Consider the following 576,716-nt stretch of genomic DNA (forward strand, 5'->3'; position numbering starts at 1 on the left):
AGGAGAGCCTTTTCGTGTTCAAGTCTTAAAAAAAGATAGACAGATCAAAAGGTTTAAAAAAAAAAATTCTGCTAATGAAAGCTTCGCTTGCAGTGACATTGATGACAGTAGTAGGATTATTAGGAAGTAGTGAGCTCATAAATAGGTTTGTGCTGGATTTTTGTGTGAATTTTGTATGTTTCACTCACTCCTGTTGCTATGTGTTGCTTAAAATGTGGATAGTCATGATAACCGGTTTGTGGTTGTGACATTTTTAGACAACTAAATGATTAATAGAAACGCTCCAGACAGTCAAGTATGATGATGGAAGAAGGGAGATAACTGTACATATGTATTCCCAGTGGAATGGCTGAATTTATCTTGGGGTAGGAAATGTCATACTCCTTTATAGGGCTTTATATTTTGTGTCTCAAGATAAGAATGCAAGTCCTCTAACTGTGACTAAGTCGACTTTCTTCTATTTAAAAGCAGCTCTTAACTGTAGCATCAGTTTGAAACCATAGATTCATTTTTTTATCACCTATTCTAGAGTAGATTGATACAACATATAAAGCGTTCTGCTATGTTTAAATCATTGGTAGTAAGGGGAAGACATAACTGTTTTATGTGATAGTACTGAAGGAGTGTTACTTACCTTATGTACAGCTTGCTTTCAGGGCAGATGTGAAGACTTGTAGAGCTGCTGATGGTTATGGTCTGTTTTCTGTTTGTTTTGGGATGGTTCAGTGCATTGCTTGGAGAAAATGTCTTGACGAAAGTCCTAGCAGTTGATTGTCCTCCATGCTTTTCTGGTGAAAATATGGTAAAAAGTCTTTTTCATAGGTATGAACGTTACAGAAGTTCATGCACCTGCTTTTTGTTAAGTGCTGAAGCAATTCGGAAACTGTTCTTTGAATTCAGTTTAAATTCAGGCAACCAAGCTAAACCCTTATGCATGTCTTTACAGAATTTGGCTGTTCTTAAACAGAAGTTGGATGTTCACAGTGACAATACTGAACTGCTTTTATTTACTTGACGTATTTTTGTAAATTAGTAATTTCTTATCTTTTCCAGGGCCTGAGAAATGATCTGAAGGCTGCTTTGGATAAGATAGACCAGCAGTATCTGAACGAAATTGTAGGTGGCCAAGAAGCAGGAGATGATGACTCACAGAATGACTTGAAAGTCCATGAGGAGAATACTACTATTGAAGAACTAGAAGTATGTGATGATAGATTTTAATTAAGGGATTTTAGATGTAGTATATTGTTGTGAGAAAGCTTCAGGATTGTTTAGCAAAATTCTCTTGTTTTCAACATCTAACTTAGGCATTCTGAAGTATCCTTAGATATGCTCTTTTGGGAAATTAGGTTTCTAAGCCTTGAGTTGCACTATAGGTGCCTACAATAGACATTTGAAAACTCAAGTGGTCTTTGTTTACAATGCCTCATCAAAAAGAGGGCAGGTGTTGCCTGCAAAGAAAGTGGTACAGTTAGGATTCCCTCTGCGGGGGGTTTGGAAGTAGAGAATTTAATAGAAATACATTGCCTGGTTGTAAATTCTAAAGCCTTTTCTATGAGTATTTGAGAGGGTAATGAGCTTAGTACTGATGAATTTTCCCTACACAAGAAAAATGGACTTTGAAAAATAGGCACACAGAAAGAATGTTTGATATGAAAACATCCAGGACAAAGAAGTGGTGGAAGTCAGAAGTAGGCAGATCACAGAAAATACAGGTGCAGAAACAACGTGTCCCAAAACTTCAGTGCAAATGACTATGATCACCACAGCATTTGTGTAAGTGAGCGGAGAATGAGTGCTGTCAAGTGCATTCAGCACCTGGTATTTTAGGGTCATGTTTTGGAAAGCACATGAACTCAAGCTGAAGATTTTTACACTTGATCTTCAAAACTCTTTGAAGAAGTTAATCTTCATATCATCCTTCCAAAAGTGTGTTTAAGAAATAATCTGATTTATAACTGAAAGCTTAAATGAATACATTATTGTAAGGAGATAGTCTTTGGCTTTTTTTTTTAGGGTACCAAGGGTTCTGGTGTAAAATAGCTGTAGCACCAGAATGGATACCAGTTGTAATGGGGCCGCACTTACCAATCCGTTAATTTTCAAAATAGCCCCTTTTTGGGGCAGTAGGGCAGGCTTGGTTTGAGCCATGGAAATAATCTTTTTCTGAAAAGTTTGGAAACACCTCAGTCTTAATTTTATGCTACTTTAACTGCATTCTATTGAGTGTAAGGGCTTGCACTGAATTTGGTTCTAAATCTAGGAGACTTTTTTAACCAAAACTCACTTTGCAAATGTGAGGACAACGGAAATAAATTATCAATCCAACTATACCTACCAGAAAATGTTTCTAAAAAATGGTGTTAGTATTAACAGTTTTGAGGTTTAGGCAGGAAGCTAGAGTTACTGGAGAATACTATTGGGTTTTTTGGTGTGTGGTGTGTGTTTTTTTTTAGATTTGTTCCCTCAAATTCAGAGTTACAATTAAAAAAATGGTAAAAAGCCCCAGTACCTCAGTGAATTGAAATAGCTTAACAAAGTAATTAGGTTAGTTGATGGCTTTGGGGATCTCAAAAATGCGGTGCACCCACAGTTCCCCTCAATACAGTGCTGAGAGACAGCTGCTAATTATCCCAATAATTTAGTAGTTAATGAAAAATTCCTGTTGCATTGACTTTTCAGAAATAATCATACTGGCTTTTTGTTTTAAATGTTTTTAATAGATTAATGAATCTCAGTAGCATATATAGCTGTTTCATTCTGTTTCCTAACTAGTGTTTTGGATTTCTGGTGGAGTTTATTACAGTTCACGATGCAGTGAATCATACTCTGCTGTGGTGGTGGTGGCACACTTCTAGACAGTGTGGAAATAATTGCCTTTTTTTGCCTGTTCTAGGCTTTGGGAGAATCCTTAGGACGGGGTGATGATCACTATGATATGGACATCATAACGAAGTTCTTGAAGGTAACAAACAAAGAAGATTACTTATTCTGTAGCTATGTCATATTTTTTTTTATCGTGTAGATAGATTTTGTGAACAGAAGGGATGATTTCAGCTGCATGGAGAGAAAAACTCACACATTATGCTTAAGATGTGTTTGTTTGGTTTTTTTTTTAATCCTTGGAACTCCACAGCCTGAATTAGTCACAGTCGTGACTTCTGCTAGACCTTGAAACAAGCTGTTGGGAGAGCAGCTTTCTTCAAAATCTGGTCCTACTTTTCCAGACAAAATGAATATGGTTTTGATTTCTGTGTGATAATTGAGGCAGTTGTATATAGTTGCTTCTATGTACTACTATGGCATTCAAAACTTCCGAGGAGTCGCTGCCTCCCTCCCCCAGGAGCAGTGGAAGCTGAAATTAAATGTCACCTGGTACTGTTATGTGAAATAAGAGAATTTTAAAGGAAGTCTGCTGGCTTTGCTGAGGAAAGGTTCAAGTGGATGGTAAAAAATTGTTTCCTGGCAAGAAGGCTGTATTGCCTCTCATTTGAGTCAGATGAATCCTGTGTAACTATTGCGATGATCAGAAGTCACAGCAAGAGTCGAAGTTTTCATTTGTGTGTATCAGATACGCTGGCAGTTTTAATATAGTTTGGGTTGGGCAGTCAGACAAAGAAAGCTCAAAAATTGTTTTCCAGGTGGAGAGAAAGTACATTTGACATGTTTGCTTTCTGTTGTGTTGAATTTTCACTGTTATCTTTACTGTTCCTTAGGCTCCTTCTCAAAAGCTTATGATAGGAGGGTTGTTCATATCCCTGCTTGCCTATCCCTGTGAAGGAGGCTTCCTGCCTTTTTAATTCAGATTTCTCAAAAAAACTAATGGTGGCTTAAACCACTGTTCCCATCTGTTTTGCCGAGGAAGTCACTAGATGGCACTACGACATAAATTTGCTTGTTCCTTATCCAGTTTCTTCTTGGAGTTTGGGCTAAGGAGCTGAATGCCAGAGAAGACTACGTGAAACGGGGAGTACAGGGGAAGCTGAACAGTGCCACTCAAAAGCAGACAGAATCGTACCTGAGACCACTTTTCAGAAAACTTCGGAAAAGGGTGAATCTCTTTAAATGTCACTATTCTGTAAGACTTATTTTAACTTCTGCTTTCAAAGTACCTAGTGGTTAGTGCCCTTTCCTAAGATAATGTTACCTTCGCTGAAGAAGAGAGGATAAGTGAGTTGGCCAGAGTTTCTGTGTCTAGAGCCCATGACTCCCAGTTCTGACCATTTTATCTTGACCAGTGTATTCTTCTGCCTACCCACTTGCTTTTCCAGGTGTTGCTTTACGTATCACCTGTTCGCTGGGTTGCAAATATGATAGAGAACTGGGATTGTATTTTGCACTTCGCCACGAGCTACTAGGTGTAACCACTTAACCTCTGTTTCTTCAGATCCTTCATCTAAATAACCAAGATGTTTTCCTTTGTTAAAGTCCTCAAGCTAGGGTAGGTGCTAAGCTTTGTATAAATGCTGAGTAGAATGGTTTTCCTGAGCTCTGAAGTAAAGATGTCTTCTTTTTTTTTTTCCCTTTCTTCTCCTGTAGACACTTCCTGCAGACATCAAAGAATCAATAACAGATATTATTAAATTCATGTTGCAAAGAGAATATGTGAAGGTATGTTTGTTTGCACTCTGCTAGATGTGCAGGCTGTCTGGTTCTAATAGGTTGAGTTTATTGCTTCAACATTTCCCTTTTTTTTGCATTTTGAAGATACGTAGCTGGAAATACACACAACATATATTCAAAACAAAATAAAAAATGGCCGTTAAAGGTTAGGCTCCAGATAGTGTTTGATCCACAGCCTGTCAGAAGATCTTTTTGAGGCTGGTGAAACAGCAGAGCTTTGCAAGCATGAATAGAATTTTTCTCAGAGATGGTTATATTAAGTTGCAGAAGAATCCTGTATGGGTAACCTGATATTGTAAGGTTAAATTAAGGTATTGAATTAATAGTCATAGGGTGTTAATTAATTCATTAGGAATTAACTGAGTTGAACTGAGTTACTGAATATGAGACACTGTCCCTTTCTTCGGCTATGCTAACATTAGCTGGCCTGGTAAGGTTGAGGTAGGTTAATGCAAGTTTTTTGGATAAAGTCTGCTTACTGGAGGAGGCAGAACTACTTTGACACACAAGATCAAAGGCAGTGTTAGGTTTTGTTTGTAGCTGCCTTCAGAAGTGGAACTCAAATACCAATAGCATTTGCGTAAGCAGCTTGTGTATGCAGAGGAAATTGAGCTGTGTTTTGCCTTCAAATTTCTAGTACTCCTTATTATTCTTATGAGAACTTCAGATAATTTGTCAAGTAAGCAAGCAAACCTGCTTTTGGTATTGAAAAAACTGTATGTGGCCTAAAGCTAGCTTAATCCAAATCATTTGAAAGCAGAACTGAAAGTGTGGGATGTATCATAGTGGGGTTTCGTTTTAGGGCACTTTTTTCTTTTGGTTGTCATCATTATGTTGAAATTCCTTTTCCGATGGCTTCTCAAACAAAGTAATGAGCGTGCGGGAATGTGGTGTATCTCCTGGGTTAGTCAGCTGTGCTCCTCTCTGCCGGAGGTGCTTGGCTTTATGTAAACTCACAGACTGATTTTTGGAGGAGTTGAGTACGCATTTGGAAGTTTGGGTTTTGGTTTTTTAATTAGGTTAAAGAGCCTTGTGCTTTTAAATCTACTCATATAATTTTCCATTTTGCTTCCTAAGAGACTTGTGTCTTTCTGCCTGCTGTTGTCTTCTGTGCTTTTTTGCTTTGTGCAGCCTAGTGAATACTGGCAGCCACAAATTCTTACTGCTTTGTTAGATGGAATGCTCGAAAGATTTAAATTTTGAAATCAACATGTGACAGTAGGCAAATGCCAGAATCCCAAGTTGTCTGCTCAAGCTTAATTAACCCTGTTGTGACATCCTGGAAGGGTATTTAATTGCATGCTCACATACTATGTTTCATCACAAAACCATATTTAAGTCAGTAAGTAGGTATTTGACTAAGACTGTTCAGATTCTGCCTGCTGTAGGCAAAGTCAAAGTCAGGTCCCTTTTTCAGGTTTGCTCTCAGCTCTGTCTGCAACCCCCTGCCTTGTTCATTATTCACCTCCCAGTTTGCTCAGTGCCAAATGGGAAGAAACTGCACCCACTGGTCATGATTGCTACTTCATATCGTTTAGTCTCTAAATAGGAGATGATAAATGAACTCTTTATCAGTGAGTCTTGTAGCTGCTCGCTAATAGTGGAGGAATGTTCTGCTCCACATCCTTCTTGAAGCTGTTTCTGTAATTGCATGTATGTGTGTGTCCCTCTCACTTCCTGGTTCTCAGTTGTCATGGCTTTTTTTAAGCTCTGTTCTTCTCTTTCTTTCTATTAATTTTCCCTTCAAGTTCTATCCCTGTTCTTCCCCAGTGACGTTGTCTGCTACAGCTTTGTGCTAAGAAAGGGGGCCTGCTATCTTGATTGGGAAATCTCAGATTCATTTACTGCTGCTACTGCTCTGTTCATAGATACTGTTACAAATGTGCTTATTTAACCCAGTTTTGTCAAGAGCTGGTTCTCAGCCTCTTTGGAAGCTAGCTGCTCTCTCTGAGAGCTGTCAGGCTCCAGTGCGCTCCTGTGTACCGGGTGACCTCAGTTCTGCACACACAGTGTCAGCCTGCAGTGGCCTGCACTTACAGACTGGCTCCCTGGTCTAGTCTGCAACCGAAATGACAAGGGCTGTAAAGGTGATTACAGGCAAAAGTTTATGGGAACCTGAGAAGGTTGAGTTGAAAACAGTCCCAGTAAACTTCAGTTTTAATCAATATTAGACTGCCTTATCCAGTGCTTTCTTTCATCACCCTATAGGTAAAGTCCATAGTCCTTGCTTCCCTCAGAGTTCAGCATAAACATCGATCGTGTTAGGAAGGTGTGTTGTAAAATTGGTTAATGTTGTGCAATGAAACCTGATTCAGAGAGACTGGAATCTATGGTGGTGTTGTATCTGGCAATGCAAAACTGCTCTGCTTTCTGATGCCTTTTCTGTTTTGCTATGTGTGCACATGCTGTATTCCTTCAGGCAAATGATGCCTATCTTCAGATGGCTATTGGAAACGCTCCCTGGCCTATTGGTGTCACTATGGTTGGCATCCACGCTCGAACCGGTCGTGAAAAGATTTTCTCCAAGCACGTAGCCCACGTTCTCAACGATGAAACTCAAAGGAAGTATATTCAGGTAATGTTAGCTTTGGATATCCAACGGATTTGTTCTTGAAGTTAGGGGATCTTTGAGAAATACTGGATTCATAGTTACAGGTGATGTGGTAAGAAGGTCCTAGATGTGGACAGTTGCCTTAGCTGGCTCAAGCATAACACCCATTTAATAGGTAGCTCATCCTGGACCTGAAAGCTCTTCAGTGCTGGGCTAGGAACAGAGTCTAATAGATTTCCCTGCGTCTTAACTATTGTGATCCTGTATGAACACCAAAGTAGCTGTGCAGACATGCTTTACTCTCCTGAGTTCCTTCACTGCTTAACTCACAGTTTTAACATCGTGTGTGGAATTTAATACTGTGGAATACAGTCCTTCTGACTATTTCTGCAACTAGGTAAATGCATTCATTTTTCAAACATGTTTCTTTAACAGTGTGGGCTCAAAATTCCAGGTTCAGTTCCTCGTGTGCATATTCATACTCATGTCATGAACTTCTGTTGTTTGTGGAATTAATAGTCGTGGTGTTTTTCTTCTCTGATGTTTCAGTGTATTGGGTGGATGAGTCTGAGGAAACAAGTGATCTCTCCTTGTATTGTTAAATGTATTTGCCTCCTGCCAGTTGCTGTTTCATAAGCCGCCTGGCTTAACTCTGAAGCGTCCAGAACAGCATCGTGGAGCTTGGAGCTTCTGGCAGGATCTTGCTGCTGCAGCAGCAGGATTCTTGTTGCTTTTCAACTTCTACAGATGTCTGCAAGCAGATTGCTTGTAAAATGCAACTTCTCCTTCTACCTTGAGCCTCTTTGTACTGGGGCTACAAGTATAACCTTTGGTTCCTGTTCAACTATAGTTTTTACTATCATAACCTGTGAAAATATCATGGTGAAGTCAGAGGAAGCTCTAGATACTGAAAGAGCCAACAAATTAAATTTGACCAATTCTTTTCTAAGGTTAAAATTGACATGTGGATTACGCATCTTCAGAGACAGACTCCAGTTAGTGTAATACTTGCTTGGAAGTATGTAATGGATGAAATAGCTTGTGTTAAACCAGTTCTGTTGTTAGTCGGTGTTAAAAAAGGAATTTGGGCTCTGAAGGAAGATTGTTGTGGGCCTCAACAGGGACATAATGCTTATTCTCCAACTTTGATGAACAGTTGGCCATCTGTGTCCATTTGCTACTCTTCTAGCAGGAAGATCTCTACTCTGTAGTGATGCTTGATGTCTCTTCACGTGCCCTTTGGAAGATACAATGTATATGAATTCCTTAGTTTGTCATAGAATCATAGAATCTTTGGATTGGAAGGCACTTTTAGAGGCCATCTAGTCCAACCCCCGGCCATGAGCAGGGACATCTGCAACCAGACCAGGTTGCTCAGAGCCCCGTCCAGCCTGACCTGCAATGTCCCCAGGGATGGGGCATCTACCACCTCTCTGGGCAACCTGGGCCAGGGTTTCACCAGCCTCGTTGTGAAAAATTTCTTCCTTCTATCTAGTCAAAATCTGCCCTCTTTTAGTTCAAAACCATTACCCCTTGTCCTGTCACCCCCCAGCCTGTACTGATACCAGGGGTTGCCCCAACCCAGATGCAGCACCCTGTACTTGGCCTTGTTGAACCTCCTGAGGTTCACTTACCTGCTTTTGGGGTTACATCTGTTGGTCAAGGAAATCTTCGTGTTCATCTTCCCACTATGAATTTCATATCTGTGCTTCTGAACTACACAACCTACTGAAGCACCCAGACAAAGCTGGCTTTAAACATGTATGTTCTCTGTGTTAGTTTTAAATATCAGGTCTTGTTTAGCTAGTCTGGTTCAACCTGGAGCATGGAATATTATCTGTGGTCCCAGCACTTACACCAAGCTAACATGTTTCTGATTTACAACGAACCTGGGATTGTAACATCCCAAACAAGGAGTCATTATGGTGCTAGGACATATTTTCCAGACTTGCCTGCATTGAAAAGGCCAAAGCATCCTCTGCTGAATCACTTTTCCCTTCAGTGAGGAGCTGTCTTCCATTGTGAGTGTCTAATGACTCTGCTGTCTTGGAGTCCAATGTCACTGCTAAATTATGTTACTGCCACAGCAGTTTTCTTTCTTCTTTGTTAGACTTTTATGTGTGACCTGAAACAAAATAATCATAGGGTTTTTATCGCATTGTTTTTTTGGCAAGCACTGAGGAGAAAAGTTGACATTCTGCCTTTCTTCTTGCTTACTTCTTCAGTTTGCCTCCATGGTGTAGGTCAGGTGTGGTGCCACTATGGGTAGGAGTGACATCTTTCCTCCAGGGAAATTGTCCGGTTCTTCTCGTAGCTGTGCAGCTTGTTTTAGTGTCAGAAATTGCTTTTTGCTCTATAAAATTACTGTTAATAATCAGGTTTCTTTTAAATATCTTTTATTGTGATAGTATTGTTTTCTCCCATCGTGGTGAAGAGGGATTAAAGCATTACTGTGATCCTTCAGTATGAATCTGTCATGAGAGACTGAATCTGTGGTGTCTTCACTTTGCCACAGACTCCTGTAATATTGGACATAACTTGGCACTTTGCAGGCGGAGAGGTCCATGAAACTTAAAAAATGGAAAAACAACCAAATAAAAAAAACCCCTCCAAAGTAGCATCCATTTGTCTTGAATTCTTCTTGTTAAGCTTAAAAATACTGTAGACTGTTAAGTTTGTTTGACAGCTGCAGTTTTATTACAGAATTGTCCCTGTTTTGTTAATTCCTAGGGGCTGAAGAGGCTCATGACCATTTGCCAGAAGCACTTCCCAACAGACCCATCGAAATGTGTGGAGTACAATGCTTTATGAGGCTCTGCAGTGTCCAAGGCGTGACTCATATTTTGATCTCCAAGACCCAGAGAGGACTGAAGAGACAGAGTTTGTGCTTTTAACACCAACAGCAACCTAGGGAGGGCTTTGCGAAAAAGCATAAAGCAGCAGGTTTTCTACAGCTTCCTTCTTACAAGACCCATTTATTTAGATTTCTTTTTAAATCTATGCTTTATGCTGAACACATCCAATATACAGCGGAGGGGGGGTGGTATGAGGGAGGTATGACCAGGACAATGACCAGGGGACAATGAACATGACCCTCGCTTTTATTTCAATTTACTATTCAGGGAACCATCCAGACTGAGCTGCTTCCCGTATGTTGGAGCTTTAGGTGAGACTTGGCCCTGCAAGGAGTGTATGTAGAGTTTTTTGGCTGCTTTCCCTTTGGAGACTGATGTGGGGAGATGATTAGAGGGAAGCAGTTGAATCTGAATTTTGGTTATTTCTGTAAATATGAAGACTTCTAATGGCTAATCTCTCATGTGGTATTTATGTGGAGGGGGGAAAAAAAAAAGGTTTATATATTTCTCAGCTGAAAAATACAGCCAATCTCAGTGCAAAGAGTTTTTGATCTTGAATGCATCTGATCTGATCTGTCCTTTTTTTTTTTCGCTAACGACATAATATAAACCTTCTGGGCTTGGGGGAAGTAATCTGATGGCTCTTGAGTCTTTCAAATCCCATTTTTATACATCTGGAGAAAATGTCAGTCTGCTGGGCATTGCAGAGAAAATAATTAGGACCTCCCATGACAACGTACAGTATTTCTAGCAGCCACAAATCTTTACCATTGTGCATGTTGACTGGGAATGGCAAAGAACCTCACAGAAATGCTGATGTCTAATTCTGCATAAACAGTGAAATGTTCAAACTTTGTTAATGGCGTAGGTTGAAAGTCCTAGGCTGAAACCGTGTGCTCTTTTTAATCACCAGAACAGCAGTACCTCTACAGCAGTGTTAACACATCCTTCTCTTCAGGACACCTTTCTCAGACCTACAGTGACGCTCAGAGCACATCGTTGATCACTGCAGTGGCTGCTAATAACTGTCTCACCTGCGGGAGCCCAGACCTCGCATCTGTCTGGGCCCCACAGATCCAGTGGAGCCCACACAGAGCCTGTTGCTGTCTGTGGAGAAGCCTTGTCGGCGCAGTCAGCGGAGAGGGTCCTGGCTGCCTGGGACTGGATTCAGGCGGGTATTTGAATTTGGAATCTCACTGCTGCTCTGGTCAGGTGGCAGGTCTTCTGGTGCATCTGGCACTCAGGCTGTGGTTTTGCTGCCACAGCGGTAGGCCTGGTACAGCGTGAGCAGAACTGCTTCCTGAAGAAACTTGTTAACACTCAGGGTATTGGTTTGTCCGAGTCCTCATCTGGACTGGAAGTGTGGAGCAGGAACCGGTGCCCTTTTCTGAAGGAGTTACCCGTCTCCCAGGGGTATTCACTGCGTCTCGTGCCAGTGAGAGGTGATGCTGGGGCATTCCTGCTGGCTGTGAGTCTGGAGGAATATCTTGAGGAACTTCAGATTCTCCTGGAGCCTCTCTGTATGCTCAAGTGCCTCTTTGGACACAGGAGTTTTTCAGCCTGGAGTGTCTGACCCCAGAGAAAATGTCAAGAGCTTAAACCATTTAGCAGTAATAAAAAAGAGGCTGACGAGACCGAACAGGCGCTTGGGGAACAGGGGGATTTGTGGGGAGAAGCTGGGCAGATGTCAAGAGCCTGGAAGAGTTTCATTAACTGTCGTGTCTGGTGATTTTTTTACAGTGTTCTATAGAGAGATTCTTCAGAGGCGTTATTACAACAGGAAACATTTATAACACTGCAACGTTATCCCTCTCCCCACCCAGATGATTTCCTGAGCTGTTTCTGAATCTTCATCCTGACCTTAGTTTTGAACTCTTTAAATAATTGAGGGACAATATTGTCCCTCATTTAGAAGATCTATAATTTCCCTGGAAAGTGCAGTGAGTGAGTAGCCAGGGGATGGTTTAAGGAGTGTTGTAACATCTGCTTTAGAGGGAACTGGATTCCTTAGGGCATCTGTAATAGTATTAGATAGATTTTTCCCTCCCGCTTTAGAGCTAATAATTGAGGAGAGTTCTAATGGTACCCTGCGCAGCGGTTTGAAGGGGGATGTGCCTCCTGTAGGGATGTGAATTTGGGGTTGGAATGTTTTAGTCTGATCAGATTTTAAAGAATGTAATTTAAGCGATGTGCCTCCTTGCTGACAGCCCCTGAAATACAGCCGCCTTGCTTGAATGAATCCCATGACGGAAGAACTTTATCCCCTTGCAATGCGTGGAATGGCGCTGCACGGGGAACTGAGGAACTGGAAAGTACTTTCTCATGGTGTATCTGTAAGAGTTTCCAGCTGTCCGGCACGTGAGAGCCAGCTTTGGTCCTCGGGGGACTGCAGGCGGCGGGGACACTGTTACGGCAGCTGCTTTTCATCATCGGTTGGAGCTCTTTGCAGCTGGATGGCCCTAAATTACAGCTACCAGACCCGGATCAAATAGTTAATAATGCCTTTTAGCCAAAAAATTCTAAAACCCACCCGAGTCTAGTTTAGGGATGAGTGGGTGTGGTGCAGCTGTCACACTGCTTGACAGTTTTTTGTGAGGAGGGTATGTTTCAGTTTAGTGATTTAGACTTTTCCCTCTGGGCTTCTCCAGATGTTTATTTCTGATAATTCTTGCATTAGGAGGAAATAACCCCGCTGAATACAAAGACTTGTAGCCTTAGGATGAAGTCACGCATTCGCCGTAGCGATGTCTGGAGTGGTTTTGGGACTTTAGTACCCCTGGTCATTTGTCGCAGCCCCTCATGTCTTCCCTAGCGCGGCGGTGGAAGGGGCTGTGCAAGGTGGTACTCTCGGAGTGTGTGATACCTGTCGTGTATCAGTATCGCTGTGTCCAGTGGTAGTTACATGCCTTTAATTCCTTACTTGCTACGTGTCTGTACTGCTGAAAGGCTCTCGGGGTCAGTTTATTTTGATGGAGGAAGTGGGTTCCTCCCCTGCTCAGCCGCCCTGTGATCTCCGTTCGAGATCCAGTCTTGCCCAAAGAATGAACCTGGCTGAGATTCAAATGGCTTCACTTTTCGGGGGGAGGAGAGGATCTGGCTCCCGGGCGCGGGGGACGAGTACATGATGCAGTGCCCTCGACTAGAGCTGGCGCAGGCTGTCGGGAAAGCTGCGCCTGATGCGCTGCAGGGCTGCAGCGGTATCGCAGCCGCTGGCCAGACATCTGAGCCGAGGTCCCGGAGTTAGGGGCATGTCTGGTAAATTTCATCGTTCCCAGTTTTGTCCTATCACCAGCCCTTCTGGGGATTTAGTACACAAGATGGGTGCCGACGCAGCGATGCTGGGTGGCGGTCGGGGCAGCCTCCCGGCTGCAGGTTGGAGCGGCCGGCAGCTCCCTGTGGTGTGGGGGGGATTGGGCGGAAAGGAGCTCCCTGGAGAGCAGGAATACATGGAAAGAAGGGGAAGCAGCTCTGCTGGGTGCGAGCGCTGAACCCCGGGGGATCTCTAAGGGATGGGCTTTTCCTTTCCTGCCGGCAGGCCCACCGGCAGCAAAGGAGTGGGTCCCTCCTGGAACCCCTGGCCAGCTGTGTGCACATCTGGACCCAGCATCTGGTGGAGGCGGTGGTGCGGTCACCATGGCAAGGGATCCCCAGGCGCCATGCCCTCCTGACAAGACCACTGCAAGGTTTCATTTTGAAAATGCTTTAATAAGGAAGTGTTGACAACACCGTTTTGCAAAATGTAAAGGTAACTATACAAATTCTTAATACAAAAAGAATAAATTAAAAGCAGATCTTTTTTAATTCTGCAACTTTTTCTACAACATACATATTTTTTCCTTGATTACAGTTGAACAGAATCCAGTAAAATCATTTTCCATGCTCTAAAGTCCATTTCAGGAGAGACCTAATTTTTTTCTTCCTTTTTTTTTCTTTTTTTTAAACTAGAGAGTCCGTTTTACACAACTTGTAATAAAACTATTGACATTAATATATATGTAAAACTTTACATCTAGTTAACTAAGCAGTAACTGGTCATCTGATAGCACCTGAATGGGGATCGGCTATGCCTGAAACTAAAACTAATACAGAGTGAAAACAAATGGGACTGTTTCAACATTTTCAACACTGGACTGCATATAATATCATTTAAAAATAAACCCTGCCTTCCAGCGCGGCCCGGGGCCTGGAGCCTGCCACCAGCTCCTGGCTCAGCAGAGGGAGCGTCGGGCACGGAGACTACGAACGCGATTGTGGCTTTATGTCAGATGGAGCCTTGAAAAATAAAAAAGTAAAGGAGGGGTTAAGTTGGTAGTCAAGTGCTTGTATAGAATAGCTATGTATATACCCCTCTGTGTTATACTTAAATATGTTAATCTCATATGATTAACATTTTATGTACATTTGTGTTTAATTGAATTGAGCTAAACAGTAAAACCTGTTTTACTTAATCTGTCTTTACTACCAGACTGGCTACTCACATGTGCCTTGATTGCAAAACAGAAAAGCAGAACACAAAGTAAAACTCAATCCGTTTCTAGAAAGCTTTTTCTCTACTCGAGCCCGTTTGCAATTCAGGCTAACCATTTATTTTTTTTCTCCCCAATTTCAGGGCTGCCACCTTTTAACCTTTGCTGCAAAACTGCAGATCTGGTCTTGGAGGAATTAACGTTTCTTTGTGTAGTGCCCAGAGGCCTCATAGTGCCGCTGTTGTTGAATTCTTTTTAATTAAAAGAAGGTACACAGAAAAAAAACAAACCAAAAAACCAGAACCACTTACCAGGGAAATTAAAAAGAAAACAGACAGTTGCTCAGAGCCCCTAAAAATCTGTGGGCTAAATTACTTGCTGCTGCTTAATTTGGTCCTTATTTAATCCCATCACTTTAGCTACTGAATCTTATCAGCAAATGTCACTAATCGGTACTATCTCTTACCCAGCTAAAAATCCAATTAGGAGCTTGAAATAATTCCCATGCTAAAGACTCCAAAGCACAAAGAGATGGTGAAAACAGCATTTTGCAGGTCCGGATAAAGGGTGCAATCTCGCCACCCTCTGTTCTTCCAGCGATGGGTTACCGGGTTACGAGGCTTCAATTACTGTCACTGGGGCTGGTACTCCTGCCGTGATTCTTCGTGGAGGTCCAGAAGTATGCGGCTTGCATGGCTGGCTTTAAAAACCCCTTGCCAGTACATAAAAGCATGTTTTTTTCTTTCTTTTTTTTTTTTTTTTTAAATAGAGGGATAATTCATTTATGCTTCATGTGTGAACATGAAAGTGTTTCCTTCCTGGCTCTGCCGCGGATTTCCCTGGACGAACAGCAGCCTTTGCTGCCCATCGCCGTCCTCCTCCCCGGAAGGCCACCTCCCCGCCTGGCCCGCGACGCGAGGCTGCAGCTCGGCAGGCAAGCACAGAGAGCCGAAGCAAACGTTTCTAATCCTGTGCTGCGGAGAGGTATTCGCATGAGCCGCTTGCATGAATTTTTAGAAACCCCATCATCTTTCCAAGCCTAATTATGAAGAACCCATTCTCTTTTAAAGCCTGGAATGCAGTTTTTCAGCAATCTTAATACCAAAAGGTGTGGCAGCCCCCCAAGTCGTGGTGTTTAATTCTCAATGTTTCGCCCTACTTTGTCTGGTAGACGTTATTGTTATTCTTGGAACACACATACGCACACACACTCGCACTTTTTTTTTTTTTACTTTTTTCCTTAAACTAAAGCTAACTTCAGTTTCTGCTTTTCACAAAGTAACCCCCTCCAGCCGTTTCTTTTAATGCCTTTCCCATAGGAAATCATCGTTTGCACGCACAAACGGGGGAAGGCTGGGTACCTCCCCCATCTAGTGGCAATAAAAACAGCATAGCACCGCAATGAAGACTAGACGTGCCAGCTTCAACATCCACCTAGATTGTGCACTTGTTCGTTACAAAAGTGTCTTTGAGGCCTTTTAAAGTTCCATGGCTTGACGTGTATAAAGCATTGCTCAAAAGTACGTGTAAACTTGCAGCTCCTTCCGTGATGCTCTGGGACGATTCCTTTTGGTATCAGCAGGCAGCTCGCGCTTGTGCCCAATGCCTCATTTAGTTGCTTCTCTTTCTTGTGGTCGCTTCTTGCAACGGGAAGATCTGCCTCGTCTGCTGGTTGTTCGGCCCCACTGTGGAGCCTTTCTGTTTCCCGACAGACCGGTTCTCCCACACAGCAGCACAGCGGGTGACGAGCCCTTTGCTACACCGGTGCTAACGAAGGGAAGATGAGTGGAACAGATAGTTAACGCAGCTTCACCATGTCAATCAGATTGCGATGTGCTTCCCCTTGGACTTCACGTTAATGCTTTGTGCGGAAATAGATTAGAATTTATTGGCTGTATCTGTTTGTCGAAACGTTTTTTAGCAATTTTTATCTTCATCAGAGTATTTAAAAAAACAAACTAGCACAACCCCAACCTTTCTACTATGGTGTGCAACCTTTGCCAGCCACAGATGCTGTGAGTAGCAGTACTCACCTCTGCTTTAGATAAAGCCTTCGTGAAACTTGTGTGTCCAGTTTAATAGTAGCTTGTAGACAGCGATGCTGCGATACCAGCCCAGACCTCCCGTGTGTCTTCAGTACATTGGGTTATTTTACTTGCATGTAGGTGGGCTCAAAGCGAAGAAGGAAATGCCATGTTACAGGAGGTGGTCGTGTCTGCCATTGCGTTTCAGGAGAGAGATGTTCTTGTCACAAGACCTGGCTGAGCAAACTCATCCCGCCGACGCTGGTGCGGCGATCTTTGGCAGCGCAGATCTGATTGCGAGACTGACACATCTTTGAAGTGACGGGATTTTACTGTTTCGTAACAGATGCACTTTCAGGACTATGATACCCATTTCTCAGTCTCTCTCACTTTACATCCCCCCTACCCCCTTAAACTAATGCTCAGTTGGCTTCAGATTGCAGGTCATGGAAATCTTACTGCTGTTACGTGCGGCAGAACAATAAGATTTGATGCAAGCCGTTGTTTCAAAGGAAAATACGTTTTTAAATTGCCGACCGACTATTAAGATGGCTGCTCATCTGCACCCGCTGCCCTGCGGGCCGTGGGAGGGCTGTGCACCAGTCTGGCAACGGGATGCGCTGCGGTCTGTCGCTGTTGTGGTGGATGCCTCAGGGCCAGTGTTCTGTACATGTTGTCTGGAATTGCATCGTGAGAAAAGTGCTTAGAGTTGAAGCTGGTGCTGGGTGACAGTGCATCTGGGTAAGGCAAATGAGAGGCAGTGAGGTGATCTCCGAATGGCATTGATGTGGTTAACTTGAGGTCAGGGGTTCACACTAGAGTTCCAGGCTTGGCTTTTTCCTGCCCATACCACTGGACATCTGCTAATTCTGGATAGAGGGGAGAATCCAGGAAACAGCTATCGTTGTAGCTCCTGCAGGAGAAACAAAACTTCATTAGGACAACGAGGGCTCCTGGGAAGTTCAGCCACGGGCATAAAACATCGTATTACGGGTGGGAAGGAACGCAGGATATTCACAGACCCTGCTGCACTCTGCAGGTCCCCCGAGAGCTGGCGTTCGGGGTGGGCTCAGCATGCAAGACCCTGCTATGACCCAGTTGGCTCTTGCCCAGCAGTCCTGTTCACCCCAGCAACCCGCCTGGTGTGAGGAGGCAGGAGAAAGCCAAGCTCTGGCCGCCTCTCCACAGGCAGGGTGGCCCGAGTTTTGGATGATGCTGGAATGGCAACAGGCAGAACCACCGTGCTTCCAGCCCGCTGCTGGCAGGATGCAGTACAGGAGAGTGGAGCGGCTGCTGGAGGGCGAGAGCTTGCGGCCGACCCCACTGTCTGTGTCCATCCCACCACAGGTGGTGCCACACCTGCCTCCACCTTTTCTGCATGTGGCCTCTTCCCTCCCGGGGTGTAGCAGTGCTCTGCCTGGCCCGCAGGGCTCCCTCTTGCTTTCCTGCCCGATAGCAAGCTGGGGTAAAGAGATTTTTCAGTAGGATGTTCTCCTGGGAGCAGGTCTTAGGAGCAGCCCTCTCGGCTGTAGGAGCCAGGGGGGAACGTGGAAGGAGGAGGGCAGTGGTGCTTTCCTGTAGCACTTCTGCCCTGGGCAGAGGCACGTGCATCACCTCGCAGCCCAGAGCTACGTGGCTTTCCCGGGAAGAGCTAAGAAGCGACTAGTGAGGGGGTGCCAGGTTCAATGTGGAATGGACCGTGTTTTGTCATAGGTAGCCTAGTCCTCATCTTGGGGCACCTCTCTTGACAAGCTACTGCTTCTTTTGCTGCATGGCTTTTTGTTTGCTTGCACAGAGCAGACGAGACAGTTTATGGGAATTTTTTTTGCTATGTATCTTAAAGCTCAGATCAGGGTTGGCTCCTGGCTGAGCCTGCGGAGCTCCTTGCCAGAGGAAAACACTGAGGTCAAAATCTTGTTGATATTTTGAAAAGTGACTGCTCCATCTGCATAGCAATATTCAGAATTGATGTCTCTCCCTCAACACTTTCATTTTAACCAACTTCCAAACTAGAGACTGTTTTGAGACCAAAGGTGGGAGATGCATTTTCTTTCAATTTACTGCGGGGCTCTCGCTCCTTCCTTGGCTCCCTCCCCACCTCGCAGGAGTGATCTCACATCTGATGCAGCCCAGCAGTTCCTGTTTCCTCTGTCCTATTTTCCACCTGGTTTCCCTGGGACTGGTGTCTGGGAGGAACCTGAGCAAGCGCATCACTGTCTGCACGTTAAAGAGCCTTTTGTTTCCCAGCTCTGCGCTGGAGTACAGAGGTTTATGGGTTATCTCTAGAAAGCTGAGCTTGAAATACTTGACAGATGCTAGCTGTGAATGGTTATGGATTCAAATGAGAGTGTCAGACGCGACTGCAGTTTAATTAAAATATAAATACTCCAAGGGTTTTTTTATTCCCTCCACCCTTCCCCCTCTGTCTTCCCACAGGAATGGGGCCAGGGTTGCTCCTTGTTCCATGAAACCTCGCTGCTGCTGCTGCTCACAGCCTTTGCTTCACAGCTCTGCGCTGCGGTAGGGCAGGAGGAGAAAGGGGTGCCGGGGGCCGTGGCTGCAGCGCTGCCGGGAGCTCAGTCCCGGTCCCCCGAGGCCCCCATTTTCCCGGGCTCGCCTCCCTGCCGTGCTGCTCCCAGACTCTCCCTGCAGCACTTTGCCCACGCTGCTTTGAAATGTCCCCAGCCACGAATCTGTCGCTACCGCCTGCTCTCTGTGCCTGTTCAACCTCTGCACGAACGCAGAGCGGGCTGGCCCGAGCTCCTCTTTCACAGGGGAAAGTGGCACAGTTGCAAACTTGCTGAAAAGGCACTGAGAGGGCTTTGAGATGCTTTCAAGTTGTTCTTCCAAGAGCTGCAGGAAGCCTTGTTGCCAAACAAACAGGCACACAGTTAAAAGGGCTGCTCCTTGGGGTGGCACGATGCCCGTTATTCGCACTGTGGTCACGGACTATGAGGCAGAAGGGTGAAAGAACAAAACGTTCCCTTACTATACCTCTATTCATCAGTACTTTGGTGGGTTGGAGACTGAGACTCATCCATAGTGGGTGAGTTGTCTGTTGCTTCTCTGAACAAAGGAGAGCAAAAAAGGAGGAAAGAGGAGAGAGGAAATGTTAAAGAAAAGAAGTGACACAGACATTGTTATGAGCTTATTAATCCAGTGGGGAAACAAGTTCATGAATCATCTTTAGAAAAAGTTAGTGACACAAAAACATGTTGGGGAGAACTGTCAATCTTTTCAGTCGTGCTGGGAGGGCACATCCTGCTCCTGCAGTGGGGGAGTTGGTGTTGTGCCTCTGATGGCAAGCTTTATCTGCTCCTGCTGTATTTATACATACGCCTTGGGTGTTATGCTCAGGCATGAACTAAGTGCTGATTTGTCTCCAATTCTTTTTGCACTGGTTGTTGGTGCAGGGCCTAAGCTATAAATCTAGATAACTGCACTTTCACCAGCTGAGAATTTGTCTTGACACATTTTTGCTGAGAGAGACAGGGTGGCAGGAGTTTTCTTGAATGGAAAAATTAGAAAAGTTGGGATTTTCCAAACAGATTTCTCAGCTGGCTGCTCACCAGCTTTACTTATCATGATCATAGAGATATTTGGAGGAATTAAGATTGGGGTGGAGACTGAGACTAAGATTTTAGTCTAGACTCAAACCCTTAAGAGTGGAAATTTCAATGTACAGTCAAGATAGCTGCCATTTTACCTATCTTGCAATCCCTTGACTTCTTGTGAAATGGGACCAGGAAAATTCCCCTATTCTAACTCTGGAAGCACATGCAAAGACCATGTGAGGCTGGATGTCAGATGTGTGAATTTAAAATCCAAGGTGGGCCTAAGGGGGGTTGCGGTTCTCCTCATCTCCATTTTAAAGCGCAGTCACGAGCAGTGCTGGCGTAAAACCAGAGGTCAAACATGGTCATAGGTGACCAGAAGAAATTAAAGAGCATGAGATTTTCCAGTGGCTGCACAGTGAAATGTTTGCAAAGGTACTGCTCCCAATTCACAACTCAGGGGATCATACCTGTTTTCCTACTCTAGGGCCTATGGTAATTTGGAGGACTGTAGTCTGAAACCAATCTCACCAAACTCCATTTAGATGCAAAAGTCTGGGACATGCTGAGCCAGACGGGATCTGGAAATGATCTTTATTTCATGTGGCAGGACAGAATTACAGGAGATTGCTAAAGAATACCCATGGGAGCTTGTTTACTCCTGGAACTCCTTGCCTCACAAAGAAGTACCAAAGAACCCAATTACTATATTTACATGAGCAATGGCTACCTGCATGCAATGACTCACTCACTCTTTGGCAAAGCACGTTAAGTTAGTGGTAGCTGAAAAAAAGATGCATTTAATAGTCATTAAGACACATTGCTAGGGAAAACCTAGCAGGAGAATGTGGTTGCTGCACACACAAATATGGTAGGTACCTAACCTTGCCTTTACAGTGAAGACCTCCTTGGTCTGGACAGCCAGCATGATGGTTTATAAAAAGAGATGAACTATTTTGACTTATGGAAAATAGGAGGAAGGAGACTGTGCAAGCAGGAAGAACCCGCAAAGCTTCTTTCCCTGTGGATCCAGCACTGCTTGGAGCAGTGCTGCTGGGTGTGGACGGCACTGCCACAGCTTGGTCAGCCTAAACCAGAGCTCGACCGCTACGAGAGCACTGGTGGGAGGCTGGAAGAGCTCTGTGTGGGTGTAGGCTACGGAGCACCTGGAAAATGTTACCTGTACCTTGCCACTTTGCTTGTGTGTGTGGAGGTTTTTTTCACCGGCACTGAGCAAGGTGAATTCTCTAACCCGACCCCACAGACACTCACCCAGTCTGCCATGCCAGAATGTGGTGGGGGCTGCCCGGCGGCGTGGCTGCTAGTTCACTTGACGGTGTTGAACTCCTCTGGCTGTGAGGTAAGGCAGCTGAAAAACAACCAAAGGGTGGAGAAAAATAACCGGTGAGGTGAGGGCACAAGGGTCAGGGTGGTTCAAAAGCATCAGCTGGTCAGACCAGCAGAAACATGTCTGGCTGTGAGTAAACATAGCCTGGCAGTCAGACCTCGGAGCAGCCAGCCTGCTGCTGACACTGCTGCATGTCATGGGCCAGATCCATCCTCAGCTCTGCAGGAATCCTTTGTTTCAGCCCGGCCTCCAGCTGAATGCAACCTGGACTCTCCCGAGCCCTGCCTGGGACACTGCACCTCTGTCTCCCATCCTGAAAGCCGACCGGTTTTGCTGCTGCCTGGATGGGCAGGGCCTGGCTGCACATCTCCACAGGGCCTGAACTGGAGGAGCCCAGCCTGTCAGGCTCAGCCTCCTGCTCCAGGGGTGGTGGGAGATGCTCGGTGTCCCTAGGAGCCAGGGCTGGCAGTGGCAAGAGTCTGGACAAGTACACTGCTTCAAGGTGCAAAGGTGGAAAACAGCTCTGAAGATTTCAAAAGCTACAACTACCTTTCACTGTGCATCTGTGGTAAACTGAAGTTGGGCTTTGCTGACCCTACTACTGTGGGACCAGAAGGCGGCTTGTCGTACTTCAGTGAAGAGAGAAGCAAGCTGAACTAAAAATGTACCACTGGCACTGGTTCTTGGGGGAGTTTCCTTCATGAGGGTCTAGCTAAGAAATCCACCTGACTGATCTTTCCTACTCCTCAAGTCCATGCAGAGTTGACCCTCCAAATTTAATATATGCCTGCAAGTACGATCCTCTTTGGAGGACAACATGAAGTCCAATAGACCTATTGGCTAGGGCTAATCAGCTAAAATGATGGATGTTTCTACCTGGCATCCCCTTCTGTGCTGTTAAATTCTTTAGCTGCTGCCAAATGACACTTGAAGAGAAAACCAAATTTTAATCTGCTCCTTGGAGCTGACAGCCCCCGAGGTCAGTATGCTCCCACAGCTGTAATTGGGAGCTGACTCTGAACGCAAAATCAATCTATGCTGCCAACTGGTCATGACAAGCTGTGATTGCTGAGCATGCTTGCCACTGTGCTGCTCAGATATCCCATTTGAAGACCCAGCTGGGTGTGGGAACGGACTGATTGACAGCAGGTTTTAGGTGCTCTCTCACCAATCCCACCATTTTCCTTTCTAGATTACCTAACTGAACTGGTATGGTTTCTAAAGCTAAGCAAGGCAAAGCTTTCCAGTGTTCAAGTATTTTCTGTTGCTGGGTGGAACAGAAATGCCCATTAATCAAAGCAAGGAAGACAGATTTTTATACGGAGACACAGGATGGTTCCAGCAGCTACTCGATTGTGTCTTGGTCCACATCTGGGCCTCCTACAAGCATTGGCATCACACAGGAACCAGCCTCTTCTCGGGCAGCTGCTGGTGGCCCATGAGGAGCCTGCTGTCGAACCGCCCCTCTGACTCCACACTGGAGTCAGCAGCAACTACAGAGCCCCACTGGTGTCACTGTGGTGGTCACCGTGGCCTGGGCACCCTGCTGGGATGTCAGAAGGCCAACAGCCAGCACAGGTGGGCAATGCACTGGTCTGCTCGGGGAGGCCGTGAGGGCCTGTGGTGAGCAAGGCTGGGGCGATGGTGTCTCTGCCGCCAAGGCTGAGGCATGTGGAAGGGTGGGGAAGGCGCAAGCTCTGATTAACCAGCAATCCCGTCCACGTGGGCCTGGATTCAGGTTTTTTGCAAGTCCTTGATCTATCCAAACTGGCTTGTCCAGCGGTGACTGATGGCCAGTAAATATGTAACCTTGGACTGTTTCATAACACATAGTGGCCTCCTCAGTTTAATGAATTTGACTGTTTTCTTCCCATTTAATATTAACAGCACAGAGGAGTGCAAAGCTCTGTACATGACAGAGGGTCATAATGCTGCACAAACTTAAGCGCTCTGAATTACAGGATATTATCAGCAAAGCTACTGGAGCTGCATGGGAAAACTGAGTCTCAGCAGCGCACAAAGATGTCATCGCTCAAACATTTTTGTGGGGGGTGGTGGGGCTGGGATGCTCCTCACTTAACCTTTCTCATGCTTTTGGTGTTTCACTGAGGACGTGCATTCTCCTAGTCTGCGCTGAGCTCCCGCTTGCTTCATTGCTCCCCTTGCTGTGATTACTAAGAGTGACCCCCCACCGTGGTTTGTCCACATTCGGCCCCTAGCGCCATCACCCAAAGCTCAGCTGCACTCTGAGGAAAGACCTGGCAACAACGGGGCTTTGGTCCCTCTCTGTCTTTTTGAGCCCATCATCGCAAAGTCATGATTTCCATGGAAAAAAATTCTCACCCAATGAGTGTCTCAGGCAAGGCTCACCCTGCAGCGTTACGCCTACCAGCCTGGTGAGCAGCATGTGAAGGCCGGGTAACGTGCTATGGTCTGGCACTGCTGTCCATCCGGGGTGTAACGCCTGGTGTGAATCCGGGCTCTGTGAAGCCCCTGTCCCTCCCGCCCTTTTGCCCAGGCCTGGCTCTCACCTGACGTTGCTTTACACATCTGAGGCATTCTCGTGACCCGGCTGTGCGCCACAAAGGTGCTTTGCGAAGATGTGCTGTACTGGGAGCTGCTGTCCGAGGAGGTGGAGCTCGTGTGCGAGAGGCGGCTGTGCTCCTTGTGGGAGGCCGTGGACCGCTGGTACCAGAGCCGCAGCTCGTCCGACACGGCAGTCCTACCCGAGCCTTTCTCGTGGCCCTCCCTGCCCAGAGACGGAGTCCTTATGATTTGGGAGCGGGAGGGGGTGAGCCTGATGGTGTCCACCTCATCCCCGTGCCAGTTCTCTTTAAACATCCCCCCTGCTGTGTAGGAGTTGGAGGTTTTGAATTGTGCTTTCACGCTGTAGTGTCCCTCCTGGTCGTTCTCCAGGCTCCGCACCACCACGGGTGTGGAGCTGCCCTCGATGTACAGGGGATACTCTTTGATCCTGTACTGGGAGGAGGGTTGGCTCTGGCTGTGCAGGTAGACGCGGTGGTGCCCTGTCCCATTCCTCGCAGCCAGGTTGGGCATACTCCCTGAATTGGAAGAGACCAGGTTGCCCGCCGATTTGTGCCTTTGCCTCTGCCGCTCTCTGGCTTTCGACGGGGAGTCCTCTGCAAGGGTGGAGTAGTTGGGGTTCATCTGAGCAGGGTAGTAGTGCTCAGAGCTGGAATGGCTGGTGCAGGAAGAGCAGTCGTCCATGGGGTCAGAGCCGTTACTGCTACGAGTCCTTGGGGTGTAGAAATCAGGGCTCCCTGTCTCATTTTCTGAGCCGAGGAGCTTGCCTTGTGACTCCAAACTGGAGCTCCGGTGTCTAAAGTGCTGAGCTAAGCTGTGCAGTCTGGTTGGGCTGATGTCTACTGACCTGCAGATACCATGAAAAAAATCCAGGCTGGTAAGTCAACAGGACAAAGCACTCCCCATCCCCTTCTGCACACAAGGCCAGCTTCACAGGCAAGGGAATCTGAGGGCATTGAAAACTTGGACCGCTCCAGCACTGTGTGGGGCTGCTGCCTGCAGAGTAACCTGCTTCCCTGCTGCAGGGTTTGCCGCGATCAGGTCCTACTCCTGTTCCTCTCCAGTCTCCTTGGTGGTGGCATTCAGTCTGCAGCACCACATGGGACATAAACCCTTGACCAGCCCAATTCCTCTGTGGTTTGTCACCCTGGGAAAAACCCAGGCTGAAGGGCAAAACTTGGGGACCTCAAGCCCTGGCTTTGCTGGTGCAGCCCTGGGGCAGAGCTGTTTGAATCAGCACCATCCCTGTATTACCAGGTTCACCTTGCTCCAGTTCTGCAAAACCTGAGACCTTAGCCTCAAAGGTGGTGGGATTCCCTTGCAAGTGGCCCGTGAATGCCTGCACAGGTGCAATCCACCTGATTTGAGACAGACAGACAGACTGCCCATACTTAGCCCAGAATGCAGTGATTTCTCCACTGGCCACTGAAAAAGTCACCTCTGTGAAGCAGCTAGGTTTTACCAGGGCCCAGCCGTGGGTAGCACGTGTAAGACTGTCAGCGGGTGACAGCCCTTCAGGTCACCACCCTGAATCTCAAGTTTACAAGGCTCGATTCACAGCCTAGACTGGGTGGTCTCTATTCACCCCGGCTGCTTGGAGAGCTTCAGCCACCCGTTCAAGGAGCCAGGAACACCCCGTGACGAGTCACACACCCGCATGATGGATGGCCAAGGCCAGGGCACACAGCTCATGAATGAGCCCCAGACTGAGCAATGGTTGTTTTCAAACACCCAAATGGCCTCTACCCGGTCAAGGGCACTTCTCAAGCCCTGTGCCAGGCTCGTTTCTCACACAGCTTGGCTCCAGTGTTAACAAACATTGCGCTCTTGAAAGGTACTTTCAGCCAAAAACTTTTAACAAAGGGCCTTAATGCCTTGTATCATCTCTGCCCAAGTCTGAAGTGTTGGCATGACTCTTGATTTATGCCACGTTAAATGATGTTAGCACTACCCCTCAGGGCAGGATACACAGCTTTGGCTCAGCTCTGGTTCTCCCAGTGTCCATGGAGTTTGCCATGAGAGCAAAATAGCAATGAAGCTGAATGGTTTGCAGAAAACCTGCTGCAAACTGGAGCCAAATTGGACCACACACATCAAATCACCTTACACACTTCATCTCTTTCCTGTCAACCTTGGGCTTATTCCACTGCCACCTGGATTCTTGGGTAGATTGCTTTGTACAGGCTCTCTCCCCTCATACGATCACATACACGCAAATATTTTATCTATGAGAGAGAATTAACACTACCCAGCATTTTGTATCAGACAGGAAACACCATTCTATCTCCAGGTGGATCCGTGGAGAAATTTACTGCAGAATTTAGCAGTAGCACCACACCCCTTTTAAAAGTGGTGTGAGGTTTGTAGTGTCTATAAGCAGTCCCTGAGTTGAAAGGTCCCATCGGAAGAAAAGCTTGATTACTTTGAGGGGCAGATGAAAGGCAGGATCACATTTATCTGAAATGATCTCAGGATCTCAGTGCAGGAGAGATTCCCTACTGGCAACAATACTTGAGCTTCTGATGTGAATAGGACTGGTTTATGTCCGTTCCTGAACTGGGAATTAATTCATATCCTGGGGGAAGGATAAAGCAAAGAATATTTATTTCAGGGTAAGCAAGGTGAGACTGTTGTGGAGCTGGGAGGACTTACCGTGTGGAGTGGACGTAGTGCGGACTGCGTACCCGTAGGTCCGGTGTCGATGGCATGCTGGACTGGGAGTTCCAGTGGGGAAGGCTCCGGATGGGGCTGTTCTGCAGTGAGCTGCTCCCTCCTGCCTCGGCACAGCTCCCGGTGCTGGGGAACCGCTTGTGACTGCTGCAGATCAAACACTCTGCTTCAGTGCCCGGGCAGGAATTTGGGGAAGGGGCTTCCACACCTCTTTCCCGATCTCAAGCATGTGCCTGTGATCTCAGGGGGATGAGTGGGAGCTGGGTCAGCTGCTGCTCTGGGTTGCATCCCAGAGCTTGTGCTTCTGCAGCAGCCAGAGGTCAAAGCAAAGCCCCATCAAAGCCCTCAGATGATCCACCATCATCCTACCTTTTTCAATGTTTTTTAAAATATCATTGAGATACCAAGCACCAGTCATGTGAGTGCGGCCTACTTTTTATGACATGCCTATTGGCCAAAACACCTAAAGTCTCCTTTTGTTAAGGGATGGCTTTGTAAATTTTGAAAGGGCTCACACCTATCCCTCCTGAAAACAGAGGATGTCTGTGTGATTGGGCTTCAAGGTAGCTGGCTCACCTGGAATGACTGTGTGAGGAGCGTTTCTTCACCTTCTCATAGGGTTCATCCAAGGATGACTCGCTCCACATCTTGGGTTTGATGGGTGACTTGTCATAGTCATTGCGGTGGTAATGCATTTGGCGGAGGCCTTCCAATGACTGTGGAGGAGGTGGCCTGTTGTGCAAGGGTGGCCGGGGAGGGAGTCCTTTGTGTGGGGACTGGAGAGGGGATATTGTGCTGGTGACCTGACAATCCTCTGTGAAGAGAAGAAGGGAGAGTGGTGATGGCTGTGTGACACCTCCAATGGCAGCACAATTCTGGGGGACACCATCACACCTTCAGAGCCTCCTTCCTTACCCTGCTTCCCCTGGTTGTGTTCAGGAGCAACATGAAGACCCGACTTTCAGAAGTACGCTGGCTGACATTCCCATTTTATGAGGGAATGGCCAGCAAGAGTGGTCATGCATTAAAACAACTGAAACCTTAAGAGAAAATAAGGGGCCATTCTGGGACTGTCTTTTGAAAGAATTCAGAGCTGTAACCACGGCAGTACTCACTGCTCCAGGCCTGATGTCTGACTACAAGTTAGAGTCAGGGGAAACCACTCTCAGTCTGGAGTGTTTTTGGTACTGGGAATTTTGGGTGGATTACTACACAGAACAGTTCTTCCATTTTGAGTGTCAATCAGGAGTTCACACATCCTTCCCCGTTTCCTTCCTGCCCTCTAGAACATATAGCAGCCAACATACCATCCTCGAGAACAAGGGCATCCGAGAGGGAGCTGTCTTCACTGGCAATGTTTCCTTCTGAGGGGAAGAAAATACAAAGATGGTCAGATGGTCCTGAGAATTACAGTGACTGCTGAACTGCATCGTGATCTTCGTCCACTCAGTCTTAGCCTTAAGCAGTCATCCACATCTTCCTCCTCACATCGCTGAGGGGCAAGATTCCTATAAACAACTGACTCAGCTCAGTCTCAGAGGGCAGAGCTGCAGGCCAGGTCTCTCACTAGCAGGCTGCCTTTCAAAGAGCTGCTAACTCTTCTCAATTAACGGGGATTAAGACTGAGTCACAACTGAGAGCTGAGATCCCCAGAGAATGCAAAATGGCATGGTGCCATTTAGCGAGATTTGTATCTCGGGCCTTAAGGACTCTGGGTTTGATCTCTGCCTTCTTAAAATGATCATCCTGTTGCTAACTAAAGGCCCACACTAGGTACCAGTTTTGTGTAATTCAGGGAGATACTTTCTGAGCGTCCTCTGTAGCAGCAGAAGCTCTCACATCCTTGGCATGCACAAGTCTGTGCTGCCTCCTCTATCCCATGTCAACATGGCTGTCTGTTATCCCTGACTGCGGTGCAACTTGGTACCCAGGTCACAACTACAGCAGCTCTAATCTCAGTTCCTGCTACAAAGGCACAGAGAAAAGCTCTGCAAGTCAAAGGGAAAGGGCAAAATCAGCAAGGGAGAAAGAACCACAGCAGAAAGTTAATGGATTTCATGAAAAACCAATCAACAAGCCAGTAAACCATAAAGTGCTCTGAGAATTACATTGTAAAAAAATAAAAAGAAAAAAAGCATTTGAACACAGCAATGACACTGCTACCACTTTGATTTTACAGATGCCTTTCAGCTAGAGAGCTCACCCCAATCTACTAACATTAATTACACTTGTACAGCACCACTCTGGAGGAGACGTTAACAGAGTGATTTTATAGGTGAACAAAGGAGTCACGGTCTGCTTTCCTGACATGCTTATAATCTACAGCGCGACACTGCTTCTTGTGCTGTGAACCAGCACATCGCTAATGCATGGCACACAGCCCAAACACCCCCTGACAGCATGCCGGTACGGGAAGGGACAATCCAACTGCCAGCACCCGTGGAGTCAGGAGAGGGAAGAGGTGAGAGGGAAAATTTGTGCCTCAAGCCATGAGTTCAAGGCAAGAATTTTGCTCCCTGCCCTCCACAGACCCTTTGGCGATGCCATGGGCACTGAGCTCCACTTACCGTCTATGATCAGGGAGGCTCTCTGGGTTGGCTTCTTTCCAGATTTGATGCGATACTCATTGATGGCGTTTTCAATCTCCTGCAGTTTCTTCAGTGCGTTCAGGTAGGACGTCTTCCTCTGTTTCTTCAGCTTTTTGCTGACGTTTGGGTCGCTTGCCAGGCGCCGGGCAGCCTCCGTGATCTGGGATTGAATGGCAAACTCCCTCTCCAGGCGCTCCAGCTCTGCCTCCTGGGGAAAGGCAAGTGGATTCTGGCTACCACCAAACTCTCCTTGCCCAGCTATGGGGAAGCTCCCCCTGAACCTGGCCAGTGTCCTCCAATCAAGGCTCTCCATCAACAAAGCATCCATGGTCATGATGCTTCCCCCATCTCAGGGCCTCTCTGAGCATACCCATCTCACCTTTATCTGCTCGCACGAGTGCCTGGGAGCACAGCTGATGGATGGGATGACCCATACAAGCAGGACACGTGTGCTCCAGCCCTAACCCTGCTGTGCTGTTTGGTGTTTCATGCAGTTCAATATAGCCTAGTTCAAAAGTGCTCTACTGCTGACACATTCATCCTTTTACACCCATCTCATGGGTTACACCTGCCTCCAACCCACTCCTTCTCCCTGTTTCCTATCTTCATATTTGGGCCCCATTTGATATCAGTGCTATGTATGGATGCAAAACCACAGCTTTAACCTTCTTGATGGATTTGCTTGGCACCCACCAAACTCTTTGGGGTAAAAAAGCCAATGATGGGCTAATTCCTCCGTGGCGTATGGCCGTCAAAATCCAGGGGAGAGTATGTGCTGAAGTAATTGTGGTCTGCTGCAACTGATTACGCCAGAAAATTGTCTCCTTGAGTTACAAGCCAGGAGGGTGATTTCAGAGCGAGCAGTGCAAAACAGCAAGCTTTCTGTATTCCAGAAAACACTAGTGTCTCCAACATTAGCTCTTGCAGGATCTCAGCTGAGTTTTTAAATGCAGCCAAGTGTATCCTGAGAGCTACCTACCGATTTTTAGTTATCCTCAAAAGTCAAGGGATTTAGGCCAATTTATGCCAATGCAGAAGCTGATATAGAGCTTCCCAGTCTGCACCGGGACCCCAAGCTGTGAGGTACTTGCTAACCTGCAATGAATCTCGCTACCTTCCCCAGCTCGGTGGAGTTTTTGGTGTTAGTCTGCTAGAAAGGGGAACACAGTAAATTGAAAATTAGGGAAAAAAATGATGAGGTTTTTTACTTCTAGTGAATGGTGGGAATTCAGATCACAAGCACTGACAGACATATTCTGTGATTCTGTGATTCTGTGATTCACGGAGATCCCCGTTATGCAAATTCAAATCCTTTCTCTTCGTTTAGCAGCATTGTATGCTGCAAGAGCTGATGCTGTGGGAATTAATCAGACTGAAGTCACTCTCTGAAGTTTGATTTCTGGGCTTCTGGCTTAAAAAGGATCCCTTTGCTGTCAGTGGTGAGTCAGCATTGCCTTAAATCTATAATTATCATTCCCCTCACTTTACTGAAGACTGAACCCACCCCCTATCTTTTTAAGAGATCCCTTTTTGCTTTGAAGAGTTCATAAGCTCTATCAGCACCAAACTAATTAAAAGTGAATTTGACACCACGGAGTTTTAAGGCCTGGAAGCTGGTTCACTGCCTCTGGCAAAATCCTTCCCAGAGTCAGGAATTATGGACGAGGTAGAGGCGATTACCAAAAAATACAACAGGACCCTTCCTTGCAAGTCTTGCTCTGACAAAGCTCTTACTAAAGGTGCAGAGAGTTTGATGTGAGCTGTCATTTCAGACCATCACAGATTCAGTTCTAAATAATTTAGTGTATCTTAGAAAAAACACATTCATTTTCTTTCTGGCCATAATTGTCTATCTTCTTCTAGTGAGGCCCCTATAAATAAAGCCTCAGAAAATGAGGGCTATTATCTGCCTTCAGATGGAAGTGCCTTGTTTCAGGTCCTTGTCACAGTTGGTAGTATCAGTCCTGGATTTACAGGACTATTACACCTTTTGTTTTGAGTTTGTAGTGTTGCTGAAAAGCGCATGAAAATCATTGCTGACCCCTCTAAATGCTCTCCAAATAAACGCAGCTCAACATCATTCTTCGAGAACAGAAATTTATGGTTTTCAACACAGTGTTACAGTTTGACAGATGAAAAGGGAACTAAAGAAAAGCTGAGTCAGCATGTTTGGATTGCTGATGCCAAAAGGCAGAGTGCCTGCAATGGGTAGGAGCTGCTTTACCTTCACACTCTTCCCACCTAACTCTGCCACTGGAGTAAGAAGATTCCTCACCCTCTAGCACCAAAAGCTGCCTTGTAGCAGTAAGATCTGGGAAGCTGGAGATCAGGTTATAACTGAGCAGCCAACAGACCGCAGGGATTCTAGGAGTAACTCAGCTAAGCCGTGCTTCCCTTTGAAAAGCTTAATTAGATGTGCGAGTTCATGAATATTTGACTTCAGTGGAATTCCTCTCTCAGGCTCCATTGAGAACAAAACTAAAGAGCTACAGCTGTTTATTTTTCCGCAGAAGGAAAATGCCAACAAAACGACAAACAGTTAATTCCCTGGCTGAACGGAGCCTTAAACCACACAGTCACACCAGCTTCAGTCTCTCCTCTTTCTTACAAAAATAAAAAGGAAACTCAAGATTGGAATATACACAAGTGTCTTGAGACAAATGCGTCTCTGCAGACAATAGCTTTTCTGTGAATCCGGTCCCGCCTTACAGCTGCTGCAGGCCTGTTTTCACAGCCACGGTTCAGGGCACTGACCCAGCACATTGTGGGAGCAAGGGAAGAGAACAAACACTCCCTGGCAAACTTAGAAAAACACAATTCCAGCTCCCCATAGGTAGGGATGAAGGCTCTTTTGTTTAAGGACTGGGGAGCAAAATGCTTTCATCTTGCTATTGCAGGGCTACGATGGATAATTGTGATGCTTTTCTCCTTGTTAGGGGAGATCTGAATTCGGATTGCTACTGAAGCGGAAAGCAAGTGGCTGTTGGCAATAACAACACAGGGCAGCAGCAGAGCTCAGATAGCTCAGGGGTGTCCTGATGTCCTCCCAACTCACACAAGTCTCTGCACTTGGTCACCAGAGCACTTGGACTGTCATGGTCCAGTTGGTCACCCTGGCTATTTCTGTTACCTCTAGCAAAGTCAGGGCTGAACTTCGAGGGTTTAACCTTTACTCTGAGTCTGAACTAAGGGCACTAGCTCTCTCGCTGCTTCCCTGTTCTGATGGATGTTAAAAATAGGCACCATGACCAACTACAGTCATTTAAAGCAAAAATGACTGTAAGACTGATGGTTCCTATGTGACGCACGCTGGATGTCTTAGAGACCTGAGGTGGGGATGTGGGGCTGGAAGGGAAGGGCCCAGCCTCACCTCTCCCTTAGGCAGGATCTTCTGCTCATCCAGTTTAAAGGCAGTTCCTATTCTTCTCCTTACAATAGGTGGCTCCTCCCCAGGATCTAGGGGGTATTCTCGTGGCAGCTTTCCTGTGAGCTCCTGGAAGGAGAAAACACTGTTAGTGATCTGGGAAATCCTGCAGCAGAGCAAAGCACAACACCGCTCTTGAACAGTGACTGTAAAATGACAGGCATTCGTTAACAACATATCCAGTTCAGCCAGCAGATAAACGCGCAGGAGAGCACCCAGCTCTGCAAACTCGACCCAGGATCTAGCATTGAGGGTGGGGAACTTTTCTTTAACCTGTGCGTCAATACATATTTTAGTGGCCTGCCCAGAGTAGGTCTGTAGGGGGTGCCCATCCCTAGGGCGTTGGGGCCTGAGGCTGAGCAGACTGCAGCACACATGCTTTCATCTCTGCTGCAGGGTGAGCAGGAAAGAGCTGTTATCTGCTGAGAGAGGTGTGAGCAGATCCAAGAGCCTTCACGCAGGATGCAGGTCTGCTGAGTCAGAAAGCCCCACTAGCAACAGCCGTGCAGGTTATGACTGGCACAGAAAAACATTCCCACCTGATTCATGATGTGTCTGAGAGGAATGCAGTGAAAATGGTCACTAAAAGCAGTGCCTGGTACCTCATTACCTATCTGATAACACTTCATGTATTAGAGCCCCTTCCAAGCCCCAGTGATGTCATGGGCAGCTTTGGGGCAATATTAGATGATACTTTGTCAGACTGATGGGGTTATTTGCAAAGATTTGTTCGAAATCTGAAGGAAACCCCACAGAACTGAGGAATATCTGGAACACAGGAAGCAGCAAGGGCCAATACTGATGTTAATACTGTGGGGTTTTTCCCCTGGACTACATAATACAGCCACACATATCTGAATTGAAGGCATTCAAATGCCTACAGAAAAAGGCAGGAGCCTCACTACGAGCACAGCCCGACTCCTTGTACTCAAAAATCTCCCCATGAAGGACAAAAGGCTTTTGTGCTCCTTAGCATCAGCCTTGAGAGGATCCAGCTGGCAGAGTAACCTAAATCATCTGAATCCCAAAGAACAGCAGCTGACCTTAATACCAGTGCGCGGCTCGGGCCGCTGCCTGCCCCAGCCTTTCCCCCGCTCCCTAATGGGGGTTTTTTCTTTCTACCCTTTTCAGGTCACTAGGAAACAAGGACCTGGCCTTTTCAAATCTTTCCTTTAAGCAATTCCCAGCAAATCTGTGCGGACGTGCACAACCCCCTTTTGTGGGAGGCACCGTTGCAACGCCTCATAAGTGAGTCCCATTTCCCGCTGCCCCTCCAGCCCTGTGGGGTTTATTTCAGCTTTTCTTCTGTAACGCGTTCCTTCTAGTGTAACGTGGCTCTAAGCACTGCATAAAGACACAGATTCCTGTATGCTTTCCCGAGGGAAACTAGGATATTTTCTTTAATATGTAGACTCCTTCTTCCCTAACCTAATATGAAGCAGGGCAGTGGGGAAAGAGTTAATATCTTCTGTAAAATGCCCATGATTGGAGCAGAACAAAATTAACATGGGCTACCATGCTGCCTCCATAAACTGAAAAGTATTCATAGGCATGGTCCTGAAATGTAATCTAAATTAATAAGTAACTGGAGTAGTGATGGCCCGAAGTAACCTGATGCCACTGTTACGAATGGCTCTGGCCATGCTTATTTGATTATGCCCCTGCTTTTAACCCTTTTTTATCTCCTGACTTGCTGCCTTCCCCCTCTGTTTTGGCCATTCCCATGCCAAAGCAGAAAGGACGAAGGGCAGCCTGAGAGGAAATACTTCCAACTGCAGGCTGCTGATGGATGAGCTGTAGGGTTGCAAGATGGGGTCACATTCCAAGTGTCCATCAACTGCCTCTCTCAGATCATCTACAGAAAGCACAAACACTTTCTACCAGCTCTTAAGGTGTTGACAGATGGGTTCTGGCCAACCTCGCTGCAGCACGTTAAGGAAATAGTGCTCCTTACCACTTGGCTCCATGCTCCACTGGGAGCTTTGCCTGCATCCCAGTTGCTCGCAAAGTGCTTGGGGCTGCACTGCAGACGAGGCTGGGGTTAAAGCGAAGACATTGGGCTGTAAGCTTCTGTACTCCTTCCCCTGCATGCGTGCTGCCGCAGGCAGGCAGTGTTAGCTTCGGGTGGTAAATTCCTCCAGGGCAAGTAGAGCCCTCCAGACCTTGTCCATCAGCCCCTGAAGAGCATGTGACTACTTCCTGCAGATGATCTTAGCTCGGTACTCGATGGATTTACAAGACTGCATCTGGTCCTGCGACCTTTATCAGCACAAGTTGTTTGCTGAACCCAGCCAGGACTTCCCAGGTGGGAAAGGATTGCTTGTGTGGAGTTAAGGATGGGAACAGGGGCAGCTGAGGTTTCTGCTGGCTTTCTTTGTTGAGAGGTATTTTCCACAACTTATTCTTGTTGGCATTAAAACTACAGACTAATTGAAACAAAGTGCAATGAGAGCTGAATCAGTGACCTATTTCCCCCATTTTTGTCAAAGGCGAGATAGATACACATCAAATATTAAGCAACAACTGGAAGATCTCGGTGCCACTGTCTGCAGCCAGCTTCCTATTGTTACACACCACGACTTCTTGTTAAATTCCGCTTTTCAGGCCTGGTAAACAAAGGAGAATCACTGAATGACCCCAGTGTACGCTGCTGCTGATCTCCACACACATCTGCAGCAGGGTTGTGATTTCCCCAAACATTAAATTGATCTCTAAACTGGCCTCCTGTGTACTCCAAGAATGACCTGTAAAGTGAGTGGGAAGGTTATGAGAGGAGTTCCTGAACTGTCCTGCATGTCCTGGGATGACCACAGTGGTTTCTCTTCGCAAGGTCTGCCACCATACTGCCAGTCCTCTCCAACAGTGCCAGAGCTTATTGGATGAAGGGAGTCTACATGGAGCTGATGAGACCTTGTGTGCTGTACGTAAGGATGTGCTGGGAGAAGAAAAGCACTTAAGGTCAAACCTGCTCCAGGAAGAAAGTGTATCAGCTTGGTGTTTTTTTTTTTTTTTTTTTTTGGCTAATGAAGTCAAAAGCATTTGAGAAGCGATTACCAGCACACAGGACAGCTTTCCTATGCCATTTAGATATCTGCATATTCCCACCAAAGTCAGTAAGAAGCCTGTCTGAATAAATCTTCAACACAATTTCAAACAGCAGACATGGATGCTGAGCCCCAAGACAACTGGGTACCCAACAGACGTGGGGTTGCTTTCTCTGGGGGGAAAATGTCCTGTGACATTGCAATCTGGAGTTGAAACAGCTGGACCTTCCTGAGGCCTTTGTAGAATGGGCTTTGCAAGAGGTGACTGTGGAAGCAATCTATTCTCCTGACTGCACACCACCTCCAAACAACAAGCATGCTATAATAATGCAAGCAACAAAGTGTTACAGGTTATAAAATGTTCATTGCCTACCGCTTCTCGGAGACACAGTTTCTTTAGCTCTTCCAAGCGTTGGCGCAGTGTCTCTTCCAAAGCTTCTTGCCTGGACTTCAGTGCAGCCAGCATGTCTTTCTTGGCAGACTGAGAACTATCCGACTCTTGGGAACCTATCAATAAACAATGATTTCACTAGGCCAGCTGACAGCAGAATACACATCTGGAGTGCTTGTAATTTTACCAAAGCCTGGATGCAATCCTTCCAAAAAGAAATCAGACTATGACATGAAGCAGGTGTTACCCAGTCATGTTTGTTTACGGCAAATTCTTAATGCTTAAACTAACAGACAGAAATTGGACAGTAGGGCACACAAAGACATTTGTAATAGTTATCCAGAAAAACAGAAGCAACAAAATTATTCATGTAAGATCCTAGAAAAATAAAAGACATACTGTTCCCATGAAAGTTCCCAACGGCAAATAACAGTACAGTTTATCAAGCCCTGGAGATGCATTTTTGGGAAATTAAGCCTAGGAGAAACCATGTGACAATACAGCCTACTTCTTAAAAACTGCAATTATCCTAGTGGCAAAATTCAATCCACTAACAGTGGCTGTTTTATGAAAAAGTGTAACGGAACAAAATTACCTAGCAAGATTCCTGTAAAACACACCAAAACAACAATAACCCATAGGTCCTTCTGGGATGGCAGCTGTTTCTTGTGAAGACGTAGATCAAGATATTTAAACTGGATGTCCAAATGGCTTGGTTTTTCAAGTGGCAATTACCAGCAACTTCCACTAAAGTAAGTCCATGCATTAAGTCAGACTGATGCTCAGACGTCATGACAGCATTTGTAACTTCAGCTCTTTAGGGGAATTTATTGATGGGGTTCCTGATTCTATTTTGGTTTGGGATGCTGCATCAGTTGCTATCCAAGATGTAGCATCTCAAAGGGGCAACACTGGTTGCATCCATTTGTGGGTCCCCAACTTGAGCATCTGATTTTTCAGAATTTGCTTAGCATTTGCCATCTTTAGTGCACCTCTGGGCTCAGGGGTGAGTTTATAGTGAAGTCACTACTTTGCTCTGATCCCCTTATTTGCATAAGCCAAGTGCATCCTTTCATCACAGAGCAAGGACATGAAGATTATGGCCATACTGTGAGATGAAAATCAAGCTCAAGAAGGGGTAAATGACATCTCTACATGATTTTCAGTTATAACACTGGCTGTTGTGCAGCTACAGCTGTGGTTCAAACAATCTACTTTAGGTTTATGAAAAGCTGAGCTCTGGTATCTGTCATGGATTCAGCAGGAGCATCCCATGCCTGTCCACAGATGACACCGAGAGCTACAGCTCCACACACTCCAAAGCTCTGCCCCACACACAGCTCTGGAGTTCAGCCTCAGTCTGCATTTCTAATAAACTCCATAGCAGGTCTTGAGCTGGGCTAAACAGACGGGGCTGCTGTGGCTGAGGGGTTGCTGTTGCAGCTTGGCCTCCAAGCGTAGAGTGAGGACACTGAGCCCAAGGAGGTTGAAAACGTTGCTGCTATTTCAGAGCTCTGGAAGGAACGTGGGTACAACTCTTTGTTTTGGCAGCAAAACAGAGTGAAATTTATGCTTTCAGCTTCATCTTTCATTGCTACTATTCCAGCAGACCGTTAAAGCTGAACTGAAAGAGGATTGAGGCAACCCATGCCATGGAACAGATCTGCATTGGCCCAGGGGGAGCAGAGAATCTTACAGATCTTTTCCACTGCTATTTTCTGCAGTTTTTATACAGGAAGACTGCTGGTACTTATTCTGTGAAGTGCCATGCACCTTTGTTACACCTTTTATTGGGCTGTCCTGGAGTGGGAGAGGTGGAAAAAGGGATCTCTAAAGGTCAGCCAGGTTGAGCATCATCAGACAGAGGACAACCTCATCTTACCATGAGGTAAGATACTTGTTTAGTTGCTGTAGTCATCCTTATTTCATTTGGGTTTGTCCTCATAGAGCAACAAAACTCAATTCTGCAAACACATCTGTGCTGCAAGAACTTGATGGGATCTTTTAGAGGAGCCTTGTATTTGCGCTGGCAGGGAAAGCCCTCTCTAGCATTTAGTAATTCTTAATAGTAACCCTGATGAGCAGTTACTAGCAAAAGTTGAACTGCTGAATTTCTTCACTGAATTGCCAACAAACTGCTGAGTCCTGCTAAAAAGTTGCTCATGATTCCAGCAGATGTTTCTACCCTTTTTTCTTTCCTTTTAGGACAACTTTAATGACCTACATTTTCCTTTCAACTGCTCTTCCCCTTTCCTTCCTCTCTCTGCTCCCTACCTCCACACCAGCCTCAGATTTATTCTTAAAGCTATTCGTTTTTGCACTGCGGGTTGCCACAGCAGCTACAGGGATGCTGAAACATTTAAAAGCATATGAATAGTCTAAACCCTGGCCAGACGCCTGAGCTGATGCGGGGTGTGCCGACAAGAAGGAAACAAATGGCTTCTGGCTGAGCTGGTACGGACCCAAATCAAGCACAGACAGTTTACGGCATTTGCTCCAGCTGCGCTCGCCCCGTGTGAGAACCACGCTGGTCTCAACCCTGATGCGGTCGTGGCAGTGTCCACTGAGTATACATTTTGCCATTTTTTTCACCCCTCCCAGAAAGCAAAGGAACCGGGTGAGATCTACAAGCGCATTGTCACATTCTGAGCTAAGCAACGGGATTACTGCTGAAGCCAAAGTCAACCGCTCCTTGGCGCTAATGAACCGGTTCAAATTAACCTTTTCTGAGTGTGTCTTTGTATCACAAACTCTTCTACCGTAGCGAGGGTTCAAAGGCCAGGGGGACAGGCCACTCAGTTCATGGCTTGTGACACTGAATTTTTTTAGCTTGACCATACCTGACTTGGATGATCCCTTGGGCATACTGCAGGACTGACTTATTTCTTCAGGCCTTCCTGAAGTTTCTCCTTCAGAAACTGTTTTGTTCTACCTGTTTGTTTTGTTTTGTTTTTTTAATTTAAGAGCTGAACTATTTTGAGGTGTATTATTACATTTTTATGGGTTGGCTTCTCTACTTGTTCTCACAGGTGAAAAGCAAATGGAAACTTGATCAGTCAAGAGAATCACACTAGTGTGAGATACTTGTAAAGGAGCAGAGAACAGTCCTTTGTATTGCTGGGGTGCCTACCACTTCCATTAAAGGCTCTTTGTTTATAAATATGTATTAACCCAGCCTCGAGCAAGGCTGTGACCACAGACCTACTGCTAAACCCAGTGGCAATTGACCCAAAAATGTCAGAACAAATCAAAAGACCATAAAAACAACCAAAGAGATAATCAAAGACCAGCTCAAACCAAACCAACCAAGCAGATACTACCTTAAATCAGCCTTATTAAATAAGATGCACACTGAGTCACGGCTGCCCAGTGCCTTCCAAAGGGGATCATCAACACAGAAAAATCAGTCCTAACATGAAAGATTCCTACTGTGGCAGAAACGGTTGACTGGGAGGCTTTCTCAGGTATTTTATCTCCCACAATTAGGGCTAATTCCTAATGCAGTAAACCAGAGAAATGTTTCTGAAATATGTAATTTCCCTGTATAGCTTTTGAACCTTTCTGTGAAAATTATTATTCAGATTCCTTCCCATTTGCTGTGCAAAGATTTACCAAACTCTCCATTTTGACACACACTTCTGCAGAAACAGTTGATGTCCCTAAAAGAAAAAGGGTTGTGAAAACACGCCGGGTAGAAAGCACAGGGCCATCTCTTTGGTAGGCACCAGGAACCTGCTGAATTGGGTCCTGCTTTTATAGCTGATGCTGCTGGTTTAGTTTCAAAGCCAAGGAAACTGTACATGCCTTTTCCTCCTTAGCATACAGGATGGGACACAGGTCTTGGTGACCTGAACATCCACTTAATACCCTATTAGTTTGTGGATACACTACTCATCTTCTGATACCAACTTGGCCTCTCTGGGCAATTTCTCCATCCACTGACATTCAGGAGGAACTCACTCCTCCAGCAGGATTCATGGCTGAGCTTCTTCACCAGTGCTAATGGGCTGGTTTCTGATCACTCTAATACCGATGATGTCAGGACAGTCTTGGTGATGTTGAGAGAGACATGAAGGAAGTGAGTCACACCACCAAAGGATCTGACCAAAGCGATGTGCTGTGCCTGTGCAGATCTGCAGGAGCTCCTGGCTACCAGGTGTCAGCTCCAAGACAAGCTTTGTTTTAAAGCTTGTCAAAGAGACAAGACCAGCTACATTAGCCACTGTTTTGAAGAGGAAAGCGCCTACTAGTGACTTACTGTTTGTCCCCATTTCCTCCACTTATTTTAGTGGAGTGGAGTCAGCTTGGAAAAGGGATAAATGAGAAAGATTAAAATAAGCAGCGAGGATAGAAGGGATGCTGAAGAGCAGAGGGAGCCAAGGCTTGGTGCTAGCATCAGTGAGGGGAAGGGAGATGCAACAAGGCGTCTGAGTAGCAGTGAGGCAAGAGCATCCAGGCATCTCTTCTCTTTCTTATTTTGTGAATCTCCTGCTCCAGGAAAAACACATCTAAATATGGCAAACTCTTACGCTACATCCGGCTGCTGGCTCCAGCTCACTGGCATTTGGTTGAGGTCCCCATGGAAGGCTGTCTCCCAAGTGGGGAGCGGAGGTCCCCCACGCTTGCTCTGTGCCAGAACCCGGGCTGACTCACCGCACCAGGATGTCAGCGCACAACAGCCAGCAACCTCAGACGGCCACTATCTCTTGTCTCTGCCAGACAAATAGGATATCCTCCGTGGCGCGCAGGAGCCCAGCTGGAGCTGCTCCGCACAGGATGCGCTCAGATATCCTGTGGGCGACTCGTCTTTGCGAGCCCTCGCGCTCGTGGGCCGTGCCGGAGGCTGCGCGGGTGCTGTTTATCCGCTCCGACACCCGCTGGGGCAGTCCAGCTCGGAGATGGCCCTGCCGGATGGAGCGGCGGGGGCTGGGGAACCGGCTGGCTGGGCTCTGTCATGGCATTTCCAAATGTAAACAGGTCCCTGCACAGGAAACCTCCGTGGCTGCTGAAGGAATGGGGCTCAAGGGGCTGGAGGCTCCTCAAACACGTCTGCAGAGCTAAAGCAGAGGTGCTCCTCTGCCCACTGAGATGAAGGTAGCGGTCTAAGGTTCAGTCCAACAATAATCCAGCGATAACAGGGCTCCTCACTAGCTAGGAGCCCTGCAGAGCTCTTAGGGCACAGACTGCTCTGAAGGAAATATCCACCTTAGACCTAACTTGATTTTGTTCCTATAATTATCTCTGCTGGCTTTGATTAGGGTTCATCCTAGTGTGAAAGCAGAGCTTTTATTCACAGGCAAATCTTGCCCCAGATGTCCAGGCATGGCCCAGAGATCTTGAGCAGAAGATCCCTGAGCCAAACCCCAACAGCCTACTGTTTTGGGGCCCCCTTCAGAGGGGGACGAAAGTTAAAGAGTGAGCTTGTCAGAAAGGGACTTGGGAGCATCAGGTATCAAACTTATGACTCTGAAGTGGACACAGACCGAGATCGAGGGCCTGGAAAACATGGAGGAGCTTAGGCTTTGGCCCTGAATTACTGTGACCGTGGGGAAGTCACTGCCCCAGTATAAGACTCCATCTCCCCTCTGCTGTGTCTTGAGACTGTAAGTGATGTGGGGCAGCAACTGTCTCACACTGCACAGCAGGATCTTGGCCAGACAGTGTGACAGCTGGGAGCAACAATAGATATTTCCTTGCAGTCTTGCTGCAAACCCAGGGGAGACATGGCAGCTTCAGTGTGCTCCTCATGGCACTGACAGCCCCTTCAGTGAGGAATGGAGAGGAAATGCCTACAAGTAATTTCCAAGAAAAAAGGACAGAGAACAGTAGGGAAGTGGGGGCAAACTGAGATTCAGTTCTGCCCTTGTGATTTCGAGTCACTTGGGGTATTTATAGCCTGGAAATCTACTGTGGCCACTTAATCATTTGCACTTATTCTCTCCAGCGTGCAGGTTGTGCTGCGATAACCCATCATTGTTGTGACTGTGCACCGATAATCTTTGGCACAATGGGAGGAAACGCAAAGGCTGGGACAGAGCCGGCGACTGTGCCGAGTGGGACAGGCAGCGAATGCCCCCTCTTGTCCAGTGGGACAGGGCTGGGTCACCTCTGCCAGCCGGGCTCGAGGGAAGGGGCTCTTGGAGCAGAGGGGTCTGGGTGACTGTGTGGAAGCAATCCAGGGTCTCCAGTTTCATGGTATCTGTCCTACTCTGATAGACATCTTCTCTCTATACTTCCTTGTAGCTGCTTGTAGCTGCTGGAAGGCACACAGCAGCAGCAAACCCCACAGCTCTCCTTAACATTTTGGGGAGAGCCCTGTCCTCATAGCTGGTAGGACCTAAAGGCAACTCTGAACACAGGAACCTGGGGGAAGCCATGTTCGCCTGGCCCACCAGTGGCACCTTGACTGAAACAGAGGTTCACACAGTCCTACACAGGCACCCAGGTAGACCAAGACACCTACCCAGACCTGAAGAAATGACTCACCTGTAAATGAACTCTGCATGGGTCTAGTCACTCGTGCAATTCTGCTGAGTCTGCAAACCCCACGTTCATAGAATCATAGAATAGTTTGGGTTGGAAGGGACCTTTCAAGGCCATCTAGTCCAACCCCCCTGCCATAAGCAGGGACATCTGCAACCAGACCAGGTTGCTCAGAGCCCCGTCCAACCTGACCTGGGATGTTTCCAGGGATGGGGCATCTACCACTTCTCTGGGCAACCTGGGTCAGTGCTTCACCACGCTCACTGTGAAATATTTTCTCCTTATATCTAGGAAGATAGATATGGGTTTCTTGCTCTCTCTCAGCCAGATGGGATTTGAGCAGGGAACAAAAAAAAACCCAGAAATAAAAGCATGGGCAGCTCCCAGTTTGGGATCTCCATTCATGTAACCCTGGTAGGTAGTGGCCCTACATAAGCTTTTCTGGGCCTGATTTCCTGCTGGCTTTCATCTGCTCTCTCCCGGTGTGACAGCAGAAGCAGACCCCCATGCTTTTTTCCAGGAAGGCAAAAAGTCAGTTTATTAACGTGAAAACAAGATTACTACCAAGTAGCTCTCACAGACTTGGGAATGGTGCCCAGGAGGCTGAGATCTTGGAAAGACCTTAAGAACTTCCTTGGAGTACTTAACATTATTTACTTTCCAGCAGGAGAGCTGGAAAAAATGCCAAACAAACAAAGAGCTCCAACAACCCGACACCAGTCTGGGAGCTGCTCGGCTACTGCAACTCCCTGAGCGATGGGAGGCACAGACGGTGGATTGTATACGGCATCAGGAGGACCTAAGAAGTAGAAAGACATCTCTGTTTGCAGGCAAGGCAAGGAATTGCACAGCAGGCTCTGTAAGCCTTGCACATTTTAACCCCTTGCTGGACCTTTTCCATGCAGGAAAGTGTGGCTTTTAAGAGAGATGAAGGATGCAGCGATGCAAACCCCAGTGTGGGTTCAGTTTCAAAGCATTTGTGTTGTTAGACGGACTCTTCCCTTGTCAAGCATGGGAAGGTTATCCTCTGGTGTCACACATCTCCACACAATTGGTTTTGATAACTTGATGTGATACTTAACAGAGGGCATTTAATTGACTGGAACTGTTAATTATAGTGATACCAGCAACTTTGCTCTCCTGAAGAGCTTCCCATCTGAGCAGCTTCAAGCTCTTCACAAACTATCAATCCTTGCTTTGCTCCTAGAGTGATGTGTAGCACTGTTTTACACACAGCTTGCCTCATTCAGACTGACAGAAGAGTTTCAAAGAAATATAGACATGTTCCTGACTCCTCTTCCCTGGTGCCTCTCTTCTGATGCTCTAGCTCTCTTCTGTATCACTTCTGGCTCTCTTCTGTATTACTTCTGGGTTGCTTTCACAGTTATGTCTTCCTCATAACAGGAAGATGCTTTAAGGCACACAAAAACCCCTCTAGGTCCCCACACTGGTATGGTGGAAAGTGCTAAGGAATAGCTCTTTTGAGCCTGGGACACCAGGCAAATTCCAGCAAAAGAGAGGCAAAGCAGATGTGCACTCTGTGAAGAATCCACCCTGCCTCAACAGTGCTGAAGGACATCACCAATTCCCAGCCTCTGTTTCCCAAGTGAGCTGCACTGGCTGACGGCTTCCTCACTGGCGGTTGAGGGTTCCTTCACAAACACATCTACCTAGGGATGAGCTGGGTGCCAAGGGGTGATTATGGCAGAAACTGTGAAGAGAAACTAGGTCTCAGCTGGAAAGTGAGAGGTTGGAGATGACATCCTGGGGCCAAAGAGGAAACGAGCAGCAGTAATGAGAGAGGGGGAGGCTGCTGCCTGTGCTGTTTGTGGAGCGATGTGCTGAAAGATGGACTGACACCTGGACAGACGGAAAGGCTAAAGGGAAGTGACTTTCATTTCTACAGTGCAGCTTCTAGCTGCTCCCCATTATACCATGGCCATGGCCCTTCCCACTATATTCTCTCCAGTTACAGGATAAAGGACCTACCTGATGACAGAAGACTTCCGCTGCTGCCGCTGATAATTTTGCCTTTACTCCCCATGTTGGCCAGCTTTGAGGTCTTCAGCGTTCCTGTTTCGGTCAGGTCAATTGCAATCTCACTCAGGCTTCTTGCAGCATGAATCTTGGACTGGACAGGGACACAAGAGTTAGTAATGATCTATTGCTTCTTTAAAGCTCATAGAAGGCAAAAGTCCTGCTGTGGCAGGAAACAGGCCTCCACAGCAAACTTGGATTATTTTACAAGAATAGAAGTAATCTGGCACGCTATTCACTGCTGCGCTTTTTACATTCTTAAGTGGGTACAATTCTGGCATCGCTTCCTGTTGTTTGTTATTTTCTCTGCTTTGCCATGCACATTTTTCCCTCTTAAACAAACTATGTATGGAGTCACTGTGTTACCACATACAATAAGAAACCTTCAGAAATGCCAGAATAATAAACTGCAAAGCCTAAAGGCTAAAGACCATCTCTAGCATCTAAAGGAAGGCAGGAGGGGCCTTTCCAAATCTGCAATGAGCTTTGGACCAAGACACAGTGAGGACATGGCTTAAATGAGCTGTCATGAGAGGATGTAAGAAAATACTGTCAGGAAAACATGTTCAGGTTATGGTCCAGACTAACAAGCTGCATGCAATGCCTCTACCGTGAGTGACCTCCTCAAAGCATTAAGAAACAACAGCTGGCCCCAGCTCAATAACTGGCCACACTAGGGCAAGGAGTCAGCCATTGTCCACCACCAAATGTCAACAGTGTAGGCACCTCCACGGGAAAGTAAACATGCATACTGCGTTAACCAATAGAATAGAGTAGAACAGAATATTACATTTCAGCTAGACTTTCATCTAGTCCTCCTCCTATCTTAGGAGGGAATGAATTGACTTCCTAAGATGTCATCCTTTCTCCACTGGTTTTGGAAGGATTTGAGACAACAAGATGCCCAGAAACTTCAGGTGAGAGAACTCCAGAACTTTCTCTTCGTTGAGTAGGGAGCTCAGTTGTGGTTATGCCCACAGAGCCAACAAAGGCAGAAAAATGTTTAGGGCAAGGGGGTTAGCGGCACTGAACAATTAAGTGAGCACGGCAGCTGATTGCAGGGTTCGGCTCACTGAGTCCTATTGGCTGCCTTGCCTCTGCAATACAAACCTCACTGTTAGTAGCTCACAATCTATCTTCAGTCCTTTCTCCTGGCAGCCTCTAGCAGGTGCTTAACATGAACAAGAGCATCAAGAACATTGATCAAAGTTGCTGGGAATGGCCCTTCAGTTATATCCCTAGCACTACCAGGAAGAAGAACCTATACACGAGAGGGTCTTGGCTGGCCACAAGAATTTTTCGGTCCTTTTTGTGACCAGTACAGCCTTAGGATCACCTTAAAATAGCAACTGCCACATCAGAACAGCTCCAAAGCCTCTCTAGTCCTCTATCTCATTTCTGACTCGGGTCATCTCCAAGCACTTCAGAAAAAAAATGTAAGGAAACTTTTCATTAAGCCACTGTGGAATAATCTGTCCACATGGAAAATTTCCTCCTGCCTCTTCTTAACCAATGCTTATGCTCAGAGCTCTATTTTGTGTATTGGTTGTTGAATTCTCTTCAGCGAACAAGCCATGCTAACAAGGAGGAAATCGACAACCAGGAGGAAGCTTGCTGTCTGTAACATGGTGCACAAAGATGACTGCTATTTCATCTCCAACCTGGAAATTGGCTTCTTGCTCACTGACCCTCAAGTGAGGCTCCCATGAGGCTCCCCCTCAGTCATGGATGGAGGGAGCTTGGAGCTCAGGCCATCGCCCAAATCTCACAAGTCCTGTGCTGCTGGAGTGGGTACAACTCAGGGCCACTGACCTGCAATTTCTAGTTCCCATAACCCTGAAAGTTGTTGGGACATTGTGCCAAGGCTCTCCAGCCACACAAGGACTTGTTCAACAGGATGGTGAAGTCCCAGTTCACCTGAGCATTCACCTCTGCACCTCCTCAAGGCCAGAACAGACTGACTTTCAGCCCTAGCCATACAGTTCAGGTGATGGGCACACCATTACAGTGCTAACAGATCAGAAGCTGATTGTCGTCCACGTACCAGGATGTGATCTGTTCCCACTGGAACTAACATGAGATAGGACTACAAGGAATGCTTGCCATGATGGGATTTTCAGTGTTATTTCACATCCTCAGGAAGCAGAAATCATTTTAACAAGAACTAAGGCTGAATCAATGGCTGAATGCTCACCACACTGAGCTTCACTCTTAGCTCTGTTACTGATTTGCTGTGGGGCTTTGGGTAAGACACTTTACGCTAAGTTCTTAGTGATCCCCTGCCTCTGTTTGCACATCAGTGAAATAATAAGGGAAGTAAAATGTCTCCCTGTTGCACACTGTATTTTTAAGATTAATTTAAGACTGCAAATGAAGACAGCACTGGGAGAGCCTTAAACTGAAAACACCCTCAGAAGTATTATCATAATTTAATATCCTTGGTTATTTATAGGCTCCGTCATTACCGTTCAGAGGTACTCAAATTTCTCATAAGCTTATTTCCACAACAACCCCAAGAACAGGGTGTGTTCACTCACTCATTTGAGTGCAGAGGCTGAACTACCTGCCAAGATGTAAGAGCAGATCAAGCAACCAGTACTGACCCTCTTAAAATAATGATACAACCAGTTAGACACTTCTCATTCCAGCAGCTCCTCCCCAAAATCAGCCCCAGGAGAAGGATAGCACTCTTTTACCTTCTTGGATCTGATGTTTCTGGTCAGAAACAAGGTCTGAGAAACATGTTCTCCAAATAGCTCTGGAAAGTTAGCTCTAGGTGAAGAGGAAAGTCACTGCTTTTATCTAATGGGATTTCCTGCTACTGAAGTCTTGATAAGGAGCCTGAGCATGAAATGCTGTCTTGCTGCAATGCCAGATCTTTGGAGTAAAAAGTTTTCAGACTGCTGCTGTCCTGGTGATTTATCCCCTGCAGGTGTATATATGCTGTATGACACTACGTATCTCTAGGGTTATGAATACCTTGTATAACCCCCGGAACAGCCACACTGATCAAACCCAGTATCTGCCTAACCCAATATACTGAGTCCTTGCAGCGGATGTCTAGGAACGGTACAAAGTCTGCACAGACAGATCCTGCCCTTCCACTCTGTGAGGCAGTGGTTTTCCTGTATTTGTAGGACAGTTTACAGCAAGAAGCTCTGTAGTTTATTTCCATTCATATTCAGACTGCAAATGAGGGCACACTCTGGCCCTACCTGTTTGACTAGGCACCAACTAAAATACTGAGTGAAGGCATTGCAGCTGGGTGCTGTTGTGGTCCTGGCCGGCACACCAAGCCAGCAGTGGCTGGAAATGTGCCCTACATAGGGCAAATTAAAAAATGACATAAGACCAAAGCCTGGCATCTCTGTAGCCAAGAAAAACAAACCAGAAGAGAGCAGATAGGGGATCAGCAGGGCAGAGTGCACCCCACAGAAGGTGCAATCCAAACCTGCTGAAGCCATAGGAGAAGGTTTTAGATCCGATCGCAGTTGTGCTAACGGTGCCCTGCACTAAAGAGTGGGGATGGAGCATCTCCTGAAAGGAATGGGGTTAATTTTCCATGCTGCTCAATCCCTGCTGCCTCCGCTGCCTACAGCAATGCTAATCAGCGTCGGGTGGCCTTGTGCTTTGGACAGCCACTCATCAACGGCAGGAATCGGAGCAACAGCTCATTTCATACAGGCCACTGAACAGCAGCCAGTGTGAGGCCTGGGCTAGACTTTGTACTGACAGCGCAATAGCGCAGAGCTAGATTACATCCCATTAGCGCTCCCCCAGGCCCTGCAGTCCCTCCAGGCTCCAAAATTTTAAAGCACTTAGCGCAGACCTGCCAAGTCTCATTTACATGGAGGGAGACTGGCTCATTCATGAGTCATTTCAAAGCATGGGGCCAAACTGATCCCAGTGCTGTTCTGACAGGGTCAGAGGGTGAAGAAAAATCCATCGGTGAAAAGCAGGAGTAGATGGACACTAGGGATGAATTTATCCCTCTTGTGCTTGCAGTGATGGAGCTTTGCTGCAGGTGATTTTTTAGAAACGCTGGCCTATTTTCTACTGGTTCACTCAGCCAAAAAAGCCTTGTGCTTGGAGGAATGTGCTGTTGGAAATTCCCACAGAAGGGGACTTCTCAGGTCTTCTAGGCCAAGTGCTTGATTGACTCGGTGCAGTCAACAGAGCAAAGACATGCCTTGAAGTCCTGCTGTATCTGTCTCCTGAAAAAAAGCAGTTCTGCATGCTGACATGTTCACTCAGAAAGCCAGGGATCTTTTCAGTCTCCACGTTACGCTTCGATTGCAGGGAGAGAGAGACAAATCAGCAGGGAGCAAGGCACTGGGAACTCAGTGAGCTGGCAGGAGTCCAGTGTGGAGTGAGGCTGCAAAGGCGGCTGGCATCTCACTTCCTTGCAAAAGGGTCAAAACCCAGGCAAAGCTGAACTTACATCTTTCCAAAATCAAGTGAAGGGGCTTTTCCAGTGGAGCTGTGCAGAAGGTCCAGATCCAACTGGTGCCCAGCTATGTGCGCAGCACAGAGTCCAAGCTTGCTTTACCACTATGTCATATCTCCTGCCATCTTATCTATATCACTGGAGTGAAGGCTCAGTTGCAGTGAGCTCCAGTGGCTTTTTCTTCTAAGTTTGTTTTTATTTTTCTTTCTTTTGTCAAAACGATATGAAATGCCAAGTTTGAACATGAAAGGAGGGAGTATCTAAATTTTTCTTTGAAGCTGGGGATTCAACTGAAGTGGGGACTGAGATTTAAGGGGCTGCGAACCCATGCGACCTGAAACTCAAATAAATGTTTGTCTAAGCCCTTGAGAGCTGAAACAAAGACATTTCACATGGCCCCACTTTGGAGTATGTTTTACTGGTTTTCAAAAGCAAAGCACATGTGAGTACACTGTCCTGAAATGACCACCAGCATGAATTGAACAAATCAATTAAAATTGATGGATCTATCAGTCCTGACAGTGTCATGTCAAAGATGAAGACAACAGACTAAAATACCAGCTCCCTTAACAGAAAGGGAAAAAATATTAGTATATCTTAACTTCAAAGCCTTGGCGTGACCACCAGGATTATTGTGACAAAGCACACTGACATGGTCACAGTTGTGACAGGTTGACAAACGAGGGCTGGTGGGTGGTGCTGGCTGTAGGAGTGTGAGAGAGGGGAGATCAGATTGAAACACAATCTGCCAGCAAAAAAAGAAGCACGAAAGGAAGTCCTGGGCATTTAAGAGACCCAGTTGCTTACCAAAGAAATGGGAGGAGGAGGGAATCTCCTTTTGTTTGTTGGTTGCTTGTGACCTAAATACCTTGCAGCTAGATCAGCAAATCTATCTGGCTAAAAAATAAACTTCTGTTCGTTGTCTGAGTTGTTTTTGTTGAGAGCAAAACAGAGGGGGTTATGCATTTCCTTGGTGTTGCTGAGGAGAGGAGGGGGACAGGAAAGCATTACCTGGTATTGGGTGAGTGTACAGTTTTGTCCATATTCACAGCTGGCACTTAGGCAGGGGTGGGAAGTTAGCTATGCCCCCAAATTCAATACAGCTCACAGCAACTAAGATGAATCCTGTTTTCTTTTTGTTTTTGCATTAGATGGGACATGGCCAAAGTGGCTGTAACCATGTGTTCTGCCCAAGGCATCCAAAATTCCCACCTACTTTTCAATAAAGTCACAGAGATCATGATGGGGAAAGCAATGTCAGAAGGATTTAGAGTGAGATGGACTAATAGGACACTGATGGCCCTTCACATAACTTCAGCAAGGCAATTCAATTCATTTAACTGGAAGAAAAATAATGCAACAAATAAAAAGAGGAAAAAAGAAATATTTTTCTGCCAGTTTAGTGGGCTGAACTGGCTCATGAAGGGACCTGATAGGGCCAGGGCCTGTGCAAGGGAGGGAGCAGCCCCTGCCTGAAAATGCAGGCAGTGCTTTTAGCAATAGCGAGATGTTAAGATCGTTTCAGCCATTTGGAGGAGTATCACCCTGCACATTCCTGCCATCTCACCAGAAATGGGAGGCAACGCAGGCAGCTGTACAAGAAGGTAGCCACTCAATACAGACTCTGTCTTCTCTGTCAAGTTTTACACCAGCATGCTCACATGGAGAGGGGCATCTGCATGAGAAGTCTCTCTTCTGTCTCAAAGTGATCTCAAAGTGATCAAAGTGATCTCCTGCTGCTTTGGGTATGCCTAAAATTACTGTTGATGAAAGGAATTAGAGGCAGAACACACACTCCTCTGGTTTCAAGGTGATTTCTTCCGTGTATTGAGAGGCCCTTTGTGCAGCACCAGATCAAGACAGTTCCTTGGAAAGCCAGGCTGTCAGCATCCTGCCCCCCTCCTTCTGTTGTAAGATTCTGTGTGGAGAGAGAAATAATATCCCTCTCCCTCATTTCTAAGAAAATACATTAGTAAAAAGCAAGGGACAGCAAGAAGGATTCAGAAACAGGTGTAGAGTGTGAAGCTACTTTGAACTCAGTTACTGGATGCTTCCCTAACTTTATGACAGAGTTCAAAACCAGAAGATATGTGAAAACCATCCAGATTGGGACACGACCCTGTCAGCTTGCGAACTTTGGCTCCTCCAACTTGGCCACAGTTCAGTACAACCTTTCCCTCAATCCTCACTCCCACAGACATGAATTCAATACAAATTCCCTCAATCTGGCCAAAGCCAGTAGATATTTTGAGTCAATTTGAGGGTGGAGAATGGACTGAGAGCAGGAGGAGAAGGACTTGGGGGTGTTGGTTGATGACAAGCTCAACATGACCTGGCAACGTGTGCTCGCAGCCCAGAAGGCCAACCATCTCCTGGGCTGCACTCAAAGCAGTGTGGCCAGCAGGGTGAGGGAGGGGATTCTGCCCCTGTACTCCGCTCTGCTGAGACCCCACATGGAGTCCTGCGTCCAGCTCTGGAGCCCTCAGCACAGGAAAGACACGGACCTGTTGGAGCGGGGCCAAAGGAGGCCACAAAAATGCTCAGAGGGCTGGAACAGCTCTGCTGTGAGGACAGGCTGGGAGAGTTGGGGTTGTTCAGCTTGGAGCAGAGAAGGCTCCAGGGAGACCTTGTCGCAGCCTTCCACTACCTGAAGGGGGCCTACAAGAAAGCTGGAGAGGGACTTTTTACAAGGACATGTAGTGATAGGACAAGGGGTAATGGATTTAAACTGAAAGAGAGTAGATTTAGATTAGATATTAGGAAGAAATTCCTCACTATGAGGGTGCTGAGGCGCTGGCACGGGTTGCTCAGAGAAGTTGTGGATGTCCCATCCCTGGAAGTGTTCAAGGCCAGGCTGGATGGGGCTTTGAGCAACCTGGTCTAGTGGAAGGTGTCCCTACCCATGGTGGGGGGGCTGGAACTAGATAATCTTTAAGGTCCCTTCCAACCCAAACCATTCCATGATTCTGATATGAATTTACCTTTTTTTGATCTCAAGTGGAAAGGAAGGGCAGGAAAGGAGTCACCATCTGGACTTGACCTTGCTGAGACTGTGGGAAGTGAGAACGACTTACCCACCACAACACGCACTTCCCAGCTCCAACATGCTTACCTTGCTTTGCTTTCTGTCCAGGTAGAACTGATGTTGACTAATGGCCATAGCCCAGATAGACTTTATTAGTGCTGGACAGGCGTACCACGTATGCACAGCAATGCCGCTATGCCCAAAAGTCCTCCTGGTCACAGATGCCCTGGAGAGGAGAAAAGAATGAACTGAGTTGACACCAAAGTTTCCTTGGATTGTTTTCTGTTCCAGAACCTATCACAGACCCCACAGTCAAAGCTGCTGTCTTTACTGCACACACCCTTGTGCTAATGGGAAAAAATGCTTAAGAGCACAGCAATAAATAGCTAATCAAGCTAGGAGAGTATTTACTTTAAATAACTCCTCAAGTTAGCAAGCTCCTGAGGACTAAGAGTAAAGATCATCCAGTTTGTCCAGTTCAGACTGTATTCCTGGGTTTGGCTGAGCTGATGCTGACCTGCTACGTGTCCCAGGGGAGTCACCAATGCCAAAGCATGTGTGAATCCTCTGCGTCTCATCACATGCTGAGACACCTGAGGCCAAGTCCTCACATCCTCCACTACCTCTGGCTTTGGACAGTGGCTGTCAAATAGTAGGACGTAGGTGACAACTAAAGATCCACAGGATCAAGGGCTGCTTTAGAGAATGTGGGAGAAACTCTTCAGGTACCTTGATTTCCCCATTTGTAAACAGATGTAGCAGGACTTGGCACGTGGTATGGGAAAGGGGAGTTATGAGGCTCAGAGAGGGCTGCCTAGTGCCCTGGAGAGAAGAATGTTACTCAGCGATTAGCTGAGTGACTATAAAAACAGGAAAAATAAGAGCTAAATGTTTCCTCCCTGGGACTCCCAATTGTCCTCAAATACGAGCAAAGAACACAGGTTAGGTTTCCTCATGCTTTCACAGCTGTACAAAACTGTTTGATTATTCCTCCCCACCACACCAGCAGAGCCTCTGACACCGGCACACCAGCGCACGCAGGCTAGCAGCGTCCTGGTCTGCAGAACCCCTCCCACTGCAGGGATGTAGCACTGGCTGGAGTAAACCAAGCCCCCCCAAAATGAGGTCCTCCTCTCTAGTCTGTTAAGAAAGGTCTCATGGTGGAGTATGATTATGAAATGAATGCGAGCACTGGTACACAGACTAGCTCAGAAACGTGGCACTTTTGTTATAGCCTTGCACGTAGGGATGTGGGTGGTGTAGATGGGCCAGTACAAGAGACAGCCTGGGGAGCAGGGTGTGCTCCGGGGGGGCTGCCACAGTCCGCAGTGAGCAGGCACTCTGTGCAGTGCAGTTGTGGAGGTGACACTGCAGGACAGCCCAGGAGCTCTACTGTGCAGTGCAAGGGATGGTCCACTCTTTTACGAGCACTTGGAAGTCCTCAAGCCTGCTAATGCAGTGGTTCCCCTCCTGCACCTGCACTGGCCACCTCTCCTCTGGTGCCTGTGGGCTACTGCCCTGTCCAAAACTGAAGACGAATGTGCAGAGGGGAGGCACTGGTCAAAGAAAGTTAGGATAGAGCCAAGAATGAAAGAAAAGCAAAACTCTGCAGCGAAATGGGAACTGCTGGCCAGGTTCAGCCTGGGAGAGGGCTGACAGCTCTTGTGTCAGGGCCTTTTCAGTGCTGCAAAACATGTTAAAGTCAAAATGTGAACCTAGAAATCGGAGTGAAGTTTCTCTCAGAAAACAGCCGCGGCCAATGCAAACAAGGTCTGAGATAACTGGGATCTCATGTTTCAACGTTCACCCTGTGCTGAGTCCTATCCATGCGACTGGAGCAGAAGACCTTGATCTGTTATGAGTATAGTTCTTGTGAGAAAACTCTCCACAGATGCAACAGGATGGTGGCTGATGGTCCTAATGAGGATGGGTCCTGGGCTGCCTCATCCCTCTCACTGGACAGGGAATGACGGCTGTACTGCGAGGTGCTCTGGAAGCTGAGGCTGGAGAGGGGATCCAACTCTGGATGCTTTATGTTGGTTTAAGGGACACAAACCACTCCGGCACATCGGCATATAAGGCTCTAAAACATTAAGGCACTCAAACATGGGCTAAAGCCTTAATTCTGGTGTCATCCAGTTCAGTCAAATGCAGTTACTCATTTTGAACTCTCAGAAACATACTCTGCAAGCCATTCATCTGCTCATCTTAAAAGCAGTGACTTCCAATTTTTTTTTCTTTTTAGGATCTGTACATGTTTCCCATCAAAACTGCAGACCCCGTTAGAAAGCCTGCAGACTTAGCTGGTCAGAGCTGTGGACTTGCTTTCCACAGCTGTCTTTTGGGGATCAGTGAGAGACAGCCTATGGGTGTTTTTTCCTTGACTTCCCTCACGCATGTCACATGTGCTATGGAATGAACCCTGTCGATACCCCCTAAAAGGTATCATTTGCCTCCTTTATGGGATAAGTAACCACGATGAAGAGAGGTTAAATGGCTTGTTTGGGACAGGAAGCCATGGGCAGAGGCAGGGCTAAAAAACATACATTGTGCTGCCCAGCCCTGGCCACAACCACAGAGCTGTGCTTGCTCTCCTGCGAGCGTGGCTTCGCTGACTCAGGCTCTGGTTTGGCTATGCAGAGAGGAATGCGGAGAGAGCGCTGTGTTGGCTACTCCTCCACCTCCACAAGCCGAACAACTCCTCGCAGGAGTCCATCCCACTTGGCCGGGGGACTACAACCAGAGTCGTGTTCCCACCAAACCACCGCAACGTGCCTTGCTGCTTTACAGCCAGCATATCATTTTGACCTGGACAGTGGTACTCTCTGGGCATGAAAATCAACCAACTGAATTCCCTTGTAGTGAGAAAGTACCAGGCTGACAACCTGGACAGGGTTTTGTCCTCCTGGTGTTGATTCAGAGAAACAGTGCAATGGAATAAAAACCGGAACCTCTTCTGTCAGTAATTCCTATCACCGAAATAGAAATTAAACAGATGACGTTCCTCTTTTTGGTCACATTTTGTGCATGACACGGAGTTGCAAATATCATCATGATTTTAACATCCCAGAACTATTTGCATTCTTTTCCTTGCAATTGCTGCTTACAGGAAACGGCCAGCCTGGGTCTTCAGGGGCTTCTCGCCGCTGGCTGCTTGCGGCACGCATTTCCAACGCCTCTCCTGCTGCTGGGGGCTCGGTGGGGGATGGAGTACACCAGCCCCAGCTCCTGCTGCTGGAAGATCTCCCAGCATATTCTCAACTCTGGGAATTTCCTCTGCTAGATTTCATGCGACTATTTACATGCTTAATATTAAGCAGATGCTTCAAGGTTCTGCTGACCTGGAGCTGCAGAATGGGTACGAGCTGCTTTACTCAGTTTTTGCTTTAACAAAATGCACCTATGGAGAAAGGCACCATTGTATTGGTGTGACCATGTTCATATCAGGGCAAATAAGCACAGAAACTACATGCAAAATGCCCCTAATAAAAATACACATATTAGTACAAAGATAGGCATGGGAAACAGGTGAAACAGGATCACAGCTGAGCGATCAGCAAAACACACTACTACCCAGACTGATTTGATGTGCTGCTGGGAGAGAGCTGGTTTCCATCAGCCGTATTCATACTTTGCAAGTGAGACATTGCTTTTAGCAAGAACAACTTACTGAGCAATATACACACTGGTCACTGTCTGCAGCAACCAGCCACTAACACACACGAGCAAGGGGTGCAGAATGCACCGATTAGGTGCAGCACCGTCACTTGAACTCACTCTCTCCCACATTAGGTCTCTAAAGTAAGGGGGAAAAAAAAAAAAAGACTCCTGTGCCAAAAAGACGGATGGGCTTTCAGCCTGAGTGCCGGTAAACCTCTGGTACTGTGCCATTCCTTTCAGTTGCGCTACTGAATATTTATTTATAAGGAAGCATGTTGAGTACAAAATCTGGCGCCCACCTCCAGGCTTCAAGTGCACCACGGGGACAAGGCAACCCTCCTTCCACGCACGGGGACTGCCGGCACCGCAGCTGGGGCACCGGAGCTGCACAGCCCCGGGGGTCAGAAGGTGCCAAAACGGAGGGATGGAAAAAAATAATGTACCGCTAGGAGCCAAGGGGAAACACATCCTCAGAAACACCCACCCGAACCCAAAACGTCCCGCTGGAAGGAAGCGGCAGCCGCCGGTGCGGGACCCGCTGCCCCTTGCCTACGGGCTTCCCAGCCACCAAGTCCCCCACAGCGGCATGGGGACGACCCGGCCCAGCCCGGCTCGGCTCTCACCTGCGCGGGTCGTGCACCTCCACCGAGAACTTCTTCTCGCGGAAATAGAGATTCTCCAGCTGCCTCCATTGGAAAATCTGCGGGGAGAAGAAGGGGGTGAGGCGCCTCCGCGCACACCCTCGCCCCGCCCCGCCCCCGCCCTCGCCCCGCCCCGGCCCCGCCCCGCGTCCCGCCCGCGCCCCCCGCTCGGCCCCGCTGCCTGCGACTGGCGCGGTGCCGGGGGGAGGCGGGGAAGGGCGAGCCGGTTTCGCTTTGCAGGGCGAACTACGGTTAAAACACTTGCAAGCCGCGGGAACACCGGGAATCGGGTGCTTTTTCCCTCCAGGGCGGGTAGCTGGCGTGCACTGGCCCCGGGCACAGCAGCCCTTCCCTCGGGCAAGGTGTGCTGGGTAGACCTCAGAGGGGCGAAGGCGGCCTCGCTGGGCAGGCAAGCGGGGCCCCGACCTGCGCCGCTCCGCTGAGCTGCCGTACCCAGCTCTGCTTGTACCCCCGCCATCAACGGGCCCGGAAGCCGAGCGGAGTCAGTTTATCAGCCCCAGGTGCTGCCACCACTGTGCTGGCGATGCCCAGCGCTCCGGTGTGCTCCCGGCAGCACGAAACCCAGCAGTGAGTCCTACTCCTGCCTCCATCTTACAGGCTACCCTGCTGGGCATCTCAAAGCAGCACGCAGGAAAGCCAACACTGTTACCAAGGGGGGAAACGGAGACCTGAAGCAGTCATGGGAGGAAAATGCAGGTCTCCCAGGTGCTGGCTGTGAGCCTCTGAGCCAGTGTGGGCCGGGGGGCTGTGTCTGCCTGCTGAGTGTATGTGCTTGCTCAGTGGGTCGTGCTCACGCAGTCCCCATACCCCCTCCGCTGCCGTGAAGCGGGCCTTGTCGCCAGGGCGGGAGGGAGGACTGACCGCAGAAGCAGCCCGAAGGAGATGGTAGCTGCAAACCACCGGTGTCAGCTCTGCAAACCACCTCACCGTCACCGCTGTGGACAGGGCCACCACCGCCTCCTCTTTAGAAATGAGTAAGCCAAAATCCAAACCCTGGCTTCCAGGCTGCTAATCAACAGGGAGGAGGCAGCCTCCACCCCCGGGGCATCTCGCACTTCGGCTTCCCCATGCTGCTCCCAGCAAGTAACCTCGCTGCTGAGGAGCAGAGCCAGCAGAGCTTTCCCTGATTTATACTCCCTCTCCCACTACAAGCAGCTTTTGTGGAGTTCCTGTCCTACCCCCAAGGAAGGAGCTGGCTCCTGCCACACCGAGATAAGCCGCTTGCCAGTGTCAGCACTCTGGAGATAAGTAAACAGGAGGCATAATTTGATTTGCATTGATTAAGCTGCTGCTGGAGGTGAAATCTAGCATATAAAACAAGCCACAGCGAGGACCCAAACGTTTTCTCCTCACTAATACTTCAGGGGCAGCAAAATTGAAAATATTTGTGTTTGACAAAGTTTCCAACAAGAGTTGTTTTTTTGTTTTGTTTGTTTGTTTTCTTTTTTTCTTTCTATAACAGGGTGTTTGGAAGGCAGGATGGGGTAAGGAGGGCACGGAGCTGCCCCGTACTCTGGGGCTGTCCGTGTCACAGGAGGGCAGGGGAAGAAGGGGGCCAGGCTTGAAGGGCTGGGTTACACCGTCCTCAGACAATTATTTTATTCCTCCACCAGAAAAATTAATCACTGCATAAAAGTTGTAATCACCAAACGAAGCACAGAAATACCCACTATTTTACCCACCGAGGACGGACAGCCATGGGGTGAAAGGGTTAAGCTGGGAGCTGAGGTCTAAGTCTCCCCTGCAAGAGCCCAGCCCCAGCGCTGCAGCCCAGCTTCAAAGGCATGAAAAGGAAGTTTGGGGCCTAAACTCCCACTGACAACAACCGAGGTCAGGCCTGAGACTGCCACATGGGCTGCCAAAACCACCCCTCTGTGCTTCCAGATGCCCGTCCGCAGAGTGGGGAGGATAAGGCAGCCCTGCCGCACGGCATGTGCAGAGGACGTGTTTGGGAGGTGCTCAGACATGTGGAACACATAAGAGTCTAAAAACCCAGCACATCACACACTTCAGAAAATATCCCTCTGTCCCCAGGTCCCCTGTTGTCATTTATGACTAAACTTCGGCGTGGCACAGAAGGAACTTCAAACCTTTTCCAAGCTGCTGGCAGCCGCTCTCCTTGGACGCACTTGGACTCTGCCAGACGGTCCCCTGCACTCCAATCCCTCCCTATTTTATCCTCTCTGCTACCAAACCTCCCAGTGCTCAGTTCTGTAACTGCAGGTCCGTTTCCCTTCGATGATTAACTCCAACTGTCCAAACACACAATGCTCTGGGAGAGCTGTTCAGACACCCAAACGTAGGCGTCGAGTGCCATTTTCCGTGCCCTGGGGTACCCTGCCTGGCCCCCTGTGCCTGCCCCCGGAGGGACAGAGCCTGCCGTAGGTCCGGTGCTGTATCTGCCAGCCCCACGCAGATGTCTTGGATCCCCAGCAGTGCCTAAAATGGCATTAGACACCTACATTTTGGGCACCAGAGCAGCTCCCCAGATTGCTGCATTTTTATAGCTTGTTTTTCTTGGCAGGGTGTGGAAGGAGGCAAATCCAGACTCTTGGGAGGGAGGTGGAGAAAGTGACCCCACAAGCTGAATTTGTGTCTTTTTTTTCCATAGCCCTACTCTCCAGAACATACATGTGAGTTTTACTGTTGCTGTAACTGCTCTCCCTTTGGTCCCCAGATATTATTCTGCGGCCTCCTATTCACAGAATCACAGAATCACTAGGTTGGAAAGGACCTTCAAAATCATCAAGTCCAACCATTAATCCAGCGCCACCATGTCCCCTAAACCATGTCCTGAACTGCCACATCCACACCTTTTTTGAACACTTCCAGAGATGGCGACTCCACCACCTCCCTGGGCAGCCTGTTCCAATGCCTGACCACCCTCTCAGTGAAGAAATTTTTCCTAATATCCAATCTAAACCTCCCCTGGCGCAACTTGAGGCCATTTCCTCTTGTCCTGTCACTAGTTACTTGGGAGAAGAGACCAACACCCTCGTCGCCACAACCCCCTTTCAGGTAGTTGTAGAGAGCGATAAGGTCTCCTCTCAGCCTCCTCTTCTCCAGACTAAACAACCCCAGTTCCCTCAGCCGCTCCTCATAAGACTTGTGCTCCAGACCCCTCACCAGCTTCGTTGCCCTTCTCTGGACACGCTCCAGCACCTCAACATCCTTCTTGTAGTGAGGGGCCCAAAACTGAACACAGGATTCAAGCTGCGGCCTCACCAGTGCCGAGTACAGGGGCACGATCACTTCCCTACTCCTGCTGGCCACACTATTGCTGATACAGGCCAGGACGCTGGTGGCCTTCTTGGCCACCTGGGCACACTGCCGGCTCATGTTCAGCCGGCTGTCAACCAGCACCCCCAGGTCCCTTTCCGCTGGTCTGCTCTCTAGCCACTCCTCCCCAAGCCTGTAGCGTTGCATGGGGTTGTTGTGGCCAAAGTGCAGGACCCTGCACTTGGCCTTATTAAACCTCATACAGTTGGCCTCTGCCCATCGATCCAGCCTGTCCAGATCCCTCTGCAGAGCCCTCCTACCCTGCAGCAGATCAACACTCCCACCCAACTTGGTGTCATCTGCAAACTTACTGAGGGAGCACTCAATTCCCTCATCCAGATCATCAATAAAGATATTGAATAAGACCGGCCCCAGAACCGAGCCCTGGGGAACACCGCTTGTGACCGGCTGCCAGCCGGATTTAACGCCGTTCACCACAACTCTCTGGGCTCGGCCATCCAGCCAGTTCCTCATCCAGCGAAGAGTAAACCCGTCTAAGCCACGAGCCGCCAGTTTCTCCAGGAGAATGCTGTGGGAGACGCTGTCAAAGGCTTTACTAAAGTCCAGGTAGACAACGTCCACAGCCTTTCCCTCATCCACTAGGCGGGTCACCTGGTCATAGAAGGAGATCAGGTTGGTCAAGCAGGACCTGCCTTTCATGAACCCATGCTGGCTGGGCCTGAGCCCTTGGTTGTCCTGCAGATGCCCTGTGAGCACTCTCAAGACCAACCGCTCCATAATCTTCCCTGGTACAGAGGTCAGGCTGACAGGCCTGTAGTTCCCAGGATCCTCCTTCCGGCCTTTCTTGTAGACGGGCGTCACATTGGCAAGCCTTTTGCCCACATTGACCTGAGAGGTCTCACCCTTCCTATACATAAGGAATCCAATCTGAAAAGATGTGAATACCCACAAGAAATGTTCCGCTTTCCTGTTAGCTGATCACAACCCCTCAGGAGAAACAAAGCCTAAGGTCTCTCTTACCTCCTAATGTAAGCAAGCTGTTCTCTTCACCAGTTGCCCAGCTTATGTACAGTTTCAAATTGATGTTGTTAATTCAGTGACAGATGCACGAGGTGCCATTAGTGGGTCTTCTTAAATGGAAGCATAATTTTTACCCATCAAGATCCTTTTACCATGCTGATGCTTGCAACCTTCACTAGGGAATAAGAGCCACCGCAGGGAGCTGGTCGTAATTTCAACAGTCTTGCAGAAATGCAGTGACAACAGATGCATGCTGGTTTTGGGGCTAGTTTGAGTCAAAGCATCTATGTTCATGGCAGGTTTGCCTCTTCCTACACCGCGTCTGGGTCTGGTTTTAGGTTATTTGGCTTATGATTGTCTTTGGATGATTTGCAGAGCCGAATCCAATGCCTGCCCTTGTGGGTGGCACAATTCATACTGGCTTTTTTTGGAGTTGTATTAGGGGCGTAGTGACTTTTGCCAGACAAAAGGTACCTCACAGCAGGGCCTGGGACAGCATCTCCCCAAACATGCTGGAAATGAGGCTTAGGAGAAAGTCACTGGGCAACAGATGCTGAGAGCACAGTTCCCCTGCCCTTTAGTAACTGCCTTCACTCGGCGCCCACAGAGAAGGCGACGATTAGTGGTGCTTGCGGTGGGCTGAGTTTCTGTGATGTGGTGGTTTGCCTGCTGGGATCTCTTCTGAGGTCAGCAGCCCATTTCAGATCATGCAGCACTGGGCAGCTTTCAGATGGGAACAATTTTTGGTAGTGGACATCATTATAGGCTGCACACAGGATCATTTAATCTTCAATAGATACTTAAGGAAGTCTCCCTGAGAATGGCTTCTGAGCAGAGTTGCACACTAATGCATGCACGTAAAAGGGGAAGGGGCTGCTAAAAGAGGAGAAAAAAATTACCTTTATTCCTTCCTCCTCCTCTGTGGGGACCGTCCCCACCATGGGCTCTGTTTCATCAAGCCAATAAAACTGGAACCAACACTATTATTTGAACTTGCAAGACTGCTTATCAACCCACAAACATTCAAGGGAATATTTGTTCCCTATTGGACTATGTGTACTGTTTAAAATGTGTTGGGGTGGATGGGGAGGCTATGGTGGAGAAGCCAGTGCCATGTCTTTTCTGCAAAGCTGGCGGCTTAGAAGAGGAGGCAGGGGAGAGATCTGAATGCTGCACGGTGCGCTGCAGAGAATTCAGGTGCACTGTGGAAAATTGAGGTGCAAGCTACAGGAATTTTCTCATTGGAAACCCCTTCCAAGAGGCAGGCAAGCTTGCCAGGCACCAGATGTTTGTGACTAGTTACAAAGAGCTGCAGTCAAAGCCCTTCAGATGCGAGCTTCTTTTGTGAGCACGCTTGTGGTTTGCTGGCTGCTCCCTAATTAAGCTGAGCCTGGAGGAGAGGAGGCCCAGGGATCTGCATCCATTTCAGCCATGTGAGTCTGAAGAAGGTTTTTACCATTTTTATTGACCGTGGGGCCAGTGCTGTGGTGTTTGCACACAGCAGGAGGTAAGGTCAGCATGAGAGCATTTTAAAAATGCCAAAGGCTCCTGATAATGAAGGGAGGGTGTTTTGTGAATGAAACATAGGGGGACGTTTCTGGTTTGGTCACTCATGTCCTGGATGGCCTGGACTTCAGTGAGGTGTGGGGAGCTGAGTTTATGCCAGGCACTGGGCCATGCTCTGTCCCTTTGTGCTCGGGAAGCCTTGCCTGAGTATCCAGTGGAGGGACCATGCCATACATTTGGGAACCCTTGGCAGTAATGAGGCTCTTGCTGGCTCCTGTGTTGCTCTGCAGCTCAGGGACAGGACAGAGAGGGCTGCTGAAGGGCAGCACTGGTGGTTGGTGCGCAGTGCTCTCTGGATTATGGTACCTAGAGAAACATGCACAAATAATACCTTTTGGAATAATTCTCAGGCTTTTCTATCCTGGGATTGGAGTACTGTGTCCCTGATACTGTCTTCTGCCCTCTGTGCCCAGAAGAGCTGGACTTGGCACTAACCTGGGCAGTGGGCAGTGGGTCTGGACGACACTGTGAGGACACAGCGTGAAACATTTTGCATTGAGTCTATTAAAAACCAGATATAAATGCCCAGGTACTTGTCTCATTTTCTTTCCCTTTTCTGTGTGCATGTCTTTGGTGAAGCACCTGAGATGGGGCACAGGCAGAACGGGGTTACTCAGCAATGCACATGCTCTCAGGGGTTGCTTGGTGGCTGTTCAGAATCAAACTGTTTGCAGAAGTCTACAGAGGATCTACCTGCTGTTTGTCAGCTCTCTTTGGTGATTTAAAGGGTATTTATGAAGGAGGTGGAGACAAGACTTTTCTCAGTGGTGCCCGGCAGAAGTATAAGAGGCAACGGACACAGGTTGCAGGGTTGCAGCAAGGGAAATTCTGGCTAGATATAGGGAAAAAACAAACCAAAACAAACAGTGGAAGTGGTCAAACACCAGGGCTGTGAGTAACCTGGTCGAGCTCTAAAGTTGGCCTGACTTTGAGCAGGAGGTTGGGCTAGAGACCTCCAGAGGCCTTTTTGACCTATATTTTTCTTTGATTCTAAGCATCTAATAAATGGCCAACTGTAATTGCTGTTGCACTTATGATCTATAGGGCGTCTCCCAGTCTTGCAGCTTCTTAGATGATTAATGCCTTGTTAAATCATACTATGCAGAAGGAACAATCATCTCTCCAAATGCACGCACTACCACCCAGAATGGATGCTCTGAAAGGATTCTAGGAAAGGCAGGGAAATAATGTGGCACATTTCTAAGAGCCTGAACGCAACCCCTTCCCTTGCCTATGCTGTGGGCAAGAGCCAACCCTGGATGACATCCTGATACTAAAACTGGTACTAAACAATGGAACTAAACAATGGAACTAAACAATGACAGTATTTTCACACAACTTGCATGAGTGCAGCTACAAACTCCCAAGTCTTTTGTTTTGCAGTTTAAAGACGAAACAAACATAACAAAACAATTCCTCCTTGGAAATGTAATTCTCTCCACTGAACAAACCAGCAAGCAAAATTCTAGGGGCTAAGTTATGCAGGAGGTCAGGGTGGAGGTTATGAGCGGTCCCTTTTTGGCCTTAAACTCTATGAAGATCACAGCTCCAGCAAAGTCAATGGCAGTTTTGTCCCAGTGATTTCAGTGAGGCCACGGTTTCCGGGCATGGATTTGTGTTCTGCCTCAAGCCAACCCTGCTCCCATCAATCATACCTCTGTCAAAGTAGTTAAGAGTGAATGAGGAAGGATTTGGTCCAGGCAGAACAGCACCATCTCAGCTCGAACAAATGGACACTTGTTTCAGGGGCAGAGTTACCGAGAGATTTCCATGGGCTGTCACCTGTGAATTAGTGTGACCCATTGCTGAGGGAGCGCCTAGGTGATGAGATGGGGATGCTGCTGCACGGTAACTTAGCCCTCCATCCTGCCACACTTCCATTCATTCCTATATTTCTATTAGGGTTTTTTGTTGTTGTTGTTGGTTTTTTTCTTTCACTTCCCAAAACAAAAAAAATAAAAGGTTTCCTGTGTGATTTGATGTGGGAAACAACCCCACCAATGATCTTCCCACAGGCTTGCCGTCCTCCCTTCCCCCATGGAATGAGAGTGGCTTGGCTAAGTGGGACTTTCGGTGGTCTGTCAGCAATCCCAGCTCACTATCTAATTACTTCTTCCCCTCAGGCTTCAGGACTTTTTTTGCCAAACAGACAAACAGTTTCTGGTCCAATTTGAGATACTTTCTGCTGTGTGCTGTTCTCACGGGAGCACACCACCCCAACAAACATTTCTGGCTTGACCAAACAGAAATTGCATCTAGATCTATATAATCACCACTCTGCATTCATTTCCATTATGGGGAGACAATTCCCTATTAAATTTCAAAGCGGTTTATTGGCTCAGAGTGGCAAAGCATCAGATCACAAAGAGAAGAGCCACTACTTGGACAAAGCATTATTTGTCTACATAATGCAACTTGATATTTGTGTCTATAACTGTATACAGACTGGGAGATCAGACTTTGACATTATAGACAACCAAATCCACCTTTGCTAGATGCTGTTAGATATTGTATTGCTGTCACCATGCTGGGTGTGTCTATATTGATATGTCTACAGAGAACTTTTTTCCCCTGATTTTTACAAGTTAAATTTTCTCCCTTTTATCCTCTGCAGGCAAATCAAAGTGACTAGATTTTCCTGCACTGAAGATCTCTCCTTTCTGACATAATAGACTATGTATTAGATAAAGGATACCTAGCCTATAGCCTGTGAATCAGCTGTGGCACCTAGAATGATTTATGCTGCCCACAAACCATTCCTGTTCTCTCTTTCCTAAGGATCCTTTTGCCTTCTCTAGTGGCATGACTAAAGTACATCTATCTTGGAACCAAAACACAGGAACCGCCATCCTCATCCCACACTGCTATGACGATGCACATACATATTAGGTTGTGTGACTAAAAATACTCCTGTGATGCAGGGTGTCCGCATATGGGGTGCCACAGCAGCAGCAGTCCCATGTACATGGTAGTGGGCTGCCATGCCTGACCTTCTGATCCTCCTCCCCAGGCCACTGACTTAAAGATGCCTCATATTCATAGCTACTGAATAACTGGGTCCCTGCCTGCCTTCATCTGGTGATAAAAATGCGCAGGCCTTTGGAATAGTGAGTCCTGGTGAGCTAAGAGACAGCATCTGAGAAGGGTGGGGCATGCGGAGAGCCTGCTACCACTTCAGAGCCAAGCACAAGTGCTTGAGGAGGTTTCAATCTCGCTCCAGATCTCCACCCTAACTCCAGGGCACTGAGGTCCAATTTGTTTCACTTTGTGCTGTCGGAGTGATTTGTCTTTGCATCTCGTTGAAGTTCCTGCTGTGTGCTGCAGAATCATTTAAGGCTTGGCTGCTGCTTTTATAGAGAATTACCCTTTAAGACCTGAATACGACAAAGCACTTAGAGCAAGGGAGTTTTACTTTGATGGGACTCCTCCTATATTTAATGGTAGCCATGGGCTTGACTTGGCTGGATCAGGGGATGGGATGTCATGCTGTAGCCTTTGTGAATGTAAATTCTTACAGAAAACCTTGGGGACTGTATGCCTGATGGTATCACCACAGTATACACACACTAAACTACCAAGATAGTGCTGGTTTCCTTATAAAACAGCAATGCCTTAGACTATGGATTAGTGTTTACAAGCATTATAGTTGATCAAACTACTTATTTACCTAGATAATAGAAACTGAGCATGACTGTTCTATGATGTTAAGAAGTTGTTTTACCTAGACAATCTACTTAGTGGTCTGAGGTCAGGCCCGTTTGGGAGAGACACTGAAGCAAGCTTTTACCAGCTTATCCGACAAAAAGTGGTGATGAGCACTCATACCTAACTGTTAATTCATCCTGGCTCAACCATGGCAAATTCCATGCAGCCAAACTCGCTCCATCTTGTTCCAAGCTATGGAGCCCTTGTCTCGCTCCACAAAGTTACTGTGTAGGTTAATGGCAGTTTCTTTCTCTGGCTGCTGTGATTTATGCAGCCTGCACTCATACCCAGTGTGTATGTACAGCTGTGCTGTAGGGTACTGATTGTGGGCCAGATGGTGAATGGGGTTGGGAACCGATCGAGGTTAAAAGTGACCACTGTTTTTGGCTGGGTTATGCTGAGCTCTGATCCTCTTCTCTGTAGCAGTTTCCTTGCCGGCCACACAATTATACCAGCATGACTGAGGAAGGGGCCCGCGGGAGGAAATGAACAGTGGTGGCAGGCTGCGATGGGGAGGAGGGTGGTGAAGGCCACTTCAGTTGGTACTGCTGCCAAAAGAAATGTTCAGTGAATGACAGCCCAGTGGCATGTCCGGCCAATTCCCATGGAAATTCTCAGTGTCAGGGACAAAATCCTGCTTTCCAGCCCAGTGTGCTGTGATCTGATTTATTCATCTCCCAGTGCTCTTGGCAGCTTTTTGGCACAGTGAAGTGCAGCAGTAAGGCATGGGCTACTGGGTGCTGAACGGGGAAGAGCCTGGTGCTGGATGGTAGATGCCCCAAATCGAGGGCAAGCAGCAGCAAAAAAGGTGCTAGTGAGAACATGGTCTCCTGTGTAACAGGGATGGAATAAGACATTTCGGCACGGAAAGGTCTTAAACTATGGCTGCTCTTCAACAGTCACAGCTCTGGGTCTTACATTTTGATACGGAAGGAAATCAGGTGAGCAACCTCCCTCCATGAGAAGAAATAGCATGGTAAGGAACCTCTCTTTGTATATGTCTCCCTCCTCCAGTGCTCTGCACTTCCAAATACTAAACTGAGACTGAATTACTGTACTATAAAATGAGTTGAACCTGCTGCGACCTGAAGACTGGTTCACTTTACAGCCAAGTCCATAATCCAAAAAGCATGAAGGATCAGCAACGGGGAGAGAAATAAAAGCGCTGAGCAGAAGGAGTCAGCAGGTAGTCCTTAACAGTCAGCTAATCACAGTGAATAATTTATTACAGCAATGCCACTGAGACTCCACTAGCTTTTAAACCAGTATTTCCTGGAAATGTTTTCTGCTTCTCTTGCATCATTTGTGAATTTGAAATGTTTTATCCCTGTCTGCAATGCAAAGGTGTTTGCAAAGGTCTTAGGAAATGATGCCATTCCAAGAAGAGCCCAATTAGACACGAGTCCAATACATTGTTTCTGACCCCACTCAATTCTGGATGTTCTAGAGAAAGGCTGGCCCTTTCTGAATACACCCTGTGGCTCAGTGGCATGCCAGTGAGAGGAGCGTTACACATGCTCCATGCTTCTGACAACAGAAACCAACTTGCTGCCAAATCAAACACCCTCCTTGGACATGAGGGTTTATGACCCCTTCCCAAATCCTTTCCAAAACAACCAATTCGGTGTTAAAACTCTAGATGGAGGGTCACACTTTTAGTCCTATCTTCAACCTGTTTAAGCTCTTGACCTCTATTGTATCATTTGGCAAGGACTTATGCAAGTGAATTGGGCTCCCTGTAACTGATTTGAATTTCATGTTCCTTTTGCCTTTTTGACTGTCCCGATGTTCTATGATCAGTCAGGATAGAGACCAATTTGTCAGCTTCCTCCTCCCCATCGTTCACTAGTTTCTATACATTTCACATCAATCCCTACTTTGTGTTTTTTTATGTTACTGGTCTGGCATTCCTTCACCACAGGAAGCACAAGTTTAACCACTCCATCAATGCAATTACTGACTTGACAATGCTTCATTATGCCCTAAAGCAGAGAGGATCTCTATTTGTTCTGCAATAAAGCAGCTCTTAATTAGGCTATTGCTCCTCCTGTGTAAATATGTCATTTTGCCTCTGGAATTGGGAAAGTTCACTCTATCTCTTGCTCTTTGGAAAAGGCCAAGTGACATCACACAGCAATCTCTCATTTTCTGGACACAATTAATGCGCTGATTACTTTGCTCATGCTTTCGACAAGCAGGTGATTTCTCTCTGATCAGACACTTAAAGCTTGTACTTGTACTTTGTATTGCTTCATAGGATGAGTCCAACTCAGCTCTTGTTTTTGCGTGTTTAAATGGGAAGTCAACGCATTATCATTGCTTTGGATTCACAACAATACCACACATAAATTCTTCTGTAATGAGAATCCACAGAGCATTGTGGAGACCTTATGGCAAGGGATAGAATATTTTCATAGCATGCTTCATTTCATTTCGGAGAAAGGATAATGCTGGGAAGAAATGGCAGAAACTGATGTTTGGCTGTCACAGGGAAAATCTTTGTCAAGTTACATTCCCAGCTGAATTTTGGGATGCTTCACATTTTACCTTTTTTCCAAAAGTCTTTATTCCCCTTGGGTTCTCTTCAGTCAACCAGAGAATGCGAACACTAGTAACGTTGATGAGTCTGAGAAAAAAGGCTCATCATAAGTTTTGTTGCCACTAGCCTTGTGTGGAAGAAAAAGGGATAACATTATATAGTGGTCCTTCTTGCAAAGGAACAAAACACTACTAGTCTCTCCTTTAAGGTCGTTTTACTTTTGGTGCTAAGTTAAAGACTATCTCTGTTTATTGGCCATATGGAAGTCCTTTGTCTGACTTTGTTAATCATTCACTCTTCAGCTTGGAGTTAATTGTCTACTAACTGTTAAGCTGTGGGCACTGAAAGATGCCTTTGGGCTCTTAAATCAGTGGGAATATCTCACTAGAACAAGGGAGACATGCCTAGTGCCACTACAACTGCTTGAGCATGCCGGTCTCACAGCTCCAGGCTATGCTGTTTCTACTTCAGGTACAGGTCTCTTGGGATGGAGTGGAGTTACATCCCTACCTGCTGTTGATGTGATTTTCCAAGGCGCACAGAGCCCTGAAGGGCCTTTTCTCTTCACAGGGAAGAGTTTGTAGGAGCCAAGTCTTAACTAAGATAGAGAGAAATGAATTCTGCCCACTCTGGATGCTGTGTGCTGCTGCTACAGAGATGACATTGGCTCTGCAAGGCATTACTAAACTTCCAGAATGCCTCATCATATGGTTAGCAGGACTGCAGCCATCTTTCCACACTTGATACTCCCTTCTTCTTGTTCAGCTGGAGTGCTGGATTTTGTGAAGTATACCAAAATTTTTACATTAATATTTAACACCTGAGAATGAATGGTTATCAGATCATAACTGTAACAGACCAAGTCTGTGTCTGAACAGGCAACATTCAAGAGGAAGCCTGTTCAAAGGGCCTGCTGAGTCTGTGAGCTAGCTCCTGAACATACAGGAGAAAAACAGAAAGGAGAACTATAAGCCTCAAAGTGATAGCTTTGGGTAGCTTCAGGGCTTCCACAGAATTCAAGCATCAGCAGGAGGGAACATAAAAATAGAAGCACAGAGTCACCTTAGGCTCTGCAGTCCAGTTTAATAGCCCTGATTCCCATCTGAACCACCTCAGACTAGGTGCCAGATACCCATCTCAGCTGCATCCCCAGTAATGCTGGAGGACTTATGCCCGAGTGAGAATAGTGCAAGCAAGATGATGTTCTGGCCCTGCGTCAGCCTCAATTCTCCTCCCTGGACTCATCCAACTTGCTGACAAACCTAGTTAGGTTTTCTAGAGACACATGGCTGATTTACTCCAGCAATTTCATAAAAACATGGTTTTGACTGACTGCTAATGGGATCGCCTGAGATAGGCTCAGCTGCTTAGTGTGGGTTACAGTTTTACTTGCAAACACAGTAAGCACGGAAATCTATCTAGGATGACATAATAGGAAAACATTACAATCTCCCTTATAAGACAAGCAAGGTTTTTATATGCATTTTATATAAATGTCTTGGTTTCATCTGGTTTCTTGCTACAATTTTATGCTTGTGTTTCTTCCAGGGAGATTTATTTTTCCATTGTAATTTTTCAATTTGTTTCTGGCATTGGCAATGTACAGGAACAAAATAATAAAGATCAGAAAAGACATAATCTCTTTCCCTCTCTCCCCCTAATTTTACCTTGCAGAAAGTTCAGTAAGGTTTAACCCTCCCCTTGGCACAGCACAGACTTGAGCCAGCCCATGCTGGTTTAGTGAAATGAATCAGATGGTATGGTAAGCTCCCAGATACCAGGGTTATGAAGTGCAATTTTACAATCTAATTAGCAGAGGATCAAACATTGCACCTTGCTGAGGGAGTTGGGCTGCTCTTGCCAGAGGGGTTTTACCACCTGTAAGAAGGTAAGAAGTCTTTATTTACTCTCTATAGAGGGTAAAAGCACATGATGGCAACATAATGAAGCCTCAGCCACTCTATCGAAGTCCTGTCCCCGATTTAGGTTATGCATTTTGGAATAGCCCTGCCAACAGATGGGGTTTGCAAGCATCATGTAACAGAGAAATGCCCATCAGGCTATCTTTTCACTGCTGTGGTGTCTGGATTATGGCAATGGACAAATTCTATCCCGGAAATTCCTGCTCTCCCCACCCAATGTTCCGTCCCAGATTTATGACCACTTCTGCTAAGCCACAGAAGTCCTCAGTGGTTTATACATAAGGCAGCGCCATTGTTTTGGGTCTTCTGGATTTTGTACGTAACTTGCTAAGGGAAAAAAAGAGTAATTCCCAATAAAGAGAAAACTCGCACCCTAGTGTTAGGGTTACACTTGCAGAAAAAACCCTCGTGTTACCCTAGGGTTACACTTGCAGAAAAAGGGTAGGATACGCCTTCAGTCCCTGATTCTAGGGGCAACGTGACAGCTAGAAGTAGGTTAGTGGGGACACAGTACGTTAGTGGGGACACAGGGAGGCTGGCCAAGATGTTATCAAGCTCTAACATGAATTCTACAGACCGGATCACCCTGAGCGGCTGAGGAGAGAAAGTAGAGAACCTAAGAAAGGAGGCTTGACTCTTTTAGTGGAAATAGGTGTCTCCTCTCACATAGTCAGAGTACCTGACCTCTTTTTTTTTTTTTTTCCCCTTCTGATGCTCTCCACCAACACTCTCATCCCACCAGGGTTGATAAAAATTGCTATAGCTTGTGAATAGATGAGTCCTTGTCATGAGTCTTTGTCATGGCAGGGCACTGTTTTCCTCCAAAGAATAGTTTCTATCACTAAGATTGACTTCTGAAGGCATGTTTTAAGGACATGTCTTCCCTAGGGGGTTGGCACTAATGGAGGTATGTGGGTGCAAACACCCAGCCTAGGCATGTTTTAAACTATCACATGTGAGTATGGCTTGCCCTGCAGGTAATGATTGATCCCAAACAGATATGTCTTTTAGAGCACAGATGCTCTGTGAAGACCTCCTTGCTCACCTCATCCTTTTCTTCAATGAATAAAAAGCCCCATTAATACCTTTCAGTGAATAAAAGGCTAATCAATGCACCAATTATCTCCTGCTGCCTCTTGAGCAGTTCTGTTTTCTACCAAAATGTTGATTCTAGTTTATTTTAATAGAAGATGCTATCTATGAGCACCAGGTAGTATCCAACTTGAGTGTGATCAGAGGAGGCGAAAGAAAGGGAGGAGGGACCCTGGCACAGAGAGAAAACGAGGAAGAGAAAATGGGAAGAGAAATGCAGTATGTTAATGCAGTGTGGAAGCATTTGCATCTGTAGAAGAGCTGCCTAGTTGCTCCAAATCATCCCGTTCTGCAGCCTGCAAACAAGCCTGAAACCTTGCCTCCTGATGTCTCCATGGGTTTGCAGTACAACAAATGCTGTTGCTAACAGACTGTACATGCCCACCTGCAGGGCATGTGCTCAGAGATGAGCTTTTTTGTATTAGATGGCATCCTAGGTAGGAAAATCAGAAAATCTGCCTAGTAGGATGAGCTCAGGTGATCAGAACCTTTCTCCTCCCAAATGAACAGGATGTTCTGTAGCTTTCTCAAAGGCAATTTGGAAGGACTGGGATGAATCCCAGTATTCAGATGCATGGAAAGCCTCACTAAAAATAGTAATAAAGAGACCGGAATGGCTAGTGATTACTGACCAAGCTTGAGTTTTGTGATCAGATCTATGCATGCCATGCGTTAAACTGTGAACTGTTTCAAAGTAAAGTTCCAAAACAAATGAGATACTGGGCACAAATTTGTTAACACTTTTTTTTTAGGCATATGATGAAAGTGTTCTTTTCTTGTTAGTTTGACATTAACTCTTCAGTTAGTAAAATTGTTGCTTGTCAAATGTAATGCTGCTTCTGGGAAAACCAAACAATTTTTCCTTTTTGTAACAAATAGAATAAGCTTTCCTGTCCCTTCTTCCCTCTCTCGGATCATATTGACATGATCGTATTGACATGCTTGACAATACACTATCAAGCGTTGGCTGAGCACCCTCAGTCCTGCCATAGCCAGCAGGGATGTAAGGTCTCCAGCACCTGAGAGGATCAGTTCCCATTTATGTCTTAGGAACCATGCAAAAAAGAAGTGTAAGTTGCAAGATTAAGTGATGCTTATTTCCCCGCCGTACCACAACATTTAATAAAATAAGAGCTACTTTTGTCCATTAGTTCTTTGCAGACATTTAGACAAGTTTGGGAGAAACAACGTCCTTCAAAATCACATGAATCAATGCCAGAATTTGGCATCTATCACACCCTCAAATCAAGCTATAACGTGTGTGGCAAGCCCAGACTTTGATAGAAAAGTAAACACTTACCTTTCTTGGTTTCACTTTGTCATGGTAGTCATACTGAAAAATCCCCTTGTAGCTAAGTCCTAGCCACCATGGAATTCCCTGCTTGTCCTGGAAGAAAAAAAGAGAGGGAGTTATATTGAGTGGGATGAGGAAATGCTGGAGATTTCCTAGGTTGTTATTCAAGGTGAAGATTTGTTTCTAAGCAATGCCTTTGAATGTCATGGGTGCTGTTAAATTTACCCCTGCTGAATTTCCTCAAGTCACAAAGTCCCATGGTGTTTAGGAGAGATCTGTTTCACTTTTAGCTATGACATATAAAACCATTTAAAATGCATCACCAATGATCAAGTTACTCAAAATGCTGCCAAGGGAGGTAGGGAGGTTTGACATGGGTCCCTTGTGCAGTGGTGCATCCTCTTTCTCTTCCCTGCAAATTATTCATTCTGAACACTCAGGGATTGGAGAGGAAGGAAAGCGAATCACCCAGCTGACTTGAATTATGTGGAGGGATTTTAGCATTAATCTTGAAAATGCAGCAGTAATGGGATCTGAGAGCTACCAAGTGATAAGGTCTGACAGGCTCGGACCCAACTGCTTTGTGTCTGAGTGTGCAATAAAATGGTCTTATGGAGTAATGGCTGATATCTGATACCAGCCTCTTTGCAATTTACTGAACTGGAGTCCTCAATGAAATTACATCTGTTCTGTTAATATGATGGAGAATGGCAGGGTAAAATGCAGCAAAACCAAAACGCCCACATCAGGCAGAAGCAAAACCTATTACGTGTAATATTTGCTGCCTCATTGCTGTTTGCCGGTACTTGTTGATCATGGGGATGGGGAGTTCACTGGAACAGCTGTAAAGTGTTTGCAGCCAGCCCAATCCACCAGATCTCTTTTCGATCTAGAGTAGTCCAAGAGATCTGGATGCAAAGGGTGCTGGAGGGATCCTGCCCACTGGCAAAAGGTGAGGCTAATGCTTTTTGCAAAATGCCATGCACATTAGCAGGAATAGACTAGAAACACATCTCCCTGAGACAGGTACTGTCAGATGTTTGTGTTTTTATGGCACCCCATGTGTGCAAGACATTACAGATGTATGAAAAACCGTATGATCTGTGCAGAGAGATAATGATGAAACACATCAAAACTTCAGGGGTGATGAATGAAAGCATATGCTCTAGGGAGTGTGGATCTAGTTTTCTTTAAATGTTTATTGATTTCTCTACTTAAAAAAAAATAACAACCCTACACAGCTGGTCAGGCAGGGAAGTAATAATAATAGTATGAGACCTGAAGATCTCGTGATAAATCATTAGACAAAAGAAATGATGGATTTCATGAATACCTGAATGCAAGCCACATAGTTAGAAGCAGAGAGCTGTTTGTGGAGGGAGGTGTATTATCTCTAGAGTATGGGACAATGATTTGGCATTAAAAAGATGTACTATATCTGTATCCATCTACCTATATCTCAAGCAAAGGGAGCCGCAGTCTGCAGGTTACGGCTGGCCCTAGTTAGTTGCTTATGGATCTGCCGGCTAGGAAAAGTCTGACCTCCTGTAACTACAGAAAGGTGTGAAGCATCGAGTCTGCCAGTGATGTGGCTGGCTTGTCCCTTTGGTGCTGGTTCACTGGCATCACCATAGCTTGCTGCTGCTTGCGGGCTGAACATCTCCAGCACAATATGACTCCAACAGTTTTATCTCCAAGAACAGGATTTTCCTCTTTGGAGCTGTATTTACCAAATGTTCACTACCCAGTTGAAATAAGTTTATCCTACCACAGGAAATGAAACGAGACTTTAGTAGCAGTGTATTGTGTTCTGAAAGCAGGATGGTTATTTGTACCTCTCCCTCCCTCTCCCACAACAGTTCAATTCAATAAATGGCCCTTTTTTGTAGCACGTACCTTTACTGCATAATAATGCACTCCATATGTTGGGAGGGATTCTACAATGCTCATGTAACTGCAAAACAACACATAAGAGAATAACATGTCTGAGAAGATGAGAGGATGATCTGGGAAAAATGCCTAAATAAATAAATAATTAAGTACAGAAATACTTAAAAATAAAGCATTAGATGAGATGAGAGACATAGTTACATATTGTATTTACAGTCCAGTATAAATATATCCTGATAAAAAAAAGGTCACAAGAAGTCACTCTTATTTCACTTACTTCACAATTGCTTGACCTCTTGTCTGACCATTTAGTTTCTTGTAATGTTCAATGACTCGATCCTCACTGGAAAGGAAGAAATGAGATGTTTTGTATAATGGCAGTATCATGACTAAGAGTCTTGCCAAAAGATGAAGAGATACTTGTGTTAACACAGCTACCAGATGAGGGAATCAAAAGATGCCAAGCAAAAGTGTTAGATGAGGGGATTTGATGCAGCCCAGGGTAAAAAAGGGGGACTCACAGACTGAGAATAAAAATGGTGTTCTAGGAGTTGGCTTTCTCAAATAACCTTTTTTACTCAAAAACACAGTATCTACGTGTACAGACTTTTCCCTCTCTGCATTACTTTCCTTATCTACAAATGATGCTCATGATCACAGAATCACTAGGTTGGAAAGGACCTTCAAGATCATCAAGTCCAACCATTAATCCAGTGCCACCATGTCCCCTAAACCATGTCCTGAACTGCCACATCCACACGTTTTTTGAACACTTCCAGAGATGGCGACTCCACCACCTCCCTGGGCAGCCTGTTCCAATGCCTGACCACCCTCTCAGTGAAGAAATTTTTCCTAATATCCAATCTAAACCTCCCCTGGTGCAACTTGAGGCCATTTCCTCTTGTCCTATCACTAGTTACTTGGGAGAAGAGGATAACACCCTCGTCACCACAACCCCCTTTCAGGTAGTTGTAGAGAGCGATAAGGTCTCCCCTCAGCCTCCTCTTCTCCAGACTGAACAACCCCAGTTCTTTCAGCCGCTCCTCATAAGACTTGTGCTCCAGACCCCTCACCAGCTTCGTTGCCCTTCTCTGGACATGCTCCAGCACCTCAACATCCTTCTTGTAGTGAGGGGCCCAAAACTGAACACAGGATTCAAGCTGCGGCCTCACCAGTGCCGAGTACAGGGGCACGATCACTTCCCTACTCCTGCTGGCCACACTATTTCTGATACAGGCCAGGACGCTGGTGGCCTTCTTGGCCACCTGGGCACACTGCCGGCTCATGTTCAGCCGCCTGTCAACCAGCACCCCCAGGTCCCTTTCTGCCAGGCTGCTCTCCAGCCACTCCTCCCCAAGCCTGTAGCGTTGCATGGGGTTGTTGTGGCCAAAGTGCAGGACCCGGCACTTGGCCTTATTAAACCTCATACAGTTGACCTCTGCCCATCGATCCATCCTGTCCAGATCCCTCTGCAGAGCCCTCCTACCCTCCAGCAGATCAACGCTCCCACCCAACTTGGTGTCATCTGCAAACTTACTGAGGGAGCACTCGATTCCCTCATCTAGATCATCTATAAAGATATTGAACAAGACCGGCCCCAGAACCGAGCCCTGGGGAACACCACTTGTGACCGGCCGCCAGCTGGATTTAACGCCGTTCACCACAACTCTCTTGGCTCGGCCATCCAGCCAGTTCCTCATCCAGCAAAGAGTAAACCTGTCTAAGCCACGAGCCGCCAGTTTCTCCAGGAGAATGCTGTGGGAGACGCTGTCAAAGGCTTTACTAAAGTCCAGGTAGACAACATCCACAGCCTTTCCCTCATCCACTAGGTGGGTCACCTGTTACACTGTGTGGCAAACAGATGTGCATTGGAGCTGCTCAAGCTGTTTCCGTTTCAAGCTGCAATTGCTTTCCAAGTCCACCAAGTTCTTTGAAAGCTAGCAAAGCTTTCAGAAGTTGGTGGCCAGTAATAGCCCTAAGCGTCACAGATTACTCCTCACTGCAACTGCGACCATGTACAGGAGTACTAGTGGAAGCAGTCTGGAGAAATCTCTCTCAGCAAGGACTTAAATCCCTAGTGTACACAGATGCAATGTCTATAACAGCGAGTGAAACAGTGTCAGGGAATGCTTCCAAGGCACTCAAACTTGGGTCACTTTACTGTTAAAATATTGACGTGCCTTTGCATACTTTTGGGTTATACTAGCTTACATTCCCCCTTTGCATACTTTTGGGTTATACTAGTTTACATTCCCCCAGGCAACTCCCAGCTATGCAGTCAGCATGGGCCAGGGTCCATTCCCAACACTGCTCTGGAGACTAAGAGAGTTTGATGATATAGATGGGTGCTGTTCCACACCAGTGGGCCTCTGTGTCAGAGATGTGTGTGATAAATGCATGTTGAGACATTCATCTATACACTGTAGAGATGTAGCATCCAGGAGCAGAGCAGCATGACCCAAATGACAGACTGAGAGGCATCTGTAAATCTCATTCCTTCTTCTCCAGTGAATGGGTAGCAGGAGAGTACAAAACCAGAGCTATTTGATGCATACAATCAGCTGTGCTAGCAAGGTCACAGCATGGCAAAGTGTAACCAAATGATCTCCATTTGAAGGTTCACAGCACTCTGATTTTAACAGCATTTCTTTCAATCTATGGCCATGCAAGTCACAGAATCACAGAATCATTAAGGTTGGAAAAGACTTTTAAGGTCATCAAGTCCAACCACCAATCCAACACCACCATGTCCACTAAACCATGTCCTGAAGTGCCACGTCCACATGTTTTTTGAACACTTCCAGTGATGGTGACTCCACCACCTCCCTGGGTAGCCTGTTCCAATGCTTGACCACTCTCAAGTCCTCACAGCCTCCAAGCCTGGTACCTTCAGACTGGTCTGACTTCGGTTCTTCTCTAACTTCCAGCAATGTAATGCCCACAGGACCAGCTCTGTTACATTGGCATGACAGAATACTCAAGTCCTCAGCTATAGACCCAATCCCTCACTCCTTATGTTGCAAAACCAAGGATAATGAATCTGTTGAGTCCCCTTGAGATACTGTACAGACGTTGCCAGTCCAAGAGGAAGGAAACTTAAACTACCTTTATGCCACCTTTGTGCTCTCCCCACCTGGCACTGCATAAGCTTCCAGAAGTACCAAGTGTCTATCTGATGCCATCATGCTGCATGTGGTTTAGGCCAATGTCAACCGGCATTCCTCCCTCCCTGCATTTTCTAGGTCTAGTTGGGGCCCCTAATGGCAGCTACACGATTGTCCACCATGTGGTAATTCTTCCCCAGACAGAACTGAAGCTATTTTTATTGCTAGACAGTGTGAAGGAGCACAGCAGTGTGGAATGGTCTGGTAGATGACCTCAGATGCAACTGCTCAGAGATGTCCACGGGGACTTTTGTGGAAAATTGCAAAGAGTTTCCCTAGCCCTGCTAACATGACTGCATCTTCTCATTGCTGCCTTCCCCATACGCATCCTTGTGTCAGAGAGATGTGCGTGGTGCCAGTGTCTTTGAGAAAGAGGTTCCCCTGCCCCTGCTGAGCACAGCCTTCATAATGCCTTCAGTGATGTCACAGATAGAGGCCACACAGAGCCTGCTGTGACATCACACACAGGATGTTCTGTTCTTTGACTTCACAAGGAGGACAAACTGCACTGTGACATGACAAACAAGATGTGCTATGCACAGATGGGGCATGCGGGCCTGGCTCAGGGGAGCTGAGGACTGTGCATCCATTCCTGGTAATGCAGGGAGGAAGGGAGAGGACCAGAGACACCAGTGTAGACAGCACAGAGCAATTCAAAGTAGACAGTTGGTTGGATTGTCAGCAGGGCCAGCTGTTCCCCCACAATTTGTCTGAGAGTAACTGCTTTCCTTACTCACTTGCCAAGGGACTTCCCCCCGAAAGTCACTTGGAAAAATAAAAGAGCTCTTATGGGGGCAAGGTGAAGCGATGTCCCACCAGCATGCCACAGCGGGTACATGGTGTTGACTGAGTCTGTGACAAATTACATGGGTAAAGGAATGGTCCAGCTCTCCCATCAAATTCCTCAGAGTAATTTTAATGCTTAGAAAATGATCTGTAAGCTATAAATTCAACAGCTATGCAACCATCTTCAGCCCACTGATCCAAGCAAGTACCACAGATGTTATGGGTGTGCACATGAAGGCAGAGCCTGGGTCTCCTGCCATGATTACCATAAACAGGATTACTTTTGGAGCAATAACTGAATTACATGAGTGTGCAGTACTGGAAGATCTCCAAAAAACATCATTCTTAATAAAAGAGATAGAGAGGGCTTACAGCCCTTTGAAATTACCTCTTAAAACCACGATTACATGTGAATGCAATTCCTCTCTGTCTCAGACAGGAATAAACCAGGAGTGACTTTTCAGAAAACAATGGAGTTTCTCCAGTGGAAAATGCTCTTAGCTTTGGTTTCCACTCTGTGCAGTTTATTGTACAGATCAAGCTGTCATATTGAGGCCATTCAAGGAAAGAATGGATGTACCTACAGGATGATTACCTAATGTGATTCTGGATGTGCTCTGCTTTCTTATAAATTATTATTATAAAATAATGGCCATGTTCCCAGACCATACCCCTTGGGTAGGGAAGCCAATCAATGGCTCACTTCCTTCAAAAGGACAGATTAGATGTCAGGGAGCCTTCCTGAACAGTGAGATGAATAAAGTTATGTATGTTCTTAAACCATACTAAAAGATGTAGGATAGTCCAGGCTCTACCCAGTTCTCCTAAACAAATGAAGGCAACACTGTATATCTCCATTGCCTTGTTAGGATACTGATGATACTTCTTTCCATTGTATAATATTTTGAGGCCTACAGATGTTAAGAGCCAGGTACGTATCATCCTTGTTTCTACTTTTGGACAAAAAAAATAGAGCCTAAATTATCAACTGAGCCATGCATATTTAGGAGTGGGATTTGCTGCCTTTCACCTTTCTACAACACTGGGCTAGTCACACTTTGGGGAAAGAAACGGACTCCAGAGCACAATTCATCCAATCTATTTCAAATGGCTTCCTTGGGAGGTTACTGTTGCTTCTCTTCTACTGACAGCAAAGGGAGTGGAGGGCACCTAGCTCAGATGGAGAGGGCTACACTGAAGAAATGTTCATGGTCAGATGAATCCCACCCCAGCTGTGTGACAGTCACTCCTCTAACAGTTGTTTGAACTTCCTTTTCATTGCCGCTGCCCTGCGCAAGAAGGATCATCCAGTACAGAGGTCACTTTCTCCCTCCAGCTCTGGGACAGAGGGGTAAGCCCGGCATGCGCCAGGGAAAACAAGCACAATCATTCACGGGTCAGAAGGAGCATTAACAGAGCTTATAGACATTCTCCCTGATCGTTTCAGCTGTTCAGCTCCGCGCGGCTGCCACGCTGCTACTGACAGCTGGGAGGGTGCTGGGACACCGCCTGGACCACCAGCTGAGGCCTCCTCTCCCCCTGCTCTGGCTTGTGCTGTGTCAGTGACACAGAAACTCATTCATAATGCAGGACTGACAGAGGATGCTTAACTAATGTGGAGTCATGGAGGCTGCCGAAGCACTACCGTCTGTTTGCCAGCTCATAAAACGTTCACCTGAAAGCTGCAAAAATTAATACATGGGTGATATCCTGCAGCAGACAACTCTGATAAAGATCTTTAGAGCTACCAAGAAATCCCTCCTGTCCCAGCAGCTTACAGAACTGGACGGCAGACAACTTGCAAGCAAGTGCACGGCCAGAGTTTCTCATCATCATATCCAGATTTTCAAAGGTAATTATTTCCCCTGTCTCTCCACAGGACACTGAGCTGTTTTAAATAGCTGTCCACTCATCTCTGTTCCTTCCAGTTGTTCTGTTTCTAACCTGATTTGTCCATTTTGGTTATATTCTCGAACTTACTAGCATTTTTATTTGCAGTCATACACTGTCCCACTGAAGCCAGCAGAGCATGTCTTGGGCCAGAGGGACCAAAAGCAGGATCAGAGTCTCAGGTCTGTGTTGTATTAGAGAAACTAAACAGTGATTTTCAGCTGATATTTTCGGAGGTGGATTTTCTGGCAACGCTGATGCTTTAGGTTGCTAAAAACAAGCTTGCATTCGAAGTCTGTTTGAACCTGGGGGAAGTCTATCTTCCTCCTGGTCTGTTGAAAATCCCGTTCTAGCACCCACTTTTGTGCTCTTGCATCTCCTTGCCTTCTTACTGACAACCTAGTACTGGGCTGGCTTGCTGGGGAGGATCTGAATTGGGATAAAATGCAATGACAGTGTCTGCAAAGGAGCACTGTGAATTAACACATTTTCTAAAGGTTCTCTCCATTCTCTGTGATTAGTTTTGCATCTAAAATAATAAATACTGTTAACTGTTTCTACACATGGGCAAGAGAAATCAAAACTCAGGGCCCCAGCTCCTGGACTGCGTGGGAGGACCAGAAGCTCAGCTGTCATTTAAAAGAAAAAAACAAACAACAAAGCCCCTTCTTGCTTCACCAGTAATCAGTAATGCTAAGAGATGCTTGAGAACAAGATGTGCAACTGATTCTTCTTAATCTGTAGAGAGCTGGAAATAGCAACTTGATGATATAAAAATTACAACCTTCAACTTTGTTGTGATGTCTACAAACTTCCAAGAAGAGGTTACAGTGAAGGGAAAGGCCTGCAGCAGGGGTATGCAACCAGGAGGCTCCACGAAGGTGCAGCCAGAGGCACCAAACAGTGCTGGTTCAGCCCTTGCGGCATCTAACAAACCAGGACTCATCCCACTGGTCTTACTACAGTTGACAGGAGCAACAGGTGATGCTTTTTCAACAGATGATGGTGTGTGATGGAAATGCTATATTATTTTATGCAGATCTATCATAATATCTTGCTGAAGGTATCGTAGTATTTACCTGATTATCCATTTTATCACCTCTTAGTCCATTTCAGCTGATACAAATATAGCACAGGGTTCTTTTACTTGTTTGTTTTAAAGTAACTAGAGAAATTACCCATCCCACACATAATGTTTTAAATGTTTCTTTCTGGAGGTGGAAATTCACTTGTTACTGCTTTGTGCTAATGCTGAAGAATTGCAGCATAAAACTGATTGCACACAGAAAGCAACAGGATGAAATCTGTATCCAGTATGTATTGCAGAAGTGTCAGAAAACACAATTTAAAAACTGTCCTCTTAGATCACTGAAGTTTGATCTGTACTCAGAGGCTTTTTGCCTGATTCACCAGCAGCCTCTTCTTGAGAGCATTCAGCATTTCAGAGGGTGTTTATGAAAAAGCCACCATTAAAAACCAATGAACTACTGATGTGTAAGAGGTCTCTGAGACCTGGTTTCTGAAGTGAAATCACAAGGGAGTCACAGGACTGTAGCCACCGGTTTTATTACCCCAGTGGCAACCACCAGCTTCCCAACCTGCGACCTGTTCTCAGTCACATGAGAACCCCCATAAAATTAGGTACAGCTGCAAGAAGTCCTGTACCTAGTGTATAACTGTAAATTCTTGCATTCTGAGCAGGAAGTTTTACATGGTTCTTCTTGCTTCAGATGACCCAACATAGCCCAACCCAAGGAGAGTGTCTTATGAGCAGAGACAGTCCCAGACCTCACTGAGGTTGCCCAGCAGAAGTCCTTAGCACAGACATGTTGACTAACACTTGCCGACAGTGGCGGCAGACAGGTCCTGATGGGCAGATGGGGCCTGACAGGCAGACGGGCTTGTCGCTGCTTTCCTGTGTACGGATGCCATCACAGGCAGCTGAAGCAAAGGCTATGTGGGCACTTTAGTAAGACCTCCATCCACTTTGCTGATGAAGGGTCAGATTTGCCTTCTCTGTCAACAGCTACTTGTTCCCACCATTCTTCTTGTGGCTTCTAGCTTGAGCTACCACTCTGTCAGTCAGACCAGGCCACCGACCTGGCTGGAAACACACTGCTTTTCAATGTGTGGATTAGTCTGTGGAAAAAGGGAAGACATGCTCCAAAGAGGGAGACTGTTCTTCCACTGAAATGGCAGCCTACATTTATCAATTTTTCATAAATACGTGGTTTGGTTCTTAGACAGAAACACCAGGAGACTGTGATGATATACAACTTTTGTGTCAGTGTTCTTAGCCTCAGCCAGGGACTCTGTGTCTCTCCTGATGTGCTCAGAAAGTGATTAGGAGACGTCATAGACTAGCTTGCCTATGGCTTGACATGAGGTACAGCTAACTCTGGTATTGTAGCCGTGCTAGGAAAAGTGGATGGCCTTCCTGGTAAAGGGAAGAATTGAGATCATAAGCTATTAGCTGATTTGTTTCCCCCTGCCATCCTCAGATTACCAAGGTGCAGAAATTAAAAGAGTAGCAGATAAAGAAGTTCAGTCCCACCCCCAGGCTTATAGCCTAATTCTTTAAAGGCAAACATGAAAGAGGAACAAGCAGAAAATCAAGGGAAAGCATCTCCCGTTTAATGAACAGTCTTTTCCCAAATTCTTTCCTATTTGCACAGATAAAAGGGATCGGCAGGGTGGCACAAAGAATCTATGTGTGAGGCATACAAAATTTAATTGTGACCCTGCGCCTACTCTGGATTTAATTTTCAGTGCAATAAAGACAGAGCTCCCAAGGCTCCACCTCTGAACATCACCTAGTTCAGGCAAAAGGAGAAATATATCCCTCTTAGTTCAGCTATGCCATACAGAGGTGAATTGCAAGATGAAGCTCAGTCACTCAAAAATAACACAGAGCAGTGCAAAACACTGAAATTTCAAGTTGGGAAAATTCTTTTTTACAGATGTAAAGTGCTGGGAAAGGAAATGGAACATTAGGCCTCCTGATTTCATCACGACACTTGCATGTTTACAGTGAATTTTCTGGCCAGACATTACTACAGCCATTTGGGGGGAACTGAGGCCCAGGGTGGTAGCTCTGCTAGTGTTGAATCATGCAATGAGTCAGTGGCAGACCCAGGGCTAGAAGGCAGGAAACCCTGCATCCCAGTTCCACTCAGATCACTTATCACCAGAGACAGGTCTTGCATAAGACACTACAAAGCTGCTCAGCAGAATGGTACATTACCAGTAAGCGAGGGAAGGATGCTCCTTCAGTGCTGGTGTTGGAAGGGCTGGCAGCTTCTTTAATTCATTCCTTACAACTTCATTGCTGAAAGAGAGTTCAAAAGGAGGATCAGGCTACAAGAAAACAACCACAATATTTGATATGACCTGACCTAGCTGGCAGGCTGTTACGGCTATACATCTGTTCCTCCTTAACAAAAGGCACGGGGGTTTCCTTTTTCTTCTCTCTTTATTTGTTTTATGACAGCCCAGTTAACTTTTCCCTCTATTATCAAAATTGGAGAGAAGCTCTCCCAGATGCTTATGTTGAAGCACTTTCTACCAGTGACTGGACACAAAAGCCACAATGTGATATATGATTGAAGAGGATCCCATGGACATGTTTGTACAGAGAAAAAGTGATGCTTTCAGCTGCAATACAGCACCTTTATTTAATGCCTTACAACCTGTTGCAAAAAGTAATGATTCGCTTTCTTAGCATCACAGCTTGTTCTTAGCTTCTTGCCCCAGGGACCTGGCCTTTGCACAACATCTTCACTGATAAGACTCCAGCTTGAATTTGTGTCCTACTACACAAAACCCTCTGTGGGACCAGGCCCAACCCTTAGCTAACATTGTCCTCCCTGTAACCTCTCCTGGCCAGCTGGAGCAGTGTCCGTGCACACCAGCGAGCAGGGAGAGCTCATAAAAAGGGAGGCAAATTCTCACAGATGAAATGAAACCATGGCATTTTGTCTTACAAACCCAAAATGCCTCCCTTCCCACTTTTAAACATAGAAGGAATTGTGTGCATATGAAAAAGAATTCCTCAAAGGCTTAGGAAGGAAGGCACTGTTGCTGTTACTTTTAAAACTGTAGAAATACATAGCCAAAGTGGCCAGACAGGACACTGAGGAGTGCCAAAGAATTAATGTTTATTGGCTTACTTCCTAATAGCAGGTTTATCCTGCCTTCTTGTACCCTGCCCTTTATCCTGCCAAAAAGTGTGGCTGTCCTGGAGCTCTGGAGAGAGATACCTCTTCCAGAGCTCCAGATTTCCCAGCCCATTGGCTTCTTCTGTAGGGCAGCAGGGTCGTTGACCAGGCAGACAGGTAGTCTTGGCATCCCCAGCTGTAGACCAGCCATCCTAACATCTGCTGAAGGCCCAAGGAGCCCTTGGACATGCCAGGTCACACTGGGTTTTATTCTTGTCTCTGAGACAGTTTGTATGGTGGCTTGTAGAGCCATGATGCTGCTTCAGTTTGTTGTAAAAATCTTCCCACAGTATTTCTCCATTTGCACATCCCAACAGCAGGCTCTGCCTGAGACCTAGGTGGGCTTGTCTTAATTGGAGTTTGCAAGTTAATTGCTAGGTTGAGCCATAGGGTAAACCACTAACATAAATCCTGGAGCAGTCATTTTGGGTATGTCTACAGGCATTTATTATCATGATAGTTCCCTGACAATTAATTAAATAGTTTTAAAACAGGACCACAACTTTAGTCAAGACAAAGATGCCCAAGTCTCAATTAGGTTCACATTTTGCAGAGTGAAGATGTGTAGAACAGTACTTGCAACAAATGACTAAGGCAACCACTTCCATGCTAAGCACACAGAAAACCACTCAGTAGCACCTCATATGCCAAGTCAAATGATTCTTGACAAACAGTGTTTGAACACCCACTCCTGCCTAAATCTCATGGTCATTTGACCATCAGAGATCTGCCTTTGTAAGTGCAAATGCTCAAAAACTATTCAGCTTTTTTCTTCCATGGCAGGTAAATATCTGCACAAGTCTGAACAAGAAGCTGCTCTGTTCCATGTTATCTGCTGATCTGGCCGCTCTGCTCTGTGACTGACAGCCTAGAAAACAAGCTGTTGCTGTTTACAGAGTTTACTGTTCTGCCCAGAGATGTCTCCTCCACAGAATATATGCATACTCAGCTCTTACTGAGTTTTCTGACATTTTGAAAGAAACTGGGGCCAAAAAAATAGAACCCAGCACAATCAGAGCATAAGCAGCAGTCACTGCCCTCAAGTGAAGATTTTTTGAGGCTGGCTGCTCATAGAAGGAAGTTGAGAAATTTCCAAAAGTTTTCTGGGAAAACAGGGAGTAATTTCCAAACAGGGACTTTCTGAGCCCAGAAAACTGTCAAATAGGGCAAGATTAGTGGTGACTAACTATTTTTGAGAGTCTGGGAAAAAGCCTGAATCAGTAATGCCTCCCATAAAAGAAAGGGCTAATACCAGTCAGCTCTGACTTTTCTGTCAGTAAGGAGCAAAGCTTGCTTACACTGTGATAAAAAGTCTTTTAAGAATCAGAGGAAAAGACATTCTTAGTGATGTTGTTGGATGGGATTAGCATTTCTGCTCAGTACCTAGAAAATACTGTAAAGGTAGTGCCTCACAACTTCAAAGCACCAAATGCATTTCAGGTAATCACTTCCAGGAACAAAAGGGTATTTCATTCTGTGGTCCATACATTCACTAAGTCTTCTGGCAAGACTCGTCTCAAGACAAGTGAATTTATACTCCCAAAAGGATGTCAAATCAAGAAAAAGGAAAAAAATAATGACTCAGGTTGCATTTGAACTAGTGGCCATGAGGTCACTTTCCTCTTGGCTCCTTTTAAAACACCAAAACCCTTTAATTTTAAAATGTTTCCAGCAGGATCACAAGTGGTTTTGTACTTACTGCCTTTCCCACTCTTTCTAGTGAAATATCTCAGTGCGTTTATTTTATTACTGTATTTAGAAAGTGTTTGTTTAATCTGGTCACTTCTGCTGCATTTATTTTCTGTTTGAAAGTGTCCAACCTCCAGGGTTGTTATATATCGAAGGGTGCTTTTGATACAGATTTATTAATGTACAAGGGAAAGGCTCCAAACACACTTTCTCTGTGTCCCCTAGACTGCTTTATTCCTGCACGATGGTGGAAATTATAGTATTTAAAAGACTGAATAACAATATGAAAACTGAACTGGAAAAGCCATCTGCATGGGTTCCTGAAATATGGTTCGATATCCAGACATAAGGTCGACTGACTGGAGAGTGGACCTAGAAAACAGAACTCCTGAGTTCTGGTCTTAATTCTGGTCTGGCCTGTTTAATGAGTCTTGGCCAAATAAATTAGTCACCACATCTCAGTATTTCTGTCTACACATTGGGGTAAAAGGCCTACCCAGCCATTTCATAAGCATTTTGTGAAAAACAAGTTTTTGCAAACTGGCTGCAATAATTTTGAGCAAGATTACATATGCAGTTGTCTCAGCAAATCCATACATTTTCCAGTATGTGTAAGAAGAATGATCAGTAAGAAGCAAAACTGCAGGTTAATGTTATCAACTCTTCTCAGCAGAGTAATTCATTCTGTTGAATGCAAGAGGAAATGCAGAGTCTGAGATTCTCGGATTAAGCCGTACTGTTTGAAATACAGCATTTGGGATCTTCTCCATAAGGTTGCAAGAATGCAGCCTGGCTTTTTTAACCCCTTAATAAATTCTAATCAGTTAAATGTCACTTGCTTACACAGAAGGAAAAGTAAGCCTGAAACTATGTTAGATTATCATCTGCTCAAATGTTGAAATTATTGTGAAATTCTGTTAACAGGAAGCTGGCCATTTGCTTTCCTCCCTTGTTTTCTTTCATATGTTGCTGGGAGATACTTGGAGTTCACTCGAAATGTCTCATATTGCTTAACTGGAAGAAATCTAGCAATGAGAGCCTGTCTGAGGAACTAGCTGCAACGATTCAGGATTTTGTTTTTTCTTTCCCCTCCCCAAACTAAGGGACAAATGATCAGTATATGTTATTTCCAGCTGCTTTGACATAGATGCTGATTAAGGTTGAAGAGGTGGATTCTGAAGATTTAAAACCAACGTTGGTGTGAGGTTCCCAAAGAGTTTGGTCAATGTCAGACTGGACTCTAAACCTGGTAGGATTAATTTAGGGGAAAAATCTCAACTATTTTGACAATACGCTATGCTATCCCCCAAATTAGCCAGGGCACCCTGGTTCCTTCCTCTGTGTCAGCCTAAAGAGAGTCACACCTGTAGGATTTGTGTTCATCTAAGGAATTGAAATTTGTCCTGCCTGTGCTCTGCCAACCAAGTGTGACTCAGCTCCCAACTAGAAACAAGATTAGCTTGAGCTAATAACCTTTACATCTGTCTGCAGGATACTAGTTTAGGAGATTTAGACATGTGATTCTGTGCCTTTGAAGTAAAAATTTTTGCTGCTAATATTAAAAAGTACGGGTCCAATCTTAAGTGTCCTGTTCAACCTGAGAATCAGCTGAGCAGGGATACCCAGTTGTCCTAAATTCAGTGGTATGTCCCAGCCTAAATGGGATAAACCTTTTTCAGTCTTGTCCGCTGAAGCATTTGAGGAGTCTCATAAATAATGTGAAAATCATTCTCCTTTAAGGCAGAGGACTAGGAACTTCTTAAGGAGAACAACTTTTATTTTATTTTAAAACCTCGCTGAGCTCAAGTTCTGCCTAAATCTGTATCAACTGAGAGACGTCCCCTTTGTACAACTCTGCTTGCAAAACACTGAATTGGACCAGGCCACTTACAGCAAACACTGAAAAATATTTTTCTTAATTAATCTAAATGGGTTCAGGAGCTCCAAGCTTCTGATGGGTTTGGTTTTGAAATGAAACACATATTAGAAATGGAAAAGGCCTTAGTCAAATTGTTCACTATAGATGCCCAACTGATCTATCTGGGCTATCGTGGCATCTTAGTTCAAGACAGATAAGGGCGACTTGGACTATGCGCTCTCCAGGCTTACCAAACACTGGGCAGTCACTGTGATGCCTGAGTGAGGCAGTGCTCCTACGTGACAACAATCAGCACTAAGAGACTCCTGCATGATGACACCCTATCAAAGGACATAGGACATGTGTTTGAAATGGCACATAAGCCACTTTTGGGGAAAGAGGAGTACTATGAGCGGAATTATTATTATGAAACATGGGATTATTCCATCAAAAGCAGTGGTGGGAGCTGTTGTCATTGTAGATGCAGCAGTTCACAGCGGTAGAAAACTAACTGCTAAAGTTTGTAAGATCAGGTCTGTATTTTGAGCTCCCATGAGGCTCAAAAAGCAGACTTGCAACTGCATTCAGGAGTGCTGAACCAGCCCCTTGTGATCCACCACCTGGGTGCTGTGGGGTTTGGAGGTTATCACACTCAGGCCACCATGAGCAGGTGCCAGCTTGCAGCTGAAATAGCGACGATTTGACACTAGCTATCCCAGCACCTGAGATGATCAGCAGCGACTTGTAGGACGGCTCCCATGGGGAGCAGCAGTTCTCCCATCATCTCCCATGAGCCGGTGCTTATGCACTTTTCTGGATCAGGGCCAAACAGAAACTTGTAGTCTCACAGACTATAAATCTGATGGTGGCAGTAGACAGGACAGGTGTGGGAAACCTGGAGTCTGCGTTCCAAGCATGCAGCCCTTTAGAATTTCTTATTTCTTAAAAAAAAAAAAAAAAAGTAGGAGTTCAAGAGTTCAGCCTTCACGCAATGTATGCTACCATGCACAACATATTATCTTTAAATTTCAGCGGCAAGACATTCACAACTGCAGAGCTTCTCTGTTTCAAAGAGTAGCCACTTCTACTTTAAACAGCATTTCAACATCAACTAACTTCAAACACCAAAGCTAACTTCAGCCTTAAGAGAAGTCAGAACATTTGTCTCCTCCTGTAGATCCTCTGGCTGGCCCCAGGCTTGATTTGCCTCCCAGATTTTACACTGCTGATACGAATAACCACAAATCTCAGCAGGCAAAATGTTGACCACAATGACCTCATGTTGACTTCAGTAGCACCTGGATCTCACTCAGCACATAAACCCATGCCAGTGCACATTAGAGGAGAGCTACTGGACAGGCATCCCCAGAGATGCTGTCTTCTCCTAGACTGTGGAGGGTCAGGGTAGCATTCTTCTACCTTCCCCCAACAACAGGCAGATTGCATTGCCACCAAAGCCTGTTTATAAATTAAGATCCCTGGCAGTGTCAGCAAGTTGTTATTATGACACCACTTCTCTGCCTGACTTGGATGTAAGGATTCTCCCTTCCACTTCAAAGCTTTGTGATCCACAGGTGGAAAGGACTAAGAGCTAACTGTTTTAATGGGGATGGTGATGACTGCCACACCATATGGAGGAAACAGTTAACACCATGTGCTGAGGCATCTTCTGTGCCTTCAGAAAAGATTCCTCATTTCTCTGTGGCCTAGAGAAATGCACTGTGATAAACTCAACCATTCCTTTTACAAGGAACATCAAACAACTTTTAGCAGATGGATGCTTTCCACCGGCTGTTTCCACTTCTGGTCTGAAGATAAAATACTTTCAGTCCTATTACCACGAGCCATCTGATTAATTTCTATCCTGTGTTTCATAGCCTGAATGTACACTTTTTAGGTGTGTTTCCATCATGCCCAAGATATTCTGAGAAACATTAAATATTGTTCTTCATAGCAAAGCCAGTGGAAGATGTGGTTTATCACAGGTGTGAATGGCAAAACTCTGCTTGGTCCAGCTCTTCTGGGCTGAGCACTTGGCAGTGCATGGAAAACCAGACAGAAAAGTAAAAGAAACACATGTACCCCAGTGCCCCCTAAACAAACACTGCTGATAGTTGAGTTATTCCAAACTGGGTGGAACTGAAAATTGAAACAAGACTGGGCTTGTGTCTCTGTGGTCAGATGCATGTCAGGATTTTGCAAGTTGATTAAGGATTTGAGAAATGATAAGGCAGAACTTAAACTTCCTTTTAGCAAGGGTTACCTTATGTCATCTCCGATTCCATGATGGGTAGGCAATATTTGCAATGCATTGTTTCTTTTCACTGATTTGTCTCAAATTTAGCTGGCTAGAAGTCCCAGTCCACCAGAAGGCTGAACCTTCCTGTTACTCACAGCCTCCTACGGGTGCACAGAGTACCATTACAGCCTTCTCTCAGTATATCTCAATGCTGACAAAATTAAGACACCTCTTTAGGCTCATATGGCAATTCAACCTCACTGCCCACTCACACTATTTTTTCCTCTCTGAAACTAACTTCAGTGGATATTGTGGTCCTCCAGCTGAACTCATGTTCAGGTCAGCAAAAGTAATATACGGAGTATGTGAATTTTTTAGCATAGACAGTTCTCGTGGGCTTTAGATGAAGAACTTTCATGTTTCTCACATGAGGCATCAAACAGCTATTTGACCTGTGGTTGCTACTAATGTGTAACTGGCAGATACTGTCAACGTAAATGAAAATTCTTGGGCATGTATTAATAGTCTCCTAAAATACCGAGCACAGTCACCTCTTTGAATGTCTTAGAGCAAGTCCAAAGATTTGGCTCAAGGGATAATGGAAATCCAAAAAAACTAACCATCCTTGTAATCATGATGATTATGAAAACTCTGTCCAATTCAAGCTGAAATATCAATTAGCGATGGAATTTTAATGTTGCCTCTGGCTGTATCTGTGATATAACAGTGATTGTAAAGTTATTTCCTTAGTAATTTCCTTCCCAAGACAAGTCTATTTCCTGAACTTCATGGGCATATAAAAAGATTTGTCAACAACAAAGTCACAAACAATGCTGTTTGCAAGGCATGCTCTGGTCAAAGGTTGTGCTTTGTGAAGAAATTATTTCAGGAAACACAATGTCTATCTTAGCAATGCATTCCTGTTGCTACACAGATACAACTGAGTTGCATTGCTCACACATTGATTTTACCAGATTCATTCGCACAGCACACAATGCCAAAAACTTTTTTTAAGTTCACCTACCTTGAAAAATCTCCTTTTGCCTCCTGTAAAATGAGGAAGAAAAATTAAAAATATATCATTAAAATTGAAAAAAAAATTAAGAAAACAGATGTTCAAGATTTTCCATTTGCAAAATTCATTTAGCAGCAATTTCCTGTTGTAATTGATTCCTCATGTATTTTCTGGAGCCAGTATCTAATGTCAAGTGCCATGATACATGTAGTGAGCTGGGCAGATTAACAAACAGAAGATTTGCCTAATACAGGGCCAGATGATTCCTAATTCTGCTAGTGGATACCCAAGAAGCTGCAGGAAATAATGCTAGTAAATAAGTAACTTTTTGGGTCAATGGGGATGTTACATTACTAGAAGATCTCTGAAGTCTCAGTGACTTTGCAGCCTCTGAGACTGCAACTCCCCTGACTCTTTTTACAAGTATTCCAGTTATTTTCTAGTAACTAGATTTCCAAAACATTAGCTCACTGTCAGCTTTCAAAGGGATGTGAGACACAGGTTTCTCTAACTCCTCATTGCGTGTTTAGGGGAGTATTTAGCTCCCTAATAGGAGAGGTATTTAGCTAGGTATTTCTATTTATTACCGTCACAGCCTGATGTTAAAGGGCTGGGTAATGTTCCACTCCAGGAGTTAGATTAATAACTGAGTCTTACTGCACATCTGGAGAACCCTCAAAATCAGGTGAGTCCCTTCCTCAATAGATGTAATATGCATTTTGCATCTTCCATAGCCAATATGCATTTCATATGATGCATGCTAAAGAACCTCATTTGCCATCAGCCACACAGAATGCAGAGTGCAAGAATGTAATTTGTGCAGTGAGGGAGTTTCCACTGCCAAGAAGACCAGGTTTTGCATTCAGGTCTTTTGTCTTTATATCCGTCCATCCAACCGCAAAAACCTGTCGGCCCACGTCCAGTGGTGCTTCAGTCCTCAAGCTGGGGTAAAGTTCAGAGCTTTGGTGATACTTTAATTTGTTCTGGTAGCACAACAATTTGAAATAAGGCTGCAGACTAAGCCACTTGGGTTCTGACAGTCCTTTACTATCTTCCCATTTCCCTCCGAGGGAAGTAAAGGGCAGACAGGCTCTCCTCTGGTTCAATAGGAAGGAGTCCTCAAGCATATCATGATTATAGTTCAATGCAGAGCAAAACCCAAAGGATATGCCCTGGCCTGCAGGAATGAGCATACTGAATTTAAAAAGAAATTTTGTAGGGTATATTCTCCATACTTCAGTTCTTTGACCTAAATGCTGCAATATTGGGCAGTAGAATGTGAAGTAGAACACAACGCAGTATGATCCCTCTTGTTTTGCTTGGATCCTGTCACAGACATGGGTTGTAGTCATTTCTGGTTACAGACAGCAGAGGTGTGGCTTATTTTGACTGTTTTCATTAAGTTACACATCAAACTACTACAGGAATACACGTAACATCCTGTGTTTGTGATGAGAAACAATCACAGCAACAAAGGTTACAGTGGCAGATCTGGATCTGGCTGTACAATTACTAAGAGCTCAAGTTATTCATTAGGATGAGCAGACAATAGATTCATAACCCTATTGCTGCTTCTCACAATGAGACTGTTGTTTGATGTGTATTCCCCCGGCAGCCAATATGCAATTTCTATAATGTGCTTTTAATTGAGTCCCCCATCCTGACTCTCTCACTCCATTTTTGTTACATAAAACAAATTTAATGAAGATTCAAATCCTTATGCATTAATTGCTTCTTTAACATGGAAAGGGCTACAGAAGTGCAAGGCATTGTTATTTATTAGTACAGTCTGATGAGATGGTTTGTCTGCTCACATGGCTCTTCATAGCTTCATGGCTGATGGGGAAAAAAATCAAAACTATGCTGTACTAAAGGGGAACAAGGATCATCTGACAATTATCTCTGATCTGCTCCCATAGTCATGCTCCTCAAAAGAAATCTTTCACAAAAACCACCTCTGCTACCGTGAAAAGATTCCTCTTTGGGAACCGGAGAGTTACCAAATGCTGCCGGTAATTTGCTCCCTGACCCTTTCCTTCTCCCTGAAGAGCAGGACTTTCAAAGTTTTTTTTCTTTTTCTGGAGAATTTTTTTTGAAAGTCTTTAAGCCTTTCTGCCCATGTTGGAGAATACAGACAGTTGCATATATAGAGGCTTACGGAGATCATCAGAGGGCCAAGCTCCATTGGGAAAACAAAAGCAAGTCCAGTCACTGGAGAAGAATCCATTGCATATGGATTTCACCTAGAAAATTGCATTCCTCACTTAGATTTTCTCTGTCTTTGCATGATATTCCAGGGTCTTGGATATCTCTGTCAGCCCAAACATAATATACATTTATGTATGCAAAATGTTGGGCTGTGGAATCTGCTCCAGGAGTGGAGAGGTCTGGTTTCAGAGCCTTCTGTACCTATTTTGCATTGGTATAAATGATGAAAACTGTATACAGACATCTTTTTCCTGCAATTGGGGGAACCCCTACACTTCCATACAGCCATTTGGGATTTGGCAAATCAAAAGATTTAATGCAACACGAGGAAGCACAAAGTGAGAGAAGGCGGGTGCTTACCTGCAAGATGTATGCAGCCAGTTCAAACACCACTTCACTGTCAACCTCAATGAGTTCCTTGAAAGGTGAAGAAAACAAGAAAGAAAAAGAGAGTTGAGTCTGAGCTCCTGTAAGAAGGATGTGCCTCTCCTCCTGGCTACTGCACTGCAAAGTGTGCGGTGCCAGTTTTTCTCCCCTGGCTAGGCTTCAAAGCATTCCCTGTGCTCCTGGAGACCAAAGTGAGGGAGAACCTGCCCACTCAGATGTGGAGAAAGCCAAATATTCAGCGTAATGGGCTTGGTAAATGAAGCATAACTGGATGTGGCATGAAGAGATTCCTGGGGAGGAGGGAGGAGAAGGCAGGTGGAAGGGGGAGGATCAGGGTCACTTTTATTTTCTTGTGTGATTTAGTGAAAGGTAGTCTGGGAAATACATTGTTTTCTCCCCCAAATGTCACCCGTGCTTCAGGGGAACACAGCCTCCTCCTTGGCTCACAGAAGCAAGGAAATGAGAAAATTTGTCTTCACTGAGGTTGTGTCAAAGCCCCCGCAGAACTCCTCTGGCCCTTGCCCAGGGTAAACTCACAGGAAAAAGAGCTGTATTCCCTCTTGCAGGATGGAAGCTCTGGTTTCAGCCCCTTCACCACTATGATCACTGGGGCTGCGGTTGCCTTGAGAATAAGCTGTGAAAGCACAACTTTAGGTAGATCTTCACTGCTCCGTTCGATAGGATCCAGCCCCCGATGAGGGCAATCTTGGAGGGTGTGGCCCAAGTCTCTGGTCCCTGCCAGGGTCAGCCTTTGGGAAGATAGTGGGCTTTTACTGAGGTACTGTTTAGGCCTCTATTCTGCAGCTAGAACTCCTATGTTGTCTCCTACATACATGGCCATGTAAACTGGGTCACTTTTCAGCTCACTCCTGTGGTGAGTTTTCTGTTGTATTTATTTAAGCTGCTGTTTGTAAGATTTTACTTCATCTGGCAAGAAACAAGTGATCTAAATATAGAGCACTGCTGTGATCCATGCTCTAGCCAAGTCATGGCCACACCTCATTTACAAGCCACAATTGCTGCGTTGGCTTGTCTCTGGCAAAATCAAAAACAAAGGGAACAAAACAGAGGATAAGATCCAGGTGTCCTTGGCTTTCACCAATGCCAGCTTTTTAAAATACGCACTTCCTTCACCTCCTTCGTAACAACTCCTTGGGGAATGAAGACCAGCTCTGCTATGGGCCATAAACACACCTCTCCCACTCAGCTGAACCGCAGGCACCTGCACTAGCCGTGTGCGTGTGCCAAGGGAAGCGGCTGGTGCAAGATGTCAATTCAGCTGCAGGCAGGGCCGGGCTGGGGCGGTCAGGCCTATCCTATAGCAAGGGGCGGTGCAGAGCGGAACCAGAGTGCCTCGTCTGTCTCCTGTCTTGAAGCACCAGGCACGCACGGAGAAACCAGCCTCTGCAACCACATGTTGACGTTATGGCAAGTCTATACTAGTAGGTAAAGAGGGCCAGAGCCCATTCTCTGGCCCTCAGGGTACATGGCACAGTATAGCTTGTGACTAAACACTCTTCCTCCCTCCCCTGTCCCAGGTGGGGTTACCTCCACTGTATTGCCTCTTGGGAACAGGTGCTCAACCTTGAACAGTGCCCAAGCAATGCCTGGGACAGGGCTAGCTAGCACAGGCCAAAACCCATGCCAGAATGTGCTAGTAATTAAACAGCCGGACTAATCGAGGGACAGTGTCCGATGCCAAGCCCTGTCTTGTTTGGTAGTACAAACGTGGCTTGGCCTTTCTGGGCAACAGTGGCTTGCTAGTCCTGTGCGAGGGTTTGGGTGTGTGGGTGGGCGAGGAGGAGCGGTGGGCACCGTCAGAGGAGTACAGCTCCCAGCGCAGGGCCAGTTGGCAACCCAGCAGGCCAGCAGCCCCAAACTAAACCAGCCTCAGTTTTATTCTTTCCCAACCTGAGCAGTCCGCTGCACGGGGACTTTTGAGGTGTGTGTCTGGAGAATCAATGGGGGAAAGTCTGAGCTGCTAGCATAGCGTTATGAACTACACTTAGATCACACACAGTATGGTCTTTCTGGGCTGCAGGGGAGCCTGGGGTGAAGGGATCCATGGGAAGTCCAGCGAGGAAACTTTTGGTGCAACAAGGAAGCTTTCAAGGTTTGGGAGCATGAAACACCACCCACTAGCTGCAGGGACGATGAGCACTGGCTGTGCTTACGCACTGAATTCCCCTTTCTACACCTAGAAGAATCCTCCAGACATGCCGGCTGTGTGCTCGCCCCACATCTTAGCAGAGACTTTGCACCCAACTTTCAAATTCAGTGCCTTTTTACAGCATGGCTTACTGTGGCTGGAAGTCAGTTGGGGAAGGACCTGCATGGGAGACTGGGAATCCAGCAGGGCTATTTTTGGATGGAGATGACAGTCAGCTCAAATGTGCAAAGTAATGGTTTCAGGAGGGGTCAGACTAAAATAGACCAACCTAGCTCTGCAGGCACTCTTTTTTTTTTCTCTTCTTCTTATTAAGCTTTTTCCAAAAAAAGAACAACAGTGTAAGCTTTTCCTGGCAATACTCCAAAAAGGAACTTTTCCCCAGGAACCAAAATGTGATGCTCGCTGAGCTTGTTGCTGGAGAGGGCTGACTAAGCACATCTAATTGCAGCCTTGCCAGACAGCAAAGCGCTGCGCAGCTCAGCTCAGCAGCCCTGCCTCTTTCCTGGGCACTAGAAAAAAGACATTTTCTGGCTTCTGCCCTGCATTTTAGGAGATGCAAAGTTAGCCCCTGCATTTTAGGACATGCAGATGTCATGAAGCGGGGCTCCAGATCTGGTGTAAGCTAGTTGGCTTAGCAGGTCACAAAGCTGCTGAGGGTTGTGGGATGGTGGTGCAATCACTCCCTGACTACAGCTGTCTTTTCCTACCACTTCCTCCCTGGCAGATGGGAGGCGAGTCACCGGGAATGGCCTCTGCCAGCACAGAGGGAGGTAGGAGGGATCCTCCCAGGGAATCCCAGCTGCTGAAAACCTCTCCCAGTCCCACACATTGAGCCGCCCCTCTAGCCCACCTGGCTGGGTCTGCACGCAGCCAAGCCTCCACCTCAGCACGTTCTGGGCCTGCTTAATTTTCTGGACCCTGCCCTTTCACTTGTGCAGTCAGGCTTGTGGCATCGGAGGGATCAGCTTCGCAGCTCTGCTGCAGGCACTCCGGCGGGGGAGTGGCGGCCGTGCCAGGACGCCCTTATCTCTGGCACACAGAGTGCCTCGCAAGGGGCAGCTCTCAGCTACAATGCCGGTGACAGCAGGCTGGTGTTTTCAATAGCCTACCAGGCAGGGCTATTTCTGGTACAAAAAACATTTCTCCGTGCATGCCCTGTACAAGGTGATCTCCAGTACATACCCATAGACACCCTCAGCCCCCACCTCATGCACATACACCCACACACTGACTCCCCCTGTCCCACAAACTCTCAGCCGCACTGTCACAAACACGTAGTCACCTGCATCCCTAACATGCACCTTCACACTCTCACAGACGCACAAACTCTCACAGTTACAGCCCCACATGCGTGTAGTCACACACCCCTCTCACACTCACCCCCATGAACAGCCCCGCTCTCGCGCTCTCGCACTGCCCTTGCACACTCTCTCACACACGTACAAGCTCACCGACACAGGCACGGTCCCTCACAGACTCACCGCCTCCCCCGCCGCCTAGCCCACAAGATGGCGCCCGCGCCGCCGCCCGCGCGGCCACTGCCGCCCTCTTCGGGCGGGAAGCCCTAACGACATCCACTCAGCCCAGAGCGGGCCTCAACGTTAGCGTCTGCTTTTAACACAAACGCAGACATTTCCTTCTAAATATAAGCCAGTTTATAATTTTAGCAGCCGTAGATTCCCTCCTGCCAACCATAAAAGCTACTTCCAGGGGTGTTTTACCTCAGAACCTCTCTCTGGCGGGGAAGCTGCTGGCAAGTGCTGGGGCGGTTAGAGACAGAGGAGTGAGAGAGGGTGGGAAGAGGAGGAAGAGGTCATATCTCGAAGTCCGGGTGTGACCAATGTAAATTTTGGGGGAGAAAACGCAGCCCCAGGTGTCTCAGCCCACCCCAGTGCCACCCAGAGCCCCCCGAGTCCTTACCTTGTAGATGCAGGACTTGGCGTTCAAGAAAAACAGCTCAATGGTGGCATTATCCTTTAGGTAGGAGATGCTTTCAATGTAGAACCTGAAAGGGAAAGCAAGAGAGGTGAGGCGCAAGGGGGAACTAGGTCAAAACATGAAAATGTACTCAGGACATGAAAAATGTGGTCAATGAAGTCATGATGAATATACTAAAAATGAAGTTTCTTTGCTTATAGCAGACTGGGATGGTGAAAGAGGCTTGTGCCTGCTCCAGGATGTGACCAGTCACCACCACCCCAGTCGTACCAAAGGAACTGGATCATCAAGTGGATTACTTTGTTTCTAAATAATCCTTTGTTTTGTGTTTAAACTTCAAATAATCCTTTATCCTGTTTGCTTATAAACTCCCCTTCATTCTCCATCACATTTTGGCATTTCTTCTTCACTCCTTTACCTAACTTGGCCATTTCTGTGCTGTTGACCTGCATCTTGTAAAATATTCACTGACAGAAATCCACTTCTGGGTTCCTTCCCTGTCCACTTCAGCTCGCATAAGGCAAATTTTGTAAAGGCTTCTTTATATATTTTAGCAGCTAACATGTAGCAGCTATGGTCACGAAGTAAGCAACCAGCAAGAGTTAAGGACCTTGTACAATTTACCAGTACCATGAGTGACGATGCTGGGGATGACTGGAATGACAGCAATCTAACTTTTTTTGAGCTGAGATGACTTTGCAGAATTCAGTAAAAAGCTGCCCACCCAAACCCTCAATGTCAGAAAAAACAACTCTCTTGCGTTGACTGATTATCCCAAATATTTGCAATAATGGTGAAAGTCTATCACATGTATGAATCAATGCAGTATTCCATGTCCTGCCTGCTTTGAAGGTTTGATCTTTGGCAGTGAACTCCATGAGATTTTTGCCATTGGCTGGAATCAACTCCGGCCCTTAATTCTGCCGTGTGACCTTTCAGGGAAAAAAGCTCAGGATAAAAATAAGTGCAAGATACCATCAAAGTTAATGACTGGTCACCAAAGATAAGTATGTTCATAGAATCATAGATTCTTAGAATCTTTGGGTCGGAAGGGACCTTTTAAGGCCATCTAGTCCACCCCCCCTGCAATGAGCAGGGAGATCTTCAACTAGATCAGGTTGCTCATATGTTGTATGTTCCTGTAGTAACAGAGAAAGCCTGGACAGGATCAGTCAGTGATTAAGGTGAATTTTGCATTTGCTTTGTATTTTAAGTAAGGAGAAAAAAAGTCTGTCTGCCCACCTTAAGTTGCAGTACAGTGGCAGCAATGTCCTTACATAAATTCCAGTACTATCGTGCCTTGTCAGAGGCAATTAGAATAGAGGAGGTGCCAGGGAAATGCTGTCTGCATCAGGAACTTAAAAAAATGAGATACCTTAGAAATCTGGGTTGAGATGCAGGGTCCAGTTAGAGAGAAACCTTATTCCCGGGGGCTACTGTCTGGGAGTGGAGCTGAGACCTGCTGACACTGCTGGGGCTGCACACAAGCACTGGGGGGGTTGTCCATCTTGAGCTATTTGCAGAATTGAGGGACTTAAATGTAACCTTCTTAGGGGTAAAGGTCACAGCTTTGTAGTGCTCCTAAGTGTCTTCTGAAGACCCTTCAAAACGGTTTATTTCCTGACAGATACAACCAACTACTTGCTTACTAGAGTGAGAGAAACATTTTGAGCTCTTCTTGTTCATCTGCTGAAGTGCTCCAGCTAATATCACTCCTTCTCTCTCTCCAGAAGAGTTCAAATGAGAAATAAAACCCAAATTAAAAAAATATTTGAATGTAGGGAACATGAAGCACAAAAATTAAACTTTTTTTTTTTTTTCTGGTTTCCACTGGGTTTCACCTGCTGTCCTTGAAACTGCCTCTTTTTTTTTTTTTTTTTTTGGCAAATAAAAATATACTTGGCTTTAGAAATGCAAAAAAGATGCTGCATTGAAAAAGGAACCTTCTTACTAGATCTGTTCTCTGAGTGCAGCTGGCTTTCCATCTGCTGAATTCATGGAGAAAAATGCTAATTTTACACATTCTGTGATTCTTGAAAAACCTCCTCTGCTTATCACTACTAGTAGTGGTCTCCAGGTTGTGACAATAATCTTTAATTCCAGGGTCAGAAAAAAGCAGGAACATTTGTTCCATTTTTGAATCTCAGTGAAGGTTAGCCAAAATGCTTTTTGTTTCGTCAATATTCAAACAAGACCATCCTCATCATCACTAGAGGGCAATATTGCATTCTTTAAGGCTGCAAGGATCTTTCCCAAGGCTTTCCACATAGACACATACACAGATAATTTTCTGTACAAAATTGAGTCTCTCAGAGCACAGAGCCTGCACGTGATACTTGATCTTCACAAAGAAAACCCAATACTCAAGTGATCTGCGGAGTGGAGACTTGTGCTGGGGAGCTACTGGCTCTCACACATGCACCCAGACAAATACAAAGCGTCTGCACCACGAAATTGGTGCTACTTAAAAGAAAACAGATTTGCAGAGAGAAGTCTTATGGGATTTGCTGTGTGGCAAGCTCAGAAAACCCGAACTGGAGCAGGCTCCCCTGAATTCACAGCCAGTGCTGCAACAACAGAAAGGGGAGGGAAAGACACATTTCTTACACTGAAGGTGAATCTCTGTCAGACCTCCTTCTGTTACCACCTTTTCCAACTACGGTGAAGGAAACGGCACTTTACAATGACCAATGTGAGTGACTAAGGAGACAGGAAGAAGCATCCAGCTGTTAAGGCAATGAACCAACCGAAAAATCTGGGTTAATTTCCTGACGCGGACACGGGTTTCCTCCATGACCTTCAGCAAATCATTTAGCTGCTTGGGGCTAGTGTTTAGAAAATACCCCTTGCCCCTCTGCCTGCCTCTGTCTGTTTTTCCTGTTAAGCTTATAAGTCCTTTCTTACGGCATATTTCAAGATCATCAGTTTTAAGGGGCAACTCTCGGATTTCTGTTGAGAACTCCCCTGAGAGCAGCATTCCTCCATGTGCTGTGAAGCTGACATATCCAGGAAAGAATGGATGGGCTGGACACAGAAACAGGCAGTACAATGTGTCCAACACTCTGCTTTGCTACCTACATCTCTTGCAATACAGCCAACAAACAGCTTTGCCTCAAGCAGATCCTACAAGAGGTTTCCTGATAGCCAGCAGCCATTGCTTTGAGAAATTAGGTGCCTCCAAGAAGGGGGAACACCCCACAAGATCTTGTGAGTATAAAATCAGAGAAAGAATTTTTTAAAAAGTTTAAAAGATCAGCCAATGTTAATCTATTTCTGCGTTCCCCATCCTGCCCTGCCCCAGTAACTTACGATTCATCAAGTAAATGTTCTAAGCATTAATTAAATCGACCAGTGAATATTACACTGGGTAATGAATGCAAAGTGTCTATCTTGACTGCTCCTTAGTGGCAGGAAGATAATAATGAGTACTGCAGAAGGTATCTTGGAAGACTTCAGAAGCTGCTGCATCTGAAACATCTACAGCTTTTTAACTGCGAGGACATACCTTGTACTGATCAGATTGCTCTATATTAAGTGTTGGTTAACTGACAACTTGCTCTGAGACAGCTTAAGCCCCCTCACATTGGGATGAATGCCAATTCCCATCGTAACCAGCCAAGCACAGACATTTACACGGCTGTGGAAACTCCTGATCCTGGGGTGGTGGGAAACTGGCACTGCTACAGTTTCTCCCACATGCCCACCTCCAACTTGCAACAGGGGGAAATGCCTGACTGGGCCTTGGACTCACTGGTGAGATTACTGGTTCTTCAGGAGACAGAGAATCCCTGGCCACTGCTGCTGGCCACATATGCAAACCCAGCTGTGTGTATGCAGATGGGCACATTTAGCAGTGTAGAGAAGGTGGCTGATCACTAGTGCTTCGTCCTTGCAGTGGGGATAGGAGGCCTCAGGATGATCAGGGAAATGGCCTCCAAAAGCACCTGAGCTGGTGCTGTGCTTGTGTGGACAGTGAGAGCTGAAATGAGCAGCAATTATGATTCCCACACACTAAAAGAAACCATCAAATAAAAATATTTAGCGTTGTCACTAACACACAGCCCTGGACATAGCCTTTCAGCCTGACCTTGGCCATCCAGCACCTAGCAGGGACCAGGCTCTGAGCAGTCAAGTTCCTGACTGTGCAAGTGTACTGTCGGAGCATTTGAGATCACAAGCCCATGTGTTTATTTCCAAGCAGAACCTGCCAAACAGTAAACATATTTCACTGTGGTCTTCAACACAATGATATTTCGAAGCATGATCACAGCAAATGGATGTCTTGTCTACTTCAGGTGTAGATCTGTCCTGGGGCAGTGATATCATCCTAGTTCTTGTGATGTTTGACTCTGCTGGGAATAACAAACCCATTTTTTTTCAAGAAAAAGAAACACTCTAAACTCCCATTCTGGTGCCGTGGTGTTTTCTTCCAAGAAAATTCAAAGAAAACATTGAAAGGACTTTGGAAAACCTCAGAAAGGTTTCAACACTTGGTTTCACTTGAGGAACAGGATCTTCTTGAGGGTGCCCCTACCAGAAAGAACTGTAACTGAAACTGAAGCCCAGACTAGGACAAGGGGTTCCTCTGCCATCTGGAGAGCCCAGACCAGGCAAGGGCATAGCAAAGCACTCTCTTGCTACTGTCCTATCAAGCCTCACTCCTCAGATGTCTTTCTGCTTTCAGAGGAAGGCAATGAGGTGGCCACAGGAGCACAGGAAGCAGCTGGGCGAGGGAGATACCAATGTGTGTGGCTCCAGCGTGCTGGTACAGTGCTGTGCGAGAGGGCCAGTCAAAACAGAGGCGAGCAGTGCCAGGCAGTGACTGGGAGACCAAGGATGGCACTGAGGATGTCTGCTCCTGATCAAGGTGACCCTGACTGATAACAGCATGGCAGTGATTTTTGGGTGAGTTCCTGCCTTTTCCAAAGAAAATTAAGAATAGGAAAGGGGAAAAATCACAGAATAACAATCCACGTGGCTCTTCTCTCCCCCGGTGAAAACATTCTTTTTCTCATGAAAAAGGAAAATAAAGGGTAAAACCAGATTTCATGGAAGAAGTCAGAATGAAGCCAAAGGATTTTGGTTTTGATGTGCAGTCACCTTCCCCAGTGTTTCCTCCTGGCCTAGATGGGAAATACACTCAGACCCGAGAGGAAGGATTGAAATGGGCAGAGGTGTCTCCTATGTCCTTCCCAGCTGGCTGGCTCCATTCTGGTTAGGATGCAGGACAGAGCTGTCAGCAGAGCTCAGTGGACTGCCTCTTATTTCGTTATTACAAAGCAGTGGATAAAGGAGGAGACCCCTTTTCTGCCTCATCCAGCCCGGGGTCTGGCTCATTATCCCTCACCATGTCATTTAAAACCTCAGAGGATAATTTGAAAAATATGAGGCCATTTGCTAACCAGGAAAAGAAAAATCACATGCATCAGTATAATGGACTTAAATGCAGATGTCATTATGTCCAGTGTCGCGTGCTAAATGAGTATTCTGAGCAGCTCAGGCTGCAGAGCTCCTTTTATGTTCCAGCCCTGTTTGCTAATAGTTATGGGTGCGCACTTTTATGTGCTGTCACTTAAAGCAGACAACAGTCATGCTAAATAGCTGGCCTGTTAAGTAATCAGCCAGGAATGAAAATCAGAGGCACTAAAAAACTCCGTTTACCTCCTCTTCTGCATTCATTTTGATTCTTATCCCATGTCCCGTTCCCTGTGCTTGTGCCATGCTCCGGCTACCCTCGCCCAGCACCAGGGGTTGGTCTGCAGGGGACAGGATGCAGCAAGAGAGACCTCTGTCAATTTTACCTCATTGCAAGGAAGCCACAAAACTGGAGGTGAATGTGATTCCAGGAATATAGGGAATCGCAGCTAACAAAAAAAAAAAAGCGGTGGATATTGTTTAACCTGAGCCTGCTCCCTCTCTTGTTCCCACCGGCTGTTCTGTACTATGAAGCTGTTTGCACCTTTACCCGCCGCCCATCCTTTTTTCTCTGTGTTTGTAAGAGGTTGGGCCACTGAACTCCTGGACAACTGTGTGTTTTGGGGATATTTGCTCATTCCTATGCCTTACCTTCGCCATATACAAAATACTAAGGGTTCTGCTTTGGAGTATATAGAGAGCAGCTCTCTTCCTCTCTTCCAGGCTCTACATCCTGGGAGTCATAGAATCACAGAATCATTAAGGTTGGAAAGGACCTCTAAGTTCATCAAGTCCAACCGTCAACCCAACACCACCTTGCCCACTAAACCATGTCCCGAAGTGCCATGCCTACACATTCTTTGAACACCTCCAGTGATGGTGACTCCACAACATCCCTTTGCAAAGTGCTCTGGCATCAACATAGAGAAGGGAAGGAATCAAGGTGGTACTGCAGGCACATTTCTCCCTGATGCATCAGGCATCACCTGGAAGTGCATTGACCTCAGTGCAGTGAGGCCTCTGCCCTCTCGCCAGGAGGGGAACCAGGCCTAACCAGGCCATAGAAGCAGCAAGCCAGCTCAATATATTCTGCAAGTCGCTTCATGCCTGAAATGTCCCATGGAGCTTAGCTTGCAAGAGAAGTGCAGCTTTGTACAAAAAAACTGTTGCAGCTCCTCTTGGCTTGGAGTGATATGCTTATCTCTCCCAAGCGTGAGGAGAGAGCAGTGACCGCATCACAGCAGCACACTGCCTTCCTCCCCTCCTCTCCCTCGATCACCAGGGGAATTTCCCCATGCCCTCCTGAGCACCAGCCCACATATTTCCTGATCTTTGATCCTTACCAAAGGTGACATCTTGGATATTAGAGGTAACTCGCTGGGTGCGCTGTCTTGCCTAACACCATCCCTCAGTATTTGTAGAACATCTTTCATCTGAGGATTTTGAACCATTTTAGGAATAGAAATCCCTCCAGCCATTCCACCATGTTGTCAGCAGCACGCAAAGGCATGATTTGGCTGTGAAAGCTGGCATGGGGTTTACTTACTCTCTGGCTCTACCTCTTTGTTCAATATCACGGTGATGGGACCCCGCATATCAGACATTTCTGCTTGCTTCACTGATGACAGCAAATCACACCCACTGGCGTAATGTATAAATGCACAAATTGCGATGAAAATGGAAACAATGTCTGCATGACTTTGACCCGGTCAGAGAATCTGTGTGTAGGCATTGACATAGCTGTTGCTGCTTGATCCAAAGTAGGTACAAATCCTACACTGACAGCGTCCATCATTTCTGCATAGTGCCTATCATGTCTAAATGCGTCCCAAGATTAGACAAGACAATGCTGCCAGCATCAACACATTCAAAATGAGGCTCAGAACAACAAATTTTTAGAATGCTGCTTTTTCTTCCCCCTCAGGTGGCTGAATGGAAAGGAAAAACAACTTATCCCCTTCTCTAAACACAGCTCACTTATACACATATATTCCCAGTTAAACAGAAAACAGAAATGATGTTATGGGACTCAAGAGCCAGACTGCTATTAAGATGTGTGTGTAATGGATGGCTTAGCTCAGAGCTGTGTGCTAAGTAGCAGAGCCCCATTAGTTCCCTTCCTCAAGCAAAGGTCAGTTTTCACACAAGTAAATCTTCTGACTGGACAGAAGTTTCTCATATCTCTAAAGAGACTCTGAGGAGCAAAGCCTCCCCGCGGGCAATTTATTACACCTTCCCCCCTGGTGAACAGAGCAGGGGGCCACCCTGAGAAGGCTGCAATAAATTGTCTGCAGGGAGCCTTGTCTTCCAGCACAAACAAGGTCTGAGCGGCTATATTTATACACTGTGGCTGGGTGGGAGGAGGGGGTTTACAAGGCTGCTGGCCTTCGAGACCTCCCCCCTTAGTACACACAGCTGATGCACACCAACCGGCAAAACACAGGCTGTGCAAAGAGAGTTGGGTTATGGCATAGCTTTGCTGGACTTCATAGAGCAGGGAACCCCTGAAAGCAGCTTGGTTAGGCTGGGTTGGTTATGTGGGATTAATATTCTGATTTTTGCTATTTTTTCTACAGCACCCAGCAGTGCATGGAGCTACAGAGATATAATGTGAGCAGGAGATGTCTCTTTGTCTCCGTTATATGTAGCATAAACTGCCTGGGAGCTTGGTGTGGGGAGTTACCAGCTCAGTGCTGGTAGTGAGAGCGGGTGAGAGAGGCAGCACAGCTGGAAGGAGCTCAGAGGTGGCTGGCCACGAGGGTGAGGACAGAGCACCCTAAGGTGCTGAAACCTCTCAGGGCAGTTCCCTGAACTCTCCTGGGGTGATCAAGCTCCATGGCAAAGTGGGCTCCAGCACCACCCTCCTTGCAGCTCTCCTTTGCAGAGGGCTCTGCAGCTGACCAGGAAAGAGCAGAGGGATTTGTGTGTGTATGATTTTTCCCCAACATATTTTCCTGGGTGCCAGCAGGTAAGATGAAACTTATCCATGCCTGAGAGCAAACTCTGCCCCTTCTCTCCTCTCTTCCCTCTCCCCTGGCTGCAAAACTGATGTATTTGATAATCTCCTGAGGCCTCTCTCCCCTGTAAACCCCTGTCTCGCATGGTGGGGCAGAGAGAGGGCTGCTCCTTCTTCCTCCTCGGTGGGGAGAGCTGGTAGCTGGCGACGTTGCGGAAGGATACTTCTGCTGCCATCTCTCTTCCCTCACCTTGGCATCAGCTTCCCGCTGGCTTTCCCTCATCCCACCCACCTTGCTCAGGGATGTACTAGGAAGCCACTGCAGCTCATCCACCCGCCTCATTCCCTGCCTGGAGCAAAGCGGTGGAACACCACACCCCCCTCTCTGATGGGGAAAACTGTGGATGGAGAAACACAGCCCATTACGTGTGAGACAAATAAATTGCTGTGGTTAATTTAGTGTGGCTCTATCTGCTCTTCCTGCCGCAGCAGGCTGCTGTCATCACCCCCCCCACCCTAATTTCTCGGAGAGATGCAAAGCTGAGTGGAAGTGAGTGGCACACCCAGCTGTGGTGTGCTGGGATCACCACGTGAGTGAGTCGGGCAAGTTGGGAGCAGCATGCCATGAATCTGCACCCCATACGTGTCTTCTGGCCAACGTGGGAGGCAGCAGTGTATTTTAGCAACAAGTTGCAATGTCCATCTAGCGCTATGAGCAATCTGTATTAGCAACCACTGTCTCCCTTCCAGGGTCAGCTGTTTCCAAACGGACTCCTGCTCCTTTTGTTTTTGACATTAGTCCTTTTCTAATGGAATACAGCTTTAAAGGCTGGGTATAAAGGAAGGCTGAAAAACTAGAATGGCCTAAGGCCTCATTTGCAACTGAAATCTGGTCCAATCCCGTTCAGGTAGTCAGGCAGAGCCTTGCAGATGGGAAAAGCCTCCTCAACCCTGGCTACACCAACCCTGTTGGAAATAATAATCTGAATTTGTAAGCTGCCCTTGGTGCACATGGAGGGGATTCGTCAGGTGAAAAGAGGTAGCTACAATGTAGATGCTGACATCTGAGCAGGGTTCTGAGGTCAGAGAACAGACATAGGTATTTTAGACGCAACTTACTGAATTCCAAAGCAGTCATCCAAAATAAGTTGGATGAATTGTTCCTGAAAATTGCCTATTTCTTTCCAGTGCTTATACAGGGAGGCTGTGTTAATTAGACTTGACCTAGAGCCATCTGCCAGGTAAACATCTCAGGTTTGTGTGGTGAATCCCATCTCAGACATCTGTCCCACCTGCCTCAGACCTGGACCACCACCGGTGCATACAGTGCTACGTTCCTTTACGTTAAAGGAAGCAATGATACGCATGAGCTTTGCGCTCTGTGTTTCAGTGCTGGTCTTTTATTAAGGCCACTGTTCTGTAGTAACTGTGGTAACCTGGCAAAATGTCCGGCATCAATATTGAGAATCCTGAGGCCCCACGGCTCCCATGCTGACCTCAGCCTAGCCAGTACGTATGAACACATGCCAGATGTTGCTGGACACAGGCATTTCTTTGTGGGAATACTGCTGGGCCATAAATACAAACTCTGCTCCAGAGTGTGTTTGAGTATTGAGGATTTATTTCACATTTTTTTCCATGCCTTTCTGAAAGAAAAGCCTTTCCATGTGAGAGATGTTCTGATTTAGCGTGACGGCTTCTGCAGTGAATTGTCACTGTTTAGCTGGTGGAGCTACCCTGGGAACACATATTCATTCCTGGGAAAAGATCCACCAGTGAAGTGAATTTTATTTGCTGAGCTTGTTCATATAAATTAACAGCATGACAAACATCCAGAACATAAAGAGATCAGACCCATGCTGGTTGTTCCCTAGCTAAGGATTGCTAATCCCACAAGGCCATTGTTTGAGGATGAGAATTCACTGCGAAGCCTGGCCAACTTTGCTTTCCACGAACAAACAGCGTGTCTATGCTCTGGTCCTCTCTCACCTCAGAGATTTACACAAAGGGAGTAACTTTGCCTTCCTTCTCCTGCCTGTGGGAGTCAGAGCAAAAGTCTTCCTTCCCTGCCAAAAATACAACAACCTTTACCTGAACCCCTGCTAGCTCTGTTTTCCTCTGACCTCCTTGCTGCCTGGGTCTTCGCACTTTACTTAGGTTCCTGCCCTTTGCCATGCAGCTTGTGTTGTGAGGTACAAATTTCACTGTCCTCTTCTGCTCTCAAAACACCTGTGTAAAATCAACTAGTCAAGCAATCCCTCCTTCCTTTATCCCCATCCCTTGCATCTACCAAACTTCATCTGTGACTCTCATCTGTCTTGGTTTATCTGCACTGTAAACCCTCTGGGGCAAGGAATGAGTTCCACCAACAACCAAATGACCAGGGCTTTAGAAAGCCAGACAGAGAGGCTAATTCTGAGAACTAATATGACTCCCACCCTGTTGCCAGACATCTCACCAGCCCTGCAAGACACATGGCCCTCCCTCTTTCTTTCATGTATGGCTTTAAAGCTATATAAACGGATATTAGCAGAATCTCATAAAATAATATTGTACAATAGCCATGGGGCAGTTGACAGCTGCCCAAGCAGCTCTGATTGCTTCCTAGATTCCTATGTTGTTCTCGGTGGAAAGCTTCCAGAGAATCACTAGATGACCGCCTGAAGACAGAGAGGCTTCAGTTAGCTGTGCAAGTGTACAAGGGCAGAAGCAATTTCTTCTGAGCTAGTTCTAAGAACATCCTTATAACATCCTTGTTCTTTGACACAGGGCTGTGAAATTTTTGGTCTTTGATTACAGAAGAGAGTAAAGACACTGGACATCAATGTTCAACAATGTCAAACCCCAAGGAAATGTGTGTCAAAAGATGAAGCTTCAACAGTGCTGCGGAGGTTTAAGTAAGGGAGGAGAATTTCATGCTGCAAAGCTTGTGAAACTTCCTATTTTCAGCACAGTTCTTCCAAGAAGCCTTTGCTTAAAAAGGCATGCTTCCTTTAAATGTACTTTTAGAGCAATCTAAAAACTGCAGCATCTTTAGTGGGCGTGCTGCCCATCAACATTGCTGCAGGCATGTTAAGGGTAAAAACAATTTGGTGGTCACATAAAAGGTGAAAATGGTTCCTCCATAGCTTCTCCTCTTCACAAACTACCATTTACTGTTCTTGCCTGAGGCTTCATGTCTTCAGTAGTTACCCAGTGTGGTTGAATTGTACATTTACTTTGACTAGAGGAAAAAACCCACATGATTACTAAATCGTGATACAGTAAACAGATTTCTCTGTAATGAACGTCTGGCCCATCCAGTCACTTGTATTACTATCTCCCCAGTTAGGACCCCCTAAGCTTTCTCAGCTGCAACGCTTGGGAGAGGTAGTGCAAGAAAGGTATCTGCAAACACAGGCAAACCTTTGCCAACGATATAGTAGGTGTCACAGGCACCCAGTCCCTTAAAAATTAGCACATTTGTAATTAGGTATGATACAGCATTAATTATCTCTACTTTCTACCTCATGGCATCAGGGGAGAGGGAGCATTCTATTTATGGTGTGGATATGGATGGCTCTGCGAGCTGCTGTGCACCCCCAGATCATCAAAATAAAACCCCATCTATGGGTGAATCTCTTCCCCACCTTTCCTTCAGCCCTTGCTTTAGTTCCCAAGCCAGAACTAAAACCTCTGGATAACAGATATGTGGGGCCTTTCTGACTTCTGGAGTCGATTTCCTTTCCAATTGCCTTCTGCTCAGATCAGATCTGAGGATGGACATAGGAACTCTTTCTGTGCTGGGAAACATTTTGAACTTCTTGCCAACATCTGACATCCACAGGGGAAAAAAACGTAGAAAAGCCATGGTAAGTTAATGCCCATTCCTAACTCTGAAGGCATCTGGCCTTCCAGTCCAATTCAATTTGTAACTCAGTGTGAAAATCCACTCATTACTACCACAAATAAGCCCATAAGTCAGTCTGGTTTTCACACAGTCACTTTTCAGACACTGAATGCTGACTTTTCCCCTATGGATTTTTCCTATGGAATTGCGATTCCGGAAGAGGAGAGGCTACTCATTTACTAACTGTTGTATGGATCCATAGTCCTAAAATGTCTCTTGGCTAAAATCTTGCTAGAATGACTTGTCTCCACTGTGCTGCCAACTTTCATAAAACAATACAGATGGCAATATTTATGCTCGTTGAGTGGTCTTTGAATGAATATGAGAGCAGCTCAGTAGCACCGGCTTTCACACGTTTAGCAGTTCTACCCCTAAAATGCGCACTTAGATCTTGCTCAATGAGAGCCTTCCCTGATTTCTGTGAGATCTCTGCCCTAGTGTGGACTCCTCAATTTGTCCCCTAGGCAAGATGCTTGATAACAGAGCTGGCCTGTTCTTAATGATTTTTTTTTTTTTCAAATTTGCCTAAAAGTCTTAATACTTTCACAGAAGAGCACCAACAGTTTTGTGTAGTTCCAAGCACAGGTGGATCTGGATCATATACACTGGAAATGTTCAGTTCTGGATCTACCCTTATGTTCTGAAACACCCAGAATGTAGACTGAGCTCTGCTCTTAGGAGAGACAGCAGGCCAGTCTGGAGTCACGGGGCTTTGTGCAGCCTTGATGTGTCCTAAGATGTATCCACCACTAAATATGGGGACATAACAGAACAAAGAGTCTCTTCTCTTGAGAAGCCTCACTTGTAATTGAAGTTAAATGAATGACAAACACTATGCAGGGGAAAAAAGCTTCACTCAGGGGAGGAAACGCAAAAGTAGGTCTTCATTTTTTGTGAGTACTATGGAATGAATGAGAGTGATGTCAGATGTAATATAACACTGGAGTGGAAAGGCTAACAGAAGAAGACACAGTAACACTGCAATGGTTAGTTCTAGACATGAGCTATCCATTAAAAGTAAGTCAAAACCCTCAACTTAATTTTGTACATATGCCATCCCAACCCCCAGCCTCTCTCTGGGTGTTTTAAAGCTGCAAGAGCAAATTTGTCTTCTCAGAAAATATCTCTCTTGGAGACAAAGGCACTGTGTGCACAAGAGCACCGGCACCTTCTAGTGGCTCCCAAACACTGACAGTTCCTTGCAAAATTGCCATATGAAGAGAAATTGTCTCAAACTGCCACAATCTTCATTAAAATCTTTCTAGTCTGGTCCAGTCCAGACTATGAATATGTTCTATGCCCATGCAGAAGCCAGCCGGTTGCCATAAAATGCCGTCATTTGCTGATATGGATAATTCATTATACCGTTACGTGGCTGAGTCCAGAAGGCACATACGACAGAGCTATACTGGGATTAATTTGGTCCCTGATGTAACACACATCCTGGGCACAATCCAGAGGAAACGGTTGGCTTGCTGGTGAGGAAGCGAGTGTTTTCCCTCCCTGCTCAGGTTGGTTATCCTGGCAGAAAGAGGTTTTTTTTCTGCAGCCGTACCCAGCTTGGACTTTCCAGGAGTTCAAAAGCCACAAATAAAAATATAAAGACATCATGTCTGATCTTCCCCTCACACAAGGTTTCTCTCTGGGCAGCTACAGGTATTAGTGTGGCTACTACTCATTTACACTTGTGTGAGAGGAGTTTTCAAAGCCAAAGAGCTCAAAAGAAGCCTCAGGAAGAGTGTCTGCAGGCGTTTCTACAGCGTGAGAACCCAACAACCTTATTTTCTGGCCTCTGGTCATCCACAGCTGTATCCCATGGGTAGGGCTTGCCATCATGCACTTACCTGACACAAAAGTACAAAACAACCGGTCCTGACTTTTTGGGGAAGTCATGTTCCAGCACCCGACGGTCCAGCTGAAGCCAGTTCAAGTGTCCCCTGGCAAGAGAAGAGACAGTTTTGAGCCTGGCACCGAAGAGGTTTCTCGCTGCTCATTGCAGTGAGGTCTGAGGTGTTACAAAAGATGAACCGAAGCGCATGCTATTTGCCTTCAGCTATTGCATGATATTTGAGAAACACACAATAAATGTTTGAGGAGCGGAGGTGATATCATCCTGGCAACATTTCAGCCTGGGAATCGAACAGCTAAAGTTCAATCTGTCAGGGTGAAAGCTGGCAGCACCGAGCAGGCAGGACAGCCCAAAATGTTATGAGCTTCACCTTTTTATTACAACCCCCTGGAGCAGTCGTATCATTAAAAGTCTGTCAAGATTTTCATTAGAAATCCTTATTGTTAAAGAGTTTCCACAACGCCTGCAATATTTCACTCAAGGCTAAACCTGACTCTACAGCCTCAGACAGTTTATTTACCACCCACATGCCTACAATAGCCTGTCTAGGTTTGCCCAGCCTTCGTTTTTCCTCCTTCAGAGTGTTCCTGAAAAACAGCTGCTCCATGGAGCGTTCCAGCTCCAATTACCACATGCTGCTTTTCCTTTGCCGAGATGGTACCTGTCGCTACTATTTTCTCCTATAATTTATCCATTCGTGCCTTGCTGCTGGAAGCTTCCCTGGGCAGGAGCTCTATTCTTCGTCACGTTCCCCACATTGTAGAGCGCTGTGTGTGCGTGAGAGGTATTTTATAAATACCATTATTTGTATTACACTCCACAGCTGAGAGAAAGGCCCTGTTAAATTAGGCACTGTGGAAATACACAGGGTAAAATTCAGGCCCCACTGAAGTCAGCGGCAATTTTGCCATTGCCTCCAGTGATGCTAGGGCTGCATCCTGTGAGCATTTTGCTATTGATTTCAGTCAGACCAGTTTTCACCCAGAAGGCGAGGCAGCCCTTGCTTTCAGCACTCTGCTGTCTAGACAAGCAAGGGGAGAGAGAGCTGAAGTGATTTTGGGGGGGGAATCTTGCAGCAAATAAGGCAGGAAATGGAACTCGGATGTCCTGAGCTCTATGCCCAGTGCCTATTTGCCAGCTCATGCTAATCCTCAAGAATAATTCTCATTATTCGAGGGGAAAAAAAGGCTTGGTTTAAAAAAAAGCATTGAATTAACCTCTGGGGTTGCCATAAGCCTTAGCAATGTACCCTGTCAGCAAACACACTCAGCTTTCATAAGGGTCTGCCCGTCACTCTTTAGCAGCGTGTGTGCTTTGCGCAACAGAGAAGCCCCTTTGGAAAGTAAGCAACAACACCTATTTAGCAATTTCACTGGATTTGTAGCTCCCCCACTCCATCTTTTCCAGACAAATCAATAAAGGGGAAAGTAGCAGTTTCAGGAGGCTTTGAATCACTTGGGTTCGATTTGAATTTCTGTACAGCTGCCCTGTACATAGGTGCAGAAGAGGATGGGCAGCTCAGGGACCTTCAAGCCCAGGCAGCTCTGGGCTGACCTGGAGACCAGCTGGGACATCGTGCATGCTCATCTCGGCACAGCACGCTCCTTTGCGCCGTCTAAGGGATTCAAAATTACTTGTGAGCTCCACTCATCGCTCCAGTGGGTTCAGGATGAGACATTTGTAAAGAAGCTGTCTCACCTCAAATTTTGCCATGTAGAAGTCAGGCGTTCAGTTTAAGCAGCCTTTGAATCTCTGATGCAAGAGCACCAAGTCTCAGCTAGGTACAAGTGATACAGGTGGAGTTGAGGACTTTTCAAACTAATCCTGGACATCTTTTGGTGTACAAAAAGGATCAAAACCTTTTTTATCCCCTGCTCTAGACACCTGTATATTTCTCTCCAAGATATTTTAACTTTTAGTCAGCTTTTTCTTTAGATAAAGTTTTAAAGTAAGTTTTTTCTCTACTTTTTTCTCTAGGTAAAGGGCAGCCTGAACTGTGTGTTAGGGGCACAGACTTACTAGCAGTGTGGCCACTGGAAAGGGGTGACATAATGCAGATTGTCAAGCCTAACTAGTCATTTCATATGTCTCTACTGCAGTACAGAGGCTGAGGGCAAGTCTGCCCAGCCTGGGACAGTACTGTGCGGTGATACTGCCCGGGACCAAGGGTGAGGGTGGCTGTGTTAATGGGGCCGGGTGTATGGGCTAACTAGTCTTGTTCTTGGCACGCTGTGTAGCTGGGCACGCAGCACGATGGGGTCTTCTTCCATATTCCTGCTGCCGGGATGCGGTTGCCTAGCACTAGTGCAGGATCCCTGCATCGTGCCCTGTTGATCAGCACAGATATGTACTTTAACAAGACTTGGTTTTTAGAAGACAGATGCTCCAGGCTGTCAAAAAATATGCCCCATTGCAAGATTCTCTGCCTGGGCACCCAAAAATTAGAAGTGTCCACATTTCCCACTGCATCCTCCTTCTTGAAATCTGTCCCTTTTTCTATTTTTTTTTTGTTCTAAAGTGCTGTTGTGCTTCTTTTAACAGGGCTCAGGAAGGCTGAAATTAACTGTGAAGGCCACAGGATGCATGGAGATTTAAACTAGACATGCTCATTCATTCCTAGCCAAAGTACAAAATGAGCATTTAACCATGTAGGCCAAGCTACAAAACACTGTCAGAGCAAGGAAAAGCCACACTAAACCTCACATCCTATCCTGAACCTGTCCAGCTGCATTTGTATCACCAAAGTAGCAGCCACCAGCAGCTTATGGCATTACACACCAGTTCCCACCGAGACCGATTTGTTGACAATGGACTTACTGTCTACCTCTATGTTTATTCAACAGAAATGTCTGGGTTTGCCTAACATGTACAACGAAAGGTTGAGAAGCCATGGTGCACAGAACAATAATTCACTACAAGGTATTCTTTATGTTGAAAAGACTCGCTCTTTTCATTCTTACTGCATTTTAACTTGAGAAACTGGTTGATATAATCAGTACAAAAAGAAATACATTCATATATGTATGCATACCACGTTACACGTTTATGTTGCACAGGTACATGGGTGTGCGTAGTGAATAACACATTTAATTGCCACTGAGTTTTTGGGTTGAAGAGTTTTATTACTCTCATCTGCATGGAGTTTAAATCCGAAGCTCCTTCAGAGGAGGAAGGTCACTTAAATCACTGCCAGGAGCTAACTGCTTACTGTACTCAATTACCACTTACAATCTTTCATCGCTGAGGGCTTCTGCACTGCAGATTGTCACCTAACTGCTTGTTTTCAAGCATGCATGTGTGGCATGTAGAGAACAGCAGCAGTGAAGAGTCACTGGCATCTGCCTGTGAATGTGGTCTATCGGGGAGCCAAACTCCAATGCCATTACACCACAAAACGCTTTGCTCTGGAAACTGTCTTGCTGTCTTCAGCAGAACTATTAATGGAGCAAAATCCCATGTAAGACAGGGAAAAGTATGGGCATATAACCCTAGGCATGTAGTAATCCTGACAGTTTTGATGGACCAATTTAGGCAGCTTGCGTTGGGATCCCATTCATACATGCCTACGTCTAGCTGGATTTCCTTCACAGTTCAATTTAGAGACACAAAGTAGCTTTTGTTTCATTATCACCATTGATTTGTTCATTTGGGTATTTATATCAGTGTATTCACAAATAATGGTGCAAACAGTTTTGGATGACCTATAGGGAGGCTGAATATTGGAAGCCAGATCATTTTTCTCTGTTGATTGTACTCATGTTGGCAGTTAAACTGGTGTGTCAATAGGAAACACATAATTGCTTTTAGAAAAAGAAACTGGGTCCATTTAGGTTACAGACTGAGTATGGATTTTGGTGCCCAGGGTTCTGTTGTCGATCGCAAGCAGTAGTTGTGTTTTCTTTTCTAAGGGCTTTCAGTTAAGAGTGGTACATCAATGAATACTTTGCCTCCAGGTGGTTCTGTTTATACAGTTTTGTGGTTAGTGTCCAGTTTTCTGAAAAGTGAATCCATATTGATTTGTGTTATATATTGTGGACTAATAAACCAACTCACGCCTCTTCAGTGTCAAACTCTTGTTGAATTGAATGGACATTGAGAAAACCCAGTTCATAAAATAGAAACCACATAAACTATTTTACATTTCCATCAATCACGACAGAAACAAAAAAATCCTTTTAAGCTCACAGATTTTCTCGTTTAAAGTCTTAATCCTTCAGCAGATACATTTTTGAAGGGGTTGCAAATCTCAGGAAGCTATATGAGTTTAATTATAAAAATTTTGCAAAATAGTAGATTTGATGACAAAGGAACTGATGTAATGCCAGAGCAGGACATCATTCTGAGAGCTGCACCCCCCATTGGACTGGCTGTTCAACCAGGACATGGGATACCTGGTCCCTCATTTTGGCTCTGCCACATGGCTGCAGGGTGGAAACTTCACCCCAGTTCTCAGAGATGAGGGAGTACTCCAGAAGAGTGGTACCCTGCTATCCCCTGGCCATAGGATCCCGGGCTGAGCAAGGGCACTCTCCATCATTTCCTTATCATGTTAGTACAGTCTCTAGCACAAGTGTAACACAGATAATGGGGACCTCAATGCTTTGCAGTTTTTATCCTATATATTAGCTAGCTGAAGAAGCTGCTCTGCAGGTTCTCCTCTGGCGAGGGATCAAAAGGGTTTGGATCAGCTTTTTGTTGGACCCATGGAAAGGGAGAGCTGCGGGATGCAAAAGTTGGTAGTTATCCATGGAGCAGGTGACTCACATCTAAGGACAAGTAAAGGTCATGGAAAACCTGCCCGTGGCCCCACGGGGCATCTGCAGCAAACAGAAGGGTAATTCTGACCACTTACTTTCAGTGAATGCTGGAAGAGCTGATGCCAAGGGAAAGGGCGGTTAGCGGAGATTCATAATCAGCTGAACTGAAAAAAAAGCGCCCTTTCCTCATTCCTTTTCACCCTTAATCAACCAGCATATAGCTCTTCTGACTTCATGTGAAGCTTGGCCCCATGCAATGCACAGGGGCACCCTTTTGACCTGTGCTCTCCTGCAGTTAATGGCTCACACCATAAAGCGTTCCTATGATCATTAAAATAAGAGACGTTATTCTCTCCTCCATAATAGTCTGACAATCTAATTTTAGTCACGCTGAATGCAGTAATGACCTTATATTATCACAAGAAACTATTAAGTCGCCAACGCAAAGGTTGTTCTTATTGATTTTCTTCTTAGGTTGTCATGATAGAGCACAACTAATGAATGGAAATCCCCAGTCCAAATAATTTCCAAATAAATTACTCTCATAGAGCTTTTACCCTTAAATAGAAGAATTGATTTAATACTTTAGCGGCTTTTCTTCTTTCTAAACTTGCAATTTAACCAACCCAGACTACATTTACGAACCACGCTTGTTCTATTTTGGCTGGTTATGAGTTCCCTTCAAGTAAGGCACATGGAAACTCAGTCAAGAGTGAAGAGAAGGAGATCCCTGAGGACCTGTGTCACAGAATTAAAGGGTTTCTTTTCATGGCCCTGGTTTTTATCAGCTATAGGGCTGTGTTAGGTGCCCTGCAAATACACATTAAGAGACTATTTTTCCTACTTTTTGAAGACAGGATTTTTTTTTAAACTTCCATTTCACATTGCAGGTTAAGATCTGTGGTACAGACAGCCCAGTTTATTTTCTGAAGGTGACATGGGGCATCTATTTCCAAGACCCAGTCCAACCCCTCAAGTATATTTTTTTGGCTGTGTTGAGTCAAATAAAACAATTGCTGTTTGTCCTAACTCTATTCAAAGCTTTTTACAATTGAAGAGGAAATATTTTTGTCAAGGTTATTTTCACAACACTTGACTACAGGTCAAGAAGGTGACCAAGTGAGTGGATGTCATCACCTCATCCTTTGAAATCCCTTCCTGACAGTGCGCATCCATCTACATCCGCTGCACATCTCCGAGTAATGCCTCAACAGCCTCTGCCAGCTTCTCGCGCTTCCTCCCATTGCTAACTCAGATCTTTGCTCACGCCGCTCCGTGTTAAACCTGAAAGCCCCAAGGGAGGCTGGGCTGTCTCTAATTGCTGACACCTCCTCATTAGCTTCCCTGGCACTCTCAGGGGAGCCCTGTGCCCACTCAGCTGAGCTGAGAGCTGGGACTTGCTCAGCTGCTATCTGGTTGCAGCCTGACATGTATTTCTTGTTTTTAACCTGTGCTGTTAGGACAGTTAAGGGAACATTTTCATCTCTTAGCCCACTTTGGCTTCCCTGCATGGCTCTCCTGCACCCCTCAGGCAGCACCCACTGAGTAACTTGCTCTCTGCAATAAGAAATAACACCTTGGTGAGGAGCAATTTCCTCCTCTAGCTTTATAAACTGACAGTGCCTCCTGATGTTCCTACTTTGAGGACCAGTCTCATTGGTTTGTGTTGGGTTGGCGGTCTCCTACAGGGTTGAGCTGTTCATGTCAGTGAGATGGGATGGATTCTGGAATCTCCTTTGATTCGGCTCCTGCTTTTGCACGTGCCAGATTCTGAGCGTTCCTCCATTCTGGGAGCTGGGTCCTGGGGTGGCCTCAGGCTGCCCAAGGCAGGCACTTGCCAAAGAAACTGGCTCTAGAGGGGTCATTGCTGCTGAGATGAACGTGGACACGTTTGTGCAATTACGCAGCAACCTCTGATTACACGATCCTGAATCATTCCAGCAGATAATTTACATTTCTCTGCCACTTCAGCAGGAGAGTGGAGCTGGCTGATGACAGCAATACCACTGACTCAGCTGTTCTGGGAACACAGCATTGTCTTGAAAATCTTGGTTTTTTAAAACAATATAGGTGTGGGAAGCCTCTTCCTGATGAATACACCAAAAAACCCCCTATTGCCAACCAAGGTGGAGTACGGTGGTTGCACATACAAGGCATAGTCTATATGCCAAGGACAGTCTAACTACAGAGAGAAAACAGGCAGCTGGAAAAAAGTAGCAGGGACTGTGCAGTAGCACTGGGAGGTCACAGTCTAGGACAAATCATAGCATTTGGCAGACCTTTCATGTTTCTCCAGTGCTAATTTTATACTTGCCTTTTAAACAGGGGGTAGAAATGGCATGTCTTGAGACAAAACTGCAATTTTTGTGGCAATACTAGGGCTCTGGGAGCTGGGGTTCAAGGTGAACAACCAACATTGCCTGAGGTGACTGCAGTGTCAGGGTTCCATCCTTTGGTTTAGCTCAGCCATAAGGCTGTTGTGTGATTCCTGGTTAAGGTAAAATCCTTTCCACAATGGAACTTCTATATTTAAAAATGCTTTTCGTTCACATTGAATTTGGCAATCCTCTCCTTTCCCACTCTTTCTTCTTTCCCTTTTTAAAGAAACTCTAATCTTGGATCTAAAACATCAGAAATAATAAAGTAATTTTGTGAGGTTGTTTTTTTTTCTTTCTTTCCTTGAAATAATTTAGTATTACTTTTAAGCCTGCTTGAGTGAATAAACTGATTAACGCTTTAATTGAACAGCCAACCTGGTAATAATTTTTGAACTAGTGAGTGGCTCTTAAGTCCATGAGAGCTTAAGATAACCTTTTACCAATGCCAAATGACATCAACCGTTTGAACATGGGATTAGGACAGGATTGTCACTGCCTCTGTACACCTCTGGCCATGCTTAACACACCATGAGAAGCCTCCAGCCCTCTGAAGAAGAGGCAGTACAGGACAGACTCTGATGTGAGGTCCATGACTCCCTAGACCTTGGGGTACACCGGTCTTTTACGCTGGTCATTTTGCTTAGGACAAAACCACCAAGGTTTCCTGTGATCTAAGGATTGCCTCTTGGGTCTTTGATTTCTCGCACTTACGTTTCATCTGTGAATGCGATTCCAAAGTACTCCTTCTCCTTCAGGTTGAAATGAGATGCCACCAAGTCAAGCAACTCCTTGGCCAAAAGCTTTGGCTGGAAAACAAGAATGAAAGAAAGTGATTAATGAGGAGAACTTGAACAGAACTGCACTGTGCTTCTGGAGGGAAATGCTAGCCTTGAAGGTACTCCATTGTTGTTGCTTTTATGTTCCCTCTGGTGTTCAAGCTAAATCTGCAAGCAACATTATCTCCTTGAAATGAGCAGTAGTTTCCCTCCTAGGTAAATACTAAAAACCTGGCAACTCTGACCTCTTCCGTGCTTAATGTCTCTGCAGACAGATGACCTGCCGCCTGCCAGTGTTCAGATGTACCATGACCAGCTCACTCATGCCACCCTGATAATTTTAGTTGTTAAAGCTTTTTATCAAGGACCTTTGCAAACATATTTCAGACACCCACACACACAGCACAGATATATGCTCATAACACTAAGAAAATACATAGTGCCAACAGATAGGATGTGACAGGACCAAATGAGAAGTAAATGGCAGAACAAAATAGTTTCCCATTCAGTACTGCTTGTCATTTAGAGATACGGATATAACCTCAAATTTAGGCACTTGGAAGGAAAGAGAGGAAAATAACACACACTTTCAAAACACCCTTTGTAAGAGCATAAAAGCCAAGCTCAGAGAAACTATTCACTCCATATGGAGGATACTGCATACGGACTACCTTTTCTGCAAAACCTTCTTTGACTTTTAAGTCGAACACATCCTCCTGCCTCTGTGAATTTTCACCAGCTCTGCTGAGCTCCTGTGTTTCCTACTGGACTACTGAAGTCTTGGCCGTAACAGAGCTCTTGTCCTGACTGGCACTGGTAGGGAACGGGTACAGAGGATCCAGGTAAATGCAGCCTGTGATCCCACAGACTGTAACAGCCCCAGATCCGAGCTGCAGTGGTGACAGCAGCAGTGGCACGGAGATCCCAGCAATGTTCCCTGGTGACTGGTCATGAGGATTTGGTTTACAAATCTCTGTGCTGCAAGCCTCAGTGAAAATAAAGCTGTTTGCAGCTTTACTGCCCCAATGAGCTGGCCAAGCACCTGAGTCAGAGTTACCCCAGATATGAACCTGTTGTTAAATGGAGATGAAATGATGATGCTGTGCAGAAAACGGGTGGCATGGACCTGAGAACACTGCTGTCCTAATTGACTGCTCTGTCTTGTAAATACAAACCCAGCTTGCGTTGAAAAAACCCTGATTTGTACTTAACTCCCAAACAGATTCATAAGACTCTCAACCTCTCTCTAGAAATGTCTGTAAACCCAGCACTGTCATAATATCTGACACAGCTGAGACAAACTTGAAGCAATACTTCCCTGACATTCATGTGAACGTTGTGCTCCACTCACCCACCTCCCTGCTGTGTCCTGGTGCAGCCACCAGCGCTGACCATACTGCTCCTTCGTGCGCCTAACGCAAGGGTGTTTCTGGGTCGTGCCAGCAAAGAAAGCAGCAGTAGCTGTGCCTAAATGCAGCACTAGCTTAAAGCAGCTTCCGAATATGAGATGTGTTGCTGTGTAGGAGGAACAGCCTGGTAGATAACGGATGGGTGGGATGCAACTAGCTTCATTTTAATTCCCAAGTCAGACTTCTCAGGCACAACCATTGGAGTCTCTACTAGAGAGTCTCTCTCTAAGTCTACGCTGCTTGCTGCATTGCCTTTCACAGACTCCTGAACGAGCTCCCAAATGGTGCCTAGAGCTGAGTAGACCAGGCGTGGGGCTGTGGTCCTGTCCTTTGTCACCTTGAGTCCCTTCAGGGACCCAAGCAAAGAGCACGCCAGCTACACCGGTCTCTTTGGAAACTCCTCAGACGCTTCTCTCCTGGCATTGTGCTGGGTGGGATGGACATTCCCAGTATCCCTGCCTCCTATAAGATGAACCTCCCTTTGCTGGAGCATTTTAAGGACAAGCTACAGTTTGGCTTACAAGGTACCCAGATACTGTGATGAAGAGGATGGTAAGACTGCCAGGTGAATTCAGAGATACACAGGCTCAGTGCAGGTACTTACTGGGGGGCATTGGAGGAGTTTTCAGCTTAACACAGACAAACATTTGAAGGAGAGGAAGGGGGTTTTGTGCCTGTCACTGTGCAATTTGGGAACCTAAATCCTCCTTTTCCCCCACCCCTGCCCAAGCCTCCCTGCTCCTTCCTCTCACGATCGGGCCAAACTCTCTCTGCACCAGAAAGGGATTTCTTCCCAGGCCAGCACTACCAGAGGAGAAGGGGTGGGAATGCGTGGCCAGTGACGGGTGTAGGGGACAGCAGGACTGACCCCTCCATGGCCAAGGCCACTGGTGGAGGCAGTTGGTGGAGATGAATCTGGGCATCCCCATGACGGAGCGCATTGCAGGCGCGGCGCTACGTGGCTGGCACTGCCTGGCTCCCCATGCTCTGGGGCAGCTCAGTTATTTGATAAATGAGCAATTGTGCTGCCAAGCAGGGAAGCGATCCATCAGCCAACCTTGCTGGGTGTCCCACCTGAGAGGGCAACGGTGCGGAAGGGTGGCAAAAAAGCACGCCTCAAACAGAGTAGCGCTTTCTCAAGCCTGGGTTAAGCACCTGGAGGGGATAGATTGAGCTTTCATATTTCACAAGAAAGCAGAACAGAGCAATAAATGGCTGATAAACAAGCTGCCCATGGATGTGGGGAAGTGATGGGTCTCTCGGCTCCAGCCAGCCAGCACTGCCACAAGGGTCACTGGACAAGGCATAAAATCCCCTTCTGATGTCCAGCCACATCATGGAGTGATGCCCAGTGTCCCTTGCCCCACACACTGCTGCATCCAGCCCCGGATGGAGTGAGGAGCAGCACCTGAAAGCACCTGCCTTCAGCCACCCTCCCCAGGCAAGATGGGTAAATGCAACGTGCTGCTTCCTTATTTCTGCTGTGAGACCCGGCTGCTGAAAAAGCATGGCCTGACAGCTTTCCCTTCTCTACCGCCCAGTGACTGCTACTCCTCTCTCAGCACGGTCCCCCTCCTGCCTCTGGGGCTCGGCAGGGGCATGGTCTCCACTGCCCTTGCCGTGGGGCCTCCTCCAAAGCCTGTGGTAGCAGATAAGGCAGGATAACCCTTTGTCTTGCAAGATAAGGGAAAAGAACAATAGATGCAGGCCCAGCACTGGAGCGGTGCCAGGTTAGTTACTGGGCCAGAGTCCCTGAAGAGGCTTACGGCAGTGAAGTTAAGCCCTGCTAGTCCCCTCCAAGATTACTTTCCACTTTCCTCTTAAGCTCTACAAGGTTATTGTCCTTTCCAGTGGGATGACTTCCCTGTCTTCCCAACACAGATGGGCAACCTGAGTTTTTGGAGCGGAGAGGAGAAAGGTGTCTTCTGCAGATAGCAAAGACTGCTCAAGACAAACCTGCACAGCCGGGCTAAGGGCAGGAAAGCCCTGCCAGGCACAAGCCGAGCTGCAGCCCATCCCGCTGTCTCAAGAGACACCCACACGCTCAATGTTAACGGTTAATCTGCTTGCCGTTCTCAATGGGAACGGCTGAGCAATGACCTCCTTTCATGTGAGCTGTGCAGACAAAGAGCTCATTAGCAATGCCTGTGGCAAGTTGTTTTAATTCATTATGAATTTCTGGACTTCATTTTCCAGGAGGATATTCATTTTGCATTAATAAAACTTCTATCACAGACACATTGAAGGCGATGGGGTCTGGTCTCTGAGAGCAGGGGAATAAATACAAAGTGAGCCCAGGACCTTCTACATCCAATGTAGCGGGATGGTCAGCAAGACAGCTTGTGAATCCCGCAGGAATACACCAGGAATAACAGGTGGCATTCAAATCAGAAACCGAAGCATGTCCTCAATGCTGCAGAGCTGCAAAGCTGGACCGTGGTGCACTGTGAGCTGCCTGGGCAGTTGCTGAGACCCCTCTGCATCTGCTGCTCTTCATCTCCTTCCTACCCACACCTTCTGGCACCCTCCGTGTAACCTGTATCTGAAAAAACAGCCTGGGGGAGCATGTCAGAGCTGCAGCTGGCTGGCCTGAACTTGGGATGGGGTACACCAACAGAGATCCTTCAGCTGGAGCAACGAGGGCTGAGCGTGCTGTGCTGGTGGGGGTGGGCTGTCAGAGCCAGGGTTTCCCCAGCTGCTCCCTCCCGCTACAGCACCCTCTTTGCAAAAATGCATGTGAAGAACAATGCCCTGTAAATCAAGTGTTATTTTTAGTAGAAGAATGAGTGGAGCCCCGGCTGCGGTCCCAGCAAGCCGGTGCTGTGGCCCTGGGGGAGAAGAGCTTGCTCCTAGTAAGTGCTCTCGCCCTGCCAGGAGGACAGCCTGAGGGACCCATGCTCCCATGTAGTGGAGTCTCTGGAACACACACCAGATGTTTTGTAGCTGAAGACACTGTCCCTGAGGCTTTTCTGCATGGCAGTGAGCAGAGAGTGCTTTCACAGCTCTGGACCCTTACTGAACTCCCCAGTTCACAGCTCTGAACTCCCCAATTCCTACTCCAGCCTGGGACAAGCAACACTTTGCAGCCTCTGGACTTGCAGCATGACACTTTCCACAAAACTCGATACCTTAATACTGGGTCATGGGTCCATCTGCCAAGCATGATGGCATCAGTACTTCACTCAGGGAATTCCTGGTCATCTGTAGAGTGGGCAACTCTTCTGTGAAGTCAAACCTGATTTGGGAGCACTCTGAGGTTTCTCCCTTCCCTCTTGGAGAGGCAGGGGAGCAGAGATGGACTCATTTGGTGCTGCCTCCCTATTAGCAGGACGACGCAGACACCCTTCACTGTGCCCTGGGCCATGCCTGAGAGGGTTATCTGAAATGCTGTGTAATGCTCTGCACCCGCAAAACACTTCTGCCTCAGCCGTGAGGAGCACCGCGAGCGTGTGGCCGGGGCTATTCTGCAACCCCAGCTCCTGCAGCCTTGAGGCAGTGAACTCATTCCTCCCTCCCCCCTCTCCAAAATAATATAAGTTTGTCCAAGTAGTGACTTAGGAGAAAGGGAGAGCTTTATTAGTGGTGTTGGGAGGTGGCAGGGAAAGAACTGAGCCTCGGTAGCAGCTCTGTGACTTGAACTTGCACCAAGAAAGCTTATGAAAAGGCATCAAAGATGGTGAAAAAAGGTATGTATAGGATCACAGCTGGCTGAGTCTCCCAGGGCTGCATTCCCTGCATTTCCCCATTGCTTGAAGAGCCCCCATAACCTGGGCCGCAGGCACAGCCTGTGCTAGAGAGAACCACACCAAGCTCTGTCTTTATCTCCTTGGCTCTATTTTAAGGAGCATTCAGCACTGACTAACCACAGGGGATGAGTCTTTCTTCCATGCACTGCACTTACCTCTGTACAGAGACACTATATACAGATGCGCTCTATACAGGTGTCTCTTCCCAATTAGATGTGAAGGCAACTTCCCTGAATAATGACAGAGCACAGCATTGTGCTCTAAAGGCAAGTAGGGAGGGGAAGGGCAAGCCTGAGAGTGCCTTGGGAAGGGGAGATGGAGGCTGCATGAGGGATGAGTTATACTGATTCAATGTCAAAAAAACCCAAGTATCACAGCTCTTCCATGTATTTATTGGATGAGTTCTCATTAGCATGAGCCCACTGGGGGAGCAGGCTGGGATCTGCTCATGGGAGACCTCCCCAGTGCTGGAGAGAGGAAAAGGAGGAGGTGAGATGCAGGTGATGCAGAGCAAGTCTTTACTACACAAGGTGACACAGAAAACCTATTTTGGTGCCTCCTACTGTCAGCCACTGTCAGTGTCACACAGGTTTAGTGACAATCTAATGTGTTATGGGCATGTATGGGCATGTATGGGCATCCCCCCCCGCCAGGATGGGACGAGGAGTAAGAGGTCCTCTCGGGAGAAGAATCTCTTGTAGCCTGAGGGAAGCTTGACACCAAGCTGAGTGGTTTGGTTGACACACCTGAGGGACAGGATGCCATCCAGAGCGACCTGGACAAGCTCGAGGAATGGGCTGCTGTGAACCTCATGAGGTTCAAAAAGGCCAAGTGCAGGGTCCTGCACCCAGGTCAGGGCAACCCCCGGTATCAGCACAGGCTGGGGTATGAAGGGATGGAGAGCAGCCCTGCCAAGAAGGACTTGGGGGTACTGGTGGGTGAAAAGCTGGACATGAGCCGGCAATGTGCGCTCACAGCCCAGAAGCCAACAATGTCCTGGGCTGCACCCAAAGCCACGTGGCCAGCGGGGCGAGGGAGGGGATTCTGCCCCTCTGCCCCGCTCTGGGGAGACCCCCCTGCAGTGCTGCATCCAGCTCTGGAGCCCTCGGCACAGGAGAGACATGGACCTGCTGGAGCGGGGCCAGAGGAGGCCCCAGCAACGCTCCGAGGGCTGGAACAGCTCTGCTGGGAGGACAGGCTGGGAGAGCTGGGGGGGTTCAGCCTGGAGCAGAGAAGGCTCCGGGGGGACCTTACTGCAGCTGCCAGGGCTGAAAGGGGCTTATGAGAAAGATGGGGACAGACTTTTTAGCAGGGCTTGTTGCCATAGGACAAGGGGTGATGGCTTTAAACTGAAAGAGGGGAGATTCAGACCAGATCGAAGGAAGAAATTTTTCACCGTGAGGGTGGTGAAACCCCGGCCCAGGTTGCCCAGAGAGGTGGTAGATGCCCCATCCCTGGAAACATCCCAGGTCAGGCTGGACGGGGCTCTGAGCAACCTGCTTTAGTTGCAGATGTCCCTGCTCATGGCAGGGGGGTTGGACTAGATGGCCTTTATAGGTCCCTTCCGACCCAAACCATTCTGTGATTCTATGATAAGCTTCTAGGGGCAACTAATCTCATCCTAAAACCAGCCCATATTCCTACAAATACCTGTTTCTCTCCAGGAGGGTGTGGTGATTGACTCAGCTGAGGTTCAACACTGTAAATATCTAACCTGAGTTGATCCAGATCCTGCCCTGAGAGGGCAGTGCTGCCATCGAGGAGGGGCTCCTTGGGGGCTGCAAACCAAGTGCCACCATGGGTGCAACTGGGAGCTCATCTCACCAAGCCATGGGTGCAGCTGGCTCAGCACCTGAGGAGTAAACATCTCTCTATCCCAACCTGTAAAATCAGAGAAGTGCAAGGATTTCTCCGTAGCTTCAGAAGATCATTCTGTCAGTTGTTGTGGAAAATGCGGCAGAAACACACAATCATTCTGATATTAAATATTCAATATAATTAAAAGACAATGTTGCTGGGATTTGAGCAGCCCGAGGAGCTCCAGAGTCATGTGTTTCCCCAGTGGATAGACAGGCTGCCCACTTTTGGCAGAGAAGCATGTTTCTCAGTGACAGCTTCCCATTACGCTCAGAAATGAGTGAGTTATAGAGAGAGATTATCTATCCACAGTCCAGCAGTGCCATGAATAAAAAACAGATGACATGGTATTAGCAGCTGCTGGTATGTCCCTAGAAACGCAGGCACACACAAAGTATATTTTATTGTTTTATTGACTGTCAAACAAGCCTATCTGTTCCCCCTCCCCCATTTCATAGCTTTTCCCTAATTCTCTGTGGCAGAAGGTTTCTGGGAAATGCATAGATTCAACATACGGACAGACGCGCGCTGCCCGAATCCATCCAGCACAGAGACACGCTGAACTGTGGGAACCAGGTAACTAGATCACGCTTAGTAATGCCTTGTTTCATTAGATTAAAAAGGCTGCTACCATCCTCTGTGTCCTTGCTGGAGGGACTTACAGCGAGATACATCACGAGAATATAGAGATGAGACACTGCTACGCCAAGTGCTGTGATGCTGAAGACTGTTTGCAGTACCGGTGTTCAGCCTGTATTGATTTTGTGCTGTAACCCCGCTGTGGTCAGGCGCAGGCTCCAGGACTCAAATCATCGGTATTTAGCTGCGAGCACATGCTGGTGCAGGCTGCCCCATTGGTACCTCCAAGCCAAAGCCACCAGGGCATAGCCCAGACCAGACACAGTCCCAAGGATGGTCTCCCTGTTTTGGGGGAGAGAGGAATTTTACCCCTAGGAACACAAGCTGGGCTGTGCCATGTGGCTTCCAGCCCAGCCGGTGAGCCCCAACCTATTTTATTTATGAGCGCAGACAGAGCAGATGCTGTCCGGCGAGTTCCCAAGCAGGTTTGGTTTCTGCAGGATGGACCATGAAGTGTGTCTAGTTCAAACCAGCCTCTTGGGTCATGCTGACTCAGTTCAATTTTGCTAAACTTTCAAAGATTGGATGTTTGAAAAACATCTCTTTAATTGGCTTGGGTTGAAATGCAAGCTGGGTGATGTGCGCAGTGTGGCCAGTCCATCAGCAGGAGAGGTGAGGTGGAAAAAGGAGCGGTTTGCATGAATTGAGAATAATTCCTGCCTTGGCTGTGCCCAGCGCGGTACCACCAGGCAGGGTACAACAGTTCTTCATCAGCCGGCAGCGGCTCTCGCCCTTCTTGAGCCTCGGGCGATGTAATCAGGAGGAAATAAAAGTGCAAACGGTGATTCGCACACAATTCTTCCCCTTCACCAACTATTATCATTTGCTAATGAAGCAAAGTCCAGGTGCCCCCTCTGAATTAGATCGTCTGCTAAAACCAGCCACAAAGCTATGCTCCAACACCACGGTGGTAATGGCAGAAAAGGTGCCTGTACAGACCCTTTGTGCTCCTGTTCTGCTGCTCGAGGTGTTGGTTATTCAGTGGCCAGCAGCCTTAGCTGCTGAAGGCCAGCACCACGCTCATACCCGTACGCACTGGGCAGTACATTACCTCATAATAGTTGCGGACCATAACTCCCTCCTGCCCCGGCTTCCTTGTGCACGAAACACCAAAATCTCTCATCTGGGGGCCATTAAACTGTCACTCACTTGTAATTCTCTTCTTGCCAATTTGGCTCTGCCAACAGCTCTGTCATCCCGTTGTTTAACCCATTTTATGCACTTTGAAGAAAAGAAAAATCCAAGGTCGCTCCATAGTAATGTTATGTAAATACCAAATAACGGCCCTTTCAGCTATTGCCTTGTCTGAATAAAGCGTAACAACATTGTACAAAACCAGTTAAGCTGAAGGCTTGTGGCTTTAGGGGTTGCAATTCCCCTTATGGGATAGAACCACCATTCCTCAGCTCTGCATTACTGTGTCAATATATGGAGTACACATAAGCAAAGCAGGCTGGGATGTAGTTGGGTGAAAAATTATTCATTGAAATGCAAGATGCTTGGAGAGGGGAACGCCTTATTTTTTATCACAAAACAGCTGAACTCCATCAGTGTCGGGGACCAGCAGTGGGAGCGTTGCTCGTGCTGGCACACGCAGCACCTCTTTCCCAGAGTCAGCGGTTGGCTCTAACAATCTCTTTTCTTCATTTACATAAGAAAATGAGACAACTTGCCTCCAGCAGCCTTCTCAGGAACGCGGAGGGTGGTGACAGAGTGCCATTGACGTTTTTCTTGGAAAGTCAACACCCACAAGTTGTGGGAATTAAGATTTATTAGGGTCAGAGAGAAAAAGACAAAAAAAAATTCCCAAGTTTTATAAAAAAACTGTTTGGTAAAAGGATTAGAAACACCCTACTGACAAGTTGCCTTAGAAATATTCACCGATAGCTGCATTTCTGGGTTCAGCTAATACCTGACACTCCATATCTTAAGTCAGAAGCCATTGCTGACACTCTCTAATTCCCCTACATATTAGCAATGTGAATCTGCTTAAATGTTTTTGTAGTCAGAGAAAGCAGAGAGCATGAGCTGGCCAAGTCTGCATGGCAAATTCACGTCAAAGCCAAGATGAGAAGCAGTTGATGGGAGGAAAAACACACTTTTGGGTCTGTAGCATCCCTTCTCCCCTTCCTGCCTGACACAGAGGCAGCTGCGTGCTTCCCCCATTCAGATGGGGTCTGCCTTGATGCCCAGTGACCCCATTCCTCTCTGTCGTCTACTATGTCGTCTCATGACTCCAGCAGACTTTTCAGGTGACTGCATCCAAAGAGACCAGCCAGCTGCTACTGGTGCTGGGACGGGAAATCTGCCTGTCTTCACTGCTCCATGCTCAGACCTTTCTCTCATGCATGACAAAAACCTCAGCGCTTCCCTCTTCCCTCCCTTAGCCCTCTGCCTGCTCCACCTCTTCTCTGTCTCTGCTGGGAGCAGCTGATGTCCCCAGACACAGCTGAAAGAGCCAGCTGATGTGCTGAGGGTGGGAGAAGGATGAGCTGAGTTTTGTGGCTAGCCCCTGCTTTGTGTATTTGTGTTTTTTGATCCATAGACCTGCAGCACAAGGAGATTTGGTGGCTGCCTGGGACACCGCATCCCATGTGGGATCCGCATGGCTGTCTCCTGCAGGGCTGGGGAGAGGATGCTGTGCCTGGCATTCAGACTGATGTCCTGGTCTGCCCTGGCTCTTGGGGGTGCAGGCAGAACAGCAGACTGCAAGGTATTTCTGCCCGGGATCTCCCAGGAGTCTGCACCCCCGTGCTGTGCAGCCTGGACCTGCTGCCTAGGGGCTCATCACCTTCATGGAGCACCTGTGCCGGGTCCACTGTCTCCCAGTGTACCTCCCACCCGCCAGCGCGCTGATCTCTGCATGCAAAAGCAGCGCGGGGTCTCTGCATGGGATCTCCGGAGGCCTGAGAATCAAAGGCGAGTGGTCAATATCTTGCCATTTCCCCCAGGTAACCTTTCTGGGACGTAAAGGAGATCGTGCAGGGTAACCTCATATACAGCCATCCTTGAATCCTTTCCAACGGAACAGTGGCCAGGAGCATGAACTGAGTGAGAAGATCCGGCCAACCACAGAAGCAAACCCAGATTGCAAGGGCGAGCAGGCATCTTTTTAGGAGGGATTTGATGGAAAGTGTGGAATTCCTTATGCTAACTGATGTAAAAATTGCTTTTATAGCACTGCCAAGGTCACTGCCGGCTCATCTAATCAGCCATGAAAATATCACTGAAGAAGGTTAAGAAGTTGCCCCGAGTCAATTTGTGCATGCAACTTCTATTATTCTTTATTTAGACTTTCTAGGTTTGTTTTTGAATGGTTGGAGGAAACAAATCCTTCCTCTATTATCTTTCTTTGGGTTTCTTCCAAAACCTAACACAACATCAAATCTGTTTTGTCCTTTACAAGACGCTCCTGAAGACAAGCCTGCCTGGCTGCTTGCTTTGCTATGTGTTTACTCTAGCAAATGCTATATTTTCAGGAGACTACTCGCAACTCCATGGGAGGTTTTATAGTATTGTCAGGAGTTGCATTCTGTGGATTAATACAGCTTTAACAAAAATACATCCCAAATTTGACGGTTTTGGCTGAGATTTTCTTTGAGCTTTCAGGGAATTTAGAGCAAATTTATGAGGCGCAAACTCAGAAAGACTTGTACAAAAAAGCTACCCACTTATGTGGACCTAAACAATCAACTTTCAAGCAAATTCTGTTCCCTCAGAGCAGAAAAAAACCACTCCCAGCTATGATGGCTAGATTCACTAGCCCTTCAAAACACTCTCAGTGTCTTGAACCTATTGATGATCTATTCAGTAGCTTCCCATCTCCTTCTGCATGAAACATCTATGAGGTGTCTGTGTAAAAATGAGAAGAATATGGACAACAGATCAACAGAGCAGAAGGGAGATACGCACACGCGGGATGACTTTGCCCTGGTTGAAGACCGTTCGTTTCATATAAGCAGAAGACAGAAGCATCTGTGCTTCAAAGCAAAACACTATTTTCAAGGTCACAGTGGCTTAAGCATCTCCCAGTTCACCTAATCTCCACATAACTGGGACTGGGCATATTTGGCACGTGGATCCCCATGGTTTAGCAGCACTGGCTATGTCAGTATTAGTAACCTGAAGAGGGCCATAGCATGGACTTGAGTGGTCTCCAGACTGCAGCACCATTTGCACAGTGCTGGCCTGTGGGAGCTAATGTTCTCCCAGACAATTGTCCGAGCACCATTTGGGAGGTAGCTTGGGCCAGGAACCACTTCTAGACGTCAGTATAGATCTGTCCACCTCATTCAAGGGGAAGAGAGTTTAGCCAGCTGGATACCTGCAGAGTCCATGAGCCAGTGAGCAAGTTCTGACCTGTTTCTTCTACTAGCACAGACAAAGTAATTGATTTTTGTCCCCTATGAGCCAAGTCAGAGAAAGGATGGTCCCAAACTGGCCGTCAGTGGTCACAATCAGGTAAACAAACCTAGATTTCACATATTCCTAAACCAGAATTATTTCATGTGGTAACAGGTTCTGTAGCAACATTTTACACAGATTACAAGACACAACTCAGATGTGCATGGCATGTCCCATCCTTTCTGCCCGTCACTTAGACGCAGCCACAGCCACAGACCGCCAAGCCCCACGCAATGCTGTCTTAATCCAACAGGCAGAGCACGAGGCTTTGTCCCCTCCACTGAGTTTGGACACTGCAACCAGGCCAAGAAAGAGAGCTGTGTGCTGGTTTGGGTTCAGTCCCTAGATGTGGACTCCCCAAACACAAGAGAAACTCAAGCTGTTGTCTCTTTCCTCTACCTTGTCTAAGGTGAGGGGAAGGAGTGCTGCAGAGGGCTGGAACAGCTCTGCTCGGAGGACAGGCTGGGAGAGCTGGGGGGGTTCAGCCTGGAGCAGAGAAGGCTCCGAGGAGACCTTACTGCAGCTGCCAGGGCTGAAAGGGGCTTATGAGAAAGATGGGGACAGACTTTTTAGCAGGGCCTGTTGCCATAGGACAAGGGGTGATGGCTTTAAACTGAAAGAGGGGAGATTCAGACCAGATCGAAGGAAGAAATTTTTCACCGTGAGGGTGGTGAAACCCCGGCCCAGGTTGCCCAGAGAGGTGGTAGATGCCCCATCCCTGGAAACATCCCAGGTCAGGCTGGACGGGGCTCTGAGCAACCTGCTCTAGTTGCAGATGTCCCTGCTCATGGCAGGGGGGTTGGACTAGATGGCCTTTAAAGGTCCCTTCCAGCCCAAGGATTCTATGATTCTGGACTTGCTTCCTGCTGTGAAGCAGGGATGTGATGACCTTCTGAGTTACATTGGCGTAACACAGCTGACTTTGTTACTTGGGTTACAAGTTTTCTGCTTTGTATGCATGCTCCTACACCCCGATATCTTTGAGTGGCCTGGAAGAAGCCTGGGTAGCCAGGCAACTTTTCTTCTTTCCCTCGCCCTTGTAAAGAGTCAAAAAAGTCTCATTTTGCAACACAAAAGCATTTAACCTGTGGAAGTTGCCCCTAAAACAGAGATACTAACAGAGACACTGGCTGAATTTTGGATTTCATTGCCATTATCTATAATCAAGTTAAGCAAGCAAAGATATTAGTGAGACTAAGCATATCTCGTGTTTTTAGCACAGAACTCAAGTCTGCAGAGGACTTTTCACCTTCCTTTGCACATAACATAGAGCAGTGATGGGTACACAGACCAGATTAGATGGAGCTCTCCACTTGGAGACTGGTGCTAAATTAATACAAATTGAAGCAGCTCCAGATGCAAATTGCACATGCTGTGGAGTTAAGAGGGTTTGTGTACAGGGCTTTGGTTCAAACCCTTGTCTTAATGGAAAGGAAAAAAGACACAGATACGGCATTCTTTGCAGCACGTGTGTTTGAATGTTATATGGCCTAGTTTAAGAAAGCGCTTCCAACATGACAAATTTATGCAGATAATCTATATCGTAAATGTTTGGCTTAAATTATTTTGGGTCTTTATGTGTACTTGCCTTGCAGTTTCTGGAGATCTGTATAATTTTGAAAAAGCGTAGTCAACTGCTGCAAGAAAGTCAATTGTGTTTTAAATCATCCAACTGTATCACATGTGGCAAATCAAACTTTGAACATGAAGTGAGCTTCAGAGCCAACTTTCTGTGGCAGGAATCTATTTCACACTCAGCCGACAACAGGGTTGATAAGAGCTCGGCCACTGTGAATAAGCAGCTGCCTTCTATATATATTTTGATTTGGTAGCATCTGTTGAAGTTTTATATCACTGAGAGATTGTTGGTATTCTTTTTAAGCATTAAAGCTACCTTGACAAGGTCAACAACAATTTCTACAGAGGTCAGCATTTTTATTTTGAAATATTTGATCATAATTCTATCAAACATTAAAGAAAGAGTTTGGCTAGGGCACATAATGAAATTGGACAGCTCGCACAATCCATTTATCTTTTCGACTGTAAACCTCTGAAGCGCTCTAGTTCATCCAGTTTCAAATCAACTGTAGAAATGTCCATCTCCCTTCGTACAGCTGACAGAAATCCGTGCTTGGAAATGCTCTTGATCTCTTATTGCTGATGTGGAAAAGGAAAAATAATTTCCCAAGACATACCAGCTTAGCTGCATTCTTATGTTCTGTTTGCTTTTTAAAAATCTCTCCTGAATAAGGATGTTTATTTCCATCCTGACTCAAAGTCACTTCTTCATTGCTGAAAATATTTAATAAGCTAAGTGAATGCTTATTTTCTAAATGCATTAAAATAATTTGTAAAAACCAAATGCATGCAAAACCTACATGACCACCTTATGAATCGTGATAAGCTAGTTCAGAGTCTAGTAAATCTAACAGCAATAAAAGTAAATAAAATCAATAATAGTGCTAGGCCTGATGCATAGAATTAGGTGTCCCTGTTTTATCCTACCCCCCATTTGTGAGTGCAGAGAAACTAATTAAACTTAACGAGAGCTACATCCTCGTGTGCTGAGACTGGGGAAGGGGGATGCCTTCAGAAGCATGATGTCTTTCTTTATCCATACTTATACCTAGGGATGCAGTCAAGAGAGCTGACTCCGCTGTTAGATTCTCCATACCAACAGCAATATTAGATAGTCCCTCCCCTAAAGAGCTTGGAGTTGAAGCATATTGGTCCTCCTGGATGCTCTCATCAGTTTAATTATCTGTACATATACAGTTGCTATATTAAGAACATACCACAATGTTTTGAAGCTTCTGGCTTAACACACTCACATGTAAAGCCTGCTATGAAAATATGACACATCAGACGGACAGTTCTTCCCCTGGGAAGGTCGGGAGAGAGAGGTTGAACCTCACTTGCCAGATGTTGGTTACACTGCTTAATGCCTGGGGGCAAAGCTCAGATGTTACGGGGAGCTGAGCGGTCAGAGACCGCAAGAAATGGGATAGCTAAGCAAACTGCTTTAACCTTGAAGCTGAATAAAAGAACGATGCATTGCGTGGGTCCAGCTTTCAAGGCACAGTAAATCAGTGCTCCTCCACATACATCCCCATTGATAATCTGGCCTCTGATCTCCTGTGCATGAGTGTGGCCCCAAATTCACCAGAGTGATGGCTAAGACCTGCCTGTGACTCTCCTGGGCCATGGGGCAGGGTCTAACGCACCTTGTCCTGCAAGAGAGGGGGTCCCCTCCACTCTTGGTGAGCACCCCAACGGAGTCTTTTCTTCCTGAGTCAGCAGAAGGGGCTGAATATAATCAAGGATTAGGCTTGTGATAAAATCACGCTTATTTCACAGGGAATGGAGAAGTCAAGAACTTGTCATCTACAAAAGGATGGAAACTCCCCCTGCCTTCAGCTACTCATATTAAGCACTATCTTATCTTCAGTCTTCTTTAATGAGTCTACACATTCAGAGCCTATATATGAAGCCAACCAACTGACGGTGTGTGTTGCTAAGAAGCAAAGATTTCCATGGCCAGCATGCCTCAGGACACAGCAAGGAAGCTGCCTGGGTCCCCTGGGCTGGTCCCCTCTATTAGTCATGGCAGTCACCACATCCAGCAGCCACCCACATCACCGGAAGAGGGACAGGACACTTCAAGGAGCAGATTGAGTTGCAATGGAGAAACCCTCGGCACAGGCGAGTCCTACCTTCACTTTTGGATGTTCAGCTAGTTCTCCTGTGATACCTGCTGAACTAACACAGGGAATGCTAAAACTAGGTGCAGCTGAAGCAAAGGGACCGTCCTGGTGCACGCCGGGACTGCCTGCAGCTCAAATGGGTCCTACCACTCCCAAACAACTCTGCTCCTAATGCCCTTGAAGGCACCTTGAAGGTGGATGAGAAGGGGACGAGGATGCTGGGTTTCATTTCCTGACTGCAGGCTCACCGTTGTCACACAGCAACCCCCGTAAGTAAAGGAGGAGGCAATGAAGAGTGCTGATAATTGGCCGTAGCTCAAAATAAAAGAAAGTAAAATAATACTTGCTCACTATAGGAATTAATGGAGGGATAAAAAAGGCTTATTTCCCCTGATATTTGTAAAAAGAAGTGCTGGTGATGAACCAGGCCCATTAAAAAGGAGGGAGGGTGAAATGAATGACCGCATGAGATAGTGAGTGTCTTTTATTAAAAAACAAAAAATCTTTTTTCTGCAAAGAATGAATAAAAAAGAAATAAGATGGAGCGATTAGGAGAGAACTCAGGCAGGGTAAAAACTGTTAGTGATAAACAACTACTAAGGAAATAATTGGAAAATGGAAATGCATACAAATGTGGATGATGACCCATGTACTGGGGCGATAGCAAAATTAGCCCATAAATGTAATGAACCGTGGAGGGACAAGCTTGGAGACTTTGTGGAGAATTGGGGAAGATTTTTCTAAGCAGAAGGGATAGAAAGCAAAGGAAAGCAGCCTCGTTTCTGAAAAGGAGTGATCCTTGGCCCGTGGCTGGCGTAATGTCTGCAGGAAGAGGGAAAGGGAGGATGAGGGTACAAGATCAGCTGAAGAAAGGGATCTAGGGAGGGATGCTGATGCCAGCTCCACCACCTCCCATGCTTGAAGGCAGAAGTGCCTTCAGTCTTCCAACAGTCAAAAATGGTCATACCCGCTTCTCTCCCCATGAGCTTTTATTTCAGGTGCTGGGGCCAGTCTTGTTGAATATCTTTATAGATGATCTGGATGAGGGAATCGAGTGCTCCCTCAGTAAGTTTGCAGATGACACCAAGTTGGGTGGGAGTGTTGATCTGCTGGAGGGTAGGAGGGCTCTGCAGAGGGATCTGGACAGGATGGATCGATGGGCAGAGGTCAACTGTATGAAGTTTAATAAGGCCAAGTGCCGGGTCCTGCACTTCAGCCACAACAACCCCATGCAACGCTACAGGCTTGGGGAGGAGTGGCTAGAGAGCAGACCGGCGGAAAGGGACCTGGGGGTGCTGGTTGACAGCCGGCTGAACATGAGCCGGCAGTGTGCCCAGGTGGCCAAGAAGGCCAACAGCATCCTGGCCTGTATCAGGAATAGTGTGGCCAGCAGGAGTAGGGAAGTGATCGTGCTCCTGTACTCGGCACTGGTGAGGCCACATCTCGAATCCTGTGTTCAATTTTGGGCCCCTCACTACAAGAAGGATGTTGAGGTGCTGGAGCGTGTCCAGAGAAGGGCAACGAAGCTGATGAGGGGGCTGGAGCACAAGTCTTATGAGGAGCGGCTGAGGGAACTGGGGTTGTTTAGTCTGGAGAAGAGGAGGCTGAGAGGAGACCTTATCGCTCTCTACAACTACCTGAAAGGGGGTTGTGGCGAGGTGGGGGTTGGTCTCTTCTCCCAAGTAACTAGTGATAGGATGAGAGGAAATGGCCTCAAGTTGCGCCAGGGGAGGTTTAGATTGGATATTAGGAAAAATTTCTTCACCGAGAGAGTGGTCAGGCATTGGAACAGGCTGCCCAGGGAGGTGGTGGAGTCGCCATCTCTGGAAGTGTTCAAAAAACGTGTGGATGTGGCACTTCAGGACATGGTTTAGGGGACATGGTGGTGCTGGATTAATGGTTGGACTTGATGATCTTGAAGGTCCTTTCCAACCTAGTGATTCTGTGATTCTGTGATTCTGTGAATCCTTGGCTGCCTTATTTTCCTTTTGCAGAATGAAGGTTGAGGACAGGGTTTGTAACTGGCCCTAGTGGTCTCCATTTACCTAGCGGTAAATAAATATTAAATATAAATAAATATTTACCTAGTGGTCCAAAACCCTAGTGGTTTGTGACTGGGACTGACTTCCCAAGGTGGTCCCATTTCTGAACTGAAATGTCATGTATCTGCCCACAGGCTTGGTGTCCCAGGGGTGGGATTTGGAGCATTTTCTGTTCAGGAACACTGCAGATGAGCCAAGAGCAGACCAAGCTCATCACTGCAGATGAGCCAAGAGCAGACCAAGCGCACCATGCATGGCACAGGCAGCTGCTAGCTGTGGGCTGAGCCAGCTGGAGTTATGGGGTCTGAGATATGCTACCAAAATGTGCAATCAGCTTTAACCCAAGGACAACACAGCTCTTTGTCCCTCAAAATATCTAAAAGCTTCCTCAGCACAGCCAGGAATGGGAAGATGGCTTTATGTGATGTTGACCCAAACCCTACACTGAAGGTAACGCTCTCTCCTCCATAAGGACTCTCCCACAGTGCCACCAACCCAAGCACATCTCTCTGTGAGCAGACCCAGGGACTGATGTCCTCCACCGTGACTGGTGTTGAGACCTCGCTTCCCTCGTGGACTGTATAGAAGCTGCCTGCCCTTGAGGGATGCTGGAGCCCTTCCTCTTCCATGAGGAGGAGTCAAACCTCCCTGCCAGTGTCCAGAAAGCCTCTTTCTGTGTCTCACCCAGACACCTCCTCAGTGTGAAGTGAGATTGAAGTGACTGAGTAACTATATCTGTCCATGCTTTCATTAAATCCCATGTGAAAGATGGGCAGAAGCAGATCCTAGAGCAGCAGGGCAGGACGGGAAATCAGAGAGACTGCTCCCAGTCCATTTCTTTGAGTGACAGAGACAAAATCTCATAAGCTGGGCCAGCTCAGAGGTCAGACATGCTGCTGGCAGAAGCACAAAGACTTCCACAAAATGATGCTGGAGATCTTGATGGCCCCCTGGGAACTGAAGGCATCTCCACTGACCGGCCAGCGGTCACGCTGCCTGCGTGGCAGATCTCTCTCTCCCTTCTGATGTCCTCCCAGACGGCTGTGGACCCACACCAAAACTTGCTCCTACTGCAAGGAGTAAATGCCTTTACCATTTCTGATGCTGAAGGGCTACAGTTTTGAAAAGAGTTGCACTTTATATGTGAGTGTGAAGAGAATAATCGTATTTGATGTGATTTCTGAAAAACTGAGGAAGGTGAACTGAGCAGGAGAGGTGTCTGATTTGTAGCTGTTTGAGTGCACCAGTGTTGCAGTTCTCTCTTCCTTCAGTCCTTTTACAACTGTGTGGTGATTTTTATCGCTCGCATTGAAAGCATGCCATGGACTCAGTGGATGTCTGCCTCTGATAAACTTGCAGAGCTTCATTGTTTAAATGGCGGGAGCTGCGTTTCTATTGATACTGCTTTCCAAATAACTTAAACAGGCGTTGATTAAGTGAAAGCTTTGGAAACTGGGTAGCTGTCATCCGAATCTATCCCCACAATCTCTTTGGACATCAGTAAGAGGGACAATTTGAAGATTTGGGCATTAACCGGGACCATTCAGCCATTTTAAACTCTGATTTAGGATCAGGAGGAGATAGGAGGACTTGCCCCATCCCTCCTTCCCAAAGTGTCTAGGTAGCCCTGCGGAAGCAAAGAGTGGGCTGAGTGCAGCTTAGGAGATCCTTGCTTACAGCGAACACCCGAATGGGCTGCTGGACCCTGCGCCTTCAGCTGCAAAGTGGGAACCCACCGTGCCATTAAATCACAACATGTATGTCGCGCTTTGTCACCCAGGGCCTAGCCACCTATTGCAGGACTTCAGTAGGAAAATTTTTATTTCTACATATTCCCCTGCCAAAACACTCTCCCCCTGTGTAAATGGAGCTTCCAGACCTGTTCCTTGGTCACATTAATGTCCCAATGGCTGGACTCGAACTAGATTATTGAGGACTGTGGGAAAGACCATATATCTTCGGAAAGACATTTTTCCATTCCACTTGCCATAGGGATCAGGAAAGCATTTGCCTGCTTGTCTGCTCTCCCAAGAAGGCTCTGAAGATGTGACCACAGCTTTTCCTAGGAAGAAGATGCCGGGATTTCTTTGAAGAGAAGGGAAACTAGATAGATAGCAAAGATATTTCGCTCTGCAACATCTGAATCCGCAAAGGAACTCTTGCTGGTAGGGAAAAGTTATGAAAAAGCGAGAAGAAATCACAAAGAAGGCAAAAGTTTCAAACACAGACTTAGTCTCAGACAGAAAGCGGTTATATGAGAGCAAGGAGATATGTTATATCCTTACAGCGTAAACCACTGCTGCTCAGTAGAGATTCATCCATCAATACCAGAAGAGAAGTTGGCCTATGGCTCTATGCTGGTTTGCCAGACTTTTATTAAATGCACAAGAATGCCATGTCTGTAATGTCTAAAAGTGAATTTATTTAACAATGAACTCTTTGAAAAGGGAGTCCCAGATGTGTAATTAATAATGAATCAGTGATTTGAAATCTGATCCAAAGCCTACTGAAGCTGATAGACAGACCCTCTGACTTCAAGGAGTTCTGGATAAGGCTCTCATTAGGCAAAAGAAAAAAAAAATAAATTAAAAGCTGAGCCAGCTAGTTAGTTAAAAAAATATTCTAGCTCAGATTCTGCGCTTAACAGAGACATACAGTAATCTGCACTGCACATAAATCCCTTCTCTGCTGACAGGGGACTCACACGTTTCTGTGTCTGAAGCTGAACTTGAAATCTAGGAGATAAAATAAAATAAAAAAAAGCTGTGAGAGAGTCCCAAAAGGAAACTCTCCAGTGGTTTGAACCACAGCTCATTTCCTTTTGGCATGAATTGGGAGATAACTGTCATCTCTGTGTCGTTTGGAGGCAACGGATGCTTCTCCTCGCTGCGTGCCGAAGCCCCACTCGCTCCCCACCCTGCGCACCCGCCTCGGGTGGCTTCACGCCAGCGGCACGCAACGCGTGGCGTGGGACAACCGACCTGAAATTCCTGCCAGGCTCAGCACAGCATGGTGCCCGAGGGGGGACACGCAACTCGTCTCCCATCAGCGCAACTTAACCCAATTTGTCTGGGGTGCGGGCGGGTTGGGTGAGCCCCGTCTGGTCACCACCATCCCAGCATCGGCCAAACGCTGCACGAGCGCTGTGAGGTGGGGTTGTGGCAGCCCCTGTTTTTCACTTGCCTTTCAATATGACCCTAACGGGGAGGTGGGGGAGATGTTTGCTGATGAACAATTTCATTGTTCCGTGTCTTTTTCGGGAGACGTAAAGCACGCATATTAAACCATCCCCTCGAGTCAAATATTTTTAAGTACAGTAACACAGCTCATTTTTAAATAATCAAATAATAATTAAAAATAATTGGCTCCCATTTCTGCTGAAGAACCAATGCATCTACATTGAATTCGCTTTTTTAATAGCAAATTGTAACTCAATCTAAATGTAAATTCCTGGAGAATCTGCTATCTAATTCTCATTATTTCCACTTGCTTAATGCAATTAGAAACATCTGTCACTGATCAACTGTCCGCACAGTAAAAATAAATAATAATTCATGCTATCTGCCTCCATAGTGGTTTTCAGGGAAAGGACTGCTTTAAAAGCATTTGCTAAAGCCCAAGAGAGAGAGCTGCGCAAAACGCTTGTGACAAGCTCTGAATCATACCGAATGTGCCCGACCGCCAGTGTGGCTTTTGTGGCTCCCAAAGCCTGGACCCAAAGCCATGCCGGAGCACGCAGGTGTTTGTACGGATGGAGCTGTGGCTGCCGAAGGGGTAGCAGGAGGCCCGTGGGTGGGACATGGGTGAAGAGAGAAAGGACACTGGAGTCACTGGGGCTTGACCGCAGCTGCTGCCTGTGGTCCCAGTCTGGCTCTGGCCGGGAGAGGAGCAGAGGGAAACGATGGAGTGAGGAGCTGTGAGAAACGGGTGCCCCGACCCCATGAGATGGACCAGGCCAGGGGCATGGATGGTGCTTCCTCCCCTTTAAAGAACATTAGTACGTATAACCTCTCTGTGTAAACCCTGTGGTTGCTCAAAAGACAGGAAAAATCAAAGAATTAGAGAAGATAAGCCTGAACTGAATCTCACAAAATGGGCTCGTTCTTCCCCTGCCCACTAGTGATAGGGATGGTGAAGGCGTAAAGGCAGAGACTAAGGGGAAAGGTATTCTCATTAGGCATCTACTGCTGCGACATCCCCAAAAGAGAGAACTAAAATAATCCAAAAACCAGTCTTCCTAGTAACCAAGAGGAGCCCAATGCCACAGCCAAAGCCCTCGACGTTTTTGCCTTCGAGCCGCTCAGCAGCTGGAGGCTTGTCCCATGCAGTGGCCTGGCTGCTACGTGGGGCTGATGCATGGACGCATCGTCTCCTTCGTCCTGAACATCAGAGAGTGTCCTCAGAGTTCATCCTGAGCTCTCCTCCAGTGGACGTCAGAGAGACTGGGGAAGCAAGAGCAACGGCCCTGCTCACGTCGCCGTCTGGAGAACGACTTTGCGCGTGAAGTGCTCGTCCCGGCTTCAAAGCGAAGAGGGGAAATGACGGGTAAATGACTTGGCTGCTTTATTTTATTTTTTTCTTAAAAAGGGCAAAGGCAAATATCTTTAGTTAATTCATTTTCCAGGAGACAAGTGTGACTTAGAGACATTGTAAGATCCACTCTGACAAGCTGAAGTCTCTAACACTGTCTGGGCTGCCAAACCAGGAGGGCAGGGATGAGCTGAGCGTCACTGGCCTGTTCACGATCTCGACGGGTTGCATCTAGTCACTGCTGCACCTCCTGCTCCAACCCACCCTTTATTTCTCCATCCTCCACCATAACCACAGGGTTATGGGCCCAGTAGTGAGCCAGAGGTACCTCTGCAGCTTGGCAGCCTCTCGATGCCAGTGGCCCAAAACGTGGCTGTGCCCGTGTGAGGACGAGGGGATGCCTGTGCCGCTCGCCCTGGGCTGTGCCGGCAGTGAAGGGGATGACAGGTCCCCGAGGCAGATGTGGTGGGGACCTGGCTGCACCGCTAGCCTGCTGTCTGCTTGCAGAGGAGGGGCTTCCCTTGTTCTGCGAACAGGAATGCCAGGGACAGGCAGCACAGCAGCGGGGAGAGTCCTCTCCAAAAATGGGGATAAATCACTAAACAAACATCTATACTAGTAATCAGTTTTCCCAAAGATAAACACCTTCCAGAGCTGGCACGTTTTGCTGGCTCTACCTCCAGGCATCCGGTTTGACCTGCTGCTGAGACCCAGCATCATCTTCAAAGCTGGGACGGAGACTGAAGCTTCCTCCCAAGGTGGGTTTAGATTTGTCCTTCTTCTTCCCCAAATATGGACACTTTCCCAGCAAAGTTAATAACGGAAGAGTTTTCGTTCGAACATAATGGTGATGAGCTGTCTCTGAGTGCAGACAGATGAGAAAGTAAAAGACATCCTATCTGTATTAACAGCCTCTCATGCGAAAGGGTTGCTTCTTCAGGAGAGGTTGGGAGGGGAATGTATGGGGAGAATGAGACGTGGCTTGTTGTTCGCGATGAGGTAATGCAGTTTTTTTAAAGCATGACCCAATTATAAGCTAAGAGCCTTCTCCTCTGTCCTGAAAATTAGAAAAGCTGATGGTTTTTCTGATGACATCCGCTATCGCGGCCAACACGAAAGCCACAGGCAGCGTTTCTGTGCTTGCCGTGGACACTGTGCCTGCCTCGCTACTTCTCCAGGCACCAAACTCGCGAGCGCACCGCCGTCAGCAAGCTAGCGCATCCCTGGGGGGCTCGGGGGACTCGGGAAAATAAACCACCGAAGAGAGAGACAAATCCGTTTCGACATCAGATCACCCAAAGCTTCCTCATGAGTAGGCACTTCCCCGAAATGAAGACAGAAAGGACTGACAAGCCACACGCTGGAAATTCGGCGGAGGCTGGGGGATGGAGATTTGCTCTATCACTTGGGGACGGCAGTTTGCATCAAATCCAAAGAGACCAGGGCTAAAAAACACACTCCTGGGCAAAGGCAGGGGGAACGGATGGGGACCGTAGAGGGGGTGTGGGCAGGGCTGGGGAGCACCCAGGTCTCCCTTGGGAAGGGCAACGTGGTCTCCTCACATGCTTGCGCTGCCCGTCCCCCACCTCGGGGATGCCGCAGACGTCTCCGTTCCCTCGCGCAGCGTGGGCAGCGGGACAAACCAGTCCCGGCAACCCTCGTTGGCTTTGCTCAGCGTGCTGCCAGGTGCGACGCTGGAACCCGCGTCCGCGCGTGCGCGTGGGCTGCCCTGAGCCAGCCTGAATGCACTGCGGCGTGCAGCCTCTTCCAGCCTGACCCCGGGCAGCCACAGCTAGCTGCTGCCTTTGGCTACCTGCAGCAAGGTAAAGGGAAAGGAGACCATTTCCCAGTCAGATGGCAACAGCTTAAGACCCTTTTTGCTCATTACGTGCAATACCCCTGAGCCCAGGAGCATCACTCGTGGCCAAGGCTCTCACAGCGCCATGCCGAAGGAAGGGCCTTTTGGATGAAAGTTGAGATCTTTTGCCTAAGCTGCAATAAGTTGTGTCTGAAAAGGAAAGGGAAAGGGAATAGAAAACAATTTTCGATAAGCCGAGTAACGTAACTTAGGCAATCAAGCCTGGCATCTCCCGTTCACTGTCAACCTAGTATTTGTACTGAGCCGTCCGATGGCAGCAATAAGGAGAAATGCTCCATCCTGAAACGCTAGCTCAGATTGACAATGCACATTTTTTACCTTGGCTTGAAAGCAAATCTGCTATGCTGCCTTGCTTATCATTTCTTCTGAGCTACACTCTTCTAGACTGTTCAATATCTCCTGAATCATCTGGTACATACGTTATTATTTTTCAGAATTGCTCACTCAAACCATGCTATAAAAAATAATTTTCTATTTCCATTTCCATTGCCTTCCAGGAGGCAGCTTTTATCCTGTGACACACTGAGCAATTTCTTACCTGAATTTACTATTTGGGTTTCCTCGTCCAGGGAGGGGGATGTGAAAGGAGTCTTCAGAGCCAAAGTGGGACAGATCTGGTCACACATAACCATCCACAGTGTGAACACCCACCCAAGACCTAATTGCAGAGACTCCTTTTGCAGCCAAGGAGAGAAAGGGGCATGATTCTTTTCAGACTCTATTTTAGGATGAGCTCAGCCCTGCCCTACAAGTGCCCTCCTCTCTCCGCCGCCTGTAAAAGCTCAGGCACAGGTGCCTACGGTGTACGTGCCTTAAGTTAAATGAAACGAACCTCACCAGTGACCACCATGGACTGAATCAGGCAGGTGCTCAGGCAAGCCGTGGATAGAATCTTAGAAATCATAGAATAGTTTGGGCTGGAAGGGACCTTTAAAGGCCATCTAGTCCAACCCCCTGCCATGAGCAGGGACATCTGCAACTAGAGCAGGTTGCTCAGAGCCCTGTCCAGCCTGACCTGGGATGTGTCCAGGGATGGGGCATCTACCACCTCTCTGGGCAACCTGGGCCAGCGTTTCACCACCCTCACGGTGAAAAATTTCTTCCTTCTGTCTAGTCGAAATCTGCCCTCTTTTGGTTTAAAACCATCATCCCTTGTCCTATGGCAACAGGCCCTGCTAAAAAGTCTGTCCCCATCTTTCTCATAAGCCCCTTTCAGCCCTGGCAGCTGCAGTAAGGTCTCCCCGGAGCCTTCTCTTCTCCAGGCTGAACCCCCCCAGCTCTCTCAGCCTGTCCTCCCAGCAGAGCTGTTCCAGCCCTCGGAGCGTTGCTGGGGCCTCCTCTGGCCCCGCTCCAACAGGTCCATGTCTCTCCTGTGCCGAGGGCTCCAGAGCTGGACGCAGCACTGCAGGGGGGTCTCCCCAGAGCGGGGCAGAGGGGCAGAATCCCCTCCCTTACCCTGCTGGCCACGCGGCTTTGGGTGCAGCCCAGGACACGGTTGGCTTCTGGGCTGTGAGCACACATTGCCGGCTCCTGTCCAGCTTTTCATCCATGGATGGGGCAAGGGACAGGACACACCACTAGCACAAGGGCTGGTCTGCCACGAAGGAGCAGCAGCGGAGAGCGGAAGGAGCTCCATGCGTTTCACCCCCATCATTCTGCTGCTAAACCCAATTTATTTCCACCTTTGTGCTTGGTGGTGCCCCGAGGCTGAGCCCGGCTGTCACCCCAGGGGGAATGAGGCTGGGAAACGCTGGGTTGTCCATGGCTGGAGCAGTGTCTCATGGGCCACAATGGTGTGTTTCACAGCCGCTGTCTGACACTCGCAGGTTGTCCCAGGCATGAACAAAAGCTCCACTGAAGCCATGGAGCAGCTGAGCCGAGCAGGAACAATAGTGAATTTTTGAATTTCTCCCAAGCAATTGTGAGTGAGACAATTTCTCTGTAACAGAGCCATTGGATGCTGGATGTGCCATTCCTCTACTGGTATATGTAGTGGGAGGTCACCAGGACAATTTAAATTGCTGATGCTCTACAAAACCTTAGGAATTAACTCATTGGAAAGGGAAGGGCTTTCTCCCTTCACCAGATGTTTTACTGGGATAGTCACCAGCCCCCACCAGTAAGTTTGAAAAGCTCTATGTGTACTCAAAATTAAGAGTATTTGACAAATTTTAGCAGAGCAACTGAAAAAAAAATTACTGGATATTTTCACCCACATTTGGCCAACTGTAAAGAACATCCAGCTCTCAGCATATGCATTATGAATAAACATATGTCTTCAGCTTATCTCTCTCCCGACAGCTCATGGGTAGCTCCCCAGCCTGTATTAGTTTAAATGCAATTTTTTTCTGGAGGACTGACAATAGGGATATTGATTACGCAGGCCACTGGAAATCACACCCTCATTTCACTCCACGGAGGAGCATGATTGCCATTCCCTTTATGTTCTGACGAGGCCGTCAGCACTTTGCTGTGGGAGTCTGCTCCCTGAGGCTCCTAACGTGGCACCTGACCGACATGCAGGGCTGGGTTACAGGGTTCTGAGGACGAAACCCACTCTCGGCCCTGCTCAGGAACCAGCATGCAGCTTGGAAAGAGGGGAACGTACAGCATTACTGTGCCAGAGAAGCGTCATCCGCTCCAGTTAACCTCCTGACGACACAGAGGTACCACTGCTGTAGGCAAGGTCCGCTCTGACCTGATTCATCCTCTGGGGTCACTTTGCTCCCAGCAGCTATTGTCCCCTGCCTCCACTTGTGCCATCTTCTGCTAACGCTCCTCCCGTGCCTATGCCGACCCGCAGGTGGCTGAGGAGCAAATCTGGAGGCACTGAGCTGTCCCTGCTGAGTTTCATTAATTTCCAGTCCTGCCTTTCCTCGATGCAACTTTGCTTCCTCTAGAGCTGCTTGAGCAGACTGACCTTCGCTGCACGGCAGGTCCCCATGGAGACTCTCCATGCTCCCTGTCCGTTTGGGCTCACTGCTGATCCCTGCCTTGGAGCTGTGCATCCCACCTGACCTCTTCAAACCCTGCTCGTGGTGAACCTGACCTGCCAGCTTGCTCCGCACTGCCTGCCTTGCTGGTGTCTGACCTTAGAGTGTGTTCTCCTCCGGCAGGTCCATCCCTTGAGTGCTGTCCGTAGCACAGGGGCTGTGACAATTGTCACTGAGCATTGTGGTCACCCACGGTGAGCTCAGGGGAGCTCGGAGCACCCAACACACCTGAGAGCGGCTGAGCTTGGACCAGCCTCTTGGGGCCAACACCACTGTGTTGGCCTTGATGGAGCCAAGCCAGAGTGCACAGCAGAAGCTCTTCCACCTCTAGTTTCTGGGCCCCCCTCAGGATTTCCCTCTGAGATGCTCATTCCACCTCCTGACCCAAACCCCTTCAGTTTTGCCCCCATCATCGAGGGCAACCTTCAGCAGACCTGCTTTGCCACCTTCACCCTGCCTGAGATCCCTCTTGGCTCTTAAGCTGCATTGCTCACTCCCCACCTCTGCACATCAAATTTCTTTCTCTTCTGTCCCTGTGCTCTTCCATTTCCATTTCCCAGCAAACACTCTCCCCTCCAGGCTTGACTTCTCTGGACTTCTGGGTTCACTGGAGCCTAAGCTGAGAAATGAACCCAGAGATACAGCCCTCCAGCCTGATACCAGATGCTCTGTAGGCCATGGATAGCGGTGGTGGTGAATGCTTTTTGAGGAAATTAGAGAGGCTCTGCAGAGCAGCTCAACAGAGTCACGCCTTGCAGGCTGAAAGGCTGGGTTTGGGAGCAGACCTGGCTTTCCTGGTCCGTTTTACATTTATCCATTTATCCGGTCTAAGACAACATCTAGGTATTGTGCAGCGACCTTGTCTGCAGGAGGTGCACTGACTGGGAAAGCCAAGAACACTCCCAGTACCACGTTCCTTTCGGAGCAGTGCTAAAAGTATTTTCCTAACATTATATTTTGGTAAACATCCAACTTTTCAGCTGAAAAGCTCATAACTCATAGCTCACTGGTTGCTCAGCGAGGGCACACACATGATTTTCTGGTCTGGGCTCCCACCTCCCTTTTTGCAGGGCAGTGTCTCCTCCATCCCTCCCCAACCCATGCTGACCAAACCTAGCCATGCATTTGCCCCATTTGCAGCCACGTTCAAAATGATCAAAACTCTCAAACGGAGATCCGAGAGGCAGAGAAAGGCCAGAAGGAGCCTTTCTACAGGAGAGAGATGGCTCCATGCTGTTCATCTGCCAGGAGACACAGGCTGTGGAGAGGCAATTGTGTGGTTTGTCTTGGTGATGTAAATCCCACCTCAGACACTGCTTGGCAGGATCCTTCTACAGCTTCCAGGTCAATCCAAAGCTGTGGATCTCAATAATCTTTAATGCCAAAGATGTTAAAGTATCTACTTTGCAATTTTCCAAATACTTGCTGAGTTGGACTACAGTCTCACTCCTGCTGTAGTAAATCAGGATTTGTTTCTGAAATCAGAAATTTCAGAGTCCTAACCAGAGTCAAAATACCAGAGTCCTAACACTGCAGTTAGGGAAAATAAAGCCTCCTTTCCAGAAGGCAGATCTGAGCACCCCTTCAGCTCCAACCCATTTTAAATTACGATCCAAACCCAATTTTTGTACATTTTCTCAGTGCAAGGGACTGGATCCCACCAGATTCCTAGCAGAAAACGCCACTCGAGTTCAGCCTGATCTCTGGTTATTTGTCTGCCCTACAGAAAACATGCTTTTTTTTCTTTTTTCTGTAGAGCAACACACAAACCCACAGCCCACAAAGCCACTCAGAGGACAGCTGTCAAGCCAATGCTGAGCCCTTGCATTAAGACGAAGGGACACTTTCCGGTGGGAAGAGCGGGTGCAGGGAGCCTTCCTCAGACCCTCACTGAGGCCATCACCGCCAGCCCACCCTGCTCTCCCTGCCCTATAGGACGTGCCCCATAAGCAACCCGAACAACGTATTCACCACGCTGCTCCTGCAAGGGTGCGCGGGAGGGCGGCGGGGCCGGCGGGTCAGCACTCACCCTCCTGCTCGCTCCGCTCCCGGCGCAGCGCGGGCTGCCCCCACCTCCCGCCGCGACGGTTAAAAGCGCTTTGGGAGCAGAGCCGGCCAGCGCTGCAGGGAGCCGCGCTGCCTCTCCCGCACGGCGAGGGCAGCTACCGGCACCCAAACGTCTCCATTTACGGTCAGGGCCGTGTGGCTGCGTTTCTGCATCGGCCCCGGAGCCGGGGCTTTTAAAGGGATCCCCGGTTTCAGCAGCGGAGCAGGGCTGGACCCTGTTTTTCTGCGAGTTTTGTGGCTTCCCAGGGGAGATTGAGCCCATCCTGGGTCTTGTTTAGCCTGCTCTAGGGTTGGGATATATTGCTGTGGTCCTCGTGCAAAACCTGTATCCAAGGTTAGGCAGCTTCTCCCTGACGTCAGGCAGGTGCCACCCTCAGTACCACCTCAAGGGGAACCTTTGCCGTTTTTCCACCATGCCAGCTCAGGTAACCACCCTGCTTATTGGCATACAAAAGTGAGGCGGCAAGAAAACAGGGATAAAATCTGATCGATTGCAATTTCCTGACCATGAGCAGTGCTGAAAATATTACAGAAAATCTAACAGCATCTTGGGAGGAGAGTGGAACATTTTATTTCTCCCTCCAACCATTGTTAGTGGAGTTATTGCTCCCAAAAGATCCTGTATCTTCCCCAGGACAGCGTTCCTCAGCCTGGAGGAGCAAGGGACACTGGTGTGCTCCAAACGGAGCATCTCCATGGGGGTGGCCACACTGGTGAACAGCCATCCGTGTGGCAGCGAGTCACCAGGCCACGAAGCACATTGCCAGCCCGGCGCTGGCTCACAGCTACCAGCATCTCCCAGTCTAGCTTGGAAGCAGTTCCTGGGGATGAGATGCTGAAGCAGGGCAGGCGCGCTGGAGACAAGTACCATGCGCAAGTACCATTTACCCCACGCAACGCTACAGGCTTGGGGAGGAGTGGCTGGAGAGCTGCCTGGCGGAAAGGGACCTGGGGGTGCTGGTTGACAGCCGGCTGAACATGAGCCGGCAGTGTGCCCAGGTGGCCAAGAAGGCCACCAGCGTCCTGGCCTGTATCAGAAATAGTGTGGCCAGCAGGAGTAGGGAAGTGATTGTGCCCCTGTACTCGGCACTGGTGAGGCCACATCTCAAATCCTGTGTTCAGTTTTGGGCTCCTTGCTACAAGAAGGATGTTGAGGTGCTGGAGCATGTCCAGAGAAGGGCAACGAAGCTGATGAGGGGGCTGGAGCACAAGTCTTATGAGGAGCGGCTGAGAGAACTGGGGTTGTTTAGTCTGGAGAAGAGGAGGCTGAGAGGAGACCTTATCGCTCTCTACAACTACCTGAAAGGGGGTTGTGGCGAGGTGGGGGTTGGTCTCTTCTCCCAAGTAACTAGTGATAGGATGAGAGGAAATGGCCTCAAGTTATGCCAAGGGAGGTTTAGATTGGATATTAGGAAACATTTCTTCACCGAGAGAGTGGTCAAGCATTGGAACAGGCTGCCCAGGGAGGTGGTGGAGTCACCATCTCTGGAAGTATTCAAAGAACGTGTGGATATGGCGCTTCAGGACATGGTCTAGGGGGCACGGTGGTGTTTGGTTGATGGTTGGACTTGATGATCTTGAAGGTTCTTTCCAACCTTAGTGATTTTGTGATTCTGTGAAGTCCTGGGTTCCTGAAGGACTCCTGACCTGCTCAAAGCAGAGTTGGTGCACAAGACAAGAAGATTGGAAAGGGATGTTCTGCACATCCCATTAATTTTGTCTGCACATATACACGTATCGCTGTTCACGTGGTTTTGGATGCACTTGCATCGCAGCTGGGAGATAGAAATGCTGCAAGCATACCTAGCTTACCTCACGCTGTTTGGGTGGCAAGAGCTACTTAAGAAGTGATAACAGGGACATTCAGGTGGGTTAACCACCCCAACACCTACAGACAAGCATGGTGCTGACCCCCATGTCTCTCCCTCACTCTTCCAAATCGGGCTCAGTGCTCCTTGGGAAGAAGGTTAGAAACAAAAAGCCCAGTTATTTTCTACATTCAAATTTCAGAGCCCTTCGGACCCCACAGGCAGCTCTGCTGTGAGCCTCGGGTGAGCTCCGGTTCTGCAATAACTCTTCCAGAGAGAGAGAATGAGGAGGCTTAACGCTTTCGGATGACAGTTGCCGGAGCCACCATCAGATAACAGGCACCAGCAGCCGGCACAGGAGCCGGGAGCGAGCCAGGCCGCCTGATTCAGCCAGCCCAGAAAAAAGCCATATTTGTAAAAACCCACATGAAAAGGAACAAATTGCCAATTACGCAAAAGTCTTTAAATAAAGCAACACAAACCTTTCATGTGCAGCAGACAAATGATACACAGTCACAGGGAAATAATATGACAAATAGGGAGGCTGAGAGTGGGGAATGTGCGCAAATCCATTTCCCAGAAGCAAGAAAGGGGACTCGCTCGCTGAAAAGGATTAGCTGGATAAAGCCAAACACTTAAAAAAAAAAAAAAAGTGTTAGAAACTAAACATGTATCAAACAGAAACAGTAAAAAAAAACAGATTGCAAGAAGATCCAAGGAGCCACGCTCTGCTCCTGCTCAGAAAGAAAACGCTGTCAAAAAAATATCCTATGTAAACTTGCCACACACACCAGATCATCAACAGGCATTTATCAAGCGAAACACATACCAAATGCAACTCTTCTTCCTAATCCCAAGTCAAACAGGCTTTGAGTTTCAGACCCTCAGGAAGAGATTTCCATATGATCCTCCTCTGTCTCCATTTATGATTAGCCCTTCTAAATTTCAGCATTTATCTGACAAAAAAACATTGGGGAGGACTTTCTTGTATCCGCAAAGCCTGTGTTACTGCTTTTCCTTAGCTGCTGCTGTACCATTCTGCAGCTGCTCAACTTGGGAGGAAAAGACTTTAGTCAAGACCCTTTGACTGACTAAGCCCAGGATCACTTTCCTGATGGTGTAACCCCAAGCCCTTGCGTTATGTGCCAACACCAAAGCAAGCCAGCATTCACAGAATGGGGTTATAAATGCTGCCTCTGAGCCAAAACCTTACTTTTGGGGCTCAGCAATGCAAAGAAAACATATGTGCGTGGGGGGTCGCACTGGCAATAGCTGTGTGGCCAGACTGAGGGCTCTTTGTAGTTTTGGGAGGGAATTCGCGGTGGCAAAACATTTCAGCCTGGTCTGGCGGAGCTGTCGCACAGAGCCAAGGCTGACTCCTGCGAGCAGCCACAGGAGCACAGTTACCACTTGCTGCCCTCCTGCAGCCTGAGGTATGGTCCTCGTTCACCATCGATGGATATTCAACATATTCACAAAGCCCTGAGTCTGATCACAGCTAATTCACAGACAAAAAGAAGGGAGTACGTTAGCTTGATACACTGCTTTTTGCAAACACCCTGATTGTTCCCAGATGCATCTCTCTCTGCCCAGCAGCTCTCAAGGCAGCAGGAGAGGAAATAATTTCAGCTCCCCAGAGTCACTGGCCTAAGCGATTTCAAGATGCTCCAGGAGCCCTCCTCTATCTGTTTGAGGGACCCGTACCCGTCTCCCTCCTTCGATCAGATCCAGCTTCTTCTGGTTCTTTCCACACCAAAATACAGCTTTCCATTCAAGCAGCAGGATCCCTGAAGCCTTCTCTAAGCAGAGCACACAAGTGCTGCAAGGCTGTGTAAATCCAGATCCAGGTGAGGACGGCGTTTTGAGCTCGCCCACAGCAGAGAAATCAGTTCTACCAATTCCCAATAGTCTCTCCTAAACTTGCCATAGGAGTGTGAAATTAGCTATGGAAAAACTTTCAGGGGAGGTTGAAGTTGATGGGAAGGAGGAAATTTCACATGAGAATTTGGAAGCCCAGCTGCTGAGTGATTCAAGCCAATGTAGGTCTAGATGCTAAGGCTCAACACAGCTGTGGAAGAATCTCTTTCACAGCATCAACCAGAAAATCGGCCTTCCCTTCAGCCACAGAAAAATACAGCTTTGAAGTGACAGCCAGAAGCTTGGAGTTGGATGAACATTTTATTTACAGCTTGTTATTCAGTTCAGCTACACGATAAGGTAATAATAAAAATAACGGTGCTCAGAACTTGCAAAGCAACTTTCATCTGAAATCTCAGCACAAGTTACAAACAGCATGGGTCAGCTGGGGAGATTTCCCCGGCGAAGTGCATGTTGCTCCTGGAGGGAGCCTGGCTGATTTGGGACCTGTGTGGTGGTGCATTTCCCCGCCGCCGCCTCGCCTTGTGCTTGGGCTGCTCTACAACATGAGGAATCCAGTTGCCTGGCAAGCCTTAGCCTTTGAACAAAGGGTTTGGTGGTTGAGAGCCACTCGACTGCACCAAGCACTCTCATGTAGCTGAGGTGGAGAATGGCACGGATTGTGTCAGGAACGTGGCTGCGTGACCAGGGTGAGGAACGAGAACAGGGCTAACAAATTATCTCCTGACAACCCTGGAACGACTGGTGCTAGTGCTACTGGAGACTTGAAAAATCACCTGTCTGGATTGTGGTGAGGATGGAAGTTCACTGATGCCTAAAGTCAGTCATCTCCCAACCCTATAAACAGTGGTCCCAAGTGAAACCCTTTGAGCTCTCCTGGACCGCAGCGGGCTGCCACCAGCACCTCCCCCTGAGTGGGATGCCTCTCAGAGCTTGTGAACCCTCAAGTTCATGAACAGCTCATTGGCCGGCACAAACCTGGGCTGAAATCCCTGTTGAAGCTCAACTCTTTGCCTGTTGAGAAATACAAAAGCATTCGGTGTATTTCACTGGATTCAAGGGGAACTTTTAATAAGTACCTTTGTATCTCTCTTCTTCTCTATATCTATCTCTTTTCTTTTTATCTCTTTATATGTCTCTATCTCTATATCTACATCTGTGTGTGTGTGTATGTGTAACTAGAAGATCTTAGTAAGTTTTAAGTTGTTATATTGCTAAGCTTTATTAGGAAATTGTATGATTTAATACCATGATTTACCTTAATAGTGAATTTAATTGCTGTTTTTTTGTATTAGATTGCTGCCATCCTAAAGTTACACAAAGGACAAAATCATAGATTACATCATCACACCAGAAACCCTGACACTCGTTTCCTTTAGTCATATACCATTGGCCAAGTCTGGGACTAGGAGTGGATTCAGCTTCACCTAGACTCCTCTCTGAGAAGGAGCTTAGAAAGTAAGAGGGTCCACTCTGAACTTGGTGACTCAACAGGAGGGCACCGCTTATTTTTCCCTGTACCCAGCCTTAGTCATAAACCGTTGACCAAGTCTGGGACTAGGGGTGGATTTTGGTCTACTCTGAACCTCGTGACTCAATGGGAGGGTCTCCCTCACTTTTTTTCCCTAACCTACACATAAGTCACCCTAACCTGATTCGATTACCATGACTCTGTCTAAATCACTCCGCCCAATCCACGTGTAAATCGTTACAACCTAATTGTAATTTGGTTTCTCTTTGCATACTTCTCCCATGTTGAATAAGTAATAGAGTGGACCTTGCCATTGAATTCTGTTAAGTCACGCTTTTACAAATTTATATTAAAATCCTTTGCATCCGAATATCTTTGGCGGTGACCATTTAAGCGGCCTGAACCACTCATTTGCAACAACCTGCCAGGGCAAAGCACTGCTCATCTGGGTAGCGTCAGCCTTCTCCTGCCCCGAGCGGAGCAGCCCTAGGACCAGCCCAAAGCTGGTGGCTTTGTCTGCACTTTACAGGCAGGCAAACCAAAGTGTTGTGCCCACGTCCGCAAAGAGTATCAGTACTGGAGACGCACTTGAATCCAAACATCCTCTTCCTCTGTCGTCTGCTCCACCCAAAAGCTATTTATTTACTATCATCCTGAGCAGAGGCTATATAACAATATAACAGCGTTGAAAAGCCTCATTTAACCCGAAGAGCATCTGAGATGCTCTGTGGACAATCCTTTACACGTACGGGCATGGTGCTGCTCAGGGAGCTGGGTCAGCCCGCATGCAACAGAGCTTACCGCTTTTTCTGGGTATAAATTTTTCATAATCACACCTCCTGGCTTTGCCCATTCAGATGCTACTTGAAAACAGCAAAACGATTTATTGTACGAATAAAATTCAGCCACAGGTCACTTGCAAACTCGTTAGTGTGATTTAGAGAGCAATTCACTTCCTATATTGATCACTAGAAATTCACATTGAAGGTGTGATCAAACAGTTAAAAAAAATAATCACATGATATTGTTTCTGCTCACTCAGAAATGGACATGGAGCTTCCCGAACCAGCCTCCTCAACTGTCATCTTCATGTGTTTTTTTGGTGTTATTGATAAAAACCCCAAACAAGGAGGTTGGCCAGCTCGTATAGATTTCCCACAGTATATTTTAAACTGTGATTATTAATATTATGAGCAGTGCTTTAGCAGACCTGTTCTCCAATAGCCCATTCATTTTTAATTGAACTAAGAAGAATTTTAAAAGGCATTTATATGAAATAGGAAGCCAAGTGCTGTGTCCTTGTGACCAAGGTGGCTGAACCTTCATGGTAAAGGGACGCTCGCCATGCGGAGACCATTGGCATGGTGTTTTGTTTTAATTAGTCATCCTGATTCGGCTGTTCTCATTCCAGCCCTGGTCTGGCTTTTTCATGGTTATCCAGGCACTCTCTGTGGGTTTTCACCTCCTCGGTGACCATGTACTTGAAAAAACGTTGCCCATTAACATTTTGTTAATGGTATTTTTAAGCAGTTTTCCAGAAAGCGAGGCTGAATGCGCTTCCGGCAATTCAAGTCGCCCTCAGAAATCCCCATTCAGGTTTGCCTGTGGGGCAGGATCGCGCCCCGCTCCCACTTATCAGCTGCACAGGGGGGGATTTGGTCACAATGGGAAGTTTCATTTCCTGCTTCGTGGCCAGTGCTGGCAGCCTTTGGAAAAGGAAAGACATTCTTCTAATTCTTTTTGTTAACCCGTTGTTGGTGATCTCCGAGACAAAATTGTCAGAAAAGCTCAGGATGCTACAGCTTCCATCAGCCCATCAATGACACAGCCGGCACCAGACTCTGATTTTTCCTAAATTTCCACTTTTTTTTTAATAAATAAAAAATAAGGCCGGTGGAGCACAGACTTATTTCCATGCATGTTTGTTTCTGACACATGGTTTACAACCTCTGTAATGTCTCAAGGATTGCCTGCCAGTGGCACCAGCACCACAGCCGGCCGCGCTCCCGGCTGCGCTCCCAGCACGGGTGGGCGCGTGGGGCACAGCCGCCGGCGGCGCAGAGCCTGGCGTCGTACCCCAGCAGCTTAGGACGGCAAGTAAAGGAGATGAAAACAAATGCTGCAGGTATTTTAAGCAGATACAGTACATTTCTCAAAGCTAAGCAATGCCTCAAAAAATAGCTAAGTGATATATTAAGTGTTAAAAGTGACCAGAGCTGCTTTCCTTCTCACTGGCAGTGACTGGGGCTGGTTTGGCACAGAATAAATCAAAATGCATCCTGAATTAGCCCTCCACATAGCTATGTCTTTGCAGATCCTCCCCACCCAGCACTAATGCAGCTTCCCTGAGCTCTGCAAGCAATCACAGCGTGAAGCTGCTGAGAAAATGAGCTGAAAACCCTTTTATCCCCCACCCCGGTGAAAATCCGCAGCCGCAGCAAACTATGACATGGCGAAACGTGCAGTTACTACCTGAACGAGGAGCTCCAGCTTCCTGTCGTCAAGGAGGTGCACTTGGCATCTGCGGCCCTCCGTCATCTGCAAGAGAGAAGAGGCACGTGTGTCAGCGCGCTCGGCTGCCCGGCTCAGCACGCGGCCGCCGGCTGCCCCGGCGCGAGCTGGGGGCTCTCATTTGCTGCGGTGCTTTTGGTCTGTGCTTGCTTTCTTTTCTGCTTTCTTTTTATTATTCCCCTTTCTTTTGGCACCGGGGGAAAGAAAAGGCTGGAAGGAGAAAAAGAGAAGCCACCCCAGTAGCTGTCACGGAGCAGCTTATGGCACCTGCTTGGACGCAGCTGCCGGGAGGAGGTCGTTCCAGTCTGTGAAATGGGGCCAAGGGGACGGTTTGCAGCACACGGGCCCCAGCGTGGCACACCACAGCCTTTGGCTTCGCAGCCCGAGTAGACATCCAGACACGTTTTCCCCAAACCCCTCACAGCAGTGATTCCACCGTCCTGCAGGTAGCGCGGAGCAAAACACGGCTCCTCCCTGGGCCATGCTGACGGTGCTCCCTGAGGCTGCACCCGCTGCTCGTGTGGGCCTGAGTCCCAAATCGGGCTTCTCCTACTTGAGGTGTCCTATTTAAAATGTATATATGTATAAAAGGTATATAAATATATATAATAATATCATTTGTGATATTATCGTACTGGTCCGAAGCTGCTTCCATACCACTATAGTTTGCTACAACTGTTAACAAATAAGATCAATAAAACTTTTAGGTATAGAAGACCTAAGGTAGAGAAGACTTCCGAGGCCCTGTAGATCAGGGTCCTAAGAAATAAATGAGCCACAGCCTGAGGAAGCTCCTCTATGGTCAGTCAAGCCCTTTCCTAGCTCTCCTCTTGCACAGAGCACCGTAAGCCAGGAGCAACTTTGCTTTGCAGAGTTGCAGACCCCGACTCAGCCCCGCAAAGCCCTTCGGCGCGCACGGCGCAGGCGCAATCCTCTTTCTGCTAAGGGGATATGGGCCGCCTAAGCCTCTTTGGCTCCTGGAAATCCCTTTCATCAGCTCCGGCATGGGCTTACCCCACATAGCTCACGCACACCCGGACCCATGGCAGCATGGACCCAGCTCAGCCCCACAGTGTGGCTCAGACCCCTGGGCACCCACCACCAAGGCACCTTCTTGAGTGCTGTATGGATTCCCAGCCCAATTTAATGATATTTCTTGCCATGGTGAGTCCAAAAGCATCACCAGAAGGGAGCAGAGGGTCCATGGCAGCCTAGCGGGGGGGTACACCCTGTTGGGGACGTGGCTGCCACAGCACCCTGGGCATTTCTGCCCTCACCCATCGCCTCTCCCCACCGGAGCCAGCTGAGCCGAGCCCCTGATGCAAAGCCGCCTTGCAGAGAGTGGGGAGGTGTGGGCTCAGGGGGTTAAGTGAGGACAGCTCAGATTTCTGCTTTAGCTCTGTGGGTTAAAAATCACCTGCTCCCGTGGCTTGGCCAGGCTGGATATGTTGGCATCCAGGAGGTGGTGGTGGATGCCTCACCATCAACTTTGCCCGTTCGAGAGCCCAAGTGGTGCGTGGCCGCTGTCATGGGGTCTGCAACCCTGGCCGTCTCCAGCAGCATAGAGCTCGCCCTGCCGGTCGCCAGCTCTCGGTGCGGGAGCCCACCAGGCTCTGCTGGGTGCTCCTGTCCCCGCTCTTGCCAGCTCTGTCCCACATCCATCTCCCCTCTTCCTGGGGCCAGGACAGACCGAGCCTTACCCTGGCCTCAACCTCTTCCAACAGCAAAATTTCAGACGTGCCAACAACTCTACTAAGCCTCAAGCTGGCCATGCAAGATATGGGGTTTATTATGAGACTTCAGTCAAGACGAGCTTTTCCCTTCAACTCAGCCCAATTTTGCAGTCCTGGAATGCACAATCCCATGCGATCCAAGCAGACTTTACCCCCACTGTTGTTCACACCAGCATGCCTCTGGAGTATCATGCACGCCAAATAACATTGCTTTCCTTCTCGTTGTCTGTGAGCACTACTGGAGCCCTGGCATTGCAGCCAAAGGAAAGCTTTGTAAAACAAGGCTTCTCATAAATGTCAGCCAGTTACCACCATGGCAATAAATCGTCTTCTTACGAGAGTTTCCTCTGGTAAGTAATGTTATGCAAAATTATGGCTTCTCATAAGGTATATTACTTGGTGAGTGAGATTTTTCTCTATGGAGTCGATACTAAACAACTTTCAGCTCAGTTGTAAAGCTGCACTAGAGGCTCGCAGAAGGGCTTTGTGATGGTTTGCCCTGTTCAGAATAAGAGCGGTGTAGGTCATGTTCACGTGGGCGCAGGCAGCCGCAAGCTTTCTCTGCAGGGCTCCCCTCCGGCACTGCGCCGGGGATAGAGGTCTGAGTGGCTGAGCTCTGCTTTGGCATCTCTCTTGTCCTCCTACCGTCACATATCTGCTGCATCCCCGAGATGGTGAGTATGTACTGATAATACAGCTTTAATATGAGTTTACCCAAGGCAAGAGATAAAGCAATGAGTTTATCGTGGTGGTAGCATGCGATGGCAGGGATGGAAACACAGTCCGGCTCTGGCATGTTGTGCTCCACGGGTTATAATAAAGTTGAAATGAGAATAAAAGGTGAAAGGGGGAAGATGGAAAATTTTCTGAGATGTTTGACTTTGTGTTTTAGTGGTTCAGCAAAGCGCTTGCTTTCTGGGTGGAGCTGCTTTAGCTCTCCATGCTTTTTCAACCCAGAGTTCCCAACCCTTAGGGCTTTCACTGCTTAAAGAAATCCCAAATGCAAACAGCTGGTAACATGAAGTATCCGAATAAGGTGAAGCTCTGAAATGCAGCACATGATGGCTGACTAATTGCAAGGCATTTCATGAACACAACTTGCAGAAAAGGGGGAGGCCCACTGCTTTCACACCAGCTTGTCCCCAGCAGTCCCATCCATCAGCAAAGTGGTTGTCAAAGACCATGACCATTTTTACAGTTTGGTCACGTAGTGTGTGAGCACACAGCACGGCACATACTTTATTTCTTTAGTGACACCTTGTTTCTGTGCCCCTCAGTGGTCTGAAGGTTCATGCTCCAGGCTAATGACCCCAGCCGGTGACCTGGAGGCTGTTTCCACCTAGACTTTCCGGCACAAGAGAGGGTCCAGAGCTGCTGCAGGAGCTGGAGAAGATGCATCAGCCACTGTACAGCCTTGGGGGGAGAAAGAGACCCAGTGCTGGCCCCTGCACCCAGCTCCAGGTACCAACACAGACAGTGAAGGAGCTTCTGGTTTTGTTTTGGCTGATACCTTGAAGCTAAGCAGGACCACAGTGTACGTGGCTGGAGATCTGCTACGGTATTTCCTTCTGCAGATGGGGTGCCCAGCCGCAGGGCTTTTCACTTCCCTTAGGAACAAATGATGCTTCCCAAGACACAAGACAAGATGGTAGAAGGCAGACTTCCTACTAGATATAAGCTAAAATATGATGGTCCTACCCTCCCTCCTTCCTATTTTTATTATTCCACCAGGTGTCTGAAGCCCACACTATGTACTTTTTTGCATCGTCTGATCAATACAAACTCTGCTAGTTTGTCAGAGCAAGAAACGGGAACGTTTCAAAGCACAGCGAGAAGGAACTGATTTAGCACAGTCTGTCTGTGTAAAAGATGCTGCTTCTGATGCTTTGCAAATTGGCTGATCTATGCTATCTGCTGCACCGTGATGGATGGGGCTGTGGCCGGCTGTAGGGGGACAAGTCTTCTGCTTCTCTGTGTAACCAGAGGAAGGGAATCAACACCAAAGCCACACAGATGGGACCACGGGAGCAGGAGGTCACTAAGCATGAGCTGAGCAACACCGGAGGTTGGATGGAAGATGACTATAAGGAGTGAATCGAGGTTCTCCACGCCCAAGGCTCTTACCCAGAATCGAGGTTCTCCATGCCCAAGGCTCTTACCCAGAGAAGGACGGGGGGAACTGAATGCTGAGGCACAAAGGCATGGCTTTCCATTCACTATGGAAAAGAAAACCCTGGCAGAGACAAGAAGCAATGGTTGAGCAGGGCTGGTGATAGAAGACAAGGACACCTGATGAGGAAGGGAAGTGCAGGAGTTTGCTCCTGGTCAAGTCCTGGGTTTCACTGTGAGCTCAGTGCGGGAGTTTTCCTGTACCAACACAGCCCCTCAGCTTCCTTCTGGAGGGCAAGAGACCTCTACTCTAACTCCAGAAAGTAAAAAGTCAAGTGTCTTGTTTAAGAGTCGAGATGCCCTTGATGCTCAAAGCAGGGAGAACTTCCAGACATTTCAAGTTAGGCGGGACAATTCCCAGGTGAGCTCCACGGTTGTGCCTGCTGCTTGCTCAGCCGCTTGCACATGGTTGGTCCCATACCTGGGGCCGGGCTCTAGTGCTCGGCCCAGGAGAGCCTTCCAACGGCCAAGGGGGCTGTATCCACATCAACCCCCCCAATTTCCGATGCTTCTCAAGACATGCGAAGAGGTGGGACTCTGTTACACACTGCTGAGTGCTACCAGTTCATCCATATGGCAGGGAGCCGCACACACCGGGTGTGAATACGGGCCACATGCATTCCATGGGCCAGACTTATCACGAACTCGGATGGAAATGATGTACCAAAATACAGAACAGATTTTTTTTTTTCAAAACAACTCAGTACGTCACATTTTGCTGAAAATCTGCCACTTCTTTTAGTGCCTGCACATGCGGCATGACCCCTGAGCGCTTGAAGCGCTGAACACCAGCGCTTTTAAAAAGCTCTGTCATTTACGTACATGAGTATGTAAAGACTAGGGATAATATATCTCCAATACACAAACACAGATGGTGCTTGTAAGGCACGTGGAGATCTGAAGGAACGTGTTTTTGTGGATGAGGTGCTGGATTAGTGTGCAGGAGAGCTGATCATACACAAGGCACACGTGCTTTCTCTGCTCTTTGGCTTTTGCACCTTGAGGATTGGAAAATTGACGCTGACCTTTGCAAAACACTTTGAGATCCACCCATGACAACAAGACCTGACATACGCGCTTGTTCTCGTTAATATGGGCATGCTACAGAAAGGAGATATCTCTCATGGTTACTCACAGGATTGTCTGAATCGTAGCTGTATTTCTCAAAGAAAGGATGTTTTAGCCACCTTTATCACAAGACTTTAAATCTCCTTTGGAGGCTCCTACCCAAATATTTACACAATGGGCTTCCTGGGGAAGGCAGGCTGGTGGTTTTTTGCTCTGTGGCATGAACTGCTCTGGCGACTGCCCTCCTCTCTATTTGTCTTTGCTGTAACTCCAAACATTGTCTCGGAGAATCCTATGAGCCGTCTGCGACGCAGCCTGAAAACCCTCACCACGCTCGGCTAATCCCTGCGCGCCCGTCACTTCGGCACTGAATTATCAGCAACGGCCCACAGAACTGCTCCATCCAACACAAACAGCGAAGGCGACGGGAGGAAGCAGCTCCGAAGGGAACCTTTCCCTTTCAAAACGAAAAAACCTCTCCTGGTGAAAGTGCCGTCACACTAAATAACTCAAAGGCACCGAATGCAAATGCTATTTACAACGGCAGTTCTATAAATACCCATGGCATGTTTCATTAGCCGGTGACTGCGGAAATAAAGAGGAATATGGTGTATTCTTACATGACTCAAATCAGAAATTATAATTGGAGGCAGAATATTTCCTAAATGATCGCTGCCTCTATGGGAGGCAATTACTGTGCTGAATACACAAAAATCTGTGTCGCTGTTTGGACAGACCCGCTGAAAGGAGATAGGGAGAGGTGACAGCCCGCCGATTACAATAAACTATTAGATTAAATGACCCACTTGACCTCTTCTTACTGCCTTCTCATCCTGGCAACTCCTAAGCTTGTAGGGAGAGAGGGGGGGAAAAAACTGTGTGTTTTCGATGTCTGCGCAGTTTATTTTGTGCATGTGGCAGCACTTCACTTTGCTGAATCGGGGCCGGTCTTGCAAATGGCTGTCTGTCGCAGTGGCCAGCACCATCTCTTCGTTTGCCCACATCCATCTGTCATCTCTTGTCCTACGCTTGTGCTTCAGACTATCCTTCTTTTATATACCATGTGTGCGCAGAGCCCAGTCGCTGCAGCAGCACCTGGTAAGTAATACCGACGGGGACCGGGATGAGGAGGGCCGCGAGGCCGCGTGCAAGGAGCTGAGCCACATGGCCGATCCTTGCCGTGGGCACATGGCCACAGCTGGCTCTTGCGCGGTGGGAAGGGGAGCAGCAGCGGCTGGGGAGCAGGCAGGGCTCTGCCCAGAGGCGTCTGCCCGCGGGGTCTGCTCGTTTTTTCAGTCTTTTGGTTGCGACTCGGGGGACCAGCCCCCGAAGCAGAGGAGTGAGACGGCTGCCGGCGCAAATCTGGTCCGCCTGTCCCAGCCGCGGGGCTCGCAGGCCGCCCTGCGCAGGCGTGCGGGCCTCCGTGGTCTGCAGCGCTGCTCGTGCCCCCTCGCTTTCCAGGCCCAATGCCCTCGTGCACCCAACCTCCCCTTCACCCTGCGGGCAGGCCGCCTTCCACCTGAGCCTCGGCGGCTTGAGGCTCTGCGGACGGGCAGACAGGCAGGAGAAACTGTTGTTTCTGAAGATGGGACTCATTTCTGCCGTTTATTTCCATGAGTCTTTCCTAAACCAACAGTGGAAAGTCTGGCTTGTAATTATTTTTTCCAAGAGGGAGAAAAACGATTTTAATTTGGCACACGGCTCCTGGCATAGGAAGCATCGGTCCGTATAGCCTGCGCTGCCTGCGACGGTCAGCGACACAGTACGTGACGTGGGGCTGAGCGTTCTGAAATAATCCAATACAGAAGTACAAATGTTTCTCACTGCAATGTGTAGGAACCCGTTAGACAACACTTCTGCCATTACAGTTTGTTCATGTGATTATTTTTTTAATTGAAAAGGCTCTCTGGTGCTCTGGAGCCGGAGAGGTGAGTTGTAAGCCAGTTGTTTTTTCCCTAGGAAGAGTACCCCAGCCGTATCCTCAGGCATCTGCCATCTTCTAGCAGTAATTCTGTAGGAAAAATAACATGTCGTATATTCAAAGAAACAGGAGCATCCTTTTTAGGAAGGGAACTTGGTGGCAAATGGAGGTTTGGAGCCAAAAGCATGGGCCCAGGAAAGATCCTGGAGATGTGGGTAGTGGCAATGTGAAGAGAAGCAGCCGATGGCTGATTCATAATCAGACACCAGCTTCTGATGCAGCGTGAGCTTCCTTGCTACGGAAGTGCTCTGAGGCTCTGTGGAATACATGCACAGTCCACAGCTGGACTGAATGGCCAGAAAATACACGCCGACGATGATGCAGCATCTCCCGCGGATTTGGTAGGACCAGAGGAACGGATCACGTGCCAGGCCTTCGGCTTTCCCTGCGAACCTCTTTATCCCAGCCCTTGAAAAAGCAGTGTCCTTACCCATGGACCAGGGAATGGAGATGAAATTGCTGAAACCATGGTTACAGATACGGCTTTTAAAATCCTCCCCTCTCCTGCAGGAAGGGAGTGCTGCCATCCCTTGGAGGAGCTTGACGTTACTCAACGGGGATCTGCACAGGGTATGCCTTCGGAGGGGCTGCACCAAGTGTTGCGATCATTTCTGCAAACGCTCGTTTGCCAGAAGGAGAGGAAAAAACAGCTTCAGTAACCAGAAAGTATGAGTCCTTGTGAAAGGGAGTGGGACGGTGACAGCCACGGTGCTACCCCGGCCGAGCGTGCCGTGACAAGTGCCACCCTCAGCCCTTGTGTGGATGCTGACAGGGAGCAAGGGGAGAAAAATTAAGGTGAGCTAAAGGCTGAGTGACCTGGCAACTTCCCTGTTTTCTCTTGCGAGCTGACGAAAGAGTTCCAGGTGTGCCCAGGGGCTCCCTGCTTCCTCCACGCAGGGCTTTCCAGCCTTGCTCGGGCTCCTGTGTCACCCGGGGACATCTGTACAGGTTATTTCTCATGCTTCCTCTAAACAGCACTCAGCAAAAATGCTCTGATTCAGCAAAGCACGTAGCTGTGTCCATAAATCCCTTTTATTTCAGCCTGACATAAGCAAGTGTTTAAGTGGCTTACTGTATCAGGGCTGAAATGAAAAACCGTATCCTATGGTCCTTAAGTCCATTTACAACGTCAAGCAATAACTCTCAAGCGAACTTTAAAGCTGGGAATGCCGCTTCTTAACCTCAAAACACTCGGGTCTTGAGCCACGTAGTTAGAATTAAATCTAATTCCGACACCGCATTTTAAACCAAGCAGGGTATTACCCGGCAGCCGCCTAAATCACCGCTCTGAGAGCGGCTGGCCTCGGAGGCCTGATTTCAGTTACATCCTGAGATAAGAAAGTCCTTTCCTGGACAGGCTGGCTTCCTCACGAGAATGGAGGTTGTGCTGGTTTATGTCACGTATTGTTTTCTTTCTTAAAAATAATACAGATCTAAATCTTTTCAAATACAAAGGGAGGCAGAACATCTCGTGCCCTCCCTGCCTTCTGATGTTGATGCAGGAGGAGAGGGCATTCCCAATGCGTACTTTTCATGTTTGACTCTTTCACCCTCATCACTCTTTCCATTGCCTTTTTCTTGGCCAGAAAATAAACCAGTTGCCAGCTTAAAGATGTATCAGCTCACAAGCATTAGCCCCACTATTTACAAGGCAGGAGTGGAGGCTCTAGGAGCTTTGAGGTGGTTGGCGGGAGCGTCTGCTGAGCTCTGGGTGCCTGGCCACACTGGCCATAGATGTCTTCTTAAACCTTACAGATTTGCAACGCCTCAGGAAAAGTGTGTCTTGATAAAACTTGACGCAGTCAGTCAGTTGTGTGGGTGGTTCAACATGGGCATCTGCTTCAGCCAATGTTTTTAGGTCAAGAACATGCCAGAGTTCTTAAAACCTTGCGTAAAACTGGGATCCTGTAGCTGTCTATCTCCTCCACTTTTACCTGGGAAGCCTGTGTTTCTCCTGCAGCCTTTCTGCACATGCAGCGTGCTGGCTGCACCCAGCGATGGGTAAGGTCTGTGTGTGGAATAAATAATAGATAAATAATCATGCAATCGAGGTGGCCCAGCTGCTTCTCCTCCCGCCAGCTTGGGGCTCTTCCCTGCGGCAAGTGCTTTCGTGCCTGTGAGTTTTAACTGAGTCAGGGGATAGGGCTTCCATTCTCTCCTGCCGGACTTTCCTGCACAGCCTCGTAGACCTGGTAGACCAGCTCCTGCCTGGAGCTGATGGCAAGCGCCGGTGAGAGATGAGCGCCGCAGTCCTGCCCAGCCATTCACACTGAGCATTAAGGAGCATCTTTAGGTGTGGTGAAACTGCTTGATCCACGTGAAATCATTGCAAGCCAAGGGTCGCAAACTGTGGGATGTCAAAAGTGTGGGGCTAGGGCAACCTGCGGCCTCATCCCACCTTATGGACCTTGGGCTATTCGTCCCTACTGTGCTATTCACCCGTATGCCAAAGTAATGCCCAAAGGTTGCAAAAGTGCCAGGTCACCAAAAACCATAGCAAATAATAAGTCCCCTCACACCTATGTTAGTAAGACAACAGGTAGACAGTATTCCTTGCTGCCAGCTTCCCAGTTAAAATCCAAGATAATTTGCCCTGTTCTCCTGAGCTAACTTAGCTCTGCCAAACTGTGTGAAGAACATCTTTATTTTTGAGATTTTTTTTGTTTTGTTTTGTTTTGTTTTCTAGATAATAATCACTTTAAGGCAAGTTCTGTAGTTTCATCCCATGTTTGCACGTTATATACAAGAGCTGTGATCCATCATTTGGGTTGCCAGTCTCTGATGCAGCCCAAAGAAATAAATATCAATGGCAGAACTAAAATGGGATGCTCAGAGGGAAAGAGGATGAAGGATCTTTGGCATCTTTGCACAAAGACGAGCAGCACGGTCCTGGGACAGATGCCTCATCAGCTTTTGAGCATAGTCATGCTTCAAGAAAACCATGATATGTCCTGGGAGGGTCTTTTTTCCCCTGGAAGGGCTCCATATTCACTCTGTTTGCTGTGCACAAAGGACACAGCATGGTCTAAGGGAAAAGAATCTATATAATCTGCCAGAGCAATCCTTTACCAATGATGGACTCCACAGCCTTTTATAAGTCACATCAACCTCTCTGCGGGGACTCCTGGTCACCTTCTGGTTCATTCCTTACTACATACTGCGGCAAGCACCGTAAGTCATTGTGATAACGACCATGTGGCACTAAAGTACATAGTAATAGATTATTATTCTTATTTTTCCCAAAGACGTTAGCATGTCTGTTAATCTCTCCTACGTTTGACTTTTAATTCCTTGTAAACATACATAAAAATGAAATCTTTTGTATGGTGTCACACTTCAAACACGGCATATTTTCAGCAAACTGTTCCACTCCTTTGTGCATGCAGACAGGATGGTAATTACATGAGAGCATCCAACTCTTCTGGGAAAACATTTGCAGGAGGTTTGGTTTAGTTATAGAGGAGAACAGGAGAATTCATTTGCTACTGAAACTAGTGTGATTTGCTGGAGAAAAAAAATTAAAAATCAATGTAGGTTCATAGGAAGGTGACCAAAGTGACCCAAGGCAGTGAAAGCCTGTGTGGGAAGTATGGAAGTATGTGTGAAATGTTTTTAAAGGACAAATTAAGATCTAGAGTTCAAAGTGTTGAGTGTTTCGTACCTGCTGTATCTCTAAACATTCGCAGGTGTGAGCGGTGATGGCCCTGATCAATGGAGCCAAGGCACTGGGCAGTGCATCACTCAGATATTCTGTAACAGAGCGAGTCAATAGATAGTGCTGAGCAGTAGTATATATAACACGTAATAGAAAACACACTTGCAAAAGTCATTCTAGATGTGAAAACAAAAAAAAAGTAAAATGTTAATCTGTACACAGAAGTGTTTTTGATTTTTTTCTTCTTGTTTTGAATAGCACTCTAAGAACTGATGTGCTTCCAGTGGAAAAATATGTCACCGGGTTGTTTCCAGCCACTGCTATATCAGCAGGTTTGACATACGTTTGATGTCGAGAGCCAGAGCTGGGGCTGGTGCCCAGGCTGGGCAGCCGCCAGCAGTTCTGCCTGCGCTGCGGCAGCTGATGGGCTCGGTGCTTGGGTGGACAGCATCCCCCAAGAGGGTTTCGCAGGAAGGACGTGGTGAGATGTAGCGTATGTTCAAATGACGAGCAGCTGACTCATCCACAGAGATGCAGGTGTCTTTTAGGAAGAGGCCCTGTAAAAGTCTGGTTTAACCCTTTCTGCTCCAGCTTTGTTCGGGAGCACGCCCTGGGCTGCAGGACTGGGGCATCGCCCGTGGGCTCTACCTGTACACCCAGGTGGGTGAGGAGCACGAGGGGGTCCTACCTGCCTTCCCTTGTCCTGATAGCCCCTGATGACGCTCAGCATCTGCATCTCTGGTGAGGACTAGAGCAAAGACTAGCCCCGCTCTGGGCTCGAGCGGGGAAAGCTGCCTCCAGGACACATCGCCTGTGCTTTTATACCCCCATGCATCTTCCGACTACTGCCAGGATTTTGCATCGCCTCTGTTGGGAATGCTTTGCCTGTTAGTGCAGAAAGACGGGGTCCTCGTGGCATTAAGGCACCTCACAATATAATAAACACGGACATCCTGTAACCTCTGCACAGGAGGGACCTGGAATAAGTGCCTCTGCTTGAGCCTGTCTTTGTACAAAACGCCGTTTTTAAGAGCCGGGGAAAGAAGTTTCCTTCTGGAAGACAGAGCAGCTCTTTAATAGCGTGCAGGGTCGATGCAGGAGAGCTAAGGATGGGGAGCGAAGAGGGAATGGCCTGATGCAATGTCTGCAAACTCAGCGGCTGGATCCGATATCCCCGAGCCCTACGCTCCCAGGGTTCGATACCCATTTTGGAGCGACCTTCTGCCGTGCACGCAATAGGCTGTGCCTGTGGGAAGGGACTGAGAAAGCAAGGACGCAGCCCAGCACCTTTACGTTTGCAGACTCCCCCCAGAATCACCATCAGCACTCCCAGAGCGTTTCAGAAAGCATCTTCCGTGGGGCAACACAAAGGCAAAAGAGGCTCAGTGCTTCCCGCCAGCTTTCCCTGGTTTTGGCGAGGCACAAGTCTCCTTCCCCCCCACCCCCACCACCTCCTGCAGCACAAGCCCAGGTGACAACTTTGGTGGCTATATCACCACCCCCAAACGGCGCTGCAAAGCATCCCAGAGAGCCCGGACCACTTCAGACAGTGCTTTTTTTGCAGTTTTTTGGTCTTTCCAGTTCAGAATTGCAGAAGGCAGTGGACATTACCTTCCAAATTTATTTTCCAGCCTGCTTCCACACTGGGGGTGTATGGGCGTGCACAAAGCAAGCACTGTATCTGATTACACATCCCCTAAATCATCCGTGTCCCCTCAAGTGCCCCATTTCACTGGGAAATGAGTGTCCGGCAGTACACAGTACGCATGTGGCAGCCACGTGTTGAGATAATGGGCTTCTTCACAAAACCCTGGCTAGGATAGTAAGGAGAGATATCATCTGCACAGAGCAAGGACAAAAGTGATTTGTAAAGGTGGAAAGAGCCCAATCCATCCTCCCCTCTCTAGGACAGGTGCCACGCTTCAGCTTCAGATTTTGTGCTGTCTTTCCAAGCTGCTCACTTGATGCAGCAGCTTTCCACCCCTGGCTTGTCCGGCATGAATCTGGTGGGAAAGCAGCAGGGTCAGCCGTGGCTGCTCCGCTGTCTGCAAAGCACTTCCCAGCGTGAGATACCAGCTCGGATGGACGGGATGCCAACAGCGCTTGCAGCGTGTGTGGTACGGCGGCAGCCACGTTCCATCCCACGTGGTCAGGAAACACAAACGAGGGTGGATTTATTTTGGTTGGGAAATCTGGGAACTTCTAAGAAGAAAAAATAATAATAATCTAAACACAGAGCCTGAGCCTTGCGGGTTGGCAAGCCCAGAGGCCATTGTCAAAATGTTACGTGTCACACGTGGAAGTGTGTGCACAAAGGATTTCTGTAGCCAAAATGGGAATATTAACCTCTTTTTGGTTTGTGGCTTACTACGACACTTTCAGTGGGCCCTTTTACAATGAATTTAAGTAAAAAAGGGTCAACTTGCCTCCCTTTTTTCTGCCCTCAAGGACTTTCTCCAAAGATTACTTCACTAGGTCACACCACATCCCACCAGTGCAGATCAAAGGTGAAAGGACATTTTGCTACACATTAGTGATCTTTTCTTGAGGGTGAGACACAGCAACTGTTTAACATCACATGAAAACATCACACAGCAGCTCAGAACAAGAGCAGGACAGTGCATCTGCGAGGAAAGGAGCCAGAAGGGGCTGTAGGCAAGAACGTCATTAAGTGCATGGGAAACCAGGTGGTCCCTGCTCCTCTGGTCTCCTTTGAGCTTTAAGGCTGGGCAAATCCCACCACACTCCATGGAAATGCACCCAGGGTCTCTGGCACCATGCATGGGGCCACAGAGAAGTATAACACAACCATGCAGTGGGGACTCACTGGGAGGTGGAGGTACACCAGGCTCTTCTTCAGCTTATTTTGATAGGTAGCCTAGTGGAGCCAGACATAGACAAGGAATAAACTTTCAGGCTCCCATTGACCTGCAAGTAGGTGGAGTGCAAAGGTGACTTGGAGCAGGATCAAACCCTACATGTTTGCAATTCATCAACATGAAAGTGCTCCCAGCAGCTCGGAGCTGGTCAAACATCTGGCCGGGACATATTCTCAGTGTCAGATCAGAGAGAAAAGCAGTCAAAGTCATTTTTGGTCCTTGATGGGATTCATCTGCAGAGCAGAAGACAGGGGCTTCAACAACTCATTGTGCAGCCTCAGAAAATCCTTTGTGGCTTTCTAGGAAATGGCACATATTGAGATTTACAGGAGGGCTGGGGATTAAGTCATTAAAAGTCTGGGAGAAGGAGAAATATCATAGAATCATAGAATCTTGGGTTGGAAGGGACCTTTTAAGGTCATCTAGTCCAACCTCCCCCAGCAATTAGATCAGGTTGCTCAGAACCCTGTCCAACCTGACCTTGACAACATCAGAGGATGTTGTCAGCTGCAGTGGTCCCCGAGGCCATGCTGGCCAATCCACTGCTGGCTTAGGATACTCTATGGCCTGGGAGAGGCTGGGACAAACTGGGATTTGGAGCTGGAGGAGGCTTGCAAGCAATTCAGTCGCAGCTTAACCTTGTCAGACCTTGCTGCCTGCTGGGCTGCCGTGCTCTGCTTGCACTGCGGCTGCAGGGCAATCCACACCTCCAACCGCTGGAAGAGCAAGCCAGCAAGGATGGCTGGAGACTGACATTGCCAAGTGACCTTGGGATCCAGCTGTGCACCCAAGCACACCCCATCCTGCGATGAAGCATGGGGACCCCGGGGAAACAGAGTCACCTGCTCTTACAGCTCACCTAGCAGCACTGCCTCTCCCAGCTCCCCAAGAGATGGGGCATTTGTGGGATGGCTCCCAGCTAGAAGGAGATTTTGGGTGCAGTTCAGAGGCATGGGAATACTGACTGCCTCAAACCTAGAGTGTTCTGAATGAAAGACACCCAAGGTCCCTGAAAGCTGAGTGTGAGTGTGGCCCCGTGCCTCACAGCAGCCTTGCTTGTCCCAGCAATCCAGCGCGCTCCTGCTTAGCTCACGAGAAGTGGGTCACACCGTGCCTTACTGCATCTTCAGGGGACTAAGCCCTGACCCCAAATTTGGTTGGTGTTGGATCAACACGCTCCTTTTATACCTTCCCCGTATGTCTCTCCCCTCTGGCAGCGCATCACCCTTCCTTCTCCTTCACAGTCCTATGAGATTGGGACTCGAGACTTCCCAAGTCTCCCTAATACAGCTTTTTCTCCCTCATCCATACAATGCAGTTTTACTTTGCCTTTGCTGTCTATTAAGTTGCATTCAAACCTTCTGCTGTTACACAGCAAGGAACAGTGACAACAAAGGGGCTATGTATGACTGCAATTCCCTGTGATACATGGGACTAGATTCCGTGACTTGGGAAGTCTTGCCCAGTCTTATGTCCCTGCTAACAACACCCAACACACTAACCGAAGCTCGTGACTTGGCTAAACAATTTGACACAATATCTATAGAAGATGCTCTCCGTGGCAAGTGACTCCACGTTGCCGATGGCCCTGAGTGTCCCAGTGCTGTGGCCACAGGCACCACCAAATAGTGACTTGTGTTTTTAATGCAATAACCAGTTCAGACGCGTGGCAACAGGACTACCAGAAACCATCTACCAGGAGAAATGGGTAGCTTGCCCCAAAGGGCTCAGTAGTGTATCTATGCTCAAATAATGGTGGAGATCCCATATTTCTAGGCTGGGTGTTTAAAACAGAAATTCACCTAAGAACAAAATGTTTATTTTACATGTGCATAAATGCACATGCTATGCCCTGCTGGCGCACTTATCCGCACTGTGGGAACTGATTGGGATGTGGCCACTTGCAGCGCGAAGGGTGACCAAGGCCAACTGCTTCAGCCTGTTTGGTCCTCAGAGAGACACAGCTGACCTTAGCAGCAGCGCGAGGAGGTGTTGAGCTGAAGACCCTTCAAAATACCCCCTCTCATTACAAGACGCGATATATCCTTAGCTCCCCACGGCTTCTGCCACAGCCCCCGTCGCTCAGAGGTACAGCAGGGCTGTGGAAACCGCCCCACGAGCAGCTCTCCCTCCTGCAGCACATGGCACATCCCCGCTGACACCGGTACTTCAAACAGCCTTAATAATATTAATATTTGGAAGAGGACAAGCTATCGGTAACTTGTAACAGGAAGGTCAAGGCAAGCCGCTCTGAGCCACCAAGCTGAGCTGGTGCACCATCGCCCGGCCAGGGTTAGCAGCGTGGGTCTGAGCAGCGTGCAGGCAGCTATGCAGGCAGCAGCCCTCCTGTCGGGTCCCCCACCATCACTGCCAGGAGCAAGGGGATCAATCTGATAGTTTTGGCTCCGTCGCGTTCTCTCTGGTGCCTGGCAGGCAATTCTAGGCAGGGAAAATGGCACAGACACCCACACCGGTCACAGCTCCCTCCATGCATGTACGTTAGACCCCGGGGACCAATCTAGAGGGACCCGAGTCTGAGACGCCCCGATATCCAGCTGGCACTGGGCAGAGCCAGGTTTCAGCCTCTCTTGATACCCAAGGCACGGGGAAAGCCCAGCTCAGCCGTGCCCATGAAGCGCGGCGCGAAGGCACAGCCACCACACCCCCTTCCTGGCCGAAAGGGCCAGCGCTGCCGGGGATTTTGTTCAGGACGATGTTTTAAAAATCCCAAACCAAGCCAACAAGCTGGGAGTTCAGCTTTCCCTGTGACCTGGCTTGCCTGGGAGAGGAGATTTGCTAGCTCGCTGCCTCATCTGTGTGTGTTGCTTTGCTAAACCACTGCCAGGGCTATTATTAGAAACAATTGTCTCTCCTGGAAATTTTATAGAGAGGCTTGAAAGAACTTTTCTCATGCCCCCCCCCCCCGCCCAGCAGCAGCGAGCGGGCTAACAATGCGGCCGAGAAACCCTCCTTACGCGGAGCATGTCCGCAAGGCGTGCAGATACACCCAGACAGGCACGGTTTTGGAAACAGAGCTATTTATTTGCCTTTTCTAGCACCGGATCTGTAGCAACTTTTCTGCCCCCGATTTAGGCAAATGTGCATAGGGGAAAGGAAAAACAGGCCAGGGGCTTTACCCTCTCCAAAGCCCCCAGCCCCGCATTAAACTTGCTGCAGCCATTTGGAAAGGGAAGGAACAGTCCATCTTAGCAGTCAGTGGGGACAGGCATCCAGATTGCTTGGGGAGGGGGAAGAAGAAATCACAGCACCAGCTTCTATCCCCCACACCCTCTCCGTCCCTCCAGTGCAAAAAAACCCAGCCGCCGAGCTCCTCTCCCGTACTCGCCCGCCAAATTCAGGATTTTGGGGTTGGGTTTTGGGGTTTTTTTTTTTTGGAAGGGATAGAGAAAGCAGATGCTGCCCACATTTCTCTCTGCCTGAGATAAATGGAGGGAGGGGGGCGTGGAGCAACCCCCGCACACTGCGGCTGGGCTTTCCCCGCGGGGCCGGGGCGGGAAGGGGAGCCCGGCCCACCTCGCCTCCCCCCGGCAGACAAAGAACCCCGTTACCTTCTCCCGCTCCCTCGGCGGCTCCGGCGGCCCCTCAGTCCCGAGCCCGGGACACCGGCATCCCCGCTGCTCCAGCCCCGCAGGCCGCGGCTCTACCGCACCGCCTCCATCGCCGCCGCTCCGCGGGGATGCGCGGGACCGCGCGGCCCTGCCCTCCGCTCCCGGCGGGCCCCCGGACGCTCCTAGGGCTCTCCCATGCTCCGTGCCGGGGTGCCGAAACCCTTCGTTTTCCACCTTGTCCTTCCCTTTCCTCGCCTGCCGCTCCCCGGCGCCCGGCTCCTGCGCGGCCCCCGCCGCGCTGTGAGGCTGGAGCCGGGGAGGGAGGGAGGGAGGGAGGGAGGAGGAGGAGGAGGAAGGAGGAAGGAGGAAGGAGGAGGAAGGAGGGAGGAGGGCAGCCAGCAGCAGTTGGCGCTGGGTCATGTGAAACAGATGAACCCGGCTGGGGCCTCGCCTCTGCGAGGATGAAGAGATGGAAGGACGGAGGGAGGAAGGCTGCGGGGGTGGGGGCATTCATCTTGAAATTGTAATGAGGAGGGGCGAGAGCAGCAGGGATGCTTGCTCCGAGTGCTCACGCAGCCCCGGCAGGGAGGAAGAGGAGGGCAGCGAGGGCCCCGGGCAGCCCTGGAGCCGGGCAGAGCAGCTCCTGCCCCGCTGCAGCCCCGGTGCTGGGGCCGCCCCCCGGCTCCCCCCCTGCACCCAGCTGGGAGCAGGGTGCAGCTTGTGGTAGTGTAACAGCGCACCCACCAGCAGAGGATGCTGCCCGGGAATAAAGCATCCTTACAAGCTGCACTAGAAGTAGCGCGGGTGCAAGGGTATTGCTATTAAATAATTAGATCAGTCAAGAAGGACAATGTGTGTGAGCCTCCAAAAAGTGCTGATTTTTTGCTTTAAACAAGCACAGTGCGAAGCACCCGTGCCACGAGGCCTGCGGTTACAGCTCTGCCTCCCTGCCGCTGCTTTGCCTCCCCATCAGCATCTTCTTCCTGGGACTGGGGTGGTTCTCACCAGGTAAAACCCTGAGGCTGCCGTTGTGCCACGCTCTGGTGCAGGCTGGCCAGGCAGAGCTCTGCTTTGGGAGGGGAGGTGTGGAGGAGAGCCCTTTCCTTCATTTCTTTTTAGCTGGCATTTATGCCACCACGAGTCTGCTCATGGCGAGGATGGAGCTGGGGCTTACACGGGAATTAGGAAATTTCCTCTTTGCCCTGTAGGAAGATGACAACACCACTCTCGTGATGTGGTGGTGGTGAATGGGAGGGATGTCTGATTTTAGCTGGAGGTGTTTCTGGGCTTGGTCTGCTGCCAGAGTGAAAGCCAAGGCCATGCCAGCATGGAGATGCCATCATGGAGATGCCACGAGCCTTGTTGTCCTCTCCTCTGCAATGGACTTGTGGGGCCAGCGGGCTGCGAAGTGCTTTTGGGTACAACAGGCAAATGTTAGAGGACGAGCGCAGTTCCCTCTACTATCTTTAAGGGCACAGGCATTATAAAAATGGAGCTGCTCATACAGCCACGGGCAGGCTCACCCATCCAGCTTGCTCCACCCAAGGGGCTGGTTTTGATGAAGGGGATAAAACTGCCTCTAGGCACTTCTGGCCTCCGGCTGCTGAGGGTTAAGAGCAAGTGGCTGAGATGGCCCAACTCAGCCCTGGAGGCCATCCCAAGGTCAGGACAGAACGACAGGAGACAGCAAAGGTACCCAACCCTGCTCCCGAAAAAGCAGGGGGACCATGGCTACATTGCAAAGGTAAAGCTAGATCCTGTTCAGGTGTTCAGGTCTCATCTAACCCACATCTAGATGCGGCTCCTGAAGTACCCCGAGGGGCAAACTAGCAAAACACAAACTTACGCAAAACCTCCTGGAATTTTAAACCCATAATTTCAGAGAGGGATAAAACTTCAGGTTGCCTCCTAAATTCTGTTTTGGTCTGTTCCTTCAGCAGAGGTCACAGCATATCTCAAGCAGGTTCTGCCACCTTCAGAGGTGGCAGCGGTGAAGAGTATGTAAACCTGAACCTTAGGTGTGGTTCAGCCCTGCTTCTGAACCCTGCTCAGGACTAGCAGTGAAAAATCACCTTCCCAGGCTGTCTTTCTCTAAAACAGGAGGCAAAGCTGCTTCAAAGGTGCACTCACCATGCAGGCGCCTGCTTGTGCTTGCTGCTTTACAGGAATACGCCAAGGCAATGGACTTTGCCCTTGGGGTAGGAAGATCCTTCAACTAGCAAAGCCCCAAGACAATTTCCCCACCCGTCGCTGTATGGCACATGTTGCCTTTCCAGGTAACTCATCCTCCCCTGGCAGGATCTGCCTCCAAGCCCAGAGCAGAGCCAGGGTGTGGTACAGGATTATTCAGCTGGTGATAAAAGAGCTCTCCAGGTAGGTTAAAGAAGCAGCAAGAGATTGGAAGCCTCTACTTGGAAAGTAATTTGTTTCACGCATCACAGCAAAAACAGGAGAAGAAGGCTCACTTTGCCCAGAATTGCAATTTTCAGCTTTCAGTGCAGGTGTGGGGAGTTTCATTAGATTTAGCTTGAAATTACAGGCTCCCCACAGCAGTCCAGCCTTTTCCATTGGCACAAAGTTTGGATAAACAGGCATGGGCTTTGGACTGGTCTGGAGACAGTGAGAAAGCGTCCTTTCTCATGCCCTGTGTTGCAGTGGGGTTGTCTACCAGAAGTGCCAAAAGATCATAATGGTGTCCTCCAACATCTCTGGGACATCAGCTGGTTTATGGCACAGGGAAGGACCTGAGTCACAGACCAATTGACTGACAGGTGTCATGTCTCAGCACGCTGCAGCCTCTGAGCCCCACCACGCAGAAAGAGGCTGTTTCATCATACTTGTGAAACCACAAGGTGCATCCTTCTCAGATCCCTTTCCTACCCATCCAGGACCACATGCACAACACTCCCCCAAGAGGAAGTTCAATATGATTTGGTACAAAGGCTTAACATTTCCTGCAGTGGTGGGAGATATTCCTGTTACATTTCCTTATTCCTCTAAGGTTCAAGATGCAACTTTTGTAATAAAAGTAAATTACTGGTCTGAGTGAAGATAACATCCTCTAGGTACCTGATGGAGCTAACAAAAGAACTTAGAAATGGGAACTGCTTCTTATAACTTGGAAAGACAGCGGAGCATTGTCCCTGCCAAGAGTTGATTATGAAAGCTCAACCAGAAAGTTGTTTTGCCCCAGAACTGGACAAGGAATTTGCTCCAGATCTTCTCACTGGTTCATTGCACACGTACTTACTGGGTCGATTTGCTCGTAGCAGGGTAGTACCCTGAGACACAAGGGCAGCAGGGTGGAAAAGAGGGTCTGTGGAAGGTACAGACCAATGTTTGCAGACTATTTGGGGTCTGTAAGTAGAGAGGAACAGAAGTTCTCAAAGTGGCTGTAGATCTCAACAATAAGAAAACCTATCTGGGGTAGAAGGGTGAGAGAAGGCTCCAAGGGGAAAATCCATATCCTTCCTTTCCATTCTTGCCCATTTCAGGTAAATCAGTGAGCTGGGGCAGCAGAGGATGTTAAAGGGCCTCTTGGATGAAGAGCAACCGCTATCTGCAGTTATGTGGCATTGCTTGCGAAGCTCTGCAGCCACAGTCAACTGATCCCTGCAGCACTCCCATGATGTCGGGGAGAGCTGCCAGCCTCATTTCATGGATCGGCAAACACACGAGTGCAGAATGGCACTCAGGGCTGTTCGGTGTGTGGGATATCGAGCTCATGAACTGGGGGGCACCACCTCATGGGTAGGTGTACGCTGCTGGGCATGCAGCCTGGTGTGTCCACAGCTGGAACAGCTTCAGATGGTTGCTTAGATGCTGGTAGCTATGAGGCCACCAAGGCTGGGACCACTAGCCCAAGGAGGACACTGAAGCCTGATAAAGCATCATAAGGCATGCAGGGCTCACTGGTGGCTCAACGAAACAGCTGCCAAAGCCTCCACCAGCTCGGTTAAAGCCTGCAGAAGGATGGCTGCGTTGCAATGCAGAGGCAACACCTTGTGCCACCCAGAGTTTCCTCTCCCCTTCTTCCTCTCCCAGACATACACGCTGTAATTCAGATTTCCTCAACAGCATCCTTTCAGGAAAAAAAAGCATTCGCCTCATGCACATTCCTCTCTAAATTTCCTACTTATAGTTCAGCAGTGGTAGCAAGACTCCTTTTCTTCAAGGAGCTTCTATAATTTCACAAGGTCTCTGGAGCTGTCAGTACCCAAACAGTACAGCCTGGTAACAAACATTTCATCTGGAGGCAGCAGAGCTGCTGTCATTGCAATGATTAAAAGCAGGTGATAACTGAGTTCCTTCCAAGCTGGTTCGTATCATGGCAAGTCCCAAAAGAGAACAGTAACCCAAATACTTAACTTTGACATACACAAAGGGAAGGCTCCAGCAACCAGATGCCTCTGCGCCAAAATAACAACACACTGGTTCTTTTTTATTGGTTCCTGATAACAAAGCAAGGAAGAACCACCATGGCCTTGTGCTGGAGAGCTATTGTTGACAATTCCCTTCCACTGTCGTTAGCAAAGATTGAAGTATCAAAATGGTTTACAATGAATGTGGTGATAGGACTGTGGGTACCATCAAAATGTGTGAGCTGCTACATGAACATTTCTAGTATTTTCAGAAAAGTTTAATGAATATTGTCTATCCCAGAACTGCATTAATTAGCGCTAACAGGTTGGAGGAGATGTCGCATCATGAAGTAATATTCACACTTACACAATGATTTGCATCCATAAGCGGTGCAGTGCTCTACAGAAGTCAATGTCATTCCCCGGTATGGTACATCTAAAACCCATGGAAGGTGAGGGAAATGCTTTCAAAGAATATTTAGGATTTGCTGAAGGTATCTAACTGCCTATCTCCCTGTGGGAGGTGTTTAAGGGCCTAAATCCCATTGATTGCACAACTCAACTCAAAATATTTGAGTGGCAGTAAAAGGTTAAAAAACCCCAAAACTTAAAAAGCAACATGCACCTAAGTAACTTGGGAACCGAAATCCATTTTCAGAGATGATTTAATCTGTTAGGAACATGAATCTCACTGTAAATCAATGCTGCTGACTTATCCCCACCATCACAAGGGTCAAGCAGCCCTAGAAAACAAAGCGTCAGGTTAGCCTATGGGTTAATTTATGCAGTTCTCCTGAAATTCATGGTTACAGTGCTGTCTTGTCTGCTCATGAGCTCTGACGTAGGCTGGCTGGAGAAAAAGCAAGTGTCCTCACCTCTGTTCATCTGAGATAATCTGCATCCTCCATGCAACAAATATGCCTCAATGTTGGGAAGTAGAAAAGGGACTGACGTGACCCAACTGGTTACCCAAGCCACCAGGCTGCTCTCACCCTCTCCAGGGACCAGGACCAGCAAAAGAAAGACAAAGGGTTGTGTGTACCATTTCCAGACATGTCCCCATCACCTCATTTTCCCCCTATAACAAGTTGGGATGAACTGTGTCCTTGAGCTAATTCACGCTGAGAACTTTGGAAACCAGGTGGAAACCACAGGGCTCTCATTCAGAAAAGTAAAATGCAATTACTCAGGAGCAGGACCTGAGTCAGATAACTGGATCTGGACCTGCAAACAATATAGGGGGTAGAGCACGTGCAATATCAACTGTCACGGCGCAGCGCATTTCAAACCGGGAAGATCTCCAAATTAGCTGAGTGAACCACGAGATGTTTCTACTTAAGCCTTCCACAGAAATGCTCCACTTCTGAGATGAACTGTGGGTGTTATTTCCCATGCCATGTTTTCATTAATTTCCAGGACAATCCCTTAAGTAATTGGGGCACAAAAGGAGGGGGGAATGGGAGAAACAGGACTTTAGCTCTGGACAAAATAAGCCTCCAGGGCATCTGATTAATTTTCACACAGACTCTAGTTAAAGGATCTTACTTCCCTGAGGAGGGAAGTAAGCAGACCTTGACGTTCCCAAAGAGCCAGTGCAATAAATCCTCCCTTCATTAGGCAAGAAAGTGCATGCTGGCAGGATTATTATTCAGGCAAACGAAGCTTGGTCTTTGCACAACAGCTGAAACTGATGGTGGGGACAAGCCAACTCCAGCCAGCTGGTGCTATGACCCTGGCAAATCCTGCCTGCTGCCTCCAGCTCCAGCCTGGGGTGGTGCGGAGAGGGCCAGGACTCACGTGTAAGTCACCTGCGTCCCAGTTATCTCCGGGTAATCCCGGCATCCAAGAGGCCAAACAAAGCGAACAGCTGAAGTGTGCTTAAGGCAATAAAGATGAGCTCGGTGTGCCACCACTCCTCCCTGGGTGACCCATGCCTCGGTGGGGTGACACCAGACAAAAGGGCCATTCTTTTAGTCCCCCCCTTTTCACCCACCAGGGGCTGGGGGTGAGGAGAAGAGGGAAGTAAATCTTCCCCATGGAAAGTGCTGGGAGCCATCCCTGTCCTTGCAGGAGAAATAGAAGTGGTGAGAGTTCCCCTGTCTGCTGGAGGTCAGGTCCTCACCAATACCTTTTGTACTCCCATGGGGTGTAGGGGACATGTGGGACCCCGCTGCCCTTTTCTTCAAAGCTGAGCAAAGCTCTGGCTCAGGAACTTCTTGCTATTCCCAGAATATTGCCATTTTCACCTGAAATGTCCTGAAAACAGAACAATGCCAGCAGGAGAGGACATGGGTGGGGCCTCTTCCATCCCTAAAATGGGCTGGGTGGTGGTAGGAGATGGGGAGGTGTTGCTCCAGGAGAAGGGAGGAGCAGGGGCTGGTGGAGGAGATGGGTGGTGGAGGCATGGAGGAAAACCAGAAAACACTCATGCTGTTGGTGAAGGGCACTGTTTGAGCGGGAGACCTGGAGAGATGCTTGCAGACCACCGACATGACCACAGTGCAGACAGAAATCAAATGCAACCAATAAGAGGAAATCACATTGCTACAAAGGCAAGTGGACCAAGCTCATTGACACAAGGGAGGTGCTGAGTAAGTAGCAAATGAGTAAATAGCAGGAACCTGAGAGCAAGGCTGAAGAAAGGCAAGATTATTCTTCCACCCTGTCCTCAGATGTGGCTGTTGACCTGCGCTGGTGAAAGCCATCCAAAAGCCTTCTTGGATGACAAAAGACAGCACAGGCAATTGTGAAGGACATCAAATGAGTCAGGGGAGAGATCCCAGCCCAGAAACATGCCCCCTGTTAAACAAAATCTACATGTACCTCTTGCATGGAGCTACATAATGAAGTATTTTCTAATTCTCATTTGTTTGTTTTTTTGTGCTGGAGTAGTCTTTGTACTTTGTGTGATGTCAGAAATGAAGAAATTTTTTGTAGTTTTACACTGCCTTCTACTGAGCATTGCAAAACTTACACCGACCAGTTGGAAAAGCTTTCTGTTTCAAAGGGTGCCACATTTTGCAGAATTCAGAGAATGTTCCAAAGTGGCATTGAAATAATTATTAAAAGCTTTTGCTAAATACATTTTACAAAATCAAAAGCCAGGTAGTTACACAATTCTTTCAATACGTCATTGTAACATTAAAAAAGAGCTCATGAGATACTAAAGTGACACAGCAAAATGACAATTTTAGCAACTGAAAAAAAGGGCTGTTAGCTTGCTTTCCAATTTCTGTTACTTTTCAGTTATACTTTTCTATTTCTTAAAACGTTTTTCTCTCCTCTTGTTTGCCCACAGAACAAAATCAGGGGAACGTCTGGAGTAAGGAAGTAGCCAAAGCTCTTGTAGGTGTTAGCAGGAGGTAGCCTAATTTCAGATGCAGGTGTGGTTTTTAAGGTAACCTTTTCTTCTTATTGAAAGTTTTTGCTATCTCTGTGAGGCAAGATCATTACCTAAGTTGAACAGATGGGAAAATGGAGTCATAGAGAGATCAATTTACCTGGGTAAGATCCCATACCAAATTGGAGAGAGAAAGACCTGGGAATAAATCGTAAACCTTGTGACACCAAAGCCTTTGTGCTAACTCAAGACCCCTCTTCTTCCTCCAGCTAATGAATCGGTGATTAACAAAGGCTGCTCCGTTTCTGACAGTTTAATCGGCGATTTCTACTTTACACTTTGTTTCACTTTGGCTTTTTTAATCTTTATGAGGCAATCCTTGCAAAGAGAGGAAGCAAACAGAAAATAAATCTTGGAGCAAGTAAGCGCTCATGTAATAAAAGTGCAATGAACAAATCTTATTTGCCAGAAAATATTTATCTGACCAATAACGTTTGCATTTAGGCCCAGTCAATTGCTTTTGTAAAAAACACCCAAATTACATTTAATATGAAAACATTTAAAATGGGCTCAGCATCTTCTAAATAAACATAGCACTAGTCATAATGGTGCTCTGCTAGAGCCAAAGTCTCAGCGTTACTTGATTTATTGTTTAACTTGAATCTAATTGCTGCCTATCTGATGTTTCTGGGAGCATGGGCTTCTATCGTTCGTCTGAACACAATTTCCTTTTCATTACTGAAGCACACCAGGAATAAAACCCAGCTCTCCTGATACCCTGTCCAGGGCAGTCACCACCAGACTATTAACCCTCAGCTAAGAAGATTGAAGTGCTTGATTAATTCACTCCATAAAGGTTGCTCATTTCCCCTCCGTACGCAGTGGTGGCCTGGTTTCTGAGCCCCCCGTGGTCTGCACGGTTTGCTCCAAGCAATGTCTCTGTGAAGTCTAGCTGTGTTTGCACGGGGCCACACAGACACAGAGCCGCTGGAGACCAGCCCCCAAAAGGGCAAGAGAGCCTGGAAGTGTCCCATCAACGGGACTCAGCAGTCCTTGCCGGTTGTTATTTGGGATGGGAGAGTCTTGGGTATCGATGCCTGCTTTGAGGACTCTACATCTTTCACCTAATGGCTATAACAGGCCTTGCAGACACATGCAAGGCTGTAGGATGTGTGACATTGATACTCCCCTCCCCCCAAAAAAGTTCAAATTCATATATCCTGAGGGAGGTCTCAAACCACAGAGCCCCTGCACGAAAAGGGTGAAGGTTTCACCTACTAGCCGTGGCTTCAGCAATGCTCCCCTTGCTCAACTTTTCATCTCCTGCTGCATCTTTGTAGGGAAGGATGGAGGTGCCTGCCTCCAGGCAGTGTGCCGATTCCTAAAAAGTCAGCATTAAACATCCAGTCCCCACTTTGGGTATAGCTCTAACCTGGCTGACACTACCTCAGAGCGAGGATTTGCAGGCAAGACGTGGGACTTGCACCGTAGCACCTTTTCCCCATGACCACCTTGACTCCTGGAAGTGGGAGGCAGGAGATGTTTTGTCTCTGAAGACTGATCTACCCCATCAACTGCTCAACTACCAGCAAAACCAGCACTTGTTGGCTATTCTAATCATAGTTTCTGCAGCTCCATAGTGCTGTTGCAATCTTTGTGCTACAGACAACCAGGTGCCTGTTTTAGGATGGGGAAGGGTGGGTTTATGCTCGGATCTGTTCTCTCCCGCCCGTTTCTCAGTGACATTTGCCTTGCACTGTCCCTCTATGCTCACCTATAACCTGAGTTTGGCCATAACACACTTCCCTCTCTCCTGGGAGGACTGTGAAGTGTAACTTGTTAAACTCTGAGAGGTGAATATAGACTTTGGATGTAACACATAAGTCAACTCTTGCTAAGGTGATACTTTTTACAATGACTCCTTGGGCTTGTTTTGTTTGAAAAAGGGGGAGAAATTACATTCAGATTAGCTTTAGCAGCATATATCACGGGTCAGATAGGATACAGGGCAATTAAGCTATAAAACAAACCGACTGATGTTTGGGTTTTGGCTTTGCAGGAACACTGTGATGGTGACTGTAATCTTGGTTTATAAGATTTTGAGTACATTGAAAACAATTTCAGATTAAGTGTTTTGGAAGTGTTGTTATTAAAACAGTTGAACAGGCTTTAATACAATCATAGTTGGTCAAATGCATATTTTCAGGCAAAAAAAGAATTTCCATGGCAGTTCTCGTGGGAGGCTGCATGGGAGAAAGAAAGGAAAAAAACCCCAAATTCCCCACGGCCCCTGATGTTTGCAATATCACTGTTAAAGTGCAGGATGCAACTAAATTCCGCTTCCAAAATAGGTACAAACACCTGCAAGGAGTTGACTGCATTCATACATTATCCTTTGCATAGCCGAGCTGTAACGAGGGAAGCTAATGATAAAAGGAACCCCCGTGCCTTGCCTGCAAATTGCTTGGGAGGCTCCACTGTGGATGGGGAGCACATCCCCACCAGTATCCCCCCACATGGCGGGTGGCAGGGCTGCGCTGCTCTCCATGGACCATAGCTTGGATGTGCCCATCCGATGGGTGCATGGGCAGAGCATTTTCCGTCCCCATCTCGCAGGCAGACGCTTCTCCCCTGCCCGTCGTTCCAGAGATGGCTGCTTTTCTGCAGTGACAGTGGCCTTACGATCTGAGAGCACAAGGTTGCCAAATCTCACGATAGATGATGTTTCTCTGAAAGCCTGCTCATCTGGGCTGATTGCAGATGGTGGAGGAGAAGAGAGCCCAACTCTATGCATTTTATTGATTCCCTTATTTTAAGTCAGACTTAGTATTTTTCAGCCTTAGCAATTTCAAAAATGGAGCATGCTTTGCTAGTTAGAGTCAAGGGAGTAGTCTGATGTATTGATTTAAACTTTTTACTGTCTCGTGATGAACACTTGCATATAGAATACCCTGTCCTAGGCCATTGTGTAGTGCCAGTAAGCAGTTTTCATATTGTTTCGCTGGTTCTTGTTTCATAAGGGACCACTGTGCTTGGAGGGTCCAAAAAGCGCAGCTGCCAGCTTCATGTGAAGTGAGGACTGAAATAAATGCAAAATAAATGAGAGGGAAACAGACAAAGCTGATAGTTAAAGGGTCACAGAGGCAACTCCTTTGCAGGAGGAAAAAAATTAATTAATGCTCTTTCTCAATAATTTGCTTGGAAACACAGACTGAAAAGCTGACCTGGGTGGTCTTGTTTCAAAGGACTTAAAGAAAAGATGTTTGCTTTGTGCAGAGGGGCCTGGAGAAAGAGGCACAAGGTTTTCCCAAGCAGGTGAAAGGAGTCCACTGTGGGAACAAGTGCTGGGAGGTGGAGAGGTGGGCAGAAAATGGGAAAACTGCTGCCTATAAAACTCATCCTAGAAAGCAGCAGTGCTGACATCAACCAAGAGGGCAAGCGGTTAACGGTTAACTTGTAGTGAGTTTTGTGTCGCTGATGACACAACACACCGGCTTTGTGTCCCAGCGACTGGGTGGGACAACCCTTCTGCCAGGGTAGAGCCATGTAGCCTCACTTGCCCACCCGAGTGAATTGAACTGGGAAAACACATTCATTAACAAAATGCTGCTGCTATTGTCACTCTGAATAATAACTGATAATGGCAAAGCTCCCAACCCCTCCCAGTGCCCTATTTGTACATAGGCCTTCCCCTATTTTGTAATCATTGTTTTCCTCCTTTTCCCTTTTTATGGTTATTATTATTATTACCGGAATTATTGCTGTGCAAACAGTGTCTTTCTATGCGAAACGATGAAGTTACAGTTTCACTCCTAGAAGGCAGTATAAATTATTACATGGGCTACCCTATAATCTTTGGTCATGTTGTACAGCAAGGTAATTGATTCCCAAGTCACTAAAGCTAACTAACATGACTGTAAATCTAATGCTTGAGCAGCGTTTGCTATTAAAAAGTCAACATCTACAACAGTTACTGCACTGCAATTACTGGGAAAATGCTGATTTGCTCTAGACTTGGAGCAGGGAATAATTGTAGCCTCTCTTGAGACCTTGAGTGTGATAATTGATGGTGAATGGTGGGTTTTTCCAGTGGTGATCACATACGTTGTCTCTCCACACTTATTCCCGGAGCCCTTACAGCATCACTATTCCTGCAGCTGCCAGCGCTGGGCTCGGTGCTTCCACCTGCATGTGGCCAAAACAAATAAACCCTCTAGGGAGAGCACACAGACTCAGATTTTGAGCTGATGCAGACCTTCAATAAAGTCCAAGAATTGTGCAATACACGCCACCAAAACCTGTCCCCTTCCACTTCCACTTCCCAAGTCAAGTGAGAAATCTTGACCTCTGAATTCAGGCCTCTTGGCTAGAGCCTATCTAGAAATATGGAGGTTTTTCAAGTCATTTCGCTACATTTTTGACTTTCAAGGATGATACTTTGAATATGTGTGAAGTGTGCTCTAGCCTTTGATTCTTTAGAGTAACTAGGGCAATGTGCAGCAGCCACCGCTTTGCTCTTCAACTCTGTGGGAGAAACTCTGGAGATCAGGATGTGGCTGGTCTCTGGCGTTGTGGCTTTCCATGGCACCATGGCACCATGGCACCTTCTCCATGAGGAGAAGGCTACAAGGCTCACCTGAGAAAAAAGCTGGCAAATCTCAAGGTTTCAGATAGTTATTTCAGCTAAAATTCAGATACAACCCTAAAATTCAGAACTGCAGCACGGAGACCCCGTAACAGGTCATTCCCCTGTCAGGGAAGGAAAGCACAACCCTTAAGAGGAGCTGAGATATATATATATATATCTATATATGTATATATCAGCTTTCCAAATATTTTATGTAGGGTTGTGCCAAATACCTGGAGGGAAATCTGGAAGTCATTCCCTTTCATGGGTTTCACTAGAAGTTCTTTTTCCTGCTGATTTCCCCTTGCAGAGAAACAAGTAAGCCCAAGCAAATAAACAAGGCAATCCGTAGGAAATACCCCATTTCCCTCTCATACTTTTATTCCCTTAAAACAAACTCCTTTAACTGCTGGATGGCTGAAGATGGCTTGCTGCTTGCAACAAACAGAAATGAGAAGCTGTCACCTGCTTTGATGCAAAATAAGCTTTTTTTTTCTTTGCCAGACTTGTGAAGACAACTGATTTCTGCATTACCAAGTGTCCAGGAACAAAACCACATAAATGATGGTGAAGGATTGTAAATGCCATTTTTATACACTCCCTGGCAGAAAAAGCAAATAGTAATAATAAAAACAACAACAGCAACAATAATGATAACTACTTAGAAAAAATTATTCATTTGACCCTACAGCTGAAGACTAACGAGCGTGCAAGGTCATTGTCAGTGCCATTTCGGCTGGGGATGGACACTGCCGTGGGCGCGGGCTCCGGGCGGCAGCTGCCTGCGGGCTGCCTGCACGGGGGCACCTTCCCTCCTCGCAGCACTTGCCCCCCAGACTGCGAGAACTGAGAGCGGACGCTGCAAAATGATCCTAATGAGCAGAAGTAGGAAAATGTCCTGGAGGAAAGGAAGAGAAAGAAGGGGGTAAAATTCCACCAAAAGAAAGCCAGATGTAAGGAATACTTTCTTTAAAGGAGTCCGTTTAGGACTTTCTTTAAACGAGTCCGTTTAGCAGCGACTGTGTTTACATTGCAGTTGAGCATTATTTTACTTGTGCGGCCGTACATACATCATTGCACTAACGAGGTAATGGGCAACTAGGTGCCTGTATACTACAAGATGCTTTATTTCCACTGAACAACCCAAACCCTCTAAAAATAAGGTTTGAAACCCAAAACCAAACAGCTGGAGTGCTTTGGGAATAGCAGTAAGAGAAGGAAAGCGAGCAGAGGGTTCAGCCCCGTCCCCTCAGGAGCCGACTGGGGTTTTGCAAAGCGCCTTTTCTCAGCTTTCCTGCGCCCACGGACCGACACATGAGCCTGTGTTTGCTCTGCTCCTGCCGGCTGAGCGCGAGAGGAGCAGGAAGAGGCCCCTGCCTCGCCTCCAACCCGGGAAACAAAAGAAAAAAGGAGTTTGCATTTACCCCCGATTATCCTGCAATTGTCTGGGCCAGCAGGGACCACTGCAGCCTGCCCTCTGACCACGCTGCCTGCTGCACCAACCAAAAATCCCCCAAAACCAAGCAATTCATGACAGGATGGATGCCCAGCCGGTGCACGCAGTGCGAACGATGGGCTGGGTGCTTATGGTGGGACCGAAATGTTAAATACCTCCAGCATGCTCATTTATTTATGAGTTCTTCAGCCTACAGTAACTACAAGCGATAATTGGATTGTGCTCAGCATAGATGGATTGATTTGCTACTTAATAATGAAACTGAGTCGTCTGTTGATAACGGCATTCCTAGAAACGAGGAGGTCAGGTGAAAACTGTGTTCAAGGTGCAATGCTAACTCTGAAAGCTCACGTGGCTCTCGGGGCAGAGCAGGACCTTTGCCAGATGCAAATTTTGTACTGGCAACTCTTAAAACACACTCTTTGTGGCCTCCTGCGCCTCTGACGGACTATTCACCAACTTTGGCAGGGGTGTTATTTAGCGTTTTGACAAAGGACAGCAAATGCAGAGTACTTTTCCATAGTTTTCTGAAGGTCGTGGCTAATGCCCAGTGCAACCTGCGGTGGCCTCTGGTTGCCTCCAAGTGAAAAGTGGCATTTAGACTTAATTACAGAGCAACACCAGTGAGCCTGACTACCCAAACACTCTTCTTCATGATGGGGCTCCGAGCAACCTGCTCCAGTTGCAGATGTCCCTGCTCATTGCAGATGGGTTAGACTAGATGGCATTTAAAGGTCCTTTCCAACCCAAACTATCCTATCCTATCCTATCCTATCCTATCCTATCCTATCCTATCCTATCCTATCCTATCCTATCCTATCCTATCCTATCCTATCCTATCCTATCCTATCCTATCCTATCCTATCCTATCCTATTCCAGACTTGTCTGGAGAACAAGTGTTGCTAGGAGCGGCTGAGGGAACTGGGGATGCTCAGTCTGGAGAAGAGGAGGCTGAGGGGAGACCTTATCACTCTCTACAGCTACCTGAAAGGGGGTTGTAGCAAGGTGGGTGTTGGTCTCTTCTCCCAAGTAACTAGTGACAGAAGGAGAGGAAATGGCCTCAAGTTGCACCAGGGGGCTTAGATTGGATATCAGGAAAAATTTATTTGCTGAGAGAGTGGTCAAGCATTGGAACAGGCTGCCCAGGGAGGTGGTGGAGTCACCATCACTGGAGGTGTTCAAAAAACATGTAGACGTGGCACTTCAGGACAGGGTTTAGTGGGCATGGTGGTGTTGGGTTGGACTTGATGATCTTAAAGGTCTTTTCCAACTTTAATGATTCTGTGATTCTGTGAATGGGATGCAGCGGCCGCTCTGCTACAAGTTAGTTCAAGAGACAACAGAGCAGGAGGGTGGGATGGGATTCTTCTAGTCCCATCACCTTCCTTGCTCTCCCCTGAGGTGGATGGGAGATCCCTAGTCTCCTGCCAGGGTTCTGGGGAGCACGTGCCATGCCCTTTTCATTTGTTCCCCCAGTATAATGGGGACATGGCTGTCCTGCCAGAGTCAGGGAGCGGGGTGTCTGATGGTTATCCTCAGTACTGAAGCAGCAAGGGAGAAAACCCTGAGAGGAAAACACCAGATTATTCATTGAGTGACAGCATGTCATCAAATAAATAAACAAAGCAGGAAGAGAAGGTCATGCCTGTCATCCCCAGCGCGAATCCCCTCTGATGCTGACAGCCCTCATGGCTAACAATTTGCACAGCCAGCTCCCTTTCCTTGCGGGATAATTAGCAGCCAGGCTGGGTGACGCCTGAGTGGGCTCTCTGCCCCAGTGTCACCTGCATTGGGTGACAGATGACCTGCCCGAGGAGGACCCTGCCTGGGGAAGGGTCCCTGGATGACGCAGGGGTCTTCTGCTGTGCACCACCTTCCCCCTGCCTTATTGGCCAGGGTGGGAGGAAATGGGGAGGTCAAGCGAAAATGCTATCTCAGTGTTAAAAACACAGCTAAAGGCTTGTATCTTGATGTCCGAGGTGATGGGTGATGTGCATTTAAACCAGCCCTACCACTAAATCCCTGATTGTGGGGGAATTAAAGCAAGGCCCAGCTCATGACATGACTATACATTGTAGTCTTCTGAGCCAGCCTTGAAGTCAGTGGGACCCTCCCGAGCAGCTATCTTCACCTCATATTTCACCTTCAGCGTTGGAAATACTCTTGCTCAGAAAATGAGACTCTCCTGGGCTGCGCAAAGCAGGCTTTTCCACGAGGAATGAGCTGAACTGCATAATGCTAATCTTTTTTTGCCACACATACCTCTAACGAGCCTGTCGGTGCAGGGATAGACCCAGCCCCTTCCTGGCCAGCAGACACATTTCATGGTCAACCCCTGGGCAAAGGTGGTGATTTCAGTAAACGGCAAAATGTTCATGAAATAATATTTTTTTGGCAGAGAAAACTCTCATGACAAAATGCCCTGCAAAGTCATGTTTTGCTAAAAGTCACACTTGGTGGTGAAAAAGTAGGAAAATTCCTGACAATCAATTTTGACTTTCCCTAAAAAAATTTAAAAAAAATTTAATTTGCATTTTTTTTAAGCTTAAGAGAAACATGTAATATAAATATGGTCACAGCCAAGGCAATCTGTTTCAGTTGTTCCAAATGGTGGTGAGTTTTAAAATCTGAAATGACTTATACCAGGCAGGGCCCAGGGTAAAAACAAGGTAAGAAACCCTCCAATATTGAGAATTCCATTTCTTTCCATCTCCTCTTTCTGTGGTCTAATCTCGGGAGGATCAGCTGTGTTTTGGGATGGCAGCACTGCAGTAGCTGTGTCTTTCCATTCTTGATCACAAACCGCCTCGGCCTCAGGGTGATGCACAGCTTCCCCACACACCTCCACCGCTGACCTCCTAGCACGGGGAAGCTGGGTGGTAGAAACTCCCGTTGTCTGAGCCAAAATAATTTTTGTTCTTCGGATTTGAATATTTTGAAATAATTTAGATTTTATATGTGTTCCCCTGATCCGTGCACATTATACATTCTTAGCCTTGTTTTAGGGTATATGAGAGTAATATATTCTTATTCTCCATATAGGACACAAACTGAAAACCACAGCTCCAGGGCTCGATTTTTCAGCTCAGGTAGCGAATGCAAGTATTGCTGAGGACGACCGATCCAACGCGTGCTGTTGGCTATGTTGATGGCCATCTCAACAGGGGGGCCAGCTGCATCGTTAAGATACCCTCTGGCAGCAGATCAGCAGCTGCAAGAGTGTACAGGATTAGTAATAAATCAAACGCATCCTGTGAACATTGTTGCAGGATATGATTAATTTTCACGTATGCCAATAACGCAGTGAGCCAGCTCCTCTGTCAGTATAAAGCTGCCTAATTCTTGAGTTCAGGATTTGGCTTGGTATATGCTCGAGACTCATAGCCAGTTTGCCCGTATCAACATATATTATATTGGCTTCTGTGTTCAAGGTCAGATGCTGGTAAAATTTGCAATTTACAGCAAGGAAAAGTTTGCCTTGCAGCAAGGTTAATATGAGTTGCTTTGCATGCTAAACGTTACATTTCTGGAAAACATATAAGATTAGTAGATCCAGGGAAAAGGGAGCTTGCATGGGGCCAAGCAATAAATCCAAGAGTCGCAACAGACCACTGGGGCAAAGCCACTAGACAAGTGTGCAGACTGAAGTAGATGACATAGTATTTCCAACACCCACTGCAACATGCCAGGGAAAGCATAAGGGATTGGAGTCTGCTCCACCTCTGCTCCTCACCCTGGTGCCTAAGAGCACAAACAACCCATGCCTGTACAAGCAGATGACCTGACCCAGCTCTCCCTCAGTCCGGTGTAAATCAACAGTAAACTCACTGGCATAATTCACATTTACCCGTGCATAACCATGGATGGGATTTAGCCTGTTATTATTTCCCCATTTATCATCCCTCCATCCTTTCCCCAGACCGACTCCAGCCCTGCCAGGGGAATGCAGTCCATTGTAGCTGAAACATCTCAGGTGGGAGGGAAGATCCTAATATCTCTCTGCAGAAATTCATCTTCCTCCTCACTGCCACGAATGGCTGAAAGAAGACCACAGAGAAAGAGCCACTCCTGGAGACCTGTGGGGTGGAAAACCGATTGTTTGAGGAGCAGCTCTGCTAGGCAGCGTTCAGGCTGTTTTCCCGGTGCTTGGGAGGAGCATGTCTTATAATGACACGATTATGTCCCCGCTGATTTGGTGGCCTTTGCAGTGTTTGAATTTCCTGGTGACTCCATTGTGAAGGGCCCTACTCGCTCAGGCATGTTTACCAGCTGTGGGAGCTCCTCTGGGGCTGCCGTGCTCAGGAGCCAGACGTTGCACCATGGATTGTGGGGAAAAAAAAAAAGCAATAAGCTCAAGGAGGATAAGCCTAGGGAGAAATCCTGCTGGAAATGCTGTATTTACCATGGGATGGTTGTGTGCGTGAGACGGCCTCATCCCTTGGCTGGTAGTGAGCAGGAGCTCCTGTTGGAAGCGGTGCGCTTAGTGGCTGTGCATTACCCTTTCAGGACAGAAACATGCCAGTGGCCCCAACAAATATGCTGTGTTTTTTTCCACTCAGGTGATTTAGCAAATTTTAGCAACTGAAGGAAGTGCAGCATTGGGGTTTGGGCTCCCAGCCAGTGTTTAGAGGAAGACTTCCACTGAAGTCAGGGAAGGGATATCACAGAATCACAGAATCACAGAACCATTAAGGTTGGAAAGGACCTTCGAGGTCATCAAGTCCAACCATTAACTCAACACCACCATGCCCCCTAAACCATGTCCTGAAGCACCACATCCACATGTTTTTTGAACACCTCCAGGGATGGTGACTCCACCACCTCCCTGGGCAGCCTGTTCCGATGCTTGACCACCGTCTCGCTGAAGAAATTTTTCCTAATATCCAATCTAAACCTCCCCTGGTGCAACTTGAGGCCATTTCCTCTCGTCCTATCACTAGTTAGTTGGGAGAAGAGACCAACCCCCACCTCGCCACAACCCCCTTTCAGTTAGTTTCAAAGAATTGCTTATTGAAGGCTAAGCTGCTTTTTATAAGCCTTAGAGGCTGAATATGTCTTTGCCCTTTTTTACTATTACAGAATCACAGAATCACAGAATCACAGAATCACTAAATCACTAAACTTTTAGTTAGCACAAAACTTGTGCTCCAGACCCCTCACCAGCTTTGTTGCCCTTCTCTGGACAAGCTCAAGCACCTCAACATCCTTCTTGGCCAACGGAGCTGGTGAGGGGTCTGGAGAACAAGTTTTATGAGGAGCGGCTGAGGGAACTGGGGTTGTTTAGTCTGGAGAAGAGGAGGCTGAGAGGAGACCTTATCATGTGCTACAACTACCTGAAAGGAGGTTGTGGTGAGGTGGGTGTTTGTCTCTTCTCCCAAGTAACCAGTGATAGGACGAAAGGAAATGGCCTCAAGTTGCACCAGGGGAGGTTTAGATTGGATATCAGGAAAAATTTCTTCACTGAGAGGGTGGTCAGGCATTGGAACAGGCTGCCCAGGGAGGTGGTGGAGTCGCCATCTCTGGAAGTGTTCAAAAAACGTGTGGATGTGGCGCTTCAGGACATGGTTTAGAGAACACAGTGATGCTGGATTAATGGTTGGACTTGATGATCTTGAAGGTCCTTTCCAACCTCAGTGATTCTGTGATTCTGTGATTCTGTAATAGTAAAAAAGGGCAAAGACATACTCAGCCTCTAAGGCTTATAAAAAGCAGCTTAGCCTTCAATAAGCAATTCTTTGAAAAGAAATTAATGGAAAAGGTTACGAGCCTTCTCTTGAGCAGAGCTTGTTGCACTGCTCTTTCACATCATTAATACAAATGGAACAAGTCTGTGGCATTTCTTTTCATTTCAGATGCCCGGAAAGGCTGCGTTACTCACTGGACCTTGCATTTTTCCTTTCCTCGCTTGCTCAATGCACTGAGGAATTCCTCATGGGTGATTCAGCGGGCAATTCACGCCAAGCCCAACCTGCACACCCCATGTAGCAAACAAAACGGCATCTGCTGGCTGCCTCTTGCGGGACACAAGGAGCCCTGTCTACTGCAACACGAGTCTGCTTTGCAAAAAGGAAAGGAAGAAAAGGAGGAAAAAAATCAGGGTTGCTTGAACGGTGCTGTCCCTTCACCCGCGGGAGACGGTAGCGCACGTGGTACAGCTGGGAAGTAGGATTAAAGATCAGATGGGGAAACTTGACCCTGAACTTCGCAAACACGGGGTTGCCTTTCTTATGGAGCCGGGCTCTGTCACTAGGTGGTACTGTGCATCACAGCTTCGTGCCTTCCCCCAATTCCTCACGCCTGTGTTTGTCCATCCCCTGGGTTAGATATTTTGCCAGTAAATATTGTGCTTTGAGTGAGTGAACCTGTTGTTCAAGTCCTCGCATGTACTCCTGACTTCGCACAGGTTTATTGCTGAAGGCAGTTAAAGGCTTCTGACTCAGCTAATGTTCGGTGCTGGTGCCTGATTTGGGTTTCTGCTGTCAAACAGCACGTGTGTAATGCTGCCTCGCTGAGCCATCTGGTGATGGGTCACGACACCTTTCATCCCCAGATGCTCAGGCTCATGAAAGGGAACGAAAACCCAAACAAATCAGGGACGGTTCTATAAGAACAGGGAAAGAAAAAAGATCTTTGACTCTTTTTGTAATGAAACCCTTAGGTCTTTGAAAGATCTTTATCAGTCCTACCACTGCCTGGGAAAGGACAACAGAGAGGTTTGTTGGATTTTCACTACACTCCTTCAGTTTTCTGGCAAAAATCCAAGTTCAAGGGATTCAAAAGAACTTGGAAAGGGGGATATTGCTTGTTTATGCAAGAAAGCCTGAGCAGCCCAGAGGCAGCAGTGCCACATCACACACCTACCCTTGCTTACACACCAGGTCCTGCTGTACGTGTTTTGTGCAGAGAAAAAGGTTGTAAGTCCAGCTCTGCCTTCTGATGTATGGTCTCAACCCTGTACTGCGACTTTCACTTCTACCAGGCCATGGTGTGGAAGATGACTCTTGCATTTGTAAGACGAGAGCCCGTGACGCAGACTGCATTGCCCGTATGAACTCAGTGCTGAACAACTGTGCTCTCTCTCATTAAGATATCTGTTGTTATCCCTGGGTCCTCCAGCGACTGATATTGGGCCCAATGCTGTTTAATATTTTCATAAGTGATGTGGATGATACCAAACTGGGTGGGGAAGTGGACATTTCGGAAGGGAGCACCACCCTGCAGGAAGACCTGGATAGGCTGGAAGAGTAGGCTAACAAGAACTTTATGAATTTCAACAAGGAAACATAATCCAGGAGTGCAGCACAGGCTGGGCTCTACCTGTCTGGGGAGGAGCTCTATGGAAAGGGACCTGGGGTCCTGGTGGACAACAAGCTCTATATGAGTGAATAGGGTGCTGCTGCGGCAAAGAAAGCCAATGGGATGCTGGGTTACATCAACAAGGGCATCATCAGCAGAGATAAAGTCATTATCCAACTCTACCCAGCACTTGTCAGGCCACACATGGAATACTGTGTTCGGTTTTGGTCCCCGCTGTGCAGAAAAGATGTGGACAGGCTGGAGTGGGTCCAGAGAAGGGCCACAAAGATCATCAAAGGACTGAGAAGCCTGCCATATGAAGAAAGGCTGAGAAAACTGTGTTTGTTCAGCCTTGAGAAAAGAAGGCTTAGGGAGACACCTTATCACCGTGTTCCAGTATTTAAAGGGTGGCTACAAAGAAGATGGAGACTCCCTTTTTAAAAGGAGCCACATGGAAAAGATTAGGGGTAATGGATACATGGTACTCCTGAGGAGATTCCAATTGAACACAGGAGGAAAATCTTTCACAATGAGAACAATCAGCCATTGGAATAATGTCCCCAGGGAAGTCATGGATTCCCCACCACTGGACACTTTTCAGGTTCAGCAGGACAGGGTGCTGGGCCAATTTGTCTAGACTGTGCTTTTGCCAGGAAAGGTTGGACCAGATGATCCTTGATGTCCCTTCCAACCTGGTATTCTGTGATTCTATGATATGCACATTGCAGCTTTTATCGCTTGTTTGAAGTCTCTTGTGAAGTGCACTGTTATAAACTCAGATTGTCCCAAAGCAGGTCTGAACAATGGGAGGAGGAAATATTGACACACAGGAGGCAAAGGTCATGCAAGATCCCAAGATCCTACAGTGCCCTTGGCAAAGCTGGGTGCAGAGCCCAGTGTCCTTGTCTCAGGCCAGGGCAACGGACCCAAGGCAAATTTAACCTGTTGAATTAGAATTGCCAATTCCTGTGTTTTCCTTCTTACTTCTAAAATTAAGCTGCTTGTCTAGCACTTCCCAGCATTCAACTACCCCCCAAAGCCTCCTCCAGTCCAAAGCAGCATCACAACAACTGCTGATTTGAGATCCAGCTTTGCCTCAGTCTGTCTCCATATTTCACACTGCTCTAATGGTACTGATTTAAAAATCCCTTTATTTTTATAACTACAAAACTGTCAAATGATTAGTGATTCTGCAGATTTCCCAAACTGCCAAATGGCCCAGCAAAATCCTTTCAGAGTATTTTTTCCGAGTGTGTTTCATTTTGCATGAAGATCTTCTGGGTAGTTTGACATAAAAAGGAAGAGCATATTGATGGGTGATCAAAATTAGGTCAGTGATGACTAAGATAGGAGTCGTTTTTAAATAACTGGTCCTGTGCTCCACAGCTGCTGCAGTACAATGCTCAATCACTCAGCTGCACTCACTCCTGGGGTGCACCATGGACATGTGAAGCAGCACTTGGCATCTTAAGCAGCATTTGGGTTTTGCCTCAGAGGAGGCAGTGTCATCTGCAAGCACTTTAATTTGCTTATGAACAGGAGATAGGATGGAAATGGGGGTGCAAATCCTGGCAAGAACAGCCAGTGCAAAAAATAACTGAAAAGCAAGGGGAGAAACAGCAGATGGGAGGGAAGCAGGTCCGCCTGAATTTGTAAGAGGGCAGATAAACTGTATTTCAAGGGCAGTGCAGTTCCTCAAGGCCACAGGCCAGTCATCGCTTTGGGTCTATCACCTTGCCCAGTTCACATACCAGCCACTCGGACAGGAGCCTGGTTACGCCAGGCGCTCTTTTTACATGACCAGAGCAAATAGTAGCTAAGAATGAAAGAGGGACAGCACAACCTGGGAAAAGATACACATGAACGGAAAGCTTTGGAGAAGACCTTTCATTTGAAAAAACCTTTGGAGAAAATCTCAAGACGCCATCCAGATAAACTCATTTGTAAAACACAACAAACTTGGGAGACATGGGAGCAAATGCCCATGAGAAATCTTATGGCTGGCCTATATTGATAGCAATTAATGTCTGGAGACCTGCAAGGTGTCTGGAGCCCTGTTAGAGGAGGGGGAGGCTCTTGAGTGGCTTCCAGGATAATGAGATCCACCGAGAGTCTGGTTAGTGAAATGAAAAGGGGTGAGATAAACCAACAGTTATCAGCTCTGACAAAAATTAGCTCTGCTCACCCTTGAGCGTTCACAAACCGTTTCAATACCGTGCACACTGTATTCCCTGATGCATTTTCATGGCTGGTTTTCATGTACTTCCAACCCTCCCAAGTCTGACGTGAGAGGGAGAGGAAGCTCTAATGGCTGTCATGGCTTCAACATCCACAGCTAATGGTTAAGATATTACCCATGTGTATTAATAAATAATAGATTCCAGCCCAGGCTGAAGGTGGAGTGGGTGGGAGATGGTCCTGGACAATCCCAGACCTTTGCAGGGCAGAAGGGTCCATCTTTCCTGGTCACCCCTAGCTATCATCAGTATCGGCAGGAGAGACTTCTCATCCGCTTTATGAATGAACTGTAAGATGAGACGAATCACAGGAATGAGTTTGTGCTTGTTAAAGCATCCACAGATAAATACATGATTAGTTTCACTGTTATAAAGCCGTGTGGCTGGGAATCACAGTCTCACACTCAGGGGACGGTGGTGAATTACTTCTCCTTGGAGCCAGTGTTTATCACCACCACCCAACAGTGGGTCAAGGCTTAATCAGTTCTAACCGGTTTGGCGCTCACAGCGGGGATTGTCCTCATGGCTTATCACTTCGACATGACTCCCTGGCAAAGTCAATGGCAGAACTTCAACCCGGGGTTTTCCACATCAAGACCACGCAGCTAACCCCTTACGCCAAGTGGGTGTAAGCCAGTGGAGGAACAGCATCTTCAGGTCGGGTTGACTCTGAAACCGTGCGCTGAAGCTGGATAATGAAGCCTATAGATGGGAAGGGCTTTGGCCAGGAGGTCCCTGCTCCTCGCCCGTGCCGGGACATCCAGGCGCTGTGGCATGTGATAACGTAAAGAAAAAGCCCTGGGCTGCAGCCCACCCCCAGTTGCACAGACGATGGCTGTTTACACTGGCTCCTTCGCAGGAATTCAGGATTTCAATCCTGCACTATATTTAGGCTGCGAAACTACTGATATTTTTTAGGTCATTGGCCTTTGACACACAAGTGTATTTTCTGAGAGGAAAAATTTTGGCTCTTGACTAAGTGGTGGGAAAATACAACCCCCAGAAATGTTAAATTTTCTGAAACTGGAGCCAGGAGTTAGGAACTGACAAGAGGAGTTTACATTATAAATACAGTCTGTCGGCTGAGCCAAATGTTTAAGGCAGCCCTGTGTCGGGAACCCTCCGTCTGGGTTAGCAGGACTCGGCTGGCTCCTGACACTTAGGATGTCCTGAATATTTACATTTCAGCTTTTACCATAAGAGGAAGAAGAGCTGTTAAGAGCTGATTATCCTGGGACAAAGAGGAAAGAGGTTGAAAATGGGACACAGCCCTTTATTGAAACATATTGTCTGCAAAGAAACATCTGGTGTTTAGAAAAAAGAGAAAAAAAATTCCCACTTCCAGATTCCTGGTCTAAGTGTGTTACAGGACTGGGATCCAAGGGGAAAAGATTTCTGTGAAAATGGTTTGAATGAAAGAATCCATTTGTAGGAGGTTATGAACGATAAATTACAGGAATACTTGTGATATGATATAACAGTGGCAATTAAGAGACATTTCAGATGATGAATGCCTGAGAATATGCGACGCAGTGAACTTCCCAGAACCTCTCTCTACCAAGATGAACAGTGACTCTATTCTCACTTTAATTAGAAATTATCCAACCCCTGTGCTGCTTATTCCCCTTCCTTCTTCCCTGCCTCCTCATCCCGGTGGCTGCTCTGATAATAACTTGTCTGGCGCAAACCATTCCTCATTTGCAGTCTGGTTTTGCAAAACCCCGATTGATGGCCTGAGGTTTTGCAAAGCCCAGCTCATCTGCTAGCCCTGCCGGCACTCAAGTTGTTGTCTCAGCTGTGGCTACATACATAAAGACCTGCCTGACCCTAGGCTCCTGTGGCTGTGGGGCTCTAAAGAGCATTGAAAAAAACATGAAAAAAAGAAAAAGCAGAGGTCAACCTAAGTACAGCAACTGACAATAACGTAAAAATTCCCAGCCCTCAAATAAGGTCTCTCTTCATCATGAGCTGCCTCTTCACCAGTGTGGAAGTGACCGTACAAACGTGTTAAGCCCCTAAGCACACAGAGGTCGAGATTGGGCCCCGTGGAAGCGGAGAAAAGCGGGTTTGCGATGGCTGTAAAACCCACATTGTGCTCTCCCAGAGCTTTACAAGAGCTCCTTGAGTCCCAGCGGGCCGCGGTTCCAGTGGCGCAGTGACCGGTGAAGCTAGCAAGTAATTGCACGCAACGGGGTTTGCCAGTTATGCAATGCTGCAGAGGTTGGGTGACTCCTGCCAGGTGCCGGACAGACGCTAATCCCCCATTGGGGTGCCAGATGGAAGTTCACAGCGCGGAGGAATTTGACCTTGGATAACTTTTTGTATTTGAGACTTAACACTGGCTGTCATGCGGAGCTCTTCTCCAGGAGCAGGGGATAGGACCGGCCCGAAACTATACTTTGTCAGCTGTTTTGGAGTTCTCAGTGGACTCACATGGTTAGAAAAAGTCCTCCCAAACTGAAAGGAGAGGAAGGAAAAAAAGCAGGATTTGAAATCCCATGACAATTTCCCTCCAGCTTGGCCCCATAAGCTTCCAATTTAGGAAAACAACAACCCTCCTCTGCTCTGAGCCCACGTGAACGCATGCGATGCATAGGAGATTTAAATTAAGAGTGTTATAGATGAATCAAAATGAGACGAGACTAGAAATGGCTCTTTATATTTAAACTTCAGAAGTAATTCATGTACAAATGTCAGTAAAAGACTTGTGTTAGCCACTTGAGAGTGTCAAAGGTGCACGGGGTTAATACTCTCCTCAGTTCAACCTGGGAGGGAAGGAAGGAAGGAAAGAGAGGCAGGACATACCCCGACTTCAATGTACTGAGACCTGGAGGGCATTCAAAGCCTTTGTTTGTTCTGTTCTTTTTTGCTATCACATGAGAGTCATCTTTCAAGTGTGTAATTTGGGCTTGTTTTTCCCCAAAGCTCCCATGCCCAAGAGCAACTGTTTTTTCTCTGAACAACTGGATGCTGTCGGTTGGATGTGAAGAGAATTTCTGCAAGAGTGCAGATGATTCATGGGAGCATCTCAGATGCAGCCGCAAACACAGTTAGGGCAGGATCGCATCATTGGCGCTAGTCAGCTCCACCTTTGCTCCAGGAGAATATCCAAGAGAAATGGCATCCAATTGCACAAATCCTTTGGTGGAGCAACAAAAGCATGTCGCAAACAGAGGAGGAAAAAACATTTTTTCCCCATGATCATCTTGTTTTACGCAAGAGAAGAAACACATGGAAGCCTGATGGGAGTGGACCTGTTCTGAGGCTACTCTGAGCCATATATTCAGGATGGGTTTGTCTTTGAGGGAGAAGGGGTCGAATCGAACAAAAATTCTTCAGGCAGAACTCCCTGCTGCTTTCAATTACTTTAGAGGATTCAATTGTTCAGAAATGTCTCTCTGGGAAAGGCAAAGCTCTTTACTAAAAGCATGTTTCTGGGGGCCTGCCCCATTGCAGAGCATGTTGTATCAACTGCAACAGCTGAAGCTGGATGACTCGAGCTGCTGGGTTGCTGGGTACTCTGTCCTGATGGCTGCCTACCTTCCCGAGGACTTCCGAGGGCTCTACCTCACAGGACTGTGGGTGCTTAATACTTTGGCATCTAGTTGGGTTTAGCAGTCTTGGCTCTTTCTGGTTTCAGCACAGAGGGGTAGGCATCTCCAGAGAGTGACTTGTACTAAGATACCCATCTTGGAAGGAACCAGCATAGATGAAATTCCTAATTTTTGATATCTAAAGGAACATGAGATGTATCCTATTTCATGTTTCAAGACACTGAGCAGAAAATAGCTAAGTCTGGGAAGAAGCAGTTCAGACTTGGCTTCTGCAAACCCAGATCAGACAGTATTTCCCTTGCCTTGCTGGTAGGTGGATTTCTGTTATAAGCAGGGCGAGCAGCTAGGGTTTGTCCCAGTTGAGATGGTTTGTATTGCTTGTGGAGAGCACAAGGAATTTTGTCCCTTGCAGCCAAAGGCAAAGATAGGGGCAGGAATGCGCAAGTCATTGGTGGTGGACTTCAAGAGAGCTCAGCTTTGGGACAGATTCAAATCCATTCCAGGCTACAAACAATTCAACATCACTTGTGTTTACTCCTTGGCTGGTGGCCTATATGAGATGGATTTGCAATCCTAACCCATTTATTAGCGGGCTAGAATTAACACCATGAAAGACTTTTCCCATGTTGATAACCGGGGCAGCCAGACTCCTTTCTCATGAACAGACTACTACTGGAGATTGATGCTTCTCACAAAGAGGCAGGTTAGAAAGATCCACGCAGGAGCAAGACAACACCAAGTACACCTCCCCTTTTAAGAGGCTGCTGTATTTCTTGAACAAAACCAACCTCAGTCATGAGACTTGACCACTCAGTCTCCTCCTACCATCCCTAAAAGATTGTGTAAAGTCAGATAGGAGGGGCAATGTGGGTTTAAAGTCTACCTCATTTTCTAGCAGAACTGGACAATTTACCACAGCACATGGAAGCACTGCAGTGATGTGTTTGAAAATAATTAGTGAGCACAAGCCCCAGCCTGGTGCAGCTCCAGGTTAGCTTTAACAGGAAGGCAGCACAGCAACCCCTGAGGTGATTTAATGCTTCAGGTTCAACCATTGCCCAGCACACCTCTGGTGGCTGTCCCTGCCCTCCAGGAAACCCCTATGCCTCTTGCCCTGACCCACAGCTGCCTTGGGGCAGTGGAAGGAAAGATGAGACCCCCCAAGCTGCCAAGCAGAGTAGGTGTTTGTGACTGTCCAGGAGGCAAAAGGGTTATTGCCCCAAACTTCCCAGGTGTGTAAGCCCTTTGTGCTCCTCTGGTGAGCCCCACCATGACATTTTACCTTGAATCCTTGGCCTTGGGCAAGACATCCCAAGTAGCCCTCTAGCTTTGCCTGAACCTGGCTGCAGTTGCCCTCTTGCCTGACGCAGTGTGGGATGGAGACCGGCCGTGGGCAGGCTGATTTGGCATACCCCAGAGTGGGGATAAGCACTCATGTCTAGCTGGATATTTTGCAGTGTTAACATTGTGACCTCTTTTCCACTGACATCAACACTCCGTGGGGCTACGGTGGGGCTGGTGGCAGCAGCACGGATCCTACCAGATCACCCTGGCCCTTCCCAGCTCTAGAAAGGCAGGCAAAGTCTGTATCAAATGCTGAGGGCAATTTTACAGCGTGTCATAAAAATACCTGTGGATGGGAACTTACTTACTCAACACCTCTTGTGCTTTCTCCATAGATGCCTTGAATAGAAATGGCTTGACGTTCCTTCATAGGTTGTTTTTTTTCTTTCCTGTCTGTTTGGATACATTTTCTGGCAAAGACTAATTTTTAACATTTCTCTCCCCTCTCCTGCCTGTCTAACCACCTTTGCTTCTGCCTGTAATGAAGATGGGGTGAGAAACTCGGTAAGCCAAAAGCTCAAGAGCAGCTTTCGGAAACATGTGAGGCTCATTAGCTCTTCCTGCAACTCTGGAGCTTTTGGGTGGAGGGTTTCTTTCCTCTTTTTGTGTGATTCATTTTGGTTGCTGTTGTTGCTGGTTGTTTTTTTTTTAAGGGAAGCAGTTCAAGTCTCATAAATGCTTAAATATGTAGCAATAAATTTTGAGAAGTCTCCAGGGCAGCTCCGGAGCCTGTGGATTAGCTCAGCGAAGAGTGCTGGGGAAAAAAGTCACAGTTGCCTCCCACTAGAAGTGGGAATTAGGCAGGCTGCGAGCTCGGAGGTGCCTGACCCTGTTACGATACCCAGCGGGATGGCTTTAGGAAGCCCAAAGCCTCCTGAACGTCGGCTGTACGGGGGCGTCACTGGGGCAGCCGCCAGCAAAGAGCCCTGCGAGCGCAGGGCTATGGGTGCCACCGGTACCCACATCCACCATTGTCCTTATGAGCAGAAAACCAACCACCTCACTGAAAAACCCTCGGCCTGAAACCAGAAGGGAAAGGATTTGGGTTTGCGGGCTTTGAAGGCGTCAGAAACAGCTTCAGCTACAATCTGAGACCTGAATAAGGTCCCGTGCTCTCTACTTTAGGTAGTTAGCTAAAGTGAATTTTGCTGACTCTTTTCTGCTGCCCACCCAACACTCCCACACACCTAATCCCCCGTTTCCTCAGCCTTCATCGTGCTGGAGATGACTAGATTGATGGGAACTGCTAATACGTCAGGCCTGAAAGGAAAGAAAAGAGCTGGTTGTGTTTGAATTCCATATTAATCTACTTGGTGATGAAGCTATAAATCAAAAGTTTTACCAATCTGAAATGATGTGTTTAACATTTCAGCCCTTTCCTTCCTCCCTGCTGCCCGACATTGATTTGCACAGCCTTTTACGGCAACAGGGCAGGCTCGCAAAATGCCGCTTTTGTTCCCTAATTGCGCTTAGTCATAATAAGATGTCTTCAAGGCAAGCAGGGTGAGGAATGATGCTGAAACAAGAACGGATTTCCCAAGTTGCTTTTTTATGAGGGGGAAGACCACATTCCCGACAGGTTCTCAGAGCCCCTTGCGAGGTGGATAACAGCCTATCCCTTTATCGACACATTTTTACTGAAGATGTAGGTCCTGGCCTGTCTAATGTTCTTTGACACTGCACAGACATAGCCAGGAAACAAAAACATTTGTTGATGGATTTGGAGATTAAATACATAGTGAAATATCTTCAGGATGTTAAATTACAGAACCGACTGCATACCCCATAATAAAGCAGCCCTCCCCCAGCACTTCTTGAAATATGAGTATTTCTGCAAAAGTAGGCACTGTGTTAGTTCACAGGGCCATTTTTTTAGTAAGTCAGAGCAGTCACACTTCTGGGCATTGGTAAAAATACACTCGGCAGCTCTGTGGCATCTCACACAACTGACTGTCTGAAAGCCTTGACTGGAAGTTTATTATTCTCTAATCTTTTTCAAATATGTTTGGATCATGCATTCAGAAAGCCACATGGTGGATGGCAAAACAATTAAAATATAGCAAGTGTTTGTCTCAGTTAAGATACAGCAACTGGTGAACATTAGCCCCACTGAAAACTGAGCACGGCAAGAGGTTTGTTCAGGCTGTGCAGATAAATGTATTCCTGGGAATCGCAGCGGACTTGCAGAAGGGTTTACTTGCAAGGAAGAGATGCAGTTTGAGGCAGATGGTGGTACCTTGCTTCAGGGTACCAAAAGCCTCTAGTTCTCAGATGTCCTGAGCACCAAAGCATCACTTAAAGTCAATGAGAAAAGGAGTTACTCAGCATCTCTGAGTCAAATCCAGCCTGGAGACAAAGAATGAAGGAGCAACTTTTGGTTGTTTTAACCTATTTTATAACAACTACTGCTCTGAGTGCAGCCTGAGCAAGTCCAGACTTCTGACTGCTGTGTTAGTTTGGATTTGAAGACTGAAATCTCAAGTGGTCAGGATGGGATCTTGACCGCAGCCAACATCACCCCAAAACTGCTATTCCATCTACCTCTTCTAATGCATTGCTGATGATTTCCCGACAACCAAGAAAGCAAAGTCTCACTTGTCAGAAATAAGGGGAATTACACTGATTATGCTGATGCCTGGAGCTCCTTTTCTTTTCAAGAACCTGTTACCTGTTGCATTGTAAATAAATCTGGACCATACCCCCTGTACAGTATTAGCTTTTTTTATATGTTTTGTAGATGAGACAGTAGAAGGGAATTAGCAAACCCATGGATGTTTTTCAGGGTTTGTGTGGTGGAGACAACAGTCTAGGGAGAGGGTACAAAAAAATACGCCAAGTCAGTGGCATGCCCCAGGAGCCCTGGTCTTGGCTGGTGCTGCAAAGGAGGACCTGAGCCCTCCCCAATGCTGTGTGCACAGCGGCGTGGGTCCTGCTCAGCCGGGAACCTGGCTGTGTGGTACGCTGCTGCCGTACCCCAAGTCAGTCTCAGCAAAGGTGAGCCAGCAAATGGCTCCAGAAGCACAGATGCACTGGGAAGTGATTAACTCAAAGGAAAAAAGCATAAAGGAAAGAGATATATATGCTTTTTTGAGTATGAAAAAGTTTTTGTTAATTTTACAAAGTTGACTAATGTTTCTTTTTAGGGCTGTTTCAGCTCTGGTACCATGCAGTGGCCTTAGAACCGATCTGCTTTGCTCTCAAGATGCAGTAGCAACAGGGATTAAAATACTGCAGCAACAAAACTAGCATGGTCAAGAGCTTACTTGCTCATCTAAATAATAAACAGTGGAAGAAATATCTGCCTCTGGGAAGTGATTAAACCATCAGACTTTCTGTCCAAGCAATATTCTACTAAAATACCCTGTCAGCGTTTAAATTGGAGGATGCTGGCTATTGGAGGAAATGTAGTTAGGATTAATATGCATAAGTGTAGAGTTAGCTATCAGTTCATGCTGGCCACTAAAGCTGCTGGCTCTCTACGGTGATGAGCTATGAGATGCCTTTCCCAAGCAAACCTCCACCCAGCAGCAGCTCTCCTGGTACCTGACCCACCATTTCGGGTCCCCTCCAAAGAATTGGAAGCTCATGGGTATTGACAAATAAGGTGATGTGGTTTTACTGAGCTTTTGCAGATGTTCACTGGTTCTGTCTGAGAAACGGGCAACTATTCAAGTCCACCCTGCCCTGTGAGTGTCAGGCTGCATCGGTGCTCGTTTGGATGGGCAGGGAGGCATCTTTTCTGGTCCCATTTCCCTGGTGGCTCTAGCAAAGGGGGATAACATGCCAGGAATGTCATATAACGCCATGAGGGATGGCTGGAGATGTGTACATGTTACAAGGGAAATGGAAAAAGTTCACTTGTGCATGTGCTCAGTGCTCACAACAGCGTAAATCTGTTCAAAGACCACCAGTCCCAGCAGTTACCACAAGCGGTAGCGTCCCCTGATGCATGGGATAGGTTATTCGTAATCGGAATCCGGACACACCTGAAAACTAACTCACTCCTTAGTTTCTGAGGATGGTTTTACAGGAGTGGAGGGTAAAAAGGGGGTTCAGCATTGAGCCCTCTTGCTTCCCCCTCCCCTTTCCCAGGCCCACATGAGCTAACTGGCTTCAGCTTCAGGCTCCTAAAACAAGTTGCAGAGAGTGGATGGGGCAACCCCACACCGTAGGTAACCTCAGCACGGACTGACCTGCAGGTTCACACCAGCCAAGGCCAAGTGTTGCCCCGGGCGGGCAGCTTGGTTCCCTTGGAGCCATCACTGTGGTGCCTCTCATGGGGGTTTCAAAGCCGCGTCCTGGGGCCATGAGGGCAATCAGTGGGATGAGGGGTCCTTCTGGGTAAAGGGTATTTATTTGCTTGGTGTTATTGGCTGCAGGCATATTCTAGAACAAACAAATACTTAAAATAAACACACCGCCCATGCCTGCTGAACTCCAAAGAAGGCCATAAAATCTATTCCTGAAGTCTGCTGAAACCAGAACATGATTTGAAGTTGGTTCAATGTTTGCTGAAATTGCTAAGGGCCTTGCCCTGGTCTCCCTCTAAGCAACACACACAAATTCTACAGGCTTTTAATCTGGCTTCTTCTGTATAACTTGGCTTCACACGTGGAGACTTCCAAAGCACAGGAAAAGCAAAATACCAAGCAAATGGGAGTAGCAGAAAATGCCTTTTCCAAATGCAAACACCAATCAGTCAATCCAGTGTCCAGCATTAGCCAAATCTGTGAAGTTGATAAATATTTTAGCTGGTTTGTCCCCACAGCAGAATAAATGTCTAACCTCAGTTGTCTAAGGCTGATTAAAAAACCAGATGAACTGGATACTAGTTGATTTACAGTGTCATTTCAACCTGGACTCACCTATGGAGCGGAATGAGTCGCTATTCAAAGTGGCATCCAGTTCTAGTGCCTTCACTGTGATGTTCAGTTTATTTAACCCAGTTTAGCCAGCCTCAGAAACACTTGCCATTTATTAGAGCTGTTTTGTTATACCTCAAGCTGCAAGCAGTTAGCGTAACTCTGCAGAGAAGCCAGTCGACCAAGCCCCAAGCCTCTCTACACCACATAAAACACACGCTAAGTAACACAAAAGTTTTAGACAATCAGATGCCTCAGACTTTGCAAGACTAAGCAGTCAGAAGGTGTTGCACAAGTCAAGTAGGGATAACTAGTGCTACTGCAGTTTAAAACCCAGCACGTTTGCCCATTTTCCACAGGTTAGGTGTCTTTAGGCATTCTTTCCTCCAGGTAAGTTATAAATTACTCTCGTGCAGCCACAGGGACAGCCTGAGGAAGCAGCACAGCTAAGGCTGGCTGTACTTATAAGTATAAAGCTCAAAGAAAGGGGATATAGCAGAGTAAGCCTTTATTTGCATTCACTTATTCCCCTCTGCTCTGTGGGAAGGAGAGTTTGGACCTGTGTTCAGCCACGGGAAACCCCCACCACCAGCCCCCAAACCTGAATTTCTCCTCCCAGACCTCCCTTGCCCATGGCGTCTCCTCGGTCTCAGGTCCCTTTCCTGCCTGCGAAAGGACCCGAAGCGGTTGGTAGGAATAGGACAGGACCCTGTGTGACTCCGCGGGGGGCTTCCCCCCTGCAGCACCGGGGTTTGAGGGTCTGGCCTGGTGTTTCGTAACCCTACCTGGTAAACGGCTCTGGAAATGCACCATGGCTTCAGCATGAGCTGCAGGACCCTCAGGTTTCCAAAGCGGCAAGTCCTCAGAGCCCGGGACGTCAGGCTCCACACCAGGCTGTCCCAGCTGTAGAGCAGATCCTCAAAGCCAAAGAGCACAGCAGCCATGCCAGGTCCCCGTGTGAAACACCCCGGACGCCCTGCTCGGAGGCAATCAGCTAATCCCAAGGCGCCTTATGAACTGCAAGGTTAAAAAGTCACTGCAATTTCCATCAAAGAAAGAGAAGCAAAAGAAAAGAAAAAAACCCCAAACCACCAAACCAAACCCAACAACAAAAACCAGCAGCCAAAATAAACTGTTTGGGGATGTGTCTTTCTCCTTTCGCACACGCCCTTCAGGATGTGGTTTCTCCCTCCGTGTATCTTCTCAAAGCGAGTTCTGCTGCACCCAGGGATGAGCAGGGAAGAGGTAAAAATACCTCTCCTGGCTTAGGAGGGCAATTGCACATCCCTCGCAAAGGGCTTCTTGGTTACACTGCATCACTTCCCAGCTCTCCGCTGCAGAACTAAGAAGCAAACTCAGATCCAAAGTCATCACTTTGCAAGCTCAGTCCTGGGACTCCATCCAGAGGGAGGAAAAAAGCCGCTCGCTCTCCCTCTGCCAACATTCCCAAGACATTCCAGTATTGGGCTTAACTCTTTCAAACACTCCCAAAGAACAGCTGAGAAGACAGCTTTGCCACATGCAACATTTCATCCCTTTGTTCCGTGTGTTGACTAGCCATTGCACAGTTACACTCCAGTCTTTTTTCCACCCAACTGTCTGTTCTGGAGCCATTTTATATTTTGGACTCAGAAGGGCACTTAGTCTTTATATGAGATTTATGCAACAGTTTGCAAAGCACCGTATTTACCCGAGGGGTGATATCTTGGAAAGTTGCATGGATTAAACAACTCCTGTTTAAAATCAGCCTGATTCAGCCAGTGTGGACATATTTTTAACCCTTGCTGAGCTTGCATTCATTAGGGGTGGGTCTCACCCGAACAAACCCAGGAGAATGCAATACAGTTCTCTCCATCTGAGCTGGACGCCAAAACACCCTTTTTAGTCTATGGACACAAAATTCACTTCTGGCATCCCTTCCTAAAATAGGTATTGAGAAGAGATAAGTTCCCTGCCCATTTCCCCCCAGGAACAGCTTGTCTGGGTGGAGACTTCAGTGCTGTCAACATCTATGAGGAGGTGGGCTGAGGGAGCTGGTCCCGTGAGGGTAAAAATACGTTATCAACACAAGGGTTTTGCAGTTGCGTTAAATCACCACAAAGTCCATGCAGTTAAACTGCAACTGCTTTTCTGACTAAATCCCATGACTACTTCTTCTACCTACGGGCTAAAGCTTAATAACCAGATGGCAAACTGAGGTGGAAGTATTTTACCAAAGGCACAGTGCAAACCAGCGCCCTTGGAGACAGTAGTGCGTCAGTGCTGTTTTTCACCCATTTCACTCTCTCTTCAGAGGAATGTGCGCAAAAAGGCAGAGGGACCCGGAGGGAGCAGATGGGAGTCACCTGGGGAGGCACTTCTGAAGAGGCACTTTTCATAGGGGTAGACAGAACAACCCCACCTGGAGCTGAAATCAGGCGGGATACGCACGCACTGAGCCCCTACAGCTGCTGGTTTAGCAGAGCCATTGTTTCCCAAAAGCCTTAATGTCTTCTCTATTTCAGCTCCCTGGATGGGGAATGAGCAGGAATATTCATCTCTGGTGGGTTTTCTGCAAGTCTGTCCCACCCGGACCCCATCCCTAATTTGATCTTTGAGGACTGGAGGGTATGAAGCTAGCAGTGTGTCACGGTAACGGCACAAGGATGCTCATCAGCTCATTAACAGGGCAGGTGGAGGGCCAGGAAAATACAGCTGCAAAATTCATGTTCTCAGCCTAATTGCTTCTTCAGGACATCGTTTTCAGAGTAGCATAATAAAATAAGGTAATAAAATCATAATAATATTTTCTTCAAGCTTGTTAGAAGCTATTCATTCTGCAAAGTAGTCCTCCCTCTGTCCCTGCCTGTCTGTTTTCTTGGTGTCCAGCCATTGCTGCTAGTCTCCCTGTGCTCATCATCTCTTGGATATTTATTTCTTTGCCTGCCTGTAAACTAGGTAACACACTGCCTCCGTTAGCAGCGACGTAGACAAGGGACCAGGAACATCTCCATTATAAAGCCTCATTTGGAAGAAAGGTATTTTTTTTAATATAACTTGACTAGACAATATTTGCTCCAGGCTACAGCCTGGTGTATAAGATCTCTGCCTGGGAGCACAAGAGAAGAAAAGAAAGAAATGTGTTTGATAAAGGAACACTGAGGGGGGGAAAGAAACCATAGCAAGCGATTGCTCTGGGATGTGACCTAACCCCTTTGGTATTCTGCAAGGGGGAGAGGAGGGGAAATGGAGGATATGCAGCAGTTTTAAAATTAGCTACTCCACATGTGCATCTAGTCTTTCCGTATGCTCGAGAGGAGACTCTCGGCCCCCCGTCCCAACTTGGTAATTACTCAACGGATGAGGGCAGCTATGAAGGAGCCTTTTCACTCAGCTGATGACATAATCAGACTTTCTGAAAACAGTTCCTCTACGTATTTATTTAACTGATAGACTGGAGCAGTCTCCTTAGGAGTCACTTGAGTCTATAGGAGGCCCAGTGAGCATTTCAGTGTGTAGATTTACCTTCATGATTAGAGCAGATTGTTTGGTTTCCTGTGGAGGTTTTCCTGCTGATTAGACACATACTATTTTTTGAGGGGGTAAAAGCTGCCTGAATACAGATTATCTGTGCTACCTCACAGCTTCTGAGGGAATTGCAACCATGGACATTTCTCAGGCAAAGACAGACTGTCCTCTCCAGAGCCTAGGGATATACCACCAAAGGTGCTCTTTTCCACGGAGACACCACAGAAGGTGCTATCACTTATCCAAAAAGGCCAGAAAAGGTCATTGCTACAGGGAATGACAGAAGAGAGATTACTGAGAATCAGAAACCTGGCTCTTCTGATAGTGTACACTTTGAATAATTTCTGTAAAATCATCTTACATTTCTATAAAACACACTGAGCTTCACCTTCACTAAGGTCAATTAGGAAAAAAACCCAACCTTTTTCACTCTATGTATAACTATAGACATTTGCAGGTCTTTTCAACAGAGCATCTCTAATTATGCACTGATTATTTCCCACTGTTTCTGAGAAAATGTCAGGCAAAACATTTACTATGAAACCTCCCACATTTTACTAACAGTCCAAAGTCTGTTACTAGGGTATAAAAATAGCTCCTTACTTCCCATGAAAAAAAGAAAAAAGAAAAAAGAACCCAAAACGCTTTGGGCTGCTGTGCTGTTTCTTGGAACTGCCACTGAGGCTTAAAGGCTGGGGATGGACTTCCCAACCCAACCCCAGCAGACAGCTCTTCCTCACTGCAGACTCTTGCAAATCACTGCCGTGCACTGACATAGGTAGATGCTGCCTGCACCGGGAGCTCAAGAGACAGGTCCATGTTTTGCCTTCAGGCAGATTGTATATTTTGGCCTCAGAAGGAGGAGTTCAGCACCTCTTTCCAGTGCGCTCTTGAATAAAACTCTACCCACAACTTTCCGATGGGTGTGGATGTATTTGGGCACGTTGAAAGACAGACGTGCTGGCTGGAGGGTGGTTTCCTTTGAACTTGTTATAGACATACCAGAAACATCCTGCTTCTGCTCAATATATGGCCCCAACGGTCCCTGCAGCTCCAGCCCAATGTGGTCTTTTAGGTCTTATTTCAAATCCATTACCCTTTTTGATCTTTATTTCTCTATAATGTTAAGAATATTAATGTTGTCAGATCTTCATGTCTAAAGTTCCCTTTTATGTTGCAGCTTCATGCTTTCTTATGTCAGAGATGTTTTTTTGAGATGTTTAAGTAGTTCCATTTTCCTCCTTTTGCCTTAATGGCACATTGTTTTCTTGGCTGATATGATGGAAACAGTTGGGGATGACCCACTGCCAGTGATCAAACACATGGAGAAAGAGCCACCCCCCTTCCTTCACATGTGCCCACTCGGAGCCAGGGCCCTTGGTGGGGTCTTATAGAAGTGGCCTCCCTCCTGTAACTGCACTGGACCACCAACTCTGCAGAGATTTCCAAATGGACACTGGGCACCAAATCCACTTGAGAACCTGAGCCTCTGAGTGCCCTATTCCTACCCCAGCTAAGATGGCCTTGTCCCTCATGCCGATTCATTTGGGCTTCTCTGTCTTCCTCCTGACAAATGGCCTGACTGCCACCCGAGGAGGGACCATGGAAGGTTTCTATGTGTCCAGTGGGAGCTTCCCAGAATGCAAGAACTGGATACTACTGGTTTTATTTTGTGTGCCTTTGCCAGGTTTTGTAGTTTGTTCTTATAAGGAAAGGTTTGAGGGAAGGGTTTTAAAAGGAGCTGGGAATGTCATTTTAGTTGAAGAAGTGAATCCTCAGACTTTGAGGGCTATATTATACAATATATATTTTCTAGGCAAAGGAAACTCACCTGAATTTAAAAAAAGTGAAGATAAAGTATGGATGTCCATACTGGGTCTGCTGAGAACTTTGAATAACCAAGGATCTACTGACCCTGAAATAATTTTGGATTGCTAAAAGGTCATGACCGCAACCTGGCTGGGCCACAAGACTTGGACAACGATCATACCTGAACCTTTGCAGACTTGTAGAGGAGACACAGACACCCCTATCTCACTTCTCTGGAGCTGTACTTGGTCAAGTACCTCCCCAAAGATCTGCTGCCCCATGCAAATGTGATGGCCATGCCTGCACTGCTTCAGTTACCTCCTAGCTCTCACCCTTCTCACGCTACCAAAACCACAGTCATAAACAGCGTCTACCCCTCATCCCCTGGTCTGCCACCACTGACAGCCCCACAGCCCTCCCGCAGAGAAAATGCAATAAGCTGAAGACTTGTCTGCTGGTTACATTTTAGGACTAACATCACAAGTCAAAAATCCTGGCCAGTTCCCTCAAGACGTTTCTCATGAGTCTACATGGCCTAAAAGGTTCCATAATGAAATGAACTGCTGCTTCACAGTAATAACTGAATGAAAGTTTACTATTCCAGTCATCCACCTTGATCATAACATTTCTAAAGCTCTTTGAAAATGCAAAGTGCTCTGCTAGCACTAAGTATTATTATGCAAGCAGCAGCTCCTTCTGTGTAGGACTGTACGTGTCCTCACTTTAGAGGGTTTTTTATTGACTGACATAGAAGAGTATGTCATATCCTCAAATCATACGCATTTCATTTCCTAAAGTAAGCTGTGTTAGCGATTTAACAAGGTTTAAAAGTAGGTGAATCCTATAAAGCCGGGCTTGTACTTGTCTCTAATATTCCACCAGCTAAAGTGATTTCACTTCCACTACGCAGAAATGTGAAAGAGATTGTGCAGAGATTTGCTATTCAATCCTCTTTCTCTGCAAACACTGCGGTGAATGAGTCTGCAGGAGATGTAGGTCAGGACAACGTATTAAGTAAATAGTGCAGAACAGCCGCAGAAAGTGAATGGCGAGATCTTAAATACGATTATTCACTTTGGAAACCCAAGCTTATGATTAACTCTGATCCCGCTGGGGACCATAACGTCCTGTGACCAGGGTGTCCAATCAAAGAGGCACGCGCTTGCACATCCCCGTCGCCACAAGGTTTATCATCATGCTGCTCTCTGGTATGATGTGCAGAAATGCTTAGGAGAATTATTTTTGGCCAGAAGAAAACAGAAAAAAAATCACAGCCTGCTTAGGAGGCAGGTATGGACAAGGGGCAATGTAAAGCTTATCCAGCAGCTGAGCTCTTTTCCTTCTGTATTATTCACCTGTGTCTAAAATAGTCTCTGGCAAGGTTCGGGGGTGAAGCAATACGAACCTGAGACAAATCTGTGTTTGTGCCCATCAGGTGGGCACTGAATTTCAGGCTGGGGACTGAACACCCTGACTGTTCACAGAAGGAGTCATGCGCTTGTTCAGTTACACTTTTCTTGCTTCAAACTTCTACTTAATCCTTTGGTGACTGGAGCAGGTGTTGGCCTTTATGAGAGGTTCTCCAGTATCGCTGTGTTGACACCATTTTGAGTTGTGCTTTTAGCTCATGCTTCCCACCCCTTATCAGAAGATGATGGCCAAATTGTCAAAATGGCCTTGACTGTGGACTGGGGTTCGGAGGACACGTTGCTTCACATTGCAGGTGTCTCTAAACTAGCACTGTTTGCTTGGGAGAGAGGACAGATCTGGTGGCTCATAAAAAGCCAGTCTGCAGTTTTTTCCTATGGCAAGATGGATAATTTAATGAAGGGCAGCCTTGCTGTCTGTGCAAAACAAGCCTACATACAGCACAAATGGCTCATTTCAGCAGAACACTTTCTTACAACTTACCCTGCAGATATATTTAAGCAGTCTGTCTGATTCAGGCCCAGTAGTAACACTCACTGCATTCAATGACTAATACAAAGTCCTTTCTGTTCACAGATAAGAGCTGAGCATTTCATTAAAAAGGAGGAGGGCAAAGGGAACATATTTTAGAAAACCAATGGTCCATATTTCTCATGTTTGATCTTGCTTATAGGTTGGAAAGCCTGTTCCTGCCTAAGTTAAAACACATATATTTAATTTATTTTGAAGCTCCTTATGATCATTACAAATAAATACTTGTCTTGCTGGTTAGGAAGCAATTGTCACTGGACAGAGAGGAAAGATGCAAAATAAGCAGGTCAAATATGACCTTCAAAGTAGGAATTAGAAAAGATCTGGTTCTATTCCGGAAAAGTCATCAGTTTCCTGAGCAACATTAGACGAGTCACATAACTTTATGGGTCTCCATTTCCTCAATAGATTAATTCATTGACATTTGTCAAGTGCTATGAAATCTCAGGGGAGCTGTTTTACATTAAAAAGTAAATATGTGTTCAGTCTGCTAGAAAGCCAACTGGTCATATTCCACAAGAGTTATGCAGCAAGAAGCAGAAATACTTAAGATATCTTGGATCAATAAAGTTCCTTCTGTGTTGAAAGCTCCTACACTGGTTATCAAAATGGACATAACTATGGGTGTTCCCTGAGGTGAAGAGTGATTATGCATATATATATGTTCCCTGTGGCAGTAGTGCTGTATACATCCAGGTGGTGCTAAATGCATGTACGGAGGGTGCTGTGGAGGAAGGTGATGGCTCTATTGACCCTGGGGTACAGAGGTCCCGGAGGAAGCCATGCTGAGCTCTTAACACCACAAAACACAGCGCATGCACACAGTTGCACACTCATTCACGGCATCTGCACTGAGGCTGACTCACATGGGGTGGTTTGGTTGTTTCTATTGCCACAGCACAATTAATCTGCAGATGGGAAACTCCGGAGTCAACACGGGGGGATTACTGTACTGCAGCAGATCTTCACACTGAGAACATCTCCCCAGCTGGGACCAGTTAGACCTTCTCAGTAGAGCATAAGAGTTGACCTCTACCCTGTTTGCTCCCGAAACACAGACCCCTGTGGCTTGTGCTAATGGAAAATCTCCATTTGCGTTGTAGGACAGCGCTGGATCCATGCCATCTACAGTGATAATGCATGCACAGTTGACAGAAGATGATAACTTGCACTTCTGTTGCTGCTCGGCTTAAAACCCTGTACAAACATCAGCTTCTATTGCCTGACAGTGCTTTGGGGGATTTGTATTTTTGATCTGCTACGAGAGCTGTGGGTAAACGGGGACAAGAGGACTGAAGTGCCTGTGTGGGACAGCCAGTGACAGAGGCTGGCAGTCCTGGCTTTCCCTTTCTCTGGCTGTTTTCTATAGCTACCATTACACCCACATACCCACCAGCATATCCAGACGGGGTGCTGAGTTTCAGGAGGTATAAATAGTAGCCCAGACTCCATCTGCAGAGGTGGAGAGCAGTTAATCAAACTCCCCCACCCTCTGCCTTCCAACCTGATGATTTGCAATGTGGAATCCAAACTCACTGTCTGGCTTGTTTGCTCATACCTCCTGAAAAGAGGAGAAAATGGATCGAAAGCTGCCAGATCGAAGCAGCAAGTCAGTCACTTCATTGTCTCTATGGACAGCAGACTGAAGCTGTTCAGAAGTTAAAATAAAAAGGATTTACGCTCTTGATTTAGAAATTTATGACTCATTCCCATTTTGGCTGTTAGAAGTGGCTGTCATTTCCCCTGCCCCAAAAACATCCATGCCATAAAAAATAAAACCCATAAGCTCTTTGCTGTCCTTATCGTGATGCACAAAGAATTCAAATGTTCACTGTTGCTATCTGGAGCTTGACTTCCTGTTATTAAGAAGGACATCCTAGTATTTAACAACATGAGATTTTTATTTTTTTCCCCTTCTTCAAGCCAGGCAGAATGTCTAATGATTCTGGGATTTGTTTCCTGCTTGTAATTAAGTAGGTCACAGCTGCAAAGCAAGAGAACAAGAAAATATTCAGATCACACAAAGCCAAGAACGATTAAATCATTTGCAGCTGAAGGATATGGCAGATTTTCTTTTTTTTAAAAGAAGTCTCAAGTCTAAGGGAAACAAATATAGGAACTTTTAAGAGAATGATGAACTTGGAAGTTCTGCCCAAATGCCACAGTAGCTTGGAAAAAAAGAGTGATCAAAACCCAGCTAATGTTGTTCACAAGTTGAATAACTTTATGTGGTTGAAATAAACTCACTTCCTCGTTGCTTAGGGCCATATATTCTATCCATGCAATTCTGTCTGAACCACATGCAAGATTGCCCTTATTTCGTCTGGGTACTTCCCACCAGGCCCTCCACGTCAGCCTGAAATGCCATGCTATGCCCTCTCCTGTAGTCCCACACAGCACACACCCTGCGCGACTCCAGATGCAACTTAGTCACAGCACGATCTCTACCCAGACGTGAAGCTCCCACAGGGCTGAAGGTCTTTTGAGCTGCACTCATGGCTCTTGGTGTTATGTTGCCCTGATGTGGCTCCCACTCCATCTCTGTTTAGGACGGTGAGCTGTTCTTGGCCCCTGCATGACTGCCTTCACCGCACAGACAAGTGCTGGCAGTGCATGGTCCATTGCCCTGAATAAGCCATGCACACGTGGGTTGAAGAACAACCTCTGAAGGGCCCTGACAATAGGGGTAGGAACTGGAACTCGTCATGGACCGGCATCAGTTGACAAAGCCATGCCAAAGCCTTGCAAAGCTGGGAAAAACTTCCTCTGTAGAGCTGAGGAGTCGGTGTGCGTAAACCAAGCACTTCAAGACAAAGTTGGTCCTGACTGACCTCATTTGGGTTATTGCAGGATTCAGGAGGAGCGTAAATGACTGCCCATTGCCATCGTCCTGCTTTTGCCTAGGCTTTGGCATGAACACTCCTCCAAGCCATTGCTCAGCCAAAAAGAGGGGACAGAAGAGCAGCAATCCCACCACCCTCACCTTACCCAGGTTCAGTGCCTGGGACCACTCTGTTCCGACATGAAAAGCAGACGAAACAAGGTACTCACTGATGAGAACAGCCCCATTAAGTGACTCCCTTGGTCTAAAGGGCAACGTAGCTGTAACATAGGGCTTTTATTTGGACAGTGAGAGAAATGGTCTTTGAAATTTAGGTCTGAAGCCCACCAAAATCAACACTGTACAGAGCAGTGGTCCAGTCAGACAAGAATCACCGTCTTGGCAAGGAACACACTCTGGGAATCTGTTTGATTTCAAAACAGGGTGTTTCGTTTTGTCAGAAGAGTGATTAAGATATGGGCAGAATAGCAAGAATGAAAGCATATTGTTGCTTCTATAAAAACGTGATTGGGAGAGGCATAAATCTCAGCTATTATAAACTGGTGATGACCTCATGTTTAGTCAAACTCTCATTGGGAAACTGTCATGGGAAAGAAAAGCCCACGTAGATGGTATTCTGGGCTCTGTCCCCATCTGACCAGACGTGGTCAGTTCATTCCAGGATAAGAGGATGCGGACCTTTTCATGCTGGTATTTCTTGGCTTCGCAAGCTAGGAACTGGGAGGGAGAGATGGTCAGCGCCTCCCTGATGGGCAACCGTTACAAAACACAAACAACGGAGAGTTTCTCGGAGGCTGGTGCCTGGGGAATTTGAGGCCAGTCCTGCAGTCTCTCTTCACAACGCACTGATCTCAGCAGGAGAGGGTCTGTGTGCAAGAGTGTGGTGGCACATATCCTGGGCTGCAGAAGATCCCTGATCCGTCTTCAGGTGATTCAGGGTATCTGGTTTTGTGGGTTTCCATTTAGAGTTTCTCTAAAAGGTGCTGACTTCCAGAAATGTTTTGCTCCCTTCCCTCCAAAACAGGGTCCTTTCACTTTGAACCCCTGAAATGGAGGACTATTTCAGGTGCTGACTTCAGAGAGAACACCAGTGCTGGGCTCTATAAGGGTTGTTCAGAGACCTCACTGCATCTCTTGCCCTTTGCAGGAAAACATTCATGCTACCTACTCCCTCTTTCAGCGATTTCCCTTCCAGTCTAGGGTGGATAACAACATCTGTGGATTAGTATAAAACAATGCTCAGGAATGAAAACTTTTCAAAATGCTGCTGCAACCCAGAGCCTGGCCAGCACCGCACAGTCTGTTGTGACTGATTGTGAGGAAAAGGGGCTAGATCATCCACTGGCATCAGACTGCTTATCTTTCCCCTGACACCATCCTCCAGAAGCTGGAGGTTGGCCCCAAGGCCACTTTAACTGCTCTCCGGTGACGGATTGGATGCATTGGAATGCACTAACATAACTATGCTTTTAAAAATCAACGTCCTCTGGTTTTATGACTCTTCTTGGCTGGGTTCCCCCTTGCTGTAACTGAAGCAAACCCTTTTTCATCTGCAGGAAACTGCCACTATTGGTGCATTTGAAAGTTTGCAGGATACATGATGGCTGCATTACAGAAAACTCCAGGATGGAAAAAGGAAGCTTTCCGACATTTCAGAGTGGAAATTATGAAAATTAGAAAGCCTCTTCCCAGTCCCTGGTGTGGCTTGCAAGCATGGGTTGGGTGGGGAGATGCTGGAGAGGGAGGAAGCGGGTGTGGATCTGCATTTTCAGCTAACAGGAGCCCTGAAGTTTGATTCTGCTTCAAACACATCCAGATTTGCATGGTGTCACCAGTCCACCTTGGCTTTTACCCTGAAAGCATCTTGGCTGCCAAGCAGGAACGACAGCCCTGGATGAGTCTTGCAGAGGTCTGCAGAAGATCAATGTCTGCAGAGCCTTTGTAATATGTAATTATAAGGAATCATTTTAAATTGTGACCTAGGATTGCCAAGCTTCCCTCTTGCAATAGCCCATCCATCACATTAGCCTTGAAAGGTTTTCTTGGATGGTATTTTCAAAAATTGGGAACTCCAGGCTCTGCCCTCAGGCAAGAGTAACAGCTTTGAGCTCAGCTCTGAGGAAAGAAGAGCCTGTGAAACATTTTCAACTCACTTTTCTTGGTTTTCTGTGAAAATCTGGACCTTTAATGAAGGCAAAATACCTGTGGGGTTTTAACCTTGCTCCTCCCTGCTGTCTGCTGATGCAGGAAGATTGATTAAGGGAAGACTGAAAGACAGGAAGTCACTTGTTGTCATTGTCATTTGGCTTCCTAAGATACTCCAAAGCATCATGGATAATATTACAACCCATGCAGGAAAAACATTTTGGTTAGAGACATACGGTGGCTATGGAATGTACAGTAAAAGGATTAATAAAAGCAAGATGTTGGAGATGTGGTGGAGGAAAAGGACATTGGCATTCTCCTCTATGAAGAGTGGGAATTTCTCATAGATCACACTGATCAGGGGAGCACACTGAGCCTGTGCTCTTCCCCTGAGCATCTCACAGTGCTGTCACACAGCCAGATCCCAGCATCTCTTTCAGATGCAGTAAACACAGGCATTTATGCAGAAAAACTGATGAGAGATACATATTGCTTTGAATGTCAGAGTATATCTATCCTGCAATGAGACAGAGGCATTTGGAGAGGGTGCAAATACAGGATCTAGTCCCTTTCCCACCTCTCCAGCTGCCTGGTGCTCAGGTGAGGTATCTGGCATTTTACCAAGCCATTGGTCATAAAGCTATGCTGTGCATTTTCAGTGATCTACTTCTGGTGCCCTTACTTCAAGCCTGCAAGCATGTAAACATGGAAGACTAAGGCAGAAGATGGCCATGGTGGTGTCCTTCAGAACAGGTTCAGACATCCCCTCAGGCTCTCTGAAGACAAATCTCCAAAAGTAACAGTGAGAACTATGAATTCCCCAAACCAGACTCAAACACAAGAGGCTCCTAAAATCGAACGATTGCTTCTGCAAACGGTCTCAAGGACAAAGGCAGGGGGCTGGAGCCCAGGACCCTGCTGCTTGGCACCTGCCTCGCATCTGGTGGAGACACCGATGTAGTGGACAAGAGCATGTGTCACTGCCTTTGTGACGCAAATTTTAGCTTTGCTGGGACTTAGGTGATGATCTAGTGATCCACAGCAATAAGGGAAGCAGAGCCTTCTGCCTGGCTCTGCCTCCAGAGACAACATAGTCATCATGTTACGCTGCAGTTTTCCAGGCTGATCTAGAGGAGCAGTCAATGCTCAGGACCACCAGCAAGGCTACAGGGGCAGGGCCACCAGTAGGATGGCACTGACACCTTGCAGTAAAGCCAATGGTAGTCACCTAGTTTGCTGCAAAATCAATAAACTGCACTGCAAGAGGTACACTTTCTGTTAGCATGCAGGCTTGCGCTGCACTTGCAAGCCTTCACTAAAGGAACAACTACACAAAGCCAGCCCTTGCTCATCTGATCTTCCACGCAGGAAAAAGCTGTGAGAAGCATACACTAGTTCACGCATGAATGAGCTGGGTGTCTCTCCAGGCTGTGAAATTGATTTTTTATCTTCTCTAAAAGGGACTGCACCCCATCTGTTTTGCACGTGCCCCCCTAGAACTGCCCCCTCCAAGGACAGGCAATTTCTCCCACAAGTCCCACAACTATTGGAGGTGGTAGTGCAGGGCTCCCCAGGACAAACCCTGGGTTGATAAACCAAAGATTCACAAGGTCATGTGCAGAGCCAGTGAACACACAGTTGTGGGCTCAGACCTCTATCGTTGGGATGTTCACATCTGAGCTGGGCTAGCCTGAATGCCCCATCTGGTTCTGCTCTCCAAGAGTAAGCATGCAGAGCAGTCATGGCAGTCTGTGTTTATCTTCTTAACTGGAAAGGCTTTTGTTCCCTTCACAGTTAATGGAAGATGGATGTCAACACAGAGGGCAATTCATCCCATCCTAAATTGCCTTTAAAGATATCAGGATGAGTTGTCACCAGAAGACACATACTACTCTCTCTTCTTTGACTACTGAAAAGGCCTAAAAAGGTAGTAAAAATTATTACAGTGACAAACTTGTTAATGTAGGCTGGCTGAAGGTACAAGTGGAAGGCAGTTGACATGGGAAATACACACTAACAAGAACATAAACTCCTACCTTTAATCTCTCTTAGATGAGTTTCTCCAAAACGCATCTCATCCTATCACTCATCTGTTGAGAGTTGGCAGGGTGGATGCTCCCTGTGGCAGAAACTTTTAAGTTAAGGCCAATCTGGTTCACTCTTGCAGTGATTTCTATTCTGAACTGAAATGGTGAAACAGTAAAACGGTACTTGTTCTGCACATAGATCTCCAAAGGGCAGCAACATTAATTGCAGGTTATTGGTCCTTGACTATTGTTTTACATGGAGTTTACCTAATCTATGATGATGCAAAACCTGGAGAGAAAATAGATGTCCATGGTCTCACCCCACCAAGACTTGGCAGCTTTTAGAGAGGGAGTGCTGGAAACTAAAATGAATTTCAACCTCAGTTAAGAAACTTGCTCACTTATTTCAAAGCATGCACACCCCTAATTACACCTTCTAAATATATTCCAGAAGTACAGCTGGATTGTAGAGTGAGTGCGGGTGACTAAATGGCATCATTTGCAGCCCATTATCTTTTCAAAAGCTTTTCATGTAGTGTCTTTGGGAAGTGGAGACTAATTGCGCTCCTTGCCTGTGCAATTTGGAGAGTTTGATACTTTGGTCCCAACAAGAAATATTAAGGCATAAGAATCACTCATATCCATCTGCTGGTAGAATGAAAAGTCACCATTTCTTTGAAGCCATTAGAAATGATTGAGACAATGAGGATAATATATACTTCACCAGGAAATAAGCTAAGCTCAGACAGTAAGTTTGACCAGAAGTTTGGAAGCGTGTTTGAAATCTAAATCCAACTTTCTGAACTTCTTGAATCAGCAAAATAGCAACTATGAGGCTACTTACAGAACAGATTTCCTTTTGGTCAGAACAGCCTCTTTCATGATTTCTATCAGGTTGGTTAGGGGGGTCCTGGTGCTTGTGAGCTTCACTAAAGTCACTGATGGTGTTTAACCAGGCTTGTGTTGGTGTCTGGTCCAGACCAATGATGTCCCAAGAGTAAAAATAGAAAAGCTCTATGAAGGCTAAGTTTGTTGCTCATCCACTGTTTTGTTTTGTTTTGTTTTGTTTTGGTTTGTTTTGGTTTCCCACACACTTACAGTATCCTGACCTAAATGGATGAAAAGATCGATCAAGAAATTAAGAACAGGAAAAAGGCATGTATCGTACTTTGCACTTGATGTCCAAAAATGCTGTTAGTTCAGGAAATAGTTGAAACAACATTTAAGCAATCCCTTGTATGGATCATGAATTGAAAAAGTCTAGAGGCTTTCTATACCTGGACTTTAAAACCCAGCTGAAGGCACTTGTAAGACTTTCCAGGGATAAGTCCTGGCTAGAAGCTTAATTAGAACTAGGTCTTCAGGGTGGGGCAGGTTGGAAGGTACTTCAAATACACAAGCTACCACTTTGCATTATCTATCACTTGTCAACCTTGCATGAAACAATCTCAGTATGGAAAAACCCTTCCAGGAAGTTCCTTGTAGGGGCAGTAAGTTCTTGCCTTTTGGGCTGTAGAGCACTAACTTGAGGCAAACTGCTCTGGTCCTAAACCATCATAACTCCTGAGCTTTGGGCTGCTGGTGGGCTTATGATCTAGGCAAGCCCTTTGAGCAGGCTTATTATCTGGAAGACCAAAAGGGTCCATGAACTACAGGAGCCTTTCCACCCCCTCCAAAGCTTTATAACTGGATTCATATGATCCCTCCCCTTCACTCGAATCCAAAACATTTGGCTCATTCCTGGCTCCCAGCCTCTGTCCCCTGGCTTGCCCTTGCTCTGTCCCCTGACCTGCTCTTGCTGTCCCAGGGTCTGGCCAATGTGAAGGCAACAAACGCCAAACTGTAATGAAAAAAGCTTTTCATTTTCTGATCAAAATAAGAATCTGAAGCACTGGAAATTTCACAGCAGAGCCTGAGCTTGTGAAGTGTCCAGGCCTTGAGAGCCTTGAGAGCTTCCAATAATTCAATTAAGGTCCAAGCCAATTTGGGCAGTATCCTGGCTCTGAATTCTGCAGAGTTCACCAGTCACTATCCATCAGCCTCTGTCATGCTCTCACCTCTTCCACTGTTAACCTGAATGCATTTTGGGGGGATAAAGTCTGGCACAGCTCCTGATCCGTTTCACAGGAAAGTCTGGTTTTATTTGTTACACCTTTTAGAAGTGTCACAAAATATTACAACTTCCAGACACCTGAGAGGCTGTGCTGCGCATTTATCTGTCTAGGTAGAGCTCAAATTAAACCAATTCCTCCAAAATACTTGTGAACAGGTCAGAAAAGACAAAGCTCAGATGAAGCAGATAAAATTGATGTTTCGGCAGTCACAAGTGATTATATCAGAGCATCATACCGGTGACAGTTTTGCTACTTAAGCTTATCCTATTTTTTTCTTTTTTTTTGATACAACTATTTGTCTATAGGGCTGGTGAATAATTCATTACAAATAAAGTGTGTTGGAAAATGCTGCTTTTTTCCCCACCACTATAAGTTTGTGTATTGGTTTCATCAGCTTGCGACTTCAGTGACATCCAGAAAAAAGCTAAGAGAACAGGAGTTCCTTGCTTTAAGGTCTCTCTTCTCTCTTGGGCAACTTCCACACTCAAATATCTATAGTTCTTTTGTTATCCACAGTATCTGAGTAACTCCGATGCCACTTCAGCAGTCTATCATATCAGATTGGTAGCGATGCTGTCAAGGTAAGAAGCCTCTCCAGAAAATGTCACTGAAGGTGCTAAGCAAAAGTCTGCAGGACCCGTTAAGAGTTTGCAAGCAAATAGCATGAACTGGAAAAATCAAATTCCCTTGAAGCACTGTCTTAGTTGTGGTGTCAGAGCGAGTGCTCGCAGCATCACTCTCAGAGGGTTTAATGAACGAGGAGCACTCCACCATGGATGCGGCAAGGTCTGCCTCGTTCCACCCCGTTAGACCCTGCACTACAGCCCTTGGTGTGAGAGGTTTCAAACCACTTCGCTCTTGAATCCATGCTGGAAAAATGATTAATAACAAGCCAAACGCTGAATTATGCTTTGTCTAGTAGAAAAAGAAAATCAATAACTCAGTGTAGTAAAAGCGCTGGTAGATTTGTACAGCAGCAAGGCATACCCGAACTCTTTTGCTGGGTTTGCTTGAAGGCAACCTCCTCTCTTGCCAAAAGCAAAGGTCACCATAAGCTACAGAATAGCGTGGGAAAACCTGCCTCAGACTTGGCCTGCAGAGCAGAAAGACTGATTTTTTTTTCAGCCCTGGGTTCTCTCTTCTCGAGAGAAATTTATTTTTAGGAGGAATGACGTTTCCTGCTGCATTCTTAACACGCTTGCAGCTTGGGATAAGAACATGGGAGCTTTGTCTTCTGCCATCTGTTTTCTATGGCAATAAATATCCATGTAAAGGTTTATCTCTGCCTGGTGTGTTTTAAAGTAATGATATGAATGAGCGTTCATGGATATCCATTCAGAGAGGAAGTGTCACAGGTAAATACCAGTCCCAACTCAGCGCCAGTGTAAATTTACACTTGTGTAATGGACAGTGGAGCTCTGGCTTGGAGCTCTGGCCACATTTTTAATTTTAGCTTATCTTCTTTGGAGGCACAAGAAATAAAAAAGCAATCTGGACTAAAATCCTACTGAACTGCAAAGATCCACTGACACAACTGGGCACAGAGCCTTTAATTTATTGTAGCTGAGAGCTGGGACGTAAGGCTGGGGTGCAAATGGCAAGAGCTAATTTAAAATGGCTTTTCCAGCCATGTCTCTCCCAGCTTGATTTGTTTCTTACAACACTTCATTTAGTCTGGAGATGGCCTTCCTTTTCACACAGCGTCTGCAGTACCGTCCTTTAGGCCTTGAAGGCAGAAGAGAGAGCAGACGTTCTGTTTTAACAGAAGAAAGCTGCATGTTTTCTCTAGGCTTTCTAACTCAAAAAAACAATGCCTTGTGTTTGTGGTGAGAAACATTCCCATGGCTGGAAAATAGCCAGTGAGGTCTTGAAAGAAGGAGTAAATATGTGTTCTTCTCTACCAGTGCCTTGCAAGAGCAGAAAGAGGTCTCTGAATGGTGCTAGGCATTTGTTAGACATTAGCAGGACTCTATTCATCTTCCTCTCACACACATCTGCAGCACATGGATATAATAAAGATAGCTCGCAGGCATAAACCGTCTCACATTAATAATGCAAAGGGAGAAAGGACTACATATTTAACGTGCATGCTTACTGGTGGGGGAAGGAGACCTAGAGAAGGAAGATCTGGTGGGGAGGGCTCTGTGTTGAGAAATACTGTTATGGATGGGATTCCTGTCTCCTGGGTTGGGGGGGTGGTCCTCTTCTGACCAAGGCGACCCCGTAGATGCTGGCTAAAGGAGAGCTGGCTGGGGTTTAAGGAGTTGACCAGGCTGACCACAGCCTCACGGGCCAGCTGCCTGATGGGGCAGCTCTGTGATGAGGTGGAGAGAATAATGGCAAGGACAGAGAGTTAGGACAAAAAAGAGCCGGTTGCAAAAACCATCCTACCAAATCTTCTGGCAACCCTTATAGCAAGGCTCCAGCATTTGCCTGAAAAGAAGCCTAAACCACCCCAACCTTAGGTCAAGAAGTGGGAAGGAGAGAAGTAAACTGTGGATGTGACAGAAAATAAAACAACACAACCCCCCCAAGAGCAGCTGGTCATTTGGGCTGTGCGCGGAGCTCTGCAGTGCGCACGCGCTGCCAAGTCCCCTGCGGCGCTGGTCATCCTTCCGCATCCCGTCTTGCGTTCTGTGCAAATGCTGACCTTCCCTGACACTTGCAGGTATTCCCATGCTCTCCCTTATTCCCCACCATGAGGCTACCTCCTGGAAACACCCCGTGAGAGCACTGCTGGTTTTTGCACCTCTCCGTCACACGGACTAACGCGCACAGCAAAGCCAAGTCTCGGGCAGATGTTGCTCGGGCGGGTCAATATGGACAGCACGTGTGTGCATGCATTCCAAAGGGGATGTGTGTCTCCCATCTCACACAGTTGTGACTTGTCCCTGGGCTCATCGGTCTCGAGTATGGTCTGTGTGAGAGCACGAGCCCTTCCAGATGGGCAGGGACCCGCTGTGGCAAGCAGCAGCAGAGGATGCTGGCCCTGCAGCAGCTGAGAGCTTGCTCTGGCCGAAAAGTCCTCTCCAGTTTGCGGGAAGCCGCCTTTGAAGGAGGCACCGGACTCTCTGCCTCCCCTCGCTTGCAAGAGCAGCTGCAAAGGCACCAGACGCCAACCCTCCCGTGGTCTGGGCTGGCCTCTGCGGGGCGAGGAGCCCTGGCCGAGTTACAGCCGCGCTGGGCACCGCACAGGGTCGGGGCGGGCAGCACTGCCTGCCCTGGGCCCCTCTCCGCACCAGCGTCTTGAATGGCAAAGCCCAAATTTACCAGGATGGACATTTCTGAGTGTGCTCCAAAGCAACAAACAACAATCAAACAACAGCAGACCAAAGCTGTGTGAATAATTGATTATCTTTGGTTTGCTTGACGGACCGGAAAGGTAAAGAAAATACGTTTCAGGTTGACACAAAGTTACTCTGCTTTCCATTCTGCCAAATGGAGAAGGAAGGAAAACAAACAAAAAAAAAGGCTTTGTGTTTAACTGAAACAGTTTTTGCCCTGCATTTAATTTTTGAGATTTTTTTCATAACCCTCAAAAAAAATGAAGCATTCATCTAAATGAAATTACACAGTCTCTGAAAGAAAAATTGGGAAGAAAGAACTTGGTTTGAAATGACCAAAACCAGATTATTTTTTTTTTGAGTGACGCATGTAACAGACTTGAAGTAACCTCACAGGTGGCTCCAGCTGCCACAAAACTGCTTTTCAAGCGAAACAGACGCCTCGAGCAAAGGTTTCCCTCAGTGCTGTGTGGAGCAGCTCCGACCCGCTCCGGGCTTGCAGAGCCCTACACGCGCCGCCAGCCATGGAGCGGTGGGTGCTGCGCCCCTCGGCCATCCCCGCGCACCCCGCCCACCCCCCCGTGGGTGCAGACCATGCCCCCCCGTGCCAGCCGAGCAGCGTTTCAGGGGGTGTCAGCAGTGACAAGCGGAGGGGGTGTGCAAGGTGGCCCCGTCCCCCGGGGGGGCCGTGCCACCCCCGCCAGCTCTGGCAGAGGCAGCTTGCCAGGCAAAGGCAGCCCGAAGCACGCGCTGCGCGCTCGCTGCGCGCTTCGCAGGTGCGCGTCGCTTGCTGAGCTGAGACCTGTGTCCCAGCCGCCGCCTCTTTGCCAGCCTGTCAATCCCCCGGAGCGACAGGACCCCCCGCCCCGGGCGCCCTGGGCACTGCCGCTACGGCGATGCGCTTTCAGGAAATTAATGACATAATTACGGCTTCCCCGGGCCGCGCCGCTACGCCCGTCGCAGCAAGGAAGCAAAGCGTCGTCACCTTGGCTGCCCAGAGCTGCCAGCCCCGCGGTGTCACGCTGGCTGGCACCCACCAGAGCAGCGCGTCGTGCACCTTATAGCCCATGTTGCGCTGTGCAACCACTGCTCGATATACGTCCCCGCGGGGACAGACGCTAGCGGGCACCTGCCTCTCCCTTCAGTTGTACAGAGCCTACACAGGTTGGTGCTGCTGTGTGCCCTCACACTACCTCACTGAGTATTGATTATTAGAAATGATGCTTTTCAGCAATTATTACCTCCACGCATTACCACAGAGCCTTTAACTAGTTCTAACTGCTGCGTGTTATCATTGCTCCTGCTAGCACCAACTCCTGCCCTGAGTGATCTCACAGCCTCTGACTAGCACTAATTTCCATTCATCACCATACAGCTCCCACCAATAGTAATTTCTACACACCACGGCATACACCAATAGTAATTTCTACACACCATGACATAACTCCTATTAGCTCTGACTACTAACAGGGCAGGCAACTGCTATCAGATGGTACCCTCCTCATCCTCTGGGCATGCAGTCAGGACAAAGAAATCACGGCTTACCCTTTCCACACTGCGTCTCCTCAGTGATCCATATGGTATTTTGAATAAAAGTCTTCGGGTCCTACCTGGAGTCACAGCTGTCTGTACTACCATAGTGCAGAGCTAACCCGTGTGCGTGCGCGTGTGCGCGAGAGAGTTCACAGCACACACAGGCTTCCTTTGAAATAACGTACAGTCTCATCGAGATTTCCCAACTATCAAATAGCTGAGTGGGTTTTCACATCAGACCATATGAGTCAAGATGTGGCTTGTTTGAAAGAAGGAGGGGGGAAAAGGGGGGGGGGGGGAAAGGAAAACCCAAGTCTCGTAACCTTAACAACATGTTTCAAGCAGCGTATCTTTAGCTTCCTTCTGTTTCTCGGTGTAGTTTGCTCAGCAGGATTGCTGTGACACAGAGGTGGAAGAATTAAGCTTCTGGGGAGAATGTTCCAAAAATGTCAAGCTCGTTTCTTGTTGCTACAGATGGTAACCAGGTCAGTTGTCTAATCAAAGCTCTATCAGTTATTATACATTTTGCCATGTGACTGCAGACCCCTCTGGTTTGCTGTACAGTAGATCACGTGTTCACCTTAGAAAGAATATCTGGTGTATCACCATCTGGTGCAGAGATTAATATTAAATCCTACGTTCAGATATTCCTCTCTCCTAGACGTTGGAAAGCATGTACCCAGTGCACAGGGCTCGAACAGATCCTGCGGGCAGCTCGGTTACACACAAGCATGCACCGCTTCGGGCTCCGTGGTGTGCGTGGCGTAGAGCGGCACGTGCGTAAGTACAAAGAACCGACGTTACCGCTCACATGCAGGTCTGTACACATAGGTATCAGTGAAAGGCTGCTCGGTGATGCCTACGACTTCCATATAAAAATTATTATACCAGAGTCTATAATTGTGAAGTGTTGTCTTCACAAAGTCAGTCTCAACATCTACTTCTTTTTTCTCTTATAAAGCCACATTAGAGAGTAGTAGACAATGATATTTCCTTTCTCTGGAAAGAAAGTTTGAAACTGTTTTTACGCTTTAAATTGTACACAAGTGTTTTGGAAATGGGAGAGATTCCTTCCCTTCCCACAGACTTTCTGCAACACCAGGAGTTGTCCCAAAGCCCCCAGGTATGATTCTGTGGTTTTATAGAAATACGTTTGGATGTTGTGCTCATTTCCATGCTCGGTTATAGGTACTGGTCCAGATGCAGTTCAGAGTTAATGTGTGCAAAGTGGGAGCTTCTCAATCCACCAACCCTGTCGTGGTATTCTGAATTTGCTTAGTAGGATGGAAAAGATGTTGTCCCATGCTCTTTTCCTTGGATCAGTCTATCTGGGAGAGCAAAATCTGCTGAGCTGTGGAGCCAATCCCTTCCTTCATGTATTGTTCTCATTTTAATGCAAAACTAAAAATACTTTGTTTTGATCGAAGTCCAAAAGCCAGGATGAAGGTGTTAGGGACAGGACATTAAAGCAACCATTTAAAATAAAAAAGAGAAACTCGGTATCTGCTCAGCATATGCACATGCATTAAAACCAGCCAAAGAAAAAACCCAGCAGCTTGATGTGGGAAACTCTAAATATTAAAACAATCGGCCTTTGTTCATAATTAGTTCCATATGCCTCTTGCCAAAGAGAGTGAGAGAGACAGGAAAAGATGGAAATGTCTTAAGCATGACTGACTTACATAGGGTCTTTATGTGGAATAGGTGCAGAGTTAAGGTCTTTCCTTCTTGCAGGGTTTTTTTAATGATTGTTAATACCCTCCTGCTATCTCACAGTTTGCCTACCTGTTTTTTTCAGTGGTTGGCATTTCCCAGCTGCCCGCAGGGAACCCTTGCCTGCATCAGCAGAGCCACTGGGGATCTACCGGTGGAGAAAGAGGGCAATGGCAACCTCGATCTGCTTTACTGGGAGCTTTGCATGAATAAAAACCGAGTTATGTCTGAGTCAGGACCTGGGGGGTCAGTGCTTCGTACGAGAGCAGAGTCGCAAAGACCTCCGTGCTCACCCGAGCTGAAGCCCTGGGCTCAGGGAGCTCCTGCTCATGCCAGTCCCCTTCCTCAGAAGCTCTCATATTCCTGCAAGCAAGGTCCTCCTCAGGTCCAACTCTGAGAGACCAGCCTTGTAGATAGAACTTTATCCACTAGAGGGGACAAAGAGCCATAGCATGCATCTCCACTGCTGTCTACGAGCAACCAAGCTCTGGGACCAGAGGCAGACAGTCTAGTCGTACCAGCATGAAGCACCACATAGACTCATTTTCTCCACAGGGGAAAGGGGAGTGTTCTTTCAGTCATTTCCACGAACCACAAGTTCTTTGCGTGGGTTTTTAGGTCTTGTAAAGGAAATGCAAATCTGCATATTGCTTAGAGGCAAATGAATAATAATACAAATGTTCTTCTTTGCAGGAAACCTCTTGCACATGTGAAAAGTAGAAGAATTCCATCCATTTGCATGGTATTAGAACCAATTCCAACAAGATCCCTACGTATCCCAATGGGCCTCACTCCTCTCTCCCTCACTGTGCTGCACCCCAGGCACAACTCTGCAGGTATCCTCCACAGAAACTACATAAAACTGGAGACCTGGACCCACTATGGCAATTTATTTTTCTTCTGTCTCATTCCTTGTTTCCCGATTGGTATGAAACTGGAGACAGGAAGCCAAACCAGCATCATCAGGACTGTGGAAGGATGAGATGTTGGCTTTTTATTTTTAGAGTTGTTCAAGGTACATTGATAGACAAGCATATAGGGTAGTCTATTAGGATTAGTTTGATAGATTGCCTATAGGATAAGTAATGTAAAACATACTTTCTTGACGGTCTTTCTAGTTGCTCCCAGAGAGGGAGTTTAGGTGTTTGTGGCAGAGGTAGGCCTGCCAGCCCACCAAATTCTGAATTTCCCTCAGGAGAGCCCCCTCTTTCCTGCAGTTGACTGCAGAGGCACATTTAGATGACCCAAGCCATCACTGAGGCTTCTTTCAACTGTATTGTCTGCAGAGGCAATCTCCGGCTGAACAGCACAGTAAGAAATAAAAGCCAAACTATTGTAAGGGAATGTCCTGGCCTTGCCACCGCAGACCCTCAAAAGAGACAAGCCGTATTTACTAACTGCTGAAAGACAAAACTCTAAAGCAGTGGCTGCTTTTCAGTACTAATTGCAGGCTGCCAGGAGCGGCGGTTTGTGGTAACAACACATCAGAGGAAAGTACATTCCAATAGATTGCTATTTAGACTAGTTTTTTTTTTTTTTGTCTTTAATGAAAAGGAGAGAGAAATCATTTACTGCTGCAAAGCGTGTCTTATATTTGCAACGGAGGAGTCAAGTTTCAAGTCAGTGTATGCCCAGTGGAGCTCAGTGGATGGAAACCAGGGACGGCAGTGGCACGGACTGAAACGCAGTATGCGGCATCTATCAGACCTATCAGTAAGACACTGTTTTGTAAAACTAAAAAGTCACTCAGCACAGAAAAACCCACTTAAGTTCTGTACTGCAAGAAGACATGTGTATGGCAACAGCATAAGAGGAGAACAAGGATAACTTGCAGCTCCTGACACTGTTTTCCATCCTGGACGATATCTATGATCTCTATCAGTAGCAAAGACAAATTCTTCCCTGGAGTCCTGATAGGGAAACCACTTCTATTTGAGCTCTTTAGCAGCTCCTATTAATCTTGGTGGAATTTCTTACTTCCCACTGTAAGAAATACTCCCTAGCTGATTTGTTGGGACATGGCAAAGCAATAGGAAGCCAAGGAGAACAGGGCGATGCTTTGGGGTTGCAGTCCCTACAGTGACTTAGCTTATGTTTTATTGCACCCGGAATCAGACTGCAAAGGAAACTGCCTCACTGGGTTGAAAGATAAGCACAGGTTGTCATTGCAAATACAGCCTGCCTTAAAGTTAAAGAAAAAAGCAATTTTCCAGTCTTACATGGTGTTTTACAGAGAAATGCCATGATGACTCTAGCCCGGGGAGGGATGTGGGAGAACATGGCGGGTGGAGCTCCACTCCTGTACCAGCCCTTTCCGTCAGAGCTGGCAGTAACGCGGCAGCGTGCTGAGGTGAGAGAGGCTGTCTGCAACCCCCAGCCATGAAAGCCCCGGGGCTTCCCCTGCGTTCAGCAAGGCTGTGTCACATCTGGGCACCACGCAGCCCGTCACGCGTCCCTGTCTCCTCTGGGCAAGCAGCACATGCGAGTGCCTTTGCTGGGTGCAGCAGTCCGGGCTGAACATGAAGGTCAGCCCCACACTTGAACAGAGATTCTTGCTTTGTTTTACTCTGTTGTAGTGCTGTGGGTTATACAGTGACCAGCATGGTGTTGGACTGCACGTGCAGCATGTCCATTGCTTATACTGACAGAGATGACTGGGAATTTAGGCTCCTGAGACAACTTTACATTGTGCTACAGCACGGTTGCTTAACCATCTGCAGTTCGTAGACATATTAGTAGGCCTGACTAGCATAAACCTAAACAGAAACCCCAAACCAAGCACTTCTGGACTCAGAGAAGTTAATATCTGATGCACATTGCTGTAGGTTAACCCAGACTGTAATATCAGATGTTCCTAAATTTCCTCATTCACTGGTATTCCAGCAGAAATATCCACCTGGCTGCCCACGTGTTGCTTTTTGTACCTCAGCCTTGGGTGTCATGGGGAACGTCTGGCAGAGCAGAGTGTGAAACCCTGGATGTCACCTGCTGAGCCTGCACCTAGCCAAGCACTTAGACCCATCAGCTGATGGGTCCACCAAGTCAGCAAGTTCTTGGCACATCCTCTAGTGAAAGTCATGGCACAGATGCAGACACCCCAGAAAATGTCTTCACAAAAGGGGACAGAACAACCTGCACCCTTCCCCTTCCCATACTGCCACCAAGCAGACTCTCCAGGAGCAGCCTCCACCTCACCTCCAGTTCTTGTCCCCACCCACCGTCCCGTGTACGGTCCTTGCTGGTGAAAGCAGTCCCAGCCTCCGTGCATCCAGGCTGATGGGCTCCTGGAAAACCCTGGCCAGAAGAACAGCAGCAGATAACAACTGGAGCCTCTGCTAGATGGAAGGATGCTTCCCTTGTGATTTAGTGTGCCGGTAGGTCGGCTCTTTTCCCACATAACTCAGAGAGACAGTAATTAATTAGGGAGGGAACTCGCCTGATCCCATTGCCCTGGAGACACGCCCCTGTAAACACCATGAAGGGATCGCAGAGGCCACCTCTGACTTCCAGGGCTTATATAAACAAAAGAGGAGATATTTGGCAACAACACCACATTCCCACATGGTGGATGTGTAGCAGAGGCTGGATGTGATGCATACAACAGCAGTCATGCACTCATCTGGGGTATGACTATGCAATATTTCTATAAGGGAACTGGTCTAAAGCCTTTGCAAATCCCAGTGGCTGCAAAGAACGTGCAAATACTTGGTGCATCTCGCTGTCGAGTCTTAAAATGTCAGTGGGCTATTCCTGTGTGGTGCTTAGCACTGCTCATTTGCTTCAATTCTTGAAGAAATAGGAGTTTGCTCAGCACGGGGTGGAAGCTCAATCAGCCTTGAGCTAGATTTAAGTCTTAAACAGGATATGTGACATATGGACTATGTCAAACACTGTGAAGAGAAATGCTTCTTTGTTCTGTGTAATTTTCTCTCTTTTAAAACTTCATCCTTGTTACGCTGCTTTGATTAATCTTAATACACTGTGTATGTCTGTGTGAGGGAAAGAGAGAGACTTATGTTGCCCCAAGAGAAAGCCACATGGATAGCAGAGAGGCCAACATGTCCCTAAAGAAAGGAGGGAAGTAGAAGACCCCCGAGAGATGTTAGGAGGGTTTTTTTAAGCCTTGCCAGACGTGGTAAATGGCCTCTCAGGCAAATTTTGTTTGTAGTTGAGGTCTCACAGACATGGAATAATGATGGTTTTTCTCTGAGTGAGGAGAAAACTGTGTTTGCACAAAGCTGAAAGAGGAACTGCTAACATTGGCAAAATACAAAACCAATGTGGTTATGTTCTTTGTAGATTTATATGGACAGATTCAGAAATGTGAAAAGTTTGTCTGACTCTGGATCTTCACCCTTGGAATCTCTCCCTGTAATTCCTATCAGTTTATATTTTATTGCTTCAGCTTTCCTGTGTCTGCCAAGATGTAACACCCTACCTCAGCTGTAGCAGGTATCTGGAGTGGCATTTGCCTCTCCTAACTTTGGTTGCTTTCATCTGAGCTTGTCATCTGGACTGCTTTCATCATCAGCAGAGAGGAAAGGGCACTTGCAAGGTTTGAGACACTGGACCCGCTTCAGCTGCCTGCTTTACTTGGGGGCTGAATAATATCTAGAAGTGTCAATGTCTCCCCACTGACTATAAAATAAGCTTGATAACTGGCCACTCTTGGTCTACCTCTCCAGCTATCAGAAGTTCTGCTGTGTTCCTTGGTATCTGTATTTAATTACCTTGCCTTTGCTAACATCCCTGTTGGCATTCACACTCCCCACTCTTCATTCTCACTGTCTTCTTTTTGTGCATTGTTCAGCATGGGAGAACAAGCCTAGACTTCCACAAAGCTCTTCTGTTCCACAGAGGCTTTCTGAGGGTCAACAGCATGACCTGACTCTCATGGGAGCGAGGTTAGGAGTTATCTGTGGTTGACAGCACTGTGCACAGGGCTGCAGCACAACACTGTGGCTTTTCTTCTGCTCCAAGACTCTTCATGGCAGCTGTGCCTAGTAACTTGGGTCCCTGGTCTGGGTTCAAAAAATGACTCAACAAATTCATGAAAGAACATCTACTTTGGGCTGCTAAATTCGAAGACACCACTTCTGGGTCAGGAAACCCCCAAGTGAAAACAACTTGTGGTTGGAAGATGACTGTGGGGACTCTGGCTATATACTTGCCCTGTTCTTACATTTGTCTGTAGACACCTGCTGTCAATTGCTGCCCAAGACATGATGCTGGACTAGATCATTCATTGGAAAGTCCTGGTACGATCATTTTTGTGTTCTCATTTTCAGAAATGTCTCAGCAAATTCTGATGAACAGTTACCTCACTGGATCTCTTTAATGTCACAATCATGCTGAGCAACCTCAGCTTTTAGTACAGGTCAAGGGGCCTGATTCTGCTCCTACCCACTACACTGGCAAAACTCAGGCTGACTCCAGCTGTGGAAGATGAGGCTTTAAATCTCCTGCAAACCGGATGCTGAGGATAAACCGGAGGATGCTGCTGTTGCCAGATAGAAGCTCATTAGGAGCTGCTTCAAAGAACTGATTTCTCTGATAAATAAACACACGGAAATACCCATTATATTGCAGAGGGTGAGGTTAGCACCCACGCTTTTGCATTATGCATGATTTGTGACTGCTCCAAGTAAGAACTTGCTGCTTGCTCTTCGATTAGCAAGTCTGGGCAGCCTGGCAAATCCACAAAATTTATTGCCACTATAGAGGTTGATGGATCACTTTACATGTTGATAATGTCTTATTATTGCAATGGTTATTAAGAAAAATGTAACAGACACCAGGAGTCAATAGTAACTGCAAGAATGTTTGTTTGATTACAGCAGGGATGGAGACTGCTGTCTGCAGGGCTCACTGTGCAAATGGTGGTCAAAGCAAGTTCATCACAACCATCCTTCTGCACCCCTCCTTTCTCCAGATTGTCCTCAGTACCACCTGTGAGAATGACTGCTGTTTACTGGTGTTGATGGCATAAGAAAATAGGAATGTTAATGGTGTAATTGCGCCAAGAATGGACAAAGAATAACACCTATCTGTGCAAGAGCGTGCTAGGACTAGATGCCAAGGAACATTTCATCCTGGGCACTGTAGATCCATGTCCCAGATATCGATGATTTGGATTATTCTGCAGTTGTGGTGGAGTGAACGAATCATCAAGCTGGGATTCTGGAAGTCAGATTTCTACTCCTTTTTAAGCTGGGGGACGGAGGAGGGTGCTGCTCAAATGGTTTCATGTGCTTCTGTCTCAGTTTCCCTATCTGTAAAATGATGACAAGAGCTGTCACCTATCACAGCTGCTTTTTTTTGCTATTTCCCTATTACTAATAAAGAGCAAGGTCACTTAAATGCCTCTCTTTTGGCAGCTCAGTTTTACGAGCTGGAATATGCCGCGTTGGTAGCCACCACTCCAGATCTCTACTGGGACGTGGTAGCTTTGTCCACCTCACGGTGCTGTCCCCATTGCCAAGGTCTGCCAGGGAGCCCTGCCTCTCTTGGTACCGCTGGCCAACGAGCTGACCATCATTTTGGACTCTTCACTGTTAGGGTTTGATTCTTCCTCCTTCAAATATCCAGATTTAGGTCTGGCTGGATACAGGGGTTTGACTCAGACTTTTACTTTCTGTTCATTGTTAGCTGGCAGGATAATGAGCCAGAATACTTGCAGAATCCCAGGTAATTTCCTGTTATGGTATTAGAAACAGAGATTTAGTTTCATATCCTTGTTATTTTGGTGCTAACTCTTCCAGGACTTGACAATGTGGGGAGGGGGAAGAGCAGCTGTTTCTCAGGGTGATGGAGGAGGCTGGAGCATAGCAAATCAATTGTTTTTTAATCTCAGCCTTGATTGTTATGTCCACCCAGGCCAAAGCAACCACAGCCCCTTTTCATGCCGGGAAGCCCTCACGAATGTCACTTTCATCAGATAATCTCCTATATATGTATGCACAGATTTTTAAATATACACATAAAAATACGTATTTTTTATATATATACATATATACACCTATACGTGTATGTGGAGTGTGGTGGGAGGAAGGCTGAGCACCCAGCTGTGAAAATAGATGTCTGCAGAAATGTAGATGAATCTACGGAGTGTACTATGGATTTGGCAGGTTTGCTTGTGTTTGGATGGTGTCTAAGGCCCCGTGAACCATTGGAGATAAATTGCTGTTGTTTCCCAGGCTGTATATAGAGTGGGCCCGGGATACAGCGTTCATAGTTTAGAGACTTCATCTAAGTCTCTCTCTCTCTCCTGGGACATCCACTACAGCTCCATCGTGCCTGCCTTCAGAAATCAGTCTCCTTTTTTAGGCCAGCTGATATTTGACTACTTCAGGCTCATTTTTTTCTACCAGAATTATTATCCCTTTGCCTGTTTGCTTGAAAGTCTGTTTCTTCCAAGTCTAAAGCCACATCCATAATGCAAGGGAAACCACTCTTCAGTGGGACAGGCTCTACAGCCCCCCTCACTCCTGAACCCTCCCAGACATCCCATGCGAAGCGCCCCAGGCGTGCTGGGCATGGTGAATCAGGGAGGCTCGCTCTAGGACTGCCTAAGGCAAGGCTTGGAAGTCAACAAGGTTGGTCCTGAGGTGTACCTCAAAGGTCTCATTCACAGACCGCGCAAGTATAATTACTGAGTCCAGGGACAAGGAGGGTTTGGCTCAGGGATACCTTTTGCCAGCAGCGAAACAAGGATCCAGAGCCTGTATTTCTTACCCAGACGCTCTTTTCTCCTCAGCACACCCAAGGGACCTGCCCAGCTCGTCCCCACGCTGCCTCTCTGCTTTGGCCCCTGCCTCCCTGTCTGGGTTCTCCAGGCGGCCAAGTCCCAGCTCATCAAGCGGCTCGGTGGCAGCCCGCCGGTGATGACAGCTAATTATGAAATGTCACGTCGGAGGCTTCTCTTTTATCTCGCCTGGTAGAGCCCAGCAAAGCTCTCCAACACCCTTTGGTAACAGGGGAAAGGAAGTGTCAGTGCAGCAACAGCTGCTTCTCCGATAGTGGGATGACAACGCGGCGAGTACACCATGTCCTGGAAGGAAGTGGCAGCTCATGCCATGTGGATGCAAATCTCCGGTTTCTGAGGAAAAAAACCTCAGTGTTCCCGTCTAATATTAGCTTTCCAGAGGAAGTGTTAAATATTTACACTGCCAAGGCTTGCCCTCCTCCCTGTGAACCTCTGCTGAACTCACTCCAGGTGAGTTCCTGCAGGACACTGAGACAAAAACCTTGTCCAGAGAAAAATTGGACCAATCCTATAGTCTTTCTTCAGTCGGTATTCCTGCAGAAGCCAAATTATATCAAAGTGGGTTAGTCTGAGCTGAGCTAGGGCTCAGATTTCTTTAGAAACTGGTGGTTAATTCTCGTTTGCTGTTTACTGTAACCTTTCTCTCTATACTGTGATAAAATGGGCTTGCTAGCTTGGTACAAGCTGTTAAAGTGGACTTTGTCAGGGTCCACTGGTCTGGGAATGGGTTACTGCCCCTCTGGTTCAATAAGCATTAAAACCAGGTTTCTTCAAAGGAAAAAAAAGTAGAAGTCAAGGCTCCACAGACCACAATTTCCCGATTTTGTAAGTAATCACCTGGTTTGGAGCAGTGGAGGGCACCAGAGAATTGGAAGAGGAGCATTATGGTGACAGATGGCTTCACACTTTCAGCAATAAAGCTGACACGGATGAAGATGCATGGCATGGAGCAGGCTTCGAGGCCGTTCCCGGGAGGGTCCTGTCACCTGGCAGTCCATCCACCTGCAGCCCATTCAGCCCTGTGCTCCTCTCCCAGGTACTAGTCCTGACGGTAATTGCAAAACACTTGATAATGGATTAATGACCTCTGACGAACCTGGCTGCTAGAACGATCTATAACAGCCACAGCTTTATGTTTTGCCCTTCCTTCATATTAAGTTTCATACTTACTTTGCTGTATCCAGTAGTAGAAATTATTTTTAGTATTATTCAATGAGCAGGTGGTTTAAGATCAAACATAGCCACAAGGCAAGGCAACGTGTGAGTAAAGCCTGAAAATTGTGCCTGATTGTGTCAGACAAAATGATTCTGCATTTGGAATATTTTGTCTAGATTAGCTGAAATTCTTCCTGCCAGAATTCCTAGGTAGATTTTAGAAGAGCCCAGCTAGCTGAAAACATCGTTGTTTGTCAGGGAAAACTTATTTCCTTGATTCGCATAGAGACTAGATTAGATTCAACTGGTAGTTGAAGTGAGCTGTGAAGCCTGGACATGCTAACCCAGAGCCTTCCAGCACCAGGCTCGCAGAGGGACAAGGAGGGTGAAGCAGCGACACTACTGCCGTGTGCCCCTGCACAATGCTGCACAGACACACCAGCTCTTCCAGAGCCAGCTGGGGCTCCGGTGTGGCACGGCGTGGCACCGCAGAGACATGTCCCTGCATCACAATTTCAGCTGTGACTGCAACGTCCCAGCTGGGGACGTTTCACTGGGTTTCTGGAATTACACGTTTGAGGGACCAGTTCAAAACACAACCTGAGAAGAGACCCATTGTTTTCATGGACTGAGGCCACCGGCACCTCTAGAGAATTTGGCCCATATTTTATTTGGTCTACTGTCACCCTCATTACAAAAAACGCCAAAACCCATGAGAAAAGACACTTGGGTGGAGGCAAGAGGTGAACATTAGGCTAGACAAAGCCTAGAGGCAGCTCCAAAACAGTGCTCATGGTGGCACAAAGAGCCATAGAAGAAATTATTCCCTATGACCTTTCTCATAGGGCTGGGTGGTTCCAAGCAGTGCAGGAGGGTTTTCATGCCGTTCAAACATGACCAGACACATGTAGGATTGTAGCTTTGGCACTCTCAGCCTCAATCAACTCAGTCATCCCTGGCTTTCTAGATCTTAGCAGTCTCTCAGATGCTGCTTGGAGCTACCCCACAGCAAACAGCCTTTAAACACCCCACTGTTCAGTGATGCCTGCCCCATGGAGGCTCTGAGTCTCCCAGGTGTCAAGTACCCAGCTCGATGAAGTGATGCTGAGCTACAAATAGACCAAGATCATGGTGCCATGTTTATTCTACAAGCAACTGCAATAGTCCAAAGAAAACACCATCCCCTTCCCACACAGAGTAACTTTCACAGCGTGCTGTGGTCGTGAGATGCGGATGTTGCATCTTTGCTTGTCATGGGGATTTAAACTCTTAGGGATTTTCTCTGGGATGCACGGTACTCAGAGCTGGGGAAAGGAGTTGAACCCCGAGTGGCAGATGATAGTCATTAAGTTGATTCATATCTTACAGCTTAAAGAGTATTTCAGTATTTCATACGCTACGTAGAGGCTTTGACAGTGCAGCCTCCAATTATTTTCCTGTACGCTCTATCTCAGCGACCTGTGGGAAAGGGGACAGGGCCCTCCTCAAAGGGCTGAATGGAGATGCCAGCCCTGAGAGATTTGAATCCATTTCACAGCACAGATGGGCACCTTAGTAACTGTACCACAGGCTAGGAAGCTGGCAAACTCTCCTGTGTTTTTCCATTTTGTGGTTGATGCCTAAGATTCCTCATCACTAGACCCTGAAATGTGAAGCATTTCATTTAAGAGATGCCAAGAAGAAAATTTTGAATGTCACTTGCTGTCCTATTACTTATAGCCTGAATTCAGAGAGTACAGATCACCTTGGCATGACTTTTTTTGAAGAAGATACATGATCTGGCACTCTGTAATCATTGTTTTCCCCCAACCCCCAAAAAACCTTCCAAAACATGGCCATCTCTGACCTTTAAGGAAAAACCATCAAGTTGTGTTGGAAAAAGCAGAAATATGTTTTTAAATGTTTTGATATTGTTAAGAAACTTAAAAAAAAAATATACAGACAGATTCTTGTCTTGGATGTGCAGAAACAAATCATACATTGCTTCACTGAGCTTCGATGTTTTCAAGGAAGCAATTCCAGATTAACATTGGTTTAAAGTGTTTGACATATCCAGAAGGAATAAACTTGTTTTTCTTGAAAACACAACTACTTTTGCTTGCCTCTCCATCTCTTACCAAACTAACCCAAAAGTCAAAATTGTAAAAGGCTGTAATCTAATAGCTGTCAAAATCCTAAAGCCAAGGACACTTGATGCTAAACAATACACAGTTTAAATGTTCTGTCAATGCACTTCTTTTACCGAGATATTGCTCAAACTGTTCTGACCAAATCTCTCCTCCTTTTCACATATTTCATCAAAATTGTAGATGATACACAGGACCGATGCAAAATATATCCTGCCCTGGAGTCACACTGTTCCAGTTTTGCATATTACTGCTTGCAGTAGATGCTTTAGCTATATCACAACACATTGGTAGTGTTAGACACACAGTTTATCGGGAAATGTAAAGGAATTAAGTCAATGCAACACTTAGATACACCATTAAATTTGTACACTGCCTTCTGGATTATTAGCATCACTTTAAATAGGAAATTGTAGCTTACTTACGAACACATCCATTAGTAGGTGCTCCAACGTCACTTCAATATCCTCTAATTTGGCTGCTAAAGTCATTGTGAATTCAAACGTTAGCTCCGGATGGAGAAGAGCCCTCAGGAGTCCCAGTCCAAACTGTCTGTGGCCAAAGCTAGTTCTCAAACTGTAGCAAATAAGTTTCTCACAGATAAAGAAAATCTGTGAAATCAAAACTTAACATCTGAGTCCAGATGATGCCCGAACTCTGTGCTGGCTGTCAGTCCTGCCTGTGAGACCAAGGATTATTCCATGTGTGCAAGATGGGAGCAGAAGCTGCAATGTGCGTGCTGCTTTCGTTTCAGAGCTCCCCAGTCAGAAACATGGAGTTATATCTGGGAAACCACAACAGAGGGAGGGAGAGACACACACAGAGGGAGAGAGAGGGGAGGAATGGAATAAACTGCCTTTGACTATGACTGATATTTATAGGACTACTTGTTTTTGACTCCAGTCCATTTCTCTGTTCATTTCTGACCTTTCACAAATGGCTCAGCACACTGGAGTGTATTGTAAAACGGGGGCAGCAGGTCCCACAGAAGTTGGCTGTGACCAGTGCTGGGCCAATTCACACAAGCACACCATCAATGGCTCTTTGTCAGAGCATATCAGGCTCTGCGCTGTAGCTAATGACAGAGGAGAGCATAGATGTGTAAAAAACAAGGAAACAAAAGTTGTTTGGATACTAATTTTTTCCTAAGAGTATTAATAGATTCCCTTACCCACTCCCCAAGGCATCGGACTACAGTGAATGCCGTGGTGGCTGCTGAGGTTATGTACGAAGGGGAATAACCTTAAATAATCCTGCAGGGTTTGACTCTGCAAACACCCTGGCACCCCCTCTGAATTGTCCTCCCACCGCTCAACCCCTTCAGCTCTGCAGCATCCCTGTCCAGGATGCTAAGCCCTTATCAGGGCAAGACCCTTCCTTTTACTGTATTTATGGAAAGTTTAAAGCATGATCCTTAGTGCTTGCTGTTCCACTGCACATCTGCTCCTACTTAAGCCAATGGAGAAAAGGTGACATTTCTGCTTGCTTAGCACTTTTTGTCTATAGTTCTCACAACACTGCATGCAGGGGTAAGGTACTGGTGGACCTGATCCAACTGAAGCTAAACCCAATGGGGATCCTTCAAGGATTTTGGTTAATGCTGTCTGGGAACAAAATAGAAAAGAAACTGAGGTACAAAAAGGAGAAATACTGGACGTCTTGGTATGGCCAGGAGCGGTGCCGGAGTCTCCTGCAACCTAGACAGTGCCAAGTTCACCACACTGCCTTCCATGATGTCCACATTACTTGGACAAACTCTTTTTTATTTATTTAATATGCACGCACACAGTTTGCAATCTGAGAGTGAAATCTTGCATATGATGTATTCCAGACATTGGGAAAAAACCCACAAGGCTGCCCTAAAGGAGTCAGAAACTGCAGACCAGTATTATTTATAAAGGTGTGAGATGGATAGAGTTGATGAAGCTTAGAGGGACCTCTAGTCATAAATTTCAAATAAATGTCGTCAGAGTTATAGCTGAAATCACATTTTCAGACATCTAGCATCAGCACCCGAACAGAAGCTACCTTTGATGGTCGAGTTTTACTAGACAACATGATAGACCATTTGGGACATGATATGATGGATAGTTTCAATAGCAAAGAAGAGCACGTAATTCATTTTGCGGATGGACCAACTCTCATTCACACAAAGCCCTGCATCAGATAATAGGTTAGCTGCTCCAGAAATAAACCCAGCATGGGAAGCTTGTCTACTGCAGGGAAAGCCAGTTCATCATGTACATGCTGCCCTTTCATTAAAGCTTTGACAAGGTGTCTATCTTCACCATTCTGAGTGGAGAGGTTTTTTAATGAGCATGGATCAAACCACAGAGAAATATATTTGGAGGGTATTACATTGGGGGTATTACATCAGAGGCGGCTGAAACTCGGGGAACCATAATGCAGTATGCCGATGAATAAGCTAGCATCCATTGCTCACTGCTGCAAGGCATCACGTGGATTTTACTGCAGACAGGATTTCATGTGATCTGCTCTCTAGAAAGTATTTGCAGAAGAAGACCTAACTGCTGGTAAGCCTTCATCTCTTCTGGCATGCATGGGAATTCAGAGAGCCCAGAAAGCTACAGTTTCTGCATGAGCAGGTTGGGTACAAGGATGCATGAGCGTCCTTTTGCAGGTCCCCGGCTCTGGTCCACAGCAAGCAGTGCTCAGGCTGTGTCAGTACAAGCCAACAGAGGCTCACCAGGACTGAATCATGCATTTGTTTGTATCTCGCTGATACAACTGTCTAACCAGTCTGACCACAAGAAGAACTTCACTGGAACCAAAAGTGATCACTTCTTCCCTCCCCGCCCCAGTTATTGCACAAAGGCTATGTGTTAAATATTGAAATATGAAATTAAAGATCTTTTTCTGTAGGATGCCTCTGTGACAGGGTAACCTCATCACTTCTGCCCCTTGACTGTCCCTGTAGCTGCATTGTATTGGCCACAGAGATAAACAACAGGAGACATCTTCCAGGGTCAGAATGCAATGTTCATGTGACAGACTCTTTGACAAGAACACAGGCTCATTTTTTTCTTCACAAAGAAGAATTTCAAGATTATTTCAAAACTGATGGAGAAAATAGTGTCAGGCACAAGAAAATGGCTTAAGGGAACACATAATGGCTTCCCTGATTCCTACTCAAGAAACACCTGGCGCTAAAACCACCACGTGCTCCGCTGGCGACGGCAAGGAGGGTGAATGGGTTCATGGGTTCTCACCCAGCCTAAGCTTTACGTGGCTTAGGTTTCCATTATCACAGCAATAAACAGCAGACATATGAGATATACCAGCTCTTAGACTCTTGCAGGTGGAATGTTCAGAACAATTCTCCTACTGATCAATATTAACTGTCTTCCAAAATGGTCAGAAGTCTGGAGAAAATGCTGCTGATGATATAACAAGCTCCTTTGTTGAAGTAAGTCCTGTGGAATTTTCCTAAGTCTTAGACTGAAAGATATTTTGTACCCGAAGGTATCTTGCTTTCTGTTTTTCCTTCAAATTACATGAAAAAATTTCAGATTCAAAGCAAAGCACAACAGGAAAAGTTCTAAAATATAGAAAATGTGCAGAAGATGAGAAAAAGAAAATGTGTCCTTGTTCTAGTGATAACTGAAGCAGTTGGTGTAACTGTGGTAAAAAAATACTGACAGTAAAAAAAAAGATCATCAGAGTGCAGAAAGTTGTTTCACTCACCCCCTTGCAGAAAGTAGATAGCAGAAATCGGAGTGAAAGCATCAGATCTGAGCAGAAGAACTTGAAACACATCAAAGCGTAGGGACCTCTGAATCTACCCCATTGGCTCTCTTCTGATTCTCCCTTTAACATTGCTTACCCCAGATGACCTCTGTTATGGAAATAGCCTCCCAAATACAACAAACAAGAAACAGAATTTCACTGAGTTCCCCGGGGATTATTCCCAAAACCTCTGTGCATGTGTGTGTGCATTGTAGGTACACACAAAAATGAGATTGCATGTGATAATGAGAAACTCTAACTTGGTTGATTCTTTAATGTAGTAAGTCCAAACACTTTCTTTATTAAATCATTTTTTCCAACTTTTCTAATTCCTGAGAATTTATTATTTTGACCTTTGCAAGCATGAGACCTATTCTATTTAAAGTGGAGCATCCATCTGACAACACACCAGGGTATTTGTGCAGAACAGGATGTTCTTCTACACCCACATTTTCCCCTCACTTCCTAGTTTTCTTCTACCATTTGGGAATAAGATATCAGAAGAGAGCTGAAAAGTGGAGACAGTTGGAACATTTTTGCTAAAATGAGAATTCAGCAAAATATGCTGTTTTTCAAAAGCTGAAATGTTATGTGGGGACACACTGGGTCCCAGAAGTGTTTTCTTAGGGGATTTTAAAGGGTGAGGGTGGTTGGTGATAGTAGGAAAAAGTCACCCTGCAAAAGCTGGCTTACAAAGACAAGGGTGTAAAAACAGAGCGCGAAGTTTAGCGAGTAAAGACAAAAACTGACAAGAAAGGGTTAAAGAACAGATCTGAGCCTAATTAGTCCCGGGATGCTATGTTTGGGGCAGCCCAGCTTGCAAAAATGGAGGCTGAGGAGTCTGGGGAGAAGAACAGGCAGATTATTCTTGTATGAGGCAAAAAGCATGCGCGGGTCATGGAGTCCACTAGAAAAGGGAGCCTGGGTCACCTCCACTGGTTTAGCCGAGGGACCAAGTCCTCAGCAATTGTGGATTATGAACATGTGCGACAAATATGGGTGAAAGGCCATTTGGGGCAGTGCTTTTGCCAGCCCACAAGTGTGGGATGGGATGGCAACTCTGCTGTGGCAAGCCGGGATGCGTTTCTACCCAACTCGTAGAGAACTTTTATGAACCTTTCTGCTTCAAATAATCAAAGTGAGGATTTGAAGATGAGTGTCTTTGGTGTCCTGCATGAGTTTTTCTATGCTCTCTCTTCAGAGCAAATAGTAGATCTGCTGCAACAAAGCACGGAGCTGTTCCCTTCGGGGAAGGTGAAGAGGGAGGTCCCGTCCTCTTGGTAACCTTGGATCACAGGGAAGTATCAGCTTCCAAAACTCTCCTTCCAACTCCAATTTTCCTTCCCATACAAAGGAACTCATCAACCTGACACCTCCAGGTTGGACTGCAGTAATTCACTGAATCTGGAGCTAAGTGCGCATCCCTGCAGGCTCCAGCTGGCCCAGGGCACAGCCATCTGCCTTCACCTTGGTTCAGGATGCTGTAAGTCAACACCATCCTGCAGTAGCTTTCAATGTCAGCTGGAGGCCTTGGTGATAATTTTCCAGTGAATGCATTAACCTAATGCTGCATCAAAGGCTGAAGATCAGCCTATGGCCCAACCTCAAAGCTATGCTCCAGGATGAAATGCAACAACATCTGATGAAGGGATCTAGCTATGCCTTTTGGTTTTCTCCAGGGATCTGAGTGAGGACATGTGCTGCTCTACCTACTCATAAACAACCTGAGAAAGGGGATGAACAGTGAGGAAGCAGTTTGCAGGTGACACCATGGTATTCAGGGTAGTCAGAACACGGGCCTGTAGAAAGATATGATGAGACTAAGTGAATGAGCAATAAAACAGCAAGTTAAATTTAATGTAGCCAAATGTGAAGTAATGTTCATGGCAAGAAAAATGTTCTGAACTTCACGTATAAAATTATGGGCTCTGGACTCACTCAGGAGTAAGATATTTGGATTATAATAGTTCTATAAATGTCAGTTCATTACTCAGTAATGATGGAATAAGCAAATTAAATATTAACAGTTACCAAGGGGCAAGAAAAAGAGGACATTATTATGCCACTGAATAAAACCAAAGTTCACTTACATCTTGAATACTATCTTCTGAGCCCTTTATCTCCAGAAAAGATGCAGTGGTGATGAAGAGGATTCAAGGAAAGGCAGTAAAGATGATTAAATGTAAAAAATGGCTCCTATAAAAAAGTGACTAAGTAAGCAAAGTGGACTCTTTGGTCTGGAAAAAAAAAAGAGAAATGGAGAAGATCTACAGAATGATGGTGAGTGGCACAGAGAGGCCAAATAGGGATTGACTTCACTCTTTTACCCAATACAAGAATAAGGGTGCATCAAATGAAGCTGGCAGGAGTCACGATCAGAACAAATAAAAGGAAGTGATTCAAGCACAACTGATAGTTGATCTGTGGCACTTCTTGCCGAAGGATGATAAGGATGTGAAATTTTACACATTCAGAAAAAAGACTGGACAAACTAAAGGATGATAAAACCATAGAGGGACACTGGACAACTAGAGACCACATCCAGCACAGGAGGTCCTTGAGTTCAAAACATGTGGAAGGTGGGAGAATATCCAGAATATCATGTATGTTTACCACTCTTCCCTCTGCATCACTCATAGCCACTGCTGGAGATGGGACAGTGCATGGACCCAGTATGACTGCTCTTAAGTTTCAGTCCTGTATGAGAAGATGCTCCAAATTTATCATGAATTTTCCTAAATGCCTAAGCCAGTTCCAGACTCTGCAAAACAAAGTTCTCCATGAACTGCTTTGACCCCAAAAAGGCAGAAATGTCAGAGACTCCATGAAGTCACCAGAACTTTAGATACTACTGCTAGGCTTGCACGTGAGGTATGTGCATGCTGAAGCCTTGGAAGTAGTGTGACACTGGTTGCTGATCAATGGCCTAAGCAACCTATAGGTCTGATCTACTGAACAGGAGTTACCTGTCTCTCTCACAGCAGGTATGTTTTTTTTTTACTTTTTTTTTTTTTTAATAAGAGGGATTTATGTATGTTTATTTCCCTTTATTTATAAGTCCTCCCTTCGTCCCAAAGTGATCACACCCCATGGAGGGGCAGCCACTTTGACCTATAGCTGTATTGTTGCTGGCAAACTTGATGTGTGAGACCATCCGTGGAGAAAGGGGCTGAGCATGGAGGATGGCAACCTCAGTTACAAACATGCCTTTCCTTCGCGAGCAGCTCCCCAGCCTCAACTGCGTGGGCCAAGCCTGCAGGTACACAGGGCACTACTGGGCAAGGCTACAATGCATCTGAGGGCTGCTCCATGGGCCAGCCGAGATCCCATGTGTCTGTCCGTCCCCTTGCTGACAGTGGGACGGAGAAGTCATTGCTTGCAGCTGACAGACTTGCCAGGCTGGGGTTGGCCTGTGCCGCCAGATGATGAATGAGCGTGGGAGTCCCGTTCCTGACCTCTCGCCTGTAGTGGGATTGACATAGCTCCGTAACGGAGAAAAAAATGCCACTTCCACACGACAACAAGATAAACGTTTTTATAAGAAAGTACCCAGATGGGAAACGCCAGCAGCCCTGAGGTATTACGAGGAAGGAAAGCAATGACCAGCGTCACTCTACCCTGGCAGGTTTAGCATCAAGGCTCACCCCAGCGTTTTTTACAGCCTCTAACAGGGACATTTCTGTTTTATGAAGTGAGCTTAGCATCAGTGAAATGGAGTCCCAGATCATCCTGCCTCTGAAGAGTCACAGGTGTTGTAAAGCACGTGGCTTTCAAGTTTAAAAATTGTGGCTATAATTTCTGTTTTATTGTCACTATATTCAACCAACATCTCATCTCCTTCCTGGGCATAACGGCTGCTGTCTGACTTTTTTTCACTGTCCCTGTTGCATTACTCTCTCCTCATGGGTGGTCCCTCTCTTGATGGCCTCAGACTGCTCTCTGTAACTAAGACATTGTTTTATTTTCATGATTTAACTGTGTGCCCTGAAAGCCATCCTTTGGCTAGAAGACATCTGTCTCCTGTCCTTTTCACATGCACGCTCATTTAGAGGCCACTCTGGAAAAGGGAGGGGAAACCTCAAGTTTTCTTTCTTCCAGACTTCCCCCAGGGCCAAACAAGCCACCCAAGGATGGAGGAGCCATTTTATCTTTGGCACAAGTGAGCTGAGTGGGTGATGCTCAGATGGGTCTTGGCTTTTTCAGATGGAGAGAGGGGGCTCTGGTCATGGAGAACATGGAGAAATCCATAGTTCCCCAACCTGGTTAGTCTATGCATACCCAAATCCCATGGCCGCAATCTCTGCAACCCAATTCTCCTACCCAAATCACAATAGAAATGTGCTTTTTAAAAATTATTGAGAAACCTTCCTCTTTTCTAGTTCTATTTTCCACAATTCAACATCCCACCGGCTTCTCCCCTCACTTTCCTAAAGCATCATCCATTTGTCTTTGGGGCCTCAAGGTGACCTGCCAGGCCAGGCTTCCGCAGTGGTACCGTTTTCCCAGGAGATCGCTGTGCCGTGCACGTACTCGGAGATGTCCAGCTGCCACTGAGCCACACGAGCCTGTTATTTAGCTTGCTGGGAGTGCTCCCCCTTCAGCTTCCCTCCTCGATGTAGCAAATCAGCTGCATTATTAAAGTGATTAAAAATAGACTGAGCTTGCCCAAGACTGCATCTATAATGGATCAATTGCTTTTTATACATTTTTGGCTCCCTACAGTGCTGCTTTGTCATGTCACTTTCGCTCGTTTGGGCGAGATCTTGAAATAATAGGCACATTCAGGAGGTATAAATATAGCTGTTTATTGCCTTAAAATGGGTCTGCAGACAAATCACAGTCCCAGCTTCAGGTATGGGGAAATTAAATCTTCCTCCTCTATCCTTTCACTTTTGGACCTGGATCAAACACTGGACTTTGCAGCTTGGGGGCTGCTTTATCTTAAGCTATGGGCACTAATTCTGCTGCGCAAAATTCATACTCTCAGAGGCCGTTGATTTAAGCAGCTCTTGGTGCTAGCCTGGATTTGATTCCAGTAAGAAATAGTGCGGAGTTATCATTGAAAGGCTGCAGCAGCGTGAAATAAAAATAAATGCACTGCATTGTGTAGCTTAACGGGGTGCTAATTTCTTGGGAGCGCATAAATAGGAGGCACAGAGCACATCTGTTTGCTGGTGTTGGATTGGGAAAGAGCAGGGGAAATTTGGAGCTCCGTCACAGGGACAGGCTGAACTTTGTTCCTATGTCTCGCAGCACTGCACAAAGTCTCCTCTGTAGAATAGCCAGTTAATTAAAAATGGTATTTATGGTCCCCTGGCGATGCATGCCCGTAATTCTGCTATTAGTATTTCTACAAAGTCTGGCACTGCAAGAGGGCTGGGGCCCCGGAGGTGCAGACAGCAGTCCTCGTCCTCGGGGCTCCCCGTGTGGCTGGAGTCCACACAAGAGGGGCTGTGGGCAGCTGAGCCCATCTCCATCACGCCCTGTAGCCGAGGGGTTTTATTGCCTGGGTCTCCCACAACAAACACAGGACACCCCCTCCGCCTCGCTCCGAGATTCCGGGTGTTTTGCAAGCAGCGGTGAATGAACCCGCCTGATGCGGTGGGTACGATGCCCTCAGCTCACGTTATCGCTTACAGTGAGATACGTGGAGGTGCAGAGGAATCCAGCGCACATAAAAGTACCGAAATAATGTCCCGTGCTCGACCCACCAGACTTCACATCCCCGTGAAGTGAACACTTGCAGTATTCCCTGCTGCAGGGCGCGTGGGCTTGTGGATAGCAGAGCTTGATGGCTCGAGAAGCAGCAATGTCCTGCAGCTTTAAAATATGCACGTGACAAAATGCTGTAGAGGTGACGGGGCATGGAGGGGAGCAGGGAGATTTTAGTGACTTCGACTCCCCTGTTTAGGTGGCTGCTCTGTACAGGGTCAGGGAGAGGGAGAGGTTTCTCCAGAGGCAGATTGGAGCAGAAACCTGCACCTCTCCTGGCCATGGGGAGACGGATGGGGATTAGGGAGGACGTTTTTCCAACCTGCTCCCAAATGACCACTCTCAGCAGCCCCTGTGGGCTCCCATTTGCTCTTTAACCTGAATTTGAAGAGACATAAGGCAGTGAAGCAAACTCTCATTTAACCTGGCCAGAGGTCCCCATCTCTCAGGGAAGAGGTCCCCACCTCCTCGTCCCACTCTATCCCCCTCCTTCCTCCATCTTCAAAAGATTTTGGTTTTGGGAAACTCCTATAGAAGCCCATAATTAAATTTTATCCTGTGGCCACTGCCCCACTCCAGCCCTCCACGTCCCCCGGCACCCACCTCCGCCCTGGGAGCTCACCTTTGGCAGGGGCGCACAGACCCTGAGCTCGGCCGGCATCCGCGAGGGTCTGCAGAGCCGCGGGAGCTTGCGCCTCATCCTCGTGTATTTTTTCATATCCTTATTCTGCGTAAAGGTAAAGCTCCTTTTACAGTGTGTATCCAGCTGCTGACAGCATCTATGAATAGCTGTTATTTGTCCTAATAGCCAGACACTGCAACTACGCTGCAGTGAGTTGTTATAAGCTTGTTAAGAACAAGTTTCAGTTGCTGAACGTTTAGCTGATATTATATGCATAAAGGTTCTATCCTGATACCACTGAAAATAACAATATAAATGTCTTTAGCTTTTTATTGCCAAGCCCTTCCCTCTATTCCTTTTTACACATTGCTAGGCAGTTAAAAAAGGACAGCGCCTGCTCATGGAAAAAAAAGATGATGAAAGCTAGAGAAACTCCTTGACGCACTCCTTTTGGCTTTCTGTATTTCACTTTGAATTAGGATGCCAAACCAGGAGAATGACACTGCAGACTTCTGAGGCATTAAAAAACCATGAATTAGACCTCAACATGATTTTATTTGCTAAAAAAAAAGCCTCCAACTATGGAACTCAAAAAAAAAAAAAAACTTTTTTGGCTCTTTCTCATTGCCTCCTAGTTATTTTATACTTTGCTGTACTTTAGTGTTCTTCCCCAGGATGGTGAAGTCTGTTTTCTGACCAAGTCTGGCATTGCCAGATAATCATTTGGTTGGAGGAGTCAAGGCTTTAGGAAGGGCTCAGGGAGAGTGAGATTCCCAGGTGGATGCCACTCTCCATGACCTCAACATCTGATTCCCCCAGATTGATTTCACCCTCCCTGAGATCCCTACAGGGTGGGTAGCTCACCTGGCTGTCCATGGTCAAAGAAGACCAACAAACATTTCCAAAAAAAGGCCATTCATGCCGTGGGCCTTCAGCCTTTCCCTCCCCTGACTCCTGGAGGGATCCTCAGCAGCCCAATGGGATGAACCCCCACCTCAAAGCTTGGCAAGGGCCAGCAGCAAGAGGGAGATGGGAAGAACCACCTTGGTTGGCTCAGCCACTTCACAATCCTGCTGCTACAGGTAGTCCTAGGAATGATGTTTAGGTTAGGAAGAGCCAGAGGGCATCTTCTTCCCATGCCCCCGTCACCACAAAGCCCACCAACACTATATTGCAAATAATTCTGGAAGCCGTGGCAAGCAAAACATTGCCGATGCTCCTACACAACCATAAGGTGCATTAATCAAATTTCCCAGATGGTTTCAGGGAGCAGACTGGAAGTGACGCCAGATAAAGGCACAACACCCTTGACAATACCACGTGGGGAAATGACTTTCTGATACCACGTCTGGAGTGTGGCTTACCTCTGAAGCTGTGGTCAGATCACATGAATCAGGCACCGGGTAGACCGTAACAACTCGAGCAGTGCCATTGCACGCTGTCTTACCTCCTCTCCCTACCCCAGCATCACCACCAAAGCAGGCTGACCCCTGGACCAAATGGCTGACCAAACAGAAACGTGTTTCTCTCTCCCTGTCCCAGAAACTGAAACCTGGCTTAACACGACATAAAACCAGCTTGGACAGGCAACGGTCTCCTCTGTCACAATGCTTCGCTGAAACCATCAGTGGTGATTCCTCCCCATGCCGCAGCGATGGAATAGAGATGACAAATCTGTCACTGATTACGCTCCATTACATCCTTGCAAGATTTCCTCTGCTGCCTGCAGAGTTCTTGCTTTGGTTTTCAAAGGTTTTTAGGTAAAACAGACAGCCAGCATCTCTGGTGGCAGCAGTCTGGTGCTACCGGGTTTGATCCTTTCCCAGCTCTGCCCTGTGGATGTACAGAGGCGTAGGGGATGCAGAAGTCACTACTTTTCTGAGTCATAAGGGCATTTATCAGGAAAATAGCTGTTAAAAGGACATGGTATCTGCTCCCTACACTCCTTAACAGGAACCTTACTGCAACTACAGGCTCTAGTACATGCAAGTAAGGTGGAACCCAAACCCTGTGCCTCAGTGGGTGCTGCTGGGGATGTAAGTGATGTTGGGAGACTAGAGCATGGCTGAATCCAGAGATGCCAATGCAGTCTTAGCAAATCATGAGGACTGCAATGGCTATGTGCATGGAGGGACTTGCATAGGTAACATCAGTCAATTCCCACCTCTGAAGAGCATCTGTGAAGCAGGACTGTCTGAACATGCTCCACAGCCGGTGCTGGAAAAGAAAAGAGTGGCAGAGAGTTCGTTGCTTATGCTATGGGACCTCACAGTCCTTAATAAATTTGCTTCCTGTGAATGGAAAGCAGAAAGGCCCTGGATACACCTTCTTCCTTCTCCTGGCTCCCTGCTTCAAACGGCCTTTTGGAGTTCAGCAGGTTGGTTGTCGCACGTTTCTCAGCAGCTTTCTGTCTGCCCTTCCCCTGTTGCCCACGTGAAGCTGCCACATCCCCGAAGGCTCCTGCTGAGGTTTTCTGCTGCGAAGCCCTGTCCCCGCAGCCCGGCCGCTCTCTTTGCCTCGCTCTCTCAAAGTCAGCTGGCCGCCCGAGGAGAGCCTCTACGCTCCTGGGTGAGTCCAAGGGGGGACGAACGGAGAGCACGTGCAAGGGCTGCAGAGATAAAGCTAATGGTCCCTCCGGAGAGTGACAGGTTTTGCCCTCGCGGGTTGCTCTGACAGATCCACCTGGAGGCATTTAGCTATGAAACCCCGAGACCTCTGCGACGGAACCCTCGTCCTGCTGCTGGGTTCACGCCGCTCTGAACCGCCCGGTTAACCTGAGAGCGAACAGCGGGGAAGGTAACGGCTCCCTCCGAGGGCTTCAGGCACTGGGTGGAAAGCAGGAAGCCAAGGCCAGCATAATTAAATTGCTAATCTCTCACCAGACCTGGCAGGCTACGTACTCTTGTTAAAAACAGTTCTAAGCCCCGCAGCAATTTTTGTTTCAACTCTAGCTGCAAGCCAGGACCCTTAATTCCTTCAGCCCTGAAACGCCGCTCGTGTGCCTGCACAGGGGTGTGCCCGTTGTGGGGAGCTTCACTCGGGCAAAATCCGGACACCAGACAGCACCAAGATGACCCTCTTCCTCCTTAGAGAAGGGACTATTAAGAAGGTGAAGGTGCTCAGGGCCTCTGCTGAGGCACAGCGTCTCCTGAGGCTCCTTTCTCGGTGATGCTCACTCACATCGTCTTTCTCTTTCCTCTTTCCATGTCTAAAAAGTCACTGGCATCAGGGGCCCCGCCAAGCTCAGCAGACCGGTCCCCAGGTGCGAGGTGATACACAAACACCTACAGAAGGGGTTCCTTGCTGTCTCTGTACCTTTGCACACCTTCTATACCGTAAAATAAGGACCAAGCCCCAAACGTCCTGCTGGCTAATCCGAAGCAATGGAGAATGCCGGTTTTAGAGCTGAAATAAGCTCATACATTCCCTGCTGGTACATCTCCTCCTCCTGCAGCAACCAGATCTAACATATCATATGCAACATATCATAGGCAACGCTCGCAGACTACTCTCGTTTCGCTGAGGAAAACAGGCAGGTGTAGAGGTATGAGATGGGATACTTGGGTTTATTCATCGTTTTAAGGAAAGCAGCCAAAACAAAATGAAAAAAGTCCCCATTCTTTTCACCATCCTGGCCACATACCCTGGTGTTTACATTTCCCTACACCATTTTCTCACTTGCCTGGAGGTCAGGAGGGAGAGGGTGTCCCGAGGAACTCTTCGAGCATCTCTCGCAGCTGCTCCCTGGCTCAGCTCCAAGCCCTTGAGAGCAGCTTTGCTCTGGGACATGCTTCATCCCGCGGGTGAAAGCAAGGGGCAGCGGTGTGAGGGGAAGGGGCGCAGGTACGAGTGCGGAAAGCGGCACGGGAGTCAAAGCCACTCAGCATTGTCAATAGGGCAGATCCCCAGCGCTCAGGTACGGCCGTGTCTCCGCTGGTACTGGTGGGTACAAAGGGCCCGGAGAGGCTGAGGGGAAGGTTGGTGGCACGGGGTGGTGAGAGACCTCTAAAGATTAAAAAGCACAGAGCACGGAGAAGTTACGTGCACTGAGCAGCGAGAGGAAAATGCTCAAAGAAGCAGCCTGATGGCTGGGATCACATCCCTGGAGATCCCTGCTGCTCTGGGATCGTATGGCAAATGCCTTCAGTGCCACCTGAGCCGTCAGCTGCAGTGTGTGAAAACCCCACTTACCCTCTGCAGTGGATGGCTGCAGCCATGGTAAAACCGCTCAGCCTTTCTGGAAGACACATGAGACCCTCCAAAGACAGGGTCTGGGCTGGGTTCGACATTGGCATCTCGACTGGTCTGGCCCTGGATGTGAATGGTGGGAGGCACAAGGAGCATTTAACCCTCAGGAAAGAAAATCACCCCTTTGTTCTTCCCAGCATCTTTCTGATGTCTGCGGACGTTAAAATATATGGTCTGCTTCATTTCAAAAGGATGTTTTGGTGTGCTCTGACTCAAGCACCGAGAACGTGCAGATTTTATTTATGTTACTGCAGCAGTCACCTGTACCTGGCTAAAACAGCATCAAACACTACAGCTTTCTGCTCAAGAAGGGAGATGCACTGCAAGACCTGAAATTATCATAGCTTAACAGATTCCTAGTCAGCAGCTTGAAGGGGTTTGCATGCTTCCAGCACGTTATATTATAACATAAAACACATTAATTAAATTAATGGCAATAATTTGCTAATCTGTGATAATTCAGTCACTTGCAAGCATCGCTACAATGCCCCTTGGTTTATGTGGCCACTCTCACTGGGTTGAGGGAAGGAGGAGATGTTCACACACATGGAACATTTCCCTTTGTACATCACCTAGAAGAATATCTGTATGATGTTCTTAAATACGTATATTGAACAGAAAGACGATTCATAGCTTTAGGATGAACAGACCAATTTTGACAAAGTTGTGGTGGGATGGTTTCTATGACCAGCACAGGACTTTTTGTCAAAAAGAGAGAGAAGTCTGTTTTGCAGCAGCAAAGCGGGCAGAGTGCTGAGCAGATGGAGGAGGGAAGCAGAGGAAATCTTGAGTATGGTTCTCCAACTTCTCTAGGACACGCTTTGCCACTTGCTTCTCATCTATTGCAACCCGTTGCTTTTTCTTGTTCTGTCTCTCTTTTTTAAGCTGTTGTCTCCCCGGGTTGGAAAAGTCTTATTTTTTTCCCTTCTAGTGTGAAAGGCAACTTTGAAAAATGAAATGGGATGGGAAAAGGCAGCATGCAGAGTTGCTGAAGAAAGCCTTTCTCAGGCAGTTTTCAAAATCCAGCTTCTGAGAACAGCACCTGAGCACGGGGAAGTGAATGAGAAGCACACCCAAACTGTGGATGTGGTTTCCATACCTGAGTTATTTTTACTTTGTCATGTATATTTGGACTGATACTTATACATGCTGAGAATCTACATTTCCTAAAGGGCGTCTCTGGGAGCGGTGACTACTAAGCACATAATGGACTGAGGTCTGAATGCATTAGAGTATCTTCTGGTCTACATGGTTCCTAAGAAAAAAACAAGATCTGTGTCTTCTCTTAAAAGGTTTGCAGACATTTTGTGATCTGTGAATCCCAGAGAAGCAGCATTTCTGTGCCCAGAAATGCATGTCCAGAAGACTATATTTGAACTGGCGTATTATTTTCTTGCCTCATACATTTCCTCCACAGAGCCAGCTGAACACAACCCTTTCCATTCCCCTCCCTGCTCAGTCCTGGCACTGGGCACGGTCCAACGCCTGTTGTGTGCCATCTCAAAGGTGTCTGTACTTCAGTGTTGGGCAAGGGGAATGTATCCTCACTGACTGATGTAGCAATCCACATTAAGCTTTAACGACAGGCTCCCTATATAGTGAGGAAACAATTTCTTATGCAGAGGGACTAAACAGATAAGGAGTGTTCAGGCTGGGAAAGATGACAGAGGGACAATATGATCACAGCGTATAAAATAATGAAGGACACAGAAATGGTGAATAGAAAAGGATTATTCTTTTTCAAATTACTTTATGCTATAACACCAAGACTAAGGACTATGCAATGACATGATGAGGATGCAGATTTAGAACAAGAAAAAGCTCTTTTTTTCCACAATACATTGTGAAAGTAAGGAAAGTATCACCAACGGATGCATGGGAGGCCAGTAAGATAAGCAGGTTGGAAATATAACTAAGCAAATTAACATAGGAAATGTCCATAAAGGGTTGTTAAACATTACAAAGTCAAGAAATGGCTGAACTAGTGAGTCTTGGGCAGGGGGAGGATGTACTGGGGAAGTATGTCTCCAGACTTGCTTTGGTTTTCCCTTCTCCTGAATGTTGGTGGCTGGCCACTGTCAGAGGATGGGTATTGGGATAGATCAACCTGGGTTTGACCTAACAGAGCTGTAATGTTATGTCATGGGTTATGTTATCTCAGAGGCAGTGTCCTCCCGAATGTGATTCAGAGCAAGAGTGTGATGCAGCTTTTCCTTCCCTCCCACACCGTGCATGGACTGCAGAGCAATGCAGGGACATCGTAGTCTATTTAAGCACGTCCATGAGACACCTGAAGTTGCTTAGTTTAAATGTCCCCTTTTCTGACTATGATTTGCAAAAAGCAATGACATGTTAGATATCTAAACCCCACTGCTTTTAAGAGGACTTACGTGCACTTAATCTGCTTAGATGTTTTCAATAATCTCTCCAGGCACCTCCATGAAACCTCTGTGAAAATCAGGCCTAGAATGGTCTCTTCCCTTTTATCTTCTGATGCTCAGATAATATTTGCAAAATGCATTGTGACCCGTAGGTAGAAGCTATAGTTTCTCCACACTTTGCAAACTTTATTAATGAGGCTTTTCAAATGTTAGATTGCCTGGAAAAGGCATATTTTGTCTTTTTGCAAGAATTTTTTCAGGAAGTTTTCTTCCCACAGATTACAGACAGCTAACGCATTCAGTGCAGCGAGACCCACTGGTGTTGCCTCCATTAATCTCTGGCTTTTAAAGCTGATTCTAATGGCTCTTACCTTCCCCACCTTATACAAGCAAGTTGAGAAAAGAAGAGCTTTCAGGCTTGGCTGGGCAGATTGCATGTAACCATGCCATGCTCCAAACAGAACCACAAGCACTGGAAACATAAATCAGGTCTGTAAAGTGAGGCCGCTGGAGGAGAACTCTATTTTATGTACTTGACCTGTATCCAGGGTTCATTTCAACATGACCCTGGTGTAACTCGCTTTATCAGCTGTAAAGACAAGCTCACCAGCTGTACATTATATTCACACTCCAAAGCCACTGGAAAAAGCAAGCAAAGCCCCAGATCAGACCTGTGGGAACAGACCAAGAAAGTCTCTCCTAAATCTTTTGCTTTCCTTGTAATAAAGCTGAAAGAATTTATCTGGGATGGACCCAAAATAAAGCGATTCATTTAATTTGGGGGTATGCTTTTCAAATTAAAGAAATAAATTCAAGCTGAATTGTAAGATGAAGAGTTTTCTTAAGTGAGTGATTTAAATGTTTCATGTTGAAATGTTAAAATGGAACTGTTCTGGTTTGTCAAGAAACCTTTTTGTAGCAGAAAACATTAGCTGAATTCAGCCCGAGTCTGTGGATCATTTCAGTCAGCCTGAAACTGCATTTATTAGTAAATAAACTATTCATCTGAAAAATGTTATCTAGTTGTACCCCAAATTTTCTTCTCATTCCTTAAAAATGTCCTATTTATAGATGAAGCTATAGTTAAGCGTTGATTTGAGCTGTTGTGGTTCATTGTCTGGTGCAGTATCTCCCTGGGAAAGCAAACCAACTAAGCTATTCAATTTTGGAGCCTCTGTGCCTGTTTGTGCCGTTATTATGTCATATAAGGGACTACAGTCTTACAGTCTTTGACAGCTATGACTGCACTTCTTATAAGAAAATACCCTGTTTTCAGTAGCTTTGAGGTATAAACGGTCACAACACAGCTTAGGAAGGCAGGAACAGCTGAGATCCGCACAGCATCCTGCATCCAGGTCTCTGTCAACTGCCTGTACCAAAAGCTCCAAAAAAACCTGCCAAACAGTAAAATAAAAACATTGTTCCTACCCCTGTTAATAAGAGAGGGCTTCTGGGTTGAAGCATTTCAAACTATGTCCTTTTCAAACTTTTCATGATGCAGCCAAAAAAAAGAGAAAAAATAGAAAGGAAGGGAGGAAAAAAGCATTAAAAGCTGCTGCTTGTAACAGTGATGTTTTTCATTATTTTGGGGATCTTCTAAAAGCCTGATTGATTGCTTTGGCATCTGAAGTTTTCTCTCTCTGTGAAATAGATACAGCACAGATAAATTGAATCACACCTGTCTTGCCAAGGTGTCTCAGCCTTCTGTTGCAGGAAGCGAGAAATCTGTGCAATGTGCCCTTTGGGATGAGGCTGGTGGAAGCAGGGCTGGAGATGCACTTTTTACTGTGACGATGATTGAGCATTGGCATGGGTTGCCCAGAGAAGTTGCGGAGTCTCCACCCTTGGAGATATTCAAAACCCAGCTGGATATGGCCCTGAGCAACCTGTTGTATGTAGGTGACCCCGTTTTCAGCAGCTGGTTGGATGAGATGGTCTACAGAGGTCTCTTCCAACCTCCCGTGTTTTTGTGATATAAGCATGCGTCCTGAGCATGGTTCTTTCTTGGCAATGATGTGCTCTATGACAGTGCTACCTCCAGGACAGTTTCTAGGCAGTGTGCGCAGGTCCCTTAACAGGTGCCTACTTGTAGACCTGCGCTTAGCCTCGCAGGGTCAACAGCTTTCATTTCACAGGCAACAAGTTGAATCCATCCACTCATATTTATTTTACCAAGCAGACAAAAATGCATTGGCCAGTTTTACTCAGTCACTACTTTTGCTTTGCCCAGCTAGGCAGATGGACCATGTTCACAGCTGCCTCATGCCCCTGCGTGACCAAAATCGGCCTTCTTATCTGCATCTGTTGGCTGTTACTAACTCAGATAGGACGTAGCCTAGTGACTAAATGGCAGAAACCTCTCATTTTCTTACCAGTCTGCTACATCTCATGGCTATTTTCCAGCCATCAACTCAGGAATGGGGTTAAACAGGCAGGCACAAGAGCACAGATTTGTAAATATTACATTTGCATATGAATTATTTTGTTAGTTGTGATGAGGAAAGGGCTGCTGGTCAATCTGACTCCCTGGCTGTGGGAGTAACAGGTGAGCTGGTCCAGCCCTGCCCGCACTGGGTCTTGGGGAGCTACCACTATTTATCACCTGCAAATTATTTATGGAGCTCATCTTTTCTCACCTCTCCGAGAACCACAACACATGTCCTGTGGCTCTGAAGCTATGTGAGGTTTGTAGGGTGCTGCTAAGGGAGGTTAGTGGTTTGGTTCTGTCTGAGAACATGGTTCATGTCGCAGCATATCTGCAACATGCTTGCTAGTAAGTGAAGAGTCCTCAGCACGTGATTTGCAGAAAAAAACATTGTCACCAAAAATATCCAAACCCTCCTCAAATATGAAGTGCTGCAGAGACCCCATGAGCAGACAGAAACCGACAAAGATGGTCTATGCTTAGGCAGGAGACTGGACAAGAGGTTCAGGATGGTCCCAGCTGGTATGAAGCTGGATTAACTGGACCAGACTGGAGTGACAGGGTGGCCCACACTGACGCGGTGCGGCTATAGCCAGGCTTAAGAGCATGAGGCATCACTGGCTGCTGCTTGCAAAGCCGTTTCCCTCCAAACTGGCAGTTTAACAACTCCATGGCCTTGTGCTCATCAGGTGCTGGAGCAATACACAGAATGGTCTTTGAAGTGCCACAGCTCCCTGCTAAATTAAAGGAAAATACTTAAAGCTCCTGTGTGTTGCTCAAGTGTGCACACAGCAGTGAATTTTACAGACCTTAAAATCCCCACACTGATTTCACGTACTCATTTAAAAGCCTTAGGGGGCACAAGCCCTGGGTTAACAGTGGGAACACAAAGAAACTCTTCTTTGGGAGCAGAGAGTTTTCTTTACCGTGCGAGGGAAGCAAAGCCAATACATCACTCATTTGAGCTCTTTCCCTACTGAGACACGGGATTACTTTGCAGCAGTTTGCTAAATGCTCAGCCTTAAGGTAGAGTGAATTCAAGTGTTCAACACACTTAAAGTAGTACAATAGACTCTGATAGAGCCGCCTCCTTCCCGCGCCCAGATGGCATTCATTTGTGCCTCGCGTCAGCACACAGTTGAGCTTGTATCCTGAGAGAATTCCCACTTTATTTTTCCCCTTTTGATGGGAATAGCAGGAAGGCTAATTAAACCTTCCAAACTGTTGCTGTTATTCATCATTCCTTCCCTACAATATAAGCAGTGTTATCTCACATTTGAGCACAGGAGCCCTGGTTCCCTGTAAAGACGTGCCCTGCACCTTTGCCTCTGTGCTCAAAGCATTTCACGCAGCAAATGCAATAAATTTCCTTGCAAGGACACCCAAACAGTGTGATCAAAGTTCTCTGCTAACCCACAGCAGAAAAAATCCCTCAGTCTCTGCGAGAAATGTGCACTCCAGCACCAGCACTGCTGCACAAGAATTTGGGGAAACAGCACGACCTAGTGTTCCCTCTGCTTCTCATCGTCTCTCGGAGACGGATGGTTCATGGGCATGTTCTTGCAAATGCTACCCCCTCCAAGCTGCCAGGAAAACAGGATTTCCTTCTGTAACCCTATTTTCTTTTCTTCTCCCCACTGAGTATCTCCCTCTGGAAGTTTACAACTCTGCCTTTGGCACATCTTGCCTTTTTGTCCAAAGAAGGAGGGTCTTACACAGTCTTGTACAGCATAGATGAGTTCAAAGGCAGCATGGGCTTGGGAAGGAATCTTCTTCGCAGTCACACTGCAAGAGATTTTGATAGATTTTCCTTGCCCTCTATGAGCACTTAGCAGGAGGTGTCTGTGAACACCACCGACTGCAGGAGGTGCAGGGAACAGGAAGGTGCTGGTGCTGCCCATCCTCTCTGCCCCTTGTTTGTGCAAGCTGTGTATTTGGATATCACCAATCCCGACCTGAAACATAGCACCAGGCATGTCACTGTGCAGCATATAAAACGAATCCATAAAACGACTTCTCAAGCAAGCCGGTTTAGCTTGGCATCCTTTCAACTAAAGCCCATCAACAGCTTCCCCTACACAGCTGGTGTGGTCATACATGACTGTAATGGCAGGGCTGCCCACACGCTTTCCTGCTCTCAGCATGACCCACAGAGAAAGGCTGCACCATAAGCACCCTCATACGAACATGCAAGACAGTATGGGTCTGCTCTGCCATCACTAGTATAGTAAGAAAACATCTGGGTAGCTTAATGGGCAGCTGCTGGCTACTGCTTTCCAGACAGGCCTTATGACAGGCATCTACTTTTGGCCAGCCCTGTTATTCACCTGTTCTCGAAGAGCTGTCCTTAAGACACATCTCCACACTGGAAAAACCTATCACTCTATCTGCTGGAGGCTTAGAACTGCGTGCTTTAAATGAATTGCAAAGCAGCCCTAGCTGTGCAATGCTGCCCTAAGGAGCTGTGTTTCTTCCTGACCTCAGGGTTGATCACCTTATTCCCTGGAGGCTGAAGATGCCCTAGAGATTTTTGTTGCAGTCAGTGTAATTGCAAATGTTACTGCTATTCAGGTACACACAAGAGAGGATGCTCCTTCCACACGTTCCTCAGCAAAGATCTTGATTGAATGCACCATTAGACTAAAGCCAGATCTCTCTCCTGCAGAAAATCAGATACATAGGGACCTATAAAAGACCATTTGTGACTTTGTCTGTGGGCAATTGCAACTAGCACGTGGACTGGCAGACCTGGAAAGGAAAGGGAAGATTGGTTTGCAGATCGTCATGGTTATGGTGGGATGGCTGCCATGTCTGTCATTTGACAAAGGAGCAAACAAGGATGGAGCCGTTCTTTGGGCAGGGTCCCAACAGACACCCTTCAGGGCCACAGGTTCAGTGAAGGCCATCCCTGCTACACCCGGCGTTATGCAGCATGGTATGGGAGTCATATGCGATGCAGCTGAGTTATCCACCCTCAAGCTCCCAGCTGCTAGTCTTCTACAGAGGGGCGTCAACCCATCTTTGGCCTGACAAGAGCTTCTCCTCTGTTGTATGAACACAAAAGCAAATAACCAGACCTCAAAGCAAGACACAGCTCGCCTAACCTTTAATCCAGGCTGGAAGAAGCACTGCCCTGACAGCTCCACCGGCACAGAGCCCCGCATGTCAACGGAGATCTGAGTCAGCCACAAAACTGGATGAACGAATGGCCTGGCAAGACATAAAAAGGATGACTCCTTATCTATCACCCACACCATCTGGGAACCTCACTCCTTGCCTTCCCAACCCTAATTATTTTTACTGCTTGATCTCAAGAGGTGTTTGTGGCATGACCCATAACCAAGCGAGCCTGCTGTTTCTTGCCCTCTCACTGGCAGTTGGCTTTTCAGACACTTTATTACCATCTTCACCTGTGAATCAGATAATTGCTCATGTGATCTGAGCGTATTAGTCCTGCTTGTGTCGTCGCAAGCGTTTGGACATTCTAATTTTCAGGGGATTATATGCAAAGCAGAAAAGACATCAGCCGTGCCTTTCATGCTTTCCCCTGGTCTCTCTTTTCCCTGCGGACAACTCTTTTATCTCAGGGAGCCTTACAGAGAAATCAGCAATTCAATTGCACTATTTTTTTGGCCTTTAATTTCAGATACTTATTCCTGTTTGATCACATCATGCAGCAACTCACAGGAAAAGAATGAAATTGTTCCTACTTGCAGATGCCAGTTGCTTGCTGAAGCAACAGCAGACTGCACTCTTTTTGTCTACTTTGTCCTTATTTTATGCGGTCTTTCAACATCTCAGTCTCGAGCTCTGTTTCTGTGACATATAGACTTTAAGCTATTTTAGCTGTGACTTCACCAGATCTGACCTGGCTTATCTTTAAGCTCATATCAAAATCACGTTGATAAACTTCAGTGAAAGAAAAGGGCCAATGGTATCCTGGGGTGCATTAAGAAGAGTGTGACCAGCAGGTTGAGAGAGGTTATCCTCCCCCTCCACTCTGCATTGGTGAGGCCTCATCTGGAGTACTGTGTCCAGTTCTGGGCTCCCCAGTTCGAGAGACAGAAAACTTTTGGAGAGAGTCCAACGGAGGACTACGAGCATGATTAAGGGACCGGAATATCTCTCGTATGAGGAAAGGCTGAGAGACCTGGGGCTGTTTAGTCTGGAGAAGAGAAGGCTGAGAGGGGACCTTATCAATGTCTATAAATATCTGAGGGGTGGCTGTCAGGAGGATGGAGCCAGTCTCTTTTCAGTAGTGCCTGGTGGTAGGATGAGGGGCAATGGGCACAAACTGCAGCACAGAAAGTTCCACCTCAACATGAGGAGAAACTTCTTTACTGTGAGCGTGATGGGGCACTGGAACAGGCTTCCCAGAGAGACTGTGGAGTCTCCTTCTCTGGAGACCTTCCAAACCCAACTGGACGCGTTCCTGTGCAACCTGCCCTAGGTGACCCTGCCTTGGCAGGGGGGTTGAACCAGATGATCTTCAGAGGTCCCTTCCAACCCCTACCATTCTGTGATTCTGTGATTCTGTGACTCTGTAAGTCTAGGAGGCAACTTGAGCCTGGCTCTGAGCACCCCTCCTGCAGGAGAGATTTGCAGGAGCAGAACTTTCCTTACACTGGTGGTGCAGGAGTGAGACTGCAGGTCCATGCCATGTTGCAAGGCAGATTAGCTGATCATAATGATCCCTCCTGAACACATAATCTACGGTTAATCAACAAGATATATTAGATACCTATAAGCCATCTCAAACTTACCTCCGGCGCAAACTGCTAACAAGCAAGGATCTCAGCCATCTTCCATACAACTACATCCTTCAGGGATGGGGATCTGCAAATATTGCCACCGTGTGTCCTCTGCATCCCAGCCACTGCTGAGCAGAGAAGGTGGCTTCAAACCCTCCTATGTGGGTCTTGATGTGTGGAGTAAGGGTTGAGGTGTGGGTGACTGAGCTCGTGGGGCACTGCCTAGTGTGAAGCGCTCCCAGCCTGCAGAGCAGAGGCAGAGGGGAGCGCCCCGTAGGGTTAGGAAGGTGCTCGTGACCTGCCCTCTGCCATGTGAGGGAAGCTCAGCCAAGCGCAAACCCCACCTAAACCCTGTGCTGAATCACGGTCTTGATAGTAAAATGCAGAACAAGTTTGTTAATTACTGTTCTTACTGATAAATCTCTAACTGAACTGAAAATTATAAGGGAAGTAATTTATTTTGTGCACAGATTGTATCTATTTTAATGAGATCCAAAAATAGAGCTTTAGCGTGGTGGCTTTAAGCTCTGACGTTGCACAGGGTTTTTTTCCATGTGAAATTTTCCAGGGTGCTTGATGAAGCTTCTCTTTCCTAGAGATAAAACATCTCTTTTTGCATCTCAGTGCACCGAAGGGACCCATGGGCTGAATCTTGCCTGACTGGCCAGTCAAGGACTTGGGTTGCTCTTCATGACTCTTCTGGTTCAGGCCCTAATCCTGTATTGCTAGGGAAGGGATGGTATCAGGGTGCAAAGGTACCTTCAGGGTCTGAGGCAATTCCAGCCCCATCATGAATTTTCATTCCCCTGTGTGTAAGACATCCCTGCCCCAATTCCCCATCCAAAGTATGAGATGGTAAAACACAGGACTGTGTCCCCTGGAGACCTCCTCTGATGTGCCACTTGGCTGTACCAGTGATGCTCTGCCAGTCTGCAGGAGTTTGTCCAGTCCTTACTGGTATAGGAGACTCCCACTAACATTGCCCCTCTGCACTTTATAGAAGGGGCCACAGAGGTATGTTTAACCTCAGGGACAAAGCCACTGCTGCCATGACCCACCAGAGAAGACTAAGATGAACAGCTAGGATGTTGCTTCAACTTCTCTTGGTGGAGGGTCCCAGGCAGGTTCTGTCCCCAAGAACTGAAGTGACCCTTCTGTTACCAAAGCCATGGTCATTGGCAAAGGGACTGTTGGGGATTTCCCTGGGGCAGGGGAAGGGGGAAGGGACGCTGCGAGCGCACAGGCTGCTCTACAAGCACGGCGTCTGGGGATTTCTGGATGGGCATTCCCCACGCAGCTTCATTAATATAATTGAGGCCAGGACTTATTTAGTGCTCATCCAGTCATTGCAAAGGGACCGATTACAGGCTGCTCTCCTGGGGCACTATTTCAGTCTGGGACTTGACGGGGGAGTATAAATAGCACAGCAGCTGCACCGGGGAGGTATTCCTATGTGACGGAGAAGCTAAAGCCCATGTCAAGGCCTCGCTAATTGCTCGAATTATTGCTACTGTTAACAGGGCAGCATATTATGTCAGGGAGCCTTTTAGTAGTCATACTACTCCACCTACAAATGATATACACTCCTGAATTAATGCTGACAAACAATAATAAAAAGGGGTTGAATTAATAAAATCTGAAGACTGGGAATAAATGTCAAATTAAAAGCAAACAACACCTGAAATATTGACTTTGGCAAAATAAAGTGATACTAAGAGAAAGAGGAAAAGGTTATGGAGAGAAGATTAAGAGCACAATTATGCTCAGGGTAAATTTTACCCAGCGGTTTGGAAACAGAGCTCAGGCCTGGCTGTTTGCAGCCATCTTCTCATCTGCACCAATTCAGCTGCAATTGTCCTTTCCTGACAGAGGCTATAGGAACTGGGGGAGAAGTGATCCCAAGAGCAAGACCCCAAGGCTTCACTGCTGGAAGTATCCTCCCTTCCGATGATACTGCAATATTAAATATCACCAGTTCACCTACTCCTTCTTGTCGGCTGGAATTCTTCCATGTTGTGAGGATCCACATTGGATCAATGGATCCACCAGGTCGGGGATATATAATCCAAGTAATACAGTCATTCTCCTTCAGAGGAGCAGGATGGTTCCCCCCATTTTATCATCAGGTAACTGAAGCTAAGACATGGGGAGAGCTTCGCCTTAGGTAACTGAGGAGGTCAGAGACAGTAACAGGAATTGGGTCTGTCAAACTCTAGCTCTTCTTTCTCCGTGGAACAGCCATCTGCTTCTCTGAGTTCAAACAATGATGAATTTAGTGTACCCACTATGGATACAAAGGACCTGTCTGATCTCAAATTTACAGCAGTAAAAAGCAGGAACAACTTACCAAAAACATTGACTTACACTGTTTTAAGTCCAGTCCAGGTGGAGACCTAGCTCCACATTTGCAGCTACATATTCCTTAAAGCTGGAAGGATTTGAGTATTCAGGTCTCATCCCCAAGTGATAAACCCTCTCCTTCAGTTTCCCATCGTTATATCTGCCATAAACCATTCAATTCACCATAAGCTGTTCTTTTAATAAGACTGTGGCCTATCTTCTTGCTTATTCTCTCAGAGACTTTCAATAGAAAAGATAGCAACAGCATCTTCCTTCACCCACATATAGCTGTATAGATGTGTCCTGATTTCAGCAGGACTTTGTCACAGTACTTTGAGCAAACTGCTAAAACTCATTGGGTTCCTAGTATTGTTGAAATCATGATCTTACACTGGACCACATCTGGCTTGACATGTATGAAAGAAGTACAGCTAAACCAACATGGACCATGAAGATGCTCCCTTTGTAAACACTGGAAGCTCCAGCACCAGGACAAATAGACCTGTCTCTTCAGTGGTGCTCAGGAGAGGTGTGTGTTGAAACAGATTGAACTGACCTGCAGATCAGGCACAGGAAGTAGCTTTCCAGTGCCAGCTGCTGAGGCCTAGGCAATTGCTCCCACACATTCCCCCAGTACCACAGCAAGGATAAATAAGAGCCCCACCATTGCACTGGAGTGAATCTCACTGCCAAATCAAGATTGAAGTGCTTCTTTCACTGAACAGTGCCGTTACCAGCATTAATTGGGTGGGGAATCAGTTGTCCTGTGTCATCAAAAGGCTTGGATCTTGTCTACCAAACATGTAGGAACATGCTGCCCTAAACCAATTATGGCCTAAAGCACATGAGACACGGGATGCAGAAGGGAATCCAGAGGATGAGGAGCCTTTTCTAGTTTTGTCATAAACTTGCTTCTTTAAGGGTTTTTAAGAGAGCATTTATCGTGTTTTTTTGAGAGGGATCTGTGAGAAGGGACTTCTGGTTTTGATTTACTGAGAATCTAGTCTCGCTCTACCTAAAATCCAGCTTAGTTGCCATGGGCCATTTGCTCCCCTCCTCTGCTGAATGATGTCACCCCACGAAACCAGTGGCAAGTAATATATTCTTGAGAGCGTGTATCAGTAATTCAGCAGCTGGCCACAGTGGGATGGGGGAGCTTGCAGGTACCCCTCCGTGTGTGCAGTAGGTTGTGTCTGCCGTGGGATAGGTACTGCTGTGACAGTGCTGTGCAAGAGCTCACCTTTAATCATCCTCCCTCTGTTTTCTAAGTCAGTCCTCTACTGAGTGGGGATTTTTGGTCTCTCTGGAGGGCATTAGAGTCTGTAATCTCATTAGCAAGCAGTGGACTGTGTTTCTGTCTTCCTACGTGGCAACCTAAAAGCTTTTAGAAAACAGTTGTTTGTGAGGATAGCACCTACAAATGATGGAAAATGCTGATGCTGTCCTTTTCTGGGTGGTATTCTCTGTTCTCTGCTAGTTAGCCATGGACTCCTTTTTAAATGAGATACTAAAATGTACCACATGTCTCTTTGCTTCCTAAACCAGTGCAATCAAAAGCTGAAACAATTGTCGCCGCAGAGACAATTGGCTTTGCAATAATTAACAGCAGAGTCTTGCAGGAGATGCAACAGTCCACCACTTGCAGTAACCTCACGTTAACATATCCGGTCTTCTTAGTGAGATCTAGGTTATATCACCTCAGACCAACCTTGAAAGCTCCTGATCAGTCACATCAGCAGCACGAGTGTTGCAGGCAATTCAGTGCTCTGGTCTTGCCAAACTCCCTAGCAGCAAATTAACATAGCACAGCTGGTGCTTTCAGGAGCTTCACAATCAAAGTAACTGATACAGATTTGGAGTCCCTGCTGGGTTATGGCAGAAGATGGCTGTTCATGTCCAGGACTGGAGAGTATGATATTATCAACGTCAGTGTTATTGCTGAAGGTTCATTTTTGCCTCTTACTTTAAACAAATCCAAGCCCTGGTGTTGCTTGATCTGAGTTATTTTAAGAGGCTTAATAGCAACAAGATTGAAAGATTGCTGAGGCTTCCTGGGACAGCATCTTATGGTTTCACAAGTATGTATAAGGAATAGCTGGGTTTAATATATTTATTTCATGATAGCAATTGTATCCTAAGTGGGCATAAGGAACAAAAGGGAGTAATTTCCCATTCCCAGTACTTGCCCTGGAAAGTCATGGTAGTGTCATCCCTGATGTCAGCAAAGTTGTATGGATCTTGCACAGCTAACTCCCAGGGACAGGAGAGATGCATTTGGAGGCTATTACTGCCCGTTAAAGTGAGGTTGATTTTACATGACTGAGAACGGCATTGTGTTGTTCATTTGTATGACACTTCAATGTCCCGCAGGAAAGGAAGGGTATTGAAAGGTGAGAAAATCTCTGCATAGTACTACCTAACTTGGAAATCTATCCAAGGAGCAAATATTTCATTTGAGACCACACTTTAGAAAGGACTTTTAATTCAAAATAACTTCTGAGGACTATAAGGAAAACAGGGAGAATTGGGCCTTGCAAGGTTATTTATGTTTGTAAGAGAAATTCACAGAATCACAGAATCATCAAGGTTGGAAAAGACATTTAAGACCATCAAGTCCAACCATCAACCCAACACCACCATGCCCACTAAACCATGTCCTGAAGTGCCACGTCCACAGGTTTTTTGAACACTTCCAGTGATGGTGACTCCACCACCTCCCTGGGCCGCCTGTTCCAATATTTGACCACTCTCAGTGAAGAAATTATTTGTGTGTAATTGGTGAGAGAGATATAGCCTTGGGCTTTGGTCCATTCTGTCTCACTCAGGCATTACATCACCCAAATGTGAAATGATTTGCCCTAAGCAAGTCATCCAGTCCTTCTAAAATAAGAGTCTAACTTCCCCCAAAAGCCAACAGAGAGCCAGAGGTCCCTCCAGGGACCTTCACAGGTAGCACCTTCCACCTGAACTAACCTATCTCCTGATTTTAACCACTTGCCATCTATTAGAGATACAGGCTTGAAGTTCTGACATTGGGCTTCCCGGTCTTCTTTGAGTGCTGGTGCCCATGAGGAATGCTCTCACCATCAGGCTTCTGGGCTTTCTGAATGCAGACAACATCTCCACTCCTATAGAAGATGGTTCCCCACTTGGCCATGAAGAGCAAGCCGCAGATCCAGCAAGAGAGATACTAAGAGGGACTCTTGCCTTTGATTTGGAAATGTTTGGAACAGGCCAGACCAGTGTTGTATTCCAGACCTTGGTCTTTTGAATCTCTGTTAGGTCATATTTGAATTGGATATAAATGACAGCAGATTGTTCACTGTAGCTCAGAAGTCCTCCTTGTCCGCTGTTCCAGTGAGCTCTGTGTTGACATAGTCTTAGCTCATTGCAACCTTTTCATCTCAATGCTAAAATGTGAAATGACGTTCAAACTTTTTGTTTGCACCAGCGATATCCTGGGTCTACCATGGAGCTGGGTGCTTTGTGTCTTCATGGCACAGAGGGGTTGGTTGGTGTGCTCCTTTGTGGGACCTGGGATGAGAGCTGTCCAGAAAAAAAAAAACCTAAAAATTCCCATCCGAGTAGAAAGATGAGATTTTAAATTTGAGGTTTGTTGCATTTCTGCAGGAATTAAATCTTGAGAGACCTCTGGCCCCACAGGAGCCTGGAGAGGAGGTGTCCCTTGGCCAGCACTGCAAGACCTGCCTGGGAAGCCTCCTCCTGAGAGTTTTGTTAAAACAAACCTACTTTGACAAATTCTGTTTTGACAATCTGTCATTTCTGACAGCACATCCCACGGTGATTCCTGCCCAGCTCTCCTCAACCTGCTTTGACAATGTCCATGGGGAACCTGCAGGGAAAAGTCTCCTGGCAGCAATTAGCACCTTCTAGTCCAACGCAGCGAGCGGTCGGATTAATCTCAGCTATCCCCGCACGCCGCCTGACGCAGCACCGCAGCCCTCAGACGGCACACAGGCTGCGGAGCGCGGCGCTGCTGCCAGCCATCATGCCACCAAGGCAGGGGAGGAGAGGGGCCAGCCAGGTGCCCAGCTTCACATCAGAGGGTTACAGCCACTGCCGCGCTGAAGACTTCCTGCCCAAATCAAAGGGCAGGTGCTGGGCACCTGATGTGCAGCGGGGAAGCCAAACTACTCTGCTGGCACTGAAAAAGCTGCTACAGGTCTTGTGCCCCCGTGCCCTGGGGACAGCAGTGGATCTCCCAGCGTACTGGGCACGAAACTTCCCTGTGCTTTGGAGACCCTTTGAGGCTGTTTTGGAGTTTTGACAAAGCTGGACCCCTAAAGAAAAAGAGAAGAGCGGAGCAATGACCTGAGAAACCGTCCCTGCAGAGGGAGAAGCTGGAAGGCAAGCTTCTGTATCCCTGCAGAAGAGATGGCGAAGGCAGTTTTCCATCTCAGACTTAGTCTTCTGAGAATCACAGCCTTCACAGAGGCTGAAGAGACATTAACTGTAAATAAATCCTGATGTCTTTTAGGGAGATGCTCCTTCAGAAGGAACAGCCCCTTGTTTTGGGATGTAATGCTGAGGTAAGCCGCTGGTCACCGAGGTTTACCCAGTCCTTCTAAAATAGGGTTTCTAACTCATTTGCCTCTGCCTACTGCCATCTAGTGAAGCTTGCTGAGAAACGATTAAGTCCCCCCTCAACTCCCCTCCCCTTGCCCCAAAAAACACATCAAAAGCAGGAGGATATCCTTTTAGGCAACAGCTGTTCCAAGCAAGTCAGTGTGCAGCAGATGAGAGAGAGGGAGATGGGAAGATGCTTTACACTTGATTATCCCATTTCTGAAAGGTTTACTGGCTCTGCAGAGAAGGTTTCAGATGAAAGAGCTGTTTAACCAGCCGCTCTGCATGGCTTTTGCTCATGTGATCATCCCTGTGGATCCACTCCGGCATAGGTAAAGCTATGGATCATTTAACTTAGCCAAGTGGAGAGCCTGACATGGGGCTGTGATGGTGAAGGGGGGCTGCCAAAGTAGTTTGTTTTCTTAAAAAAAGGTTAGGAAGATGGAGCTGGGTGCTTTTTTTTCTGTTTTTAATCTCTAGAATACAATTATGGATGCCACTGTGGTCAAAAGATGGGGACCTGGATGAGTGCTGTGGGCAGCTAGAAGCACGGAGCGGTTGTGTGCTGAGCGAAGGTCTGCCACAGCCAGACCCAAACCAGGGAACAGCAGGCTGAGAACAAGAGTCCAGTCTGAAGGGAGCAGGGACGCCATCCTGCTGAAGGCTAGAAGATACCCAGAACCTCAGCTCCTTGAACACAGAAAGAGATGTTTATTATGCAGAGCTCCTAATCAGAAAGCTTTTATTATAAATAAAGAGCTTAGTAAGCCACATTAAATCATAGCCAATGTGTTTTGTTTCTGATATATAAAGAGTTATTTATTTACCACATCAAATGAGAAATTGCTAATTGTTAAAGAAATATGGCATTTCTAACCAGCACTAGCACTGAATTTAATGCATCCTGAAATTTAAGCTGCGAGTGTGCCAGTTCTCCTCTCCCTGTGTAATCCATGAAGAGCACTGGGGCACCTCAGATCCTATCCTGCCTCCAAGCAAGGAAACAACGAGGGAATCATTTGCTTGAAAAATATACATCAGTAACACTATTCCAGAAATATTGATCAGGTTCATGTCCTGCATATTGTGCAACTGTCCTGACTGCAGCAGTTATCACAGAATCATGGAATCTTTGGGTTGGAAGGGACCTTTACAGGCCATCTAGTCTGACCCCCCTGCCATGACCAGGGACATCTGCAACTAGAGCAGGTTGCTCAGAGCCCCGTCCAGCCTGACCTGGGATGTTCTCAGGCATGAGGCATCTACCACTTCTCTGGGCTACCTGGGCCGGGGTTTCACCACCCTCACTGTGAAAAATTTCTTCCTTCTGTTGAGTCTAACTCTGCCCTCTTTAAGTTTAAAACCATCACCCCTTGTCCTATGGCAACAGGCCCTGCTAAAATATCTGTCCCCATCTTTCTCACAAGCCCCTTTCAGTCCTGGCAGCTGCAATAAGGTCTCCCCAGAGCCTTCTCTTCTCCAGGCTGAACAACCTCAACTCTCTCAGCCTTTCCTCATAGGAGAGGTGTTCCCCTAAAAAGGCGAGAGAGAGCTGAAGATACTGAGGACCTTCCAGGAGATGTTGACATGGTTAAATCATTCCAGACCTGCTCTGGAGCTGCATAGGAAGGGTCAGGGAGGGAATGTGGTCTCCACTCAGCAATCAGCTTAGAAGAAATGCCCAAGTCTGGAGTTCTTGGTATTGAAGGTTTTGGGGCCAAACTTTAACTTTTTACACAGTTGGAGTCAAAAGAAGGGGTGACCTCTGAGGTGGAAGGGTTGAAAGACCTGCTGCAGATGTGCTACCAATTAAGACATGTTGGGATGGAGATGTCTCAAGTTTTTGTTGCTGATTTTCGTTTGTTCTGTTACTTTAAGCAAAGTCAAAAATGCTCAGAAATGGGCTCTCACAGTAGATTAATACATAAACGTGATCAGTGTGAGACGAACATGTACTTTAATGCTGAGTTTCTGTGAAGGAGGAAGAATAATATTTTTCTAAATCTAGCACGTATCATCAGAGCCATCATCAGGTGATGGAAGGGTTTTGCAAGCTCACCCTGTATCCTGTCAAATGCCTACAACTTGGTCCTGTTACAGTCTGCTCTCACTGGGGGGTACTTCGCACGTTGCAGAATCGCTCGGGATCGAGCATTTAGTGCAGTGCTAGGCACCACCAGAGGATCTGGGAAAAGCAAAGTAATTCTTCAGTCAGAGAGCTTTGTTTTAGTGGCAGCCCCACCATCTATAGTCCCATTCTGTATACAGACTAACCGTCGGGCGTGTGTGCCTACCGAGCGCGCTATCCAATTAAGTACGTCTCCAGCACGCTGACTCGTACATCAGGTCCTTAATTACACCAGACTTTATTCCAGTGGTTGAAGATATTGCCCTTTGGTGAGGTCTAAAAACACCAAAGGGAGTTGCTGGAGCCAGTGCTTCATCCAGATCAATACAGAGGGGAAGGATAATACGATTACTGGTGGATTAAGTGTGAGACAATAGCAATGTCGTGATGCATTGGGAATGTGGAACATTTCATTGCGAGGAAGAGAGGGAAAAAACCCAATGTGGTAAAACTGCTTTTCAGAGAGGAAGAATGGTTGCATCCCTGGGATGCCTTAAGGATATTTTTCATAGATTACTAAGGCTACAATTTGACAATTTTCATTATTTAGTCTGACCTGTACACACCAGGTCACAGAATTTTGCCTCATCATTCTTGCTTTCAAAATCTATTTCCGTTTTTACGTTAATTCAGTGGCAGAACCACAGATAACAAGATTTTCCTATTCCCACAGAACCATTCTGAAGTCTTCTGTAGGAAATATTTTCTAGAAGCTTTCCAAGATATTTTATGTTCCAGAAACACTCAACTTATGACCTTTTTGGAAAACTCTATCCTGGAAGTAAAATAGCAACACATATTGATTAAACATCTCTGAAAAATAACCAAACTATTTGCAGTTTCGAATAGAGTTGAATGACTAGGTTTATCTCCAAAAAAGGAGAAAAATTGGTAAATATGCTAAAATGTTTTTACATTTCATTTTGAATTGTGGTAAATAATTGGAAAATGTTTCCAATCAAATGAACCATTTTTGAACTAGAAGCTGATATCTGACTGCAATTTAGCACAACCTGTATGCATGCTCGACATGGCCCTTGAAGCCAAATACTACTTCAGGTTTTCTTTATACACAGTATTTATTTTTTTGGCTCGCTGTTGCCTCTGTCAATCTGTCAAACATATATTTTAGTAACTTCATGGTGTTCCATTACATGAAAGATATTATAATATTTGGAATCATCTTCTTTATTTAAATTGAGGGCCAATTATATTTTCCAATCTGCCAAAAGTTTTTCAAAACATTCCCTTTTAAGGCCAGCCCAGCATGTTTCCTTTGACCTAATCAGACCTTTATGTGACATACTTTAAGGGTTGATGTCATCAGTGGCCTTAATGGTGCCTAAGAGCAAAATATTTTTTCATGAATACATTTATCAAGAAATAGTGGTTGTCCTCACATCTTTGTCCCTTGCAGTTTCACCTCTGGATTTCTTGACAGGTATTTTTGTTCTGGTGCTACAGCTCTAAAAACAACATTCCTAATGAATTTACAGTTTTTATATTATTTGGAGCTGTTCTGGAAGATTTTTTTTTTTTTTAAATGGTTTGAAGATATTTAATCTCTGTTCTCTGCATTGTCTAACCTCTTTTTGGCAAGCCACAGCATTTTTGACGGCGGGAACTGACCCCACTAACCCCTGCAGGTCTGCTGGGGCCTTGGTATAGGGGAGAAAGACACTATTCCATAGATCATGATGGGGCAAACAGCTTCATCAGTGCTGTAGTCATCTTCCATCATTTGCGTTTGGAAACACTGCTGTTGGATGCAAAACCTGACGTCTTGTATTGGGGCTTATCTCCATCATTGTCTGCTCTTCACCCTCCCCTGGGAACAACTCCTTGTCTCCACTAACCTTGGAAAAGCTTACTCAGCACAAATTCTCCACGTTCATTTCACTGAGAATCAAGCAATACCGAATACAGATAATAGCCCATTTATATTGACTCTTGTTTTCCCACCTTGTAAACACCCTCTGAATTTATATCCCCGTCATTTTTTGCTATAATACTGTTCCCTAATCCATAAAAAGAACAATTCTAAGCTTCTTGACAGCTAATATTTCTGTTGAGCGATATTAATGCATTGTAAGTCTGACCTTAATACTGGTGCACTACAGCTGGATCCTCCTTGGTACTGAGTTCCCACCATGCCTCTTAATAGACTCTGATGTTTGTGGAAGGCAAAGGTGCTCAGCAATTGGCAGGATCGGACTCCAAAGCAGTGGTAATGGCACAAAACAGAACTAAGATGCTTACTGTCATTCTAATGTAAACGTGAGAGACGCGTTTTCAAGAGCTAAACTCTACCGAGAAGGATTCCTGTAAGAAATGACATCCCCTTGGGATAGATATGAGCAAGAAAATTAAAAGCTTTACATCTTCATACCGCTGTGCGCAAAAGCAGTGGTCGTAAGTGAGAACTGTGTAACGTGTAATTCTAACTGAACACCAATGGTTCACACACACAGCATGTTTGTGTGAGTAAAGTTTAGCTTTGGGTTTCTTTAGCTGTACGATTCATTTTTACGTTAATCACTGCATCTGCAAGAACAATGTTCTTGATAACTTTGCAGTGTCCACACTATGCAAAAGCCATGACAGTCTGCTTGAAGAGCAACAGGCACCTATTAAAAAAAAACAATTATGAGCTATAAACATGCCCGCACCTCCACACATGCTGCATTACATCCATTTCTCCAACATATACAAGCGCCACCTTGTACCTGAAACTGTAATTTACACACAAAGACATCCCAGCTCGGTATCATCTCGGTGCCTTTTGGACTAGAGGGGTCAAAAACCTTCAGAAATAAAATCAGAGAGCTCACTTGGCTGATTTGATATACAAAATTAAGCTCTGATTCTTGCTTCATTCATTTCTGTGCAAAGATGTTTCTCGTGTTCTACTGCTAGCATTGTGTACTGGTCTGCATGATCCTGGTGGGAATGGGAACAACCGAAATGCAGAATGGTGTGGCCAGGCCATGCTCTCACTCCTGCTCTGTCCTTTTCTCTCTACTTTTTTCCTGCTAAATTTTAGTGTCTTTTTAAGCCCTGAGCACTCTGGCCAGAGAGGCAGAGCCAACAAAAACGTCCCTACAGGATTTTCGCTTCCTTCTACAGGGCCTTAACACAGCCAGAGCTGTTTGAAGTAGCTTTGTTTTCTGGCTACTCCAGCACCGACTGATAAAGTCATTGAGATACCGAGAAGTTTGGCCAAAGGAGAATTAAGGTTTCCAGCTGTGTTGTCCGCTGGGAAGGTTGGCTCTGCTCTGCACACTGCAGTGCTTTCCCGCACCAGTCATCAAGGCTGGGAAAGCCCAGCTCACCCTTCCCCAGAGCAGCTGGCCTCCTGATCAGATGCTGAGTGCACCCCAAATACTACAGATGGGGAAGCTGATAATGAAGATGAAACCTTGTATTTTCTGCAATAAGTCATTTGGTTGTTTTCCTCATCATCTCACATTTGAAGTAACACCCAAATTGGGTCCCTGGACAATTTATTAGAAGCTGAAAGCTGCAGTCAAAGATTGACACATTCGAGTACTTTGGAGGAATCAATGGATTAACTCCCAGTCAAAACCACTTTAGCATTCTCCCTTCATAGTCTGCAAAGTTAAATTACTCTGGGCAGTGAGGTAGAACTACAAGCTTTAAAAAAAACCAGAAACTCGGCTATAATTTTCTCAAGCCTCCAATATGGAGTGATGACACTTCCCGCTCCTGTAGCACTTTGCAGCGCAGCTCTCTAAGCTACGCAACAGGCACAAGGAATTGAGGAACACAGCGCCTGTGTCAGGGGCCACCATGACCCACCGCTGTCTGCAGGGACGAAAGGTTCACGGTACGGGAGGGCTGAGAGAACAGGTCCAACGGCTGGGAACTGCAGGCAGACACCATCAGACTGGGAACGTGGCACTCGTTTCTGACTGGGAGGGATGCTGGCTGTGGGAAAGGATCTCCCATGGTCGTGTTGTGGATTTGCCAGCACTTGAGGTTTAATTTTTTTGTTTTTAACAGAGATCACCACAGCTTCTCCTAGAGAAAAGAGCATGATCTCAGGGTGGAGATGCTTGTTCCTCAGCTACTCATGGACTCAGATGAAAGTCTTCACTAGCCTAAATCTGAACTTAGTGAGCCAGTAACACATTGGGGAAAAATACTCTTCTCTTTCCCCATTAACCCAGGCCACAGCAATGCCTATTGCCTGCTGCTGGCAAACCAAGGGGCTACTTGGCTTGATTTTCAAAACAGACCTTTCAGCCTTAAAAATCTGTGCCTCCATAGTGGAAAAGACAGCAGCAAAGGGAAGGGCTGGCTGAAACACCTGCTGTCATATCTGCGGCAGCTTCATGTGGCGTCACATGCAGCAGTGGCCCTCAGGCATGATGTCCTGGGCATTACCACATGCAGGTCACCAAAAGCATGTCAAAGCAAGAAGGGAATGAGCTGTAGTCTTTTTCGTTTTGCTGCAGACACGCTCTCACACACAGAGAAAATAAGATCCATACTTAAAATCATAGAATCATAGAATGGTTTGGGCTGGAAAGGACCTTTAAAGGCCATCTAGTCCAACCCCCCTGCCATGAGCAGGGACATTGCAACTAGAGCAGGTTGCTCAGAGCCCCGTCCAGCCTGACCTGGGATGTTTCCAGAGATGGGGCATCTACCACCTCTCTGGGCAACCTGGGCCAGGGTTTCACCAACCTCACTGGGAAAAATTTCTTCCTTCTGTCTAGTCAAAATCTGCCCTCTTCTAGTTTAAAACCATTACCCCTTGGCCTGTCACAACAGGCCCTGCTAAAAAGTCTGTCCCCATCTTTCTCATAAGCCCCTTTCAGCCCTGGCAGCTGCAGGAAGGTCTCCCCGGAGCCTTCTCTGCTCCAGGCTGAACCCTGTTCAGCCTGTCCTCCCAGCAGAGCTGTTCCAGCCCTCGGAGCATTGCTGGGGCCTCCTCTGGCCCCGCTCCAGCAGGTCCATGTCTCTCCTGTGCCGAGGGCTCCAGAGCTGGACGCAGCACTGCAGGGGGTTCTCCACACGGCTTTGGGTGCAGCCCAGGACACGGTTGGCCTTTGGGCTGTGAGCGCACATTGCCGGCTCATGTCCAGCTTTTCATCCACCAGTACCCCCAAGTCCTTGTGGGCAGGGCTGCTCTCCATCCCTTCATCCCCAGCCTGTGCTGATACTGGGGGTTGCCCTGACCTGGGTGCAGGACCCTGCACTTGGCCTTGTTGGACCTCATGAGGTTCACACAGGCCCATTCCTTGTGCTTGTCCAGGTCCCTCTGGATGGCATCCCATCCCTCCAGTATGTCAACGCTCCACTCAGCTTGGTGTCATCTGCAAACTTGCTGAGGGTGCACTCGATCCCACTGTCTATGTCACTGATGAAGATATTAAAGAGTACTTGTCCCAATATGGACCCCTGAGGGACACGGCTCATCATCGAACTCCATCTGGACATTGAGCCATTGACCACTACCATCTGGATGTGACCATGCAATCAATTCCTCATCCACCCAACAATCCAGCCATCAAATCCATCTCTCTCCAATGTAGAGAGAAGGATGTTGTGGCGGACCGTGTCAAAGGCCTTACAGAAGTCCGGATAGGTGACATTGGTAGCTCTTCCCTTGTCCACTGATCTGGTCACTCCATCCTAGAAGGCCACTAGGCTGGTCAGTCAGGACTTGCCCTTGGTGAAGCCATGCTGGCTGTCTCGAATCACCTCCCTGTTTTCCACATGCCTTAGCATAGCTTCTAGGAGGATTTGTTCCATGATTTTCCCAGGCACAGAGGTGAGGCTGACGGGTTGGTAGTTCCCAGGGTCCTTGTTGCTACCCTTTTTAAAAAAATGAGTGCAATGTTAGCCTTTTTCCAGTCTCCAGGGACTTCACCTGACTGCCAGGACTTTTCAAATATCATGGAGAGTGGCTTGGCAACTACGTCAGCCAATTCCCTCAGGACTCTGGGATGCATCTCGTCATGTCCCATAGTCATATTCAGGTTCCTCAGGTGGTCTCGAACCTGATATTCTCTTACAGTGGGAGGAACTTTGCTCCTCCAGTCCCCATCTTGCAGTCCATCCCCTCCAGAGGTGTGAGAAGAGAGATTGCCAGTGAAGACTGAGGGAAAAAGTCACTGACTACCTCAGCCGCCTTCTTGTCTGTTGTTACCAGTTTGCCAGTCCTGCTCATCAAGGAGGGGACGCTTTCTTTGACCTTTCTTTTCTGGCTGACATACCTGTAGAAACCCTTCTTATTATTCTTTGCACCCCTTGCCAAGCTCAGCTCCAGCTGCACCTTGGCCTTCCTGACCCCACCCCTACACAACTGGGCAGTGTCCCTGTACTCTTCCCAGGATACCTTCCCTGCTTCCACTGCCTGTGCATATCCTTCTTGCCCTTTAGTTTGACCAGCAGGTCTCCACTCAGCCATGCAGGTCTCCTGCCTTCCTTGCCTGATTTCTTACACCCGGGGATGGAGAGCTCTTGCGCTCTATGGAAACCATCCTTAAAGATCTGCCAGGTCTATTCTGCTCCCTTGTCCCTGAGGGCAGTTTGAGGAGACCCTGAGTACTATTGACTAACTCCCTGAAGAGCTGGAAATTTGCTTTCCTAAAATTCAGGGTCCTGAGTTTACTCTTTACCTGCCCCATATACTGCAGGAGTGAGAACTCCACCAGTGCATGATCACTGCAGCCCAGGCTTGCCTCCAATCCTGATGTCATGAATTAGCTCACATGCATTGGTGACCAACAGGTCCAGTATGGTATCCCCTCCGGTAGGACTGCCTGTTACCTGGCACAAGAAGTTATCCTCCATGCACTCCAGGAGTCTCCTGGATTGCCTACAGCTCACTGTGCTACTTTTCCAGCAGATGTCAGGGTGGTTGAAGTTCCCCAGCAGGACAAGAGCCTGTGAGCACGATGCCTCCTGTAGCTGGAGTAAGAAAGCTTCATCAATAGACTCCCCTTGATTGGGTGGCCTGCAGTAGACACTAACCACGAGGTTCTCTTTGTTGCCTCAGTCCCTGATTCTTACCCATAAGCTTTTGACCTGCTTGTGACTATTCTTCAGAGACAGCTCTGCACACTCCATCCATTTTTTGATGGACTTGAAGCCCATGGGTGCCTTAGGCTAGAAACTTAAATGCATCAGCAACCATTTGACTGTCAAATGTTTGCATACACATGATTTAGGTGGAAAAAAAATGACACCCACCTTCAGAACTACTTTCTGAGCATTTGGCTTATGAAAAAGCCTTTCTTTAACATCTCTCAAGCACTTTGGAAAACCTTTGTGCTAATGCCTGCCCTTGCTCTGCTGAGTCTGGAAAGTTCTGCTTGGCTTTCCATTTTTTTCCCTTAAATGCCCTGGATCACAGCAGCTACGTTTTGCTGTGATACTATCTGCAGTCCTGGCATACTCTCTGGGATCCTCAGTTGGGATGTACAGTTCACGTCATTGTTGTAGTAGGTAAGATTTTAAGTGCTGAAATGTCAACTGCTGTAAATCAGTGTAAGTTAAGTGCTTTGTTAAACATGTCCTGGTCTCTGGGTTTTGTTTCTCTAGGAACTGTGCAAGACTTCAGTGTCCTGAAAGAATGTACAACAGTCGGGTGCCTACCTTGTATCTTGAGCCATATGTACCCTACGCTAAATGTTCTGATCCTCAGGCCTCTCCCTCTCCCAGGGCCAGGAAGAGTCGTCTCATTTATTTCTTGCCTTACAGGAACAAGGATGCCAATACTAACTAGTCTTGTATATCCTGGATATGAAAATTAACTGTTTTTTTAATGCTAAGATAACTCCATTATAGTATCTTATTTGCATGTGTGCTGAAGCATTTTTGCATCATTTCTCCCAGCTGGAAACAGTCATAAGTTCAACACTGAAACCAAAAATTCAGGTTCTGAAGGTTTTTGTTGTAAAAGAAGCATCTAAGTGTATTCCTGTCCTCACTATGCCATTGTCAAACCAATAGACATAGAAAAACTCATTGCTGTTTTATCTGGAAATGCATCTCATGGAAGGAAAGAGAATAAGGAAGCTGAAGAGCAGTGAGAGGAGAGATATGGCTGAGAGCCCTCATTAAACACACTGTGGAGACACAGTCTGTGTCCTTCACTTAACTGAAAAGCTCATTTCAAGTTTCCCATGTACCATGTTAGAAAATTAAGCTGTCAGATCTGCTTACAGGCAACATGCTAGCCTATGAAACACATTTCCTCTGTTTGCTGGTATAGTGCATTTTAGCAAATCTTCCTTCTATTATTCCCTCAACATTATTGGAATTCCTACAGTAAAAGCCATCTTCGTTGAGTGGGGTGTTGAGATCTGACTCTCAAGGTACTCACAGCTGATAGGTAGAGATAGTGTTGTAGGTTTGAAAGATGCCAAGGACCTACATCAGAGTTTCATGCCAGATCTCAGTCTCAAGTTGAGCAGAAATATATTGAAAAAAGAAGCATTTGTGACATTCGGCCTAACTTTTGCTCACCTCCCTGGTGGACCTGTCTCTCTCCATGGAGTATACAAGGAACCTAGGGGCAGACTGCTCTTCTCTGTTAGGTATTGCAGATAGTAACAGCTGTGATCAATCCAGAATACAGCTTTCTAATGCTCTTCATGTGCTGAGCACAGAAATTTATCACCCTCCCCGCTCCAGGGGATGGCTGTAGCCACATAAAGACAGAAAACACCAAGCAACAGGCTGTATCCCTGCTAGATGTAGAGGAGGCTGACCTCAAACAGCTTTACATTTGTATGATGCAGAAAAAGGTCTAATTTTCGTCAAAATGTACCACACCAACATACATTTAGCTCAGTATGTCTTCCTGCAGGTATGGTTTTCTTCCAGCTAAACAATCTGTACTAGAAATCTATCTAGAGGTCTATTTTATCATTCCAAAGAAATTAAAATTACTGTGCCAATGTCCTCTATGTTACCAGAAAGTTGATGAAATTAGACAACCCAAGCTGTAACGAGTAAAGGGTTGTCAATGACGAACATAAAAGACATTTTGGCTGAAAGGATTTTGATGGCAAAGGAAGTAACTCACATAGCAGACTGGATTGCAGGAGGGTAAACTGAAGGATTTGTCATCAGATTACCCTTTGTGCAAAAGTATTCCAAGAGCTAACAACTGTTTGTCAATGTGCTGAATATCTAAGAGGTTTGAGGAAGTTTAGCATAAATAATTCTGCATGCTACCAGCTTTTTGCTACTGTCCTTTTCAAAAGGAGAAGATAAAAAGATCATTGTGGCAAATCAGGGATGTCAGCATTTTTAGGGTAGGTCCTCCACTGCTGTAAAATAGCTGCATCTCCTCTGGCCATAGTGGGGTTTGTGGTGGGATTGAGGCAACTTAGAAACAACCAACCAGCTGAAGTTTGTTAGGATAAACTCTTTGGTGAATAATTGGGCGTAAGTAATGCGTTACGCAGGGAAGAACAGACTATAGTGCCCTGGCCATGGCCAGCATCCACCTGGCAGAAGGCTGAACAGAGATCTCTCTGCGAGCTCTGGCACAGGAACAGGGTAGGAAGTGATGGACGGAACTTGGGTTTGGTCAGAGGCCTCCTTGCCTTAGCCTCGTACACTAGGTTTGATTAGAGCAGTTATGAGATGCTGCCGTCTCTGATAACGGGCAAAGCTGTGAAAAAGGTACATCTACTTTTTTTTTAAGTATAAATGCTTATCCTTAGTAATGACTTCAAAGCAATGGCACTGAGAACCACTGAGCACTTTGGACACCTCTTCTTCCTGATGTGACTTTTCAATGAGCCAAATATTGTCACGAGCTCCAGGAAACATAAACTCAGAGAGAGAAGGGAGGGGACCTGCTAGACTATTTCGCTATTAAGATATGATTCCTGCCAGAAAAATATTTCAAGTCCTCATATTAAGAATGTGCAGATCAGCTTACGACAACCTGTGGGCTTGGAAGAAGTGTTATCTTCATACAAACGTGCAGAGCATTACTTTTAAAGGCTGTGAGCTTGATTTTATGGATTTTCCTAATAGGAAAATAATCTTGAAATAGGAAAATAATCTTGATAAGAAATAATATTTTTATTAAATGCACTTCTGTCTTGTCCTTCTTTGGCTCAAATGCTACTGAGACAACTGATGAAATGTAGCTTGCAGAGAAGTGCATAATGAAATGGAGGGCCTGCAGGCTAATTTTTAATGCCTGTAGGCACATGGACACCCATACACTCTAGGCTTTTTCTCTTATCTATTATCCTTCGCAGAGCTCTCTCTGCAAAGCCAAGAAGTATGTACAGTGTGTTGGTGGTATGTGAACAGTTAATGAGGGGAAAAAGTTAAACTAAACATTCATTTTTGGGAGCAACCATTAGATTTTAGCTACTGCTGACTCAGCCAGAAGATAACCTTGCTCACAGTTCCTACTGTCCACGTACCTGGTCCAAGGCTTTCTGCAATCAGGGTGAATATTCCCAGTACTGGAGTGGCTTATGGATTGGGAGGTGAATCAGGCCTTGGGAGGACCTCACGAAAACCTTTGTTTCCACGTGTGGTTAAGCATTGCGTGGTTCGCGCAGGCAGCCTGGTAGCCTGCACCTGGAATCTCCCAGCCAAATCTGGGTGGGGAATTGGTTAATATTCACACCGCTCTGCATCACAAGGACATCCTGTTGGATGCTCTGGTTCTGCATTCAGTCACTGGTGTAATTATAATCATTACGTGGAACACACAGAGGGGTTATTAAATAGCTGTACTGTTTAAGTATGCACTAATCACATAAAGCACAGTACAAGGACAGCTAATACAAGGACTCCTAATAAGAGTAGCTTGCATCTCTGGCATCCATCTAAATGAAAAACCTTCTCAAAATGATAACCTTAAGTAACTATGCACTTCAGAGGCAGCTGTAAAAGAGTTAGAACTAACTCAATCAACTAAATTATGTGTAAATGGCTCCATTTTTATTAGCGGTCTCCAGCGTACACAAATTTCAGTGGTAAAGTAGCCACAACAAATGGATTACTCCATTATCTATTATCATCTCTTTCCTCTCTGTCAAAACATTTCTCCAACCCTAAAGACTAGCTTACAAATTGAAAAAACCCAACCAAACAGCAACAACAGCAACAGAAAAACAAACAGAAAAAAGTCCTGCTTAAAATTCCATCCCTTACACTGAAGATAAAATATGCACTCTGCACTGAGATATTTGAAAATGCTGTGGAGGGAAAAGCAAAAGGCCATTTTTACCAGGCACACTTTGGTAAAAGCACTCCATGTAATTATGATACTTGTAAATGCAATCTACTCCAAACACTGCTTGCATAAAAAATACATGAGAAATAGAAATCCCCTGTCAGCTTCTCCTCTCTCGCTAAATACAAGCTGCCATGCCTCCTAGCAGAAAAAAAGGATCAGTACAAGAAATTCTCATTGATTCAAAAGCAAGGGTGGGACTTCAACTGTTTGGATGCAGCTGCCATGTGAGGTACTCTGCCGTCTGGACAGGGATGGGGAACTATAAAGCTCACAGCCCAGGTGGTGATTATAAGCTGTAATGGAGGGGTTTGGATGTAGTCTGAAGATGCATATGCTGTTACTAGAGGCAGAATATCATGGAAGAGAATAAATGTCTGATAGGTCCAAGCAATTTTTAACTGAGATGAGAGAAGAAGAAAGATGTCTTCAGTACCAAAATTTAGGCTATATTCGATCAACCAGCCAGAGGCTGGTCCCACGGCGTAATGCTGTGGAAGAGATTGCCTTTACTCGGTAAAGGTTTTCCAGACAAGCCAAACAGATGACCCCTCTGAAGCACTGAGAAGGACCCGTGCTTAACCATAGTAAAGGGACAGTGTTTCTTTTCATGGCTTATGCCTGAAAGGCCAAATTCAACTCCAGAAGATCCAACTGTCTCTCCCATTGTAGAGGGGATGCTTTGGCACAGCCATGGTTTTTGACCTGTAGTTATTTCCTGGTTCCAAGAGAAGCTAATTTTGGATGTCCCAGAGATGAGGCTGTGGTGCAGAAAAGCAGCCACAGTTCAGTTCTATGGGCACATGTGTGCTTGTAATGGAAGATGCCATAAACATCCTTGAATAAATAAATGTCTAATGGATCACGCTGCACCTGAGGAGTGGGTTCCAGGATCTCTGCCTGGAAAAACATCTTTGCATACACAGAATTACATTCATAGCTGTTTCCTCCACATCTTCTACTGCCAACTAAGGTCAAGGGCCTGAAGTTGTAGATGAAGGCAGCCTGGGAAAAGCCAGCACAGAAAGTAAACTCCAGTTCTTGGTAGACTTGATGTGCTGCATTTGCAAGTGCTTCATTCTTATTTACTTTCATAACACATCACTGCCTTGGAGTTGCCCCTTATCCAACTCAACAAAAATGTGCCAAGAGTAAAGCAAGGAAGAAGATACTAGTTAGTTCAGTAAGACAGAAGGGACAGAAAGAGAAAGAGTACTGGTCATGTTTCGCAGATGGGGTACGGAAGGACAAGGGATAAAGAAAATCAAAGACACAGAAAATCTCCTGTTTGGGATGGAGCCCACTTTTGATATGTACCAGTTTAGCATCTAGAATTATAGGTCTTGCAATTCTACTTCAAAATCCCCAGAGGAGATTCACTCTGCATTGAACATCATTAGATAAAATAATGGGGAAGTCCTGTAGAAGAACTATTCTGGTCTTGAATGCTCCTTTTCTCTCCAGGCAAATGTTGTTGGAGGGCCTCACTAGGGACGATGGAAAATTGGTGCTATCTGAGGACATGTCTGGCCAGGTCAGACCATGGTTGTGAGAGTTGAGCAACGAAGGTGTGACACCTCCTGACAGAGGTGAAAACTGAACCTTGTTCCCTTCTTCCTTAGGAGATTCTTTCACCTCTGTAATATTTCTCTTCAAATAATCCCTGCTTAATTTTTGAAGGGAAGGTTGCAGATAACTATATAACAGATAGAAAATTTCAGGGTGTAAGCTCCCTGACTTCTGCATTGTCTCTTGACTATCTGCAGGTGATCACACACTGGGGACCATTCAGCATCCCTACAGGTTCTTCATGAGCTAGGAGTCTTGATAACCTGGAGCCAAACACTAAAAAATAATAGGTACACATAGGTGGGAGTTGTGATGTCCAAATATGACTCTGAGTTGACTTCAGGCGTTTCCCTCCCAGCCTGCTCATAGTTTCTTTTCTGATTTTCCCCAGTCTCCCCTCACATAACACAGAAAGTCTCAGTACCCAAACCAGCATCACATTCTGCTCAAGACATCTAAGTCCTTTCTCAGGTCTGAGTCTTAGTCACAAGACCATTTATTCTGTGAATATACAGTGAAAATATAATGGCTTTCAGTATAAATTGTCAGATGGTGATTTTAAGAGTTAAGCTACAAGCTTTGCATAGGGAAGAGGCATACTTTGGCTGATACTAGGGTTTCTTTAATTTGGATAGCTTTTTCCAGAGTTTTCTGACACTGATTTATCAGTGACATTGTCACTCTGTGGTTGGTGGCTGGCAAGCCTTCAGAGCACTGAAATGCCACTCCAAAAAACATGGATATTCCCCCTAATACCATTGAGAGTCATCTAGAACACCCAACTGTGCAATGCCAAGGTGGAGTGTATGAAAAGCTCACACTGGAGAGTTTATCTGCAGCAATGTTGAGCAGAAACTCTCCTGAAAATGCAACCAATAGATGCTTTTCCACTATCCATGTCTTTAGCAATTTCCTTCACACTCAGACAAAAACCACGAATCAGGGAAAAAAGGAGAGAGAGAAAGATGAACCTTCTCAACCATTTTGCAGAGATCTGGTAGGAGCTGGGTATTTCCTGTATCTCCAAAACTTGTTCACCCCTCCTTTAACGAAACACTGGGTATAGTCTACTATTGTCCTATGAACACCTGGTGGGTTCACCCAGACTTATACCTAGAGGGATCTCTCAAGGTTGGCCTATAAATCACATTACATAGGGGGGAAGGTATTTCCTGCAAAGTTTGGGTAAACGAATGGGAGTGAAGTAACATGATTACCTCTACCAGCTTTGCCAAAGACTCACTATATGGCCTTGGCAAGGGTGAGGTTTTGTGCTGATCTCCACCTGTAAAATACAGATAATAACTCTTCCTGTACTGTACATCATGGGGTTGTTGTGATGCTTAATTAAAGCGTTTAGAAAGTCTTTCAGGAGCGGCAGTCTATAAATGCTAAACGAGGTTGTTATTCTTCTTCTCCCATGGTTACCGTCAATTGTTTTATTGATCTAGTCCATTATAGACTCAGGAAAAGAGTTGTTTATTACAGTGAGAACTTAGAGTCGAAATATTTCTTTTCTCCTCAGTAGACTCAAAACTCTCTCCCACAGATGTTTTAAATCATCAAACATGTTGACTTCAGTTTAAAAAAAGGAGTAGGAAAATACTGGGTATCATTCCCTACTAACTAAACCCCTTTGTTCTGATCTTTCCATAACAACCGACATGCTCAGTTTATTGGCACCTATTGGGACATTCATATGAAAGAATTTCAACAGAAAGAATATTTCTGCTTTTCAATTATGGCTGGATGAAACACTAGTTGATATCAATAGGAGGTTTCCCACTATTACACAAGGCTTTGAATCCAATTATTAATGTCCTGCAAGCTGATGGTGCATAAAAATCTCAAATGATTTCACTGAGTGTTTTGTATGCAAAGAAATTGCAAAATCAGTCCTCAGTATTTACATGCTTTTAGGACAAGTGAATTGATGCCAGTGTAAAGAAATTATTAATAGCAAAAGATAATTTAGCTACGAGCACTGTTGAATTTTCTTCCTCATTAACATGAACACATATTCATGCTAAAAATCCAAAACATGTTGCACTAGCTCCATGCAAAAGCAGCATTTCTAAGATGTCAAAGTATCTTGGCAGTCCAAGTATTACTTATAGAATCCCTGAGAATCCTACACACTTACGTTATTCAAAGAACTATTTTTAATTATTTCACAAATTAGGCAGCAGTTGATAACATTTAACATTTCAGAGGAAGCTGAGCAATAAACAGGTTCTTTGTTACTGTGCTCCCTTCTTTTTCAATTACAGGAAGAATAATGTTTTTACAAGGAATCAAACAAAGGTTAATTTGCAATTAGAGCTTTATGATGGGAAGAGGCTCTCAGTCCTATGACTCACAAGTCCACCACTGAAACACAAAAAGGAAAGGGAGGTCAAAAAATACTCCACAGACAGGTTCTGATGCTTGTCCATTGGTTGGCAGTTCCCAGCTCAAATTAGGTTCTATTCACGAGGCACTAAGCATGCACATCAGAACTGGACTCTGCAGAGTGAAGATGAAAATTTACCTACATAAAATAGAGATTAAGAGAAAAAGTGTTATCATCCCTTGACAGGAATGGGAAACTGGTAGGTTAGGTGGTTTCCCAAAAATTCCAGCAGAAATAGGAACAGAAAAAAAAATATCCTAATTTTATGTCCTTTCTCCTATGGTACTACATAAATCACTGTGGGCTTGGTGAGGGTTTGAATTCGCATGGTGGTAGTTAATCTGCAGAAATAGTCCATGGCCACTTACTGTGATGTACTGGGTGGAATAGAGAGGGGATAAGAGCCTATATTCAGGTATGTGCTTGAGACCAACTCTTGTCTGTCCATACCTGTAGCACGGCATCTTAAGAGCTCTGTGCATTGTATTTGGGTACTGAAGCGGTACTTGGGTAACTTCCGTGAAAAAACACTGCAATAATGACTAATGCCCAGTCATTCCCAAAAACAAGATGTGTGCAGGAGAAAGAGGGATATTCTCCTTAGAAAGGATGTCTAAAATAAAATGAAGTGGAGTAAAGCCCCAGGAATTGTTTCTAATGGGATCCTATGGTCTACTCTGTCCTTGGCTGACATGAGCCACCTTTCCCTGATCTTTATGACAGGAGTTCACTAACGAAAGGTGATCTTTAACCCTCCTTAGGAGGGAAAATCATCCTTGCTCATCCTGAAAGACAGGACACACAACCTTCTGCTGCCAGCATCATGCCTGGGGATTGGCCTTATGGGTATGTTTAATGTGCAGGATTCTGGTATGACTAATGAATCTGAGGCTCTTGCCTTTTCTCCAATACCAGAAATCCGTATTTGAGGCTGTAGGTACGTCCATGTTCTGCCACCCAGGGTTGGAACAAGGATTGCAACTCTAATCAGCCGCCAATTTCCTTATTTTAAAATAAAAACTGAATAGATCTGTAAGAATTCCTTGCTATTCAACTACATTTTTTGAACAAAGATTTCATTATAAATGCAAGGTATACATTTACCTTCAGTGCAGCACAGGCAAATTTGGACACTGTTTTGTGGTTTTTTTTCTAACCAGCTTGTGAAATGGCTGAACGAGAATGATTAGCAGAGGCTGGCAAAGCCAATGCCAAGCACGGCCACACAGTGGCAAGCAAATAAATTATGCAGCATGAGGCTGTACAATCTCAGCAACAGGAAGCTTCTGCCATGAAAAATAAGTGTCCAGATACCTTGACTCAATTGTTTATGAATATCTCTGCATAGCCTAAGTCATTGATATTCATCATAAATCAGGAAAAAGTAGTACATGAAAAATAAAAATTAAAGTTTGTATATACCACCTGACTTTTAAGCCTGTATTAATCCTTTGGGTTTTACTGTTAAGATTCTCTTAACAATCATGAAGCTAAATTGTGCTTTAAAATGAAAACTGGCAGGCAACTTCCAATATAACTTGACTCCAGGAGCTACAGATCTAAAAACAATTCCAATAACATAAGGTTTCTTCTAAAATTATTCTGAAATTACAGGAGTTGGCAACTGCAGTCTGATAAACTGGCACTTTCCAAGTCCTAAGCAGAAGGTGGTGAGAAAAAAAAGGAAAAACCAGTCTGCACCCAGGTTGCAGCTAATATCCACCTTCCTCTTCCTCGCACCCTTGCTCACACGGAGAAGAGCACCTCGGCAAAGTAGGGCTCTATTGTTCACACATGCTTATTCTTCCCCCTCCTGAACCCCAGACCTGGGTCTTGCCTGGGAGTTTAAAGAAGGTAGGAAAGTTACTTCTGCTTGGATGTTGTCGTGGCTTAGCCCCAGCCGGCAGCTAAGCCCCACGCAGCCGCTCGCTCACTCCCCCATGGTGGGACGGGGGAGAGAATCGGAAGAGTAAAAGTGAGGAAACTCATGGTTTGAGATAAGGACAGTTTAATAAGTAAAGCAAAAGCCGCGCACGCAAGCAAAGCAACACAAGGAATCCATTCCCCACTCCCCATGGGCAGGCAGGGGTTCAGCCATCTCCAGGGAAGCAGGGCTGCATCATGCGTAATGGTTTCTTGGGAAGACAGACGCCATCACTCCGAACGTCCCTCCACCCCTTCCTTCTTCTTCGTCCCAGCTGTATATACTGAGCATGACGTCATATGGTATGGAATATCTCTTTGGCCAGCCTGGGTCAGCTGTCCCAGCTGTGTCCCCTCCCAGCTCCCCGTGCACCCCCAGCCTTCTTGCTGGCAGGCCAGCACGAGAAGCTGGACTGTCCTTGGCTACTTAGCAACAACTCAAAACATCAGCACCTTATCAGCATTTTCTCATCCCAAATCCAAAACACAGCCTCACACCAGCTTCTGTGAAGAAAATTAACTCTACCCTGGTTGAAACCAGAGGTGTACTCCAGGAGCTGAGTAGATACCATCAGCCTTGTGGCAGCACGACAAACTACAGAACATCTCTTTACCAACCACGTGCATGCTGGAAACTTGCATTGCACTTCCTGAGGTAACGAACCATGATGGAGGAAGGTTAAGCTAAGGCATCATCCAGCGCTTCTGAGAAGTGTACACTATCCCAGAAGATGGTCCCAGAAGAGGGACCATAATGTTCTCGGCTGAAATGGAGTAACCTCTCTTCAGCTGCCCTAAGTCAATGACATTTCCAGACCCTCCCTTGCTATCTAGCTTGTGCTTTCACCTGAGCCTGTGGTGGGTTTCAAACTTCATGACAAAATTTGAGACGTAGCGCTGGAGGAGCCCGAGGCAAATCATGGAGTGACCAACGCCGGGTGCTTGTCAGTGGGAGGCAGGGCCAGCCCTTGCCGTGATTGATGGCCCCAGCATGGGGGCCAGGAAGCGTGTGCGCCGGAGGGGTCACCACCACGCAGCACCTTAAATCAACCTGTCTTCCTTCACATTTAAAACTTCCCTTGATTAATGGTGCCGAAAGCCTGATAAATGAGAATGGGACGAGTCATGCATACAGATATCTGGGCAGATTAAATAATTAATCATTCTGTAATTAATAAAGACAGATACTGGCTTTTTCTGAACTTTCTCTCCTCCTCTCCTTGCACAGGCTTTCAAAAGGTTTTTGACAAAAATAACTACAGACACCAAGAGCTAATCCTGCTTTGTGGGGGAGGGGGCCCCCGCTGCTTTGTTAATGTGGCAAAATCTGCGCATATATTTGAGCAGTAATGAGATCTCCAGGGCAAAGTATGACATCTGCTCCAGAACTTCTAAAATACAGGTTAATTTACACCAGCCAAACCTCTTTGAAGCCAGGTGGTTTGATTTTCTCTTGTAGACTTAATGTAGCAGCGTCTGACATGCATCCAGCCCACAAAGGCCTTGCCATTACTTAGCTCCTGGTAAACGAGCCTATCAAAGCACTTTATAGATGATACAACCAAATAATCCGTTGGCAGAGGAGCAGCAGAGTCCTTGGACATCATCATGACATGGTCATTTGCCCCAGAGGTGGTCGTGCCTATAGGGATGGACTAAATGTCCACAATATCGCCATTATTCCCACTATGATCATCGAGAAAGTCAAACACGTGAGGACTAAATAAGAAATGGCATAAAGAGGGTCTGAGAGATCTGGGAATTAAAAGGAAAGGTAAAATTGGAATTTGCAATTGTCTTCCTTTAGGGTAGACCAGCCTACTTACTCCCCTTACTTTCCTGGTGAAATATTGCCATTATCTATTCTTCTTTTTTTTTTAAAAGAAAGAGGAAAATCCCCAAGGTGTTACAACAAAATTATCAAAGTATTTGAAATACTTTTGATAGGTTTAGAAGGCAGATTTAGGTAGAACATTTCCGTTGGCAGGGATCATTTCTGGTGGGTGATGGCTGAACTGGGGTCTTGGTTCAAGTGCTATAACAAAATGCTTCTAAGCCCGTTCCTGGTGGTCCCTTCACCCCTTTGCACCTTCTTATCAGAGTATACTCGTTTGGGACTCTGCAGTTCAGGTCTCTGCTGGACTGGAAGTGGTCCTTAGGTGAAATACAGCAGAGGCCAAACTGGAGTCCAGAAGCTGTTTAACACAAGTTCAGACACCTGTGCCCCAGCAGAACTTTTCACTTTTGCTAAACCAATTTATCTGAAGTAGTTTATCCTTGGTAAGGTTAAGAGATAACTCGATTATGACCTATTAGCACTTGCATGAGGAGATTTCACACAGGACTCAGGTATTCAAGCTGAAGTAGAAGTCGTAATGAGCAATGAGGGATGACAGTTGAGGGTGAGCAAATCCAGACTGCAAATAAGGATCTCGGCTTTTTCCTTGTTTCATGTTGTTGGGTTTTTTTGTTGTTTATGAAGAATGATTACTAACACCTAGAACAGCTTATAGGGTATATAGTACCTTACTGACCAGCTGCAGCCCTCCAAAATGGTCTTTCTAAAAATACATGCCACTGTTCATTCAAAAGTTATGGACTTGATACAGAAATTACTGGGTGAGTTTCTAATGCGGAAGACTAAAGGCTCATAATGTTCTCTGGCCTTTAAAATCCATGAAACCACAAATTTGAAAGAGATAAAACAATTGAAAAACACAGGCCACTAGACAAGAAGAGAGTGAGTCAGGTCCAGATGTGTCTTAGACAAATCAATTTATTTTCCCTTGTCTGAAAAGCCCTTCCAACAAATTATTTAATGAGATTATTCTAAATCTTTTTCACAAAAGTCAGTCTCTGATCTGATTTCAGAGATTACCACCTGCTGTAATAATCCAGACATATTTCCTAAAATACACTCAGGAATGCTGAGTCCAATATAGGACATATCTAGGCTACAGAAGAAGGTCTTGCTCAGTGGGAGCCTCTGGGAAAAGGTGCTGTGTATTTTGTGTACTTGCCAAACACAAATGAGATTTAAAAAAAAAAAAAGAACAAAATTAATGGAGCAACACGGACACTATCAGGAATGCAGCAGGAAGTAATCAAGTACAAGATCACATTGCTTGTGTGACTGTTGCCATGACATTCAAAAAGCACTTACTATTATCACAGACTTTGAATATTCTGTCAGCTGATTGATAGTCTGTGGCTTTTTTTCCTTGTAAGCAAATGCAATGACAATATTAAGCAATTACTGATAATGTCACCCAGCTGCTTTCCTACTGCCTGGGTGATGGGATTTCTGAACTGCAGAAATAATGACAAATTTATTAAAGCATGGAGCGTCCCCCTCTGCTCATTGGCATTGCGTTTGACCAGTGACAGCACAGCAGAAGGTTTCATTATATCAAATTAAAGAAACACATCTTCGGTAAACTTTACTAGGGGAAGTACCATGGGGCTTATTTAGCTCTGATTAGATCAATGAGAGTCTCTAAACACAGCAATTAAAAATACAATTGGTAGCAACGTAGCCTGCTTTAAGGCATCTGCATGCCTGAGAAGTTTATACAGGAATAAAATTGCTAAAGTACATTTCCTGATTAGTAAATAATCAATATACAAGGTACTTGGTAGATTCACACAGAACAATGGTAAGGGCCAAATTTTCCTCAATTAAGTGTTGCGCTAGCAACCTGCCAAGAGCCATTGTGTTGGGCTTAATTTATGGGTGATTTACCAAATTGTGTCCATCTTTTCCCATAATTATCCAACAAGGACGATACGTCCTAGCATGCAATGCCTTACCATGAGCCAAGCAGAAGTCTGGGCTTGGATCAAAAACTGAATGTTGGCTCCTACTGTTGCTGGGTGCGATGGAGGCACTGGAAGCATAATGGGAGAGTCTGCAACCAGCCTTTTGTGTGGGATTTGGGGTTGCTCTTTGGCCACAAGCTAGACATGCATCTGATGATCAGCACTAATATCAGCACCTCATGTAGCTACTCACAGCACTGAGGAGCTGGAAGATACCTCTGTTATTTCATGCTTGAAAAAAGAAGGAGTTTTAGCTGCACTTCTGTGCCAGCTTTTTATAACCTGTCCTGGAAAAGAGAAATCCAGGTCACACTTCAGAGATGCAAAGAGGCCATCTCCTCCAACCACTTGTGCTGCTCCCTCCTTGCACACATAAGGCTTGCAAGGTATGAGGAGATCTGCTCCAAAGTGTGCAGTCCCAGGCAGCCCTGAGAAGCACAGTTCCTACGGCTTGCAGTAGAGATTAAAGGCTGGCTCCTTGCTTGCTGTGAATTGCTATGGCTATAATGAAATCAAAGCAGATACAGCAAGTTACACAAGCTAAAAATTTAGCCCTAAATTCATAGTGGTTTGTTGGAGTCACTCTAAAACCCTGTAAAATGTAACAGTGATGAATATACTGCTCCTGGGCTTTAAAAGCATTTTACAGCAGGGCTTTTATTTTATATTAATTTTTATAAGATGGTTGAAGTAAACCTGTAGCAACAGTAGCATTCTCTTTTAAATGTTACGACATTTTGCCAATAAAAATTGGCATGTGCATATGTGCAGAGAGAAAAATATTGGAGGTTCGCAAATTAGAAAAGGTGTGAAATGTTTCACAACAATAAAAGGCAGCAACTTACCGGTAGGGCAAATCTCCATGCCACGTCGAATATAGTATAGATTGTAGTGTTTTGAATCCCGAACTGCACATAAATCAAAAGCATGATGCTATATTGCAAAAAAAAAAGGATAAAGATAAAAATGCAGATCCCATCTGAGGGATGTGTTCGCGAAGTAGCAGACATCTCTATGACCTGGGGATCGTGTCCACACTGCACACCGCCTTCTAAGGAATTAGTGGACAATTTCTGGAAGAGGGCAATGGGGATGATTACGGTTTAGAAAACGTGACCAGTGAAGAAAGGTTAAATGAGGTAGGTTTCTGTGGTCCAGAAAAGAGAAGCCTGGGGGGTTGTGAAACAGTTTGTCATAAAAGGGTGATAGATAGGGCTGGGATTAATTGCAAGAGGACAATCTAGCTTGAGATGCAGAGAGAAATGAAGTGAGTGTTATGGAACCCTCTTTAACCATAAGACTAGTTAAGCACTGGGAGAGGAGCTGGGTACCTGGGGGTCGAATCTCCCATGGTGGAAGTATTGAGAACAGTTTGGACAAAGTCGTACCATGAGCAGTGCAAATGTGCCTATTTTGTCTCCGACACCGAGTGCCTTTCAGCTTCCAGCCCTATTTTTTTATAAATTCTGCTATATACTGAGAGAGTTTGGCACATGCTATTTCCTGAACACTTTACAAACAAACGGAGCTTCAGAATATTCTTTTGAAAGGTGAGTAGGTGGGCAGATATTACAACTTCAGTTTAGAAAGCAGAGATTTAAGTACCTTCCCTAAGGCCAGGGAAGTAACAAGCATGTCAGGAGAGGTTCAACTACGAGTATTTCTGAATCCAGCAGTCCTCAGGAGCTGACACCCACCCTTTCCTTCTCAGAGCATCTATCTTTCAGGGTTTACTTTTCATCTGGCTCTATTTTCATGCAACTGCCTGGCAGCTTCCTTGGTTTTTTTCCTCGTGAGCACTTTGCTAGTGACCACATTAATAGTTGCATACCTTGACTTTGTAGCTGCCTTATTACAGATGAATACAGCTGCTAACCAGCCTTCAAACCCTATTATCAAACCCCTGCTGAGCTGCATAAAGCATAGGAGTGACCCAGGCTGCCACTGATGACACAACCAACCCTTTGGTACCAGGAGCCTCAGACCATGACCTGGCTGGGACTGGAGAAGAGGTTGCTTTCTTGCCTGAAAGGTGGTCTGGCCAGCACACGGCGAGAGCACACGTATCGGTGCTCATTGCTTGCCTGACCTGTTCCTCTAGACAAATCCCCAGAAAAAAACCCTCCTGGCCGGCTCAAAATATGTTTCAAAGGGCCATAAACAATCCATAAGACTTAACCAACTTTCACACAGCATTGGGATAAGATGAGGGCTGGTGCTTTGTGAATTTGCTGGAGAAGGAGGTTGCTTGCTCTGAGCATGCCACAAACATATTTAAAGGTGAGAGCCCTGCCCACCAAAGCAGCAAGCGCAACAGTGACATCACTTCAGATTTACAGCCATTGTTTTTTTTCTTTATACCCCTCATTGTTTTTTCAATTCATTTATAAGACATCCACAACCTCAGAGGACTAGGAACAATCACATTAGGGATAATACAGACGCAGTTCAATACTTTTCACCTGTTCCTCACTGACACTTACTTGCTCATCAAAACATCTTTCGACTTTCTTCTGCCTTTCTACGTAAGGTATGGAACATACTCACGTTGCGCTAGGTATTAATTAATCTCTCATCATCAGCTGTCTGGAGGACCCTGTTATTACCATGGTTTCTTTTGCATTAGAGTCAAGCCAGAAAATCCTTATGCCTCGTGCCTGAGGATTAATACCAAACCATGGCTGACTTCTCTGTGGAATTACCTCTTGTATTTGCGCTAATACCATTGGAGATCTTCCGGAGCAGCACTACCACTGTGCACACCGGCAATCGCAGCTAATTTGTACATATGCTTCCATTGGACAGAAGCCATGCAATTAAGAGGACACCCTCGAGGCATTAACATTTTTCGTCTCACAGTAGAGTGCGGTGGGAGAATGCAGCAGAAGTTTATAGGGTGTTATCCATGGGAGTGTGTTATTTCAACAGTATTTCTAGGAGTCTGTGAGGACGATTGAGAGCTGGGCAGGGAGCCAACACAGAGAGGTTTCTCAAGTCGCTGTTTGCTGGAAGGAGAAGATGACGCAGCATGGTGACTGATGGTGCTGGACTGCAAAAATTCTATTTCCCTACTGGCCTGTTGCCTCTGTGAGCCAGACACCAGGACCTTACCCACACTCTTCGGTGTGTTTGTAACCCCTAGTCCCAGGAAAAGGCTCATAAGCTAGGTCTCTGTGAAGCCCTGACTACAGAAAGAGTATCAAGGTCTTCACCCCTCCTGCGGAGGAACCAAGACACTTAGCAGCACAGGCACTAGTGTGCTTCAGGCCCTCAGTACCAAGCCAAAGGACCTGCAAGCTCCAAAAGACCAGGGCCAAGACCTTGCCATGCTAGGTCCTTCCCACTGGAGAATTGCTGGGGTGCAGGGAGCCTGTGGGTGAGTTTCCTTGGGCAATCGTACAGCCCCTGGCCCTGGGGAATCCACTGAGTGCTCTGGGATGTTATTGAAACCTTGATGTAGACTGGGAGAAAGCCTGAGGCTTACATGTTTTGACCAAGACATCTTGGAAAGAAGCAATCTGGAAAAGCTTTGACAAGAAAATTTTAAGCCAAGTTTCCACCCTGTGTGGCTCTTAGAGACTCAGCAAAACCCATTACTCTCTGGCAGAAGGACCTTGGCATCCTGGCCCATCCCAAGCTGTGTCCAGACGGTCCATCTCTAGGACCGCCTGGGAATGGTAAAAGTCTTTGCCTTTGCAAGTCTGGCATCAGCAGGACTGTGTCTATCCTCTTTATCAAGACATTACAGGGAGGAAAGCACTTGATCCCACTCCCTTCTCCCCGTCTCTCTCCCACACTTACAAAACCACAAAACATATGGAATAAATTCATTCAAAATACTGCACTTTCAGCTGTACTGATTTTGAGAGAATAACATTCACCCCCACCATCAGTGCATTTGTCCCCGGTGCTAAAATGATGTATATTGAAGCTTCAGTGCTGCTGGCTAGTTTAAGAGTATTGTCATCATCATAAAAGGAAGAAAATCAATTCAAATCAAAAGCCCACAAACAAACTGTGACCTTATTCAAATCAGAAAAAAAGACCCAATCCCAACCTCTGACAGCTATGGTAGGATGCCAGAGAAGCCGAGAAGCCAACGCAAGATGCACAGTATTGATTACTGTGTAATAATGATTTCCCTTCAGCCCACGACTCCACCATATCCTTCATTCTGCATTCCAGAGCACGTCTCTGAGCATTGCCGGTGCTGGGAAGTAACACACACCAGACATCGCTGGGGGTTGCAGGTTAAATACTGCACTTAGGTTTTATGGAGCAGAAGAGTAGATAAATTCTGTCAAATGAATGTAAATGCTCAGCATTAATTTTTGCTTCTGGGAGTCTTTAACCATTTAGGGTTTCTGGAAATATTTCTAAGATTTGTCATGTTCACAAATCACCATGAATCTCTCCTTGATTCTGAGATTCAGTTTGGTTTGATTTTAGTTTTGTTTGTTGATACCAATGCAAATATTCCTGATTCTTTGCTAAAAATTTCCATGGCTGGTCTACAAAGGCATCATCTCTGGTAAAAATTTACCAGTTAATCTCTAAAAGAAGTGAAAGTTTTAAAGAATTCCTAATTTTTGGTCCTTATTCTATGCTGTCTGGAGCATCATATAGACAAAGGAGTGGCCACATTCTTGACTGAATATAAACTGGCACAGTTCCTTCAAGGTTGGTGGTAGGACACAAGTTTGTATTGCTGAGTCTTTGCCCTGCATTTCATTCCCTTTGGGTTTGGTCTTTTCTCCACTGACACTAATTCTTTTGCAACATATGTAATAGGCAACGTAGCTTTGTTTCGTCTCCCTGTTTGTATTGTGGGTGATATCTCCTGGTGAAGATTAATGACTGAAGCTGATTTAATTGTGTACATACTTTTCACAGAAAACAAACAAACAAACAAAAAACAGAGGAAGAAATAAAACTTCCTCTTTTTCTGTCCAGACTGAAAAACATTATTTTTTTTTTCTGTGTATTTGTTGTTTTCCAGCCTTTGATGGCCCCACAAACAACTTTAACATCTTTCTGTGCGTCTGTGATGTACCCATATTAATGTGACTCATTCGCACAAATAAGCCTGGGACTCAGCTGCATGTACGAGAAACTACACTTTATCTCTACTGAGTTTCAGGGTTTTCACCAGCAGAGAGACTGACCCTACGCGATGGTCTCAGTCACCTGCTTGTTCTGCCACCTTTCCCTTCTCTTTTTGCTGTACCCAGGAGAAATGCCGGCTCTCTTGCTGAAAGACATTTGTGATGTCTGTGAGAGAGGTTTGAAACATTTGGCTGACATTTCCCCTTGCACGTGCTGAAGCACCAGAACACTGTTATCATCCATTAAAGAGGTTCTTCAAAAAAACCCTCAAACCCAGACATCTGTGGCAAAACTGTGTTCTAAGCAAAAAAATGTATTTAGAACCTGAAAAGAGTTGGTTGAGGTGAAATAAATGCCAAAAAAAAATTTTTGCTTAATGTTTTCTGCCTAATCTACCTTAATAGTAATACTGTGTTTACTAATCAGAAAATCTACACTCAATAAGAACGCAAATACCATCAGCAAATGTGCATGAGTGATTTAAAACAGAGTAACTACTGGCGTATGCAGACACGTATTGCCTAAAATGAGTTGCAACACATTGTAAAAGTCACACCCATTTTATAAAGCTTTCTGTACTACCCTATCAAATGAGGGCAAATAATCAGATGCAGTTTTTCATGTGGAATAAAGACAGTTACTCCAGGCAGAGATGGTCTATAGAGAGATGCAAGTGGAAAGACACAAATTCACTCCCCACCCTCAGCATACGGTTTTGCCACAGTGCCGTATTTTTATTTGTGCTTTCACAAGCTGCCTGGTCTTTTCATGTAGTCAGTTCAGCTCTGCTCACATCTACTCCCACAACTATCTGTTTTGTCAGTCTGGGTTACTCCAAAAAGGTGCAAGGAGGAATGATTAACCGCAGCTAATTTATCTTGAACTCTTAGAGGGAATGAATAACATGAGGATAGTAAAAAAATAGCTGTATGACAACAGCTATATGCACGTTGGTGTGATACATGTGGAAACGGCATTGGGTGAATATCAGGGTGAAAAGCTAGAAAATGCCAGGCATAAGTGGATGTTTTATGATGCAATTTTAAGTTGCACGACCATATCCTCTCTTCACCCTAACCTCTGTCCCCACCATCTCCTTCTTCCTTGTGTAGGGTGGAGCTGTCTTAAGGATGACTCAGGGACGGCGTCTGCTTTCCAAAGGGCTCTTTGGCATTTGTGGCAGACAGAAGGTGCACGGGGAATGAGGCTGAGGAGCACTGCAGAAGATTAAATAGTCTTTGGGTGAAGACAGTTGATGATGGGTGATTCATATATCCCAAACTTTTACCAATGATCCCTGACATCTAAGCTTTATTTTGGGGTTTTTGAGCGTCACCCCTGGCTTGAAGAAAGCCTGGGCTCTGCCAGAGGCAAATGGTGAGGGGCACAATGAACACAGAAAACTTCATATAATGTTAAGGATGCAGAAAAGTCAGGAGTGGCCCAAAACTGGAGGAGACCTTTAACAATTCCTTCATAGCTCAGTTCTGCATCAAACAAATGGAGACAAACCCAGAGTCTAATTACAAGTTTTGATGAACTTTGATACTGTTGCAATTAGTACTACAGAAAAAAATACCTGAGAAAATGAATAATCCTGTTTTCAGGGCAGTATCGAGTAAATAAGACCTAGGGTTATTCACTGGGAAATGAGGAGAATATAAAATAAGGAAGAGCTGCTCATTATCTGACTAGTGTCCATCTTATGCACAAGATGAGAAGAAACCTGTGGAAAAACAGTATGGGACTGCATAATTAGATGGGACAGGGCTGCAGGGATGTCCGTTGCTCTGGTATTTCCCAGCTTTACATCTTAATGGTGTTCTTTCTTTACAAAGCAGCTGTACATGTATGCATTTTACCACCTGCATCCAGCTGGGACATGGGGTCTGGGCAGAAGGAGGTTTCCAAGCCATGGGCAGAAGTCCTCTGCCACCTCCTTGCCCCTCCATCCCTCACTCATCATCTCCTGACCTCATCTATTTAGTCCTGGTTGCCACTTCTCAAACCCTTTACTCCATTCCTAATCCTCTGTCTGCATCCTCCCCTGCCTCCTAGACTGTTTATTCCAGCTTGGATTTTGTTTCCCCTGCACTTGTGTCTTATTTCCCATGCTGCTGCTGGTGTCAGCAGGGATGTTGGGGATGCAACACAGGCCTCCTGCCCCACAGGTTGGGAGTCACCAGTCTAATAGAGACAGGGACAGATCCTGACTTAAAGCTCAGATGAGCTGGCTTCAGCCTGGATGTTTCTCAACATCCCTATCCCGGTCCCATCGGTGCCCATGCACGTGCTACCCAAGTACTGCTGAGGGTGTGAGGGTAAATGTGGAGGCACTGGTGCCATGGAGAGGTATCTGGCATTATGAAGATGCATTTAACCTCTCATCTCACCTGATCTCTCTCTAAAGACCACGATACATTAGGGGAGGGGTTCTGCCAGCTGTAATGAGGCTGAATATTGCCTCATTTGTACCATATACTTCTTGGGCCTGATCATGGAATATTTACTGGAAAGATTAGTCCTGTAAGTAATTAGTCTTGCTGGAAAAGAGTTTCAGTGGCACCAGATAATACTCTAATTCCCTCTATCCAAAATAATTTAATCTCTTTTAAATGAAATCCATTTTTCTAAAGAAAAATGACTTCCACAGTATTATTCCAAACCTGGCCGTGGAGAGATCCAGCTTTAGATGAAGCAGTAATGATTTCACCTAACTTCGTCTTTCAGCTCCTAAGCTACTAGAATTAATTGAGCGTGTAATTAAGGAAGGGTTTTCTTACCAATATGATCATGCCTATAATTAAAATCTCACACAAATGTGTACGTAGAAGAATAGGGCAGGGCAGAGCAGGGAAGAGACCAAAGTGTCTGACAGGTTTACATCAAAGGACCTGAGCTCCTGCAGCTCTAAACCAGAGGGAGGGGAGGAAGGGAGGACAGGACTGGCTGATAACTCACTTGATATATTGTTTTTGACCTCCTGTCTTCAAAGCCCCAAGTGGTTTAAGTGCTGCCTGCCCGGGAGATTGCTTCTACCTTTAATGTTCCTTCAGCAGAGTCAAGCTTTGCAAGCGTTTGTGCCACCAAACCCCAGAGGGTGGAAGAGCGATGGTATCTGTATGTTTTCAGAGAGACCGGCATGGGTTTGGCTGCTGCTTTGGGCTGTGCCTCACCAGCGCTGTGGCCCAGGGGACCCCATGACATGTCCTGAGAGCCACCGCCTTCCTCCGCTTGCTGTTCACGGGAGGCCGGTGAACGGGGTTTCCCAAAAGGAGGTGTGGTGCGTTTTTATCACTGTTATTTATACCGCGTTTACTGTTAAATCAGCCTTTAATAGCAGCGTTCAGCCTGTGATATGTGACGAGAGTCAATGGCCGTGCCTGGGGACAGCTGTATTTTGGGAGGTTTTGCTGCTCTGACCATGGGGAGAGGCTGGGTGCGGGGAAGCTGCGACACGGCACCTCCACAAAAGCTGAACTCCTGCACAAAAGGGACAAGGCCTTTCCCTAAACCACCCAAATGGGGACCTAGAGCTCTAACAGAAGAAGGGATTGACTCCCTTAGCTGGTCTGCCATGTGTTGTGATATTCTCTGACTGTGTTACGGAGGGAGGAAAAAACAAGCTAAGGACCAAGACACCAAGGAAAAACACAGGTGTGGATGGGTGTTGTGTGAAAGAAGGAGCAGCAACACAGCCCTCCCATTTGTTTGATACCTGCTGTGCTCAGGGAAATGGGACTTTGTATGTTTGTTGACATTACAAGATGTTTATAAATTACACCAGAGACACCTGTATCTGTCCTCGGGCCTCCTCTGAACTGGAACAACCTGCAGGGCCTGGGATTTTTGTCTTGCTGGTTGAATTCCAAATGGGGTCAGATTCTGGTCTTGTAGATTTGGTGGGGCTTACGTTGCAATGTAGATAAAAGAGGAAGGCAGTGGAAGTTAAAGTACATTAGGTGTGCATTCTCAGGAAGAAAGCCCACAGCTTTCCCACATGCTCAGCTGCACACATATTTCTACGCTCATCTAAAGCCAGTTAAATATTATAAGGAATAGCTGATCACTACTGAAGTGTGCGCTGAGGTGCTTAGAGCCATGCTGGTATGCACTGGTCATGGATCAGACGTTTTGTACGTGGAATAGGCATTATGCAAGTGCTTTATTGTATTCCATATAGTCGCAAACATTAAGTGCACACAGTCCCTACTAATAACTGCCTTCAGAATGACCTAATATATCAGAGAGCCATGCAGGAGAGCTGTTTTCTTCCATAGATAACTACTATGCTGGCATTTTGGGACAACCATCATTTTTGTTTCATAATCACCCTTGCAACTTTCCCATTTTTCCAGCTTTCCCATTTTTAAAGCAGTTAAGACTTTACGACCTTCCCCAGTGGATACAACCTGTGATTCACAGCTAACAGCGAGCGGCTCTGAGTTCTGCTTTTAAAAAGGATGTCCAATTGCCTCACCAACAGCTGCCCATTAAGCAAACTGCTTAATGAAATGACTAGGAAGATGGTGCTCACCAGTGTATTTTCTCTGCACTTATTAAAAAACCCCTGAAGCCTGTAACCCACACACTGAGCTAGTGAGCTTTATGCTCTTAATGCGGTCATTGTCACTTTTCTTTGATTCCTCCAGTCCATGCCTTGTCCTATTGCATTTTAAAGCTTATTATTATTATCATTATTATGTTATTATTGCTTTTGTTGCTATTATTAATTTCAGTTTGGTATCATTATGGTCTTTATATAGCACCCACAGTGTGCTTTTCTGTGAGGTCCCATGGGAGCCAAAAGAAGGTCCTTGGGCTCTTCCAGGCAACCTCAGCTGCAGGAAGGTTTTAGGGACCTGAGAAGTTCCTGGGCACCTCTGCTACAGCCTGAGCTTTGCACAGGCTGAGCAAGACATGGAGAATGGAGGACAGGGTGCAGGCTGGCTTGAGCTGCCACATGGTGTCTGGACAGCGGGAGGTGAGCAGGGCACTTCAGAGCAGTCCTTATTTCTATCCCCTGAAGGGACCCAGTGGCGTTTGATACACAATATGAGAGCTTTGGTCATCAAGGCATGCTGTGATCATTCCAGGCTCCAACACAATGGGGTACTAAGCCTATGTGCATCTCCCAGCCATGTGGGTCCTGATGCTCAGCTGATGGTGGAAGAGGGGGGGATCCCAACCAGGTGCCCATACTGTCTGTGAAAGGCAAAACCTTCCTGGCACTGTGGTCATCCTGGTCCATCTCAAGGGCTGACTGATGGTCATCACGGGAGCGCGCAGCAAGAGCTGAACCAGCTCAACCTTGTGTGTACCCAAGGGTGCCTCGTGCTAGGACGGTGTAGCCTGGACCCAGTTGTGCTGCTGAGGATGCTGAGTAAAGACAGCACCACCTGGACATGGAATTGCAGATGAGATATCAGAATCTTCACTGCAATCCTTCCTCCTTAAAAAACAGAGGCAAAATGTCCCCGTTTCTTCTCAACCTTCAGTAGGGAATATTTGGGGACAGGGATTGTCTTCTCTTTGTATGTTTGGCCAGCACTAAACATATGAGTCCCCGTGCTGGACTTGGATCTCCTAGTGCTACTGCAATGCGATTCTCATTAACGGGGCGGCATCCAGCTCCTGCCCAGGATATGCAAGGATGCTTCCCCCGTACGGTAAATAACCCACCCCTGCTGCCACTGCGCCTGAGGGCAGGGCCCCATCAGGCACTGATGCAAAGCACAGCCGGGGAGGAAAAATAACCTTTTGGTTTTATGTTCAGTGATATATTGTTTTTAAATCTGAATGGGTTTAGGAAATGTTACAGAACAGAAAGGACTCTGCTTTTCCAGAGGCATAACGTTATGGTAGAGTTATTCCAAAGCCAAACTCTACTCTGAGTTATGCCCCTGCATCCTCTCCCAGGTATTTATAAAATTATGATTAACAATAGCAGACATAGGACTTCATTATTTCTTGAATTGCCTTTCTTTTTAACCATCTACAAGCTCAGAGAATTACATATGGCCTCATTAACCTTTGTGTCAAGCTGCCAGTACGGCAGGGAAGGAGGTACCCCCTAAGCTGCCTGGCAGACTGCGCGAGTGCCCCGTGGAAGGGCTGCCGGTCCACGCTACGGGCACTGTCAGCTCGTGGGTGATTGCACGGGAACCCAAAGGGTTTGGGTGCTCACTGGCCACCTCCCCAGCTGGGAGGTCTGAGTCTCCCCAGTGACTTTGGAAATCCCAGTCTCCCAATGTCATGAGCGCCTGTATGTGTCTGTCTCGATGGGATATTCAAAACGGGAGTTAAATACACAGTGGTATCCAAACAGGGACCTGAGACTCCAGGGAGGAATGCGCATGCTTTTGGGGGGACAGGTGCCCCCTTTTGCCATTTGGTCTTTTGCCATTGTTAAAAACACCAGGAACGGATTCACAACATACGCAAAGGAGTTACTCTGCATCTTGGCTTGTACAGGAGTGCCGTAAGGTGATTTTAAGATGTGTAGCTCTCCATAGAGTGCAGGATCCTAACTTCAACTTCCACAGGAAAGCTTGTGAGCTTAAAGGTAAGAGTTTGTTCCAGAGCTTTGCTGGATGCAGCCTCTCACTATGATAAACAAGCTGCCTGCGTAAACCTGCTTTCAGTTACCATCCAAGGGGGTTAAAGGCTGCAGCAACCTCACCACAGGTGTAACCCAGAGTCCAGACTTCCCTTTCTGCGGCATGATTTTCCCTCCCCAGTTCCTCCCCGGCAATCTCAGGGCCAGCCGTCGCAGCCTGTTGCTATTTGAGACTCACGGGGGACGTGGTACCTCCCAAAGTTTCTCCGCTTTGAGCTGCTGTGAACTTCAACTACGGCACGAAGGGCAGCTTAACCATTCTTTTCGAGAGATCTGGCGGTCAAAAACTACATTGCTTTGAAAGTCGGGCCAACGGGGTTTAACGAATAAACAGTAACACCACGGGAGTTTGCTAATCCCCAAAATCTATAATAAACAGATAAAGTTAATAAGATTCAATGAGAGAAAACAGCCCCATTAACATTTTAAGACCACTATCTAAACATTACACACATTATTTACTGCGTTCCCTAGCTGAATTCTCTGCACACAGGAACACTCAAAATTCATTATCTTTGGATGCAAAGCTTAGTAAATTCAACGGTAATTAATCTCCATTTACCCTCCGCCTGTGTTTCTGAACAGACGAAAAGTTCATTGAAAAAGTTCTTTCAGCCAGTCTGAAAGAAAAGCAGCGCTTTGATAAACAAAGAAGTGCCCAACACGGGCTTCAGAAGGGGAAGCGGCGCAGCTAGCCAGCTCCGTGCCGCTCGGGCCAGGTGCTCATTGCGAATTCAGTAGCGTGCGCTGGCAAGCGGCAGCGGCAGAGAAACTGAAATTACTGGAATTCTTATGCCAGTGTAATTTGCTGAAGGCGATGCACTGAGGGTTAAGGCAAATTGTGCATGTGTTGGGGATTGTAGAACAAATTAAAATGGAGGCTAACAAAAGGAGTGCGATATTTATGCATTTCTTCATTCTTTTCACTCTGTGGTACTCGATCAACTTCACAGTCTCTTAAGGTGGGATGGGGACATTACTATTGTGTACATTCATTTGCTCTTAAAAGGGCGGCGCAGACATACTAGGCTACAGAATTTAACTGAATCTGGTAATGTTTATCAGTATCACCATTAACCTACCAAATATTTACAACCCACTATTGCTTCTAGTCATGTGAAATTTAATCAACACCAAAAATGCAGTAAGTTTTCTGTTCAATGCATTCCACCTATCTGCTTCAATTTTGATATACCAGCCCATTTTACCGTGTATTCCTCCACTTTCCCTGAAAGTCCTGCATTTGTGGATCCGAGTTATACAAAAGTAGAAATGCATTAATCGCCCATAACTTACTGCAGTGGAGTCCATTGCACGGTGTAACGCGCTTAACGTTTGATACGTCATTTACCTCAAAAAATATTTTAAAGACTTTCTAAGCTATTAAGCACCCCACTGTGATCACTGGGGTTACAGCCCAGTAACCAAATGGGTTATCACTTTGTGGAATGGGAACCGAGTCCCCTTTGAAATCTGCTCCTGGTTTTGTATTCCCAGCCCGCTGCTGGCAAGCCCTGCCATGGAGCTGGATGGAGAGGCGAGGACGTGTGCCCGTGTCTCTGACCTGCATGCTGTGCCCAGCGTCTCAGCTCCAGCCCTCCTGCACCATAAATTGGGCTTTTGAAGTCAAGATGTGCACTCTGCCAGCTCTGATGGCGAGGGGGGAACCTCTATGAGCAAAAGGGACCAAAAAGCTGACAGCAATCGTGTTTTCCGTCACCACCACAAGATTCACCCAAGCCCACCTGCAGGGATTTGGACCTTGTTTTAATTAAAGACATTTGCACGTTTGGCTCTGAGAGGCAGATCCACGCTGGCCTCACCCCTTTGTGACAGAGAGGTGCCTGCAAGAGTCAGCCCTTACTCCTACCTACCCTCGGAAACAAAGCAAACTGTTTTTTTTTTTAATTTTCTGTCTAGATTTGAGCAGATTGAATAGAGCTGCCTGGGACACTAAAGATAAAACCGGGCGTTTGCTTGCGTTTCACTGTAACGTGGAGACGTTTTCACACGGGTTAGAGTCTCGGAGCTCACAGACGCTCCAGGCTCGCTCCAGGCAGCGCTGCTGGCGATGACCAGGAGTCCCTTCGTTCCTCTGTACAAACCAAAGGGCAAAAAACCTCCCAACTAGTCTCCAACAGTTGCAGCCTAAGTGTAAAACAAGTGACAACAGATGGGATCAGACAGACGGTGGAGTAGAGGGGAAAAAATGAGGTAATGTTAAGGCGTGTGACAGGCCGGGGTCTAGGCACATCGGCAGCCTCGCTGTTGTCAAGTGTTTTTTTTGTCAGCATCACATAGTAAGATTGTATTTGGGGAGTTTATAGGTTTTACACTCAATTTTCTGGCAAGTGAACAGGGAGCCGCTACCAGCTACAAGGCATCGTGGAAACGCGATTAGTTTTCAAATCTATTCAAGTGATTTTCTCATTGTTATTTCTCTGAAAGGTAAAGCTATAGGGGCCAAATCCTGATCTTTATTACACAGAGCCTATTTGACTATCTCCATCAGCTGCCACGGAGCTACCCAGGTTAACAGCAACGTAACAGCATCGTCAGGATCTGGATCTTCAAGAGAATCGCGTCAGTTTTACGTAATTGCAACTGATGGGTTCAAATTGCGTTGCTTTGGCTTGAGAAGCTTTCCCCATACACAAAGGAGGTCAGAATCCGTCCCTTTCTCTGACATTAAAGCAGATTCGGATCCAAAGCGTCATGTCTGTATTCCCAACCAGATTCCTCTATAGGATCAGTAAATAACCTGGTAGCGGTAACAGATTACGCTTTATGAATGGCGTTATCAGGATTTACATTCCAGCTGCAGCCCCAAAGCAAGTCAGATGAACAAACATAATACCCAGTCCTGGTCCACTTCCCTTACTCCGTCATTTTTATAGCTGCACGCCTGCTGCAGGTGCTGATAGTACACTCATCTGACCGTAATCCACGCGCCAACGCGACAGCGCACCGATTCTGGGAGGGACTGCCTCCAGCAATCGTTCCGAGCCTGGTTAAAGGAGCAGAACGGAAGCATCAGCTAAAACACTGAAAGTTACGTTTCCTAATAATAGAAACGAGATCTGTTGGGCAGGTGTTTTGTTTGCTGTTCTCTGATTAAAAAAATGAGCAAAACTGAGAAATGCCTTACAAAGACTAACGCTAACGTATGTATTCCTCAGTAATGAGAGGTATGAATGGCTGGCTCTATAATCCCTTATAAATCTTTCATTCTATAAACTGCCCGTTAGCATTATTCTTGGTAATGGAGAGCTATATGAAGTTGGTAGGTCCTTTTTTTAATTGCCAACTTTCTGGGCAAGACAAAAAAGAATTAAAGTGGAGAAAAAATTACTCCCCTGGAGAATTACAGTACAGCGACTTGCTGGCAAATTATTATTATTTAAATCACTTTTCTAGTTTTTAATATTGAAAATACTTTCAATCATTGAAAAGCCTTTAATTTAGGACAGTGGATGGCAGGGATGTAATCGAGGAGACCAGACTAGCTAATCTGTGTCGGCACAGGGGCTGGACCAGATGATTTCTCAGAATTTTTCCTAGTCTAGCATTTATATGAAACAACTCTGGTCTGACTACACCTTCAAAACTGCTTGCATTTAAGACATATGAAGATACCCTGCTGCCAGCAAGAATTATCATTGAATTCCAGTTCTTCCAGTCCTGAGATACAATACAACAGGCTTGGATTGCATGCAGTGATGGACTGAAATCAGAAAGATTTACCCAAGGCAGTTACCACATGGGATGGAGGCAGTGACTAAATAAAATACAGTCAGGATTCAGCCTATCCCCCAGGACCACGCAGAAATAATAGCACGGAAGGAGATTTTACAAACTAAACCATCGCTGTGTTTGTCTCTGGCTTTTCCCTGCTGGAATTCAAGTTTCTTTAATAACGAGGATTAATGGCAAACCTTTAAAGAGAGTTGGGAGTGTGAGAAGGCAGCAGAGGAGTGCAGCAATTCCTTAGGTCTGTGCACTCACTTTCTCTTTTACAGCCTTCTGATCTGGGTCCACACCAAGAGGTTTCCCACCTGGCAGGGTATTTGGGCACAAAATCACCTTCTTTGCTTGTCCGTGCATCCCTTACTGCTGAAAATACCGTACTGGAGTAGCCCACTGGCACCATGCATCCCTCCCCGTGCTGCAGGTACGCTCTCCCTGAACGGCTCCCTGGGGAGCACACACAGACACACAGACACAATGAGAGCCTCCGACTGGAAATTCAAACAAAAATATGGCTGTCTACTCCAAAAGGCAAACTCATTTACAAAGGTCATCTCTGTCGAGGAAGAGTGATGGGTTACTCCCCTCTTGGAGGCGACTGCTGTCGCTCCTCTGTCGAGTTACATTAACAAGCATAGTTTTGAAAAAGAAGAAAGAAAAAAAAAGAAAGAGAAAAGAAAAGAGACAAAAGCTCGGCAAGCCCCCTATTCACAGAGCTAGCCCCGCACCTCCCCTTCCCCTCCTTGGGTAAAAGCAGCTTCAAAAGGCATTAACATCTTCCCCTACCTTCGTTCTCATCGGAGACAGAAGCCCTTCCATGTTGGTCCGATCCTCATGCCAGTCCTCGTCCCCCAACTTAGTCTCTCATCCCTGTCTCAAGCATCCCACACGAACAAGAGCATGTCGGGGACCGCCAGCGACACCCTCGCGGCAGCTCGGCCAGCCGCCAACCTGCCAACTTGCAGTCCTCAGTTGCGTGGAGCACCGTTCCTGGAGAGACCTTCCTCCCGCTCCCTCCTCTCTCTCTCTCTGCATAATCTGCCTGCAGCTATGTTTGTTCCATCGCGGCTGACAAACGATCCCTGCCTTACGTAATGCATTCAGCACAGGACAAGCGATCCCAGCCCAGCCGCGGGGATCCGGTCGGCAGCAGCGATGGGAAGGTGTGGGACTTTGCCCTGCCTATTGTGCCGCCGGGTTTAATCTGGTCACATCCCCATGCGGGGCTGAGGCTCCTCAGCTCTCTGTGCTGGCTAGGAAAGCACCGATAAAACTTTGTCACCGTGGAAAGACTGCGGATTCCCTGGGATTGACTTAAAGGGGTGTAAACCCGAGCCCAAGCTTCAGCCCAAACGGTTTTCCCCACTTGGGAAACGCCAACAGTTGGAGCATTTGCTGCTGGGTGTGTTTGCTGTCGGCAAGTGACCAAACCCACACTGAAAGGGAGTTCCTGTCAACTGAGAGAGAAAGAAAGAGAGGAACAAAAGGAATATAGTCCTGCAAAGTTGATCAGCAAAAGATACTGGCTGAATGTGTTTCGATTAGCATTTTAATTCAGATCAGAGCATGCCTTTGTGGAAAATTCCCTAACTGCCCCCGCTTCCCACAGTTTGGTTTCCATCACGGAGTGATGCTGGGACTGAATCTCTTTTGGAGAAAAATCCGACTGGAAAATGGGCTTCAGACCTGCAAACACACAAGCACTGGGTCCACAGGACCAGACCAGACCAGTCCAACGTAAAATCCCTCTCAGACACTGTGAAACGAGCACCAGCTGCCCAGCACTGCTCCAAAGGTCGGCTCCCCTGGGGCCACCCCACTTCCTAATACAGATGCAAATAAAGCTCCTCTTCCCCGGCCCAGGGGATAACCTTCCACATACCAGTACCCAATTGCTGTCCAAAAATGAAATTAAAACCCTGTTACACCACTAGAACCAGATTTTCAGTGTTAGGAAATCGCTGTCAGGCTGGTTGGAGCATACCACAGGTGGAAATTTCTAACGCTCTTTAACATCGGCTCCTCTTTGAGGCCCCAAAACTACATGCTCAGGGAGAGTCACCGTCTGATTAAGGCACTGAGCTGGGATTCAGCAGGTCTGGTTAAACTCCTGATGTTGTCACATGTTCCCCGGATGGCCATGGAGATTCACCTCATTTAGCTTTCGACATCTAAAACGCTGCCCTGCGGTCTGAGCCAGCCACCGAGGCTCCTGCAAGGCCAACGAGAGAGACTCCTTCCCAAAGTGATTCACCCCAAAAGTCCAAAGCCAAGGAGAATCCTGTCCTGAGGTCCTCTGTGGCTCCTCAGCTCTCCATTAACTTCTCTTTTTCTGCCGTGTTTTCATGCTTCAGCTGCTCAGGGCAGGGACCATCTCTGCCCACGTCCATCCTTCTGCCTCAACGCAGGCTCCTGTGGGCTACACCAACATGGAGAGGGTGCAAGGGAACGTGTTCATGGTGTACGACAACGCAGGGTGCAAAGCCTGGGGTGAACCCAGAGATAGATGTGAGCCCGGTCCTGGCAAGCCCCAGCAGAAGGGCACCCAGGCAGTGATACAGATGAGGGTGTTCGACCCCACACATCCCTTTTCCTCTCTATCTCTCCCTTCCGATCCTTTCGACCCTGGAGATCTTGAAGTTTTAGGGCATTTTTCTTATTATTCCTTATGGGGTAAAAACAGGGAGGGGAGGTGCCCCCTACAGTGATTCATATTAATTTCAAAGTTAATTAACTGTTCTCACCCAAACTCAGCTCCTTATTAAATGTGAAGGCATCAGATCATATCAATTTGAAGACAGAGATAAGTTTTCCGGAGCTAAAGGGACACTGTACGATGCGGGCAGGCTCATCTATTTCTCGCTGGATGTATATAAATATATTTTGCTATTGGTATTTGCAAGACTTTAATAAGACTTTGAATAAACGGCAGCAGGAATTCCAGGCTCCAGTAAAACACAGCAATTGTGATTTTTCTGCTGTACAACGCTGTGTCAGACTCTGACGTGAGGTTTACAAGCCTGTGCATCTGTGAAATATCTTCTCCTCCAAATCGTCAGGGGAATTTGATTCTCCAAAGTGTCAAGAGGAACTTAAAGAGAGAGGAGCATCTGGGAATTTTGGAGATCTCGGGCCACGTGGGCAAGCTCTAACGCAATATGGTAATGTGGCTGGTGCACCTACGGCGGCATATGAACGCCCAGTTTTCCTTTAAAGCTCATTTCTGCTTTGAACTAGGATAAACCACAGTGCCTCATGGGGCTTCCTGTGTTATCTCTGTTTACAAGCAAAAAAAACCTCAAAACGGCAGTTCTCCTAAAGGCCAAAAGCGTGATTCAGTCTGGGACCAGAAAAGCAAGCTGGGGCCTTTCTGGTTCAGCAGCACTCAAAGCCTCTCTGACCCGAGCGGGCTGGGGAATTGTGCGGCACGGCGTGAGTCAGAGCAGAGCCCAGCTCAGCAGGACGAGCAGGAGCGGGGAAGAGGACGGTGCAGCCCGAGCAGCACGCGCGGCCGTGGCCGTGAGCTGGCAGCGAGCCTGCCCGTCCGGGGAGCTGCATCCCCGAGGATGCTCTGGGCCCCCAGGCCGGGGATGAGCCCCCCCCAGGGTTACCGTGAGCCGCAGGTGAAGCGGTGTGTGGCAGCGAGGTCTGTCCACATCCACCTTCACCAGCGGGGCCGGGAGACCCAGCTGGCTCGGCCTGGGCGCGTTTCGGCGTGGCTCCCTGGGAGGTTGGGGCTGGCAGCTTCCAGCAAATGTAAGAGCTGGAGCGGCAGTGGATGGATGGGGACTGTGCTTCATATTTCATCCTCCTCGCAGTCTCCAGGCACCAGGAGGGACTTGAGCTCTACTAGTATCTGGCAGATACTCTGCTTGAGCCCATGCAGCCACCAGCCTGTCCTTCGTGTGCTACGGGAGCAGGATGACCACCCTCTGCATGCACCCAGCCTCTTTGCCACCCCCTTTCACATTCAGAGCAATAACTTTACAACTGTGGGAACTAGAGAAGTTTATCCTCACTTTAAATTGAAAATGTTAGTTGCTGTAGCCAGGAGAGTGGAGCTGTGATAGTGTGTGCCATGGCCCGACACTTCGTTCCTCCCTTGGGCTGCGACTCGTGGCAATGCTCAAATTACTGCAGACTTGTTCGACAGCCTCCACTCCCGTGATTTTCAGATCAAAGGCACAACAGAGGTAAAAGGAGCATGTGAACACTTGCTTTCTCATCCTCTTTCTGGGGAGGGGAGCAGCATTTGACGCAGAGCCTGGTCAGCTACACCCAGCCTATCTCAAGTTCTCCATCTGCGGAAGAGGGGACCCACTTTGGGTGGGTCCAAAAACCCGTCTGGTTTGCACAGATGTTGCAGAGGTTCATCCTGTCCTGGATTCAACCCCCTTCATCCTAGAAGAAGTGTTTAAGCTGGGAATATAATTACTCTGGGCTCCTTAACTAATCATGGGAGTGAGATAGATGCCTTGAAACTACTTTATATTGTCATACTCTGAACCTCTGCTGAATCTAGGCAGCAGACCCAGGTAGATGTCTGCCTTGGAGCTGAGTCTCTTTCTAGGCTCTGCTGACTGCATTGACAGACCTCCACGGACCAGAATGAGAGCAGACATATCTACTGACATTTCGCCAAGTAGATGTAAATGGCTCAATTTAGGTGACGGGCTGTCCAGCTGAATCTTGCCCCAGGTACCCAGTAGTGGGGAAAATGGCCCAAACCCCTGTATATTCACTGTTAGGCTGTTGGCCAAGGGTCCTAGAAACAGCCAGACTGTGTGGTATATACTTGAAGGCTCAGCTTTCCTCTTGTTCACCCAGGTGCAGCCAAGCCTGGATAAAACTTCTGTAAATTGAAACTCTTCCTAACCTTTGGGGTGGGGATCGCAGTACACAGCCAAGTTGGGCTGCCTGTACCAGTCCTGAAAAGCGGAGGGAGTTTCTATTTGGACCCGGTCTCCATTGCTCTCTGACACAAAGAGCTGCCATCACCTCCTGCCTGCCACCCCCAGCCCCGCTGGTGGCCAGGACAATAGGCGCTGCCGCAGCCCAGCTGTATCCTCTACGCACTCCGCTGGCCGACCTGGAAACTGGTCATTTCATCCGGCGAACAAAAGGTAGCATCACGGTGTTGCCATGGCGACATCCCGCCATCCGAATGGCTATGGCATCATATAAGGCAGAGGGAAACATCCCAGTCACATAGCGGGGCTGCGCTGAAACGTATCATATTTAGAAGAAGCAGCGTGGGGAATACTAATGAATATTTAACACTCAGAGCGCCTTCCGTGCTCACTTTTTTTATTTTTGTTGCATATTTTCCATCAGCGCAACATTTGTCTCCAAATGGTACAAATATTATGGCTACTGCGCTTCTCCCGTCACTGCTCCTCCCGACTTCCCCTGCTTTTCATTTCTCTTCTGTGAATAAAAGTCAGAACCACCACGCAGCCCTCACAAAAGTACCATTTGCAAATTGGGGCCGCCGCCTGCAGCGGGTCGGAGAGCTGAGGGGAGAACTGGGATGTTTGTGTCATCCAGTTTCCCGGCCCAGCTCTGCCGTGTTTAGATTTTGACTTTTACTACTGGTCTACTGATATGATAACAAAGGCAAACTGTTCAGTGGTTACCTAAATATAGGTAAGATGTGCTTATGTCCTACAAGAACCAGCTCCTTTTAGGGCTTTAAAAATTTTTTTATTAAAAATAGTCACTTTCAACAATTCTCTGTTTTGTGGAAAAAAACCCCTCTAACTTTGTTTCATCCATCCAGGAAAAACAATGATGTCCTGTAATTCCTTTCTTCTTCTTTTGTCCCCAAAGAGTGAGTGGTGAAAAACAATTGTCAAACCACACAGAATCCTAAATTCTGAATATTTTTTATGTGCCTCTTCAGACGATACACTTTAAAAAAAGGCAAAAGTGTTGGGCATGGCACTGCCAGGGCCGTGCAGGTAGATCGAACACCTCCTGGTGATGTGCAAGCCGATTTTTTTGTGGATGACCCGCACTGCCTGGGGTGGGATGGGGCAAGGTGCCCACCCATTTGGGGGCAGCTCGTAGCGCTGCTTGCCTGGGGACTGCTGTCTTCAAGAGGTGCGGGGAGGATGCGGCACAGATTGCGGGTTGTGCTGATGGCTGGGTGCATCCTCTCTGGGATGGCAGGATGGCACGACCTCTTCATTCGTCTTTTCAGCTGTAGATTAAGTTACAAACAGGGTTAAAAACCGCTGATATTTCAGATGTTGTTTGGAAGTAATCTCCTGGCATATATAAAGCTTTGTTCTCGGAAAGGCAGAGTTCTGACCAATGGTATTTAGAGTGAAATGTGCTCTTTTTACTGGCCGGTGGCAAGGCATTGGGGTCTTTTTTGAACCTAGCTGGGTTCCTGAAAGCTTATCTGTGCAAAAGCTGCTGGGTTCCTGAAAGCTTATCTATGTTCTTCCTGCCTGGTACCACTCCAAGGCACCAAGGATACGGGCGCAATTCAGCTGGCAGCTTTGCTGCTGATGCAAGGGGAGGAACTGTGCTGTACTGGCTGTGTTGCTTTGGCAGCACCGAGAAACTGGAGCTGTGTTTATTTGTGGCCAGTTATAGGGTGTATTCTCAAAACCGAGAACTGAGGTTTTCCTCTCCGAGATTGCCAGTGCAGCCCTTTGAGATCTGCCCCATGGCTTCAGAGGGAGAGGGACCTGCCTCGGGGGAAGTGAACAAGGGGCAGACCCATGCTCTTTGCAAGCTGTTCCACTGATGCAGAATTTGCATGACTAAGTGTTGTCAAAATCATTTGCCAACTTACCCTTATACAGCACCAGTTCTAGTGAGGGCCGGAAACACCAATTACTTTTCGGGAGTTCATCTTTAAGGCTCTAATGACCTGCTTTCTCCAGAACAGTTATGCTTTTTCCACGAAAGCAAAGCAATATTAAAGTCCCAAGGTGTTAATAAGATTGATGTGGAAGGCAGACATAAAAAAGTCATATGTGAAGATCAGAGGTCTCTGTACAAGGCTGAGAGAGACACTGACTTACAGCAAAGCCAGTTTATTATCCTACCCTGCTTAGCGCGGCCATCAGAGTCTGTCCATCCTCCTCCAACAACTGGAAGGCATTTATCTCTACAGCACATCAATGATCTCAGCCATTATTATCATAATTCCTGTTAAGTCAATGTGGTAGTTTAGGAAGGAAATCTGCCTCTCGACCACACAAGCAGAACAACCCAGCAGAGATGGGCACCGCTGTGTTTGAAGAAGAGGCCATCTTCTTCAGAAGATGCAAGGTCCCCAGGACCAAGTGACCTGGACTCGGTGACCTGGATAAGGCTCGGTGACCACCTTGTTTCTCCTCGCCTCCATCCCAGCTCACCAGGAGGATCTATAGATGGTTTGAGGATGTATAGCTGAAAAATGGGAGCTGTAGATGTGAGGCTCACAGACTCAAAATAATAAATGCTGTCCAGAGTCACTACCCCAGCAGAGAAAATGGCCCGTGGCTGTCTTGGCTCCCAGTGGGTGCAATCATGAGGCTGAGCACCCTGCTTAGTCTTCTGACAAAACATGTACTGGAAATATGATGGGGCTTCCTTCCCTAAACAGTAACTGGAGCCGTATTTTCCTTTTGCTGCTAGATATATTTGCTATTCTGGATGTTAACAGTCAAAACACATAGAAGGCCTTTTACTAGAGCATTAGGTCTATGTATGCATTTTCAACGGTCAGCTAGATGATTTATTCATCCACTTCAGTAACCATTCAAACAGGGCACGATGTTCACTACAGTGTAGAAAACAACAAACCCTGAGTGTGTTTTGGTTTGCAAGAACAAATCAACAGACCTTTATAACAGCAGCTGGTTTTCCAATGTAAATGACTCTGACACCATCCCTGTTAATACCTCTGTCAAATTAAACACTTTTTCCCAAAGCTACAACTCTGCTAAAGCACAGCTATTACGCTCTCGGTTAGAAACCTGATTATAACCACTTTACGTCTGTAAAAACACAACCTCTGTTGTAAGGTGACTCCCAGATACTCTGCAAATGCTTATAAATGCACTCGGTGCTCTATGGACATGTCTCTGTGTGTACTGGGAGAGGAGGCCCAGCTCTCGCATGACAGACAAGGCAGTAAGTGAGAAATAGCCTTTTCTATGAAGTGTAATGTCATTACAACTCTGCACGTCCTGGGCTGCAGTCATTTTGGCCTGGGGAAGAGGACAATGAATAGAAGTGCTTGGGATAAAGCAGAAATTGAAGACAGGGATGGGGGAAAGAAAGGGGTTGAGAAAGTACAAAAGACTAGTAATAATCTGGGGTTGCCCAAAAGCAGTCCTGTAAAATACTATTTCATGCTGAGGTTCTTTAATCTTCTTTAAAGGTTGGGTTAGTTTTGAAGCAGATCAGAACCCCAAATGAGAAGAGCAACCAGGACCATCTCTTCTCCAAAACAACCGTGCAGTTTTGATCCCTCTGAGGGTGAAGGCTGGGGGAGAATTTTGCAGCTGCCCAGCTCTCAGAAGACACATCTGCATGAAAGAAAACCCTGTAGGCAGAAGGATCACCTGGATGACAGAGACTGAGGTAGATCCTGTACACCCCTTATTTGATGGAGACGGGCTGCCTCTCAGGACATGATCAGACACCTGAAAACAGGAGCCAGGGAAACAAGCGATACCTTTTTTTCCTGATGATGAACCTACATTTTTTCATTTTACATATTTTTTTATCTTAGTTTGTTCAACCCCTAGTAAATCCCACCCTCTGGCACCCACGAACCGTTGGCAAACTCAGAATCATCACGACCTCTGCCAGGTTTACCTTCTGGCCATAGGTGGCAGATAACCCTCCCTTTACAGCTCAGCTGGGACCCCTGTCACTCCCCCAAATTAAAGCTCTGTGAGCTCCTGTTTTGTGAGCTCTTGTGAGCCCCTCCTTGGGTTACCATCCTCTGTGGTCTCCAAGTTTCCCCAGGGATGCCCTTTGGCCAAACAGCTATTTGTAACTACATGTCCCAGCTGTGATGGTTTCTGAGCAAGGTTTCATTGGCTTTGGAAAGAAGATGAGGGCTAAAGATACGCATTGGTCAGTGGTCGTCTCTTCCCTTCTTGCCCATCTACTTTTTGGAACCTATTCAGCTCATTTAGACTCTTGGTCCTCTCAAGCCCTTTCACCCTCTGCATTCAGCTCTTTGGGGCAGGGGCTCTAAGTGTCTGCAGAGGTGCTAGCCCCTGTCGGGTGCTCCTCTCACTGCACAAGCCATAGTCATACAGATATTCTTCTAAGAATATTTCTAATCTTAGGTCTCCCTACTGACTCATTTCTCCATCTTTACTGGGCTAATGGGACATTTATCCATCTTCCAGAATGTTAATAAAGATGTAAAATAATGATGCCGGCACAGCATCCCCAGCAAGGCACAGGAGAGCTTCTACATATAGTGAATACATATCATCCCCCTGTTTTCAGCCTAAGCAACAATCCCCGCTTACATCAAAGCCTCATCTGAATTAATATTTGATGCCGGAATTCATGTCATTATTAGACGTTGTTAAAATTCAGGGACCCCAATCTTTCTTCATCTGGAAACAACAACAAAACTCACTGGGCTGGGTCAATCTTCAGAGATGGGATTCATCTCAGCTAACTTCAAACATCTATGGTTGTGGCTGGCTCCAGCTCAGCTGGTTCATTATCATTTCTATATAGTAAATGGGTGAACTGGCACTTCTAAGGCTCAATTCCCTTGACCTGTGTTAGGATAAGGTGACCTGTGTCCTAGCTGCCTAAAAGAAACGCATTTTTTGTGTTTCCTGTGCCACAATCCTGGCAGAAATAAGGATGACAACACCTCATTAAGGTTTCTGCTCATTATCCTAACACTCTGATTGCCCGTCTGAGTTATCTTGCATGCAATAAGAAAGGCAGTCACTGTGCTGGTGGAGCCAAACTTTTAAAAATAATGGTAGATGATCTACAATATGGGCCAAAAGCCAGAAATTGTGTTTTGAGGAGATGGGGTCAAATTGTACCAGTTCCCTGAAACTTGCCTGTTGTGCATGATATTTGCAAAGGTAATAGACAGCAGTTCAATAAGTTAACCAGCTAATTCACTTTGCACTAAAGTCTTAGCATCACCTGGATGTAACGACTGTTGGACACCTGATTTTTCTAAGTATTTCCTCACCTGCTTTTTATCTGCTACTACATTTGCGATGTCATCACCACTTCTTAACTATCCTTCCCTCTTTACCTTATTTTGCTTATTAAAAGCTATTGAAAAGTCAACGTCATTCTGCAAACACACAGTTGAAGGTCTAGGGAAGGATTCAATTTAGTCAAAGAAAGAAATTTGTCGCATGGGGATTGTATCTTATTGATTCAAAGGAGGCTGGTGCTTGTCTTCTATTAGCCCTTACAGGACTTACGCAGACGTAATTCAAAGTATGTATTATGTTTCTCCCTCTAACCCATAACAGGTAAAAGCCTCCCACAGCTTCCAGGAGGATGAAGTTCAGCCTTACAACTGGAGGACCGAGCTTTGATCCCCCCACAGAGCTGTAGCCAGGGCTGTTACAATCATTGATCTTCAAAGCATCAGCGTGATCAATACGGCTGGTGGTGTGGTGCAGTTATTGACACTGGGATGACTGAAAATAAAAGCCGGCCGTGTGACGGCATCTCTCCATGAGCGCTGGCCTGACTTGTGCCTCAGGGCTCATGCATGTGGGATGAGAACAGCTCCATGCTTCGTGCTCTGGCCAGACCCAGCAAATCCTTGCTGAACCTTTTGGGCAATGCTGTGGTCCACTGGGTGCAAGACGCGGTGGCTCTTACCCACGTGGAGCATGATTTCTTGTGCATCTCCATGAGAAGAGGGAGCCCGCCTTGTGGGTGCAGATCAGGGACTGAGGTCAACTCTGTCCTCTGCCTTGTAATCCCTTGAGGGTTTAGGGCAAGTTATGTCGCAAATCCCTATGTGCTCTGTTTTGTCACTCTGGAAGTGGAGATAATCTATACCTCAGAGGAACATTGCATGGATAAGTCAATTAACCATGAAATCACAGATGGAAGATGCAAAAGAAATGCAAAGGATTAGTTCTGCAGAGCAACCCTGCCAGGCACAAGTACATTTTTAGATCCCTTTTTTTTTTTTCCTAACTAAATATCACTAGCAAGCTGCTCCTTATAGTCCTGCTTAACCCTTAATGGAGCATCCATACTGATACCAGCTACATCTGTAGCTGACTGTGGAAAGGTGGGAGCAAGCCCACCTGGGCTCGGCACCCTCACACGGGCAGCCCAGCTCTCCTGGCACCAGGTCACCAGTGGGCTGTGGAGCCCACTGCTCTGTTGCCTTTGCCTGACAAATACTGCATGTCCAAGAGAACAGCAACCTCTCCTTCTCTGCGTCACGGACACGGACCTAAAACAGGCAGAAAACTGTATCAGGATGCAGAGAGCTTGCTGCTGGTGTTCAAAGGTGGGATGAGCTGAAAGGCACCCCACATTTTGGACTTTGCGTAAGTCCCTGGCTCTCCTGGGGCCCCAGGGTAAGATCAGGTGTGAGCAGGGTCTTGTTAAGAAGACAGATGCTGCTCCTGGGTTAAGTCACCCGAGCACACGAATTATAGGAAATATAGTCAGCAATAAGTTCTTAACAGTAATGAAATAGCAATAGCAGTGGGTCTAACTTCAGGAGAAGTTACTGAACCACTTCTTGCCTTTAATCACCGAAAGCATTTTCTTCAGATGTTTGCTGACCCCATTCTGCTTTGCATGGCAGCGGCCTCCAGCAGGGCCAGCACCGATGTCGTGGCACTGACTCCCGCCTGGTGCTGTCCCATTGCTATTATTAATCACTGCTATTACATGGATCTGCCTTTGGAGAGCCAGAACCGGGGGCACGTTCCTGTCCTTGCCTCCCTCTTCCCTACAATGAATCTCTCCGCTTCTTCCCTTGGAGCTACTCTTTCTCCAGTCGTGGTCCTTTGACGCAACCTTGCTGGCGTGTTCCTCAGAGGGTCTCCAGAACCTTTCTGTGGCTGGGCTTTGGAACACCCCCTTGAGGGTACTGCAGCACGGCCTTCATCCTCATCTTCAGGGTGTTTGCCTGCCAGAGCTGACCGCTGCTGAACTGCTACGGTTTCTCCTTGAGGTGCTTTTTATTCCTGCAGGGCGTCACACAGGTAAACTGGAAATCTATTAAAGGATTTTTTAATTTTTTTTTTAAGTTTTAATGCAGTTTAAGAACATCTGTAACATTTGGGATTTCTAAAAAACTGCGTAGACTATATAGATTTACTCGAAATCAGTGTTCCATTGATAATTAAGTGGTCCTCATTTTAAAAGGTCACTTAGAAACATTATTGGATTTATTACCCACGATAACCACCTGGGAGGTAAAATCATCTCACCCAAGGAAAAGTCATCCTGTAGCACTGCAGCCTGTAAGCAGTAGTGTCAGACATGCAGACTATGGTTTCGTGTGATGATTTATCTAGCAGCTGTAAGTAAAGGGGCTCCTGTCCTTCCTCAGCCTCCCTGAACCCAAATCCGTTCCTCAGTCCCCAGAGCTGGTGTACCTATTTATCTGGCAAGTATTGGATTAGAAAAATAACCTCAGCTAAAAGAAAAAACATGCAAGGAAAAAAAAAAAAACGTGAATAAATGAGGTTTATATTATCTGTCCTGTGAAGAGCAGTAAGTTACAGTAGAAGGAGCAAACAGCCATGAAAAGGGGAAGGCTTTTATCTGCTGCTAGAGAAACAGGACTCCTGTTTCTGCTTGAAATGTTGCCATTTTTCAGATTGTTGGTGAGAAGTAGCTTACTGTATTTTGTTGTTTGGTTGGTTGCTTTTTTTAAAAAACAGTTTTTCTTATACAGGCAAAGTCCTTAGGCACACATAATGCTTTTGCTGGGAATCTATTTTGTTAGAAAACTTCAGTAAACTGCATCAGACAAAGGCCTCTTTTGCCCTGGGCTGCCCAACCCAGGAGGGTTGGGCTGTAGATCAAACCTTTACTAATAAGCCTTTAATAATGCAGAATAAGCTATTGTGCAGATCAGCTGCTTTCCTGAGTTTCACATAGGAAAAAAATGTTTTATAGTCCTTATTGTAGCCTCAGGTATCTAAAGTTTCAGTATCACTACATCTTCTAAAACACAGGGGTCAAATACTCGGTTAGATGTTGAAGGAGTCCTCAGTGATTCTGTACTCGGTGCATATCTCATAAACATGGCTGCAGTCGGAAAACAGGGAAAAGCTCCAAAGAAGGAACTCCAGCCTGCAGCCTGGCTTCATACCTACTTGCCTGTCTTAGTTTGTTGGCAGCTTTGCCAGCTGATGTGACTAGAGCCCTCATCCACATGACATCATTAGACCTGATGATGATGTTTCCAGGGCAAATGTGTGTTCCTTCGGCATAAAAGTCACAATTTCCTCGTCAGAGCCATTTTCTTACAAAGGCAGGAGAGCGACTGTGGTCCAGAGAAGAGACCATCCTCTAGTTTCCCTGACGAGCAGTGTTAGGTTTATTGGAGCTCTGTCTGGGACCTGCTGGGTTTAGGGCAGGGGTCCCCAGGCCAGCACTCCTAAAGCCGGGCCAGCTGCGCTGGGTGCGATGACTTCTCGCTCGCCCCAGTTTAAGGGCGGCTTGTTGACTGAACGCGTTGACAGCCCGCAGCCCAGGCACCCTGGCAAAAGGGAGCCTGGTTTGCACGCTGTCACTATCGGCAGGAAATGCAAACGTGGGTACCTTTGCAATCCCAATCCTCCCTCCTGAACACCTCGCTTCCCGCTTCGTGGCATCTCCCTTTTCCCTTTGCTCTCTTCCCCAGGGCTGCAAGCAGAAAATTGTCTGGACCAAGGCTGCATATGGCCACCACTCTGTCATGTCTCATGATTTAGCACGCTTGGCCCTCTCCACACGATGAAACCGTCGGTCCTGCCTTCACCGGGGCCAGGCTGTGAAACACTTCCTTGCACTGGAAGAGAGCAAACTCCAGCAGAAATGACACCGCGCCGAGTGCCGAAAGCAGCCGGAGAGGTCTGTTTCCCCCATTACAGGTGCTCAGCCTCCAGGATAGCTGGGAGGCTGACACTAATTTCAGCATTTCCAGCTTGGTGTTCTAAGCACTTGCTTGTAACATTGAACACTGTTTAGTTTCAGAGCAAAGAGTCTTCCATGGAAGCATCTCATCCTCCCAAGTAGTTCTGCTCCCCCTTTCTCTCCTGTTGTGTTGGTACTTCAGTCATGCCAATAGGTGCTCTCTAAAATCATGGCCCCCTCATGCCAGGGGAGGGTTTCTTTACACACAAAGGCTTATCAGGAGGGGAAAAAAATGGATAATCAACAGTCTAGTCTCTCAAAAGGCATTTACTAGAAGCCAAATGATAAGATACATACATTAATCCTAATTGTCTGTCACCACCACTTGAAAAACACCTATGGCCCAACTCTGCATATTTCAGCTCTTTTCTGTTCTCTTGTCTCCTGAGGATAAATAAGGTTTGGCTGCAATTATATGTTAAAGCAAGCTGAACCCCCTCCCCCGTCTTTCTAAGAAAATACATCATTATTGTGTGATCATGGCAAGACTTTTATTATTTAAAGGCAAGATCTTTCTGCCTATATTTTTTTGACGATCACATTTTTAAAAAACAAATTAAAAACCTGCATATTTTTCTACATACGGGTATTGTTGAAACTGTCACACCTAATAAGAGCACGAAAAGAAAGATGAAAGCGCCGTGCTCATTTCTGAGCGGCTGGGAACGGCGCTGAGAAAAGCACAGCAATTGAGATTAAGAGAGAGCCTTCACAGTGCAAGAAAACCCAGCTGCTTGGAAAATCAAATCTATTGAACATACAGATTTCATGCAACAAAACAATGCCTTGCTGATAAAGGAAAATAACAATGCTCACGCAGAGCTGTATAGTCTTCAGTTCAATTCGGAGATAAATGGACAGTCCTGTATTTTTCCTCTTTAGAAAAAGTCAGAGTTGACTTTCTAATTGTGATTACTCATTGCCTCCTTTTGCCAACTCTGAAAGATCAGCTCAAAGATTTTCATTTGATAATAACATGCCCCGCAGTTTACTGGAAAGGGCACTTGCACGGGGAATTAGGATGTGCAGGTTCCCTTCCAGGGTCTCACGCTGGCTTTAGGTACCTCCTTCAGCTCTCCATCTCCTCAGTCTTGCTATGCTAAAGAGACATCAACGCCTTTGTAAAAGGTTGTGACATCTCTAGAAGAAAAGTGCTATACCACTATCCCATCATTTCTGTACTAGTCAATTCATGTTAAGAACTCAGGAATAACAGGATCTGCAAAGCTGGTCAGAAAGTGTTTTTCCCTCTGATGTAAGCTATGTACATCATAAGATGCCACAATTTTCTCTGGAAAACACTATTTGGGCCCAAATGTTTTAGCTTTTTGAGAACACTGGCTGTTTTCTCCTAGAAAGTGATACTTGTTCATGATCTTTAAATCATTAGTTGAAAGCTGCTTTTCCATTGAGAAATCATTTTATATGATCATTTTCTGATCAGCTGTGGCACAGCAAGCTGCTTTATTGGGGTTTGAAATTTTCATCAGCATCCAGTTACGATCCAAATATAACACTTCACTGAATTTTTGGTCCAGGTATAAAGTGTTCATCATTCCCACCCATTCTCCATTCTTTTTTGCACTGTGGCACTATGAACACAAAAGCCACTTTTACAACACGAAGACCCAGCCTTCCTTCCCAGACTCAAGAAATACATCAACCTTGGACAGGGAATTATAAAACCTGCCTTTGTCTTTACTTCAGTGCTTTCTTTATTTTCCATAATTTTCTAATAATGCTTAAGATATTAATTGAGAAAAGTAATACTTTTGGTATTTTAGTTGGATAATAGCATTAATTCCTCTAAATGAAGCCTTTTATTTATGCATGAAAAGCTGGTTAATACCTTCCCTCTGATAGCCTTTTATTAGGCTTTTGGCATTCTAATAACTACGTAGTCATTCCTTCTCTGTTTTTTTGTCCTGGCCAGTTTTTTAATCAATGACACAATACTTTTACCTTGCACCAAATGCCTCTGGTTTCCTCAACAGCCTTTGTAAGAAACTTTGTCAAAGAGTTTGCAAAGTCCGAGGAAATCTTTGTTGACCACTTTTATTTCAATTCATTATTGTATTGGTGCTGAAGACTTCAGACAGGTTGGGGGAAGGACATCATATTCCCCAGAATACGCTGTTTAAGTTACAAGTACAATCCCCTGCCAAAACCTACTGAAGGTGCCACAGTCGGAGTTCTTCCCTGCTCCTGCTTAGACCAGCAATAATATATATTACAACTTGTAGGCCTGAAATTATCCTCTTGGGATGAATTCCTAGCACCATGAGTCCTTTCTTGAGAGGATATAATTAACAATGTTTTGATTCTCCCACTCTTCTTCCTGGCAAATCTGGACCTTTACATCTTTGCCTCGGTATCCTCCAGCCCTTGTGAAAACGATGTTAGTTTTGGCCTTAATAACAAGCCATGTAAAATCTACATAATTGACCCCTTTTCTGAAAATATTTCAAAGGTTCCACTTTAATCTTTGAATATGCATGTGCGGAAGGAATGCCCTCATTTCAGCGGACCCCTGTTGCATACAGCATCCTTCTTGCAGCTATACAGAAAGAAGAGCTAGCGAGTTGTAAGAAATGGGGGGGATTTGCCTCCCAGATGCCCTACTTTTCCTTTCTGTGTGATTTTATGCAAAGGAGCTCAATCTCTTTATTTCTGTGCAAGGCATCTGCGGGCATTAGTGCACACATTATAATCCACATATCCATGGGATATTAGTGTGACTAGGTCCGATGTTGAGACCCATGGGTCACTGGTGATCTTGGGGGTTTGGGTGAGTGGTCCAAAGTTATCTTACAGCACCAGCAAAGACAGAAACGTTTCTATGGCTGTCTGCCAGGACAGAGGTGTACCCCAAGCAAGTCTCAGAGGTGAGAGTTGGATCCTTGACCCAAAGATCTGGAAGCTGCTCATCAAGAGGTGGGAAGTGTTAAGGCACCTTTGTTCAAGCATAAGCAGTCAATGTGACTGTTTTCCACTGTGTTTCATTTGACTAATTTCACTGCTACCAGGTCAGGTTCAGGGCTAATCTCTCATGACTTGTGAGCCCAATTCAAAGGCCACTGAGTCCATGGCACCTCTCCATTGATCCTGAAGGGACGTCAGTGCAGTGCTTGTGTGGACCTGAAACAGTGGGGGAGAGAGTGTTTGTTTTTTTTGTTTCAGATTTTTTTGCTTTGTTTTTTTGGGGTTTTTTTTTATTACTTGTGAACGTTATTGACCTCAGTGTGAGCTTTTTTGCTGCAGCCAAAGGCAGAGTTACACCTGTGGGTAATAACTTGCTGGTCTCCATGTGTTAGTCAAGTTTCTCCTGCTCTGGTTCTCAGGTGGGTTGCTGAGAGCTGCCTGATCACAGGTGGCAGGTTTACCCCCATGTTTTCTGCCAGTTAATATTATTTAAAGAGATCTACAAACATTGCCTCCACATCCCTTTTCCAGGAATGATGTCACCATGGGAATCTTGTGCAACTGATTGTGGGAACTGATGGCATGCGCCGTTGTGAATGAATAATTGCTGCATTGTAAATGGGAAGGAGTGGGTCTGCTGTAGAAATTTTGGGACATGGCATTCAGGCTGCTCTATTCAGGTATGGCTCATGCCAAAAAAAGTCCCTGAGGTTTTCTGGGGATCCATCCATAAGCCGTAGATCTGCAGGCGACTCTGTCAACTGTGGATGGAAAATCACAGTCCTAAGTTTTCACTGCATGTCTTTCCCAGCTTCTCACAGCTATGCTTCACTGAAACTTTTCTTCTCTTTAACAATTCTGTATAATTCAGATTTCAACTTCCTCTCAAGCACTGGATCATGGCTCACTCACCACTTGCTTCCACTGCTCTGTCCATCGTCCCCCTTCCTCTTTCAATCCATTTAAAACGCTTCCTTTATTCTTAATTTATTTAAGAAGCCCTGTGGTTCTTATGCCTTTATTGCCAACAGGACTAAGAAAAAGGATGCTGGAAACAGACTGTACTTTCATATCTGTGACTGAAAACTGCCTTACCCAGTTCCAGAAGCAGACTTCCACTTTTCCAGCTTTTGGAGCCAGTCAGTCCTTCTACTTGTTAAGAAACAGCTTCTCCAAGTCAATATTACTCACGTGTTTATTCAAAATCAATACTGCTTATTACAGTTTCTGCAATTGTGTCTCACTATCGCTGTCACCTAGTTAGTTCACAAACTTCCTGGCAGACTCCTAGCTCACTGTGAAGTGTTGGAGTTGCAAGATCGAGAAAAAGAGATCATAAAGTCAGACAGAAATGGAGACCTGCTGACAGGGCATGTCAGGTTGCCAAGAATTCCCTCGTCTGCTTCTCATTCCCTCCGCTCAGACACGTACAGCCAGATGAGAGACAGTCATGATCTTTGAAATCTCTGCATTACTCTCAGTTTCTGCTTTCTCTCCTGAAAAACAGAAGTGGTAACTCATACCTAGTTTGGGGGTCACAGCAAGGATCAGCCAGTGCTCAGGAAAAGGCACCGTCTGAACAGTGCATAATGTTTTTATACCTTGATGCTGCCCCTGCTGAAGCAGATGGCAAGCTCCCATTGACTTTAATGAGGCCATAAAAAGCCCATTGCGTGCATGCAATATGTAAGAGCTCCTCTTGCAGCCCACACAACGTGAGTGCCGCTTTCCCTTTTGTTGTTTCCACAGACCGAGCGACCATCCACTGACCCCCTGTGGAAGCCCAGCCTCCTCTGTGTAAAGCTGGAGAAGAGCAGAGGCCAAATTCACAGCAAGGGCAGGGTCTGTGCTGGCACCTCTGCTAGCCCCTCTGCTCCTAACCAGCCCCAGATGGGAGAGGCACTCAAGTGCAACAACATTCAAATGACAAAGCGTTCAGGAGAGCCGACTCCAGAGCCGACCGTGAGGGGCTACAGGAGGATCTCAGGGCGCTGAATTATACAGCATGAAAATGGCAGCTGAAATTCAGTGTCAACTAGTGCAAAGCGAGATGCCGGGGAAAAAATAAACCTACTTACGCATAAGCAACGATGCTTTTAAAGTGCTGATATCAGTCCCGAAAGAGATGCTGGAGACACTGTGGGTAGTTTTCTGAAAACACCGGCTCAAACTGAGTGGTGATTAGAAAGACAAAGTGAACCTTAGGAAACCTAAGGGAAAGGGTTGAGAATAAAATGCAGACTTCATTATATCACTGCAGAAATCTGTGTGTGCCCATATTTTGAAGGTTCTGTGTTGTTCTGATGAATTCATCTTGAAAAACTAGAGAAGAGAGAGAGGGATGAGAGGCGGAGATGATCAAAGGTGTAGAAGGACTTTTACAAAATGGAGGAAAATGAAGAGAGAACTTTTGGGCTTGGAAAAGTGATAAAGAACTAAAGCTAAAGGCCTGTAAAATCAAATAGTGCAGCAAAGAAGAACAGAAAAATAACATTGATTTTTTTCTCATAACATACGAAATTAGGCATGCAGCAATATCATCAAGCATTAGTTTAAAAGGAACCTAAGAGAGCACTTTTCCTACAGTATGTCATTAAGCTGAAATCTATTGCCAAAAGATACTGTGGAGTCCAAGGTGTCAGTGATTCAAAAGGAAATAGATAAAGGAAATAGATAATTTTAGAGCGCTTAAGTCCTGTCATGACTGTTAAACACAAGGGTCCGGCTGCAACTTTTAGCTTAGGAAGACAATTTATTCATTGCTGAGAGGTACTGCGATATACATCCTTACTCTTCTCTGTAAGCACCCATCAGTGGACACTGTACATTGGGCTTGATGGCTATTTGCCCTACAGTTGTGGGGCATACACCTGCCTCATACACCTGCACACACTATAGACCTCACCCTATGGAGGTAGCACAACTGCAAAACATATTTCTTTGGGATGGCAAAATAAAGCCTGGCATAAAAAGACATCCCATGTGTCATCCACAGAGCTGCTGTTCCCCTACATCAGCTGAGAACTTGGCTCATGTGTGGCCCATGAGATAAATGTTTTGTGTGGAAGTTTCCAACAAAGACCCCTGACCCTTGTGTCTGCAAATGACAGGAATAAATTCATATATTCGTAACCTTTCAGACTCTGATCCTCATTTTTCCATTGGTTACCTTAAAAAACAGGGGTTATTTATACACATTACAGTCTATAACTGTCAACCTTGTGACAAATCACCCACCCAGTGCCTTGTCAATGACGTGGAAAATAGTGGCCAGATAAACTGATCAAATGAAGTGGAAGTTAGATGGTACAATGGTGTCAGACTGTAGCCTTTGATCTTTAAAGGCCAGGGGTCAAATCTGTCTACACTGAGGAGTAAAAAAGGCTTGGGCAGTTCACCTTGGGATGTAGGGAGCTATGGACCAGCATCTTTTCTTGGGAGAGGTGCAGAGTTTGTAGAGGTAAAGCCTGGGCTGCATGTGAAGTTTGGCACTGAGATTGGAGGAGCTCTAGTCAGAGAATAGTAACTCCAGTGGTGTTACCAGACTACCTGTTCAGGAAGAAGGTAAGTACTATTAAGAAATTTGAATATCTGGGAGAAGACCTATAGGACTAATATGAGGATTGTGGGGAAAAGATGCTCCTGTGTATGGCATGTTTCAGTTGGGGGATAATGGGTAACGACACCCAGAACTGCAACCAGGTGAGCCTCTTTTGCTGTTTGTTTTGGAGCAGTCTGGTTTTATGAGGTTACTGTGGTGCACTGGACAATGAGCTAGGTCAATTCACTACTACTTTACTTGTGTTTTTCTATATAATGAAAGAACCTTGATTATTGGGGGAGAAATGGGTTATTTTCAGACTAACAAAAGCACTGGATTTTCCGTCCCACCCAGGGGACCATCCTTCTTTTTTATTTTTATTGACTCACCCTGCTTTTCCCATTTGATTTACAATTTGACAATAGCCACTAACTGCACCTTTAACAGTTTCTCCTGGCTGCTTTCAACACATGAAAGTTAAATACTGGGACGAGGAATACGTTAAACCTTGGCAGGCTTGCTTTTTTTTTCTGCAGACTTACCAGCCCACGACCATAACATTTTCACCTACATTACCTCTTGCATTCGATAAAAACCTATTTACTCGGATGCCGTACAGAGAGGGGAGAAGGCAGGACAGGCAGCGCAGCCCTCTTCCACCTCTGCTGCTGCCTGCATGGAGGGCAGCGCTGCCATTGCTACCCTGGCACAACACCGGGCACTGGTTGTGTTCTGCCCTGGATGAAGCATCAGGAGTGCAAAGAGCCCCCGTGTTCCTCAATTCTGAAAGCCCCAAGGGAGCTCAGAAAACTCTTCACCTGCCAGAGCAGCCAAAGAAGAAGAAATGTCATTTTTCAGATTCCAGCCTGCGAGGGGGTAAAGCGCTTGTCCTTCTGCTTGACAGCAGACCACCTGTTCTGCCACATGCAGTGAATAATCAGCTCCACGCGATGTGCTCTCGCTGTCTGGGATTAATTCTCGTGCAGTCACGTGTGCTTAGACTCAGCAGTTGGGTACAGCTCCCGCCTCACCTAGGCTGTCACCGCTGCTTGTCAGGTAGGAAGTTCACGGCCTCTGACGACGGCCCAGGGGCTCCCAGCAAACTCTTCTTCAGCGACGGCGAAGTTGATCCGCGGTGCCGACACGGAGCGGCATTAAACCATCTGGCAGATGCAGCGGGGCAGAAAGGAGCCCCTCATGGCACCAGGGGACCTCACAGTTTATCTGGGGGAGGGACTTGCCTTTCTCATGGGACCCTGACCGACCTCCCAGATGCTCACCTCTGAGACCCACCACTGCAGTGGGACAAAGGGGCAGGTCCCCAAACTTTCTCTTCCCTTTACTCCATCCAAAAAAAGGGACAGTCATCATTTAGCTCTGAAAAAAACTAATATGCTCTGGAAAGACTTCAGACATCCAAGACAGTGTTTTCCCAAGTCCAGCCTGAAGGTGTGAGTTAGGCTTACTCTGAGTAAAAATAGTCATTAAGGGAACGATTTCTCTCATTTGAACTCAGACATGTCAAAATCGGATGCCTAATTTTAAGTTAGTCACCCCACACTATGCTTCCTCCTAGTCACAGATGTCCAGAAGCCACTCATCTGATCTTAGATGCCAATTTTAGGATGAGATGAACCACCTGTTGGAGGCACCTATTACTTTTCATTGACTATAGAGAGACAGTAGGATGAATAGCCCAGAATTAGATGTCTAATTTTTAAATATGCTAAAGTAGGTCAGAAAAATCACCTCCTCCCCTTATGGGCAGGGCTGAACTGCTTAGGCCAATGCTCAATGAGCACAACCAAAGTGGATGATGACAATAGGCAGCTGGATGAAGGGAAGGACGAGAGTGTCCTGTGCCCTGAATGAGGTGAAGGAGAGTCAAACCTGAATGACCTCTGGTGATGGATTCAGACTATATAATCAAATGGAGTGCACTGGTTTGGGGATCTATCCAATGGACGCAATCTGAAGATGATAGAGCACTGAGCGTGCATAATGAAGCAGAAGAGAAGCCACTAGGGATAATCTAAGTGCAGAGTCATGATCTTTTTTTTTTTTCACCTGTTCTTACCAGTTTTGCACCTGTGTTGTCTACTTTGGAGTTTGTAAATAAATAGTTTTATCCATTTGCAGCTTAACAAAGAGTGCATTAAAGGCATTTTGGGGAAAATGCGTAAACAGAGAAAATTTCATTATGTTGCGGGAGCATAATTATATTATTGGTTTGGATTAAGGCATGACTAGCCTTCTCTTTGGTGTATTGTGGTTTCTCTATAAAACAAATATATATATGTCAATCTCATGGTCAATACCTTGGTGACTAGCAACAGCAGGTGTACGAAGAGTAGTGTCTTCCAGTGAGCACTATCAGCCTGGCAAGCTCTCCAGCATGTGAAATGAGTAGGAAGCAAGCCTTAACATCCACTGTCTAAAAAGGGCTTGGCCACAGCCGTGGAGCAAGTGGCTGTATCATGAACCAAAGCAAACTGGGGCTCATGGGACTACATTCATCTACTCTTTCCCAATCAACTGCTTCATTGAGATTATTGCAAACATGGTGGATTGGATCACTTAATCGAGTTAGACGGCGGCTCGAGCAGGTGATGTCCTGGTTTCAGCCAGGGTAGAGTTAATTTTCTTCATAGCAGCTAGTCTGAGGCTGTGTTTTGGATTTGGGATGAGAAAATGTTGATAACCTGCTGATGTTTTGAGTTGTTGCTAAGTAGTCAAGGACAGTCCAGCTTCTCATGCTGGCCTGCCAGCAAGAAGGCAGGGGGTGCACGGGGAGCTGGGAGAGGATATGGCCAGGACAGCTGACCCAGGCTGGCCAAAGACATGTTCCATACCATACAATGTCATGCCCAGTATATAAAGCTGGAGGAAGAGGAAGGAAGGGGTGGAGGGACGTTCGGAGCGATGGCGTCTGTCTTCCCAAGAAACCATTACGCGTGATGCAGCCCTGCTTCCCTGGAGATGGCTGAACCCCTGCCTGCCCATGGGGAGTGGGGAATGGATTCCTTGTGTTGCTTTGCTTGTGTGCACGGCTTTTGCTTTGCTTATTAAACTGTCCTTATCTCAAACCATGAGTTTCCTCACTTTTACTGTCCCAATTCTCTCCCCCATCCCACCGTGGGGGAGTGAGCGAGCGGCTGCGTGGGGCTTAGCTGCCGGCTGGGGCTGAACCACGACAAGGGAGCTGGGAGTCTGATGGCTTCTACTGATCCAGAGCAGCAGCCCGTCAAGGCGGCAACTTTCAATGCTGGTCTTGACCTGCTTCTTGGGATTGATGTTGCTAACAAAGTACATGCAAGTGACACAAGAGATGTGTAATTTCAGGCAAAGTATTTGCCATCAGAAGGCCAGAGGATGGCAAAGGTAGCGGTAGCTATTTCTTCCTCACCTTGTGCACCTTTAGGAACAAGTAAAATGTTTCTCATTCACAAAAGAACAACAAAGAGAAAGAAAGACGAGGCTTGACAACCCGTTTAGCTACTCGTGTGCAAGACAGAGGACAGTGCTTTGAATACAGGGCAAATTGATATATAAGGCTGGGAATGGTAATTGCACCACTGGATTTTGGAGGGTAATGCAGCACAGCTGAGCTACATTTAATGAGGATGCTCTGATGCCACTAGATCTGCCCAGCAGCCAGTCCCTCATGAGCAAAATGCAGTTCTTGCCTTGTGTTATTTGGTATTAATCAACACAGTGCCTTAATTAAAATTTAATACCTGAATTAGAAAGATTTTGATCATTAATGACTGCATGCAATGCCGCACTCAGCGGGAACAATCAGATAAGCATTTTCATCTCGTATATGCAAATCCTGCAGCTGGAAAAAGTAGCGTTTGGGTTGGGGTTTTTAAAAATTGAAATAATTCCACTCCTTACCCTTGGTAACACCAACAAAAAGTGTGCTACATTTTATCCCTCTCTCTAAGAAAAAAAAAAAAGACGCTCACAGTGAAATAAAAGCATGAGTGTGTTACTATGGTATATGCAATTCATTATAGTCTGATCAATGATTAGTTGTGACGTTCGAGTCTGCCCTCTTACAAAGTTTTATTAGGTGGGAGAATGAGTGCCTGGGCTGGCAAAGAGCGGAGGGCTGAGATCCAGAGCCCTGTACCTTTATACTGAGCAAGCGGACATCAAAGACTTCTCAAGTAGGCTGTGGGTGAGGATTTTGTTTTGAGAGGGTGAGAACAAATCTTTCAAAAGCCAAAAAATGCAGGGAATGAATATGCATTTTGCTGACACCAAGCATTTAACTGGTGCAGTCAGAAAATACAACCAGAGCCAAAAAACAGAAGAAATAGCAGAAATGAGTAGCAGAAGTCCATTCTCATTGCATAATCACCACATACATGGGCATGTAAATATACAAATACACATTCCAGTATATTTAGCTTACAGATGTTTTCAAAACTTTTAAAATAAATAACAGGTTTTTATAGTCTGGCAAAACCCAGTGTTTTGAGATAATTAAGCCTGATTGCTTTCAGAGCAGCCTGTTAATAAGCTTTCATTGTTTATCAGGAGTCATTTAACATTCGCGGTGTAGAAAACATTTCCATGAACAAGCCTGCTTAAATACCTGACGTGATGGATCTGTGTTGGACCTCCCCAGGGATCACAACGCCTGATACCAGCTGCTCTAGTTACCCAGCAGTTTCCACCCTGAACATGAGCACAGCACCTTGTTACAGGTGTCTCGAGCTCCCTTGCCCTTAAGCTGCCCACGTGGGGATTTTTCATCTCAGAGGTCTTCAAAACTTGCTCAAGGCTGCTGTCCTACCTCCTTACAGGAGGGACCATGACTGTGGTATCCTTGGGTAATATGGGCAAAAAACTCAGAGTCACTTCCAATGGCATGCAACAAAACCTGGGGATCTTCCTATGGACCCTTCTCTGTAAGGTTTGCCTCCAAGTCAGCCCTGAGGAGCAATGCCACCCCTTCAGGGTCTGAAGGAGGAGGCAGCAACCCCTTGAGTCCCTGCTGAGCACATCTAAGCTCCACGGACATCAGAGGCCATCCTTGGAAGGTTTGCAAGAGCAAATTGTTGACCACTGGTGCAGCAGAAGCTGATCTGAACATGAGGGGTCGCAAAACGTCCTGGTCTCCGGGGTAATGAAGGGCAGAGCTGTGCTTGGATCCAGAGGGATGCCATGCTGGGGCAGGGGCTGCATTTTGTGGCTTCTCGAGAGCCGTCATTCCCAAGAGCAACCAGCCTGGAGGAAATAGGAAGCAGTTGTTTCGTGCAATTATTTCTTCACAATGTGTGTATTGTGGGAGAGGGTGTGAAGTTGTGTGTTTCCATGAAGAACCTCTCTTGTGAATAGGAAATCAGTGGTAATTAATAACTCCAGACTGTTTCTTGGCGGGGGGGAATCCAAACCATACAATGACAGAAATATGAGCACAACATTTTGCTTCCTCTCCCCCAACCACAGCTTTTCTTTAATGATCTGGCAATGCTGGCTGCAAAGTCATGTATGAACTTCAGTGTGTTTTGTCTGAAAACCACACAAAATTCTGGCTGTTTTCTGAAATCAGCTCTTGTCTTAAGTATCTTAATTTACCAGCTCTGCTCTGCTCTATAGTTTGATTGCAATGTCAAGTGGAGAGCAAAAGTGTCAGAGGAACACTAGAAAAAACCAGATAATGCTTGACTCTAAGGGAGGGTGGTAGATGAGTAGGAAATACAGAAGAACAAGACTAAACTAAAATCATTTCATACTATCTGAGAACTGCCAGCTTCCATCATTGTACTGCAAATCTTACAGCATCTCAATTTTTTTTCCTCAAATCCCCAGAGAATACAAGGCTCACTTTTATAGACATCAATGCTTCATTGTTGCAGGCAAGACAATGAAAATAACTGCACAAATCTAAAACCCGAACAAACAGAAGGGGAAAAACAAACAGATCTAACCCTCTCCAAACTTATTTCCTACCCATTATCCTCTTCCCTCAGGATTTGTGTGGAGTTTGGCAGCTTGAAATACGTGATAGCAAAATTTAAATGGTAACTTGGAGCTCTGTGGAAAGATGAGATTCATGGCAAATTAAACTTTTTGAGCATTGTTGCAAATAAATTTATAAAAGTTTGAGAATGTTTATTTAGTTCAGTTAAAATGCCAAAGTCTGAAAGCCAAACCAACTGATGAAAGATGTTCAGCTTTAAAGTATGCAAAACCAAAACTAAGGAAATAGAATCATGTTTTATTTAAAAACACACATATACTCTCTGATGAATAATATAAACTGAGTGAAAATCACTTACTCTTGCTACAACAAAGACTGAACCCATGGACTTGGTGATGCAGCTGGCGATCCCTCATACTCATAGAAGACTGTCTGCTCTTGAATGTCAACTCAGATGCTTGCAGATGTGTTTTTAGCATTTTTTAACATGTACATCTCCTGGTACTTTCCTTACATACTGCTCAGAAACCCACAGTCCCAGAATGGCTGTGTTCCCTCTCTTAAAGGACAGGGAGCGATTAAAGTGTCATTAAGCTTCAAGAGTTAGAATTCCCTTGAGTTAAAGGGGTCAGACTGCCTCTTTCATGATACTGTTTCTCTCTAGATGCAGGAACACGCAAGACCAAATCTCATCCAGAAGGTTTTTTTCGTAAGGAGACAGCCATGACATCTTTTAAAGAAAGATAATTCTGAGAGGACTGATGAGGTCACTAAAGAAATACTGACACAGTGCATTAGCAAGGGCCAGGCTGATCTGACCTCTGCCTGTACCATTGAATATTGTGGGATGGCTTTTAATATCAACTGTTCTTCAGGGAGCAGGAGGTCACGAGCTACATTTTTCATATGGTATGTGAGTGGTTTGCGGATGACTGATGCCTGCTGATCTTTGGGGCTGCATGGATCACTTGTAGTGAGAGGCACCATGTGTGAATAAAAATAACTATTGGATAACTCAGGCTTGCTGTGGGGCAAAAGGTTATTAAACCTGAATGAGTGTGTGCTGAGGTGGTCTAGGGGCATTCACATGATCCGTTAAGGCAACTGAGGTTGGGAGGTAGGGTCCAGCAACGGCAGGGGCATCTTAAAATTGCTTGCATTCCTTCTGTGAGAGTGCAACCACCTTTGAACTAGCAAAGCAGCCATGCAGCCAGTCGTCTTCTCTTCTGTAAAATCGGTGCAGAGGTCTGATCTGGAAAATGACTGCCAAACACTGAATGTCCATTTCACATGACTATTTGTCCCAGTGACGCATCTTTTAGGGTTTACCTTGTAAACCCTGTGTCTTTAACAGTCTTTAGTGTTCATCTCTTTAAGATCCAGACACCTATAACACACTGACAAAGGTCCATTCACGTTTACAGTACGATCAGTGGAAGCAACATGTTTGCAAGCTAGATTACAACAAATCTATTTCCTCCAGCCAGCAAATTTGACTCAGGAAAGCAAAAAGCCTAAGAAATGTCTCAAAATCATACCTCTTGAAGGACCATAATGGCTACTGAAAACTGTATGGTGGTGCCAAGACCTATGCCAACATCTGGAGTGGATGTAGAAAGGATGCTCCTCCACAGCCAGGTCAGATGAAATTTCACAGCAGCCTAAAGGTTTTGCCAATGACTCAAGTCATCCTGGGTGACCTTGGTCTTTATCAGTCCAGATGAACTTTGTCCTGTTTTACACCCCTTGACTGACTATGTGGCCAATGTCACAGCCAGAGCAAAGGATGGAGCTCATGGACTTTTCTCAGTTAGGACAACTGACCAAGGTGGTTTCTTCTACCTTTGGTTTGACTCTCTTCCCTTTTCTAGCCCGTTCTGGACTGTTTCTAAATACCTGAGTAACTTCATTCTCAATGAGATTTGTGGGTCAGTCCCTGTTGATTAGTGACGCCTTGCTCTAGCAACTCTCATCTCTGAAGCCATGAACCACCCAACTTGGGACAGATCCTGAGGAGGAAACAGCAGCTTCTCTAACCAGTCTGAGAACCAACACCACAGGTATTGCCAAATGGAAGGAGCACAATCCTTGCAGCTCTGCCACAAAGCCAACACTCTCTGTCCAGACTAACCACTGCACCTTGGGAACTAGGAGTGTGTGTAAAATCATGTTTTATTTTGCTTTTGGAGTGAATCGTCTGGTTGTCTCCACTTACTGCTGTGTGGTTTACCTCACAGAGTGGTCTTGAAGCACGATCTGGATTCCTTCCAGGTGAACCGCAACTGAAAGATGCTGCAGAAACATTGCAGTAACACACCTAATGTGCTCCAAACATTGATGGACCAGATGGTTCACGGGACATGGCTAGAGCTAGTCTGGAGTAAATGCCTTGAAATGACTCTAGTGTATAAGAGGAGCACCAACTCTTTCACTGCTGCTGTTGGGTCACATTACTTGCTAAGGAAACATGACCAAAGGCTTCAAACGTTGTGACTCCACCATAAAACTTATTATTTGTGTGATAGGGTGACATTATGAAATGGTCTGATTCCAAGACAATTTTCCCCTCGTACGGAGAAGAGGATCCCAGCTCTTCCAATTCAAAATACAGATGCAATAATATAAGACAACACATCTGCACTAGCTCAGCCTAAGTGGCACATGAGAGATGCTCAGGAGCTTAGCATGGTAAGTACCCCTGATTCATACGCTGGCAAATGCTAAACCACTTGTTACTGCATCTGCTCTGCTCTTTTTTACCCCACTTGTTACAGAAGTGTGCACAATTGCCCCCTTTTTTTTTTGCTTTATATAACATTTCAAGTTGTCAAGGACTTTCCAAAGGTTTCAGAGGTTGCATTAGACAATCAGGTCTGGATGTCAACAGGTTGAAGTGCTCTTGACTGGTGAACATGATAGATAACGCTGGTTTCAGTAACTGAAGAAGTAGGGGAAGGATGGGCTGGTGAATAAGGACTTGGGCTAAAATATGCGATAGATGAAATTTCATTACTGAGCTGAGACCCCCCCTGTCCCCAACGCAGCTGTGATAGCTCCATACGGTCTGTTATGGAACAGAGTAGCATAAATAGAGTGTGGATTATATACTGCATATCAGGCTTTTTCTTTGGTGAAATGTGCAGCAGTATGGAATTCCATGTATTTTCAACACATTATCTGGGTCCTTCAGCTTTGTGGCTCTTTTTTTTCTTAAAAATCAGAGCTCTGGGAGGCATGAGATTCAAGTTCCCAACCTTTGCTCTTGAGGAATAAGCCTTCAAATGTGAAATTCCAAAATGCAGTGGAAAAAAATAAAATAAAAACCCAAAACCAACAAACACAATAACCTCTCAGTTAATAAAATTTTTAAACCAATACAATTAAGGAAGAAAAATGACTCATGATTTTGAGTGTATGGATCTGGCACTCCATTATAGCACAGGATTTAAATCAGCCCTTTCTCATATGATGGTTCATCTGTCTGCGAGTGGAAGTACAGTTAATGTACATGCAGTGTTAGACTCTGTATGACACTTGGTAGGAGCACAAGTTGAACGCAATCGAGACCTGCAGAAAAATAAGAAAGGGGAAGTTCAGGAGGAAAAATTCAATTTCACTCTGTCTGTGGTTCAGATCTGACCCAAGGTGTCAAACAGGCTACATAGCAAAACCCACAGCAATTTGACAGACCCTCTATAGCCAGAAGGGGCCCACTGTGGAGAGAGGTTGAAAAATTAATTCCATCCACCTCTAAGAAAAAGGCAAATGTCACCGCGTTAGGAATAACAGAGAAAGGGTCATTACTGGGGTCTCTCTGTACACGGTCTAACCAGCGTCCATTACGGGGAGAATCACAGAGATGCATCAAGACCTTTCCTTTTCTTTGAGTTAAGAACATATTTTATAAACAAATGCACAGCTCCTTGCATATACCGTCTAATTTAGATCCTGTCTGGTTTCTTATCACAAATCCCTGCTTTCTTGTGGCTTTTAATGATGTCTTACACAAACTGCTTGGACGCCCTCTCCCAGGCGTTGGTTGACTCCCTGCACCCAGAAATTGGGAAACAGGAGGTGTATTTGCATGGGGAGAGCGTGACCCACGTGGGATTTCCGAGTGCCTTCAAGCAGCGCATCATGGGCAGCCTCAGCCCAGCTGTGGACAGCTGCATCTCCAGGAGCGTTGTGCCCATGTCCGACCCAGAGCCCCAGCCAGGGACCCCGAAGAGCAAACTACCTGGAGGAAAATAAAATATTAAATGCAGGGAAAGGAGGCTGAGCCGGCTCCACTGCCAGCCCAACACAGGCACCCGATTGCAGCAGCCTGTATCTCCCTCTGGAGACGTCCAACGGCACCTACCTCTGCCGATGGCGCAGGGATTTTCAGCCCTCCCTCCTGGGACTGGGTTGCTAGGCACTTAAGTTATAGATACAAATTGGGAGCTTAAATTAGGCAGGCTCAATCCCACACCTGGTACTTATATATTATGAAATAGCCTTTCATTACACAATCACGTATTTTATTTTTTTTGTCCTGGGAGGACTGTTGCTTCATTTGGGACGCAGGATGGTCTATCGCTGAGGAGGAATCGTGGCTGAGTAACTTAGGAGAGTGGTGCCCACAGACATACTGAGTCTGGAAAGTGTGCAAGAGCATGGCAGAGAGGTACGGGATGAAAAAAAGTGGTTTAGGCTTAACATAAATGCAGGCAGTTACACAGAGAGCTGAACAAGGGCTCCTGTCTTACATGAGTTCAAAATTTGGAAATTTTTTTCCATTCCGTGCCAGGATGGTGAGACAAGTTCCTGAAAAGCACTTCTGTGTGGTAATTCAAGCACTCCTGCCTTCCCCCAGACATGGCAATCACTATTTCAGTATAAACTTGGATTTTAACTTTGCTAGAAATGAAGAAACATTTCCAAACAAAAATATCAGTTCACAATAGAAAAGAAACTGTTCATCTGAAGATTTCAGAAATGGCTATTTCAATCATTTACATCTTTTTTTTTTCCCAAGTGTGGAAATCAATCTGTTAACATCTTTTTTCTACGAAAAAGAAATCCTTTTAACTAACCACGATTTTCCTGATCACGACACACGTTCTTGGCGCTGTTAACTGTTCCTGATTAGGTCCTGCTGAACACCATGGGGGACACCTGGGCTCTGCCCCTTCCTCTGCCACTGGATTCCTGCATGGCACCAGGCACCTCACTTAACCTGCAGCTCTCCCACAGCTTGTGCTTTCCACTTTCTGCAGGCTGAAATCAAGAGGAAATCCTGGAATTTGATCCGGCATAATACTGAGTACTGAAGTCTGTCTTAGCAGTGCTTCAAGTATAGATTGCATTGTATAATGCTTTGAAAAATCAAGTTCTAGATGTTTCCAATAATGTAGCTAAATTGAGTGGACATTTTTGACCTTGTACTGCAGCTCCTCACCTGTAAAATGGTGGTAATAGCATCTTCCCTTCTCACAGAGGTGTTTATAAAACTGACATTTGTGAAGGTCTCTGATAATATATAGTAGGGAGTACATTAAAAGCACCCATGAGGCAATTTATAATTCTGCCTTCAGAGCAGCATTTCAATAGTTCTCAGTAACAGCGTGCCGAGCTTTATACATGGGTTATTTTGTTGCAATTCATCTTTGATTTTTCAGTGCCAGTCAAACAACAAAGTATAAAAGCTTTTCTGAGTAAGTGACATTTTTCTATATTCAAATGAGAACCAAACTAGCAAGGAAATTACATGTTCGTAATTATGCTTTGTGCATATAAATCAGCTGTTAAATAATTTGAAACTCGTGTGTGTTTGGGATCTTTATCAATGAGGCAGAATAATTATCAACAAACCTCCATTAAGCCTCACTTTAAAAAGAACTCGTTATTAAATACAAACATAATTCTGCACTTCAAAGTCAAAATGGCTCCCCAGTGGACTGGGCAGATATCAAGGCTTGTATGTATCAATGTGCATATCTCAAGAAAAAGAAAAAAATTATTTTGTGTTTTAAATAAGAATTCTCCCCTTTACCTTTGATCAGGGCAAGGGATTGCTGTGACCTAGAAACAAAGTTAAGCTTGGTCAAACACAACACAGCAGTCAAATAGCCGGTCTAAATGTAACGTCAATAAGCATAAAACAAGCGTTGATACAATTCTCAATAATGCAGATTCTCAATAAACACAGAATATTTTATCTTCCCAAGTAGTAAACCGTGTATAGATCAAGCAATAAAAGACATCAATTTCTCTCTTCAGCCTGGTCCAGTGAACACCAATAATAGAGCTTGCAAGACAGGCTGAAAAAAGTCTATTACTGAACATCAGCAATGAAATGTTAAATTAAAAGTTCGCATAAACAGATTCAGAGGATAAATAACGACCTCTTGCACAGCTCTTTCAAAGAGAGAACCTCACCGCACTTTTGAAAGAAGGTAAATAACCTTCTCCTGATTTTATGCTTGATGAAGCAAGCACTTGGGGGTGAAGCCACCTGTCCCAGCTCGGTCAGAAAGCTCCCTCACTGCCTTATGCCCCCATTCACACGTGTGGACCATACCTCACCTTCTGGGGCGACCCACAGTGCTCCCCACACTTATCATCTACAATACAAGCGCCCGTCAGTGCTGGGAGGCACTGCAAGAGCTGCTCCCACCCACGGTCTGTGGACACACGCTGCGAGGCTCCAGGCAGAAGCCTGTGTGTTTTAATCCCAGATTCCTTCCTAACTTTTTATAATTAGTCGCCCATTTCATAGGAGAGCAATAGAGTCCCCAAAAAGCAGTGCAGCTGAGGCGGCACCCACAACCCAACGCCAAGTCTTGCTCCTGCCTTCGAGAAGGGACGGTCCCTGCTGTGTCCCTGGGTGTCCCACCCGAGTCCCGCTGTCCCCCCCAGGCAGGCTGCCCCCACACCTGCACTGCCCACGCTCACAGCCTCAGCAGCAAGGCCATGTTCTGCAGAGGACTTTTCAAACTGGAGCTTTGGTGGCCTGGGAAGGCAATGCTGCAGGTGCAGGACACACATTGCTTCTGCAGGAACAGTAAAGGGGGGACCTGGGTGTGTTCCTGCCTCAGAGAGCTGGGTAGCTCTCTGGGAAAGCATGTGCGGGCTCTTCCTCTGGACGGTGAAGAGCATCCTCCCTTCATGCTCTTCACCATCCAAAAGCAGAGGCTGCGCAGGGGTGGAGGGGATACTGCCAACTCTGCCAGTGACTCACAGAGAGGGGACATGGGGATCCATAGGCAGATCTGCTGAAGGGCAGGAAGGCTCTACAGAGGGATCTGGACAGGCTGGGTTGATGGGCTGAGGTCAACTGTATGAGGTTTAATAAGGCCAAGTGCCGGGTCCTGCACTTGGGTCACAACAACCCCATGCAACACTACAGGCTTGGGGAGGAGTGGCTGGAGAGCTGCCTGGTGGAAAAGGATCTGGGGGTGCTGGTTGACAGCTGGCTGAACATGAGCCGGCAGTGTGCCCAGGTGGCCAAGAAGGCCAACAGCGTCCTGGCCTGTATCAGAAATAGTGTGGCCAGCAGGAGTAGGGAAGTGATCGTGCCCCTGTACTCGGCACTGGTGAGGCCGCAGCTTGAATCCTGTGTTCAGTGTTGGGCCCCTCGCTACAAGAAGGATGTTGAGGTGCTGGAGTGTGTCCAGAGAAGGGAACGAAGCCGGTGAGGGGTCTGGAGCACAAGTCTTATGAGGAGTGGCTGAGGGAACTGGGGTTGTTCAGTCTGGAGAAGAGGAGGCTGAGGGGAGATCTTGTCACTCTCTACAACTACCTGAAAGGGGATTGTGGTGAGATTGGTTTTGGTCTCTTCTCCGAAGTAACAAGCGATGGGACAAGAGGAAATGGCCTCAAGTTGTGCCAGGGGAGGTTTAGATTGGATATTAGGAAAAATTTCTTCACTGAGAGAGTGGTCAGGCATTGGAACAGGCTGCCCAGGGAGGTGGTGGAGTCACCATCACTGGAGGTGTTCAAAAAACATGTAGATGTGGCACTTCAGGACACTGTTTAGTGGGCACAGTGGTGTTAGGTTGACAGTTGGACTTGATGATCTTAGAAGTCTTTTCAACCTTTATGATTCTATGATTCTATGACCCCTACGATGTCCGTGGGATAACAAGTGAGGTTGTAGGATGATACCATTTGCTCCTGTAAGGTTTTAGGATTTACGTCTTGGTGAGGAAGACGTAGCCCACTTTCAGGACAGAGCCCACATTTATAGGGAGCAAAGAAAGGTGACCTGGAAAAATGTTTAACCCTTCAACTGGACTTATCCCCCAAATCAGTGTCGTCTTTCTCCTCACTGGAGCAGTTTCATCCCTTCTGATCAGCCAGGGAGACTCGGGATGAATTTGGCACACTTTCCAAATATGCTGTACATGTAGCAATCAGTACTGCACAGCACACCTGTGGGCTCCCCAGCAAACCTAAATAAACATATTATCTTTCAATGCTCTTCTCTGTACCTCAACCATCTCCTGCTCTCACTTGCAAAGGTGAGTTTCAGCTAAGCCCCTGTTTTGCAGAGGATGGATGTCTGCTCTAGCTCCCAGCTGGGGAGAGTCTCCCCAAACACACCTTGGGGTGTTTTCAGAGGCCACGCAGCATGGGTGGCTGCAAACAGACTTTCTCACCAGAACTGGCTGGATGTTAGAAGGAAGATTACGGCACCAGATCTCTTTTTCCATGAGATGATTGCTTGGCTCTGACAATTAAAACACTCCTGACTACCCACAGTGGAGTTCTTCTTACACATCTCATGCTTTCTACAGAAAAGAACATGAATAACTATTGTAAAGGTGGAAAATGGAAGCAGTTATAAACACGCATTTGAAATGAAATACGGGTGCATGTTAACACTTCCTTATAGGCAAACTGCACCTCGTATTCCCCAGCCACCCCTTCGTGTTCACTCAAAGGATGGGATACGTTGCCAAGCTAAGGCCACCAGAGCCAGGATGTCATCTCTCTACTGCAATAGCTACAGCCTCTTTATTCAAGCAGTATTTTGTGTGCATCAGAGGAATCCAGGCTGGTCCCCTTCTCCTCTTTAGATCCCATTATCACCCACCAGTGTGGAGAGAAACTTTCTGTGTAGACATTCTCCACAGGCTCACACAGCACTGACAGCTCTGCCACTGCCTGTAGCCCCACTCCTGTGACACGGGCCAGGTCCCCAAGCCAACTCAGCAGACAAAAGGGATTTGATGTTCCCCTAAAATGGACTCATGCCTCAGACAACACAAGGATGCTGGGTCTCCCGAGGACACGGATGTTGGCTCAGCCTCTCCTGGCTGCTGTGTCCTGCTGTGACACACAATGACCCAACACGGGGCTTCCTTCAAAGCTTAGTCCACATATGATCATGAAACCCCTGTGCAGTTAAGCTTTAAAGAATTTAAATTTGGAAGCATCTTAACACTCCTATTGCAAAGGTCTCACTGCTTTGGCAGTCGCAACACTTATATTTTAAGCACTTAATTTCATTACTGAACCTAGCCCAAAGGTCTTCTCTTCTGTTTTCTGCCTTGCAAGAATTGATCATGAGATCTACCTTTTTATCTTCAAGTAAATGTAATTGAGATTTGAAACAACCAGGTTTAGCCTACTTACTTAGAAGCATTAATGTTCTGTGAGGATGGAAGCTCTATTACTTTAACATTCCACAGTTGAAATTCCCTTGTAGCTGTTTATTGACCTATAAAGATGTGACATAAATGCATCCTTGACATGAAGAACACAGTGAGGCAGGTATGACATTTCTCCCCAAGGCAGCTACTGCAACTTCAATTATCTTATCTGCAGGAAAAGTGGCTACAGGAACCTAATCACTGCTTAATTTACTTATAACTGGCCAAAACCAGACCACTCTGCAACTGTACTTGATACTCTGTCCCTGAACACCCCCCACCAAGGGCTGGAAATGATTATCAGGTGCGCTAACAACCATGGCACAACTAAGAAGGGAATAATTGGGTTGCACGGTCATTTCTGACAAGTTGGCATAATTTTCTAACCAAGAAACTCTGCTACAAAATAGAACATTTGGGAAAAAACCCAACCCATCTCATCACCACCAAAAAACCCCACTGTCCCTAATAGGTCAATAATGTTTCTTTTGGTCCTGAATTAACCTGCAATCTAACACACCATATAAGCCCTGACACGAATGCAGAGATTATATTGATTAGCCAAATTAGAAAGGGTAATAGGAAGAGGGGAATTAACATTCAGGCAGTAGTTAAAGCAAAGAGCTGTAGGAGAAAGTAGAGACATAGAGACACATGCCCTCCCCCTTACATATCCCTCTTCTAATTACATTTAGCTAATCCATTCAATTAACATTGATGAATTTTATGATGAAAAGCATAATGAATCCATTAAACACAAAACAAGTATTGGCATAAACCCTTTTCACCCCAGGAAGTGAATTATATCAGGAGAGCTACAGTAATTTACTAATAAAGTGATCTAATGATGAAAAGAAGCCATTCATTTTGTGGCCAGTTAACATTTAGGCTGGCGGAGGCTGGAACCTCCAGCATCAGATGCTGATGCTGAGGGACTCGCTCCTCTCCCAAGCTGCAGCAATTGGCAGCAGAATTGGGCCAACACGATCCGTCACTCCCTGCTACCTAATAATAATGTTACACCGATGCTGTCAGTATTTCTCATCCCTTTGCTCCTGCTAGACTCTTCTATAAAAAGCCGATTTGTTAAGCAGTTTGTCACTACTTTATAATTCATAGACTTTCCTGAAAGTTTTAATGAGAAACTATGAAAGCGGTAAGGGGGAAGCAAGGGCTGAGGTGAGTATTTATAAGCAGCAAATATCTCCTCTCGCGACTTGTGCGTTACATCTCTATCATGCGCATGCTAAATTTATATGTCATGCATTCCCTTAACAAGACTATTCATACAACTATGATAAATAGGGCCATAATCTGCAGCAATTTCAATCCTTCTGTATGCCAGCAGAAGTCTCTTAGCAACAGTTGTTAGGGGCAACACCAGCATCCAGCATCTTTCGTCAAATTCAGCGGCAACCCGAGCTTCCACCGGCTTACGATGGAGACTCCAGCTATACCTCAGAGAAAACGGAGCCTCCCTTCCCCCTTGCACAAATCCACGCTACTGAGAGAGACCCACTGCACAGCGCGTAAGGCTCAGCAATTATTAAAAATTATCAATTTAGCACGATCCAAGTGGCCATTCTGGACGCGATGTGTACCCCATCTCCTATCGCACTGGAAGGCTATTAGCTTGTTTTGCAAGATCACACAGCCTTGCCCTCTCCCCAGCCTGCTTAAAATTCACAACATTGTCTTTAAACTGGGCTAGGGAGCCTTTGTAATGTGGTACAAAGAAATCCTTTTACTAGTCCCTTGTTGAGATATGTCACCGATGCACTTCCAGAGCCATGGTGCAATGTGTATGCCTGTAAAGTACAGCCATGATATTAATGCTCCTTTAATTTTTTATTCCCTATGTAGCCTAATGCCATCTCCTAATTGCTGAGCATCCCCCACAAGAGGAGTTGCTACTATTCATCTGTTTTTACAGGATGCCATTTTTTTTTTTTAGTGGGAACACAGTCAGTCTTTCTGAACCAGGACTCACCAGACCATGCCACAATACTGAAAAGCCTCCTGGATTAAAGGAGAAAAGAAAATAAATCTGGTAAAATCCAATGAAAAAAGTGATGGGGGATCCTATGCCAATCAAACCAAAGTGTGTATTGAGCAATGCCAGCTTTAATGAGGACATCTGTGATATGGGCTGAGAAGGGTATTGGGCTGCCTCTTCCCTGGGGAATATATGAATATTTCATCTCAAATCAATTACTGAGTTGCTATTCCCACTGCTGTCCTTAAGGCTGTCAGCCAACTCACTCTAAAACCCCTGTTCTGAGACAGTTGACATCTCAGCCTTTAAAAAAAACCCCACAGCACACACACTAAAGCCCCTCTGGTCTGAAAGTTCGCATCAAAAGGGTTTACCCTGAAATGACATCACAATATTTGGATGAATGGCAAACTTCTCTTCTTTAAAAAAAAAATCCTTGAAATTTTCACATACCTTTTCCCACATTTGCATTTAAATTACTTCATTAGGTGTTATGCCATGTTCCTTGTGTTGTATTTGTCTTCTAGGAACAATTTCTTCCCTCTCTCTTTTTAACTTGCAAATTTACAAGTTTAAGCCAAGCCCCACGTTGGAACAATATTTAGATTCAAACCAAAAAGAGCAAGATGTGTGAAAGTTGTGGGTGACACTCTCTTCATTGTAAGCAGTTGCACAGCTGTCAGACCAGTACAGGAGATGAAATACTATTTGCCATAATACTCTGGCATCGCCAGTTGATTTATGGATCTTATGTCAGACCTAGATTTGAATTTCCTTGTTTATCCTAGGGTTGAATCATGATTGTTTTGTTGCTCCCTCCCTTGAGAGCTAGTCAGGTATTTCAAGCTTATATCTGCCGGACAAGGAATTATTCTTCTCTGCTTGGAATTAGCATCACTTGCTCAACCTCAGTTCATTAAATAACCTGCTGTATCTCTCAATCTTCAGTCCCGATCAGACCTTCAGAAACTGCAACGAGCCTAAAAATCGCCTATTCACAGCTTTCAGAGACTTTTAGGCAAGGAATTTTCTCAACTAATTTTCGAGACCTATAATATAATGTAATGTTCTAACCTAACTTTAAGCCAGCCACTCAACCTCTTCTCAGAGTCGATGGAAGGAATGAGACCCAGCAACTCACCCTTGGGATGAGTTGGATATAAATGGAGATGATGGGGCCTTTCAACATTAAAGTGTCAATGTTTAGAAAAATTTTCCACCTTTACCACTGACAGGAGAGAGAGCAAGACTACTAACCAGCAGACAAAAAACTAAATCTCAGCTGTATCATGATGTTATACAAGCAGTTTAGGGTTAGCCACAGCCCTTCCCATCTGGAAAATGGGAAAGTTCTCCTTTTCTCCCAGGGTTTGTCTTGTCTTTAAGAATTCCACCTCTTTTGGGAAGAGATGGTGCCTTGGAAGTGTTTGTACAGCCCCCAGCCCTGTACAGACTTCCCCTGGAAGAGATTTTCACATGCTGCCCTGACAGACCCTTGAGCTGAGCTCAGCCCCTCACAGTAACATAGACCCGTGTGCGAAGGAGGGTGAGGAATTACCTGAGAAAAAAAACATCTTGCTTCAATGGGACACTTGCAATAAGGAAAAAACATCAAAGTGTGGAGGTGATATGAACAGCAGAAGCAACATATTAAACCCTTTTCCCCTGAACATCATGAGCAACTGAAGGGAGCAGGGGAAGGCATGGTCTTCACTTCTGAGAGATCAGAGTCACCTAGTTATTTATAGAGTGATTGCAGATTTGTTCAGCCTTAATTGCAGAGCAATTCAAGCCCTGGGGAAAGAATGGAATAGAAAGAAGGATAAAAAAAATCAAGGGAGAGAGAAGGGAAAAAGAAAAATAAAAAAGTAGGAGGAAGAAAGACTATAGTTCATAAAAAAACATCTTTTATCAACGCAATGACATGATGTAAGCCAGATATAATAATGGCAAAGGAGCCCAGGGCTGAAAGAGTCATTTAACCAGCTTTGCAAAGAGATGCCTTGTCTCAGCTGGATGAGGCTGCTTCACCCCAGCATAACATACGCAGAACCTTGTCTCTAGATGCCAACAGGATCCACAGGTGTTTTGGGTTTTTTTATTTATTTATTTTTGAATTAAACTCACGTAAATATTGAATTAAACTTCAATGATCTTTTTTTCTGAAGTTTCTAGATACAAATAAGTTTGAGAAGACAATAATTCATATAGTACACCTTAGATTTACTGGTACTCTCAGTGCTAACTGGTACCACCTCTTTGGTATCTGTAATGTTTGTTTAATCTTTATTCTTTCTGTGAGGCCAGGCATGCTCCCAGATGTATTTGACTTCTTGCATTTGACATGAAGAAGCATCCTTCAGGAAGATGTTAGCTGTAGGTTTGCATTAGCTGTAGAACAGGTACAATTTCTTTTGTGACTGGAACTAATGCAATCTGCAAGAAAATCAATGCAGGTTCACAGGGAAATAATCAGGCAGTGCTGAGAGCACAGTGCAGCCTAACAGAGACATGGTCTGCTAACACTGAAAAATGCTCAACAGACAAGCTTTTGATCTTGCTTCCTTCATATTATAGCCAAGACTTCTAGACTATCAGAAGTGCATCACACAGCTTCCAAACATATCAATCTCGTGCTCATTTTTACTGTCTGCTCTGGTATTTGCATTACGATGACTGATCTGATTATTCAGTGCTGGATCCAGAAGCGTGCATTCTCCCCCTTCACTTGGATTATCGATGTGAAAAACATACTGGCAGGACTAGAGAGTAATTATTTTAAGCTGGTTTTTTTTTTTTTCTTTTACAAAGGTGTTGCTCTAATTACTCCACGCTTCTGTTCAAAGATGCATTAAAGCAGCTCTTCCTATCTACAAATCAGAACTTCATTTAGCCACGGTGTTGGTGTGTGAGTCCTAGAGCTTCTTTTTATGCTCATTTCAAATGCAATATTGGGTTGTAGGTTTAAAAAGTTTAGTTTAAAAAGGCTCTAAAGCAATCACCCTTTATGATGCCAAATCTGTATGGAAGGTCCTAAATCATCAGGGCAATGTTGGAAGAAATGCATGTCCCAGAAGAAGATAAAAAGAATGTGAAAACAAATGGTGTAATTCATGCAGAGCTAAACGTATTGCTGGAAAGATGAAAAAAAAGTGTAATGCACAGAGAGGAAGCTTGAGTGTATTCAGGAAAAAAGAGTATAACTAACACAAAGTGATTCCCTTTGCCTATGGGACCACACAACTGTTGGTGTGAAAAGAAGTAGAAAATACATCAATGTTATATCAAAATGCTTATATCTGTTCTAATCTGTACAACACAACATGTAAAAGTCTGCTGCTCTATTTGGTGAATGGAGGCGCAACAGCAAACATTTGGTATAAGTAGATACTTGCAGGTCAGGAATAATTCTTGCCTTGGACCGTCATGGAGATATATATTATTAAGGGAGTGTGCCCCTCCTGAGCTGGAAAACCCTTTCCAACTTGCTAATGATTTTCCCAGGTGTAATAATTCAGGCTGAAATTTTTGTTTTGGATGTCTGCTTCAGGCTGATTATTCCCTCCTCCCCCTAAATTCAGGCAAAAGTTAGAGTTGTTTATGAGAATAAGACAGGAGGGAGATAGGGGTGTAGTGAAGGCATTTTTCAATATTCCCAGTAATGTGCAAAGTTGTAGCAACCTCAGGCCATGCAGTAACCACTTGGAAGTTGTTAAGCATGGTCTACGCACCATTAGCACTCTGTAGAGTTTTGCTATTCTATGGAAATTTTCCCACTTAGTTAAACTGTGAATCTTTGCAAAAAAAAGTTTGGGTTTGTTTGGTAAAGACAAGGTATGATTAGCTAATTCTTTGGCCCCAAATAGCATGCTTGAACTTGTAATATCTCTTAAAGCTCACCAGACTGATCACATATTGTCTTTGATCAAGAGACCGTGTTTCCTCTTGCTTGGAAAGGTCCCTCTGCTAGTGATTGCTCCTCTGTGCTCCTAGTAACGAGGATTTAATGATAGCAAAGGCAAGGGCAGGAAACAGAGAAGGAGACAAAGTCTAGAGGGAGAGGACAACTTGGAGGTGGTGGGAAGAAGAGATGCATGGGGCCTGGGAGAAAGCAGGGAGACCTGGGCTTAGCTGAGGATTTGGGGAAAGTCTAGAGCCACCAAGAAAAAGGCATGGAGGACAGAAATGTGTCTAGCTGGACAAAGAATATCAAAAAAGGACCCAAACAAGTCTGAGTTCTGATAAGACAATTGTTGAGGGAGAGTTAGGGGGAATGCGGAATGACCATCAATGGGGCATGGCTGAAAATCAGGGCAGGAGAGACAAGCGGAGGAGTGGGAGCAGCAGCATACAATGGCACGGCAGGGTGACAGCAGGACACAACTACATAGGTTAGTTGCTGTGGTTGCCCAAGGAAGCCTGAAGCATTTCCTAACTTTCAAGTGTATGACCATGCTGCTTAATATTACTCATTCCTTTTTTTTCTAATTACTGTATTAAAAGCCAAAGAACAAGAGAGTGTCTTGAGGCAACAGCAAAATCTCTCACGGAAATCTCCCAGGATTTGTTGCAGGAAGCTGTATTTAATACTGTGATTACTGATGTGTGATGATGGGTCAACAGCAGGGCAAGAATCAGCACACATGGGGTACGGCATTGAGGGCTTGCTACCATATGCCAGTGCCGCATGTTTGGTATCTAGGACAGCCAATAGCATCAGACTCATAAGCAGATTTTTGGAGATGTGGATATACTACAATAGCCACTAAACCCAAAGCTCGTTGGCTTGGTGAGACAAAGCCACAATAACATGGGCTGTTCAGAAGGGATCCCACGTCAGGTCCTCAACAGTCAAGTCCCTATAGCACAGAGTGATGGGTCTGGTTGGATTTCTTGGAAACCACAAGGCATGGGAAATCTCTTCAACAGTGCAAGTGGAAAAATTAAGATTCGTACAAAGCACAAGAGAAGGCTAACCAAGAAACCCAACCCTCATTATCCTCCGCGGTGCCTGCTACCGAGGTGCTGAGCAGAGGAGCCCTTACCCCTTAAGAGGAGAACGTGACAGGCTGATCGATTCCCCACAGCAGTTACAAGAAAAACAGTGAAGATGAAGCTGACATTGAACACTGTAATAGCACACATATAAAAAAAAAAGGTGATTTTTTTTTTCTCCAGTTGGAACAGCAGTTGAATAAGCAATTTGTAAGGTAAAATAGAAGAACTGAAGTCCATCAGACCTCATTGGGGCAGCCTGCTCCAGGGTATAGTGTTTATGGAAACCATATAACAGGTTCACTATCAGCTCAACACCTGCTTGGGCTTGATACAAGTACAAGCGAGAGGTCCGCATGCAGATACCTTCTGGAGTCTTTCTGGGTTTGGGCACCAAGCATGACCAATAGTGTTATGTCGAGGGCATGTTAGCACCCCAAAAAGGATTTGAAACCTAGGCAAAGATTATTTATTGCTGGATATGGATTTTAATTCTGAAAGCATCAACTAAGCAGTACAGATTTTCCTGGGAGTGCAGAAGTGCCAGGGTCTGATTTGAATCCCAAACAGGATAAATTTACGCTCACAGAATTACCTGAGAAAACTTTAAACTAGATACAGATGAAAGATGAAATCGGCAAGGCTGGTTGCCTACCAGATCTCTACTGGGAGGGATTTACGGCTCCCATGAGATCCCATAATTTCTTTATTATCACTACAAAACTGGTTAGCATCAAGCCAACCAAGCTGTGAACTTGATCTATAGTTACACCTTCCACAGCACAGCGGCCATAACCTCCAACCAGCAGCACCTGGCTTTATGTGAAATGAAAAAAGAACTGATTTTAGTTCTTACCCATGGGGAAGACAAGCAGGTGCACTAAAGCAGATCAAAAACTCAAGATCAATAGGCAAACAGATAACGGGAACAAGCAGATATGGATGTCCTTCAGTGGCCACAGCAACAATATTTTAAGTAAATCCATTTGCAAAGCTAAAAATGCAGACTGAAGATGGTGGCAGCTACTGATTTGGGTTCCAGTGATCAGCTGGAAGTCTTCATACCCAAGGAAAGAAACAAAAACTTTTCTGTCACATACAGCTGTAGTCTCTGTGCCAACATCACAGACCAGGCACCGGGGTTGTGGTGAAGCACCTCGTGCTGTCGGTCACTGCAGTGGGTTACCTTATTTCTCGGTGAGAGCCGGGATGGGGATGCAGGTGGCTCCTGCCGTCAGAGGAGCTCCCGACTCACAGCCATGTCTGGCTCCTTGGCTTAGGTTGTAAATTCCGTCAGGAAATACAGATGACATTTAATGAACGTGTCTTCTTCATATACATAGTGTCAGTCACAGCAAAACCCTATTGGGTTGTGGGGTTATGTTGGTCTCCAGCTATTACAGTAATAAACGTGATTAACTGCAGTTATAAAAAGCAATTTCATTTTGATTACTAACCTCACAAAAGAAAAAAAAAACAAAGAATGGGCTGCAATATGACATTTTTACATCCATGTTGGTTTATCTTCTACCTTTGGACTGTGAATCTGATGGTTCATCATGGGAACAATGGTTACATTTGCACGGTCAGCATTTGTCATGACTGCTCTGTGGGACGAAGGTGCTGCCCGTATTTTCCATTACCATGAGGAGGGAACTGCTGCATCTTTCCAAGACTGTTGTAACCATTGGCAAGTAAGGGGGACTTAATCATTTTGCTATGTACCAAAGCAACAAGGGTCCTCTGCCAAAACAACTAAGAGCCACTGTTCCGACTTCAGGTGATGAATAACCTCTGCTGAATGAACAGAGTTGCAAAGGGCAGGGCTGAAATTAATCCTGATTTAATTTAATCTAAAATACATGCACTTTAGAGAAGTCTGTTGCTGAGGCTCAGAGTATATAATGTCATGAACATACATCTAATAGCAACTGCATGGACAATACAGCCCTGTGTAAAGTAACTCAGAAAACTTCAACCAAATTTAACTTCAAAAAAGTTATCTGCTATTTTCTTTTATTTGTAGACTTTTGATCATGAACAGAACACAATTTATCTCTTTGATCATCTCAAAGAATTCACTTAACATCAATCATTTTATTCAAGAGCTTTTTTGATCTAGCAGAAAGTGCTGTAACAATATCCGTTGGCTGAAAGCTGAGGCTTGTAATATAAATTGAGATGCATATTTTTAATAAGAATAATTAATTATTGGAACAATTTACCCAAGAATGCAGTGGCTTCTCCATCAGCTATGGTCTTTGAATAATACTAGGTTTTTCAGAAGGATTGGGCACTTCAATGTCCCATATTTGGAGTGAAGACAAGAACTAAGAGCTTATGTGTATGGGTTATGCTGGAGTAATTTCCTATGACCTGCAAGTCTTTTCACTGAAGATGGGATTTTCCTCATGCTTTTTGCAGTTTTTATAGACCCATTTACCAAACTCTCTATGCCATTCTCTTAACTTTGCAAACAAAGCTGCATTTATCATGTCTTAAATTAAAGGGAAACTTGAATAGACACATCGTACAACATATTCACAGCTGCATAAATCAACTCAAATTGAAGATTAGGTGTTTATTAGCAAGGAACCATAAGCTGTAGGAGCATGCTTTGTACCTTCATTTCTTTGTGCTTCTCTTGTAAAACATTAAGGATGTCCTAGGATATGAGGTAATTAGGCAGATAGTGTATTACAGCCAAATAAATAACGCATACTCCCTTGTCTCTGGACAGCTTGCAACTCACTGTTTATTTCCTTACTGTGATATAGGTTTTTCTGCAAAGGCTGCACTGCTCTGATATGGAAGTTGTAAAAATATTTAAATATCAGAGTTTATTCTGTGAAGAGCCTTGAAATGCAAGTGGATGCAATCAGGGTTTAAAGTGCATGGGAAACAAGCAAAATCTGAAATGGGAACCAGACAAATGTGTCTGTACTTAGCATGCCTTCATACTGTCAGGTTAAAAGCAACAGAAAATAGCTACACAAGGCAGCACTAGGTTCACCGTCTGCACCATGTTGATAGTGGGGGAGCATGAAATTGCACCCTTGGGTTTTTTGAGTCAGGGGAGTTGAAACCAGCATCGTGCATCCCCAGCCTGGAGCTGTGGTCTGTACCCAGTCCTGCATATAGCACCCATCTTCTATGAGGGGGATCCCACAGCCTTGTTCCCTCCCACTCCCATCCCTTTTCTCTCTCATTCTTCCCTTGGCAGTCTGGAATTGTTTCACAGGGGCATGTACTGCAGCTGATGTGGTGGTGAAACATTTCACTCAGGTGGTTCCAGATTAGCTTCCATTAAAAGACAGCAGACCCCTGCCAAGTGGATTATGTTGTCAAAGCAACATTCTCCCTGAAAAACTGGACAACAAGAGAGATCTTATCACATAGGGAGATAATGTTTCCTTAAGTAATCCTCTGTCATTACTTCTGCACTTAAGAACTTGAGTGCCAAACATCTGCAGATGGACTTTAATTGCTCGCCAGGGCTCTTTCCCCTGGTTTCCACTTGTTTAGCCAGGACAGCTTCCCATAGTGGGCTTTTGCTCCTCGGCAGCATTTTCAGCTCTCCTTGTTTCTCCCATCCAACCAAACTGGCTACACGGACCACAGCTGCTTGGAGAGGCGTAGGGAGGGCAACTGGGTCAGTGACCCCTTTAGACATCCCACCAGAACCCCTTTCAGATATATTACAGGGTTATTAGGCCAACCTGGACACAAAAACACCTCAGAGAGGGTCAACGGCTACATAGCTGATCTAGAACTGGCAGCTTTGTAGAAAAACCTACAGATTGACCTGACTTCACAGGTAAAGCTGAGTTTATCTAGTTATGCACTCAGCTATTCAAGGCAATTCCAACTAATCAACATATCAGCATGGGTTCAGTGGTTAAAAGGAATTGTATCTAAAAACCTTCCCTTTTATTTTTCACCAGGTTACATCAGGACCATGCAGATTCCAAGTCTGGCTATGACAGAGAATTCCAATGAATACTTTTAGATTAATTGCATGCTAGTCTCACAAGGAATGGCTTAGCAATGCAAACAAGAGGCTGCACCCAGAGCCTCCTCTCATCTGTGGAAGAATGGAGAACCATCTGTTGCATCGGGGGTCCAAGTACATTTGAGGATTTTAAGGCCAGAAGGGAGCGAGCTTGATCATCTAGCCAGATCTAATGACACAAAGGAGACAAGGCATCACCCCTTCTCAGTCAGGAGCTTCTCAGAAAAAAAAAGACCAAATCTTTCTTCCAAGTCCTGAAAGCACATGTACACCTCAGCCGTATTTCCAGACAAGCTGCTCTGTTTTCAGCCCGTGGTACATACCACCCCACTGTTATGTGCAATCAGAGCAGTCTCTGCAGTCCAGCAGTGGCTGCTGGAAAACCAGAAACAACATCATGTTTGTAAGATGGCCAGGCGTCTTTCTTGGGTGGACTTTGGGCCGCTTCTTTCAGCTGACAGAATTAATAATTTGCATTATTAGCATCTGCAGGGTCCTCCTGATGACATGGGGTTCCAGGCAAGCATCCCAGGCTCTCACCCCAATGCCTTCAAGTATGTCGCCTCTCTTCACCCAAAGAGCTCAAACTCTCTTGGAACAATTCATCCCATAAAAAAATTTTGAGCAATAATTTAACCCCATAGAAAAGGCCTTTCAAAAAAAAAAAAAAGAAAAAAGAAAACAAAGGACTATTTCAAGGGAGCTTTCAAACTATTGTAGCCCAAGATCTCTTTTGTGTATTTTTTCCTATTTTGTACCCCCTACTACTTAGAAATTAAAAAACAATGCGCTAAGGTTTTTTTTGGTGTTTTCTCACATCCCCCAAAAGGAGTCTGTCTCCAGGCTGTGCTGCCATGTGACTTCCTTCAGCATTCACCTATGCTTGTCAGCTTGTGAGCATTAAAAATCCAACGCTAAACACACAGTGACCCCTTCTTGCCAGTCCATGACAACTAATGCTTTATGGCCTGACGGTAAAAGAGCTTTATTATAACAGTGGTATTGTGGTTTTGTCTTTTTATCTCTCTCAGTCTCCTCAGGGTAGTTGAGAAGTGAAGCCAGTTAGGACACAGGGCTAAGATAGATGTTCATTTTGGCTCCCATTTACATCAGAGTGACCCCATGCTTCAATTATTTATCTGTGTTACTGCAGTATTTAGGAGCAGCTGGCATGGAGCAGCTGCCATGCTGCTACAACACTAGAAAGAATTTTTTTTTTTAAGTGTTTCCTCACTTAAGGGATTTACAGCCTGCGATGCTACAAGGGCGGGCAGGCAGGCAGACAGAACGGAGGAACCGAGAGGCAAACAGATAAGCTATTTTCCAGCACTGAGCTGCCAAAACCAGCAGCTGTCCCGTGTCAGCCCACAGCCCAAGCCCCGTTTCACCCCGCGCTGCCCGGGCAGACCCAAAGGTGTTCCGAGCCTGTGCCTCACATCTCCGTCAGAGAGAAACGTCAGCCCTGGGGACAATATTTTTGGGTTAGGAAAAGCAGGGACATCGCTTCCTAAGGGCTGTGCCTGCAACGCGACTGCGGCCTGAGGGGGTCCTCCCGCGCCGGGTGATGCAGGGGCTGCTCTTCGCCTCCTGCCACGGGCTGTCCCAGTGCCACCTCCTCTCTGCTGTCAGGAGCGAGGCCGTGGAGCGACCACCCGAGCATCGGAGAGCCCCAGCGGTGCTGGAGAGGACGTCTGGGACAGAGCGGCGACTGCTGCGGCCTCCCTCGCTCTGCAGCGGCGGGGAGGGTGCTGCCAGGCAGGGAGGCGGAGGGAGGCCCATCCTTAACCCCAGTCACCCAGGCTAAGCTGGAAGGGGCAGCCCACGTGGGGTCCTTCCAAACCCAGCTTTCAGACATTAACACGTCTCCAGAAGAAAGCGCATTTGGTCGTGGTCTCGTTTGGCGGGTGATAGTGAGCATGAAGGGAGCACATACAGTAGCTTATATATGAATATATTCTCCCCGCTCTCCAGGCAGCTGAAGCGAAACGCGCTCAGAACGGCTGTGCTCAAGTCTCCGTGTCAGCCATCGCTCGCGAAAGGCCGCCGTAACTGAAGCAGCTGGTTGGATCCCCTGCGCGGTTTGTGCCGTTTGTTCTGCGTGAAGACAAGTATCTGCTGCGGAGAAGGAATTTCACTTTCCAAGGCCTTGCTGAGGTGGAATTGTTCATTGTTTTCCCCATCGATATCTGCCTTTGCAATTTACTCCACACAGGATTACTGTCAGCTTCATTTTCTTTGCTTTTACGTCCATGCAACTGGGAGAACAACTTCAGTACAAAAGGTAACTTTGTGAAGATGGAACAGAAAGGCCACTAAAGCCAAGAGCAGGCTTTGGATAGGCTCCACCTTGGAAACCTTTTCAGCTATATTGCAGGCTGACCTGGCATTTATTTTTTCAAAGGTTCCTTCTTCCATCCAGTCAATTTATTCCACCTGAATTCTGAACAGATTGTGCTTGCCCTTACGCAGACTAGTAAGGAAGATTTCAGTCTCTGTAGCAGAGCAATTTGGCAGTAGGGGACAGGCCAGGTTTCTCTGACAGATGCAAATATTTACACTAGATAGCAAACATGTCGCAGGGTCGAGCAACAGAGCAGCTGCAACACCAGCATAAAGCCACATAATGCTCTCTTTGGCTCCAGGTTCACATAATTGATTGAATCAGCAGATAATCAGTTACACTAAACACCCACTAAATCTTCTCTTTGTCAGCAAAGATGCAGCTTCTTATAGAGAGAGACATTAAAAGATGAGATAAAGCTATCTCCGAGAGTCATGTGTAAATATGTGTCATTATTTAAAGCTAGCCACTATGTGGCCTATGGCACAAGCCAGGATACTCATAACCTGATTTACTCTGCAAATTTCATTGAATAGAGAAAAGAAAATTTTGTAACACAAGCCTGGAAAGGGATGTTCCCAGCTGAGACACCCGATGTGAGCCGGCTGCCTGGGCTCCCTGTTCTCCTAATGGAAACAGGTGTGTTTAGGTCATGAACCGTCTCGTCCTATTTTAGCTAAATTGGGATGAGATGAGTCAGGTCCTCAAAACATCTGTTTCTCTCCTTTGATAATACAAGGTGTTGAGACAAATAGCACACATGTAAGCACATATATACAGTAGAGACTACATTGGGTCAATTGATTTCCATGCTTAGCATCCAAATGAGCCTCGCTAAGCACTGGTAACAAAAACTTAACAGAGAAGTTACCAAACATCTAATTTTGATCAAAATACTGAACTTCTATAGAAATCTGCCTTCATACTTGACTTATTTCCTAAGTCTCATTCCACCTGGTTGTCCAAGTTTCTGCTCTTGTCTATCCCACCTTTCTGCTAAAAAGCATCACCTCCATGCTAAACCCCTGAATCTATTTGGTAAGCCTTCATCCTGGTTCATACCTCCTGAGAACTCATTCCCACCATGCTGTCCATAGCAACACTTGTTGATTTGTTCAGAAAAAAAACTTTTTCGTGGTTTCTATTTCCTTGACAGTTGCCAAGCAGCAGACAAGCCAAGCAGTGGTCCTATGGTACGAAATTCCTAGGGCACACACTACCCTTTAAGAGACAGCTGGAAGGCTTTCAACATCCCTACAACACACAAGTAACATATGTTAACAACCAGACCAAGGCTTACTATAACACTGACAAATCTGGGCTGGTTCACAGAAGGGAGTACAGACATCGGGCTTGAGCAGTTTTGCTCTGACACTTTTTGGGGCATACCTCTTCAGAAGAAGGCATTAAGTCAAAGGGTACCTTTGGGGCACTCCCAGACAAGAATACATTTCATATGGCTCTGAAGCATAGTTAAATGTTAAGGTTTCTTTTAATCTCCTGAAATAGCTCTGCCCAAATTGTAAAAATAGAGCAAAAAAAATTACTTCAAAACAAGCTGACTCCTGAGAGAGGAGTGTTGGCAGGATGGATTATGGGATTCTTCTTGGCTGGAAAAGTGCACTGAAATTGGACTTTGCATGCAGATCAAGGAGATCACATCCATGCAAAACCATGCACTTGTACCCAGAAGCCTTTCTTTATATTCATATATATCTCCCAATCTTCACTCCTCTTCCATATTTATTTGGCTCCTTCTGTTAGAGAGGTATTCTTTTGTAAGCCGATATCTATATGAGCTCAGATGGAAGGAAAAGGGGATGCAAGACTCCCAGTTTGCAAGTTCATAGATAACAGGAGGCCTAAAGGTTGCTTTTGAACCTGTATCTGCGTCTCTGCAACTGCTTGCCTTACCTGAAAAATCCAATATAGAAAGAAAAAAACACTGAGAATTTCAGCGATGCTGGGACAAATCTGTGTTTAGAGATTTGAGGACAGCTTTGCAGGATGCTGTTCCCCTTTAACATACAACAGCCTCCCCATTAACGATGAAAGTTTCCTCCTTAGAGAGCTAAGGAATAAAAAGAAAACCAAACTGTGCAGTCCCTTTGTTGTCTTTCAGTGGCAGAAAGGAGAGTGTCAGCTGATGTTGTCCCACAACATTTTCCCGTTACTGGCTAATCATTTAAGTGTTTCCAGTAGGTACAATAGTGTAAAAGGACATCATGTTTAAAAAAAGGAATCCCAGAGTTTAAATGTATGGCTCAACATAAATAAGTCATGAGCAGAGGAGCTCATTTCAAATTCATAGAGAGGTAAATGAAAGGAAGACAGAAAAAAAATCTGCCTTTATACAATAAGCTTCACATCTCTCTCAGGTGTGAATCCCTGGTGACTTCAATGGAATTGCACCAGGGAGGAATTTGGTCCCATATATTTGCCTTAAAGAGTTTATCTGCCCCAAAGCAATAGGCTGTCCCTGAGGAAGTGATAACAGCTCTGATGTGCATAATGGGGGAAGTTTGGTACCTTGCTGTCTGAATTAACTGAGGAACATGATGCATTACCGGTACAGGAGAGGACTCCGGAGGAAGCAGGTTTGCAGAAGGATGCTCCATTTTATAGGAGCAATTTGCATTCAGCAGCAGCCACGAGCTACAATTATTGCCTGTCTCAATATCCCCCCTGAACCTGGAGATGAAACGAGGACAATAAAATTGAACAGTCTGCAAAACTGAGTTTGGGGCTCAAATGATTCCTACTTCTGCCCCAGGTCTGCTCCTGGTGGGAGGGTGAGACCCCAGTGGGACCATGGAGCTGGCAAGGCCTCCCAGTAAGGCCAGATTGCCAATCTTTTTCCAGAGCAATTTGACCAATCTCTCCCACTTGCTCTGTGTTGTCTAACACCTTTCACATGCTCACCTTTTTTTGCTGTTGTTCCAGTTTATCAAAGCTCCCCTTATTTGTGGTTTGTCTTTTTTTTTCATTTTGGGGTGTCCAAGACACAGAAGTTCAGGTCATCTTGGCCTTCAGTTTCAGTCCCTGCAGTTTAATGGTTTGCTGGGATCTTTAGCGATAAGTGATCAAACCATTTTAGGGGAAATAGTAAAGGTAAATCTGAATCTATTATTACATGTATTTTGTAGCATACAGAAGCCACAGCTGAGACTTGCGTGTACAAGGTACTCTCAGAGGAGTAAGCAACTGTTTCTCCAATGGGCTTGCAATATAACCAGAAGGTGGTCAATCAATCCTAACAAATGCTGAGAAAAAGGAAATAGCTGATGTAAATTTGACAAAGACCATACAGGCATTCAGTGGTGGAAACAGGAATTCTTGCAAGCCCTGTCCCAGCATCCCGAGCACAACATCATCTCTTTGCTGGCAAGATCCTCAGATAACACATGAGTGCTTTTGTAGCTGTCCCAAACTGCGAGTCCAGCGACAAACCGCAGAAATACAAACTACTGTACAGTAGAAGGTAATTTTCTGGTGCGTCTTGGTCTCAGGTTCATTAGATGGTACCAAACAACAGAAGGAAAAAGCTATTTCTTGTTGGAAAAGAAAAAATTTAGACTGAGTGCTTTGGACAGATAGAAACCTACTGTACATCAGGAGGAGGATTTGAGTACCGAGCCTAGGCTCTGGATGAGTAAAATTGCCTGCCAGGAGACTCAAAGACAGGATGTCTTTTTCCACTTCACCTTCTGAGACTCCTCAGGCTCTATTACACTGCTTGGAAAGATGGTAACTCATTACTTATCTCATATACAAAACCACAGGTCAGAGAGGGGAAAAAAATTAGACTTCTGCTGTACGTCCCTATTGTATTAAGGAGAAAAAAACTTTCTTTAGAGTGATGCTTCTCTATTGGCCTGAAAAGAGGAATCAACAACAACAAAACGAGAAGTGAGAGGAGATATGCAACCCAGGCAAAACAGAAAATAGTTCTTACAGTTATTACCCGGTGAAAACACAGCAAGTTTAATGAAAACTGTCACTGCCCCTCTACAGAGCACCTTTGTCTCCATAAAAGCATTGAAGTACTTTAATGGTATTGATTTAGGTCAAAGTGTACAAGCCCTCCAATGTGGAGACACTTATGTTGCTATAAAGAGGCTTTATTTCAAATGCAGGAATCTGGAAAGGAAAGTAAGTAACTTTTGTGAATAGCTCTATCCAGCCTGGAGATTATCTTGGTATCAGGATTTAGGTTAAGCTTTTCTTACCTTAAAAAAAAAAAAAAGAGGGGAAAAAAAAAAGCCTGAACTAAAGTAGTTAAAGCACTACCCCAAAAAAAGTTAAACCACTACAGAACTAGGACTAAATACAGATTTTTTTATATTTCTTGAAATGTCGGTTCTACTATTGTTACCGCAAAATGTTTTAAACTATGGTACTTCAGGATTTAATATATCTTCTGTTTAGGTGTCCCAGTGGGAGGCTCAGAACTCCTGACAAAAGGCTCTGCTGATGGAGCAGCCACACCAACCATCCAAGTTGCATCTACTTACTCATGAGAATGGGACCCTTCATTTTAGTATAGTAATGTAGAAAATACTTTAAAGATTGATTTCAAGAGGGAGGGTATATCTTGCCTTGCAGGTGAACAGATTAAGCATCCTCCATTGTAACTCAGTCTTTTCCTCTGGCTTTGTCCTATAGCCCTCACTCATACAAGGGGGTTGTCCCATCAGCTGATGAAGGCTATTTGCAGAAGTGAAAGCTATCTGTAAGAGAACAGCAGCTGGGTCAGGCCCCAGCACATTTGCAGAAGGAGATTAGTGCTTAAGGGCTAGGAGTGTATCTTTGTGACTTGGGAAAAATAGAATAAATAATATATCCCTGAACAAAAATCTCATTTTCAGCCCCAGAACCACTAAACTGTTTCATAGGACTCTATAGGATTATAACATGTATGATTCAGAATATGTCCCAGGGACTCTTCCTCGCAAATAAATAAGCCAGATGAACATGCTGTGCCACACTCTAATTCATAAAGAGAACCAGAGGGCAGACTGTAAACAGAAGGAAATTGCAAGAAGACCAATAAAATGCAATTCTGATCTCATACCATCAGACGGACTAGGCAACAGGGATAAATAAAGTCATAGATGACTTCTACATTTATGATTCCTTATTGTTGCAGAGCTCTCCTCAGAACAAAAATGAGTCTGGAAAAGAGGCGGTCGTACTCCTTTCGAATGGCAACATTTAAGAAAAGAGAACCATATGGTTTTGAGTTGGCTCAATTGTGGCAGCCAGGAAACTAATCCGCAGATTTATTAGAGCTGGCATACGTAACAGAGTGGCAGTGCTCCTTTCATTTGCTGCCAAAAACCCCTCTGTGATGCAGAGCTTTACCTTGAGCAGCAATTGCTTACTGGGCATATGGGCCTTGTTTCTGCAAATGGGAGTGGAAGAGAGTAAATTTGCAAATCAAATTGGAATTCTCTTCCTCCTGCCGCTCCAATTTACTATGCAGACTTTATACATAGTTGAAGGATCCTGGATTTCTGCCTCTTTTTTCCCTAATGAACTTGTTAACTTGATTTAGGACATCCAAATGGGAGCAATATGATGAGGAGAGAAGAGACCATTTAAATCATTGTCACTGACCAGATAAAAGTTATTGCAGTAAGTACTTTACCTAATGGCTTATTACGTTGTGCCCACTTGCTGGAAGACCCCTAGCTATTATCATTAGAGTTTCTGACATCCTGATTTGTCTTGAAAAGGTCATATGAAAATGCAGAATGGCAGATCAGAGTCAGTAATCTGTCCAAGGTATATATGATCATCTGTTAGAGAGTTTTATAATTTGAGCTATGAAGAGCAAAAAAAAAAAAAATCTCAAATATCCATTGGGCATATTCAAGGAAGGGTTTCAGAGTTCCCTTGGGGTTACTTGGAAAGAGGTATCAAAGGCTTGACTTCTGAAGAAAGACAAGCTGGCAGGGGGTTATTGATAGATGAACTGCCACCCCTTACAAGTGCAAATGCAAACATGATCAGGGTTTGGAATCAGCCTCGTTCACCTGGGGAACACGCAACGTTGCATCTGAGGTCTGCAGCAAGGCACAGAGAATTTCAGGGGCAGACAGATGCTAAAGCAATGTTAACTCTATTTCAAATATTTCTGATAAGCAACAACTAGAGACACCAAGAAATTTATATCATTTCTCTGGGAAGCTATTCCTGAAAACCGTGTTGATCTATTTTACAGTAGATACAGCATTATTTTCTTTTCTTTGGCAAAAGAAGAGAATAACAAAGGAAACTGGAAGCACTTTGGTTGTTAAGATCAATCATTGATCACACTGCAAACCTACTGTGTTCAGTCTGCTTGGCACATATCAGAGAAAGGTAGGAATGACCATGCATGGGCAGTTCTATAATACAACTCTGCCAAACTTATCTTCATGCCCAATTCCCAAGGGTACGTGTCTAGAAGCATCAGTGTATCTAGTAACAGCAATAACGTATGAATAGAACAGCTCTGTCAGTCCCTGATGCTAATCAGTAGAAGTCTGCAATGAATTAGGGGAATAAATCATTATGCCTTTAAAGGTTAACATTTGCCATCTCTCTGCAAAATCATTCCTCTGTGAAGCTAAGCATTGCTCTCAGCACAAAAATATTATTGAAGAAGTTAAATTGTCTTTTGAAGACTATGTTAAATCCGAAGATGGCATTCAAATCAGTAAAGTATGACTTCAAAGCAGCCAGCAAAGACAGTCCGATCTACAGGGACTCCCATAGGTCACTCAAGCCTGCTGTGACCCTATTTTGATACATCTCTTATAAAATGGGTCAGAACATTTCTTTTCAGCAAGTAACTCAGATATTTAGAGTTTCCTCCTTTCATTATTTGCTACAGGTAAAAAACCAGAAATATATAATCTGATGTGAACTCAAATGAATAAAAAATATATCATATTTATATAGCATATAAATCAACAAATATAAAGAGTTGCTTGGATCCAGAGGAGTCCACTGTTCAAGCAGGTGTAAAGGGGTGCTTCACTTTTTGTCTGTCAAAACCACATTATTCACAGAATCACAGAATCACCGAATCACAGAATCACCAAGGTTGGAAAGGACCTTCAAGATCATCAAGTCCAACCATTAATCCAGCGCCACCATGTCCCCTAAACCATGTCCTGAAGCGCCACATCCACACGTTTTTTGAACACTTCCAGAGATGGTGACTCCACCACCTCCCTGGGCAGCCTGTTCCAATGCTTGACCACCCTCTGGGTGAAGAAATTTTTTCTAATATCCAATCTAAACCTTCCCTGGCAAAACTTGAGGCCATTTCTTCTCGTCCTATCGCTGGTTACTTGGGAGAAGAGGCCAACACCCTCGTCGCCACAACCCCGTTTCAGGTAGTTGTAGAGAGCGATAAGGTCTCCCCTCAGCCTCCTCTTTTCCAGACTGAACAACCCCAGTTCCCTCAGCCACTCCTCATAAGACTTGTGCTCCAGACCCCTCACCAGCTTCGTTGCCCTTCTCTGGACACACTCCAGCACCTCAACGTCCTTCTTGTAATGAGGGGCCCAACACTGAACACAGGATTCAAGCTGCGGCCTCACCAGTGCCGAGTACAGGGGCACGATCACTTCCCTACTCCTGCTGGCCACACTATTTCTGATACAGGCCAGGACGCTGTTGGCCTTCTTGGCCACCTGGGCACACTGCTGGCTCATGTTCAGCCAGCTGTCAACCAGCACCCCCAGGTCCCTTTCTGCCGGGCAGCTCTCCAGCCACTCCTCCCCAAGCCTGTAGCCTTGCATGGGGTTGTTGTGACCCAAGTGCAGGACCCAGCACTTGGCCTTATTAAACCTCATACAGTTGACCTCTGCCCATCGATCCAGCCTGTCCAGATCCCTCTGCAGAGCCCTCCTACCCTGCCGCAGATCAACACTCCCACTCAACTTGGTGTCATCTGCAAACTTACTGAGTGAGCACTCGATTCCCTCATCCAGATCATCAATAAAGATTTTGAATTAGACCGGCCCCAGAACCGAGCCCTGGGGAACACCGCTTGTGACCGGCCGCCAGCCGGATTTAACGCCGTTCACCACAACTCTCTGGGCTCAGCCAGCCAGCCAGTTCTTTACCCAGCGAAGAGTAAAGAGTAAACCTGTCTAAGCCTGTTACATTCAACATGTAACAATACAGAGCTAATTGCAGACAAATGCCCTGGTTTTTGTTCTCCCCTCGTGAAGAACTTTGGGTTGACACCTCAGTAGAACTCAGTTCCCATTTGTGTGACAAGGAGTGAGAAAGAAGAGAGATGCATTTTCATACCTGAAGAGTCTCATTACTACGTTGAATTGCCCATAGGTAAAACTGTGTATATTTTTCATTCTGTCTACTGAAGAGGCAATAAAGCACATATAGACACGTACAGATGATTAAAAATTAATTACATGGGAATAATTCCCTATTTTACAACCTTAAGTTATTGCTTTGGTACAGTTGGTAGCAAAAATTTTCTTTTTGAAATAAACATCTACACATCTGCAAATATATTAATCTACATATTTGCGCCATTGAACGAAAGTGTCATAAAGGAAGATTTCCATCATCCACCTCATGAAATTAATGTTTCTTTGACCATATAAATGATTTTAATTCAAGTGGTGGTTTTTGAAAACAAGTATCTATAAAAATCACAAGCCATGTATGTCTGTATTTGTCTGCAATTTCTACTTCTACCACAGCAGCCCTAATACCATGTCCTCATCTGAAAGATGGAGAGCAAAACCACTCTGATAAATTCACAAGAAAAGGGGCATCTATTCACCAGTGAGAGAAGATACAGATACTACTATACATCCTTTGAAATTGCTTATAGTATGGTGTGAACAGATGAGAAACCTTCATATTCCCAGATGTCAGTTAATATACCTTCCCTCTCTGAATTAATGAATCAAATCATTTGGAATTCAGAAACCCAAAATAAGACCACAATTTAATGAAAGGAACAAATTGCCTTGTACATGCACATGCTTGGGGTCTCGTTCTTTCTGATATAGAATAGTCTTTAAAGAAGAGACTGTTCTACCCCTTCCTAGCCTACACCTGGGGTGAATAAACGGTCCCCTTCCATTTGTTTGTTGTAATCGGGGAATGGCCCCTTACTGTCCGTGCCTGGCCGTTGATTCCGACAGAACTTCTTGCTGTCCACACCACTCCACTCTGTGACTCCACCGCATCTGCTGAGGAATTCACAGACACGGAGAGCATTGAGATAGTGGGAATACCCTGCGCCAGTACCCGAGTGAGCTGACCTGGGGTTTATATATGGACAGTGCCATAGAAACATAGAAGCATAGAATAGTTTGGACTGGAAAGGACCTTTAACGGCCATCTAGTCCACCTCCCCTGCGACAAGCCAGAGACACTAAAAAAGTCGCACAAAAGAGACACACAAAAGTCAGAGACACTAAATACATTATTTTAATTGCAATCTTCTGAACTCTCCAAAAATGTCAGGTACTGGTCTTGCAAATGTTATAGTAAGCAGTTTGGTTTGCAGCATGAAGAAACAATTTAGATATTTCACGTGAACAAGCATTTTTTTAAAAACGGCTCATGTTTCACATAGTGTCAATCTTTTAAGATTAATGATGCTTGCAAAAAATAAAAAAATAAAAAAAGCCACGCTGAAGCTTCCAAAAGATTTCTCTCCTCTGCTCACTCCATGTTTAACATGAAACAGCTTATTTCAGTCTGCAGGTTCTGCATTTCACTCTCAGTAAAAGAAAACAGTTTCTCGTAGTACCCTCCAAAGCTGTCTTCCACTGCTGTTGTAATCCATAATCAAAATGAATGACAGATCACACAGCAGGACTTTTGTTTGCAGTTCTCTGAAATCAGTGAACGTATCTTGACACCTTTCATCTGTATCGCTTTGTCCCTGGACCTATTTGCTTGTTACAAACAGACCTGAACACCCTGATTTAACAGATTGCTGAGCTCTCCTGTTCACTTCTCTATTCATTAATCTTCATAAAATAATATGGCAACGAGAATGGCTGGAGTTCTCCCTGTACTACCTGCAGCACTCTGGGCTCTAGTGAATAAGTGGAGAGTATCTAATATGTGGAGAGAAGGTTTAAGTTTGCATTCTTTTATGCATTGGAATGTCTGCAGCCTCTGTCCCTATGGAAATGTAAAGCTTTGTATAGACTAATTCGCTATACAGTGCAGATCCAACAGGACCACCTGAAGGCATGTTGCAGAGGAGTTAAAACAAGGAAGTAAGTTACAGGTAGCACAGCACTTTGTGGATTGTATAAATCAGCCTATGCCACATGGTGAAATTATGTTTTTTCTAGGCAATAGTTGCATTAAACATATTTCCAAAGGGATTCTCAAAAACTTTTATTTTAGGTCAATGGAAAGAGTATTCCATTCAGTCTTTTTCTGCAGCAAAGGCATGTGCAGTCTGCAAAACTTGATCCTGAACACAGATATGTCACATTTAGACACACATTGAGAGTTTCAGCCATAGCTGGAAGAACAGAAGGAATCAGATCACCTGACTTCATGTCCTACATCTACAGTGGCAGAACTGCCGGTGCAAGCCCCGGAAGGATGCTCTCAGGAGCCACAGCATCGGTGGATGCTCTCAGGACTCGCACTCTGCATCTGAAGCACAGGCTTGGTTGGCCTCAGTATGTCCCCTCGAGCTTTGCTCACCGCATCACAGGATGCTTGAGGTGGGAAGGCACCTCCAGAGATGATCTCGTCCAATTGCCTGCTGAAAGCAGGGTCACCTTCAGCAGGCTGTTCAGAGCCCTGTCCTGTTGGATTTTGAACATCTCCAAGAACAGACACTCCCCAGCCTCCCTGGGCAACCTGTGTTAGTGCTCAGTCACCCCCACAGCACAATAGTTTTTCTTGCATCTAAGTAGAATTTCCTGTGTCTCAGTTGTGCCCATTGCCTTGTCCTGTCACTGGGAACCATTAAGAGATTGCTCCCTCTTCTTTAGTCCCTCCCATCAGGTATTTATACACACTGATAAGATCCCCCTGAGCTTTCCCTTCTCCAGGTTGAACAGTCCCATCTCTCTCAGCCTCTCCTCATAAGACAGGTGCACCAGTCCCATCTTCATGGTCTTTTGCTGGACTCTCTCCAGTATGTCCACGTCTCTCTTGTACTGCTGAGATCAAAGCTGGGCACAGCACCCCAGATGTGTCCCCTCATGCTGAGCACTAGGGAAGGATCACCTCCCTCAACCTGTTGGTAAAGCTCTGCCTAGCACAGCCCAGGAGGCTTCTGGCCTGCTTTGCCAGAAGGGCACACTGCTGGTGCATCATCAGCTTGGTGTCCACCAGGACGCCCTGGGTGGGTCCTTTTCTGCAAAGCTGCTTTCCAGCTGTTTGGCCCTGACCTGTGCTGGCACATGGGATTATTTCTCCTCATGTGCAGGACTTTGCACTTCACTTGGCTGAGTGTCATGAGGTTCCTTTGAGCCCATGTCTCCAAGCTGTTGAGCTCCCTGTGAATGGCAGCACAAGCCACGTGGGGTATCGACCACTCCTCCCAGTCCTGTATTGTCTCATTTTGAACACCACTTTGAAACCTCAGTAGCCCCAAATTAGGAAGCATTTTTGTCTGTCAATAAAAATACTTTCCACTCTTTGTACCATTTGATATATTCTGCATCTATAGAGTGGGCAAAAGTCAGTTTATATAGGATGTGGGAGCAATTTCATGAACCTGAATCACTCAGAATAAGTTAGTACAATGTGGCAAACACTAGAGATATAGGGGATGTTCCAACAACACATCAGTGTTAAAACTGACATGTCTTTTGTTCTAGTTTAGAGAGAGCAGTCTTCACAGATTAAGTCAGATACAGATTTTTTTCATGCAGGAAATATTGCTCTGGAACATAAATTATATTGACTCTTAATATTGACAGGGGGTAAGAAGAGACCTGGGTGGTACCTAGCTTGAGACAAATTACATAGTGAACTATATTGGACATGTCCTAGATGGTAGGGAGATAAAGTCAACTTGCATCCATCAGACCACTCACATTCCCCCACATGTAAATGGCTATTACCTAATTTCTCTTTGAGTTAGAAATATGACCTCAAATTCATTTCATCCTAAAAAGGCACATAAAATGGCTGAACCCATTTTGCTCCAAAGCTACCTATTTCTCTGCACTGTCTGTAAAGGGAGGCCAGGCGGCTAGCTCAGGTGGAGACAACTCAGCATAGAAAGGCTGAGACTTCTCCAAGAGCTGCTACACATACAATGGCCCTGGTGCAGCATGAGTGACATTTTGTTAAAACAACAATTTAGATAATGGCATTATAATTTTAAAATATACTTTCTATGAAATTTCTTTGTTAATGAATGGCACTTTGCTTTGGGAGAGCTGACAGACAACCTGCTCCCCATCAAAACCAAAGATGAAGCCATTGAACTGAACTCAGAGTTGCTGAGGTGATGCCAGACAGGACTACAGCCTACAGTCCTTAAATGAGGGAGCAGGAACATGGGTTTCCAGCTAAGCTTGATGGTGACTCAGAGGCTCATATCTAAGTGAGAAGAGCAAAAGGAGAGAAGAGGAGGAAAAAATGCAATACTTGAAAGTAAGATGGCGAAGGATTGTGCATCTGCAAGTGCTATTGATAACTCCCGGTTGAGTGTCACACGCAAGAAAAAAGTTTTCATGTCTTATGGAAACACTGAAAAGGGATATTTCAATGCTTTTAGAATAAATACCTGTATATTTAAAGGCAACAAATGCAACCAAAACTGCCCCTTTCATGAACAAGGAAGAAAAACAAGTTTTTATTTTTACACCTTTACTATAAACTGCTTTGATTTTAAATTCCTGATCAATAATAACATCACAAGGACACAGATCTTCCTACTGGTGCTCATTGTGGAAGATGATATAAACTGATTCAGCTTGCTTTTGTCAATTTATATTATACATCTGCACCAAGGCTGAAATTCAGACATCCTGTGGTTTTAACCTTTCAGGACACACAATGCTGGGATTCTCCTGCTTGTTAAGGGCAGAGCTTAGGCCATTGATACAGGGACATTTTGCATGTCAAAGCCTTCCGCGAAATATTTTTGTTGTTGCCGTTTAAATAGATCACAAGAAATAAATAATTACCATATTTCTGACTACTATTTCCTCCCAATACTTCCTCCCTTTCAAGTCTGCATTTACTCTCACCTTCTTCAAGGTATACTTTACTTGTTTGAACAACTTTAATTAGCAAATGTCAATAAGTACACATGTGCTCACTACAACAATGTATAATCATTGCGAGTTCCTTGGAGCATTAATGTGCTTGGGATGAAAAGAACAAAAAATTTTATGCTCTTAAATGTGAAGATTTGGGAAATGGGTCTATGAAAAATTGATAAATTCCAGGACACATGAAGATTTTCTTTCTAGGAAAACTGTGGTTTTATGAAATTCCTCTGTTTCAGCCTTTACACTCTTTTATTGACAAGATCTTGTGTAATTCTAAACTCAAATTAGCAGAGCACTTAATTTCCATGGCTGTTCTGAGACCAGACCACCAACAAGAATTTTTTGAAGGTTCTGGACGTGGGAGAAGTAGCTGTTATATTTTCTTCCCCCACCCTATGAAGCAACAGAAATTCATCACACAAAGCAAAAGAACAGAGACGAGAGAAGATTTAGAAAGGACTTAGAAAAGAAGAAAGCAAAAGCAGACACACAAAGCTTTGAGCAGAAGAGGGAAGAAACCATATATTTTTGTAGCTAAATGGTAGATTGGAAGGGGGGTTCAAACTAAGAAGAGCAGACAAAAAAAAATAAATCTTGTGCCACTAAAGAGGATCCAACACAAACTGCCAAAATAGGCCTAAGGAAGGACGGAGGGGAAGTTAATGAAACACGTGGAAGGCTTCTTTCTCTAGATCCAGACTCTCCTGTGCCTCTATCGGTTGAGTAGAAAAGAGAGGTGGTTGCAGAGTCCTGTGGAAGCAATGACAAGTGTATTGCATGGGTATTTGCTTGAACACTTGTAGCATGCTCTGGAGGAAAGAATTTGCAATCCAGATTAGCACAGAGACCAACACAACTGGATCTCAATGCCACCTTTTATGAACAGATGCTATGCCAAACAAGGGAAGGAGTTGAAGGACTATGTTGAGGTATTTTAAACTCTTTCTTTTCACCCACACAGCACCCACCAGAGTCTTGGAGTCAATGGAGAGGGTTAACAGGCTGCCAGACAGGTCTGTCTCTGGAGATGGACCAAAGCAGGCAGAGCCCTTGGATGGGTGAATTATGCATTTGTGATGCTCTAGTAACAAAACACCAGCAAGTGTCTCGGCTCCAGAGCAGGGCTTGGGCATTCAGTGTCCTGAGTTTGGGGAGGGAAGAAGCAAAGGCTGAGGGTGTGAATAAAAGCTGTGTTTCAACAAAAGCTCTTTGATATTTAATATCACAGACCACGAGGAAAAAGAAGAAAAACAGAGAGAGGCAGAAAAGAAAATGGGAGGGAGGGCAGAAGAAAGCAGGAGAACAGGTGAAATCTTGATGTGAATTTTACAGCTGAAAATAATCTTTAAAGCATTTCTCTGATCTGCCATTTATTACATAGCATGTGGAAGGATGATAGAGTCCTGTTGTTTTAACCTACACTCACTGCCTGGGGAGCTCACCTCACGTCAAAGGTTACCCGTAAATGCCAAATTCCCCTGGGAGAGAGGCCAGTGTGTTGCAAGAGAATATCGACAGCATGGAGCCAGTCCAGACCCTCTCAGAGGGACCCTCATCCTCCTTCCATGGGATGTGATGAACAGTCTCTCGGACCGTGGCCTGCATATTAGCATCTTTGCTGTTTTACAAGAATGTATCGCAGGGACAACATGGCCCTTCATTGAGATGATGAACCTTAGAGATGTTTTGTCCATCGCACAGATCAAAAAATATTTTCTCCAGCAAAAAATAGATTGATTTGGCACTAAAACTACAGCACACTACCCTTCAGACAACAGCCTGAAACTGCATCCCATTTACCCCTTTATCCCAGTCCTGGTTTTATTGCACCGAAAAAAGTCAAAACTGCCTGCCTGTTGTCCTATGATTTGCAGAGTTTTTCAGCTGAAAAACATGAGAAAAAGAAATGTCTCATCTTTACTGAAAGATAGAGACAGGAGACAAAAATCTGATCATTTTATGTACAGGAAGAGATAAAAACAAAATCGGGACTCTCCCAAGGAATGCCACTAGTAGTACTGTTAATTTCTCCCATAGGTCACAGTGAAGCCTGGACTGTGGATTCATTTCATTTTCATGTTTACTAGTACTATCCTAGACAAGGTTTTACTTATAAAAGATTTCAAAGGCATAGTATTTGAGAAGTTGGCAAAAAACTTTGCTTTTTTCCAAAAAGAAAACTGGATTTTTGGGGTTTTTTTCATAAAAATTACTCCTTTTTCTATTTCGATATTGATAACTTTGGTATTTCCTGCAAACCCAGTTCCTGATAAACAAAAATTTTTTTTTTCTCCTCTAATGAAAACCAAGATTTTTTTTCTGTGGTTGACAAAAGATTCATTCAGGTGTGAAGTTCTTGGTGAGGAATCAGCTCTAAATTTTATAAGAAACAAGGTCAGAAGCCTTGTCAGGTGCAAATCAAGAGAGTTTCATAAGATTCAAAGTAGTTATGCTCCTGCATGGCAGCTGAGGACATGAATTAAATTCTTGAAGGGGAAAAAATTACACTTTGAAATTACAGCGAGATATACTTGAGCTATCTATAAATTAAGAGACCTTCTCATGACTCACAAATAGAACAAATCTTTTAACAAGTGTTAAAAATTAATAGGGAGAGGAGAGAAGGAGATCAAAGCTAAGGTAGATGCTTCAGCAAACTGTCAAAGCATCGACAGAAGAAATCTCTCAGCTTTATTTTGTAAGAAGAGACCAGAGAAACATTTCCCCTTTGGTGGAATGAAATGGTTTTAAATCAAATAGAAGAGAATTTGAAATGAAATGGCTACAAGGAAAGAAGTGTCTTAATTCTCCTTCTACTGGGGAAAACTTGCTTGATCTAAAGTCCAAAGTTGTGAACTGATCATTCACTTTCTCACACAAAATGTTTCCAATTGCCTTCACCACTGAAAAAAGAGGACAAGTGAAATCCTTTAGACCAAGATGCACACACTTACATGCAGGACATGCACTTATGGCTGCAGAATTATCCCATCAGGATCAAATTATTTTGGAAAGAAGATATTCTAGTTGCAGGTCCCACCTTTCAGGCTCCTCAAGGCAGATTTTCACTGTTTAATCTGGAATAAACTTTCTGCCACAGACTGGTTGTCTGCTCACTGTTACTCACCTTGATTTATTCGGCTCCTGACACTGTTGGGTGATGGGTGTCACGAACCATCCACTAACAGCTCATCACTGCTGCTGGATAAAGTTCCCCTCTTGCCACCTTCAAAGAAAAGTATCCTCAGAGAGTGGGTCAGGTCAGCAAGTCTTGGAGATAAGGACCGACCATGACTGTAAAGTACTTTGAACAGCATAACTCAGGCTTTAGAAATACGGTGAGGAAGAGCGAGAAAGTCTTTGTCCCTTCAAAGTTGACCTCCAATAATCCTCAGAAATCTAAGGATGTGCAAAAAACATCTTTCTGCTGTTGCAGCTACATGTCACATAACACCAAACAGAGACCGAACCTTTTGTGACAACTGTGGAGACTTCAGAGATTGTATCTGGGTCAGATGGTGATTAACACAGAGTTCAAACACCTTCACAGTCCTACAGACGTCCAGATGTTAGGTATTGGTCTAAGGTAGCCATCTGGACTCACACTGTAGTTGGAGAGAAGCTGATGTCCCCAGTGGAAGGTTTGTCCCATTTTTAGACAAGTATCTAAAAGAGGGGACCAGTCTCCCTCTCTTGGTCTCCCCTCCCATAGGCAGAGTCCTCCATCAAACTGAAGTGGGAGTCTGAACTATTGGGAGCTTGACACTGGAAGTGAGGAGGAATCCCACCCCACACAAACTGCTTGCCCAAGGTCACATAAGCAGCACATTGCAAAGACGGTTCCTAAATCGAGTTTAGCTCTGGCACTTCTTCATCACTGTTCCCTGGCAACAAGCTGGACACAGCTTCAGAGCATGCATTTCGCCTTGCAGCCTTTACATGTGTGGCTAGCAGAGACCCACGCAGCCTGTGACAAGCCTTGCAGCGTGCAGACAAGCCAGAGGAAGATAAGGGTAAGTCACAGAACATACCTATTGCTTTAAGAAAAAAGAAAAATTGTTGGTTCATCTAAATCTTTCACAGCTCTCAGTACAGCAGCTAGATTTTATCTTTGGTCCATCGCAACAAGTATCTTTTTTATTTGTATGAGAAGAATGAAGACAATTAAGCTTCAAAAAACCCAGTAATTGGTAAAAATAGCCATGGCCTTATTTAGCAGCACACAGTATTTTTAAAGAAATGTTTTATCCTCCATCTTCCAGTCACAGGGCACATTTTTTTTTTCTGCCAGAGTTATCGACTTTACTCTATTTTGAGACCACTGGAGAAAAGAAAATGACAGGGAGTTAAGAGTTGTCCAGCAGCTTTCAAGACGTGGTGAAAAGATAAGAGTTACTGTCTCTCTCCAAGCAAGTACCAGTAATATACTGTACAGCCCATGTCTCTTGGACAGTTTGACACAGTCTAGCTCCACTGAACCACTTCTGATTTACACCAGTACTAAAAAGAGGAGGGGAGAAAACAGTCAGACATCATAAATCTTTTCACTGAGTGACATTCTGAAGGGTTCGTACATCACTTTGAAACTAAGGTCTAGACTCACAATACAGACGAACTAAAGAATGGCTTATATGCCCCAAAGCCTCTTCTCTTTTCCTCAGATATCATTTGCTTTAGTAGAAGATATTAACCCTTCCTACAAAGCCTGTCTCAATGGACTCACAAAGGTATTTAGAAGCCAAAGTCCTGTTGGCTGTAAGGCTAACACCTTCAGGATATTTACCTAATACAACCCACTAATATTAAAGGGACAACATTTTCATGAGCTATACAGCAATTTAATAGCCCAACTTTGTTTGAGCATCAAGTGAATAAGGTTTCTAAATGATTTGTGAAAGCATCAGCCTTTATAGTTCATTATTTATACTGCAGAAAAGAAGCAAGAGTTGGCAGTCCCTGATCTGGCCATGCAGATACACATCTGTGAGCATTACAAGAGATGTTCATCGTCATGCACTCAGTGGCTCTGCCAGGATCTCTGAACAAGGGACAAGACGATGCTGTGTTTTACTCAATGCAGCACACCCCCATTTCCCATTGTGTTGGAGGCAGAGTAACAAAATAGGTGTAATTCCAGCCTACCCTAGCACATGCATTTTTCATACGACAATATTAGCTTCTTTGCCCATTTGCCACACACATCTTCCCTGCAGCTTAACAGATCATACAGATCAGAAAATGAAGGCAACACCTCAGCAAAGTGGCTTCTCCAGATCTCTGTTTCCCAGCTTTGATTCAACATGCTTGAGACACTTGGATAAGTCTCACTGAGCTGCAGTAAGGATGCTGAGCATCATCCCGTTCGGCAGCACCATGCAAGACCCCAGTTTTGAATATACTTTGGGGCAGAATTCAGTCGTCTTTAGGCTGAGACTTTGGCATTTGTACAGGTCATATGGGTACCGTTATGGAAAGACAGAAAGGTGCTGGATCTCTTTCAAGAGAACACAAGGACTACTATATTAAGCAGTGCTGTAGTAATGTGCAATTTTAATGAGTTAATGGTGGATAAAGACCTTCCAGTCTGGTAATCTTATAAATGATAGGATCTATGTCACCTAAGTTTACATGTCCACACCGTAGGTCTGAGCATCTGAGCAAACTGTCTGAGACTCCTATCATAGCATTTGAAGTCTAGTCAATGGAGTTTAGGGTGCAACTCATCTAGCCAAATGTAGGCTGCACTGACAAGAGTCTGTATCTGAATAGCTCTATTTCTATTACAAAGGGATCTTAGGCTCACTTAGATTTCTATCCTATAGGTACTGAAATTTTTCAGATTAATCCCTGCCAAGCATTCCAAACAACTAAAGTCTGATTTACTGTGTACAGAAGAGGATTAAGCTTATCCAGCTTGAATTATCCAGTAAAAGATTAAGGTGGGGAAAGTGTTAAGTCCACAACAACAACAGATCTCAACTACACAAGCACATATGGCTTTAAACCCAGAAAAATCCACCAGCTCTCAAGCACCAGCATGATCAGCAGACAACATGCCAGTATAGCCCCACATGAGCACTGAAACTTGTGAGGTTAAAATGAGACTGCAAGTATTCATTACCCCTAACACGAGGCTGACACACTGTACTTGACCAGATGACATGTTCAAGCTCAAAAGCTTTATCTAGCGATGATGATAAAATTACTCATCTGCTGTTGACAACTTTACTGGTCCTTAAAACTGCATTAGCAATTAACCTACTGAAATATTAAAGATAATAGTTACAGCTCCAACACAACATACCATTATATGGTGATTCAGAAAGTGAAAGGATAACTAATTATAGACTGAATTTTACAGCAAATACATTGATAGGGCTTGAGACAATGTTTAAAGGCATGTGTGGGCAGTTACAAAATACTTCCAGAAACCTGAACAAAGACTTTTGCAGAGGATTATAAAACTAAGTCTTTAAAGAGCAGAAGTAGCATGTTAGCCATGTCCTTTCCTCAGACCATATTACTACACTGTCACTTACTTAGCAATGGTTTAAAGTGCTTTGTACTGGAATCCTATTAGTGGCTAACACCAACAAAAATTCTGTGTCTCGGAGTTGCAATGCTGCGGCTATGTCTTACTTGTAGCATTTGTAGAGATGGTAGGAAAAAATATTTTAAAAGTACAATGAAGTTAGAACATCTCAGCAAAATTTTTAAAGCAAGTGTTCGGCGCTGCCATTTTCCTTCCACATGTTTTCTTGTTGCTAATAGCCTGTTTTCAAAGCTAATAAACTCACATATAAAAGTGCTAATAATGCCAGGAAAGAGGGCAGTGATGGTCACTTGTACTTGTTCACAAGGGCTGGGTTCTGTCATTGGGTACAATCTCCTTCCATCCTCGCTGGGGAAAGGTTAGCAGTCAGCTGCCTTCCCCAGTGGGGGACTGAGCCTTAGAAACTTCACTTTATCCACTGTTTCTCCTCTTAGGTGTAAACTGCATCCTTTGTCCCCATAGTCCATAATTTCCCCATCCCACTCACTCCTATATATAGAACAATTAGAAGATGTCAGCAAAGCAGTCTTTATTTCCTAAGAATAACCTGTGGCAGAGCTGCCCTATGCGGTTGCACAGAACCAGGATGCAGTCTTGCCCCCAGTTGTTACAGAAATTCAGATGTGCATCAGTACTGATGTGGCAGAATGGCTCTAGTGTCTTGCCCTGGACCCCAGGATGCAGACTGAAAAGCAAGGCTGACAGAAATGTACCTGCAGATCCTAGTGCCTAGGCAAATGCAAATCAGAGCCTGAAAACTCACACTTCATAAGATGTCCCCAAAGCCTATGGTTTTATGGTTAAAAGCAAGTCTTTGAAGCCTGAGGTTTCTTGAATCCCCTTCTACCACACGATGTCCAGGGTCTCACTTTTACAACACAGTCCAGGTGCCCACACATGGGAGTGTAGGTCCATTTGAGCTGCCCTTTGGGATATCTATCCTAATGAATGTGAGCTGCATCCTAGGGGAAATGAATCCCTGCTTCTCTGACAACTGATTTTTCAATTTTCTTTAGATTTTAGTATTCTGCAGATGCAGATTTTATTAGGTTGGCCTAACATTTGGACATTTATTTTTATCCAGTTATTTACATTCTCCTTAAACAACACTAAATTTACCGCAAACCAGAGGAGTGTCCAGGTGGTCCAAGAATTTTTTGCATGCAGAACTGAAGTGTTCAAATCAATCCACACGTTATAGTTCCTGCCCCTCAAGTGCATCCTTAGCAGGCTGGCAGCTAACCTCACCGTGCACATCAAGGGCCACAGACATGCTGACTTACAAATCTGAACCGGGTACTGCTGCCACACAGATCTCAGGAGGAACAGAAGGGTGAAGTCCACAATATCTCAGCATGTCAAGCCAATTGCTCCAAAATAGGGCGAACCTGTTACTCCTTTACAACAGGAAAACTGCAATTTGCCACAACTTTCCTATGGCCCAACAGAGCATCTTACTGACAGTCACTGTATCGTACGCATCTTACTGAGGGTGCCTATGAACCTCAGCTCTTTTGGAATTTCTGTATGAGAATCTCTGTATGAGAATCCTGCTTTAAACACCTTAAAAAATGCTATTCTACATTCCTTGACTACATTTCTGGTGTTATTTCTCAGTTTCATATTTGTCAGAGTAGATTTTTAAAATGAGAAAAAAGCCCCCCAAGAATCGAGTAAATCCTGATGGTATTTTCTGTCAGCAGCCACCCAGATTACTATTTAATTTTAGCCAGAAGATAGTTTATACAGTACATTTCTCAGTAGCATTGTCTAAGAGTCAAAGCAGTCAATCTTTCATAACTTGGCTGTCTGCCATGACAATTTTTCTGGTCCATTTTCCATTTATTAATATTTATTGTTGCAGGTTTTTAGCCTCTTCGCAGCAAAATACAGTGTTATAAAGAGATTGAAAGTGTCATGAGAGACAAAAGCAACATTATGAAGAGCAAAATGGCCCTAAATTTCCAAGTAAAATTCTATATTTTATGTAGCAAAAAACTGATGCAGTTGCATTTCTCAAGTAATAGCATCAGTACTTATAGTCCCAAGTGTCATCATTTTATTTCAGCTGTAGAATATTGTTTGTAGAGACTCTAAAGAAGAATCTCTGGGGATAAAACTATTCTCTCTTTGTGTGGTAATGAAAACTTCAAATAGGTTGGCAAACAGGATCTATCTGAATCATCAAAATCTGCTGATCAGTCTTCTTATCGGGTTTCAAGATCAGATATTCCTTCTCTACTTTTTAAAGTTCACATATTTTATCTCAATGAATTTTGTTCTCTTTGTAATTATTCATTGGGTCATCATCTTTGTATGCATGTATCCATACACCAGATTGCCAGAATCCTTGTAAACCGGATATCAGCTGAAGCCTGAGGACATATTTTGGACAGATAACATCTTTATGACCAGTAAGTACTGGAATTATTGGTTAAAAAATCTATGGCCTAAATTATTCATAAGATCAAACTGCATTGCTATACTGATGTTGAGCCTTGTACTCCAGGAATATATGTTAGAACTGGGACAGTGCTGCAACTGATGTGGTTTGCTGTTTCTACAGGATCATATCTCTAAAAAAGTATATCTGGAAAAGACCAGGGACTGCACCCAGAAATCACCAAGGATGGATTAATCTCTTTTAGCTTTAAGCCTGTCCCTTACATTCCCTTTATGGTAAACGAAAGGAAAATGGACACTTCAAAGTCCCAGTCTGTCCAGTTTCAGACTTCTTCTTTCTCCAAAACAGTTTGGTGCTGTAGCAATATCCCTTTTCATTCTTTGGCCCTCACAGGAAAGCAGATGACCAGACCAGATGAACCCAACCCTGTGTACAGTTTCCCTACACAGTGTCAAGAGATGTTCGTAGGTAGTTCATGACATAAGTTTATAGACTGGCAACTTGCTCTGGGTACAAGCATTTTAGGAGGTGTACAATGATTGTGCTGATCTTGTAACATGAATAAATAATAAACATATGTGACAACTGTGTAGTAAAATTCAGGACCGAAGTTCACAACTAACTGTGCATGTTTATTGTTTACTCTAAGTTATATTTCTGTTTAAAAATTAAAGACGAGCTCATTAGCTAGTAAATTGAATTTTATTTCCACCTAGTTTATGAGTCCTAAGGTGTTTGGACATGGCTTAACATGACAAAAAAGAATGCTATATGCAACATCCTTTCATTTGTTTTTGATGTGGTATATGAAATAGTCTCTTTATTTTAGAAAGGTTTTTCTTTGTGAATCAACATCATTAGCAATCAGAGAAACAGCTATGAGCATTGAGTGCAAATGTTTGAACTTCCATAATTTGAATGCCATTAATAAGCAGGCTGACAGAGTTTGGTCATAAAGTTTTCTCTGAAAGTTCACATCGCTGTTACAGTTTGAGTCACGGTAGCAATGGTGAGATGTCCAGTTCCAACTAATGAATGGTTTTAGGGAGCTAGGAGTCACATCTAGCATGGTGAATGGCAGCCTGGGCCTTGCCCGTTGCAGCATGAACCTCCGCTCACACAAGTCTCCCTCCGTGCAGAGGCAGAGTTTTAATCCACTCCAGCAAGATCTCCCTTTTTCGCCATATGTTCATCTTTGTGAGTAGGTCAGCTACCCATTTTACTTCTCCTCTTTCTCATTATTGGATTAGTGGACTGACAAAATACCTAGCACACTGGAGATGTGCAAAGTGGCCCTGCAAAAAGGACATTGAGCCCATTTACAAAAACAGAAGATACTGAGAGGTGAAGGAACCGGCTCAAAGATATACAGAAATATATGCCAGTGCTTGAAATGAGGTCCTCAAAATTCAAGTCTAGTATCTGGAGGCTTAGAAACCAAGGAGTAAGAACAGGCAGCTGTCATCTAATTATTGGCAGATTGCCTTGGGGAAACAAAAGTAAAATACCTTGTACAATACAGACAGAGCCAGAGGGGAAAAATCAAACATCAGGTCAAACAAAACTAGCTGCCTTGGCTAGTCAGGTTTTCCCTATCTCCTACCTCTAAACTTCAGGATCTGGATGGTTATTTTCATAAGTCGCAATAATCAGACTGACACAAACCAAACCAACAACTGAGGAAAACAACTCTGATCCATTTGGTTAAAAATAATCAATAATGCTGTCTGAGTGACTTCGGCAGGTAGGAAGGGCTGGTGACTCAGGGGGCACAGCGACAAAGGCCAAGTGAGATAAATGCAGAGCAGCCTTCTCCTCCTCTCCCGCAGCTGCTGGCAGGTAGAGCGGGGAAACAGCAGCGGCTCGCAGGCAAGCGCAATAACTCTGCTGAATATTGCAATCTATAGTTCACTGACCTCAAATGATTACTGCACTCCTCTCATGCGTTCAGTAATTTTCTGTCCTGATTCAGCGGGATTCAAGCGGGTAACCCAAAAGAAACGAAACTCTTTAGCCCTGCTTAGAAAAATTAATAAAAAGGTGAAATCATAGTCCCCTGCCTCCCCGTATAATTTTTTAATGTCATGTTGCAGAGCCGGTTTTAAAACCCCTTTCAGATCTAGCCACAGGAGTAGCCACCTCACTGATTCACTGTGAAATGGGCTTATCATTAGAGATGCAGTCTGAGACCACATCCAAAAAAATCTTCCAGTGGACAACTTCAGCACAGGCTTGTGCTCCAACTCAGAAAGGTGCCGAGAGACAGGCTGAGATCACTCTGGCGCTCCCGCACCTTGCAGAAGCACTAAAATCCCTCCTGTGCTCAAGCAATTAGTATGACATGAAGAAAAAAATATTTCTTCAAAGATAATAAACCCACAAAATAACCAAGAGCTCCAGGAATTTGCACAGGCTGAATTTTGCTGGTGGAGGAAAATTCTACCCCTAAGGTATCCCAAAACTTGTTTTTGTGGTGGTTTTGGGTGGGTTTTTTTCTATTTAAAATTGCCCATGTTGCTTAAAAACAAGACAATGTGATCAAATATCTGTTCTGAAGATGTGCTTGCTCCTGGCCATGGGCATATCATGTCTCCTGCTCAAGAGAGACTTGGGAAGCTGTGACAACCCATCCTCATGCATGAGGCTCTGAATATATTCGCTGGGATGTTTGGACCCATGCCCATGTTTAAACTCTGCTCAAGATCACTTCAGGCACACACAGTCACCTTTCCTGGCCATTGCTCAGGCATTGGTGGCTCTTTGGTCCCCTTGCCAACATGGAGTAGGACAGCAGAGACAAGCTAGGCTTCCAGGTAGAGCTCAGATTTGTGTGGTCTAATACGTAAGTTACACCAAAATGCTAGAAACTGCTCAGTGTCTGGATGCAGGGGACTTCTCAGCTGCTACTTTGTCCTCTAGGCTTGCTGGCCTTCCTGTCTGTTCCAGTATATCCCATAGGTACCAGACAGCTGGCAGGCTACAAACACCACCATCCTCAAGCCAGCCCCCTAACTTAGCCTGAGGACAGAAAGTGACAGTGAACAGGCTCTTAATTGTTCAAATATTCACTGCACGGAGCAAATTTTTATATGAATATTTAATACAGACAATTTTTAAGTAAATTGCTACTCTCCACTGAATCTGCTCTATCTAGAAGATGCCACCTGCATTGGCCACTAAAAATTATGAAAATAACACCGGTCTTCCCAACACAAGGTGGATGGTTTATTTGCAGTTTTATTATCTCCTGTTTTTACTGCAGGCAGTAGCATTCTCTGTTGTTGACACTGCAGTCCAGATGAGTTTTAGTTTTGTTCAGCTATACAAATATATGCACATGTTCCTCCAGTAGTCAGCAACAAAGCCAAAACAGACTCAGCTTCTATAAGCATCAAACATAGCCCACATACCTGAGATACATAAAAATGTTTGGCACAGTATAAAATTTATAGCAACCCTTTTAGTGCAAGATGCATAACAGCAAAATCTTGATTTGACTGCTTGATATTCTCATGCAGCCATTACTGCGAACAGGATTCATAAGTCACATTCCTTTAGCATATGTAACTTTAAAGGGGGTTATTCACTTCATATTCAAATCTTACTATAAATTTCCCCAGAGGAAGCCTTGTAAAGGACGCAGTCATCATTACCAGCCAAGGGAGACAAATGTCCAATTTACAATGATCTAAAAGATTTGGACTCAAGGATGAAAAGGAAACATTAAATTTTTCCACTGTGTTTGCAAAGTTTCTGTTGCAATAAAGCTCCTGTCTCCAATGAGAATCCAGGTGCCATACTAATGCAAACACAGTAGCAGCGTGGTAGCATATGGATGTACAACTGTGAGCAAGGGAATAAGTTTTAGACTATCCCAGATGATTACTGGGATTTGGGAAGGGAGATAGCAGTGAATTCCTAGCAGGAGGTTGACTCCTGTTTATAAGAGGAAAAGAAAGCAAATCCATTTACCACTGCCAGTGTTGCCCTATCCTGTGCTAAAAACTTAGGCACACCTTCAAAACATGACATTTCTGTTTTTCCTAGATGGTTGCATGAACAGTGCAATAAGAATGATAAGACCACCTTAACCATTAGAGTTGAAGCAGCTGAGGTTACTGTTCCTCAGCTGACACCTAGGAGTTAAATTTTGTCTGCTGCAAAGCAAAGGAAAAAGCATTTCACCCAGCCTGTCAAGGAAGAGTAGAAAGAGCAGAATGGGAGCATCCACACGTCCGGTTACCGCATCTCAGCTGGGATGCAGCTACCACCTACACTGACCTGGTCCCTTGGATGGCAAAGATCAGCCCACAGGATGCCGTTCCACATTCCCTCCAAACTTAATTTTCATCTGCAGTTATCTTGACTTCTGTCCTGTGAGGGCTTCTTTCCTCACGATTAGAAGACATTATTTTAAGAAAGACAGAGATTCCTAGGACAAGAGAGACATCCATTTCTGCTTGCCAGCAAAGCCCTTCACACTCCTAAGGGAAACTTCTGATGGGAAACACTCCCCAAAACTGGGGAACATAATGTGTAGAAACAAAAATAAAGTTTATTGCAGCAGTGGCCTTTATCTTGAGACGCTTTGCATTAGGTTTTAGATGAGAATATTGACAAAAAACAACTTAATCCAAAGAGGGATTTAAAGATCTAATACTACCTCTCTTGTACTCAGCAGTTTAGGACTCAGTACAGCTCATACTTGCTGCTTACCAGCAGGAAACCTTCAGATAATTTGATTCTGGCAATAACATAACACTTTTTCTAATCACGGCAGACTCCCCCACCAGATGTTGTGCTCTGGAAGCCCTCGCTGTGGTTTCTCACTCTGTGGTGCTTTTGTAAATGCTGCAGCTCATAGCTGCCATGTACGGCACTACATGATAAAAATTAAGACGCTTTATGTGAAGCTTTGAACGCTTCTCCGAGGGAAAGCTGCCTTCTTATTGAGACTGGCAGAGCCAGAATTGAGTTTAATAAAGCTGTAGTGGAAGAGACACGGAGGAGAGAAAACTTGTTTTGTCCCACAAGGAGGTCCTTCCAGCCCACTGCCTGGAGGAATGAGGAATTAGTCCTCTAGGATTGCTCACATATTTTTGGAGATCCAATGGGAATCACAAGCTGCAGTTTAACTTACAGAATAAGCTGAGCACTGCTGCAGAGGGCAAAAACAACTTTAAAGGCTTCTGATGAATGTATATTGTCACCTGCAGAGGAATGAGGTGTCACTAGAGCTGCTACTAAGCAACTGCCATCCGAATGGCTAGTAGGTGCCATTAACCAGCTGAGCACCCCCAAACACATTGATTTGTTTTCCATGGTGAAATTTTGCCCCTGAAGTAGGAAATCTGTTTCACTGGCTCTCCTAAGCCTGTGGAGATATGAGCTCTCCTTAGGAGCCCATATCTAAGTGTCCCAGAGCACATTCACCTCTCCTGCCAGGACCACAAGAAAAGGGAGGAACCTGAAGATGTCCATGGGACATGATGAGATGCATCTGTGGATCCTGAGGAAACGGGCAGATGAAGCTGTTAAGCTACTATCCATCATATTTGACAAGTCACAGCAGTCCGGTGAAGTTCCCACTGACTCGACAAGGGGAAACATAACCAACATTTTTAAAAAGGGAAAAAAGGAAGACCCAGGGAACTACAGGCCAGTCAGTCTCACCTCTGTGCCCAGCAAGATCAGGGAGTAGATCCTCCTGGAAACTATGCTAAGGCACATGGAAAATAAGGACGTGGTTGGTGACAGCCAACATGGCTTCACTAAGAGCAAATCATGCCTGACAAATTTGGTGGCCTTCTACAGCGGGGTTACAGCATTGGTGGATAAAGGAAGAGCAACTGATGTAGTCTACTTGGACTTGTGCAAAGCATTTGACACTGTCCCACACAACACCCTTGTCTCTGAATTGAAGATACATGGATTTGACAGATGGACCACTTGGTGGATAAGGAATTGGCTGGATGGTCATACTCAAAGTGTTGTGGTCAACAGCTTGATATCTAAGTAGATACCAGTGACGAGTGGCATTCCTCAGGGGTCAGTATTGGGACTGGTGTTGCTTAAGGTCTTTGTTGGCAACATGGACAGTGGGAGCGAGTGCACTCTCAGCAAGTTTGTTGATGAAACCAAGCTGTGTGCTGCAGTCAACATGCTGGAGGGAAGAGATGCCATCCATAGCTTGATAGGCTTGAGCTGGGCCCCTGTGAACCTCATGAAGTTCAACAAGGCCAAGTGCAAGGTCCTGATCATGAGTCAGGGCAATATGAAGCACAAATAGAGGCTGGGCAGACAATAGCTTGAGAGCAGCCCTACCGAGAAGGACTTGGGGGGACTGGGCGATGAAAAGCTGGACATGAGCTGCAATGTGCACTCACAGCCCAGAAGGCCAACCACGTCCTGGGCTGCATCCAAACCAGTGTGGCCAGCAGGGCGAGGGAGGGGATTCTGCCCCTCTGCTCTGCTCTGATAAGACCCCACCTGGAGTCCTGCGTCCAGCTTTGGAGTCCTCAACATAAGAAGGACATGGACCTGTTGGAGCGGGTCCAGAGGAGGTCACAAAGATGATCAGAGAGTTGGAACACCTCTCCTGTGAGGACAGGCTGAGGGAGTTGGGGTTGTTCAGCCTGGAGAAGAGAAGGCTCTGGCGAGACCTTGTTGCAGCCTTCCACTACCTGAAGGGGGTTTATGAGAAAGCTGGAGAGGGACGTTTTACAAGGGCATGTGATAGGACAAGGGGAAAATACTTTAAACTGAAAGAGGGTAGGTTTAGATTAGATATTAGGAAGGAAGAAATTTTTGGCAATGAGGTTGGTGAAACACTGGCACTGGCACACATTGCCCAGAGAAGTTGTGGATGCCCCCATCCCTGGAAGTGTTCGAGGCCAGGCTGGATGGGGCTTTGAGTAACCTGGTCTAGTGGAAGTGCCATGTCCTGCACATGGCAAGGGGGGTGGAACTAGACGATCTTTAAGGTCCCTTCCAACCCAAACCATTCTATGATTCTATGAACCAGAAGGCAAATCTATCCACTGAGCTTGTCCCTAAGTCTCCCAGTTCGGGAAGCACTCAGCTGGGTGACAGGAGTCCTGTGGTCCATGTCCCTGTGCCCTGGATGGGTTCTCCACTTCTCTTAGCACCTTTATTATATAAACCCAAATGCACTGCAGGGGCTGTGACTGGAGTGCCCCTGCATTCCCACTCCCAGATGGGTACTGATGCCTCTCACCTCTGTGAGAGACCTACATCTGTGGTCTCTTGGTACTCTGTGCTACTGGAAGGAAAGCAGTTCCACATATTGAAGTCATTTTTAGGAATTGCAAAGCTAATAAGTATCCAAGTATTTGACACTTTTTATTTGAATAAGAATTCATATTTGTTATTGGAGTTTCATTTTTAAGCATGTGAGTTAAACGGTGGTAGAAATCTCATTTTGTTGACACTTTGTGTTATCAGGAGCTGAACATCTCAGACAGTCAGTGACTAACATTCAAGACCATTTTCTCTATGGGTGACTTCTTTATCTGTAGTACAGTACAATTAAGAGAACACGCCATGTTTCAGCCAAGGGGGTAGCAGTGAGACAGTTGCTGAGTTAGCAGTTGTATGTCACAGGGAGATGCTCAACCTGCTCCTCACAAGATCTGGGATCCCAGCTTTATGCTGCCTCCATATCTGTGCAAGTTTCCAGCTCCCTTTAACCCCAGTTCAGTCCCCGCTGCATATCCCTCTCTATCAGGCAGTCTCCTAATTTCTTGTGTGCTTCCCAACGTGCTCCAAGCTCAGCCTGAGCATTTCACTACATGTGCTGTGAGACTGCAACCTTCCCCTCTGCAGGTCACATTCAGTAAGTATAAACAAAATGTGAAGATTAATCTTTATGCAACAAGTAATCCAAAAGCTTGTTACACGAATCAGAGAAAGAGGAGAGGAGAGGAGAGGAGAGGAGAGGAGAGAGAGGAGAGGGGAGGGGAGGGGAGGGGAGGGGAGGGGAGGGGAGGGGAGGGGAGGGGAGGAGAGGAGAGGAGAGGAGAGGAGAGGAGAGGAGAGGAGAGGAGAGGAGAGGAGAGGAGAGGAGAGGAGAGGGGAGGGGAGGGGAGGGGAGGGGAGGGGAGGGGAGGGGAGGGGAGGGGAGGGGAGGGAAGGGAAGGGAAGGGAAGGGAAGGGAAGGGAAGGGAAGGGAAGGGAAGGGAAGGGAAGGGAAGGAAGGGAAGGGAAGGGAAGGGAAGGGAAGGGAAGGGAAGGGGAAGAGAAGAGAAGAGAAGAGAAGAGAGAGAAGAGAAGAGAAGAGAAGAGAAGAGAAGAGAAGAGAAGAGAAGAGAAGAGAAGAGAAGAGAAGAGAAGAGAAGAGAAGAGAAGAGAAGAGAAGAGAAGAGAAGAGAAGAGAAGAGAAGAGAAGAGAAGAGAAGAGGAGAGGAGAGGAGAGGAGAGGAGAGGAGAGGAGAGGAGAGGAGAGGAGAGGAGAGGAGAGAAGAGGAGAGGAGAGAAGAGGAGAGAAGAGGAGAGAAGAGGAGAGAAGAGGAGAGAAGAGGAGAGAAGAGGAGAAGAAGAGAAAATCCACAAGAACACATAAGCAACAGTGTGAAATTTCTTTCCGTCAGATGTTGTCACCTCTCCACATTAAAGAGCTCAATTAGACCTCAACAAGAAGTTACATGGGTAAAATTAACCATACACTGTGCTGTAGTTGGCTTTCTGTTTGCATTTATCACAGAGCACCCACCACAGCTGTGACTAAATGTCTCATGGAGAAAAGCAGTTCTTCTCCTTACTTCAAATTAACATAGTCAGGTTTACAGTTTCTCCCGGGTTCTCTGTTTCTTGTTAACTTGGTGGGATTCTTCAGAGAGCAATAGAGACCTGAAAGAAAACTTGAGCAGAACCAGATTGGTCTGCAGTGCACTGCAGCCCCATTTCCTTAGATCTGACTCCATCGCCCCTCCCCAAACACTGCCCTGCATCCCCTGTGCTTTGCTTCTGCAGCATCCTTAGCCCCTCACTTGGGCCTTTGCTTATGCTGCCACCTGAGTTACATGCTGTAACCGTCATCCACAATGTCCTTCAGGTGCCATTAGACTGTTAGAAACACTGAAATGTAAGAGCAAGTGTTCAGCCTTGGGAAGACACTGGGGGTCCTTTTAGATTACGCTGGGTGCCATGTACAGGCAATGGTTTGCGAAAAGGCAATGAGTTGCAACAAAATGGACCTTGGTTTTTCTGGGCGCCCGGAGAGATGACTTTTCCTGTGAGCCAGGCACTGGCTTAAGAAATCATTGCTCAAGAAGTCACTTGCAATGAAGCCAGATTCAGATTCTATATCAACAATTTTTCTTTCCTTTGAAGCCAAATGCAAAGCCCTGGACAATCATTGCCGCTCCACAGCGGGTGTAAATAATGCACGAAAAAGCCACTGCTGTCAAAAAGAAGGGCAGCAATATAAAATAGAGCTGCTAACCTTCTGCCGTGGGAGATACTGGTCACATTTCCTTTTATTTCAGCATGAGTAGATTCAGACCTAGAGTATTCTCAGAAGGAGATTCTTAGAAGCCAGTCACAGGGTAAAATCAACACCTGCTGATTGATCAAGATTTTAGCTCTTGCATTTCCTAAAAGTAATGACAGTGCAAAAAAAAAAAAAAAAAGTAGCACATCTCTCTTTTTCCATCTGTTCAGCATTCACTGTTGTGGCTTCTATCTTTGTTTTTTATTTAAATAGTCTTTGCCCTGGAGAAAATAGTTGACCTTTTGGGTTTACACTACATAACATTTTTCCCCTGAAGAAGGTTCCCATCTCTGCAAAAAAGGAGGGAAAAATAAATATGACTCTATTTCTTTAATCCTAGCTACATTCTACATTTAAATCAGTGCACAAAGGTAACCAGATTTGGGATCAGCATTTTAAGTTTTCCCAACAAGCTTTCCCATATTAAAATATGATTCTACAGGAATAGGCCACTGCTTTTGAAAACTTGTTCTTTCTTTACTCATTGGATTCCTGTAAGATTTTGGTTTAGTTAACTGTAAATTATTTTTTAATGAATCCACCTTCTGAATATTAGGGATGGTAGTGATACTTCCGGTAGGGAACACATGAGGATGAAAATTCTCACATGGGTATTTAGGATCATACTGTATAAACAATTACAGCATTCAATGTCTGCAGAAAATCAAGTGGCAAATCAGCAGTGAATATCAATTATACATCTGCTGCATCACAGAGGCAGATGGCACTTTAATTGTACACCCGAAACATTATGGACAATTTTCCCCACCCCAGCCTCATTGAAATAGTGGCTTTAGCACCTAAAAATATCAAGACAGGCTACATACACAATGAATCATTTAAGAATTCATTTCCATTTGAAAATAAATGTTTCACCAGTAAACCAATAATAAACTCCAAGATTCACAGCTTATACACAGACACCTTGCTATCTTGATCTAGGTAAAAAGATTTATCGATGAAAAGCAATAGGGAGACGGCACAGGTCACACCACTCAGCTCAGAGTGCGAAATTGTCAAACAGTTTGAAGATCAATGAGCCAAATTCTTTTGATTGCATCTGTAGAAATTGGAAGAAATGTCACAGAGATAAGTAGAATAGTATGGATTTACACTCTCTTCCACGCTTGATCCTAAGAGAAGAAAGATCAAATCCTTCTCCCTTGGACAGGAATGATTTTCTGCAATAGGGGAAGTTTTATGGAACTTCAACAGACTTAGCTACAGCTACTGACCATGGAGAAATCAATTGACACCAGCCTACGTATCAAAGAATGATTCTGGCTACCCAGGGACTGTTGCGTTAATGTGCAAATACGAGAAATGTAGTGAAAGCTTAATTAAGGATTATTAAAAATTAAAGCTGACTGCTCTCTTATTCAGAGATGACTATATATTATTCTGTTTGCATAGGTTTTGGCAATTAAGCCACCCCTGCTTTATTATATATTGACAATAATGCAGATTTCAAATAGGATTTGTTCCTTACTGCCATTATGTACAAAACCGATGGGTTTTTCATTTGTCTGCACAGTCATACAGTCTTAAAATGTCCTGTAACTCTCTGACATCAGATTACATTTCATGATGCAAGTAGATAGCACTCTTTTCCTCCTCTCCTCCCCAAATATATTTGGGGCTAGCCACAACAGACACACTTTATTTGCAATAAGAGCACAGATAAATTTTCTTGGGAGAAACGTAGAAAGTTAATGAGTGAATCCTGTAGTTGGAAGTGGTGTCTCAGGTTAAGTTGCTAAAGAAAGACAAACCAAACAGGAACATGCAAAACAGGATCCATGTCTAAGACACCATGCACCTGTGGACTTTTTTAATTCCTACTGGTGAATCAAAGCTTTCATGAGATTTCACATGGATGTCTCTTTATTTAGCTATTCAAATTTAAATGGTGCATCCAAAAATGAGAAATGCCCCAAAATGACCTAAGCACTACCTGACCAAAGAAGTCTAGTAGTAAAACTGGTGAAAGAATGGGTCAAAATATTCCCACAATACAAAAACATTTGCATTAGAACCAATGTAAGCAGAATGTTGAGGTTTTTTCTCCTTGCAAGGCAGTGGACAGCAAAGACTGAATCTGACATTAGATACAGAGAAGGAAGAGAATTCAAGAGGAGAAATCCATCAGTAGAGGACTGAACAAATACGCCTTTCCTTATATACTGCAGTAAGGATGGTGACAGAATGAGTTTCTGTATCTATCAAGAGGGCAATACAGGTCTCCTCATATGGAATTATTTAACTCCTGACTCTAAAACAAAACTTCAAAGTGGGGGGAAAAAAAACCTGCTAGGAACTTCAGCAGGTTACAAAACTTCCCCATCGTTTTGCTTGTGTCATCACTGTATCTTCTGCTATCTGTAATTTTGTCTATTTATAACCAAAGTGCTTCCTCGCAATCTCATTATAGCCAGCAGGCTCAGAATACTGATTCAAGGACTTTTGTCTACGTAAAATACTCATCCTATTTTAATAACATGATTAGAGAATACAGCATTCAACATAAACCTGTATTTAATATAGTGCTATTACTGTTAATATCTTGTTAAAGGAATGTACTAAAAAAATACATTTTTCATTATTCTTTTGGTTTCATTAGCACTTGCTTTGTCTTTAACTAGAAAATAAGGAATTCTCAACCACACCACTCTGCCAGAGGAGGAAATACTATTAATCCTTCTTAGAATTGCCATTTTTTAATTTTAGTTTCCAGTAGAAATATCACCCTGTTGCTATGGGGACTCTGACCTACAGAGCAGTTTGAGGCACAGCACAAAGCAAATCTCCCTATAGCTCCTGCCTGATCTGGAAGTCAGAAGCCTCTCTGGAGGCAGTAGGATAGCTAGAACAAAGGCTGGTTTTCATGACAAGGCTGATTTTGATCCATCACTAAAATCTTGGAAACTCAATCCAAGCCTGAGATATCAGGATACAAACGCCACTGGTCCAACATGTAGCAACAACCGTCCCATTTGCCCACAGCCACCTAACCCAATGTCCATGGCTGGCTGCTAAAAAAGCCAACACGAGGGATCGGTTGGATTTTTGCTCAGTCATTGTCCGTCCTCCTGGAACTGCCAGTAAGAAGACAACCTGTGCTGATCCTTTGGGAAGGCCAGAATTTTTGACCACGTGAAGCTAGATCACCATCCTCGCAGACACTTCAATTAATTGGTCTCTGTTTTTTAGAAAGTAGGCAAACTCTAATCCCCTGAAAATCAATGTAAATGCAGAATAATTGAGAACAGTCTTTGTTACCAGATCTCTGAAATGAGACCAGAACAAGGAAAATGTGTTTTTGAAAAGCTCTTGCCAACTTTTTTCTATTACAAAGGCTTATATAACAGCAGTAATAATGACCTTCACTAGACATTTCCCTGAGTACTAATGACCTGGGGTTAATGGCCCAAGGCATAGTTTTATGCCGTCAACTATCACAGCCAGCAATTAATTACCAGGAAATACAATGTGCTTTGACCACTACGACTCAATTAGCCTCATATTATTCAAAAATGAAAACCATTTCAATCTTATTTACTGTGAAGCTGTCCCAGATTTTACTTTAATATATTAGACTAAAAAAAAGCTTGAACCTATATTAAGCCAAACATATGTTCTAACACACTCCTCCATTAACTTCACACAAATTACGGGGAGCCAAAGCCAAGTGTCTTGCTATAGGAGGATCATCACAGCCTGCCCACAGATAGAAAAATATTATGGAGCAAGGCTCTGTGTGAATTCTGCTTCTGCACTAGCAAAACCACCCTAAAAATAATTTTCAACTCTTTGGTGCCTGCAAATGGATGAAGAGGAGGGAGGACAGCGGAGGACGCACTGCAGAGAGCAACCCTTTATTGGCAAGAGGTGAGCAGCGTGTGTAGGGAGTAAGGCCAGGAAGGGGAAGGAATATTCTGTTTTTACCAAACCGCATGGTGCCCTAATATCTCTGTAATTGATTTACAAAGAATATCAGGGTAAATTATTTTTCCACCCAGCTTTATACCCTCACGGTTTACTTCCATACCTCACACTTTATTATTTCAGCAAGGCTTTTGAAACATGTCCTGGAAACAAAGCACCTTGGGCTCAAGTCTCATCATGCCTGGTCAGCTGTTGGCATTTCAGCACGATCATCAGCTTTTGGGAGTCCTGAGAGGTTAAGGCCAAGCATTAGAACTAGCACTAGGAGGTGCTAGTAATTTAATTTAGGGATTAGCAGCTTTAATCCCATGAAGGATGTGAAAAACTGGTAAGATTTTGTGTGTAGACGCATTCCTCTAAATAGGTTTCTGGCATCCACTATCGTTTTTGTTTCTATGAAATACAGTTCTGTAGGTCTCTTCACGTCCGGGAAGCTTCTTGAGGAAGATCTGGTACCGTGGTGCCTTCCAGCAAGGCTTTGGAAATGCTACTTGGTCACAGGCATTGCTGCTGGACAATTGCATGCTGAGGGGGCTTTCGGTGGGAATACCTAATATGATATGACCCTTCCAAAAGGAAAGCAGGAGTCTCGCTTTATGTGCTTGGAGAGTTTCAGTTTCAGGCCAACCCAAGAATTCATTTAAACAAGAAAGTTTACATCACCTGAAGGTGATGATGGGTTCAGGTTACTTTGATACTCAGCACTGTTAAAACCCAGTTGTGAAGTGGCTGATTTCAACTCACTTCTGCAAGTTTCTGTGCTTGTTGATGCTTAAAAGCAGAGAGAATTAAGGGATGTGGGAGCAAAATGGATGCATATGTCTGGAGGGGCACAGGAGGGACGTTTATCCAAGTAAACGCCAGTGAGAGTTGGGGTGGAAACACCCGTAATCCGGCAGCATGTACGGTGGCCGTGGAGAGCCAGGGACAGCATGCCAGCGGGGGAGAGCCTAGAACTCGGTCCTGTCCCTCTGATCGACCCCTGACTGATGCAGTTGGTGGCTTCTGTTTTCAGCGACACACATGGAACGAAGCAGCCGTCGCTGTCGCTGGCAGATTCCACGAGTGGCCGCGGGACCGGCCGCCTCAGCACAACTGCTATAGGTGCCAAATCACAAAAATCTGTGTTTTCATGGGATGTACCAAGGAAGGATCCACACGGGACTTTTGTACACCTCTGAGCCCTGACGTGTTAACCGCATTAGCCTGCCAGAGGGCTGGATCGCTGCCACACTGAGAAGTTACGAGGACAGTATTTATGGAAGGATGACATTTGTAACCAGAAGGCAAAGAATTGAAATATTGCAGTCGCCCAATGCTATGAGCCCTTCCTATGTATTAGTAGCTATTCATAGCCCTGCATTTTAATCATGGCAATTACAGCATTTGTAACAGTTTATTTTGGTTTAGGGCTATCAGTCAAGTTTTCCAATGCATTTTATTTTAAGAAAGTCAGAGTGACATTATTGTTTTATATATTGTCAAAAGGAGTTGTCATATTTAGTGATCTTTTCAATCTGTTAATATGTTACTTTCTTCATAATTGTAGAAAGGCTCCAGTTAATCATAATGATCATTTACTCAAGTGCCCACTAATTCTCTTCTACAAATAGCAATGTTCTATAGCACCATTAAAAAAAAAAAAATCAATGGCCACATCTCTGATGAGATAATTTTATCATTCATTTAGAACGAGCAGCTGGAATAAAAGGCACAAGCCATATTCATAATAAAAGAAAGATAATAAACCAGTAATCCCTCTTACGCCAGTTTTAAAGCATTGTAATAAACGTGAGAATTCAGATGTGCAAATATTATGGTCTGCTTCTTCTACAGCACATTCATGCAGCGGGACAGGGAAAAGAAAATTGATGGCATGCACTAGAGCAGAATCGAAGGGATAACGATTTTGTGGTCCTGCAGCTCAGATGAGCAAAAGGTGACATCCACCACAGGGAAGCCAAGAGCAAACCCGGGGAGTGTTTAATCTCTTTCAGCTGAATTAAATCACCATGTTTGAAGTCTTACTGCAAGTTTACGGAGGCATATAGTAAAGTTCAGCTACAATTCAGTGCTACAGGGGAACATATCAACAAGAAATGGCTAAATTCCCGGTCCATGGTAGCAAGCAGACACAAAGCACCGGGCAGGAATTTGCTACTCTCATCCCATCCTCCAAAAGAGCAACCAGCACAGCTCAGCTGTTTGCTGCTCGTGAAGCCCATTAACAAATTACTGCCTGGCTGGAGCAAGGAAGGAGCCGGGGAGGAAGGGAGATTCCTGCCGGCACGGCTCCCGCCCAGTGACCTCCGGGAGCCACGGTGTATTCTCATCTCCCGCCCGGACCTTCGGGGAAGGCTGCGCGTGATGCCCACACACCTGCGTGGTGGAAATATCTGCAGAAGGAGCTCAGAGAGGGCTGCATAATCACCTCTCCTCGCTGTTCAAGTGTCCCCACAGACCTCATTTTGGGCGCGAAGCTGAAGAGGGCCAGGTGTCAGCGGTGCAGCCGATTCCTGGGGGAAGACGTTACGCATTCCCGAGCAATGCTGCTTACACCCAGCCCCGTGTACGGGTCACGCACTGCTGATGTGTCGCACTGCTTCAGCATCAGATGAGAGCTGCATTAACCCCTACGCCATGCAATGGCACGGAACGAGTGGGGTTTGTTTTCGCGGAAGGAGTGTGCCAAGCATAGCTTGCCTTCCAGGTCAACGTCGTCTGCAGATGAGGTCACAGCAAGGAGGTTTGAATGTCAAGGGCTTTTGCACACTGTCAACATACAGATAATTTAAGTCTGAGATGAGAGAGGCAGAAAATGACCTCATCCCTCCACTGTAACCGGGCTGCTCCCAGAGGCTTTAATATGATCCTCCAAGCTGAGCTGTGTTGCTGCAATCTGTCTAGGGGTTTGAGTGGGACAGAACATAGTTTTATGGTGGGGAGGGTCAATCCTAGGTCTAAATGGGGCTTAGAAGCTCTGTATCCTTTTAGGTAGTTACCCTTCACAAGGACAGAATTCAGGCATAAAAACGTAGCAGTCAAACATGTGAAATAATGTACGAAATATCCAGAATGTTGTCAAGTCCAACACCTCAGAAGCCAACCAAACAGGGCATGGCCCTCACAGCATTTAGTAATGACACAGTTAATATCTATGTGAGTGTTTTAAATCAGATCCTACAGAGTTCAGTGCTATGTTTCAAAATGATCGGATTCAGGAGATTCATGTTGTTTTGAGGACTACAGTGTAACTTTGCTTGAGGGATGGAAGGATGATTCAAGAGAACCTTCTTTAAAAGGAAGACTGGAAGCACAGGGATTTTCAGTGAAGGATGACACTCAGATGCCAATTATTTATGCTAAGGTTTAGAAACGGAGTAGTTTTCACATGCCCTGCAGTTGCTGGTGACTGCCTGAGACACCCATTGCAGTGCCTTCAACCCAGTAGAACAAGGAAATACCGAGGTCAGCAGCTCCGATGGTGGGCTGGCCAGCCAACTTCTCACTCTTCATTGTGAGCATTGTGAACACCACAGCCTGAGTTAATGCTCCAAATTCTCTGTTGGTAGCCTTTTCCCCCTTGAACTATAGAGGTGACCAAGTTCCATGTGATTAGTGTAACTTGCATATCTCACATCCACTTCTATTCCAGCCTCAGCTTTGAATGCAACTCAGACACAAAATAATGAATTTTAGAGTGTGAAAGCATCATGCAGTCCCTTGAAATGATGTTCCTCCAAATCCAAGCAGTTATAATTAATTTACAAGTGTTACTTGTTTTCTAAAAGGTACATTGTTATTTGTTTAAGGAAAACATTCATATATATACAGAGCAGAGAGAGCAAAGCTGTATTACAAATACAGTAAAGCTTCAATTTTTTAATGGAGGGGGTGAGAGGAGCTAGCTGGAGCTAGTTTTTCTGGAAACCCTAAAACATACTCCTCTTCCCTACCATTTTAAGATCATTTTGGATAATTGGTATACACTGAGCTGTATACCTTGCTCATCTGAACCTCCGTTGTCATTTAACACAGATTAATTAGTGCTAGTGTTATGACCTACAGTAGCTTGAAGGTCAAGTCCCTAAGATCTATTTTCATGAGATGCAGTAATGTTGTCTCAAGAGACACCAGGTGTCATAACTTATTGTGCTGTTAAAATCTGTACAATCAATATGTCTGCAGCTTTAAAATTTTACAATATACTAACAAGATAGACATAAAATCCTACTAGTATTGCACTTAAACCCATCAGCATTAATGATCTTAACACAGCTGGCGTTATCATTCCTAACAAGACATGGTATTTCCTATTTCATGCTTAGGTGCTCCCTCCTCTTGGTTCATAGAAGCCGAGGAAGCTCTGTTTTAATGATTTGATAATGCTACAGGCAGAGCTACGCTGGACACAGTTCAGCCCAATTTCCTCCATGCTGAACCAGGCAATGTCCCTCATCTGCTGTGAACTCTGGAGCAAGGTAGAGGCAGGAGTCCTACAAGACCAGGCACAATCCAGAATCATTTGTAGTCCAAGTAATTTACCAGAATGGATGAGTTGCAGTTACATTTTCAGATTGCAGTCTTTGTATGAAAACAGTATGTTAGGAAAATACATGCTTAAGACTGAAATTCTCCTTCATTGAGCCTTTTCCCTGGCTTGGGAGAAAAAAAAGGAAAAGAAAATCACTGAAAACAGAAAAAAAGAAACCCTTGAGTATTAAATTGGCTAGAAAACAAGATCAAAATAAAAACAGATTTAATTTAGATTTATTCATTGTATGGTCAATATTTATTTCACTAAACTGAAGTAGGACCCGTCCACCTAAGGCTGCAGGTTTAATTAGATTCTTCGGTGTGTCAATGGCTGCACAAGCAATGTGCAACTCCCCGCTGACCTGCCGTCTGGGAGCTGCTTTAGGCCATGTCATCTTCATGTCCTGGGTAGTGTTTACCAGCCACAGGTAAGTCCTTGTGAGCTGTCATCATGGCTGGCACCCAGAAATGCCATGCGGTCCCATGTGCAGCTCTGCTGGGGTGTACTGAGGCTGGAGACCCATGTCCTATAGATGGTCCTTCTATAATAGGAAGGAAACTCCACACCTTGGAGATGCCCATCTTTCTTAATTGGCCAGAAAGGAGTTTGGGATGAGCAAACTCCTAATTTATGTTACACAATTCAGTGCACCAAATTCCAGGGAAGTCAATTAATGGGTCTGTAACTTGATTTCTTTACCTGCAACAAAAAGTGCTTTGAGGTACCCCACTGAGAAGAAGGTATTTTCAGACTGAGTATGATGCAACACTGCCAAATGCTGCTGCTGATTAGGTCTCATAAAAAGTGAATGGCTGGATGAACATTCTGCCTCCTATTGCAGAGGAAATGTCGTACTGAAATACTCCTCATTGCTAAAACAAAACTCTCTCAATGGAGAAAGCCCATCAAAGTATTAAAGGCTATTTCTGTGGACTTCCCGAAGACATCCAATCCTTTAATCTCTGGTTGGTGGCAGTTTTAGAAGAGGTACCATTATAGCTGCTCATTGTGGGATGAATTATGCAAGAATTTATTATTGATTCAAGGGAAGCCTGCTCAAGCATGCAATCAAAGCGAAGGCAGAGCAGAGGGGAAAGAACGAGATTTCTATAGTTAACTAAACTGATTCACGACCCAAGCAAAATCTAAGGCAAAAGAAGCAGTTCACAAAGTGGAGCATTTTACATACCAAATAATCTATCTTTTCCATACCCCTGACCAGCCATCCTGGAGCAGAGCCCAAAGAGTCCCCTCACAACCCAGAAGTACATCCCCACCACCACCCCAACCATCCAGAGAGTCAAAGACAGGAACCCCTTCAGCTCTGCACTCCCAACCCAGCCCACCCATCTGGGGCTGGGACACCACAACAGCCCTGCCCAGGGCTGTGCTCAAGGTGAGGAGACCCAAGGGGTCCAGGTTACGGGCCAGAGCTGTAGAAATGCCCAACTCACCTCAAAATGACAACAGGAGCAAGGCCATGTAGCCATGTTTTAAGAGAGAAAATCTGTGAGCAGCTTGGTACCGTACCAGAGTTTGACAAGGTCTATTCAAGGAGTACAGAGGTGGGGGAAGGAGAGGCTTAACTTGAGAATTAAGAGGCTACGGAAACTAAAAGCATACACAGCCCAAACAATGGCACAGGGGTGGCAGGCACCCATCAATTTATCTTTGAAACAGAAATAGAAAAGAGCCATTTAAAAAACCAGGAAGTGAGAGGAAATAAAATGAGCTTACACAGCAAGTCAGTCACTGGCAAATATAAAACAAACCATGCGGAGTTTTAATAGCATGTTTAACATTTTGGGTAATGGACATAAAATTTGCTTTTCTCAACTTGACCTTTGTTAACAGCCCTAGGCACTACAGGGCTATCACCTTGCAGCATTCCCTTTACTAAACTCATCGCGTCTCTGAGTGCTAGGGACCTAACACAATCAGAAAAGAGATCAGTAATAATAATTGTATAAATATATATAATACATATATATCTATGCATTCACGTACACACACACACACGTGCGCACACACATGCTCTTTGCTTATAACAACTCTCCAGTGGAAACATTACAGTGACATTCAGGCAGAAAAACATCCAGCAGGGATCTCACACTAAAAGCACCCCTGATGCTGCTGCATAGAAAATGGCAACAAGAGTAGGAGAGAGGAGAAAAAAAATATAAAATCAGTACAGCCAAACAACTCTCTAATACCCCACCGAAAGGGTTTATTTTAATTGCGGCAGGACAGCGGCGTGTTCCTGGACTCAGTCACGTGTTTTGCTAAATAATCTTCTTTGAAATATTATAAATATGCAGAACTTTGAGAAGTAGGTCAGTGGCTCAACACGTTGTGGCGAACGGCTCGGGTAAATACTAGTCATTACCCTGCGGCTCGCAGTTGGTAGCAGGTCTGACACTCTCCGGCTAGTTGAGAGGCGATTCACTGCGTTAGAGGACCGTTCCCCAAATGACAGAACACCTGGTGACCTGGTCACAGCTAAGCACACGCCTCTCAGCTGGCAGAGGAATCAAGCTCTCCCTCCCATCGTTTAAGTTGTCTCTCAATCAGCAAGGGCGAAAGCAGGAGGACGGGAGAATTCAAGACACTGATAGAATGAACAGAATGAAAACTACAGCTCGGGATAGACCCCGAATGCAAGCGTCAGCTCTGCCGGAAAGGTGACCTCAAACTCCAGCTTTGAACATTGGTCCAGATGCATGAAAACCCACTGAGGGAGGACCGTCCCCGTGCGAGCAGCAGATGAGCCCTTTGCAAAGTTCCCCGGGACCTGTAAAAGCCGAGCGGTGGCTCACGCAAAATCCTCCCGTGGATTTGGTGCCCTGAACCCCCGTGGCGCAGCTCCCCTTGCCCACCCCCTTCCCAAATGGATTTCAGCAGGCACTTACCATCAGCAGGCTCAGGGCAGATTCGGGAGCACGCTGCACAGCCATTGCCTCCCTCCCTACGTGCAAATCCTCCCCACGAGTCGGTCAGCCCTCGGCCCTCCGCCACGGCAGAGCATCCACAGAGCCCACGGCTAACTGCAGGGAGAGAAACCCCAGATCAGGGTCGGAGAGCATTTGCAAGAGGAGGAGAGGATGGATGAGGGGGTGGGGAGGAGAGGAGGGAAGGAAATAACCTTCTCAGCCAGGGAAAGAAGCTTAAGCTAGGCCAAATTTTACACTAGAGAGAGGAGGAAAATGAAATGGAGAGCCTGCTGGAGAAAAGAGATACCGGGAACTGCAGGATATTTAAAGCTCAGGCGCACGCCGCCACCGCGAGCAGCAGCGACACAGGACACGTATCAAACACCGACGTGACAGGTCAGGTCCACGCCATCCTCCCCCCGCCCCCGCACGCGGACTGTGATTAATTGCTTTTAATTGCCACTCTCCTTCCTCCGCCTAAATAAATGCCTAGGTTGCATAAAGCTGCCATGCCCCTGACTCTGCACCTCCCTCCCTGCCCTGATGCTAGCGCGGAAACAACGTCAAATATCGCAACGTACCGCTTCCAACAGGGTCAAACCTCTCCTCTCTTCCCGCAGAGCCCTGCGTCGCCCGCTTCTGCAGGCAGGCGCCTGCATAACACAGGCATGAGCACCCAGCGAGAGGCGCCGGAGCCGAAAGCTCCCGGCGTTCACTTGAGAGCAACAATTACCTTTATCGAATTCGAGTGAGAGCTGGGTTACGCACCGACCCTTTTCACCTTAACCCCCCCCACCAAAGAAAGTCTTCTCCTCCTCCTCCTCTCCAAATGGACTCGGCTCCCCGCGGAGCTAACACACTTCCTAGAAACATGTAATTACACCGGCTGTTGTGCGGGCGCTCTGATTGCGCTGCCTGCACCGCACGGAAACGGCCGTCAGGCAGCCCCCCCCTCCCCTCCCTTCGCGAGGCGACGCGCTGCAGCCCCCCGCCGAGCTCCTGCGGCTCGTGGGACCGAGATGGCTAATCGTGAAAATGTGGCCGGTTAAGACACAAAGACAAATTAGCCTTGAAAATAAGCCCCTGGTTTAAATGTTGGATGTAAATGGAAGATGGCTTTCTGAAAGCCTCTAAAAATAAACAGAGCATCCTGGTGGGAAGGCCAGTACTCCCGTAGATGTGCCTGGCCAGACCTATAGGACCCCTATTTTTGTAGGGCTCAAAAGCCTCCTGCACATGAGTGCATCAATTCTTGCAGCTCCCCTCTGAGCAAGCAGAATTTTGGCTTCATTTCCTAAAATGTTAGGCCTCGTGTAACAACAACGTCTGTTCATCTTCCAACTCCCACCGGCGCATTCATCCCCCACCCCCATGATTTTGGAACCCAATTAAAAGTTTCAGTTGCAGCTGCAGTTATCTCCGCACATGGAGGCAAGTCATCTATTGATGGAGAACGGGGCCCCAGTTTCAAAAATGCATTAAGGAGCCCAAGCATCAACGAGCTCTGGGCTTCAGCGATTTGCTTCAGCCAGAGAGCTGCGGCAGAATTTCACAGTGCTTTCTAGCCAGAGGACCCATCTTGGCCATCTGCAGTGGGTTACGCTTCGCCTCACACTCATCTGAAACTACGGCTATCATACAGTGTGATCTGCTCCCTTCCCTCAAGTCCCAGAGAGATTTGTCTTCATCCCTGAAGATGAACAGGTTGCTGACTGTTATAAGGAGTGGAGAAGCAGGCTACTTAAATGTCTCTTGAAAGGGGAAAATATGCAGGATAAAAGATGAAGGCAAGTTTTAAAAAATATCTCAAGGCATCAAATTATAAAATATGTAGCTACATCTTTTCAACAGTACCACGACACATATCCCAAGGCTGTTACATTTTTCCCTACACTCCCCCAGTCTGAAGTACTGTAAGGCGGTGGCTGCAGAACCAGCACATTCCGTAACCCTTGAGTCCGACAAGCAAGGTTTCTCCTTTGACAAGTGATTTTAAGGAACCAGTCTATCCCTACATTTTCAGACTCAGCTAAAATGAAGAATCTGGAAGTGTGGGTGTCTCTTCCACCTCTAGCTCCTGAATTCAATCTACACTTGAGCAGGGTAAGATCCCAGTCAAACACGAGGAGCTAGTTATGATTTCTGGTGTCCTTGAAAAAATTCTAGTTTTTTCCTGAGCTCTGCAAGTCTCAGGGTAATGATAATATGTAGGGAGATATCCGTGCACAAGTATATGGTATTTATCAGGGCCTGTTGCAATGGGACGAGGGGTAATAGAAAATAAAAGAGGGTAGATTTAGACTAGATATAAGGAAGAAATTTTTCACAGTGAGGGTGGTGAAACCCCGGCCCAGGTTGCCCAGAGAGGTGGTAGATGCCCCATCCCTGGAAACATCCCAGGTCAGGTTGGACGGGGCTCCGAGCAGCCTGCTCTAGTTGCAGATGTCCCTGCTCATGGCAGGGGGTTGGACTAGATGGCCTTTGAAGGTCCCTTCCAACCCAAACTATTCTATGATTCTATGATTTAATTTATTTCTTGTTTTTTTATTCAATGAGCAAACAGGAGCTCTAGTTTTCAGAGAAATGAAAGTAAACTTCCCATGTATTGCTACCATATATATTTTAACCACTAAAAATCAAAGTCCTTCCTCCAGTCATCCGTGACATTTGTGAGAGATCAAAATCCTGATATGAATTTTAATTTGCCTTCTTGCATCACAGATGTGTCTTTGAGTGAAATGCTGTCCAGTGATATGATAATGCCAGGAGGTCACCTACTTAAGCAAAAGTGTATATGAAGAAAATTGTTTGATCAAGGGGAGGTAAAGTATCTACCTCAATTTACAAGGTCTTAATAAAATAAAACAAGTCCTGGTATTGTTTTGGCAGGAAAATAGTCAATTAAAGTTGATGGTACTGCCATAAGCAATGATGTGACCAGGATCACACCCATTTACAAGACCCTCACCCATCCAAGAAACCAATGAAGAACCCAGCAAGCGTTTCTGGATCTTGAGATATATCAAAGTTTGTGCCATACTTATAAATTTTTAGCCTTAAATTTAAAGGACAATGAGCTTTCAGTGGTGTAAAAAGAACAGATGATGTGAGAGTGTGAAAAGCTGTCTGAGTTTATTGAATTTCCTTCAGCCATTCATGTGTTCCTCATGTATCTCAACTGTTTGCTGGAACTTAGGTCATTAGTTTCAAGTACGTGTTAGTCGCAGAAATCAAATTTGTGTTATGAATGGCCATGGCAGAAGTGCTTCCACTTTAATCCACAAAGGAGGAACCACTTCATACAACAAACTGTAACAAATCAACACAGCTGGGATGTCTAAGATGCCTAACCAAGCTATAGAGAATTGCACAAAAAGAAATATTCACATAATTCAAACAGACAAATTTGAGGAACTACATTTTGCTTGTAGCATATCCCCAAAGAAGATAAAAGCCTGATGCCATCAAGTAAATTATTCATTGTGAATTATTCACTCAGCTTCAAAAAAGATCTGGAAGGAACTTCTTGCATTAGTTCTTCTCATTACCTTCCTATGCTCCCATCAACCCAATTGCTCTAAAAATCACTTGTCATACCCCACAAATGGATCCCAGCAGGGCTGGGACTGTTTCTTTTGAAAACTCTCTTAGAAGCTTTTGATAATTATAAATGCATTGATCCAAGCTGCCAAAGAAATACTATAACAGGAAGAGAAACATCATTCCTGGAGGCAGCAGACTGTCAAATGAAGCCACCACATGTGTATATCTGAGGTGAAGGGTCTCTGGTCAGTCTCTTCCTCCACTGCCACTCTCTCTGGAGAGGGGAGGTAGTGAAGGGTTCCCTACCAAGTGTTTGTGAAAAGATTTCCTTGCTTTCCTCAATGAGGAGGTATTACGGAAAATATTGCTAGAAACCTATCCAGGTTAGGACATCTAGATTATGACACAGGCTAAGAGAAGGTTTAACCTCAAACATCTCTGATTTCCAGTTTAGTTGTTGACTGGCACATTCCCTTGCCTCACATTTTTGGCAACTGTTCACTAAGAAAATAGTGCTGTTCATGAGTGGTATAAACCAGAGGCTCTGCCTCCATCCATTCGAGCGGTGAGTACTTCCCCGATTGAACATCTCTGCATCATTTGTCTTTAACGCTGTGCAAGCAACCCACAGGCTGCTCATTGCTAAGCAGTCCCAGTCCCAAGATGACTTATGTCTGAGCACTAATTAGTTTTGATAGGCACCGCTTTGGAATAATAAGTGTCCTAGAAAAATCTTCTTATTGTAAGGACAAGGGCGAGATAGCACAGAACTTTCCTGATATACCATCATAACTAGAGGCAGAAATATTTCTTGGACCGTCTCTGAAGACGCTTCTTCATGATGTTGACTATCACTGGAGAACAAAGATCCTTGCAAGAAAAGGTCATTGCACACCTCTTCCACAAGTGTGAGGATGAGACCTGGCAAAGTAAGAAGACTAGTCCAGAATCCCCTAGTAGACAGCCGCCTGGGCCAGGAAGAGAACCGAGGTTTCTTCTGGCCTCTGTGCCAACCACAAGGCATGCCCAGCCATTTTTAAGAGACCTAAGCAGGCCAAATAAAGCTCTTGTATGTAAGCGTGAGAACTGGAGTGTCCAGAGAGAGTTATACCAGTAGTAAGAGTTCAAAGTAACAGGCTTACTGTAATACACCATAGTCATATACAAGAAATATTTGTTGGAATTGGGGTGGCTTCCCACCCGAAGCAGTGAATGGACTCTGACATATGAGCAAACCCACTTCTCTTGCACAAGGTCAGCTTCCTCTGGTGCTACTGTCTCAATTTTGAGATGAGGTTGGTCTACATTTTTCTGCCTCTCAATGTAAGAAAGACTCCTGTCTTCCAAGTCTCCCTTCAGCCTGTGCTGTGCAATATTTCAGGAATCCTGGTAGTCTGCACTTGATATCTGGGAGGTAAAGCATCTGCTGAGCTCTGGTCAGTGGGAGCTGATATCCAGCAACACCTCCTGCATCTCCCGTCCATCAGTACCACCTTTCCATTCTGAACCCGGCAGGGGCTGGGCAGCCTTGTCATTCAGGGACATGGATTATTGCTGTCCTGAACAGGGCAGGTTTTACAGCTCCTTTAGCCAGACCTAGCATCTCCCTTCACCCACGAGTGGCTGTTACCTGTGTAACTGCTGGGCACTCATACATCTCAGTCCTACCTATGACTTTTGACTGAGGTCCCATTCCCCAGTATACCCCCATCCGGTTATCATAACCCAGACTGAGTAAGCCAGAAGAAGAGCCCAGTTTCCAGCAAAACTCTGAACTTCCTTCACTTCATGAAACAGCCTGTGGCATTGAAACCTGGTGCAAGAAAAGATGTAGATTAAAGGAAAAACCTAACATAAAAGTATTCCAAAAACTGTCGCCCAATGTTCTTCCAGTTTAAATACTATTTAAGCATGCAAGAATTTAACACTAATGGTGCACTGGAACAACCCTGATTAAAAAAACCCTGAAGATTGATAACTAGAAAATAGACATGTCATAACTCAAAGTTCTGTACATGAGTTGGGGCAATCCCAAGCACAAATAAGGTCTGGGTGGAGAATGGATTGAAAGCAGCCCTACTGAGAAGGACTTGGGAGTGTTGGTTGATGAGAAGCTCAAGATGACCTGGCAATGTGTGCTCGCAGCCCAGAAGGCCAACCATGTCCTGGGTTGCACCCAAACCAGCGTGGCCAGCAGGGCGAGGAAGGGGATTCTGCCCCTCTGCTCCTCTCTGGTAAGACCCCTCTGCAGTGCTGCGTCCAGCTCTGGAGCCCTCAACATAAGAAGGACATGGACCTGTTGGAGCAGGTCCAGAGGAGGGCCACAAAGATGATCAGATGGTTGCAACACCTCTCCTGTGAGGACAGGCTGAGAGAGCTGGGGTTGTTCAGCCTGGAGAAGAGAAGGCTCCAGCAAGACTTTGTTGCAGCCTTCCACTACCTGAAGGGGGCTTATAAGAAAGCTGGAGAGAGACTTTTTACAAGGGCATGTAGTGATAGGACAAGGGGTAATGGCTTCAAACTGAAGGAGGGTAGATTTAGATTAGATATTAGGAAGAAATTCTTCACTGTGAGGATGGTGAGGCACCGGCACCAATTGCCCAGAGAAGTTGTGGATGCCCCATCCCTGGAAGTGTTCAAGGCCGGGCTGGATGGGGCTTTGAGTAACCTGGTCTAGTGGAAGGTGTCCCTGCACATGGCAAGGGGGGTGGAACTAGATGATCTTTAAGGTCCCTTCCAACCCAAACCATTTTATGATTCTATGATTCGATGATTCTATGGTTTTATGATTGATTCTATGATTCTATGAAAGTATGACTTAACGGTGGCATAGTAATTAACATTCAATAAACATCTACTCAGTTTGAAAGCCCTGTGTTTCATGTTGTGATTGTTTAATTCTCATTTGACCTTTATAAGATGATGGCCTCAGCAGACTCAAGATATCATGAGTGAAGCTGAACTTAGAGGCCCAATACAGGGTGCGGAGTCTGGAAGTATGCATCACTGCTGCAGTTATATTTGCTTTCTGAAAAGGAATTCCTCAGTGCTGTCGCATGATAGGGCTATATTTGTGCTACTTGACCTCATTTGTACCTATGCCAGTGCAGTCTTACTGAATCAAAGCAGCACTTTTCAATTTATTTCAAATTTTCTTTTTATTATCCTTTTAAAAGAACCGGGGGGGGGGAATGATCTGTCATCAACAAGGCTAGTTCCTATTCTACAGTCAACCCCTGTATAGTTGTGATGAAAAACTTATCAGGTTTTATTTACTGCACATTTCTAACTTCCAATCTACATTTATTCATAACCAGTTCTTAATCTTTGTGCTGACACTGTATTCCAACTGAGGTAGGTCTAGCTCCTAATGATTTATCTCTAGATGTATTTGAGAGAACCAAATTTCTCCTGAGCCTTTGTTTTTCCCTCTATGGGTCTTCTAGCAGTCTTCCAAAGAAAAGACCATATCTTTACGTTAGAAACTCTTTGCTACCCATGCCAATTAGAATTTATCTTCCTTGAATAGCACTGATGAACACCATCTACATTATTTCAGATGAGACCTGTCACCTTCGCTGCAGTTTGCCACATATTTGTGCATATCATGCAAATGCCTTTTTCTCTGGGCAAGTCTTGAACGTTCAAATACTCTTCTTCTCAGTGCACCTCATTATGCACTCATTCACCTTTTAAATATGTTCAAGTTAATGCATTGCAACCATCTTTAGGCCCACCTAAATCTCATAAAAAAATTCACAACACAAACAGGGATGAGTACATATGTACAAGACTATATTCAAGTGGCTAGGGGTTATGGAGGGGCTGGAACTTCCAGTCTTCACCCCATGCACTGTCTTTGGGTCTGAAAGATGTATTTGACCTTTCGAAACTTCTCTAACAAAAACCTCAGCACATCAAATAGACCAATTTTCAATGCCTGGAAAATGAAGGTTTGGGGGCTCTACACTTTGAACTCAAGCCCCATGGGTCCTTTTAGGGCAGTCCTATAAGAGTCGCCTATATCCTCAAAGAGAGTCTGTAATGCAACCAGGGACCGGACATCCATTTCCTCAGTCCCACCTACTCCCCTCGCCTGTGAAGCACCATTCTTCTCCTCACAGATCTTCTGCCTTTCAGCCTCAGAACAGCCTCTGCACAGTATGGACTTCATACAGATTTTGTTTGGATGGATATTGAGTAAAGTGACTTCTGCTACATAATATCTTAGGGCAGAAAGTCAGACAAATTAAAGCAAATAATAACTGCCTGAATGGAAGTGTTACTGAGAGCAGCCTATTCTCAGCTTCTGTCCTTAGACCAGGAGACACCTTATAAGATGTCTAGCCAAAAATAGCCAATTAAGGATCCTTTACCAGTCAGTGGACTAATACGTGCAGCTCCAGAGGGTGGATTACACATCCCATTAATCTTCAAATGGGATGAGTGCTCTCTGGGGGGCCTGGACTCTCTCCATGGACTACTACAGAATCCTAAATGCCTGTTTTAACATTGTCAGCAAATCTCAGCTTGAGTACCAGCCTTGGGACCTACCCTCAGCTACCAGTGCTGCTGGTTGTGCTTGCTGTCAGCATTGCAGCTCAAGCCTTCCAGCCCGAGCCAGGAAGCACCACTCCAGTGCTGGCTGTGCACGTGAGGACACATGCAAACCAGAGGCTCAGAGTCAGCCCAGGTCCTGGAGGCTGCTGACCACTCAGGATGCTCATAGCATCAGTCTCATCTTCCAGAGGTCACCTGTCCTCCCTTAGGTTTACCCTTTCCTTCTGCTGCAACTTGAGGTAAGCCCAGAAAGAGACAAAAGTTATTCTTAGGAAGGTTTGCTTAGACAAACAAGAAAACCGTACCGAGACCTGTGGCGAGGATGGGGCACCCAGAGAGGTAGGTGATCTGCCTTCCTCTGCCTGGTGGGCTGAGGAATACAAATAGCACAGGCTCACATGTGAAAGTCAACACGTACATCCGCTCTTGATCTCTTCGTCAAAATTATTTATCTGTACCACAGGTGCATTTTGGATATCCATCAGAGATTCAGATGACCCAGTGGTGTCAGGCATTGTATGTATACCTTACCAGACCAGGGGTGTTGTTATAAAAAATTTGTTACCACTCCCACATCAGAACAAATCATGTGTGCTCATCGCTTCCGAACGACTTCCGGGCTTAAGGAAGAGGAAAATGATGAATACTTTCAGAATCTATTCACTTGGCTTCCATCACAGCACTGTAACCTCTCAAACTATCATGGCTATTTCAGCAGTGATTGCTGTGGCACGACATAAGTAAGATGCATTGCTTACACCGAAGAGTTGACAATCCACAGTGAGATGAAGGGACTAACAGTGGTTTAATAAGGGGGAAAAAAAATTGCACTCACAGCAGTAAGAAGCAAAGGTTTTATGCATTTAGAATATTTACAACAATTCTTATATTGATGCTTGCCAGAGCAAGTTATCAAAGCATTAAGAGTTTATCATCCAGTCGCTATTTCATAATGTAGTCAGAGTAACAGTGTCATATTTAACAGAAGTCAATTTTAAAATAAAAAGGAAAATTAGTTTTATTCACTTATGAATTTCTGCTACAAGTAACTAATTCATGGGAATTGTAATAAAAGCAGAACTGTGTTCACTTGGTAGCATCTACAGTTATGGAAGAGCATGGCCATTAATAAACAGAAGTGAGCGCAGAATTTTAAGTACCCTTCCTTAGTCCAGAAATATGTTCCATGAAAACCTCACATAAGGGAGTGAGCAATTCAGCTCAGTCCATTAATTGCCCTAAATATCATGGCTGGTAATCTGCAAATTAGATTATAAAACCTCATTGCATATAAACAAATGCTAAGATAGATTGCCCCTGCTTTCTCAGCAATTAGTTTGCAAAACAGTTACTGTATTTTATGCTTAACTGTATTAAAGAGCCAACAGCGATTTCACAGTAAGCAGCTTCATAATGAATATTGTTTTTGTGAATCCTACGTCCAGTCATTGCATGTTTATGGTTGCCAATATAACTCAATTTTGAAAGATACTTCTGGTCTTCACTTTATCTCATCAGATCCTCCCTACAACACCTCTGGGCAACCAGGAGCTGGGGCTCCAGGCCCCTGTAGGGACATTGTATGTCCAGTTTTCCCCAGATGTGGGGTTTTTTTTTTTCCTTGCCAGGAACATAAACTGGTGGGATGTTGAGAAGTTACCATATTATCCAGGGATTTCTGGACATCTGCTGTCTCTGACAAGTGAGGCAGACAGATAATAGCTCTGGCTGGGATGTGCTACACCTAGAAATAAGGGGTGACCATAGTGCACGTTACTCACAGTAACTTTCACGTTCTAGGGAAAGGAAGAGTTAAAAGTATTTAAAAGCCTTTCTAGACCACAGCAATTAACAACTAGGTCCACAGAGCAACTACCCCTTCAGATCTGCTGTGGATGTGAAGGTGGCAACACAGGCCTGCGTACAGAGCTGTTCCTCACCACTTCTCATTTGTTGGTCATGAGTGTGGTACCTGACACACACATCTGATGAAATTAATCTCTGTTTTAGGAGAGAGTCAAATAGATCAAGCTGAAACCTCAACTGGACAAATTGTTACTGGTGTCAGTCTGCAGCTGGGAAGGTCGCTTCCCAGCCCTCCTGCAGCTGTAGCTTATTGCAAGAAAAATACTGACTTTTCCGTATCCCCATGTTGGGCTTTGTTATTAAGGCAGCTTATCAAGCTCCTCTCCCTCACCATCTCTTAGCCACTAGTTACTGGCTCCTACCTCAGGCATGGGCCAGAGAGGCAACAGCTATTAGATGTTAGCATAGTGCAGGGATGACAATGGAGGGCCCAACGTCTCAAATCACATAAGCACAAGGGACATCAGGATGTGTTTAAGCTCTCTCCCAAGAGCCTGGGACTGCTGAATGGAGAGCTAGCACGACCTGCAGTGCTGAGCCATGAGGAGATGGAAAGCTCTTCCATCTGCTTGTCCTCAAAGATTTTGGCATCAATTCAAGCTGATGTGGTACCAAAGGAGTCTGCAACCCAAAAGTCCCTAGGATCTCGGGGATCTCAGCTGCTCTTTCAGAAACCCAAAAAGTGCAGGAAGGTACAGATGAGAGATACTCAAAGGGCAATTGGTTCAGTCAAGCGCCAAGGGGCTAAGACATCTCCAAACAGCATAGGATGCCATGGCCTGGTGACCAAAGTGGACCAAGGGAGTTCAAACTCCTGTGTCTCTGTAGTAACCCAGCTGAGTTTGCAGGATTTGCACTTCTTGGCAGCACTTAGCCACCCACAGCTACCTGGAGATGTTGTGTCATGCTGCCTTGCAGAGCATGGACACATCATCTTGCAGATGAATCTCAAGAGCTGCAGAGCAACGAGGAGTCCAGTCTTTATCACTCCAGAGAAGTACCTCAAACCAAACATCTTGCCTCCAAGGTACTACAGAGACATCATGCCACCTTTAGAAGACATCTTCTTGTACATTATTATAGTATATTCTGGGTGGTATCTCCCACTGAGTTTGTAGAAAATATTCAACAGCAGCAACAGGGTGGAGGTAGGAGAGCTGCACTTCACCCTCCTAAAGTAATTACGGCAAAACACACACTTTTAGGGACGCTGATGGCACAACACTTGGCTCCTCACACACACGTATAACCCTGATGCTTTGTAGTGGCATTTTGTTTCATTTGTTTCCTTAATTTTCTAGATTCAAACACAGTATTAATACATCCAAATCTCCTCCACCTCAGACACAGCTGTTTGATTTGCAAAGTATTGTAAACCTTGCACCAGCAGTTTAAGCATGCCACTCCTCTCACACAGGCAGCTGGAAAAGCATTCTTCATTCCTTCCAAAGCAAATAAACATAAAATAATATTTTATTCTGCATTTTCAGCTATCCTGGGTGTCTAAATTAGAGTCTCCTGAGCTAAGTAGATTTTCCTACAGAAATTAAAGAAGATTTAGATCAACTTCTCACTGAGAAAAAATAGTTCAGCTCTTCTACACACACACAAACAGCTGGTAGCTCAGAGATGTGCGTTTTACTTGGAGCACCTTCCCTTGGATAAGCAAATGCCTGTTAATTTCTGCAAGATGTTGTCACTCAGGAAAGTACATGCTTGAGCTGAGGGCAGTGTTATCTCCATGACATTGAACAGTCCCAGTGCTGCAATGCTCAAGTGGTCAGATATGCAAAGGCCATGTTGAGATGCAATATTCGGACCATGAATTTTGCATTATTATCACTACTTGACAGCTCTCATTTCCCCATCCTCAGCAGAACATGGAGTGGCACAGGTAGGAGTGCGGAAAAGCAAACAAAATACATAGTCAAAGTTTTAAAAAATATGGTGTTAGCTTGGCTTTGTGTCACCTGGGAATGACGCTCCATTTGCATGACTAATACATGAGTTTTTTAGAAAAGAATATTTGTCATTATATTTCCTTGAGTTCCCAAGAAATACTGCTTCAACACAGTCTCTCCAAGTACCTCAGCACATGGCTTAGGAGATCCCATGGACTCTGTGCTCAGAGGTGAGAGTGCTCTCCCTTCTCAGTGGAGGTCTACAACTGCTGTCCTCATGATCAAGGTGGCCCTAAGGGCCCCATTCCCCTCCTGGTCCACAGGATGCAAGAGACCAGCAGTGTGAATCCAAGGTCATGGGCAACAGCTCGATTCACCCAACACTCTCCTGAGCAGAACAAAGTCTCCAATCCCTCAAGGCAGATGCGCCCTGATTACTCCACTTGGATTTAATGAGAGTCACTCTCCTGGCCAGTATTGCTTATTAATATGAGCAGATGGTGCACAAGAGGTGTATGGCTACATTTGGTCTTCCCCTATTTAAACATGTTATGGCTCCATGCAGGAGCTACCACAGAGACAAGAGAGAGACCTGTTTAGGTATAACAGACAGCCTTTCATAACCTGTTTAAAAAACGAGCAAATAAACAACCAAACCCCCACACCAAGTTCAGTTGGCTCAACTACACTTCCCTGTGCCAGTAAGTTTTACCTGCCTATGACAAATTGGGTGTCCTTGGGAAGGAAGAGCCAAGCATCTGGAAATTGGGGATCAAGCAGCTGAAATTCAGCCATGAAACCTACATCTCCTTTCTCCTGGCCAGGGAAACGTTAATATTCCACAACACATTCAAATTCTTGCTTCAGGACATTGGATTTTCTATACAAACATGAAATTGCAACCTTATACTCAAAAAAGCTATTTCCAAGGCCAAAGAGATGACAGAACCCTTACTGTTATCTGTGATAACAACTCTTCCTTCTTCCTCAGAAATCAGCCCAATCACCTCTCTCCATAACCCTTCTTCCTTCATTTAAGTTCTTGAAAGGATTTTGTAATCATCGGATCAGTCTCACACAGGAGGCACCTGAACAACCACAGCTTTAGGCAATGGTACGGCATTTCCCGATAGCACGTGCAGACCTCAAGCAGGGTCCGTGTACACCGATGGGTGCGGGAGGTCTTGTCCTCTGGGCTGACCGCATATAGTTAGAGCAACCCCAACCTGCTGCGTGGATGCCGCACCCTCGTGCAGTGCTGCACCCCTGCACTTTTTTATTAATAGGTGGCCTTGTCTTTGCTTGGGGAGCAGTATTTGAATAGATAGCACCATGCTGAGACGAAAGAGTCCCTTCCCCTTCTTGCGCTGAGACAAGTAAAATCAATGAGAGAGCGAGGAATTTCTCTATTTTGTATCAGCAAACAAATGGTACCCAGAAAGGGTTGTTGCTTCAAGCTAAGAGCCAGTGAACTCCCACTGTACACTGAATGGATCTTTGCATGTGGAGGCCACTGGGAGACCACTGAAATCAGCGCCCCGCAAAGCTCTGCTAAGCTCTCCCCAGTAGGGACAGCACCGAGTCTGTGGGGGTCACACATGCCTCCTTCCTCCCATGGTGAAAGTATCTCAGCAGCTACTCCTGAACCCATGTAGTCACTGAACTTTTTTTTTGAGGCCAGAAAATTTCCATATCACTGCTCTGTAGCTAGTGAGCTTAAAACAAGGAGAAGTCTGAAAGTATTTAGATGGGTTCCAATGAAAGTGTTGAGTAATGCAACCACAGCAACAAAAGACACCAAAAACCCCACAGAACCAGACTGACTGAAGGTATTCGCAAACTGTAGTCACATTTGGCACACAGGGTCCAGAGGGAAATTAATGAGAAGAAAATAAATTTGAAACAAAATGTTTTATTTCTGTAATTTCTATACTTTATAATGAGTTATATTTAGAGATGTAGCTAATATTATACCCCCACAATAAAGACATGTGTTTTGTTTGGGAAAAAAAATGTTTAATTTGATTTAAAAAAAAATTAATGAATACTAAAAATGTTTCTTTTGTTTTAGGTTGATCTAAAACATTCCTTCAACTTCTGAATTCAATCAAACAAACAGAAAATAAAAAAGTCAATTACATGCTAAGCTGTGTGAGCGACACACACACAGAAACAGGTAATTGAACTTCAGCCTCTCACATTTATCCTTCTACCTTCCCTTTCTTCAGAGACAAAAAAACCTGTTTTCATTAAAATACAGTTAAATACTCTAATTCTACTAATGCAAATCTTTCTAAATATATTTTGAAATTTGAGGAGGTCTGCTTAGAAGCATGTGACCTTTTACAGTGCCAGATCTAGGCAAAATGAAAACAGTTTTCTTTGCAGTCATTCAGAATAGCTCCTTGTGAATTAGATAATGACAATTTCCTTTAAAATGTCAGATTAACTTAAAATCAATTTAGTGCTCCCAGCTTGCATTCTGACTCAAGTGTTCTGAGGTAAGTTCTTATCCAGATAATGTATTTAATGCTATGTTTACCGCAAATGGCATAAATAGAAGCCTGTATAGCTCGTATTAGGTAGTGATGTTTGTTAAACAAAAATGTGAGGCATTTGTTTTATGTTCTGGGGATACATCTAGAAAGCAATTTATAGCCTTGATATTACCAATGGCTGAGTGATTGCTGCACCAGTGTAAGTGCTGTGTGCCTTTTAACAAATAATGAGCCAGAGTGCCTTTATTGCTTTGCTAATTAATACAAAGTTTAGTTCAGGGCTCTAACTTAGCATGAGATGTCATGTATTTCCTTAGCACAAGAGTGCCTGAGTTTCTCTTACTGAGTTGTAAAGAGAGGAATATAATTTCTGCAGCATTTCTAAGATGCTCTGTGGAAATCAATAGCTTGGCTAAAATTTTCTGCTCTGTTTTATCAGACTGTGAAATGCTAAAAGTGAAATAGGGAGTCATGTCATTGTTATTGCTACTAGAGCCATAAATGGTCTAGTAGCCATAACAAAAAAAACCCACAAGAACAAAAGAAAATAAAAAAAGCAGAAGGGAAAAGACAAAGAAAAATCAAATAAAGGAGAAGTTTGACAACACTTTTTCAAAAGAGTGAAAAAAGGTGTTGAAAGAACAAAGGGTGAAAAAATATTTTAGCAAAAAAAATAGAGATTTTGGCTGTTGTTTCATCCACAAGCTTCCTTTTAAATCAGCAGCACCAGTAAGTCACTCTGGACTCATCTGACACTAGTCAGCAAGTTTGGAAGGAATTATAACAACTTATGTGTTTGTGTGTGCCAGACATATAATGAGGGACATGAAGAAAAAAAAAATGAACTCTAGGAGATCAATAAAATGTAACCCTTTGACCTTGTAGACGATCCCCATCCATTTTTCAGAGTTAGGAGATAAAATCAGTTCAGTATAAGGTTTTAATCTGGCCACTACTGCTACCTTGCATCTGTGAACTTGTGCATTCATTTGCCACACAGATCTATTTTTAAATGTAGATACAGTGCTGCTAGAGAGGAAACCGAATTCCCAATTGGTATTAAAACTAGCTTTGATAAAATTAACATTTGTATTCAGACTGTTACAGTTCTCAAGGCTTATCTCAGGAAAAGAGAAGGCTCCGTCTTCTCTGCTGGGGGAAAAAAAAAGGCAAGATAACAAGAAACGGAGCAGATGGAGTAAATTTTCAAAGCTGTGTGTGGGAGTTGAGCATTCAGATTCCATTAACTAATATCAGAGTCGGAGGATCAGACTCCTACTCACCAGGCTTCAAAAACACAGGTTCACATTTCTCCAGCTTCACCTGCTTCTTACGTGTCCCTGACGCTGTCCTGGCTCTTCTCGAACATTTACGCAACAGCACAGGGCCAAATGTGTCTCTACACACGGAGCCGGGCTCCTCATCCAGCAAACGGAAATACCTGAAGTATAGATCTGAGCTTATGTATAGACCACGTGTGCTTATGGATGTGGTATGGAGAAGGACCAAAAACGTGCAGTGGCTGTATGCCATGGTTGCATCCCACGGCTGCATCCCACGACCAGAAACAAGCCATACATCATCAGTAGTTTGGTACAGATACTTTACTCCTTTAGGACAAACGAAGGGTGAAGAGCAGATAGATCCAGCCGGTACGGGTGTTCAGTGATGCTCCAAAGTCTGTTAACTAATGTGTGGTTGTATTCATCAACCTTGCAACCCCTTAATCGCAGGGAAATGCACTCTTCAGGCCGATGCAACGGCCTCTGTGAGTAAATATGTCTAATGCCAACCTCCTGCACAGGAGATGCTAATGAGCACAGCTTTTGCCATTTACATCCATCTCGTGTGTGCTGTCTGACGAGTGCAACGGTCCCGCAAGTTCCGCTGGGATGGACACGCGTCGTCCAGGACTCATCTTCTCTGCTGGGTCATCTCCACAGCTTTCTATTATGTGACTAAAAATCTTCTGCAAAATCAGGTTCTCTGTCCTTGATTTGCTAATGAGAAGCAAGCATCTTCAGCTCCACTGTATTTTATCATGGTAGCTTTATTTTTAACTAACATTAATCACCCAATTATTAAGAGTGACACAGCACTTACACCCTATCGTTGCAATCTAATTAACTTCCGATCCTATAAATCAGTCTTGTACATCAAATATGTAGTATCTATGGGCTGAATCTCTTATTTGCTCCACAGGGACACTCACCAGCATCGGTTATGAGCAAAAGGCAGTACAAAAGGAGAACAAAGCAGTTCTTGAAGAGAACTGCTTTGGAAAGAGGACTGCATAGGAAAGACATGGACCTGTTGGAGCGGGGCCAGAGGAGGGCACCCAAGTGATCTGAGGGTTGGAACAGCTCTGCTGGGAGGACAGGCTGGGAGAGCTGGGGGGGTTCAGCCTGGAGCAGAGAAGGCTCCGGGGAGACCTTCCTGCAGCTGCCAGGGCTGAAAGGGGCTTATGAGAAAGATGGGGACAGACTTTTTGGCAGGGCCTGTTGTGACAGGCCAAGGGGTCATGGTTTGAAACTGAAAGAGGGCAGATTTAGACTAGAGATAAGGAAGAAATTTTTACTGATGAGGGTGGTGAAACCCCGGCCCAGGTTGCCCAGAGAGGTGGTAGATGCCCCATCCCTGGGAACATCCCAGGTCAGGTTGGACGGGGCTCTGAGCAACCTGCTCTAGTTGCAGATGTCCCTGCTCATGGCAGGGGGGTTGGACTAGACGGCCTTTGAAGGTCCCTTCCAACCCAAAACTAGTCTATGATGCTGTGATTCTAGGACATATATACACTCTCTTCCTTCCCTCCTGCTGAGCTCGAAACACCTGCGGATGGGCAGCAAAGGCACAATTGCCTGGCTGCTACTGAGGACACCCCAAAACACTGCACCTGCCACAGAGGTCTGTGGGGAAAGCAGGAACATGCCTGGGACTGCTATTCCTTTTCCTCATTTCTCTGCGTGTAGAGGATTCATCAAAGGTGAGACAGACGCAGGTTTGGGTGACTTGCAGCACAGGGCTGGGGGCTGGGGGATGTGCTCTCTTGACTTGTGTGTGACAGAGGCAGGCGCTTGGTCCTGGTCCTCTTCAGTCTGAACTAAGAAAGGACCTGGGGTCACACCTTCAGGTAGACACACTTTCAACAGCATCCCCAGACATAATGCCTTTAAGTAACACATCCTAAAAGTCCTGTAGAGCTTCTATCCCCAGGCTTAGCCACTGATGTTTTTGTAAAAATACAGACCAGCACACTGTTCTGAAAAGTCTATTACAGGAGACGTCCTGGAGACACTCTGGGTCCAGGCTCCTTCCCCACCCCAAAGGCTCTTCTGGACAGCCCTCCTTATCAGAAGACACTTATTCCTCTCCCTGACCCTGGTGAGGTCATGTGTGAGGGATGTCTTGTCACTTCCCACGTGACCAGAAATATTCTTTAACTTACATTACAGTGAGAAAAAATACCTTTATTTACACACCTAGAAAAAACACCATTGTAGTTATCAGTGTTCATAAAAGACATAGCTTGAAGAAATGAAAGAATACTCTGGAACAATCTGGCTATAAGGAGGTTAATCCTGCCTAGTCTCCCTGTCTCTCTCTCTCTCACAGCATCCGACGACTTGCTGCACACACCATCCCTGACCCATCCTTTGTCAGGGGTCCAGTCTGGGCTGCGTCCTTCAGGGAATAAGTTCATGGTAGATGGCTCTAGATTTTATAGATAATTTCCTTTTTGGAGCCCTCAGGAGTGTCTGGTCAGACATAATCTTTCCTGTTGAAAGATATTTCTTTCTAACGTCTTCAGAAAAAAAACCCTGATGTGGCTTTAATAACAACGAGCATTGTTCCACTTCCTTGGAGATGCGAGCACAGCTTTGCTAGGGCAGATGTCACATCCTTAACAGTCCTTGACTCACTGAGGAGGAAAATTTCCCCTCCCTCCTCTCAGTATGAAGTGTATCCACAGCCTGAACCTTATTTTTTATATTCATCTGTACAATAGCAAATGTAGCATCAACATTTAAATGAGGTGACAAAGGTGACTGACTACAAACATCCTTTGAGGACTGTGGGAGCCGTCAACAATTCCTGCATTAAAATATGGAAAGTGGAAATGAGGAGGGGGCTTTGACTCAGTCTGGCAAGACAAGCAAATGCCATGGGGATCAACAGCCGTTGTGTTTGCAACATGAGACACTTACTCCAGAAGGATCCAGGCTCTGGTCTCATCCCTAGAGGAAGGTGATCCCTGAAGTTGCAAGCAGAGCACAAACAGCAGGCAGCAAACCCATCTGAGGAGCAAGGCTGGAATATTGCTCCCTCCAGCCGCATACTCACACCCTCAGCCTGAAATTTTACAGATGTGGGTGCAAGAAACTTCATGTGTTGCTGCACCACACTGTAATGCAACTCAGGGCCTCCTGTGCCAGACCATGGTGGCTGTGTTGCTGCAAGCTTGCTCACTCCGGTCACATCCGATGAAACATGATGGTCTCAGTGAAACTTATTTTGCTTCCCTTGACTAGATGATCAGTGCTCCTAGCAAATCTGACAGTTTCAACCATCATCAATTACTGCTTTCACTACACAGTGACTCTTTCTGTGTTACACTTTCTGTTACCGAGACCTTTCAAATCTGCTTTATTTAAAGTGGGTAGAACTGAACCAGGAAAGCTCAAAGTAATTCCTCTTTTCAAACCAGTCTCCTACTAAAAATACTGCACCTTAGTAATAGGAACCCAACAGGAGTCTCACCTGATGTGGGAATTCTTCCTCACAAAGGTGGCAGGCTGCCAGCAGTTGGAAAGCTATTCTCAGAAATGCAAGGCTATTACCCGTGCCAGTTCCTTCTTTACAGCTATGGGTTCATTGCCAAGCAGCAAAGCCACCGAAGCAAGGTCCTCGCTTGCAGAAATACCCAAGTCTGGTAGTATTCATGGAGAATCGTTGTTCCCCTGCTCTCTGGGTCCTTCCACAGCAGGCCCTGATGCTGCGCATCACGAGGGCAGAGGTTTTGGGAGATGACTGAGTATGAGCTGCCTGCCAGGTGTGACATCGATGAGCACACAGTGCTACATCTCCATCCTGCATGGCTAGTGGGAAGGGCTTACAGGGTGCCATCTCCCCACCATGCAGAGACACCCACCATGTAGAAGCCCTCTGCTCAAGGCCATTTTACAAGGAGGGAGAATGAGACCTTTGCCGTGAACATTGCATTGAGGTGAAAAAGAGCTGAAGGGCTCCCAGGACATAACTGAAGGACTTGGCCTTTTCCCATTTCTCCACTTCTCCGTTCCAGGAACAACCACTGCAGTTAACAAGGATGGCAAGGCCAGTAAATGTGCCAAGGATGAGGCAAATCAGAAGACTGGAAAATCACCCCGAGACGATGCTATACTCTCAGGCAGCAGCATGGTAGGATTATCTGCCATCGTGATTGCTATATGGGAAGCAAAAGAGCTTCACTCTTGGGGAATAAACATTTGCTCACTTAAAAAAAAAAAAAAATCAATGAAAACACTAAGTTGGAGTATACACAGAGATCAGAAGTCTGAGCTGAATTAGGCTTCAGAAGCCACTGGTCTCTGAGTGACCTGGACCACGTTTTCCTGCTCTGTGTCTCAATTTCTCCTCCTGTGAAATGGGGCCAGTGGTGTTGATTTGATGTAAGGTCTACTGGTGAAAAATCTTATATAAGAATTGGTACTATTATTATTTTTCCCCACCCAAACACAAGCTGTGATGCTTTTTTAAAATATTCTTAACAATAAAGAAAATACGATCTTGTTCACTGAGTGTAGGTCGGTATGAAAGCAGTTCACGACAGCTTTTCTTCAGAGTGATCCAGAGCACTGAGGTCTTTTCAAAGAAAGTGGTTTTCCTTCTCATTAATTTCCTGCTTAAGGATTCTTCATGGCAGCAGTAAGTGTTATGTTTTCCCATATACAATAATGACCTACCCGCTACTTCAGCCAGAGTGACCTTTCATTTCCTAATAGGAAGAACAAAATAAAAGCCAGCGAAGAGTCTCTACCAGGCAGGACAGCGTGTGTCACAGCTCTTGGCGGCTGAGCAAAACTGGCAGGTGCTTCCAACTCACCAGCTGCCTCCCAGGAAAAGAAGGTGCAGCACATAACAGCCCTCATACAAAGCAAGCAAAGGGCGGAGAGGTCCCCCAAAAAATTGTTTTACAGGGTCTCATTCAGATCATGAAAGACGCAAACAAGAAACCTCTTGAAGTTGTAACAATCTCTATGGAAGTGTCTTTCAATAGCATTATCCACACCTAGATCCATACCTGTCATCTTCAGGGGTGCTTAAATGTCCTGGTTAAGATTGGTGTTAAGTATGACATACAGGAACATCTTCCAAGCATTGCAAAACTTGATAACTAAACTACCTCAAACTTTGGGATGCTCAGGGGCCTAAACCTGTCTAAGTCCAATTTACCTCTTTCCGACATAGGAAATTACAATGAAAACACCCAGATACCTATTTTGTCTGATGCATGCAGAGCAGAAATCACTGCATGACTCCCAGGGCTTCAACTAGCCCACAAGTCTTCATATAAGCTAATCACAGTGCAATATTATCCCACTTGTCAACAGTTCAGGAGGAAATGACAGATCCTAGTTTAACTACTTAACTCTGCCAGGGGTAATAAGTTCTCTCATGCATTAAATTAAAAATGACACCTGAAAATAAGTACATTATGGACCAAATACAGCGCACAAATGGGGGGCAAAGATTTAAACTGCTGCCTGGTGAAGAATTGCCAATGAAGCAAAATGCATCTCATTATGTGGACTTACTCTGAACACATCCACCAAGGAAGCCCTTTGCATAGAGATGCGTTGGCCATGGGCAAATGCCTACTACCAGCATGGGCAAACACGTCTGCTTATTTTCCATTGTAACAATGTTTGAGTTAATACCTGCCGAGGGCTCCTTATGGCGGGCAAACTCTGGTCGAGGCAGCCCCGGCTCTCACCCGCAGCCCCCATCACTTTTGCCTTGCAGTCCTGGTCTGTTTGCAAAACTCTCCTTCCCTTCTGCCACCGTCTGACAATTGAGGAAAAACACTGAGTGGAGGAGCTGATAAGACATACTCACTTAAGCTGTTTGGAGAAGCGATAACATTAAAACCACAGATTTTACTTGGAAGTGGAGTGTATTCCTTTCAGAGGGAAGGAAATTTCTTTACAAGCTTTGGGTTTGATGGTCTTGAGTTACGCCACCTTCTTCCACTGTCACAGTCCTCTGTAAGGATTCTGCTGTGGGGTCATGGCAGCCCATGTATTTTTTCTTTGCACCACTTTTTATCCCAGAGATGTTCATTTTGCCTCAGTGTCCCCCATGCAGCTACAACTTCACACACAGACACATAGCTTGTCCTGGTTTCAGCTGGGATAGTGTTAATTTTCTTCATAGAAGCTAGTATGAAGCTATGTTTGGCTTTGGGATGAAAAAAACATTGATAACATACTGATGTTTTTAGTTGTTGCTGAGCCGTCAAGGACTGTTTGGCTTCCCATGCTCTGGCCTGCCAGCAAGGAGGCTGGGGGTGCCCGGGGAGCTGGGAGGGGACACGGCCAGGACAGCTGACCCATACTGGCCAAAGAGATATTCCATACCATACAACGTCATGCTCAGTATATAAAGCTGGGATGAAGAAGAAGGAAGGGGTGGAGGTACGTTTGGAATGATGGCGTCTGTCTCCCCAAGAAACCATTACGCGTGATGGAGCCCTGCTTCCCTGGAGATGGCTGAACCCCTGCCTGCCCATGCGGAGTGGAGAATGGATTCCTTGCGTTGCTTTGCTTGCGTGCGCGGCTTTTGCTTTCCCTATCAAACTGTCTTCATCTCAACCCATGAATTTCCTCACTTTTACTCTTCCGATTCTCTCCCCCGTCCCACTGTGGGGGAGTGAGCGAGCGGCTGCGTGGGGCTGAGTTGCCGGCTGGGGTTAAACCATGACAAATCTCTATTTACTCCTAGTGCTGGAGCATTTGTTCAGTCCACTGATAGACATTTAGGGTGGGTTTTGTGCCTCTTAATCAAAAAATGTAGTAATCTCTCTGTGAGTTGGTCGCCTTTACAGACAATGGAGAGTTACAGGAATTTGAAAGGAACAATTCATCCACTCTTTCTGGATGAAACGAATTACCCAGCCAATAGGGAGGTCTTATGATTTGAATCACTCCACTGTTTTTCCAGGTTGCCAAACAGCGGTAGGAAGGGAGGACTGCGATAGAAAAGACTACTAACAGCCTAGCCAGCTGGCTCAGGTTTAGCCATCTATTCTGCAGACATCTGAAGTTAGGCAACAGGAACCCCCCCTGTTTTTTTTTAAGTGAGAAGATACCTCAAAAAGGAAATGTTTGGTGAAGAACATGTGAAATACCCAGTGCCGTTATTATGAGCTGAAAAGCAAGAGATAAAAGGAGATGTGATGAGGACTGAAGTTTGCCAAAAGCTGAGAGCCATGGGCTGGAGTTGGAAGCATGCAAGGATCTGCTTTCTTAGCCAGGTTGGCTGTGACAACTGACACAGGTATTTATATACCTTCCATGGCAGCATATAGATGTACTGAATTGCTTAGGCACTGCAGGCAGAAAGCAAACCCCTGCAGACAGGTATGTGAGAGTGTTTCCGAAGAGCCCAAGTTAAATGTTGGATTTGTGCTGTCCCCATTTGTTCCAGGAGGAGGAGAAAATAAACACCAACAGGTTATTCTTGCAACTGCTGCTAGCTTCATATTTTTCACGTCCTCCCATAATAGCTTCATATCTTACATGTCCTTTGAGAAATAGTCACAATCACTAAAAGGTTGAAAACTGATTAAAAAAATCCTATTGAAAATCTATCCTCTGGTACAGGATATTGAAAATTTTCTACTGAAAATGTGTTCTCTAGTAAGTGGTGGAGATTTGTAGAATAAAATTCTTATTGATTTGAAACCCTTTCAGTTCTATGGGAATATAAAAGGAATTACCGTAATGAAAGCAATCCTAATCAAAGCACCCATTACACTGTGGCTTCAAGGAGACATTGGGACACCTCGTTTGACCAAATGCCCACAGAGAGTAGGGGAGGGCCATGTAAGAGTGTTTCTGGGGTCAGACCCTGCACGTGTGTGAAGATACCCCTCTCTAAAAGAAATAAAGACATTTATTCCCACAGCTACTGAAGGTTGAAATTCAAAACATTTGGAAGTTTAATCAGGGTCCACAGTCTGGGTTTTGAAGTCTCCCTCCTGAGACAAAACATGATAGAACATGGGAAAGAGGAAACTCAACAAAAGGAAAGTGCCCACCCATACTCAAATGGCAAACAAAGCAAGTCCCACTTGAGGATTGTTTTCATCCTCTCCCATTCCCCACATCCTACTACCAGGGGAGTGGATGTTTAAGAGAAAGCAGTGAATGGTCCCACTCGTTTTGCCAAAGCACACTTAAAATGGAGTCCTCTCCCTCTAGAAACCAAAGGGGTACACCAAAGCACCCCACTTTCAGCTGTATCATTACATTTGTTTAGATGGTTCACACTTGTTCTGGCAGAGCATCCCTGGTGACCGGTTCCTCCAGGCTGTCACATCATCCCGTGGGATGAGCTGTGACACATCCTGGAGGGACCCACTGGCAGCACTGAGGGTCTGGTGGGACACGGCCATGCAAGAGATGCTTTCCATAGAGCACAATAGCTCTTGATCCCCAGGTTTAAGAAATCAGGCAAGGAAGGTGAGAGACCTGCATGACTGAGTGGAGACCTGCTGGATAAACTAAAGGGCAAGAAGGAAATGCACAGGCAGTGGAAGCAGGGACAGGTATCCTGAGAAGAGTACAGGGACACTACCCAGTTGTGTAGGGATGGGGTCAGGAAGGCCAAGGCGCAGCTGGAGCTGAGCTTGGCAAGGGGTGCAAAGAATAATAAGAAGAGCTTCTACAGGTATGTCAGCCAGAAAAGAAAGGTCAAAGAAAGCGTCCCCTCCTTGATGAGCAGGACTGGCAAACTGGTAACAATGGATGAGAAGAAGGCTGAGGTACTCAAAGACTTCTTTACCTCAGTCTTCACTGGCAGTGTCTCTTCCCGCAAGTCTGGAGGGGATGGACTGCAAGATGGGGACTGGAGAAGCAAAGTCCTTCCCACTGTAAGAGAAGATCAGGTTCGAGACCACCTGAGGAACCTGAACATACACAAGTCTACAGGACCTAATGAGGTGCATCCCAGAGTCCTGAGGGAATTGGCTGATGTAGTTGCCAAGCCACTCTCCATGATATTTGAAAAGTCCTGGCAGTCAGGTGAAGTCCCTGGAGACTGGAAAAAGGGAAACATTGCACCCATTTTTAAAAAGGGTAGCAACAAGGACCCTGGGAACTACCAGCCTGTCAGCCTCACCTCTGTGCCTGGGAACATCATGGAGCAGTTCCTCCTAGAAGCTATGCTAAGGCACATGAAGAACAGGGAGGTGATTTGAGACAGCCAGCATGGCTTCACCAAGGGCAAGTCACAGAATCACAGAATCACTAAGGTGGGAAAGGACCTTCAAGATCATCAAGTCCAACCATTAATCCAGCACCACCATGATCCCTAAACCATGTCCTGAAGCGCCACATCCACACGTTTTTTGAACACTTCCAGAGATGGTGACTCCACCACCTCCCTGGGCAGCCTGTTCCAATGCTTGACCACCCTCTCTTTGTAAAGAAATTTTTCCTAATATCCAATCTAAACCTCCCCTGGTGCAACTTAAGGCCATTTTCTCTCGTCCTATCACTACTTACTTGGGAGAAGAGACCAACACCCACCTCGCCACAACGCCCTTTCAGGTAGTTGTAGAGAGCGATAAGGTCTCCCCTCAGCCTCCTCTTCTCCAGACTAAACAACCCCAGTTTCCTCAGCCGCTCCTCATAAGACTTGTGCTCCAGACCCCTCCCCAGCTTTGTTGCCCTTCTCTGGACACACTCCAGCACCTCAACATCCTTCTTGTAGTGAGGGGCCCAACACTGAACAAAGTATTCAAGGTGCAGCCTCACCAGTGCCGAGTACAGGGGCACGATCACTTCCCTGCTCCTGCTGGCCACACCATTGCTGATACAGGCCAGGGCACTGTTGGCCTTCTTGGCCACCTGGGCACACTGCTGGCTCATGTTCAGCTGGCTGTCAACCAGCACCCCCAGGTCCCTTTCTGCCGGGCAGCTCTCCAGCCACTCCTCCCCAAGCCTGTAGCCTTGCATGCGGTTGTTGTGACCCAAGTGCAGGACCTGGCACTTGGCCTTATTAAACCTCATACAGTTGACCTCTGCCCATCGATCTGGCCTGTCCAGATCCCCCTGCAGAGCCCTCCAATCCTCCACCAGATCAACACTCCCACCCAACTTGGTGTCATCTGCAAATTTACTGAGGGAGCACTCAATTCCCTCATCCAGATCATCAATAAAGATATTGAATAAGACCAGCCCCAAAACTGAGCCCTGGGGAACACCACTTGTGATCGGCCGCCAGCCGGATTTAACGCCATTCACCACGTCCTGCCTGACCAGTCTAGTGGGCTTCTAGGATGGAGTGACCGCATCAGTGGACAAGGGAAGAGCTACCAATGTCATCTATCTGGACTTCTGTAAGGCCTTTGACACGGTCCCCCACAATATCCTCTCTAAATTGGGGAGATATGGATTCGATGGGTGGATGAGAAATTGGTTGGATGGTCACACCCAGAGTGTAGTTGTCAACAGCTCAATGTCCAGATGGAGATTGGTGACAAGTAGTGTTCCTCAGAGGTCCGTACTGGGACAAGTACTCTTTAATATCTTCATCAGTGACACAGTGGGATTGAGTGCACTCTCAGCAAGTTTGCAGACAACACCAAGTTGAGTGTGCGGTTGACACACCTGAGGGACAGGATGCCATCCAGAGGGACCTGGACAAGCTCAAGGAATGGGCCCATGTAAACCACATGAGGTTCAACAAGGCCAAGGGCAGAGTCCTGCACCTGGGTTGTGGCAACCCCCGATATCAGCACAGGCTGGGATGAAGGGATGGAGAGCAGCCCTGACCAGAAGGACTTGGGGGTACTGGTGGATGAAAAGCTAGATATGAGCCGGCAATGTGCGCTCAAAGCCCAGAAGGCCAACCGTGTCCTGGGCTGCACCCAAAGCCACGTGGCCAGCAGGGCGAGGGAGGGGATTCTGCCCCTCTGCCCCGCTCTGGGGAGACCCCCTGCAGTGCTGCGTCCAGCTCTGGAGCCCTTGGCACAGGAGAGACATGGAGCTGTTGGAGCGGGGCCAGAGGAGGCCCCAGCAATGCTCCGAGGGCTGGAACAGCTCTGCTGGGAGGACAGGCTGGGAGAGCTGGGGGGGTTCAGCCTGGAGCAGAGAAGGCTCCGGGGAGACCTTACTGCAGCTGCCAGGACTGAAAGGGGCTTATGAGAAAGATGGGGACAGACTTTTTAGCAGGGCCTGTTGTAACAGGACAAGGGGTAACAGTTTTAACTTAAAACAGGGCAGATTTAGACCAGATAGAAGGAAGAAATTTTTACTGATGAGGGTGGTGAAACACTGGCCCAAGTTGCCCAGAGAGGTGGTAGATGCCCCATCCCTGGAAACATCCCAGGTCAGGTTGGACGGGGCTCTGAGCAACCTGCTCTAGTTGAAGATGTCCCTGCTTGTTGCGGCGGTTGGACTAGATGGCCTTTGAAGGTCCCTTCCAACCCAAACTGTTCTATGATTTCAAAGAGCTCCTGGAAGGGACCCTTGCCTTATGTGGCCAAAGGGGTGAAATCAACATCAGTCTTTTCTCAGCAGTCCTGTGTGTCGTATCTCAGCTTCCTGCTGCTGTGCCAGGCTCCCTCAAACAATGCCTTAGGTGCAAACAAAATTCTCAGAAATCCTTCCTGGATTGCTCAGAGTCATTCATATTCATTAGCAGCTATCAGCACGCAAGCAAGGCCCACGTTAATTAAATATCTTTGGCATTTGGGAATTGAGGAGTTTGGTCTTGTTTTGTTTACATTTGCTTATTTATTAGGACCGAAATATTAACTTATTTTGACCTAACTTTCTCTGACATCTTTCCCAGTTACAGGAATACAGTCTTAGAAGCAAAATATTTGAAAATGCATCCACAAAGATGCAGAGAACATAGCAGGAACACAGGAAATGAAAACTCCAACTTCCATTTTTTAAAGCTCATTTTAAGGCATCAAATTAGAAAAACACAGGGGAAGTTCCTCCCTCCTTGACACGTTCTCAAGAAGTCTTTGTACCAAGAATGATAATTACCTTTGAACCAGTGTCTAAATCAATCTTTTTCATTACCAAAATAATTTATACAAATATAACTATTTGCATTTCTTCAGAGATCTATTCACAATGTTAACACAGACGGCAGTTAACGGCATTGCGGTTAGGGATGTGAATCTCTTTACAGACCTGTCGTAAAAGGCAAGTCCCCCCATTCAAAGCCACCATTTTCACAAAGTTCATTGCCTGTTTTTATTTTTTTAATAGCATCACTCTTCTTTGTTGCATAACACAATACCATCACCTAGATGGCCTGCAGGGTCCCATTCCAGCAGCAATCCTGCAGTGACTGCATCGTGGCATTGATTTATGCTTGCGTTTTCAGAAGATAGAAAACCTTTCTATCGTAACAGTTTCATTGTTTACTGAAGGGCAGAAAAAACAGCTGAATTATTTCAAAAGCATGAAGCAATTTGTAACAGGTGCTATTTTATTGATATGAAACAACTGCTCTAATGGGGAATAAACTGCACAAATATTAACAGTTATGCAACTTTGCACCACAAAACAAGCACTGCAGAAAGGTTTTCTGCAGAAAGAAGCACAAGCCTTCCACATCCACCAGGTCACATCTCTGTCATTAAAATCCCTCGCCTCATGCAGCCTTAGCTCCTGGAAGGGCTGAGGATTTGAGGCAAGGGTCAAGACTTACAACTAAAGGTGACAAAGTGATGTAGAAAAAGCCTTCTAATGCTGCTGGACCAGGTTTCCACAGCAGATGAAGGAAGATGCTCAAAAGATGCTCAAAAAACAAAAAATGTCCCAGTCCCAGAAGGAAGAGCAGACAGCTGAAGATTTGGACCATGGAAAATCACTGCTTTTTCCTTACTCTTTTTTCACTCATACCTATCTCTGCTGCTTCTATACTAATAGCACATGACACTTTCCTCTAAGCCACGAGAGTTACAGATGTTTTATACATATATTCATAACGAGGTGGAATTTTTATTAAACTTCTCTGTGGAGCTATTGTGGAGCCTGAATTTTATTTACTACAATATAATAAATTTACAAAGCAGTGGTGACACCATGGTAACAATATTGCTAGTGTAATTATTCCTGCCTCTAAAATAGAGTCAAGTCTTCGTAACATGTAGCGATGCTATACAATAATTGAATATGCTTAGGTTTCCTTTTTTCTAAGCAGGAGGTGAGGAATGGAAAATACACTTCTCCATGGTAATTTGAATCAGTAATTATTTGCAGGGATCAATGGGAGGAATTACCCATTCACAACCCGTAACCTTCTGTTTGGTTGTTTTTCCTAAATCAACTGAAATTGAACAGAGAGATTTTCATCTGGGCATCCTAGCAATTCAGGAGTGAGGTGGCTTCCTCAAGGTGTATGCAAACACACAGAGAATCATAGCTTCTGAGAACAGAAATTTTGGCAGAGCTAATCAAACAAAACCTTTTTCATGCTTTTTTTTTTTTTTAACATTGTGTTGCAAATTTCTGGAATATAATGGGGTAGAAGGACAATCTTATTCAGATAAATCACACGTATTTTGAAGAACTGTAATTACTTAGCTGCACTGCCAAATTTAACTTTCAAATGGAAATACCTGAAAGAATTTTACAAGGCTTCTTATCAGTAGTGAAATGCCTGAATGAGGATTATCTATGAAATATCATGAGAAAAAATGTTCATCTGTAAAATGACCAATGTCAATAAAACATTTAGAAGTCAGTGGTAATTTTCTACTGTTCACACTATATCAGTATAACTGTGATCATGCATCTCTGCTCCCGTGATATAAAAAAGGGAAGAACAAATGGGTGCGTGAGCCCCTCAAGAAAAATTAGCTCTATAAGCATGCATTTAGGTATATGGCACTAACTGAAGGCTGGAGCTACGGTGCTGGATGTACATTGATGTAGCTCAGCTGAAGCCAATTAAACTCCACTACAACCTGTACCAGAGCATGCGTCTCTCTCCTGCGTTTTGCTAATGAGAAGAGAGAGGCCTTTCTAAAATTACTCTTGTTAAAATTGTTTCCTCATTTAGTTTCTCCCATACAGAGAGAAGGTATGTGACAGAGTGGAAGGGAAAATCTCATGGAAAAGGTCTGTAGATTTCAAACTGTTTATGGACATTCGCTGAACTTAGACCTTGGCCTCAGAAAGAGTAGGAAAAGAAGATTACAAGGACTGTGAGTAGCGGAAAGAGCTGTATCACATGTGGAAGGATCTTAGTCCATTGAGCATGGCAAAGGTATTGGCTGCATTTTAGAAGGTGCATTCAGCAATCACCTTTGTCCGTGCCCTTCACAAAGAGCATTTGTCACACCCGTGCAAATACGGTCAGGAAACACCTGAAGGGAGGCAATAAAGGGACCTCTATCAAAGGAAGCGATTTCTGCCAAATGCCCATTGCAGTCAATAGCATTACCTGCATGCTTAATGTGAAACATGCACTAAAGTGTTTCGCTGGACAAAGGCCAGATGGCTCAACGCTTTGCAAAACTGAGCTATAAATGAAGCTTCTCTGGGGTCGCGTTGTCCTTCAGCGTGGTCCTCCTTGGCCTTGTCACACCATGGCTCTCTAGAGACCGAATGCAGCCCTGTTTCTCATTTATGTCGGTTCAGAAATGACCCAGCCTCTTTGCTGTTGTGATCACGGATTCTCTAGAAATTCCTAAAACAAACAGATGCAAGTAATGTATTTGTTAAGACAATATTAAATTTGGGCTATTTTGGCTTCTGACCCCAGAGTTAAACACTGTAGAGGATGCGTTGCAGATACAGTTGTTGGGCACCGCAGTTCCCTCTGCAGTGTGTTGGTTCAGGCTCTTCAGAAGATGCATTTCAAAAGGAGGTGGCATTTGGAGCAGAAAGCTCCCTGTGTGTAGACCGTGCAAAACGAGGGTGCTTCCAGGCCTGCACACAGAAATCTTCATCTTTGGATCCAGATTAGCACCATTTCTTGAGCTGAGGAGGTCTCTATTTCTCACAAGGACTGAGCACATCCCAGTTCTTTTTTTTTTAAACATATCTTGTGATGTAGTCCATCCTCCTGTCTTCCACTCCCCAGCCAGCCCGGGCTGTAGGAGACTTCCAGTTAATGTATGTGCCAGGGCAAACCCATGTCTTTAATGAAATAACCCCAAAAAGAGGGGCAGAGCAATGTGTGCCCCGTTCTTCTGCAGTGCAAGCAAAGGACACCAGTCTCAGAGGCAGAGAGAAGCACTCAAGGCCAACAAGGAGCAGGCAAGATCCAGCAGCAGGGCATTGGCCTGGGACTGACAAGTCAGGGGTATTCCTGGGTTTTGTTTTGCACAAAATATATAAAAAAAGTGCTGAGCACTGACAGTCATCCCAGAACTTTCCTTTTTCAGACAGATATGTTAGCTGCCAAGCTCAATTTTTATGAACACATTTTGATACGTTGCTTTTTCAGAGCCTAATCAAATAGAGATCCTGAATTATTTTCATTTGGGTCACAGCTGATGAACTTCAGCAAGGCTGTGGTTGAGGTGATGCTGAGTATGAAATCTTGTACCCAGCCCAAAGATAAAATTTCAGGAGTTCAAGTGCAGGCAGAGAGAAATTAATCCCTTGCACAACACTTGGTACTGAGAGAAAAGAAAGGTTAAATAAAAGCTTGTTTTCAACTAAAATAAAATAAGAATGTTATTGTTTCTTGCCTTAAAACCCTGTCCTTTAATTTGTAACCCTATTGCTAGGGTGATTTAGACAGGGTCTGTCTGACTACAAAGATAAGGATAGATGCAATGACTGGTCTGTACACAATGATACATACTTTATTGTCAAGCTGGGCACTGTGTGAAGTCAATAAACCTCATAGCTATTGATCATGCTGGAAAAGGAAATTAATGCGGACATGGCTTGTTTTTGCAATATGATAGGTATGTCTGCATACCATCACCTGACAGCCTCGAGCTGTTCGTTCTTGTTTGTGTTGCATGGGATGCAGCTATCCAAAATCTGGATAAATAATAAAAATCAGTGATGACCTTAGAGAAACTTCAGAGTCATATACAAAATGTTGAGAGAGGCATCTAGGAAGTGGCTTACAGGACATTTTTTGATCAACATGGCGTTTCAATTGGAGCTAGAACAAGAACAGTGAGAAGTGTTCCAGCCAACAACCTGCTCTATCTGCCTATATGAGCTCTGCTTCAAAACATCCACAGAGATCCAGGTCCACACAATTTTCATGTCTCATCCTCTTCTTTTCAGGTCTTCACCCTTTCTTTGGCAGTCAGTATGAGGAAACTCTCCCTGCTGTGGTCCTCTCCATGGCACTCTTAAATAAGCCATTCCCAGGACTGTCACCCAGGAAGGCACCAGCCTCATGCCTGGCACTGCCAAGAAGAGGTGTATGGAAAAGCAGGTGGAGCAGCACCAGCTCGCTTCTCGAGGGCTTTTCGTCCCCATGCCCCAGCCCGACTCCTCTGACCTGCTCGTGAATCAGCAGGTCCTCCCCTGCAGTCAAGACATTTAGATGGATGGAAGGAAACTCTCCCTCTATTTCCATTTATATCAATCATACTCTAAGAGACATGGTTTTCGTGAGTTTGGAAGATCAGCCCATGTATTTTCACTTCGGTAGGCTTAATATGTGAGGCTTTGCAGTTCGGCTCTCGAGTGCTGTTTGGAAGAAAATGCTGTTGCAACTGGGCTGTTTCCAGCAGTCAAGCTAGGCATCTCAGAGTAGGCTAAGGCTAGCTGAAACTGTGATGCACTGGGGGCCTAAGTAGATGCAGAATGCCCTATGTTCATTAATTTGTATTTGCACTGCTCATAATTGTATTCCACTCCCACCAAGTCTCATACAGATGAGTATTTTTATTCATAAGCAGATCTACAGACACCAAAGTCAGCTGAGGGCATAAGATTTGCAAGGCACTTCCCTTACTTTGCTCAGTGTGCTTTTATTAAAAATGTTACAGATACTATAATGAAGTTCCTTGCTGGTTTTACACTTTGGTACATTCCTCCAGTAATCCATCACTAGCTATGTCAGGGAAAAATCCACAAAACTTAATCAGGTGGAAGTGGTTTGTTTTTAAAAGGAAGAAATTTCCCCTGAACCACAGCACATTATGAATTTTCCAGCCCTAGCAGATCGACAGAGCAATATTTGAGTCACGGTGAGAAATGGAGTTGCATGGTTGGATGAAAGCAGTAAAAACAATCAAGTGCCTTGCTGAGCATGTGGGGTTGCTACTCTGCTCTGCTCCATCTCTCCAGGAATTACTTACCGGTTTTGCTGCATCAAATGAAGGAAGACACTTTGGAAAACCACTGAGCAGAAAAGTCCTAGCTCTGCATAGATTTCTGGACTTCTTTGGTAGGTAATTTAAATGCAAAAAATTCTTCCAATCTTTCAGTCTACTAGCTTGCAGTTTCTGGCTGGTATCACACCGTCTGTAGAGAATCGGCATATACACACCCAAACCGAAAACCAAGTGGTTGTAGCAGTGCTTGGCATTTCGCTTGCTGATGCTCACCGCAGTGGAGATGGCATTAGCAAAGCCATCAGTAATAAGGGACACAGTTACTGCTCCTTGCAGTCTCCCCACTGTCAAAAGGCAGGATCTATGAGCCCTTTTATCTCCTTTCACAGCCTTGAGAAGTCTCAAGCCTGTAGTGGCTTGTCCCGTAGCCTGCCCTGCCCTTGGGTGATCACACAATTGTTGGGGGTAAGAAATATGAGCTGACAGGATTTGGCTTTTTTGGAGCAGACAACCTGCTTCACAGTGCAGCCTGTGGCTTCATGAAGTGCTGCGGGAGTACAGGGGAGTCAAACTGGAGTCATCATGTGCAGATAATTCTCATTTACAGCCTTTGTAGCAAGCTTTAATCTTTTCTAAACAGCTCTCTGGCTCCAAAGGGACACGTCTGAATGGCCCTAATAGGTTGTCATCACTTCACTAATGGGGGTTTAGCATCTGACTTATGGACAGAGACCTAATTCGCATTGCTGCCCTGCAGAAAGAGTGGTCCTGCTTCACCTTTTCCCCTTCCCATCTCCCTCTGCCAATAGGTATGATTACCTTGACATTAGGAAGGATTTCAGATGAAGAATCCCATTCCCTTCCACAATTTAAGCAGAGGACTTTGGCCATCAAAGTTTTAGTAGACATGGGTGGGAGGAGAATTAAAATCTTTCTATGATCAGATCCATGGAGTATTTCTATTATTTGCTTCAGTACTACTCCAGATGCACATGAAAGCCATATACCGTGCGATGTCCAGCATCTCGTTAGGAGCAGACATGCAATACCAGGAGGCACAATGGGAGGAAAAGCTCTATTTTAAAAGCACACTGAGTGGCTGCTATAGGCAGAGGCTCGAGAGAGAAAGTGGACTGTGCTCTTGAGTAGGTCTCCCTTGAAAATTTGCTCCCTATTCCCTGCAGGTCACAAATAGCTGGAAATCTTTCACCAACATCCTATCTAGCTACTGTCATGCCTGTGGTTGTTTTCTGTATTCAAGAGCCTTCCATTGGCTTATTCAATAAGCCTATGACTCCATGGGTGGTTCAGAAACGGGGCTACAAGTATTAACACATTCAGAATTATGGAGCATCTTGATGTTAGTCTAATCTCTTAAAATCACACTAAACTTCAGATAGATGAAGCTTAATCTGAAAATTAAAACTCAAAATAAAGAAAGAAAATCAAACTATCTACTGATTCAAAGATTAAATTAATTCCTTTTCCATGTCCATCTGGGAAGATGAAGATCTAACTCAGATAGAGTATAGTACCCCAGCTCCATGCATACAGTATATCAGGGTGCAATTACAGGTAAGGAATTATTCACTGGCAGTAGATCATAGAATCACAGAATCATAGAATCTTTGGGTTGGAAGGCCATCTAGACCTAGATCTTCATATTTAGTCATTTTCTTGGACTCTTCTAGGGTTTCAGTTCAGACTTTTCGTTCTTGGTCCTTAATCTCCTTGGCAGGCAGATTCAGCACTCCCCACTCCAAGCTTGTGGTTGTCCTCACTTAGGAAATGCTCCTTTGGGCAGATTAGATCCTACAGACTTCACAAAATCCTGCTAAGGACTCACCCCCGTTCTCTTAGGAAGTGATGCAAATACCTCAGTGCAAACCATTTCTGTGCATGATAGTTCATGTGAATATACAGAATCACAGAATCACTAGGTTAGAAAGGACCTTCAAGATCATCAAGTCCAACCATTAATCCAGCGCCACCATGTCCCCTAAACCATGTCCGGAAGCGCCACATCCACACGTTTTTTGAACACTTCCAGAGATGGTGACTCCACCACCTCCCTGGGCAGCCTGTTCCAATGCTTGACCACCCTCTCTTTGTAAAGAAATTTTTCCTAATATCCAATCTAAACCTCCCCTGGCGCAACTTGAGGCCATTTCCTCTTGTCCTATCACTACTTACTTGGGAGAAGAGACCAACACCCTCGTCGCCACAACCCCCTTTCAGGTAGTTGTAGAGAGCGATGAGGTCTCCCCTCAGCCTCCTCTTCTCCAGACTAAACAACCCCAGTTCCCTTAGCCGCTCCTCATAAGACTTGTGCTCCAGACCCCTCACCAGCTTCATTGCCCTTCTCTGGACACACTCCAGCACCTCAACATCCTTCTTGTAGTGAGGGGCCCAAAACTGAACACAGGATTCGAGGTGCGGCCTCACCAGTGCCGAGTACAGGGGCACGATCACTTCCCTACTCCTGCTGGCCACACTAGTGCTGATACAGGCCAGGACGCTGTTGGCCTTCTTGGCCACCTGGGCACACTGCCGGCTCATGTTCAGCTGGCTGTCAACCAGCACCCCCAGGTCCCTTTCTGCCGGGCTGCTCTCCAGCCACTCCTCCCCAAGCCTGTAGCCTTGCATGGGGTTGTTCTGGCCGAAGTGCAGGACCCTGCACTTGGCCTTATTAAACCTCATACAGTTGGCCTCTGCCCATCGATCCAGCCTGTCCAGATCCCTCTGCAGAGCCCTCCTACCCTCCAGCAGATCAACACTCCCACCCAGCTTGGTGTCATCTGCAAACTTACTGAGGGAGCACTCGATTCCCTCATCCAGATCATCAATAAAGATATTAAACAAGACCGGCCCCAGAACCGAGCCCTGGGGAACACCGCTTGTGACCAGCCACCAGCCGGATTTAACGCCATTCACCACAACTCTCTGGGCTCAGCCATCCAGCCAGTTCCTCACCCAGCGAAGAGTAAACCCGTCTAAGCCACAAGCCGCCAATTTCTCCAGGAGAATGCTATGGGAGACACTGTCAAAGGCTTTACTAAAGTCCAGGTAGACAACGTCCACAGTCTTTCCTTCATCCACTAGGCGGGTCACCTGGTCATAGAAGGAGATCAGGTTGGTCGAGCAGGACCTGCCTTTCATGAACCCATGCTTGCTGGGCCTGATCGCCTGGTTGTCCTGCAGATGCCCTGTGAGCACTCTCAAGACCAACTGCTCCATAATCTTCCCCGGTACAGAGGTCAGGCTGACAGGCCTGTAGTTCCCAGGATCCTCTTTCCGGCCTTTCTTGTAGACGGGCGTCACATTGGCAAGCCTCCAGTCTACTGGGACCTCCCCTGTTAACCAGGACTGCTGATAAATGATGGAGAGTGGCTTGGCAAGCTCCTCCGCCAGCTCTCTCAGTACTCTCGGGTGGATCCCATCAGGCCCCATAGACTTGTGGGTATCCAGGTGGTTTAGCATGTCCTTGACTGCTTCCTCCTGGATTATGAGGAGTACATTGTGCTCTCCATCCCCATCTTCCAGCTCAGGGGGCTGAATACCCTGTGGATACCTGGACTGGCTATTAAAGACTGAGGCAAAGAAGGCATTAAGTACCTCAGCCTTGTCCTCGTCCTTGGAGACAATGTTCCCCGCCATATCCAGTAGGGGATGGAGATTCTCCTTGCCTCTCTTTTTGTTGTTAATATATTTGTAAAAACATTTTTTATTATCCTTTACGACTGTGGCCAGACTGAGCTCTAGCTGGGCTTTTGCCTTTCTAATTTTGTCCCTGCTTGACCTAACGAGATCTTTGTACTCTTCGTGAGTTGCCTGCTCTTTCTTCCAGAGGTGATAAAGGCTCCTCTTTTCCCTGAGTCCCAGCAAAATCTCCCTGTTCAGCCAGGCCGGTCGCCTTCCCCGCCAGCTCTTCTTACGGCACATGGGGACCGTCTGCTCCTGCACCTTTAAGTTTTCCTTCTTGAAGACTGTCCAACCTTCCTGGACCCCTTTGCCCTTCAGGACTGTCTCCCAAGGGACTCTCTCAATCAGTGACCTGAACAGGCCAAAGTCTGCCCTCCACAAGTCCATGATAGCAGTTTTGCTGACCCTGCTCCTTACTTCACTCACAACTGAGAATTCTATCATGTCGTGGTCGCTAAGCCCAAGACGGCCTCCGACCACCACATCTCTCACCAGTCCTTCTCTGTTTGTAAACAGCAGGTCCAGTAAGGCACCTCCCCTGGTGGGCTCACTCACCAGCTGTGTCAGGAAGTTATCCTCCACACACTCCAGGAACCTCCCACATTGTTTCCTCTCTGCCGTGTTATACTTCCAGCAGATGTCCGGTAGGTTGAAGTCGCCCACAAGAACAAGGGCCAGCGAATGCGAGACTTCTGCCAGTCGCTTATAGAATGTCTCATCTGTCTCTTCATCCTGGTTGGGTGGCCTGTAACAGACTCCCAGCAGGATATCTGCCTCATTGGCCTTCCCCCTCATCCTTACCCACAAGCACTCTACTTGGTCTTCACAATCTTTGATTTCTATGCAATCAAAACACTCCCTAACATACAGAGCCACCCCACTGCCTCTCCTTCCCTGCCTATCCCTTCGGAAGAGCTTATAGCCATCCATTGCAGCACTCCAGTCATGAGAAGCATCCCACCATGTTTCTGTGATGGCAACTACGTCATAGCTGTCGCGCTGCACAATGGCTTCCAGCTCCTCCTGTTTGGTGCCCATGCTGCGTGCATTGGTGTAGATGCACCTGAGCTGGGCTATCAATTTCAACTCTGGCACGTTGAACCTACCCCTAGGTTCAACTCTAGTGAGCCCGGTTTTAGCCCCTCCCCCCTCCAAATCCAGTTTAAAGCCCTCTCGATGAGCCCTGCCAGCTCATGAGCAAGAATCCTTTTGCCCCTTGGCATCAGTTCCACTCCATCAGCTGCGAGCAGGCCCAGTGCCGTGTAAACCGCCCCGTGGTCAAAAAACCCAAAATTCTGACGACGGCACCAGCCCCTGAGCCACGTGTTGATCAGGTGTGCTTTCCTGTTCCTTTCAGCGTTCTTCCCTGTCACTGAAGGGATTGAAGAAAACACTACCTGTGCTCCCGCTCCATTGACCAGTCGCCCCAGTGCTCTCAAGTCCTTTTTGACTGCCTTCGGGCTTCTTAGCGCAACCTCATACAACAGCACTTAATCCAGATATAAACAAGGAATTACATTGTGCTGCTCATTGATGACTCATTTGAAGCAAGCCGTAGTGCTAATGAAATAATTGGAGATCATACCAGGTTAGGCACAACTAAACCCAGTTTAGTCCCCAAACCTATCTTTTGATTACTCCTTAATTTACAGGTTATGACTTGACTTATCTCTCAAGCAAAAGCTGGAACTACATTGCATTTCTAGTCGATAAAAGAGAGGAAAGGTGAGGGTACTACAAACATTAGTAAATGCAAAGGCTGAGGGTGTTAGCCACTGTTTAACTGGCAGCACACTGCTCAGCATGGACCAACTGACCTAGTTTTTCAGCATCACGGGACAGACTAAATTACACTAGCAAGAGGGTCCCGACCTCATACCTTCTGCTGGAAGAGAAGTCCTACATCAAACACGCATCCTGGCCTGAATTCACCAGGGGCTCTTACAAGAGAGCAAAACATATTAATGTTAAACAGTGCTAATGCACATACGTTAACCCAGCAGTGGGGATCAGCTGTTGAAAAGTGAATCCAGAGCATGAGGCATAATTGCCAAGTCCTGCCTACGCCTCCGATTATCCCAGCTCAAATCATTCCCTACGCTTCCACCTGTAATTTTGTCTCAGATTTCCCAGCTATGTCGTTTGTAGCAAAACTGTGAGAGTTCCAAAACTGTGGAACAGGCAGGGGAACTGGCTTGGGGAAGCTGTAGTTACCCTGCATTCACCGTATGAGCTGCAGTTGTTTTTTCTCCCAGTTCCATGACCCTGTAGTTTTAGTTCACTGATGCCATGTTTTTCAACTATACGTGCTGTGAAGTGCTGTGCTTGATTGCTGGGAAAGTGCATCCATTTTCTTTAATACTCCATACACATAACACATGTATCAGTAAAAAATGCAATTTCGCCATAAAATCTATGTGTTTCATTATGTGCTCCATATGATCTATATATTCTATCATGAAATGTTGCCCTCTGTTTGCTGCCTTATGTTACATTTCTCATGAGGTTACCTTGACTTTCATGTGGCTTCTATACTAGATTTTTTTAATGTCCACATAACCTTTTAAGATATACATGTTTTTTGTTACAGGTGCAAAAAGAGTTAGGTTCACATATTGCAGCTTTTATTAGTGCTCACAGAGAGGTCTCATTACCACGAGAAAAACAATAATACCTGCTTTAAGGCAAGACTTTATCTTTTCAATGGCCATATACGTTCCTATTGTCTGCAGAGTAATTTTTTTTGTTTTGGTACTAAAACAGGAAATGTGCAGAGAAAAAATGGTCTGTTCTTTATTGACTTCACATAGCCTTTTTCAAATCATTTCAAGGGATGTAAACCACTGCAAAGGCAGACTTCACATCGATAGCGGGAGCCGCACTTCAGACAGACAGCAGTCCTGAGACTGCTGCTGAAAAATCAATTCTGGTCCATTGGAGTCAAGAGCCTACAATGGTATAAATGAGAGAAGGAACTGACCTATTTTCTTAGCACAACTTTTCTAAGAAGACTAATTAATTGGCTCATGGACACTCTCTGAAATTGCAGCCCTTTGTTTTCCATCACCTTGTCCCAGTTTTAGACTGTTACACCACCACCAAAGTCACACCAGTTAAAATAAGCAGCAATGGAATTCTGAGCCGCTGTCACCAAGTGCACAACACAGGCTTGGATGTGATGGCCAAGAAGAGGCACCATTTCCCCGGCATTGCGTAAAGGTGTGATCAAACTTGATTTCTGCATCAGGCTGCTCTGTGCATTGTGTAACATCGTGCACTGAGTAATGAAAGACGACTTGCACACCAAACGTGTGTGATAGTAGACAGCCTCTTGTTACAAGGAGCTCATAAGTGACCTTTCTGCCTGACGTGATTTTGTGGAGCAAAACCATTCTGTCCAGAGTGGGATTGCAATGCAGGAAGGTGGCAAGATGTTTGAACTCATGTTGCATAGGCATCGTGTATGTTATTTTTATCCTGGTAGTTTTTAGAGTTTCTCTTCTTAGCTGAGAGCCCTACCATGGTCCTAAATCAGCCACTTTGCTCACTTTGTGGTCACTGGACAGAGAGACACATTCAGAGGGCAATCCAGATCTAAGGGAAGATTAATTTCCTCCTGGAACTGTCTCAAGAGCTAGCAGACCTCGAGGGCTTTAAGTAAATGTCATTAATCAAGCGAGATGATTCTGAGCCATTTTTCTCAAAGTCAAACATGGAGCATGGTGTTAGAAATAATGACTCGGAACAGGAGTTTTCAGTCTACTTCTTGACAGCAAAGGGTGGAATCCATGTTATCCAATGCAGGCATCTACATTGCATCTGGATTTTAGGTGCCAGTGAAGCTGTTCTTGCAAATTAAGTGTCCATATACAGTTGATGGGAAACCAAGACCTCCAGAGGCATGCAACAGAAAATCCTGTTTGGCTCTTTGATCTCTGCCTCCCCTCTTCTTCAGGATTACTAGCCCACGCAGGTTTTTTCTCAGGCCAAGAGGACCAAGCTGTGTGATGAGTGATCTGAGCTCTGTTGTATAATGTCTAATGACTGAAGCCAGATTCATGAAGAGGAAAAAACATTCAGGAGGAAGGGAAAGCTTATCTGTCCAACACATCTACCATGTGATTTCCAGCAAGTCTTTTTTATTTCTTCTGTGCCTCAATTCCCTGCTAGTATAGTAGGAATGGTATTTCTCAAACTCAGAGGATTGTTTTAGGATAGAAGAAGTAATATTTGTGAGATGTTCAAGTATCATACTGAGAAGTTCCATAAAGTTTATATGGCAAAATACCTATTTTCAGTGCAGGGGAATTGTTGATTTTATTTTTAGTTGAGGCATAAATACACTGAATTTCATACACTGAATGAAAAAGATGTGAAGAAATGCAAAACTGCACACTGAGCACGCATTTTTTAAAAGATATTGAGAGTGCGTATGTGAAAAGGGGCAGAGCTAGGATTAGCAAAGTTATCCTCATTTTGTCATTTATTACCTCCTGAGCTCAGTGTTAAGCATGTCTGCCCTGGTAAGGGGAAGAGTTTCACTAGGAATATTAATATGAAACACAGTTTATTTTCTCTTTATTTAGTTGCAACTCCTAATCAATATTAATGTGACTCAGCTAAACAAATACAGGAAGGAAACGATGAATGGGAATGGGAAGGGGCAGGCACAAAGACAAGGGAAAGAGAAGGGGAAGGAATTTTAGTTTTCAGATATTAGCTGCCAGTCGTGGATTTTAGGCACTGAACGGTGTTTCGACACTGCCCTTGGCACAAACAGAGCCTGGCACTCTTGCTTTTCCCTCGCCTTTCAGCTGGTACGGTCCCCCCACAGCCACGGAAACGCTGCCGTTCTCGCAGGGCGTTTTATGCTCCTTTCATAGGAGTCTTCTGCCAGAGAAGGTGGCGGAACAGAAGCAAAGCTCTGAGGACTAAGAACAGGATTCACATCTCCAGGATGATGCTTCCCCCTCGAAAGAGTTCAGCCCTGTAAAACTTTCATAAGCAAAATACTGAAAAAAATCTTGAAGTTCATGCTGCTGAAAATGCCTTTTGTATGAAATTCCTATCATGTATTTACAAACCCTCTGCCCCTCCTAGGTAATAACAGATTACAAATTACAAATTAATGCAGCTGTATTTCACTATTAATTGTAATGTGTTCCCAAGCTGTTAAGTCTCATGGTCTGCTGATAATGCCTGACCCACAAATGGAAGTATGCAGCGCAATAAAATTTCACACACTCTCGGTGTCCTTTCTAATTAGCAAACGAGTCATGCCCTATATCTGCCGATCGGAACCGCACATCCTTTTTCTAAGAGCATCTATAGATCGGCATGCAGATGGCGATTCGGACCGCGTTGCAAACCACAATTTTGGAAGGATCAGCGGGTTGGGAGCTAAGTTTTACGCCAAAGCTGCAGGCACCTCCAGGAGTCTGCTTTTGGAGCCAGCTCCTTCAAAACCTGCTTTGGGATTTTATTGCATCTTTTCTACTAGGTACACTCAGGAGGTGTGGGTGATCCTGAGCACAGACCAGCTCTGTGCTTGTGCTTTTGCTTGTGCATGTGATAGTAAAGTGTCCTTCAGCTGGAAGTGGACGCAGGGAGGCTGTTTCTGAGGGTGCTGTCGGAACATCTGCACGTGGTGTATACGATGAGTTGTGATGTACACCTTGCTACTGAGGCTAAAGGGTGCTCTGAGAACAGCAAGGCTTGCTCTGCAACTGAAGGGACTCGCTGCCAAACAGTTCCACGGTTCAGGAAAAAGAATAGGCTAGTTTAAATGAGGTCATTATGTCACTTGGCCAAATTCCTACCGCAGGCATTTATCCTACATGTCTCCTCCAATTCTACAGCACAACTGTTAATTGAACGCTGAATTTTGCCTGAGAGTAATGTAAATCTCACCCCTCCAAGCTCTCTGAACTGCCAGGGAACTTACAAGTTTCAAATGTCAATGGAGGCCAAAGTGACCCTTTTCCAAAACCTTGAGGCATTGCGTAAATGCCCATGGCATATACTCATCTCCCTAGACAACACAATGCACAGGCAGTTAGTAATCTCCCATTAAGTTACTCCAGCAAAAGCCAAACTACCATCTCTAGCAAAGCCTTCCACATGGCTTTCACCTGATATCTGACCGGAAGGGCTGATGTATTTCTGACCAGCTGGCTGTCCTTCCTTCCTCTACAGCTGGCTGAATCGCCCTCTCAGCCCACCACGTGGATTACAGGAGAGCAGTAAGGGCAGAGCAGAAAGGGAAAATAGCCCCGGGTGATGGATTTACTCCAACCTCATCTGATCTGCTGGACAACAGAAGCTAAATTTTCCAAGTTTGCACAAGAAACGGACAATTCTTCAAAGTAACAGCAGCTGGATACAAAACCCAACGCTTCACTGGGCAGCGGGGTTTTGCTGTTGGCTGTTCCCCCAACACCCAAGCTCTCTGAGAGCGCACAAATCACCTTTCTCTGGGCAGAGTTTTAGGACCACACAGCAGCTTTGTATTTTGGCCAAATGGATGTCTTGCCCATCTGAAACCTTCATGCAAGTTCAAAGAGCTCAGCTGTTTTGCTCTGAAGGTACGTGACTTTATCATCCCCGTGTCAGCCCACGGACATAATTACCACCGAAATACACATATTGGCACACTGGGGGCATGCAAAGAGAAATGGAAATTAAGCTGTCTAGGATTTTAATGGCACTGGCATAGATTAAAATGTTATTTTTCCATCAGTCCTTTCCTTCCTGCATTATTTTGTTCTAACAGATCTCTTACAAAACTCCATCTTAATCTGGTTCTATTTCTACCATTTCAGTAAATTTCCCTGGTGGAATTATTATCCTTATTGTTATCAGCAAGTGCAGGCTGAAAGAATGAGAATGAAAGAGAAACACACACAATGAATGAAGAGAGCTCTCACATGAGGTTACCAAGTACTGCCCTCACAGTGATGGGTCATTAATAGAGCACAAACCACAGAGCATCGTATAGCCTGTGCTATGGGTGTTTGCTGGTCAGATGGGACAGCAAGGTATGGAGGTCTTGCTGTGGAAGGAGGAAATTTGGGGTCTTCAGTCACCTGAGTCACTGTCTGTTGTTCCTCTTTTGTTTTCATCTCATAACTATCTGAGAATGGTCTGATTCATATAAAGATAATAAAATGCCTTTGAAAGTCATCTCTACATGGCTTGCTTAGTCACAGATAAGGACTGACCCACATCAGTGCCTTCCCTACACTGTCCACATCTCATTGCAGCGAGAACTTCCCAGGGAATTTTCTTAATGTCATTCAAAAAAGGGAAAATCCACAAACATTTTTCATAGTTTTACATGACAGACTAAAGTGCTTTATCAAGACACACAAGTAGGATGTCTAACCATTTTCTCATTCTCACACAATTACAATTTCCCTTACAGTAGAAGAGGGGAAACAGCAGGTTCCCCAAACAAAGGGGCATAGACGCAGCAAAGCTAGGGTTAATTACGCTATGATAGATCTAGGGCTGCAGCGATTTAGGTCTGTCAAATTTAAAAAGCCAGTTCACAAAAGATGTGCCTGGAAGTAATCATCTCCTGATGTTTCTGCGAGGTGGAAAAAAAAAAACCCCACCCAAAAAACCTCCGCTAACACCAGTGGAAGCCCCACTTATAAACTGAGGACACCAGGCTCAGTACATAGGAGCTTTAGAGGATGGATAATTCCCCACTAACAAGTACCAATACCAACATTTTAATACCAAAAAGCATTTTACAAAGAGTAGGAAAATGTGTGGAATTTGGCAAAAATTTGGAAGATCCTTTTAAAAAGACATCAATAATATAAGCTGAAATTCACTCCCCAATACCACAGGGCAGAAGCAGTAGCCCCAGCCATCTATGCTACTACTAATGGGTAGAAGTTTATGAGGTAAGTCCATTAATAAGTCCATTATTTCCCACTCAGGAAATTTTTGTCCAGCATCAAAAGGATGCAAAGATAGCTCAGGTACCTCTCTCAGCCCTAAAGGACCTTCTACATTCGGTCCTGGTTGACGGGGTGATTTTGTGTAGGGAGGACTTGCTTGGACTCACTGCTGAAGCTGCAATTCAACCAGACTCCTAACTAAAGCCTAAAGGTGGTTGAAATGAATTCCCCTTTGGAGAAGAACATTGACATGAGTTCCTCATTTTCCTAATGAAATAATAACACTGCCGCATCCCATCAGGAGCTGTGAGGCATAATAAGCATTTTGAGGTGCTTAGTTATTCTGGCAGCCAGTACCAGCTGTGTGCAAGAAATAAGCATCATACGTACCCCTTCAGAAATGGAAAGAGGAGCTTCATATCACAAAAGCACAGACCTATGGGACAATTTAAGTTGAAGGGACCTTCGGAGGTCTCTATGTCCCCTGTACAAAGAGGGGGTAACTTCCTCATTAGATCACATTGCTCAGGGCTGCGGCCCATTGAGTTTCAAATGTCTCTGAGAATTTTCTTACATTTAGCATATCAACATTGCATCATCCGTATAAGCCACTCCAAGTATCAGAAAGCACCCTTGCTTATCACTTCCAAATTAACCAAGCGCAGTTCCCTTTGCCCCTCTATACCATGTGCTCCAGCCCCCTAACCATCTTAATCAGCCCTCTATTTGGCTCTCTCCAGTTTACTAATAAATACTTATCTTGGTATAGAAATATAAGATTTCTAGACCCATCCAAGACATCACACTTCAGAACTGCCATAAAAATTGTGTGCTTGAGAGCTAGTTTAAGTGTGTTCATCAGCTTCCAAATGTACTAGCTATATACGTCTCTATTTTAATCTTCTTAAGTCATGTAATTTGGACACCTGGCTTTACAGATGGTCAGACAGTAAAAATATAAAAATATTCCTAGTACATCTGTTTAAACATTTGCAAAACAGTGTCTCCTTAAAACTTACAGCATATGCAGCCTATTGCTAATATTCTTAATGGTTTCCAAAGGCACCACCCAGTCCGGGGGTGATGCTTTCTGGGTGCTGCACTTCCCTGTGGGAGGAAACCAAGTTGTCTCAAAGAGCTCAGCCCAAGCAGTCTGCAAACTAAGCTACACAAATTCAGGAGGGGAAGGAGAGACACAGAAGCAGGAAATGGAATATCTTAGTCACAGAAATTGTCAACTGAGGAGCCAGAAATAAGACTCAAGTCTTCAAACTCACGAACCCTGCTACATGCCTCTTCTTTTCCCTTTGCACGCCTTCTAGGGTTTAGTGGGACATCTGTTGAATGACACTCACAGAAGTCCTCTGACATCTTCAGCTTTTCCAAGAATTAAGAAACATGAAGTGGCCGTTTCTGGCTTAAACCATTAAAACGCTTATTTTCCATCTCTCCGTCATGTATGTTTCTGCTCTGGATTCCTTCCTAGTACTGTGTGCAAAGGCTGATGCTGAACACCGTAATGCTACCCTAATTTCATGTAGGTGGAGGTGGATGAGGAAAGCACACTTTTGGACTAATTTTATACACATTAATAGAGGCAGTATTGCTGACCTTCAAAATGAAACTTTGCTCTCAGTAAAAGCAGACTATGGGGCTGACAGGGATTTGAGAATTCAGCAGGAAAGTATTAGCACCAAAAGCCACCATGTGGATGTTTGGCACTGCTTGTAGGAACACAGGACAGCAGGGACCCCTTGACTCATCAGCTGAAGACAGACATTGTTCTGATGGGCAATGGAGTCATATAATCTCATTCAAAAGTTTGAAATTTTTCTCCTTCTTCCTTTATCAGCTCTGTATTTGGCAACCAGCTTAGGTGGAGGAAAGAAGACCACCTATGCCAGAGCCTCATGCAGGATCACTGGGTATGAATAACAGGACTCTCGTGTGGCTTTCTCCTGTGCCTACCTACACGATAAATCAATTAGTTATCCCTTCACATGCTGTTTATAGCACAATAGTCCCTCCCCATCCCATCTTCACATAATCTCTTCATCCCCTGAGAAAGTCTGACATATTTAATATAAACATGTGCGTTTCCATACGGAGGAGGGCTTCAAACGTAGATGGCTGCTCGGACGTGTCTCGTCTGCCGGTGTTTCGGGTGTGTGAGTTAAAGATTTTCCTACATCTCCTGACGTTCATTCTGTTTACACAGGTCCAACCCATTGCAATGACTGGACATCCTCTGAGCACCTCGGTGGCTCATTGTCCTGTACCCTCATGTGAAGAGCCCAGCAGTAATTAGAAAAGTGTTTTTAAACGGTGGCAGCTCGTACAAGCAAAGGGCAGACTGGGAGAGACCTGCTCAGAGTCTGACGGATTTTAATAACTTTCTCTCCTACCCATGGCACCTGCAATTGAAACACAACTAGTTTAATGGGAAGGCAAACCACAGGCAGAGTGAGTAGGGACCAAAGAAACAAATCTATTTAATATATAAAATAAAGCTTTTGATATTGTGATGCCAAACGGATTATCCAGGAGAATGTGCTGAAAGGAAACAAGCATCTCCCCATTCAATATTTATATATCCCTAGATAACAGCCTTCATTGAGATGGATTTGTCAGAGTTACAGTGCACAGCATCCTTTTATGGCTAGTTTCTCTATTTTATGCCTAACAATAAGTGGCAGCGATGCTTTCTATTAGAAATGCACAACAGCTGGATTTGGCATGAAGTTCAAAATCTGATTCCAAAAATGGCAGCAATTTATGAAGCTTTGACAAAAATTCATAAATGCAATAAGAAAATATTGATTCTTCTGACTTCTGGTTCACAGATTTGACACATGCACTTATGACCCAATATAAATGAGTAATAGCAACAGTAATAATGATTAATTTCCTTCTCAGTTGTCAGACTTCACCTTTGAAACTCCGCACAGCTTTTTCTTACCTCCATTACTGTTCAAATTCCCTCACGTTAATCTTTCTTTTAATATTATTGGCTACATTGCAACATCTCCAGAGGCTGCAGCAGTTTAAGGCTTCATTGTAAAAAAATGGGACCTATTTGTTCTGTTGCCAACACATATAGTCTCCATACCAAAGAGTTTATGACCTAATTAGAGGTAAAGACAGAAGCAGTCAAACATATACAACACAAGAACATTTCCTATTGCCTGTTGTAAACTGCCGTAATCCCTCATGTATCTCTTTTATTCATCTTGTCATACCTTGTATGGATGGCATGTCTTCCCATCGTTGGTGTACAAGATCTGTATTGGCTGAATTCAGACTTTAGCTTAAAGCACAGTCCTTTGTGAAGCTCCTCTTTGTCAACTCACCAAAGGAAGACTTCATGCTGACAGAAGCATCATGGCTAGGATCTTAAATTTGGGTCAACACTGAGCATCAACCCAGTAACAGTTCATGAAGGCTGGTATCAGTCTTGGCATCACAACTTTACCTGAACAAGAATTTGTTTGCTCCACAAGTAAGATGTGAGGTAATATTGACCAGAAGTGCTGATAAGAACCATTCCTTCTTGTTCCAACAGTTTACTTTGAATGAATAATTTAAAGTCCTGGGAATTTGCATTATTTTTTTTCAGTGAGGTTTAAGACAGTTTTCCCTGAGTGGGAACTTAGCTGACTTAAAGAAAGAAGGCAGAGTTTCCATAGTTCTCCAGATCAAAGAAGAAAGCTCCAAGAAGTGAGTTAATGCACAGAAGTAAAATCCAGGAGATATAGTAAAAACACCTTGCCTTCTTATTTATGAATTATTTTTTAAAGTCCTCTTAATTTTGTGGCCTTTTTGACGTTTTTGTAAGGGCATAGATCTGACAGCATGGAAGTTAAGATTCTTGGTCTGAGAATCAAAAGGACTTTAAAAAAACTTGTGTTGAGTTGGAGACTACACGGAAACAATGGTGCATTGAATGTTCTTGGTCAGTGCTGAAACCAGGGAAGTCCATAGAGGTTCCCAGGAGAATTAATTAAAAAGAGGCCAATGAGCCCTTTTCCAACCACAATTGAAGAGTTTAGAACAAAGTCTTGTCTTTTTATCTAGAAATTATAGACTCTTAAAACTTGCATTTTATTAAAAAGTCTTTAAAAGACTGGAAAATTGACATCAAAGAACAAGCAAATGAAATGCCTAAGAGGAAAGATGATTTTAAGCTTTTTAAAACACTACTGAAATCCAATATACTGAACACAAATATTGCCACCAGGCTCAGGACTTCTGCCTTACTTTTCTGTGTGATTCCATTAATCATCTTTCATACACCTGGGGAAAAAAAAAATTGCTCAAAAAAATCCTTTGATAGAATGTCATTATGTCCCTACTTTTTAATAAAGGTTGAAAAAAGTTTATAATAGGTCTCAGAGATTGCTGAAGTACTTTCTTAATGTATTCAGATGCCAAAAAAAGGGCATCTTTTTGAGGACAAGCAAGACAAAAGAACTTCCAGATTTTTTTTTATGTATGGAGAGAAGCAAACCCCAGGGAAAAATCCCAGTTACTTTCTTCCTTTGTGAATTACCTTTAACTACTGCAGAATGTCACCACTGAGCTGTAGATGACAACTGCATCACATCTCGTCTGCTTTGCTGATGTTAATGTTTTCTTGCTGCTCCCCTGTTAACAGGGAAGGCAGGAGATGACAAGAGCCCAACAGTCAACAGCTTTGCAGTGAAATTGCTGAGTGTCTTTGGACTTCAATCCTAAATCGTTCTCAGCCACTCCAGACTGGCTCTATTGATTTCACCCAATGCCTGGGGATTATTTGTAAGGTGCTTTGAGCTCCTCCGACTGAAACTACTCCTGGAGTGCATGATATTATTGGATTGCCTTTTGGGGGCAGAAGACTGAGAAAATCTATGTTTTAAACTATGATTTTAGAAAGGGAGAAAGATAAAGACAGAAATCTGACAGCTATGTTAATCATACGACTTCCAGCAACAGGGTTTTTTTAATACATCAGGTCTTTGTGGATATTTCTGATGGATAAGTCTACTCATTGGTATTCTGGAGGGGCTTTACGGGAGTTCAACTCATATTTCTTCCGTCAACACATTTTTCAGCAACTTCTTACCATGTCTGACATATTATGAATACATGGTTGTGGAATCAAAAATACATCAGGACTGAGACATACACTTCTGACACTTGCTATATAGACTGAAGGTTTTTTACTCTCATAGGAATCCTAGCATCCTCTTTAGAAATGTCAGTCATAAGAAAAAGGAACGCCATACATTTCCTAGCAGGCCCTTTAAATATTAAAATTAGCACTTAAACACATATTTAACTTCCTCTAAATTCCAGTAGCTCATATAATGCTCCTTTTGGTTAGAAGAATGTATTATTCTACTGTAGTAATGCGGTTTGCAGTGCTGCAAATATGAAAACAATTAAATATTCTGTTTCTGTTCAGTTCCATTTCCATACCACTGCTTTCTACAGAGCTGACCTCCAGGCAGATCATGGACTTTCCCCTGTCCATTTTTCTATGGAAATAAAGGTTTTAAAGCAAATTTGCTATCTGTTTTTCATTGAAAGAACAGGACTTTTTCTTACAACTCAGTGGATCGAAGATGTCCTCCTGAAAAACCTATACCTTATCAACACACCTCACAAATTAGGGAAGCCGGGGATGCAGCAATGGAAGCTGGAGTGATTGCCTAGGGAAAAATGTCTTTAGAGCAATGCTGAGTATTCTGGCTTTATAATGCAGTAGTATCTTCATAATGCCAAGGAGTTTTGAAAACAGGCTTCCTTTGCAACAAGATCTGGTTTTGATCTTGCTCTCTAGTGATAAAAGATTTTTGTGTAGCTTGCAGAAATGCCTATGGTTTGCTAAGGGAAAAATTGTTCTCAGTGTTTCAGGCTCAGTTTGAGTAAAATTTCCTTTGTGGTGTGGTCCGTCCTTCCTAGAGAAGGCTGTGCACTAAGCAAGCTGGCTGGAGGAGGCTGGCTCTGTATCAGTCAGAGAGTTGATAGCTTATTAGTTCAGTTTAAACTAAAGGCTCAGGCTTCTGCTTACACCAGGCTTACCATGCTCAGGGAGTCAATAACCACTAGCAGAGCTGCACCTATGTCAACGTGTCATTCCCCCACCTGTATATTTGGGCTGGAGGCTTTCCCCTGCATGACAAAAGCTTGGAGTTGATAAAAGTAGGTTTTCATGGGATGGCCATCACAGCAACTATCTTCACAGGCTCCTGCAGCAATGAGGGCTACGATAACATTCTCTAATGTGGTCTGCTGAAGTGAACATGAGACATTTGAATAGCCCTAATAGTTTGGGCCACAGTTCAGCTGACATAGTTTTTTGCAACAGCTAATACTGGACATTAAGAGAGGAGATAAGAAATTGTATGATTTTTCTGGCATTTTATGGCACCTCCACAGAGCTTCTAACCACCAGCGGTCCAGACATTTCCAAGTCTCATGTTACCTCTGGGCCATCATGTTTAATAGTACAGGATGGATGTATTTGCTGTGAATCTGTCCAGCTTCTTTTCAAACCTGTTTTAACTTTGGATTCCCACATAACTTGTTACAGCGACTGCGACAGTTTTGCCAGTGTTTTGAGAATACGTATTTCCACTGCTCATTTAAAATGTCCTGCTCAGTCAATTTGAATATGACCCCTGAGCACTGCGCAATAAAAGCATAAGGACAGATACATGGGTGAAGACCAAAGCAGAGTCCAGCCTGGTGCTGTCTCTGACAGTGACCAAGAGTTTTCCATGGAAGAGGACAAGAGTAGGACATTGAGAGGATTGTGAGCCATCCCTGAATATGTTCCCCAGACCCAAAAACCTGAAGCTTAAGGCCTTGCTGACTCAGACTCAGTCTCTTTCTATTTAACAGTCTTCAACAGATTTTTCTTCCATCAACTTGCCTAATTTGTCTTTGAACCCTTTTAAGTTTTCAAGAACATCCTGTGGCGAGGAGTCCTGTAACTGAACCCTATGTTGTGTGAAAAAACTGCTTAGTCTCTACAGTACAGCCATGCTGCTGTGCGCTCTTTCTGCACGGCTGTTTGTGGTTTAACCCCAGCCGGCAACTCAGCCCCACGCAGCCGCTCGCTCACTCCCCCACAGTGGGACGGGGGAGAGAATCGGAAGAGTAAAAGTGAGGAAACTCATGGGTTGAGATAAAGACAGTTTAATAGGGAAAGCAAAAGCCGTGCACACAAGCAAAGCAACACAAGGAATCCATTCCCCACTCCCCACGGGCAGGCAGGGGTTCAGCCATCTCCAGGGAAGCAGGGCTCCATCACGTGTAATGGTTTCTTGGGAAGACAGATGCCATCACTCCGAACATCCCCCCCATCCTCCTTCCTCCCCCAGCTTTATATACTGAGCATGATGTCATGTGGTATGGAATATCTCTTTGGCCAGTCTGGGTCAGCTGTCCTGGCTGTGTCCCCTCCAGCTTCTCGGGCACCCCCAGCTTTCTTGCTGGTAGCCCAGCACGAGAAGCTGGACTGTCCTTGGCTACTTAGCAACAACTTAAAACGTCAGCACGGTATCAACATTTTCTCATCCCAAATCCAAAACACAGCCTCACACCAGCTTCTGTGAAGAAAACCAGCTCTACCCTGGCTGAAACCAGGACAGTATGTCCTTTAGCTTGTTTTCAAAAGCCTGGCACCTGCAGGTCTCTTTCGGTGCAGTTCTTGACTCTGAAAGAGGAAGCAGCTGGGCCTCAGGCACCTTCTGCTTTCCATCGAGACACAACGGCTTTGCTCAGCTGCCCGGCCCCCCAGACACCTCTTTTCCAGCTAAGACTGCTCCGTTATTCTGTACCCTAAACACATCCTCTCTGAGACCTCTGAAGAGTGCTGGCACATCTGTGATGCATGATTTCTCTCTACAAAAGTCATGTCTATCTTCCTAATGTATTTATTCATGTGTCCACCGATTATTTTATATTACAGTTTCAGCCGATTTTCCTGGTGTGGAAGTCAAATACACTCATCAGTAAACAGAAATACTTGCACAGGTATAGTAAATAACTATTTCAGTTCAAGTAATAGCTCCCTGGACTCCCCAGAGTCCTTTCTAACGCAGAACTGATTTTTAACAGGATTCCTCTGCTAGGGCAATTGATTCCAGTGATAGGTTACACACCGCTGCAGGTAGTTTAGCAATTTCCTATCGGAGTTCCTTTAAACTGAAAAACTCCTTTGGCTCACTTCCATTCACACACCCTTCAGAAGGACTGTAAACCAAGAATTTGGAATTCACTGAAGAGTATGGGCTCTTTTTCCTCGTACTAAGCACAGGGTCCTCTCTGGTCCTAGGAAGCTGCTGATCAGTACAGAAAGGTGTAATCAGAAAACACTTATATTCCTTTATGAGAAACGGTTCAGGCATTTAGGTCCTAATTACAATCCTTTTTCACTTAAGGCTTCATCTTCACTGTCAAGTAATTCGGTGTGGTGGGACATCAGGATATGGAAGCTGTCAGTGATGAAACCCCTGCAACTCTACTATGGGCAGTTCAGGGGATTCAGTTTAGTCCAGTGCCTTGCACTGAATGTCCCCACCACACAGGTGTTTTCAGGATATCTGGAGGGCAATCATTGGCCTCATTGGACCCATGTGTCCCCATGAGGAGATGGAGAGCATTAGTGGTGGTAGCAGAGCTTGTCTGTCCTCCAGAAAGATTCCAATCCATGTACACTAAACCCAATCTGAAAACCAAACCAAATTCTGCATGGGGACTACTGCTGGGCATTCACTTCAAAATCTCACCCAGGCTCTGAAGCAAATGGCTCATGTGGATGCAGCTTTACACTACACAGTTGTTGAAGAAGAGTCTGCACCCTACCAAAGCAAGGCTTTGATCCTTGCTGGGGTCTCTGCATGCTACTTTGGTACACATTACCATCTTGAAAATGCCACTCTGTCCTTTGGGAGCAACATACAGATCAAGTTTTGCTTCTATTTATGTAAGCTGAAATAGGAATAGCTCCACTTCCAGGGCCCAAAAAGGGCTATCGGATCCCCAACTGTGTAGCTGGAAGTTTAGGGGATTTCTAAACTGCTTGTAAAAACATTCCCAAAACTCCCACACTTATTCATCGTGCCATTGCACAACAGCTTCTTTATCTTGCCCAGAGCAGTATGGGTCCACAGGGTTCCTGTGTCTGCCCATGTCCTCCCCGTCTGAAAGTTGGTCCTGGTGTGTGGCCACTCCTTTGTTGGTTGGGAAAGGCAACAGTCACCACCTTGTTAAATGGCTTCGGAAAGGAAGCTGGAGAGAAAGCAGGGCACAGTCCTGCCTCCCTGAGCAGCAGCACAGCCTGGTCAGCAGCACTAGGAGGAGTCAAAAGCCCCAGCTCCCTTCTCAGCTTTGTTCTTCACCACCGTCTGTGTTTTTGCAGCCAGCTGTAGGCATCTTGGGTGGCCCTGGGCTTCCTGCGCTGTGGAGAGAGAGGTGGGCTCGCCCCATGTGGCAGGCTGAGTCCTCCTGGGTGGTAGATGTCAGGAGTTTCCTATTCCTCTCTGTTGACCAGGCAGAAGGCCTGGGGCAAGAGATCAGCTTTCAGACTCTGGAAATCCAAACAGGAACCTGAATGAAGATGGGCTTTTTTGGGATCTTTTTCGTCCCTTCAGATGGGGATGTTTATAGACAGCGCTGAGTTCCCCTTCTTGGTTAGGCTCTCTAGGTCAACCTGAGCAGAGAGGACATGGAGTGATGCAGGGATAAATTCTCTCAGAGCCCTGTCATAGGGCAGATCAGCTGAGCAACTGAGCTAGCAAGTGATGCTGATACTCTGACTGCTCCTCCAAACCCCTACACACTCAGTGGTTTCCTTTGAGATACTCTGGAACAGGCTGCCCAGGGGAGTGGTGGAGTCACCATCACTGTAGGTGTTCAAAAAACGTGTGGACGTGGCACTTCAGGACATGGTTTAGTGGGCATGGTGGTGTTGCGTTGATGGTTGGACTTGATGATCTTAAAGGTCTTTTCCGACCTTAATGATTCTGTGATTCTATACTCCTGATCTGCATCAGCGGAAGGACAGTACTGAGTCTGGTCGAACCTCTGCAGAAGGAGGAGGACAAGGAGTCTCTACACTGACTTCAATGAGCTGAGGGTCAGCCCTACTGCAACTCTCTTTAAAACACACTAAGCTCAGTTAAGACACATTCACAGCTTATTCCTCGCTACTGTATGAGGAGAAACCACTTTTGTTTCATAGCCTAAGATCCTACACAAAGTATTTTTCAGGTAAGACTATGAAGCAGAAATAATCTTCATCTTCAAAAGGAGTAAGTGTAAGGATGGGGCTGACACACAGAGGTGCTTCCCTGACCCTCTCCCAGCCTACCATGATTTGCTGAGCTGGGGTGATACCACTGCACATATACGTTGTGTTAGAATGGCATGGCCATGAGGGCAGCAGACAGCAAATGCTTCTGCCGGCAAGGGTGACACCACCAAACTCTAGAGATTTGCACAGCAGGGACAAGAGGTTGTCACAGTGATCATACAGCATCACAGGAATGTTCAGAAAGTGACAAGAGATCATCAGGCCTTCCAAATTCAGGCTTGGTTCAGAAGTGCAGACCGTTCATTGCTATATTGATGGAGAAGACAGCTTTAGACGTGTCTCTTGGGAGCAGCTTGCTTTAGTCAAATAAAGGATCGCTTTAGCCAAATAAAGGATTGCTCTGTGTGGCACTTATTCCCAGGAACGAAAAAGTTGTTTTCCCAAAAACATACTCGTGTGTAGCTAAAAGATGAGCCTGATGATGTGGGGAAATATCTGGTGACCTGGGTGAATCCTGTCTAGTCCTCTGCATTCCTCCCAGGGAGGAGAGCCCATGGCTGCTCCTCTGGCAGAGGTGGTCTTGTCCAGAGGGATGGGGTTCCCACATGGGGGTCCCACTGCTGCCTCTGCATGCCCCTGCCTGGCGCTGATATTTGGGGATGTGCCAAAGCAAGGGACAGGACTGAAGGGCCAGGCTCTAACAAGATTAACCTTTCTTTTGTGTAAGCTCTGGCAGTTCCTATGACTAATAAAACACAGATGTATCAAAAAAGACAGACTAAATAGAGCTGCGGGGAGCAGTTTCCTAAAAGGGCATCCCGGGAACCAGGGCTGTGTGTGCCACCATCCGTCACGAAACCCTTCATGTGGGCAGCTGTCCTAGGGAGAGATGGGATGCAGCTCTGAAGGGAGGTATTTGGTGCCTTTAGCCACAGAATTAAACCCCATTTGCTGTCTTTGCAGTTACCCACAGCTGCAGCAAGCAAGGCAGGGTACCATGAGCTACCAACCCAGCCTCACTCGTTGCTCTGCATGCAAATGATAGTCAATCCCACAAGAAAGCATTATATCAGCGCACACGTGACAGGTATCAGATTGGGTTACAACGCTCACCCTGCCCTCTCCTAATTTAAAACGCCTGGTTTCTCCCAATTAATGTTTCGAAGCTGTACTTTATATACCACATGCAGGAGCTAGGTATTTATTTACACACATCCCTGTGTCTCTCCACCTAAAGAAAATACAGTCTCTGTGCGAGTCAGGCGCTCGGACCACTGCCCGGGATCACAAAGCTGCAGCACGCCGAGCCCTCCTCCCCTTTCGGAGAAATCTCCTAATGAGCGACGAGTCCTGAGTAGTGCCCAAGGACAAAGCAGCCCTCCTTCAGACCTGACACCACGCCAGCGTCCTCTGAAAAGTAAGATGTTCGCAGATGACAAATAGGAGAGGGAAAAAGGGAGCGTCATGGGGGAGGAGGTGCTGGGTAAAAAAGAAAGCAGCAGTGCTCATTAGAGACACCGGGAAACGATGCCTTTCATACCTGCTTCGCTCCCTTTTGCCCCTTCCATTCTTCAGACAAATGAGATAGCCACGGCGCACGCAGCGCGCTGGCGTGCTTCCTCAATTATTAATGGGAGATGCTTTGTTTTATTTAATGCCGTGGTTTTGATTAGTTTATTCTCCTGGGACGTGCTTTTTCTTCCCCCTTGTCCCCTTGTTTCCTTCTCCTCTCTCTGGTCTACCTTTCATCCATTTTTTTCCTTGCAGTAACGATGCACTGACATTGCTGCTTCTGCCACCAGGTGCTTTGCTAACACGGGCTCAGGTGAGCCAGGCAGGCATGGCGTCTCTCCAAAAGGCCATATACCACCAGAGCCCCTTTCTGGGAGAGAGGGAGGCTTGCTAGAAAATAATGAGAACTGGCAGGTCTGACGATCCAAAGCCGAGAAACATATGCCTGGCTTGCCTCTTTCATCTCTGTAATTGGGTTTTTCCACTCCTGTCAATTAGGGCTTTTTTCTTCCTCCTCCTGCCCCGGCGTGTCTCCCTTCGCAGAGCACAGCGTGAGAGCCTGAATGGCTGATCACAAGGGTGGCCCCGGGGTAAGTGGCACCAGGGCGATGTGCAGAGCAGGGTTTGTGCGGGATCACGAGGACTGCTGGAAAATCTACAGTTACTTTTACAGGAGAGGGAGGACTATTTCTGCCAGAGAGAGGTGACATCTCTGGGCACATGGAGGTGGAGGTCTTATTTTCTCTTCTTGTCTACAGAACAGCCTGCTTGCTGCGTGCTGACATATTTAAAGACAAGGCAAGGTTTTTTCCTACTTCCACTTCCAGCAGGGAAGTTTATGCCCAGCAGTGCACTTACAGGGGCTAACTCTTAGCAAAGCCTGCTTCTGCTGCCTCAGCGGTCAGAGAGAGGCTTAAAATAGAAAGTGTCTCCTTTGAGAGAGCAGTGTCTGCAGAGGGTGAGTTCTTACCTCCCCTAGATTTGACCTTGCACCTTTTTTCTAGCCCTGGCCCCAGCTCTTGACAGCCGGCAAGCCTGCCCGCCAGAGCCGGGGGAAGCCTGCCGTCGTTCAGCCTGGACATAGGAAGCATCCACCCAGCATCTCATAAAGACCAAGCAGGTAGAAAACTTATTTCTTGCTATTATTTATATTTCTCAAGCCTTTTAAAAATCACTGACTTGTTTCCATCAACATGTCTCCTCGTGGGAAAGTGTCAGACCCAACAGCTCAAGAGTTGGAGAGAAAAGCAAGGGCTACGTTTTTAATTCTGCCAAATAATCTGTATAGCTCATCCTGTTGCTGAGCGGGATAAAAGCTCACTGCTTTCATCTCCCACCACACACAGCAGCTCGTTTCAAAGGGCAACTCAGGGCTGGGGACCTCAGCTGCCAGGCTGGAGGTGGTGACTCTGTGCTGGCTGCAGCAGCCACCACTGCGGTCACCAGCTCAGTCACCGGTCTGCACGCGTTGTGACGACTGGAAAACACTGAGAATTTTTTCCATGAAGGGGATTTGAAGATATTTTTGTCCTATAAAAGAAAAAGAGGTAAAAGCTATTAAATTTGAAAAGTACTTCAAATTTCACATTGCTTAACATGCTCTTTTTTTTTTTCCTGTCTTTTTATTGGAAAGGTAATGTGAAAAAAAATTTCTTATTTTTCATCTTTCTTGGGAACTGCCAAACAAGTTTCAAAAAGGGCTACTTAAACATCGGTTTATCTAAAAATTCCAGTTGTAAATACAGCTGCAGAAAGCTGACAAAACCCTTCCTTCCTCTTGGTCTCTGCTGGTGCTTTTTGATCTGGTGTTCAGAAGTCTGCTGAAAGTATCTGATATTTTGTGACTTAGGACGGACAGGAGTGGCCAGAGAGCGGCTGCTCAAGGACCCTCTGGACTATGCATCTAACACCTGGGTGTTTGCAGTTATGGATCCAGCAAGGTCCAAACCCTCCTCAACTGTCCAGGTGAAAGGATTCTGATTTTCCAGAGAATTGGGCTGTATTACAGATACTGCAGCTAAAGCTCTCCTCTCTTAACCAAATAAATACAATAAATTGCAGAGTCACAAATTAGACTTAAAAGATTGCTTCGTACGTTATAGAAAAAAATTCTGGATGAATTTTGCTGCCGGGCTGTGCCCAGAAGGGGCACACAAGGGTGGGTGGCTGTGCACCTCTGTGTACGCGGGAAAGGAGACAGCACGCATGCTCTTTATACTTCATCAGTTTTTCACCTGAAAAAATGCTGAAATGACCAAGTGCTATCGTATTTCATATAATACTCATCTTTGCACAACTCAATAGGTTTGTCTGAGTAGCTGTCAGCACCAGACGTCTGGGGGTAGTTACACATCAGCCTGGCTGATAAGAAGTATGTGGTCAGATTCGGGGAAGACAAATTATTTCACAAGCCTCAACACCGATTAACTGTGTATTTCATTTTCATCCAATATATTGCAGGTATCTGTAAAAAGAGTGAAGGGCACATTGCTGGCCGCCTCCTTGTCTGCATACATGGTTTCCTACCTTGGTCTGCTCCTCCCCAGAAGCAGTAAGGGCGATGCACCAGCAGGACAGCACGGGTCCCTCCCCACACCTCTGCTCTGAGCCTACTTGCGGAGACGTGCTGGTTTTCCAGCCGTTCACGGGCACCGCAAAGAGGATGTACGATTTGGAGGACATGAAAAAGGGGCTTCCCAGAATTGAGCGCTGGATTAATTAACATTTCTGAAGAACGAACTCCAAGGAATCCGTGAATGAGAATAGAGATGTGCTGACCTGTCTGCTTAATCAGGGCAGAGAAACAAACAGATCCACAGAGTTCTGTATCGACCAAATTCCACTTGGATGCGGTGACTGAAATTACACCAGACTCTGTTGAACCTTGAGGAATTATTCTAATACTTTAAGAAAAAGTGTCCTACCTGCAGGGGACTGATGCCTCTCCAAATCTCATGGGAGCAGGTGAAAATGAGAGAACACTAAATACCACAGCCGACATCTTCTGCTGATACACAACAGTATAGTTAAGCTAAAATCCTTAAAGCCATGCCAAGGTAAGCCAGCTGTTCTTGCCAGCCACTCTACCCAACCACCAGGAACCCAAAGAGCGAGCCACAAAATCAGGTTTTAACCTGAACCTCTACAACTGTCAGAAGGCAGTGGCTTGAATAATAAGCTCAGCCATAAAGCTCTAGTTGGTGTCATGCTGCCAACCCATTCTTCACAAAGTAATGATCTGCATAATTAATTTTTTAAAATTTGGCAACAAAATAGACTATATCAGTTGAAAATCTAGCCCTGAATTTTCTTTAAGAACAAATGAGGGCGTATTATGAGATAGAATTTTAAGTATTGTGCCTTTAGACCATCTACACCTTTTAAAATACATACAATAATTTTATAATGCCATACATTTTCTTCCCCACCCAAGCTTTCTCATTTATTTTCTCTTCTTCCACCATCTCAATTATCATAGAAAGTGGATAAACGCCAGCAAAGACAGACACAGCTTGCGACATCGCTAAATGCCCAAGAGGTAGGTAGGTCCCTGGGGAGGCAGGAGTCTCGAGTTCAATGCAAATTTCAAACAAAGCAGAGGAGGGACCGGCACCTGGCTCTTTCACACGTGAGAGAATGATCTAATTGCTGGCTATTAGTCCTCTATATGACTCAGAAATCTGGCTGTACCCAGTGCCTTTTCCTCTTACTAAATCTGAACCCAGGACCTAATTGCTGGAAAGTGGAATTAGATTTTTCAACCGTGCTGTAGATCTGGGAACAAGCAATAACTCAGGGGAGGAAATCTGACTCTGTCCTTTATCTCGTACATAGGTTGCATGCCTGAAGAACAACGACCCAGCTGACGTTTGTTTGGGCACAACAGCCTCAGGATTTTGTCCCAGTTTTCAGGCACATCAAATTCTGCTTTGGCAAGTAGATCAGTTATCCAGAAGAGGCGTTACTGCTGCTCCAGAAACTGCAAACACCAGTTTCAGAGTTAGATTCCTGCTTTCCAAGGCCATGATGCCTTTCCAAGAAGTGCCCCAGATGCCCAGATCACATCCCCTTCATTTCTTGCCAGTCTCAAGGAGCTTCCTCAATCTTACTTGACCAAGTACTGACCCTAACCAAATTCTTACCCCTAGGAACCAACTTCAGCAAGAGGGAGGATATAAAAAACACAGAACATACAGCTTTTGTAGAAACCAAGGGCTCTGTCATCTCCTTCACCCTTCACCAACTCTTGCTGAATAAGATTCAATGTGCAACAGCCATAAAAACAGTAGAGAGCTTGATTTCCCATTATACCTCTGTTTTTATCTTCTTTCCGGCTTGCCTGAAATGCCAAATATGAGCTGGCAGTGTGCCCAGGTGGCCAAGAAGGCCAACAGCATCCTGGCCTCTGTCAGCAATAGCGTGGCCAGCAGGAGTAGGGAAGTGATCTCTGTACTCGGCACTGGTGAGGCCGCACCTCGAATACTGTGTTCAGTTTTGGGCCCCTCACTACAAGAAGGTCGTTGAGTTGCTGGAGTGTGTCCAGAGAAGGGCAACGAAGCTGGTGAGGGCTCTAGAGAACAAGTCTTAAGAGGAGCGGCTGAGGGAACTGGGGTTGTTCAGTCTGGAGAAAAGGAGGCTGAGGGGAGACCTTATCGCTCTCTACAACTACCTGAAAGGGGGTTGTGGCGACGAGGGTGTTGGTCTCTTCTCCCAAGTAACTAGTGATAGGATGAAAGGAAATGGCCCCAAGTTGCACCAGGGGAGGTTTAGATTGGATATTAGGAAAAATTTCTTTATGGAGAGAGTGGTCAAGCATTGGAACAGGCTGCCCAGGGAGGTGGTGGAGTCACCATCACTGGAAGTGTTCAAAAAATGTGTGGACGTGGCACTTTGGGACATGGTTTAGTGGGCATGGTGGTGTTGGATTGATGGTTGACTTGATGATCTTGAAGGTCTTTTTCAACCTTAATGATTCTGTGAAATCCTCTGATCAGCTTCACTATGTCTTGACAGCTCCAACGTCTCAGAGGCAAGAGAACGGGCCCACAGAGAAACGAATGATACCTTCCTCATTGCAAACCCTGCCACTCGGCGTGGACCTGTCAAGTCTCTGCTGCCTCCTGGTGAGCCCTGTCTGTGGTAGATGGTGAACCTGTGTGCTTGGAAGGGACAACCAGAGCGTCTGAGAAAAGCCAAGTGCTGGGCATTGCCTGGGACAGGAGCGTGCACCGCAAACCCATGGCCAAGCTTGGACTCCTCAGCCTCCTCTCCTAGCAGCTGCGGTGCCAGTTGCACTCTCTTGAGACGCAGTTTCTTCTTTCCATGCAGAATACACACAGGAAGGTCATGTTGTGCTGGAGGCAGCAAGCTGAATGAAACACTGGTGTTTCATAACTAGAGAAATGTGTAGACACGGGAGGCAGCGGGGAAGGAATGGCTTTGAAGTTTAGCTAGTCAACGCGTCCCTCTGGTGTTTTGTTTTTTTTTTCTTACGCTCATTTTTCAATTTTAAATATATGTATTTTAAATGGTTGTGTAAATAAATGAGGACCTGGGAGAGGATCTGCCACAGCATAGAAAGAAAAGAAATTTCTATGTATGAGACAAAGAAATAAACCATGAGAGTATGTTGTACAGCCCCCTCTCTTGGTAGCTGTCATTAATAATACCAGGCTGGCGTCGCGGTGTTTGGATGATCACACCTTTCCATGGTGCGTTTCACTGCACCCTGCTGTACTTACTATCTGCAGCTCCTAATTGAAATTGTTCTCACACTCAAAAGCCCCAGGAAGGAAACATCAAGAAAGGAAAGCTCTCCTACTTGCTACCAATCCAAAGTTCAGGGGGAAGCCACCCAAAACACTTCCAGTCTTTCCAACAAGCTGCAGGGTGAAACCTAAAGTGCTCCTCCAGGATCTGGAGTTACTAGATTTTCTGCAATACTTTGGGATAAAAGAAAAAGAAGCAGGAAAAAAAGCAGTGGGAGGAAAGAAATTCTGGCTCTATTCCATAAGATAATATTTATTTCCTAACCGAATTAAAAATCAAAGCAAAATATATCCACTTCAAGTGAGAACAATTTTTTAAATTGTCTTTCCAGATTTTTTGGCATTTAAAAAAAATCCAAACAAGGAAAAAAAAAAAGTGCTAAATTACTTAAACTGAGCAATGTGTAGCTGAGATCATTCAGTGCTGCGATAGACACAGTACTCATTCTTTTATATCCTCTCCTTTCAGACTGGAGACCAGAGAAGGAAAAAAGCACTCATTAGGTGATGAAGAGTAAATCAGATCTGTTCCAGCACTGGAGCTTGATGCATTCTGTGAGATTTTAAGGTCATCTTGCTACACAGAAAAGGAAATTATTACAGGAAATATTACACTTCATGCTTCTGCAGCTGGATTAAGTGTTTTATTACTTACCACTGAGGACACTTCTGGTTGACACAAATATATTTGTTAGAGTATTTTATTAAATTACAGAAAACATCTGAATTCAGAGTGGGGCTATTGAGAAGATAAATGTAAGAAGAATTGACATTACAGTGTCTCGGCAGCAGTAAAGCTGTAATCAGTTTTGACAGATCTTACTCATGTGCTTTAGGCTCAGTGAGAAGTTGTTCAAGATACCACCATGGTGAAGCAGAAAGGAATGAAACATCAGGAGCTCCCTAGAAATGCAGCACTATGGTGAAAGGCTCTCCAGAGATGCTTCTCCCTATTTTTCACCAACAGCACTACAATACTGAGGGCTGTAGGTAAATAACCGGTAAACACTTCAGTATTTAGAAAGATTTGGCATATTTCTTAAAAGTCCTGCCTCCTTACATGACTCCATGGACAGCTTATCTATCACTTTAAAACATAAGCCTCTGGCCCCCAAAGCTGTAGACAAATTGTAGGTAGAAAATAAAATTATCCCACTGAGTGTTTTTCAAGGTATTTTTTTTAAGGCTTGTTTAATGAGTTTTGTAATTCTCATTTGATTTTTTGAATGTTTTGGGACCAATAACTTTAGGTCTTTGATTTTGCTGTTTCTGGCAGGAGACATAAGAAGAGCTGGTTGCTGTTCCCCAAGACAGCCTGCATCAGCCTGGCAGGACCAACTCCCAGGTAAGGGCAGCTGAAATGCAGCGGCTGGTTCTTTCCTTCTCCCTTGGACATGAGATGCAGGAAGAGAGGTATAAAAAATCACTGGCATCTCCCTACCAATGACGGGGCATCCCCAGTGGGATCCTCTGCTCAGATTTAAGTAATTTTTAATCCCATGCCAGAAGGAAATTATATTCAGCGTCACTTCAACCACTCTTCTGTAACGATGTGGGGTGCAATATGACCTCATTTATTGTTAGCTCTCACATGAGAACTACCATGCAGGGAACATTTTTCACATCTGCAGTCTGTAGGAGGCATTCTCCAAGGGTTAAAGGCTTCTTGCTCATCACAGGACAATTAATTTCCCAAAGGAATGTTCTCAGGCTCATCCCTTATTTCTTTCACTCTACTTCACAGTCCTGGGCGTCATTAGAGCACAGGTACATCTCGAGTCATTTTTGAAATACCATAGGAATTGCACAGCTGAGATTACTTCCTCTCACTAGCGTGCAAATCACCCTTAAAAGGGTTTTCCTGGAAAACAATTCCTTACATTTTTCCCCAAGGGTATGTGCTCTTTTATTTGTTGGGAATCAAAATGCTTATGTGACGATGCATAAGGTGCTACTAAAACCTAGATTATTTTGAGGTGGCAGCAGCTTTTTCTCCTCTTGCCTTCATTTTTTCTCATTCTTTTTACCCATTCATAAGACCTCCGCTGAGCCAGAAACACAGAAAAAAAATCTTAGAACAGTTGTTCAATGTCTTACTGTGCTGAAACAAGCCAGTTTCTCTGCAAAATGCACTTGGGCAACAGCTGATTACCTGTAACTTCTTGTTGTGGACAAGTTTTTTCTCAGACTTTTATTTTCCCTACTCAAACTTCACATGTAGTCAAGAGTATCTCTTGCAGTGAGCTCCATCCCACCCAGGTTCAGTGGTGCAGGATTATCCTCGGATGTCTGCTACATTTCTGTTGAGGTCTCTTGACCGTAAGCATGTCCTTTAGGTCTCCCTCCAGAAATGAGCAGCAGTGGCAGATGTATGAAACTAGGTATTTGCTCCTAACGAAAAATCCTCTTAAAGTATCCAAAGTGTCTCGCGTAGACAACAAAAAGAGAAAGGTGTCTTGGAAGAGTTCCAGGGATCCAATCCAACTGAAGACCGTTACTTGATTGCATCTCTCTGAAGACAGACACAGGTGGTCTCTCCCAAGGTTAAATGTCCTTCTAGATGGTGACGTTAGATGCATGCTCATGTTCCAGTGACTTTGATAGGAATTAAAGGCCCAGGTCACTAACAAATAGCAATTTGGCCATTCACATCAGGACCAAAATTTACATAATTAAGCAAGAGCTTCAGTGTCCAATGTACAGAGCATTTCAAATTCTCTAATTGTTTCTGAATTCAGACAGACCGCCAGCTCGTTGGGTTGGGTCTTCTGCCCAGTGCCAAACGCGGAGGCTGTGCTAGCATGGAAGGAGCTGCTCCATTGACTAACTCCACAGGGAGTCCTTCCTCCAGACCTTGTTTTGTGGCTTCACAAAAATAAAACTGTTACAGTTCAGGCAAGATTTCTAGTTCCTGGAAGCCTCCCTCAAAATAAAGCTGACTGATAAAGTTGTGCATTGTTTTTTCCTGGTGTTAGCCACCCCGGGTCAAAGCCACTGGAAATGATAGCACCGTGTAGATGAGTTCAAGGGTCTAATGCAACAAAGGACCTGTGTGTTCAGCTCTTTTTCTCCCTTACAGGAGCAAAGTCTTACTCTTTTTTAGTTTCCTCTCTGGAGAGAGCTTTATTTAAAATTCTGTTTGTACAGGTTTTTTTTTATTTAGTGCCTTTGGGCCTTGAGAAATCTGGAAGCTCAAGAATCCAAATTTCAAGTAGGTTGTTTAGAAAAACTTCAGTGTGCTACAGCATTTTGTAAACCCCAGATGCAGACTAGTGCTTTTGATTATTGATACATGCCATCCAGACTCTGCCTCTGTCAAACACTTTTATTTCCACACTGTTGTGTGAAAAATTCCCCATCCAGCAGTTGCCTTGTGAAACAGAAAATGCTCATGTTTGTGTCTGTTGCAATGCACCTCCGGCAGGAAAGACAGAGGTTCTGTGCAGGGAAATCTTAGTGCTGTCAACCCCTCCTTTTCAGGTAGAGTATGCACCTATATCACATTTTTATATAATCACTGTAGGTTGGTCTCAGCAGAGAATAAAGAGCTTAAATTTATGGCTTGCCTGACTGTGGCTGTCCCCTGCAGCTCATCTGACTATTCATCATGCTCCACACCGTCAACCCTCCATACAGCTGGGGATGTCACCCGTCAGAGTGGTCATGTTATAGATTTAACATTATACATTAAATATCTGTATTATTATAATACTGACACAGTACAGATATTATTTATATACTAAATCTCTAGAACTCCTTGCAAAGAGATTTTGACTGTCACGTCCTGCTCAGGTTGTAGCTCCAGTAATGACACGATATTCCTCTTGTAACAGACCAGAGCTTCAACTGGTTGAAAAGCCAAAATCAATGTAATGCCACTACTGCAGCTCTGCCGATTCACAACGTGATGGACCGGCAGCATCTTCCTCCGCTTCATCCCGTACGAGCGGCACTGTGAGCTCTTCCTGCTTCTTTGCGGGGCTGGACCCAAGCTCAGCCTCACCCGCGTGCCTCGGGCAGCGCAGCTCATCGGCCGGGCAAGGAGGTTTGACCCTTGCTGGGCACGGAGAGGCTGGGGAGCTGCAAGGCCACAGATACTCTGGCCTGGCTGCAGACACAGAAGACGCCATATCGCCTTGACTCCACAGCTGCCCACCAGCATGGTTGTCCATGCTCTCCTGCCACATGCCTCAAGCACGTGCGACGCCAAGACGCCGGTATCCACTACCTGCAGACACTTCTGAGTGGCATTCTCCTTTGAAGGTCCTGTCACCTCCTGCTGCTGCTGCTCCTCAGGCCATGCCGCAGAGAAGGCCCCGTGGCGTCCCACGCCGCACGTCCTCCGGTGAGCCTGGGGTGCCCTGCCATGGCAGCAGCGTTGCAGAAGGACGGCACTGCGAGGACGGCAGCAGCGCTGAGCGTTGCTGGTGCTTTCCACAGGTGCAGCCCAGCAGCATGGAGGTCTCCACCAGGAATATTTCCTGGCCTGGGCTGCCGTATAACCTCCAGCTGTCTCTACCCCTAGCCCCCATGCCACCCTGCAAGCGGATATTACCTGAGGTGACAATCCCCAGAGCACTTAAAATGGGACTAGATACCAGTGCTTAGGCAACCCAACTCTGCCAATGCCCTTACCTAAACAAGCCCAAAAGGGGAATCCAGAAAAGCAAGAGAGGGACCAAACTGAAGGGCGAGGATCGTGATGAGGCACTGGAGCAGGCTACTCTAAGAGGTTGTGAAACCTCCACCCTTGGAAATATAAAAAACTCAGCTGGATGAGGCCATGAGTGACATCCCCTAAGCTGGCTCTGCTTCAGAATGCATCAGAGACACCCAGAGGTCCCTTCCAACCTGAGATATGCTACAAACCCATGATCACAGATGGGATAAGTCAAGATGAGGCCCACAGGACGGACCATGTGATTGGGGTTGCTGACAATAGGTCTTGCTCTGGCCCCTCCAAAAGACAGGGAGGGAATGATATGCATCTCACCTAGTGTCTTGCTATGGTTTGATTTTCCACAGAGAAACCACAGCTTAAAAACAAGTGTATTTGATTTTAATTAGTTAGGCACAGAAATAACCCATGTCACTTGAACTCTCCTCTTGATTTTCAGTTTTACAGATTTTTCTCAGAAAGCTTCTGAAATTTAGAAATATTCCCAGGCAACCTTCCAAAACTCAGGAAGTAGAGAATATTGAACACCATTTTCCCTCCTCTAGACTACCTCATCAAATTTAATCACCAGGGAATATATTTTCAAAGTGGCACTTAGAGGCAGACAAATTGCGTTAAAAAGTAAGGGGGTTTCCATCCCTAAATCACCATGACCAGCTTTAAATCATACCTGAAGGTGGCTCATTTTTCTGTCCAGGCAAAGAGCAATGCAGAGGGAAAAGCTGCGGGTGCAGGAACAAGTCTGAAGCTTTCTTGCTTGAGGAACCCACTTTTCTTGGCACACGTCTAGGAAGGATCCCAGGAGCAGCTGGGACCTGTGTTCTGCAGGACCTCTGTGTAACCTGGTTTTTGCTACCTTCTCCCTGAAGCACCCACTCCACACAACACCGGAGCCTCTTTGGTTTCTTAACATAGGGTGAAAGAACGGATGTTAACTCTGCAGGTCCGTGCCTATATAAACAAGACATCAGCCAAAATGGCATCTATCTTCTCGTTGCTGCAGACAAGAAGTCAGCTTAATTGGTGTTGCAGACTTGTGTTCTCACGCTGCATTTTTGTTTTAATTACACCTCATTAATTTTTGCCTTCTAAACTATTACAAATGACAAACCCAGATGCGAGTACCCTCACCTCTATTTTTAATGCACATTCATATTTTTTTCATTCTGGATATGTGATATACACAACATATTGACAGCAGAACACTTGATGATAGAGAAGATTAAGACCCAAACACAAAAGCATTTAGTCTGTTGGCTTCCCACTGAACTCAGTGGCCTGTTCAGAGTCTCAAAAGGAGCAAAGAGCTGCAATGGTTGGCTGAATTGGAGCCTCAAGGAGGAGGCTAGGACCACACAGTGAGCTACAAAGAGGGCCGAGAATAAAACCCATGAGCTTCTTGGCTCTTTGATCCGCATTCAGGAGTAGGATCAGGCTTCCTCTCTCGTCTGATTTCATGCAAGAGCAATAAGGGATGACACTAGGAGGCTACATGCATGATTTGGAGATGACCTGTGCATCTTTGCATTCACAGTGACTGATGCTCCAGGTAACCAACAGAGAAAACACTTGAAGAGAGGGATGTGACCAAATCTGAACACAGTTAAGTGAGAGAAAATAAAACAGAACTGTACAAAGAACTAGGTTGAAAGCTAGGATCTAAAAATAATAAAATACATAGGTCACAATACTATTTGGTACAGCAATATGCGATTAAAACAATGGACCTCTGGGAACGTGACATTCGTAGATCTGCAGGAGTATTAACAACTTCGCATGAGGCCTAACGCTGTGTTTCCTCAACCCTCCTTACGAAACAGAAATGTTGAAATGCATAAAGAGGAACACTGAATTTTTAACAGAGGAAACTGTTAAAGTGGCCCTTAATGACACAAAGCCACTCATTAAACCATTTTTTTAGCACAAAGGAAAAGAAAATACTACATATATGAGACAATCCAAACAGCGGCCTCTACTTTGTTGTTCTTAAGGAATTCTCTTCGGGCAGTTTTCCCCGGGCACACACCCAAAACCTCACGCACACCCAAAACCACAAGCCGGGCGCTTGTACTACTGCGGACTCAAGCCGCGTTTAAACACAACGGGGAGTGCTGGAGCTACATGTGTGTGGAGCACCATCTGCAAACATCTCCAGCACCGCTCCTGGCAACTTCTGAAAAACGCTGACGTTCGCACTGCCTGCAATGCAAATATAGCTGAGCTTAAACATCAGGTGAGGTGTTTCTGAACTGAATTCGGTGTTCTTTCCATGAGCTAACCCCGGCCTCGAAGAGGTGAAACAGGATGATCAGTGAGTTGTGGCTGGAAGAAGGATGATGCACGTCTTCTAGCCCTGTTCTTGCTACATTTGGGATAATCATGACATTTTCAAGACAATGAGTGATTTTTGAAAGTTCCTTGGCTAAATACTGACCTTTACAAAGACAGCAGCTTTGAAGGCATTGTACGTACAAAATGCCTTCACTGAATTCGCTTAACTATGCAGGCATTTTCTTAGATGCTTTCCACTTATTTCCTTCCAGTACTTAAAGGGGCTTATAAGAAAGATGGGGACAGACTTTTTAGCAGGGCCTGTTGCCATAGGACAGGGGTAATGGTTTTAAACTGAAAGAGGGCAGATTTAGACTAGATCCAAAAAAGAAATTTCTGATAATGAGGGTGGCGAAACCCTCGCCCAGAGAGGTGGTAGATGCCCCATGCCTGGAAACATCCCAGGTCAGGCTGGACAGGGCTCTGAGCAACCTGCTCTAGTTGCAGATGTCCCTGCTCATGGCAGGGGGGTTGGACAAGATGGCCTCTAAAGGTGCCTTCCAACCCAAGCCATTCTATGATTTGGAAGCTTAGACATTCCAAATATCTTTAATTTTAAATTAGCCCAAGAATAGGGATGCCATTGTTGCTGCATATGAACTCAGTGGGAACAAAATCCTACTAAAAATGGGTTTTCTTCCATTTCACAGGGTAAGTCAACTCGGGTCAAGGAATAACTTCTGTGTAGCAGACCACGTCACTCCTTGGCTGGCGGCTCTTGACCCTGCCACTGGGACATCCCAACAGTGCGGAAGGCAGGCCAGCACAACCGGAGCTGGAGATGCAACTGGGAAGCAGCAGGTTGGATGATCAGCCAAAGTAAGGACAAGGACATCTGGTCCAGCTTGCTGCTGTCAGGACGGCTCAGCCTGGACCTGCCATGGATTTCAGAGGAGCCTGCTTAGAGGCACAGAGCACACCTCTGAGCCTGCAGCAGAATAGAGCAGCTGAGGTTCCCCACTTATGGGAGCAAACCTCTGTCTGGCAAGAGAACCCATAGCACTTACCAGCTTCATTAAAGATATCCTCACTTCAACCTTGGAGGATGGAAAACTCAGCACAAAGGGGCACCATCCCCTGTGGTCAGAGGAAGAACATATGCTTCCTCCTGATGGAACAGTGGCATCAGTATCCCAAATTTGTCTCAAGCCTTTTCCCAATTAACAAAACCAGGCTGCATGAAAAGCCCATCTGTACACTGAGCCAAAAGCATTTTGCACCTAAAAGTTGTTTTAAAAAAGAAAAGTTCAGTAGCTTTGTAATCAGGGACTTCTTGAAATCAGCAATCCAAGATGAACTCAAAGAACAGTTCTTTAATCCAAAACAAAGTATATAAAGAAGTAAATTTATATTGTGGTTGAGGCCACAAAAACAGCAAAAATATCAGTAGCTGATATGCAGTTCCAGCTGCAGGCAGGACTGCAAAAACAGTTCATTGCTACAAGGAGCAGAAATTGCCGGAAGTATTCTAGCTTGCTATAAGTTCTGAAGTGATTTCACTTCAGTTAGTGAGGATGAGATACAAACGCCGAGGGGCTGGAGAACTTAAAAATGCACACAAGAGTACGTTTTGGGAATGAACTCTCAGCAGTTCTCTCTGGCCATGTCCAGGCACTTTGCTCGTCATACAAACACAGACAGCGCTGGAGGAGAGCAGCCCCGGAGGCTTGCTAGCCCACCAGAGGAAAACACATGATTTAATATTTGTTTTGTGAAACGCCCAGATTTCCCCTGATCTACAGCCTGGCATGGAAAATGCTACAGGTAAAGCGACAGCTGGAGCACCTTGATATCTTGAGGTGATGAGATGGCCGAGGACATAGTGTCGTTCCTGATGTCCTGCCGGTCTGCTGTTAACCCAGGAGGCTGTCCTAGGTCTTCTTCAGCCTGGTGGTCAGAAGACCTTGTGACAAGCCTCGAGGGCAGCAGCCTGCCCAAGGAATCATAGAATAGTTTGGATTGGAAAGGGACCTTTAAAGGCCATCTAGTCCAACCCCCCTGCCATGAGCAGGGACATCTGCAACTAGAGCAGGTTGCTCAGAGCCCCGTCCAGCCTGACCTGGGATGTTTCCAGGGATGGGGCATCTACCACCTCTCTGGGCAACTTGTGCCGGGGTTCCACCACCCTGATTATCATCAATTTCTAGTCTAAATCTGCCCTCTTTTGGTTTAAAACCATTACCCCTTGTCCTATAGCAACAGGCCCTGCTAAAAAGTCTGTCGTCAGTGAGATTGAGTGCACCTTCAGCAAGTTTGCAGATGACACCAAGCTCAGTGGTGCGGTTGACATGCCTGAGGGACGGGATACCATCCAGAGGGACCTGGACAAGCTCAGGAATGGGACTGTGTGAACCTCATGAGGTTCAGCAAGGCCAAGTGCAGGGTCCTGCCCCGGGTGGGGGCAACCCCCGGTATCAGCACAGGCTGGGGATGAAGGGATGGAGAGCAGCCTTGCCAAGAAGGACTTGGGGGTACTGGGAGATGAAAAGCTAGATATAAGCCGGCAATGTGCGCTTACAGCCCAGAAGCCAACCATGTCCTGGGCTGTACCCAAAGCCGCGTGGCCAGCAGGGCGAGGGAGGGGATTCTGCCCCTCTGCTCCACTCTGCGGAGACCCCCCTGCAGTGCTGCGTCCAGCTCTGGAGCCCTCAGCACGGGAGAGACATGGACCTGCTGGAGCGGGGCCAGAGGAGGCCACAAAAATGATGCAGAGCTGGAGCTCAGCAGGTAAGAGGAGTTTGGTGCCATGGGATGTTTGGTTCCCAGACGGGAACTCCCCATTTCCCACCTGCATCTTCCAGTCTGCTGTGGTCAGCCCCAAGAAAGGCTCGGAGAAAGGACTCTTCAGTGGACCTCATGATCCAGGGTGGAAAAGCCACCACGAATAGCTGCTCGCTGCTGGGTTTCGCAAGGTCCCCAGGAGCTCAAGGGTGGCAGGGCTGGTTTTCACACTCTCTGCAGGAACAGCAAGCTCTGCCCGCAGCACCTTACACCCAGCCTGCAGTCACAGGGAGGCTTTGCCCACCAGAAAACACTCTGTGGGCTGGGCTTGAGCCTCAGATCACAGGGCAGGGACACCCAGTGACTCTGTTTTATAATTTTATTTTTTTTCCCCTGCACTTTTGTCTCAGAAACGCCTTCCAGCTTTGACCGAACCAGGATACAGCTCTGGACGCATCTTTTTCACCACATTTCAAGCAATCCTCTCTTTTATGTATCCATCATTTAATCTTGCATGCATTTCCTGGGCCAAGGCAGTGGTGTTTTGGCTCAGAGGATGTGTGGGACAGTAAATGTGGTCCGTGTCATGTGTGTGGACCCGGCTGGGGGGCTGTAAAGTGTGCACAGAGGGGGAAGGGGGCACATGGGGGTGGCAGAGGGCCGGCAGCCCCCCCGCACGCAGCCATCTCCCCCTCGAAGGCAGATGGCGAAGATCTGAGGGGGACGCGAGTGCGCTGGCGCACGGGGAGGCGGTTGGGATGCAGGCAGGGGAGGGTGGCGGGGTCTGGCCGATTTGGCCGGGCTGTCGCTCGTTGTTATAGCAACAGGAGGAATCTGCCGTCAGCCCAGAGGATGGAGCGAGAGGATGGGGAACAGGGACGGGGTTTTTTAGAAAGCAAAGGGGGGATTTTGAACCGGTGAAGAGAGGGAGGAGTTGAAAGCCTGGAGACCAGGATGGAAACTGCAGAGGGACGGGCAGGATACGTAGGAATGGGGGATCCTCTACACCTGCGTTCAGGCGGTGTCCCTTCGAGCCCCTTCTGCGGGGCGGAGCGAGGGTCTGGCCGGGGCCCCCTCCTGCCAGAAAGGGCTGCCAGGCCACGAGGGCACAGCAGTGCTCTCGGCAGTGGCGGCGGGACAAACACCGTTGCTGGCGGGGTAGCCAGCGGGAGGGGGCAGAGCGGGGGGAGCACCGAGCCGTGGTGCTGGTTGCTGGAACTGCAGCGGTACATCAGTCCTCTGCGGTGAGCCCGGAGTACAACAGAGCGGTTGCTGCTGCCGCTTAAAGGACCAGCCGCTGGGGAAGGCTGTCCCGGCCACAGCCCTGGCACTTTTGGGCTTGTCACACCTCCAAAACATCGTGATAACGCCTTGGATCTCTGCAGCGATCTGCCAGCGCGAAACGGCCCTGGAGGCTCCACAACGGACCTCTCCACGCAAACCAGACCGAGCGCTTTAACAGAAACTGAGACGCCAAGCCCCCCTTCGTGAATCCAGCTCCTGAATTACTGAGGTCTTGAAACACACTCAAGGCTTTTGAGCACGGTGTCCGAGCGCAACGGAGCCGCTCCTGACATCCGCATAGCAAAAATCACTAAATAATCTTCCCGTCTCCCCAGGAAAGCGCCAGCTCAGCACACCGAGCCCAGCACCGCTGTGGCTGCCGGAAAGCCGTGGCATGGGAAGGAGGGGAAGCCTCTGCAAGGCCGTCCCGGGGACAAGCCCCTCCCGCCCGCTGCCGCAGCCGCTCCGCCCGGCAGGTGGCAGCAGCCCACGCGAGTTCCGCGTGGGGCTGCGGGACCCGGCCCCGCGGCGGCCCGTCGCGGCGCAACAGCCCCTTGGCAAACGCCTCTAAATAAAGCAAGCAAATAACTTGCACCGTAAATCACACGAAGAGGTTTTTTGTCGCCTTGAAGTTTGACTTTGCCCAGGGATTGCTTCCACGTATTTTCAGTTTCTTGCTAATCACGCATCATCACGGCCCATGAGATAAAAATTTCGATACAGCTACACCGGTTGCTCATTTCTGCTGTGTCAGACATCCACTCTGGATTTTCGTTCCTATCTGCTCTTTCCCCCTGCATACATGGCATTTCTCATTTCCACTCCCCACACACCGAGGGCTCGGGCTGGGTTTCCCTTCACTCTTGCGCAGCAGCGCAGTCGTCAGCCTCAAACACCCATTTTAGGATCTGTCCCAAGGATTCCTCACTAATTAAATGCCTTCCGTTACAAACCAGCCCTGGGAAATAATCCAAGGGTAGGGAGGCCTGAAGAGGCAGCAAGAGCTTGGGGTGAAAGGAAACAATAGGAAAGGAATCAAAAGCACAATGAGGCTTCAGGGGGGAAAAAAAGACATACGGTACATTAGACGTGAACACAGGAACACGCTATGCTGTGCATCCTCCTCAGACCTGCTGTTCAACCTTGGGTACGAGGTGGAACTTCATCAGTCAGGGACTCTCCTTCCCGCTGTTTATTCCTTCTTTTTAGCACCTACTTTTTCCCCCTCAGACAGCAATCCCTGCTCTTCAGCATCAGGATTGAACGGGTCTCCCCCCAAAAGAGGGGCCTTCTACAGCTGTAGGTAGTTTGCAGTTCGCCTCTGCTCTGGTTATCAGTGCAATTAATTCCCTAATACACAGGGAATGGAGTTCTTGGTGCAAAACAGAAGCGATTCCCTTGCAATAATAAAATGACAAAAAATGCAAGAACTGTGTTTTGAAGAGAAATTACTCCTTGGTATTTAATGAGTTAATTCGATTTGTATTAGAAATGAGAGGACAATTTCCCTAACAAACTGGCAGCTGTGAAGTACAGGGACTGCTGTGCTTAGCAAATTTCCAAAAGCCACTTTTTTGCTGAGCGAAGGTGGTACCCTGAAACTGTACGGAGGAGAATTCACCTGAACGATTAGCACAGAAATAAAGCGGGATGAAGACAAATGCTGAAATTGTACATCAGGGAAAATTACTCATTACAGTCCACATCTGCAGTGATGAAGGGCCTTCCAGGTTTGACAGTGTAAATTGAAAGGCTCTCTCTCTTATCCTGCTGCTACTGAAGAAAGCAAATTCCTGACCAGCTTTTCATGGGAGAATGTCTTAGACTTCATTTACCAAAGGGGAGTTCAAAGACTCAAAGATACCCTGTTGGATGTAACCCCTTTTTCAGGGAGACCATTTCAGAGGGGCTGGGCTGCCGTGCCCCGACTCCAGAGCAGGGATTCAGTGCTCCGCAGGCAGCTCCCTTTGCCTTTCTACACCGAGCAACCCGTGCTTCTAACGAACCCTGCTAATAAGGGGTTAGGCTTGCTGGGTGCTCTTTAATTTTGGAGTACAATGAAGCAGACTTGGTATTTCAATTGCATTTGTTTCTGAACAGCTAAGAGAGGGAAAGAAGTACGTTTCTTCTTCCCACCTAATCAGGCTTAAGTTTCCCAGTGCCAGCTTCAATCTGTGTTAAATTGCTCATGCCATCCACTGGAGAGATTACACTTGGGTACATAACAGAAGTTAATTCCAAAAATGATTACTCAGATAATTAAGTACTACAGCTGTAGTGGGTGATTCTGGCTGTTGGAGCCCCTTCTCAGGTGCTTTACGTCCTCCTGCGTCCTCCTGTGTCCACTGCGGAGGTGCCACCTCCCCTCCCTCGGGCCAGTGTTTGGCCTGGGGCGGGTCCCTCCTCCCCAGACCCCCGCAGAGGCCACACGTCCTCCCAGCACCTCGGGGGCTCGGCTCAAGACTCCATGGCACCAAGCACCAGGGCTGGCGAGCACAGTGGAGAGACGGGCTCTTTATCAGCTTGTGAACCACACAGAGATCAAGGGCCAAATTTCTAAAGGTATCCAGGTGCGTCACCTTTCCCGGGGAGCAAAACTCCATGAAAAAGAAGGGTGGTTTAGGGGTGGCATTTGAATCGCCCAGTTTCAGAGCCCTTGCAGCGCAGATGACGCTCCCTCGCAGTCAGGTGTTGCTGGCGCCTTTACAGCCAAAGGAAGGGAACTGTGCTCCACGGGGCCGATTTCTCTGCGCTGATATAAATGAAAGGCAGATGATTAGCAGGTGAAACGCACCTCTCTGAGGGTCAGCAAAATGGACCCCTGGGTACCCAAATAAGAACAGAAGCAGTCCCCGTCTAACCGCAGGCAGTGCGGTGGACCCAATGCAGCCTTTACCTAGGTCCAAAGCAACGCCGAAAGATGGGCTGTGGAAAACAAGCACTGGAGTGGGAGTCAGGGAGTCTGTGCTCTGTTACCACCACTAAATCCTTCCCCTGGCCATAGTTTCCACCACCTCCATCGAGGAGAGTCATCCTTAATATTGACAAGGGCACCACAAACCTTTACTCTGACAACGATTTCAAGTAGAATACCAACAGTTTGAAATGGCTGGCTGGGGGGAAAGATATCTTGTATTTCCACTCCTCCAGACCTCATTGAGTGTTTGTACTCCTCCTATTGCGATGTCTTGAGAACCCAACTTGCCCTCCCATTCTTGACCCTAAAGACATCATGTTACGATCCTATGGAAACTGCACTGCTAAAGCTGTTTTGTCTCCACCCACGTCACTCAGTTATTTTCTTAAGTGCGACTGGTCACCACAAGTGTCATCAGCCATTTTAGGTTATGAGTGCCATCCATGGACCCTGTAACAGCAGCCAAGGGATCTCAAGGTACTTCTTTCCTCGTCGCTATGGCATGACACAACCCATCTGCATACGGCCACAGGAGCACAAGCTAAGTCCCCAGCAGAGCAGTGCTTGCAAAGCCACATGACAAAACGTATTAGCTCAATGCAATCCAAAAAAGCATACAAAAGGAAGATCGTCTTTTCTGTTGGACATGCTACAAAAGCAGATCACATGCTCCTACCGTTTTCTTTCTGGAGCTGGAGTGAAATATCAAAGGATAATTCAAAACAGATTCAGATATGCTTGAGGTAGGAGAGCACAGGGCAGTACCTCCAACACACCATAGAAACCCACCCCTTATTAACGCTGTTCTTTCTTACCTCCCCACACTTGACAGCTCCTGGAGCGGGGCCAGCGTCATTGTATCAACAGTACTGCCAGGACCCATTCCACATGCTGAGCAGTTTCTGAAGGAAAAAGCATTTCCTGACATCTGTTCTGAATTCACTGCTCTTCTCCTCCTTCCCCACTTCGTTTCCCCCCACGCTGCTCTCCAGCTCCCCCTCCACTACCAGCTGTCCCCAGCTGACCACGGCTCACCAGTAAGAGCTGAGGATCTTCATGGAGAACTGATGACCCGTACCTCTCCCAGCCCCATTCCTCCCCCTGCTAATTTTCTCTGTCTGCTGTTGACGCAGGGTTTTGCTCTTCGCAATGGCACTGGGCGATCTGACCCTCACCCCACAAATCATTTGTGCGTGCGCTTTCACATGTCCAAGTTTTTCCTCCTAGAACCAGAGGCCTGAGTGTTGGCAAAATTAAAAGGATCTTTGCAGGACTGAACCCAGGACACGGCTCATTAGTCTTTCCTCACCCCCTTCTAGGATGGAGCTGTTGCAATGCTAATGATTCCAAGGTTGAATTTCGCCTGGTGTACTTTGATGAAGTTAGCAGGATAGGGAATGATTTCTGCAATTTGATTCCCATCAGAAGTTCTCCCTCACGCTCTGCCTCACCTTGCGCTAGCTGAACAGCTACACAGTCCTTTTTAAAATGTTCTGCATCAAAAATATTCAAAAGATAGTAAGACTAAGAGACACAACAAGCTTGTTCTGACAACTAATTTGCCAATAATTTTGCACATACAAACACAGATGTAGTTTTAAGGAACCAAAACCCATTACGATATTGATACTTCCCCCTGCATTGCAGAATTTTAAATAACCTGGATATCTCAGCGCAGTCTCTAAGGTTTTGTTTTTGGCAGGACGTGACAGACACCACCGCATATGCCAAGCATGTAGCAGATTTTATTAAGCATAACTTTGGTTCTAAGTATTCCACCCTCATTCTCGTAATCCTTTAGTTAAAAACAATTATACAAGAGCAAATACAAAAAATATTAAATTATGAAAACAAATCCATTAAGGCTCCCTTTTAATATTTATATATATTTATATATGTACACTCAAACAAGTGCAGATATTAACAGAAGGTTAAAGCCACAAAAATGCTAAAAAATTTACTACTATACTATCAAAAGCAAGAGTTTTAAAAAAGTACAAAGTGGTAAGCGAGCCATTTTCAAATCACTGAAGTATTTGCCGGACTGCTTCAAAACCCATATAGCTAAAGGGCAGATCAGGAATTGCTTACGCTCACTGGCAAGCAGTTTCTTACTTGAGAAGCCGCACAGGACACTTGTGGTGTGACTAGCTGGCCACCCACTTACGGGTTGCCCATTCTAGCCCAATCCTGACTTTAAAGACAAGCCTTTGCCTGTCAAACTGACATGAAGGTGGCTGGGATTCCTAAACTAAAAGGTCAGCGGGATTCAAAGATGTTCTAGCACACACATTGATGTTCTGTTCACACAGAGAATTAATTCCAACTGAAAACAAAAACCTACTTCACACTGTATGTACAAGGGAGTTTTCTGGCCTCCTGTGTTTCAGAAAGAGAAAGTCTACCCTGGATCACAACCTAACATGGGGAGAAATCAGCCTTGAAGGGCCCCATCCAACACTCACTGAAGCCAGAGAGGTCCTCATCCCCCACCGACTCCGGTGCCATTTGCATTACACCAACTTCATTTCAGTCTGCATGCGTGGTAGGATTGCCATTGTTTACCAAGGGGAAATGGCTGAGAGGAAATGGTCCGCTCAAGCCAGAAGACTGTTTCCTCACCGACTTCTACACACTTCCATACTGAGCAGAAGGCTAACTGTGGACTGGAAACCAAGAGGCATCAAGTTTGGTAGGCTGTGAGCGGCTAAGATAGAACATGAGTGTGGCGTGGAAGGCTGGTATATAATGCTGTCTTAACAACATGAAACAAACTCAATCAGTGCAAGTGTTTGAATAATGTGCTGCCAGAAAGGAAGATCCTCTCCTTCCAGAAGAAGGGAAGGAGAGGGGGAAGAACCTGCAGCACTCAGGGTGTTCCTTTGTTGAGAAAATACACGGAAGTGTCTTAGGTTTGGCCTTTGTCTTTTGTACGTCCATAATCTGAACAGTCTGGCAGACCATCTTCACATTTAATCTTCTAGACGTGAGTCACACTGCAAGTCTAAATCAATGGCAATACACTTATCACAATTCAATTTACTCTCGATCTGATTATGTTCGCATAAAAAATGCCTGGATCTTGACAAATCGAGGTCTGTATCTAGGAAACATTTCTAATTGTTAGCATTTTGTCCCAAGTGCTAAGCTGAAATTGTATTTAAAACATCCAATAGTTACAGGAAAGGCAAAAAGAACTAAAAAACAAACCAACAAACCCTCCCTCACCACCTTTACAATACAAACACGCCACTGTTGATATTAATAAAAAGTGTTCTTAGACAGTTATGTCCAATGTAATTACAAAGTAGAAATTATTTTGTTTAGCATCCTAAGGCAAAAACTAGGATTAGATCCTTGGCTGATATGGATGAACACAGTGTCACTGAGTGCTAGGACTGTGCTGACCAAGGAAGATGAGGATTTCTCCCCAGCTCCTGCAGACAAGATATCTGCACTCATTCATAGCGGGTAAGAATCCAATTCTATAATCCTACATGAGTAATCTGTTCCCCTCTCCTCATCCCAGGCTTTCCTGGGTAACTAGTAGTCATAAGCATGAAGGATCAGATTCTGCCATCCCTGTGCAAGCTGAGCAATGTTTTATTTAATGGCAAGTCACAGGGGCAACTTATGGAAAGGCAGGTGACAGAATTGGACCCTAAGACTCGGTGGTACCACACTTCCCTCCTTTCTTGTGGCTAAAGGAAGGATGGGATAAAATGAGTTGTATTTTATGCCTCACTTTAGGGAAAAAATTTCAAATTTCAGTAGATTCCCATGATCTGTTTGGTCTGGCTTAAACACTGCTCTGTTGCAGAAACTGCAACAAGTTCCTGCAAGCAAAGAGCAGGAACTGATGGCAGATCAGATTCCTATTTAAGTTCCAGCAAATGAGCTTAAACACTACCAAGTAATGTGTTAATACTGTACTCAGATCAGCATGTCCTTGGAGAAGAAAGGCCCCAACAGCAAAGTAAGTAGGATTTCAAAACACAAAAAGTAGAAGACAGGTCATTTTGCATTGAGAGATAACAGATGTAAATTCACAGGTAGCACTGCAGAGGCGAGTTTAGAGACAGAGATAAATCAGCTTCTGGATTCTCCCTGGTGAGAGGATCATCATCTTTCTGCTCTTTCCATATCCCAAATTCTACATGTCGAACTGGGAGAACTGGGCTTTAAGGCTGCTTAGCTGTTCACTGCTGGTGAAATTTAAGCATTCTCAATTGCCTATCCTAGCAGGGATGGGCAGCAGTGATCAACATACCTTGTATCCTCCCAGATTTGATAAAAATCCCAACTAAACACAAAGTACTGGGATATACACAGGCTGTAGGTCTAGATGGAGGAAATTCACCTGTACAGCAAAGCTTCATAAGAAATCACAGGAGGATTTTTTTCTGTTTTAAAGCAAAATATAATCTGTGTAGCTCCACTTAACTAGGACCACAAGAGATAAAGCAGTGCAACACTGAAGGAGTTTCTCTAGTATCCTTGGTTAAAAGCTCTGAGTAAGCACGTCAGACTGGTCCATGACACTGAACTGACAGACTCCTTATCCATTGATCTCAGGACTGCGTTTGGCAAGTCGATCTGTTTATGGTACTGTCTTTTTAATCCACACGTCCCAGGAATTAAAAATCTCATCTTCAGTAAGGGTCAGCTGGATGCTGTTGTCTTCCCTCTTGAGGGACAATTTGCAAAAGCCTCTCTCTGCAGGAAAGCTGGAAGTCTTAGCAGGCGCTGGCTCTAGGAGTCTGGAGCTTCTGTTGCTTCCTGGACCGTCCTCCTCAAGTTGCCCTTGACTTTGACAAATTCAGGTGCATTTTCCTGCTCTTCCTGTATTTTCTGTTGCTCCAGTTCCAGCTTAAAAGGGAATCACATGTAAAAAGAAATACATAAACCAGATCATTGAAATACAAGACAAAAAACTAAAGGTTTCAATAACTGGCCATGCAAAACTCTTTAAACTGCTTCCTCTCCTGCTCTCATGGAAAAGATAAAGTTGCATTTCTTTGGGAGTATCTGTTCTCATAAATGATAAATCTTTTCAAATCCTTGGCTCCAGCTCATTCCAGATGTCCACCTTTGCCAGATGGACCAAAATTCTGCAAGCCTAGTACGAGAACAAGATGAAGCATTTTTGAAGAAATGTCTAAGACGACACCTTCATTGAAGAAACAACCATAATTTCTTTCTCTGGCTTTTACAACAGGACAAGGACAAACGTGCCTTGTGGAAGAACACATGTGAACAGCTACTACTGAGCACACTTGCAGAATTTATTTCTGGGTGTCTAGGAATGGATTTCTGTATCTAACATGAGCCTCTTTCGGTGTATCAGTTTGGCCTACCACAAAAAGCAATAAAAAAATAAAAATCCTCCTTGGCCCTTAGTTATTCATTTTTGAGAGTCCATTCACTGCCATTTTTAACCCAGTTGGAGCTTCTGCCCATGCAGACGCTTGAAATTACCATATGAGGTTAGATGCACTGCTCTATGGGGCAAGGCTATACAGTGCCCATACAGAACATGGCTTACACGCTGCACAGAATACGGATTGATTCGCAGTCCCCAGTGAAGGCAGGTAAGTCAGCAGAAAGAAGAAACAACCCTTTAGAAAATTAACAAAAGCTCCTGAAAGGACTTTTTTTTTTAACAGACCAAGGTCTCCCTTATTAATGGAGACTATGTATGGCACACCTAAATAATCTCTCCTTTGTCTCTGGTTCACTGGCAAGGGACATGCCTTGTCAGAGCAAATCATGACAATGTTTCTCCATAAGTCGTGTTGTCAATTAATGCCAGTCATATGATGTTTACAAAGTCACAACATTGTTTGCAATGAGCCGGCTTTTCCTCTTCTAACAGAATTTTCTATTCTACCTATGTCCTTGGATGGCTTAGTTTCAAATTAAACCTTCCCACAAGCTGAACCATTTGAAGCTGGACCCTTAAGAGCAGAACGGAAAAGTGATGGGATGATACACTTAAAAATACAATAGCTTTTTCCCTCCAAAAATCTTTCTAAGCCTAATTAAAAAAAAATAATAAAAAAATATAATAAAACCCCCAAAACCATTTTCAATAGAGTAAGTATTTGGCTTAATTATCTCCATTGACAAAAACAAGAGATACTGTTTTAAAGCATTCATTCATTTAAAAATAAATGCAATGCTCGATGCACAGTGACTTCTCTGATAAGGTGTTTCGCTGTAGAACTATTTCCTCACTGGTACATGAGGTGCCTTAATTGGCACAGAGACACTGGGCTGGCCCTGTGCCTAGCAGTAAGCCTCACCACAATGAACTCCACCTCCACATCAGCTCCATACCCAGGGCCTGAGGATCTTTTCCCTCATTTGAAAATGCCAATGGGCTCATATGTTTTAAGGCTACAAAAGATCTTCTGAAAGTCGTCTAGTTTCTTAGGTAAGGCAGAAACCATAGGCAGTTCCTATACAGTAAGTGACAACAAACAGGTAACTGTAGACTGTGATTTGACTCATCCTAAAAAAGATATCTGCATTTGACCAGAGGAAATGTGCCAAAAATCGGCTGCTGCTGCTTTCCTGTCTACAAAGGGAGCCTCGGTTGAGCGGCTCAGGTGTAGATGTGTGAAGGTAGTGTTATTCCGCATCTCACCTGCTCCAGTTTCTGCTGCCGTTTCAGTAGCTCTATTTCCAAGTCTGATTTCTTCTTTTGTGCTTCCTCTTCTTTTTGTTGTTTAATAACTTGATCCCGTTTTCTTTTCTCCATCACCTTCTGTAGCTCTGGTTTGTTCTGAGGTGCAAGACCCCTTCAAATCAAATGGGAGGAGTGAGGGTGGGGGTGGGAAACAGGGAAGTAAGAGATAGGTTTTAATTAGCAGAAATTCACACAGAATTGTAGGCAGGTTTTCTAAAGTCAACTAGTTGCCTATTTAGATACATTGGAATATAAATAATTAAAAGGAAAAAAACATGCAGTCATTTGCCTGGTTTCTAACTAAAACCCTAAAATAGACTTTAAGCCATATTATTACTGAGGATATTTCCCTTCAAAGTGCATGCTAGTATCTCTCCTGGATAATTCTCTATTTTGACTTTCATCTTCTGTCTTCCCTATATTCTCTCAATTCCAGAAGAACGATTTAAAAAAACCCCATCATAAATCTAGAGTCTAGCAGAACCAGAAACAAATTTTGGACAAAAAGACGTCCCTTGCTGACTGCTAACTGGGAGAGATTGTGTTCAGACAGTCCTATGCAGGGTATTATGCCCACAGAAGTTTGCATGGACAGAACTAAAAGGCTGTGGATTTTGTCACACTGCTCCTGGAAATCGTTGTCTCTGACCTTCCTTGAAAATGTGAGTGCTTTATCCATGCCTGGCTGCGAAGCTATTTACAGTGAGAGCTCCCAGGCTATACTAAAATTCACAAAGAGGGTAAGACAACAGAAATCCAGAATACAAAAAGTTGCAGTCACCTTGGAGACCAGAAAAAGGCTGGAGGATTCTCCCTCTCGCAAGGCTTTAGGTACGACATCAACTGAACATTTCAAGTCTGTTCAGCACAAATTGGTTTCCAAGCCAACTACTCTAAATAAGAAAGCTCACTCTTTGGGAAGATGCATGACTTTATTTATACAGGCACACACACAGATACACACTCACTCCTACTTATTTTTGTGACTTCAGCTATTTCTTTTATCTCTGTTATGCTATAATGTTTTCAAAATTTGTTATAAGACTCAAAGCTCTCCCCATTATTCAGATACTAGCATCACTTAAGTCAGAGCAGAAAAAAAATTTGCCTTTGTTATTGTCATCTTCCCTGTGAAGACTATTATGTGAAAACATCCAGCACTAATTTTAACATCAACTATTTTTTATTTCAAATTTAAGAAATTCAATTATCTGAATAAGCTTTCAGAAGGAGTGTTTTTACTCTCCTCTACTTACTATGTATCTGTGGTTGCCTAATTCTTCCATAATATGCCCATCTGACAGCATGTCCAATAATACATTAAAATGCCATTTTATGGTGACATTTATGAATGACTCCATATATTATGCAACACTCTTTCCCTGTACATACCCTGACAGCAAAATCAAATATTTAGCAACACCAAATGCTGTTCCCTATTTCTCATAATAGATCTCATGGCCTGAATGCAACAGCAGCTACAAGATTGTGTTAATATTTTATGTTTCATGCTATTTTAATTACATTTTAACACATAAAACTTTAGTCAGGCAGAGAAAAGCTGGAGTGATTTTTTATTACTACTGCTGCTGCTGCTACTACTACTACTGCTACTACTACTACTGGGTCAGTGAGAGCTGAATCCATGGAAACTTCTGTGTCAGCAATTAGCAATCAAGACAGCCATGAACCAGAGGCAAGCTGCTAAGTAACATTACTCGTTCCTGCTTTTTTTAAGCAATGTTGCAGCATGACAAAGCAGAGGCATGAGAATGATTCAGATGTCCTGTAGCTATAATAAAGGGGACCCGGAGAAGATACAGGTAAATACAACCTCTCAGTCTAATGAAGTGGGGCTGGTAGTCAGACCTGCAACAGAACAACTCTAACATCAATCCTATTTTCAATCTTCTATGTAAGAAGGAAAAGCAACGAACAGACAGCTACTGGATTAACTGAGGGTCTTGTACTACCTCCTTGGTGATTGTTCTGGTTAAATAAAAAAACCTAAAGCTTTGATATTAGAGTAAGGAAAGTGTGTTATAGCACAAGTTACAGCTGATCAGGTTAAAACCTCTGCAAGGGACAGGACCAACACTGCAGAGCTGAGGCTGAGTCCTAGTAAGTAAAAACAGTTTAAGATAAGTAACCAGTGCCTTGAGGGGCCACTCCCTGGATCTTTGTTTGCCCAAAACAACCACCATTTCTGCAAGTAACTAACTACATCAGTTCAAGACCCAACAGATACTGCTCACAGTAGGCATGGAGAATGATCAGACCAGCGCCGGCTAGTATTTTCTAAGACATGGCTGATCAGAGGTGACTGGTCAAAAATTGAAACTGCTGGTGCCTACACTGAGTCTTCCCAACAAAATAAGGTGCATGCTAAGCAGACTTCTATAAGAGCACTAAAATTCCTCCATACATACGGCAATTTGCAGTAACAAAGCAGAATGCAAGCCTAATATCTACATTACGGAAAAGGCTCGTATCAGAAGTGGTACAGAAGCACGAAGCACAGATGACTAACCCTCTTTTCAAAAAACACCAGTTTTTCTGCTGGTGAAAAACCTCAAAGTATTTCATTTCTGCACCAATAAATAAGAATCTAAAATTAACATAGGCAGCTAATCAAAATCACAATAAGAAAAGAGTGGGTATTGAGGGCTGTGCAACTCCTCTGTGTAATAGGATATTCTCCTAGAAGAAAAGAACTCCATACTATTTAAAAGTGCTTTATGCTTTCATAAACTTAAAAAATAGCCTTCATTTATTGCAGCCTCCACATCCTTTAGAATAAGATCATAAGTCGGGAAACTTCAACCAGCTTTCTTTCAATGCCTATAAACTTCTTGGTGCTAGGTACTGACTTTGATGTTTAATCCCATTAACAAAAAAATAGGACAAACACCTATTTAGGCCAGTTTCTTCCAATTCAGTTGGCATTCTGTAAAACATTTCTACTTCTTCAGCACTAAAGAAATGCTGTATTGTGTACGTAGTTCATTTAGAATTAAGTATCTAAGCCTAGCATTTGTGAGGATTTCACTATTACAAATAGAAAAGACCCCTTCTCTCCTCAAACTACGACCCTACCAGAGGGGAAAGAGAGAAATTTTCATAATGTGACTCTTCCTGCCAAACAGACAAATCCACTTGTGCTGGAGTAGCCAAAGCAATAGCTTCCTCCTCTCCTTTATCGAGGTCCTGGGTCTGCAAAAGTCTGAATGGCTGCTACCAACAACGTTGTTCTCAAATGCACTCTGAAATACCGTTCTTCCGCTTCGGTTTTGTGGATCCCACACTCTTGCCTCTGCAAAGCCCATTTTGGTTGGCTTCAATGCACCAAATCACATCATAGTTAGTTTCTGATTGTTTAAATGGAGGAGCCTCAACAGCCTTGGTGGCTTTCCTTCCACCATGTGGTCTGGTGGCTATTTTTTACTATGTTTTCTAACTGAGTCCTCTGTTGCTGAAGAGGTTTAATAACAGAACTTCAGCTATCTCTGGGCCAAGTGCCTGAGTCTGTAAGTTGATTAAATCAAGTTCCAGTTATTTACATCTTTCAAAGCAATATATAGAGCAACAGCCCAGAATGAAGGAAGCAGCATTGTCATAACATACAAAGAAACACGTGTGCAGCACCAGAGCAGGCACCAAACTGTCACACTCCCCTGCGAGAAAGATAAAGTAAGTAGAGAACAGTTTCATGTGAAATAAAATATATGACTTCTTAGATTTAGAAGTGGCTCCATAAAACTCAGTGCGCTGGGAATGGTGAAAGCCCATAGATTTTATCATCCTGCTGGTAACAGCAACATTTTGGCAAATACTTGATAAAGTTAAGAGCTCGAGACAAATTACGGTGCCCAGGTAACCAACATGAAATGTGACAGGGGAGAACTGAACTGCTTCCTGCAGAAACCGACTCTTTGCGAGCAGTCACAAAAACAAAATCAGTCTTTTACAGCAAACTTTTGCAAAGCAACTAAAATTCAAAGAGAAATAAACACCACAGTTAAGAATCAGAGTATTTTCATCTATAAGATCTGAATCAACAAAAAGCGTCTGCTGGGTTTTGGGTAAAACGTCATTTTGATGAAACTAAAACACAGGCTGTGTGTTTGGGGTGGGACGGTGACAGAAATGATTTTTAGATTCTTACCTTTTCTGATTCATAAGCAGCTCTCTGTGGAGATCTTGATGATTCCGCGATGACTTCACAGGATTAATTAATTTCTGAGGTCTAATTAATTCAGGATTGTCATCATCTATGTAGTCTGGTTCAGCCATAATCTTTCTTGGAATGGGATATGGATCTTTGGATTCAGTGTCCTTATTCACAGTATCTGTAAAACAGGGGAAACACTGCAGTAAATTTACGCTGAAAGGCCTTTTAAAGATGTATTAAGACATAAAGACAGCATATTACACTGGTAACAGTTACATTTTTCCAAGATTAATATTGTCTGTAGTAAGTAAAGCCCTCAGAGCAAACATCAGCAGCATCTTTTCAGAGACAGCAATTTTACAACAATGTCATCGCCAACAGCCTTCATCCATTGACTTTGGAGACACAGAACCTCCTGATTTAAGAACTATACAAATAATTTAGGTTAAGTGCATGACGAGCCATATTGATTTTAATGAGCCTGCTCAGATGAAGTATCTAAAGATCAGCAATACTGAGACCCTAAAGACATTTTAAATATTGACTATATTACATACTACAAGTGTGTACCAAAAACCACAGAGAGTCCCATTTTCTGCCATCAGTATCATGCCAGCTACAGCGAAAACAACTTCTCTGGATATGCCCTAAAGTGTACTGTACCAAGTAAATGATTCCCTGTGGAAATTGCTAGGTCTGCAATTGTTGGGATGGGGGACAGATTTCTAGACAGAAAGATAGACGAGAAAAAGTTGGGTGAGGTTGTTTCTTAAAGGCCACATCTCACCCCGTGAAAATCCACAGGAATCCACTGATCTGAAGGCAATGAAGGCTGGATGATTTATATCATCTGGAAATGTGGCATTTTCCTACCCTGCTATAGAAAGCGTATTTATAGACCAAATCACAATACTTTTAATCAACAGAAGACAAGTAAACTCTAGTTTTCAAATAATTTATACGTGACCATTCATACCCCCTTCCATTAAAAAGCCTCAGTCACAAAAAGTTCAGCCTAAAGCACATTCAGCGCAGCTCTGCCTCCGTTTGCTGTCGTGGAACCTGCACACAGAATCTGGCACACTGCAATTATCAGTCGGACGAAACATTGGCCCCTCAAACAGACCCCCAAAAAGTAATCTCGCAGCATGTGTGTTCAGAAAGATGAATCAGTGGGACATGAAAGAAAAGGCGAGAGACCTCCATTAGCCTGACTGGCAGAACAGCTGAATGCTCCATGCTGTATGGTACGGGGCTATGAGGCAAATCAGAGAATCACTGGGATTTGCTGCTTATTTTCCAGTAAAAGCTGAAGATGTGCTTTAATTTAGATCCCACTGTTACCAGCCCTTCCTTCCCTCTCTCACTCCACAGGCTGTAAAACCTAAGTTCAGTCGCAGTTTAATCCCTAAACTATTGTGTTTCATTAGGAATCTCGTGTTGTTGCTCAGAGGGTCTGATTCAAAATCCACTTGCCATAGTGGGAAGATCTCCACTAATATTTCGGTACATTAACACTGAACAGTACCACCATCGCTCTGCTTGGGCTGCACGTGCGCTTACAGATGAAGCAGCAAAATGACAGGACGAAGTTTTCAGCGGATGCAAGGAAGCCGCGCTGGGTTTGAACGTGTCCAATGGACCCGGCATAACCCTTTCGGCTTCTTTGTTTGAATGGATGATGTGAACTGTGTTTTACTGGTGCTACATCTCACACACCAAGTTTCTACCGAGCAAATCCGATGAGAACCGCCTTACCGGTGTGGGCTGCTCTCACGGTGGCCCCTGCATTACTTTTTCAAGGCAAGTTTAGATGTAGTGGTTTTGAACTCTGTTAGGGGTGCTAGTTGTCACAGGGACCCCTGAAACGAATATAAAAATTGCCCACAGTTCACAACTATGTAGGTATATTGCTGTACATGACATAAACTTCGTACTGACATTAATATCAATAAAAATACTACTCCCATCACCCCTTCACAGTCCTCCTTGCTTCCATCAAGAAACCAGCTGCCTCCGCTCGTGTGAAATCATTGAAAAACAGGATCACTGGAAAACTGAGGTGTGAAGAAACTTGGAAGATTTCTAATCCAACCTCCTGCTGAGAGCAGGAACAGCTATGAGATCTGACCAGGCTGCTCAGGACTTTACCCAGCAAGGTCCTAAGTTCTTCAAGGCTGCACAGCCTCCTTGGGCAAGCCTGCTCGCCTGTCTTCATGGTGAAGTTCTTCCCTGCACCCATATGAACTTCTTGTTTCAACTCATGCCCGTTGCCACTCACCCTCCAGCCATGAACCACGGTGAAGAGCTTGGGTCCGTCTTCTCAGTAAGTTCTTCCCAGGCATGGGGGGCTGCTGTTAGGTCCCCCCAACCCTGCCTCTGCTCCAGGCTGAGACAGCCAAGGTCCCTCCGCATCCATGAGAGCATCTGCACCCCAGCCCCCAGCCCACCTTGGTGGTCCTTCGCTGAACTCATACCTCAGTACCCTTTCTGTTTAACTGCATGCCATATTAAAAAACCCAAATCCCCCCAAAACCCAAACCACAGCATACTTCTCAGTGTAGCACCATGTAGCACCATGCTATTAATAAAAAGTGTATGGAAGTCTATTCTCTTCGCCACAGACACTGAGTAAACTAGCTACAGGGTTTTTTCTGTTTTTTAAAATATGGACACGATTCGTACTTCCTCAGCGTTCAGGTTACACTTACGACAACTAAAACAGCTCAAATATTACATATCCATCTTCCACCTCAAATAAACCTGCTCTGTAAATATTTGTTTTTCTGTACTCCTCTATCAGTTCTGTTGTGCTGATGGGGCTGCGAGCCTTCTAGAAGGCATTTATCATCAACAGCTCTCCATTAAAGTAAACCCCCAAATAACCTGCTGCTTCTTCAGGACAAGTCTTCTCTTTGCTTAGGCAAAGATGAAAAACGCAGAATTACCCTACAACTCTCTGTCATAAACAATGTACTATTTTTCTAACATGAGCCCCTGAAAAACAATTTGATTCAATCATTTCTCAGAAAGTTTGATGTAATATTTTGCAGCATGTAGGTTTGCTTTTGGCAAGCCCTTAAAATCAATTCTAATTATTCTTCTTTCTTCTGACCCATCTCTATTCTTAAAAACATGTACTCAGCTCAGAGGTCAGGAATCGTGGTTTCCTAATGTAACATGAACTCTACTAGCAACAAACTTGAATGAATAAACTTCCTTGGGAACTGAAGACGCTTTCCGTGTATGATTAAGCTGTAAATGATTTCAGCCAGGATATCCAAACAGAGCCAGCAAAGCAGAGGACCCAGTTCCCACCCAGCGAATCCTCTCACACCCTTTGCAAACCTCACTCTGGCTGGAGGCCACCAACCCAGTCCTGCGGAGTCACTGTGTCATATTATACACAAGCAATTATTAAGATTGTGTGATTTCTACCCACACCCTTTCAAAGCAAACGTTTACAAAAGCACAGGCAGGCTTCACATCAGAAGGAAACTAAGGCACAGAGGATTCACCACGCAACGGCAGACAGAGCTGGCAGTGTAGCCCCAGAGTTTCATTCTGAGATTCAGAATGAAATAATAATAAACAAATAAACCAGTCAAGCTCGATGACAGAATCCCTTAAAAGTCCTTAAAGAAAGTTTAATCAATGTTCAAGCAATAACAATGAAAAAAGTATTAATTCCACGAGTGTCTAGTGCTCATCATCACAAAAGTCACAACCGATAAAGCTGCTTTCAGATCATCACTAGGTGCAACAGTGGGACATGAATAATCCAAACAATCACTTAGCAGGAATACGCTGCCTTAAGAGCATCCTAGAGGCTCCTTTTTTTACTGTTACGTGACCAATTGAGAATGCACAATCCATTTCTGTATTTCCCCATTACCTTGCTCCGAAACAAAGGCAAGAGATTTGTATTTGAGGGATGTTTTAGCTGAGCTTGGCTCACGTCCAATACACCCACTAATTTGGCAGGTGCTTCCCCAGTGTACTTGCTGAATTAGCTGTTGCTGCACAAGCGGCACAACAGCATTTACCTACCCTAACTTGTCCTGCCTGTAGAAGTCTCACAGACTTTGTCCATGACTTCTTACATACACGTGTATTTTCATCCAGAAAGAATAAAATGGGGATCCTGCATGGAAGAGGAGTTTTGACTCCTCAAACAGAACTGCAAAGCAATTTTAATATCCCACTAGACAAAGAAAATGTCTCTGTATAAAAATAACATCAAGTATTCTCCCAGAGAGAAGTTTAATGTTTTCAGACACAAAGATGTTCTTAGAGCAATCAAGAAGTGCCATACTGGTACCTCAGTCTTGGAGAGCCAAGACCAAGTAGCCACAGATTTGCAATTCTCACGTTTATTTTCTTTGGAGCGCAAGTAAATTCAGGGAGAAAGGAAGAGACCCTTGAAGTTGATCATACTGAACAGATACAACTGAACCAGGGTGTGCCAGAAGCACGCACGTTTCATTTGGGGGAACATGTCCAACAGGTATGTTTGCTTCCAGTGTTACTTCTTTTTTATTTTATCTATACAGGGTTTTTTTAAGCAAAAGTTCCTTAGTGGTAGTAACACTGGAAACACGTGTACAAAGACAGGTACAGACAGCCACTAGTGTTTTTAACAGATTCAAAGTAGATCTTAACAACACTGGGTTAAGAATTCAGCAGCTGTCAGAGCTTTTGCTACAACAGGGCTCCCATGGCTTCAGCAAGGGAGGGAAGTTCATGCCAAAACCCCCACATGTTTATATGGCATTCAGGGAATTGCATTTATTTTCTATCTGGTATTCCTCATACCAGAAATCACCTTCTACATATGGAATCGGAATATAAAAATTCCTGTGAGACACCATATATTTATATTATTATACACATATATGGCATTTTCACCCTTCAAATGATTCTCACAATTATTTCCAGCTGTGAAAGCAAGAGGTAGAGTTGAGGCTCTTTCAAAGGCAGATAAATAAATGCCTAAAAATACCGATGAACATCAATAGACTAGTCCAGGATCCAAAAGTTACATTAAGACTAAATTCACATGATTTCCTTTTTGCCTTAATAAATTCTTGAATTAATAACTTCCATAGAAGCATGAGTTCAAACACTGAATACCTCCTGATGTAAGATCTTATTCTCGACAAATCTTCAACATCTGTTCTGAGCTGTACTGTAAACCAGCAAACACTATTTTTCAAGACTTACATTTTTAGCTCTTTAAACTACCGCGTAGACTTGTGGTTTGTTACAAGTAACCCAAAGGCATTCTTTGAGAAGAAATATGGTTTTACCCTCCCCCTTCTGATTTCAAGAGGAACCGGAATAAAAATTCTTCAGCATGTCTCTGCTCAGACATTACACGACCAGCACCGTCTCGCATCGGCCAACTTGGGTAGAAAGCAAAAGAGCTACTTAAACGCAGGGTGTGCTTTCCAGGCACCTTCTCAGCACTGTTTGCACATGAAAGCTCAGCACCGCTATCATTTTTATCTATATGCTCTCAGTGCAGCAAGAGGCACTTGACTAGAGAGATTTACTTGATTAATCCTTGATTATAGATATCATTAATAACTTCCCACAGCTCACCCTTTAATTCAAAGTAAAACAGAAGACAAAACGCTCTTCCCAGCCAAGTTGCTCAAGCCAGACACCATCCAAGGAGTTTAGCTTTTATTCACACAGTCGTTTGTGGCTGAAAGGGATGATGGAGTTTGCATCATGGCAAAACACAGCCAGACCACCTGTGGAGGGAGAGGGAAGGACAGAAGAGGTCCTGGTGGCTGCAGTTCCTCCCAGCCCCTCATGCTTTGTTCAAAAAGGCTGCCACTTCCCAGCTGCAAGAGTTTTGCTTCTAGATCAGAAGAGTGCCTTCACCTGCCTCAAAATCAAACATGTTTAGGGCAGCATGTACCTACTGTGCCATAGGGAACGTTCATTGAGTATCATCCTGTTACCAGATTACTTACTACATTACTATTCTTCAAACAAAATTAAGACCATCAGACTTTCAAACCCTTTGGCAGGCATCTAGCTTTTGTTTATGGCTCTACCCTTGCCTTACTGATCTTAGGCAAGTTATTTCATTCCTCTGTGCGCCAGCTCATACACGTGCAAGAGAAAACCATCTCAGAAACCACCACAACTTTCTGCAAGGCCAATCTCCCTTCTCCTTGTCATGCACTTTAAAATCTTCAGACCCCAGCAGATAAAATGAAGTAGCAAGACTGAAAAACTTCTGTCTGTACTATGCCAGAACAGTTCTAACTCACAGCACCTTCCTTACACTGGGCATCATCAGTTAATGGCTTAATTAGTTGCACGGCTGCCAAAAGATTGACAGACCACGCAGACTTCTCTCAGTAACAAGGGTGCTGCTCCGTTGACCAGGGCAGCCCAAAGCAATCTCAGTGATGTCAAGGGTATGGAAAGAAGCAGGGCTTGCTGGCTACTGAAGCTGTTGTCACTTCAGAGGATATTAAAATGAACTAAACCACTCAAAGTCTCAAGGAAATCCAGTTAACACTCATTTTCTTCCTTTAAGTACTGCTAAGAGTGTAATGTCAACAAAACATCCACTAGATGAGAAAAGAGAAGAAAGAGGGTAATTGAAAGATGTTTGCATTGGTACTGACACCTAAAGGGAGACAGAGTGCAAGATTTGGGGCAGTGCTCCACATTGTTACAATTCTCTCAAATGCAAAGAGCTGCTTATGGTTCTCAGTTTAAACACCGGCGGGCAGTCTCTGCTCCTGTGTTCTGCAGTTAAGTCAAGCTTTGGGTGCTAAGGGAAGAGCCCAGATCCTCCCAGAGGCCAAGGGCTGAAGACCAATGCTGGTGAGGACAGAACAGTGGGTCCCTCTTGGTCTCTGGTCTACTTGGAAAAACAGATGCAGAAAGACACAAATGGCTTTGAGAATAGCCTTACCCCTTACACTAAAAACCACCAGGCCCAATGAACAGGAATTTGTATTAATCCAAAGGAATTTTCCCTCAGGCTGCAAGATCTGTGATGAAGCTCTCTGCCACCAGCTTTGAAACCTGCTGGAAGTACCAGCTCTAAACAGTTGCATTTCTTTCTCCTCTTGCTCACTTAAAATGCTGAAGAGGTCTCAATGCAGCTGTGTAATTAGAGGTGGAAGACGAGAGAAAGCACCTCTCCTCTCCTACTGCAACAGGAGGTCTCCACGCAAGGCGGGCTAAGAGCACGGGGAGAGAAGGAGATGGAGACCTTCGTTCACCACTGCAGGCTGAGACTGGATCCCCTTTTTGTCTGATGCAGGCAAAACTCGGATATAGACTTCCCCTGCAACAAACTACTTAGAATCTCATTTTTAATACAGGCAGTGGAAAAGACAGAAAGACATAGGATGAAGACTAGCACACTGTGCACAGCGCCCATCTCCCCTAAATCCTGGTCCATGCTCGCCCCACTGTAACACCATGGTTCCATCCGAGATTAATAGCAGATACAGCAGACTATGCATCTTACATCATTTCTCTTCCCCAAAAGTCCAACATGTTTATTAAGGACTTGATATTTTCCACACTCATTTTGCTCAGGTCATTGTGACTACTGAAATACCTAGACAGGGTTGGGGATGCGGAAAGCCATTCTGATGGCAAGAAGACCCAGTGTTTTGGACACCTCTCATCAAAAAGGCCCTTAGTGACTGTATTGCTGCCTTCCTGCCGAACAGCAGCATGTGGTGCACACACCACCTCCCCTCCATCTCATCTAATGTCATTCATTTGAAAGGTATAAATCATGACTAGCAAAGGCATGCAACTGAATATATATCTGGCTTTCACCAAGACATTACACGGGTAATTATTACACCGCAGTAAACATGACTTTCAGGAGAAGATCACTGAAATTATGCCTCCTAGGAAATGCACTCCACACCACAGTTTGCAACTAGGTTTAGGTAACTAGCAATTTATTTATACATGGGTCAACAGTGATCCATATGTGATTCTGAAATGATGCATTTTTTAAAGAGATTTTAAGATTAGAAAAGCAAATAAGATCCATTTATACTCCCTGCAGCTACAGTGCACCATCAGTGTTCTAGACCAGTCAGTTTGGACCGCTAAATTAAAAATCAGGGCAGGTTTGGTTCAATCAAATTTAACTACATTAGAATATGGGATTTTGTATGAAAACTGAGCCTTGATTTAAAATAAGAAGTCCATCAGAGGAGAGTTTCTTCAAGGCTTCACTGTTGCAAATGTTAAGAACTATCAAACAGTGTCACCCAGTGGTAAAGGACTTCCTACAGACGGGAAGAGAGTGGAAAAAGGAGGGGGGAAGAAGGGGGAAGACTGACCCAAATCTATGTTTATATACAAAACCGCTAAACTTAAGAGCAAACAAACGAAATCCCACACCATTTTAGCAGCAAGTCTTACTTCGAAATCATTCTATTTCTGAAAACATCAGCATTAGAGGACAGTGATCCTTCAAATATAAAAGGTTTAACACTAAAGAGGTGCATTTCTGAGGGAGAGGGGGAAATCCAGAGCAGCCAGCATTAATTGGAAGTGGAAACATTTCAAACATCTGACTTGAGATGCTTAAAAGGATACTGGTGAATCTTGAATGCTCTTAAACTCTAGTTCAGAAGACTTCTTCAAGATTCTTCCAGGGAAGAAACACATCGATGGTGGTTGTTTCTGCACTTGTTCTGTATTTTGTTCACTAAGATTTGGCGAGCGACGTGAGAAAGTAACACGTGTCCCAGGGAGGCCGAGCAAGATCGAGTATAGCTCATGCTCCCTGAACAGAAACACTCTTCTGGATGCTGTGATGCTGACGATGATGCTGAAGGACCCAGGTAAATACTCAACCGGGCAGAAGTCTATGCCAGATATAAGCCAAAAGGGGTAAAATGACCTTTGATATACCTGACAAAATTTTGGAGCAAGAGAAAAGGGAGGTTATTTGGCACCCATGTAAACATGATTGGCACAGTAAAGTTTTCTTATTTATAAAGAAAATAGGATGCTAAAAAGCAAATGGAAGAGCAGCATCTATGAACTGGAGACCATGCCCTATATTGAGGCAGTTCTACGAGCTCTGCTCAGTTGATTTTTAAAACGTGAAGATTAAGACCAGCCTGATTGTCAAGCCACAAACCCAACAAAGGTTTGAGAAAGTTCAACGGCTGGAGATCGGAGCTAGAAAACAAATTCCTAAAATAAGGCACACACTTTTAAAGTGAGGGGAATAAAATGCTAGATTTAATAAAAGATTTGTGGTAGGAAGTCAGCAACAGTTGAGTTGCATGGAAAGACCAAAGTACAGGATCATAATTATCCCTTCTAATTTTACAAATTTATAGATTTATAAAGGCAATTAAAAGTGTTTGCAAGGGGGTCAGAAGATGAAAATCTTAATCAGGTAATGCCTTAATCAGGTAATTATGCATTCAGTAGCTACAGCAGCAAAAATGAGACTAAGCAAACTAAGTATTCCACATGCTGCCTAACTCACACCCGTGCTGTAAATCCCGGAGCGCTGCCAACAGGAGCGTACCGGGGCTGCTGAACCTCCAGATTTTGCTTTGTGCCACGAGCTGTTCCACCGGGCCCACCAGCATCCCGCCTGGGGTTACGGCACAGCACGACCTGCAGAGCGGTCACGTCTCCCCTCCCCTCTGCGTGTTTCTGAATGGCAGCTTAAAAGGAATTCTACCACCCGTAAGAGAAGCCCATTTTCAACAAATTTAAAAACGCCGACATAATGAAAAACACATAGCCCACTGCAGCTTGCCAGCTTCCTAAATATATTCGTAGGTAGTTATGTAAAAGTTAAGTACTTCTTCAGACCAGGCAGATATGTATCAATTACCTGCCAACTCAACAACTCAAGTTCCCTTCATTTTCTAGGAAGAAACCCCTTTCCTGGCAGGGACACACACACACACAAATCTGCACTAGTACAGACAGCTTTTTTTCTTCTCTCTTTGGTGGCAAACGGCTCAGAGAAAGCATCCAGACTCTATTTTGGTTTCTTAACACAAGGAGTAACTTTTCTTAGAAACAGAGAGAAGGAAACAAAAAGAAATAATTTTCTTAAACATATCGCTACTCCAAGCTAACACACTCACAATTTACTCACAGGAAAGAAATAAAACCTTCACCTCAAGAGTTAGTCTTGGCTCAGGCAACTACATCCACATTCCAGTCTGCACTGTGTCCACAAAGAGACACCGTTCCTTGCCCAAACCTGTTTTACCCACTTTCAGCTGGCAAAGATGTATTTTAGGTATGTGGCTCCTCACTGCAACTCAGTCGAAACGGACACCACTACAAAGGCAAGAAAGAAAGACCTGAAGGAAAAGGCAAAAATAAGGAGACCAGTAAAACCGATGACCTTATCTTCCAAAAGTGAGGTGGAGCAAGAAATTAAAGAGAAGGCTGTTCCACACCCTCCTCATGACCTTAACCAAAGGCATGATGCCTAAATGGATTTAAGAGGAACGAGTGGGTGTAAGAACGTATGTCAGCCTGAACAAGCCTCCTGGAAATGGATGCATATGGATTTAGGACAGCCAAGCCTGATACACATGAAGCTATTAAAACTGCAACGGTGATCAATAGGGGCCCTACAAAGAACATGGCATGACACAAGGCATTTAATGGAACATCACCTTCTCACTGTTTTATGGAAGAAATGTGAGTTCTGAAAAACAAGAATTTATAGAAAACAAGAAGTGAAAAAAATGTTCACAACTGGGTCACATCTGTCAAAGCTGGTGACTTCTTACATGCTTTTCATGAGAAGGTAATAAATCGGGAAGCTCTGACACCAGGGCAGGGCTGGGTATCAGTCAGTATGCTGCACATAAAAAGATAACACAGTCTGCCTTGCTCCTCAGATGGAAGGGCGTTGTTTTCTAAAGAAGCATGCCTCCATCTGAACAGTATATTGAAATGTTGCTCACACAACTGAGTTGCCTTGGGCCTTTTAGCCTCCCTGGAATGAAGAACCCAGAATGTCAACACCTAAAACAAAAGCAGTCACACAAGCTTAGCATGTACACGGGGAGATTTTAGCTTATACTCTGGCGGAACAAATCAAGTTGTGTATGGTGACACAGGACTGTTTCTAGGATGTTTTCTGTGTCACCTTCTTTTTTTATTTTCTTAGAAAGGCTTGAAGAGGTTCAGGAAGGGAGAAACAGACCACCACTCCCTAATCCGTCCAGAAAGGAACTGCTCAACAAATTCCAAGTAGTTAAGAAAGAAAAATAAGAAACTAGAGGGATGACCCCAGTCTCTCCACAAAGGGATTGTTTGTTGAGCTTGTGAGCTGGTGGCAGGAAAGGAATTTCCTACAATTGTTACCTTTCTGCTTGACAGACCACCTGGAGGAAAGTCTCAGACTGTCCTTCCTCAGCGGCACTCATGAAGGGGGCCAGCCGTGCCACTGGAGTTGGGAGAACAGCTCAGCTCTGCTCCTCACATCCTTCTCTGAGGCTTTTGAGAGGGGACGGCTCACTTGCTTTACGTGCTACAGAAGTGGAATTGAGCTGGTCTTAAACTTGAACTAGAAGAACTCTTAAGTACATAAGTTGAACAAGCAAAAAAAAAAAAAAAAACCTGCACTACAGGGATCTCCATCAAACTGTTAAAACACCTGCATCCCAAAAAGTCACATGCTAGTACACAGCGGTCTCATAAAGGAAAATAAAATGTGCGTATTCTTGTCTCTTCATGCTCAAAAATAAAGAAAAACCTTAAAGAAACCAAAAACCAAAGGGCTGCAAAACAAGACTCAACGTGGAGCCAAGAAAGGGGTTGAAAGTCTTTGTCGTTAGATGCCTGCAGCCGAGGAACAAAAGCAGTATTAGGTCACAGCTTGGCTCTTGCTAGTCAAGGTTCAAGAAAGCAGCGTACAGAGCTTCGAGAGAAGAGAACGCCGTTTCACATACAGCCAGCCAGACGGCCACATCTCTGAAAGCGGGTGCTCTCAGCCTGAAGAGAACAGGGTTTGAAAAAAGCCTTGTCACAAGCCTTGGAGCCTTCTTATTAACACCATTTCACAGGTGACTCAGCTTACAACAAGGCAGGCTGAAAAGCTGTGCCCTAGCTCCAGTTTTAACAAGAGCAGCTTCATTAATACGATGAATACCTATTGATAGGCGATGGTAAGGGCCAACTGCAGCTGCACCTCTTCACGCCTGAAGCCAGCCCTGTTCTTTGTTCTGCTGCTAAAGGGACAACTCAGGGGGGCTCTTAGCACCTGCTGGGCCGGCAACCGGAGAGGGAAACCTTAAGGGCAATAAACTTTATACGCTGGCAATAAACTGTTAAGGACTCCTTAAACATGTCACCATACGCCGTCCGCAACAGGATATCATCTGACTGTCTTACATGTTCGTAGAAGGAAGGAAGAAATGGCAAGAGGTGTTTCTGCAGTCCTCTTCCTGCTCGCCTTCAATAGCTAAATGGGCTATTTACAAAAAAAAAAAATTAAAGAGAAAAAATGTAATTAAAATTCCAACAAGCCTATATGACCTCCATGTTCTTCAAAAAGCACATCTCTGTTTTGCAATCAGAAGACTCTCCAACAAATGGTCATGGGTGAATACTCGGCACTCCAGGGAACAACTCTGGCCGTGCCACATCCCCGCGAGCACTGCCTTTCCTGGTTCCTATCGCTAAATTAATTACTCGTTTTCTCCATGACCGCATAACCTACAAAGACATTACGGACTTCATTAGAAGGCGAGGACCTGTGACCAAGGGTGAAAGGGGAATCGGTGTTTGCGTAGGCACCTCATGCATTCTTGATTCCTTGGGTTATGCCTCGCTACAGGAGAGGTGGTCTGCAAATGTGAGCACTATTTCTAAAAAATAAAAGGAGGTGGAAGCCCCTTTCCTTTCCTGTAAATTCTTGACATGTTACTAGTCCCATAAATCTGAGTAAAACAAACCAACCTCCCACAACACTTTCAAACATTTTAACCTAAATTGCTCAAGTTCCTACATCCATCACAGCTTGTCCGTCGTCTTACAACACAATCGCTTTCTCAACCTGCTTGCTTAACAAGTAGTGGAGAACTCCAGACTGCCAAAGCAGAAAATTAACATCTGCTTTTTTTTTTAATTAGACAATCCTGTTTTGCCATGATTCACTGAGGTATTATGTTTTAATACTGGGGGGGGAGGGGGGAACTGAGCAAGGGGAATTCATCAAAATATAAAGTGGGGCCTGTTCATTATAATGGGCTTGGTCACAACAGGCTCGTTCACTCAGCAGGAAAGCTGCCCCGTAATTACAGCGAGGAACCCAGTCACAACAGAAATGAGAGGCTCTATTCTCAGATCTACCAAAAATTGGATTTGTGATGCTGAGGAAGTCGCTGAGGCCTAAATTAATCTGGAACAGGCTGTGGTTGTCAGCACAAGACAACATGTCGGATACCAAACGCTGAGAAAGCAAAACACGCTCTTTTGGATGCGCTCATCAGTAAGCAACATCATAAATTACTACAACACTTCGCTTTGTTCTATTATAGGCAGCATTTTGTCAAAAGTTTTGGAGCCATTTCATGCTACGCACTCTTTTTTTATGATGGAACAAATGCTTGGTTTAGAGTCAAGAGTCAAAATCCAAATCTGTAATTTGCTGAATGAAGTTTAGAAAGTTAAATTGATGATGTTTAAAATAAGCTAAAAAGTTATGGATTAACAGATACACAGAAGAAAATTTAGAAAAGATGTTAAGAGTTAATAACACACAGGCTGTGAACTTCTTGGTGCTGCTAAAGAAACGCCAGGGATTTCCAATTCTTATGCCTGATGCCATTTTCACCCCAAGCCTATTTTTATGAATTTCTTCCTTCCCAAGTTATTAGCAAAGTCCCTAGTGTTTTCTTTTTTGTTATTTGTCTGCGGATTTATCATCTCAACAACAAAAAAAGACACATTAAACACATGCTTTTGTAAGCTGCACTAGTAAATTTGTTCTCAGAAACAACTCCAAGACGAAGATCCACACTGCAAAGCCGGAAAGAGAGCTGAGAGCCTGCGGGCTTTCCTATCCCACTGGTGAGTACAGCACGTTCTTCTCAAGCATGCTAGTAATAAGACAGAGACCCATTTATCAAAATCTGTCCTCTTCAAAACAGCATGTACTCCTCAGCAGTCTCAGTGCTCAGCAGGGTGCAAACACCGCATCTTCAGCCACTACCCCAACGTGAGTTTACCATGTACGTTAGCGTTTAAGATTACAACACACACTTGCTACAGTTAAGTCCCGTTTCATCAAGAGAATGGTAACAGTCATCCTTTAATGTGAATGTTAACAAATCAGCCTTAGCTTTTTTTCATATCGACAAGATATATGATGTTATAAACACCGGATTCCTGCCCACTCCACCGAACCCAGCAGCCTGCCTGTTCAGAAGATGTTGTCCCACCTGCTTTAATAATGATCCCAATAAAACGATCAGAAAAGCTCCACAAAGGCAGTGTTTTTTACTGCCAGACAAGCAGCAGGACCCATTTCCATATTACAAATGCATTTGGTTCCAAAAGCACTCAGGCTATAGAAGTCACCCAGGAGCCTTCCCCTGCACAGATTTGTCGCTAGTCCCTCTTGTTCTCTCACCTACACCTCGCCAGCGCTGCCGGCAGCGGCAACGTCACAGGCACCGCTGGCACCGAACTACCACTGGCAAATGTTTGAAGGTGGTGTTAGCTCAACCAGATGTGCATCTTCGGGATCTTTCCAGCAGATGACAGCTTGCTCCAGCCAGTCCCAAATCAGCCATGTTCGAGAAACTCTCCAGCGGTGACCAGCTCGTGCTGCACCCGTGCGAGCAAACAGGCCCTGCAAGGAAGCAAAACCCCCGGGAGAGACAGACACAGTCAGGTGGGAGGACGCACCTTCTGCCAGTGCAGCGTCCCAGTGAAACCAGCACACGGCTCTCGCTGTGCCAGTATCAAGCAAAGTTATTCCAGACTGGGAAGAGCTGCGCCACCACGAAGACAAGCAGCTAGTGCGGAGCATCACACCCCTTCCACCCTACGGACAAAGCAGTACGGCTCGTAGGAGAAGCTTAGAACGCCAGCAACATTTAAGATCAGACTAAAAAGTGCAGGTGGAAAAGTGAAACATCTCTATTAAGGACACTGTCAGGTATTCAGTAATACTGAACAAATCAAACCTGCCGCTGCTTTCTACAGTATCTCCGGTATGCCAGTTACTTCCAGCTTTGCATACTGTATGATGTAAAACCATGGAAAATACGCAGTTTAATAATTTCCTGTATTATTCACCGCATTGTGTGCAATACCTTGTGGATTAATTATCTAGATAACAAAATGACTGCAAGTGCCATTAATGTTGACAGTCTAAAGTAGTCATCTAAAGAACCAGAGCGACGTGCTCCTGCGATCTATGACATGAGGGAAGCTGAACTGAAGAAGATGTCCTCCTACCTGCTACTTATGGGTGAAAAAAAATCCCTCCCTCCCTCTGCAGGAAGGTGACTAAACCATTACGCAACTGTGGAAAGTCCCAATGATTTGGAAAATTGAAGAAAGGACTTTCATACCTGGAAGCCAAACTGTTCAAAAGAATGGAGAGAAGGGTCACCAAGTCTAACACAGATATCTGAGTCTTCTTCATCTGAAATCCAGTGAGGAACCAGAACTTCTTATCAATCACTACATTAACTTACTATGTAGTAAAAGCTATACAGTGAAAACTATTCTTTAGTCCTCTATGTTGAATCCCAAAACACTTTTTACCAGAGCCTGTAGTGACATGACAAGGGGTAGTGGTTTTAAATTGAAAGAGGGTAGGTTTAGATTGGACATAAGGAAGAAATTTTTTACAATGAAAAAACGCGTGTTGAAACACTGGGAGAGGTTGCACAGAGAAGCTGTGGATGCCCCATCCCTGGAAGTGTTCAAGGCCAGGTTGGACGGGGCTTTCAGCAACCTGACCTAGTTGAAGATGTCCCTGCCCACGGGCAGGAGGGTTGAACTACATGAATTTTAAAGGTCCCTTCCAACCCAAGCTATTCTATGATTCTATGGCTGATGACATTTATATGAGGATTGGATAAACATGTTTTTTTAGGGTGCTTGTACTGATGAACAAAAGCAGTCCAATGTTGAGAGAAATACTGCACCCAAGGTGACGGAGCCCTCCTAGACCCAGGACACCCACACGAGTGAAGGAAGCCCTCGAGCAGAATTACCGCTCTCCCTAACCACAGATGTGGCCACGTACCACCACCAGGCTCAGCTTGCACAGCGGGAAACCTCTCATTTCTGTGCATCCTAGTTAAGCAAGAGACACGGCTTTCTGCTTGAAAGCAATATAAATTGCACCACTGGAAACACCGATGGAAATATTTCTGTTATTTCCAGGCCACCAAACACAAGTAGCACTTACTAGTTTACTACTCTGGTTTCCAATTTGAGAAATGCCTTTAATGGAAGCGCTTTCCTGAACACATACCAAATGCCACTAAACATAAATGTGCCTAAACTGCATCTCCAAGAGAGCTCTGTTTTTAAATTAACTTTGAGCATGTTCTAACCTAAAAAGAGAGGAGGGGAGGGAAGAAAAGAAAAAAAGAAAAGAGGAAGAAGCTCTGTTTTGTGGCGTTTTTCTTTCTGTGAACACAGGAGGAAATAGGTGTTGGTACAAGCAGAAAGGAAGACAGATTTACATCTCCCAGTTTCAAAACAAAGTGCTATCAGCAAAAATATTAGATTATTGATGTAGAGAGAGAGGAAGTTGCAAAGCTGCTTAACATTTCAAGAAGCTGTGAGGCTTTTCACTCGGTGCTGTAACTGGGGAAAATAAAAATATTCTTTGAGTAGGATTTAGTAACTCAATAACAAAGTCAAATAGATTAAGTGCTGCATCTGTTGGTATAATTAAATTAACAAAGTACTGATAGAATCATGTATGTTTTCCCCTTGTGTACCATACCCTGGGCAAAGATGTGCTGTAGCTGTACATATTTCCTGTGTTATAAATTAAAACACAAGCCAAATTCACCCTTCCTGCAATGCTATAAAAAGCAAGGAAAATTACTCCAGGGATAAATCTGGCCCAGAGATGTTTTTCAACAAAGATGAGTTTCAGAATAAATTCTACCAAAATAGGTCTGTGTGGAAATGCTTGAAACATTTTCACTGGCTTTCCCAAAGCACTTGTTTAAAAATATGTTGGAACAGATAGTTTCCAGTGTTAAACAGGAGGAAAATTGGAAGACAGTGTGTTTTAGAATACTCTTGCTTCCAGGTGATCAACCTGATATTCTTACAGTCTGGGTTGGGGGGGGCACAGGGTGGGGTGGAGGGAGTGTTGCTGTTTCATTTTTTTTTGTTTCCGGGGTTTTTTGTGGGGTGTGGAGGGATTGTGGGGCTTGGGGGATGTATTTTTTTTTAAATACCTAAGTATCTGCAGTCTTAAATAACGGACACTTTATATGCAGCTCAACTTGGGTAAAAAGAATTGAGTAGCTCAGAAATTACAGGTGTACTTGGAGAATCAGACGCACGCATTCAAGAGATTTCAAATTTTTACATCAAGATTACACAATCAGATGAAATACTACTATAAATAGCATCAGGTTAGAAACTCAGCTGGCATGTGCTGGAGCCAGTCTACTAAAATCAATTAATCTTCCTCAGCTTATCAGACTGACTCAGGGAATGTACCCAATTATTAATATTACAGTTCTCCACCGAGTCACATATGCAGAAGTGCTGGCAAGGGCAATGGCCTCGGTTAACCTTCGTAGGCAGTAGCATGATGCTGGAGACCTGCACGAATGCACCCATAACACTTCTCTGGAAAGAGTGCATCAACAAAAATGATGAAAACAGCTGTAAAACACACACAAGTTGCTGAAAGCAATTTATGTCCAGCAATCTGCACAGCTAACAACCATTGTGATCACATTTTTTGCAGAACCATGGAAAACTGGGCTGGAAGGAACTTGAAGAGGCCATTCACCCCTTCCTTGTCCCAGGGCGAGCTGTAGCACACCTACATGCTCCTGACACCTCCTCCTTCTTTGGAGGGTTTTGAGCCAAAATGTTTGATTCTTGATCTCAGTCCAAAACAAGATGTGATTTAAACGCTGTTCTTCATCTTGTTTTAAGCTCCAGGTCTTGGCCTTTAATGCAAATAAATATACAGAACATCAAGCCGGCTGGTTGGTTCCTATGTGAATACGGAGCTGAGCTTTTGCTAACGGGGGGACAGCACAAGAGACCAACAGGTAGGATTAATGATTTTTTTTTTTTAGAGCAAGAGTCAAACATAGCAGAAATAAAAAACATGTTCAACAGATCTCCATTGCAGGCGATATTTTTAGCACATCTGGAGGAGACCACAGAGGTCATGAGAAAATCGGCAACGCTCTCACCGAGGCCATGCTCCCCATGGCAGGCACCGCGAGGCAGCGGGTGTACGTCCCCTCCAGCTGCCACACAGAAGCGGCCGCTCTGCTCCCGGAGCACGTTGTCCTCCCCAGCGTCGCCCTGACCCAGCCCGTTTTCCATCCCCCAGCTTCTACAAGCTTGTGACAAAGTGCCTTTGCAAGGCACAGGGGCACGTCCTTCTCCCCGCCCTGCTTTCCCACCAGAAAGTCCCACGGAGCAGGCAGCTCCCGGCCCCCCGCCTCCCACACCTCCCGGGGCACAAACCCCGAGATGGGAGTCTACAGGGAAAGCCATTAAAAGTGCCGTTTTGCAAAACCAGTACGAGGATGGTCCTCACCAGCGCAGAACGATTCAGGATCACAGCGCTACTGATGGTGCTTCTGCAGTGAGGTAAAGGGAGAAGGGTCTGGACATCAGATCCCAGTCTTAGGAAAGTTTTACATTATTGAAGCAAGGCATCAATTCTTCTACCAAGGCGCTGCAGCTTATTTAAAGAAAATAATGCACTAATAAGAACATTTTTTTTCCCGCTACATCTTCCAGGCATGGCATCACTAGGATCTGTTTGGAAATGTTTCCACTGCCGCTGACACAGTCCTGAAAACAATCTTGTGCTTGTAAAGAGATGCAACCCAGTCTCCTCATTGTGAGTCTAAACCAGAATACATACTTCTTCTATGTTTTTTCCCATATATTTCTTTGCATGCAATTATTCAGACAAATCATACTCCTCAATCTCTTGGGACTCAGTTTATTCCAATAATTGAGAGGGCTTTTTTCTTCTCTCATGTTCTGTTTTTCAGGGCAAGGTTATTTTTTGTGTGTATGATCCTTTTTCAATTATGCAAAACCCAAGGCAAAAGCATAATAAAAAATGCAACAACTCTATTGCTTATTTTTGTGGCCTGACATTTTCATTTCATGTCATAATGAGTCTAATCAATCTATCCTGCATTACACAGATATCACATTCCTAACCAGTAGCAATTAGAAATAGATATCCTATTTCTTTCTTCCAGAATTGCATGGAAATTAATGTCACTTGTCACGAAAAGAGTTCAGACTACAAAGAGCAACACACAAAACACTAAGTATTTTAATTTGACACCATCCTTCATGCAGTTCTCAAATCAAAAGCAACAATGTTAAATTCCATTATTAGTCCTCCTGCTTGGATCATCACTCTGAATAAAGGCATTAATGAGATGGAGACCTGCACAGCGTTGCCTTAGAAGCCATAAAGCATAAAATTAAAACTAAAGTTGAACAATTCAGTCCTCGGGATTAAAAATCCTCAGTACATCACACAATCTGCAAGAAAAGGCTGAAGCACTGAACAAGGAGCATCCGTAGTGGCTCTGCTCCTTCCTGTACCAGCGGCCGCCGGGGTACCTCTCGAGTGGCGGAGGCGCGAGCCCCGCCATGACCCACATCAGAGATGTTGTTGTACCCGTCGTGCTCAGGGAGCCACGCTGGCAGCCTCCCGTCCCAGCGTTCCAGTTCTCACAGCTGCCCACACACGGGCCTTTCCTGCCGTCCTCCAACACACTCGCCCTTATTTTCCAAGGGGCGACAAGCACAGTTGTTCCAGTTGAGCAGGAGGTTCCTGCACCAGTTCGTGCCCTCCTGAAGACCCATCCGGTCTCACGTTGGCAGCTGCAACAGAAACAACTGCTCCGCTTCGGCAGGGAGCGGCCAGTTGCGGCAACAGCCAGCGCTGCCCCAGCCGAGGGAAGTGGGAAATGGCGGCGTTTCCTCATATTGGTTACAGACGTTTTGCCTTTAGTTTCACTTGGAAGCTCGTCCCTGCCCATCGGGTTTGTTCAGTTGGTGTGTCAGCCACTTGTTCCGTAAGCTCAGAAAGGGGGAAAAAAAAAGGATGTAGAAGCTGCAGTAATGCTGAGCTCTTCTGTAACTATGGCTTCTGTATCTGGATCTCTAGAAGTGGCTGTATCACGTGCAGAATATGGTGGCTTACCATCTCGTAAGTCAGAGGGCCATCCCAGTTTCAATTCCCAGTGCTGCCCATCACGTGCTAACTGTGAAATACAGACTGCAACTAGAACAAAGTTGGACATGGACTACCAAAACTTCAGCGATTCAAGCTCAGCTCTCAACCACCTACTCAGATGTTACATGCACTTCATAAAAACATCCACCTGTTCTGTATCTGTGTTAATGGGAAGAAAAAAAAATGCATAGTCTTGCAGATGTGCAAAGCTCAGACAACAATAAAACAGGTCACCGATCAGAGAACTCTCAGGGTGTACTCTCTGTGAAAGATGGCATGAATTTTGTTTCCGCACAAGGTAACAAGACAGACGGACAGTAATGCCTATTGCAAGATTGTCTCATGAAAAGCAAGGGACACAACGAGGGATCCAAGACATCTGCACACAAACCCATTTGAGCCGAATCCCATACAGCGTATGCAGGAGTGTGGGTGCAAGAACTGCACGACCGTTTGCTTGCACATTACCTGAATCTTGGACAAAACACCCGTGGCCAGTCGTCCCAGGGATCTCCAGGGCAGACTCAGGATAGTCTTAACAGCTCACCAGCTGCTACTGAAACCTAAGTTCAACAAGAGGCTAAAAAAAATACCAGGTGATCCCTTATTAGGTCCTGACTTGCCATTGAACAAAGTAACCAGATAGGCAGGATCCAAGGAGCCTCCTTCATTCAACTGATCCCTTGCGGCACAGTCCTTCCGAGAGGGACACCGATTACAAAGCTTTCAGTAGTAAACCATTAACCTCACAGTTCAAAAACCTAAAGTTTCATTTCGCACATGAAATTTTTTCATATCCTTCTAAATCCTTTACACAATCTGTGTATCAGCAAGTGCACGTTACCGTTTTTATCTTCATATAGCAAACTAAATATAACCCTGACAGCTAAGAGTGAAATAAAGAAACACTTGCAGATTTTGAATACTGATGGTTATTCCACACACCCCCAATATTTGTATTTATCTTCCAAATGCTGAGTAAATCAAAACCCAGAGAGAAATACACAACTGTGAGCCAGATCTTTCAGCAGGTATAAGCCAGGATGGTCTGAAACACTCTTCATACATACTTACACTGCCAAATACTTGATGACAAGAATTGAGTGGATGTCAGCATGTGCTTCGTGTAAAACAGACAAGAGGACCTTTGTCAGACAAGAATTAAATTAAGACTCACTATAGGAACCGTATCATACAGTTTAAAAGAAAACCACGCTACAAACACATGTGCAGGCCTAAAAACAGGGGCAAAAAGCATGAGAAATGTCAACCAAGGTCTACTCCTTGCAAGGAAGGAGATTCAGCAGCAAGGGATGCTATTATCTATTGCACCCAGAAAATTGTTTTTTATAGGAACTGGCAGGCTTGCCGCTCCAGAGCAGCTGCTTGAACATTTAGCTTGAAAGGCAGGCTATTCCTTGCGTGGTCTTTGGTGTGTCTTTTAGCTGTATTGCTAAACCACGCTGCTGACACAGCAGTGCCAAACGGCAGCGCGTTTCCTACGGGGCTGGAGTGCCTTTAGGCTGAATGAGTGCCTGGTAAAAACTGCCCGGGGTTTACATGGCACACTGACGCGGAGACCACAGCAATGTTCCCATGCCAGAGCCGCCTGGAAGCTGTCGCGTAATTTTTGAGGACACGGCTCGGTACATTCGTGTTAGTGGGGTGGTTGTACGTGACCCATTTCCAGTGTTGGCCATTTTGTCGTAAGGAAGGAAAAAGAGGGAAGCAGTCAGTAAGAGACAGAAACCTGCGCACTCAGGAGCGCAGCAAATTACTCATACGCTGTACAGAAGCACACAAGACTAGTCCACGCTAGTCAGAGCTGGGTATTACAGGTAATAACTCCAGCAGCCTGCACTATATAGATACCAGGTTTGCAGCCTACACATCTGCCAGGTTTCTTGCTATATACTGGAAAACAGCATATATCTAATCACTCACCAGGAATAACTCCCTTTCCTGCTTCAATCTTCTGTTACACAGTTTCATCTGGTCCAAGAAACTTAAAATATATAAATTAACAATATATGATTTTTTTCTGGAACAGTGGAACAAAATAACCGATAAACTGAACTTCAAAAAAAAGGCAAAAAATTTAAGGTCATCAACTGAAAATAATTTCCGAAGCAATGACTCAGCTTAGTGTGTGATTTCACACACACACACAGAGACACGGGCTTTCCAGATATCAAACTAAAGCCACCCAGAACAAAAGATGGGCTCAGCTTTCCTTTGAAAAGCCCATCACACAAGTAGGTATCTAACAAATAAGAGAGACAACTATAGCCTGATACAATACGGCAATTTCAGTCTAACACAAAACCTTGCTGGCACTGAGGCTGAAGCCACACATTTTAAAGGAAAGCTACCAGACCTTTCCTGGTGTGAATACTTAATCTTTTGAGAGAAGTGAGAGAATTATGTGTTTAGCAATTACTCCATCAGAAGCACACACTGTTCTCTTAAACACTTTGTTTTAAATTAGGGATAACCAATTTGGAAGATTGCTCACAAAATCTCCAACCCCTCAAGCAAAGCAAGATCTCAGTCAGGAAAGCTGTGGACAAACAGGATTACCAGTCTGGCTTGCAAGTGAGAACAGCCTGTTAAAAAAGGCAGAATCACATTTCCATGTGGAAAATTTAAAAATTATTATTACTAAATATAACATCACAGTTTTTCCCCCCTATTTCATTTACAGCGATACACATAGACTCATCTCTGCTTGTTCCACTGGATGGCAAAGCCAAAGTCACCTTCTTGTTCAAAATCGCTTGGGATTCGACGGCTCCCTCCCAGGTTCCCCCAGAGGGGAGCAGCAATGCTGCTCCACCGAGAAGCAGGCAGGCATGTGTGGGAGGAGAGGAATAGGAAATACCTGCATGTGGCTGTCAGACCCATCTTCTTCACAGGCCTTGTCAAAATATCTGCAAGGTAGCCAAAATTCCCATACAAATCTGAATTGGGGAGGGAGGAGGGAAAGACTCGAGAACTTGGGATGTTCCAATTTGAAAGTATCATTAAAAATTATAATTATGAGCTAATTAAATTGAGAGGGAATAAAAAAATCAAGCAAAGAGGATTGATACGGCACCTAGATGGTAAGGGAGCGAAGCATTTATTCCACCATGCTGAAATATTTTATATTCGCAGTCATCACTGCAGTGTTCAGTGAAGTTAAGGAAAGCGTTGCTGCTTCTTCCTTCTATCATTCTCTGCCGTGGCATCCTCTGCCATCCAAATTCCCACTCCTTCTCACACCTTTACAAAATGTCAGTGCAGTGACTTTCTAGGAATTTGGGCCAAGTTCAAGTATCCCCATCTGCTCCCAGCGGAGAGGAATGAGATGAGACTGTAAATGCGGGGCAGACTCCTAGCAAGCAGACATGCGAGCACCATTTTGACACATATGAAAGTCAGCCGCAGCTTTCTTCATTCAAATTAAAAACGTTAGACTCGCCTCTTTCTCTCTGTTAATGAAGCATTCATATATTCAGTTCACCATCCATTTAGGTTAGGTGCATGTATAGGCAAGCACTCTCAAGACACCTCATTAATCTACATTTATCTTAAAGATGTTTAGAACTGTAGACGTGCATGCACAAGATGAGTTTTTCAAGACTTAAAAGCAATTAGGTTTTGAGTAAAGTGGCTTTGGTAGCACATGTTCTCACAGTTACTTAAATTAATTCAAATCAAATATACGTTTAAATCAGCAGAAGATTTCTCATTAGACATCAGCTTTTTTTCCCCAGTTTTAAGAGGGGTTTTTTTCATCACTTTGCACTGCGTACTTAGGAGCACGCACTTATGCAGGTAGTCAGCTTGCAGGATGGTGCCCCTTGACAAACCTACACCCCTGCCCAGGTTCGAAAATGGAATATATGATACTTTGTCATTACATCTAGTAGCACTATGGAAATATATAAAAAGAATGATGCGCTTTGTATCAGAACATCAGTCTTTCAAGTGGCTTGCAGGAACAAACAGCAGAAATAGAGCCAACAACAGAAAAGCAGAGCAGCACACCCACTCGGGTCAAGCGCTGGAGCAAACCTGGGTCAGCAGCTCCCTGACTGCTTGGAAGCAAGCACACAGACTAGAGAAAGGCCATCGCAGTAGAAAAGAAAACCAGAATACACCACAGCTCCCAAGCAAGTCACATTCACTTGCTTACTGATGTTCTGAAGATTTAAGATCAAGATCTGGAGTCACCTTCTGGAGATGTTTCCCCCCACCTGACTGGTTATCACAGTAGCCCAGGACTAAAGTTAGGAGCAGAAGCCTTAAGTTGTCCACCAAACACTTCAAACTTCCTTATTTGGTGAGATGGTGAACATTTAAAAAAAAAAAAAAAAACAAACAAAAAACCCACAAAAAACAGAAATCAAGCTATTGCCCAAAGCTATGTAAGAACTGGAAACTGAAGGTGGATCATGCAAGTCCCAGTTGAGCCCTGCAAGATTAGATTAGCCTTTCTTCCATATGCAGTAATTTCAAATCCTTCCTATTTAAACGCGAACAGAAGATTCTTGAATTTTCCATCACTGGAAAAAGACGACCCTAACTCTGGCGAAGAATATTAAACTTCCTTATAATCCCAAGTGTCTCTCTTGCTTCCATTTATTTATTTTCCTTTCAAGTCCATTTGTGGACTTGAAAGGAGAATAAATAGTCCGTTTCTTGGCCGAGTTCGTTTCTTGCCCACAAATGTGTCCAAGAAAAAACAATGTGATTACATTCTCCATGTGGTTAACGCCTGAAGCCTGCTGTTTTAAAACATACACATAAACATACAGATAGATTGGTTCACATATACTCACACATATATATTGCCTTTGTTAATAATCAGAACAGATCTTGATGAATCACTTCTATTTGATTTTTTTTTTTTACAGTGGTTCTTGTAAAAAGCAATCTCCAAATGTGCAAACTATTAAGAAAATATGTGAAAAAACAAAGTCTGATTGGCAGACTAAAGTTGTAGGCTGAATAAGACATGAGACTGTTTAGCATTAATGCCAGAAGATCCCCTCTCACTCTAAAAATCTGACATGCCGTTTGCTTTATTAGCTCTAAATCAACTATTCAGTAAATTTACATTAAAAATATGCAATTAGAAATGAATACAGATTATTTAGAACTGAAGTCATGCAAAGAGAGCGCTTCTTTTTAATAGACTTTCAGTTTGGAAGTGAGTATTACTGCACGCTGCTGAATTGCTACGACAGTCCACAAGGCCAGCACTAGAAGTCTGTCGATACAACCTTTAAGATTTCATTTTCTAATTATAATAGAGTTGATTAACTCAGGGCTTCCTTTTCCACTAACTGAATACCACAACCTGCCCCCAGCTATTAGGAGTTTGGATCTGAGTAAATGAGCACGGAACAGCTATCTCATGCAGCATCTAGAATTAGAGTTTCACAGATCGAGGAAAGGAAACTTTTTTAAATGGGGAAAGAAAAAGAAAGGCAAATAATGCTTCACCCTGGTCAAAAAGTCACTGCAACTCGAACCAACTTAGAATTTGTTCAAATTTAGTCAAGGAAGTAAAAATGAAAGTCTGACCCTTAAAAAGAAAAGTCACAAATATGCCACCCGTAGAGATCCAACAGTTTCCCTTCCAAGCTAATTACCAACAAAACAGAACACACCTCTCCAGCACCAGGCTGAACAAAGGGAGCCAAAGCTCTTCACCAGCGATCATATCTAACAGAAATAACACAGCGAACCAGCCCCGCAGCCAGAGCGCGGCGGCCATCAGCTGGAGCGGCATGGCACTACCGCCGCGCGTACCCGCCCGCCGCTCCAGGTCAGTGCCAGTAACTTCACAGTCCTTACCTACAGGACAGTGCTAGCCTGCTCCACCTTTATGCTTCCTCACGTTCCCACAGTGAGGAGGACGTGCCTCTTACTCCAAGCACCTTAAACTCCATCTACACCCATTTTAATCACGCACATGGAGGCTTTCTTCCCTTCCGATACTTTTAGTGAACGTAACATTACAAGAGGTTTAATATTTTTCCTCTCTTAATCCCGACAAAACCTTTTTCTGCTAAGTACTTTGTAGGAAGGCTGCTGCACAGCACCGTTGCTAGAAACAAGGGTTTTATAATGGAAATGGTGATGGAACCTTAAACACAGCATCAAGCTGCATGAAAACTCTGCCATGCTTCTGGAAGGAAAATGCATCTAAAGCCTAACAGACTTTGTCATCATCATAAAACACACGCACTACTGTTGCATGCTCTCAAAAAGCTTCATTAAACAGGGCTGGGCACAGCAGCAAGGGTCTGCAGTCTCCCCTGACTCTGTAGGGGAGAGTACATGGGCTCTTTACTGCCAGCAGCCGTGACAGTCTCCACGCTAACAAGGAAGAGGAAAGTAAAAATCAGCACTAAATTGGAATCTAGTTTTGTGACCATGAGAAGAGCAAGGGAACAAAACTGATGTGAACAAAAGTCAGCGTTGGAGGGTTACTCTCACTACCTGTCTGTTATTCTTTGCCTAGCATTAACACCTACTCATTTCTCCAAACCAGTGACTCCCATTATCATCTTCATTCCTTCGTTGTTATCAAACTAGCCTTCCTCTGGGGAAGGTTTATCAGCTTCAATGAACGTCGGTCACTGTACTTCACATAAGATTTGGAAATTTTGAAGTTAAGAGAGTAAATCACCACTATCCTCTACACACAAGAGACAAGTCCAGGTGTAACAAAGATATAATGACGCTATTTTATTAAATCAATAAAAGAATACTGAAGAGAAATAAACAAGACTTGGCCTTAGTGAACATCTGAAAGTTAAGAACCTTAGGTTAATAACCCTGATGAGGACTGCTGTTACAAAGACAAAGATCCCCAGGAATTTAACACATGGCAACTTTTATCATTAAAGCTATACTTACACCTAAAGCACTCTGGGTTATTTAAGATTTATATAAGCAAGAGCCAGGAGACCTCATCTAATCAGGAATATGCTGGGATAGCCTCTGATTCAGAGGCTGTCAATGTACTTTGTGTTCACAGAGTATGTACAACATGGCATATAACAAAATAAGAGGTAAAAGGAAAGAGCCGATATGGAAAAAGACCCAGCAGAAGCAAGGGGGGGTGGGGGGGGATATTTTAAAGAGAAACTATCTGCATGCACAGTTGTGATAACTCCCAACTTCTGCAGATGAAACAAAGCAATGGGGAACAACAGGACCACGCTGTCTCTTTTCAAAGGAAAACTCCACCATCATGGAAAGCTAATAAAGAGAATAAAAGCAATAGGCAAGACTAAGAAAGCTAAGAATGAAAAGTAATAGTATTGATTCAAGCAGTTCATTCTTTATTCATGGATATTCTTTCCAATAGGTATCATAGAAGCGTCTTACGCTTAATAGGTGCCATCACTGTGCAAATGTTTTCAAAAAGAAAGACTGATTGATTCATAAGTACAGAAAATAACCCTTTACACCAAGACATTAAGTGGCTTCATTCCCCTGACCAGAGCCTGCACATAAGGACGTATGTGAGAAACAACAGAAATATGCACAAGCCCTTTACAAAAAGGTCATCATAGGAAACAGCCATATGCAGAATTCAAGGACCAAAATTTTACATGTGGACCATGTAAAACAGAAGAAAATTTATCCTCGGTGAAAGCCCTTTGATACTGAAACAATTTAACAGAAGATAGGTGCTAAAGATGCTGAAATATTGTTGTTTTAAATTGCAAAGCAAATTAAAATGTTTTCATTTGATAACTCTGATTAATTTGTCAGTGCTCCTTGACCTCTCAGAGGAGAGGGCATGTGTATTATTAACTACCCTTCAAGAGGCTTCAAAGGAAAAACCTCAGTTGGATACACAAGGCCTAGTCTCAGAGCCTTACAGAAAGGGAGGCCAGTTCCTTCCTACTTCTCTCCCTTCCTCTTCCCGATTCTGATTTAAATGCTTGCAATACTTATGTGTTGAATATTTATCTCCAATTCAGTTATTCCACATACTTTAAGTATAAAACCCTAATTCAGCTAACAGATTAATTCCCATTGTTTAAAATACAAATTTGAATCCACAATTAACATGCAAACCAAGGCCTCTTGATTCCTTTTGCATAAATTGCTCTCCTCCTTCCCCAGTCTCCACACTGGAGAACGTCTTTTGTCAATAATTTGCTTTGTAATCTCATTAGCAGTCTCTTCATCCTTCTCTCATTGGTTTTGTATTTAGACAGAAATGTCTTCAGATACTGCCTGGCAACAATTACAGCAATCACATCCAGGTGGAATTGAAAATGCTACTTAATCTACTATGATTTTGTTGATATCAAATATTCAGAAGAATAGTAAAGGTTGTAGCGGTGGGGAAAGTGTTACAGCTTTGGAAGGATGTAATGCACTTGATACCCGTTTCCTTTATTGACTGAACAAACATGCAAAGAAGCACGTGTTTTCCTCCCGCCAGCCAAAAAGGCACGTGAGAGGGTCGCAGTGACTGAAAGAGGAGGCTGTGCAGAAGTAGGTCCCTTTCCTGCCTGTGCGTCGTGCGCACATCTGTGCACGTGCTGTGGGACGCTGGCTGGAGATGACATGGGCAAGCACCGACTCAAGGAAACGTCCCTTCTGCTTCCCTTAGAGGTGCCATCCTTTATGCTAACTTCTGCGTGGCTGCCCTTGGGCAAATGTGTATCAGATGATTCATAATCTTCTGTGCCAAGGGGAGCCAGGAAGCAGACTGTTAATGACCCCTTCCAAATCACAGGATCACACAATCATTAAGGCTGGAAAAGACTTTTAAGATCATCAAGTCCAATCATCAACCCATCACCACCATGCCCACTAAACCATGTCCTAAAGTGCCACGTCCAGACTTTTTTTGAACACTTCCAGTGATGGTGACTCCACCACCTCCCTTGGCAGCCTGTTCCAATGTTTGACCGCTCTTTCCGTAAAGAAATTTTTCCTAGTATCTAGTCAAATGGCACTCCAAAAGCCCAAAGGGTACTGGAAAGAGGCGCCGGGATAGGATTGGCAATCTCCTTTCAGAAACCAGAGCCTCACTGGGGCAGCTGACCTACATTCTCCAACTTGCTGCTGAAGGCCTAGCCAAAACACGCGTAAATAATGGGTCCGCATCAGCTGAATCTACAAGCATCCCGTGCTGGTGAGAACAAGTCATCTCCTCTCCTGTACTACTGCATCACCAGCTACAGATGCTAAATATAATCCCCACATCTGTTTTAACTTGCATAAGGCCCTTTACAGACCAGACTGTATCTTGCCAGAACCTCCTCATGTTATATTGCCATGACCCTGGTGGTGGTGAAAAATCCAAAATTTTAAATGACCAACATAACCCCCACCTTTGAAATCTAATTCAAGACAGTTTTAAGACTCCCTTCTTATGACTAATTCCCTTAATCCAGGTATCTATTAGATTTAAGAAAGAAATCATAGCAAGCTCCCATTTTTAAACTTGTGTTTTCCCACTGTAGTCCTTCCCGGAAAGGCCACAAAGGGTCTTCATGATCTGCACATCTTCTTGCACAGCCAGGGGCAACTTCTGCATATTGAAAGCTTGCTGCCTATGGGTTTCAGTGGTTTACATCAAGATCAAAGTACACGCAGGCTCAAAATAATCCCATGCCTCCATTTTTCACTTCAGCTAAAAAGGATTCAACAAGATGCATCAGAGGAGAAAACACTGGTGTTGATTTGTATTCTAGAAATGAACAGATGCTAAAAATGAAAATTATTTAAGCAGAGATCTTGATTGTTAAATATTTGTAGCATTTTCTACATTTCAGTTATTCTTTGCAGAAGGGTTGCTGTAACACGAGTCTTTTGTTTGCTGAAGAGGCAAATAAATCACACCACTAATTGGTCGCATATAACAAACTTATCTGAATTCTTTATTACACATGGAAAATTACTCAGTTCTAATGCTCAAAGTGAACACACTTTCAGCTGTTATTGCTATCAAGATTGCATTAAGAGGGGTAAGTGAAGGCAGAGTAAGTTCACAAAACCATCGAAGCGAAACTGATTTTATTTGCTTAGATAAAATCACCTGAAGCAGGCTGGGCACAAAGTGGAACAGACATTTTGTTCATAAATCTAGTGTATAAAACAAATGATTATTTAAAGTTAGAAATTTGATTATTTTTAGTCCTGACTCAAGATTTTAGAACTAGTAGAGTTATCCTTTCCTATCTTTAATATTCCTGACTCTTCATCACTTTCTCAGCTTTGGAGTAACTACTTATTAAATTGAAGTAACTATTTAGTGAATTCATTGAATGAAATAAAAATCAAGACAATCTCTCTGAATTTGTCAGAAAGACTACTGACAAATTTTGTTTCTTTCTCAAAAAACGCAGTTCCAACCTCTTAACCAGTAAATTTCAACAGGGTCACAAAGGTGCTTAGATCAGGGGGATAGGGGAAGTTAAATTAAACCCAGTATTTCATTATGGCTAAACTACATATTTATTTTAAACTTATTTTTAAATAAGATTTTTCCCCCGTTACTTTCATGTATTTCTAATCCAGTTTAGATTAATATTTCAATCTACACAACCCTAAAGACCTATCCCCACATATATATTCCACAAAATACTTAAAGATGATCTTAAAGTGGACCAAGGCATTCCATCCTAAAACAGGTCTTTGCCAATCTTGAATTTACAGTTAGCGTTTAAGTCTTAAAACCCCAATCAAGACTCTGAAGTACATTCCCCTGACCTCATCCTGGGCAAGACTCACTCCCGTATCGCAGCATTGGCAGGACACTTGTACAAAGACACAGGCACAAACGTGGTGGCTGCCTCCATACCTCACCGAGCTACCAGTAAGACAGCAGAGCAACGAGGACCACAGCAGTGCGGCTTTACCACACGCCAGCCACCCAGCGCAGGATTAGCTTCATGTCAGGCTTATGTCCAGCAGAAAGTCTTCAGGCTCTGCTCACCTGCATTGTTCTTCCCTGGAGAAGCAGAAAACGATCCTTCAAGAGGCACGCTGCCCCAAGAGTCTTCCTTTTCTTCCTGCTACAGTCCAGCGACCTGCGTTCGGGCGATGCCTGCTGCAGATGGAGGATGACCCCTCCTCCCTGCCTACCTCCTAACCTCACCTTTGCTGGCAAGAACAGAAACCACCTGGCTGTTGGATGTCTCAGATAGCAGAAGCTGTCCTAACCGCCCTGCAGCAGCAGCTGCTGCCTGCTTTCCCTCTCTCCTCTCTCTTCCCACCTCCTGACATTAGCCCTGCTCTGGGGCGCTGGCACAGGAGCCAGCAACGGCACAGGCAGCTCCAGCTTGGGAGAGTTCGGTGTCTAGAGCCGTCTCACACAGATAATCTTGTAATCTCGGCCTCCGTTGGCTAAAAAATAGAAAGCAAACATGGGATTGTGTGCTTTTGCGTACACATCAGAATAAAAGGAGGCAGAGATGGTCAAAACGATACGGCTGCCAATGAGACTGTAGGAGCTCTCAGCGCAACGGCAGAAGGGCCGGGGGACGCGCCAGAGGCTTGCGAGGCATGGCAGACGGCCGGACAGCCAAGGCAGGCGTGTTACGATGAGAGCAAGGCTAACAGCACTGTAACAGAGAAACCTGAACTGGTTTAACTGGGTCCTTCTCCTTATGAAATAGTTATAAAAAGAAATGTGAGATTAAAGGACCAGCTGAAACTGGCGTGCTAATAAAACGCAGGAAACCACCGATCTCAAGAAGAGTCATTTACTGACTGTGTACAGAGAACTGGGTCTGTAGGGCTAAAATATCTTATTATTTCTTATTACATTTTTTAAACACCTACAGTTCCTTGTAAAAGTTAAACACAGCAACTGGAGAGAATCCATACCCAAGTGATTCTGCAGTGAACGTGGCTTCACTGGAATTCAGGAGGCAGAAGATACCAAAAGCTTCTCCTGCATAAATGCAAGGATGACCATTTTAAAAAGCTTTTCACAACCTGCCCAAATAACTTAGACAATACCACGCCATCTCAAAAAACAGAGGAAACATGAGGAGTTCAGAAAGAAACTGAGAAGTATATACATTTTTACGTTTTTATTTTGCCCCCACATGAATGACTGTGCAACCGAGGGCCCTTTACCTAGGTATCACTAACAGATTAGCCAGTAGCACAAAAAGCAAAACAAGAATACAAAATGAGAGAGAGAATTTACTTAACAAGGTCTACAATAGAACCTGGCACATCTCTGCCTCAGAAAAAAAAAAAATTTAAAAAAAAAATTGAGAAGACACATACTGCAGGATTTTGTAAATACGGGTTGATGCTTACATACCTCCCAGCGTTACATGCGGTTGCAAAAATTCACTCTGTCTCATGAGATCATATGCATACACCCTAAGTTATAAATTTATGCAAGCTTTTGCCAGAACCAGTCAGACGTTTTCCTTTATTTCCACAGCTGCTGAAAAGCATTATCGCATCCATACTATCATGTCCAAATTTTCCTGGCTTTTGAAATGATCCACACTTCCTATGTAAAGCTTGAGCTGGAATGGATGTTTAAGTCGTTCCACAAAGAGTTTGGTTATACATCTCCTATGATGAAAAATTTAAATTGTTTGGCTAAGAGGCAGTGTCTTTTTACCCCAACACACTACTCCAGCAGCAGCAAAGTAAATAATAGAAACAAAAACAGGGAAAAGAACCAAAGTGTTTTGTAACTAACACAGAAGAGGGTTTTGGTTTGTTTTCATGAAGTTCAAACAGAAGAAGTTTTATGACTTAAGTCATAAAGTGTGCAAAAAGAGTGCAAAAGGGTTTGGAGAAGGAAGGTTTCCATTAAAGAGATCTGAACTGGTTCAACAGTAATTTGAGCTGCATATGAGCTCACTTTTTGCTGTGCCACAGTCAGCCGCAACGCAAAAACTTCACAAAACACAGGAGGGAGCTGATGACAGATGAGAGGGCAAGAGGCAACGCAGGGCCCATCTCTGAAATAATTACTGGCACTATATTACAGCCTGCCATAAGAGAGCCTTTCCCACATTTTTAAAGCTGCAAATGTAAACGGCACTTAAAAGAAAAGTTAACTTGAGTGGTGAACCAGGAAATGAAAAGAAGTGGGCTGGAAGAAAATGATGGATTTTCCTGTGCCCCAAGGAGCAGCCCTGGGAAGGCCCGGTTCTCAACAGAGAATCCTACTTCGTGGTCACCAGGGCTCTCCATCTGTAGGGAATGGGATTCCAGAGTGATGTTTCCTTTCCCTCACCCTTTGTTGGCTGTCATGAGAGGCTGCTATCAGCTGTGGCAAACCACCCTCTGGGACACGGAGAGGCTGTGAGGCCTGTGAGCTCAGGACAGCTAAGGTACAGAAAGCCTCAATTGCTTTAGGGGTCTGGGACAGACACCCCAGTTTAGGGAGTCATCCTCCAACTGCATTTCACACAGGTCAGTTCCGATTCACAGCAAAGTAATTTCTGGATAGTGAAAAGTAGCTACTAAAAACGCAGTCTTGCAGAAACAGTGCCAATGACAAGCTGAGCCGGGAGACTCCCTGACAGTGTCCGCAATTTATGGGAAACAGCTAACCGAGGAGCAAGCTCAGGCCAGGCTCAGCAGCAAATAGTAGAATCACAGAATAGTTTGTGTTGGAAAGGACCTTTAAAGGTCATCTAGTCCCACTATAAGCAGGGATATCTTCAACTAGACCAGGTTGCTCAGAGCCCCGTCCAACCTGACCTGGGATGTTCCCAGGGATGGGGCATCTACCACCTCTCTGGGCAACCTGGGCCGGGGTTTCACCACCCTCACTGTCAGAAATTTCTTCCTTATCTCTAGTCTACATCTACTGTCTTTTAGTTTAAAACCATCACCCCTTGTCCTATGGCAACAGGCCCTGCTAAAAAGTCTGTCCCCATCTTTCTCATAAGCCCCTCTCAGCCCTGGCAGCTGCAGGAAGGTCTCCCCGGAGCCTTCTCTGCTCCAGGCTGAACCCCCCCAGCTCTCCCAGCCCGTCCTCCCAGCAGAGCTGTTCCAGCCCTCGGAGCATTGCTGGGGCCTCCTCTGGCCCCGCTCCAGCAGGTCCATGTCTCTCCTGTGCCGAGGGCTCCAGAGCTGGACGCAGCACTGCAGGGGGTCTCATCCCTGGCTGTCAGCACCCACATGCAGGGGCAACCTCAGCACAGTCCCACTGGTCCGTGCAGCAGGTGATGTGGGAGAGAGGGCCCCAGAACCCCACAGCATCGGCCCACAGGGGGGTGACTGGGGGAGCGTCACGCCAGATCTACAGTTTCGGGAGCGTGGTGTCAGGGCTGCACTTAAAGCACAGTGCGGATGCCGCCCCTTCGTGCGGTACAGGACGGCACGCAGGGACCACCGCCAGTCCGACGGGAGGGCTCTGGAACGACGCGGTAAGGTGAGGTCTGCCTGATGGGGATCTAACAAGACGCCACTTCATCCTTCTGACAGCTTAACGTTTCATCCGTAGATCTGTACGTAATCAGCTCAATGTTAGGATCTGCAGTTAAACCTCATTGGTGGAGCCTCAAGATTAGTGATAAAAAATGGGAGATTTGGGAACAAAAAGTAAAGCAAGGCAGTCGGGGTTGTTGTTTCTCTCCTCATTACTCATCACTGGAACTGCACCCAAAGGACAACCACCTGCAGGCAGCACCGATACTGGTTTGTTCCCTTCTGGAGAGCTGGGCAGGCTGTTACTGGTCTCCAGAAAAAAAGTTGAGAGCTACCAAAAACCTCGCACAGATTTGGAGCGGGGAGGTTCATTCCTCCTGGTGGAAGCGAGACAAGCCACCATCTGCGTTTGGCAGCCCAGCTGCCCAATACCCGCTCAGACGGTTTAAATCCTGACTTGCTGGGTTGAGCTGCGCTTGCAGAAAGACCTCACATCCACAGGAACCAGGTTAATGGTACCGGAGGCGGCAAGACACAGGCTTTGCTCAACAGGAATTTTCCTCTCTGAGGAATTCTGCAGGTGGCATCCCACATACTGCAGTAAATTGAGACAACCCTGGGCAGACCTTACAAGCGAAGTCTACAGGAGACCTGCTGTGGGTTTCATACAAAGGCAATTTTAAATATGGACCCTAAAGGTGACTTTTTAGGACACCAGTGCAGACACAGGGAAGCTGAATAACCAAGATTTCATTGCATATAGAGACCTGCTAGCCAACTTTGCTTCAGCTTCACTGTGGGAAGGAATGTAGATGGAAGCTTAAGTATTTTTGATAACAGGTAATAATGACTTAGGAGAGCCTCTCTGATTTTTATTTATTACATGGGCAAGAGGCCAGACAGAGCATTTAGTTAATTAAAGTTTTACTGATAGTAGTAAGTGGTACATTTCTGACATCCTTCATTTTTTTTTCTCCCAGTAGAACGTGATCCTTAGTCTTCCTTTTATGCACAACAACAACAAAAAAAGAAAAACTATGTAACTTCCTGCAAGATCCAAATAAAAAGCTACTGCTAAAATAAATGAATAAAATAAAAATCAAATTCAGTATTCTACATAACCATACACTTAGAAAGACTAACATGCAGATGAAAATGGGAAAGAACCTTGCCTAGGCTGGTAAGGTGAAATGCTGTATTAAAAAAGGTAAGTTTGGAATAAAAAAAGCAAAGGCAGGAAGTAGGAAAAAATAATGAGAACCTTATACTCTGCTAGTTGGCTGAATGTACCAACCCTTGTTATATTCGTTTGTCATGTGTTACTTGCTAGGCATGCTCGTGCGCTGGGAAGCATACCAGATAAAACATGTGGTTACTGGCCAGCAGGGATAACACAGCTAGAATGCAAGCTCAGGTCTGCAGCAGCTTTCCTTAATAACTATTTCCTATTTAAGCAAAGATTGATCCTACACAATGTGACAGGCCACTGACACAAAGAAATTGCTTTACAATATGATCCTTGACTGTAAAAAACCAACAAAACAAAACACTACCATCTAACATATATTCACTGTGGGCTTCCTGAGTTTCATGCTACTGTGTCTAAGTTTCCACTTCATGTAAAACCAATTTTTATCCTTCTGTAATGCAATCCAGCAGCATGTTGAATTCAACTCAAAGGCCTGAAGTCAGTTTACAAATACGTAACAATTTGAAATAACAAGAGTGTCCTATCCATTCTAATTTCCCAGACTTTGCAATGCACATGTCACCGTATTACAGGAATAGCTTGTTCAGTTACAAAAAGCTTCTAGAAGGAAGTGATAAATGAACATTACGCCTTTACAGTTCTAATCAAATGAGGGAACTGAAATACATAGCGTTTTCTTCCCGTCTTCAGCTTTACAAAATTTTTGTGTGGTTCACTGATCAGAAAGTTAGCTAGAATGAAAGCATATCTACTATTCCCCATCTCGGCTACCCACCAAATGACAGTTAAATAGAGCTTGAAGGAAGTCTGTGTGGTTTGCTTGCACAACCAGCTTTCTAAAAAGGTAGCAACCACACTGTAAAGCTTTTCGACACAAAGTGGGAAGAATCTAGGACGTTACTCTGATGCCCACATCTTAGTTAAATCGGCATGGCTCTAGCAAAACCAGACTGCAAGAGCTGGGGTACAACAGCCACCACAGGGAGTTCCCTTGGTGCAAAGTTAAGCTGCAAAAACATATCCAGAGAGACTGTTTCAATAACCAAGAAGCAAATATTGGACCAGGTCAGGTACTTCAGTTAAATGACCTTCCTAGCCTTCTTACATGATCATTTAAGTGTGCACTCGCACCCCTCATCATGAGTTTTGGCTGATTTCAGACAAATTTTTAAAGGGTTTGAAGCCTCCAAGATACAAAGCTCCCTTAAATGTCACATAAACAGTGGCTGAGTAATGAAAGACTCCAGCCAGGAGTCCAGGCTTGACAGGGCTCATTCCAGTGCTGCTAGACAACAGTTGCAAGTAACAGCTCTTGGAAGAATGTTAAAAAAAAAAAAACAACTAACAACTCAAAAGAATTCGGATCAACAGGAAATGAAGTGTCAGGAAAACCAAAACCAAGGTTTATGGAAAGCAAAACTGGAGGATCCCCAGACTGACTACACGTGAAGTGGATGACAACAGGGATTTAGTTACGCAGCACAGAGGAAGGAGTTCCAGCTTGTGATGCTGGCGTGAGAGATTCATGCATGCTTATCTTGTGCAGATCAGCTAGAACGTTGATAGCTTCAGTTTGTAGCAGAAATACATATAGTACAAACAGATATACCACAAATTTTCTTTTTTTTTTTTTTTAATTAACTCACGTTTCATTTTCTTTCCAGTCTAACACCACAATCTGACTCATTTTCTTCCCCAATCCAGAGATCAGGTCAAAATTTATCAAACAGGATGATGATGAAAAGGTCCACTCTAATATACCTACCTGCCTGCATTCCTTCTGAAAGCAGGTGTCATGTAGGATACCTCTGGCTTCTATGGCACATTAAGAAAAAAAAAAAAAAAAACCACAAAACACAAAGCAAGCCCCAAAACTTAAACTATTCCAGTTTTAAGTACAAAGACCTCTTCTATTAGGATAAATACACTATTGTTGTGATGAACATGATTAAAATTTCATATTCTCGCAAGAACCACTTTCAGTCATTTTACAAACTTCCTGTCATTTGCCAATTATATAATTGACACCTATAATCTAAAGCATCTTTCACTTTAGGAAAAAAAAGATGACACTACTAACCTTTAACGAATTGCCTTATATGGGATAACGCAACAAGGTCTAACCCTGCTGCAATGAGAATAAAACCCAGTTTAATCCCAGGCCAGTTACTCAATTGAGGACAAGTCATAGCACTAAAAGTCTTTCCAGTTCCTGTCTACTTCACCTTTACTTCTCTTGCTTATTTTCTTCATGCTTAGAGCAGAATCAGGCACAGACCCATGACCTATTCCAGTCTAATTTGGCTCTGGAAGAGAGAGACATGCCTGTACCAAGCCACACATCTTTGCTCTGCGTTTTACGTCCTGCTCATGAAAAGCAACACACAGAATCCAGAACAGGGCTGGACAGAGAGGAAGCACGGTGCCACCACGACTAACAGCTGCAAGGCAGCTTGCTTTTATCTAGTGCACACGTGTACACCTTAGCCGGGTTTCAGCCGAGGGCCTTTAACTTCGCCAGTTAGGTTTTCAGCTTCAAAACAGCTGGCTCTGGATAAAAAGTTTCATATTCTTAACAAACACTACTCGGGCAAAGGGGAGAGGAATTGCATTGTAAATTCAAGCCTCCCATAAAAGAGACGCAGAAGATATGCGCATCAGAAAAAAAAAATTCACAGTAGACACAAAATTATTTGAGGGTAGAAAGACAACAGAAAAATCTGGTCATTTAAACTGACTACCCTACACTTGAGTAGTATGTCGATACTCCTGCTCCAATGCCAAACTGACCCTGAAAAATCCAAGCCCTAGATTCAATTATAAACCCTAAGCAAAGAAAGCTCTTTTAAATACGCTCTTCTACTCCCCTTCCATTAAACACTTCAAAGTAGTGACACTTAAATGTAGTATAGGCTTCCAGTGTCCCAAACTTTAATGATTCAAGCTTTTGAACTTCCATTTATCTGCTCTTCATTCAACAAATAGTTTACAGAAAGATATTTAAATTGTGTTAAAGAGCCCATGGCTCACTGTAGGACCTTTTGATTTCCTAGCATGCACTATCAGTTATTTACTTTAGGTTTTCCATTACTCAAGTGCTGGCTAGTTCACATTCAAATGAATCACAAGCACCAGCACAAACAAGACAGTTAAGGCAAAGGAATCCAATTCAAACAACATCCAGTACAGAAGACATTTTTACAAGTCCAGAAACCTAAGGGAAAACCAAGGGCTTTGCTTTTTAACTTCACATGTTTAGAAACAAAAAAATATCATTAAGAAAGCATGAAATTACTTGAATTTATACAGAAACGCCACGAAAAACTCCCTATCTTTTAATTTTCATCAGCAACACAAAGGCATTGACTGAAAACACTAGGTACTGCAATTAATTAAATTATTTCCAAATGCACCTCCAGAAAAGGGGAGGAGGAGAATCCCAAGCCCTGTTACAGGACCACAGCGTTCTCCCAAAACGCACAAATATTGAAGTGGTGCAGTAACCCAGCGAGTGCTACCACCCCTCCAGCATGCAGTTTAGAGAAGCAACCCAGTATTGTGGTTTAAGATGCATCACTCTTTACATTAAAAAAGTAAAGGTCATGGCCCTTGTGATCCAAAGAACTTACCAAAAGGAAAAAAAGAAGTATTTATTCTATGCTCAGCCCAAACTGTAATGAAAATTAACATTTGACCAGGAGAGAGCGAAAACTGCAATTTACTGAAACCGCAGTTAGTAACATCCCATAAAATGATGCCAATCACTTGTTTTTGAGTCAGCTACAGTTCCACACTTACTACAACTGCTTCGGGTGACTCACGCCAATAATCTATCTGGGAGATAAATAAAGGAAATCTCTAGCATGATTTTGTTGCAGCTTTTCAAAATGAAGTGTAATTTGCCTGGTGCTCCTCATTTGAACTTTGAAAATTTACTTTGAATTTCAATTTGTCTTTAGGAATTTTCTCAGAAGCAACAAGTTTAATGGGGGTAACGCAAGACACAAAATTGGCAAGTTAAGGTAATGATCATGGTCTAAGCAGATCCTGTTTTCAGTAAGAAGCAGCTTTTTAGGCTGCCTACTTGCCTAGAGGCCTTCCTAAAGGTCTTTATGAGAAGATGATTCTTCTATCGCAGCAGTGAGTTTATGCTTGAAATACAAAGTTTATATTATCTTTTCATTATGTTTCCGTTTGCAATGTTTCATCCTGTTTGTTTTTCTCTTGGTTCAAAGTCCCAAGTTCAAATTCTATCCTTGCACTAATTAGTTATAGCTGTAGGCAAGTCTATTCAGCCTTTGTTTCTCAATCTGTAGAAAAAGGACAATAATAAATATTTATCTACTTTAAATAGATATTGGAAGGATTTGTTTACCCTGACACAGTTTGTTTTTCAAATACACAATGACTCTATAAAGTTATAAGCAGAAATTACCTAGATTAACAACATTAACTGAAATTATTGTAATTTTTGTAAACGGCTTGTTGAACTTTCCTATCATTTTCCTCCTGAAGGATAATTCAGTTTCCTGAATTTGCTACAGTATGCTTCTAAGCCTCCCATTTAGCATGCCAGGATGCTCTAAGCTGAATTCACGGCATCTTAACTATGACAGGTTAGGAGAAAAAAAAAAAAAGGAAACTATACATTTATTACAAAGACATTTAGTCTTAAGAATTTGAATGGTTGTATTTTAGAGTACAGAATTTTTTTCCAGTCCCTTTCCTGGGGGAAAATACCCCATAGGGATGGAAGCGCCTTATTTCATTGCTTTTACAATAATGAGTTGATGATCTTGAAGGTCTTTTCCAACCTTAATGATTCTGTGATTCTGTGAGTTATGTCTGATATCCAATGTTCTGTTGACTAGTATGTGTAATCTGGTGCTTTCTAAATCCAATCTTCGCCTGACTTCATAGCACTCTATAACATCTGCACTTAGAAAGTAAATTAACTACATCTGTGGCTGTTTTAGCAGTCAGTTAATCAGCTTCCTATTTCAAAGAAAAAATACCCTAAACCAAAGTGTGATTCTGGATATAAAGCAAAGATGAATCTCAAGTCTTGTGAAGCATCAGACCTGAACAGGAAATCAGCTGAGGCTTCTCCATTGTTAAAGATTAAAAAAGGAATAAATGAACTCACCAATTGCTCAAACTTTAATACTTAATTCTACTAGTCCTGATGTTACTTGTAATAAAGAGATTAAGATCCAACACTAAAATAGGAGGAAGGGGTCTAAATGATCCCTTAGAGCAGTCATTTAACAAAGCACCATTTTATCAATGCATGCTACGCCCCGTTTGATGGGACTTTTCATTAATTCAATTTCAGCCAATGTTCGAAGGAATGATCTCCTTGAAAGCACCCACTCCTCTACCTTAAAGTTCATTCTAAACTCTTACCTTTCAGTGCAAAGAACAGGCATTACAAATGTAGCCCTCCCCCTGTATGCTACCAGATGAAGCCAGTCAAAAGAATTAAGCATTAAAACAAAGCCTTCCATCGATACAGAAAAAACACAAGAAAGCAAAACAGGTGACAACATTGTGCTTCAGCAGCTACAGAATCTTTTTTCTTGCATAATTCTGAGGGATGGAAAAAAATAAGGCTCCAAAAAACACTTCTACTGAAAGCTGATATGGGGACGCTCCAGCAATTAAGAATTTTGTACAGCAGACACCAAGGGCTTAATTAGCAAAGCATTATAAAACCTGGGCATCTTTCTGGTGCAAAGCTAAGTACATCACAGATTGCACCGACCACAACCTCAGCACCACAGAAATGAGCGCCTTTCCCTGGCTGATGCCGTTTGTAGTCATCCCGTGCTAGCAACACCGTGACAGCTTTGAGGAAAAGAACTACTTAGCCATAGGAAATCATGGCAGTGGATTAGGAAGATCAAACAGATACGTGAATTACAATTTGAGCAGAAAATTTAGCTACTTAAGTACCCATATGGCCCATGAATACAGCACCCAAGAAGCCTCCCAGGATTTAAATATTTTCCCCTCTTTTGAAGTTCTTCACCCAGTTCTTTTAAAAAGCTCTACCAGCATCACTTACCAGGCCGACCTCTGACTCTGCATTTTGAACTGGCCGCCATTTTTAGAGTTGTCTGCTATAAAATTTCACAATAAACATGCCATCAGTTGCGGAAATTTTCCAGCAAAAAGTATTGGTCAAACTTTTTTTTAAGTTCTGTTTTCTTTGATAATAAGATTTACTATACAGCCTTGCTTCTCCTCCCTGCAATAATTTTTGGCTGAAGCTGGCGAATGGATTACATTTAGCTAAAGGAATATATTGTCTTGGATCTGTTAATCCTGTTTGTTACCTGGAAACAGATAACATGGTTGTGGAGATGCCTTTTTAGTGCTTCTACAGAGAAAAAGTAGGCCTTAACTAGCTGGAAAGTTATAGATCCCTACAGGACAGCTTACAGTGTTGAAATTTGTTCCTGTAATGCAGCAAACATGAGTGATGAAGCACCTCTGTATAGATACATAAAGCTACATCTACACAGGCAGTTTCAGTAAAAACCTGGCTCTCCAGCTAAGCAGCTGCATTCAGTGCAAAACTGATCTCTGATGTAAGAAAGGTTTTACTTCAGTGGTTTGCAAAACCACCTTTGTGTCACAAAAAAACCCAAAACAAACCAAAAAGCATCACCTTTTTGCGTCTCTAATGTCAATTCACTCACATTCTCTTCCCTGTTTAAACTGTAAATTCCGCAGGGCAGAGACTGTCTCTTTAGAACAGTGCTATGCAGGAAACACCCTCAGGCCACTGCAAAACAAAACGATAGCTGGCACACTTATTTTCTAATTTTATGTGCTAACTTGTCCTCACATCCTTGAGCAAGGAAATTTATTTTATTCTGCTCACATACTACGTTGAAAAAAAAAAAAAAAACAAAAAAAACCAAAAACAAAGTCATTGCACGTACGGTAAATTTTTGGGTTTATAGAGGCAGCTTTGAAAGTACGGCACTTTTGCACGATTAGGAAAAGAATGCAATATGGCCAGTTGACGCCTCCAACCTCTCCCTCCCTGTGCTCAGTTTCATCAGTCACTAACTACAGAGACAGCAAGACAGGCCCAAGAACTCAGATTTGAGCTGCTCCATTTTTTTGATACAATGGCATCTATAACACATGCTTCAGCCTTTTAAACTAAATCCTGCACCTGAGACTGGCTGGCATGGACATTCACAAGCTACAGTCTTCATAACAAGCTTCAAGGTTGTCTTTCTAGTTGCTGGAACTTCAGAAAAGTGCTTTTGTAAATCTTTTTAATGGAGCACGGCTTCACCCCAAGAGATACATGTTTTCTGCTTTTCAGACACACTGAATTTCTTGAATTCCAAGGCTAGCTTTTAAACTATTTTCTGAAAAAGGAGAATATGTTCACTCATGTTTTCCGTAAGAAGTTTATGACTTCTTCAGCCTTCTTGCACTTGAAAGAAGAAACGGGTAAATGAAGAGTAACGGGCATGCTTCGACTGTCTTTGGCGAGCTACCCTGCTCTCCACAGTTGCCATCTGTGGTAACAAACAGCATGCACAGGACAACCCCATGCACAGCCAGGGCTTCCTTCCAGAGCACACAAGACTCCCTGCGCCTGAGCACTCTGATCAGTTGTTGCGCAGCTCACTACGACAAAGGACACAGGAGAAAGGTGGGAGAGAGCCAAGGCAAGCTGGGCTTACTGCTCGCCCTTACCCTCGCAGCCACCTACGAAAGGTCATCTCTTCACCTTGCAAAGCCTGCTGCCAGCACAACTGGGAAGTCGGTCACAATCCATAGCGCTCCCGTTTGCTTCTGCAGGTTACATAGAAGGATGGTCTCAAAGGTACTTCTAAGGCTTGGAAGAAAAAGTTGGTTTACTCTTAGAAGTACCAAAAAAACACCTCCTACCCAAAGAAAATCCCTGAACCACCACAACTCATTCCTCATCCTTTCCTCCATTCTGTTAAGACACCCAAACTATAAATTTCTGCAAGGCTGTTTTCAAGGGGCAGCAGTGATGTGCCAGGTATTATGCAAGGTAAACACATGTATTACAGCTTGCATTATCTGACAAGCTACCTGGGAAAGCTCTAGGATGAAAAAGAAAAAAATAATATAATGCAAAGACTATCATAACCCAATCAAACTCCTCCCTATTCTCTCCAAAAATAAAGCCCCCAAATCCCCATGGCTTCAGATGAAAATTGGCTTTCTTCCTCTACCAACAGCCAAGCCCCGGACTGCATCTCAGGACAATCCCAGGCATCTACTCTTCCTTGAAGGGCACTGAGGAGCTCAACTACCACAGCAAGTCTGAAGGACGTAGCAGCAACGCAGTGGAATACTCAGCAAATCATCTTTTCCCCCCAATGACAGTTGGAGAGGAGACTGAGGTAGGAGCGATGTATTTCAGTTGAAACAACAGAGCAGCGCACATATTTGAAGGGCCGCTCAGCAACTCATCCTGTCAGGAAGAAGAAAATTTCCTTTGGCTCCAACTAAACTCCTTGGTCTCCAGAGGTACTAAGCAGTAAAGCTTTTCCTTTACTGTCATATTAACATGCAAAGCGACTCAAGATCATCCATAAGTGCTCTGCTGGGCTAGAGATGCACTTCATCCATCTGACAGCATAAACTCCAGCTCCCCTGGAATCTTTTCAGCTTGTTTAGAAGCATCCAGCACAGGCACTGGCCTAGATTAGGAGTGCAGTTACGCGCACACGAATGGTCTTGACCCACTTCTCGTCACATCGTCTTGACTACTCAGAGCTGTGAACTCCGTTTCATTATTAGCACCAGAGCAAAAGCCTGTGTATACATATGAGGTCTTATGAATGCCCATTCACTGTACAGGCAAGGAATGAAAAGAATCGTTCTATTATTTCCCATCATCATCCTCCCCTCGCCAACCCACCAGAAGACCCACTGAATGCCATCACTATAGAAATACAGTTGACTGGCAGTGTTTGGCTCCCATTCAGAGCAGATGCCAGCAGACCTGGTGAGTTAGCTAGCACCAGCGGGCACAAGCACGGTGAACTGAATGTCCTTCCAAGATGGACAGGAGAACTCTTAATATTCAAGTCAGCAAAAGCAGCTTAACATGGGTTTGCCTCTACACAATACCAAACAGTTTCAAGATTCAGTTTCCCCTCCCTAAAATATACTACACTGCAAAGCAGGCAGACTGCTTCAACCAAAGTCAAACATCATGTTTCTCCTTCAGAAGCAGTTGTGGGTTTTAGCTCTCCAGTTTACAGGAAAGGTGAGTAATTCCTGGGTACAAGGTACAAAATAAGACCCATCCCACCACAACAAGCAGCAAGGTTGCTGTACAGGACATTAAAGCACTCCTTATAGCAAAAGGACATTTCATGCTTCATCATAGTAAAGACAGTTCTCTACAGGACTCTAATGCAGCTCGTACAGAGGGGCAATAAACGTAAGAGGCTGAGATTTGCTAAAGGACGAACAGAGGTTTTACAGTTCATTCTGCAGGCAGATACACTGCCTGAAATTGTAGTATAAAATGTAAAAATAAGGAAATCTACCTCATCTAAAAGAAAGGAATTTGTTCCACTGTTCCTAAATGACTGTGCTATTCCTCTCTTTGAAGAACATGTATTTGCTCAAAAGGCAAATACAACCTTCTGGCTTCATGTTGCCAGAGAAATTTTTTAAATGTAAGCAAATCCAGGAGTTTTGCTTCTAGGATAAATAAAGCTAACTAAGGCACACGTTATAGCATTTGTGGTCCCTGCTCTCATAATTAAACTAGGCTCCTTGTCCCATTTAGAGCAAGCTGATGACCTGCTGAAGACTCAATTAACGTCAAGCCAGACTAGGTCTGTAACTAGAAAGAGAACTGCACCAAGCCACCACAAACTCTGCCCTTTCACCTGTAGGGCCAGGTAAAAAATTAGAGTAACTACTGATTTCAAATGTTATTTTAAAATACGATACAGCCCAGTGGAAAGAGCGTTGCACACAACTGCTCCAAAATCTTTGTGGTTTATTCTTTTATAGACACAGCTTGGAAACACTGCTCTCCCACCTGTGAGGCTCCTACCCTTCATTGCACAAAACTTACAGCGTTGCCCTAAACACAAGAAGTATGCAGCCAGCTTGAAACATGTTTTGAAACAAAACTATGACAGCCTTTGCAATTGCAAGTCAACCACCAAACACCGTGCTGTAAAGAAAAGCATTATCTCAAACTTCAGTTTTCCCAGTGTGACAAAACACGGAGGTAGCAGGTATCCTCCGGTGTTTCCGAGTTACATAGAAAGGGGAAGAAAAGACCACATTCCTCCTGTTCTTGCAGATGCCGTGCTCCCTGCTCCCTATAAGATTAATCCCTGTAAGACTTCTGCCACAAGAGGATTGCCACACGCAGCTCCCTGCTGTCATGCAACACAGCCCTTCACACCAACGCCCTGAAGCGGAAGAGCAGCCGGGTGAGAACACCAGCTACATGTCTGTGCATAGCAGAAGTAAGGGCAGCCACCTCTTTAGAAACCACCTTTAAAAAGAAGCATGAGCCTCGTCTCTCAGGGTGCAGATCTGCACTTGCATCATCTCACCCAGCTGCTGGCGTGACAGAAAGGCAGTCCTGGTCCTGCCATGACCCTTGCGGCTCTGCAAAGCCTTGTCTTCCCTTCTGCTGGCATCTGCTCACATGCAACTGTACAATAGGCCAGACGAAGGACCTCCCCAAAGATCCAGCCAGAGACCCCTCTGTCAAAACAGCACCCACTATTTAAAGGCAGGTGTAGAAAGGAGAATAAAAATGTCTCTTATTGTTTTTTCTCTCTCTTGCATATGCTGAACGTCTTTAAGCACTTACCATTACAAACACTCCTGTTTTTCACACTCTAATGAAGACCAACGTGCATGTTGTTGGTGGAAGAGCAGTCAACCACTAATTGCATCACAGCCAAGTAACCAAACTTATTTTCATACCGTGCCTTTTGGGCTGTGCCTCTTCTCTCCTCCTACTCCTTCATGCAGGTGGAAGTTCCTTCATTTCAATGCTTGCCTACAGTTCAGGAGACATAAGTTCAAGGTCTTGGGAAACCCATTTACTTTCTTGTGCTTTTATTCCCCATCTGCAAAGGGAAGATGTCTCCCCCCACAGTGGGAAGACACAGCACCTCTCCACTTCAGCAGAGTTTTGAAAGGATTAGTACAAATGAAGCATGCACAGAGCTAAGCCTGACAAGAACATGCAAGGTGTGGAAACAGGAATTATCACTGAGAAATGTAGCTCTAGCCAGATAATTTATCCTTCTTCTACAAAATGTTTTTCCCATCAAATTTGCAGCTCTGTGTTCAGGTTAGCACGTGACCAGTTCCCTTTCCACAGCTGAATCCTTCCATTGCCTTACATTAACATTAAACATCAAAACCCCAGCTTACAGGCTCTTTAAGTAAATATAGAAGAGTTGCAGGCTCCTTGCAATATCACATTAAGCTGCAAGCCATACTTTACTGATACTCAAGAACACACCAGGTCTGGCCAAACCAGAACGAACTTTAGACTAATCACTGAATTGAAGAAGCATTAAGCACATTTTTGCCCCTCCAAAGTTAGACAGTGAATGTATCTTGCTCTTTGATGCTTGCTTTTTACAAAAGTGCCAGAACGCCATCAGCTGTGAGCTGTGTCTGACATGCTCTTTTGGTGACTTGAGATGCAAATAGATCCAAAGTTGTACAGCACAAAGGTGTCAGACACAAAAATGGCTCAGCAGAGATTCTGCAGAGCTGAGCAATGAAACTCGCTCTGTTTAAAACTACCACAGTGCCAGAACAGCCTTAGAATTGGCCACATGTATCTAATACTGTTAATTGCGTACAAAGGTAACATAGTCTTACTGAATAAAAAAATTTTTGGATGGAGCAAATGTTCTGTTAAAGCCAATTACTGGTTAAACAGTTCCACTCTTCCTCCCACAGCTAGTAAACAACATTATTTCTTTCTGTCTTTCCCCATTTTTCCTTCTGCTCCAATGTTCAGATGATTTTCCTGTCCTTACTGATGTTATGAAGGGGTGTTTCTCAACATCCTGAGTATGGCACTATGTAAAAAACTGAGTGACTCCCCCACCCCGGTCTAGTCTCTCTCAAGCCTGGCTGTTCCACTGCGTGACTCTGTCAAACAATCTGCCACTTCAGCAAATGCACTGACCATCACCACCACACAAGCCAGCTTGTGAAGAAGAGATGTGTGCATGTACAAGGAACCTCTCCCAGCTGCAGCTGCCACACAGCTCCTCGCTTACCTAGTCATGCAGGCGTGGTGTAATGTTCAATACAGTTAGTCTCAAAACCTTTAAATGCTCAAGGGTGAGCTGGAGTTCAGAGAAACTTCTTAATTTTGAAGAGAGAAAGAAAGATGCTAAGACTGAAAAAGAAGGAAGAGAGTAAATTAAGGGATATAAGATCTGAAGCAGAAAGGAGAAAGCAAGTGGGAAACTATTTAGAGGACCTGTTGAGATGACTTCCCACTTCTACCTCTTACTTTTGGGAAGCATCAGCATACCATATTAATTAACAATACTTAAGTTCTGGAGGCAAAACAGCAACATTACTCTTGAGCACTTTGGACTCTGAAAAACAGAAGTGACACTTCACCTGCCAAAATCATCCCTGGCAAAACTCCACTGACATCAGTGGAACTACACCAAGCATGAAATTGGCCCACAGTTGCTTTAAGACAATAAAGGCTTTGTTTTAGGAGATATGGGGCTTTTGTGGTTCTTTTTAATAAAGCCCAGCAAACAATTGTTTATTGTCCCTGAGCAAATATTGCTGACAATAAGCAAGCAGCTATCACATTCATAGTACACACTGTCTGTCCATACATTGCTAGGAAAACAACCATCAATAAAGCACGAGATTCTCAATGTCCTGTTCATATCACAGGGAGATTAAAAGACAGTTTAAATACCTCTCAAATTACCTACAAGATCCACAAGCAATTATTCCCCTTTTTAACAATGTTCTTTCATGCTCCTAATTCTTTACCAAGTCAATGAAAGTTAAATAACCTCATTGGTGCTACAGGATTTAGCGCACATGTACATGTACCACAATGGAGAACAGCACTGCTGCCAGAGAGTTGTTCAACAATATTCCCACCACAAACTATACACAGCGACCACATTCTGCTCACACAGAGCATCTTTTCCTCGTTTTGTTGCATTTTTGTTTGACTACACGAATTCTCAATGAATCCCAAAGAGTTCACATATTCCTGTCTCTCTGTCTCTTGAGTTTGCTACAAGCATGTCCTGAACTTAAAGGACCAGACTCCGCTCCAACACCAGCCACGGCCGTACACCACATTCGCAGAGTACTGATACATGCCAGAACTTATTAAGCTATGACAAAAAAATCGATGGAAGAAGTAAACAAGTAGTTAAGTTACACGGAGGTCCTACGCTGCATCCCTTCCCCTTGTGAACCCTCAAAATACATCTATCCATACAGTCATCCCAGCCAGCCACACTGCCTTTCAACCTAACATGTAGGAAAATCTGGACATTTGGGCTCTTGGGACCCTTGAGGAAAACTCTGACAGAACCACACCGGGAGGGATGGAAGCACAGGGTGACAGCACAAGTCCTCGGGGCTTGCCGCGCTCCCAGCTTTTACTTTTTTTTTTTTCCAAGATTTGTAAGGAAACATCCACTGTCCACATCAGAAGTTCAGCTGCTCTGAATTCTCATTTATACAGGGCAGGACATATAGGAAATAAGATACGTATATTTCCTATTTACTTTTCCTTTTCCACCTCTTCTTCCTAACCAACACCAGACGCCCCCGGCCCCACCAGGCTGCAGCCCACGGACCCCACCGGGCCGTGGGGGTGTCCCGACCGCACCAAAAGTCACCAGAGTATACAAGTCGCCCCATCGGCAAGCCCAAACGCCCCACGGGCAAGCCCAAACGCCCCACCGGCTCCGCAGCCCCGGCGAGCCCCAGGGAAACCGGCCAGGCAGCTAACGGCTCGGCCGGGGGCTCGGCGGGCGCCCGGCCGCGGAACCGGCAGCTCCCCGCCTGCTCCGCACAGCCCCCCGGCACGCTTCTACTCCGCTCCCCCCACGTATTTTTGCTTTTTTTCTTTTTCAGAGCCCCGATTAACTCCCCGCGTTTCCCTTCACGAATGAAGGGGCAGCGACGGGGCTCGCCCGCGGGAGCCCCACGGGTGCCGCCGCCTCCCGCCCCCCGCAGCCCTCCCACTAGCGGCACCCCGGCAGCCGGGGGCGAGGGGATGCGGTGACGGGACCCCCTCCCTCGCCCCACGCCGCGGACCCACACAGGCAGCCGCCTTCCTTCAGCCACCCCCGTCCCGTCCCACCCCGCCAGCGCCGCGCCTTTGTGTGAGGAGACAAAACCTACCTCGCCGGGGCGGCTCTCCCCGCCCGGCGGCGCGGGGGACGAGGGCAGGGAGACCCCGAGGCGCCCGGCGGGAAGAAGGAGGCAGGGAGGGACGCCGGCAGCTGCCTGCCCGCTCGCCCGCCCGCTCACAGACAGACAGACAGACAGACAGACAGACAGACGACTAACTGACTGCCCACTCGCTCGCCCGCCCGCCGGCGCGGCCCCGCCACACGCGCGGAGCCGGTCCGGCCTCGCCTGAGGGGAGCGGCCGGGCGGGCCGGGGGCGGGCCCGCCGCTGAGTCACCGCCGAGGCCGCCCGCCTCCTTTGTTGTCAGGCGTGGAAAAATCCGGGGTGGGGGTGGGCTGGCTGGGTGCAAATCCCGAGAGAAACGGGAGAAAAAACGGGGAGTGTGGAGGCGGAGGTGAGCGGCGTGGAGCCCTGCCTCCTCGGGGCGCGGGGAGGGCACGCGGGGCAGCAGCGGGGCCCAGGCCGCCCTCCACCCACCCTGGGCAGGACAACACGCGTGGGGTGCCCAGGGGCGGTTTTCAAACTCCTGCCGAGGCCGTTGGTCTTCTTGAGTGGCCCCACTCACCTGCATGAGCCACCTTTCTCTTGGTAGAAGAGGAATCTCCCAGCTGTGCCTTCATTTAACTTTTCTCGTGTGGTTTCTTCTCGCTTTCCGTGGCCTGGAGCCGTGTCACTTGTGGATATGGTCACTCCATAGGAATTACGATCCCCACTCTGTGAGGGGACCCATCCAAGTAAGAGGCCAAGAAATCATGGCCAGCCAGCCAAAACATGCCTCAGCATGCCCCAAAATCTGTTTCATATTGAGTAATAAGCGATGGGGACATGACAGAGTCTGGGACACAACATAGACTTTGGGAATGAACCCAAAAAAAGAAAGATCTTTGGGGATGAAATGTGTATGTATACATTGGTGTACATACTTGGATGGAATCGATTTCTTTTATATATTTATCACTAGGATTATTTTGCATTTCTACAGAGCAGATGACTTGAATCACACTGCAAAGTGACAGGAGCAGCTTGAGTCATCCCAGGGATGGAAAGCTTCAGAGCTCCGTAACTTGAGGAGCTGAGCATTCAAGGTCTCTTGGGCTGCGGAGATAGACCCTTCCCTTCCAAAAACCCCCAACCCCAACAAGCCCCTGCAGGAAGGATATTGGGTGCTCAGTAGATGGTGCTATTTCCACCTAATCTGTCCTAAAATGACCATAACTCACTGCCCCAGCAAGGTAAGGGGAGCGAGTGGGTAGGAAGAAACATGTTTTTTGTGAAGCAGGGATCAAATCCGGAGTTCTGGTATGTGCAAAAACACCGCTCAGGTCTTTATATACAGCTGTTCTTTCAGTAGGAAAAAAAGGCAGCCTGGGTGAAACTTTGCAAATGGATGAAATCCGGGGCATGGGTGGCCACTGTTGGTTCTGGTTTGAGTCTGTTGCCAACACAGGCAATCAGGGCTATGCTGTGAACAAATGAAATGTTATAAAATACTACGCGCTCCACAAAAAGTCTCTTGTGGCATGAAAAGTTGGACATGCGTTTGTGTTGTCCATGTTCACCGTGTCAGCCCTAGTTATGGGCAGCCTCATTCCCCAGCTGCCCTTTGCTTCACAGGAGTGTTGCAACAAATGCTTGTTCTGTATGTGGGACCTGTGGATATTCTATGGAGAAAAACCTCATAAAGATTGATTTTTTTTTTATTAAATGCAGTAAATTGATGTGCCTAGATGATTGAGGGAGTATAAATATTGAGTAGTTCCCTGTTCTGTTGCTCACCCTCAATCTGAAACATGCGAGGGGGAGATGGTGTATGACCAGGTAATTGCAAACAGCAAAGAAATAGAATGAACTGCAAAGCCAGCTGGAATGCTGGATTTCCCTGTCTTTAGCATTCTTGACCTTATGGGCCTCTCTGTATCATTTCTGTATGTAATCATTAACCATTTGTACTCTAAAGGCACTTAGTAGTCCTGATCGTTTTTATCTCTGTTTCCTTAGACACTGCACAGCCAGTTGTCCCTGCTCTGAAATCTGACACTTTACACCAGTGTTTCCCAACCCTTTCACAGCTCAGACAGCTATTTTGCTCTCATATGTACCATCTCCCCAGCAGATCCTGCACATCCACACCTCTAAATGGAATGGAACACTTTGCTGAAGCTACCAAAAATTTCTGGGTATCTTGCCACGGCTTGTCGAAGGAGCACAGGCATTTTCCATGGCAATAGCTACTTTGTTCCAGTGTTACGTTCAGTTTAAGTGTGTGGCTATGTGGTATCGTTGGCCATACCAGGTGCAGATTTAGCAAAGTCCCTCCCCACACATACTATCAGTTTGTGCTTCATTAAATGACTGTAATGCTGTGCATTACAGCTACCATGGTTGTATCAACAGTTGAAAACTATTGCTGGACATAAGCGAGAAAGAGCAAGATTTGGGAGAGGCAGAAAGTTGAAAGGACTCCCCAAGAACATATCTGAGGACCATCGATGGCTGAGGTCAACCTGTTATCCTAGGGTCTTAATTCCTCACTCAGTGCCTCATACAAGACAGTGGTCAAATGATAGCTCTGAGTCAAACATCTCACAAGTAATTTAAGGGATAGCTTGTGTCATCAAGTTGCCTGGTTTTGGTGCAAGAGCTGCTAGGTACCCCAAACCCGTGGTCGGGGAAGGAATGAGTCAGTCCAGCTCAGCTCCAGCCTGTAAGTGAGGAGCAGGACACATGAGGAGTCAGTATTGTCTCCCATCCACGAGCCACTCAGGTTCCTGGCATTCCCCTTCCTTCTTTAAGGCACATTGTATGTGCCTCCTGCCCCTTGACCACATGAAAATTACAATATGGGGTTCATGCAATAAAGAAATTTGGCCACAACTGCATTTTACTCATGACAAGCCGCCTTCTTCCAGCACTGTGGGTACTGGTGCTCCAGAAAGCGCTCGAGAAGGCCTCAGGGATCTTTCTGGATGAAAAGCACTGTCTAAATGTAAAACTTTACTATTTTATTATAAATGAAAATCAGTGTATTGGAATCCAAAAAATGAAGAAACTGGCTGCATTTCAGAACAACTCTCAGAAAGAATGATGCACTGGAAATACTTAACAAGATAAATCCTTTTTTTATTAACATTATAGCCAAAAGTATATAGTCATTCTATTGTATAAGTGTCATGGGACATATGTAGCATGTAGTTTGGCATTTTGGTATCTTATGAATCGAGTATTATGTATTTTAATAGGTGTTGGGTGTTAGTACTTCTTTTCAGTCAAACTGCAGAATTAAAAGTAAAATCATCCTTTAATTACTGGAGTTGTCCTCTTTGTGAGGTAGGGAATTGCATTTTACTCCACATCTGCACCATACCTGGCCTTTGAGTGTTAGCATAATATAACCCTAAATAATAATAATAACAATTTTACTGTGGCAGAAACAAAGTGGAGTACAGCGTCCGCTGCTGTGGGATTCCCCTTGCTTCATTTTAGCCGTCTGAAAGGAGTCATCTGGTCTAAGCAGGTCATGTAGGCTGGGGGAGAGGTGCATACCTCCAGAGGGAGATTCGTGCCTCCTACCTTAGCTGTCTGTATTAGAATTGGATTAATTGCTTCTGGAAGTGCTTCTGCTGGTTATACAAGGCAGCAGCCTGACAAGCTTCAGCTAGATACCTTCCTCAGAAATTCTTCAACTGTGTGTAATTCCTTTACCCAAAGTGGCAAAATGCCTCCCCGTTATCTGCTCCCATTTGTAAACAAGAAACGAGGCGCTGCCTGTAGACCAGTATTTTTATTCCACATAACGTGGAGAAGCACTGACTTACGTCATAAGAGAATATGGTTTTCTTTATTCCAGTGTAGCCACTTTAAATGCTTTTTTCCTAGATTTTTATTTTAATCAAAGTAAATCACTGGGAATGCAGGTTGCTATGAATGTTTTTCTATACCATAATTCTGCAGAAACATCAGTTAACTATCTGAAGAAACATCTGCTATGCACATAGATGTATAAATAAATATATATATAGGAGCTGAACATAGGGGATGAACAATATGACTTCTGAGTTTGCAGGGTTTTCTTTATACAAAGCCAGTGGTATAAAAGGGATTTCCTCCAAGTTTTCCTGTACATTAATAATGAAGATCAGGATGCCACCTTTGTTTCCTCCCCTTCTGAGTATACAGTGAAAGGAAATGGTTCTGGATCAAATCACAAAGAGCAGTGGAAAAAAACAGACTACACTACACGCTGGCACTCAGAAGTTTAATTATCCAGCATGCTGCATCTTTATGGAAGAAGGAGACAGATAAATCCCATATGTTAATAGTTAATAACCCCCTGTGGCTGACCTTTGGCTCAGATATTCCATATTGTGATTAATGTTGCGCAGTTGGATCCAAACCGTGCTCATTCCCCAGGCTGTAGGAAAAAAAGGGGATTTCATTTACCTTCCAACAGCAGAATTTCATTTGATCACTCTTCTGGAGACGGATTTCATCCCTGCCTGTAAGTTGGACTCTGAAGACCCGTTCTGTGCTTCCTCAGCTAGGATTCTTAAGACCCTGCTTCTCGTATTGCCTCCACTACTGGCTCGCTGGGCAACCAGAAATAAGTAATTTTGCCAGTGTCTGGTCCAGTAGAACAGCCAAAATAACCATGACTTCCTTTCTGACACAGTTTGAAATTTGCAGCTAGAAGACACTAAAAAAGGTTCATCTTCAGACAAAATGAGATATTGACCTCTAGAATCTAGAGGTCTCTCAAGGTTAGGTTAGAAAATCATAGATGCACTTGGATCATGGTTTTCTGGCCACCTTCTCCCCTAGTCTTGCAGTTCTTATTTGCCATAGATTGTGTTTGCCTTCTCATGTCATTCTAGTAATCTTACATCATTCTAATAACATCAGCTGTACCACTGGCCCTGGCACAGATAATTTGGCATCATGATTTCTGAGCCTGTGTGTCAGTTTGATCCTGAAGGATACAGGATCTGTGGACATGATACACATCCCATATATTACAAATACACCGCGCATAGCACTCCATCACACTTTTTCTGGGGAAATCAGATCCTGAAACATACAGTAATAGGTGGGCTCAGGGTTGTCGTGCAGAACATTTTAACAGACTCAAACAACATGCATCTGCTACAGGGTTAAAGCCTTGAGGTTCTGCGATTAATACTACCTGAATTCCTCCCCATTTGACTTCTCTAGAGTCAGGTCTGACACAGAAAGCCTCATCCGTAGCTAATTAAAGCCGTTGCTAAAATTGCCACAGCCCTCAAGTGAGTTTAGACTGAGCCTTCATTTCTGCCTTCCTCCTAGATGAGATGAAGGAGCAAAGCCTGATGAAGGCTTGGAAACTGCTCCTGCTCCCGTAGAGATCACAAGCAGTTTTGCTTGGACTGGGCCTGTAAAGACATGCCCAGCTGTCTTCCCAGGGATGACACAGAAAAGTCTATAAAAATACAGCTGTAATAGCTGGAGACACAGAAAAACGTGAGACAAAGCCTCTGAGGAGGTCCATCCCTACCTCCAGCCAGGACACATCTGGACTGCTTCGCAGGCTGGGCAAATTTTTCCATTTCCAAGCTGGTTCATTTACCAAAGATGACAGGCTGTTAGCAGACAGTACTCAGGGTGGCCTTACAGCAATTGGAGAAGAAAATCTTATGTTGTTTCCCACAAAAGCAAATAATCAAGTGCTCTTTCCTCCATGAAAGGTCAGACAGACAGATATCCTCCATGCTCTGAATCATAAAGTACATGCAAGTTTCAAGCGACAAGTAGCTTTTTTTCTGTCTTTCATGTAGTAATGATCGCACTCCAGAAGCTTTCTGTGGACCATGTATGAGCTTGCAGAGGAACATGCACAAGGATCAAGACTCTACAGCATCTTCCATGACAGGATCTCAAAGCTGCTGGTTAATCCTAACAACTGTAAGAAATCAATAACCATGCCATTTCCAGCATGTCACCAGAACATATAAGCATGTCTAATTTAGAGATGAAAAACTACAGATTTTAATTTTATGAGAACTTCCAATCCTAGTGGAATTTAATGTGAGCCTTAGACATCAGCACATCTTAAATAAAGTGAAAAAAGAAAAAAAACCCAACACATCACACCTGCTGGCATTTGACATCTAAAAGCAGAAAGTTTAATCTCTAGGTGTTGAGTTGCCTACATTTCTATGTGGGATTTCCTATGCAGAAATCCATGAATGTGAGTCATGCTGTGCCGAGCAGTGAGTCTTGTCCAAGCTCAACATCTTGGACCTTCTGTGCAAGCTCTTCAATATCAGTGGGTACGTGCACGGCATGCCTAAATAGTTTTGAGTGTGTCCCAATCCCCTTGCATGGGCAGATTTGCCCTGCATATCACACTGCAACAGTTGCTGAGCACCTAGAATTCCTTAATATTAGCCAAGCTGCTCTGGTTTTCCATAAAGTCCTAGAAAAACAGAAGCAGCCACAGGATGGCGGGTGACTTAGAGCTCTAAGTGATAGAGCTGATGGATACACCCAAGGCAACACACTGGGCTAGTAGCAATTCTGGGAACAGGAGTCGGAGCTCCTGGTTCTCACTATCCCAGTAACACGTTGCACACCAGAGTACGTCTCCACCCCAGAACTGGTTCAGGTCTGTGATCTGCATGTGACATCTCTGGCTGTCTCAGGCACGTCTTAGGCAGTCGCACCGTGAAATTCTGCCTGCTTTATCTCTGGCCCTGCATGCTACTAGGACTTCTGGGGTCATTCTTCCTGGGGAAGTTGTGCTAAAATAAGTTCAAAGCCTCTCTGATTCTTTCTCAGTGAGTCATTCATCACGGGAGTGCTTGTCTTGGTCTTCTAGACACATGGGCAAATCTGTGGGAAGAAACTGAAGAGACAAAGTAAATGAGTTAGCATCCCAGGGGAAAGCAGAGCCATGGACTGCACTTCCAACCATGGCTTCAAAGCCAGGTGACAGCGTACTGTGTATGATCAAGAAAGAAAATATGGGGAACACTGTATCAGAGCCTCCAACAGTGAAGGCACTGTGTGAGCACAATAGATCCATTTCAGCTTAATCAGCTTATGATCTCAGCTGAGTTTCTAGTCACCAATTCTAATACAAATAATAACAAAGAGTCATGACAGCAACACGAGTGATTAACAGAAATAGGTTTTCAACTTTTTTCCTGGTTTCCCACTTGAAATAAATCATTATTCTGTCCCTGAGACTTCATTTATATTGTCTACCCCCTGTGGTTTAGTAACCAGCTGGCATTCCCTATAAAGAAATCAGCAGGTTGACTGAGGCTGTGGCTACCCTGAAGTCCTCTGAGGCTTTCTTATTGACTGACCACATCTTAGATAAGGTTGCCAGTAAATTATAGCTCTGCTTAAGAGCATCTGCCTCAGGGCTGCTCTCCCCTCATTATAAAACCTGATCTAATCCTACATGTCTCTTCAATTATTGGAGGGTACAATTCAAGAAGTGGCTTCCTCACTGAACATGAAATGAGATAAACTATTCCTAAGTAGGGTAAACGTGAATACTCAAGAGTCAAGCTAAGCATTCCAGGCCAGTCTCCTTCTGATTTCCATGTGGTTTCCAATGGAATAACATATCACCACTCACGTTAATGTTGACTGTTATTTCACCACAAAAATTAGCTAGAAATTGGTTGTCCATACAACTGTCAGTAGAATTATTTGTCAGTATTTCTCTCTGCAAGAACCACATGTGTGACAATTTAGGTGACAACCCTAGGAAAGGTACTGGGTAAGTCACTTGCTTTAGGCTCCCCAGTCTGCCACAGAAAGCCTTGGAAGATGCTTCATATCCAAGCCAAGATACAGGAAAGACGTCTCATTTACAAGATCAATGAATGTCAGAGAGCAATTGGAAAAGGAACAAGCTTATCTTAACATTTTTGCGTGTTAGGGAGATAAATTATGTCCTGGATTGCAGGATTAGTTCAACACATCAGTGCGCATGGAGACGGTTAGTCCACTTTATAGCTCTGTGAACGAAAATATCTCATGTTGTGGAAGCATCCTACTGTACCAAATAAAGGGTGAATAAAGGAGCCTGTTAGTGCTCCAGTTCGGTCAGTACCTGCTGCAAGTTCCCGCAATTGAGACAACTGCCATCATTTTCGTGGCCTTCCACACACATCATAGCACCAATGTACAGCTTTGCAGGTCCTGCCTGAGCTCTGGGCTTTCTTGAACCTTGTGTTTTGTGAGCACCCTTTCACTAGAGATAGCGTTATGATGCATGTTGTCTTTGTACAAATCTAACAGTACGTTTCAGCGCTAGTAGATCGCTGACTTCTATGTACAGCTTTGTATGAAGTAGGAAGAAACAAAAGGATTTATTTCATTCAGGGGCAAATGTGCGTCTAACAACTGAATTAATGGAATCTGTGAACCCAAGCCAAGGTTATGTGGCGGTTTGACTCAATGTAACGTTAATGACTTATTCTAATTGTGCATTGTTTATTCCACAGCATTTCTTTTTGTCTAAGGGAAGCTGATGATTCACCCAGCTCCAAATACAGAGTGAATTTTGCAGTCTCTGGTGGGAAATGAAAAAGCTGCCTCATTGCTGCTGTCCTCTATGCATGCTGTTCGTTAGATCATTAATTTGTGCCAACGAGGGCAAAGAACTACACGCAGATCATCCTTCCTCAACCTATGTTGCCAGGCAAAGGAAGCACTGTCTGCCCTGTGGAGAGCCCTCGTAAGATCCTCTTGGAAACCTCTTTTTTTGCACTTGCTTCTGATCGGTCATACTATAAAGACATAAAAAGAGTGGAAGAATGGCTGCAGTCTTGGGATTACAAAACTGTGCAGAGCCATCTCCGGCAGTGAACGGAAGTAGATGCCCAGGAAATACTATAAGAAAAGGGCAAACATACATGGTACCCCAATCACAGCCTCCAGCCACCCGCAGCTTTCTGAGCTGGATGTAGATTTCTACTAATTTCTACAAATAGGTGTAGATTTCTATAAATAGCTCTCAATAGATCTTTTTCCCTTGAACCTGTCCAGCCTCCCCTTAAATTCATGTAAGATTTTGGCAATATCTTTTGGCAAGAAATTGCGAAGCTCAATAGTCTTCTCATGGGATATGACACTATCCTACCTCTGGTTAGAAATATGTTTTAATCACTATCACTTAGTACAATTTTTCTTAGAGGAAACGTGATCCTAAAATCAATGGAGGCAAACTTCTACAGGCTTTTCTGGTGCTGGATCTCAGCAATATGGTCTAACCCAAGCCCCCTCAAAATGAGCAAGAGATTCTTAGTTTTAGTTAGGTCCATAATTTAGGTAGGTCCTGGCTACCAGAAAAAATTATTCAAAATTGTGACTTAGTCAATGAGAGGTTTAACCTCTCCTAAGTAGCCAGTATCCTTTAATGCAGTTCTGGCTTTGTAATACCGCTTTGGTTTCTAGCAGGATGCATCAAAACATGGAGTTCACTTCAAAAAAAGCTACAGCATTTCTTAAGCGAAGATGAAAGGATGAATGCTAATGAATGGCAAGTGAGGCTGCCCTGCTACAAACAATTACAGAAACAAATAGGTCTAATAAAAAGCTCTGTTCTCATTTGCATGGCTACAGTGCTCATCTAGCTAAATTGTGGCCCCTTTTATCAAAGGATTTAAATCTGGATGATAACCTTGTAATTCCCTCAAATTTATACCATTTGTATTCTGGTTTTGATCAGCTATTTTCTACTGTGCTATTAACTAAGGCAGATGTACCCTGTAGATACAGTATACTTCAATGAAGAGGACTCCTTTATTTATGTATTTGTAGATAACTTCAATATTTCCCTGAACTAGACATGCCACCATGACCCATATAGTCAATATGTGTTGCATTTGCATTCTTTTATAATGCAAGTCAGTTGTAGAGTTACGTACAAATAGATCTCAGGGGGCCCTGGCCTCCCAGCTGTATTAAATAAATCCCCATAGGCACAAAAGGGAAAGAAAAGGAAACAAAAAGCTTCCCGCTAGCTTTTCCTGGAAGCATAGAAGTGAAATAAATTGCTTTAGTGTCCTGTGGAAATCAAGGGTAGTTAGAAAACATCCAAAATGAACCTTTACAAAAATACAGCCCTAGAAGGGAAATAGTAAACCTCTTGCCTGTGGAGAGGAATGGAGTTTTTGCAGTGCATTCGCTCACCATCACAGCCCTGCAGAAAGCACTTAATCTCTCCTCAGGCTGAATGTCCTTGTACTGTGGAAATCACACGGGGAAAGTGCACCGCTTGGACGGACATAGTTACCGGGTGGGCGCTTGGCAGTAGTTTATATAAACTCCTCTGCCTTGTTTTACTGAGTTGCAAATTTATGTCTTTATTGATACACATACAATACTCAAGCTGACTTTGATCTGATAAAAGGAGCTATTTAGGCATAATTTCTGGTTTTCTTGCAAAATATTTTAATGAAATCTTGAAAATAATTTTGTTTGAGTTTAAAATCAAACATTTTTTTCAGGATTTGTTCATGTATTAACCACACGCCTTCCTAAAACTTTTGACAAATATTTCCATTTAGTCTAAAAACCCATTTCTGGAAAAAGAACTTCTTCTGGAGATACCAATTCTTCTAGAAAAACTGATGTTAGGCTTATCGTTATCCTGGGCAGACCCTGTAACGTGGGTGATTCTCAGTTTGTTCTTCCTTTTGGGCATCCTGTGGGGCCCTCCTATGCATTAAGTGTGGAGAAGTGACATACCCATTGCCTTTGACACCAAGTCCTCCCCTGTGTATCTCATTGTCTGTATTCCCTGGATTTAATGGCAGTGAAAGGGTATTTCATTCATCTCCCATAATGAGCAGTGTTTTTCCATATGTCCCTTCCCAGAAAGAGACAGAATGGTAAATCAGTGGGTTTTTTTGTTTGTGTATGTGTTACAGGATGGATTTTGGCGAGGGATGCTCAGTCGTGTTTAGTCATGGCCCTTTGGTTTTGGCCACCGATTCCATTGTCCTGGTCTCACAGCATCCAGAGTCGAGACACACATTTTGTTAATAATTAAGTGAATGGAAAAAGGCTGGCAAAAGTTTGGCCCACAGCACATTTCATTTCACAGACCGCTGAGATCAGGGGACCAGAGGGAGCAAGCTGAAGCTTACCATGTTCACAAGCTCTCCTAGGACCTGCCGTGTCTTGCACGCAAACATGATTTTACCAGCCTGAGCACTGAATCTGAAGTCCCATTTGCATATGACAGCGTATGCCAAATGAGTTTTGTTTTGCAAAATCCAAAGTGGGAATGACTGGGACATAATCAAAAGTCCCTGACTGGGAAGCATTAGATAAATGGTTCTGGTTTCAATCCATCTCATTTGTTAATCTTATTATTCAATGACTGCTTACAGCCATCCCATGCTCATTTAAACTAAATACATAACCCAATTAAAACAAACCTGAGCTATTTAGATCTACAGAAGCAGACTAAATTTCAGTGCTTCTGACATTCTCGATCTCCAGAGCATGAATATCTATATCTTCACTTTCATCTCCTTTCATGTCAACCGTCATTAATAAATTGCACGTATGGGTTAGAAGATTGTCATATTTCCTATATGATGCAACAGTTCCAGCCGACTTCCTTAATAAACCAGCATCTACAGAAATTACTGGATATTGAAATCCCCTGGTACGGCTCTATGTCCAACTACAGGATACAGGACTTAGGTCTGCAAATCCACTTGGGTCCCTGGGATCATGGGAATGTGATGAAGTAATGGCGAGAAAGGACAGAGGAAAAGAGTCAAGTTGGAAGTATTCAGTCCATCAGCACAACAGCCTTCCTAGCAGAGCTGGAGCCTTACCAAAGGCCTGATGGCTTGCTCCTGCTGTAGGAAATAATCTGCTAACTAGAGAGTCCACAGTGGAAGGAAAAAAGGAGAAGGGGGTAGTTAGACTGAAACAATGGAATGCTTTTCTCATCAACTGTACTTAAACCCAGCTGCAAGCTGATCTGTTTCCTAGGATTCTCACAAGTTTGAGATTAAAAACAAGGAATGCTCAAGAAATTAAAGTGAGTACATAACTAAAACAAGGGCAAGAATCTCATGGCAAACATAGAGCTCAGCAAATAACTCCAAGCATATAATTTCTTCTATGGATTTTGTACCACTTAAATTTGCAAACTGTCCATGAAGAGATTGCAAAATTAAAACAAGAAAACAAATGAGAAAACATTTATTTATTATTGGAATAATTGGTATACAATATGTTATGAGATAATTCTTGGTATCCAAACTGTATGAGCCAGGATTGTGTGTCTGTCATAATTTGCAGTGCAACTTTGACAGATCTCTGCAGGACTTAAACCCAGCACAGTTCATCTCAGCGGTGAACTGAAAGCTTTGATGTATCAAAGACAGTGGAGGACCTAGTGGAGCTGGAGAAGGGACAGAGAAAGGCAGATGAAGTCAAGGAGATGGAGCAGCTGCCTTACAGGGAGAGATGGGAAAGTCTGGGACTCTTCAGTTTGGAGAAAAGGCAGCTGAGAAGGGATATGACTGAGGTCTACCAGCTTACAAAGGTGATGGGTAAGGTCAGAGAACAAAGTTATTCACACATCCCTCAATACTATAAATCGTACAGCACCCCAAAAGCACGAGCTGCTTGGGGGGATCAACTGAGCGGATGCACTGCTGCCAAGGCTGCTCTGCCCAGGGACACAACAGCACCAGGGGAGGCAAGCTGGCCTCCCAGATAAAAGAAGGTTGTGGCCAGAAGGTGGTGGAGAAAGACTTGTAACTGGACCATTGATCTGAGTATTCAGGCGTTTCTTATGTCCTTAATCCATTTGGCATGGGGGACCGTTCACACAGAATAACTAACCTGTAAATAAAATGAGTCTCTCTTGTATAAACTTGCACAGGTATGGAAGACTGTGTGAATGACACCATCATAGATTCGCCCACCTTGATTTGGTGTGAACAGTTCAGGTCAGATCCCACATCCCTGCTCATGTTCTTGGACTAGTGCATGGAGTCCTTCTTAGTCATGCAGGAGCTGGGCTTCCCAACACCAGAAATGCTATGAATTGAAAGTGGTAGAATGAGTAGAATTCTACTACTTTCATTGGTAGAACGAAAAAAACTCAAAAAGACAGTAAAGCTGATTTAATTGCTGCATGCACAAGGGCTCAGCTATAGGACATTCTTGTGCCCATCTCTTTGGTCAGTAACAGACATCAAGGGCAAGGAGTTTGTTAATCAACATGCAGCCCTCCACACTGTGTTTTATCTTCTCAGTTTGCTTTCTTGCTTTCCTGCTTTCCTGACATGACTTTAAATTCTTCAAGGTACTGATGAAGCTACTTCTCTTTCTCACCCACGCCTTCTCCTTTCGCTCCCCTGTGCCCTTTCACACTCTGAATATGCATTTGAATCTGTCAGACATGGGTCCCTGCTCTGCGACAGAGCCTTGACTTTTTTTCTTCCTTTTTTTTTATTTTCAGTTCTTTTGCACCTACAGGTGACTGTGGGCATGGTTTTCTGTCATCAGTTATATAGGAGTACAATTTGTGCCTCTCAGAGGGCTTAGCAAAACTGCTTCATTTGTGCCCAGTTCTGGAAAGCAAAACGCACCTGCAGTTATGTATCCGTGGGTGCAAATACTGGGATGCATAGACAAGTCTTAGACAAGACTGGGAATTCTCCAGTGAGGAAGCTTTTTGCTGGGAAACAAAGAAAACAAAACTGACCTACCTGAGCTGAGCGTTTTTTTGTGGGAATGTTCACAGAAGTTTCAACAACAATGGCATTTCTGGGAACAACCACACAAAATGATAATCAGTTTTTCCCACCTCAGAATAGCAAGAATTCAGAATTTAGAGCATTTACTTAAGATGTGGGTGCCAATGTCAAATCTCACTTTGCTTAATTCAGAACAAGTAATTAGTTCTGACGTCTCACATCTCTGGTGCACGCCCTGCCTGCAAGGCTACCAATGATTCCTTCTCAATGTCTTTGATTGAAGTTGTCTCATCTAAATATTGAGTCAACCCCAGGGAGTCTGGCTGACTCCACCTTCGTACTCACAGGACCTATTGAGACTGAGGGTCATAGCTGGGTCTTCATTTAGACGGCACACCCAAACCTTTCTGACAAGCCATAAATGACTGAGTTGAGGTTCCAGGTGATTGCCTCCCTCCAAGTGTTGGCTTGGGGCTTTGGAGGTGTTCATGCTGTGCAAAGAAGCTCCCAATAGTCTTCACACCTTATGCAGTTACCTAAAAACCTATTACCTTCAGGCAAAGCCTGGAGATCTGACTTCAGAAGAAATCTTTCAGACTGCAAAACGGTATAGAAGTTTTCAAACCCTAAACACATTATGCATCACCCCATGCATCCCACCTTCTTGAGGAAGATCAAAAGAAAGCTTTGCTAGTGTTGGTTTCTTAAAATGCCTGTTAATAACTATAAATAACCCTGAAATTCAGGCAGGCTTAATCCAGATGGGTCTAGGTGCTCCATGCATATGCTGTGGGCCATATCTGCCTCCTTTTTTCCAGGAGGAGGACATACGCATGCATTTTTCTCCATGTGAGAAAACAGCGCACATCTTTTACAACCCATTTCCTTCTACCTAGAAGACTGTAATCACATGAGAAGAAACCAGCTGGTCTAGTCTCCAACAAATAGCCCTGGCCAGATGTAGATGAAGGAAATGTGGTAGCAAAGCCATATGAAGAGGTGTCTGTGCCTCTGCTCTGGGATCCTGCTTCCTTTTCTGTGCTGCAGCAGAGCTGAGGTGTGGAGATGAGGCCAAGGCAGGGAGTGAGACCATGTCTCTCACAAAGTTTTGCTGATGCAGGTCCTTCATCATGGATGTCCTCTCTTAGATTCCAGAGTGCTACTCCCCAGCCAGGACCAGGTACCAGAGCACTTTCCCCCAGTGAAGCTGCAGACTAGTCCATATTTGTTAATATGGTGGTGAAAAGCTTTGGTGAAAAGAATGAGGAGTTTGGAAGGACTTTTTTTGTGGTAAGAACCTCTTACTTCTAAAGAACTAATGTGAACATGACGAATCTTTAAGTCGGACGCTGCTGAGTCCTCTGAGCTTCATTGCTCAGTGACAGATGACATTTATCCTCCAGCCTTGTCAAAAAAGAACAGCATTAAATTGAAACTCTGTCTCATCCTGCTTCATTAGAACATAATGAGGCAAAATTACAAGGTTTGCTGGCACCACTCAGCAATTCAACACCGTGATTGTCCTCAAAGGCGGCAAATTAAGAGAGCTACCAGCCCTTCCTGCAGCACCTGGCACTGGCTCAGGGTCAGTTCAGAAGATCCACTAAGGCTTTTCTAAGGGGTCTGCCATCATGGTAGCATCTAGCATGCTAACAAAATCAGAAATAGCCCCAAAGGGACCAGGGGCAAACAGGGCAGATGTAGCAGCTGAAAGACACTGGAGCAGAGCTGCTCCGGCATTGCCGTTCCTGAGGGCTGCGAGGGGCGTTAATGGGCCCCATGTGCTACAGGAATGCAAAGCTCTGCGTGGGCCGGGAGATTTATGCTCTTGACATTGGGGGAACTTCCTGACTACGAGTTAATTTCTTTGGACTGTGAGTGTCTCTGCTCCAAATTACTGTAACTTTATTGAACAGTAAACCTAAGGGAGCAGCAGAGCTAAAGACGCGCGGTCGTCATGTGTAAGATGCCACTGGCTTAACCTCACATTTCTGAAGATGTGGAGCATGGAGTATTTTTGTTTAATTAAGTTCATATTTAGTTGTCATTTAAGGATGAGACTGGTCTCATTATTGTTGTTTTCTAGTGTATGTCTCCAACAGGGGCCAACAGTGAAGGTATGTGGAGGAATGTAGGAGCAGAGCGAATTTATAGTTCTTTCCCAGTCCTCAACAAGCTATGGCATATGCTGAGCCACAGATGGTGTCTTTGTATTTTAGTAACCAGTGATTTCAGTGATTTTTATGAATTTGTCCATTAATGAACTTATGCAAACTGCTGGCAGCCCAAACATCCCACAGCTCAACTGAACATTATGTGAAGAACCATCTCTCTCCTTTTGTTTGTCTTGTACTTGCTGTTTGCCAATCACTACATGGTATTTAGGTGATTCTGTTCTTTTAGGTGAGAATTGTAGCATAGTTCAATTGACAGAATGGTATACTTGAGACGGAAAGAATGATATACTTGAGACCAGACTCAGAGATCCAACTGTCCCATTTTTTGTTCGTCTCTGACTGCTAACCATCAACCATAAAGTTGAGCTCCCCATGGGAAAAGAATCCATGTGTTTGGAGGATCTGCTTGAGATGAGATCACCTGAAGACACGGACATTCAGTCATAAGCTCAATGGTCCAAGAACTTTGCTTTTATCTGTGTAACCCGTTGAGGCACTCGGCAAAGGTTTGGATGCTCAAACAGTGAGAGGAAACACAAAAGCAGGTAGAGGGACATAATGCAAAAGGGAAGGAGAGGAAAACAGCTCTGCGAGAGGGAAAATGAGTGGCTCTGAAAAGATCTGGAGAAGGCACATGCACGTGTAATAATAACAACACATCTGTTACATGTACAGTAATAGATGCAGATGGCAATGGGATGGAGGGAGGTAAAAGCAACATAATGTTCAGTGATTTACGTTGGTCTGTGCTCAGTTTGCAATAGTTTGATTTGAATGTGTACACAGAATTAAGAAAAATACAGACCATAAGAAGGACAAAAACTGAGGAAAACAAGGTCCCTTTGTTGAAGGGACTCCCCGCTTGCGGTTAACAGAACCTTTATTCCCCAGCTTCTTATTAACGCAGAATTGTCGGGCTCCACTGCGAACTTTGAATACTTCTAATTCATTCCTGTGGTTCCCTGAGCATCCAAACGAGACAGAAATTTAGTCAGCTAACTTATTTAGGAAGGCCTTCTCCTCTTTCCTGTACTGCTCACATTGCAGTATGTTGCTGGCATTGTTTAAAGTATTACAGGCAAATAATATTGCTTTGTGCATTATAAATAGAAATCAGGCAGCAAATTAAATTAAATGTGGACTGAAAGGCACAAATTCCTGAGCAGAACAGTCTGTGTGTCTGACAGGAAATAGAAAAACTTTGTTAAGTTTGCCCATGGCCAACCTAATTCGATCTTGGATTTTTATTTCTTTTAAATGTAGTATTACGTGTCTACAAAATGTAACAACTTCTTGAAACTGAAAACAAAACCACCAATATAAGATCTCTCCAGGGCATCCCAAATTATTTAAAACTGAATTTGTTTGAATTCTGCTTTTCCAATGTTCCTGTGCAACAGATAACAGTAAATAGCAGGTTAAAATTGTATAAAATTAGAGTTATACAGGCAAAAAATAACAGCAGGACCTGTGAAGGACAAGTTAGCAACAAATCTTCAGTTTGGTTGTAAATGCTTTTCATTCGTAAGAAAGATTGCGATGACATTCCAATTCCTTGAAGTACATAAAACATCAACTGTGCTGCGATCCAAGATGCCCTGCAGTGAGCTGGTGCGGAATCATACCCATCTTTCAGCATTTTCACTCGACATTAGGTTCTGTATTACTCGAGCATCTTCCACATAAAATATAAAGCAGATGTAAAAGTCCTCACTGAACTCCTCAGAGTCTTCAGCTTATTTTTGTGTATGTTAATTAATTTTATGGATTTTTAAAGTTTTGCTTCCAGTTATAACTTTCAGAAGAACATTGTGGACATTTTTGGTGGCAATTAGAGTGAAGGATGTCAAGTTTCCAACAGCCTCTGTCATTTTCTGCTGGGGTGGCAAGGCCTTTTGGAAGATTAAGATTAATCTTCCCTGCTTCCTGGCTCCTAAAGATAGCGTTCAGGCTCCCCCGCAACGGCAAGTTCATTTCACAGCTAAAAGCTCTCCGTTATCAATGATCTGTTCGTACCCCTCCCTCGCTTCTTCCTCAGCTTGCTTCCTCTTTGGCATCTTAGAGAAAGATTTAGCCACCCCGGCGGTTTCCATATCAATACTCTACATGAGTTGCAAGAATCCAGTCTGGTAACTGCTGACTGGATGTCTCCTCTACAGGCATCTTTGGGGTATCTTGTAAACCCAAAGAACCCAAAAATGCTGGGTTAGCAGCAGATCATTTTCAGTTTGGTATTGCAAACCTTGAAACATTTTCACTTTTTCAATGAGATTTACATCAGACGTTTCTTGGAAAGTATATTACCCCTGAAAACACGTTTTGTTTTTGGAGAAGACCAGCTTTTCTCTCCAGTTCTGCTGGAAAAGCAGGAGGAAGTGATGTCACCTTTGCTTTGCTGGAAAAAGCTATTGCAAACTCTGCTAGAGGACAAAGGGCTGCACGTATCCCCAAAGCACGAGGAGAGGTACGTAGAGACCTGAGCCGTTCTTTAACTTGGCTGGACATGAACCTGCCCTGATCTGAAGCTGAGCATTCCCAAACTCCCTGTCTTTGCAAGCCAAGCGCTCCTATTTCCCCATTTTGTGTAGCAAAGGAAGAAGCTCTGGGTGCAGACACCCAGCACGGGTGCAGCACTGAGGCACAGAAATTACACACGGACTGAGTCACGCTTAGGGCTACGCTGACGTCAGAGAGGATCCCCTGCAGACCCAGGGACCTGGAGCGTATTCCGTGATCACGGCCCAGATCAGTGTGTGTGGTCCTACACGTACGGCAAAGCTCCCATTGGCCTTCGTTATGTAGGATGAGGGCATGAATGGGCTGGGACTGCGGAAACACTTCATGCACAAGAGAGCTTTATAAGTATTTTAATTACAACCCCCTGCTTTGAAAAGGTAGCCATGGTCTGCAGCTGTAATTTACACTGCAAATTTGTAGTAAAAGTATTGCACAGTCAGTGCGATATTGCAAATGGGAGTTTAATAATTGCTGATTACTTTAGAAATGTCATCTTGTAAAAAGACATAGAAATAAGTGATAATCAAGGGTAAACAGATTACTGCTGTTGATTTAAAAGCTTGCTGAGGCAGACTCAAAATCCCAAAGCTAGAGCTTTTTTTTTAGCTTATAAAAACTGCAAAGAAGAGCAGACCAGTGGAGTCCTTGTTCGAACAACTGGCAGGCAAGTAGCAATAAATCACGGAAGAAACATTTCCTAAATTTTCCCTTTTAATAAATTAGGTGTTGTTTGTAAAATGGCTTGGGAGAACATGTTAATACAGAACTGCTAGCTAGGTAACAAGCCAAATTCATCTCTGCATTTCAGCAGAGTTGCACCAGGGATGAATTTGGCTCTGTCTCTCTATAAACATGAATCAAGCTGTTTGCATTTTGTCATTACACTATCCCTGACCCAAGAGGATACATTTCCTTGGCAACAACAATTAGGAGCCTGACAAAAACACTATACGTTATCTGCATCATTTTTCTCTTCCTTAACAAAAGTTGTATTTTCCCACCCCTACTCCTCCCTAAGTAAGGAAGATTAAGGGGCCCATCCAGTTTCCTGCAAAATCAAAGATAAAATTTCCACTAATTTGGATAACTGCAGCAGAGCTTTCTTCATTATGTAATTATTTATGGGATCGGTAGGCTGAGCCAGGTGGCAGTCCCAGCTCCCTTGGCTCTGGTGCTCGCATTTTGGCTTATAAAACTTCTCCTGTCCACAGGGAATGCAAAGAGAAGAGGAAGGTGGCTACACCAGTGATGAGCTGGGAGCCTTCTGGGTTTCCAGGTGGTTGGGGGAGATGACAGCAACTACCGGGGATTTCTTTGGGGAATTCACCAAAAGTAAGAGCTACACAAGTATTTTGGGATCAGGCGCATATACTTAACCAAGAGACCCACAGTATGCATCAAGGTGTTCCTGCAACCAAAGTTTTGGCCAAGTGGATCCTGGCTATGTAAAAGTGAGTTCTCCAGCTGTGCAAAACAGCTGGCTCAGGTTTTGAGTCCTGCTCCCTTAGCTACAAGATACTTGTGTATCTTGTAGGCATCACATGAAGGAATGCTACATTTTGTGGATGTCTCTGTCTGACTGAATTTGCCATCAGGAAAACAGGGTGATTTCCCTTTCCTTTTACTAGGTAGTGGGCTCTTCAGGATCATCTCCCGGTTGTATCTGTAGAGCAGAGCTTGGATCCTGGCTAGCCCTTTAGGAGCAGCCACAATCTTCACCACCATCCTAACATGACAAACACAGAAAATCAGTATATATTCCCTCATGTTTCTATTCTCTATAAAATATTTTGATTAATGTAAATCCTCCCAAACCCTTATCAGACTTCTCTTCCTGATCCAATGCAAACTAAGACTAAATACAAGTGCATAGCGAATAATTGCAGGAATTTCCATTGTGGCTTTCCCCAGCTAGATATTGGGATGAGAGGAACAGCATGTGCATCAGTCATAACATATAAGGTATTATTTACCGAGCATCAGGAAACCTCTGCTCAGAGCTGTGCAGAATGCAGTCCCTGTCTTTAACAAATCTGTATGCAAAAAAAACAGTTTAGTCCTGTCAAACTTGTCAAACAAAGTCAAACTTGTCCTGTCAAACAAAGAGGAAACTTCAATGAGTGTTTCAGGGCTTACGCGCCCGGCCTTTAGGCAATCGCTGGCCCTGTACGCGGTGTCTTTATTCCCTTGTAGCCAGCTGAGCTGTTGACAATGCAGACTGACCGCTCGCCGCTGCTGGAGATGAAACCTGCTTCTGCTCACGCCTAACTCGGAGCCTTTTAGCTGTCATTGCCAGGAGCAATCGGCGCATCCCGCCGCTGCAGTCGGTGGCACAGGGACAGTGTTTCCACTGACGGCATCGGAGAAGCCCACCGAGGCGGCCTGGGAAGGCTTCACCCGGCTGATGGTAAGCCAGATAAGCAGCAAGAGAACAAACCAAAATCTGTTTTCTTCCTCTCTTGCTTTTTCGTGTGGCAACATGATAACCCCGCTACCAGGATCAGCAGCCCTTTGCTGTTAGCAAAACTAAGCAGTCGTTAACCACCACACCGAAAAAGACCCCGAATCTGCTTTTTGCTGCTTTTGAGCCACGAGCTGGGGGTCGGATTTTCCACATCTGTTTCCTCCATTCACCCCTTGTTCGCTGCCACGGGGCAGGAAACACATTGCTCAGTGCACCGGCCGCTGACCCCTCCAGGAGTCAGCCTGTGAGCAGGGGTGGAAGTCCTTCACACTTCATCCCGCGGAGACCTGGAAACAGGGATTGCTATTAAATCCAGCCCGCCTTGCTGCGTCAGGGCAGGAGTCCGAACGGGAGTGTGCTCACTTTGGGTACGGTACGGTATAGTAAAGAAAAGAGGAGGGAAAAAAGTAGTCAGTGAGGGAAGGGGAAAAAAATGAAACCTGGCCTCCCCGGGAATATCTCAGTAGCTGTGTATGTCGTTGCGAGGAGCTGGCTCTTCCGTGGGCATGCCCTGGCTGTCCCGTCACGCCGCACCACAGATCAGTGCTACCGAGTTCCCTTATTGCCCACCTCTGTCTCCTTCATAAACGTCCTCCAGGATGTCCCCTCTGCAGGAGGAGCCATGTTTGAGTCATTCCTGCTACCGTCAGATCCCTAAAGGTCCGTCACCCAGACGGAATGACTCCAGCACCTTCCCTCTCGCAGCCCAAAGAGCCCACCCCCAGGGCAAGGTCACCCCCTCTCCGCCCTGTCCCCCTGACTCCCATGAAGTTCCCCTTCAAACTTTACAGGCTTTGGGCTGCCACCAGCCAGTGTTGCCCCTGACATGACCTGCCAGGAAACTCTCCCACTTGCTCCAGTGCTTCCTCGCTGCAGGTGGCCGTCGTATCCTGCAAGTGTGTTTGCCGTAGCAAGGATGTCTCTTTTCCTAAGGCGTCAAAGCATAGAAAAACATGTTGTTCTTCCCAACCCCTCCTGCTCTGACAAAGAATGCTTATGAGCAATGAAAGATAAACACTTGTCATTCAAAACTTCTTTTCCCAGTAACCTCTAGGCATCTGGCCCCTGTTCCCTCCCTGATTTCATCCAGCACGTTTTCACACTTTCCAAAATGTGAAACTTGCACGCTGATGAGCCCTCGAGACTGATTAAAAATAGCCTCTGTAAGCAAAAACACCAGCCAGGCCTTCGCTGTGCAACAGCCTGTCCCAGAATCTCGCACAGCACCTTGTCTAACGCGAGTTCGGCGCAGGCTGTGGTGTTGCTTCAGGGGCCAGCTCTTCATCTTGGGTCTCCCAGCGTGGCTTATGCGGGGGGGCTACTGAAGGCTGACTCCCCTCATCAGCAAGGGATAGGAGGCAAAAGGCGAACGAGGTGGTAATTTTAAGAGATTTCTAGCTCCTACAGCAGAAAATGAGACGGCAACGCTGAATTGCACCCGTGAAGAACCCAACGGCTTCCCCCGCAAGGCAGGCAGAGCACGCAGAGAGACCTTTGAGGTCTTCTGGCAGCGTCGTGCCCTTCTGCAGGCGGTGGAGTGCCCACAGACGCCCACTTCTGGGTAGCGGAGGAGAGCGTGCAGGGTACGCAGGGGAGCAAGAGACGCAAAGAGTCGTAGCAGAGCAAGGACGCAACAAGGTGCTCTGAGATAACGTCGTGACTCCCTTCAACATTTGTCACTTCATAAGCAAAAATCAGTACGAGGCAGTGTTGTTTATCACACACTGCAAGGGATGAGCTTGCATCCTCCCCTCACCCTGACCCTTTAATCCCCACGTTCTCCCCAACGACACGTGCTCTGAATGCTCAGCAAAGGCGAGTGCAGATGAGTCCCTGGCACGCACAGAGCTGTGGGGCTTAGTGTGGGTGCTCGCTATAGCTATAGGATTATATACAATTAGACTGTCTAGACCATATTCAGAGGGGATGTGGATGGGGTGAGGATTACCAGCTGGAAAATCAGATATTCAGTGGGCGGGTGGGGAGCTGGGTGGGGGCGGGAGAGGAAGCCAAGTGGAAATGTGAGAAAGCACCAGATAAATTGCCACTGGGCCAGGTTTGTTGTATGCCCTCAGCTTCCTTATACTAGCTATGTCCTGTGCTCCTACTGCAACTTCTGAGCCCTTTGCAGTCTTGCATGACTTTCTTCCTCCACGTCCCTGTTAGCAAGGGAAGTGGCATTACCTTCCATTAACACTGGGCCCGTCAGACATGAATTGCGTGGTGATGCTCAGGTGTGCTGAGCTTCACCTCCCGTCTGCCTTCTGTATGTGTCCTGGTGCTTTGGAAATACCGAGCTTAGATATCTCTTGGACCAAAAAACATGTGGTCCCCTATGTGTGCCTATTCTGTCCTTTTGGTTCATACAGAGGGTCTCTGGCAGGCCAAAACCTGAACCCAGGTTCCCAGGCTGCTCTTCTAATCCTTGGACCATGCTCCCAACCATGGCCGCTCCCTTCCAATGGCCTGGGTTGTTCACCTTATTGCCAGATGTAGGAGTGTTCCTAAAGAGATCAGTAGAATCATGATCTATTTGAGATGCCACAGTGAGTACTTCTCACACTGAAAACAGAAAAATGCCCTATTTTGTTCATCTTGATGTTCCCTGCAGGCAGCTGGGCCCGGGGGTATTCTGCGAGGACGCATGTGTAGATGTGCTTTGTGGACACTTCGCATGGGCTCTGCTGGAACGTGGTGGCCACGGACCACCCTTGGTGGATTGCTCCTGTTATTGCTCCTTTGAGTTGGACTGTGCTTTGCCTGGCGCCGGTGTTTCGGAGCCAGATGGTCCTGCAACTTGTTGCTTCTTGCAGTTGGGCTCTGCCAGCCTGAGCAGACAGATTGGAGGGGCCCTGGTGAGAGCAGAAAACCGTTTTTGCTGAAGCGTGGGAGCTATTTTAAACACATCAGCAAAGTCTAGCGTGGAGAAGACCCTGCTGCCTCAGAAGCATATTTAGCCAATCTGATACTGAAACCTGACCACATTTTACAGAGAATATCATTCACCCCGCTCCAGGCAGGGCCTGGGGTTGGGATGCTTCATGCAGTTCTAGCCATTAGCAAGGAGAGCCCTTTCTCCAGCAACCAGTTGAGGAAAAACACATTTTTCAGTGCATGAGCTGGAAAACCAAAGATGAACAGAAGTTCACCCGCTTCTTTATTTCCTCCTCCATCAGTGCTGTTGGATGACCTGCAGGCACCTCCTTGGCATCACTCTTGTCTTCTCCCACTCTCCTCACTGAAATAGGACAGAAGGTTGGGGGAAAAAATGAAAATTTTTTGCAGACCTATTTACCTGTCCATGGTAACCCCTGTGGGCAGCAGCCCTGCATGTGGATGTCCTGCCTGCTCCGACTCCAGTCACTGGGGGCCTTCATCCCTGCCTGGGCTAACTAACTGGCCCTGCGCTCGGGTCATGCCTTGGTGCTGGGGAGTGTGAGTGCTTTTATACTTTGTGTAGCAGAAAATATAGAAACTCACCTCTCTCTGCTCTCCTCAGTCCTTACACTGCAGATACTACACAGTCTCTGTCTCTCTGTAACTTCCAGCATTACTCCTGGGCTCTGTGTAACATCTCAGTGGTTTTCCCTGTCTCCTCTTGGCCCTAAGAGGAGATGTGCTGCCGCTCTCCCACATCCCGCTTTCTGCAGGGTGGATACAGGAAACACTCTACTAATCTTTTTGGCACTAAGGAGGCACTTTCCAGTCCGAACAAACCCAGAGAGACTTTGGGTTTTATTCTCGCTGCATGACAAGCCGCAGGCACCATAGGTGTGGGGTGTTCGGGATGTATCCCACCGCACCGCAGCTGGCAAAACAAATCTTTCCACAAAGTTTTCACCACCTGCCCAGCTTCCTCCCTGCAGGAAATCCAGCCTCCCCCGCTCCCGGAGACAATAGCTGGAGCTTTGTTTGCAGCTCCCTTTTCACAAATAAAACCAGCGCTGGCTAGTAAACACAATGCCACCGCACGTGAAAAGCAATACTCAAAGCTTGGAAGATAATGACGTTCTTTTCTACTGAGTTGGGTAAGAGCATCTGCCAAATCCTCGAACTGCTTGCAAATAGCTCTTTGTTACTGTAATTTGCTTTCCATTAGCACCCGACAGCCCCAGCTGGGGCCGGGGTCGTGCTCCGTACCCGCGCTGCAGAGCGTACGCGTGCTCTGCGTCTTACGCACGCGGTTCCGGGGCTGGTGTTGTCAGGCTAGAGAAGCAGGGCCAAATCCAACATAGGTACAAACCTCGCTCATCGGGAAGAGTGTAGATGCAGAGAGCGTGGTGTGTAGATGGAAAAAAGGAATGTGAGGGTCACTGCACTTGATCTGATCTGAAGTCCAGTTAGCCCAGTAGCCAATCTCCAAGTAAGGCTGAAACCAGTGGCTTCAAGAGCAGATAAGCATATCCCTTCAGCCGTGAGGATTATATTTCTCTTCCAGAAGTGCTGATAACTTAAAAATCCTTAAATTTGGTCTTTTTATAGCTCTTTTGCCCTAACTGGCCCCATACATATCCTGTATCTCCCAATAAAAAACCCCAGATACTCAAGACTGAAGAATTTGAGAAATTCTAACATACGACCCTCAGTTTACCTCCCCAGTGTACTTCGTGGTCTTGAGTTAAAAGAAAGGAGACAGTAAGAGGAAGAAATAAAAGACTGATATCAGATATTGGTAGGACTGTAAGAGAACAAGAAAAGAGCATTTGCTGGCATGTGGCCATTGCTGGGTGCAGCCTCTTGCAGACAGACACAAGGAATATACCCAAATCCTGCTCTTCAGGAGGACAGGAGAGGGAACATCCCTCCTTACAAAAGCAGACCCAGAGAAGGAAAGTTCACCTGGATCCTTGCACACAGATTTTCCTGAAGTAGGTCATGGCATGCAATATTTTTAATACAAAATTTCCATTTTCTAATTTTAAGTCTTTTTTTAAGAACTCTGTTAGCTTGGAGCTGCTGGAGAATCCAAAGTGAGATAGGTACCTGGACCAAGTCCATAGTGGCAGTGTCTGATCTCCCCACTGAACACAGAGACCAGACATAGCTCTGGAGAGGAAAAATCTGTGAGGTACAAAAGGCTGGAGGAAAACTACTTGGAGGAGCTTCCAGAAGAGGATTTCTACCTAGCAGGTCTGCCAAAGGTTCAATGCTACCTAAAGGCCATGCTGACAACAGATTGCTCCCCTGGAATTTGCCTTGGGAAACAACTTTTGTGATTAAAAGCAAAAGCTTTAAATGGTCAGAAGTTGTGCTGACTCTGTTTCATGGATACTGGTATTTTAAACTGAGAGTATGAGAGTCTCCTGTAAGACATTTTTGATGGGTCAAGATCTGTGGTGGTCCAAAAGGAATTTAAAAAGAAGTGATTTACATTTTCTATATAAAAAGCAGGAGGTGAGGAAAGCTTCACTGAGCACAATGAAAGAGCTTTGGATTTATATGGAATAAAATAATAACCAGGCTGAACTGCCACACCCCTTAATGACCACGTTCCCTTTCCAGAGATGGAAAAAAGAAGGACCAGCACCTATTTTTTTTTAACCTCACGTTTCCAGGAATCCCTTTGCTTTGTTTTTCACATCAGGATTAGAAGAGGTAGGGTTAAGATACTGAGATAAAGGTCATCCTCAAGTATATTTAGCCTGACTGGAAGTAGGAAATACCAGAAATCTCTCCAGATTCCCAGCTCCACTTGGCCATTTCAAGAAACACAGATAAATCCCCCAACATCTGCTTGCTTATCAGCCACACCGAAGGGAAACTGCAAACCATCTGCTTTTTGAAAAGCGATACCCCACGCAGTTTGCTCCTGCGTTGGCCGGGGTTTCATGCCCCGCGCCTTCGCCAAGCCAGGCGCCCGGGGCAGGGGCAGGGACGCTGCAGAGGGACATCCCCAGCTCCTCGGCAGCGCTTGCGTCTGGTGGAGCTGCCAAGACGTCCCCCGTCTCTGTTCGCCTTCAGAGAAGCTGTGATAAAGGCTCCTGCTCCCAGGCCAGGGGACAGTTCGTCTGCAAATGACGTGAAGGGATCTGCCGTCAGAGCCCTGGCGTGTTACGTGGCGTTTGCAGTTTGGATCAGGTCACACGTGCTTGTTGTTAAAATAACAACATGGGTTGTTATTTTAAATGACATTCAAGGTGTGTGATGTATATTTGCATCCTGCACTGCAGGAAGGGATTTTGTTAAAGTTCTTATTTTTACCTCAACATAAACAAATGGGCCATAGTTTGGGAGGGTGTCTGTGACACTGCTGATGCTTTGAGTAAAAAAATACTCAATTTTTGTTACTGGAGGGTAAGCCACGTTGAGGAAGTTCAGTGTAATAAAACCCACACACCCCTGCACCCTTTCTCGCCCTTCAGTTCCAGCATTCCCTGTGATTTTTCGGCTTTCCATTTGTACGTGGCATTGCAGGGAGGAACACACACGGACCCTACGATGTGGGTGCTGTGTAAAAAGGATCGAAACAGAATCCAGACCTGCCTGCCCACAGCCTCGCGCTTCTGTTGCAAGGTGACGACTGGCTCTACCATCGGTCGCACACACAAAGAAAACTGCACACGTGCCTGGGGGAAGCGGAAGGGGGGTAAATCTGAAACTTGGGGTATTTTCTAGTTTGCAAGACCCAAATCCATGTCCGGTTGAACTCTGCTTGGCACCAGTGGGTTACTTCAGCAAAATATATTTCAGACCCTGCCCCATTTGTCATTTTTTAACCTGCTGCTCCACTTCTGCTAAAGCAGCTTTTTTTTGCCAGGGATATAAACATCTTGGCCAGTTTAGGTTTTTCTCTTGTAAGCTGCTATCTCAGAAATGGAAAAAGCTCCAGATGACAGCATATTTCATCTGGAGAAGGAAGTTGTGCCTTAATGCAGAAGTCCTGTGAGCATCTGAAAGCCACGAGCAGAGGACAGACCTGCTGAACCAGGAAAACTGCGTCCGCTTTGCAGCCGACCAGCAGTGCAGTTGCTTCAGCGCTGGTTAAAAATACCTGTGGCCTGATCCTGCTGCAATCGAAGGAAATCTGGACCGAGTTAAGGCAGGCGTTTTAAAAAACTCATTTTGCAACCCTGCAGATGTTTGCTTTAGTGCCACCAGCTGCACAGGCTGGCCTGAAAGGCAGCAGAAGTGGACACATGCTCATGTCTTACTGGGCAGCTCACCATCCAGCGCTGGCATTTCCACCTCCTTTATCACTCTAAGATGGTTTAAGCATCTTCGTTCTCCAACTGGAGTGCAGAAGCAGTAGCCTCTGATAGAAGACCGGCACATCCAGTTGGAGTCCTCAATATTTTAAACTACTGCAGCTACATCCACTTGCCAGTTACCTGTGAACTCCGATTTCTGCTCAGAAATGTGCTTTCTGCTTTGTTTGGGTGGTGGCCAGTTCGCTTGTGGTGCGGCGCGTAACCACACCATGGCAGCAAGAAGAGAGGAGCCACCCTGTGGATTTTCTTTAGCAAGAAGCCAGGACGTTGTTTTTCCTTCATTTCCCTTGGTTTCCTACTTTGGCTTTGGCTTTCAAGTTTTGTGGAGGAGGGACGGATGTTTTTGGCTGGTCTGTGGAGTTTACCTTTCCCTGGACGCTGTGTCCCTGCGGTATTGAGAGATGGTGCCGGCATTGCTCCTGGTGTCTGTGCCGAACGATGGAGCTTGTAAAGGTGCAGTTGCAAAGCGGTGGTGAGAAGGCTGCTGAAACTTGCAGCCTTTTCTTCTTTTGGCATGAACTGATTCATGTCAAAGCCGTTAGCACGGATCCCCATGCTACAGGTGTTTAAGCTATGGTCCAGAGCTAAGGAGGGACCTGTCACCGGAGAGCAAGAGAAAGAACCCAGCAAGTGAAGATGGAGCAGGCCTCCTGCAGCGAGGTTAGAAGACATTAAGACAAGGAATTTGTGGCAGAGCTTCCCCTCCGCTTGCTGCCCCAGCAAAACACCCGCGGCCCTCCTCCTGGCTCTGCCTGGGGGGCAATGGACCCCAGCTGCTCCTCCCTCACTTCTTTGCAGTTTGCTGGGACCTGCACTTCCACCAGAAGGGTCCAGAGCAATAAATGGGTACTGCCTAGAGGCAGAGTTAACCCCTTTTTGCCAGTAACAGGTCATGGGCAATCTCAGCAGTGGAAGATATTAATCTAGTCCTTACCTAGAGGTAAGTTTAAGGATGTGCAAAGGGGGAAAACTCCCTCTGCCTTGGCATGGAGGGCCCAGAAAGCAGCTTCACAGCCACCCAGCGCATCTCCTACCAGCTTCACACCAGCCTCATGTCCACCCTTGCACAGGTCTTGGTGGGGAAAGGCTGTTCTGTGCTGCAGAGTCATCTGCAGACAGATGCGGGTGGCAGCTGGACATCAAAGTGGTTCCCAGAGCTTTGGTCTCTCTTCCCAGTTCCTCTTGGCATCTTGCTGGTCCTGAACTGAATTTTGTTCAGATATTTATGAAAAACAACCCTTTTGGTTTTTTTAAAGAATATTCTCTTCACAAACTTGCATTTCTTTTGGTGCCATCCTCTTTTTTAAGCCTGGAAAATATGCAGTCTTTCATTTTTAAAAATTACACATTCCTGTGAGCAATGCTAAAAACCAATAACAAAATGATGTCTGGACTTCTCAGACTTTACATGGGAAATATTTGTTATTCGTCTGTTCAGAAAATTAAGTAAATTTTGCTCAGGTTCTTTCTTTGGCGGAATTTAGATAAATCACAATTCAGAGGGCAACTCTTCAGCTGAGTATTGATCTCCAGTTGGCTCTCCATACACCAGTCCCAGAGCTGTGTGCTGCTCAGGGCGTTTCTGCTCACTAACCTGTCTGTTGGATCACGAATGCAAGAGCTGGGAGGTTCGCTTTCATTTCTCTGCCACAGAAAATCAAAGCAACCTTGTGACTGATTCTAACTGACAAAGGGTAAAAGCTACATCGGTAAAAACGTTTCATTTCATTGCTGCTTCCTTACCACACTGCCTGCAGGACATGGCACAGACTTCGCACGGATGTCGAGGCCAGGCAGGTCCAGTGCTGACGTCGGTGGGGAAGACGAGAGAGCTTTTTTTGATTGCTTTTTTTCCCCCCCCCTACACTTTTTCCACAGCCACATCAGCTCAAATGCCAACTCTCAGCAGCTTTGTGGTGCTGCACAGCCCCGACCAGCACGGGCAGCCCCACTGCAGCAGGATGCTGCGACATTTTCCCCTCCCCAGTCCCAGCATCCTAAATCTCAGCACCTGCGGCTGGTAACAACTGTTTATGCAAAGTCCTCTATTATCATGAACTGGGCTTCAGGTTAGAGCTCACTCATATTCCAGCACTGGATATTACCGCGCAATTAAATCACCTGCCCAGAAAATTTTAAACACTCTAAAGAGATGCCCAGGCAGCTTTTTCCAGGGTCCTTTTCCAGCTCTGATCTCTCGCTTGACATCTGGGTGGGCTCATGGGAAATGCCAGCCCCACTTCAATCTATAACTGCAGATTTGCTGAGAAAGTTTTATTTTATTGCTCTGCTCATAGCAAACCAGGCAGGGAGGGAGCAGGAGACCCTACACAGATGAAATGCGTGCTGACCTCTTGTTTGCTTTGCCTTATCTAGAAAGCCACAAGGGTAAGATACGATACCTCTGGGTCCAACCTCACATGCAGAGCTCCCGTAGCATCGACGTGTGCTCAGCACTTGTAAAGATTATGGGAGTCCATGGTAATAAACATCTGCACAAGGAATATGGATGCTCAGAGCTGCACCCATCTGGGATCACACTTATCTAGGATCTTATCCCTCTCGCTGCTGGCAGGTGGAGTCCGTGTCTCAGAGGATGAGAGCATTGCATTGAGACCTCCTTCCACCCAGCCAGCTGCTACATCAAGTGTGACTAACAGAATTCATACGGTTTTACCAAGTCACCCCAAATTTAAATACAGTCTGGACACAGGACCAGATTAACCACCCCTCTGAGTTTTGAGTCCACAAAGCAGATGGGGCAGCCAGACGATGATAGATGATGGATGCTCTCTCAGAAAGTCAAAATTCTCTTTTCAGGGAATACCTGTTGTCCACTCCCCTCGATGCATGTCTGGGAGCAGGAGGTGCATGAGACTCCCCAAAACAAGTCTGGGCAGGCAAGGGGTAGGAGAAAGAAGAGATTCCCACCAAAACAGGCTCAGAGTGGCGGGGACAAACACTGCTGGATACCTTTTTAACAGACATTTTGGGAACTGCCAATGATTTTAACAGCCAGCTCTACCAAACCGGAGTGAACAACCTTCAGCCTGGATGTGCTTCATATCCAAAATTTATAGAGAGATTTCATGGCCCATCGTTTCTTGTTAGTGAGAAGAGAATGGAGTTCTTTAAGGGGGGAGATAGACAAAGTCATGAATTCATGACATTCAACAAGTCCAAGTGCAAGGTCCTGCACCTGGGTCAGGGCAATCCCAAACACAGATGAGCAAGGAGTGGATTGCAGGTGGCCCTGTGGAGGAGGACTTGGGGGTACTGGTGGAGGAAAAGCTGGACGTGAGCCGGCACTGTGCACTCACAGCCCAGAAGCCAACCGTGTCCTGAGCTGCCCCCAAAGCCACGTGGCCAGCAGGGCAAGGGAGGGGATTCTGCCCCTCTGCCCCGCTCTGGGGAGACCCCCTGCAGTGCTGCGTCCAGCTCTGGAGCCCTCAGCACAGGAAAGACATGGACCTGTTGGAGCGGGGCCAGAGGAGGCCCCAGCAATGCTCCGAGGGCTGGAACAGCTCTGCTGGGAGGACAGGCTGGGAGAGCTGGGGGGGTTCAGCCTGGAGCAGAGAAGGCTCCGGGGAGACCTTCCTGCAGCTGCCAGGGCTGAAAGGGGCTTATGAGAAAGATGGGGAGGGACTTTTCATCAGGGAGTAGAGTGATAGAACAAGGGGTAACACCTTTAAACTGAAAGAGGGGAGATTCAGATTAGATATTAGGAATAAAATCTTTATTGTGCTGGTGGTGAAACACTGGAACAGGTTGCCCAGAGAAATTGTGGATGCTCCCTCCCTAGAAGTGTTCAAGGTCAGGTTGGATGGGGCTTTGAGCAACCTGATCTAGTGGAAGGTGTCCCTGCCCATGTCAGGGGATTTGGACTAGATGATCTTTAAGGTCCCTTAAAGACCCACCAAACCATTCTGTGATTCTATGATTCTAAATTCTTCTTCATTCCCGCTGCACGGATATGCCTCTGTGGTGTATGGATTGCAGGAGAGAACTGCATATATATATATATATATATATATGCACGTACCCTTAGTCACTCCCTTTGCAAAGGGATGAGGTCAAAGACATTTTTAATTGCATTAGCTGCAAGTGCCTGTCCTGTTGTTATATGGGCACAGAACCACTGTGTTAGCAAACTGAAATAAAATCCCAAGATAATAGACAGGCTGTAATAGACAGGCAACAAGTCCCAGGTCTGTTATCACAGATCTCTCTTTTTCATTTGCCGTGATCTGAATGCCGTCACATTATCATCCTGGCTCAGGCTAATTTGGAAAAGATAGGTTTTAATTTGCACCACAAAGAGGAAGCAAGCTCCACACATCACTTATACCTGGTAAGGGCTCATTCTCCAAGACTGGCAAATCCAGCTCCTTCTGTGACTCTTCCTCCGCTTCATCTTCTTCCTTTTATATTGTAATTCCCAAGAGAAAGCAGAAAAAAAGGAAGAAAATGTGAATCATTAAACCGTTTGTTAAAAAGAGACAAAAATTTGGATGGTGGTAATAACAAATAGAAACATGAATTACATCAAAAACATTTTTCACCAAACAGTCTTGTAATTTGTGCCTACCATGATAGCAAGCCTCCTGACAGCCCTGTGCCAGACATCACCTCCCCATAATGCTGCTAATACAGATGGAGAATGTGAAGCTCAGAAATCACCTGAAAACTCACAAAACCCACCCAGCATTTGAATGGTAGAGCTGGCTGGAGATGAAAATCCAAGATCCAACAGTGTTGCCTGTCTCATGCTCCAGCTGAAGACATTAAGTTTCTCTGTCCATTTCAGAAGAGAAATAAAATTTTACTAGGCTTATTCAACTATTCCTTATTAAAATACTAACTCCATTCATTTGAAAATCCAGCTGATGCCAAATGCAGAACAAAGTAAAAGTCACAATTGTTTTTTCTTCTGAGACTTTGCCCCTTGGGAAGTAATGAATGTCTTCACCATTTGGAGGAAAAATCTGGTCACAGCTAAGCTTCTGACTTGTCATCTTCCAAAGTTTATTTAAGAGAAGCAACCCAGTATTTCCCATAAATAGATTGATATTAGTAGTGGTGTAACCTGATGGCCTCTAGTGCTGTCTGAGCAGTATACATACAGCTGCATTCAATGGGCTGGAAATAGCTTTGTTATCACGTTTTGCAAAACAAGGGGAAGGTGCGACTGGGAATGGAGGATCACCATAGGACTGTGGAGGTGACAGTGCAAGTCCCTGGCTCCACATCAGCCTTCGTACAAGTTTTAGGCAAGCTGGCCCAAGAGGGATCCCTTTCTCCTCAGTTTTATCTGCCTCAAGTCTACTCTAGGTTTGCCCTGTAGGCTCTAGGGACAGGCACCTCCGGCTGGAGACCTGTCCCATCTCAGAGAGTCATCTTAGGTAGGTGAGGTGAGTCTGGAGACAGTTTAGGATGAACATCAGAGACTATCCTGGGACAGGCACACAGCTATCAGATGTCTTGAGCAAGATCAGATGGGCCCTGCCATCTGCTGTGACCACGGGGCGGTTTACACAGCACCGGGCCTGCTCGCAGCTGATGGAGTGCAACTGACACCAAGGGGCAAAAGGGGCACCTTGAATACTGTGTTCAGTTTTGGGCCCCTCACTACAAGAAGGATGTTGAGGTGCTGGAGCGTTGTCGTGGTTTAGCCCCAGCCAGCAACTACGCACCACGCAGCCGCTCGCTCACTCCCCCACGGTGGCACGGGGGAGAGAATTGGAAGAGTAAAAGTGAGGAAACTCATGGTTTGAGATAAAGACAGTTTAATAAGTAAAGCAAAAGCCGTGCACGCAAGCAAAGCAAAACAAGGAATTTGTTCACCACTCCCCATGGGCAGGCAGGTGTTCAGCCATCTCCAGGGAAGCAGGGCTCTGTCACGCGTAATGGTTTCTTGGGAAGACAGATGCCATAACTCCGAACGTCCCTCCACCCCTTCCTTCTTCTTTGTCCCAGCTTTATATACTGAGCATGACGTTATATGGTATGGAATATCTCTTTGGCCAGCCTGGGTCAGCTGTCCCAGCTATGTCCCCTCCCAGCTTCCCGGGCACCCCCAGCCTGCTCACTGCAGGCCAGCATGAGAAGCTGGACTGTCCTTGAGTACTTAGCAACAACTCAAAACATCAGCACCTTATCAACATTTTCTCATCCCAAATCCAAAACATAGCCTCACGCTAGCTTCTATGAAGAAAATTAACTCTACCCTGGCTGAAACCAGGACAAGCGTGTCCAGAGAAGGGCAACGAAGCTGGTGAGGGGTCTGGAGCACAAGTCTTATGAGGAGCGGCTGAGGGAACTGGGGTTGTTCAGTCTGGAGAAGAGGAGGCTGAGAGGAGACCTTATCGCTCTCTACAACTACCTGAAAGGGGGTTGTGGCGACGAGGGTGTTGGTCTCTTCTCCCAAGTAACTAGTGATAGGACAAGAGGAAATGGCCTCAAGTTGTGCCAGGGAAGGTTTAGATTGGATATTAGGAAAAATTTCTTCACTGAGAAGGTGGTCAGGCATTGGAACAGGCTGCCCAGGGAGGTGGTGGAGTCGCCATCTCTGGAAGTGTTCAAAAAACGTGTGGATGTGGTTTAGGGGACATGGTTTAGGGGACATGGTGGCGCTGGATTAATGGTTGGACTTGATGATCTTGAAGGTCCTTTCCAACCTAGTGATTCTGTGATTCTGTGATTCTTGCTCATGAGCTGGCAGGGCTCATCAAGAGGGCTTTAAACTAGATTTGGAGGGGGGAGGGGATAAAACCGGGCTCACTAGAGTTGAACCTAGGGGTAGGTTCAACGTGCCAGAGTTGAAATCGATAGCCCAGCTCAGGTGCATCTACACCAATGCACGCAGCATGGGCACCAAACAGGAGGAGCTGGAAGCCATTGTGCAGCGGGACAGCTATGACGTAGTTGCCATCACAGAAACATGGTGGGATGCTTCTCATGACTGGAGTGCTGCAATGGATGGCTATAAGCTCTTCCGAAGGGATAGGCAGGGAAGGAGAGGCGGTGGGGTGGCTCTGTATGTTAGGGAGTGTTTTGATTGCATAGAAATCAAAGATTGTGAAGACCAAGTAGAGTGCTTGTGGGTAAGGATGAGGGGGAAGGCCAATGAGGCTGATATCCTGCTGGGAGTCTGTTACAGACCACCCAACCAGGATGAAGAGACAGATGAGACATTCTATAAGCGACTGGCAGAAGTCTCGCATTCGCTGGCCCTTGTTCTTGTGGGGGACTTCAACCTACCGGACATCTGCTGGAAGTATAACACGGCAGAGAGGAAACAATGTGGGAGGTTCCTGGAGTGTGTGGAGGATAACTTCCTGACGCAGCTCGTGAGTGAGCCCACCAGGGGACGTGCCTTACTGGACCTGCTGTTTACAAACAGAGAAGGACTGGTGAGAGATGTGGTGGTCGGAGGCCGTCTTGGGCTTAGCGACCACGACATGATAGAATTCTCAGTTGTGAGTGAAGTAAGGAGCAGGGTCAGCAAAACTGCTATCATGGACTTGCGGAGGGCAGACTTTGGCCTGTTCAGGTCACTGATTGAGAGAGTCCCTTGGGAGACAGTCCTGAAGGGCAAAGGGGTCCAGGAAGGTTGGACAGTCTTCAAGAAGGAAATCTTAAAGGTGCAGGAGCAGGTGGTCCCCAAGTGCCGTAAGAAGAGCTGGCGGGGAAGGCGACCGGCCTGGCTGAACAGGGAGATTTTGCTGGGACTCAGGGAAAAGAGGAGAGTTTATCACCTCTGGAAGAAGGGGCAGGCAACTCACGAAGAGTACAAGGATCTCGTTAGGTCAAGCAGGGACAAAATTAGAAAGGCAGAAGTCCAGCTAGAGCTCAGTCTGACCACAGTCGTAAAGGATAATAAAAAATGTTTTTACAATATATTAACAACAAAAAGAGAGGCAAGGAGAATCTCCATCCCTTACTGGATATGGCGGGGAACATTGTCTCCAAGGACGAGGACAAGGCTGAGGTACTTAA

The 576,716-nt window shown here is 45.5% G+C and overlaps 3 protein-coding genes across 8 annotated transcripts in view; 1 reads left to right on the forward strand and 2 right to left on the reverse strand.

The window, feature by feature from the left end:
- PRPF18 (pre-mRNA processing factor 18) overlaps positions 1–9,985 on the forward strand; it is a gene marked incomplete at both ends in the record, with an annotated part of 17,810 nt that extends 7,825 nt beyond the window's left edge. For all 4 annotated transcript variants that reach the window (XM_082007324.1, XM_082007325.1, XM_082007326.1 and 1 more), the window contains 6 exons: positions 1,054–1,200; positions 2,897–2,965; positions 3,911–4,051; positions 4,540–4,611; positions 7,043–7,198; positions 9,905–9,985. In XM_082007324.1, coding sequence (XP_081863450.1) covers positions 1,054–1,200; positions 2,897–2,965; positions 3,911–4,051; positions 4,540–4,611; positions 7,043–7,198; positions 9,905–9,985 — 666 coding nt within the window. The remainder of the gene's footprint in view (positions 1–1,053; positions 1,201–2,896; positions 2,966–3,910; positions 4,052–4,539; positions 4,612–7,042; positions 7,199–9,904) is intronic.
- Positions 9,986–19,515: 9,530 nt separating this feature from the next.
- On the reverse strand, positions 19,516–403,307 carry FRMD4A (FERM domain containing 4A; the record flags this gene model as incomplete). Of its 3 annotated transcripts, none has more annotated exons than XM_082013889.1 (23): positions 19,516–19,585; positions 21,346–21,442; positions 23,953–24,812; positions 26,618–26,782; positions 27,212–27,449; positions 27,943–27,999; positions 29,203–29,431; positions 32,594–32,716; positions 36,065–36,198; positions 44,555–44,696; positions 52,162–52,300; positions 56,358–56,434; positions 72,781–72,867; positions 74,671–74,728; positions 74,942–75,007; positions 83,749–83,832; positions 91,532–91,554; positions 94,091–94,147; positions 98,208–98,292; positions 112,330–112,422; positions 120,181–120,275; positions 157,145–157,210; positions 403,263–403,307. In XM_082013889.1, 23 exons carry the CDS (start codon positions 403,305–403,307, stop codon positions 19,516–19,518), a joined length of 3,090 nt encoding a protein of 1,029 aa, XP_081870015.1. The 3 variants fall into 3 exon arrangements, with proteins under 3 accessions (XP_081870015.1, XP_081870014.1, XP_081870013.1); XM_082013888.1 differs by lacking the exon at positions 403,263–403,307 and adding an exon at positions 228,548–228,640; XM_082013887.1 differs by lacking the exon at positions 403,263–403,307 and adding an exon at positions 208,101–208,398.
- An 80,730-nt stretch (positions 403,308–484,037) lies between these two features.
- On the reverse strand, positions 484,038–508,009 carry FAM107B (family with sequence similarity 107 member B; the record flags this gene model as incomplete). The annotated part of the gene is made up of 4 exons (XM_082008080.1): positions 484,038–484,154; positions 485,935–486,088; positions 490,142–490,325; positions 507,898–508,009. The coding sequence occupies 4 exons, from the start codon at positions 508,007–508,009 to the stop codon at positions 484,038–484,040; spliced, it is 567 nt and encodes a 188-aa protein (XP_081864206.1).
- Positions 508,010–576,716: the final 68,707 nt, after the last annotated feature.

Source organism: Phaethon aethereus (genome assembly GCF_964289735.1).
Source record: "Phaethon aethereus genome assembly, chromosome: 1".
NCBI classification, from domain to species: Eukaryota; Metazoa; Chordata; class Aves; order Phaethontiformes; family Phaethontidae; genus Phaethon; species Phaethon aethereus.